This window comes from Cuculus canorus, chromosome 13 (assembly GCF_017976375.1).
Source record: "Cuculus canorus isolate bCucCan1 chromosome 13, bCucCan1.pri, whole genome shotgun sequence".
NCBI lineage: Eukaryota > Metazoa > Chordata > Aves > Cuculiformes > Cuculidae > Cuculus > Cuculus canorus.
This window is the reverse complement of record NC_071413.1, coordinates 13,620,588-14,085,000: the sequence shown is the minus strand read 5'-3', so window position 1 is coordinate 14,085,000 and position 464,413 is coordinate 13,620,588. Positions and strand designations below refer to the sequence as shown.

Below are 464,413 nucleotides of genomic sequence, written 5' to 3'. Positions count from 1 at the left end.
AGCACATGCCACAGCTGGACTAGCAAGATGCGAAAGATCAATACTGGATCAATACAGAAGGCAAATCAATCACAAGGGTTTTCTTTTCAAAATATTTAATTAAATGTGGTGGCAAATAACTTCAGGATTTATTGTTTGATGCTAAGAGCATTACTGATTTTTCTTTTCTAAATTTCCACATGGGGACTGCCTGGTTCCTGGTCAGAGGATTATAAGGGACTAGGGAGTGGAGGAGACAGATTTCCAATATATAATAACTTGTATATATACATGATTATAGACTCACATGGTGCTTTAAATAATCCACTCTGTCGATGACTCATTCCATTAGCCCTGAAAAAGAAGGCACTTCTGACTTCAGGAGATGGTTTTTTGTTTATCCCTCAACATAAAACCCATTCGGCCTTTAAAGTTAACTATGTAACCATCCTTTCCCCCTGTTTTTCCCTAGGGTTTCCATCATCCCCGCAGCGGGAGAGGACACCGGGGGGTTCGCTGCGTGCCCTGCCGGGGGGGGTTGCGGGATGCGCGGTGCGGCGTTCCTCTCCGTGGCTGATCCCGCAGCTCTCCTCCGCACCTCTTGCTCGCCCTTACTTACTTTTAACAAATCACTACAAGCCCGCGGAGCAATCAATAGCTCTGAACGATCGCGTTTGACCTGCTTAAGGAGAGGAAAGAGCAATAACGCCAGTGCCGGCCCCCAATTTCTTTTTTTCTTTATTCTATTTTTGCACCATCCTGGCGCCCGTCCCCGTGTGCCCGGCTCCCGCAGAGCCTCCCGGTGCCCCGGCAGCGCTGCTCCGTCCCGGGGCGGGGAGGGTTCCCACTACCCGGGGTTCCGCTCTGCCTGGCTTCAACTCCCCCCCAACACCCCCCCCTCCCCTCAGGCTCGGTACCCTTTCTCCGGGCTTGCAGCTAAGGCTGGGGCCGAATCCTGCCTCCCGGGAGGGGGCTGTGCCCCCGCACTCCGCGCCCCCCCATAGGCGGGGATCGATGCCCGCCCCCCCGGGCCATCCCTCACCCCCCACATCATCCATCTCCAGCCGCACCTCCGCCGCGCTGGGTCCTATTTACCGATCGGGTTTCAGGGCTGCAGTGCCGGTGCCGGGCGGGCACAAACCCGGCGGGGTCCCCTCCCCAGCGGCGGGGCAGAGGCTCACACGCTTCTGGCACACCAGGCTACACCGAGAGGTGTTGCCTATTCATTTGGGGACATTCCTTCCTTTTTAATTTTTTTTCCCACTTCCCACATTCGAGAAAACGTTTAAAAAAATGTCTTAAAAAATTAGCAGCTTAGCAGAAGGCCACAAGGTTCGGTGTCCCCAGTTTGTGTTGCCTGCCTCGTCTCTCCGCGCCCGCCCACCGCCTCGCATCCCTCGGTGCTCCGCGCTCTCCCAGCGCCAACAGCTCCTCCCGGCACGGCACAAGCGGAGCTGCCGCTCTCCCACTGGGCGAACAGCTGTGAAATGTTGCGGGCTTGGCTCTCCCTAACGATTTGGGGCGTCTTTTCCTCCCCCCTAAGCTCGCCCCGCGTCTCCGTGCCGCTGCTGCCCAGCTGAAGGCGACAATCGCTATTGGAAATCAATGCGTGTCACCGTCGCGATAATGATGGCAAACCTGTAAAAACCGGCCATGGAGAAAACAGCGGATAGAGAGGGGCCAAAGGCCGCCGGGACGGGGAGCTCTGGCAGTGCTCCCACTCATCTCCTAAAGAGCTTCCAAAACGCACCGCGGACCCTTCCCCCGGTCCTCCCCCTCCCCCGCGCGCCGGGGAGTTTATAAAGCGTATTTCCTTCGCTAAGTGGTAACACCATCTGGTTATCTGCGACACGGAGCATGCTGGGGTTCTGTTACCCACCCAGAAATATATATATATTTTTTTTTTTGCAGCTCGGCTCCATCCCGGCGAAAGCCGAGGGGAGCAGAGAGCGAAGCCCCGTCCCCCCGCCCCGGGCACCGGCCGGGCTGCCTCAAACCCGCTCCCTGCGATCTTATCCGGCGTTACTGCAGATCCAGCCTCTTCCACCAAACAACAGATGCAGCCTCTAATGCAAATATTGCCATTTCCCTGCTGAATTAGCCTTGTCACTTAGCCCAGAAGCTGGCAGCGTTAAGCCAGCTTGCATTTTAATTTGGCCCTGAAGTTACTTATTTCATTATTGATCAAACATAATGCTGAATCAATGTTCATCTTGTTACCTGGGCCATTTCCATGTAATACAGTGATAGCACTGCCTGGAGTTACTCATTCCCATCCCAAAGTGACTTTACCATAAAATCAATGCTTGTTTGTTACTGATATAAGGCAGCATCCGTGGGATGAAAAGCAAATAAAGCAGTTACGCCATCGCGATCTAAAAGTTTGGACGAAATATGTGCTTGAATAAAGACTTTGATATTTAAATGTATTTTATCGGCATCAAACTCGTCCTATCCAGGCCGACGGGACAGAAAAGTCTCAGATGACGGGCTTTGATACTGTAGGTGTTGCCATTTGTAAACGCTACCTGGGACCTAATGGGGGAATCGTTTCTAAACCAGAGTATCATTACACAGCAGATGTGGGCTGTAAGCTCTTCCGGGCAGGGACTGTTTTGGAAAAACAGTAATTAATACAATAGTAATTAATGATTGTGTCACAAGATTAGACTCCGCGCAGCGTTATCTTCAGCGCAGCTGCTGCTCCTTTTCTTTTCTTGTGTTTTCCCCTCCAGCTAATAAACCCAGCTACAAATTAGGCGAAGCTGCCCGCACGCCCGGCTCTGCCATGCGGCGGCCCGAGAGCGCCGAACCACCGCACCCGCGGAATGCCCCGCTCGGGTGTCCGCGCTGACACTGCAGCCGTCCAGAGTCGTTGCTGACGTTGCGTTCCCCTCCGGGTCCCGTGTGTCTCCCCCATCCCGCGGGAAGCGGGACTGGGGCAGCCGGAGAGGCACTGTTGTGTAGGGACCGTCCCAGCGGGGTGGCTCCCGGGGGCTCCACCGAGGGCTTACGGGGAAACGGAGCAGCAGCAGGACGGGAAGGGGCTGTTAAAGCTCGAGAAACCCGGGATAACCCCGGCTTACCGCGGCGCAGCCCTCCCGCGGGGCCAAGGGTTGTGGGCGAGGAGAGATGTGACTGAAAAGGGCGAGGGGAAGTTTCCCACAGTTGTGAGCGCTTTCTGCCCACTTCTCCGCTCCCCGGGAGCACCGGGAATGTCCCTGCCGGAGGTCGGAGTCAGAGAGCCGAGCTGACACCGGCACGACACAAAAGCCGCTCGTTCCGATGGACGGTGCAAAGTCTAATAGGGAGCATAAAATATATTGGCGTAAAATTAGTGAATTGCACCAACATATTATAAATCATCTAAACGGTCAAACCGCAGATATGAATCACAAATTCCTATAAAGATTAATGTTTCCTAAGATTCGCAGCAATTATACATTTTTTTGGACAAAAGCCTTCTCCCAACCTCTCATTCCTGAACACTGGGCTTTTTTTTTCTTTTTTTCCTGAAGTCTTTCCAGGTTTCGGTGGGGTTTCTAATGAACGATTTACCAAAGGAAAGGTTTTATTAACACCTCTACAAACGATGAAGTTAAAAGGCAGGGAGAAAGGGAACAGATAGGAAGTTAGGTAACACAATATACTGACCTGCTGGCAACGGTCCGAACGCAAATCAGCAACGCGCCACAATGGTGGGAAAAAAAACCCTCAGAGAAATGAAGGGGAAAAAATAACAGCAAGAGGCCAGCTGTGACCGAGTAGGGACAAGGCTGCTGTTCAGGGCTGCCCCTGGAGCCTTCAGCATCTGCTGGTGGCCTCTCACTTTTGCTTACCCTCTTGTGGTACACAGTGTAGCTAGGTCTGCTTAAAAGCAGCAGAAAGAGGAGAACACGACTGAGAGCAGAAAGGGGACATTATTTCTCGAGGAAATAGGCTGGCAGGAGGTGTACAGGACTTCAGGTCTCTCAGGCACTATTTTTCCTTTCGCGCCTTTGTGCAGAACTGGAGATAATAGTTGGGGCTGCAGGTAACAGAGTCTGTTCTTATTCAATTTCCCTAAATGGCCTGAAGAGCACTTAAAAGCCCGGAGAGCTTCTGGCCAGCATTTTCTTATTAACTAATTTCACTTCGATCCTATTAAAGTGCATGCTTTATAACCTTCAAATGAACCTCTCCCTCTCCCTCGCCCTCTCCCTCATAACAAAGCCATTACCTTTTAATATCAGACTAAAGCTTTTTAAACATGTTGCTCCCTCCTTTACTAATACTACAGGACGTGTGTCACACGAACAGCTCCAGAGCACCCACTGCTGCCCCTCCTGCACCCACAGCACCCAGAAAGGCTCCACCGAGGCTCAGAGGTCTCAGGGCCTGGGGAAGGATGTAGGAGCCCAGGGGAGCCATGGGCAGAGGGCGCTAGAAAATGGGATTGAAGAGATTTGCTTTATTTCGCTTTGGGAAAATCTCTGCAATAATGGGTTTTAAATGGATACATATATTTACCGTTTCAAACGGGTTCTGCTGTTTCCTGGTAACGATCACCACAAATGGTAATAATAAAAGATGAAGTATTTTTTCTCACCTTAGGTCATTAGATTTACAGACAAGGTACTAAATCATTTTAGCTCCCCAAACCTTGAAGGAAAGGCGCACATGCACTCCCGTCCCCTTCTCTCCTCCTCCCCCTTCCGAAGAAACCTGCGACGGGAGCGGAGACAAAACAGTCGCCGAGGCTGGAGGAATGTCTCCCTTCAATAGTTTACTAATAATAACAATAATAATTAAAAAAAGTTGGCGTTGGCCGCGGAGCGCAGGCTGTCAGTGGCCTCGTCCCAAAGCCTTAACACGAAGGGTCATTAATTGTATTTTCTTTCCAAATCATATGTCACTGCAATTAACAGATTCTGATCAAGAGACTCCTTTCAGATTGATTCCATATGTGATAAGGAATGTGCAGCTTGTTATCTATCTGTCGCCTTGGAATTATGGAAAAGCTTCAAACGTGTAATTTGAAGAGTCTTTTACCCAGCGCTTTGATCTTTCCCTCTTTTTTTTTTAACTCTTTTTTAACTGCGGCCCTTCTCCTAATCCCGCTGGTTTGTCTGCCCCCCCCATCCCCCGCCGGCCCCGCAGACGGCTCTCCCGCAACTTCCAGCGAGCAGCCTGCGGCTCCCCGGCCGGGCTCTGCGGCAGAGAGAGACACCTCCGGCCCGGGGACGCGTCCCCCTGTCCCCTCTCGTCGCCCGTGGCGTGGGAACCGAGACGGGGCTCCCCGGAGGCGGGCGCGGTGCTGCCCGCGGGCACCGCCCGGCCCCGCAGCTCCTCCCGCTGCCGGTCCCGCAGCCCCCGCGCTGCTGCGGGCTCGGGGAAGCCCAGCTGCAGCCGGAGGGAGGTTTGGTTTGAGCCGGGCGGGAGAGGAGGGAGGCGAGGCCGTGGGGAGGGCGGGCTGGCGGGCGGGGGTGTGCGTGTGTGTTTGGGGTAATAAATCAGGAGCCGCTCTCTCAGCTTTGACAGATCCCGGCCAGAAGACACGTGTCTGTCCGGCCGAGGAGCGCTCCGCCGCCGTCGGGCCCCGCACGGCTCCCCCCGCAGGACGAGCCGCCTCCAACCTCCCCTCCGCGGCTCCCTTCGGCTCCAGCCAGACAAAGCGGCTCCCTCTCGGCTTCCCTCGCTCTCCTGCTCGCTCCCCGTCCTCGGGGAAGGGGCTTCGCTCCCGTTCCCAATGTCGCCCCCCGCCCTTCTTGCCCTGCCCGGCTGCGCTCCCCGCCTGCCCCCCAGCCCTTCACAGCCTCGGCTTGTCCCGGCCCCGCAGACCCTTCCTCTGCCGAAGGCGCTTCTCGCCCTGGACACGGCTCCCTCCCCCCGCCCTGCCCCCGGGACGCTGTCTCCTCTCCTCTCTCTCCCGCACCGTTTGCTGTCTTCTCCGCGTTTTTTCCCCTCTCCCCCCCCTCAGCCAAGAACTGCTTCCCTGCGGATTTGTCCTCCGTTCCATTTGGTCCGGCTACGTTTCCTCTCCGTTTCTTTCCCATTAATAAACCATTCCTCACCCTCACCCTGACCTGGATCCATTCGCACCCATAAATTTCTCCCCTCCCGTGCCTCCCCCCCCCGGCCGCCCCCGCAGCCCCGCGGCTCCCGCACCGCCCCAGCCCCGCCGGTGGCTCCCGCCGGGGACCAACTTGTATCGATTTGTGCTGCTGATTTAAAACCCACCAAACGGTACTGCCGGCTCTGACCCCTCGTGCCGGGCGTGCAGCCACGGAAAGACGGGTCCGGTTAGGTGGGACAGGCGTGTGCCCCCCGTGCCCGCCCGCGGGAGGCTCGAACACCAGCGGGGCGAACGCCACTGCAGCAAACGGCGGCGGATTCGTCTGCTTTGGCAGATTTGTCCCTTTTGTCTCTGAAGTAGATAGTTTAAAAAGTTGTGGTCTGCATCCAAAAACCCTCCCTCGCCCCCTCGGCATCGCATCGCCGAGCACCGCTCACGGAAAAGTTTAAAGCAAATCAGGACGTGGGCTTCGCTGCCTGTTTTTCTTTTGAATTAAAACAAGAAATAAACTTATAACTGAATTTAATATTGTTATCTCCATTGCTTTATACTATCAAAAGCTATTACAGGAAAAACGTCGAATAGAAGAAAATAAATTCCTCCAACACAGAGTTGTTTTTGCACTAGATTAGCAGATAGGAAATGCTATAAAGATGAACTTAATACGATTAGAGATGTTTCCTACAGATTTTCATATATTGATTCAGGGAATTTTAATTCTGGAGCTTGCTTTGCTATAATCCGCATTTATTACAAGCTGATACAGTTTTATTATAGCAAGCTATCAAGGTCGATTCCTTTAACTGCATAATCTGACATGAATTTCATTTTTAAAGAAATGTAGTTATAAAAATCCATACTGTGGGCACAGTGGTTATATTGTACCTAAATCATATTTTAAAGGCAATAAATCCAGAGAGTATTTAGGAAGAGAGAGGAATATGGTTAAACAGCTCTCCTCCAATCTCAACTCCTGAAAAGACCCTTCAAACTTTTTTTTTTTTAAACTAATATTTAAGCAGCGAATATTTTAAAAAGAAGATAAGGGTGGCAGGTTCGGGTCCCCCCTCCCCTGCCCGCAGTGCCAGCCCCACAGGTTGTATGAACTTTCCCTGCTCCTCCTCAGCACCCCCCTCCCCGCTCACGGCAGGATGAAGCAGGGCGCACCGGCGCTGGCCAGAGACGCGCCGTGATTGAACTGGCGTTTAACTGCTTTTAAAAGGCTAAATTGCAACTCACACGCTGGTTTCAGAGAAGGAAGGAGGGAGGGGGGGCGGCTAAAAGGAGAGGGGGGAAGCAAAACGTAATTTAAAATGTGTTGATCATAAAAAAAAGTCCCCTATTCGGTAATTAAAACGTATCTTGACTCCCTCCCAATAGCTTCTTAGAAGCCCGTGCCACTGTTCCCTTTGCAAGTGTTGCACGTACCAGGTACTTCCCTCTAAGCCTTGTAGTGATTCAGAACAGAGGGAATAAGCAAAATGATCATAAATTTCCTAATTAGAGATTTCGCACCAAGACAAAAAGGTGTTAATGAGTTTAATTCCAGTGCCTGTCATTGTCCCTTTTTTCACACCACTTATTTACTAATGGCCCAGAGGGCTGCTCCCGTCTCTCCTTTGTTAAGATTTTAATTTGCCTTCTTTTCTGCCTTTGATGTAAAATTGTGACCTACAACTCTTTGAAGTCCCTTATTAGGAGGAAAATTAACTTAGCTTTTCCACTGTATCTGCCCACTGTTAGCCCAGACAAAATGTAGAGGACTCCTTAAAGGTTCAGTACATTAGCAAATTTTCCAAGGTAGCTCTGGAAATGCAAATATTTTACAAAAAAAAAAAATTTAGTGGACTTTTAAATCTATATTAAGAGATGTAACCCTCGCCAGGGCCGGAGAGGGGGAAGGGAAAGGAGGGAATAACTTAATAAAGGAAACAAAATGAACCCGAGCAAAGAAAGGCTGTAAATTTGAAAACCTGAGAAGGAGGGGGCTGGGGGGGGAAAGCCTTTATTTTTAAATGTCACAACTTTTTCCTGTCCCTCTCGTGTGCCGCTCACAGCTGACACCCTGGCTTCCTATGCGCCGGGGAAGGGGGGGGTGGTGGCTGTGAAAGAAATTATATCTAAATCTATCTCTATATAATTAGAATACCATGAGGCAGGGTTAAACCTTTGTAAAACACACAACTGATTGGCGATCGCTAAAACGAGATTTGAAAGCAACTCAAATAAAAGATCGCGACGTCAGTAAACAGATTTAGAGGGGGAAAAAAAAAAAAGAGGAGGAAAAAAAGCAGCTAGTGACAAACCCGGCGAGAGCGAGCTCTGGGCATGAGAGAGAGAGGGAGGCAGAGGGAGAGAGAGAGACTTAAAAGAAATAGGAGGGGCTTGTGAGAGACTAGAAATGTCAATCAGAGCCCAGAGTCCCAATAATCTCAGGCAATCTGTTAGGACCTGACCTGGGTCCACTCAGATCAATAGGAAAAGTGAGAGAAGAAAGAAGCGACCGGATCGTTTACCGCGGCGGCCGAGGAGAGGAGGGAGCCCGCGGCCCCCGCGCACCCCCGGCTGCCCCCGATGTGCGCCGGAGCCCGCGGGAGGCGTTGAGTGCGGCCGGCCGGAGGGCGAGCGACCCGGCTCCCTCCTCCGCTCCCGGCCCTGCTACTTTCTCCCCTTTCTCTCCCTTCTTCCTCTCTTCTCCCCCCCCTCCTCTTCCTCCCCCCTCCCCTGCCCCCGCTCCCCCACCATGTCTTTCCCCCAGCTGGGCTACCAGTACATCAGGCCGATTTACCCGGCGGAGCGCCCGGGCAGCGGCGGCTCCCGCGGCGGCGCCGAGCTGGCCCCGGCCGGGACCCTCTCCAACGTGCTCTCCTCCATGTACGGCGCGCCCTACGCCGCCGCCCAGGGCTACGGAGCCTTCCTGCCCTACGCCGCCGAGCTGCCCATCTTCCCCCAGCTGGTAAGAGACCCCCGGCGGGGCTCAGCGCCCGCTGCCCGCGGCGCGCCGGGAGGAGGAAGGGGGGGGACGGACACCGGGGCGTTATCGCCGCCCTGCCCCTCGAGAGCCGCGGAGGGGCAGATAGAGCGGCGGCCCCGCGGCTTCTCCCCCCTCGCGGTTTGACGGATGCGGTGCCCGCGATCTGCGGCTTCTCCCCCTGCTCTCTGCCCGCACGGTTTTCAGGGCTGCCGTGGCAGCGATCCGCGGCTTTTCCTCCCCGCACGGTTTGACGGATGCTGTGCCCGGTGGCCCCGCGGCTCGCCCCGCTCCCCCCGCACGGTTTGGTGGATGCGGCGGCCGCGATCCGCGGCTTCTCCCCCCGCACGGTTTGCAGGCTGCGATGCCCGGTGCCGCCGTCCCAGCGTTTCTCCCCCCGCACGGTTTTGACGGCTGCGGTGCCCGCGATCCGCGGCTTCTGCCCCGCTTCCCCCCCGCAGGATTTCACGGCTGCCGTGCCCGGTGCCCCCGTGGTTCGCACGCACCTGGGGAGCCGGAGGGAGCCCGCGGAGCTCCGCGGCTCGGCTCTGGCGCTGCTCCCCCGGGAACGGCGGCGGGATGGAGGGATGGAGGGATGGAGGAGCCCCGCGCGCCGTCTCAGCCGGGCCGCCCCTTCCCTCTCCCCGCAGGGCGCGCAGTACGAGCTGAAGGAGAGCCCGGGGGTGCAGCACGCCGCCTTCCCCCACCACCACCCCGCCTTCTACCCCTACGGGCAGTACCAGTTCGGGGACCCGTCGCGGCCCAAGAACGCCACCCGGGAGAGCACCAGCACCCTCAAGGCCTGGCTCAACGAGCACCGCAAAAACCCCTACCCCACCAAAGGCGAGAAGATCATGCTGGCCATCATCACCAAAATGACCCTCACCCAGGTCTCCACCTGGTTCGCCAACGCGCGGCGGCGGCTCAAAAAGGAGAACAAAATGACCTGGGCGCCGCGCAGCAGGACGGACGAGGAGGGCAATTCCTACGGGAGCGACCACGAGGGGGAAGAGGACAAGAGGGAGGACGAGGAGGAGATCGACCTGGAGAACATCGACACCGAGAACATCGAGAGCAACAAGGACGAGCTGGAGGACGAGCTGCAGGACGCGGAGCTCCTGCACTCCGACTCCAAGACGGACTCGGAGGGCTCCGAGGGCTTCGAGGACCTGCCCGGCTCGGAGGAGCGCTACCTCAAGGCGGCCGAGGGGGAGCCGCACCACCTCCGCCACCACCACCTCCACCACCACCATCACCACCACCACAAGTGCGAGGTCCCCGCCGTCCCGGAGCCCCTCAAGCCGCCTCCCCTGCAGCCTCCCCCGCACCACCTCTCGCCCCCGTCCTCCGCCTCCTCCTCGGCCGCCTCTTCCCCGACGGACGGCGCTTTGGCAGCCACCCTGCCCAAGCCCAAGATCTGGTCGCTGGCCGAGACCGCCACCAGCCCGGACAACCCCCGCAAGTCTCCCGGCGGCGGCTCCCCGCCCGCCCCGCTGCCGCTGCCCCCCGCGCCGCCCCACAGACTCGTCTCCTCCTGCCCTCTGGGCAAGTTCCCCAACTGGACCAACCGCGCCTTCCCAGCCCACCACCACCACCACCACGGGGCCCCGCTGGCCTTACTGAACACTCCTCACCTGCTGGGGCTGGGGGCCGCCCCCGCCTTCCCGCGGCCCGCGGACCAAGCGCAGAGCGCGGAGCCCTCCGGAGCAGGTGACCGATGAGGGTCGGGTCGGGATGGAAGCGGGGGCGGCTCCGCGGAGCCCCCGGCGCGGCCGTCGGGGCGCAGGTGGCGGCGGGGGGGGAGGCTCCTCGCCGCGTCCCCAACCCCGAGAATTACCTTTCTCCGACGGAGAGCGTTTTTGTTGCTGTTGTCGGTGCTGCTCAAAGCGTCTTTAGGGGAAGGACCGGGCCGCAAGGCTTGCTCCGGGGTCGGTTTGTTTTCCTTTTGACGGTCGCTCTTGCTGCAAAAGCAGACATTTGGTCGTATTTGCAACTCGCGAAGAAGAGATCTTAAGTCCAGAGGCTTAAATTCAGGGATCGGGCGAAACAAAACCGGGGTTGTAAAGGAACGCTTTTTTTTTTTATTTTTTTTTTTTATTTTCCCCTTCTCTTTTTAGATCGATCTAGTGCCTTGGAAGTAGAGAAAAAGTTAATAAAGACAGCTTTCCAGCCAGTGCAGAGGCGGTAAGAGCTTTGCTTCCTCAGTCTCCTAAGGATATAGAGAGAGGGTTGTAAATGGTTAGCTCATATTCTCCGTTTCTTTAGTTCCCTTTCCAGGGCGGTTTCTTGTTCTTCCTCTGCGTGCGTGGTGGGTTATTGCCGTTATATCTACTTTTTTTTTTGCTGTTTTCCCTTCTGGACACGGTGCGGGGTGGCGGCGGGCCGGGCAGGAGCGCGTTGCCCATCGCCGGGGTCTCTTGGCCTTCCGGGAAAAGACGGCGGCAGCGGGAAAATAACAAATAAAATAATAAACCCCAGCTAGTGCGAAAACTTAGGAGGCTGAGCCTTGCTGTCCCGAGCCTTGCTGTCCTGAGCGTGGCCACTGAAACCAGTGACTCTTGATTGACTGGAACCACGGGGATCGGGCCCCTGGTATTTTCGTAGCTAAATAAATTTGATAGAAGTCACTCTGAAAATTTTTATATTTAGAAATCTATTTTAAAAAAAATAACAACAACAACAAAACCAGCGCTACTTACAGTTAAAAATACCGTAACAGCCCAACCTGATTAGAAAGCCCATTAAATTATTTTTTTTTTTCTTCTGTGTCATTTTTTTCCAGGCCCCAGAACCAACTTGATGCCGCTATGGTTCTATCGGCGTTGTCATCATCATAGTTAATTTTTTTTTTTAATTGTTGTTGTAATGATTGTAAAAAGAAATCTCTGTATAGGTACAACTTGTAAGCATGTCCGTGTATTAAAACTTAAAAAAAGAAAAAAAAGAAAAAAAAAAACCAAACCAAACCCGCTTCTGTACTATCATCTGGATTAGCTGAGTTTGTGAGGATTTTTGGAAGTCCAGTGAGAATTGGGTGTTTCGATTTTTCTTTTTTTTTGTTGTTGTTTTTGTATATACAGTAAAAATGTACATACGTGTGAACCAAATTGTACAAGAAAGTATATATTTTTGGCTAATAAATAAACTGTTGCCACTTTGCCTACACTCTCTTTCCCCACTCCTGGAGTTGTTTTCCTCCCTTCCCCCCCCGCCGTCGCTGTCGTTCCGCGGTGGGAGCTGCGCCTCCTCGGGCGGAGCGCGGGGCGGAGCGGGGCGTGCGGGCGGCGGCGGCGCCGAACGCTGGAGCCGCAGCGCCCCCTGCAGGCGCTGCTGCCCGCCCCGAGGACCTGGTTAGCGGCTATTGATATCCCACCCCCCCCATCGGGTTTGCATCCTGGCCGAAATGCCGGCACCGAGATGCGATGAGCGGCTCAGCAGCCCCGCACCGGGAGCCTCGCCTTCCCCTACTCATAAAGCTGAGAACGTGTAGCTTCGTTTCCTCAGCAAAACGCTGAGAACCGGCCGGATAAAAACCATCCCCATGTGGCTGTTTTTGAGGGGCAGGGGATGCTCCCTCTTCCTTTCCCAATTTTCCATCACTCCGAGCCCATCACCGAGGTCCCCGGTCTGGGAGGGGGCAGGTAGAGCTGAAAGGGCTGTCTCCCTCCTGCTCTTGTTCCCAGGCTCTTCCTTCTTATCTCTGTCTGGGGAATGCTGTGCCCCCTAATCTTCCTTAGCATCCCTGTCTGGGGGGGGATGCTGTGCCCCCTACTCTTTCTTAACATCCCTGTCTGGGGGGGGATGCTGTGCCCCCCATTCTTCATTAACATCCCTGTCTGGGGACTGCTGTGCCCCCCACTCTTCCTTAACATTCCTGTCGGGGGGGGGATGCTGTGCTCCCCACTCTTCCTTAATATCCCTCTCTGGGGAATGCTGTGCCCCCTACTCTTCCTTAGCATCCCTGTCTGGGGGGGGATGCAGTGCCCCCTACTCTTTTTTAACATCCCTGTCTGGGGGGGGATGCTGTGCCCCCCACTCTTCATTAACATCCCTGTCTGGGGGGTGTTGTGCCCCCCACTCTTCATTAACATCCCTGTCTGGGGGATGTTGTGCCCTCCACTCTTCATTAACATCCCTGTCTGGGGGATACTGTGCCCCCCACTTTTCCTTAACATCTCTGTCTGGGGGATGCTGTGCCCCCCACTCTTCATTAACATCCCTGTCTGGGGAGTGCTGTGCCCCCCACTCTTCATTAACATCCCTGTCTGGGGGATGCTGTGCCCTCTACTCTTTCTTAACATCCCTGTCTAGGGGGTGCTGTGCCCCCCACTCTTCCACCCCTCCTCACGCTCCTGGAAATGGCATAATTACAGAGGTAGTGATTAAATACCTGGTGCTTTTCTCGTTTTGGTGACAGAGCATAAGGAGGGGGAGGGTGCTCGGAGCTAGGAAGCAGGAGTTAAAATGAAGTTAAAGTACAAACAGAAGCACATAGCTGACATGCTTCAAGTTTAGACAGTACAAGATATGCAAATGCGCAGGGCTGCGCGGTATTGACATTTTGAGGTCATAGTGATAGGAATGTATTATTTATAGGATCGGGTTGCACTAGGCCGACAAACTACATTTTAAATCCTAGGCGTTTGTAAGCGATAAGATTTTTATACATATGTTTACACTGTATATGTGTGTGTGTAAACCGACGTTTTACATACGTGTTTTAATATTTCACAATTAGTGCTCTCCCTGGCAGCCATTCCGGTGGGGAGACCCCTCGCCCGGTGCATGCCTGCAGCAGAACCAGCCCTGGCCCTCCAGGGAGGCTTGGGAAGGGACCCGCAGAGTTTGTAGCAGCGTTGTGATCTCTGCTTTCTTCCTCCTTCGTCTCCTTCCTTTGCACATACGTCCTCTCTGGCCACAGCTCACCCTGGAAACCGTGTTTACCTCCTCCCAGTCTTTGCAGCTCTGTCTTTCCGCCAGGAACCGTTCCCCCTCTTTCGTCTCCTGAAGCGAGGGGAAACTCTGTGGGTGGGTGGGTAGAAAACGGATTGTTTCTCATGTAGATTTCACCCCGTCTCTCTGCACTTTGTATCCCTTTTTTTTTTTTCCTTAGTCAATTCTTCCTGAGGAAAAAAAGAAAAAAAAAAAAAAAAGAATGTAATGGCATGTAAAATGGGAGGGGTAGGGGGACAGAAAGCTAGAGGCAAATTTCCACATCCCCTTCCTCTGGACATCCTGGTGGGTTTTCCATAGAAACTTTCACACAGTAGCCAGACAGATGCTTGAAGGGAATGGAAGCAAATAATGAGACCACGATGGGAAAACAATTGCATCCGCAGCTTTCTACCTCCATTAAAGGCTCCTTTGCCTTTGCAGCAGAAGCCCTCGCTTCCCCGTCTCCCTTCACTCACCCTGCCTGGCAGGGTGCTCCCGCGGCAGCGCGCCAGCCATGGGAAAGCCGCCCCTTTGGCTTCTGGAAGTGAGAACTTGGTTTCCCTGTGGGGGGAAAGCCGCTTTTGTGCCTGCCCAGCTTCCCTAAGGTGGAGAAAATTCCCATTAATTTCGTAAAGAAACATTTTGTTATGCGTGTTTCAACAAAACATTAAAAATCCTACTCCTATATACTATTTATTTTTTTTTTTTTAGAAACCACTCTCTCAGCCTGACAGCCCCACTGGAGCCCCAGCCAGGCCTGCCCGCGACGGCACACTGAGGCCTCCCTCTCCCTCTCTGTTGGCTGCTCTTTTCCTGTCTAATCAATTATCTCCCTAGCTAGTCCTTCTCAAAGGTGAGAGCTCATTATGCATATTCATAAATCACAGCTCCCAGACCTGACACTGATTGATGTAATCATCTCCTGCTCGCTCCCTGTCTGTGCGGGGGCCGTCCGGAGGAAACGCCGGCAAGGAAGAAGAGGCAGGAGAAAGAGACTTCCAACTTGTCAGACCCACTTCTGCTGGGAGCAGCTCGCTGGGCGTAGCGGGCCGTGTCAGCCTTCCCATTCACCGCAGCCAAAGTGCCCATCACAGCCCAGGGATAAGACAGGAGAAAGCCCCCTGAGCTGAGAAATTCCACTCAGCTGCCTCCACTATGGATAACTGCTATGCAGACAAAATTACCGGCGTACGGAAAAGATCCGCCACAGTGTTCATAGTCGGGCATTAGACCGTGCATTAAAATTCCCCCCCACCCCCTCAAAATCCTTCATGTTAGGTAGCATCCTTATTTTTTTTGTTTTCCTTAGACAGTTAAAGCTGGTTTATCCTCATAGGAACAGATTTATCCTGGAATGGATTCTGATCATGAGTTTTAAGATATGTGATATAGCAAATACCTTTAATATTATACCTGCAGCTGTCTCAGTAACTATATTGTGAAAAAAAAAGAATAAAAGGAAGAAGTTGTGGAGATATAACTTGCTGCTGCAAAGGTTTGAGTTCAAAAGGGCTCCTTCAGCCCAGCCTACCCGTTTCCCAGACAGGAACGTGTATCTCAGCTATGATTTGCTTCCCAAAGCATGCTTCAGCATGGCAGCATTCAAGATGCTGTTTAGATGATGTGGTTTACCTGTATGGTTAACATTCACACTTTTAAAATACCTCTTTTTATCACTTTGATCAGAACAATCAGTCTACTAAAGTAATAATACAAAAATATATGCCCTGGAAATCATAACAAGATATAAATCAAAGGGAGTCCTAATCAAGTACTTTTGAAAGTGTTATCTTCCTTGTTAACAAATGGTAATAAGAAAATTAAGGCTTATAGCTCGCTTGCGTTTTATCTAAGAAAACCAATAAAGATATCAGATGTTCTTTGTTTTATATGTTGGAATGTAAAGCAGAATAATGAAGACCATGTATATTCTAAGGGTTCATTCACTTTACGGGTATTAACCCTTTAGGATGCCAGTGAAATTCTGAATTTGCAGAATGAGGATGAGACGGTGCTGCCACCCAGGGTTTTTGAAGCCCATCTTTGCTGCAGTAAAGACAGCATTTTTTTTTTTTATTAAACGCTGAAATTGGAACAAAGCAACAATGGCTGCTTGCTAACTATGCATGTCCAACAGGCCTCTTTACTATTCAGCAAATGGAAGATATTAAACAACATTTTGCTTAAAGGTACACTGAGGCCATTTCCATTAGGACATGGTGTCATTCATTTATTCACATGTTAAGTGGATGTCCTTGTGGCTAATGAGTAATAATCAACAGTGACTCCACTTTATTCCTTTGCTCCCAGCAATGTTAAATACTCTGATGGAGTCTCTTTGCTGACACACTAGAGAATATGGTTAAAAAGTGCTAAAGGACATTTCCAGCGTAGAGCAGCTGCATACACACATGCTGGAAAGAGTTATTAGAGTCTATTCTATTAGTCTTTGTTCTTGTTTAAGGCACGATGCATGGAAACTGCTGATATTTATTTGAAGGTATTTTATGCCTTAAAAGCTGAGAATTCTCTCGGTTTGAGAGTCAATGTGCTTACTGCTAGAAGATGAGCTCTTGTCCAGCTGGCTTATAAAAAAATCAAACTGCACTTTACAGTACCTTCCCTAGATTCTATACATGACTTCAGAGAAATATTTAGTAGAGAAGTGATTTAGGACAAAACCTTTCCAGCAAAAAAATATAGTTTGACATTTATTTTATAAAATAAAGTAACTCCCCTACGAGCTAATTAATCCATTTTATTACATCAACCTCAGCAGCTAAGTAGGTTAATAAATGATATTACTGTATATATTTTTTCCTTTACAAGACTGCTTACACTGGAGTCTGCAGCTTGCTTGTCCCCTGTGTCAATTCCTAAAGTTTGAAAGGTATAACTGAATCATTCTTGGTCATGATTAAGCTTAAGTTAGAAATAAAATATGTCAATCAATCTGGTTGGAAATGTTCCTGCTGTCTAAGCTGGTTATGCAAAACACTCTAAGGTGTGTAGGCATGCTCAATTAGGTCAAGGGATCTGATGGCACTTCTAGCCATAAATGTGTGTCACTTGGATTCCTCATTATTTTTAGCAGTGGTGAAAATGCATGTCAGTAGGCCAGCTAGCCAGGCTAGAATAAAATTACTTACCAAGTATGCATAAAACTGAGGGTTTAATACATTAATATTATTCTTATTTCCAAGCAAAACAGCAAAAGGAAAATATGTCTCTCTCTCCCTCTCAAATATATGAGTCACTCTATTGAATTTCTCAGCGATCATTAGTATAATTCACACTGGGCTATGCAATACTCAAGATACCTTAGTAAAATTTAAGTGCCTAAAAACATAGATGTAATGTGAAATTAGATACAAGGAGTAAAAACATTGATTTGCTTTGTTACAGTCTAACTTGCTTCCAAGAGAGGTAAAACGTAAGCTTCACTAGGATATTAAACTAGCCCTGTTCCAAAATAATTTAATGAAACAGGACACTTCAGATGGCTATTGAGCAGCAACGCTAGTGCCAGGGTTCTCAGACAGAGGCTTCTGCAAGCCATTCCTATAGAAGACAATGTCAGAAATTTATGCCTGATAGACGGGTTTCTTCTAGCGCACTAAATCATAGCCTGATACTAAAAAAATGTTTCCATGTAACTCCAGGAAAGAAATGCCAGGAAAGCAAGTTTTAGTGCTCGTGGCTGCCCTCCTGACATCTGGTGTCGTCACTGAGATCACCTGAATCTGCTAAATGACGAGGGTTAAACCCTCTAGTTTTAAACGTTCCATGCTGGTACTTTGAACCACACCGAGACCTTGGGCTTGGGCACAAGAAATTGAACGAGAAACCAACTAAAGCCAACACAACACTCCAGCCTCTTTTTGTTATGCAAAAAAACCCCAAACCCCTCCAAACAAAAAAAATCCAACCCTAAACGTAGAAAACTGGCAAACTAAAAGAAAAACATTCCTTCCAAGAACTGGAGGTGGGACTAGCACCATGGGTAAGGCTGGTGCCTCTTAAACATGGTTCTTAAATATTGCATTAAAGATGGCAGTGTCCCTTTAAGAACAGCACCACAGAGGTAATATTTTCTTTACTGCCAATAAAATGGAATTAAATCTCATGAATTAATATATTCAGTTCAGGAAGAATTCCCATTCTTGTCTTCGGATATCAAAATGGAGCCATCATCAGTCAGTTAGTTAAATAGGAGAATTCGGAGAGTAAGTAAATGGAAGAGCTTTCAAACCCAGGGCTAAAAATGCCCAATGAATGTGTAGGGGGCTTCAATAAAAAGGTTTTGACTTGTGTTTTCACCCCTTTCCCACTTTGCTCATTGTTTACTGACACTGCTATGGACACAGTATTCAGTCTCTGCCCGCCCCAGCCCTGGGATGTAAAAATGTCATCTCTATTGTGCTGCTGGGCTCGCTTTGATGCTGCCGCAGCCCTTTGTGTGCCCTTCTCAATCCCTTTATAAGGCTGTCCTGATTGTCCATACTGAACATCGCCACAAAAGCTTGTCTTACTGAGAAAATGAAAAAGTCAGAGAGGGGCCAAATGACGGGAGATTGGGCCTTTGCTGTAAAAGACCTACTATTCACATTCAGCAGTCATTTTTTCACTAAGGAATTACAAAGTTGGGACTCTGGCTGTGCCAGCAAAGCCGTTTTAGACACTATCTCCTTAAATTTTATTTCTAATTACTATTATTGCTTTTGTAAAAGTCATGTAGTACTGAGGACAAATGCTATGCCTGAGAAGCAGCTGTGGAGGGTATTTTCCCTTTTCTGAAGGACTGCATAACTCTCATTGCGTGTTTCATTTGAGAAGTTTAGACGAATAGATTGTATAGAAATTCAACCACATATATCTGGTACAAAAAGGGCTTGTGATGATAAGTCAGATACAGACCCCATCTCCTCCGTTATGTAGGAGCACGCATCTTTGCAACCGAGAACCTGAGACCATGGGTTTAAATTATCGGAATGGAAAACCTCTAAGAGTTGTTCTCCCCCCTTATGCTATTCTGGCTTGTACCAAGTGTCCATGGGCAGGATGGAGACAAAGGCTGGATAAGGTCTTATTCTTTGGGAATGGGCTATCGAAATGGGAGGATGGTGATTTCATGGCTTTTGTTACTGAGGTTAGGGACAGAATTCTCTCACTGAATTAGAATGGTAACAAGTGGGACTGGGGATCTCTGGGGCTTTTGTAGTGCACTCATCTGAGAGATTGCGCTTTTCTCAGCCCTTCAGATTTATTTTGCCAAAGTTACAGGGCAATTATGGAAATGCGCCCTTTGAAGCTGGGCTGATTTCTCTTTATTTTCTCTGCACTCCCCTCCCAAAGCAAAGCCTCCCTCGCCTCCTTTCTTCGGCAAGTCGGCAGTCATCAGGCAGTGGGGTTTTGAATGGACATTCAAATATTCTTTTGAATAGTGCAAGAAAGTTTTAATAAATGTATGTTAAAAAATAGACTTTGAAGCTTTTTGGGAAGGAGGTGTAAAGTGACAGCAACGTAATGTCGTCCTAGTAAAGGGTCTGTGTATTTGAGGTGCTGGAACATGAAATGCTCCCCATGAAAAGAGGCTCAGTGCACCAGGGCTGGGGGCAGCTGGTGGCACGCGGGGTGTTTGGCCAAGCGACCGCCTGGGCGCTGCCGGTGCCTTGCCACGCCGGTGCAGTAGGCAGCTCTGCAGAAGCGCTTCGCTCCTTGTCCCTCACATCTCCCTAACAAGAGGCCCAGGACAAACAGAATTGTACTTTCACACCTTTGTACATTATTTATCATTGGAGTTTGGAATCTCAGTGCTACGTGTGAACTAAGACAACATATTTTTTACCTTACTTGTATACTAACATTTGGGAAATATGTCTGAAACCAGATGGTGAGACCTGGAGCTGGGCATGCTGTGACCAGGTCTACTTTTTGCCTAGAAACTCAGTTCCATACACCTCTGTTCAGTCTATATCTAGTTTCTTTAGTCATACCAGACTACTTTGCTCTTGTAAGAGAAATGTGTGTTTTTCTTGGCCATTTAGCAAATGCTATGGGCCAAATTCAGAGTAGATGTAAGAAAATAGATGTAAGAAGGAGATGATACTGCTTGTGTCTGTGAAAGTTACATACGCTTACACGCGGCCTGAGCCTTGCCTGAAATATGGACCTTTCACTATCAGCAAAACATAGTATCTTTCTTGTCTAAGTTTTGTAGCTGAGGCACAGATGTCTTTTTTTACTCTTTATAGTATTTATGAGGGATGCTAGAACCACATCTACAACCACATGGTACATAAGAGATTTGTGTTTTCTGGACATTAGGGCTTACAATTTTTTTTCTTTGCTTTTTTTTTTTTTTTAGTAGAAAGTTCCTCCTAATAATGAATCTATTCAAAAGCATAAAATTTATCTCAGACTTCTACAGGGGTGTGCTCAGAATAAATTAATACTACAGTTTCTCATGATGGATGCAGAAGGTTGAACGCTGCATCTTCAGCATTCAGCACTTCATACAGAGGTCTCAGCAAACAAATTTCATGTGAGCTGAACTTAGTGGAGTTGCAGTAGGTATCATAGGAAGATCACCGTCTTGCCAATCTTCTTATTCTCCTCCTCTAGTTCCCTTTCACAATCTAAATTTCATCCCCAACCTCACACAAGTGCTGAGGACTCCTTCCTATTCCTCTGTACCTTCCCTCAGTCTGGGATCATCTTATTTTTTTCTGGAACTCATCCCAGTACTAGGATAAATTCCAAATCTGCCCAAACCAGATTCATTGCTTAAAAGCCCTCCAGAAGCTCTGAGATATCTGATACATTTCAACGTGCATCTGGGTATGGTGTGTTCTCATTTTGTTTGTAATAAAGAGAGGAGGACTTGTGAGATACAGATATAGGTTCAGGTTTGGGTACAAAACCTTAAAATGGATTTAGGTTCTAATATGCTGATCTTCTCCAAGAACCTTTCTAATCTTAAAAACTTAAAAGCCAAGTTAAGAAAAGACAAATTTGCTAATAATAACAAGAAGCTATCCAAATTGTAAATGTTACAGGGTCGGTAGTTAAGTCCTCTGAAAAACAGTGGTGTTCATACTGTCAGTAACTTCTGACCTGAACCTAGAAACATGCAATAGCAAATGACCATGCCTTGCTAGTGAAATCATTCAGGGAAATTAATGCAATCCTTCCATTTCTGCCTTTGACAGTTCCTATGCATTTGTTTATTTTAAAGTCCACATAAAACCCCAAAAAGCACACTTGTTTTGAGCTTTAAGCTTGTCACAGATGCTGCAGAGAGTCATCTGGCAGACTACAAGCCATATATCACCCTTCAAGTCGGCAGCTGAGCTTGCCTAGCTTCTGGCCTTTTTCTTAGGGGAGATGGAGAATAGCTGTCTGGGCAGCACAACTTGCCCTCTTAGCTCTCTGTCCTTGATGCCCTGTACAGCCACATCCCCCAGTCTACACAGTCCCTGTGGGAGGAGACTTCTTCAGACTACTCAAGATGAGTGGGACTCTTGTCCCACAGTAGAGGACAGTTTCACATGTCTTTGTTGTAGTTTTTAGCTATGAGTAACTGCCATATACATCTGAAAAATATCACCATGTGACATGGCGTGGGGGCTCCTCAGAAAGTCTGACTTACTACTGTTTTAGGCTTTAAAGAGCAATAATTAAAAAGACTTTGAATCATACTTGCTAATGCAGTTTGCCAGCTTCTCCAGGTAAAGGCCCTTGAGCAGTCATTCTTCTCTGCGGCAGCTCCGGTCTGCAGGTGGTTTGAGGGGGTTTCATTGTAGTAATCTGGTCTTAAGGCCACAGAGCCATAGATTACCATGACGAAGTCTCTGCCTGGAGGTAAAGGTCACAGATTTTGAATACTTTAGATAGTTTGTAAGTCACATTTGAAGACTGCAAAGTAAATAGGTTTCCATGTTCAGTGCTGTCAAAAATGACCCTTGGGATGCAACGCTCCTTTCTGTGCTTGGGTCAAAGCCCACTAATAGGTAGGGCAGTCATCAACAGGGTGAGATCTTCCAGATGCCTTGTCTTATAGGGAATAATTCTGGCTCATCTGGGCTGAATTTTAACCCCTGGGTCTTGCATTTACTCTATAGTGCAAGAAAAAATTCAGGCAGTGTTACGACAGACAGCATCTTGAAGGTTTAGAAACAGAAGGACAGGCATTATAAACTATAATGATAAACTCATTTACAGTACGCAAGATGATGTCTCCCAGTTACAAATAAACTTTAGATATGGTGTCTGCTATTTGACTGTCAGTGGGAAGTGTGTGTCTCATAAAGGTCTGACCTGGTTATCTTCTAACCTTGAGCAATTAATCACCAGTATATAGTAGGAAGTAGTTGTGCATGGGAGCATTTGGTGTCCAGCCTGTTCAAAAATGCCTTCACCTTTCCTACAACTATCAGACCTAGAGCTTCTCACAACACAGGACCACAACTTTCTTTTGGAAGAAGAACTGGCACAAAATTAACCTCCCTCTGCAAATGGAACACAACAACTTCAGCCTCCTTAAAAAACAAAACAAACCAAAAGACCCTGAACACCTAAAACAGAGCGGCTTGGGCAGAAAAGCCATCAAATATCAAGGTCTCAGTTCTCAGCTGTGCTGCAGGCAGGAGCACAGGAGAACAGAAAGGGTCCCTCTTCCCCCTCCACATGGGTTACCTGTGTTTCTAGGGCCTGCGCCCGCAGGAGGGCACCGGGAGAGGACCAAAACCTGCTATTCTTTTTGTTGATGAGTGGGGAGGGCTGAGGACTTTCCCCACCATTTCACTTGCAAGCGAGAGGAATGGCTTTGTCTGCAGCAGGCTGTGCAAAGTTGGTGTAAGGCAGTGAAGAATCAGGCCCCATTGATTCTTTGTAGTATTGGAGCTTTGTTTTGAAGTGCAATAAAAATACAGGTGGCGGAGGAGATAATGCACGGTGCCGTTCCTTTGGGACACTCAGGGAGACGTTAAGGAATTCCAAAATATGGAGCGTGGGTTTTCTCTAGCATTGATACAAACATTAGTTCAAGAAAACACCCAGAAGTAGCAAATATGCAAATTTGTTATGAAAGAACCTACACGTACCAGCCTATGTTAGAGAATTTGTTTAAGGATATTTGATCCTCATGCAGAGTTTATCAGATTAGGGGTTTAATTTGTGCATTCAATTTTTTTTTATAAAAAGGGGGGGACCCCTTTAAAAATCTTTTATTTCTCTTCTGCTCCAGTACTTGTACTGGATCTATCTCACTTCTGCTAAGATAGAAGAAGTGTGCTTACGGTGTAATATAAATCTGGGATGGAGAATACCAATTTCATATAAATTAGATGGCAGAACACTGTTCCGCTATTTTGTTGTCTAAATTATATGGAAATTGGTCTTATGCAAGGAATAAGTCCTCACAGAACAGGGCCCTTAGGCTTTTGGTTTAATTATCATAAGCTTCCATTTAATTAAACTTATTAAATGGTTTAGTGTAAGAGCAGACTATCGTTTTGCAGAAGCTTTCTGGAAGAGAAAAATATTTATGCCCTAGCTTCTTAGGAAGGAAATAAAACTTTCCTTCAGAGATGTTTCCCTAGGTATAAGAATGAGGGTCACCTGGGCCATTCCCAGGCACCTTTGAACTCTTCTTACACAGAAGAATTTCAACCTGTTCCTTACTACAAGACCAGCGAATAAGCTGTGTTTTTCCTGGGGCTGGTACTTCAGGATACGGGCTAGCAATTATATGATAATGCTGGCATATGAAGAAGCGGGTGTAAATGATCCATGAATACCTGGAAACTAAAATAAGGTCCTAAAGCATCAGAACTGGGAGGTTCTGTGACAGCAAAAAACCCTCAAATCAACAAATAAAAAATCCTAAAACCCCAAACAAGCCTTTAGTTGCTTTCTGATCAGCTTGATAAATGAGTTTTGGATATTACATGGTATGGTGTCTGTATTAGCCAGAGGCAGGACTCAATGACACAGGAACCCTCCTCCAGTCATTTGTTCATGAGCAACCTCTTCATGAGGTTTTAATTTCATGGATTTGCCCCAAACATGCTGGCCACCTTCATATGTAACCATTTTCCATTGTGTATATCAGTTTAACAAGTAAAGACCTTATCCGAGACTTAGATATAAAAATCCTTGTTCTGATTAATTTGACTCTTGGTGACTTCCTACAGAATCTCACTTTTATTTACTAAGTCATATCTATAACATAATCACTGGCATTTCTGGCTTCTGGGAAATGTTACACCTCTTATTTTATTCTACAAAACATAAAACTTTGTCTGGGTTGAAAAAAAAATACTCATTGGTACTATTTCTCCAAAAACATTGTTGTGGAATAGCATTGAGTATTAAAACTTGCGGCACTGTGTACTGACTCCTTTAAAAAAAAGAATTATTAGAAGAATAATTAGCTGAACATACGAAATTCAGATGCCTCTTCAGGGACATGCGAGAAGATGATTAATAAGAGAAAGGAGGGCCACTGTGTGTCAGGGACCTAATAAATGTACTTAAGGACAAATAGGTAGAAAAAGAAAGCACACATTACTAATGTTGATAGAAAGCCTTAACCACCTAATGAATTTCAGAAATAGGTTGAGAATGGTTAATCTGTGTGATAACATGACCCTCAGGGTTAGTTAGATCTGTGAATTCTTATCCCCCTGGGGACTTAGCAAGTTTCCAGAGATTCATACTAAATTCCTACAAGGAAAAGGCATTCACAGTTGGAAGATTTCATGCAGGTTTTGCTTCTGAATGCTCATGTTACACAAAGCCCAATACACTGAGATAATGGCAGAGAGTGAAACTCAGTACTAGCCACACTGTTAATTGAAATTTTCACTTTCTAACAAACAATCATGCACATTTGGATTTATTATGGGATCACATATAACTCCAGATGAAAGGAAGTGTTTTACCATAACAATAGTTGATTCAGAGTTGCTTCTCTAGGCTAAATTAAACTCTGTATATATATGCTGAAAAGCAAATCTATCAGTTGGTATTTTCTTCATTGGATCAGGCATTTCTTACACACCCTTTAAAAAAATTTCATGGGAAACTTACAGAAAAACCCACCTAACTTACATAGACTAGAGCTATAAAGTGCTTAGTAATTGCAGTCTCATCAGTGGTTTAGGAAAACTGCCAATGCTAAGGCAAAACCAAACATTTCAGAGAGAGCTCAAAAGAAAACATAGGCAGTGTAACACGCTATTGACCTGAGCAGCAGCGTGGTCATGAGATTTCTTCTTCCAGAGCCATCGGGCACCAGCGCTGCTTGGAGGGGAACAAGACATGTCCCTTTGTGACCAGGGGAGGCTGGAAATGCCATTTCTTGATTGCTTGAGATGCTACGTCCTGGCTGGCCTTGGAGAGAGCTGCAAAATGAAAAGGAAAATTCCCTCGCAGAAGGCAGCTTTTACACCCCTAAAGAGGACTATTAGACTAGGATCTCCAAAAGAATTTAGGACAGTTAGGCACCAAAATCCCACCGAAAATTCCTCTGAAAAATCTCAGCCTAGTTGTCAGTGACATATTATGGCAATAGATGTTTCTTTTGAAGAATGGGGTGGATTTAGTTATTCTTAATATGAATGTCAAGGTGCAGAAGTGGGCAAAAAAAGGGAAAGAGCCCCAGTCTGCAGAGCTGGCAATATCATGGATTGAAAGGATGATTGCGTCCCAGTTTGTGTGGGGAATCTGCATTCATGTCCAATCTGTGTTTTTTCCCAAACTGTGATCTGGGGATTGTGTTCCTGCACAGAGATCTTCAAAGGTCTTAAAAGAGGTAAGTGAGACCAGAGAGTGATGTTTCAGAAAATAAAAAGCAGATACACATTTTGTGCATCTCTGAGTCTGGCTCATTCTCTAAAAAAACCCCATGTTTGTTTGTAACAGTGACATTAATACAAATGGTGTCAAAGGTATACTTTTCAGCTGATATTGCAAAAGTGAATGCTCACTGCATAGTTGTGCATAGGAGGTCCTGCTGAAAATACTTATATATAATTTAACAAAAAAAGAAGCTTTTGTACTAAGAAATTATGGCTTAAAGCTTTCTTATTTGGGAAAATTCCAGCCTTTGTGCTCATATCCCAGTTATTACAGTAAAGACTTCCAAATGGGAGATATTTTAGAAGAAAACAGTGCCAGAGTGATAAGGGTACTGTGCTTATTTTTCTTCAAGCAGTGGTATGCTTTTAGTTTGAGAAGGAATTTTAAAAGGTTCTAGATGAGATGGTACAAATCAAACACATTCTTATAATATTTATACAAAATATGTCAAGAAAAAGGAATAACAGGGACTATTATAAAACATTGTGCGAGAAACAAGAACAATAGCAGGGCCAGAATGCATCTTATTGACCATAGCTGTATAGAGCAAAAAGCGTATGTATCTGTCTGTAGCACCGGACAACAAAAAATTATTTTAGGCACACAAACTTTTTACTAAATAAGAACATAATCTCATTTATCATTCCATTTAACTGCCTGTTAAACATAGCTTTTGTGGGAAGACACATACCTAGAAGACTTCCATGGACTGCCATTGCTAAAAGTGCACATACCGGCCAAACCAAGGTAATGTCTCTTGAATCATTATTTGCTTCTACAGTGTCTTTTCCTGTAGGGATATTAACATACAGAGAGCATTAACAGAAAGAAAATTTATTAGCAATGACAGAAAGGTAAGGAAGATTGGTAAGATCCAAGGGTATGAGGGGAAAGATCAAAAAACATCACAGAGTCTATCATCAACCTGCTCCTGGGTACCTACAAGAGAAAGTGGAGCTTCAAAAAGATGAGAAGAAAACTGATGATGGGGTGACAGAAGCAGCTCCTCTCCAGGACAGTGACAGAACAGTAATTATAGACAATGATGACATGTGATGGAGAGATTTACCCTCCAAATTTACAGGAAAGGATCTAGGCAAAACACATGTATCAACATACTCTGTGATAGGAGGGATAACGAATGAAAGGAAAGGTGAAAGGCATCTTCTGCCACAGCTGTATCACCATGCTTATGGTATCAGGAGTGACGAGAACCTAATGCAAAAGAAGAAAAAAGATGCATCCCTCCGCAGAAGACAAGTGAGGCACTTCAGAGCCTAAACTCTGGTGGCTGGGCAGGCCATGTGCTTTGGACAATGCTCAGGGCTGCACCTGGGAGGCTGAGCCTTCCTTTTTACCATGACGTACTGAGACCCCACGCAAACAGCAGGTCAGTGCTGGATGCTGCCAGCAATGACCTTGAGAAGTAGTACTTACATATTTATTTCAATTTGTAATACATATATTTACGACGCTTCCTGTAGGCTGAAGATTTCACAAAACAAAGAGAAAGTCAGCAGAAATGTTTGAACCACAGTGTCCTACAGAAATGCTGAACAATTGCCGGTGTTGAAAGCCAGCCAACAGCCCCTTACCACAATGACCAGCTCTGCATGCCCACAAGTTGGAGTAGCAGAGAAGTAGCACAGAGAAGTACTGCTTCAAATAGGGTTTTTTTGACTCCCATCGGAAACACACAGGAGGTTCATGGCTCAACTCTCACACCAAAAGGACTTGTGCTTGACCACGCTCCCACAGCCACCACCCTCCCAACTCTGCGAGGTGAGTAGACTCTCTTTTCAGCGCCATGGCTTGTGATCTGGCATATTTTTATTCTGAAGAGAGTCTAAAGAATGGCTGGGTGGGACAACGATGAAGTCAAGAGGCTATTCCAGCCCATACAACTGCAGTGCCTTAGCGCAGATTCCCACCACAGGGCCAGGCTGGTTGGAATCAAAATGCCATGGCTTGACTCTTTTACTGCTTCAGGCAGAGGGGGGTTGTTTTCATTTGGCTGAAAGTGGAAGTAAAGCAAAATAAAGAGATCCCACATTTCATTTTCAGTAAGGCATCTGAAAAGTATCCATTTTTTTTTAAGTAGCTTCAGTGAATAACAGTATGTTTCCAAGACCTGGACTTTTTTCATCAAAGGAGTGAGCAATTAGTTTATTAGATAATATTCAAAGCCATAATTTTAATTTAATTAAATAAGGTAAATAATTTAACTCAAATCAAGTCCAACTGGCAGCAACTGAACCACTTCTAAAGTATATGATATTATTTTCCACTAAAACATATATAGTCCATTTGGCTATAATTATTAAAATTTCTTTATGTCTTACCTTGTCAAGAATAATTGCTTACCTGAAGTTCCTGTCAGAACTGCATAACTTTTTGTTTACAGGATGTTAGTGTCTAGGGAACAAGTGAGGTACACATGCATACTCGCTCTCTCTCACACACACAGAGATACTATAAGGACCAATAAAAGATCAAAAGCAAATAAATGAAGCAAATTAATGAAAATGAAGTGGAAGGCTGTAATCACACCCAACCACGCAAACAAAAAAAAAAAGCTCTGAACAAATTAGTATGTAATACACTACTTCAGACAGATGTTCAAATAAGAACAAAAGGAAATAAGGAGGAAAATCATAACAATGTTGGCTTGAGAACTTTCAGGAATATGAAAAAAAAAAAAGTATAAAGGATAATTTCCCATTTACCCTGGAGCAGAAATAAGGCCAGATTCTGATCCATTGAAGATACTCTTCCCGTTGCATTCAACAAATTCACTGTCGAACCTCTGCAAGAACAGCTGAGAAACATGTTTTCCAAACGAAGAAGAGCAGGGCTGACTCACAGGGCCTTGGGATCCTGGACATGGGTTAGCAGTTAACCCCAGTCACAGGGTTTTGCCTAACTTTCACCATGTTTTTCTTTTTACTCTTCTATCGCTATTATTGCCCACAATTTTATCCATTAAAATCACAAGTGTTTTCTTTAGCATGCTAGGATTTTTGAACCTTTGAGTTTACTTGTGATGATAAACAGATGAACAAACTTATGCCATTATGAAAGCTGCAGTAAACGTGCAGCTGCACCTTCTCAGGCACAACCTTCAGCTCCTCAAAACACCAAAACTTGCCCAGTCTGTTCTATCTACTCAACCGGAAAAGAATTAAATATATCACTGTTAGGAGGGAGACGTTATATACAGTCATCAGTGATTCACAATCGTTTCACATCCTCTGAATTTCCTGGCACCAACATACTCAGTGTTATTGCAGCCGCATAACTGGTTTTCAGTTTACTCCTTTTAGACAAGCGGTATTGGATGTGGATTGATGCTGGTAATATTTTGTAAATTTCTCTCTGTCATTTTGCCATTTCAGAATCATATTCTCACATATTAGAAATGTGTTGTAAGATGTAATATATACAACAGATTAATAAAATGGTGGTCTTGATCATGCCTGATATTGTTAAAAAACAGGAGGATTCTGGAGTGAACCAGTTGTTAAAAAGTGAAGCAAAACTTCACGGAAAAGACTTACGTTTTGGAAAACTCGTTGCCTTTTTTTGTCTCACAGTACAAATGGTTGCAGAAGCCAGCTGTGCACCAGCCCCAATGGCCTCCTGTGATCTGGTTTGTCCCTTGACCTGCAGCGTCACCAGGTCTCTGCTGCACATTTGGTGTATCATCTGCCCACATCCTGCACAAGCGGCCTCTGGTCCACTGCCCTCTGCAAGTTTGGTCTCAAGCAGGTGGTTATCCTTCATCAAGCAGATGCTTAAACAGCTGGAATTTCCCCATCCAGAAAGCATCTTTTTTTTTTTTTTTAATCTTTTTATCTTTTTCCTACATATCTGTTTTCTGGTTGTCTCATTTTTTTAATGTGGTTTCACTGCCTGACTTTACTTAATCATCTGCAATACCTCATTTAAAGGTCAGCAACCTTTACATGTTGATCTTCCTGAAGGTCCATGTTTGTTACACAAACCATCCTTAAAAATAAATAAATATTGAGCAGCTTGAATTTTCCATAGAGGACTATCCTTTATCTTTCCTTACTGACTTGAACTCCTTTATGGAAAGGTTTTCTGTATTATCCACCTCATCATTGCTTAGTTTAAGTCCTGCTCAGTTCTTTCCTAGGCAGAGAAACCTTGCCCCAGTCACAATGATGTGCAGTCTAAAGAATCTACTGGAACCATGGAGGGCACTCCCTGGCTCAACAAGCCTTTCATTTCCCAGAGGGGCAGGTCATTAGCAAACCTCAGACTGCTGTTACATCACCATATTGTCTTTAACCTGAGGTCTGGGCCGTCACAGTGCCCTCCACTGCCTTCTCAAGATAGATCCAGAAGGTGCCAGAAGACACTAAAACCTGTCCATTGTCGCCTGCAATCTCGAAGCTGACACCTTGCTGTTGGGTAGGACTGATGATTGAGTCTCTTTCAAATGGGCTTTTAAGAACTGGGTGAATGATTTCTTGTTCATACAATAAAAGCAGTTCTTGATTCATCACACCAGACTGAGCAAAATCCTCGACGGGCGCAAACAAAGCAGTTATGGGCTTTCCCATTCACTTACCTGAATTTGTCTGCAATCAGTTCAGGCATAGGACTTAGCGTGCTGTCCTATCTGCACTTTGAAACTCTGAAGAATTCCTGAAGAAATCAGCTCCCTGAGTGGTAAGATCATGACTTTGCATACTGTGAAAGGCCAGAGTCCAGGAACAGAGCCATGAAGCTGAAACCTCATCCCTCCATATCTCAGTTACATCTGATAGCTGTGGAAAGGGAGAATTGGTTATCAGTAATTTTATACTCTAGAAGTACAGGCCTGGCATCTCCGCTGTTGTGCATGAGAATTACTCATTATATTACCAAATCAAGTAGGATTTTTATTTTGCTGTGGGTGAGAGGTACTGGAGATCTGGAGCACTTATGTGAATCTCAGTGACAACACTGCAAATTGTCTTGTATTTCATTTATCAAGGAAGAAAAAGAAAATGTCCCTTGCTGAGAAGTATGCTGCTGCAGCAGGATTGCTTCTTGTTTCTGACCTACCTTGTTTATAAAGTTATACATTTACTTTTGAAGTCAGTGGAGCTATCATGGATTTGAACTTCATGTAATTAGGAGGAAGCATCAAGTCAAAAAAACGCAGAGTATGTCCTACCAAGTGAGGCAAGCGGAATTTGGTGGTCTTGCCTGGAAGGAACAACAAAGAACCACAGAGAGTATATTAAACAATAAGCTGCAAAAAATGTGGTTGGTTGTGACACTGATCTTGATGGGCTTTATCATAATAAATTACAACTGTCTTGCTCCCTTTTACCATCTGTCCAGCTTTTTTTCCCATCTATACTCCCTACTGAGGTGGTACTCCTTAATTCATCCTGAGGGAGGTGCCTCTGTAGGTTTGTTTCTTAAAACGTTATTTCTATTCCCTTATGCCAAAAGATAAACATGACAACTTATTCAAATAATGAAAGGCTTAATATTAAAACAGAAAATCCTAAAGAAGTTAATTACAGTATTTAATATTTAATGCATTGAGTCTTTCCACTATTTTACGTAGTGTACCAGTATAATACTGACCTGCTTTTAAAGTGAATATACTTAGGGACAGCTTCTTTTCTAACTGCAATAGTATAGAATGGAAACTAGGAGCTAACAGAATTAACAGATAGAGAAAAGTGCCCATGAACCTCCATTTACACTCAAATAATATTTTTTTTTCAAGTAGTATTGACTCTTTCGGAAAAAATATATATCCATATGAATATGTACATATTTGCATAAGACAACAACCAAGTCTGAAATTATATTATAGCAAAATATTTTTGTAATTGCCCCTAAATGTCAGTGATTTCCTAATGCTGTGTTAGACCATAACACAATAACCCTTAACAGCACAATACATGGCCAGGGCCAAGCAGCCCTGGAACAGTATTTATGCTAATTGAAAAGAATTTATTTGCAAACGTTTTAGTCTCAGCAAACAATGTAAACCTAATGCGCACCTCTGAATTTATCTTCCTTCTCAGGTCAAGAAAATATTTGCCGCAACACTGTCATTAGCAGTTAGGTTTGTGATATTAGGTACATATGATGGCAATTAGACACAGAACCTCCAAAAACCCTGGTAGAATACCCAGACATAGCTACAGCTATTTTAAGCAGATTTATACTTATGGCATCAAAGAATGTCACAGAGAGGAGAAAATATGGTAACTGTTGCTTTAAATTACAGCTATCATTACTTCAAAAGGATATTCAATCAGAAACCACTGCAGACTAAAAATATTTATGTCTTCTGACACTAAAAGGAAAGTAGACAGTTTCTGCCTGTCATCTCTTAATTTTCTTTTTTTCCCTTTTTTTTTTTTTTTAATAAAACAAAAGTACTATTTGGTCTGTTCGAAACAAGTTATAAGTCCAGGCAGAATGAGTCAGAACAGGTCTCCTGCTTGTTTTTGACCTTTCCCTGCCTGTCAGCCTCATTAAGTATTGAAGATTCTTTGCTGGTTATTTTACAAAAGCCATTGAGAAAATGGAACAAAACTGTGTAATGGCGCTTTGGCTACTCAGACATAACGCTCAACAGTGTTTGCCCAGCAAAACAGTTCATAGGCCAAGCAGTAACAGGTGGAACTTTTTTTATTCGTATGAAAGCTCTTCCCTACAAATCAAGAAGACAAAAGAAGTGAAGCCATAGTTGCTTCCAGAGCAAATTTGGAACAAAATCATTAAGATCATGATTAAATTATCCTAGAGGAATTTTGACATATTCTAGCAACAAGAACAAACCTCCATTAGTAAAACATTTAAACACAAGGAACTTTCTGTTCAATAGAACATTGAGAGGTCGGCCATGGGACGGCCTGCAAAAATTAGCAGTTAGAAGTTTGAGAATTCAATCTTAAATAAAGTGAAAAAAACACAGCCATTTTCTTTTCATGTGCCTTCTACCCTTTTGCCTCCTGATGTTCTTAAATTTGCAGAGCAAATAGCGACAAAGTGTCATTAAATCAAAAAACACCTAAAAATGACAAATGAGGAGAAAAGGATGACGTTCCATGCATTCCTTAAGCAAAATGAGTACCCCATATTCCCAGCTGCAGGGAGCAAGGAAGACACACAGGTCTGCAGTTAGGAGAGAGGTGGGTGCAGAGGTGGATTTCAGATAAATTTGTGGTCCAGGCTTTGGGAGATCAGCCAATGGAGTCTGCGTAATCAAGCAAGGCAGATGTAACCAGCTCACAGCTAACTCATGGGGTTCCTTTGTTGGGACAGTGCAATATATAGTTTGAATTACACCCCCTTCCTTACACAGATACATCTACATGAGGCAAGATCAAAAGAGCTCAAATCAAGAATCAGGCCTGTTTTGCAATTTCCAGAAAGTAGGACCATTTCTGAACAACACTTCAATTTTGAACCAAGCATCTTCCAAAACACTTCCCACAACCACATTTCTGTGAGGGTCTCTTCAGCATGCAAAGCACTGCTAGGTAAGCAGCCAAGCCCCTCCGCTATCAAATGTTTCTTTCTGATATTTTTCTCCCAGTACCGCTAGTTTAAGACCCAGCCACCTGGCAGGCTGACATTACGCAGAATCGTGACTTGGAAGGCAGAGGGGTGCTTCAGAACAAATAATTATATTTTCCAACCTAACCGACTTCAGGAGGGCACTGCAGTGTCCCATGGCGGGTGGTCCCCAGGGTGCCTCTGGAGCAGGAAGGTTCACGGACTGGTATTGCTAACACCATTCTCCTTGTCCAAGCACTGAAGCCACTCCGGTTCTGCTTGAAGTAGACCCTCTGTGCCTATGGTGAGAGGGAAGTGAAAATCAAATAGGTTCAACAGAGAACACAGGACTTGAAATTTAGAAAACTGTCCAGTAAGAAACAAGCAAAGAAAATAACTGAACATGACACGTGTGACCACTCTTCTCATTGTTGGTATTTTAGCTGCATTTCAAACCATGCACATAACATTTTTCACAATTTGATATTGCGATTTTATTTTTCAATCTTTCCTTGGCAGAATCAATTTGGGAAAAAAATTTTGCCTTTCCCTGCTCCCCTTTCCACTTCTGCAATATCAACTAATTAGCAAGCAGTTTGCACTGCTTATAGATTTGTACCAACCAGCACAGTGAAAAATCAAATTACCTAACCTACATCTAAATAAATAAGCAGTGTCGTGTTGATAACTATTCTCAGCAAAATTAAGGATAGTAGTTTGCTCAGGCATAGAGTCCAGAACAGCTTTTCCCCAGTGAAATTCACGTGCCTTTTGGTCAGAAGCGCTTCCCAGCTTGCTGTTTTTCTCACTGCAAGAGCAGGAGAGACCACAAAGACTAGGGAACAGGAGCAAATATCTTCCCTTATAAGAATTAAAAAAAAATAATCACCGAACAACGAAATGAAATCAAAGACATAATGAAGAGACAAAAGATACTACATAGAGAACTAGCTGAAGAATAGGCACATAAATGACACTGAAAGGAGAAAGGGAAGATCAAAACCTAAATGTTTCATTCCATGGGGCCACTATCCCTTCCCAAGGGGATCACTGTACTTTCTAGATGTCATAAACTACCTCCCTGATGATAGCTGGTCTCACTGGAGACAAGGACGCAATGAGACTGTTAGCACTTGAGCGCAGATAGTCCGTGTGATAAGTCATGGAGAAGGAAAAGAGCTGCTGACAGTCAGCTATGTGTCTTTTCATTACAGGTAACTACCACTTTAACCAAATTGTTTCAGGGTTTGGAATGTAGCAATAGCTGATCTAATTAGTGTAGGCTGTAATTTCGGAGGGTTCATTATGTCACAGACATTATGACTCCTGGGTATTACTAAAGGACTCATTTGTAGTACTTGAAATGAATTTCTCTGAACACATATAATGTCACCTGTATAACTAGCGCGTAGCTTTAAGATGATCTGATGTATTTAAAATCTCTGACTTTGAGCAGGATTAAATTTCCAGACAGTAATAAACAAATCAGCAAATAGTACAAATTTACTTCTTGCCAAGAAAAGGAAAAAAAAAAATAAAACGGCTACTTCAGATTGAAATGGCAAGTAGATTCTGTGACAAAATTACAAAGGAAACTAATAAATCATGCCAGAGGAAATATCTATCGTGATTAAAGGCACACACACATAAACTTGACAAAGACTGGATTTGCAGGTATAATACTCGTTTACTTCATCTAGCAAGGGAAAAAGTTTAACAGCTTCTTAAGAAAAGTCAGTTATTTATTATTTGTGTTCCAAAAGTTCCCCTGGGCCTTCCTTCAGCAGGAGAGCAAGCCTACACTTCAGATAACAAACCCGACTATATGAAATACATAACAAGACAAATGCATTAAAGTACATAAGCAGGCCTCAGTAGTCCAACGCTGGAGTAAAAACCGAGCTATAATTAAGTTTAAATTGGTAATCTGAAAAGATTACTAATAAAACCTCTATTATGTTCTTCCCTTCAGGGGTCTCTCACCAATAAGACATTTCCTAGTTCTTTGCTTTTATGACCTAACAAGTTCATTCGCACAGAGATACAAACGTGCTTTTCCTGTTACTTTCATAGTGTCTGATTTAAAAAGAGAAAATTCTTCTGGAGAGCACTTATGCATGTGCTTAACATTAAGCAGTCCTTAGAGCCCCTGCCTGCACCTTCTTAAATCAATATTAAAGCCTCTGCTAATTTCATTTGTTCATGATCCCCACTCAAGGGGAAAATGCTATCATGACTCTGACATTAATGATTTCTACAGTGTCCTCTTCTGAACACACTGATCTCCAGCTCTGATCTAAAACTAACTGAAACTTATTAATTCTTTATTGACTTTCATATAATTTGCATTGGACCAACCTTCTTTGTGGGAGTCAGAACTCACGTGTTATTTGTTCCTTGGCTGCCTTTGGAAAACTTGAAATTTACAAAATTAATTTTAAAAGTCCAATTTTAGAATATTGTAATTAAATCCTGTACACAGAATGCAGCATCACTCAGTCAGAAATGGGCATGACAAGTCGTGTGTGAAGCCAACAGGAAAACGCTGCAGCATGAGCTGCTTTTGTTTCATCGCAATATGTCCCAGGGCTTGGGGGACATAGACTGAAACCAGGAATCCTTTCAAAAACTATTTTGAAAAAACTCTTTCCCCATAAAGGCTAAAGACCTAACTGGATGACTTATTCCATTACTTTCTAATACAGATGGGGGTTCAATAGATCTTAAATGGTTTTTAAAATCTCAGATATAAATTTAATTTCCAGATACAAATTAGATTCCCATTCTCTTACAAAACCTTCTTTAATGTTGTTACCACTGCTATCCTTTCTGGCTGCGCAGGTATCAAATATATTTCTAAGTGGGTACTGAACCAGCTAAAAAGACTGACTATATTTAGTCTTTAATTAAATGCTGATGGATTTCCTTCAATAGCATTAAGCTCAGAATTGAAAAAAACATAATTAAATGATGCTCCTACGCAGGCAATGATCAGCATTCTTGCATGCAAGGTGTGGTAGCAGAATAAGCCAAGGATTACTTCTCAGTTTTATTTTTCATATTAAAGTTCTTACAGCTCATGAGAAACCTTATTCTGTATGCACGAAACATAAACCAGGCAATTGTCCTAAGGATGCAGTGGATTTATAAAAGTCCATTAATCTGATTAATAATTGGATTGCTGACAAGTTAAGTGTCTCAGTGCTGTTAAAACTAAGTATATTTTAAACGTATCTGACTTCCTCCCATTATCTGTCATATCACTGAAGATGTGGGCAAATAAAAAGTTGCCATCATAAGAGGTTTCTACCCGGTGGAAGCCCCTGTATTGTTAACAAGCAGAGGAAATTCCCCAACATGAAGAGCTGGGGCATTGTACAAGGTTTTAGAACATACTGAGGAACTGAATGACAGCAGAAGAGGAGGGCTATTAAGGTTAATCTTTAACACTCCTGTTTTAAATGGAAATATTTCTAATACTAGTGAACTCCTGCAACTTTCACGTGTATATCTAAAACATTCCTTCTCTGTGGACATGTTCTACGTGATGTCTTAGCAGAAACCAAGAGATACAGACTCTGATCTTAGCTTCGCCGGTGACCTGCCCCGTGACCCTGGATAAATCATTCCACTGTTCTGTTTCTCTTCTTGGTTTTGCCTGTCTTGCTTTTTTTTAGAGCACAAGTTCTTAATATGAGAAGCTGGCACCTCGTTATATTTTCGTCCAACGTGTCAAGGTTCTGATCTCAGATGAAGATTCTAGGTACTCTTGAAAATAATAAAAATGATACTGAGGAACAGATGGAAGTGACATTCATAAACCTCATTTCAGAACAAGAAATACACCAGCATCAGCACAGTTCTACCTACAATACTTCACAGATTTTGGCCATGACTTTGTGGAGTATAGGAGAGAAAAATAAATCTCTGCAGTCACTACTGCTCATTGCTGAAAGTCTAATTTATGTTAAATAAATGAATTATTTTTCCATATTGCAAACATCAGACTTAGATCACAAACTCAATCAGACTGAAGAATCAAAGGAAATTGTATTGCCAATCCAGACTTAACTGAAACGAACCATTCTTTGTCTTTGACTCCCTCCCCTTACACTGTGTTGAACAGAAGGATTTTTCAAGATAAAGAACAAAGTGCTAGTTACATCAGAGCAAGGCATAGCTGCTAGGCAAGTAGATGCCACCTCTCATTCACCTCAGAAAAGCACTTGACTGGTCATCCTAGTTCATACAAGATGGGGAGAGGTGCTATGCTGGACCTTTTTACCAACAAAGAAGGGGAATGTGGGGAATGTGAAGTTCAAGGGAAGCCTTAGCTACGGTATCCATGAATTGCGGAGTTCAAGATCCATAGGGCAGCAAGGGGAGCGCGTGGCAAATTCATGACCCTGGACTTCAAGAGAGCAGACTTCAGACTTTTCAGAGATCTGCTTGGTAGGGTACCATGGGATACAACCATGGAAGGGAGAAGGGCCAAGGATGGATGCCATCCAGAGGGATCTTGATAGGCTTGAGAGGTATAAGAATTCTGTGTCACTTTTGAGTTGAGCCACATAAAAAGCAAAGCCAACCAGTGGTAGTTCTGCTAAACAGCCTTTACTAAAGAAACTACTGTGGGCCAAAAAAACATTCAGAAATAGTGAATAAAGCTAAGTCTGTAAGAAAAGATACAAGAACCTAACATTTCTCTTCCTCCCTTTTTAAAGTAAGCATGACCTACTGTGACTCAGAAGTTACCTGCTGAGCACGTCAGAAATATATCAGTAACTAGAGAATGAAGAATATATCTTAGACCATGGAAAAGAAAACAAAATGAAAGCTTTAGCATTAGGAATATTAATGTTGGTACTGTCTGAGTTAAGGCAGTCACAGACCAGAAGGCTCTTAGCTTGCGTAATTCAGAATATCAGCAATTCGTCCTGTGAAAAACCGTACTTCAGCTGGTAGAGTTGAAAGAGATGAGTGAGAGAAATTGAGGCGTTTTGTCTCAGATTACATGTTTAAGGGCTAGAAACCCCCTACTACCTATTTTCTCCCTCCCTCTGTAAAAAACAAATAAAATGAAACAGAAGGAAAATAACCCACTGAAAACATAGCAACACTACAGTGATATGTCTAATAATCTCTGGCAGCCTAAGATAAGATCACAGCCCTTGGGACTGGTGAAGCCTGGAGCTAATGGACTCCGCTTTGGGGAAAATCTAGAGGTGTACAGAGAAAAAGTTCAGTTCTCACATTAAAATGAAAGGAGAGGTATGTTGCTAAATCTATTCCTTCAGAAGAAACCTTTGAAAATATAAATGTATGAAACATCTGAGTCATTTCTGCATCCAGAAGAGTGATCCTCTCTACCCTCACCAGTAATGCAAGGAAGGGCTGCCTTACTCCCAGTTTGCCCCAGAAACTATGCCATTTTTAGTTAGTTCCATCAATTTTTTAGTCACTATGTAGATATCATTCTCCTTGTGCATAGATTTTAAATTGAACATATAATGAGTGGGATTCATCCAAGTTATTTCTGTTAATATCCTACCCCTGAATCTCCCTCAGATCTTGCGAACAAGACTGTTCCTTCAGGGAGGTCGTTGGAACATCTATAAGATAACAACAATAAAAAATAATCTGTTCTCTTCCAAGAAAGGATCCAGAAACTCCTCAAAGTCCACAAGCAGCTTTGTTGTTTCTATTGATTTTAGATGGAAGGTGTGAAATATGACAACTAAATGGCAGTACCACTGAAAAATCAAGTTATTTATGGTTCTCTTCAGTTGGATCAGTTTCTCTAAATAATCCCTTATTTATCTGCATTAGTGTTTGGACTGGTGCAGTGCAAGGCAGGAGCAGGATGGGAAAAGCTTGCTAGGCTAGGATGCTATTTAAGCACATATCAAACTGTGCCTTGGCTGCTGCCGAACCCTGAGCCCTTGTGAAAATCAAGGCCTTTTATTGGGTGCTGAACAAAGACAAGCTGTGGTCTTGGTTAGATTAAAAGCCTGGTACCAAAAAAAAAAAAAAATCACAGGGTTGGCAGCCCCATGCGTGCTTGAACAGAGAAAAATACACTATAATCAAATGCTGAGTGGGTGGAAAGAGCAGGGAGCAGCGGTTCTGAGAATCACTTCCTCCCCCAAGGCCTTGCTGTCATTAGGAGTACAGGTGTGTGGTTTTAAAAACACATGTTGTCCATACTGATATTTTAACAAGCATTAGTCAAAGGAGTAGCAGTTTTAGCAGGCATTTACTGGTCAAGATAAACCCTAAGCTTCCCGCTCCGGGTTATCGCAGTCAGCTAACATGTTAAAACTGTAGCTGCCTAGTCCAAGAAAGGATTTTAACATGAGTTAAAAATAAAGTCCTTTTTCTAAATGCATGGCTTAAAAGAGAACAGTCCAAATCCCTTATTCCAGCAAGAACAGAAAGAAGCACAAGAAAAACAGGATTAGAAGCAGCATATGTGCTCTGTCCTCCCTGTTTTCTTCCCAAGCTTTTATTTTGCTTTGCTCCACTTACCGAGTCTGCCACTGGATGCTGATCCAAGTAATTTCTATATTACCTTTCAAATCAGGCCCACACGCAGAACGGAGCTGGAGTCCAGGCCTGGAGAGGGTCAGAGCATGGGTTTCTGCTGCCAAGTGCTCCACTGGTACAGGAACAGGTGACCGTTTTGCAAAGCAAATACTACTGAATATGGCAGTTGCCATCAACTCAAAATCTGTCATCTCTTTAAAAGCATTAGAAACAGAGGATGAGGAGATGCTCTCATATCCATCCAGCTCTGCCAATAGGAATAAATCAGAAAAGCTCACTGGCATTTTCTGAGGTGCAAGAGGAGGCAGAATTTGCCCCCAAAGCATGAAAGCAAAGTTTACGTCCATTGCTGTGTGCCTGTACTTACACTAACACTAAATTTGGAGCTCAGTGCCTGGTACTAATCATTCATTCTGAGTCAATTTGAACATACCTCTCTCTAGAGGCACCAGAAGTCTAAACTGAAACACTGTAGGAAATAAAATGTCATTTAACTGGAGAGAGGAAAGAGCCATGTGAAAGTAAGAGAATTCAAGAGGCACTCCTGTCTGCTGTCATTTGTCATGTATGACACAGGAATGTTGACATCATCCTCTGATAAATGACCCTGGCACCTGCATCAGAGAGATATTCTTCAGCAAAATAGAAGTTTGAAAATCCAGCAGCAGGGCACTACTAGTAGGATCCAGGAGCCTGCAAGAAAGGAAAGATAGATGATGGTAATTTTCTTCCAAAGAGAAACATAAGACTTTTTAAGAACCATTCTCTTTTGCTTCCCCCTTCTGCTCCCTCTGGGCTTTGGGAAATGATTCTGTTTTCTAAATTTAATGGTGGCTTAGACACAAGCTATATGTTATCCAAGCGCTAACCTGTGGCATTTGTGCCACCACCTGTTTTAGGGGGACAAGCATCAAGCAGAGAGCTCCAAAAGACACACCTAGGAAAGGGACCTTCAAAGAGGCCAGTCCAGTCTCAGGCCAGTTACAGATATCAACAGTCTGTTCCAGAAATTATCCTTCCAGATCTCACCTTTGCATCCACAACCTGTAACGAAGAGACTTTTTTCTTCTTATAAAGAACAGGAATACACGTCTCTACTCCACTTACAAAGGTATTCTGTACAGTTGCAGAGTGCGTTTGTGGCAGAGGAAGGTTCTCAGGCGTCTTCATACCATGCCATGATATGATTCGATACAGGCAGGCAAAGATCATCATCTTAAGACAGACACATCACTGGTTTTCTGTTTTGAAAAGCTTTAGACTAGTGGATTAACTGTGTTTGCAAGGGCAAGTCCTGTTACTCTTAAAAATGAAAAGCAAACAGATATGTTTTATCCATCAGATTTTCCACTTGGTTGGGTCATGGAATTTATATGCAGCTTGATTTTTCTTCTAATTGTATGATTTATTTATCCCAGAAAAGAGGGGGGAAAAAAATATCTCTTGGATTTGGAACAACCAGTTGGGAAGGCGAGTACACAAGCTCTGTGATCAAGGTAGCGTAGTTCATCCTCAGGAAACCTGCGTTCTGTGCCAATGGCTTCGCTAGCTACTGCCTAGTGCCAGTTTGCTTCAACTTGCTAACTACTGTCCAGTCTATTTATCATTTGCCATCTCAAGGGATCACTGTACAGTAATATGGACAAATAGCCTAGCAAAATGCCAGGACATATCCTTTTCATCCCGCATGGCCAGCACTGTCTTCCAGACCTCTTAGAGCACGAGGGAGACTGGAATCTGGATGAAGAACAGCTGGCTTAAGACACACTCTAACAAGCCAATACTGGCTGAAAGGAGAAAACACTGGAAGAATGAAGCAGTGTAGAGGCTCACCTTCATTTGCAGGGCTCTTTTTCCAGGACAGTTAAAATATTATGCTCCTTTTGGGTCTCACTGAATCCATCTTTGGTACTGAGCACTGAAGCAGAAGCAGTCTCCACACTCCTGATTCTCCTTGCTAAGATAATAACCCCCCATAAGTGTCTTCAGTGTTTTCTGGTTGAATTATTGTAACCCAAGCTACGTAAAATGTTCACTAGGAAAAGACACGTCCATCTTCTAATCTAGAGAAGTAAAAGAGATCATACCACAGTGATTTGCTCTTCAGGCTGCTTTGGAGTAGAGGTTCGTTAATTAGGCTGCAGCCTTGTGACCAGTGAGTCCCAAGCAGCTGGGCTGAGTGCCTTCCACCTCAGAGAGCCCAGGACTCTCTGCATCATAATGAAAGAGGAATGATAACCAACTCCAGCTGCTGATTCCTTGAGTTGATGGGATTAGATCAGCCCCATTTGAAAAGGCTGCTTAGCAAGAAGCAAATCATTTTGTTTCATCATGTCATAAATATATGGCTACAGTCATCACAAAACGTGGTTACACAATTTTCATACTCAAGCATATACCAAATTTTAAGTGCTTAGTCTTGGGTGAGCAACTTTGAGAAGCCCATTCTTGAGAAGAAAGCAGGGACTGAGGGAGGATGTGAATTCTTATGAAGAAGGGCAAAACAGAGGATTGCTTTTTATTGTACACATTTTCTTCAACAAAATATGGACATTTATTATCCTTACAACCTTGATACTCCTAACAGCTTTCCTGTAGCGATCTATTACTTGATTAGTTTATACTGTTTCGAGCACAGCAATGATGACATAATTTTCTTGTAATGAAGATAAATACTGTCTCAGAATGTCAGAAGGCACCACATCACCCGTTGAGTGTGATGTTTTCAAAATACCCTAAAGAAAACTCTTCTGGGCTAGTTGCAGAAAAATACATACACGTACATGTCTGATTTTGATTAAAATACAAGATATTGAAATGCTTAGTTCAGTCCAAAACTAGAATCAACTGTTTGGCCCCATAGACTGAAACACAGAATAAGGGGGGGGGAAAAAAACCCTCCTAGGACTCTCCATATTCTCTGTGCATCAGCCAGACAATGATCTAATAACAGCAACGACTTTGGGGATATTTATCTACTCTGAGCCCGGTTAAGTGACTCAGAGGTAACACGGCGTTTCACCGATGTTCTGTTGAACCTAACCATGTTGCAACTTTATCCTAAAGGAGGCTATTCATAGTAGGCATTCAGTAATGCTGCAAAAGGGGTAATTTGAAGATGGCTACAAACACATCTGTGGATGCAAACGAGGCAGTCACAAGTCCTCATATTTTATCCATGTAAATGCAAGTAGGAAATGGCAGGGTGGGAGTCCTCGGGAGTTTCTCCCAGAGCAGTGATGTTAGACTGATTCTTCATCCAGGCAGCAGGGGGTCTCCAATAGTTTTGATTATTAGACTCCTGACTATTAGTCAGTACTAAGTGCAGGAGTCAGAATTAGTCAGGAGTGCAGAATTAGGCCATTAGCACTGACAAAATTCTGCGCTCCATATTTTCTAACCTCTCATTTGAATGCATATTTAGAAACAAATGCAAAATGCAGAGGGCTGAGCAGAAAGGGGATAGGAGGAGGAATCCTGAAGGAAAGTATGCTATAAATATGAACTGGCTCATATAAAAAGATTAAGTACAAAAGACAGCTTTCTAGTAATGTCCAGCTGTTTCTCCTAAGTATTTCTAGAAAACCTACATATGTACCATTTCAGAAATGTTCCAAGGGGGAATAACAATACTCCACTTAAAAAAAACTCCACAGGATTGCTAGTGGTTTTGAAGCTCTAGCTCTGAGATCTGTCAGGACAGGACAGGAGTTATTTCAACAGTACTTAATAGCTCTCCTACTGCTTTACTGTGGATTTATCCATTTTCACCCTTTCTTGCCTTTCTGCAGTCACACACAGATGTAAAACAGATTAAGACCCTGTGGAAATAAAATAAAATAAAAAAGACACCTAGGATTTTTTTACTTCCCCTACAATAAAGTGCAGGGAGAGTTGAACAAAGCCACACAAGAGGCAGTAACAAAATTACAAAGGTCCTGACTGATAGTTTATTGAGATGACATCTCAGTGAGTTTTTAGAAATCTCTGTCACAAAGAATATTTTTGTCTTTCCACAACTTAAAACATATGTATGATCAAGACTGCCTGCCTATCTGTTGAAGCTTGTTTCTCCCCATTACGTCTCTCTAACGGAGCCGTACTTGACTGCAAAATACCTTCTGCATTTTAATGTCCTCTAGAACAACAGTTGACAATGCTTGAAAAGAAACGAAAGCAAAATAACAAACCATTATCAATATATTATTTATGCGGGATCCAAAAGCTGAGAAACATCACTAACAAGTCACTTAAATTTTCAGCCACAGATCTCGAGCATGGAAAAGCATCATTATCCATATCTGGCTGCTGAGGAAACAGTGCAGGGCAACGACTGCATGGCCGCAACGAGAAGTGTTTGATGGCTGCCCCTTCCAGCAATGCTTACCAGTGCAAAGGGAAAGTGAGACACTTCCCTCTGCCTTGGCAGCATTTAATACTCTCTTTCTTCTGGTGCAGAGCTCTGCAGGAGCTCCAGAACTACAGAGGACTGATCCCTGGGCTCCTTCTCCCTGCTCAGTCCCTGACCTCTGGCATCAGGTCTTTTGCCTCCCAGCCCAGAGCACTGTCAAGTAGACCTCGCTGCATGCAGTCTTGAGGCTCTGGAATACCTCAGATTTAGCTTTAGACACAATAAAGATTACAAATTATAGAGCACAGTGGAAATAAAAGAGATGAGTTGCCCCCACTGACTATCCATCACTCCTTCCCATGTCTCTGGGCAAAAGCAAAGCAAAGCTCTCTCAACAGCCCGAAGACAAAAATAGGTTGTATGTATTTTTAAACTTTATACTGTCCTGTTTTTAGGCTAATAGAAATCAGAAAACAGAGAAGACATTGATTTTCTACTTTCCAAAGTCACTGGTTTAAGTGTCCCTATGATTTATATTTTCAAATGATAAAATATTGAAGCACAGTGAAGTAGTTAAAATTACATTTTTCAGCTCAGAGTGCTTAAAAATGAAGCACTTCCATTATCTGCAAATTTTTCTATCTCTTTTTTCATCTACAATAAGTTTAGGCACAAAGCAATTTAAACAAGATGCTACACAGTCATACAGTGAGTGAAAATCAGTGAAGTTATATATTTGTTTTGAGCTTTAAATGTGAAACTAACTTAAAGCTGGATGGTTTTGAAATTAAGAGAATGTTTACAGTGATCCTGACCCTGTCATATGACCAGAAACTCCTAGAGATATCAAACAGAATTTAAACAATTATTGTGACGATAATGCCAAAAGCCAGAATAATATTGGATATTTCTAAGAGTCCTGGTTTGAATTTCTTGGCCAGCTCCTGGAATTTGTTGGGGATGATTGGCTGCTGAAGACACAACTGTCATTAGCTTGAGATAAAAGATCTCAAGGTGATGGCTGTAGATGGGGTAAAGAGAGAGCACCAAGTTACAGATACCTACGTCTAGTAGTATATTTCTAGAAAAGCCCTGAATATACACACAGATACACAAATATCCACGTATAAAAGCAAGCATTTGAGAAAAAGGCTTCTCTGACAGCATTTGTTGTATTTTGATGTCAGTCTAAGGAAATACGTTGGCAGCTCCTTCACACAAAATTATTTTCCACAAACAGCGTATTCTGCCAGTAAAATATTCATCATCCAGTCATTCAAAGGACACAGGGCCAAGGGGCTTGAGTGACACACCGAAAACCTCAAAACACATGTCTGAGCTGCCACATGACTTGTATAACTCTATCCACATACAGCACGAAACCGGAGCTCTGCAAGCTGCATCTTCATTGTGTTTTGCAATATCCTGTAAACTCTTTGCAGGGAAACGATAAGGGATACTAAAAGTGGTTTGGCCACTGCAATGACAAACACCCTCTAAGAAATTTCTTTTTTTTTTATAAAAGGGCATAAGATGAATGGAGGGGAAGCCAGTCGTGCTCTTCATTCAACACTAAATACCTGAGCCACGCATCTAGGTAAAGAAAAAAGGTATATCATCCCAGCTACTGTTCAGCGGTAATAAGGTACTGCTGAAGTCAAATAATTGGTGACTTGAGGCTATAGGTCATGTCTGAAACTAAGATAATTCCAAAAGACATATTTTAATGATATAAGGAAAAATGGCTACTATGGGGAAACATCTTAATAAAGTAGGAATAAAAGGCCTTCATGGAACATTAATTTAGTTGGTTCTTCAGGATTTGATTGCAAAGATAAATCTCATACCTAAGCCAAATGGATCTTTGAAAGAGATAAGAATTATTCACATTTCTATCCTCAATTTCTTCTATTTTTGTCCCACTTTTCAACACTTGCAGAACAATTTAGAAATTGTTCCTGAAATTAATACTACTGAGCACTGAGGCACTTTATCACTTGCCCCGATGGGTAATTCCTGAGAAGGCAGCAATTTCTGCAGGCTCTAGTGTCCCACAAATAAACCAGAAACGACCCAAAGCTCAGAATCTAAAACTGAAAAAAAAAAAGGGGAAATTCAGCGCTGTTCTGAAATCTCAGTTTAATAAATCTTTTGGGTGGTTTTATGAGTAATATAAAACTGAAAGTAGGCAAATTCCGTCTGTGGTTCATCTGAGCAGGAGAAAACACACAGTAACAATATAATTTCATGAAAAAGAGTGCTGGGCAATTTAACAGGAGATCTATGATATTTTAAAGACAGGAAGTATCTTTGAGAAAATGCCCTTTTCCTTTAATTAGAAAAATCAATATATCTTTTAAATAATAAAATCAATTTATGTTTTAAATAACAGCGTGAGAGATTCCTACAGAGCACTTCTGGCTTACTCATACATAGCTGCTTCACCTCCAATATATGCATTGGATAAGCAGTCTCTTTGTGCAATATCTGTGCTTCCTTTTCCAAGGCCAGGTTCTCTCAGCACATTTGCGCGCCGGAGGGTTCTGCAGCCTGAGATCACCAGTGCCCAGCCCAGGTCTTCCCCCTCCCTGTGCTCCTGTTGGTCAGCCTCAAACCTGGGCTATATACCCATATCGCAGGGAACTTGAAGCGTCCAGCTTGTATTAATTTGCCTCCTTAGAAATTATGATTAGACTGCTGGGGGCTGTGGGGCACTACCACACCCAACGGGGGTTTGTTGTCCTTGCGGCAGCTTTCTCCATTGCTGCTTCTTGGGAGACTACGTTATAGAGTTGCAATTCCTGCGACGATATTTCAGGGGCGAATTCTCTTTTGATACTGTCAGAAAATCCTTGCCAAGCTGACGCTACATATTAAAGGGTTCACAACAACAGAAGGCAGAAATTAAACTGAACAGGATATTAATACCTTGTAGTTGAGGAAATGATGTTTCCTTTTGATTTTACTTTTTGCTTTGTGAATTAGCCAAAACCCGCAGCCCTGCATAAACTGAACCAGCTCACCAGGTTCTCCACAAAGAAACAGCAATGGCCTTCCTCCCTCTAAGCACACAGCAATAGCAAATGCCTTCAATGCCTCCCCTGCTAAAAACTCTCTTCAGAAACCTGGCAAGTTTAGAAATAATCAGTCTACTTCATTCCACATCCCCTCCAGATAAATATCAGTTGGCTTGTATTAACTCATCTGAATAGCCCACAGATGTAAAGAGAACGTTTAAAACATGAAAAAGGTTTTTCACAGTCCAATTTCATTCTGTTTCCTTCTGCTGTGCACTAAGATCTTTTATTTTCCCACTTTTTATTGCTACAGAGAGTATCTGAGTGCACGGATACAAAAAAATGTGAATGAGCACTACCTGGATTAAGACAGTTGGAAATACAGAGCCCCAGTCTGATTTTTCCTCTGTGTTTTGAAGGGAACCAGACTGAAACTCCTGGATGTGTTAAACAACACCACACATTCAGTGACAAAATTATTTCCAAAAACGTTAAAAGCTTTTTCTGTTGCATGACATATTCTGGTGAGTTGAGGACACTTTGCTTACACAAGAAACTCTTACTGACCCACTGTGATTTATTAATGCTTCACACTCTGCAGTGTGAAGTGGTTATTGCTTGTGGCTTACCAAACACGAATATTGAGGTTCACATAGGGTAAAACATGTTACTGTCCTTTTAAAAAAGGATCTATCACACTTTACTAAGCTAGATATGACAAACCACCTAAGTCAAGGTAAAAAATACCATTTTTCACAGCTGCTGAAATTCCCTCTTTGCCTTCAATGATAAACAAATTGATTACTGCAGCCAAAAGGTGCAGATTGGCAAATCTGCCTTCATAGGGCTGAGCAGCCAGCACGCACCCTGAAGCCTGAAAAGCACCTTTTTGTGGCTCCGTCCTTCTATGTTACCATCTCATGGTGTGACTCCATGGTCAGGACATGGGTTCACTGCATAGATGAGGCTGTTTTTCCTTTTGCTTCTATGGAGCAGCCTTCAGGAGAGCCTGAGGGCTGGCTATCATCCCTTTGTCCAAGTTTGAGAAGGGCTTTTTTGGTTATGTCTAGGGAGCTTAATTACATAATGGAAGAACCTTCACTTCCACTTCAGGAATGATGTGTCAACACATCTCCGTTAATTGAATCCTTGCTAAAATCCATATATTGGCATAAGAGGTGCATGCATAGATACACGTATTTAACAAAAACCCATCTGCACGTACGCTTTTTAGGACCTAACTTCTTAAAAACATTAGGTTGGGTTGCAGTATTTGTACATTATCCAGGCTCAATTTAATTCAGCTTTTGGAGTGCTGGCATGGTGCAAATTAGTTGATCTGCATGCCAGCAGCCATCAGCAAAGCCAAATCCAGGAAAGAGTAAGAAGCACGTTTTGAGTAAATAACTGTGTGTTTACAAATGAGGCACTTGAATATTATATAGTCAGTCCTGTGCAACATAGAGATGGGAATCATAAGAGTAAGAAAATTTGGCATCCTGTTATGAAACTCTGGCCAAAACCATCATTTAATCCAGACAAGGAAAAAGATTGATCAATTATGCCAGTAAGTTTGAAACAGCAGTATAAAAAGAAAAAGTGACATGGCATAGGTTTGTGGTTCCCAGCTAACAGAGCTAAAACCTAGCATCAGATGGTTTGTGTTTTATGTTATTGTAAAACAAAAATAAATCACCAAAAACATGGCAGAATCAAACATAAATGGGAGGACATACCATAAAAAAAAGCAGCTAGTGGTTGAAGTGAAAATTAAGAAGTGCTGTTCGTTCTCCCAGAAATGCCAGGGCTAACCAGAAGAAGCAGCTCGCACTCACAGGCTTTGCAATTCATTCTCTTTTTGTCTGCAAGCAAAAGACTGTTAGGCCATAGCTGAGTTCTACTCCAGTGAGATTTTGCTTCTTGATATCCAGAGATTAGCATATTAGGTACATTATGTACTGTATTTACATAACTGTTGCATTATGGCACAGTTAAAATTTTGTTAGCATTTCTATTGTAAACCTTACTATTAGAGCCTTGCGTTGTGATTAAAGACTATCTCCAGATGACCAACTTTACAGGGGTCAGGGAAAGGGGAGATTATATGTTTATTTTTTAAACATATTTCACATTTCCAAAAGAAACAATAAGCTGCCAAAGACACAGCAGTCTAATCAATACATCAATACTGTAATGGAACAAGTAGTTTTCCAGGAAGAATTGATCTTTCAAATGTGAGAATTGACAGGCAGATACTCGAATAATTTTATCATTCTTTACATTATCACCAACTCCAAACAGTCACATATCATGACCTGGGTCCCAGAATTAGAGCCTTGCCTGAAAAATCATGGGACCTAAAGATTACAAAGGTAGAGATCATTTTATGTTCCTTCCAAACTACTAACTTCAGCATTATCAAGCTTTTCTTGGCTATTGCATGGACTGTACATTTACCAACTAAAGAATATGCCATCTTGTGAATCCAGGAGAAAGACCTACATAAATGAGAGTGATGATAAAGTCAAGAATGTTGCCAGTCTGTATTACACTATAGTCTAGATAATTCTGTGTTTACAATACCTGTCACAAGAGTAAAAGTAGCCCTTTCATCCAACAATTTGTAGTCTGTATTTCCAACACTATGATTTTCTTTCCACAATCACTCCTAGCTGGCGGTGCTGGTACAACCTGAGAGGCAGCGCTTTCTGTAAGGACCTGGAGGTCTGCATAGCTTCTGCTCCCCATGGCCCTGCAACAGTTGTGGCACTTTACTGGGCTGTAAGCAATGGATTATCATCCTCCGTGGGCTGCATTTACCTTCAACCATGGACTGATGCAGAGGGGCCGGGGAACCAAGCAAGTCTTCCAGGCAGGGTTTGCCCAGATGAGTTCTGGGCTTGTGGGTCACCCACAGCCCTGAGCATCCCTGATCCCTGCCTCTCCCAGCTGATGCGGGATGATGTGATAGTTTCCCATGATTTCACCTATTGCAGTGGGTTTTCCTGCCTGCATTCAAGGCCCACAACTATAGCAGCACTGCTGTGGCTCCACCAGCCATTTTCTTGCAGCAACTGAAGCAGAGCATTGGCTTGAAGCATTTGCACTTGGTCTCCTCCCATATTCACTATAACTGGACAGGGAATTAATTGAGATTTAAATAGCCACATCAAATACTCAAACAAGTTTTACTTTAAATTGCTAGCAGAGACAAATGCATTGCTCCAGCTGACTTGGCACAGTATCAGCTCACATTTGAGCACTGAACATTCAGATGTGTCTCATGGTCAGGTTTCCAAATGCCATTAGGCATCTGAAAGGGCAGGAAAATGTATACGTGCATTCAAAAAACAATTAGAGCAACTATTTCAATCTTTAGACACTGTAATTTTGGTGCATAGGATTCTAAATCCCTGTGACTCTCAGACTCGGGCTTTCAAGTGCCTTCATTGCTGTATTGAGAATGAGTCTAAAGGCTATATTTTAAAAGCCATTTAGAGTCTTAACTCTCATCTGGGCCTAAGCTAAAGAGAAGCTTTGCAACTTTCACTCACTCCCTTGCATCCAACCAGAATGAAGAAATAGAGAGGATGGTGACATATTTTATAATGAAAAATTAGATCCTGCTCAAATGGACAGGACTCTAGAGGAACACGAGAGTTGTCCATTGCCATAGCCCTGCTTCACATACATCTCAGTTGCCTATACATTGTCACTCAGACAAATGAATAATTGAAGTCCTTATGAACAACTTCTCTATGAAAAGTTACTTCTTCGGAATATAAATAATACCTTTCTACTTGTAAACTTTGCGCTGAAACATTTTTTTTTTTCCAAAAAAATGTGGGTTTTTTTTGCTTACATCACATTCCAGATCTTGGTCATGAGGAAATGTTTATGCATAAATTATAACTTTCGGAAAATAGGTGGTTATAGCAGGAACAAAAACACATCCAGACCATTAACTGTAATAGCAGACTGAGGCAGTGTTGATGCATACGCACACATATCATATTTATTGACAAGTTACAGCGTTTACCAGTTTATAAAGTTCTGAAGTTGGAAAGTCTGTACCATATGTGGAGCCAAAGGCTATGGGCAATATTTCACCACTGAGGTAACTTTCTCAACCCATGAATTTACCTGGCAGTAGATCATCTTAAAATATATCATGTGGCAAGCCTACATCAATGAGAAGTTCTTTCAGTTCCCAAGATCACCATAAATTATATACATTGCACTATGCAGACGGAGGTAAAAATCTTTAACACATTGAAGCATCTCATCTTGCTAAAGTAAACATCTACCTTGTTTTGATTAACTGCAAACTGATCCAATTAATTTAGAGCAAACTTGGCCATTCTCCACTCAAACAAACACTTACAAAACTTCAGTTAGTTTCTCCTTCCAACATATTATGGAAATATTAGTATTTGCCATGCTAAAAAATACTTCTTTTGGCATCTGCATTTCCCATCCCTATTCTAAGATAAACACTGACAGCTGACGGTATTCAGGAACATTGCCATATGTTCCCTTAGAAACGGAATTCTGAAATATGGCTGTTATCCACCAATTGGGATATTTACTAATTACAAGACTGTTCAAATACATTCATTTCTCCCCCAAGAGAGAATCCCTCTGAAGAACTCTCATCTGGTGCATCAGGATTTCCTACTCACCACTTACCCACTCTCACAGTTTCTGATTTAATGGTTAACACAAGGAATAAAACAACTATCCTAGGGAGCAAAGTCAAAGTGTTCAAACTGTATATCTTTGATTGCTATTTTTTTCCAGACAAGCAACGCAAACAGCACTCACAGAGTTAATATCTGAATGTCTTTTCTAATAAAACCAGCTTCCAGTTTTTCAGTCTTTTGTGTAAGTTTAATAAAATAAATTTTGAATATCAATGGAGTACATTCTATTTTTCTTGGCATTTCTCTGCCTTGCTATGTCCTTCTGTTGCAGGAGTCATGCCATAGGGAGAGCACTTTTCCACAGTCCATTGAAGTTGTGCCATAAGGGCTGGAGATGATTTGCTAAAATGCTCCAAAGGTATTCGAATTTCTTTAAAGAAGAAATTCAATTTATGTGCATTTATATTGCAGTGTCTGTCAGGAAGAAAGGTTATAATCACCAGCATATTTTAGATTTACATTTTCTTCTGTACATGAGGTAATGGTATTAGAGGTAAACTATGAGGTTTAAAGTTGAATTCGATGTATGGTACTATTTTCATTGCTGCTAAAAGCATGTTTTTGAAGTTTTTGAGGAAAGCATATGTTAGCATATGTTACTGAAATATCAAGAACAGGATGCTGGGTGGCTTAGAGGATAAACCATTTGTCTTTCTTCTCTGCATTCTTATATAAAGTACGTCTGGATTTCATGAGCAAAATGAATAGAGGATTCTCAGCTTACAGATTAGTTCACATCATGAAGCTGCAGCACACTTTTGTTAAGTAGAGCTATCAGGCGCATTTCTGAATTAACATGCAAGCTAAACGTGCCTTTAGTTGCATCACAGAGGAAGGGAAAAATAGGGATTAGAATTTTGTGATATCACTTACGTAACACTCAGAACAAATACTCATCAAAAATTAAAAGGAAACCCCGTCTCAACCACGTTGCTGTGGGAAGTGCTTAGCCTCATTTTTCTCTGAAAATTTACTTGGTTTAAATTTCCTGTGAGTGTGTCAAATATTTAGATGTTTATATTTTCAGACTACAAACCATTATCACAATTCTTATCAAGTTGGAATCCTTTTAAGCATATGTTTAAGGTATCTGATAATTAAATTGCATGCTTATCTCATTTAGGACCCCTCTAATTACAGGCCAAGTACTTCGCTAGTATATACTGGAACTGACATTGGAACTGTAGCCAAATGCCCTCTTTTAACTAAACACTCATAGCTGGCTTGTGGATTTATTTTATAATTTCACTGCTACCCCTGCAATCTCTGTCAATAAGGAAGCATCAAAGCTCTTATGATGGTTTTTGCACAGCAAGCTAACTGTGTTTTAAGCCTACTTCCAAATGAATTCCCGATAGCTATCCAACTTTGTCAACAGTCATTTAGGCAGCGCTCTTTGGGGAATTGTGCGTTCACACACACGTGCGCCATTTGCTTCATAAATTTCAACAGATAAAAATCCTGTTTCATTTCTCACAGAGTGTTTGTTTTTCATATGTTATAACTAGACACTGGGCCAGATAAGACAATAACAGATGTTTGCTGACTACCTGACTGGTCCCAGCCAAGACTGGGCTTCAGTCCTGCAGTCAGGTTCACGAGCTCAGACCCTGTCATGACTTTTCTGTAAGCAAAGAGTATCGTGATGGAGAAATTCTTGGGGGCAAGACAGAAATCCCAAGAGAGGGGCTCTTTTATTTGCGTAATTGTCCATGGTCTGTCATTGTCTAAGTTTAATTCACTGAATACTCTTCTCCTTGCCCTTCCTTACATGTTTCTCCTGACTGAAATCTGATAGGAAACATTGCTATAACATGGGATACCATGGGATGCCCTTTTTATGCTCTCTTTGTGGAAAGTTTTGTATGGCATTTAATACCGTTGTGCATGCAAACACACACACACACACACAAAACATTTCCCTTTGAGAAGTATGGAAGATTCACACGGAAGCAAAAACGCCCATGTCCAATGCAGGATACAAGTGTCTCCTGAGGAGTATCAATCCTTTATCTTCTCACTAGGAAATGGTTAATCAATTGGTCGGGTGTTCTCCACTGACATGAATAGAGCATGAAGTGAACTCTTATTTTCAGTCTAAAGTCCTGTCTCAAGCATTCTTCATTACCATCTTCCCACCAACTAAAAAACCCCAACAAAACATCATCTACAAAATATGACTAATGGTGACACAAGCACTATGTAACAAGGTTATTACTGAAGAAAAACTACAGAGGACAAATAAATTTAGAGTATACTCTGCACATTGGACCATGTGACTAGGAGTTACTGTAACGTAGACAGCTCAGGTAACTAAACCAGAAGAACTGGAACCTACAAAACGAGGTAGGAAACACAGGTATGTTTTCCCCACTACTTTGCAGAGTCTGAGCTTGAATAGTGTGCTTAGCTTTGGAGGGCTTGTTCCAAATGTTTTGCATTCTCTCCTTTTTTAAATGGAAGTAATAGTTCAGTAATGCATGCATCATCATTTATTTAGGAACTGAGGACTTTTTATTTCTCTTGTCCATTCCTACCTTCCAGTTTTTTTCCAGAGCACCTCAAATCTGTTTTTCTTTTGTTTCTTCTCTGTGGTGAAACCAGCCATCATTAAGGTGGCCAATAAACTCCACCTACCATAAAAGACTTTCATAAGAATAAAGTATGCATTTTCAAAAGTGTATGCTTAGAGTCAAAATTAAAAATCAATTGCCAAATTGTTACCAGACTGCTATTTATGTTTCTGTTCACTCATCTGAAGGCCATTTGTTTAGCATTGGAAAATTAAAATGCTGCACATGATTTACCTGCTCTAGACTTGCCTGGGAACTCTTCCAACTTGCACTATATTTTGGTGCAACCAACAGTGGCAGAAGTATTAATACACAACAGATAATAGCATTCTTACTATGCTGTATTATCTGGGTGGGTTTTGTGCTCTTCCCATTATTGTTAATAGTAATTGGAAGATGACTCTACTTCCAGCAATGGTTGAGAAAACAAAAAAAGACAAAAGCTTCTGACAGTTTGGTTGTCAACAGCAGTACTTAATTCTATGTACAGTTTTCTGAGACAGTAATTGCAAAATGGATTTCCAGCAGCCACAAAGCCAACTTAAGGAGTTCCCATCACCCCAAAGCTGATCAGTCTCACTCTGGCAACAGCTCATTTGCTAAAGTCCTCCATATATGGTGCTGAGGCCAAAGTTGCATCACCAAAACAATTCAAGTTAAAAACCCAAGCATTTTGCCAATATATACTGGGACCCAAAACGTGAAACAGGATATATTGACACCCTACATGCCTTGGTAAAAACCGCAGTGGTGATGTCACTAGATGATGATCACTGATGGTCAGGTTTTCCGAAGGGATCCACATGAAAGGGGCTCAGCTGGCAGACACAGGCAGTGCTAAGATGCGGATCTATGAACACATTTCTGCATCAAGGGGATTCAAAACAGCAAGGAGAGGAAGCTTCAAACAACAATACAAAAGAGAAGTGAACAAACAGGAAGGAAAGATTAGTATGGAAGAAAGGACGGGCCAGTATATACAGTATTAGACAATAGATGTCACGTACAAGAATTCCATTGACCCTTAAATTTGATGTGGTTTGGGGTAAATCAAATTGGTTTAATTCTCATACTCACCATATTCACCTGTAACAATAACAACAACAATCTATCCTTTCCTGTTGTAATCAGAACTGCTGTTTTACCCAGTGCTAAATAATGAATACAAACAGCAGTAATGCCCTACTAGTCTTCTCTGCATTTCTTCCTACGTATCGGCTGCAATGGGCATCTTTAACACTGCTAGAAGTTAAGGCTGATTTTCAGTCGGTAAGTGCAGAGATGCTCAGAAACACAAGAAAGAAACAGTGGAATGATAGGCCTCTGTGCTACCGCTGGCTGAGACTTTTCCAGTAAGATGTCTTTCATGAGAAAATATACTAACTGGTAGAAAAAGAAATATTCTGTGGAAGCACATAGATTTTAAAATAGGAGGAGACCAAACTTTCCAGGTCCGCCGCAGGCCATGTGGTGTGCTCTGGGGACTGGCACTGAGGACATCCCGGCTCCAGGACAGCTCTACAACCTGTATGGCACGGGAGGCAGGGAGGCTTTGGAGGGAGTAGGAAGGATGAAATGTTGGGCTCTTGCTCAATGCCATGTGCGATACACAGGTCTCAAGGATATACGTCAGCGTGCTCAACCCTCAGCTGCTTCAAATTCAGGAGAAACATTCCCCCAAGGCAGCCATGAACCAGGGGCTTCCTGTAGCCATCGGAAGGCCAAGAAGTGACTTGAAGCCAGGGCAGTCCCATTCATTTGGGAACACTGTTGATCTTGTTTCTCTAGATTTATTTCTAACAGGAAATATCAATATCTCTACATTTAAATACAGCAAGAAATAAAACCCTTAGCATGTTCTCGTTTCCTCCAGCTGTAGCTACTGAAAAAGAAAACCACCGGGAGATGAGCTGTACCACTGGGAAAGGAAGTTTGCAGGGGCTCAGCAGGCTTATAACAGTTTGGCTTGCACTCAGAGCTTTGGAGATGTTTTTTTTCTTCCATTTTTACAGGTTTTCCTGTTTCAGTGTAATTGAGCCTTTTCCTCTCATGACACTAGTATGTGCTGAGGTGAACAGGCATAAAGATGCTACATGGCATTACTGCTGACCCTGGGGCAGCTCCTTTTTTGTTTTACACTCACCGGCAGGCACACGTTTATACTGGTATGACTGGTGCAGCAGGAGTACCCTCTCTGCCCTCCCTCGATGAACACAGGCACTGCTCACAGCGCAGGTACCACAGTTCAAGCCCCCTCCAAGGCCTTGCTCCACAATAAGACCTCATGAGCTAAAGAAGAAATGAAGAGCCATATTGGGAGCATGAAGTGCAGCAATGTGCACATTATCTCTTGTTGAACAGGCACACTATTTCAAAAGGCAAAAACTATATCCCTCCTTAACACTTGCACTGATGTCTACAAGAAATGCAAAGGCTGAGTTCAGTTCATGTTTAAAACGGATCACTTCCCATCTTATCGCAACATCTAATATTCAAATTCCTTGAAGGCTTCTCAGATGCTCTTTCTGATGCCCAATTCCACCCTTGTGAGCCGTAGATTCTTACATCCAGTGATAACTTCCTGCGCTTGCACTCAGACCTGCACTCTGCCAGGTGTCCAGACACATCTCAAGCTGGGGTGGCTTATATTCCCTCACATCTGCATTTTCAGTTGCGTTACCGAGGACAGAATGTAGTTCCTTTACACTGGCAAAGCAAACAAGGATTTGAATTTATGATGGTGCTGTACACATAAGCATGCAGCCTTGCACTTTCACACTAGAAGTGTCTGCATACCTTAGATCTCTTGCAGGACACAGACTGTAAGGTCCTCCCAGATTGAGAGAAAACTGCAAAATAAGTAATAGTAATAAATTTGCATGCTCACCTGCTGCCAAATCTAAAAGACATACATTTCCAATGAATTTTGATTTGTGAAATGAAAAACACAGGCAAAAAAAAAATTTAGGAGCCCCAAAGAAGTTTCCAAAGGCAAATCAATTAAAAGAAAGGCACATCCGCAATTCAAAACAGTCCTATGCATTTGGATCCGTTGAAAGATATTACATGAGCAATCACAACCACAGTCAGTTCAGCAAGTAGCAGACGCTTGCCTGCACTGTGTTTTATTGCATCGCTGCACATGGTATTTCAAAAAGCATGGTAATTTGCAAAAGTAATTTTGTAAAAGCTTCCATACATCTCCCGTTAAGAGCAATTTGGCTAGTATCTGTTGCTAGCTGTGAGCATGCTTTTAGATATTAGATGGATGGGTGCAGACTAGCAGGAGAAAAAAAAACCAGAGAGGATAAATACTTGGCAGTTCTCTAGCAACTTTCACTAGAGGATCGCAAAGTGATTTACAAACTTCAATTAATTAAGCCTCACAAAGCCCCAGTGAGATAGGTAAGTATCATTACTCTCATTTCACTAATGCGTAAACTGAGACACTGAGAGAATGAGTCTTTCACCCAAGGTCACCCAGCAAGCAGCTGGCAGACCCGGGGACAGAATCCAAGAACACTGACTTGCCTTGCTCCTTGCCTACTGGACCATTATATCTCTCTTAAAGCAGTTTAAAGCACCTCTTGCTATTGATATTAGCAAATGCAATGTCCTGCAAACCCGGTGAAGTTGTCTTCTGTAATGCACATGGGATTACAAGTGAGAAGGCCTAGTTGGTGCCAGTCCATACGTTACTCCAGCTGCATAACATATAAAGGTTCCTAAACTCTTGGTTCCTGGCTTCTATTGCCACGTCTGGCTTTGATTTCCCAGTCCCAAACTGGTCATGGCAGCAAAGCCTGGAGGAAAAAACACCCCAAAACCTACAAATCTGGAACTAAATGATCTTTAAGGTCCCTTCCATCCCAAACTATTCTATGATTCTATGAAATCCCCCAGCCTTCAAGGCTGGAAGCACAACCAGCACTGCTGGTTTCTGTGTCCTGGCCCTGGGACACGCTGCACTGCATGTTCAATGAGGCTCAGCTGAGGAAGCCGTCAGACTCACAGCCAGCATTTCTCAGAGTAGGCAGAATACACACACAAATACATAGACTTAACGCCACACAATAAAAACCACAATGGTCATGTTCATAGTGCTAGGTATGGTAGGCTTGGAAAATAGCACTAGTTTCCGTTTTAAACTAGGGACTTCTTTAAAAAAACCCAACTTCTGGTGGCTGGGGTTATTACTGAATACATTGTCAGAGATCAATTTACAAGGATTTAGGCCATCACTTAAAAAATAGGAATAGTATCTAGAAATAGATATTTCCAAGATATAATATATGCTAAATACGGTTGCACCAGGACACAGACACTATGTATAAAATATCTTAGAAAACACTTGACCACTGCTATCAGCAGAAATGAACTCCCAGCCAACAAACAATCCGAATAGATTTGTTTCAGCTCTGAATAAATTTGTTTATGTTCGTATGTGTATTTATACAAGGTCCAACATACAAATAAATGAGAATAACTCTATAGCTAGGGAATCAAGATGGGAAGAGGAGAGACAAAGAGATGGTTATTGAACATGTTTAACCTGTCACAGTGAGACAAAGGCTCAACTTGATCGCTTCCCTCAGTATGAGTGGACATATGTTCAAATGCAGAAGTTCTCACCCTCAGCTGGAAAATGCTGGTGTGCAAGAGTGAAAAGCAAATTAGCAACAAGTTTCCTGTGAAACTGAAGAAATTTGCATTGGAAACTTTTCTGGGTTTGACTGGGGCTTATGGTGAAGAGATCTCAAATATCATTTTGATGCTCAAAGGAACCCATTTTTTGTTGGTAGAAGGTGCCAAAGCCAAAACAATGGAGATCCTCAACAGCCTTTCAGAAAATGATCTGTGGAGTTGTTCTGAATGATGGCAGCATCATATGCAGCTGTGCGTCAACTCAGAAAGGAACTATTTTGGAGGCGATCATAGCTCATTTTCTTACTTCGATAAATAAAAAGAGTTATAGGCACATTCTCAGGGTTTTTTTTGTGTTGGACCTCATATATGTAGACAACCAACAATCACCCTCACAGGCAAACAGATAAAGGATAGAAAACCTTTGCACTATTGCCCAGTAATCCTCAAATTTGGATGAACCAATGGGACAAAAGTGCCAAAGCTTCTGAACTATCCATATTCATACGAAAGTGCTCTGTTAGGTAATAAAGTTAACTAGTTGCCTGCTGAGATTTAGCAGCTGAGTCCAGAAAAAACCCCAACAAAACCAAACCACCCATACAACAGTTGTGCGGCTACCTGATGGACTTCGTATGGTCTGGAAACAATTTGTTGTCCATTGACCATAGATACCACAAAAAAAAGCCACATTGTCCATTTAGCTATTTAAAATGGAAAAAAGTCCTGAAGAAAGGAAATTGAAAGGAAAATACTTGCTGTTTTCCTATCCTTTGGAGACACCTGCAAGGGCTGGGAGAGGAAAGGGTATCTGTCTTCTTTCATGTGGATCCATGGCTACAAACAGGTTACCTCACTAGAAAGAGTGGTTTTCTTTTCAGTGTGAAGAATTAGATAATGGATCCCATGATTTTGTGGCTGAGGAAGGCCCCTTATATGGCTGCTTTAGTATCACTTGGGTACCGGCTCTGGGAGGTAAATTGAAAAGGTTGCAAGAGTTACCTTCTCCCAGACCTTCGGTGAAGTGAGACCCTACAGGAGAAAGAGATGATGTCTTCCTTTGCTGCCTCTGGGAAAAAAATTGCCCCCACATCCATCAGCTCTTGCATCGGCCTAATGATCTAGTTTCACTGTATTTGGTACTTACCATTTCAGTGAAGAACCAATCAAAACCCATTCTCAGTTACTCATGGGTGAACTATCGGGCTGTGAATTAACCATGTTCCTCAAAAATCCACTGTTCTGCCTGGGGAGCGTACACTGCTCACTCAACTTTCGACAGAAATCCCCAGACAGGCAGATGTACAAAATTTGTCCTTAGACACTAATTTACATTGGTTTTACCATACAGGAGGCTTTGCTTTGCAGTTGCCCTGCCCCACCTCTGCCCCAGCCGACAGATGACTGACAGAAGACAGACAGACAGACATAAGAAAGCTATCATTCCCACTCTTCCCTCAGTTCTATTCCTTACAGCCAACACCACAATCTAGATTAAAAAACCCAATGTGCTAAGCTAGCACATCTGTAATAAGAGAAACATAAGAAACAACTGAAATTCAGGCAGACTACATGTAAAATCATTTTTACATTTATCCATTTATGTGTAAAGCAAGGTCAGTAAAACTATTGCTTTTTAAAAGCAATTGGCTAGTGTATACATGTGCAAAAAAGGATATTTGTGGTGTGCTCAGCTATTGCAAATAATTTGGATGTATTCCCAAAGAAAGAATTTAAATGTAAATTATTTATTCAAGATTCCATATTAAATCATACAATAAAATACCATTCGTACACAGAAAATAGATTTATTGCATACAGATGTGCTAAAAGTAAAACATCTGCACATGAAAAATCATCAATGCCATGATATTTTATCTACTTTGTGCAGATAAAGCAAGCAACTAACTACTTTCTGAAAAACTCAGGGCAGAAATTTAATTCACCAAATATTTATAGATTAAAAAGAAATGAAGTAATTACAGAATCCTGTATCACTTCCATTTGTACATAGTATATTGGGTACACGCGCATGCCACCAGACCTCAAGTAATGCTTTGTAGATTGATGAAGTCTGACTCAAACAATATGTCACAACAGGAGCCTGACAACTGAAAGCATGTTTCATGTAAACTTGTAAAGTCTTTGAAAAGAATGCTAGATTTTCAGCCAGTTAATGATTTGAGCAGTGGGCTTTTTTTTACTGCTACTGAAATGAAATACTTCAGCAATCCCCTCGTCATTTACAGATGTCCTTCTATATCAAATCATGCACCACTTTTTCTTTTACAAAATAAGATGAAACAGAGCTGGATCTTTTACCTCTTCCTAACTGGTTGCAATTAGTAGATAGCCATTATTGAACAGGACTACTGAATAATCTTCTCCCCAGTCAAATTGATTTTGCAGTTTTCTGAGTAATGATGCAAGCCAACCACCTCAGCAAACAACTCCGTTTATTACTTTTAATAGAAATGCTCATAACATCTTGTAGTACGTGTAAGTTTTATTTCTGTTTGGCTACTGGACACTGAAGTCGTTTGAGACATTCATTAAAATGCATTCAGCTACTCTTTAGTATGATGTTAATTCTGAATTTATGCTTCCATAGAGCACTATGTATAACTCTGTAATGACTCTTGTTTAGTACTTTATCCACGCACAAAATTGTTGGCTGTAAAAAATTCAAGGAATATAGAGAGTGGTTGAGTTGTGTTGAAAAAATCATTCTATAAAGGGAAGAAATCTACTGAAGTTTGGGGAAAAGTATTCTTGCTTATTTTGAAATATACATTTAAACAGCAAAAACATAGGTGGATAATTCTCAAATGTAATTTTAAGTCTTCTTTCCTTTAGAAACTAAGTATCCATGAGGATGGGTTTTGTACTATAGGAAGGGATTTTAAAATTAGAAAAATGTGCTACATTTTATCCTAAGATGTTGTCTTAAATATTTGATGGCTGCAGGTGCCCATCTCTGCAGCTTACATGACACATCTGATCTTCTCAGATAACAATACTACCGTGCTCATTTTTATTTTATAAATCCTGTGTCAGAGAAAAGAAGAGAATAGTTTCTGAGAGAGTGTGTATAATTTGAAGGAATGGGCAAATTGTGGCACTTGGGCAGCTGTTCCTAAACAAGAGACCACACCAAAGCTGCAGCTGTCCGTAGGAAGGATAGATAGAAAGGTGCTAACATTTGGTTTATGATCAACGGAGAAAAGGCTATGAAAAAGATGACAATATACCAGACATATCTGGCCTATAGCACCAAACTGGAAACCAACCAGACTGGACGAATTTCCCAAAGGAATTTTCCACCTAGTCATCAAGGCAGGGATGAGGAGAATTGCTTCTTTCCTGTCCTATTTATGAAAGGCATTGCATTTCAAGCCATTTAAAGGGGATGTGGCCTTTTAAGTTGGGTCTTGGAACTGCTATTGCAACAACTTGAATTGTCAGCTCTTTAACTCTACATTTTCCACATATCCAAAATCCATGTGGCCAGACTTTTGCTAAAAAAAAAACCCAAACCCAAACCCCAAGCCTCATAGCAGAAACTTCACGGTACATCTATCTCCCTGTAACAACATTTACAGATGCTCTTTTTCTGGCATGTGTTAGGTACCTGGACTTATGCTATTAGAAGAACAAGAGCTGTTTGAAATCTTGCCTGGTCTCTATGTAAGAGTGCATTAAAAGAGAAAAACTAATGCTTTCTACTCTCCTTATTTTGCAAACCGTTAAATATATTGAGAATCAGATGAGATATAAGCATATTTAGTATTACAAAACATACGTCAAATGCTCCTACATTAAGAAACTGGGTTACAAGCAACATCAATATTGTATCTTACATACATTGTACATAATTCAATAAAACCAATAGCTGAAGAAATTCAGGCTTTATATTGCTGCATGGAGTCATGAATGCGTCAATATTTTCAAATGAGACACGCCGATGTTGTTGACACCTAATAGTACTTGTTAGGTTTGGGAACCAGCTCTTATCACAGCTGAAATGAGTTTCTGAGAGTTTGAAAGAGGAATAAAGACAAAAGTCTAGTTTCCAGATTTGTTTGGAGAGGTGATGTTCATTTGAGGGTAGGGGAACAAGTGCAGCTTGGCGGGCAAGCTGGAGAAGGAGAGCAGGAAACGGGCTATCATCGGCTTGTTCAACACTCAATTCAGGCATTAAAAGCAGAGACCTAGACAAATGCCTTAATGTGAGCACAAAACCAGCCAATGTTAGAACCTAGGATGGCGAGATAAGGGTGAACAAACCCTTTCTTTGATATCACCTGGAGCCTTGCCATGTTCCAGCTTTTCAATGACTTTCTTCCACAGCATAATTCCAGTTTGAGGAGAGGTTGCTGCTCTGCAGTGCTGCCCATACACACAACTATGTTTGTAGGGATTTGTGGATGGGCTATATTGCTCAAAACAATAAAGCAACCTTTTTTTCCTTTCCCCTTGCTTATAATTCAGCTTCTCACTGCATCTTAAGCTAGAACTGAGGCATCTCTGAATACGTGCACGTGACATGGTACAACAGGACTGTTATCACAGTTGGGATAATCGGGTGTTAGCACAAGTTGAGTTCATTACTTAGTTCAGTAGCATGTGAATGCTCACTGTACAGTCACACAAAGACCACAAATGGAGTCACATATTTGTATATCTTGTTCATGTATGTTTAAAACTAATAAATAAATAAATTAAATAACAGAACAGCAACTGAAATCTTGACCATTATCTAGAGAGTACCTATTGACTTTTGGATTCAATTCTTTAGCTTAGAAATGAGGAATCTGCTCTAAATCATTCACCGGGTGCTCAACAAATGTTTAAAGAAAGCTCTATTTGCATCTTCTGCAAATTGCTGTGTTTACCATATCGATGTAGTTAGTTAAAACACACTTATGAGTGATCTCATCACTCAGATCCCCTGGTAGAACAGGATTTCAGGGACACTGCAAGAAGAAGCAAGAGAACTGTTCCCATACCAGCTGTGGATGTGGTGAACAACCTTGGCTAAGTTGAAGTACTCAGGAGTTACCAGGCCTGGGAAATTATATCCTTTCTTCATACTGAGGATGTCAGCCTGCAAGTTTCAAGCCTCCACACAGCTCTTCAGCCTTCTGTTTTGTAATTACATTGTATCTTGTAATTATTGAATTGTTTTTCTATGCCCACTCTGCTCTTTGCAACGCCTACGGAGCATCCGGCCCCCCACAAAGGCCGAGTGTGCCATGGCACTCCGTGCTGGGACTGGTTAATTCATTGAACCTTACGTCTGTTTTCATAAGGCAAAGGTAAACATCTGCATTGCTTTTCTTTAGCATGTATTTGGCACTTATATCAAGCATGAATTGCTGCAATTAATACAAGGAGGTAGAAGGAAATCTTCCAGTAACAGAGCTTTACACAGCCACGTTGTGCATCTAAGCGTTTCCATCTAATCACTCCATGGATACGCTACTAACTCCTTCTTCTGTGCTTGCGTGTATATTGAAGTAAATCTCTTCTGAACAGAACTAGGGATACAGAGCTCAAAAAGGAAATGCATTTCCTCTCACTCCAAGGACCATTGTTGCCCACTATTTAAAATTATGACTGCTTGTATTCTTTTCTCCCTATCTGCTCCAGATGCACAAGGCCAGTTTCTACAAATTAGGGATCATTTTTGTACAACATGGTTTATGCCACATCACTTGCATAATAACGGGAGTTTCCATCACCAAGAAAGAAGCATAACATGTACTCAGTTCTTGAACCACGCCACGTCCTCCATCCCTACAGTGCTGAGCAGACACAGGAGTTACAAGAACATTTGCAAATCCAGGTCCCATATTTTTGTGCCATGTTCTGTTATCTGAAGGCCAGTGGTAAAAGCAATCTTTTCAAAGGGGAATTCTGTCCATTTATTGTATAAACCTTTAGAAACAAGAAAATAACAGAAGTGGGCATACCCTGTGAATAATGCTTTTCCTAACAATTTTGCCAATGCATGCTTTAACGTCAGAGGAATAGATGTCATCTTCTTCTAGCATATTTCTCTGTCATTCTAAAATAAATACTGCCACGTGTGGACTATGATGTGTTTGACTAAAGATCATTCCTAGCCCTGAAGTAGTGTACTGCAGTTCCATTTGGTGAGAAGGGTTTGAGGAGAGGACACAAGCACTTTGACAGCTGGGCAGTGGTTTAATTAAACCTTGAGAAAGTTCTGGGAGACCTTCATCATGCTACTTTGGAAAATCATTACACACGCTGATATTCATGCTCAACTGTTACAATTCAAATTTAAAATCCATAAATGGACTTAAAGTTTGGGAATCTGTAAAGTCTAATTCTTTAATAGATGTGCTAAAGAAATACTAGCAAAACTTTGGCTACAACCAGATTCTAAGAACCCTAGCCATATTTCTCTGCTGTCAAAATTGGTTTGTTGCAAACTCTGAAAGAATAAACAGATTCTCGTTTATCACTAGTATATCAGGAATGGAAAAAAACATCATATTTCAGTCACAGATTGTGATGTTCTTACACATTTTATGTATGTGTATACCTACACATGTGTTTGTGAAAAAAAAACCCACCACAGATTAAATAGAATGAGTGTGTAAGCATGGAAGTACATGTGCAATAAAGAAAGGTAAATTTCAGCAAACCCTACCTCAACCGAAACAAACTGCCAAAATAAAATATTTCATACAGCGCTGCAGACCAGCTCCTCTTTTTTTTCCATGTTCCAGGAATCTTTCCCTACCAGCCCATTACATTTCTTCCTGTATTTTTCTGTCCACGGTCTCAAATTTGGCAAAGTCTTGCTGAGGGAAATGTAATGGCACTAATTTTATTTAATATTGTCAGTCAGCATCTAAAAAACATTTTTCTTTTAATATCCTCTAGCTCCTATTTCAAGTCATTTTTAATGGCTATTACATTTCAATCACTTTAGGAAAATGGATGGAGATAAAATAGCAAAACCATAAGAAATTGCTAAGTTCAGCAGCACAATTAATGCAGTCTTCATTGGCAGGTTGGACGAAGACAATCAACAATCAATGGCAAGAAGGTGACCTGGCATCACAGTTTTCTGCCATGGCAGTCAATATTATTCTTACTGCAGACAGGCTACTCTAGATATGTGATTTTTCATCTCTATGTTTTTTATTCATGTATAAATGCTTTAAATAAAAGCGCAAGAAGAACACTTAGGGCTACTTTAAATTACATCCGTATCACGTAAAGGTGAAAGTAGTTCTGTTTGGTAGAACTTGCCCTTTTGTCCCAAGAAAATATACTTTAAAAAAGGAAAACAGAAACTTAATAAAGGATTATTTACACACTGTGCAAGTTTGCATTATGCTGTCTTCACATTATTCAGAAAGCATTTCCACTTTGATAGAATCTAGCTTTAGTAAAAAGGCAAATTCTTATAATTTCTTTTGTTTCGAACTGAAACTTCATGGAGCTTTGATTCTATTTACTTGTTATTTTAATAACAACAAAACCAGTCCTAAAGCAAGTACCATCTGTCTAGAACATGGGGTTTTTTTCTTCAGAAAATACTGAATAATTCCATTAAAGACTACATCTGATAAAGATTTAAAAAATCATAGAGAAAGTGTTATCCTCCATCCCTTTTTTCTGATATGTAAACACATTGGGAAATTATTGTGCAGTTGTTCTGAGATAGAAAATAATACAAAATATTGACAAACAATTGGTTTGGGATGCTGTTGACTAGTAATATTATTTATGTTTGAACCAATTTAGTCAGGAGTACATTGGGCAGATCCTTTACAAAGGCAGTTCTTCAATTTTTTCCCAGATATGCAAGTTTTCCCACAGCATTAACATCTTTTTCATTTCTACTCCCAGACTAGCTTCTACGGAAGCCTGTGGGAGTCTTACCGTCAGCAGACAAAGACAGAACTGAGAGTTTCTTTCAAGTGCACTCTATTAATTTCAGACAGGCTAAGAAAATCCCCTTACAACTCTGAAAAAATAAAAGTTCCAGCAAGCTTGTAACTAACTTCCATGCCAGGCACGATATTCTCCAGACAGGTCCCAAATAAAAGGAGTAAGATAAAATTCTTAAGATAGAATGTATTTGTAAGGACAGTAACACACTGTTTAATTATATGAAATCAAATATTTTAATGGCAGTACATGACCCCACAACTACTGCACGAAAATATATTTTTAATTATCTGAACAAATGCATCTCAGTAGCTCCTTATGGTGCACAGATTGCGAGACAGTTTGGCACCTTCTTCAAAGCCCTGAACATGGGGTGAGTCTGATCACAGAGAGATTTGTCCCCAAGGCTGAGCACTACTACACCAGCAGGTCTGAGGGGAGCAGTTCATTGTTTCCCCATGTGCAGATTATGTGTGGAATCGCAGACATGTGGAATGAGTTGTGGAATTATTTTCAGATTTGTTTTGTGGTGGCTATGTTTGTAGCAAATACTGAAAATATTATACTAAACACTGAAAGCCTGCCCATGGCCCCCAGGGATAGACAAGTACATTTTATAATCAAATTTCTTTAGGCTTTTGGCCCTTAATTCAACAAGCTACACCAGTACACACTTACATCCTCAATAAGAGTATAGGGAAGCACACACTTAAAAATCACTAGATTTTTTGTATTACCAGAATTTGGGATAAGAAGAGCAAAATAAATAATTTGGGTGAGTGATATCTTCAGGAAGAGGACACCAAACCTCATCCAAATAAAAAACAACTCTCTACATATTAAAGTTCCTACACTAATCAAATGCCTGTTTCAAATTATGAAAGAGTTGAAGAATTGGTACAGGACTGCGGAAAAAAAACCTTAATAAAAAAAAAAAAAGAAGAAGAAAGAAGTATATATTCAACAACATCGTCTTACAGCAGTTACATTCTTCTGGCTCAAGTAAAAAAAAATCATATTCAAATTGCTTTGTTAGTGAAAGATTATAAAATATCTATTGAAAGTACAGAACATTTTTGCCTCTGATTAATAGGAGTTTTTTAATTGCAAAGGAGATTCATCACCAAGCTTTCTTGTTGCTAGAGTCTATTAAAGAATCTCAAAGTTGCTGAGCAATGCACTTTTAACAGCCGATAAGCATATGCAAGAATAAGGCCTGGTTTTAAATGCACAGATGTAAGTTATCAAAAGTAACCATTCACTTGATGTCAGTTTTAATATTCTCAGCTTGATATACTTTTGATGGCTATTTAACTTGTATTCTTAAAAGCGATAGCCTTTGACTCATGACACTCAGAATGAATGGTGACTAGAGTTCCAGTTCATCTAAGCACGTCAGTACCCTTACCAACTTTGATTAAACTACTTACATGTTTAAAGTTGGGCAGATGCTTTACTAATTAGCTGGATCAGGCACAGAACCCAGTAAGCATAGTTAAATTTCCTCACGTTCCATTATAGAGAAATCAAGGCATAAAAATTTTTAATGAACATCAGAGAACTGTGTCAGCATTGTTCTAGGAGAACTACAGATTTGTACAGTTTAGATATGTTCTAATTTAAAGATTTCCACAATAGGGAATTAAAAAGACCTGAATTATAATTCCTTTAATGGCAGATCACTTGATAACACTGCCATCTCAAGCAGTTCTATTTTAAAATGCATGGTAGTGCAGACAAATACTTTTTGAAGGAAAAGTGTTTAACGTTATCTTTTAACTTTGTCTAATTAGCTGAATACTGTGTTTTTTCACCCTGCAGCTCTTAAAAAGCCGATCTAATTTCACAATGAACACTTAATGCCATTATATTTGGAAATACTTGCATTTGCCAGCTCTTGTGCAATCACCATTCATCCCTCTGCACTCAGCCCTTGCTTCTGTTTCCTTGAGAAGGATTCTCTACTTTCTGCCTAGATAAGCTCCTTCCATTAAAACAACTGTTTTGCTGATCCCCCTAAAAAGAAGTCAGAAAAGTTTCTCTGTGGATATATGCAGATATCCTTATACTACTACATGCTGGCTTCTTTTCAAACGGAGGATGTTTGCCCCCCACATGTGTCTTCCATCCTTAGATCTTCAACTGATGTTGAAGTACTGAAATTCAGATTCAGAGGAGATTCCATGTGCCCCTTTGCAACTGCTGAGTTACAGAATCGCCCAGAACAGATGAGGTAGGATGGGACCACTGGAAATAGTCTAGTCAATCCCCTGTTCAAGCAGGGGCAACTGTAGCACAGTGCCCAGAACTGTGCCCATTTGTTTTTTAGATATCTCTAAGGGTGGAGACTCCACGATGTCCCTCAGCAAACTGCTCCAGTGTTTGATCACCTTATGATAAAAAAGGCTTTCTTTTAGTTAAAGAGAGTGTCTTGCTTCCAGTCTGTAACCATTCTCTCTATTTTTTTTTTCCCCACCAGACACCACTGTGAAGAACCTGGTTCTCCATTTTTGCACCCCATGCCATCAGGCATTTGTTCACATTGATGAGGTCCTCCTGAGCCTTCTCTTCTTAAGGCTAAACAATCCTAGCTCTGTCAGCCTCTCCTCATATGACATGTTCCAAACACTCAATTTGTAGCCCTTTGCTGTCCCAACTTCAACACACCCTCGCGTCTTACATAAGGGAGCCCAAAACCAGACACAGCACTCCAGATGTGGTCTCGCCACTGCTGAGCAGAGGGAGGGAACACAAGCCTTTACCACCATTCAGAAAGTAAGTTTACCACTCACAGAAGCCCGCACAACACCCAAGTCCTGGGCTGTGAGCACACGTTTCTCCCAAGGCCAACTCTGTTACAGACTGATGACTAACGCTACATGCCTATGACCACAGCCCTAGCACAGGTGCTTGACAGAGCTCAAGCAAAACAAACAGGACTGGCTCACACAGTTTACCTGACTATTGGTCTATGCCAACCCAATTGTGTTCACCTGATGTGAACCAAACTTCCTGGCAGACCAGCAAAGGCTGTAAGGTCTGGGAATAGATGGGGAACAGGAATCCACGCCCAAGAGCAGAAGCTTCTTTCAATGAAGTGGCTAGACTTTGAGGAGGAGCTCTCTCCACAGCTGAACTCATTAGCAGTTTTGAGCAGACTTTCTCAATAATGACACGCCTCACCTGATGATATGTTGTCATCACTCCAAAATCAGAGAACCTGATTTTGGTAGCACTGGCAATATTGCTCCATGTCTCTGAAAATACGTCTGTAGTGACATGCATGACTGGGGCTGCCTGAGATGAAATACTAATGTAATTGATTAATCATGACAGCTATTGAGCATTTCACCAGTTAGGAGGATAAATACATCATACAGCAAAAGGAAACATTGCCTCAGACTTTCTTTAACTCTATTAGTGCAGAGGGAGAGCAGGTCCCAGCCAGAGAAAGAGTCTCTCAGCACCTATAAGCTGCCCGAGACACGTCTGCATATATTTTAGACAAACATTTCTTCGAAGCTGGGCAATTGTTTTTTCTTCCATTTTCATTTTCCGTTTGCTTGTTCAATCTCTGCAGCCCCTTTGTTGCCTGGTAATAGGTGAGATAGGCAAATACAGGCTCCGGGCACTGGAACGAAAGGGCCTTTCATGTTGTCGGCACCACAGAATGAGCAAGCGGCGTAAGCCTGCTCTGCAGTTTACATACTGTAGTGGCCTGCTATAGAAACTATGTAATTTGGTTTGCTTTGTTACTTGATAAACGGCAAGGAAAGCTTTGTAGCATGTTGACTGACCCTACTTGTAAGGTCATAGGCCAGCGCTGGAGTGAGAGGACACAGCCGTTTGCGTGGTCCCAGCATGCTTCGAGATTGCCTGGGAGAAAGCAGGCTTTATTAGAGGTACAAAGAGATTGCGACAGAGAGCAGCAACTCTTAATCAGGAAAGAATATTGGGGGAGTTTTTAACAAGAAGGTACTGAGATGTCTTAATGTGTAATTTAGCACATAATGCACAACATAGAACAGTAAGTCATTATGGATAATACTGTCTACTTACAAGTCTACAATCTAGCCCAGCAAGGATTGCTCCTTTTTTTGACCCAGTTCTACACAGTTTTTCACCCTGGACAGGCATTTTCAAAACATGATTTGTAAAACTTTTTTACTTATGTTTAAGAAAATATATTTGCAGGAAAGATGTGTTAGCTTCACTAGACTGTTACTTGTAGCAAAACTCAAGAAGGAATGAAGAAACAAATGTTATGCCTATGTTATTCTCCTCATCCTACTCCCTTCACATACCTGCAGGATCAAAAACTGGGATCTTCCTTTAACAGGTCTGAATTGTCTGATAGATGCTCAAAAAAGCTCATAAAACATAGCAAGGAAGGGGTGGCGCAGTGTCAGTATGCTGCAATGCAGCAGGTAGACTGGGTTGAAGCAAGGACTGAAGGAGGACTGCCCACCTAGGATTAAAGAAAGACTTTGAATTAGAGTACATTGACAGAACAAACTGATGTATTTTTATAGATAGCATTTTTTTTTCCCTGTGGAAATATCTGGTTTACTCTATTTCATAGCCCTATATTTTATATGTACAATTGCATCTGTCCTACTACTGAGAACTCACTGACACTAGCAACAACCGGACTCTGAAGACATTCCATGGAGATACCAAGTTAATGGGAGTAGCTGCTGTATAAGAGAAGTTTGGCTTTCCACTGTGGAGCATACATGGCAAAAAAAAAATCGTTTGTCATTTTATTTAATGCTTTTTGATACACGATTAATATTCTGAGAAGAGTACAGGTTATTTACTCATACAATCATTCAAAGCAGGGCAAATCCAAACTGTCTGTATCACGAAGGGTGGGAAGTTTGCAGGGACAGCAAATGAACCAGTGGGACCCTGAGCCATAACAGCTCCGACCAGCTGGGGAAACACCGAGCACACGCAGCTCCTGCTCAAGGAGAGGTCTCAGCTCTTGAGATGAATTTGTTGCCAAACAACAGATGTGTGACAGAGGAATAAAAATCAGTGTGTAGGAAGTTTTCACATTAAGGCTGGAATCTACAAGCTACCATTTTCGCAGCAGATACAAGGCAGGCGGCACTCAAGACAAAATGAGATCCCCCTTCATAATTATTTGTCTTGTTTCTTATTTATTTTACTTAATTCCATTCCAGTTCTGTTTTGTGACTGAAGGAGAAGCACTAAGGGGAAATTCCTTGTTAATCACTTGGTCAGAGCTGGACTATAGAGAGAGTCTTATCAAGAATCTCTTTTAAAAAAACCAAACAAGAAGGGATGAATTAGTTCAGGGAAACTCAACTGAAACAAGCTGTTACAAAGGGGGCACTGAAGTTTGATAGGCAAAGTATAAGGCTTAATTAAAGCTAGAGGGCTGAAAGAGAGGAATAAATTAAATGCTATTTGGAAACACACAAAACATAAATAAATCAATATATTAAAATTTTAGTATTTGTAGATGTGATGGGTTATTTAGGAATATTTTATCGCTCTTCCTCTGTCCCCAGTGCTTTTTAGGTGAAGGGAGAAAAGTGTAATACTTCAAAGGATGTAAATCAAGAAGAGGAAAAAAATAGCAGGAGGGGTATAATTAATGTTCTTCTGGTCTTTCTTTCATTCTCTGACTCATTCCATCTGAGCCTCGGATCTCAGTCAGGTTGACTAAACAGCGCACACAGATTTTGAAGGAATGGGACCATTCTCGCTCCAAGTGATGGTTAACTCTCATTATTAGGACACTAGATTTGGGGTAACTCAGGGGTCTCTTCTCTGGCTTTTTTCCCTGTTTTGGGCAGCAGAAAGGGAGGCCTTGCCAGTAGGAGGTGTGGATGTATCCTTATCCCCTCTTCAGGGTCAAGCTGCTCACATCATAGCTGAGCTGTAATGTGCTTCAAAAAGATGCATTATATATATGTATATAAGCCCTCCTTTAGTTACTACAGAAGAAGGATTCAGCCTACTCCCAGCCTCTTTGAGGTGTCAGGCTTACTGAATTATTGAGCTTTTCTGCTCCTTTGAGCAGGCTTTCACAATTGGTACTAGCTGGACTCTAAGTATATAGATTCTCTATCTTAAGCAATACTCATTGTGGTATCTGGGTTGTATTGATCACAACGCGACTATGCTCCCTTTAATCATTGCCTTAAAAATCACAAACTTCCCCCAAAAAATCCTCTCTTGTTCCTTCATCCCTAAGGCTAAATTTGTTGTATTTAAAATTATTTTAGATTTTAGCATCAGTTAAGATAAGACACAGAGAAACTCATAGAATTTGATCTGCTGGAATCTTCATTCTAAAAATGCATTGTAGATGTTATAAATAAACACTACAAAATCCATCTGTGTAAATAATATTATCTGCATGTATTAGGAATGGGTTAAATCTAGAAAGGGATGTGTGTACTACTGAACTGAGCAGAGCAATTCCAACTCCTGCTGACTGCAGCGAGCCCAGACTTTCACTCCCTTGCGATGCTCTGCAGAGTTAACCTAACGTAAATTCAAAACTGAACAAGTCATCAAACTGCAGCATAACTTCACACACTGACATGTTTGCTAGGGTGTTTAAAGCTTTTCTTCTATTAATACCATAGTTATCCACACCAACCTGCTTATTCACCTAAGCCTACCCTCCTTTTAATCTCTGGCAGGGCTATCTGCGCAGGTCTTAGAGCCCAGGGTTGAGCTGAAACAAAGCACCTGGGATGGGAGCTGTGCGGAGAACCCAGGTGGGGCTGGTTAGGGCCACTGAGACCTCTGAGTGCCCTCAGGACCCTGATGGCTCCAGCCCTTTTATCCCAACTATGACACACCCAAAGCTTTCTTTCTGCTGTCCAGGGAAAGGAACTGCATGCTTCCCCTGGTCTGTGCCCAGCTGAAAGCAAGGGATGGACAGTCTGAATGCATAGTGAGCATCTTTTAGCCAGGCAATGGTCTGGTGTTCAGTCCTGAAAATAACTGGAGAAGGTAACTATGGAATTAATTCTGGATTAAGGTAGGATATGAATTTAATTTGCTACGGCACTGCAAAGCAACTAAACCAAGCTTAGCTAGAAAAAAAGTGCTTTTCATGTCCGGTCCTTGGCTACAGCAGAGACAAATGAGGAGGCGATAAGCATCTCCTCTCTGCTGCTCACCTTCACTGATCCTTCTGTGTGCTCCCTCATCCGCTCTGTCAAAGCCATTGACTTAGCAAAATAAAAAGTGTTTAAATTAAAACAGATAATCCTGACAAAATACAATGGAGAAACATGCACCACTGTGTCAGGAGATATGACAGGCAGTGATCTTTATTAAGGCAAGTGTATGTGGGTGGGGAAGCTCCTGGAGCTCCTAACCCTGCTCAGCTCAGGCAGGATAGTGCAGCTGGCTCTGGCCTGCTGTGTCCGCTGAATTTCACAACTTGGCTGTTTCCATCTTCCTAAGCCAGATGTCCCTGTTCGATGCTTACTGGAATATCCCACTGACTGGATCTGCTTAACTACCTACTCATAAGTAATCCCTTGGAACACAGATAAACAATCTCTGCAGGAAAAAAAAAGAAGTAATATAAAACATAACCTGAATGCTGGTTCTGCTACTTCCCATGTAAAACACTAGGCCAGTATTGAACAACCTCGCAAACTTTCCAAGAGAACTGGGTATAAGCCTGTTCTTTTACCAGGTGTCAATACCACAGCCAAATAAAATCTATACGCATTATATTGATGTGCATCTATCATATCTTGATCAAAGTTTCCTGCCTTCTGTTAAGGTGCTAATGATTTCCTAAGCAAAATCAAACACAGCTACTTCAACTGTCTGAACAAGTTAGATGAAGTTACTTTAATTGCTGACTTTGATGCATCTTTTTTTTTGCATACCAATTTCAGCTAAGTAAGACAGCAAGCAAGCATTCCATTATGGAAAAAGGCAGTAGCAGAGCCAGCTGCAGCTAATCTTGCAAAAACCATCTCACTTATTCCTAAGTCTCAGTTTTAGGAGCTTCCTTTTTGTTCTCTGTTCAGACAGACCCATAAAAGAGACCCCTTACTCCACAACTAATTCTTCAAGGCCAAAATAAATAAGAATGTCCCTATGATAGTTGCTAAAAATATAAAGATTCTCACTATTTTTTGCCACAATCACAGTATTATTATCTGATGTTTCTTACTCATCACCTTTCATTCAGATCTAAAGAGGAAATCTGAAGAATGAAATCAAGACTTAAAGATGTAGATGGAAAGAAGTTTTGGAATATATAGGCCTTAAGTGCCTTCTGGAAACTGCTGTGCACATGCTGGCCCTAAGAATTCCCGGTGCCTCAGCAGCATCTCTTCTACATGGCTCCATCTTTGCTTCTTTAAAATGCCATATGCACAGGCTCACGTTTTCTGTCTGGTTTTGCAAAAAATGATGAAAGGGAAAAATTAAAGGGAATGGGATTCTTATAGTAACATATTTGTATTACTATTGTTAAACTCGTGTCAAGAGCTTAGAACTGGCCATAGAAAAATTGGTACTTGGAGGAAATCTGGAAAGAAAGTGCTTGGCCCTGGAGGGAGTTTCTTAAAATAGCAAATTAAGAAATGTCAATTGGGTTCTTAAGTTACGCAAAGGCAAAGTAAATAAGATACATCAGTGCCTTCAAGTGCTCTTTTGTAATCAAATGATTTGTGTTTCAAACCTGACATTTGGCAAGTTACTATTCCTTTTGCAGATTTATTTTGTGTGTATTTTTTGCACTTTTAGAAAAAAGATAGATTGCATCACAATGTAGTAGACTATAAATTATATTATGACATGATTTTTTTTAGTCTGTGTCTGAATGTTTCAATTTTTTTTCTTTGTAGAATATAGAAGTGCTCTTGGAAATTCTTTCACCAATTTTACAATTTGCATCTTGCAAATTTTATCTCTGACATGTTTACTTTGCTTTTGGATGTCTGCCATGGCATGCACAAATTAGGCCTCCTGTTTTGAAGCGCCAAGCCCCTTATCCATTACATTTCCCATTGCTTTCAACAGCCATTCAAGGTAGGATGTAAAATCCCTCTGCACTGTGCAGGACAGGGCCATTGGGTCACATAGGCACATCAAGGAGCTGAACGTCCAAACTGCTCTTGGTTCTCACAAATCCTCCTTGTGAACTTACAGTGTTCGCATACACAAAGAATTCCCACAAAAGAATAAATTAAAGAACAGTTTTCAACTCACGTAGGAGAGCTTAGCGCTCAGGAATTCTACAAATCAGTCTCAGAAATGCTTAGCATGGATTTTAAGCAGAGTTGATCAACAGGTGGTGGCTTCTGAAAACACGACAAAAACTTTTCAAATAGGCATGTACATGCAGTTATTATCTGGCAGATACTCTTAATTCACTTTTCTCCTTCTCAAATCCATGCCTGAGTCACGATGTTTTGTACCTGCATTACACAACCTAAAAGTGCACACATAACTCTTTTCACAGCCCAGGTGACTAAGAGATTGGTCACCTGCAAACTACAGGTTTCCATTAGGCAAATTGCACTGAAAAGGATGCGTGTGGGCTATAGTTTCAATAACTCAAGTACATTAGGAAAAGTCCAAATGCACACACAATTACAACGCTAATTCTTGCTGTGCTGTCATATGATACTTGCAATGGATTAATGGTGAAGATTCCCTTCTGTTCTTTTTTGCAAGTCACCAGGTACTTCTGCCAGGCTGTGTTATGGCCCCAGGGGTTTTCACAGTCTAAAGTAAGCAGGGAGCACTTCCCAGGGCAAGTAACATTTTGCCTATCCATACTTCAGTATAGTGATGGAGAGGTATGGCTCATTGGTAGCAGCCCAGCCCTGTTCTGACCAGGATGAAGGACTTTGCCACCCACAGAAAATACACAGAAACACCTCAGCAGTGAGATGGACATTTGCTCAAATTGTGCTTGCAGGAAGCCTGGTGCAGAGCTGCCTTTCTGGTCTCAGGCTCCTGTCCTCCAGGCACAAGTGATCTATGCGGGGACACAAATAGAGACCATTGCCAAGACAGGTGTGTTTATACAAGCAAAAGTAACAACCCCTCAAGACATTCCATCCCCTAGAACCAATGACCTGCAGCAATCCCTTTGTGCGACATCAGAAGAAAGAGGGTATGCTGACCATGCCTAGTGCCTTGGATGAGTTCCCTAAGAGGGGAGATCTGGTAGAATAAACAGTTGCCCCACATGATGGAAGATAACTCTAACACAAGAAAATCTTTTATTCTCCACAGGCAAAACTGTGTGATCACTGAGAATTCCAGAAAGTTCTCATACATGCAAGGATGCACTGGATGCAGGATAGCGGCAAACCAAAATAATTTCCTAAGGTCTAGGAGTCTAAAATACCATTTTCTTCAGCCACATTATTGTTCTCATTTGAGTAGTACGTAAAACTGTTAGCATAGCTCTAGCTTCGTACTAAATGCTCATTCAAAGAGACCAGAACAAGATGTCCTTTTATATACTACAGGCCAAATTACTTCCTTCACTGAAGGGTACATAAGTATCCTCGGTATGAATGAATATGTACTTCTTTTATTTTAAAATTATTTTCTACCTTGTCTTATAATCTGAAAGTCCAGAACCTTCCTCATCAGAGTGAAACAAGCTATAACTTTACTCCTCTCTTTTTGTATATACTGTAGCCAACATTACTACCATACAAAAGCTAAACTATTCTGGATCTGTATTCCCCTTTATGCCGTAACACCGTTCATTTCTCCTTAACAACAAAAGTGTTTACAATCTCCAGGTTGGATTAATTGTTCTTTGTGTGCAGGAGAGGCTTCTCTTTTGAGGTTGGGAAATAGTTCTACTGTAAACATCAGACCAAGAAGCAGAAATTCAGCTTTCATTTTTCTCCATAGTGATCTTTGCATACAACTTACGACACAAAAGTGAGTCAATATGTAATACAGCAGCAACAAAACATTTCAATAAAAAGAAATTCCATTTTGTGAATATTTCAGTTGCCTCTGCAAACAAAAGATTTGCTGCTATGCCTGTGAATGGCTGGGTTAGTTGTAAGGTGTAAGGTATGTGTAGGGCTCACAACATGTGTTGCCCTTGTACTGAACTGCCCTGAAGCAGGAGGGTCATAAAAAGTCGTGATAAACTTCTTTATATCAGACTGAAAACCAGCAAAACTTTAGTTTCAAAGCTGTGAACTTTCACATGGGTGTGCATATATATATATGGGTAGAACTAACAAGAAGTAGCGTAGTTCTGAGACAAAGCATTACCTACTTAATGAGTTTGGTTATTTATTAGGCCAGTTATGTCTATTACATACTACTCTGTGCAATCATATGTATAGGTCACTCCTAGAAATTACACATGTGCAATATTTTCTTTTTTGTATCGATATTATATGCGTTAAAGCCTCATCAGTAGTCAGAGAGTAAATAGTTGTCCTCAAAGTCTGATTTCCACTCTGATAAAGGTATACACAACTCCCAGTTCTACCCACCCTTACCAACACACCCATCTCAATGCTGTGTATAACCTAAAGCCACTGAAATTCCAACCTGAAAACCTTATGTACCTCTTGACCTGACAGGCCTGAACAGATTTTGGGATGTTCTTTTACAGTAAGTGATTATTGGTTTAAAATCCTATTTGTGTTGGATACTCAACAGCCCGTTTTTCTACTTTTGTGTTAAATTACTGAATTATGTAGTCATAACAACAAAAGTCTGATTTCTCTTTATCAGCTATAGGTCTAAGTCATAGTAAGATTTTTGCTATTAAAGAGTCTCCCTATGTACACCGCTCTGTCACAGTTCTTAACTCAAAATCATTTATTTAACATCTGTTCCACAACAATTTCTTAAAGATTTACTTCCTTTAAACACAACTGGGACACTTGATCCTCCCTTGTTTCAGTCTGCAATATCCTTAAAAATAACAGTAAAAGATGTTATGAATACAAAACCAAAGCTGACACCAATAAATTTCAGTGACTCATTTCTCTTGCATTATTCCTGCTTGGCTGCTTTCTAGGAGGACATGAACTATAGAGACACTCAGAGGCAATTTAGAGGTATTACAGAAAGACCCATTCATTCTGGATTGAAAAGATCCTTCAAAATTACAGGAAAACTTTTTTTTTTAGGGAGGGGAACAATTTCTCAAGTAAGAAGCCCCAAATCACTGCTAGAGCTATGTTTAGCCAGGAGTATGCACCAGAGCACACTGTCCTTTCAGAGCAGGTAATGCACAAATACACTCACTCTACATGGTCACTTCAGATTAAAAATTGTGGATATTTGCATAGCCGGTTATCTTCGCAAAATTCACTGTGTTTGGGTTTTTTTTTGCTTTCAAATACTAATAATACACTAAAAGTATGAACAGATTTACCGGGTGTTATAAGATTTTATGTCAGGGTATGATGGTGTTGCCATGGTCATCTCTTTTCCGCCCAGAAATTTTGCCTAGGTTGAATTTAAAGATTCTGGACATTGTTCCAGGATTTCTGGCAACCTAGTCAGAACAGTAACGACTGCCAAGCTCATGGACATCCAGAAATGCCAAACAAATGGCTCCAAAGCAAGTACAGGTCAACTGTACAGCACGAGCACCCACCAGCTGTATAGAACACGTGCTGCAGGTCTCGTGTACCATAGATTTGTTGCAAATGCATAGACCATCTGTGCGACACATGAGCATATATTTCAGTCCAGGAAATCCTGGACAGAAATAGGACTACCTGAGCTTGCTGCTGCCCTCCTCCTTCAGCATGCATGCTCCAGATTACAGCTGCTTTCTCATCTGTACCCTGACTTCATCAGGTTTTACGGAGCCCCAGTGAGCTGCTTTGTCATAGTCTTCCGCACTGCTCCGAACAACCAAGCCAGGTTATGCTTTCAGACAAGGAGATTAAGTTGATATTGCAAATCTTACCATTTTTTTTATCACAGGTCTAGCGATGATTGTTATTCTTGTAGTTGAACTTCTGGATTCACATGATTGTGAGAGAATTGGAACTCTTCATTTCAGAAAAAGTTTTTTTGCAGATTAGAACTCTGCAGCTGAGAAAATCTGATGATCTGGCCCCAGCCTATAGTTTGTCCAAACAGATAGAATAAAGAGCTTACAAGTGTGACCTTAGAGACTTGAAACATATAGGTGTGTAAAAAGAATCCATAATTTTTTAAATGTTATGTTATATTAGTTTTTAAGCCACTTATAACTCAAAACTACCAATAGCTTTGAAAGTCCCTCTCCTGCTGATAAACTGGGCAATTTTGTGTGGATGAAAGTTTGGTTTTAAAAACTTAGATTTAAAATACACTTTTGCTGGGCTGAAGTGTTAATAATAATTTCTGCGGAAAAGATTTTCCCAGCTGCAGACTGTAGCAAATGATCACAAGCACTTGCACTGGAAATATTTGTCACAGTGTGTGCCTGAGATCCGCTCCCAAAGGGCTGGAGGGTCCGTTCCATCTGGCTGTTGGGTCATTTTTGTGCCAGCTTACTACAGTGTTTCAAATGGTTGGTGCTTTGGATTGAATCTGTACAGTCAGAGATCATGGGTCCTGATAATTTGTGTCAAGTATCAAGGAGAGAAAGCAGGAAAAAAAGGGAAAACTGTTATAGAAAACTTTTAACTTATTCAGAAAATAATGCTATTTTTCTCAATCCTGTAGTTTCATGCAAATGTTTTAAGAGGTGACAACTATATTTTCAGTTTGGTTCTCAATATCAATGCTTGTGAAAAGAGCTCTTTTTTAAAAAAGCAGATAATTAGAATTATAAAAATCTTACACATTTTTAATTAAGGCTAATCTGAAAATTTAGGAACACTAATTTCCTGAATATATACAGATAATCCTTATAGAAAGAGCGTTCCTTAAAATTATTCCAGATGTATCATCTTATAAATTTGTTTCCCTTCTTTGAATAGTACAAATAGGAAGAAACTCACTGAAATCAGTGGTGACAGGTCAGTATAAGAATGGTCTGAGTAGGTGGAAAATCCATCATGACTGGAGTAAGGAATTAAGCCTGGTCTTCCTCAACCACAGCACGGTTACCCTGCTCCAGCCAAGTTAAAGTACTTAAGGAGGAAAATGAGACTCACTGTATAATGAAAGAAGTCTCATGGGATGTCTTGCTGAAATACTGTTTAAGTAATGATGTTTAGAGCAGATGCTGCAAGAGGGCTCCGCTTCACCCAGCAATTCTGCCCTTCGTAACACCGACCCCAAGCTGCATTGCTGTGTCCTACCAAGAAGTTGCTTTATTAAGAAAAAGCAGTTCCACATCACAAATAACAGACAACTGAAAGCTTTTCAACCCCCCTCAGATGCCATCATGGTTTTACGAACTGTATTTTCAGAGCGACTCACAGCTTTCCGAGCTGCCCAGCACCAAAGCAGCTGGGCAGGCCCAGTGACCCTGCGCTCTCTCCTTCTCTCACAAATCCCTGAGGTTACTGTGCCATGCTCCTTCACACAAGAAGCTTGCTGGGTACCACCAAGCATTCAACCAGCTAGTGAGCAGCCAGTCTATGGTCCTGCTTACAGCTGTGAAACCCTTGGATGGAGCCCTGATTAACTGTGCAAGGTTAATCCTGCAGCATTGGAGCCTGTGGCTGTACTTGGAATAAACTATAAACAACCAGGAGCTATTTCAGTTGTTTCAGTACCTAAAGGGACATGACATTTCTATAGAATCAGCTCCTCAAGCCTCCAGGGCCAAAACCGAACCTGGCAGAGAAGGTGGAGGCAGTGTCCGCATGTGACTTACTCCTTGCCCTGGGTTTGCCAGCTGTCCTACCACAGTGAGTCCTCCCTTTCCTGTCATTGTAGATGCTGTACCTTTGCCACCAGACCCTGATGTGCACCTCTCCTGCCCCAAATGCACCTCATCAATCACACAGGGCTGGGCACTCACAAAAAAATTCCTCACCTACACAGCACCGAGCTTGCCTTCAGAAGAACAGGAGAGCAGAGGTCTCCATCAAATTCCTTCTCAGAGCTGTTCTTTGCCATCGCACCCATACAGAATGTGACAGCTCCTCGGTGGCTTCGCTGTGCTAAGACCTCTGCCTGTGTTCTGACCCTTAGCACTGTCTGTGTATCTCTGTTTTCACGGCTCATAGGACTAACCTGGCTTTATCACCATATGTTTGTACCGCACCAAGCACAGTGATGTTCTTGAGTCCAATGAAGCATTTTAGTCCATAACTACAGCTCCTTGACACATGTAAATAAGTCATGACAACTTATCTTAAAACCTTTTGCCAAAGAGTCACTAAATATCATTCCTTTATTTGAAGAGAAGAAAAATGTCATTTAAGGATATTATTTTCCTACTTATGAGCATCCCAATTTAGACTGTTTCTCAAAACATTAAGTACAACAGCAAAGATCCACACACAAATGTAAATGTACGTACATTTTGGCTAAACATAGCCATCCTATTTTGCTGGCAATGAATTGTCCTAAGAAATTGTCAGTGCTGGCAGCAATACTTCCTGCATACAGCAGTAATGACTATTCCTAGCAAGAGGGTCTCTAAATTCTCACTACAACGGGAATTTGTATCTCAAGAACCCTAACGTGCCACCCACTGTCTTTTTCTTGCTTGTACGCGACTAGGACTACAACACCAAAGTTTGTGAACGTTCTGGTAGCAGCCACGCCGTGTATTTGCACAGCTTTTCACAGCAGCTCTGGTCTTACACTGCTGAAAGCTGTGCTAGGAGTTCAGTGGATGGGTGGGAGCTATATGAATTTCACAACATTTTACCTGAATGCAACGATGTTGCCACTTGTATTTCAGACCTGAAAAATGGCTTGTGTGCCCAAATACTTATCTGTCTCTCCATAATTATGTCTACGGTAACTACAACGTCTATAATGCCTATAACTAATAAGAGATACTGAATCTTCTTAAACATCTTGCTCACTTTTATTCTAAGACTATCATGACTACAACACCACTACTAATATGAGCACTTCACAATCATTAATGGATTAATCTTTACAGCACTACTGTAGAGATACAAGACGAAAGCACAGAGATAAAGCAAATCACTATTTAAGTCAGAGACACAGCAAAAAAAGGGGAAAAGAACAACCCAGAATTTTCAGTTCCTTTACGTCTCCATCGCAGCTCAGCCTTTTTTTTTAAAAACTATCAATTCTAAGCTTTTTCATAGATTTTCCTTTATATCAGAACTAAGAATTTTCAATGCTATAAAACCCTTTTTATTTTCAAATGCAGATAATACTAAACTGTCCCAGAAAATTCTATTACAATCCAAAAAGAAAATGTTTGTCAGCATTTTTCATAAAACAATTTTGACCAGTTCCAGTATTGACAACACATCTACCAAAGCAAAGTATGATTTTGCTGAAGATTTTATTGCAAAAAAAAACAAAAAAAAGGATTCTTCAGTTAAGCCACATTTACAACAAGTCTAATTACTTACAGGCAAGAAATTATTTGTTACTTTACTGGCATAAAAATACTAAATGACTTCTGAGATTAAGATCAGGTAGGAATCTAGGGAATGTTCACTGAATTACTCTAAACCCCTCAACTTCCTGTAGGTGTGAGCTTTTGTGTGGTTGCTTTTATTTGTGATCCAGGAACAGAGTCTGGATCTTGAAAATAACTAATTTTCACTGGTTAACAGGCTAAACTGGCCAACATATATATGTTTGAACACCAGTGAGAAATACATCCAAACATATACACTTGTGGGAATACACTGAAGTTAATGCTACCTGTGTATTGTTTTTTGTTCCCAGTCAAGCATATGAAAAAAATGGAATTTATTTATCTTAAAGCTATTGAAAAAAAACCCAACAAAAAACAAAAGAAAACCACCACCCTCCTCTGCTGGATCTGCTCTAGATTTCCAATTCCTTCACTCTTCTGTATCAGTTATCCTGTATAGATGCTTCATTCTTCAACGAGAAACACAGAAAATTAAAATCAATAACTTCATTATGTTTACAGTGTTTTTCTTTTCACCTGAGTTTTCCCAGTCTTAATGTCTTACTATAACTTGAAAATCACTGTTGGTTTTACTCAAATATGCCATCTTTATTCCTTTCATATAAAGGTCAGGAATATGGTAATGTATACCTTAATTTTTTATAATGTATATTCTGAAAGGAGTAAAGTATAAATCTCAGCCTACTTCCACAAAATGTCAAATTGAGTGCAGTATGAGCAATTATTTTTATAATATCTTTTGCTATATGGTAAAAATAATAATTAATATTTCAAAATGGAACGATTACCAGGGATCTTTTAAATTCATATTCTCATTTTCTGACAACAAGAATTTTTCCTGCACAGTTGTTCTGGGCTTTTGCATATACAAAAAATAAATAATTGACATTTAGTACTATATGAACTTCATGTATTATTAATTTGATGGAAATGAACATATGATGGAGCACCTTCTTTATCTTTGTGATTGTTTTCACAGATATGTCAGTAACACTGATATTGAATTGTATGATGCGTTCTAGGGACTGTAACATTTCAACAAAAGACCTCCAGAAATATATGTGCCCCCACAACAGCATCTAACAAACCCACCTTTCATTAAAGTCATTCACAGTAAATCTGAGCTTGCATTTGCAAGGCAAATCTAAAAAGCTATGAAACGAATACTGAAGGTAAAAAAATTATTAATATAGCACTAGAGCCTTAGTGATTACTTTTCCTGCAATTCTAATGAGACAATAAAAATAAAAATCCAGAGATTCAGAGTTGACGGTAGCACAGAACTTCCTTCACAAGAATATTTGGGTCTTCATTAAATGATATAATATGAGCTATTTCTATCTCATCTAAAATTCTGGCATCTCCTGACAATATATTCTGCCAGTGATACGCACATGTGTAATCGCTCATTTACATTAATGGGATTATGGGTGTTTTGTATCTAGGAGAGAATACCTTTCTTTCCTTTTTTTTTCCTCCTAAGAGTGGTTGCTCACTATGCACTTGGCAACTGAGATGTATTACGGTTTTTCTCTAAACAGGAATTAAGTCTCTACTGTACAGCATGTCATACTTGCCTGAAAGCAAAAATGCTGCCTACTAAGCAATAGACACCCTAATTAAAGTTGCCCAGCATAATATCAGCCTATTAGTATAAACTAAAGACCAAAGAGAATAATGGAGGCGGTATTAGGACACCGCAAAACATAACCTAAGGTCAGACAATGATTGCTTTGGGTAACAATTTTTTTTTTTTTTTAATTTCTACATTTCTAACCAATTTGCAGAAGCTTTCCAAAGCTAAATAGGAAAATGCATGTCAGTTTTCAAGCCCCTGCCAAAGCAGAAATGATAACAAATAAACAGCAATAAAATAATTGTCAATCAGACACTTTCACATGAACATTTTGCAATAATGAGATATAATAAATATTTGTCAACACATAATCCATAGAGGCACATAGGAGCATATTTTATGTCTGTGTGGAACATATGCTGGACAGTTACAGCTGATTGCGAAATAGAAGCAATCTTAGAAAGCTCTCTTGCACATTTACCGTTTCTTTATCCCTTATACATAGTCTAGAAAACCTGAATGCTTATAAACTGGGGGGGAAGGAGAGAGAAAAAAATGTGCACTTTACAAAACAGTCCTTTTCACAAGCTATTCTTTAAAGAAGATGCGCAAAGCTCCAGAAAATAAGCAAGCTGGGAATTCCTGTTTTTAAACTGCACGTTACATCCACAATCACATCTTTAATGGTGCAATGTTAAATATTCTTGGATTACATGTTTCAGATCGAATCACTTTAAAATACCTTACAAATAGAAAAATAATTCTGCTAATACTGCTGAATAATAATAATTCAGTAATACTGCTGAATGATTACCTGTTAAAATAAGTACTTTTTAGGTGTTTTTTTCTTTAAATTATCCTGATAATTAAACAAATAAAAGAGCAAATTATCCAGGTTTGTTAAAAATGCTTGTATGGCAATTTAAGAAATAGGAATGTGTTTTGAAACACAAGAAGATCCTCCCAGAACAGCTGATAAAGAAAACAGCTTGCACAGAATCTGGTTTTGTTTTATGATATTATAAGCAGCATGTAAATTGTTTCTGCTGTGTGTCTGTCATACAGTTCTTCAAGATATTTATCACTGGATTCAGGAAAATAAGCATTAGGTGGAGTCACAGGAACTGCTCAAATTAAGACAAAGGGCCAAATCCTTCCCACAAAGAGCACAGCCTTTTCTGGCATCCCACCCTGGAGCTGAGGTTTTTCAACAGACACCTCTCTGAGGTCATTCCCAGCTCTTTTTCTTACAATTAAGCAAACCTTGCTCAAAATAAATGTCTGAGCCTTCCTTTTCTCTCCATCCTTGCCCAGGAGGACAGGGATTGCTTGTAGTGTAGCAAAGCCTGATGGTGTGCAAGGGTTTCTGCCTCTACCCTCCATTCCTCTATAAGGCACTGGAGAACATACCTTGTGACAGGATCTATCGCAGCCTACACCTCCAGTAAAGTGGAGGAAGGAAAAGGTAATTTAGGCAGGCAGGTTCCCCCTAGTCTGCTTCAAGGGTGACACAAAGGCTGTCATGTAATGGTGCAGTCCAGCCCTTGATCAGTTCACCTCACTTCTAGGAATAACCTGAACTTTGGTTTGTAATTAGATTTGATTGCATTCATTCATTGACATACCATATATTGTGCCAAGGATTTAATTTCTGGTGCACCAAATTAATTTATATGTATACTAATATTTATCTGTTCTCTCTGTAAACAACCATTAGAAATGCTTCTACATCCGTACTTTCACTGGCTTTTAGTTTTCAAAAGTTAGACTGTGTGATTAGGTATGTTCATATTACAGACTCTTGATTTAGATTTATTCTGAATTTCTTCTATGAGAATCACATCCACAGACCACATGTGAAAGAAACACATTAGAAAGGATATATTCCAAACCTCATTGCCTGTGCCTGGAAAGTAGAGCTCTGATACAGTACTACCTTTGTAAGAGCATCTGGAATATAGACATGACATGTCTGTTAGTCAGTGGTCTGAAAATGTTTGATAGCTACAAATTTGTCACTGGTAGGTTGTTTGGCTAGAAAATAACAATAGCTGCAAGCCACATTTGAAATCTTTTAGCCTGAGAGCCTGCTTTAGTGAAGGTCTGAGCTGTGCTCATTCAAAGTCAGCAGAGAGGGTCCTACTACTTTCAATGCTACAAGCTCAAACCCTGCAAGCATCATTGTGCCACTGAAAGTAGGTCTGTATAAGAACAATTACACAGCACAGATCCAGATACTTGAGCTCTCTTCAGCTGTGCAAGACTCCTGTTACCACATTTGGCAGTGGTACTCAAAATAAGGCTTTCACAGGTTTAAAATGGATATGACAGAATATCTCGTAATGGGACCCTTTGGGTGAACGAATTCCTTTGCCCTTCGGGCAGTGTGATTAAATGGGCCTGGCTGGAAGGCGCGGAAAGAATGATCTATCTGTACCACAGACCAGAACAGGTTTTTTGGAAAAGATGGGTTCAAGCTCTTATATTATGATCCTCCTAATCTTATACAATTACACAGCGAGATGGGCAGGAGCTGCTAAATACGCACTAGGCAACACTGTAATACTCATGGTTTTCTCTAAGGAGAAATAAAAGACCCTCAGGTATAGCTAAAACCCCCAAAGGCAGCAAGTAAGCACAAAGAGAAGCTTTCTGGATCTATCCTTGCTATTTTATCTACCCAGGACTCACCCAGTGCTACTGCAGGGCTGCAAACCCTGACTGTTGGCTGATGCTCTGGTGAGTATCTGTGGGACACTCCAACAGCAGCTGTACAGTGACCAAGGTGACACTGGCACATCCGAGCCTCAGCCACACCCAAGCTCTCCTTGGTCCCACAGGGTTTCAGCAGGCTGGGTTTTTTCAGCTGGGGCAGATCCATAGTCTGCTCGATTTGATCATTGCTACATTTCACCAAGGTAGCCTTGGGCCACAGTCCAGTAATTGCCAGGGTTTTCCAAACGCCAGGATGAAAACAAACTCCCATCAAAACTGAGTGGCTCTGCTGAGTTCAAAAGGTGAAATAAATGAATCTTTACACATTATAAGAACAAAATCAACATTCTTCTGTGGCATAAAGTGCCTGAAAAACTAGCAAGTAAAAGCAGGTGTGATGTGCTCCCTGTCAGCTAACGACGCTGATAAGCTTGCCTTGCTTGGTTCTGCTTCATTTCAAACAGACTGCTGGAAAAGAGGGGGGAAAGCCAGAGCAGAAATAATTGCTGGAGCTTCGAGTTAGCTGAGAGAGCCTGCAGGCTAAGATCAACGCGACTGATTTCATCCTCTTCCTTTTATTTCTATAACCTTAAACGTTCTGCTATTATAAAAGTCATCATGTCAGCTTTCCCCCAAGCCTTAGCAGCGTCCCATTTTAAAATTGTATCAATTGGTAAAGCTCTTGGCTGGAGTATTTTCATCTTGATTTATGGTTTTTGAGCTTTAAAGATGAAAAAAACTCCACTGACCTGATCCAAGCATGTATGTGCATTGTCCCACGCATATGTTTATAATCAGACCCTGCAGAAACAATGCACGCTTAGGGAAGCTTTAAAATTACAGGGAAAGCAGCAAATTGCAAGCGAACACTGTTTATCCTGTATTTGTCTCCAACAAAACCCCTCACCTATTCTGATTCTAAATGTTTTCTTTCTCTGCTTAATATCAGGGATTTAGGATTTCCTGAAGCCATTGATAAGGTAAGGATTTTATAATTAAGAAAATCATAAATCAGTGTAACAAATGTGGACATAAAATAATGTGGCCTTGTCCTTGTTTCTAGATCAATGTAACTGATAAAAGAATTCTAGGATGGTGAGGAAGGGGGCAAAGGGACTTTAGCTTTTCTTTTTTAAGCAGGGACTGATCAAAAGCAACCTCATAACTTAGACTATTGCAGCAAAGCACCAGCCATTTGCCGCTAACGCATATTGCTTCCTTTTAAACACTTGCAGCACGGACCCCAGAGAATGCATTATTAAAATGTTCAAGAGGATCATATTAGGGCTTCAGAATAAATACTAACTTCCCACAATAATCTTCACACATTCGTCCATAGGGAACGATGGAATAATGACCCTTTGAATTTGTAATACAAAGGAGAGGCTTTTCTTCTCCCCCTTTCCTTGCCAGCAGTGCGGTGGCATTGCACACTAAAGAGCTTGCCGTTTGCGGAGAGGTTAAACTGCTAGAGGAGGGAGCTAGAGAAAAGAAACTTAATCTAAAGAGATGGTGACTAAAGCAGGTCCACGGAGGTAAAGCTCCAGACATAATGGGGAAATGAGTATTACAAACAAGGCACCGTTCTAACGCCTGCAGTTACGCAGGGAAGCTGACCAGTGTGTGGGTTCAGTCCGCAGTGAGACGCCCTGGAATTACCTGAAGTGTTTTTCTCATCAGCCCATGCATGCCATTGCATGTGGAAAAAACCTTCCCCTACACAAAAAAAGGTTTGAATATAAGAAGTATTTGGGAGGTTCTCCGTATGAGAACTAACCCAAAGAATACCTTAAGTAACCTCAGATAAGCTATCTATCAAAAGTGCTATTTCTTATAATGTGAGCAGAAGAGAAGCTCAATCCGAATCTGAGAAAATTCTAGTTGGATTAAGTGGAATTTTGATGGTCCCCTAAAAATGATCTGTATCTACTCTTCAGACAGACAGTAGGTGAGGCAAAGCTGTTGTTGTTTTGAGGTGGGCTGGAAGCTATGTTTCTGAAATAATTCTTTTTCCTTGTCTTTTCTTTCCTCTTTTGAGAAATGGCTCAACAGAGCTCACCTTACCGAGGGAGACGCTTGATAGATTGCACGTGAAAAAAATCCGATCTATCCCTTTTCCCAGGACAGAATTGTTCCCTACAATATACTTTGTACCCGTTATCAAATGAATCAAAACATGCAAATAGGAGAAAGGTCTGCTAAGTTATCCTGTTGCTTTGAAAGAACCTAAAGCCACAATTTATGGCAAGTGTGAGTCTTTTAAGAAACAGCAACTGCTTTAGCTGAGCTGGCGGGGAGAGAGGCTGTGCGTGCAGTCAAAGCCATAAACGCAAGCCTTAGTCTGAAAAAAGGTAATTGTGCTGCGAACACTGACAGGCTTGACAGAAAGTGTCTTCATTGAGAAATTGTATTTTGAAGTTCTTCCCGTTCCTTCAGAAATAAATGGACTAAAGCAACAGGGCTGGCTCTGACAGGAAGCGGGGATTCGGGACTTCAAATACAAACATTATGAAAAACAAGCAACATCTGCAAACAGTAAGTACTTATTTATATTTTATGGAGTGTGTGCTTGGGATTTTGACAGGTTTTTAAACAGAGCCTATATTAGGCCCATACAAAGGCGAGAATGTCCCTTTTAAAAAATACATTATGCTGCTGAAAAGCAGTCTAAATCTGCAGTCCAAGCCTCAGGTGAGCTCTGACCCCTCCTAACCTGGTCTAACAAAACACACATGTGGTGTTTGCAATAGAACAGTTTACTGCTACTTTCTCAAGGTCAGGACAAGACAGACACTTGAGGGTTAGTATTCAGCAAGCTTTTCCCTCAGCTGCCAGAGTGGCTTTGAACTTTTCCCTTTTGAACAAATAGGAAACGAAACTGTGAGGAAACAAGTGCTTGGAATCATAGAGAGGAACACATACCAAAAAGAGAGGGGGGAAGAAAACCCCAAACTATAAACAGACCTTTTTCAAACAAGTAAAAAAAAATACAAAACCCCAAATCAGCCTGACATCTAATTTAAGGGTTTAAAATTATTCTGTGTGTAGTTTTGAAATTTTAACACACACTCCTTTTCACATGCTACCCTTTATTTCTTTATATAACAAATAATAAACCAGTTGGCAGGTATGGTGCTCTCTGCACTATAAAATATTTAGTAAGGCAATAACGACTCCCTGGGCAGCATAAGAAAACCACGATTATATTCAGAGAGAAAGCCATGAACAAACAGAGAGGAAAAAAATTACAAAGAAAGATAAAGGAAGGCCTTTCATCAGGTCTTCCTGTCCAATAACACACTCAGGCTTGATCCATATGTTTTGAGAAAAATCAAAGTGTCACGACTACCAAAAATGTCAATAGCTCCAGTAAGGAATATTGTCTAACATTTTCTATTACACTGTTGAAGAATTTGCCTCCCAGCGCAATTTGGAAGAAAAGTCTTTTATTTCAAAAACACTAAAAAAAATGAACAAGGCACGCTTCTGTGCAATGTGTAATACAATAATGCTGTGGGCTTCCAAACTATCCTGGAAACTGATACTTTGATGAAAGTGAGTCCTTCTCCACACCTCTCATATTTTCTGTCCTCTGCTCATAGACAGGGCTGCGAGGCACATCCTGGTCAGTTGGATCTAATAGCGTAATACACCATTCAGTTGGAAACTGGAGATGGCAAACTTTCATCAGCCTTAATATTTTTATAATCCTGCATAATGACCCCCAGGATTCTTTAGCCCTTCTCTCCCGCCCCCCCAGAAAAGGAGGGGGGTGGGGGCTGTCCAGGAAGGGAGCATTAATTGTACTTCGCTCCAAGATGTGCATCTGCCCATGTGCTGTCTGCATCCCCATGCATAGCTTGCTTTTAAAGACATCCCATTTCTTCCTGTCATCTGTAAACAAGCAATTTATTGCTGTCTTGGCAAAATGTAAACAAAACTTAGCACCTTGCCCTGGGGAGAGCTGCAGCTAACACATGGTTTGTCTGTACCTTAGTGCACAATTTCTTTTGTATTTATCTTTTCCAGCACCCTTCAAGTTCCAGAGGGAAAAAACACATCAGTGCTGCTGTGTCTTTATCCTGTGGAATCTAAACTAGAATTGAGCGTGTTGCAGGCAATCAATATTACTGTGCAAATTAGCCTTTATGACTGAACCACTGTTTGCTCACGGGGAAAAAAAAAAAAGAAGAAAAGAGCTGGTGTGAGTACATTTGCACTTAACAAATTGCTGCTGTGAGCACACTGGGGTTCTTTTCTAGAGGTATGACCTGAGGGAGGAGTGCCACCAGAATCGGAGAACTACTCAGCACTATGAAGAACCCAAGACTAATTGTTTTAGGCTTTCGCTCCTCTCAATTAGAGGAGTTTGCTCACAGCCAGAAAATCAGTGGGACAGAGGTGCTGCTGTCACCATTGGGAGGGCTCAATGCGTGCTTCTGGTGCTTCATACATCCCCAAAGAAACAGGCACAGCAGGTCTCTGCTTCTGCCCCGCCGGACTGCCTGGGCCCTGACAGACGAGAGAGAAGGCCCTGCAAAATGGTTGGCCATGGAGCACTGGCCCTGGAGGGATGGGCTCAGGGGTCAACACTTGTCCAGCTGACAGCAGCCCCCAGAGCCCAGAACGGGGGTTCGTGAGGAGATAGAGCCAGGCTCTTCTGGGACGTGTACAGGGACGCTGCCCGGTAGAGTAGGGATAAAGTCAGGAAGGCCAAGGTACAGCTGGAGCTGAATTTGGCAAGGAAAGTAAAGACCAACAAGAAGGGCTTCTACAGGTATGCCAATCAAAAGAGGAAGATCAAAGAGAACATTCCCCCACTGATGGTTGGAAATGGTGATCACGTATCAACAGATGAGGAAAAGGCTGAGCTACTTAATTTTTTGCCTCGGTCTTCACCAATAATTGCTCTCCTCACCCCTCCTGGGTCATGGGACAGCAAGATGGTGACCAGGTGGGTAAACCCCCCACTACTCTAGAGGACAATCAGGTTTGTGACCACCTGAGGAACCTGAACATATATAAGTCCGTGGGACCTGATGAGATGCATCCCAGAGTCCAGAGGGAATTGGCAGATGTGGTTGCCAAGCCACTCTCCATGATATTTGAAAAGTCATGGCAGTCAGGACAAGTCCCTAGTGACTGGAAGAAGGGTAACGTTGTGCCCATTTTTAAAAAGGGCAGAAAAGACGACCCTGAGAACCACCGACCAGTCAGCCTCACCTCTGTGCCTGGGAAGATCATGGAACAGATCTTCCTAGAAGCTATGCTAGAGCACATGGAGGACAGGGAGGTGATTAATGGCAGCCAGCATGGCTTCACCAGGGGCAAGTCCTGTATGACCAACTTAGTGGCTTTCTATGATGGGGTAACCACAGCAGTGGACACAGGTAAACTGACGGATGTGATCTATCTAGACTTCTGTAACGCCTTTGACATGGTCCCCCACAATATCCTTCTCTCTAAATTGGAGAGATATGGATTTGATGGGTGGACGGTAAGGTGGATAAGAAACTGGTTGGATGGTCATATTCAAAGAGTAGTGGTCAATGGCTCGAAGTCCAGATGGAGATCCCTGACGAGCGGTGTCCCTCAGGGTTCTGTACTGGGACCAGTGCTGTTCAGTATCTTTATCAATGATATTGACAGCAAGATTGAGTGCACCTTCAGCAAGTTTGTGGATGACATCAAGCTGAGGGGTGCAGTTGCCACACTGGAAGGACAGGATGTCATCCAGAGGGACCTGGACAGACTGGAGAAGTGGGCCTCTGAGAACCTCATGAGGCTCAACAAGGCCAAGTGTAAGGTCCTGCACCTGGGCTGGGGCAATCCCCATTTTCAGTACACGATGGGGGATTATGTGCTTGAAAGCAGTCCTGCAGAGAAGGTGCTTGTTGATGAGAAGCTCAACGTGAGCCTGCAAGGTGTGCTCACAGCCCAGAAGGCCAACCATATCCTGGGCTGCATCAAAAAAAGCGCAGCCAGCAGGGTGAGGGAAATGATTCTGTCCCTCTATCCTCTCTTGTGAGACCTCATCTGGAATACTGTGTCCAGTTCCGGAATCCGCAACGTAAGAAGGATATGGCACTGTTGCAATGGGTTCAGAGGAGGGTTACAAAGATGATTGAAGGGCTGGAGCACCTTCCCTACGAGGACAGGCTGAGAGAGTATGTTCAGCCCGGAGAAGTCTCAGAGGAGATCTTACAGTGACCTTCCAGTACCTGAAGAGGGCCTACAGGAAAGCTGGAGAGGGGCTATTCATAAAGGCTTGTGGGGATAGGACGACGGGGAACAGGTATAAACTGCAGAGGGGCAGACTGAGACTAGACATTAGGAAGAATTTCACCAAGAGAGAGGTGAGACACTGGCACAGGTTGTCCAGGGAAGTTGTGGCTGCCCCATCCCCGGAGGTGTTCAAGGCCAGGTTGGATGGGCCTCGGGCAGCCTGAGCCAGTGGGATGTCCCTGCCCATGGCAGGGGGGTTGGACCTAGATGATCTTTAAGGTCCCTTCCAGCCCTAGCTATTCTATGATTTTACGATTCTTCATGGTGGTACATGGCAGGAGGATGAGGCACAATGAGCAAAAGCTGACACAAGGGAAGAACAGACTGGAAATGAGGAGAAAGCTCTTTGAGGCCAGGCAAGCAGGGGCACAGGTTGCCCGGAGAGGTTGTACAGTCTCCATGCTTGGATATTTTCAAGACCTGACATGAAAAAGCCCTGAACAACCACTTCAAAGCCGACAGTTCACTCTGCTTTTAGCAGGAGGTTGAACAAGAGACCTCCTGAGACCCCTTCCAAACCAAATTATGAACCCTTGCCAAGTTATTCACAGGAAAGCCTTTTATTTCAGTAAGGCAGATTTTTAATAAGATGCATGGTAAGCCTTTCAGAATCTGGTCTTCGGCACACTATTTGTGGTTGACTTTTGTATTCACTTAATATATTTCCAGTACAGTATTTACACACTTTTGCATGAACATACCTACTTACATATTGCTGCATGCAGAAAATCCAACAAGGCTGCCTTGTCAATATTTGGTTTTATCACTCATTGCAAAGTAGTTTGTTTTCCACCTGTATTTTATTAGAGGGGAGAGCTAACACAGTAATGGACATTAGTAGTCAATAAACTAAGCTTTGATACACATCATGTTAGTAAGAAGGTCTTCAAAAGTGAAAATAAATATTACCTGCCTAAACAAATCATGCAGTAAGCAGAAGAAATGTTATAAGAATTTATTTTGTAGAGGATAAGCAACAGAAAATAACTATTACTGAGGTATGTGCAATGAGCAAGTTATTCAGCAAATGTATCTCCTTTGTCTTGTTTGCAAATTATCTGCAAATATAGAGCGAGCTTGTGTATCTGTTTGCTATTTAGAATTACTCAGCAAATGGGTCATGTCAGCAAACTGCTGCCAGTGCTTTACTGGAAGGTCTTTTTATCACAACTATTCCTTTGAATATATGTTCTTTGTGCAATCAGTGATTTGTGCTCAGCACTTCCTCACCTAAGTCACGTGGCTTTTCCCTCCTCTCCCTGCTGTATTGGGTTAGCCAATTCCCATGCCAGCAAAGAATGCACAAGATGACCATCTACTTTTGGCACCAGCAATTTATAATCACACGAGTTCTTCCTGCAAATGTTTTTGTGCAGAGAAAAGAGCTCATAATGTTCCCAGGAAGCGCAGAAAGATGGAGCAAATACTGTCAAAGTCACTTGCAGCTTTCATTTGAAATAACATTCACAAATAATTTTTTTCAAGTATCCACACACCACTAAAAATAACCCCTCTTAACTTCCCGCTGTAATAGTGGGCTATATTCTAAATAATATATTTTAAAAGGATCATAGAATCCATGAAAGCTTCCTTCCTTTATGCATTGGATTCAGGGTTTTTTTATCTATAATACAACCCAGACATTGCTTATGAGACTAGCATACATTCGAAAAAATAGCCAGAAAGGATAAGATTGGATTGACAGTTCTAGCTTCATATTCATCCATCCCCTTCCAAACACACGGCAGGATGCGATCCTGTTCCTCCTAAGGCCACCTGCGTTACTGAGGGCACACTAAGGCATCACTACTTTGTCAACAGCCATTTTATATGCGGTTACCCACGGCACACACTGATTTTCCTGCAGGTCTATTAGCTGTTTTTTCAATGTATATTGCTCCTGCTGGAGCACACAAAGACAGAGCGACATGATGAGCACTTCAACCGTTTTCACTGCCTAAGTAGTCTTTTTGAAAAGAAGTCCAGCGTAAGATACTACGGCTAAGATCTCAAGCATAATATTACTAGAGAGATGACACCATCTTATTCCTTCAGAGGAAAAATGGTCCCCAGATGACTGAAATTTCCCTCTAGTCAGTGTCAGTAAACAGCAACAGAAATCAAAAGTCACAAGGGTACAATTGTCATTAGTATGTAAATTTTAAAAGCTCAGTCAAAAATATCAATACTTTCCACTTAATTTATTACTATATAAAGATGGATGATAGTAAAGTGAAACATTGATTTTCACTGCCCTTTAAAAAATGGTGATGAAGAAAATACTCAAGGACAACTACTTCAAAATACACAGACTCAAAATTAATTATTGTATTTTTTTTACAACTGCTTGTTTGGTTCAATCCTATTTGATTGCTTTTTTTTTAATGAAGAAAAGGAATAGACCATTTATGTAAAGAGCCATTTCAAAATTGATTAGATGTAAAGACAGGTTAGCATTTTTACAGTATTGACAGAAAACCATTAACCAAGCAGGCTATAGACACGGTCACTGAAAGTTAATCGAAGTGAATAGTAATTTGGAAGGGCTTTGCGTGACAGTCATACAAGCTCACTGCTTCAATTCACAGATTTTGGTTGTAACTGATCTTTGAGATGCATTGAACTGTCTCTTTTGAACGCAGTATATAATTACTTTTGGATTATAATCATTGAATTTAAGCATTTTTGATAGTGTGTAACTATTGTCACATGCTTGTTTCTAAAATTAACTACAGCATCTTTAACATTGTGTAGAGACCTGGATTTAAAAGCACTGCAAGCAGTCTTGGGTAATAACTGTTCTTTGATTATTTACCTTTCAGATTACTTGAGTCTACATTGTAAGATAAGGCTATGAAATTATTTTAAAGGAAACAATACTTGTGGGCATTTTAGGTCGATGCTTCTGCAATGGATTCTGTACCACCTGACAAATACCCCATGCTTGCAGCAAACGTTCTTAATAGTGATAAGCTGCAGCTGACCACTTTTTCAGTTGGTTCTGGCAGACGAAACGGCCAGTAGACGCGAACAACACAGAGCAAACTAGATAGAGGGCCTCTCCCTGGAGGTGTTCAAGGCCAGGCTGGATGAGGCTTTGAGTGACCTGATCCAGTGGAAGGTGTCCTTGCCATGGCAGGGGGATTGGAACTGGATGGGCTTTAAGGTTCCTTCCAACCCAAACCATTTCTGTGATTCTATGATTAAGGGCATACCCAATTTAACAACATAGATAGCAAATGAGCACATTTCCTCCCACATGTATTATTACACTGCAGAACATCAAAATTGGGCCATTAAAAACACTAAAATAAGGGGTTTTTTTTCAACTCTCTACTTCACGCAATTAAAACGATGTTTTTATTACTTACTTCATTTTCACATTTTTTAGTGCATTATTTAAAGAAAGTGCACTGCAGCTACTGTTTCATTTCCTACACTGAGATGGAAGCCACTGCCTGTATTTTTAATAAAATAAAGAGGCACTGTTGCAGGGAGAAAATATTTGGAGCTTTAAGCTTCTTTCCAGATTTGGCATATTTAGTCAACTATCCACCTTGTCATCATCTTCCTGGAAAAAGGTCATTCGATATAATTAAGCTTTTGATAAAGTTTTATTTGCTAGTACCTGTAATGTCATGAAGCTAATATAGAAAAGATGAAACCAGGGCTGAATTTCATTTGTATTTTCTACACCCTGGTTTGCATGCCCACTTGCGAGGTTTCATCAGAGACACCACTGAGCTAGAGAACAACATCCTTGCAAAACTAATTTGTTTCATTATCTTATTCCAGCACAAAAACAACAAGACACAAAAGGATGGAGTAATTCTTGACAATTTCCAAGTGATTATGAGGTAAAGCCCTGCTTTCCACCAAGTCCTTTGGCAGAAAACCCCTCTGTCTGAGCTGGACTTGGAAGGGAACCAACCACAGCGAGGCCATCCAGAAGGACCAGTGTGAAATAGTTTTTATTACAACGCACCTTTCCCTGGAAGTAGTTTTTAACACAGCAGGAGGAGGCCAATTAGCTCCTGTTCCCTACGAACCACATGTTACTCAAGTGATGTGGACACACAAAGCCACTCTACAAAGAACCCTTGCAGCAGGCTATGAGCAGCAGGAGCAACTGCGAGCTACTGCATTAATCCTCCAAAGAAAAAGGCAGAGGCCATTTTCCATCACCACTGCAAAGTGCTCCAATATACTAAAGAGATTTTTTGCTGAAGGTCAACATTTGGCCCTTGGGCAGTACAATATTACAATCTTACTATTTGGCCCTCGGGCAGAAGAATGTTAATAGGGAATTTATAACAATGTGCAGCACATGGTGCAAAATGGTAATTAGGACAATCTTTAAACAAACAATTATCCAGCAGCTTTGGGAGACAGAACTGTCTCTGCACACCAAAGCAACAGCAAGAATCATTTCTCCTGCTTAGCTCCATCATGTAAAAGTTAGGAAGAGCAACTGCTAAGGAACTGCAACGCTGCTAGCAAGCAGCGTGCCATGGTTATGGAGGCCCACCAGCTTTCACGGGGACAATAAATGCTGTATGCTTGTCAGTGCGTTTCAGCTGTGAGAGTATTTTAAAGAGAACAAAATGAGAAGCTGAAGTATGTTCATTGTCAAACTGAGGAGCAGTTCAACCTGCAGTGGACCTTGCTAAAAGTCTTGGTGTGAAAAGACTAAAATTGTTTCCTTATTTGCCTTGAAAGGAAAACAGGAGAAAAACGCAAAGACGCCAAAAGCTGGAGACAGGCAAACTCCGAAATACCAACTAAGGGCTGCCTTAACCTGCAACTGATATACAAAGTACACTCAAAGCCTTCCCCAAGTAAATATCTTCCTCGCCTGCCTCTTTATTAGCAAATGCTATGAACCCTGATCCAGCTTAGAAAAATTTAATATTTTCCCCTCAAATACTTTAAAAAACATATTCAAAGGGCCTAGTGGAGTCAGGAAGTCTGGTGGAAGGCAATCTGACATCTGAATTACTTCAAGGCCAATATGAAAAGCTATTAAAAGGATTTTTTTTGAGATACGTCAGTCGAGAGACAACTTGTACCACAGAGATAGTGTTGGAAACCTTGATAGTTTTCGGAAAGCTATGGAGATGGAACAAGGTGAATGTCATGTCTCAATCTAAGATGTCTATGATTGAGAAAATTATCTTGGTAATAGGCCTATTTTCACACCTGTAAAAGCATTTAAAATTTATTAAAAATGATAAGCGTAAACAATGAACATGGTGTAAAAGCTTCCCACTGCTAATTTGGTTTCACTGATTAAGATTTTATGTGATGCTTCTAAATCGGAACGTCAGCCCCATACTTCATGGTGAGGCTTTGCAGCTCAGGGTCCGCAGTGCTTTGGTTAAACAAGTGGCCTTTCAGGACGACTCTGCACTGAGGGCAGGCGACAGCAAACATCCTTTCTTTCATTTTAGATAAAGTGTAGATGATTTAATTATTCTTTATTGTCCACGCAATGTGGCTTAAAATAAAATGGCCAAGCTTCTGCGTTGCCTTCTCTTAAGGTATTTCCCTCCATAAAAAATTAATCTAATTATCCACTATTAAAATTTGAAATGCATCGTGGCTGTAATTATGCAAATCTGGAGCCATTTTGTTAAGAAATGTCCAAGTCATTTCTGAAATGTAATCAACAGCAGAAAAGGAAAAATAAATTAATTAATGTTCATTTCTGCACATTATTAGTAAGTAGCACGTGGCTAACAGCTACTTAACAGGGAGAATGGAGGTGCTTGGATCCTGGGATTGGCAGTCTAAGGTTTCTTTTTGCAACACAGAACAGTTACTCAGCCTTTCAATACATGCCTTGATTATTTTTATAGGAATCTGGTCACTGGCACTGCTACCCCTCACCAGTAGCGGCACTGATGGGATTTGTTATACTACAACCTGGTGCAAGGGAGAAAGTATGGTCAGTTGTACCTGTCCGGGACTCAGCTCTGGTATGAAACATTTGGAGGCAGTTTGGTGTCATGGCTTGTTGCCATATGTTACAGAAAATTAAAACTACTTTTGCATTGTGCGAAAGAGACCCGTATGACACAGGGCTGCACACACCGAGCAGCACCTCTTACTGAACGAGGCAGCGGAGCACCCAAAAGCACCCATGCATTTATCTTTATTTTTATGAACATTTTATCTTTAAATGCCCAAGCAGCATGTCGATACTTAAAATGACATTTCTAATCTTTCAGTAGAGCTGCGTTGTGGCATTCATCACCTAATATTAATGAAAATATTAACATAACTTAGTCTAAGGCCCCGGGGCAGGCAGACGCTCCCATAGGCGAGGAACATTGCATGGATCAGGTCTTGAGGTCTTAAACTCAGCTCTGTGGCTGCAGTTCTTAAGTTCACAAAGTGGATTTCACAGAAATTTTTCTTACACACACAAACCTGCTGCTTACCTAAAAAAAAATTAAAAAATATATTTTTTTTTTCTGCCGTTGGCATTTCCTTAGTACAAGCAGCTCTTCTTACCTTTTGCAGAGTTTTCTATTTTATGGCTCCAAGGCTCAGACTCCAACACACAGAAACTTTAAGGAATATCAGAAATATCACCTTGTCCCACTGCAAAGGTGCACTTTAAGGATAAGAGCCAGTCATGTGCTGGTCAACAGTGCTTTGATGCACCTCTGGTGAAGAACCCACTGGGATAAAACTGAGTCATGGCAAAATATCGCCCGCCTCCTCCCAAGGATAAAGAGACTGGTATTAAAAAGAAATCTGCCCTGTCAGTTGTAGAAACAGATGGGCTCTGTGCTGCGGTTCCATTTATCAGAAGGGTGAAAGAGCTCCCACAGGTTGTGCCCTGTGTTCTCCAGTGCAGCCATTTCTCAAACTCTGCTTTTCTTTCCCATCACTCGCCACCATTTACATCTCAGCACAGCAAGAAGAACAGGCAGTGCCAGGCCCTTCCCTGGAGGCCAGCTTCGCTCTAGCCTCCTATCAGCTGCTTTAGCTCAGCTTCACTGTTATGCTTCACAAAGATTTTATCCACCAGCAAATCTCTTGCTAAAGGCTTGCTAATGCGGTGCTGATTGGAGAGATAGCTAATGCCTTGTTGCCAAGTGATTCTACTCTAATTGCATTTTAAGTCTCTTTTAATTGGACCTCTAAAATTCTCGCATACTGTAAGTGGAATAAAGTTATACTGTGTGTCTTATTAGTCTTTTTGCAAAGTATGTTCTGTAGAGGATTTTGTTATGGCATCCTGGCCTTTCCATTCATTACTTAGAGGGAAAAGATTAGCCAGCTATTTGGGTATTACTGTTTAAATGGTGCCTCTGGAATTAGAAATCTTTTCCTCCCATTAGAATTTTTTAAAATTCCACCTATGAAATACAGTGGATGACACCAATCTAATCCTCACTAATAGTTTCTGACCTTTAGCTGCAGGCATGTATTTTCCTGGGTTTTCAGGAACGAGCCCCAATATTCACAGCAAGCTGTTTCATCTCTCTGCACACTCCTAAGTTTAAAGTTTCTGCTCTGTCTCGTTGGCATTCACAAAGCCCACATATATTAAGGCCATACTTCCATTGACTTTGCTTTTAATATTAAACAGGCAGTACATGATACCCTCAGTATTGACTCTACCAAGTCCATTAATGACCCTTTTGTGGCTTCACTTTAATTTACGCTTTGAAGGAATACTGCTGTATTATGAGTCAGAGGTGACAGAGAATATTGCTTATATTAAAGATCTGTATAAAAAGAATATCATCTCTGACCTACTAAGGCAAAGTTGAACACTCAAAATAATTCCCACTGTAAGGCACATGAAAAATATTATTATGGAATGCTCAGGCTTTCATCTGACAAGGAAGATTTAAGGATTTCATTGTTTATGTACACAAGAGGAAAAAGTCTTTAGTTTTTTGTTGCACAGGCTGCAATACAGGCAGAGTTGCCCAAAGTCAGAATGCATAGATCTATCTCAAAATCCATGTAATTACTACAGATCCGAAGTGCCACCTTTTCCAATTTCCCATTGTGCTAAACCACTATGGCACTGAGCGCGTTGGAAACATCAGCTGCTGAGAGACATCTCAAAGTATTTAAAGCTAACAGGTCACATTGAAGACACATTTTCAAAACTTCCCAAGTTCTTGTTGGTTTAAGTGAAACCCTTAATAATTCAGTATAGCTCCGTGTGTGTGTGTGTGTGTGTGTATCAGACTCTGTGGTAGAGCTAAGCACGTAATGAGTTTGATGCAGATCTGTAATACAGTGAAGGCTGACACGGGCTAATGGCTTTGGCTACAGCATAAACTGTGAGATTTAAATTGACTAAAGTGAAACTCTAGGGAGAGAATTGCTTGAATGCGGTCATCTGAGGCATATTCCTTCAGATTGCCCTGGGGAAGAACCAGAAAGGACACTCTGGAGTCTGTCAAGGAGATTGCAAGCTCTCCAGCCTGCTCTGAAAGGGCAGCTGCTGGGGATGAACTGGGAAGTCCTGCCTGCCAGGGCTTGGGGCTCACAAGGCTTTACTATTACTAGCTGACAGACAGGCACCTAAAGGAAGAAGTTTGAAGGCTCTCCAGAAAGGTGCTTGAGACAGTAAGCAGCTGTGATAAAAAAGGTAAAAAACTTACAAGTCAATGACGCATCCAGAAACGCTAAAAGAATTTAAAGGCAGACAGATTCAGAATGTGGTTCAAACCAAACTTCTAAGTGCACAGACACAGAAGATGCCCTGCAAAGAGCTGATGAGAAGTGTAGCTACTACATAAGCATTTCTAATGCAGGTTTTGCAATAATAAAGGCTTGTTACTTGGGAAATTGCAGCAAACTATAAGAACATTGCAAAAGGCGAAAGAACTAGAAATTTTTATGCTAAAACACTTCCTCAAATAGCAGTTAGGAAGTTAAATCCTAGCAGTTGCTGGGCCAGTGAAACTGAATTGTATTGGATAATAGCTATAAAAAGTGCACTTTTCCTGTGAGTCTACACAATTTTCTGTACCATCTCTGCCAGTCTAACTTCAGTTATTGATTACATCTTTGAATTGGAAAAAGACCAGCAAATTCATCTGAAAATGAATCTACTGGAAGGACAATATTTTTCTAAGAAGATCAAAGGCAGAGAAATACATACGTGTGTGTGTGCATAAATTGCATCTGGTGCACTGTTTCTTTTCATCTGGCCAACACTCAGTAATACAATTATATTTAGATAAAAATGTGAAACATACCTTAGCATTTTTCCAACAGAGTCCGTGCTGTGAATTCTCAAGCAGTGATCCTCTCCCCCAACCAGCCACTCACCCTCGATCTCAAATCAAGTGTTAATTTCCATTAATCGAGTCCTACCTCAGTCAGGAAACCAAAGCAAGGCTCTTTTTAAGGTCTCTCAGGCAAACGGCAAGAACCAAGAAGTCTGTTATAGCTTATAACGACACTTTTCCAGCCAGCAGCTTCCATAAGCCAAAATAAAGCCTGGCAAGATGCAGCTGAGCAAATGTTCATGTAGTAAGCTGATTTTATTTCACATTTGTAAATGTCTTGTAAAAATCTTCAGTTATAAACCAGATGTGGAAGAAATGTCTCTGCAGCCTGGAAGATACAAGGCTACTTGTCGTTAAGGAAGCAACACAAGTTTTTTTGGTCTCTGTAACTGCACTACTGACTTAGACTGGTTTAGAGGGGAAGCAGACTGGGAACAACCTGAATAGCATGCAACTTGCCTTTTTAATAAGCCTGAGCTCAGAGGTCAGTACCAATGAATTGCAGTGGACCAGTGCTTTGCTCTGTAAATATTTTAGCAGAGCACTGCATCCCTCTAACACTTCACGAACTGTTAACTGAATCCCTCCCTATTTTTCTCTATTCTGTTCTGTCCCTATGTGAGAACTTGAACACTGAGAAGAAACAGAGCTGAACAGAGCTTATGCCTAAACCAAGTGTAAGGATTTATGTCTCCCAGATAAACACTATTCCAGTCCTTACTCCAAATAGTTCTCATCATCTCCCCTGTGCGATGGGACAGAGCAATTTTGCAATATCCCTCCCAAAGGGCTCTGCCAGCCTCATTTCCATGCAAGATACACATATCACGCCTCAACAGATTCCCATGGAAAGGTGAAGTAGCAGAACTTAGGATCCTGTTACTTTCACTGCAGTCTTAAGCAGGTGATACTACAACCCCAGCAGCATTACTGCAGAGGAGCCACACTACCTGGTGCCAGCGGGAGTCACAGCTACTACAGGTACCCTTAGTTTGTCAAGGCACATCTACCTTAGTGTGTTAATACAGATGAGGAGCACACTGTTCAGGTAAATCTCCTGATCACCACAATTTCCCATGCTTTGGTTTACCCTGTGGAGCAAAAAGCCATTGTGTGAATTGAGATCATCTCAGGTGACACTAAACCCAACGTTCTCCAGCTGCAGGCAAGCACTGAGCACATGGGACAGACCTCAGCTAATTTGCAATAACCTTCCCTGAAACACCCACAGTGTAGACTTGAGGTCTTTAGCACCATGTGTTTTGCTTTAGAGAGCTGCTCTGATGGGACTGTATGATTTGCTCCTGTCTGCTTGCCCTTGTGGACCCAGAGACATCTGGAGACCAATTCTACTCAGTGATAGAGGTGCAAGGCAGTGTCTCTGCAGGGGGTTGGAGTGAGGTCTTGCTATCATGGACAGGTAACATCAAGTGATTCTTGATGCTAAGAGGTCCAACTTCCCCCTCTTCTCATCTTGTAACCAGAAATAACAAAAAATCCCCAATAAATGGAGTATTTTCTGATAGACACTACCGTTTAAAAGCAAGGGACCAAATTCTGCAGCACTTCCATCATAAACACAAAATTGCAGTAGAAATTTTTTCTGAATGAAAGACTGCAGACTTTAGTCCATTAATTTTACAAATGTCTTGTCTTCAAATGCTGCAGTAATGAGCTTAACTCCTTCACACTTTAAGATGCTTTAAAGTGTGCTGCAGGAATGTCTTAGATTTTAGGGCAAAGCTAATTTAAACTTCACTAGCAGTATGTTCTCTTGGGATACTGCAGGCAATATTGATTTTTATCTGCAAACTCTCTTCTCTTAACTGTTGCCAAGGTTTTAGATTCTATCATAATGTATTCACAAATATTTATGGAAACTATAACTCAAATATGCATTGGTTAAAATTAAACATATTTTACACAAGGTAATATCAGAGCCAGTTTATATAAATAAGAGTTCTTAGCTGGTTCAGCAGGCTGATTTGTCATGTTTAGGAAAAACACCTTTAAATCCTGAAAAAGCTGTCTCATAAAAGAAAGCTAAATCTGTGGTTATGGCTTACTTGGCAACACACCTTTTTAGCATGCAGTAGCTACTGCAGAAGTCACCAGAATGATTAGAGCACGGCATTTGCCTGGCCTGGGGGGTGAAGTTAGTACTAAGGTGAACAAGCTGTTTCATAGCAAAGCCAACATTTCATCTGTGGTAAAAGCACAACAGAGTATCAGGGCTGAAATCTCACAGAGTTAGGGAATCTTGTATCTCTGGATCCTGTATATTTCTGGGGAACGCAAATTTTCCCATGATTGATCTGACTATGGGAATACTTTGGACACCCAAATAATGCAGGTAAAATAATACTCATTGAAACTTTTCAGAGAAAATAAGGAAATGCAATATGAGAACACGTCAACTTCTGGATGTTACAGATATGGAACTTGTTCAGTGTAATAAAAGAATCATGGGAAAAGCAGAGGCAGAGAAAACAAAGCAAAGAAGGTACTCAACATTTCCATGGCATATAAACCTAAATTCAATATTTTAAGTGTGAATATTTACTGCTAGCCCTGCAGCCCTAAAAATGTCTACAGCATATGCATGTCATTCATGATTTTCTACAGTTGTAATTCAGCATGCTGCTCAAGTTGTTGGGAGAAAATTTGCGACGAGAAAGGGCAACACTGAACAATGGCAAAATTAACCTTGCAGTGACCAAGGCTGAAATCCAACTTTATATGTTTATATGTTCTTTGCACCAGAGCTTGTGTTTGACCCAAATTACACTAGTTAAGGGTTTACCCCTGCAAGGACAGTCACGATGCAGGAAATCTTTAATCTTATACTGCTTCTCTTATAGCCTGGCCTAATTAATTGTAACTGGCAAACCTTCTCATTAACCCCCTAACACCATCAATCCTATGTCATTGACTGGTTTTCTGTCCACCTTACATTTCTTGACAGGGCAAATTAGCCTATCGAGAAGTCTGGGCTGTTACAGCTCCAATTTAAGATAATGCTATCATCTAATGGTTGAGGTTGGAAGGGATTTCTGGAGGTCATCTGGTTTAATCCCTCTTTTCAAATAGGGCCACCTTGAGCTGGTGGCCTAGGACCATGTCCAGATGCACGTACTTGATCTTTAAAGGCTATCCAGTCAAGAGGAGGATGAACTTATCTGAGCCCCTTAGAAACAGGCAGAACAGAAATGCAGAATACATAGATTATTACAAGAGCCGTCTGATATACACTTACAATGAACCCTTCCTAACCCATACTTGATAGTGAGTACAACATGTCTACCTTACACTGAGGCCACCTGTACGCATGGACCCAATATAAACCCTCACTGATCAACAGAGCCCAATAAGGTGCTGGAACAAAGCTTCAGATTTGCAGCTGCAGACTTAAATGAGTGCTGAAAACACTTTTTTTTTTGGACTAGTCTGTTGCTCAGGAGAGGTCTTATGCTCTCACAAATACTAAATAGGTGTGCTATCTTCTTTAAAGCCCTCAACTACATTTTTAAACCACTTGTTCTATTGTTATTTTCTTGACTGGATTTTTTAAGTTCCTCTGACTCCAACAGAAATGAACAACTGTATGAGATAAGTAATTAGCTTAGATTTGTTTTGTTCTTCCGCACACAGTGTATGGCTTAACTGGCAGTCCTGTCTTGATCTGTTATGCAGGTCAAATGAAAATCATGGAAGGAAAAAAACCCATCAATACTTGAAACACTTATTCATTCCATATGTTGTTTTCAGTTACATACTGTGTTGCACGATGCTCTATTTTCTATGTCTGCCTGGATATCTTCTCTATTTCCACTCGGTATGTGATATGACTGCTGTTGGAATTATGCTGCAGCCCACCAGGATTGAGAGCTAGGTACTTCTCATAATGGGAGGTCAAACTAAATGAAAGTCGGAGCCCCACCAGTTCTCACAGCTGAATTCCAACACTGGATATGACATGGCCAAAGGGAAAATATTGGATTTATTTTTATGAGTTAGTCATAACCCTAATGCCCTTAAGAGGTACTGAGAGAAGTGAATCCATTCAGAAGGCCAACAAGGTCACTTTTAACTTGTAAAAATAAATCCAATATTTTTCACAATGTCTTATTAGGTTTGTACAATGCAGCAACCACAGTGGTTTGTTTTAAAAACGTCACTTCCCACAATTGCTTATATTGCTTTTTAGCATGATTTTCTTCTCCCCTGTTCCTCTGCTCCTCAGCTCCTGAGGTCTGTATTGTCTGTTCCAACTCTTTGTTCATGCTTTGAGGCGTACTGATGAAACACATCCCATTACTGACAGTGCTCTCCAGTATTATGTTCACCCCTTGTTCTAAATACAGCTCTGTTGTCTCAACTCCTTCTTTTCTGCTTTACACATTTAATGCATCCTTGGCATATTTCTTCCTTGTTTCCGCACAGTGTTAGCCTTTGCTGGCCTGTCCTAATATCCACTGCTAATTGAACTGCAATCTAAACAGCACGTTGTTTAGCCTAGTCTGATAAACAGCCTAATAATTAGCCTAAAACTGATAACTTCTTGAGCTTTTCCTTCCCCTCTCAAAGCTTCAGTAGCTATCCCCTTAGAGGAGAACGAAGAGCTGAGAAGCACATGGAATACTCGTCCCAGCCCATGAAATCTGCCATTTCAGGCCACGGGAAGTCCTGCAGACTGTTTGAGTTTGAAATATTTGAATCTCTTCCCACAGATGGCAAGAGACCATTACACATTTCCTTCTTTTGCCTTGTTAACCCATGACATAATTTACCAATAATCAGGCAGACACAGCGGGTACAGAAAGGCACCGCCTGTGAGGCAGGCTGGAACGAGTTCGCTGCAGTCTTACAACCAAAGAAGGGAGGTTTCAAGTGACTGTCAACACAGAGGGGAGTGGGAAGATTTGGGATGGCATGGTCACACCTCATTTGCAAGAAAAGGCAGGGCAGCACTTTGTGCCCAGTGGAGTTTGAACAGCTGAGCCTCAGAAAGGTCAAAAGAGATTACAGGCGTAAGACAGGAAGTGTTTCAGAGGTGGTGAAAGGCAGAATGAGATACTCATCCCTCCAAAACACAGGTGGAAGAATACTGTTTCAGGGATGACACTAATACTTGCTATCAAGAAAATGAAGGAAAGCTGTGGATCAAAGAACATAGACATAGCAGAAGAGTTTACTTTCAATATCATTCAAGTTTGTTGGCCAGCTGATACTTCTGGGCAGAAGCTGTAGTAGCATTAACAAAAACCTATTAGAAAAATAGCATCTCTCTTGTTATTTATTAGCTCTCCTCATATCTGGTTGTAACACATTAATTTCAAGTCACAAAATCAGCAAAATATACTAAATCAATTAAAAAGGAGACCACATTCTATTGCTTCCTTTTAAAACACCTTTTAAAAAAAGCTGGTTTATGCCAGGAATTCTCCCTAGAAAACACTTGCTTTTTCCCTACAGGAGTGTTCAAAAGTTTCTGAAAGCCATGAAAGAAACTTGTATTTTCTCTTCCTTTTAAGACTAGGCAAAATCCAAACCAACCTGTGAACACTTATAGGACATAAAAGATCTCTTTCCTTGGTTTTCCCCCAGGTCCCCATCTGCGTGTTCCCATTTACTTAAATGTGATGATCCTGCATTTTTGCTGGTGAAAACAGCAGAGTTTGGCTTTGAATGATCCATAAATCAGATCTCTATACAACCATAATTTGTTCACCCTTCATCCAAATTCTGAACTATATTCCTTCCCAGTAATGACTTTCACTCACTTTGTACTGATGTCAATGACTGCATAAGGGGCAAAGGAAAAGCAGACCTTCAGCTATACGTCTCGGTGAGAAAAGGGTCTTCATGCGCAAAGCAGCCCTAATCGTTCACACCACCGTTCTAAAAATGGCGTGGCCATATCTTTATAATTTCAAAGCTCCAGCTCCCAGTTTGAGTAGCAGGTCCAGATCATATAGTGCAATTTGAAATCCTGGCACCTGGCTTTCAATAATTCCCTGTTAGATTACTGTCTGTGGAAGAGCATATAACACAACAGCTACAAATGCTGGGAGCAAAATCTTCAATAACAACTTAGCGCATATGATAACTTTCCCAATTTCCTGCATCTACACCACCTATCTCTTTACTCGGGTCTGTAGCAGCTTGTTTCTTTATTGAACATCTGCCTTGGGATCCCCTGTCATAAAAAGTAATAAACACATCAATCCAAAAGAAAGAGTATTGCATTGCCCAAAACTACTTAACCAATCAAATTGGCAGCTGGTAGCACGAAACTAAAGGGATAAAACTCGGAGGTGCTTTTTATATAGAGCATTTCTAATGATATTACACACCTGCTGCCATTTTGCACACCTACCTGCCTGAGTGCTTCAAATAAGTTAATTACAGTTTCCAGCAACAATTATAGATTTCAACCTTTGTGGAAATATGAAGCAATGGGATTAATTTGTAAATCTGCTACCTTACTGATATTTGACAGCTATTGCTTTGATTCTCCTTCCTACAAAATACAGGCGGATTGTCTTGGGAAAAATGCATTCTTTAACTAAATAATAATAAAAAAGCACAATAAAAATGCCTTGTAGCTTATTATCTACAGACCCCACAACTTGTAACTGTGACTGTAATTATAGTTGTTCTAGTTTCCCCTGCAGGTTTTGCTAAACAAACAAATGAAAAAGATACCTAAAAGGAAAAATAAAAGCAGTTTATGCTCTCCAGTTATCATAATATAAATATCCATAGATCACTCACATAGAAAGTAGATCAGAACTAATCTTTTACTGGAGTGTCTTGTAAATTAGAAATTACATTTACTCCAGGTGTATGTTTTTTGCCCAGTTCATATCCAGCTGCAAATTACAGCAGTTTTGCCTTTTGGGAGAAAAGAAGCACTTTTGAAATGTGTCTTATTGACTGTGTATAAATTACCAGCAGCTGATCCATGAAGTAGATTTGAAGGTAGAACTGCCTATAGGCAACTTTTTTTATTGATTGTAGATTGATACTCAGTTGATTTTAAAGAAAAGCCAACTAAAGTGCAGCTGAAATATAAGTGTCAACTTTTTGTAGGAATAACGGAAACATGTCACATAATACTGTGATTTGACAAGCTATTTGCTGTTCATCCTAGGACTCAGATTAGTATGTCTGGGCCATCTTTCTTTTCATTATACCCCTTCTGCAAGCTTAGGAAGCTGGAGAAGGGAGGGGAGCCCATAGCCAGCCAGCAATTGAACTTCCTAACACTCCCACAGCCACAGAGAGAGCTTGTGTTGCTTCCGGATAACATGAAGGTCTGCATTAGTGTGCAGCCTGCCACATGCGCTCCTTAGCAAGAAAAAGATCCCCATTTTCAGTAAAAAATTCCAAATAATTGTTTTTAATATGGTGTTTAGAAATCACAGGTAGCTCCCTGAGCCACGTGACCCATGAATTCTTACTTGCTATGGAACTCTGTCTCATAATTTAACACCTGTGTAGGTCAGCCAACTTCTAGTAGGATCGAGTTCTCAAAACAGCCTTTTCCTTCTTGGTATTAATCACGGATTCATAGATTGGTTTGGGTTGGAAGGAACCTTAAGGATGATGTAGTTCCAACCCCTGCCATGGGGTTTTTAGAAAGGCAATTTTTTTTAGAGGAGAAACCGCTATAACAGCAAAAGATTATACCCTGACCACTGATGCAGTTTGTGAGATGAGACTATACCTTCTTTCCCTGCTGATCAGTTCACTTCTATCCCAGACTTTCAATTTTCTACTTGAAGAGGGTCATTCCTGCTCCTTAATCCCCATACTTCTTATATAACTGCACAGCACAGTGAAATACACGACCTTTGAAATATATATTAAGCATTTTGTATCTAATTTCCAATGAAAATCAGCAGGTAATAGATAACTGATAATCGCACACAGCTGCTTCTATTATTTGAGGCAGTTAATTTTAATGTCTGTGGTTTCCTCACTAATGTTTGAGGGGTTTTCTCTCTGATTATGTTCTCTCTAAAACAGCTCTCAAGGCCACTTACTTGAGGAAGGTGGAACTGTGGTGCAGCACTTCATTTCAGAGTATGTTATTCAGTGATGGGTAGGAAAAATTACTTCACCGGGTGTTTATCTGCCCTCTTAATGGACGTAAGGTCTGAAAACCTTTCACTTATGACTTTCCTAGGCTTAAGTACACGAGTTCCCCGAGCTATTGAATTTGTCTGCTTTTTAGCACTGGGCATGGCACAAAGATTTATATTGCTCTGTGTGACCATACCAATCATCTATCACTATTAGTTACAATAAAATCTTCTTTTTAAAAGCCCTTTGAATTAGATTCCATTATGAAGTTAAAATGCCACAGATGGTAAAGTGCTTGTGAACACAGAGAAGGCAAACATTCTTCAAAAACACTATTGTGATCTATCTAGGCTTCTATATCTAGGAGCAAGGCAAGGGACTTAGATGACTAAAGAGGACTTTCCTCAGTCAAATTTAGCTACCTGAAAGTTAGACAAGCACGTTACCTTAGCTGTCTCTAGAGACAATGAGAAAATAGGCTTCTTCAGAGATACTTCATCTTAACCTGAAATAAATACCATAAACAGAGGGGATGATTAACACTCTGGAGCTGCTTCTTGCTTTTCATTTACTATGGAAACCATCTTAGAATACGGACCTAACTGTCAAAAGATCTTTGCTTAGATAAAATGAATGTACAAATATCCCAGTGGTTCTAAAATTATGGGAACCTTGTATATAAAAAAGAAACAGATAAAAATATCGGAGGGGAATTCATAAATACCTGAACACAATTATGCTATTTTAAAAACATATTCTTGTACTGATGATGGGGAAATCATACTAAGAGTGAACATGATGAATAATTTTGTCTCTCACAAAGGAAATAGCGCAGGCTACCTTTTCTCCATCTGCAGTATTTCCTTTAAAGAGTTACACCTAGGTGAGCATACAGTACTTAATTTCTATTCAGAATAAGAAACTCAAAAGTATGTTTAAACTATGTCAAATCCTTCCCATGAGGGGTCCAACTGCACGTATACTGCATCTTTTAACCACTGATCCCATCCTATCACCTATCAGCTTGTATTGCATTTATTTTTGTTCAAGCTGCCGAGCTAAGGCTATATGAATACCCAATACAGCCACCACTAAATGCCATTAATGGGTCAGGTGGCAGTATTGAAGACGGAGGTTTTGCTATTAAATTCTGGTTTTAACTAGTATCTCTGTATTTGCCACCTAGTGTTTGAGCTTGCAGAGTTCACGTCTATTCCATTCAGCTGTAAACAGAAAATCCAGATACTTGCTGCTTATTTGAAAGCTAAATCAATGTTCTTACAGCATCGCTAACTTCCAGGACTTCAGACCTGAATTAAATACCAAGTATTGTGTGCCTTCCAACTGATTCGATCACAGTGTTAGTGCAAATAAAAACTCTATCTTTTGATATTCTCCTTGTTCTCGCATTTAGAAGACCTACACAGAATGGCCTTAATCCACATTCCCACGCCACAGACCTACTAGAGCCTTAGTCCCTGCCTGGGCCACTGAGGGCAACTTAAATGCACATCATAGACGAAACACGTTCTTTCATCTGTAAGAACTGACCTGTATCTTCTCCCTCTGCCTTCAAAGCAGTTGCATGTGTCTGTAGACGAACAAGGACAGCGAGGGGTACTGGCAGTTGTACAGGTTTCAAAGGTGTGGGTTCAGGAGTGGGTTGGTTCCTGTGTGCAAAGGGTACAAGTGGGATGGCAGTTCCCCCGGAGAGGCACCGGCAGTCCTTGCCGAAGTGCACTTGCAGGAACAGAGGGCATTCAGTCCACAGCCACTTCATAGGTAACAGAAACATGCCAAAAAAGAGAGCTTAAAGGGATTTTTTTTTAAATCTCTTAAAATAATTGGTTGCCCCCTCCCTCTTCCTCCAGAATACAGCCACGACTTGCTGTCAGCAGGGCAAGAACATCAGCATTGCTCAAGAAGAAATGCTCTGGAATGTGCTTGCATACAGCATCTTTGTAGTACCATGTTTTGTCTTTTTACTCAGTTTTACATTCTGAAGATTACTTCCACTACCATGAAAACACGGCTCTTGAGTGGAAAACCCCTCCACTGACTTGGACAGCAGCATGCCCACAGTTTGATCAGGTTTATATTGTAAGAAATTATCCAATATGACTCTCTTATTTATTCATTTTTAAACCAAACATATTAGGTTTATTAATGTTTCATCATCTGCTCCTAGTGCTCCATTCCAGGAATCCCCACTGCAGTAAACAGTGGGTATATCAGTAGGGTGTTATTCATCCCACATGTCAATAACAGCCCTCTGAATGGCTCTTGCTACCTGTCTGTTTGTGAAGGAGTTAAAATTCTAATTTTTCTATTGCATGGCATTTCAAAGGCAAACCCCTTTTATTACAGCTTGGTTCAAACCCTCGGCTTGCTCCAGCATTGCTCAGCGGAGCATTTGGTTTTCTCTTTACATCATATTTTAGTGAATGTTTTGTTTTATAAGATAAAATGATAAATGGTCTGACTTAAATGACCGGAGGGTATCTACTTTCCTGCTACTCTATTTAAAAGGTTTCTGTGAACATTTTACACACCTTATTGTGTGACTGTGGCTGTCTAATAGCAAAGGAAACAATAGCCTCTGATGTCCACAAAGGCAGGACATACCACACAGGTGCCATGTTTTACAACACCACTATATCTTGTCATTCAGAAGTGCTCCCAGAACAAATTGCCTGTCATATTTAAAGATAAAATCTGACAGTGCCAGAGCTGACAAGTAGTCCTCAACCCTGACATACAACACGGAGCTGAATTTTGCTAGATTCACTGTAGATGGATTTGTCTTTAGAGATTCACAGCAAAGCCAACTGCTGGCAGAGCAGCAGAAATTATTTCAAAACATTGCTAAGTGTCAGACTTTATTAAATGGTTGATTTTTTTTAAAAAAAAGGGAAAAAAAAAGCTTCTGTGTTAGCTTTCGAAAAGAACTGTGCAGAAATATTTTTACATATTTTACATCACTGTAAAATAATGATGTACAGTATTTCTAAATAATAGAAAATACTGCAGTACATTTCAGGAAATCTATTTTCATTACTCCTTAACACTGGGATATATTTACACTACAGGAGCCTGAATTCTTTTATCTCTTACCCTGTGAGGCTCTGAAAGGTGTGTACAGTAAATTAAGAAGGAGTGACATAGCCATTTCGGTAATTACCGTGCACTGCTCAGGCAGTTACTGGGGAAAGCTGGAGGTTTGCCTTGGGTAAGTAAACACCATTACTTCAGTGCTGTTTACCCCCAGCAACACTAAAGGGAACAGAGGATTTACGTTACACGACTATTAACCACAAGCGGCAGTGGCAATGGCAGCCCCGCCATGGCGCGGCAGCTTCTCCAGATGTATGTTAAAATCTCAGCCTCTACACGTTTTCAGTATCAGCCTCTTTTGGTTTATTTTGGGGTACTGAGGGGGTAAAAAGCCACATGCACATTCATCTGCTCATGCAGCTCTTTGCAGCCATTTTATGCCCATGTTAGATCACTGCGCATTTAATTCCTTCCTTGGCCACAGAATGCAAATTTCTACACATATAAATGGAGTAGATTTTTCTCTTTCTGTTCGTTAGGCATTAATAAGGAGCTACGTGTTTGCTCTCAAAGAGAAAAAACAAGCCCTAAAATGTTATCTGCAATTCAACATGCTACGTTGCCTCAAATCTTTTGCAAAGACAGCCCTGACATTGGGATGTCTTTTCAGGGTTCCTGAAGCCCAGCCGCCTCCGCCACCGCACCGACTGCTCTGCTGCCACGGGAACCGTGCACTGCGCTTTAGGCTACGTAAACACCGAAATCACGGGGAGAGCAGGAGACGACACCGCCACACCTGAAGTCAGTAGGTATTACATTGAGTACGTCTCGGTGCAAGTCAGACTGTGGGGATGTGAGTGGAGAAAAGAGGTGAGTTTAATCAGCAACCTCGAGAGAGCCATCATGATGAGCACAAACAGTACCCACCCTGCTGAGCTACATTTCTTCAAGGAAAAGGACCCTCACGCTATAGCAGAGGCCAGCGGTGGGTGCATGTATGTACAAAAAAGCAGGGAGAAAGAAAAAAAGGGTACATGGGAGGACTGTGCCGTCATCTCCCACACTGGGTCACAGCAGAAAGATGAGAGCGAGGGGGTGGTGGTCATGTTTCTGAAGTCTGTGGTGCCACCGTTCAACTTGATCTTCTGACAAACTAGTGCTAAGGTAGAACTCTGGGCCAGGAGCACCAATGTAAGCGTCCTGGGAACCCAAAATGAATGACTGATGGCAGTTAAGCTAGGAGCAATGACTGGAAAGCCTACTGTTACATCTTGCATGGAAAATGGGCGTGTGCAGAAGGCTGTGGAATTACTAAACTGAGAATTTAGTGGTCAGAGACAGCCAAGGTCTCAGCTACTGCACACATCTCCAGTTTATATTTCAGCCACTGACCTGCCATGGAAATTAGGATTTGAATTCAAGCATAATGGGTAAAAATTCCAGGATGTCTTGGATTTTTTGGGAATCAGTAACCTCAGAGGGGCAAGCAATCCAACCCTGTTTTGTTCAGATATGTGTGAGCTCCATTGTGGCTCTGATGCTCTCTCGCTGGTGGCATCTCCCTTCCTGTCCACTGAGAGCTACCGCCCAGCAATGGTGTACCCTGCGCTCTACTGAGTTGTGAGGTGGATCTGCTGTCGTGTGCACAGTCCTCACACAGCACAGGGGGAAATAATACCTACAAATAACAGAGTGACAAATTTCAGTTGGAGATGGAGTCTCCACTACAGCCACCTGTGCCCAGCTTTGCCCCTGCCCTTCGGCTGAGACTTATGCCATGGGATGTGCTAAGCTCCAGCAAAGGACTGCTCAGGTGTCAGTTCTAGTTGTAGTTCTAACTTGATCTTGGCTGCCCCCCTGAACTTCAATCTGTGGGGTGGCTCTTGTGTATTTCACCTGCTGGATAAAAATACTTGTTGCCATCACCAGCTGCATGTAGCACAAAAATAAAATAACTCACACTTAACCCAGGTAACCCACACAGGGACACTTCCCACTGCCTCCAAGAGAAGAGCCACTTATGTAAGATTCATTTTCTCTCTCACAGAACTTTTCTTAGCCACTGCACTAAAAAAGCTCCCCGAGTACTCCATCGCCCTGCTTCCTACAAAGTATGACTTTGCTTTAACAATAGTGTTAGTTAAAGCTGTAATTGTCATTCTCCTGGGCTGCATCTAATCTTATTTAAGGATGGATCTCCTCTCATTTTCTCTTAGAGGCACTTTACCCAAGAGAGAACCAATCCATTATTGAAAGAAGATGTTCTGACCCCATTAGCTGGGCAGATGTGCGTTTGAACTACAGACCTCCGAGCATTCTCAATCCAAGATGAGTTAGCTCAGGCTACTGTGTCTAGAAGGGATGCATCCTCAGAGATAGCTTTGCTTGACGCTCTGTACCATACGGGCAAATGCCAAATGCACATTGCAATAGTCAGCTGAGAGAGATCAGTACACCCAAAAGGTGACTGAAATGAGTGCATCTAAGAGTTTGCAGGTAAATAAAAAACCCTGGCAGTGTTAATTTAGGCATACACTTTGTTTAAAAATCAACATCGGAAAGAAATTCTGCACGATTTGTAATTCTCATATTGGCATGTACTAAAAATTGTCTAATATGGAATTTTTTAAAAAGACTGCTCTGTTCCCAGCTTTCTTCATGCATGTTTGATTATGGCCCCCTGAAAATACCAGAACCTACATAATACAAGCATTTGTAACCTTTAAAAGCGGAAATGTCATAACTTAGTCTTAGTTAATTGTGGCCCTGACTCTAATGAAAGTGCTGTTGCCCAACAAGCTTTGCACTATATTGATTTTACTTCTATCAGCTGGGAGTTCTGGTAAAAGAACAATAGATCTAATAATATCAGCAAAGCAAAGAAAGCAAGGAACAGTCAGCTCATCAAAATAAGTAGCTCAAGCCAAAATCAATTTCCAGATTTGAAATTATGTTTTTAAAATGTATGTTTAATACAAGGCCTTGTTCTACGTCTATCAAGTCAAAGCTTGTACAGTTTAAAGTTCCTGAACGACTGCTTTATCAGGCAGCCCAGAGTTAGGCCCCGGAGGTTAAGCAATAAAAGAGAAACAAAAATAACTTAACAGTTTCCGCAGCTAGTTGAACCCAGCAACAGCTCCTTAAACAGCTTTTACATTCCTAGAGTTTGAAATGCCATAAAGCCACAAGATACGTTGAGAAGGTATGAATTTGTTAAGCAGCATTTCACTTCCTCTTGTTATTAGAGGTATTAAATTTATTAGATGTTAGTAAAATGCTTGTAAACAGAAAATATGAAGGCTTGTAAAAGACCACTCTTTATTTTCTCCCTAATAATTAAAATGTAGCTAGGAATAGGATAATAATAGCTTATTTTTTGAAATGCCATTACTTCCAAAATCTTAGTGATACTTATGCAACAAGTTTCACACGTATCTGCAGAAATGAAATCTAATTGTGCAAAGAGGATGTAATAGACTAGACCAAAACTTGCATGTATGCTGTGGATAAGATGATTCAGTTGCAAAGTCTAAAATCGTACTCTTCACTCACTGGAAAAGCAAGTATCCAGAGAGACACAGATGTTCTCTACTTCTTTTTATCTATTTACAAACTCACTGTTTTTCTTCTGTTTTGAGATGATGGGTCTCTAGTTTGAATGATCTTCGAATGAAAAACCCAATACTTTAGAAAATGTTTAGTAAAAACCATTTCTAGTTATGACTGTATGACTGCAAAGTACAGACACTCTGGCTGACATAAATTGCACACTGGCAACTTCAGCAATATAACTCGAGACCTTTTAGTGCAGAAAAGAAGTGTTATCACCAAAAGGAAAGGAGAACATCTTTTTATCACCAAAGAGAAAGAAGAATATTTTTTTTAGTCATAGCGGGGCCTATAACCTTCATAAAACTCTGATTTGAAGGGTGATAACCGAGTGTAACAGGATGTAGGAGCCTTTATGATGAAAGGACAAGTCCCTATCCTTAGGGAGAATTTAGATTCTCATGACAGATTTTCTATAGAAAGGTTGGAATTACAGTAAAATTCAAAATTCATGACACAATGCAGCATCGTGATTAATCTCCGCCTTGTTTAAGACAAGTTGCTCTTGAATGCAGAAACTGGAAGAGTGCCTTAACCCCCATGGAAGATGCCTCTTGAGTGAAAAGGAACTCGTGCTTGTACCCCTCAGAAACACCTTGTATCCCAGAAAACACCTTCCAGCTGATTACATCTTTTTTGAAAGGTCACTACTACGATGTGCTTTACTCATTTTTAAGACAAATTAAGCACCAGGAAAATCTAGGGAATCTTTGGCTCTGAGACAACCAGAAAAAAAGGAACGCCTTAGGGGACTCTAGATCCAAGGATTGCTCATCTTGGTCTTTCTAGATACATGTAATATATGTTACAACGATTTGTAAGAAATATTTCGGAATTATTTACCTTTCCCATTGAGAGCTCAGGGACTTTGAATGTAACTAAAAAGATTCACCAGAAAGTTTAATCAAACATTAGGAGTCTTGAAAGATCTCTATTACATGAATGTACTATCGTATGTTATGCAATTAAATAACATGTTAAACATGATACGAGGAGGACAGACTTCAGGTCCACTTTCAGATATATCTTTGGAGGAAAAAAAAAGGGTTCTACAAGAGCGTGTTTAATTAGTAAATTGAGCTGATTAACTGCAAGCAATTGAGACACACCAGCGATGAAGGGTTACATATGCTCAGTTCCAGCATCAGCAGTCAGAACGCAGGTACACTTTTGAAGTCTGCCTCTATTTCTCCGTGTAAAACATCCTGAGATCTTAAGATAAAAATCTACTTTAAAATATTACTACAATTAGATATTAAATTTTTCAGTAACGCATTTGAGCAAAAGACCTTGGAGAAGTTCTTCCCATTCCACATACATTACATGAAACAGAAAAAAGCAGGGGAAAAGCTTCCGAGAATACACAAGTAATTTCACTGCATTTGTTTTTTCATTTTTATGTACACATTGATCTTCCACAAGAAACAAAGCTTCTCAGGACATGTTGGATAGCCAAAACCACTAGTCCTATATGCTTAGTTTCAAAGTTATTTTACTACTCAGAGAGAGAAATAAATGTATGCTATATTAAAACCAATCGTCACAGCCCTTTAAATGATTGGATAGTTTAGCTTTAAATGCAATTCAACCTAATAGAGGCTTTAATGGCTTTGACAGATTGCTCCACTGATCAAGGGACATGTATGAAAATAACTGCCTACCAAGCCCTGATTAGATTTTAAGAAAAGAAAACTGAAGGTTAATGGTAAACAGAAGTTGATTGTCCACATTTTCACTGAAATAACTCTATCTGACCTGTTCTTAGAAGCAGTGGAATAAAGGATAATGGGAATCCTATACACCTGACTTTTTACTTTGGTCCCCTCTAATCAAGCAGACTAATCAGACCAAGATGTGTTGGCATGAAAGCAAGTATTTGAACATATAGAGGGGGAGGAGGACAACTTCTGTGACCAAATTCTGATTCATCATGGACAAATGCTGTAAAAGCAGAGGATGCAAACCACAGCACAGTGCGTCCTTTTTCACAATACCTTGTGAATTACGAATGCCATCTCCAGAGCAACAAGAAGATAAACCACAGTTTTCGTGTTGTGTGAAGTGCTCACATCCAAACATCAGCATGTTAAAGAGATAATTTTATCAATTATTTGTTGGTTTTTATTTGTCATGTTATTCAGCCAGTTCTGCGGGCTTACTACATAGTCTTTTTGCAATTGTATAAATTATCTTCTCTTGTTCAATTAATGCCCCTATCCTAAGGCTAAGAGTACAGAGGAATGTAAATTAAGATGCAAGCCCAGCCACATTGAAGGTGTTCAGTTTAGACTGGAAAGAGAACAGTGGTTCTGTTCAGGATTGCCTCTGCCCTTGCAGGGGGGTGAGGTGACAACCAGAATCAGCCAAGGTGAGAATCCTCAGAAACATTGAATGTTAGTGTTTTTGCTGGAGTGTTTAATCACCACCTAATAAGTCCCACCCTCTAATGCTAGATTAGCGCAGGGCTGAGCTTTTCACTCTGCTGTGAGGAGTACAGTGGCTGTCTTTTCTTTTTTTTGGACGAGGAACGTCACTGCAAACAGCATTCTGTTTGTTTGTCTGACCCTTCCTCATAACAGCTCACTGTCCTGTTGGGATAGTTCAGAAGATGAGGTGCAGTAACCTGAATCTCAAAGAGCAAACAGATGTTGAGTCCATGGCGGTGTAGTAGCACAGAGGTGAGACCGAAGATGCAGGTCAGGGTTTCTCGTGCCATTTGCTACAGTGGAACAACTTCGTGCGAGACAGTCGTCAGCTCCTCGGAAAAAGCTGAGGACCAGCTGTCAGGGGCATCAGGGGGTTTAAGCAGCCAACATTAACTTTGCACCAGGTGGCAATAATCAAGAGAGAAATCCCGACCCGCACTGTACAAGTTACTGCTCAATGATTCCCATATGAGTTAATAAAGTTGTGACCTTGAGAAAGCAGACACCTTGCATCTCATGTCTCCTACCCTCTTCTCATTCCATCTTAGAGATCACTCTTGGGCTAGTTTAACCTCTGTTACATTAGCCCAAATTCCACTGCATAACATGAGACTAAGAAAAGAGCAATGACCACTCTTAACACAATACAGTATTTCAGAAATCTTTCCTCATGGATTTTGGTATTTTTTTCATTTCTTTTTTTCCTGGTCTTTTAGCACCGGAATCCTTGAATCTGTGTCACAGCATTAAGAAGTCCAACATGATTTTAAAGTGTATCTTGCATCATTACCCATGAAAGTAAAACTATATCTGGATGATAATAAGACAACTGATTTGGGTATTTCTTATGTTGCACGTTACCCACCCTGGCCAGTTTCCAGTCACTGATTACTCATGGCATTCTTATTTACACTTAGGATAATCAGAATCTGCTGTAAAGCCCAGAGCATAAGCATGATACCTTTAAAATCTACTGTATCAAGATTAATATTTTTTACTTATATAACCTTTTAAGAAGAAGAAAGGACCTACACGATAAAATATTTTCCTATACGGAGATATGAATAAAGCACTATAAAAACATCTCTAATTACATGGCATAACACAGCAGTTTTCTATCAAATACTTAAATAAGACCTTTAACTTTCATCCCCCAAATTACAGAAACAATAAGAGTTTTTCATTTTCTGCCAACATTTTCTTTCTATCAGTATAAAACCAATTCTGTATCAGATTTTTTTTAAAGAAAGCCCTCGCCTTGAGCATTTAATTTGTATTGGTTCCATGTTTAGTCAGTAGCTTTTGTAAAATTGATGAATATTGTCTAAAGGCAAGTGCAGACAGGCAAACAGATCTGTATCTTCGGTAATCCATTTAGCCTGACACACACGTGCAAGTGAACTATTTTACCTTAATTCTTTCATGGCTGATGAAAAGTAAATGTAAGCAAAGTTGTGAACTTCACCATTTAAAAAGAATCACTGAATCTAATGTTAGAAGCTAATTTATGCTCTCGCCTCTTCCCTGAAAAGAGATTGACCTTCTGCCTCTACAGCATCCAGACTTGGCAAATATCTGCTATACGCAGAATATCCATTAGAGGCTGTGTTTTTCAGCTCACTCAAAATGGAAATGGGTTATCTAATGCTGGAATATAAATGGATTGCTAAAGTATCATTGCAACATGAACTAAACTGTAAGTATTTCAATAAAATAAACTTCAAAGTATTTATCCGCTTCTAATCCAAACACAGTAATAATTTACACTTGATGTCTCAGTTTTTTATAGATATTTACCTTTAACAATGTTCTCCTCTTCAGGTACCATTTGGCATTACTGCATGCTTCAAACAGTTCCATCAACCTTACTCATGTCTTAGCTATCAACTCCTGTGGCTTTGGAGACATGAAACCTTCTCAGATGTCTGTATTTCCACCAAACTCAATCAAGTTATGCTGATTTAGATGATGTGAGACTGGAATGCAACAAATCCTCTTTAGCTACTCAATTACTGGTATTTTGCCAGTGAATCTTAGGTCTTATCCATTCCAAAGGTGTCCATTTGTCTATGTATTGCTTAAATGAGTGCTGTCTAGCTGCACTGAGGTTACTACTAGTTCAGCGAATTCCTTAGTTTAAATCTTCAGCAAAGACAAAATCTAGAATAATATATTTTTAAAAATTCTATTATTGCTGCTAGCAGTTTCCCAATACAAGAAAATCCCAAGTGTTTGTTTTTTACTACTGCAGGAAATAATTGTTTGCCAATCATTTTTTAATAGGTACGTATCCACTTCAGCTACAAACTACAACGTTGATGTGCCTTCTATATCCTTTATGGCTGTCAGATCTATTTTAATAGTGTGATTCCCATGGTTTCTAGCAGCGCTTAATTAAACACAAAATAATCATAAAGTAACAGCATAAACAAGCAATCCCCTCAAACACTGTGTTAACAGTGTTACATCATTAGCTTGTTTGAATTCATCTTGCTCATTTCCAAATAAATATCTGTTTCTGTGAGAACTGCCTTTTCAAAAGCAGAATTCCCACATCTTCGGCAAGCTTTTCTCTAAGTGATCTCCAAAGTAAACAGTATTTAGTGTGGCATTAATCCAAATATATGCTTTTGCCCAGTGGTAAAGCCAGCTTTAGCTAGCGCAGGGAAAAAAATGCTATGCCCGTAACATAGTATTTCAAAATGTTAAGAAATCTGTGGCACAAGAGACAACAGATAAATGTGTGGATCAAGGTTAAAATACAACCAAGCCTATTTTAAATAATAATTCATTCTTCAGAGAGTCTTTATGTTCTACAGGGTGGCTCACAATTTCAGCAGAAGTCCAGGACTACAGTGAAAATGTTTATGCTTTTGCTTGCATAGCTATGTCAAAGGCGTTAAGAGGTACAGCCACTATTGATGTAATTGTCCTGGCAAAAGCTGGGAGGTGTGGACACAGTTTTATACCGCTAAAACCGAATTTTTGCTGGCACAGCTTCTTTAGCTCCAGGGAGGTCTGGCATATCTTATACTGTCAAAAGTACAATTTTCGGCAGTACAAGCCTCATCCGCACACAGAGCATTTGCCAACACAGTATACCGGTATGCTCTGGGTAAGCCTGGCCTCAACAGTGATTTTAAACAGATTAACACGGGAGGCATATTCATTTCTTGGTGGCAACATCAAGATCTGAGTCTTACTGGTTTCTTTTGTAGTGGTAATGCAGACTGAGTGCTGTTTCACCGTAATATGATTTTCTTCTGCTTTTTGTGGCAAAGGAAAAGGCGCACACCAGCTCAAGTTAACCTAATGGAAAATATTTCTCTCATTCAGGAGTACCCTGTAGTATCCAACAGAATTATTCTTTTTATAGCATGTTACTACAAAACAGATCACAAACAAATTCCTTTCTCATAGTCTTCTGGTTGCGTACTCGTAGATCTCACTAGATCAACAGAGATGCTGCAATGCTCAGTACTACATAACCTAAATCTGATCTATCAGGGGACCTGACATCCCAAATGGAAACCCTGACTTGGGTCCAACAGTTCTTTAGACAACACACTGGGAAATTTGGCCTCAGAACAGGAATCACAAATTTCAGAAACAAAGTAGTGGTTAGGAACCGAATTCTGAGTTCCAGGGAGCCCAGAAGGTGTAGACTCACCTCAGAAATCTCTCCCAGTACTACTCGAAAAACAGTAAGAAAGTCTTGTGATCTATGTCAGGAGGCTCTTACAGAGTTTCTCATCTGAAAAAAATGCTCTAACGAGGAGACATTGAATAAAGGACTCTCTCCACCATCTCCTGCACTGCTGTCTATGTTAGTGCATTAAGAAGTCACAGCTGTTCTGCAGATATCCAGAAGGCTCAGCCCAAGACAGCCTCTCATTAGGTTGCCCAAATCATGACTCTGCTTTGCCACAGGTGTGAGCTACGCCTTGTGTTGCTCAAACCTGCCGAGCCAGAGGCAGTTCTAGGCATTCACGGAACCTGAAATTTAGCTGCCAAGGGAACTTGTGGAAACACGCATATCCATTGGCTGTAGAGTCAATGGGAATTAAGAGGAAAGAACTGAGGCCGGTGTTCTGAACTTCAGGTCTTAAAAGCTACTCTCTTCTGTAGATTTGCAGCCCGGCCTTTTTTATTACGAGACAGTAACTATGGTACTCTGTGAAGAGCAGCAAAATCTGCATTGACACGTAAAATAATAAATGATCGAGGAATCATAAAGCTGAAAAGATTTATTTTAAACTATAAGGCTTCTCTCCAAAAGATGAGCATCAATAATTCTAGGCTGAAAGGTCATCTGTTACTCTACCCTCTGCACAAGATTTTGTAGCTTAGCAATTACTCCTTCAAGATCATATGGCAGAGGCATATTACAGTCATCAACTGTCCAGACGGGATGGCATTCTGGTTTCTGGTCTTCTGGCAAGCTCTCTGCCGCTTCTGACTGGCATCTGAAAAGAAAGGTAAGCAGATGAACTACTTATGTAAAACTCTATCAAGAAACTGAATACTCAGCAAGGATGTATCTGTGCATTAATTTAAAGAGAGAGATGATAATAAAAAAGAAATACCACATCTTCTGACCAAATGGATTGTTCATTCACAGCGAAGTTGATTTCTGTTATAGGCTTTGTATTTTCTATAGGGATTTCTCAAAAAGCCAATCACAGAGAAAACTCAGTTAGTGTACCTTTACATGGTGAATTATTTTTTCATTATCTCAGCTGTTATTTAAAGTATGTGATTAAACCATTATCAGATTTAAATGTTTGCCGGTTTCCAATGTATTACTAGATTATTGAGAAAGATTAAACTGAATTTACTGCATTAAGGTCAGAGGGGATAGATTAAACAATATTAAAGAAGCCGGACGAGCTTTGTAGATTCTGGAGATTTACAAGTGTATCAACCTGCTTAGCTCTGAAAAAGGCAATATAAAAAGAGAAAATTCTATAAAGATAAATGGAAATGGAGGTTAATAACAACTTCCAATGATGAATAGGTGGGCAAAACTTCAATAAAATTAAATTAAGAGGTTAGTGTATGCTAGTCCCCAGAGAAATGTTTAAATTACAGTGTTTTTTATTAAATGGATTATTCATCAATACTAGTGAAGTGTAATTATAATATTCAACCCAACTGCAGCCTGCAGATGAAAGTTTTGTAAGTGGCAACCATCACATCTCTTAAGGTTACGCTGTACCAAAAAAATGTCACAGTTCAAGGAGGATTTCTCCCCCTTTCTTTTCCCCTCCCCTCAAACAATTTGCATGTTGCTGATTAATTAGTTAATGTTCGTAATGGAGCAAGACAAAGAAAAATACTAAACATTACTATAATTTTGGTAGATAGTGCAGGCATACATAGTTCTTCAAGGAGAAGAAAAGCCAATTGTAGAAATACACTTTTATCTCTTGTAAGCCATTTTTATAAAATCAAGTTCTATAAAGCACATAACTGTAACAATTTTGGAGTTGTTTTAAACATCTATGTGACCTTCACTTCTGTAAAATGAACTCTAAAAACATCAACACATGCAACTTCCCTGTCTACACCGTCGACCTCCTGGAAGAGACTGTTTCCAAATGAAAGATGTCTTCTTCTCTTGGGAATTATTAATGGCAGTGTAATCCCCATGAGAAAACATACTTCAGCTTTACACCCATGTTGGTGTGTGGTTAATTGCCGCACCAGCATCCTGGGCACTCAATCCATCGTACATTACACTACAAGGACAGTATTAACACATAGCATTCCAATATATCTTCAGCTCTCCACATCAGCCCCTGATAATAGCATCTGTTAACATGCACTAAGTACTATTATGTAGCACATCACTTCATAAATAATAAGATTAGCCGACCTCAGGGCCCTGGGAAGAGTAATGTGTTTAAATGTCCTCATTATTTATTTAAAACAAGAATTAAAGGAACAGAAGCTACTTGTGACAATCCTCTTAGCATAAATATTAAACTGTTTGCATTGATAAGCTGCGCTGTACAGAATAACAGAGGATTTGTTTTGCCGGCTGCTTTATAATAGTTGTTAGACCAAATGCAGTTTAGTGTATGAGTTCTGAGAGGTACTTAACTGATTGTGCCATCATGTTCTGAAGACATTTTCCAAATTATATAAAGGAACAGGAGAAAATTAATATGCAGGGGAAGCTGAAACTAATTACAGCATAACTCTATAAGGCTTTTAAAATCTTGCTTTATTTTCTGTCTTGGCACAAAATAATACGCTCAATTTGCTGGCTAGTATAAGATATTCCAGTTTAAGCATTTCAATCTGAAAGTGGATAAATTAACCATGTAGAGATTATTGCAGATGACAAATCAAGAAGCTCAGCCAGTAAATACTGCAGGCGTATTATGTGGTCTGCAAAACTCAACATAATAATAAACATTCTCTTACACATCTTACACATCTGTTATCAACCACAGAATTTCCATTGAGAGGAAGAAGGTACCAACTTTTAACTTCTTCACCATTTTCAGGACCTCCTTGGTTTTTTTTTTCCACATTTCACATGTCATTCTTCCCTTGCTCTCTCACACAAACATACTGACCAGCTTTTCCTTTACATTTGGGGTTTGGTTATCTGTGTCACTGTAAACATATCAGCAGTCACAACGATGCTGTGACTGGGCAGCCCATAAGCAACAATTCCAGTCACTCCTTTCCCTTCTCTATTTTTCTTATCAGCAGAGCCATATCTGAAAGGCCACCCCACAACTAAGCATGTGCCTTCACTTGCAGGCAATCAGGCACTTGGAAAGCTTCAGCCTCATCCCACTCCATATGAGAGGTTAGAAGAATGGAAGATGGCCAGGTCCTCGGACTTCCTGCGGAAGTCTGATGACAGAAATGTATCAATGTACCGCGCAAGTATAAAAAAGGGGAAACCACTGCAGTAATGTTGCAAATTCTGAAATCCTATAGCTCCTTTGTCTTCCTGTCCGTGATTTCTATTGCTTTGCTTTACATCACTAGGAAGAAGAGGAGTGAATGTTACTTTTTCACATTTTGCGAATCACCTATTTTCATCAAAATTACAATCCCCGTGCCAGATCCACTGACATGAAACTCAACTCAAGTTGCTCATATTTCAACATACGGGTTGAGGTTCCAAGCAGTCCTTGCTGCACCTGGCAGATGATGAGATTCACCTGAATGGCAACCACAAGCTTGGATGCAGCCACCCACATACGTGCTTTCTGACCTAGTGTCGGTGTACAAGAACAGTCCTTTCCAGATGAGTATATTACTATTGATTTTAATAAATTTCTGCGGGAGAAATAGTTCCTATAATGGCCTGTAATTTGTAGCAGAGTAACAGACCTGAAGATCCTGCAAAAGGACAGCAACATTTTTAACTGAAGCAGAAAAGTCAAAGCCACTTAAATAATTGCACAGAATTATTTGAAACTCCTTTGTATCTGGGAAAAGATAGCTATGATAGCTAACTTAGCAATGATAACTGAGAAGAGATGCAAATTCTATTTTTCCCAAATACGAAAGTATTTGAGGCTCTGTATGGGAAACATCGTAAACACCACAGTATGGTGGCAATGGAAAAGTACCAAGATTTATAATATTATAAGTTAATTAAAATACTATACATTAATTTAAAACTATTATTTGAGTTAATAAAGTCAGATGTCAAAGAGAGAGTAGATCTAATCTGTGTATACTGCACGCACAAAATGTGTTAAGAGAAATAACACGTGCTCTGAGATACAGAACAGATGCCAAATTGAGGCATCTTTCACACCTTATTTGTAGCAGAACAGAAAAAACTGCCATGATGTATTTCAGAGCAATTCAGCTCCAACGCGTTGATAATACATTTTCACCAACATATTAAAGAAAGGATGATTTGTCTAAAGATGTGCAGAATATATAAAATTCCATAGCCCCTATTAAGACCAATCAAGATCTGTGCCAGCCTCACTTTAAAAAGCCTTTTTTAAAGGAACATTTAGTTACTGTTGCGGTGCACATTCTCACTCCCTCTCCCCTGTAAACTTCACAGCTTTTTGATCCCCTTTTTTGTCTATTTTTGCCAAAGAGACTTTGCTCATTAATATTTACCAACAGCTGAATATTAATATAAGTTCAGCTAAGTCATGACAAACATTCGTATAACTGAATGATTTTGTCTGATGATACAGAACCCTCTCCCTTGGAAGGTGGCTAATTTCACCATGGGCAGGTGTACATTCCCAGACACAAACAGTTGCCTGGCTGTGGTCCCCTGGGCTGCACTGACATTTTGATGATCAGAGTGTCAGCTACATTAGAGGACACTGATCATGATGCTAAAATTAACCAAGCCAGCTAAAGTGTGTGTTAATTATGAGTATGCAAGCAGTCAATAAAAGGTTAATGCAAAAGTCAAAGGATAAATTTATTTCAGTATTGCATCACTCTACTGACTAAATGACTAACGTTACACTTTGTTTTTAATCGATATATTTTACAGTAATGCGTGAGCCATTGATTTGAAAAAACAGTCTTCTTCCTAAGTTAAGTTTTGCAACTATTAAGTATCAAGTATCAATATGCTTAAAACACTGGATTTTCAGATGAGATACTTCTTTGTTCCACTGTCAGGTAAAGGAATGCCAGGAGGTGGCCTCGAGTTCTACTGATGACCGTGACTAATGCAAATAAGAATTGTTACCTAGGAACCTAAATAAGGTACTGTGAATTAGAGTCCCTGAATTCTATTGCACTGTTTGTCTACTCCACAGAAGTGCAGTCAAAGCAGATCAATAGGGTCAATTTGTGGCTCAGCCTCCACAGGCATGTTAAGAGTGCAGAGATGATATGAATAGCCCTGTTTCCTAGTGGTACTAATTTAGCGGCCCATGCCTGGCAGTTCAAAGACCAATAGAGATCACGTGGAAATTCATAAGGTAAGTCAAGGAGCATGGGTCTGGCTGCCTTACCCATGTACTGATACGGTCAGAAAGGGAGGATGGAATATTTGCTCTTCATGGTCAAAAGTACACACTCATCCATACATGTTTACATTTCAGCATTCCTGAAATTATTGTGTTATATGGGAGTTATTTCCTCCCTCCATTCATGCTACAATAAAGTTGTTACTGAGCTGTTACTCACAACTTCAGCATATCGTATAAAACAATGGCCCATGTAAAACCAGGGCTTAGATGACCCTATTAAGACAAATGCATTCAGGAATCCCATACTGATATTGGTTAAAATCATACAACACTGCTGGCTTGGATGCTGTTCTGAGTAACAGTCATAGTTTCTTTAGACAGCATCTTCCATTCTTAAAATTCACAGTGACTTTGCAAATTTGAGTTTGATCAAATACCGGCTATTACCGTCCCGAGAGAGAGCTCTGCTGTGTGAACACAAATCCTAATAGTGCAGGTACCTGGTCCATAAAGTTTTGCTTTGCTTGTGTTGGGTGCCCTTTCCAGCATTAGCAATTTAAGAAATTACAATATGCCCAATTTTTGGTGAAACTCTACTCCCAACACCTGTTTAGTCAATGTAGCTGGCAACCACTGAACATTGCCAGCCACTAAATAAGGTTTAGGACATCAGGTAAGATGTTGAGAACCATTTCATACCTAGATCTATTTGTCAGCATTTCTATTATGTGAGACAACTGTAGAAACATATAAAACAAAAGTTGCATGGCTTCACAAAGGTATAAGGTAGCTTTCCTTGCCATTAGGGACAAAGGACACGTTGTTCTCAAAGTACACTGAAAACAAACAGTGAAGAAATGTCAACTCTTCCATTCGGAGCAAAATGTACAACATCTGTTATGTCACTGGTACCCTCATGCTTCACAGAGTGAGCTCCAGCCTGGATCAGGTGTGTCAGAGGGAAACCATCACTATGCTCATCTAGGAGTACTTTGGAGACCTAATCCAAGGCATGAGATTTACATAGGGAGTTGGACCTAAAATTCTTTATAGTTAAAAAATATTGACCTCTAGTTTGGCTTATTTCAGAGGAAATAACATATATAATATCAGTATTTCAGCTGGAACTTCACCAAAATTGAAAAGTGTTCAGAAAATGAAGGTTAGATAATGCCCCATCATGATAGAGGCTCAGGGTGAAATGTTTTCTGATGTCTTTCTTTCAACTCTATAAAACACAGTTAAGCCAATAATATACAAGCCCTTCACTTGCTAATAACTTTCACAATTTTTACCTTAAAAACTGTCTACTGAAAAAACAAAGGATGGAGAAAACAAATATATTGAAATATAACACTATGAAAGATGTTTTCTTCATATGGCTGTAAATTCTTTGTCTCTATCATCATCAAAATTTTGGTTTTTCATGCCAAAAGTCAAATTTTGAAAGTTACTGAGCTCAAGCTAAACCTTAAACCAAAGATTTAAAGATTTTTCTTGGCTTTTTTTAAATTAACCAATCAGAAAGTTGTCAGCCTTGGCAGAGTATTTCTTTCAGTTGTGCCATGTCTGTCCCTACTGCGACTCTGCACAACTAAAACCTTCCAAGGTTTACTTTGCCTTTTAAGAACAAAAGAAATTACATCAGTATTTGATTTTGCAAACCAGATTTCAGAAGTACTGCTCCCATGTAGGCAGTGAAATGAAATGGCCAGATGAAAAGGGGGCAGTGCTTCGTTCTTTTGAACATCTAATCCCCAGTGTATTCCCAAGGAGTCTTTCCTATTAACTCACTGCTGATGTTCTTTCATGTGCTGTAACCAGAGTGTGCCCAGCCATAAGTAATGGTTGACACCAAGACTGCATTTATAGAGGGACAAAATGAGTTTGTTTCCAGATAAGAAACTTGAAAAGAGAATGTCAGATGTAGGAAGCGGTGGAGGCAGTATCAGTTAAATTTTAATCCAAGAAAATATGCTTATCAGCTGCACAAATACACAAGTACAAATACACACAATGGCATATTAGAAGATCTTTCCTGTCTGCTTCTTTCAAAAGTTGCTTATGACTCGTGTAAATGATGCATTTGGCCCTTACTACAGACCCAGGGTTTACAGTCACTGACCCAAGAGCTTTACGCTTCCAAAGCCAGCCACTGTGCTGGAAACGAGGACACTGCTAAAATATTCTGAGGCAACACTGGTCACACAGTAGGCGAGCCTGAAAACAGCCAGCATTATCCTGGTGTGTGCTTCTACAAAGTGAATCTAAAGTCGAATCCATCTCTTGACACTGGCCTGCAGAGTGCCTTTTGCTGCTCCATGGTGAGGCAGAAGAGAGATCAATGAAACTGAGACTAAAGAGATTTAAGTGACAGTTGTATGAACTTGAAAATGCCAGAGTTTCTATTACTACTCAAATTGTAAATCAGGTAAATACGAGAAACATACAAATTGTTAATAGCCCCTAATGTTGAAATAGCAGAAACCAAACCACTAGTGGAGTCCTACTGTAAGGAGGTTTGAAGTGATGCATCATCATGCTTCACATATATTGGTAGAAATACATGAAAAAATCACAAAACTATTTTTAAGTATGTTTTGCTTTGTCTTAACTGTAGAGAAATTAAATTTTCAAGCTTTTTGACCACTATACATATTGAAATCTGTAACAATATACTTCAGCCTTTCTAAACTATTCAGCTGACAAACTATGGAAAGGATAAAGATTTGCTGCTCATTATCTTCAGCTACAGAGTAGGGATTGTAAAACAAATCTTTCCAGCTCTAGGTGGAAAGAGCGTAAGAGAAGTGCACAAGAAGCTACTTTATCTAATATATTCATCTCTACACCACGGATGAATTGTAAACAGAATTCTACCCAAAAGATACTTCTGATGAGATTACCAATGACCTTCCCCACCATGTCCACCAACTCCCCCCCAGCCAAAGGGGAATTCCTAGTAGATGGCACTGCAGTAACGAACAGTGCTGGCATTGGATGCGTGATGTCAACTTGACTTCCCAGACAGGGACCTTCCTCTCTTTTATGGCCTCTGTCCAACAGACCTAGAAACTGTCCATAAGAAAATCATTGCACTTCCTATTCCCACAAGAGAATGGTTGTGTGGGGCAGCCTCCATTCCATGTTTGTTTGATTTTTTAATTAAGAAGCATCACTACTCTCTATAAAGTGCAGGGGGTAGGGAAATCCCCCAGAGAAGACTGAATAAATAACACAGCATTTGCTGAAAGATGAAGTTAAATCCAATTTAACCTATAGGTCTACAAATTGTTCCCTTTCAGCCTTGTTTCTCAGATGCTTCTGTTTCCTGTTTTAAGAATAATATGCATATCAGCTATGTAACCGAACTGCATGAGAAACATGTTTATACATATTTATAAATACACCCCTTCATACCCGTACTTGCAAAAAATCCCACCAGTCCAAAAGAGACAGCATTTAGGAGGAAAATTTCAGCACCGCAGACATGGATTTAGTTATATACTTTTCATGATCAGCAATGGGAATTATTCCCCGTGCTGAGAATATTTGGCTTTGACTTCAATCAATGTAGAAACACATCAGCCTCAATGTAATTTATAGTCTCGCAAAAGGAACCTAAAATGCTCAAAGCCTTTGCTGAGGCATCTGATGTCCCAGTCCCCTCTGCCTTTCTGTATGATTGGCTGTTTTATTTCACTTGCTTTCCTATGTTTTTTTTTCAGACAAAGAAACAAAATGTCTGCTGTATGCTGAGTATAAACACAGCTGACTTGTTTTCCCCGAAGTATTGATTTTATGCACTTTTAAAATAACTATTTTCATTCTGTTTGCATAATCAACTGGGGCATTGTTCCTCTGCATTTGCAGAAACACAGATGGAATTGCTGATTTTGAGCCTTTGGAGAGATTTTACAGTATTCTACAGAATCTAAGGTCCTATTAAAATAGGGTTTCAAGCACTTCTGGTTGTGAAGATAGCCTGGACAATGGAAATTGATGCATGGTTATCTTGTTGAGTCCACAACCAGACAGACAGACGCAATAGCACCAAGGGAGCTGGGAACTTCCCCCACTTATTTTATTGGGTGTTTATTTGGGGCCAGACGCTCCCCTCTGTCGTACAGAACGGCGTTAAATGACTGAGAAAAAGAGAGGAAGAGGAAATGGAAATAAAAAATGACAAAGAGGAGAAAAGGAAATCTCCAGCACCTGCTTCCCAGGGGGTTACAGATGCCCTCCCTTTGCCAGTATCAGACTGCTGGAAGATCTGTGGCTCAGCCATGCATATGGCACATTTTTCCAAAGAAACTGTATTTTCCCAAAAGAATATCACAAGAAAAGTTAATGACGCTTCCAGCATCATTTACTGTCCCACTTTATCTTTCTTTCCCCTTTTATGCGGATGTCATATAGCCAAGGAAAAATGTGACTGTGGGATGGTCTTAGACAACACTGCAGGAGGACGGCCCTTCCATTTAACGCCCCCTCATTTAAAGCAAGCAATCCCACTTTCCAAAGAACTTCAGGGTTTTCAGGCTCTGCACTTCTGCAAGAAAGCTTAAACATTTAACTTGTTGCATGTGCATTTTTCCACAGGACAACTTTTCATGTTAAAGAAATCAACTGGTGCATGACAAATCCTGATTTGTTAAACGTGGAAAGTAAAAAGAAACATGACTGAATGCAACTAACAATAACCGTATTACTTGATCCTTAAATCAGACTGGACAGAAGTGGGATCTATCTTTCCAGCATCAAAGCTGGCCTGAAGTGCTTCCTGTGTCACTCCTGCAAACTCCTAACACAACCCATCCTCAAAACCCTACCATTTCCATCAGGATCACAGCAAAGGTGACACAGGTAGCAGCACCTGGGAGCAGAATGGAGCCACACGCCTCAGGTATTTGAAGTTAACTGCTGTGAAGAAGGATTCTGCATATGATTTTATACGGAACAGTCCTCTGTTGTAAGTTTATTATGGACAGTGACTCCACGCAGAGGTCTTGCCCTAGGAACCATGTTGTCCATCTGCTCTCAAACTCTTCCTAAAATGCAGCTCTCACTAGATTTTGAAATACGCAAATTCTCACTAGTGAATTTGCCTATTTCATTAGCCAAAAGGAAACAATGATAGGCTGATAGCAAGCATCACACAGGAAAGGCAAACAACCACAAGACTAACTTTCCATTTACAGACTGAAATTAAGACCTTGCTTATCACTACAATTTCATACGTGTACATATATACATATACGCTCACACACATACAAATATATGAGGAGCATACACCACATTTTCTATCAAGAGATATGGCCTTGAACTCTTATGTGGCTTAGGAAGCAACAACAAAAAATGTTTATTGTGCTGCAGAACTACATTGTCTTGCCTGCGTTGTGCACCTCGGCTGTAGCCTCCAACCAGAACGTTTATAACACACATTGGAACTAATACTATAAGAGCAACGCAATCTTATGCACCAAAACAGTTTCCTTTAGATCAACATGAGGCCAAACAGAAGCAGGAGGGAACAAATAATAGGAGAATGAGAAAATAGACACAAGAAAGCAGAGAGGCTCAAAAAGAGGAAAAAGAGGTTTAGGAATAAAAAAAAGCAAGCCTCAATGTAACTAATCACATTTCAGTCACTGCAGACTTTCTCCATGGCTGATGCTTTATTCAGTGATATTTTATCACTAAAATCACTATAAAAACCTACACTGAAAAAATCCCAGTGCTGGCAGAGAAACAGATTTGATGTTTGATGTAAGTACGTCCATGTACAAATAAAAATCATATGGCAAAAATACGCTCAATATGCTTCTTTTCCAATTCTGTAAGTGGAGAAAGTCTTTCTGATTACCAAACAAGACCTCAGATTTTTTTTCTGTTCCCCTTCACATTTCAAATAACTGAAAACATTATATAGAGATGTTATGTATCCTTTCCTACTTTAACTCGTAAATAATTACCATCATCCAAATACAATGTGAATAAATGAATTTCTTTACTTATTTTCAGCTTCATTAAGGGAAGAAATTCTGTGTGGAAGTTTAGCATCACCATAACTCAAAATTTTGCATTTAATTTAATTCTGCAATAATTTTAATACCGACTAAAATTCCAGGACAGATTGAATTATGATTTAAAGTTATTAAATAGAAATACACTTTTCTTTATGGAATACGATTGTGTTCAACCGATTTAAACACAAAATAAACTACACACGTTTGATCTTGCCCACCTTCAGACTCTATTTCCATGAGTGCTTAAAAAAAGCACAAGATCCTGACCTATAACATCCTAGCAGGGGACTTGAGTTTTCTCAGTGCCATGAAGACTTATTCATGCAAGTGAGTACCAAAATGCTACTAGTAGGTAAAACCTAAAATGTCTATTGCAACAAATGCGTACAGCTCTTCACGTTATTTCCCTTGGCGTAAAGAATCTTTGTGACTGCAATATCAATGACTTTAAACCACAGACTAAGACTTTAGACCTTTCAGTGGTGCCAACTTGTTTTATATGCTATGATATATAGTCCTAGCTTTGAGCTATCTCTCACTACTGATGCTTTTGATGCTTTGTTCTCTTTTTACTTTAGGAGAGAAAATAACAAATAATGCTGAGTTCTCTTCTTACTCTCGAATTCTTCTGATGTCTATGTTCAGAACTCTTCTAACATCCAATTTATGTCATTCTTTTTCTTTCTTATGCTGTGAATTTGAAACAAAAGAAGGTAACATAATATCATAAGATCTACGGACGATTGAAATGGCCTTCGGAGTAAACTTCAGAGTTATTCGTAAAACTATCTTGCCTGAACAGAAACTGAAAAATTGCTTTTCAATAGATAATGCAACTACTCTTGAAATTCTTCTTGGATGAAGTTATTGCCATAGGGAACTCTCTAATGATAATAAATTATATGGTGCCAATGCCTTAAGAGCAGTTCAGATGAGTTATTTTTTTTTAGCATTTTCAACGCACAATTCAAATTAATTCTCAAACACTTACGCACTTTCTCTTGACTAATTCTTTATTAGCAAATGGCTACAAAACCTGAGGTTTGTTAACGAGAGAAGCTAACATCTGCTGTGCTGATTGACTCGCAGCGCTACTCTCATGTTATTCCTTCACATAATTCCTCTTGAAACATCACACCAGAATTCCAAAGACCTCTTGCATTAGTTAATTAAGGGCCTGATTGAATCTTCTATTAGGATCGAGCAAAATGCATAGCCACATATTTAAATCTCATTCAGCTCAATAGAACTTTCAAATATATTTCAAGATCAGCACAAGCTTAAAAGCTTCATTGCACAGGGTCCTTAGAGGTGATCTCTACATCACTGCTCAGTGCACAGCTACACACACATACATCACTAACTGCAACTTTTCTTAAGAACTTGAGGTAGCCAACCTATTCCTGGCTCTGTCCCTATCCCTGCATTTAGTCTCTAGTCTTTATGCTGCACCGACCCATTCTCTCTGTACCACGGGCATGAATCTTGCAGCTGTTATTTGGAGTAGTGCAGGACTGCAATGATCTACTAGCTTTCCGGAGATTCCTACCAAGCAACCAACACAGCAGCCATACTGTCAGGTTCGAATTCTGGGGATAACAGTGTGATTTTTTTGAGATTGAGGGAACAGAAATTTTTTGTTGGGTGCCATATGTCCATCCCTCTGTACTTCCTGGAGATTTGTGGGAAGTCAAGATATACATAATGAAAAGTTTCCATTTCATTAATCTCACGAGAGAATTACCGTTTTGTATTCCGCTAAAAAAGGTTATTTGAATATTTGAAAAGTAGATAGTCTTGGCCTTACATGTTTTATATTTTCAATGAATGTTGTATTTCAGATTCCATTTTTAATAGTTTATTGCTTGTCAACTGAGCTACTTTAGTCACCCCTTTCAATGAACTACCAATGACATTTATCTTCCTGTGCTACAAGAAATGCTACTTCCCTAAGCATGAAACAGACCCAACATCCCTCCTACTTAGTTTGATTTTTCAAATTATATTGTGATTATATTAATCTAAAATGCAAAGAATGTGTTCATGTCTTTCTTTGTTGAGATATTATTACTCCAATCAGTCTTAATGCCAATGAATTAATGTAAACTTTAAGGGTTTTGTAAATAGCTACAAAATCCTCCTCCTTTTGGTGCAAACAGGAGATGGCCCTTTTTTTTTTTTTCCTTTCCCAAGTACTCCTGAGGAGTTATTAATTTGTAGTTTGTATTTCTCAAATATGTACAGTTCTACAGGGAAATTGCACAGGCTCTCCGTTTTATTGGAGTGCCAGTAAGAGCATCTGGGGATGCTGATGACATTCCTCAGCAAGATGAAAAGCCCATTTTCTTAGACCTTCTCCTATAGAGTTTGTCCTTTCCACTTTCACTTCAGCTTTTCTCGCATTTCACCGCTATTTAGTTTTCCCTTGGAAACATCTAAACATAATCCTTCCACACACAGCCTTCCCAAACAGTGACAGGCCTGTGTTAGCTACCGTCTGTACCAACTTGATCTCCCTTTCCCAAGCCTTAATGACTCTACCAGGCTCAGTTTACTTAATGCTGGCTTGTCTGTTTAGTCAGAGTGAAACATTGGTGAAATCACACTGTAACCACAGGTTCTTCTCAAGTCCTTGAGGACTGCTCCATGTACTTCTTACCCTTCGTTTCCTCCTGACAGAGGAGGCAACAAAACACCCTTTGTTTCCACCTTTGTTTTCTTCCTAATATTCCTAAGATATTAGAAAAATACTGTTCATTTACATTTGTCTCATCATTTAAACCAGGTGCCAATCTTCTAGAGATATTTAAGACCTTTCTAACTGGAAGGTTTTGAGCATTATGCACTATGAAAACTTTGGGGTTCAAAAAATGTTGTTTGACAGCTTACCTTTTATATTTTTCACTCAGAAAAACCGAAGGGTGTTATTCTGTGCATTTCTGGATTGAATCAAATGATCTTCTACCCATGTAAAAAACCCTCTTGTTTTTTTACATTGATCAGCTAGGGACGTGCCAAGAAACTCTTCGCAGTGTTCAGAGACATTTTTTTCTCAGCTTGCTTGAGAACAGACAAAAAAGAACAGTACCCATCTTTGCATACAGCCCTTTTAGACATATTAATATCTGGCACAATGCTGCCATATTAACTTATAACAGACTGAAGAATCCTGCAGCCTAAAAATGTTGATTTAGATCCAGGAAATTATGAAAGGCTGTTACAGCACTACTATCGTGATAAAGGAAATTGAGTGATCCAGGCATCTACAAGCCTCTGTAGTATATCATTAGGCAACAGTAAACCTGTTACAGGATTTATTTGACAAACAATATGAACATATAAAGCATGACAATCAGTATGTTTTTTTCTGGAAAACAAATCTTGTTGGACAAACCCTTCAAGACGACAGGTTCTGTTCCTAGAAGAAACCATAGAGGAATGGTATGAGTTGATTTATGCTGCCAGACCTTTTTTTTTCCCAAGTAGCACTGAGTGTCAACAGACCATACACCAACTAAATAATGTCTATGAAGCAACATAATGATAAACATCAAGGGGGAATCACTATTGAATGGTGACCCTCATAACGGATTCCTCCAGAGACCAATACAGTGGCCAGTATTAGTCACATTTTCATCAGTATTCTGAAAGTAAATGGCAACAATCAACTATTTGACATTTTTCACAGATAGCCCAGAGACTGATATGGTTAAAAACCAGGGACGAGGTTTAGTCCTGCCAGGTCACTTAGTGATCAGGACCAAAGGTGTTATAGAAGTATATGCAACGACACAGAGCAGGATGACAGGAAAATTGATGAGTTTGTATTCAAACCCACTGCATGTGAAAACAAGGTAGATATTATCGCAGACAACTCAAAATGAAATCCCGGTATAGTACCTAATCCTTCTGCATTTCCCTAGATAGACTAATACGAGAGTAACACGGAATAACCTTGTTTCCAGCTTTTTAGAAGTACATTGAAGCGAGCAGAGAAAAGAGACTGTAGAGAAAGGTGGAAAATATGCGATAATGATTAACTCAATTTGCTTCACTTATCAGATTTACAACCGATAGACTGATTGAAAACATCTTGTATGAAAGAGCTCTCTTGCCTAGCAGAGGAAGCTGTAATTTGAAAAAGAACCCAGAGAAATTCATATATGCCTCATTTTTACAGTGAGGTCAATCACACACTGGGACAAACTATTAAAGGAACAGAATATTCTTCATTTCTGACATCTTCAAATCAAAAAAAGATTCCTGCCTGGAAACCATGCAGTTACACAGCTAGCACAGGGATAAAAGGGTAAAAATTAGTAATTTGTGATGGAAGTCAAAACAACTGACATAAAAATCCTATATACAATGATGCTCAAACTTCTACACAGCAGTTTTTAATGAGCTTACTTTGAGTGAGACTTTAAAAATACCTTGTAATACATCTTACTGTAAAATTATACATTCTAATTGAAATGGATAATCCAGGAGAATGAAGAGAGAAGGCTTCTATTGTCAAAGTCCCATAAGTATCAGCTTAGCCTTTGAACCCAATACCACTATGGAGTGAAAAACTCTGATGCAGAGAATAAAAACCTCTAGAAGAATAGACACACCATATTCTCCATTCTCTTGAAATTGTTATAGACAGATATGTCTATTTTTTTTTTATACAAATAGGTTTAACTGAAAAGAGAAATTGCCAAAAGGTACATACACATACATATATTTAATTAATATTACAATTTCCCTGTAATTTATGAAAACTATTCAAGATATCAAAATATAAGTAAATGGCATGCTTATTATTTCATTTACTTAATTTTTCTTACAGCATCCTGGAATGACCAAAACACACAAGGTCATATTGAATGAAAGGACATCATCTGCTTGTTCCAAATGTCATTATGGAAGAATCGGGAAAAAGCAGCTGTATTACAAGTCACCTCTCCAGCTGTCACAAACAAACTATTAATGGAGAAAGTCAGTCCTCTACAGTGCATTACAGAACGAAGGTCACCTGGGAAACCGTAAGGCCTCGCTGGCTACTCACAAGACCAACCTGATTAGTCCCAATAACCTTCTGCCCTTGCCAAGGGACTGATGGAAAGTCAAGTTTTTCAGCAGACTGCTAACTTGGTGTTCGTGCTTTTTAGATGAAGTTATACAAGCTGAAGCGTCTGAGACTCATCTGAAGCACTCGGTTACAATTACTGCACAGTGTGTACTGGAATTACCATGAGCATCATAATCATGGTGATAATTACCAATTCTCTACACACAAAGACAGCCCAAACTTAAAATTGATGTCATAGAATCATAGAATGGTTTTGGCTGGAAGGGGCCTTAAAAGATCCTCCAGTTCCAACCCCTTTGCAATGGGCAGGGACACCTTCTGCTAGTTCAAAGTGTCATCCAACCTGGTCTTGAACACATCCAGGGATGAGGCATCCACTACGTCTCTGGGCAAAGAGAGTGTAACTTTGGCATACTAACTTTTAATAGTCTTGTTCCTCTTGACTGCTATAAATCTGGCAATAAGAATATTATCAACAGGAAAGTTTTCTTGGAAATAACCTGTAACCACAAGCCAAACACTTTTAAGCAATTTCTTTAGAATATAAATAGAATAAAACCATGCTTTCAATATGTGCACAACTTATGAACTCTGTGTTTTCCCTCTACAGAATCCTCCATCATATTCCCATAAGAGTAAGCAGATTGACCTATTAAAATACCATCAGCTTACCACAAAAAAATTACATATATAATACGAAATGTGTGAGAACCCAGTGCAGTTTCCTACAATACCTTTACTATTTTTGAGCAACCAGCTACATTTGAAAGCTGGAGAATGTTTCACTGCATCAACTAAGGGTTATATTAAACTTCTACATTTCTGGAACCTCATAAAATAAGGTGATAAGGGAAAAGGGGAAAAAAAATTTCTATGTTGTAACTAAAATATTTGGCTTCAGGTTCTTTTTATTGCATCTCACGTACTGGTGAATGAATGGGACTGGGTTCTTTCTGTATCTCCCACACAGCCTCTGAGGATATTATGGTTTTTTGCCCCGACTTTTTCTATGAAAACTCCTTATTTTCCTCTATGTTGATCATAATAAAACTACGGTATTTTTACCACCATTTTCTCAGCAGAATTCTACAGATATGGGCACACTCAACGAACAAATTGGTATGTTTTATTTCATGACTTTTCTTTTTTTTTCACTTGTAATAAAGAAGCAAATCTTGAACAACAGTGAGAAAGCACACACCCCCTTTATGGCCATTCTTGGTAACTCCTGAATCTGTCCCCAGATTTGAGCATGGCCTGAGGCATCTCATCTAACTAACATTGCTGCAGTCTCCTGAGCTGTAAAAACTAAACCTTAGTTTCATACCAGAAACTGATGAGAGGATGTTAGTTAAGTTTAATTTCTCCACTTCAAAATGTTCAGCTGATTATACCTCTAAAGATAACTGAACTGTGACTTCAGACAATGAAAACCAATATTAGAATAGACCTGAGAATGCCATTTATAGCATTAATGGAATTTATAAACATTTTCTCTTGCAACTGTCACCTACAAAACTACTATAAAGTCATTTTATGTGAACCCCTATATAACCAAATTTCTAATAATTTACAAATAAGTGCACTTAATTCAGCATTAGCTCTTTATTTTGGTTTTACACTTTATTTATATTATTTTAATATTGCTTTGATTTCTGTGAATTCATAATTATAGTACAGATCCTCAAATATGCATGTATTTCATTATTATTATGATGGATATAGAAAGTGCTTTTCTTTGACTAAGGCTAGATTAACCAAAATCATACATATTATTTGCTCTGATTCTCTGCAAAGCTGAAATGAAGTTAACAACTTTCTTTAATTCTCTACACCTTTTTATTAACTTGTTCTACATCCAAGGCAGTTTTCTTGCATTTTTCTTCAAAGCATTTCAGTTGGTTTCAGTTAAGAAGTTCTTTAAAACCTCTACTGCTATATTTGAATATACTAAATTTAAAATAAAGACTTCATGTTGTAATAAAATTTATCAACTGCTTTGGTATCTGATATTTACCTGTAAGCTCATCTGCTTCCAGTGGATATTTAACTATGTTCTATGTCCTCATTACTGCTCCATCTGAATACTTCACCCCCCTTGGTGTCACAACAATATGCTCTCAGTGAAATTAGTGCTTGAACTAGTCAAGAACTGAATTAACTTCACTGATCCTAGTACGGTGCCTAATCCACCGGGCAACGTTCTTTCCCCACCGGACTCCCCTCTTCTCAGCATTTAAATATCTCTCTTAATTTGGGAATAGTGGGCCACTTTCAAATCAGAATCCAACCCTAGAAAGGATGCCATAGGCAAAGAAAAAATCACAGAGAAAAGCTAAAGAAAACACAGATTACAGGTGTACTTTAGCGTATCTGCAAAAGTTCCAGAAATGAAATTCTGTAATGAAATGTTTGAAAAACACTTAATTCAAAGTTCAGAAGGTGCCCTGACAGTTAATGCCCCTTCATCTACTGCTTCAAAGATAACAACAGGTTTGAGGAAAGAAACAAGTATTTTTCATCAGTAATTGCCATTTGATCATTGCTATATAGGAACCTGGCAAAAACAACAGAATCCTCTGTACTACTCCAGAAAAGTAGAAATTATGACCAAAGTATCTTTAAGATGTTTTCTTCATTAATTTTCAGCAATATCTTCCTACTTGGGACCTGCTAGAACTGTCTGTTCTCTAGAGATTTAATGCTAGAAGGCGCTGAACATTCAGTTCTCAGTGATGAAAATGGGAGTTGACGGCTCTCAGCAGCTCATCGCATTAGACAGTAGGGATTGCTCACGAAAAGAATGACAGCCATACCTGAAAAATGTTAAACAAGGTCCTAACAGCTCAGTTACTGGCTGGTGTGCACCCAGAATTGGACAACGAAGTGATAAAGACAAAGTAAGCATCGCATTTTATGCTTACTTAAAAAGCATTGCATTTTAAAGCTATGCTTATTATAAACCATATATATTGTTTCCACTTATCCACAATCTATTCTGAGAGGATGAGCAGAGCAATATCAAATCATCTATTAAAGCTACTCAAAGGCATAGTTTCTGTTCATAGCACGATGCAAAGAATGTTTACAACAATTACTTAGTCATCTTAAATTCAAACATACCAGTCTAAAATATTTCTGAGAATTTATCACATTCTAATATTTTAAGTATACTAATTTCTGTTTAATTTTTGCCATTATACCTTATATTTGCACTGAAGAAGTCTTATTTTCTTTGTTAAAAAATCCATTGGGAAGTGTGGTCATTCTACAGCTAGCATATAACTGTATCTCAGATTTAAAACTTCTTAGAGGTAAAAAGATGCACAGTCTATGTCTCATATCAGTTCCACATTGCCTTAATCAAACCGATATATCTTCAATCTCTTGATCAGCTTTACACTAGCATAATTATATTGAGTTCAATGGTTATTCTTATTTACACCTAAATACGGCATCAAGCCCACAGCATTTCTTTTTCACTCAAACACACTGTCCAAGGATCCATATCTACCTATTTTCAGTTCCATGTGTGTTTTTATGCAGACGCACAACACACTCTCCCTAAACAGTTGTGCAAGTACAAGAACTGATGCTATTTAATCTGCGTTGGGTTTTTTTTCCTTTGAAAGGCAAGGACATTTAGACTGCTTAATGCCATCACATCAGAGTACAGCATGATCTCTACTTGAAAGAAATTTCAATTAGTTGTTCTTTGCTTTCAGGTACTGTAGCCACTAAAACAATTTAACTTTAATTCCATCTGACTTCAATTGTGTTCAAATTATAGTAAAAGGAAGAAGACAACAAGCTGTAAATATGAAAAGAGACAGAAAATCACTGAGAATCATGCCTTTATGAATATTTGATGAAGAAAGGTTAGATCTACTGCTGGTAAATTACAAGAAATTATGTCCATCATGTGACTCTGTCAGCAAAGGTTAATACAAATAGGTTTGGATTTAGTTGAGATGACAATGAGGATTAAAAAAGATTTGTTCTGTCCTCGCTGCAATTAGTTTTTCTCCTATTATTATTGTAACGGACTTTATCGTTAGGATTATGGTAACAGAACTACTGCTCAATGAAATCATTTTGTTTTTCATAATACTGTGGCAGTTCTGCAATAAATTTTTCATCTCTACTAATCTAGCTCTTTATTGTGCATTTGCTGAAGTAGAAATACAACCGTTAACCCATTTCTTGCTGCAATATGTCTTATTTTGACTGACAGGAATTTTGGGCACTGTCTTGTGGGTTGCATCAAGGCCCACGGGCTGCCCTACCACCGCTCTCCATTACCGCAGCGAGGGAGGAGCTGTTGATTAAGTCGGACGTCACACAAGACCCTTTAGACAAAAGTAGCAATGACATCTGATCATGTCTGCAGTTGTTGATAAAACAATGATTAATGTCTATACAAAAGAAATCAAAAGCTTATGTGAAGCTAGTTCTTCTTCCAAGATGCACGTCAAATTTTAACTTCTAAATTCAAATGTTACATTTGCTCTTGCCCTGACAAACTGCTTTAAATACAAAATCCTGCTGTCCTGCAGTCTATATTTTCTTTGCCCACTTTTGAGTTTGAGTATATACTTTTAAGAATACATGTTCTAAATGCAGCAGAAATTTAATTCATTTTTTTTTTATGTCTGAATAAAACTTTGTGTTGTAATCTCTTCTGATAAAAACATGTTAAACTCTAGAAGTATATTGCGCATTAGTAGGGGTACACAGAATTGTTAGAAAGTGTTAAAAGTGACTGGCAAATACCTAATTGGAATTGGCATGCACAGCACAATTGATGGCAAGCAGTCATACATTGGTGGTGTCCACTGAGAGTTACTTCTGCAGTTACATATACTTCTTCCACACTTAACGCCACGTGAAAGAAGGAAATTTAACACATCAGGAAGCTTGCTAGATTATCAGAACATCTAATCAATACCATTGACAATAATTCTGTCTAAAAGCATTGGGGCAACCCTAAGTAAGATACGGAAAGAGACGTTCAGGGCCTTCGCCGATATATTACCTTTGACCCAGTGTTTCCACTCCATGCCCAAGAGGCAATGTGGCTTCCTTTCCTGAGCTCTTCCACCTAACTGCTTTCCAGCTGCCTGGTTTAATAAAATGTACCCTTCACGGTAGCTTTGACCGAGCTAAAACCAAAACAAATAAAAAACCCAAACCCCCCACTAGTGCCACAGCCTCTGAGGCACGAGAAGCAGTGATTCAGGTCATCCCTGCTGCAGCCATCTTATCAGTTGCATAGATCGGACTTGTGTAAATCTCAGCAACGCGCTCAACATTACGGGACTCAGTGGGATACAAATGGCTTCTTCATGTACTAGGCTTGCTCACAGAGATTTGAGTTACCTGTGGAGAAACTTTCCCACTATCTGACATACACCTGGTGGTCCTGAAAGACATCATGACAAATTTCCATTCGCCGGATTTAATGCTCTAAAAAGCATCCAGATTTTATTGCTCTAGTTGAAGCTAACTCTGAAAGACAGAGGACAGGAATGCGTATGTCTCAAAATACCTCAGGTAGCATTAAGGAAATGAAGTGCAACGGAAAAAACATTAAACTCATAGCATATGCAACATATCAAGTTTGACTGTTGTTCCCATGTACTGGTAATGGCCATCTATCTTAAAAGGAAAAAAAAAAAGAAAACGGAAAAAGTGATCAGCCTGTTCTGAAAAGAAACATCTCAAAGCACAACTGTACTACACAGGAGTCACAGATCAGCATATAAACTTTTAAACATGTTGGCTGCTACAAAGAAATCAGAAAGACGTACAACGAGGAGAGTCATAGCTATCAGCTAAAATACACATATAAACCCTAGAAAAAGAATTGCATGTCACAGGGCAGGAAAAATTGTTTTTGTTATGTTATTATTGACTTGATTTTGTGTTTAGCCCTGAGACCTGGTAGCCTATGTGACTAATTCTTCTACGTTCCATTGCAAGGCAATCCATGGAGCACAGGTTATTTGAAGGACATGATCCATATTCCACAGCTGCATCAGTCACTGAATCTCATAACTGTTAAATAAAAATGTGACTATTGCTCTATGACTGCCCAAACTGTCACTCTTTAAAAGACTACCAAATAAATACCAAGAAACACAGTCTTTTAACTTAAGAATATCAAAGTAAAAAAAAAACCCCAAAACCACAGAATCATACAAAAACCTGAGGCCTTCAGCTTTAAAGACAACATAATGAGATCAGAGATTCTGCTGGAAAAGAAATTAACTTATGGCTGATTAGTGAAAGCAACCTTAAATAGCAGGCGTATTGCCAAGAACAGGATACTATAACAAATGGGTAGGAAATAACAGGCACCTTTCAAGGGGATAGAGCACAGCACCCTAGAAGAGAAATTTGAGTACGATACTGCCCGCAAATTGGATCCCAGGTTCTTGGAATGACTAAATAAGTAATATCTGCTATAAAGCCTTCTATAAATTTCCCCTTTCTATGTATCCTATAATAATAATAAAGATAATGGATTTAGTTAACTGTTGGTGAAAAAACAGTTACTATATATGATCCATAATAAAAATTTTGCTTGTTGTTATAGGAATTACCAGAAATAAAAAAAATCTGCTAGACCTTATGAACCCTAAAGGTCCTCATGTGCACTCATAATTTGTTCCACTTCATGTCAGCAGTATCTTTTGTCTGTTGCTGTAATTCATATTAAATATCTTACGACTCACTCAATTGCTATTGCTCCCTGTTCTCTTTGGTTGGCATAAGACCAAGCCCCAAAAGAATGAGCTTACAAAAGACACTTAGCTGGTCTCTTTGACCTTTCTGATACCTCTCTTGGCCTCAAATATGCTTGGTTTCATGTTCATACACTTGCTTTATTACCAACCTCCCACAGTTGGGATTGGACTAGATGATCTATGAAGGTCCCTTCCAACTCAAACCATTCCACGTTTCTATGTTTAACACTTCCAGATACAAAAACTATATAGCATGGTTATCACGATGAACTCTTTGTAAGCTTGTCTGGGTGCTTAAGTTGCCTTTTATGCTAAAATTAGTTTCATTTTTACCTCTCCAGATAGCATGTTTCTTACCATTTTCACTTGATTACGTTTCTTTAAAATAAGAACATCATAAGTTATCAAAAAGCTGGAGGAAATCATTTGGGGCTTTTTCCAAGCCTGACATTGATCAAAAATAACAAAAATACATTATTCATAGTGGACATGTTCTTTTTATTTTAATAGGCTTCCTGATATTTTCTTACTATACCTGCCAAATAAAATGTAAGCTTATAGATTAGTATCAAAGTGAGAATCCTATGGGCTGTAACAAAGACTGAGATACAGCAGTACTTTACATGCCCTTTTTATCAGTTACAACTCAATTTTCATCTGTTTAAATTTATTTTAATCTCCAAATTATACCTTTAAATGTCTTCATAACTCCATTTAAAATCTTCAAACAAAACTTACCCTTTGCTACTTTTAATAACTCAGCAGAAATGTTTTCAAGACTTGGTGCTTTGCTGTACCTGGGCACTTTCACTGTCCCTTGAATTTCTTCGTGACTTGTTCAGTTGTCTATAGAATGGTGGGGGTTCGGTCATCTGAAATCTCAGCATCAGGCAGCTTGTTAAAGCACGATTTTTGTCCTTCTATAACTAGAATTTAGCTATAACTTCTACAACTAAGGTTTATTCCTTCATCCTTTTGTATAGTACATAAATAATGCCATGTTTTGTTTTTCATTGTTGCAGTTATTATTTTTTTACCTCTGATTATCTACCACTCACTATCCTTAACCTTCTCTCAATAATATTTCAGACCTTCAAATCTCTTCTTAATTGTTAACCTGTGTTCCCGTCTGTACCTCTATATCCATCCAAGAACTTATTTTGTATCTGTTTCACTCAGCACTTTACTTTCACCAAGAAAGGAGAGCTGGAAACATTACACACGTTGAGCTTGTGCTGATCAGACATCCATACTAAACTGAGGGAACCGCGGGAGAAACGTTACATGCAAACATCATTGCCTCGCAAGAGACAAACTGGCTGAGAAACTGTATTAGCAAATCTACTCTCTTTTACAGTAGAGGAGAGACTCCAAGGTAGGAAACATATACTTAGCAAGTACTACGTTTGTAATTATCAGTGAAGAAATTTGCTGTTAGTAATAAAGGGGAAACATTAGCACACTAAATTCATCAAAATACACATTCTACTAAAGAATAAGCAAATGAAGTAGGGTATAAATTTAACCAAGAAGTTAAATTGATACATAATAGTCTTTGAAAGTAGAATGTTCAAATTAAACTGTATGGTGGTGATGCTAAAAAAAGAAAAGCAACAACGCAAAACCAACAGAAAGAAGCCAATTGAAAGAAAATATTTTCATCAAATATACGGTATGCTTGTGGAGAATCTTATATATTCACATGAAGAATAATCAAAAGGTATTATGTATGTGCAGAAGGCAGTTAATGTCAATCAGATTAATCATACACTTAATATTTCAAGACACAATCCTAATATTGACCATAGTAAAAATCTAGGAGATTAGCTGCAGTTCAGATCTCTATCTTTTAGGAAAATGGCAACATGTAGATTTTCCACAACAAACGGCTGCACAGACAAGCTGCCTAGACTTTTTTTAGCTATACATTAAGACACTTGGTCACGTCATCTTTTAAAAGATATTTTTTATCCCCTTCAAAAACAGTGAAAGCATAATTACAGAAAGATTTATTTTGATGGAATATTCAAGATAAAAATAAAATCAAGAGATTTTATGTAGGCATACTTAAATATCTTATTGACTCTGCACCTCAATAAGCTGTTAGCTCAATCCCACAAAAATTTTTTTTACACTGGTTCTGACTCAACAAAGTCATTCAGCATTCACCCATCTTCAGACACAGGTCTCAACAGAAGTACTGATTCTTTTAAAAAGAGATTGACATAGCCTGCATAAGCAGGCCTGGAATGTTTAGCAATCTGTGGAATGCAACACGTATGTAACATTGACACAAGTGTATACATGTAAGAGTTCAGAATTTCTATAGGAGGTTAGAGACTAGTTGCTGCCTGAAATCAGGAAATCATCCTTTGCAATAGGACCTGCTAAAAAGCTGTATATTATTAGAAATGGATTTTCCTGAAATAAAATAAAATCATTTCAATATGACCAGGTGAGGACAGTAATATCAATTGTCTGAAGGAATGGACAATGTGTTATTCTACAAATCAGCTGGCTTTACCAGTGGCTGTCAGAAGAACTCAAGAGTTTGATATTATCAAGGGGGCTATATTCATCTCTCAAAATTGCTCATGTGTGGCTTTGTATTTGATAGTTCAAGAAGAAATCAGGCAACCATACCTCGGTTTTCATGCACTTCCTCTAAACCTAATGCTGGACACATGAATCTGATACAGCTTGTAACACTATGACATGCTGACAATGAGCTTTTTCTCATCAATCTTATATTAGCTTCAGTGCTTAATTTCCTTTGTAAACGTAGACCGTACACTCCTGTAAGAGCACAGACTACACGCCACATCCTTAGAAAATTAGTGACGTTAACATGAATAAAGCAGTCAAGATGAGCAATGTTATATCTTACATTTTCTGTGTAACTAATACCTATTTTAAGGAAAAAAAATCCCTCATATTAAAGAAACCCTTTCAGAACTCAACAAAATTCCTACTCCAGGTCTGTGGAATACTGAATCTAGACTGACGTCAGTTTTATATTGGCAGGCTCCTAAGAGTGATTATTGTAAGTGAGCTCATGCTGCAAATTACACAAATACAATGGAGAACTGCTATTATTATAATCTGTCAAATATTAAAACTTTAAAGTGCTATTATAACTTTGCATGAATATGGCACTTACGCTCCTGTACGACTGGTGATTTAATTGCATTTAATCTACACAGAACTTAAAATTAAGACACTTGAAGAACCAAATTTTTTGTGCATGTGATCAAATGCAGGCTTTCTCTTTGTGAGAAGTACCTACAAAACAGCCATTGCAAGAAAAAACATCATCCCAGGTCAAATGGGGATCTAGAAACATAAAAGAAAAAATTAGTTGGACGGGGACTCAGGGCATAGTGATTAATGGTTTCCACTCACTCCAGATGTCAGTAAACAAGCAAAGTACCATAGACACCTATACTGGGACCTCTCATTTAAAGGTTTATCAATGATCTGTAGCAGGTAAAGGAGTGCATGCGGGAAGTTTGTAGATGACATCAAATTGGGGGTAGACTGCGGGATATGTGACGACTTGCTCAATATGCTCCACGTGGACTGGAGGAACAGGGTCAACAGCGACCTTATGAAATTCAGTGCAGGAAAAAGCAAAGCCCTGCACGCAGGAAGGATTAATGATATAGGACTGTCTGGGGTATAGTTCTGCTGAAAAAAGACCTGAAGGTCCTGGCAAGATGTACATGAGCCACTAGTCCTTCTTGGCAGCAAAGACAACCTACAGTATTAAGGGGAACATGGACAGCAGCTCAAGGGAAGTGGCCTCTCTCAACTGTATCTCACATCTAGATACTGTGTTCAGTTTGAGATCTTCCAACTTAAGACAGATGTTGACAAACTGAAGCAAGTTCAGCAGAGGGCTGCTAAGATGGTTGGAGGCTGGAGCATCTGCCCTGAGAGAAGAGGCTGAGGGCATGGGGCTTGTTCAGCCTGGAGAAGTAGCAGCTTTTAGGGGACTTGACAGCAACTTCCTAGTACCTATGAGTAGGTTAGCAAGAAAATGTTGAAGCCAGGCTCTTCAGAGTGCTGCAGAGGAGGACAAGAGAGAACAGACAAACTGAAACGAGAGTTTTTGACCAGTTATAAGAAAAAATTTTCTTCCCATGAGGAGAGCCAAGTGGAGGAACAGGTTGCCCAAGGAAGTTGCGCAATCTCCATTCTTGGTGGTTTGCAAGCTCTGACTGGTTAAAGCCCTGAGAAATCTGATCTGACCTCACTGATTGTAATGCTTCAAGCAGGAGGTTGTCCTAGAGAACTCCACAAGTCCTTTCCAACCTCACTTAGCCTATAAACCTGCGAAGTTTTTGATCTTGTTTTATTAAAGACATTTAAAATGCAGATTGTTTGCCTCTTTTCAGAGATGTAATCTAGCATCTCCTTCCATAATAACAGAAACTGAACCTTCTTATGTTGCAGCTAAAAGTATTGACTTACTTCCAACTTCCCAAATCAGGATGGGCAAGAAAGAAAGAAACCCCTAACCTTTATTGACATAAACCAAGATGGAGTGGCTTAAGGTTTCCCAAGTATTAACATTATAATTAGGAAACAAGAGTTTTTGTTCCAACTTTGGGTTTCTCACAACATTCTGCCTTAACAAGATCTCTTGGAATTTGTGACTACTTTAAGCACAAATTGTTCTTCCAAATAGATGTTGACTTTTGTGGTCTATTAAGCAAGCAATACAAAACTGTACAGTGACGCAAGTGCTTCAGGCTAAGCTGTACATAAATCAGCTCCTTTTCCCGAGGGATTTTGTAAAAGTATAGACAAGATTAAAAGTAAACTTGAGTGTTTTAGCAATAAGTGGTCAGGAAACAAAAGCAATTCATATATGCTTGCTCATTGCTGCATTTCCAGATGAAAATTTATCTGCCTACCTACAGAGAGATGGGGTAATTGCAAGGGGAAAAATACAGAACCTTCAGTCTTTTGGGGTGAGTGAAAATCAACATGCATTTCCATAGCTTTGGGTCCTTCTTCCAGACTAAATACCTCCCATTTACAGAAGGCTGCTGGGGCACGCCTGGCCAAAGACTCAGAAAAATGTACAGTACGGTCTGTAGGAAAAAAGGGACAGAAACCAACATGTGCATACCAGCAATCACAGCAGGGATTGTTTTAGCCTGATACAGCTTCCAATAAATCCTACTGGGCATATACCTGGGCTCAGATGGAGGGCAAAAAAAGAAAAAAAAGAAGTTAAAAAGAAATCTTCACAAGACAATAGCTCATGGAGCAGAAACTCCACAGAGCCTTTTTTTTTTAACTTTTAGACTGTGCGACTGTGCACTTTTTTCCTTACTGGTGTGGAATGACCTACCAAACCCTCTGCTGAAAGACCAAATTCACCAATAATATAAGCAAATACAAGGAAATATCAAAAACGTACTCACATCAGTGAAAACTCCATCTTATTTGCAGAAAAGTTTTCTATGTTATTTTTTGACTAACATGCTAGATACACAGTCATGGTTTGCATTTGAACCGTACAGGTTATACAGGAGTCAAGGAACGGGTGGACCTGCAGTATTTATTCTAGGTTAGTTTTATTCTACAGTACCATACATGAAAATTAACCTGGAAATTGCTAATATACCAAGAGCAGCCAAGGGCTCAGCATAGGATTACTTCCCAAGTACGTAGGTCCTTAGACACCTTTTGCCTAACTACCTTTACTACCGGTGATTCCTATCTCTTGAATAAGCTGTGTTTTCTATGTTTCCACTAGATCTACTTAACAAGAAAGTTTCATGAAGCTTCAGTTTATTTTTTCCAGTCTTATTCTGCTGATCTTTTTCAGACAAGACTCCAATTCAGTGTTCAGTATAATATAGGGAGCACATGCAGAATTAATCTGAGAGGGGAAACAGTAAATTTTTGGAGAAATTATATTAACATGCCAGCTAGATTAACCCTACACTTTTTTCTCCAAAAAATACTGGATTACCATTGCTTTTAAATATAGCTCTTACTTCGAAGTGTTCTTTTCTTTCGACTCATATTTAAAAATAACTACAAACACTTGTGCCAGTTTCACCAACTACAAGTGATTTCTTCTACAATAACCTATTTTAATTGATGTTATATAATGATACATGAGTTCAGATATCTATTACATGAAAGCACTAAGTTCACCATCCATAAAAGACTGGACGTCATACTTTCTGAAATACTTATCTATGCACCAGTCAGCAAATCTATACACTGGTAAAGACATTATGTGCCAAAATTTCAGCTTTAAAAATAAGTCTGTTCCACTGTGAGCTCTTGCTCAGTTTGACAATTAATAAAATTTTATTTGGAGATTTTAATCGCTCAATTGATCTCTGCCTAAATCTCAGAAATCAAAACAATAGCGTTGAGGTTTTGACAACTGCAATAAAACGTTAGCAATGTGTGTTAAAGTAAACTCTTGTAGGATTCAAAAGCGAAAGAAAGACTTTCTTTTTAAAGTCTTTGACAATTAAAAGTTTTTCTACAGAACAAAAATAACTCTGCTTATAATGTAACTTCCATGTTCCAGCTTCTATTTCTCCCAGCTCAAAGCACTTTATAACATTGGTCCAAATACTTCATGCTTTATGCTTGGAAGCACTTTCATTAACTATTTATGTAGGTACAGAAAGCAAGATTTGGTCCATGATAAATAATAAATCTTCAATAGATTTAGCTGGGATCTTTTCAATGAAACATGTTTTCTCCAGAAAATTCTAATTTTTGAAACAATAAAATCTGCTGGAAAAGGTCAGTTTCAATTCATTAAATATTTCAAAAATATTTTTGAAAGACATTTCCAAATTGTAAAAAAAAATAATCTAATTTTAACATAATCCAAACAAGGAACCTCCATTTGGAAATTTCAGCTAAACATAATAAAAGGCCTCTCAAAACTCCTATATGTTTCGGGAATAGAAAATACTTTCACTAGCCTGTACTAAAGTGTCTTTTGAATTGAAGGTTACAGTAAATCTTTAAGAATTTGACTTTTTGTCCTTATAGAAAATACCTAAAATGTTGACATTTTCCCAGAGACTCACGTCTAACCCGTCTACCCTTTATATCAATATTGATTACTACTATCTACATTTCCTAGTAGAGATATAGGTGTATTACTTAAGATTACAAAGTAATTGGATTTTAGAACAGTGAGAAACAAAACCAGTCTGTTTTCCAGTAACATGCCAAAATGGTATTGTTCTGCACTTCTGTGAATATAAACTAATAAAGCCTAAATCACGATACAAAGGTGTGACCCAGCTCCTCTAAGTATCCTTGAGCGAGCCAGGATACACTTAACAGTTTAGGCAACAGTGAGCAGGACATAGTATATGTCTTTAATCTTACAAAGTAAACTGGGACCTCAACAAGGTGATCAACGCTATATAGCTAAGCTTCACCAGTACCCAATTGCAGTTAATTTAAAGCCATTCAGGGTATGACTATCTAAAGTGAATTTACAGTGCTGCACCGTAATTTACAAACAGTGGGTCCAACCAACCCATCTGTAGATGAAATAAGAAGGGACACATGGAGCTTTTCTCCCATCACTTCAATTAGTGGTAAAGAACTGGGCAAAACTCATTCTGGCTGAGTATTTGCTCTGTTCTCTAATCATAGTAAGTGCTCAGAACCTAGGAAAAGGAGCAGACTGAAGCTAAGCAAAAAATCAAAGCCAAACACGGAACAGAAAGAATATCACACAGATGCCAAGACTTTGTAATTGAGAAAGGCCCAACAGACTAGGGAACAAGCCCTGTCTTGTCCCAACCCCCCAACCTGCTGCCAGAGCCTTTTGCCTTAGTCGCTCACACTTCCATGGACCTGTGAGGCAACTACTTCTGATTTCCCACTGAATACAAAATTCAGTTCCAGGTCTGTTTTGAGACAAACCTTTCTAGGCTATTACCAGCCACCTGGGATTTTACCAAGATTGCCCACAAGAACAATCCCAAAGCGATAAAGTCATTAAAAAAACCAAAAAGATATTCAGAAGGGAAGAAAAAAGAAATTCTGCCATAAGGTAGTCCTTTCTATCCTGTCCTGCACAATTTTAAGAACTTGGCTAGTAACTTTTCATATATGACACATATAACATATTTAGATCATAAATATTACAATGACTCATGAAAGCAAACAAAAGAACCTACTATTTGCACGTAAATAGATTCTGGGGAAAAAATGTACAATATGTTCTCAGAGATGGCTTAAACAAGAAGAACTTGAAGAACCTTTCCTTTGTGATTTAATTTTAGCATTTATGAAGTTACAAATAACCTAACACATCCAGAATTACCATGCTAAGGTATCATAAAGGCTGAGTCAGGACATAATTGCTGTCATCAAAGACCCTGAAAAGTAATGAGAACACAGCCATTTGTTGTTTGGACGTTGTTTTGGTACTACCTCATTAAATAGGGTGCAGGGAACCCAACAAAATCAGTGTCTCTGCCAAGGGAAAGTCAAGGGTTTGGCTTACATTAACAAAGCATGCCAGCAGATACATACACTAGAAAAAAAAAAACAAAAACTGGAATTTTAAAACAGGCCAAGTGAAGAAGTTTTCATTTTACATAAAAAAAAAAAGAGAGGAAAAAAAAAGTAATGATTTTGTCATGGGGGAAGTTTCTGAGCCCTCCCTTGAAAATGGCAACAGAGAACCCGCTAGCATTCGCTAAGAGACCACCCACATATAGTATATTGGAAATGTCAAGAAAGAGCTGCAAGTGAAAATAAAGAATATATGCCCTATTTCCTGTGAAACACTTCAATATGGCATGCATAATGTTTTAAAATTTTCCACTGAAATATTGGCAGTTACTCCAGACCGATCTGGATTGTCACTCAAACGTCAGGACAGAAGGAGAAAACACCGAGCTAGGTTTTTTTTTCCTTTGCTTTATACTTACCCATAATTTTACTGTCAGTCACCACCTTTTCCTTGCTACTCATGGTATCCCGTAAAAATCTGAGAAGCAGCATGAGCATTTCTAGGACCAGCACTGAGCCTGCCTACGTGTGGGCAAGCAGACGGGGACATTACACTTGTGTGACCTTGTGGCAGCAGGTCCCCACAGGTCTGAGTTGTCAGATTCCCACTTCCAACACAGAAACTCATTTCTGGAATTGTAAAATCAGTTACTACATGCCGCATTGCTACCACGCTGGTATAAGGAAGGGACTATATTCTACAAAAAAAAAAGATGACAGAGAGCTGACAAACAAGGGCACATGTGGCTGCACAAATGTAGCCAGACAATCCAATCCTTGAGCGACCAGAATGTTGTTACTGAATTATTTTCCTGAGAAAAAAAATCTTCAGAGAGGCAATGGTGGGATGCTCTTATCAGATATACACATATATTAATACTAGGTCATGCAGCAAACTCCACAAGGTGAAGCTGCAAGGTACAAATATGACATCGTATTATAAAAAAATGTCCTGCTTTACATTATTTTCCAGTACAAAAAAAAAAGTCAAAATACAACAAGCATGGAAATACGCAGGTCATCTGTGGTAATTTGCTGCTGTGACTTAAAACCTCTAGATTTTAGCAGAGAAATGCAAAGCGCAACTTTCTAACATTCCCTGGTAAGCAGCTGCTTTATGAATAACTGGAAGAACACCTTTATGCTTGGTCACACCACCAGCAGGAGACAACTGGCTTTTCTCATGTAATACAGGGAATTGCAGCCAGTACTTCATTAAAACACAAGACACTTTGGCAGACATGGATGCTGAACACTGCTTACTGTTCACATCTGTGGGTAAATGACAGCAGGCTGAAACTGTTGCCTTCCACTAAAGAGCATGTACATGATCCAGTGCAGTTAATCAATAAGATAATGGAATGAATCAATAGCAAAGATTTTTAAGAGGTCTTAATTAAACAAACACTTGCAGATACAAATGATGTCTTCAATCTATTGATGGTACCAGGGTGAGGGGTTAAACACGAACAAAACCATCAACTTTATTTTACCAGCATGTATTTCTCTAAAGTACCATACAGCTTTTTGGCCTCCGCATTAGTCCACCACTGCATCCCTATTAATTTTTTACCACCATGTTACAAGGGCAAATTAGCCTACAATAAAGAAAAATAAATAAACTTACTGACCAATTCAAAACGTGATAACAAAGCAGATAAAAGTTACTATTATCCATCACTATTTCTTCTCTGTGAAAGGTGTGACTACCTAGCCAGAAGTCCTAATCAAGTCAGTTTCCAGCTGCAATGTGTACAATTAGAATAATTAAAGAACACCTAAATTGATGGACCCATTAATGCAGGAGATCTCCAGTGGGCTTTCTGCACAAACATGGCAAGTCGATATTTTTGATTCCCCCAATGGTTCTGTGCTAGGCACTGTTTTAAAGAGACATCAATCTATGATGTCAGCATTTATCTAATGAACCTTCAAAAATCAATGTCAAGATGGCCAGCTACATGTATGCACCCAATTTGTCTGTTCTCCAAGGGACACTAGGTAAAACAAAAACATTATAAGAGCAGCGAAAACTGACTGTGACCACTTTACCTGACCTTGAAGATGTTAAGGGAAGGAATGAAACTTGACCTGGCCATAGGCATAAATAATAAGTTTCCAAAGACAGTAGGTATTCCAGTATACCTACTATGTAGTATATATAAACAATAGGTATTCCAAAAAGAAAAGAAAATGAAGTGGCTTAATTTAAGGCTCTCTAAAAGTGCCTTTGTCAGCCTTACAGTACAATGACAAACAGGTCATTGTTTTTTAAAATTGCTATAATCAGGATTCTTAAGAATAATAAGATTACAGTAGCTATTAATATAATACTCATTCCCACTGCCAGTAGTACTTTCCTTGGCAGAATTCTTGTCTATACTCAACAGCCAGTGTGTTCAATCCCTCTCAGAGCTATTAGCAAGGATAGCCATTTAGCTTCGCTGAAGCTATAGCTTCTTTTAGCTATTATCTTGTTAGTGTTTAGACTCAACTTATCCTCACTATTCTGTCCAAAAGATTCCCTGAAACTGATGTTTTGACACCATATCAGACAGCAAGCGGAGGGCTAAGATAGCTTCTTCCTCTCTCCTGTTTGAATAATAAACTGGTCTCTCCAGTTGCTATGAGGTAGGGCTGCCTCCGGCTTGTAACTATAGGTGACAGGTACTCTAGAGCAGATGGGCTGTCTTGTAATCTTTTTCTTTATTCACAGCAACTCTGTCTTTTCCTTCTGTTCAGAGTATTTACTCTTGTTGGTAACATGTAAACAGTTAGGTATGCCTTAGACAGTTCAAAGATGTGTTATGTGGGTGAATTAGTTGTTGCAGGATGCCTGTCTGCCTTCATTCACACGCTTCTTTCAAATGTTGCCATTGCCAGATTTCTGCCCAATTAACTGAAGATGACGGCGCCCAGTCCTGAGCTCCTTGCACAGAGGAAACCTCCCTTGAATTCAGGAAGCAGGGAGCTGAGAATCAGTCTGAAGACATGATGATTTCTCTATTGGAAAATGCTGCATTCCAAATACTTCGTAGACTTGCAAAACATTTACACCCTCTTATCAAAATACAAAGCATGTCATTTAACTCCTTTCATAAACTTTGTGTTTCTTGGTGCTAGACAGGCCAGTATGAATTCTGATTTTTTTTTTCCGTATAAAAATTACAAAGAAAAAATTCCTTAAATACGCGTATTCAATAGCAACTAGGGCAGCCCTGACAAACACGACAGCTTCTGCAGAATATTGATGTCTCACAACACATACACTAATATTTCATAATGGCTTTATTTCTTGACTTCTCTGTTGCAGAAGTACTGCTGATTTATCTTGACTCACTGCTAACACTGCAGGGCCAAATTTTTTATTTGATGCAATCACACGAGGACTGAATTGGATCGCTGATATTTCTGCAAATGTAGCTAGGTTTTGTATTTTAATACTAACAATTTTCAACTCGGTTCCTTTTGGGAAAACTAATTCCCTGTGGAAGGAAGTCGGCCTCTGCATAAACGAATACTCTTGCATGTTTATGAAATATTCTCTTTTTATTTTCCTTATGCAAGCAAATTTTTAAAAACTGCCCAAACACTTTTGGTGGAGAACCTCATTAACCTTCCTAGGGATTCTATGTGTAATTGTATTTAATTTACCTCCCTTCTTTTATTAAACAGAATGCAATGCAGTTCTCAAAAATAAACACGGAAATTAATTAAAAAGCTACCATTCAGTTCTTTGAAGAGATACCTTCTATAGATATCTGATTCTATAAGCAGCATGGTAACACAGCATTTGCTGTGCAAAATGCACCACCAGTGAGGATAAAGCTTATGGTCCGCTGCTGTTAGCTAACAAAAAGAAATAAAAATCTAATTGACAAAAGTCAATAGATATGTTATCTGTGTTCTACTGTTTAATTTTACTATGTGATATAATAGGCTTCTACTTCATCCTTAGCTGTTTCCTAGTGCAATTATTGAAATTTTCCATTCCCAGTTTTCATACTCTGGGGGATGCCACTAAAGGCATGTGCCTCCATGGCACTTCGGCAGATTAACTTATTAATAAAACCTTCTGCAGAAACACTGAATAGGACTCGAGCATAAACAAATTGAAATCACTCTTTTTTTTTTTTAAAGAAACACTTTCAGAAGGTATTTTGCAGCATTCAGCCACCTCTAGCAAATGCTCAAGATTAAATTTGCCCAAAGTTCTTATTTTAGAAACTGTAGGACATGCAGGCAACAAAATACAGGCTCTCAAATGTCTTTGTGAATCTAAGCCTGAGCAACCACCTATCTTGTACAAAGCAGGTTACCATGGACAGTATAGGATCCCTACCATTATGCCAGAATATTAATTAACAGCTCAGAACGCCAGCAGAAATAACCAACTTCTCTTTAGGAAGCGTTAAGATACTCCTTCACAACCTCTCAAGAACTGAGCGTTCTCAATCCTTCTTGAGAGATCCTTGCAAAGCAAATCTAGACAAATATTACGCTGTTGCAATTTCAATGTGCGATTCATATTCTTGCTGAAAAGGTTGAATTGAAACTCTGACCAGACACAGCACGTGTGCTATGGTCTTCAGAAGCATGTTAGAAACACAATCTAAAATCAATAGCAAGAAACAATTACAGCATCTGAATACCATTTGGGTGAAATAAGCTGATGGTGGTGAAGCAACCAGCAGATGTATGTCAATACTGGCAACAAAGTATTTTACAGCGTTTGCACAAAGAGGGGCTGAGTAAATATCAATAAAGCAACTCCTACTACAAACAGTAAAAATGATAAAATCAATATTATAAAATAAAAAGTTAGCACATGGATGAACTCTTTGATATAGACAGTGCTGTGTTAGGAGTGTTCCCAAGTTCCTGGACCTCAGTAAAGGAAAAGACAGTGGCTGAATTTGTCCAGTACTCTGATTAATCAAGAAAGCAAAGTGTACCATAGAAATTCATGCAAAACCAATATTTATGTCCTAAAGCAGGAGGAATCACTGATCTACAGCACCTGCTAGTCCTGTGCACTGTCAAGACTCCATCTAATAGTCCACAACATGCTGCCAGCACTGTCTGCTTAATGGGAAGATCATGAAGGACTTCATATTTGTCCATGAAAAAGGATAGAATAAGAAAAAAATAACCAATTCCTATAAAAAATTATATGAAAACATCAAATCTCAGCAAATTCTTTAAGAAGTCAGCAACTAAAAGGGTAAAACTGTGAGTGACAGCCCATCTGCAAGATGCTGTCTGTAGCTCTGACCTGCATTTACATCAGGGCTGTTTAGCCTTTTGAGCACCTAAAGTTGCTTCTGTTGTTTGCATTTCATAGAAACTACTTTTGAAAATAAACAAGAACCTTTAGTGAATTATTTAGCATACAAATAAACCAGCAAAGAAGCCTAAGTAGGCCAATATGAACAAACTGGATTGAAATATTCATCTGTAAATAACTTTTCAATCTGCTGCTTTCACGTACAAATACTACATGGAACATTAGACACAACTAGCTTCTAGGGATATTTAGGCTCACTGGAGAGCAATTTTTATGTCTACTGGCATCTGTGGGTAGTGATATGGACTGACTGTTAATATAACCAACATAAAATTTATGTGAACGCTCACTGCAATAGCAACACACTGTCAGACAGCTGGTGGTTGATGCGTAGCACATGCGGATTTTATATGCACTGTGTAAACTAACCTTTGCAATAAAGATTTAGCAGGTTTATTAGTTTAGGAAATCGCTATAATTAAGGATAATTCATAATGGCCGCTTATCCACTCTATAGCGATGGCTGCTTTAATTTAGACTGTTTCTTTGAGCCATAAATAAGCACGCTGATATCTTCTGCACAGATGTGGCATTCAACCTGTTCAAGTTGGTTGAGTTTTGCTTGTGTTTTAATCAAAAGAATTAGCAGATAAGCCCATAAAATGTGCTTTGCTTGAAACAAATTAGCAAGAAATGTGGTTTGGAAGTTCTGAAACTCTGTTAGGAGAGCCTTTTGGGGAGGACAGGGAGTAGAACAGAAATTTTCCAAAAAAAAAAAAAAAAAGGAACACACTATATGATCGTAGAGCTGACCTGAGGCAGAAAAGCAGATTTGCATAATTAATCATAGGAAAAAGAGATTTGTCTGTGACCTGTGTGTATTATTTACAATCTATTCAGTTTGTAATTGAGGGTTTGACCTTTGGAAGCCCTTCTAGCAACACTGTGCCTTTCCTCCTTTTCTGCACAACCCTTCTCTGCAGAATACCTATGGTGTCTCTTTACTTAAATTCCTATTAATTCCTGTAAAACAATTCCTTGTGTCCACACTGTTTAATCAGTGGAAAGCACTTACCTTGATTTTTCAGCCACACCATGTTTTAACAAGTGGGTCTCTCTACCCAAACATCCACAAAGCCAGGTTCGCTTCCATCCCCTCCCTTGGCCAAAATCAAACAGCCTTGGCTTTGGTATTACGCAGACACTCAGTATTACCGCTCCTAAAGGAAAGAGGGGAATTTTGACCTTTCTAGTACCTACATAAGGCAAACAGAACACCAGAGACCTAAATTCTTCAGCAGGCGAGTGCACTCTGTCCTCGGGCTCAGCTGAAAGGAGCACGGCTGGGTCACAGCAGACGTTCCTGGACCTTTGGTTGGTACCGTAAGCAAGGGGATCACAGGCTTTGAAAGTGAACGCTCATCCTCCTGTGACTGGTAGTATGAAAAGTCTAGTTCTTCCCAGCAATTAATTTACTAAAAGATCACCCTATCATAAATTTAACTGGCTACCACCGGATTCGTAGGAAAAGGAAGATGGTAACTGTACAGTTATTATGGAGGATATTTTAAGGAGTAAATACCATAATATAATAAACATAATAAATAGTGGTCCTATATTACGCTTCCCTACACATCTACTTAAGGTCACTGCTGGAGAGGGATACGCAGCCACATGGATCATTATATTTCCTCTGCGTGTGGCTGTACCTTTCAGCAATGAAAGAACATTTAAACTTGGTATCATCCTGATGCAGAACACCTGACTTACTGAAGTCACCGCCAGGTATAACACAATTACAAGTACTAGCTCTCCACAGACATTTGTAGTAGAAACTTCCACAGATTACTAATCACGAGCTCTCACCACCATAACTGACATAGCAAATTAGCTGGTTTTACAAAAAAAAATCTGCTACATTTGCCACCTTTGACCTCATTAGTACTTTCTGCAGACAATGACTATAGACCTACCCCACTAAGAAATTATGATTTGAGGTATCTATTAGAAAATGTTTAGTAAGATAGTTGATACAGCAGTTTGAACTACCGAATAACCACAAGTTTAGAAGTAAACATAATCCAGATTTTCCTGATTCCAAATAATGCTTCTTTCCTTTCTCTGGGAGAATCCTAGATTGCAATGCCCAGTAAAAAAACTAGATGCTGAGCTTCGTAGCAGATGACTAAGTATAACAGCTCAAGGTATTATTTCCCTATGTATGAAGCATAAAGACAAAAATCCGGAGCGTTATACAGAACTATCTAGCCTTGTAAGACTCCTGCCACAAATTACTCATACATTGCCTTTTCAGTGGGGTGGAGGGTGGAATCCACATTTTTTCCATTTAGATTTTGCAGTAACCTCAAAAGAGACAGTAAAATGACATAGATTCACATAGTGAGTTTACAGTGGAACACAGTAAGCATTCATTAATTGGTATCAAGTAATTTAAAGATGAAATTCTTTTCTTGGACTCAGTTCTCTCACCAGCCCAACTTACACTTCGTCTGAAGTATGTGTATGAGTTATGAGTCTAGCATGGGTCTTCTCTAAAATGGAAAATACATAATACATATACTTTAAGAAGAAAATGCAACAAAAACCTAGAAGCAATCTGCTTGCAGTCACCAAGAAAATGCATGATAACTACAGTCAGCAAAGGGAGATGTAGTTATCACCATACATACTCAATTTCAGGTTATCTAAACCTATCATTTTCACTCTCCTAATGGCAAACAATCACATCATTCTATTCCTTCCCAGTCCAATGTGAAGAGGTATTCATTGTGAGATTCATATTTCATTAATAAAAAGATCCTGGATAAACAAAATATTAAATTGTTAGGCTATAAAACAGTGCTGAAGCTTAGATTGCAAAAGCAAGTTCAATCAGACTATTATACATTTAAAAACATAGGTCATTCATTATTAGCAATGTCTGTATTGTGTATCATGCACATATATATGCATTGATACGGAACAAAAAACATTCAGAACACCTAGGCAAAACAAACATTATCTGAAGAATTGCGAGCATTAGAAACACAGATATCCTTTATCAGTTTTCTAAAGTATATTATAATGTTATAATGTTGAAATATGTTGAACCACTACATTCAATTTTTTCAGTAGTGTATGGAAGAGAGTCTAAAATTTTAAAAAATGTCTTCCAATTCCCTCTACAAATCCATGAAGCAGTAAAGCACAATAACTTCTTTAGCACCATTCAAAGCACAAGAGTTGTAGTCATTATGTACCTTCTGGATAAAGGCACTATGAAAAGAGAGGGGAAAATGGGAAACAAACATTTTGTTAAAAATATTTCTAAGAAGTGACAGGAAATAACTGTATTTTCCTCCCCCAACTTGGAGCCAAGATTAGAATGGAAATGGGAGAGATGAGCTCTAGAGCTAGAAGTTTTGCTGTCAATGCAAGACACCTTTTGGCATTATCCTCTTGCTCTCTGGGTTCTGACTAATATGTTTTGAATGAGATAAAAGCTCCTCCATTAGCATTCAGTTCAACCAACACGAGCAATTGACTATAGAAGAGAATTGCTTTGCCGATGGCATATTGCACATAAGCTGAGTGAAAACGCAAATCTCTGTGCCAGAGGAAATTTTGGAACTTCCATTGCTTTTTTATATATTGCAATTTTTTTTTTATCAAATAATGCCCAAATAATTCCAAATTATAGTGTTCACTTTGATTTGTAAAACTAAGCTGAAACACTTGACTTTTAGTCAGTAAATATTGAACTGTATTCTTCATGGGAACATACAGCTTGATGGGAGTTGTGGCAGGTAAGCTTGAATAACATCACATTCACACTACAGTTGACATCCCTTATGGGAGATTACATCTCCTATAATTTATTCAGCAGTCATTTAACTCCTATAGGCCATTACATCGCTTTATCTTACAAAGACCAAAATGCATCGAAGATACACTATTTTTGCCAAGAAGCTGAACAAACAGAACAAAATGGAAGTTGAATCTACACTTCTAGAAGTCAATTTCAAATCACACAAAATGAAATGTTTTTGAATAATCAGAAACCTGAACTATTATACTTCACAGTCACACAAAATTAAAATATTTTGTTTTAATAAACCAGAGATGTTTACCATGGAAAGCTTTAGCTTTGTAAAAACCACTTTTTGGTGAAGAAGCACCTGACCTGAATTTTGATTACCCCAAATAATTGTATCTCAGCAAAAACATGGTAAAATGGGATGCGTTAGACACTGCTTTGCTAATTCTTATTGCTGATAAAATTTTCACAGTACTTGCTGCATCTTTATCAAGTAAGAAATACTTGGACTTGAAAAACACATGAATCTTTACTTCTGGTTTCAAAAGGCTTTACTGTTCAAGATTGCAACAGAAATACAAACCCTACCTGCTCAAAAATAAGAGACTGAAACACAGTAGAAATGGTCCTTTAGAATCTAAAAATAGGTGTTAATAGTCATTTGGGGGGAGTATCATCTTTAACACTTGTAAGAAAAACTGATGTATATCTAACCTAAATTAGCCCCCTGACCTTGTGGGACGTGTCCCTGCCCATGGCAGGGGTGTTGGAACTAGATGACCTTTAAGGTCCCTTCCAACCTAAACCATCTATGATTCTATGGTTTATAAATCCCCATCTTCATTCTTCTCCTGAGACATTTTTTAATGTAAAACTGTTCTCTAAGTAGTCTATAAAGCGCTGTAACAATCAGAAAGAATCAGAAAATAAAGCTCTTATACTAGGCTAAAGTGGCTACAAATTACTCTTAACAAAGGCAAAACTTGTTACAGCCCTGGACAAGGAGAAGCAATCGGATCAGGAAAAAGAACCCACTCATATAGAATGGGAGACAGCAACAGAAGAAAAGGAAAAAAAAAAAGAACAAATCCAACAGAAAAGGCTAAAGCAATGCAGGAACCTAAGGGGGAAGATCCTTGGGGCTACAGCTATTTTGACTTAAGGATAAAAAGCATTGAGACAGGGAGGGGCATGGCAGGAAACAGGTTTCGAAAATCTCTTAATCAGTGCTTCCAATAACATACGCCAAAGGAGAAGCAAGCTAGACAGTTGCTAAATAGTTTGAAAGTGCTGGTAATGATGACTAGTGTATCTTACCGCACAAAAGCTCATTATGTGGCCTCTCGTTACTGGGACCAGTTCTTGAGGTAACTCGTATTCTTCAGGACTTCCAGAGGAGGGCATCCTCAAGAATAGAAAATATTCATGACACACGGAGAGGGTGACTGGAGGAAGGTCATCGCAGATCATGTGGGGAGGAGGCCAAATATCCCACCTTGCACAAACCATCCAGAAAACGTGTACCCAAAACTACGCCAAAGAGGCAAAGAATAAAAAAGAAACTAGTAGAGTATGAAATTAATACGTAAATAGGGTTTGTATGTGATGTACATCAGTGCTCAGCAGGGAAGCTGGGATTGGCACTTGGGGCTGAGCATCAGACCTGTCGCACCCCACTGCTTTCCAGATAGGTCAAAGTATTTGCGTGAAGGGAAGAGGTACCGTTTCAGTGCACTGCAGAGGTTATTCTGAAGTTGGTGGGGTGGAAGGAAATTGAAGACACAACACTGAACTTCCAGTTTGGAATAAAAAAGAAAAACACATGGAAAAAATAATCCTGAGCATGTGGGATGTGAGGAAATGTAAGGGTGGCAATACTTTTTGCTTTCTGTTCCAGGAATCAAAATGCTTCAGAGATTGTCTCCAAAGGACTGTTTCTTAACCATGAAAGCCAGTGGCCAGACTGAGAAGAAAGGAGGAAAACAATAAAAATCCAACCACATCATCTGCCTTTGGTTGAAACTAATTTCTTTCCTTAGAAAAAATACTTCAAATCATTAAATATGAACAATGAGAAGAAGGTCATGAAGAGTGACTGAATTTGGAAGTGGTCTTCAAGGTTAGATTACAACCTTTTGCGTCCAACAAACAAAAAAGCACTAAAAGTATCACTAAGTTTCTACAAAATAATTAAAAAACTGCAAGTCTATTTTTTTTACAAAAAGAAATGCATTTTCAGTAGGAATTAACACATTCTTGTACATAAAGAGCAAAGGGTTTGGTACTGATTTTTAGCACCTACGGTTGACTGCAACAGCTGAAGTATTTTTAAAAGCAGAATATATTTGTAAGGTCACTAGTTTCTTCATTCGATTTGCAGATGGGGACCTCTATTGGTACAAAATAATTACTAGAAAAAAAATTCACACCTAGAAATCGAACCATTGGCTCCCACGAAAATCACATTGGCTAAATTCTTATTTTCATTACGTCAATGTTATACTCAGCTCAATTAAAATTGCAGGAATCAGCCCAATCAAACGTATTTAATATAAGAATTTGGCCCGACCGTGAAAGATGTCAAGTATTATTCTGAAAAAAAAAAATGCTACAAAGAGGAACAAATATACTTTGAAGTTCACCTTCTCACACTTATGCCTGGGGGCTCTTCTGTGTGTGTGCTTTATGCGTATTTTTACTACAACCTGGGTGTAACCACGCAGCGTCCTAGCTGTGGCCTGACATATCTCCGCGTTGGGCAGGATTTTCAATCCTTCAGGACACTCTGCAGGTGAGTGGCAGCACTCAGGCTGATCCCCAGCCACTTTCACAGTTACTTATCTGTCTTTATGGATTCTTCCTGTGTGTCAAGTTAGTGCATAACAGCATTACTGTCAGGGTGACAAAATTGTCCCCAGAGCGTCACAAATGATTCCCGAGCCTTATGGCTGCAAGCAGGTAGTAACAGATCGACTCTGCCTTTCCGAGCTTATCAGTCTCCAGTCCTGCCACCACCCTTTATACCGTATACACACACACGGCGTTCCCCTTTACCTTTGTAATTCTCAGTTAAGAATTAACACGGTTCTAATTTTGGTCCTTTATAATTACCAAGAAAAATGAGCAAAGGCTGGTTTTAAGTGAAATCTTTTCCCCTCAGAAGCCTGTTCATCTGCCTTATTTTCAAATGACAGAGTTTGGGGAAAGAAAACACCGCAGGATTACTGTTTTCTAAATACAGAAACCAAAAATATTAAATAGTGGCTAAGATGGCTGTACATACTGAATTTTATTGCATGCTATATACCATCCAAATTCTTAGTTTCTTGATGCATTTCTGTTACGCAAAGCCGGGGTTTTTTTTTTTCCTATAATTTTGTTGCATTTTTTACTCTAATTGTATTCTGCCTTCAGTAACACCTTTTTTAAAAGAACATTTTTCTCCAGTTCAATGCCATGCATGAACCTGTAATAAATTAAAAATTTTATTTGTCGAGGGCTGGTTTAAAAACTTCCCCCCAATTGTGAAGAATCATTCCAAAAAATCCATCAAGTTAAAATAATTTATATATTATTTAGAGAAGGCTGAGAATCTTGATTAATATATTGAAAAAGAATACTTTAGCAGCAAACCTTGCTCAATAATCTAAATACTGTTTCATGGTTACATAGTACAATACAAGATTTCGATGATTTTTACCAGAACCATGTTTTATGTAAATAAGTTTTGCTTTGTTTAAGTCCGTTGTATTTCAGTTCTTCGAAATGGCTTCAAGGGAACTGTTTCCAGACGGCGCCAGCTAAAGGGACTCCATGAAGGAGAATTGCTCGTATTCTTGTGCTTCCATCATCTTGCTCAAACAGCTCAACTTTCTGTGCCTTAGTTTCCCTAACTGTTAACTGAAAAATGTTATATCGACTGCTTATAAAGACGCCCAACAAACTGTAGAGTAGTAAAACTAGTTAACAAACGTACATTGAGATCAAATGAAAACCTTTTGTTCGGAAGATGAACCTTCAAAGAATGACTGGGGAGGGCACGTGAAATGCGTGGTCAAACCATGCTACCTCGAGAAATGCAGCAGACTATGGGGAGCTGATTCTCGTTAAAACGGCACGGCTGAGGACAGATTGCCGGCAAACACGCGTCTGGGTGTCAGCGCACACCCTCCCCACCCCTCAGACCATTTGTCCTTCACCTGATGAGCATTCATCGGCTGAGTTTTCAGATAGGTTCAATACGATTTCCGACACTAGAAAAACAAAGCTAAAAGCAATTTAGAAATACCTGCCCGTGAAGTCAAAAGGCAAAATATCTGAAGCTTCTCTTGGAATCTCTGACCTCAGAGGCTGACATGGTTTGATGGGAAATTTAATGTAATAGTCCGAGAAAGCCAAAAGGCCTATTGTCAGCAATGAAGTCTGAAAGTTAGCAGAATTAATATAACTGTACAATGGAAGTGCCCTCGAGGGACAAGGCTGCAGAACCAGCGCAGAGGGAAAAAAGAGTCTTGAAGTCATTTCACTATGACATTCTGTCATCACTGCTAAACGGAAATAAAAAAAATCACCTGAATCACCACATGCTTCAGAGTGTGTCCCTTCCTTATCTAATATAGAGTAATAACATTGATGTCCCGTGCCCCACCTGGGCTGGGAAGGGGCTCTGCAGGGACTCGGGAAGCTCCATTTTGAATTGCTAAATGCAATAAGAATAAATGCAAGTGGGAGTCTGTTTAGCAGAGAATGATGTCTGGTCTGTAGCCCATCAAAGCCCAATAAATCTCAATGCTTCAACAAGAGATGAAAATGGTTATCTCATCATTTCAGTGCCAGGGTGAAATTTTCTCTGAGCCAGAGTATTTTTACAGATGATTTATGTCTGGGAAGGGTAGTTGTTTAACAAAATGGCAGATAATGATAAATAGAAGGTAAATAGAAACAGCAGCAAGGGAGTGGTTCTTAGTTGCAGCAGTAGAATAAACAATATACTTACATAAAGTATATGTCACATATAAGTGCCATTATTCTAAATCCTATGAGTTATATGTTACTTGGAATATCACATGAAAGACCTGATAATATGATTTACAGGATAGGGAATTTAGCACGTATGCAAGGCAAATAAGTACCAAAATTATTCTTTCTGTTATACCTGCATTAATCCCACTTCACAGAAATTACTCTGGATTTCCAACTGTATAATAAACAATAAGTGTCTCTGTGTTCACTGGGTTTAATACCTTATTATATTAAAATGAGAGGGATCAGGAGATGGGCCAATTTTGCTGTCCTTACAAATCTATTTTTGAACACAATACTCATATTTGACTGTGTACTAAAATACAAATACTTTTACAGTAAAGGGAAAGACTGAAACATACTCTATCTGGATGAGCTTTTATAAAGTCACCTGCAAATAATGCTTGCTTTTTTTTTTGTAAGGTCTTTGTTTGGATGACATGATAAAACAAATATTCATGGAGTTAATGATGAGAAGAAAAGAATAGTAAAAAGCAAACAAAGCTGCCTTTTTATTTTTTTGAATCGGAGATACTGTAAACAATGTTGAATTGGAGATACAGATTTGAGGTCAGGGTGCTTGGTTTCGTTTTCTTTTTCTTTTTATGCATTTTTCCTGTGGCTGTACACAAAGGAAAAAAAAAATCTAATTACAGCTTTAAATGCCCAAAATGCCATGTCCACCAAAAGCCCGATGCTCATTAGTAGTAGTAATTAACTTTACAACTGTCAACACAAACACCACACAGGCTGACAGATAGATAGTAGCTCTGAGGGTGCTAATAAATCCGGAAATAACAACTTGACACGCAGATGCACAAAAGGATGCAGGTGATAAAGAAATGTTGACATCAAATCTAATTATCTTCGAAACGGCCAACTACTGCACAATCCACAGTAATGCACTGTTATTGCTAGTGATGAGCCCCACTGGAATGGCTCTTAACCACAGCATACAACTGAGCTTTTACAGCCCCTTGTCATATCTAGTGAGGACAATATCAAAAAGGAAATTATGAGTGTCATGACCCCTCCAAGTCAAAAATCTAGTGATGAATATAGGCTCAGCAAGGCATAGCAGATTACCCCCTTACGAGTTTTAAAGCCAGGATGATATATGACATTTTTATCAGGCACTTTCTCAGGAATGTCACCAAGAGGGAAAATAAAGGCCCTGAAAAGAGACGACTAGGTGAATTATGCAACTGTAATTGCCGATCATAACCTGATATGGGCTGAAATTGCTCTGTTTTCATATTGAGATAGCATAAAATTGTCGGGAAATGCAATGGCTTCTTAATGTGGCCTAGATGAGTCTAATATTCTGATCATTTTTCACTCAGCTGCTAGGTAAACAGTGCTTCTTTAACACAACCACCGTGGCCCAGGGCAATCTGGGGGCCCAATTTTACACTTGAATTGAGAAAATATGTGTAAACTACAATTTTTCATATTTTCTGCATACATAAGAAGATGAAACATCTTTATCATGTGTATTGTCTGGCTGAGCTTATACAAAATATTAGTTTATCTCTCCTACTTTGGTTTATTCCATAAGCAAAACACATAGATCTAAAGGACAGGCAATATTCTATATACAAAATAGGTCCATTTTTTATGCAGTCTCATATGAAGAATTTCACCATTTTGTTTTTGAAAAGCTGGCAATTAGAAGGGGCAGATTTTGTAAAATAAATTAAAATATTCTAAAACGCTAACATTCTTTAGCAAACTATGATTCTGTGATTCTAAACAGTCTAAAAAGGCAGAAAACAAAAGGTCACAGAAATATTTATTTCCACAACTTCAGATATTAGTTTAAACAATAACTTGCAGGGAAAAAAAAAAACAGATAAAGAGCGCTTCTTTATTACCATACTGTAAGAGAAATTTATTTTAAGTGAAATCTGCTGTATTAAATTGTTCATAAAACATATTTGCTTAAAAAGCATCTTGACTTAAAATGAAAAAAATGATAATCACAGAAACCCCAACGAAACAAAAAGCATTCTACTACCCATTCTCAGATAATAATCAGCAATAATACCTGGGGCAGAAAGGTCATAAACCATACTTCCAAGACAGGAATAATTCATTGTACTACTATGTGTTTAAGAATTAGCTTGATAGAGTCACTATCTAGACTGTGAGATATTGTCTATCAATCTGACCTTCTAAAAATTAACCAGCAGACTCCCACTTAGATCAAAACATCTTTGCTTTTATGATATGTAGCGTCTTATTTAGGATTAATTTTAGGACCGGGCTTATGATGAGTGCAGCATCATTTGCAAAATACATCAATGTAAAAGTGAAGCAATACAAACTCTTATATAATTAGGTATTTCTTTCTAAATTTCTAAACATATTTTTCCCCGAAAGGAACCATACTGAAATGCAACCTCTTTTTGCTCTTTTGCTTAAGAATTAGTTCAGAAATAAATAAGTACAAAGGAGGTCAAAAGTCTTTGTTTGCATTCGTGTTATCTGTTCTTAGCTCCTATATACGCACTTTATCTGGGCACTCCAACACTAACTGCAAAGTAGCACGGACTAGCAGTAATAACTAGCACTTGGAGAAAACCCGCGTGTCGCTGGTTACTGTAGATAACAGCCCCACAACAAAGTTGGAAATATCTGCATCAACTTACTTCCTACTCGTTTTTACATTTTATGTTTTCTAAGGGCTGAGACTTTCATACTAAATAACATAGCAAAGTGTGATACCTTGCTCTATAGAAAGGCTTCAAGCACAGCAGTTTGCCAAAGGGTTCAGCGTGGGGGATATACGGCACTGAAGAGAACACCGTGATGCTTCAGTGATCATATGAGTCTTCCTAAAACATTTTCACTGGATAAAACAGAACAGGACTGAAATACAGTTCCCAAGAATTAATACCGTGTGATGCTAAATGCAGAGCTGTTCCGATCTCGAAAGAACTCAAAACTATAGACCCATCCATAATTATTACATTACCACCAACCCTATTATGAACAGTCTTTATGTAATTAACATACCAGCAGGGAATTTAAGGGGTACTTGGCATTAATTTTCAATCCCTATTCTCCAAGAATTTGGTACTCAATTGTGGTGATAAATAGAACACACACGGTTATGATTATGCATTTTCTGTAATGATTATGCACCATAGCAGAAAATACCTCATAACATAACGCAGGCTCACATTTAGCAAGAAAACATATTTACTGCTATATTTTCATTCCATTATAGTAATTCAGAAAGTCAAGTGACCAGATTCCATTTTTTCTCCTTTTTCACATGATCTGTTTACAGAAGGTTTTCTCCACAGTCCCCAGCACTTAGCAGAAAAATAACTTACAACCTTTATCATTCTCTTACAAAGTCAACCACGCCAAAACTGTATTTATTTCATCTTCCTGTCTCTGTATCCCCCTTCCGGAGAGTCAGTGAAGAGGCTGCAGTGACTGTTGCTAAGCAACTACACCACAGCACTGCATCACCAATTACAGATATTTCCCATCATTTTCAGCCTCACAAATTTGGGAGCTGGTATAATAATGGGAAGTAGTGTGGATAACAAAAGTATTATCCATAGACTGGTACATTAGCAGACAGACCATAAAAACTAAAAAAGGGACTATTATGACAATAATAACACTAACAATAATTGCTAATATTATTTTTAATCTTTTTTTTATTTAATCAGTACAGCCTCCACAAAGAACTTTACACATTCACTATGTGTGAACGCAAATGTATTTGCGAATTCTGATTATTTTTTGTGGGTCTTTCTGTGCAAGAGAACACCACAACGTCCATGTTGCTGAAAGCTAACATGAGATCTATTAGTAATCAAATTTCAGCCCAGATTTTATGGTTAGTCTAACCGAGTTAATTTCTCTAATGTTAGCAATTCATGGAAGTGGTCTCTTGTGGCAGCACAAACCTGGGATCCACAGCAGCTGTCAGAAGAGACTCTGAGGAATTCCTTATTAGCCAGAATGCAACCAGGCAGAAAACTCATTACACAGTGCTAAATATACTTAATCACATCTATTAGAGAAAAATGAACTTGATAATTACAACAAATAACTAAAGAGCAAAAAGTGTTCATGGAAAAACCCACATCAGGACGTGTAAGAAAAGGGGCTGCACACTGCCTCTGGGTGGGAGACAGCCATGCCTCGCTGTAAACTGTTCTCATTCTAATATAGAAGGATTACACCACAACGTACCAATGATTTAGGTTCCCCTTGAAATTGAAGCATTTACGTTTAACAGCTAACATAAATTTAATGTAATAAGTAAATTAATTACTTAAATTTTAAAAATTAATTTGAAAAGCTCTTCTGAGGGTTCAGACAACCTCATCTTCTCAACATGCTTTCTGGGGAGGGGAGGTCTTCTACAGACATTCAACACAATAAATAAAGGTCATTTCACCATAGCAGATACTTTACTGCAATAGTTAATGAAAGGGCTCAAAGCCTTTCCTTGTCGTGCAGCCTTTATTTTCCTTCAAATGGAACTGGGTTGTGGGGTGATGTTTGGTCCACGATTTGGCTCATCGAGCTATCTATATTATAAAAAACAGATGATGAAATGAAAAGCATCAGATATTGACCTCAACAAGTAATTATAGGCTGAAACCAAACATAAACATCACATACTCTTCATGGCATCGTATACTATACACAGGCACTCCAACCAGACCTGAATACCATCTGCCAAAGCCTCCCTTGCTTTGCTGTCCCAGAAATATCTTAAGTCTGCATTATTTTTATTTGCCCATTGCCTAGTCAGCACACGTGAAATGTGAGCATTCGAATTTTGCAGTATTTGATACACAGACACCCAAAGAACACAATGGAACAGTGAAGTGGGATCCTTACCTTTAGAACAGGCTTAATACACAGACTTTTACTAGTTCTCAGCAAACTCCTCTCAAATCTCATGAGAATCAGTTCATTTTCAAGCCCAACTATGAACTTGGTTTGGAGACTTTTTGAACCCTACCTTTATTTTAAATTCCTACCCCATTATATACATTTTTAATTCAAAACCATCTAAGCAAGCAATCAGGCATATTGAAATAATCAAATAAAATCTGAGAAGGGATGCTCTGAGGTTTTCATATAATTTTGACTTTGTTGGAAGAGGGCAGTTAAGTAATGCATGAAGCAAGCCAGCTGGATTTTCTTTTTTATTCAGCCATAGAACATTTTCACCTTAATTTCTGTGAAATACCATTAAAATATTGGATAGCGTCTAGCGCAAATAAGACTAATTCTTCACAGTTTTACACAATGGCCATAGAAAGTCCTTATCTAAAGCCTGTCAAAGACAGAAAAAGTCAATGCTTGTTCATGCCAAAGTTAGAGACCTAGGTAGATTCCAAGTGAAAGGGCTACAATGCCATGTTGTCTCTTCACCTCATTCCTTTCCTTCAGCTGTCACAAAGAGAGGCAAGAAACTGCAGAATTCCATTTCCTAGGACTATAACTTAGAATGGTGGAAATTAGGAAACAGGATTTGATTCATTGTGCGCCCCAAGAGCAGTGAAAGATCCAAACTCTGCATGACAATAAATTAAGAGCAGACGGTCAAGACTTTGAACTGATAGAAGAATGCTTCTTTTAATGTTCCCTCGCACTTGCTTTCCTTTGTTCTAGCTGATTCATAACTTCTCTGGGTCATCTCTGCTGTCTACGTATCACATCAGAATCAGTATTTTAGACGAAAGCAAAGGTAACAGCTGCAAAGCTCAGGCAGTCGCCACTTCTTGGAAGTTAAGCACCATATATACCATTTTCAAATATGTTCCTTCCAATGAGTTATACTCACGGACTGACGTTATTTAAAGGAAAAAATGTAAAAGGTATTCTAACATAGTCTGAAAATGGAACACTTTTCCAATGAAAACATGTCACCAAATACGCACATATATACAGTAATTTGCTTGGCTGGATTTTAGGACAACACAGCATATTCTTTTGGGGTGGCAGTAATTCTGAAGATTTTTTTGTTCTTTTACAAACTACTGTTTTCAGAACAGACAACGCTCTTACAGAAACAAGCTATCAAGCCTTGCAAAAATCATTGACTTTAAGATCCATAACTTATCCTATAAATCTAAAGAGTAAACCTTAGTATTCAGAACAGGATATAGCATTCCTCTTATGTGAACAAAGGTATTACAGAACGTACATAATTGCTTATTCAGTTCTATACACCTATTAAACATTTTTCTTTATATTTGCACAAACCAAAATTCTAACTTTAAACCATCAGTCAGAACTTAGCATATACATCACACCACACTGAAATCAGAATACACGTGAATTAAATTATGAGAACTGTATGTGAATTTTAAAGTGATTTTTACAACGTTCTATCGTGTTTCAACAAATCTAACTCCCACTTAGTTACACCAGATCTTCTTCACATAAATGTCCACTAAGATTGAGATGTGGAAAACCAGTTTTTGTCTCACAGCACCTCTCCACTCTTTCTTTAAGCTTTCAAAACTGTCCGAGTTCACACTGGATTACTGAATTAGGCAGACTTTTCACCTGAACTTTCATGGCAATATTTATATTCTTATGACTACTCTCCACTTTAAGATACCTTTTACCTTAGAAAGTTAAGTTAGCAACACAAATGTGACATTAAGTGATATGAACAGAAAGAGAGCTATGGTAGCAATGATAAGAAAGAAAAACGAAACAAGCAAGTTTTAAAGGGCATAAAAGGCCAGAATCTTTCTTTACGTGTACAGAAAATGCCTACAACTGGATTAGAATTTTGTTCAAAGCGTAGAGGTAGTTACTGGTCACTTCTTTTAGAAGATCAGCCTTCATTTCCAAGGCTAAGGGTTTAGACAAGGAAAGTAGGTTCTGCAATGCTTCTGAGCTTTACAGTGTGAACTCTTGAACATAAAAAAATCCATCCATGCATAATCATGCAGTGATAGCAGTGACAAAAAGGAGGTATAATATCCTTATACAACAATCACATTTGGGAAGTCTAAACATGAGAACGTCATCAGAACATCAGAATTCTGGCATTAGTATTTTGGGGATGAAATGTACATTGAAATATTTTCTGCTGCATCATCAGTCAATAAACAATAATAACTCCTCTTCATTTGAAGCAAAAGAATTGTCTACTTTAATATAGAAGTTCACTAGAATTTACTGAGAATCACATTAACAGGGATGGAAAGGCTGCTGTAGAATTAAAGCATTAATAGTTTATTAACTACAGGTATTTCCATTTTCATCTCACTAATTCTTGCAGGGATATAATTCCTTATTATTATTTAATTCTCTATTGGGGGTTTACAGGGTTTTTAATAGGGAAGATGTGGGTGGGTTTTTTTCTGTAGCACCTCACATAGGAAAAAATATCTGGAGATGTTTACAGAGCGAGCTTATGTTTGAGAAAGAAGAATGGTTTGTAAGTCATCACAGAGCGCTGCACAGCAGCAAACAAAAGAACAGAGGAATCATGGTCCAAGCTGCAAAGTTTTCAAAAGGGGGAAAAAGCATTCTGATACCAGCAAAACCAGAAAAATCTGACTAAAATAGAGCTTTATTGTTGCAATTTAAGGAAAACCGCGTAGATCTAGATGTCCCAGTTTGCGTGGTCCCTAATTAGAGCCTACAATAGTCATGAAATTTTTCTTAGTTTTTGCCTGTTTTCAAACACAGTTTTGCACCAAACATCCTCGAAAAATATGGAAGAGTTAGGAACAACACTGACAAACAGAGCAAGCAGAAGCAGCCCAGTGTGCTAGCAGCTGCAGTAGCACAGGACTGGCAGTAGGATGAAACACATGGTTGGCACTTATCAAACAACAGAGACAACCACTATGTACCAAGAATGCGGTACACCTCTGTGGGGTTCCACCACAAGAAATGACAAGAAGAACTGCATCTATGACTTTCTCTAACATTCATAACTCATAAACTCCGACCTTGATCACTTTAGCAGATGGTTTTGCTCTGCTGTAGTTGCAATTAAACAGAGTGTGCCAAAGTGAAGAGCAAATTACCCACGCTATCTATCCCAGTTAAAAAAATCTGCAGTCTTCCAGTATCTAGTGGGACAATATCCAAGATCCTCCAGCCCCAGCCCGTGCTGGATTGCCATTATATTTTATGTCAGTCAGTACTTCAGAGAGTCCAAGACCCTTGGCATATGTTCTTAGTTAACAAAATGGAAAATTAAACTTTGTAGCAACCCCCTGCCACTCCCAAAATAAAAGAAAAATTCTATCTACATCAATGAGCAGGAAGTCTGATCGCCCTGTGCCAGCCAAAAAGCCTGCAATATAAGGACATTTGGCTGAAGAAAGGAATTTGAAATAAGGAAACTAGACTAAATTCACACTCCTGCATTTCAGGTACAGAGGAACCGTCAGAAGGAATATGAATTTTAAAATCACCTCTGATATTGACAAGCATCGGTTTATGACTTCGACAGAGCCTTTATACTTTTTAAAAATGAGCTGATCGAAAATGCTACCCACATGGAAGAACTGCTCCTGAGTTTCTTTGGCACGCTAAAAATACCACTATCATAAGCCCAGTGTGTACACAAAGAAAGTACCGCAGTCAAACAGGAAGAGGCACCTAAACATTGTGGCATTGTCGTTAATTAATGACTGTGTATAAGACACTGTGCAGTGTGAAGGACAGAACAAGACAACTTTTAAACATGAGACTTAGCCTTTGGTTCCCTGCTATCAGAACATAACTTGCCTTTGGGCTACACCAAAAAGGAAACATGAGCAGCATCTGCTCATTAGTTCCCCAGCATTGCTGAATATCCAAGTACAGTAGTTTTTCAAATTAAATGCATGAAAACCGCGATGAGTAGATTTACAAAAACGGTATTTGAGAGTAGGTCTGAATATGAAGAAGATATGCAGATAAACTACCTCACTGGCAAACTCATGTTAAGTTTATTACAGTCCAGATGGTAAGGGGTAAATGAAAAAGGGGCATTTATGTCAGAGCTTGTACAATAGGAACAAGAACACTGATAGGGTTTCTTTTCTTATATATAGCTGGGTAAAGAGATCAGAGAACACTGGAACGTTAGCCAAAACAAGTTATCCAGCTGCACTGCGTTTCATCACATATCAATTTTTACTGAAAGAAAACCATACAAATTTAATCAGTTCTTCATATGGTAATATTTAACATTTTTTTCCAAGTTGTTTGATATTATTGTTTTAAAAGTTCCTTTTCCCCCTCCCTCGAACGTGATGTGTGATAGTGGTGAACACAGGAAAAATATCTATCCCTGGCAAGACTGAAAGTCTCATTTACAGTAGACTCAGTAATAAATGCACTGGCGTCTGTGTCAATTGACTGTCTCAATGAAGAACAGGTCACTACAGGGAACAGTAAAAGCAGCGTCTACATTTGAACTCCCACATCCCCATCCCACGCATGTTTGTAGCATCAGTAGAAATTAAATTACCCTAATAAACCTTTCTGCCTCCTCCCCTCCCTATGAAACAGGATTTTTTTTTCCTGACATCTTAAACCACATGGGTTTTCCCTCTTTTTTGTAAGGCTATCATATGGCATTTGTGTAGCACTTTTAATTATTTGAAAATATATAATAGAGTGGAGACATGGATCCCACTTATATAAATGCCTATTAAAAGGCCACGTATTCTCTCAGTAACCATAAAACATAAAACACCTCTTAAAAGAATATAATTCCTTTGTTTCTAAGCCAAACACATATAATAAGACAGCTTGCTCCTTTTAAGTAAATAAAAATGATTTGTATTAAATAAAATGAAAAATTGTATGCGCTATATAATTTAACAATAAGACACATCAAAGTATGCATTACTGCAAGCTAACCCATGCCACAGAGGTGTTGCAAGCCAAATACTTTAAACAATCCAAGAAGCATGTTGTTATAGAAAAGCAAAAACCACAGCGTGTCATAAACTATTGGTCAGACGTGATGTAAAACCAAGTTCCTAACCATTTGTGGTCACTAAAATCCCCTGGCACTTACTGTACCCTTAGAATGTTGCTTTTGCCCAAACTGGAATGTTTTTAATACACAAGTTTTATGCCACCTAGCTTTATTCCTTATTTCTTTAGAGAGAACTCTCCCGCCTGCTCTGTGCCGAGCCAGCCCGCTGCCGCTTTGCCGTGTTCTGCCCTAGGAGTGGCTGTCGTACAATGGTTTCAAGAGGCGTCTTGCATGCAAATGCATTCATGTGGATCTCTACGTGTTCCCCCAGTTATAGCCCACCAAAAATCGGTGAAACTAATGGGATTTCTTGGAGCTACTTGATAGTGAAATTTGAGCCATAGTTTGCACCACAGTTTCAAACCCCTCAACCATCATGCGTGTATAAATAAGATGATCGTGTCATATATAACCCCGAATAAAATTATTCAAAAAACGTAATCGTTGAGCATATACTGAACGCCTTGTCAGAACACAAAGTATTCTAAAAAACACAGCACAGAAAAGCTTATCTATTGTTTGCATCAGTTTTATATGGGTTTAAACCACCACGCTGGATCCGCATTCCCCATTTATGAACTGTTCTGTAGTTTTGACTGCTCTATTTTTAAAATGTTTCAGTGGAAACACTGCACGCTCAAACAGAATGCTTACAAAGCTGATGAGTCAGTACTTTTTGCTAAAAAGGAGGAATTTTCTCTCCAAGAGCGTTAACCAGTACAGTGTAGTTTAGGTTGTAGTTGTGCCAGCGCTCTAGTAGCGGGAGAAAAAAATCCACCATCTTGAGCAACAGCAGTAAATTTCTTTTAAGAAATACACCATGCAGCAAGGAAATGTTCTGCAAACCTCTTGATTTATATTATTAATGAGGAGGGAGTTAATGGTGGCATAAAGTGAAACACGAACCAGAAAGTCAGCGATTGAGAGAACAGTTTACAAACACTAATATTAATGTCATAAAAAGAAACCTCTCCGAACCACGACAGAACTATTGACCTTCCACTGCATCCTTAACCATCAGCCCTACATAATCAACTAGGTAGCTAAGTTGTACCTTTAATGTTAAGTTACACCCTTATTGTTACTTCCATGAGTAAATATTGATTATACAATTCTCCTATTCCTGAGGAGACCAATTGCGGTGACACCTGCCCACAGCTGGTGCTGTGCACAGAGCAGTACAAAGAGCAGCTCGGCAGCGCACGTAACAGATGTCTTGGAGCTGGAAACTCACTCCGCATGTCACAACAGTTGCACATTCCACCCACAAAAGGCCCCACTAACAACAACAACCATTTATTTTATGATGCTTGAAAAACTCTTTTTAAGTAATAAAATAATCCTAAACTGAGAAATAATGAAGCATAGTGGAGTTTTTCCAAATAACTGTAACCCTCGAACACTTTACTTTATTGATCTAAATACATTTGCTAGGTGGGTAGAAAAACCACTGACATCAGCATACCATCATTTTTATTCTAATTTTACAGAAATGGTAGAAAATACATTAAAGTCTTTCAAACATTTCCATAGATATATCCGTGTCAAATAACACTGAGGTGATTTTTTTTTCATACTGTAACATCAATGAAAAATTATAATGTGCTTATGAATTTTTTTTCTTGTTAACATTATTAAATAGTACCTGAACTTTTGCTGCAATCTTGCAGATTAACCTGAACCTGCAGTTTCCTGGGGCTATAGACTTCAGCACCTAAAGTGTTATGGTGGTACAGTAATATTGAATAAATGTATTTTATCACCCTCTTTTCCAACCTCAGTATTATTGCAGTCAGTAAATGTTTTAATGTTGCCTAAAAATTGTTATTAATTTGCATCTGATCAGCTCCATGTGTCCTGTGAGCATAACACCACTGCTCACTGTTTCTAGCACGGAGCTGAAGCAGCTTCACACCCACTCAAAACCAAAGGAATATGCCCACTGGAAAAACGGCAGCCAATTCCTCCTTAGTTCAGCTGCTCTAGGAGTGCTGGTGAACTATTCACACTGATCTGCATCGTTCAATTCTCAGTAAAGATTTTCTGCAGTGACAGATACTTGTGGAAATAAACTGCTGACAGATTTGCCAAGTTATGTGAGTAATTAAGTATGTAAAGCTACAGATGTTGAACAATAGTGCCTTCCACCAAGATATATGCCATAATATCAAAAAATAACCTGGCATCTGGTTTCTTTATTTAAGTACCTTTCTTAGGGTTTGGATCTTAATTTTTTACAGTTGACAGCAATGATATTTGAGCCAGTCCGTGGCATCTGGTTGCTGAGGGGGGTGGGAAAAAATAGGAATAAAGGAAAAAAAAAAAGGGAGGGGGGAGAGCTCTATGCACTTTAATTAATTGTGGAGAGATTACATGGTCTTCCAACCGTGTAGTTTGTCATCAGAGCACATTACAGATTTATATTAGATGTTTCTCCACAGTGTCAAGAATAATTAAAAAGGGATAGGAAATGATGCCAGCTTGCAATGCTTTACATCAGTGGTGAAAGTTTTATATTTATTACAGCCAAACAATTTTAAAAGAAGATGTCAATTTTGTAGTTATACTGTGCAAGGAATAAATATCAGGTGGGTAAAGCAGCCAATACATTTCAGCTGCTTGACTAATGAGAGGTTCATGTTTAATCTATCAGACCTACCAGAATTGGTGTGACATGTCAGAGTTATTAATGAAGCAGCATCCTCTTTTCTCATAAAAACATCCTCTCAATACAATAACTAACATATGTTTTTCTTTTCTTCCTAAAAGGATCTCTGCCCAACTCTTCCTTGTGATTCATGTACGGACAGACATGCCAACTGTACACAATTTTTTTTTCCCATTAATTTGCAATACTTTTGGTCTTGGGCTGTGCCAATCGTACAGCGTTTATGCGTTCTCCAGTTCTCAGTTCCCCAATCATAAAGGGCCACGTTTCTCTCCTCCTCTGTGCACAGACTTCTTTGTACATGTGGATGAGAGAAGCATATGGACCTAAAAGCAGCTTGCAGCCCAAGGAACAATTTCTACCCAAATACTGCAGGTTTCACATCTGGCCCCAAAGAGACTCATTCACAAACTGCATCTCCCAAATGTCTTCAATACATTTATATTTATTTAATGTAGTTTTATTGATTTAGTTTCTGCTGCTTTAAACATTCTGCAGTAAGGAAACAGTGCAAACAAGCTGCTTTCTTTTGCTATGAAGTAGTTTTTAAACTGAGCTCAAACGGAGAGTTCCTTTCACGTCAGTGTTAAAAGGAATTATTAAAAGCAGGTGTAAATTGTTCCCTCTTCCTATTCTGTTATGTTTTCAGAATCACAATGAGAAAATAATTTCAGACAAACTACTACATTTAATGGTGATCAAATCACTCAGCCTTTGCTGTTGTTTTTACTGAGTCCAAAACAGGAAACAAGCCTTCACCAATAAAATAGCTCCTCCTATTCAGTTCATGCATTTCAGAGAGTGATATTTCATAAAAGTAAAAAATGTAAGAATTTACATCCTATATCTACAGTCCCATTCCAAGATGTCCAGAGTTCACAAATCAAAAGTCCTGGCCTGTCCCTGTGTGCGTACTGGAGCGTCCCTCCAGACAAGGTAGGGAGTGAGCTCCAGCAGACAGAGCTCTGGATTAGGATTCAGAAGATGGTAACACCTCACCTTGGCATTGTCAGCAACTCACTATGTGGTCTTGAGTAAGTCCCTGTCTCTTTTCTATACAGTTTGAGGCTACAGAACAGACCATTCATTTCATTTAACTTAAGGCACTTAGGCATCTGTTCATCAACATACATGATGTTACGGCAATTAGAGATGGAGTTCTATACGTTATTATAATGTGCATAGATTTAAAAATAAATTTAAAAAAAAACAACAACTTTTTCAATCCTTAATTGTCCTGACTTCATTTAAGATGCGCAACCGTGCATACAACATTACCGGGTTAAGATACAGAACTTTTCCGATCATTGAAGCTGCTCTGGCATGCTTCTTAATTGTTTCCTACCTAGCAACGGACACCACGCCACCTGCTTTTGTTTGGTTTTATTTTCTGCTGAATGATTACTTCATTTACCATAGAAAACATGGCAATGACCATTCCATAATGCTTCATATCTATAATAATCTATTTGGAAATGGTAGCTAGTGCACAATTTGTTTTCTTTAAATATTACAAAGCTTCACAATGGACATTTATATTTACTGCTGTCTTCTAAGCACACTTTTTAATGGAGTTCTATACATTTCTAAAACTTAGGGGAAATTATTTGTCTAAAAGCCCTTTATCTCTTCGTCATCTGCCCACAGCAGCAACTGCTGCACCCGTGCAGAGAAGCAACGGCTAAGAGCAGCAGCGCTGCTGAGTGAGCTCTCTTTCTCTCAAGCTAGATTATTGGGATTTTTTTTCTTACCTGGCATTCCCCTCTCCCTAAAAGTTAAGGAAGCATTCTAGGCAAAGTCACATAATGGCTGTGTGGACTCCTCTGATTAATTTTAGGTTGATAAGGTATTTGATTTGATTGAAAGAAAGAAGAAACTGTTGGTCTTCTTATCAAATAGGATCAGTTTCATTTTAAGATTATTTGGAGCACTCAGAGCAAGATATAGTAAATAAAATATGGGCATGAAAAAGGAGGAGGAAAGTGTTCACAGCTACGTACTGCACTACATGTTGCACTTTATTTAGCTGATGTTTTACAAGTGCCAGCCAAACCAAAAAAGTTCCAGCTTCTCTCCCATTTATGTGGATAAGCACATATGCCACTGACATTTCAAAGCTTTTCCACTCTTCAGAGAACTAATAAACTTATTGCAAAGAATGAGAACTGCTAAAGAGGAAGAGAACACATCCTCCTTTGTGCTCAAACTCAAATGTCCTTTTATCTTGAAATTAAAAATCCATTCTCTAAACTTGGTTCAGTTTCTTCATCATAAAAGATCACTTGATGAAAATCAGCTGTTAGGAGGAAAAGATCAAGCTGCTCATAGTAACTGACAAAGATCTTGGTTCTCAATCCACGTATGGCTAATATCAAAGCACCAAACATTTGCCAAGTAGTACCTCCTGGAGAATTAACCCTGAACCTCAGTGCATCTCTTAAGCTCCAACTTCCAGCTCAGTAAAAGCTATACACCTGAAATTGCAGCGCGACACTCCAACCTATGGTGTCAGATATGACCCAGGGTCTCAAACATCATGAGTGTGTCTGGGAAAATAATCTCCCTACACACCACTTTGTCCTCCTGACTACTTTTCCCCTCCCTCTCTTTACAGTTCAGTGTCGGGCAGACAGCAAGAGCAAGTAGTAGAGATATGGCTGGTACAGAAGCTGCATACTTTGATGGCCTGCTTTGATCATCTCCAATCATATTCATTAGAGAATTTTTAACCCTTTCCATTCTGCAAGGGGTAGATAGCGCCTTTAAAAATCCCCTTCTCTGATTACTATCAATACTGGGGAATTCATAGCTTGCAATGTAGCCCTCAGAACTGACCCGTCCAGAGATGACAATGTTCAAACGTAATACTTCAGTTGCATCAATACACAAGTGTTTCATAGTCAAATCAATCCACTAATTAACAATATTTTATTATTGACTTGAAATTTTGCTCATGCAGAACACAAGCAAGTTATTAATCTTTGTTCCGATTTATCCTAACCTAATCAACACTCAGCTGCTACCTATTTTAACTATGGAATATTTATTATTTAAAAAAGTGCATTATCTAAGTTTTGGACATTTTCCAAAGCCTAACTTCTTATGAGACCCATCCAAACTTACTAAAAACCCTCACAAAAGCCATTAGGGCTGGCTACTGTTGCTGTGTGCACCAATTTTCTCAAAGCTGAGATAAATCCAGTGGACCTCGAGAAGAGTATTTTTCAGGTCTCTTCCTACAAATGGTCATATCCTGCTGGCAGCAGCAACCAGTCACCCCACTTTGTGCCTCTCTGTGCCAACAGCACCTCTGATGTAGAACCCGGAGTGTCCAGCACTTACCTACATCCAGGAGATGGACACTGGAAACCAAAGCTTTGAGGGGCAGATCTTTCTAAAAGACTACAGCTTTGGCTTCAGAGCAATTTCCATGTGAAACAGCACAACTTGCAACTGAGACCACCAGTTTTCCCTGGCTGCACTAACAACATCAGGCAGCTCTGCTTTCAGATGAAACCCAGCTGCTGTTAAGTCATACAGGTGAATTTTAGATTCTTACACCTTGCTACAGTCGTTTCCATGTGTGTTCAGGGCTATAGCCTTGGGCATCTGTCTTTTTGAATATTACATCAATGCAAAAATAGTAACAGAAGGGAAAAAAAGTCTAAGTAGGACCTGTCCAGGACACTTAGCACCCAGAAGTGAAATAAAGAAACTGCCTAGGTTACTATGGAAGAGAAAAACTACTTCCACTTTCTTTCCCTCTAACAGTCTTGGAAGCATTTCTTATGCATATCACCATGAACCTCTACACAAAGAAAGACACGCAGACCAAAAAAATGTAATGCATTTTAACATATATTAAATTTCTATTTTTATTCAAAGCCCATCAAAATCACCACCAAGATTTCTATTCACTATCAATGCAAGCAAGATTGGGTCTCAATATCTTAGCCTTATTTTTCTTCAAAATAACAGCATCCATTCTACCTCTACTCAAACTCCAGTTTCTTTACTAAGTAAAGTCCTACTCATTTTCTTTTTTATCTGCCAAATAAAACGGTGACATTTCCTGATTTGTTTTTTTTTTTCCTTGTGTGACTCCCATAAAAATCAACAAAAGACTTTAATGAAAGTTGATCTGGACACTTTCTGTCTTTAAAAAAAAAAGTAGATACAAAATCTTACCTCTTTCAAAGGCCGCTGTGTTCTGTAGCACAGGTGCCAACACTCTGGTACGATGCTAGATGATCCAACATATGTTAAGAGTTTTCTAAAGTACTTTGGGATCCTTAGGGATAAAAAGTGCTACATAAATGTAAGATGTATATTTTTAAATAACAAAATCCTGCCTCCCTTATAACACGTGTACATTTAGATGTTTGAGACTGCACAAGAAGCTGCATTTTGCTGTGAATACCTTATCACTTTTTTTCCTTGTGGGAGGCACACTAAAAGAAGAAATTTTAGTTAAAAAATCCTCCCAAAACCAACAAACTGAAAAGAAAAACAAAAAAACCACACCACACATTTAGCTTTCAGGCTGCAAATTTGACAGACCTTTTGCTATAGCACTCAGATTGAACTCCCAATAAATCCTGTTGTAGACATTCATGACAAAAATGTATAGATAAAAAGTTACATGTTAATTGTGCACTAAAATGTTTAATGAGGTTTTATGCTTGATTCTAAAATAGTACAAACAGTTCAGAAATAAACAGCTTTATATTTTAGTCCTTGATTTCAAATAGTCTAAATTTTTTAGCATTTGATGTGCCTTTACATTCACAGACTTTGCAGTGCACCTTTTGACCTTTCAGCACTCAAAAGTGGGGCTGAGATAACTAAAATCTGGGAAAGGTAGTAAAACATGGAGCACATAATAAATTAAAGACTTGGAAAATTGTGGTAATAAGCCCTTTGGGGTAAGTCTCTTTTAAAGCATTTGCACTGTTTAATGCTACTGGAGTAATTCTTGTTTTATTTAAGACTTGCGTTACGGAGCTTCACCTACTGGTTACAGATATGAAATGTGTTTCTGTTAAGATGCAATGATTCTGTTCCAATGTTCTGTTTCTGGTTTATTTCACGGTGTCTTTGTCTAAATAAAAAGTTAACAGTTGGGTGAAATGTTTAGTCCCATGAACACAGAAAGACAAGTCTCTCCTTGTATCAAATGCTTCCATTTTTGGAACATGAGGTTTGGGGAAGAAAAGTAGGTGAATCGGTTGACTAAAATGAGAATTAACTTTGGCAGTGAGTCTTCTGGGATACCTCGTTTGTGCAAAACTGTATGCAAACGGGAACCACAATTACTGTATAGATCTCACTTCTGTTCCTTGGAAAAATTCGGTGCTAGAGAGAAGACTGCCCTCACAGAAAGAAAGAATGACCAGCAGCTGGATCCACATGACAGACCTGTCATGGTAATGAGGAAGAAGCAGAAATGATAAGGAATGTCTCATACCATATAGAATATTTACATGAAGCCCTCAAGGAATGTCAGTAAGTCATAATGAAGGTAGACTGTTCTTTCATGGAAATTTAGTAACGTAGAGGCGGTGGTCATACATAAACTTGAGAACTGTGTTCTCAGCTAAGGAAGTTAAGACTAATCGAGGCACAGGAAACCTGAATTATTCTTTAGATTCTTGACATCTATATGAGGGAAGACAAGACACACACACTGAGGAAAACACCCAGCCACGAAGCTCCAACACTGAAGCCATGAGAAACTGCACTTAATGAGGGCGTTCTAGTTACTGGCTACAAATCTGCAATAAGAAATATGGATAAGCAACCAGCAAGTCCGTGATGCATGAAAATCAGAAATTTTTAACTGCTAAATAACTGCTAAAAACCAGTCTGAGCTGACTGCCTGGTCTACCCTCCTGCAATGGGGCAATATTGATGTAATTATCAGCATTCATGTTCTCAACGCAACTGATGTGAAAACATGCTAAAGGTGTCAGTTGACAAATGATAGCAAACATAGATCAGAATGAAGCAAGCGAATTGGCAGGAAAAATGAGTGATTTAATTGCCTGAGGGATCACACAGGTGCTCTATATATGACCACATAAACAGAAATGCATACAAGTATTCACACGGAGCATCTTTTTATCAAGAATATTTTTTATCTCTTCACAATTATAGAACTGTCAACTCAAATGCATTCATTAGTACTCTCAATAAATAAAAAATAAAACAAACTGACTCATTGCTATTTATTAGTTTGACGTATCAATTAGGAAAAGGGAAAAAATGCAGATGAATTATGTGGAAGCTGCCTGTTCTTAGTATCTCCAGCAAATCTTTGATGTATGTTAATCTCATGTTATTGCAGTAAGCATGCAAGACCATCATTCATCTCACATATGACCAAGGCACTCTTGCTTGTCATGCTAGATCTTATCAAGAAGAAAATGAAGTCAAAGGTGGCTGTCAAGGCAGCAGGGTTTTGAGTGAGTGGAGAACCTTGGAATGGGATTTTTTAAGTTGCAGAATTTGACGGAGGAAGCAAGGAAATTTAATCAACCACTTTACATACACAGTACTTCATTGATCATGAAAAAGCTTTCCTCATCTAAATTTGTATAGAAAAATCTCGCCTAGTTTACCAGGTAAAAGGAACTTGCAAAGTAATCAGCAGCAGTTCAGTGCACAAATGAAAGAGTAGAATAGTTTGATATTGGGAAGGATGCCCTTTCAATATTCCTTTTAAATGTTACAGACAGATAGGATTTGAGCACAGCAGTTAATGCAGGGCATAAGACTGTTGACAGGATATTAGAGGGAATCCTGTGGTGGCAAAGTCAGTGTAATTCTCACCACTCCATAGAAACAGGTCCATGGTATTTTATGAGTGGTGAGTACAAATAATATTCACTTTGGCTTTTAGCAGAGTAGTGACTGGCAAAAATACAAAAATTCTTTGTAAAATTAAAGTCAGGAAAAGGTGGTGTCATTTTTTCTTTTAATTTGCCAGGCTATGCTGAAAACCCAAGAAGGTAAAGTTAGAAATACATTTTTCTTTGCATTTGACCATCTTATTTTTTTCACTAATCAGTGTTGCATTACCAGATGGCACACGCAAATTCTCTCTGACATGTAGCAGATACTGAAGGCATTTCACTTGTGATTAAGATAACCAGGGAAGTATCTCAGCGCTCATTACTGAGAGGAGTTATTGTCCTCACTGTCTGCAATAGATTCAATAGAGCATGGACCGAGCATCATGCTCTGACTCAGTCTGCCTAACGCTCTTGAGCAGTTAGTGCTACTGGCACTAAACTCCATTGCAGTTTTCATGAATTATTAGCACTAGGACTTCTGAACGTATCTATGCAGGCATGGTGGAAGTTAGTGAGCTTTTGAGCTCACAGATAACTGCAGAAAAGCAACTAAAGCATGTCCACAAAAATCTAGCATTACGATTGTTCATTTAACCTCCAGTGAATACAGGTATTTGCATGATGGTCTTCTGAGCTCATCAATAAATGACAGCATATTTCCCATCCCATCTTGTTGTTACGAATATACTAGCACTGCAAGTTGCCGCTACACTGTACTAAACTCCCTCATAATGAGAACAGTAAAGGGATCTGGACACTTATTTCTGCTATGTAAAATGTTACACCTGCACATTTTTTGTTTGGGGGCTTACAGATGAATATATCAGAACTGGTACCTTTTGGCTGCTTCTTTTACCTAACATATTTCAAATTTTAAAATGAATAAGAGAGATACTGCACGTAGGCAGAAGAGATCACACCAGCTGGTTGGCAATCAGTTTTACCTCTGTGTTAAGTGCTTTAACAGAATTTCAATGGAACAGAATTCTCCTGGCAGCCTGCTGCACAAGAGGAAGCATCACCTATAACCACCGTCTGCACAGAGGACAGTACACAGCAGACTTCTCGTCACATTAATATGTAAATGCTATCTGTTCAAAAACCACAAGTACTATAAAATTAGCATGGCAGAAAGAAAATTTGTTGAACTGATGATGGAAACTGTCCATACATACACTGCATTCATACTACTGACACATACCCTAAAATTAAGTTAAATGGGAATAAAGGTCTATATTTAGCCATTGATGCTTGAACTTTTTTTCTTTCTGCATGGAGACAAGACTCCACCCATGCTAAAAAAAAAAAAAAAGACACATCAATTCTCTCCTTCATTTTCCCACACTAATGCATTATTGACTACAATGTTCCAAACTTGCACTTGCAGTCTAACCCACTATTACCGCACCTTGTATCAGTACTTTAAACGTTGCTTAACAAGAAAAATATGTCAATATACAATGAAAGCTTTCATTTATGCTTTCAAATTGAGCAAACTGCTGCAAGCTATGTTGTAAATTACCCCCAAGAATGTTTAACTGGGCAAAATAGAGAACAAATTTTAGTGACATCAGACGTGACTGGACTCATAATTAGCAACACTTAACAATATATTAAGTTTATCTCTTTTCTATTCCAGTGACCTTTTCAGTTCTGAGCAGTGTTTGCATAGGGTACCATAAATCATGTCTCAGATTTGTCAACAAGCTCCCAGTACTTTTGTCATTTGTGAAAACTACAAAGTGAACTCCCCGTTCAAAAATTTTTTGATACTGCATTACTACACAGTAGATGGAAGCTGCCTGGGCTCAGCTTCACTCCAATCCCTCTTGAAGCTCAAAAAGAACTTTAATTAATATCTATGCAGAAGTCCACTACTGCAATAACTGATGCTACTGACTGGTGGGGCCGTGCCAAACTGATCAAAACCAGGTACTAATGCCAAGTTAGCACTCTGCCTAAAGCAACTGTCACATAATGACAGATTAGATAAATCTGATTGCTCTATCAAAACATTCATCTCAAATCTTGATTAGTAAACCTATTGAACTATGATTAATTCACAAGAGTGCTGCTGACAGATAAGGTACTTTATCTGACAATGTGTAGTAGTTGCTTTGCCCGAAGCAAGAAAGCTCTGAACTTACTGGTAAAATGAATAGTATCAACTTCAACGCACCGAGAAGGATAATGAGGCTACACGCACCTTTTAATTTAATAAAGGCTGATCTATGAGAACCTAGCTTCAGCCACCAAAAAGGAGAAACGGAGGATAAGGGCCAGGAAATCACAGATGTAAATGGCAGGAGAGGTGGTAAAACTGCCAGACTGAAAGTACAGAGCTGAAAGCTGCGTAGGATTGGCTCTAGGCACTTCTAGGGCATCTAGGATGAATCAGGAAATCCAAATAAGCCTGGATTCAAGGAAAAATACGATTCCAAAATTATGGCATATGGTTCCCACCTATTGCATCATCTTGATTTTACTGTCTTGCATACACTACAGAACTATCATCTACTTTGTACTTCCAGTGAATGAAACAAGTGGTTAAAACCTGAATATTGTCTTTAATACATTACTCTAAGAGAAAGGACTTGCTTCAGTGTTACTACAATTATATTAAAACAATATCTTCCATTGTTCATAATTTGTCATAAAATTTAATAATAAGCAAACGAAACCTATGGTGTTTCTGCAGCTCTTAAAAACCATTTACCGCAATGGCACTTTTACTATCAATGAAAATGCAGTGTTAAGGAATCCTCAAACTTTTTTCAATGCCACCTTTGCACACCCACTATGAATTTGTCTCAGACTCAGTATATCACAACAGACCTTCCTTTACAGGGTGAAGTGGAAAGCTACTAGTTCCAAGTCAATTTTGCTACCCTGATACCTACATGTGCATATGGGTAAATCCCTAGAAGGCTTCCCAGTACCTGAATTTGCATCATAGTCAATGAAGAATAGGTGTTGTAATATCAGTCTCTGACTTAATGAAGAATCCACCTTATCCAAGCCACTTGTTAGCTTATCCTGACCTAATAATTTTACAAAAACCCTAATGCACTATAATTATGTTTCTTCCCTGCCAGTATTAACCTTTCTGTGACTCTTTTTTTCTTTCTTCTCTCTCACACATATTTATTTATCTTACCTAGCCTCTGTTAATCAATGTGAACTGCAGATGGGGTCAAGGAAAGCTACTTCCTCCTTTGATAGCCTCCAATGCTTTCACTCCTGGGGATAAAAATGCTTTAAATGGAGTTATATTCTAGGAAAATCAATATATGATTACTGCAAAGATTTGTATCGATTGCCCTGTTGCATTGCAAAAAGGCTAAAGAAAAATGGCATGGCACATTCCCTTCATTTTCTACTTCATAGAACTTGCTGCAAGTATTTTGGAAGAGTAAGTATTGTTGGAACTTTATTTAATAACCTGAACTTTTCTTTGTTTAATCCTGCTACTTGTATGTTTACTTTGAAACAAAAAATGCCATTGACATCTATTTCACACTCACAGTCCTGAGAAGCAAATGCACTGCAGTAAATATCTGGCTTTCAATAACTTCACCAGTTCCACATATTTAATAAAAATTTAAAAATAAATGACCAACCAAACAATAAAATGCCTATTTTCACTACTTCACCAGAATTGTTCATGCTTCTTCCTAGCAAAGACACCACACCAAGTACTGAGGCCAGATCTTGTTTTCACAGGCTGTAATGGTGAAGGAACCGGGTTTCCTGGTCTGGTTTCATTTCTCTTGATCCCTAGATTTGCTTCCCCGCTAAAAGTCCCAAGAACTGCTAATACAGCTTCAACAATTACTTCACCAAAATAAAATAAACTCGCCAACAGAAATAGATTCTCATTGTCTTCTCCCACGCCCCCCAAGAATCGGATCCAAGTTTGAAGAGTATCTTATAAAAATAATTAAATATTAAAATATTTAAATTATTAAATTTTAATTATTTTAATTATGAATTTAAAATTATTTAATTATTTTAGACATTCTCTTTTTTTTTAATGTACCGTTATTTTGCAAGAACGGTCTAAATGCTTTCAGCAAAGTGTTTTCAGACAATACTTTTTGTAAATTTGTTTCTAGCATTAACCGTTTTTTTACACTACATGGCACGGTACCCAAATACCAGACAATTGGTTTTAATGTTTTTCCCATAGTGCTCATTTTCATTCTTTATAATTTCCTGACAGTAGGTTTCTTTTGTTAAGTCGTTGCAACTTCTTTATAGTAGATGCCCAACATACTACAAATTACTGCTAAACATACTCATTAACTGACAAAGTGATATAATTTACATCAACAAAGGGTAATACTAAGACACATCCAACTCATGAGACTGATGCGCAGGAAATTTTCTTGCATAAATACACCTCCGTAGAAAAAAACAAAAAATCGGTTTCAGCTTAATAATTCAGATGTCTGTCCATTTAACTGTTCTGGTGGGAGATAGAATCATAGAATCACCAGGTTGGAAAGGACCCATTGGATCATTGAGTCCAACCGTTCATGAAGATGATGAAGACTAGGAGTAAGGTTTGTTGCCAGATAATGATTTACATTCACTACTGGGTGAACGGAGGTTCCCAAGTAGTCTATTTATAAAATTGCACTTTTGGCATTCTTTTAAGAATGCCTGGAGAAAAAGGCAGGCACACCTTTCTACGGAATGTATACATAAGCAGAGTAAACATATACATGGTACTTGAACTCCTGTGAAAACCTGTCCTTTATAATGATAGTTAAATGGAAAGTGTTAATTGCTGAGCTTTCTAAAAATTTTAATCTTTCTATTTTCCCAACGTTTCTCCTCCAAGAGAACCTTACTCCACACCAGACTGTGACACTGCTGCCCAGCTGCGTTCACCGCTCCTGTATGGCCAGTGTTATCTGGAAGAGGGTGAAAACAAGCCACTTTCCAGCCTCGTCTCCACACTGCCCCGACGCAAGAGTTAATGGTTACAAGGCTACTTCAGCACACCCACCTGATACAGCAGCACGGATACAGCACTGCATCCACCGGGGCGCTTGGCGAAACAGGTAAGATCCTCTTCGTTCACACTTAAAGGCTGTACTGCTTATACCTGCCCTTTTCTTATTCCCTGGGTATACGCAAATGGTCACTCTTGGAGACAGAATAGGTAGAGCTTGATGGATCCGTGGTCTCAACTAATACCACCACACCTGTGTGACCCTCCCTACCCACCTCTGAAAGGCAGATGCTCCCTGCAGCCAGCAGCAGTGATGCTACCCATCACCATGTCCAACTGCCCTCTTCTTCTGCAGCAGTGAAAAACGGGTTACAAATCAGTCATACACATTATTTTGGCTTGGCGTTTTTTGGCTTGTTCCTGATGAAAATGAGTAAAATTTAAGATAACTTATAGGTTTTTAATAATTCTGCTTTTACCTATGGAAAAGTAAACAAACCAAATATAATTTGAATTGAATACCACGTCTCCAGAATGACTGCCTGTCAAAACAATCCTCAGATTTACAGACAGCTTTAGCTAAAACAAATGGAAAACTACACATAAAATTCTAATCTGAGTTTCTCAAATTAACTTTCCTGCCAATTTATGTCAGATATCGTATGTTGTTTTACAGGAGAAAATTAATTACCAGCAAAAAAAATGAAGTTTTTCCTAATCTTCTATATCCCATTCTAAACATTGCAGCCAAGCATTTACCACCAAATTTTAAAGCCTGCTGCTAAAAACTGCTATTTACCTCCATGTCCTAACACGAATCATCAAGTAATATAAGACTGTACATCTTAATAAGATAAATCTTTACCAAAGCCTGGACCAAGACTGTGGCTGAGGCACATGGGTATGTTGTACAAGAGAGATGAAGTTTAGTACAACTCAGGATGTCCTTCCATAGAGACAAGTAAAGATTCATGATATACATCCAAACAAGTTTGTTGGTTCTGAAATGCACATTCTTAAGCACCCAATGAAAAGAATATCATAAAGAACAATAGCCTCAGTCCAGCTTTTCAGCCTCTCCCAAAATTCCTGTAAGGGTCATCTATTAGCTAGCATTAAAAGTTGCTGTACCACTGACTTCAGTAAGAATATAGTAGTTCATATTAGAGGAGCACCTGCCCAAGATTTATATAGGAACAACTGTTCTACTTCCTTCTGTGTTGGATGATTCCTCTGAAGGAGGTCTGAATATGTAAGGTGAATCACTAAGTAAAACCTCCTCTTCAATTTTCTTCCCTCCCAGTCTTTTCCCCATTCTAAAAAAGGCAGCAATTATTCAATTAGACAAATGTATGTTTTAATTTGAGGATTTTCATACTTTGACAAATAACTATCCAAAAAGGCAGCACTTTAACCCTGTATTTTCTAACTGCATTGATGGTCACCCACAAATTCACAGTCAACCCCGCAGCAGAACAGTAAGTGTCCAGGTCACTATTCTGCAGTCCAGGGAATTCTGTCTCGTTCGATGAACACCAAGAAAACAGTAATACCTGTTAAAATAAATGTGAAATAACCTGTATAACAGAAGGCCGTGATATGCAGAATCTCTTTCAGACATTAGGGCACCTCTAGGTGGTCAGTCAAAGTGAGATTATCATCTCCATTAGAAAGGATATTAGGCTTTCACAAAAATAAAGTTCCATTTTTATTAAACCAGATTAAAGATACTACTCAAAATCTAGAGTACTTATAATCAGGCAGTTTAGTAAAACACCCTGGGCACCAGTAAACAATTCCAGAATAAAGCTCTAGATTAAAAAATTCCAATTATGTGTATGTATAAATATAAACACACATGCTCATTTTAGTACTATCTCATAAAAAGATCAAGTTAAAATTGAATATAGACTCAAATACATGGAAATCTAGACCCCATTTACTCCATACATACGTAATTGCTACTCTTGTGTAATCTATGAGCAAAAATCTGGTTTTGTTACATTCAGAAATGCAATTTCTTCAGTGTACAAAACTGTATAGTTTATTAAATAAACACAAAATGGGATATAATGGCATACATTTGTTTTCATTACAAGTAGTAACAGAATATTTCTCTAAGGCTTACTACATTAGCATTTCTCTCCACGTTCCAAATGCCTTTGAACTTTCTGAAAAGCTACATCTGTTAGCTCCCTTGTATACAGCCGAAACTTACCAAGTGAATTAACTTTTAATATAAATTGCTTTGTTCACTATTAAGATTGATGTTGGACACACTGTACTGTAAGTTGCAAACTGCAATTACAATTCGCTGCAATTATCTCTGGTTGTTAATAGCACAAGATAGCATGTCACTTTCTACCAAGTGTATAATTTATCATTCGGGGGTTTTTTTTCCCCCTTCATGAACTCTTGTGGTATTCCAAATGTATAATCTTGTTGTATTTATTTCCCAGCGGTCCAACAAAATGCACAGCAAGTGCTGACTAGAACAAACTAAAAGGCAGTGCTATTGACAAGCCGTCACTTGAGCAGTAATGAACACTCTGCCTCTACTTTCACCTCACCAAACTAACAGCTTTAATTTATGATAAAGCAAACGAGAGACAACCTCCAGTTTTATTATACCCTCAGTGCTGTTTCAAATAAAGTAATTAGAAGGTCAAGAGGCAGGTCTAGAAAGCCAAATACAAATGCAAGCCCTCTGCACTGACATTTTTAAAAAATCTTGACTGTTCAAAGAGCATTTTCTCCATCCCTCTTCTGCAGAGCAGCACTCGGCAGCTTTTACCACCGTAACCAATCTGAAACAGTGTGGTTCAATTTTTGCCGAGTAATTCAGCCCATATGTGTAGAGAGACACCTACCAGACAATGTCCCTTCCCCAGGCCTCTAATTTAAAAGCAAGGTACAGGTGAGTTTTAAAAGGTGGTTTTGCAACAGACCCTTTCACATAAAAGTGACTATTTTTTCTCATTTCTTTTTACAAACATAAGAAATTTCAGTGGATACCACATTAAAAAAGCAGGAGTCAAATATTTGAAATTAATAAATATGAAAAAAGTTCACGTTAGAAAGGTAAGCTTAAATCTTCTAAAAGCTTATTTATAGCTTCTTGAATAAACTATTCCTAGAACTGCTGAAGAACTAGTTTTTCTTGAATGTTTGGACCAACTGGAATAAAAGCACATAACCATATTTGATCTTTGCAGTATTGTTATATAAATATTTACAACTAGAGAGATGTAATTATGCTAATACAGCATGTCTCCATTTTCATTACATGATAACATGTTTAATTTACATTTCAATCAGAAGTATCTCATAACACCTCAGAAGCCAGTGAAAGTCGTTCCTCAGCTAGATACAATGAAACCCATACAATTAGGCATCCTTATTAGGCAACCATATGTCTTAAGCTACATCAAAGGATATTCCACTGTATTATTATAGTTTGTTATATGTTGATTGGAAAATTACTTCCCATTAAGAAACTGTTTTTATTGAGCCTTTGATGAGTTGTTTTAGACTAGCTTCACAACTTAAGATAAATCACTGAGCGCCAGCCAGGTCTGAATAAAAGGCAGCAGCTGTTTAACATGGATCAACAGTTAAGGAAAGATAAATCTAAGTCCAAATGAAATAGTCCTGGGAAGTGAGTCAGAATACGGCTATCCGCATGGCCATTTGCTCTTCACTAGAGCGCTTGAGAGTCTACGCTAGGAATTCTCACAATACCTCTATGACAGAACTTTGTCTCACGTAAAATACTGCTGTTCCACTGATATCCTAGGATTCGTGCAAATACCTCTGCACTGAAAACTCCAAACCAAGAGCAGAAAGAAGAGCACCACCTGCAGACTCACGCTACACGCTAACTCAGCACCAAGTTCTGCTGCAATGCATTCTTATAAAACTACTAAATCAGATTACTCATATTTCCTTAGCTAAATATCATGGTAGAATTCATACACACAGGTTTATCTGACTACATCCAGAACCAAAGTTCTCAACTACCTGCATTATTTCTATGTAGCAAAGACATTCGGTGAGTTTAACATAAGAAACAAAAATTGCACCTGTATGGAAATAAAGGGAAATGTCTCACAAGTGTATGCATAAGGAAACACGGAGAATTTGCAAACAGTAGTGCATCAGGGGAGTTTTAGCCTGGAGTATATACTGTATTTTGGTAAGCATGTCTTACATACTTAATGGTCTTTTAATTAAGATTCTGTTGTATCATTTTTCTCAAAGTAATTTTTGTTCTATCATAGCATGTTCACATAGCAAGTGCAATTAAACTTAATGACATAAGTGGTGTAAATGTGTGATTATATAATTAGGACATGCAGTTATGCTGTGAAGGTCCTTGTGGAACTGAAGAAACCCCAGCAGATATTGAACATATACATGAAATAATTAATATAACTCGGCAACCCTCATCTCAGTTCTTACAGACAATATCGAAGGAATCACTTCAGAGTGAGCTGTTCAAATGACAAATCTTCATACAAACAATTGTAAGTAGCTTCCACTTTCCCTCCTCCACAGTTGCTAACAGTGATTTAAATGTGTGTAGTGCTAGCAGAGACAGAAAAGTCTCGGTGACTAGAAAGATGGAATTATATGGACCTTCTAGTGAATAAGGACTTCCTTCTCTTTCCACATCTTAATTACCAGTCCTGCATAACTGACACACTTATGTGTTATTTGCTCTGACCTCAACTATTTGGTCTGAACGTCCAAACGAACATAACCTGTTTTCTCACAGTATGATTCAATTCTATACAAACAAGCAACACCAATACGCCTACAGTAGTAACAAGAAGAACTTTGAATTGTGAAGTTTTATTCTGGCTGATGTGAAAAGTCCGAACCTATGTGAATTCAGATGTCAGTGTTGCAATGAATCCCTCACAACTCCACTGTTTTCCCTGGTAATGGTCTTCAGAGTCTATTTTGCCAAATTCTCTATGCTGTGCTCTCCCATCTAACATTTTCCACCACATACATAATGAACTTGCTTTCTTACTAATTCACAGGTCAACAGCACCAGCAAAGATCACTTTGTTTGTCATCTTTTTCCACAAGCAACTCCAACTCTCAATCTTCCACTTAAGTACCCTCAGGGTAAGAAAATTCTTTACCAAGATGCAGCTGAAATTGATGGCTGCCCCTTTGCTGTCCCCTTACCTGCTTCCATCTTATGGTTCCCATTTCCCTTATTCAAATGGGTCTTACACCAAATGATGAATGCAAGAGGTCTGTAAACTTTGCATGGAAGTTTAAAAAATAAATACATAATCTATCTCATCATAAAATTCAGAATGTGGTAAAAAAACCAGCAGATGCATCTACTGCTCAGTGTATTTTTAGACTGACAGAGCTGATGTCTGTATGTAGCAGGCAAAAAGTAACTGAATTGGGAGTAAGCATAAGTGTTCCTGCATTCAAGAAACCGAACGTTTGAATTGAATACATTAGGAATTCTTCTTTGGAGCATTACCTGCTGAAATGCCATCCAAACGAGACAATTTTCAGTGTTAAGCATTTCTTTAGCAAACCTTTGAAGAGTTCTCCAATTTATGACCTTTTGACAAACGGAGCTTATGAGGATCATTATGAGATTTTCTTTCTTTTTTTTTTTAAATCATTCATTCTTTGATTCAGCTACAGGCACTGCAAAGCACAACTGCAGTTATCTTCAAACTACTGTTCAAAGACTGTTAAACAGTAGAGGAAGTACTAAGGATATAAAGAAATCTGTGAATCGGTGAAAGATGTTGGTATGTAAGGCTGAAGATACACCAGCTGGTCTCCTGCTTCAGCTGGTTACCAGAGGGCCAGGAAGAAATTAGTCTCAGACATCAGTTGAAAGAACACCTGGACATTAACCTGGGGCACCATTCCCTTACGAACAAGGTAATCTTTGTTTCCTCACCAATACATCTAGAAACTAAATAATGACTATTAAGAAAAAAATAAAAATCCTTGCTCCCGAGTGTCCTTAAATCACTTAACTTCAATAAACTAAAAAAAGATGTATTTATGAAAAGGCAGAGGGGAAACACAACAGGTTTTTCTCTAACTTTGAGATACAAGTGAAAAACTGCAGTAACATCTCTTGCTTTCTTGACAAAGGCATGCAAACCTAGGGCTCCGGGGACAAACTAATTTGAAAGTCTGCATCTGATTTATTTCTAGCAAAGACAATAATAAACAGCTGGTGCTCTCCTCAAGCGTTTGGCTCGCTGGATGAAAATGGAGCACAAGGTAGTGGAGTTCTCTGTTTGGATAGACAGAACGTCTACAACGAAGATGACACTTTTCAAAACAAAAACTTCTGGATTTTGGCTAGTGGCTTGTACTTGCTCTTACTCGGAGATCTTGCTTAGGGCACAGAATGCAGTTTGTGTTTGCATATTTAGATCATACCCCAAAAAATGAGTATTGCACAATTTCCACAGACATTTACAAAATCTCACATATGGCTAAGTAGAAACTACTAGCTGTGAGTGAATCATATTATATTTGGCAGCACTGGTATTTACACTGCCAAATACCAACCAGTCCCAAATACAGGACCAAACCTCTGTTTCAATACTCCAGCAGACTCTGCCCTTCAGAAGCCTTCAAAGGAAATTGCTAAAATACTAAATATAGTCACTTCTTTTTCCCCAATATTTTTGAAAACAAAACAAAACGAAACCTCAACATATTGTTCAGAAGATAGATATTACTCTTATGAGATACTTTATTGCTTCGCAAGCTAAAATAAAGAAAATGGTATTTTATTTATGAAAATGTTATATTTGCCTTCTGGTTTGGGGAGTGGGTGGGAATAGAACAATTTCCACTCACACATTGATAAGCATAAAGAAAAGTGTACTTCCCACTCAAATCAGAAACATAGCTGATAAAAATAATTGCTCTTAATAATTAAATTCAACACTTAAATTGCTTTTATTAAACCGTCGGTACATTTTGGAAGAAAATTCAAATTCCACTACAAGACTTGGCATGAAACTGCCTACCAGTTTATTTTTTGTCTAGTATTCTTGTAGGGTGCATGTCACTTTATTGGTATTTCATCCTTCTCTAGGCAGCCAGCAGCATCCTGCCGCAGCATTTGATGATGGACATCCTGTCTGCTCAGTCTGTATGAACAAATTATTGCAGTAAGAATTTACATCACCGATGACAGGTACCCCTTTCCTAGAAAAGCAGGAAACTTAGACAAGGTGTATGCAGAAGGACTGGGATGGGAACGAAGGGAGAAGCAGCCAGAAGCAGCCAGAAAAGCTCTCTCACAAACAGGAATTTCTAACATTTAGCTAGAAACCAGCTAAATGCTTCTTATTCCGAATGACAGATAATGGTACTGCTCATCAGAACAGAGCTTACTGAATGAAACATGTGATACTGAAGTGGCAACAGTCCTAGAATGGTATTTCTCCAGCAGGAGATTCAAAACCCAGAATCAGTTTTAACCAATCACCTCCATTTTCAAATAACTAATGTGTTTTTTCTTCCTAATTGCTGACTTCTGCATTAAAATGCACAGTATATTCTACCTTCCTACCACAAGATTCTATTTTGTCCCAGTTAGAGTCAGAACTAAAGCTCATCTCAGGTTACCACCTATCACAAGTATATATTGTGACTGCTAGAAGTCCACTGGGGGTTCATAGCTATATTTGGATGACAGCAAATTTTATTACTACCCCATACAAGAATGTGCCAATGATGAAAACACAAATTCTGCAGTTTCCAAATATAGCCAACATAGTCTTGATGCACACTTTTATTCCACTTTTCTTTTATGTTTTGAAATCATTTTAACCACTATCCTTCAGATGACATGGAACAGAACAGAAAAACTCTTTTCTTTCTCAACAGATTTTCTTACTCCAGTAAGGGAATAGAAATTGTACTCCAGTCAGATAGTGGAGTCTTCCATTTTTGGGTCAGCCTGCATTTGCATGTTATACACACACCAAAGATGTATATTTTATCTCTCAATCAGTTCATATTGGTACATGAAAGACACTTCCGAGAAATTCTTTGCTACAGCTTGTGATTCATAACGTATTTTATGGGAGACATATTTTAGGTTGTCTGTTCTTTGATTTCCCACAGAAACTAATAAATAATCAACAAAAATATGATTAAAGACATTGCTTGAACTCTCAGCCAAAATTAATACTAGCTAGTTCAAAATCTTCCTGATCCAAATCTGTTTATCTTAGAAAGAGAATTCTAACTTAGGTTTTTAAAAGCCTGATAAGTTTTGACATGATATCTTCATATTCAAACTATCTCTTGAAATAAAAGGGAAAAGGTTATGAAACTTGAAGTTATAGAGGGATTAAACAGAGCTTAACAAACTCAGAAAAAATGGTTACATATAGTTGCAATTCCCTAAAATATAAGAAGTCCTTGCAGATTGTATTTAACCAGTACTGTGAATGCTGCTTTAAGGTAACTACAAGATCATGGCCAACAACAGATAACAGATGAAATATTCTTACTTATATCTGACTCCCAGAATCAAAAGCTAAGGAAGAAACTAAAATTAAAACTGCAAATCAAGTATTTCCTGTAATTGAGTTCTCTATAAGCCCATGTGTTTACCTAAGCCTCTATTCCAAACTTCCCAAACACATTCAACAAATTAGGAAGTGGGCTTATATTATATTTATTTTGAGCATATATGTGGGACTTCTTCCTTGTCTAAGGATGGAAAAATACAAAAGATCTGGTCAAAGCATATGGTTTATCAAAACATATATGACCTCTAGCCTTTTAAAAGAGGTATATATTTTCATATAGGCAAGCCTGAGTTACTTGTACAGATCAGATACTGCTGTCCGTAAATGCCCAAGATCCAACATGTGAACCTTATATTTTGGAAGAAGAGTTTTAGCTCAGAGGAACATCAACTAAGTAAACAGAAATGGAGCCACCACAGGAACGGATTCTTTGTAAGAAGCTCAGTAGTACTAATTAAAACTTTCAGTTGTTTTCTTATAAAGACACAGCTAATTGACTAGTAACTATTAAAAAAAATTGTTTTACAACTCAATACGGTAACTACGACACTTGATAGAAATATATTTTTGTCAACTCTATATTATGTTTATCTGTTTAGCCAGTGATACACACTGCAGCACCTTGGAGATAACTGCTAATTATTTAAGTATTTAGTAAAAATGACAGTAAGTGTGACTTAGGTCTACACTTTGAAAAGAACTGAAAATATACAAGATTATAATTTTTTAATAGCTGGTTTTAGGTAAAATTTTTAAATGTAGCTGCATTGGATATATTACAAAAAAATATATTTTCTTTTTGTTTCTAATGTCCAGCAAGCATTTAAAACTTGCAAGTCCTCTTTTATATCTAATTATTTAGAGAGTTGAATAGGAATGTAAGCTTTCCTGTGTTTTCAGCTCTCACTTGGTTTCTCAGCTTTGAATGAATTAGTCACTGAAGTGAACCATAATGGAGGAAAAACTCTCTCTGCATGCTGGTACCGCTGCCAAAAGCCAGCTTAGCAGTTTAGCAGACTTGCTCCAGGTGTTTAACTCTTTCAGCTATTTGACTTTGAAACTTCAGCTGTAAACAAGTGTGCTGCTTGATTATTGTTGTAATACAAACGGGCTTCATTGATCTTAAGAAGCCTGCATGTTAACGCTGGCTGTCAAGTTTATTTTTACATATTTATTTTAAACCAGAATGATTCAAACACAAACTCCAGTTTTTCTTCATTTCCTTACATTGACTTTTTTTTTTTTTACCTACTCTAACTGCTCTGTGATATATTTAAACTTGTCTTTGTATTTCTTAAAAACAACACAGAGCTTGACTTCACTATATAAATTCTTTCCCAACAGCTTTTCCACAGGGTCTGAGGAGAAGAGACAACACCATGTGTTCTTGTGGCTTTCTCTGCCAGTCCTGCTCAGCACTTTGAGCAGACAGATCCTGCAGTACACTTTACAACTGCAGCAAATTTTCCTTACCTTCAAAATTCAAGGGAAAATCAGAAGCAAATTTTACTTCCTAAACGCACCTGCAGGAATTCTACAAACACAAACCCAAGCAGAGCAACAAAATGCCTTCTTGGTGAAAGCCGCAGAGCTGCAGCATGGGAGTAACGTGTCCATAAGCCCTATAAAACCCATGTGCGGTTACTTAGTGCTCCAGTAAGATGACTTTCTCTGTTCATGGTAATGAGTGTTAGCAGTTTAGAAATCTAGCTGATAAAAAGCAGATGTCCAGAAAAAGCTTAATTTGATTTAGAAGAGAGATGTATCTCTCAAACATGACCCAGCACAGGGACAGGGTCTGCTTTAACACGAGCCGACACGAGCTTTGGTAGCCAACCAGGCAGACCCCACGATTAAGAGAACATCCTCTGTGGTACGATTGTTTATACAAGACGTCAGATGGTAATAGCAGAGTGATAAAGCTTGCACATAATCAGTAGGAACCAGTCATCTTTCAGCCTTTGTTTATTCTGACAGAAAATCAAAACACTCAGAGTTCACAAGGAGGGAGAATGCAGGGTTCCCAAGAACTCCATTTCACCGACACCACCGCGCTCTTCGTACCCTTCTCGTCTGACTCGAAGCAACCATATTCCCGAAAAACCAGTTTTCAAAACCAGCACAGGCAGTGTTCAACAAAATAACCCAAAGACTAAATTAGTCCTTGTGCAGAACAGCAGCCAAATGTGCCAGACTGTTAATATGCTCCAAAATATACAGAGCTGGGCTGGGGTTTGTTGGTTTTTTTTCTGACAAAAAGAACTATTTATTGCATACTTGAAATAACTCTTTTTTTCTCCCTCTTCTGTGCAAACATGGTACCTTTTTTCCTCATAGTCTATAGATACTACACAAAATTATTTTACAAACTTTCAAAGATATTTTGCAAAGGAAATACAAGGATTTAAGTAAAAATAGTACATATACCTCTGGAGTCTACAGCCTTTGAAATGTTTTCATTCAGATTTTGTTAACAAGTTTGTGAGTAGTCACCTTATGAATTGTGCCAGTTATTAACAGTTATTCGCTGGTGTTGGTAAGAGAAAAAAATGAAACGAGGCATCCAGAATCCTAAACCAGAACAGCACCGACATCCATTTCCACAGAATTAATCCTCAGCCTGCGTCTGATTTTCCATAACATTGTGAGGAAATTCTCAAGCACAAATTATCAAGCAAAGGCCCTGAATGATTTGTGCATCTTAAATATCATTGTTCTTCCTCTCAAGTCAACATTACAATTAAGACAGGTTTAAAATAATCCGCCATATTTACTCTGCATATTGTAATTAAAAAATGTCTGTTGTTTTAAACGTCTAAAAGCTAAAAAGCCTAATTATTGCATCTTTAAAAACAGTTTAATAACTATATTAGCAAAGAGTAAAACACAAAATAAAATACAAACATTCATTACATACAACATCTAAAATAAAAACCATAAAATAAAAACTCTTCTGTGATGACCAGTACTGATACGCTCCCTTCAACTACAGCCAGTCCTGTATCCGAAATATGAACTATTTGTCCCTGAGAATTCTTTTTAGCCTGTATGAGCAGTTACCTGTTTTACTTGTTCTGCAAGTTGTTTTTAATCGCTTTAATGTGAAAAAAAGAGGGATAATTAAATTATCATGCAGATCTCCTAACTGTGTTGACAGTTTCAGTAAGAGCAACATCACATGAAAGTACATTTTCACAGCATAGAGTAAACCATGAACAAACCCTTGGAAACTGGCCATGCTGATACAGGCGCTGAAAGCTCAGTAAAAATATTAATGCAAAATAAAGTGCTATATCAAAGTGATAATTACTATTCATTTTAATGATTATTTTCAGAGTAATATAGAGAGGAGAAAAATATCTAACACAGCTTTTGTAAACGAAGAACAGAGTAAATTCACACTCCTGTAGTACGATGCCAAAATGGATATTTTTTTTTTTAGATTTTTTACCACTGTGTGAATTTGATTGGGATCGTTTTGATTTGCCAGAGACAGAACTGAGTTCTTCATTGCCAAATACCCCTGGTCACGCAGCACTATATGGCAACTCCTTTGTTCTGGAAGTGTACAGAATACCTTTAAGCCATTCTGATTTTCATTTGTCTCTTCTGGAGGTGGCTTAGGGGTACATGGATTTACACAGGTGGATTTCTGGGTTCTCAAAACAGCCGTCTTTTCTTCAGGCTATATTACCCTTCAGCCCTGTAAGACTTTCCGTGGTCCATTCCAGAGCTATATTAGATGACTTCAGAGCACAAACCCTATCATTTATCAAGAGAATCTATGCACTAGATTCCCCCTGACACCTTTGAAACTTCTCGACTTAGTCTTTAACCTTTCTCTGCTACCTTTCTGAAGCAGACTAAGCTAAGGAAATCCTCATCCTAGCTTCTCATCGTCCAGACCATGAATCTCCAGATAAATCCACATAACATTTTCTGAAAGACACAGGCAGTGACTCTGATACGCTGCTGATTTTAAATGATGGCTGAAACCTTATGCCCATGGCAACAATTCACATTTTCAAAAGGAAGATTTATTTCAGATCTTATCTTGAGGAATGACCAGCGCTCTGACTGACTCAAGAGCCTCCGCCGACAGCAGCTAACACCAAGCATGGAGCGCAGTCCCTGGGGACTGCAACTCAAGCCGGTGGAATTCCAGGTGACTAACTGCCCACTTTGTACTGCCAGCCAGCTTCCAAAAATAGGGCACTGCATTGGCTGGGGAGGATTTGGTTACACCAGGCAGAGGATATTACTAACATGGGATATGCCAGCTACTATTTGTTCTCTATGAAATAACTGTCAGGGCTACGCATTCAGACCCGGTTAAGAGCAATCCTTAGATTTAGGCCAGAAGGTTTAACCCCAGAATTCACTGCTACTGCAAAATCTGTGCTGCAAACTAGAAGGCTGTCAAAACAACAGCTTACAAATCAAATAAATTGTTTCATTTGCAACTACACTTCACTGTGAGTGCAGAAGCACTGGGCTACTGATTTTTATCGTCCATTCCCGCACAGCCGTGGAAGCAGTATGTCCTGTAGAAGAAACTTTATTTCAAACTTGCTCTTTTTCACTGCAGGTGAAACAAAATGCAAAATGAGGCCAGTGACAATACTCATACCATCCTTCAGAAGCACAAAGAGCCTATTCTATACCAAAATCCCCCCATATGTATATACAAAGTACATATACGTACACACGATTCCATATATTTACACAAATAATACAAGACAAGCTTAGCTCATGTGCTTTTGATTGCTTTCCAAATGTCATCATAGAACATGAACTTTTGTTCAGTTTTATTAGTTGGAGTTCAGGCTTCCCAACTTACCTAGCCTAGAGAAGTGTAAACTCTGTCATTTACCAGGCTCACATCCTACCTAGTTTGATCCTTCACGTGCTAAATGCCAACAGTCACCTTGCATGGAATATCGCTGTGACCCTTCTCTATATATGCTAATCACTTCTCAAGCTGTACACAGCTCTGCTCTGAAAAAAAAATGGTCTGAAACACACAATGAACTACCTTTACTCAAAGACTTTCTCACAACCACTAGCACATAGTAATCTATTTCTTATTTGAGATACAAATATACTAGTACAAAGTCTAGAAAACATGCTTCTAAATTCATATAACCAAGATTTTGCGAGCCCCCACAGACAGACACTGAGATGTCAACAGCACGTGCCTAATACCTCTCCAGCTACTGGATTTGTCAGCAGAAAAATCAAAGGTGGTTTCAGAGCTTTTGGAAAAACAGGGTCTCCAAAGGAGTACCGACCCCACGTAGTACTGACAGTGGTTACAGGCTTAAGGAGATGAGAAAAGATATTAGTTATTTTAGCCTTTCCTTTCACTTCTCTGTCCTCCTTCCCTTATTCATAACATCATCAAACTTATACTTTTTGCTTGAAAGGAGAACAATTAAAATCCAGACAGAAAAGAGCTGTCCTCGAAGTCTTTCTGAATGAGAAGTATAACCTCTCCAAGTTTAAGAGCACAGATTCCATTCCAGTCATATTAAACACCAACCTTCAAGATTTCAAGTTATTAGAAGCTTAAACTAATAATCACAAAGAAACTATTATTATACTCTTAGAGAAACATCTGTCAACTGTGTTTACAGGTTTTAAGAAACTATGCGTTAATGAGATGCTACGCTTTGTGTTCAGACAATGCCCAGCAGATTATGTCTGTGTCCTACAAATCCCACCATTATAATGTACAAAGCACAGCTTTTACATTTTATCACTTTTATAAAACATTCAACAAGATTTTATTTCAAAACTAACACTTTTTTGGACTGGAGTAACAGGAAAAAAAAAGGACACCTTCCTAGCTGACATCATTGCACTACCTAAATAAAATATCTACTAAGGTTCACATTAACATGATAAACATTTGAAACACAGAATTTGATTATTTCAGGGGTCTTAAAAGGTTTTTTTGAAGAGCGAGGCATAAAATAAAAGAAATAAAAATGTAAAATAACCCACTTTTCTGCTATAAATCATTGAGGTCCTTTTCCCAAACCCATTAATAAAAACAGTGATTGTATTTCATGTTACGGTTATCTACAAAAGACCATTCTTAATTGCTCTTAAGGCATCATGTTTTATTTTAGCCAGGTTCACATTTTATTATAGAACACTAATGGGGCATAGACTCCCAGCAGAACTTATTTTAAACCTTGGACCAGTCAACTATAAAAAGGGTATAAAAATAGTTATAGAGGCAAAATAAAAATTAAAAACTATAGCTAAGCTTTCAGATTTACAGGTGTAATAAAATGTGTCATAAACTTTAGCTTTCATTCCAAAGCCTTGTCCCAAGAACAAGCAGAATCTTTTTCCATTTCAAAACTCTATGTTCAATTGTTAAATGTCTCTGTTTTCATTTAGAACCAACCATTCTGCTTAGGTCCGTGTAATTTCTTAACATTTATTGCCGTTTCATTTCTGCTGATCAGAATGCAGGAACGATAAGAAGGAGAATCATTAAAGGATAATAATAACAACTTAATGGCATTTCTTGTTAATGAGGTAATAACAAGAAGCCTTCAGGATTTCTGCTTCAAACTTTATTTTACCAACTATTTTTGTTATTATCTTATTAACCAGAAGCCTCAAGCTGTCATTGCCCAAATAATAATTCAAAGAACTACTGGATACATTTACCAAATCGGTAAAGGAATCAAATAATACGATAGGGCCAAGAACTTATAAAATCTCATGTTATTAGGCAGAGATGACCTCATCTGTATGTAACATTGACTTAGTGCTGAATCAAGACAATAGCTGTTGCTCTGTTGGTTGCAGCAAGATCTCTCAGAAAAGACTGAAATCCTAATCATCTGACATATGTAAAATTTTTCTAGATCAAAAAAATCAACGCTTATGTCCTTCAAAATTCTAGCTCATTTATTTCATCCTGCTTGCTTTTGCTTATTAGTGGCAGCTGGATACCATTCCATTTTATTTTCAAATGTAATAGTATTGATGTAGCTGAGCAGCAACTCAATTACAAGTTTCCCGATGCTGAAGGTATGATTTGAAAAAAAGTCACCTTAAAAGAAACAAATCAAGTTAATCTTGATTGTCACAGTGGAAAAGGATTACTCAAAACTACCCTAGGCTTGTGGAGGCTGGCCTTCTTTATATATTTTTCTAATTTTTAATCTACTCTTGTAGTTTTTGAGGTCTATAATTAATTCCCAAGTTGGTTTATTTTAATGGTAAAGCCATGTTTTCCAATGGCCTGCATGGTTTACCTGCCAACAGTCTGTGCAAGTAACATCACTGTCTACCATGGTCACAGCAAATAAGGAAGCCAGGGAGGGTAAAAAAGAAAAGGTCTTTCTAGAAGATTAAGAGTGCATGAATATTGTGGAACAATCGGGTAGCAAAGAGGCAAAAGGACTTGACTGACAGCCTGTTGCTGGCAAGGTGCACAATGACCCAATATTTTTTGCTCAAGTCTAACTAGAAACTGTCATTATAGCCATGGAAGCACCATCTCTTGTCACAGAACAGACTACTGCTTCAGTACTGTGCTACAATACTCAGTCTTATGGACTATTTCAGCAGGCTGCATTCTGCTAAAGATAAGAACTTTTTAGGCTGAAGGAGCTGCGAATTGAATACATGAATTGAGTGTAGTTTCTCTAACCGTTCTGCTCCACTTCTGGTTGTACTGGAATTAAGCAAGGCAAATTATTCATGTGGAAAAATTCTTATTTTCTAGGTGAACAGTAAGTCCTCCACAGAGAAAACACTTTCATTATGCACATATGCAAAATGACGTGTGCAAAAATGTATATGCAACAGATCTCTATTACCCCAAGATATCAGCAGCTAACAGGTTTATTTTTAATTCCCCGTCATACTCTCCTGCCACAAAGTCTTTTAAATGGAAGAATCTTGAACTGGCTCAGGTTTGTTTCCAGCAGGCATACTTGTAAAGATAAAAAGAGTTAGAGAAGAATAAGTGCTTACTTCTTATTATGGTATCTACTAACAAGAAGAAGGGCTAAGGAAGGAACGGAATGTTTAGCCCAGCACCACAGACTGAACTTGCAGAAAAAGAAAGCAGAAGCAGTCAAGCTAAGTAACTACGTTCCTATTTCTGGATCTAAATTTCCATGCCAGGTTGTCTTTTAATGTCTGGTTCTCAAAGTTTTCCTACTCTTAATCCTTCTTGCTAAAAAAATTTGTTATGTTTTTTCATCCTACAGCTTCTGGCAGCAAGTGGTATGTAAATGTTCAGTAGCCCATCTGAACCCTGTTTCAGAACAAAACAATTTCAGTTTCTAAGTGTCTGAATTACTTTAACTAAATCTGAGGATTTACCTATTGAAGCTTGAGCAGCTCCCTTTCAACTCTGAATGAAGGAAGAATTATGAGACTGGAGTTATTCAATGAGAGCTATCTGTCCTGGCACTTAATCAAAGGGATTAGGATTTGGAAAGAAAAGCCTACAGGTGATCCTCCAGGAAGCATACCAAGCAGTTATCAAAAACATACAAGTTCAAAGCAGCTCAATTTTCATATGTTAAAAGTATTTGGATGAAGCCTGAGGCTTGTTTCTAGGTAAAGAATTGTGTTAAAGCTGTTTGTACTTGCATACTTAGTAGACAAGGGAATGAAATAGCATGTGGTAAAGCAGTACTAGGTCCATCTAACCCTGATGTAGCACAATAAATCAAGCTTGTTCTGTTAGTGAAACATGATCTGATACTGAGTCCAGGTTTCAGTGCTCTTTTCTCACTTTAGCAGTCACGACAGACTCTCGTCTACCTCTTCTGCAAAGAAAGCTGCCATAGTATAAAGGGAAAGATGTTACATCCTACGTCGAGAGCTTTAATAATTGTTATTAATCACATAGGTATGTCCTCCCCCTCCACACAGTATTTAAAATATAGTCAGTATCTTTAGTTTGTAAGACTATTTTTGAAATAGTAAAATACTAATCATCAGAGATCTGTCTTGGTCAATTAGCAGTGCAAATAATCAAAGCTAATGGTGAATTATAACTCAACTACAATTATTTTATTTTATTTACCACAAGAATTACATCATACTGGCATAACAGGGCAGGTGAGGGACAAGGAAGGGCACGCTCCATTGCATAGCCAAGCGAGGAGGGAACACTCAGCAGGGCTGGACCAGCTGTGGATCCAGGACAAAGTACTTAAGAGTTATAAGCCCCACCACTGCATCCCTGAGATGGCTTTCCCCTGCCAACCACAGGCAGTTATACATGCAATAACTGGAGATACGGCTGTCCAGAAGGAGACAGAAATAGAAAGAATCCACTGTACATGGAATTCTCCTACCTAAAGTCACTATAAATCATGCAGCCAGTCGTCACGTGAGTTAACACTGAATCATTCCCTGCAAAGTTTGCTCACAAAGTCTGTGAATACTGGGAGCGATGCAGAAAGCTGAGCTGTACTCAGCAGCTGCAGCTGAGCTATACTTGGCACCGGCAGTCTGGAAACCGAGACAGTTCATAAAGTACTGAGTGCATGGCTTTGGGCCACACAAAAATTCTTAAAACTCAAGAGGTTTTAAATATGTATATATATAGTTATACATCCAAATATAGGCATCTCTCCGTAGATATTCATACATTTTTTTTATATATGTATTTCTATAAATTGTTATCTCAACTCGAGGGCCAGTACTTCACAGCCCAGTCCACAGGAAAGGAGAATAGCAATGGTTTCCCAAAAGGGAAAAAAAAAATAATAATAATTCCACACAGAAAGGAAATGGAGGGGGAAATACATTCAACACCCCAGCTTTCAGCCTTCCCCGCATAATAGTTTGAAAAAAACTCTGTGTTTCCTCTTTCCATGTTTGTTAATATTACCATCTACATAGATATTGTACATATAACCCTGCATAGCAGCCAACCAACTGAATTCCGTGTGGGCATAAACACGTCTGCATCCATCAATTTCTCTGGCAAAGTAACGAAGGAAATTTGGAGTACCTTATAGAGCAAAATTAACTGGACCGCAAAAGCAAAAGATAAATTCTATGAAATGACAGAGCTTGGAGTTGCATGCTACATGTGGAAAAAGTACTTTAAAACTAGGTGTTTAAAATACTCCATATGCTTACAAAAATATTATGATTTGCCAATATTTACAAAATTTCTTAGTAATAAGTTTTAACCAAGACGTGGACTGTGGATTTTTCATTGATAAGTCCCAGTCTTAGTTAACTTAAACAAATAAGGGAAAATAAATAAATTACGGATTTGGAGAAAATTATTTTGAGTGGGTCATTAAAGATCGTTCAGAATAATTAAGTTACAACTCCTGAAATACAAACCTTGTAACAAATATAAACTGTAGCAGAATCATCAGGCACAACTGAGAAACAATCCCATAATACTGACTCTGTGGCTTCTTATCATCTTTGCCTCAAACTATTCATTTAAATAGTCTTCAGAGACAATCTTGAAGTCCTTATTGGGCCAAATGCGGACTTATGAGCAGCAAGATTTAACCCTAAATAATTTAATAATGAGGAACTGGAATAAATTTAAATTTATATTCTGATTCTGGACTACGCAATGTCTCCATATAGTCTCATATGCCTGTGTTCACAGTTCTGGAGGCAGGACCTTAAATTTTCATAGCAGAAAAAGTAAGAAAAATTGGCAACAGTTTTCTTACGTGTCCTTCACAATTATTCTTTAAAAAGGCAGAGTTATTGAGCAGAAATATATATTGAAACAATAAAAGCCTACTAAAATACACTCTTGCTCCAAGTAAAATGTACATGGTTTATTTTGAACTTATGCCTATATAAGTAAAACTAAACAAGTAAGAAATCTTATTACCTTATTCAAAGCATTACATTATCAAAGAGCTGTGCGCTACACCACAGAATAAACATATTAATGCCTAATATTTTTAGCCTATTGATAGACAAATCAGCTATTCCAAAGGAATTCCAAAGTCTTTAAGAGATACTAGGCATCTTTAGGGAACTGCCAGGCATCACAATTTATTTATATATTTCACTTAGGACTTGACTTACACCTGTACAAAATGGACACTACTCAATTGTGATATTGCACTAAACACCATAGAAATAAAGAGCGGTATTCAACCAGGAAGAGCCTACAGTCAAAGAAAGAAAAGGACAAATAAGACAGGTGGAATTCTGTGTTATGATTACAGTAGTACAGAGACATCAAGTACCTACCCCTAAGTGCCTATACAAAGACCAGGGGAAAGCTGGAATTGAGTCCACGCCTCTTATCTCTTTTTTTCCAGAGCATAGGAAAAAAACCCTATCAAAGTCAACAATAGCTAAGGGGACTCGGCACTTTGTACGATCAGTCCAGCAAGAAGTTCATCTTTCTTTAAAATAAAGCTATTGAAAGCGAAATAGCCCTGTCATTCACTACGGTGTAAACCCACAAAGGTTCCTTATTTCAGTGGAGATCCTTAGAGAGGAATTTGGTTCCAGAAAAACTGAGTTATTGAAACTGATGAGTTTGGTAAGGAATTCTAACTAATTTCAATGAAGTTGCTTTGGCTTTACACCAATATAACAGTGTACTTGTCCTTCTATAAAATAAAAGGCTGTATCAGTTAGCTCCCCATATTGTTGTAAAAATAGAAAGGGATGTTACCATCACAACATAAACACTGGAATACATCTTGTGTACACTATTAAAAAAAAAAAATGTATTGCATGATCACTACAGTTTTATTCTGATGTCTTCTAGCCAAAAAGAAAATATGGCTTTAATATAAGTTTACATCTGTGTGGTATTACATGCATGTAAAACAGATGTAACCTAATTACATTTTCATTTAAATTGCTAAATAGCTACTTAAGTAAAAAGCTAAAATAACATACAAACAACAGTTACTATAATAACAAGTGTACTTAGAATTAAATGAAAGGGATCAAAGCTATAGCGTACAAAATTTGAGCTGGTCTTTGAAAAAGATACAGTGACATAACAGCGCTGTATTGGTTTACTCACTAATTTAATGTCTCTACAACTCAGCCAGAAGACACATCTCAGTTTAGCAGACACATGGAGGAAAATTCAGAGAGTTCATACAAAGACTTTGGGTCTCATAAAGATTAGACGTACTCTACTGGAGATTATGTAGCAAAATCCCAAATTGGAAATTAGAATTCCAATGCAGTACAATCAACCTGATTATAGTTTCGGGCAGATCTGAACTTGCTGGACTCAAAAACTGTGTCCTAACAGTGCAATCAGTGTGCACTATTTTATTTTTAGCAGAGAACTGCTGCAGTTTTCAGAAGAGATACTATATTTATTTCTATTTCTCTCTATACAAACTTATGTTCACTAGAGCTAAACTTGCATGACTATTCAAAATCTAGGGAGCACAGAGACTAGAATCAGCACTCCTGGGTCTTTAAAGAAATGAAAACAAACCTAAGTTTCATTCAAACATATTTACCAGAAAGGGCTAGAATTTTAAAGGCTGGACAGAAATACAAAAGGATGTCTTTTACTGCTAAAGAATATTTAAATGTATGTGAGACAGTCAGGAGAAGGATGTACAAATGCAGGATTCTGTAATTCTACTGCCGTTCTCAAGAATTTAACACAGTGATAACATTTTGTATGAATATATTTCCATCACATGCAAATAGGTTGGAATACCATTTCAGGGACAATGCCATGATACATTTTCATCTGCAGTAAGTCCAGTCTTTTGATTATCCTATTTTTTCCACACTTTGTACTTTAAAGAGTTCACCCTCTGCATGCTTGGCTTTCCAAGCCAATTAGACAGACTTTTTTTTGGTGGAAATAAGATAGTGAAAATTCATCTGCTGTCAGGTAGCTTGGCTTTATGTGTACATCTACACTTTGCCAGAGACTGTTCTTTGTGTCCTATTATATTTCTCTTTCCTTGTGTAGGAAACACAATTGAAACAACTTCAGTTCCCCACCAGGTCAACAAAGGTTCAGATTGCTCAGCACTTAATTACAGGTACTCAGTGTGTGTCAAGCTCAGGACCCAAGTGAAATTCCCATTTAGGGTCTTCAAAATCTATATTCCTTCATTTCTATTTTATTAACAGTCTACTCTTCTCTTGCTTTTAGGCATCCAGACATCATGACCAGAGGTTTAACAGTTATAGACAGTTACTTAATGCATAATATACGCTTTGATTTTCTAAAAACATATCACCTTGAAACCAAAACACATTCCATTTTTAAGGCACAAAATAATTCTAGGAGATATGCAAAGTCATGAAGTAGATCTGAGTACTCCCCATGCCACTTTACATCAGAGGGAAGTAGGAATACTGGAAAGTCCCATTACTAGTAGTCTATCTTAGAAAGATATATCAAATAACATCACCTACATTAAGTGCAGGTAGGGTTTGAAGCACAGGTCTAGTCTCCTTCTGCATCTGTTATGCCACCTAGAACAAACAGGAGTCTTAGGCGGTGACAGCAGGCTGCTGAGACTGCAGGAATTCCTGGCTTCCAAATACATAGTGTTGCACACCACTCCTTTTATGCACTAAGGCTAAATACATACAGGCTGAAGCGCATTTTTACATGTTTTGGTATTAGACATGGATCAACTGGAAAAAAGATATGTCTATATTGCAGAAGCACAGCTTTCTCTTTGCTCATTTTAAAGAGTATCTTCATTAAAAGGAATGTGAATTAACTTGCCAGGCAGATGTTACTCTGGTGGTCTTTTCTGTGCAGTCTGGACAGAATAAACCATCCTTCTGAAAACTTCCTTTTTTACTTAATACCAAAGCCTTATATTGCCATTTATAGAAGTCTCATGGTCCTTTGAAATAAGAAAGAATTCTGTGTTTTTTCCATTGGAACAAAGCAACAGTAGTTACTTTGTCATGAAAGGTTCAGTGTGTGCAGCAATATGCATTAAAACACAGACACTTCTAAAGGAGGCACCAGCCTCTGACCCTATTTTAGAGTCCCAATACAATTTTAATGCTCGCTTTTTAAAATTCCTTCACAGATATTTTTATGTGTAGATCTCAGACCTTCAGCAGTAAATATTCTTGTTTTAATAGTAGCAAAAGCCCAAGACTAACACAATGCCCTAACATGAAAGACTTCCCTTCTTGGGAATCAGATTGTCTTCTCCTGTCTCAAACTCAGAATCAAAGGCATAAAATCACACGTGCATTTGGTGACGGACAGACGTAGAATCATAAACATGGAAATGCAAATGCTTCACTGAATTGCTAGAGAAAGTTTTTCATTTTCTTGTGTCTGCGGGAGGAAAACACCCTTTGTTTTGAATTACTGTTTTTATGTTTTGAGATAATTTACATCACTTTCCAGCTCAGCTATATTTATTCTATTACTATATAGTGCTAACTTTTTGTTTGGTTGGTTTGGGGGGGGGGCATGTTGAAGAATGATTATCAGAAAGTAGAGAAATTAAGTCAGTAAAGAATTCTTTTTTTTTTTCCAATTACCAAGTCATAACATTTTCAAGTGAGTTTCTCTCCCTCCCTCACAAATAATAATTACACTTCTGATTGCTGCCAGAACTGAAGCCAACAGTTCTGCCCAGAGATCTGTTAACCATGAATTCGTAAGCACCAGCATAGTGGAGCTGCCATTTTTTTTCTGCAATACTTCCTACACAATTAAAATCAATACTGTCTGATGGGATAAATCACTACCAAGAAAAACACTTCACCTCCTCACACAAGCCGCCTTTCATACCAAAAGAACAAGTCAAGTTACCATCAAGATACGTATTCGCTTTTGTTCCTTAACAGTCAGCATACTCCAGTAGTCCTTCTGATGGTAGTTTGTGACAACTAACTACTAACTTCCCCCTTCATACTCAAGACTTTCCTTCCCCACCATCTTTCCTCCTCTATTCTCTCACTCATCTTTTCACTCCTTATTGGCAAGGCCTTCCCAAAACACTGACTTTATAGTATCATGAGAAAAAGAACAACAGGTATTTTAGGTCTTAACTTCCACTTCAATCTTTACTTAAATTTTTATTCCTCCTATATTCATTGAATGTCAGTTTAGTACCACTGTGTCAAGTTCCTCTCAACTTCCTCAGCTCAGACCGCACTTTGTCCACAGAAATCACCTCCACTAAATGTTGTAATACTTGCCTTGAAAATTTTTAGAGGCCTTCCATTTCCATTTTCCTTTACATTTTTACTGCCATTAATTTTGCCGTGTCCACAACCCTTGAAATATGTTTGTATTTTAGCATTGAAGATTCCCTTCCACAGGTCTTCTAGCAAATCCTTCTCCTCTTATGAGGCATTTTTGGTCCACTCATCTCTTCAAATAATCATTTCCTTCACATGGAATTTATTAACTTTTCTTTTCCAACATAATAACTCTTTGCGGTCTATTGATTTGACCCCACCATCAAACTTGCATCATGCCTCTGACATCTCTTCATGAATTTCTCATGAACTTTAAAACTTTAAACAACTGATTCATCTTCTACAATCCCTTGAGTCCCTGTTCTTGCATGTTGGGTTAGGCAATGCAAAAAATTACTTCACGACACTCAACGAACATGCAGCAACATAAAATGTCTTAATTTAATCTTCACTATTAATGTACTTGGGAGCGCATATATGCAATTATGACCTAATCAGGCTGTTTCTAAGGAAATGAAGAAATTTGTATTACTTCTTTGTGAAATTCAATATTGCAAGATATATTGCTCCTCTCGTTCATAAGCCAGAGATGTTCCTTGCCTCCCTCTTTCTGGTCCTTGCTCTGTTCTGTGTTTCATCTTGACATCAAGCAAGTCAATATTGACTTCTTAGTTTAATGAAGTAAAAGATGTAACTTTTTACTGAACTCTTAGAAACTTATCCTATACATTCATATGCTATGTTGATATAAAGTGGCTACATCCAGGATAATATGCTTCCAGAGAAAGGCCAGACCCAGATCAAGGAATACCTAATACAATCTTTCTGCGTTTTCCTTTAGAGGATGATACGAAATACCAAACTCATTTACCTGTTTTCATTCAGGCTTCTGCAACTTGTGGAGATGGAAAATTACTTTCAGGAATTGTTTCCTTAACTGATATGTATGTTACATCAAACAAGCAGATACTTATTTTTGTCAAGTGTGCATACTGGAGAAGATGATCAATTCCCAAACTTGTAAAACAAATCTAGAATTCAGTCATACACTTAAATTTAACTTGGTTCTTTATATATAAATCTGTTGAAACAAACCTCTGCCTAAAAGAAATGTTATTTTTATTAAGCAGTGCATGGAAAGAAGCCTAGTAATTTCAAAGATTTAATATGGAGAGAGTAGCAGAGATAAAATGAAAAGAATAAAAGTATAGAGAGATCCTTCTGGGACCCTTAAAGTTTTATGAGAATAGCCTTAGTGAAAGATCTCTGAATGTGTAAATGTAAATTAATTGAAGAAATTGAATCTTTACCTGCATAAATTTGTTATATTTAACAATTAAAATCTATTTAAATGTTAATGATCTAAATCTTAAAATGTGTGCCCTATTAACAGCAATGAAACCCTCTACAGTTTAATCAATATTAATGAAACAAAAATGTTAAGGTAACAAAACCTGGTGCATTAGTAGCTATTGGGGAATTGGATTTTTTTTATCAATTTTTCTATAATCAGAGAATACAGCATCACATAGATGTATAAAAGAAAATCTGTAAAGGATGAGTTTAAGAAGAAAGGAACTAACAGTTCTGTATACGCTCTGTAACATCACTAGAGATCATTATCTTACACACACCAACCAACAACTTGATATCAGAAGCTGAACAAACTTATAAGAAGCTGAACAATGACAATTGAAATACTCTCCTTATCACTACCCAATACACGCCTCTTGTATGCATGATGTCAGTAGCAAACTTGCCGCAGTAAAAATTGCCAGGCAGCAATCATCTATGGAAATGAAGCAATTACCAGGTGGGTTTTGGCTATCCTATAGTTGTGTCCCGCACTAGAATTCGTCATGGTTTTATGCAATCAACACACATCCTACATATCAGATACATATTTCTACTGAAATAGAAGCTTTTCTGTTTGTTATTTGCCTTCATCCACAAATGAAGTCCTATATAATTTTTTTTGTATACTCATTATTTTTGCAGTGGCTTTTAAACTTTACATATAGGCTCTTTTTACTTTCTGTGCATAACTTATTTCCCTCATACAATTTTTGTATCTCAGGAGGAAAGTAACCTCAAAATTTTTAGTTGCAGGTAAATTCACACGCACATTAAGACTCGATTGTGAAGTCCACACCAGCCTGAGACACTGTAAGAATCAGTTCAAATATTACCAGTTCCTCTTTCAAGACTTGACTCCTCTCCCTAGCAGAAGAGGGAGAGAAGGCGAATACAGACAAGACCAAATCCAGGCAAAGAAAAATGGAAGATGATTACTGATAAATTTTGCATCCTGGGAGCTAGGATGTAAATCGCAAAACTATTGTAGGATATTCAAAATCAATCTCAAACCTGGATGTATGAAGAGCTTCTAAGGTTAACTTAAATATTATTGAACTGAAGGACAGGTAGTGCAGATGGATCTACAAATAACCCTAAAGTAACTCAGTATACAGATGCTTGCCTTTTCTCCTATAGTGTTCCATCAAGGCTTTTATGAGCACTTAAACGTGACCTGGGTAGTGGCAGTGTACCTACCATTGAGCCATCCATATCCCCGGACTTCTAGCTGTGCTGCACCACCAGAGGGTGTTGTGAGGGACGTTCAGAGGCCCTTGTTTTTTGTCGAGAAAGGAAGACGTGCACAACTCAATATAAGTTATAAGCAGGCTCCGTTTATTGCCTTCAGATAGCTCAGTTATATACAGCGTGAGTTAATTATGCCTACTAGTCCTACTCTAATTGGCGAAGCCTAAGGGTTAGTTTTTTGCATGAGTCCTCCTACTTGCGGTTTCAGCTTAAGCTAGTTTCTCATACTTTCTACAGCTAAGATTATTCCTACAGTTCCCTAAGGTTATTTATGGAACTAGTCAAGGCCACAGTGTCCTTGCCAGTTCGCGCTATCAACATGATTGTGCAGCTTCTCGGTACTCCTCCATTCGGTCTATTGTGCAGCCTATGCCTTGCTTGAATGTAGCATTTTTAAAGAGCCATGTCCTTGTTCTTCGAGCCATTCTCCAACAAGAGGGCCCGTACGCATTCAAACGAAGATACCTAACTGGAATTAAAAGTATCCACATTCCCCATGCCTCCTTAACTCAGAGAAGGAATAATGCAAACAATCAACTTTGAAATGTGAAATTTCTGAGAGAAGCATTTATGTTTAAAAGTCATAGGAATCATTCGGAGTCATTTCTATGGCTTTTCTATTGAACGGCACTTACCAGACTAGCCTTCACTTATGGTTTCACAAATAACCAAAGATTTGACCTAACAAAAAAAATTGTACCCCAAGGTCTTCAAAAATCTCACAGAACCTTTTATGAACCCCACGTCCCACGTTCTCACCAACATCCAACTTGAACTATGCTGCACAGCGTATGCAGTTTCCCTGTAATTGAAGCCAGTTTTCTTATTTCTTACCCTACCTATATAAAGGCAGCACAGGGTGGTACATGTGCTGTGTTGCTTTCTTTGTCAGGTGGGACAGGGTTACAGGATTTTAATCACACCGTCTGTCAAACTCCTTCCTTTTGAACAGCTAGATCTATAGACAGCATACATCTTTTCATTATTATGCCATTAAGGACCATGGAAAATATTTTGTCTTCGTCTGAAACAAAGTAATTAACTGAAAATTTAGCAGTTGACTACGTACAACAATCAGCAAATAAGAAATCAAGAATAAATGTTAATACATTTCCAAGCCTTACAAATCACTAACATTTTCAGTATTTGTTTTTAAAAAAGAAGATATTTACTGAAAGGAAATGTTTAGCTACTAAAATTTAACAACAGTTGCTACCTGGCTTGTGACAGAAATACACAGAACTGTGGCACAGGAGATGAGTTTTTGAGAGTCATTATTAAACTACCAATTACTGACAGTCTGGCACTAAAATGACATGACAGTCACTGCACACAAACAAGTCTTCTGAACTAAATATTCATGTAAAGATTGAGATACCTCTTCAATGGCCTGTGTATAAGGATGAGTCTTGCTAGCACAGCTCCTGAATTTAACTTCTGCATTAGTTTTCTATATGCATGATATTCCAGGGGGAATATAACTTCACTTTAGAACAGATACCTGTGAAGTTCCTTTACATGTAAACTGGTATCTTAACACCAGTATTCTGCCTAGCAAAGAGATCATAAATGCCTTTGTTCTTTAACTCAAGGCAACTAAAAAAATCTCTGATCTGATTACAGTTCCACCTCTTATGTTTAATGATACACACAATTAAATGAAGATACAATTGTATGTCTGAATAGAAGATGCTGGACAACTCCTGTGTTGTATAAATAATAATAATCAATCATGTTCATGCCAATTCCTGCATTTCACTTCGCAAAAATATGTATAGGCTCTTTTAGAGAAATTAAAAATAAATGAAACATTCAACCTAGGAAGAAAAATAAACTCATTTATATGAATATGGTGGTGCTTGTATATCATTAGATGCCAAAACATGAAGAACTAAACAGTTTTCGCTGTTACACTACACTAGAAGCAGATACACGACAATTCAGACAAAGAGCAGCAAAATGGAAAGGACTTCATATAAAGAACGATTAAATAGACTAAGACTGTTCTGCCTAGAAAAGTGATCACAAGAGGGAGATGCAATGGAACTCTGGTAAAATCATGAATAAACAAAAAAAAAAACCCACCCAAACCAACCAACCCAAACTTACCAAGGGAATCATTTTTCACCATTTGCTAATAAAAAAATAAATGAGCAAAAACAGACAAGATTTTTGGTTTGGTGAGATTTTTGGTTTGGGTGTTTTGTTTGGGTTTTTATGGGGGGGTGTGGGGGTGGTCATAATCTTTAGTTTGTAGTGCAGCTGCTGAGAACAGAATACTGAGGCTATTTAAGGTCTATGAAAATAAAAAAATGATTGCATAAGTTCTCTGGAAAGAAGTATCTACGTAGGACCATTAAATGCAAAGATATGAGCTTGCAGCAGAAATTCTGTTAGCCACAAATTACTGGAGCTAGATCAATATCCAGAGAGAGAATCACTGCCCTTATTCTCATTTTTTTTTTTCATTTTGCTATCTGCTATTGTCCAGCACTGCATGACACTGAGCTAGAAAGATCTTCGGTCTGACCTGGCATGGAGCTCCTTACCATGGGGGGAGGACAGCAGAACAATAGATTATTGTAGTAATATCTCAGCATTCTTTTTTTCCACTCTTCTTATTGACAGACACATTCTATTTTACATTATTGCATTAAAACCACAAATGGAGATAGTAGTAAAACAACAAACAAGGACAATACTTACAAATTATTAATCTTGACTTGCATAAATACAATATTCAGAATATAGGTACTTGTTATTCAGATGATGCAGGCACTGTGATACCCACAGAATGGAGGGGCCACTGGGAGCAACTATGGACACTAATGAGCTACAGCTGAAGTGTAAAGATGCAGAATTGTTCCTGGGCAAACGCGTGTTGAGGAAGGAAGCTTATGCCATGAAGCAGGTTGCTTTCCTGAAGGGTGGAGGAAGAGTCTATAACTTGCAATTTTTATGGGGGAAACAATCTCAAAATAGGTGCCCGACTTCAAATAAATCTCTCATTCTCAACCTGCTGCCTTTCCTCTCCTCTACCACAAGACAGACTCATCTATAACAATAAATTATCTACAACTCTACTGTATTCAGCCTTGCTGAAGCCTTCCTTAAATCATACCTGCACATGCTTAGATTAATGAACTATTCAATTTACTTGCCAATACTTATCAAAATTCTGGAATGAAAAAAAAAAGGGGACACAGACTACAAAATATGAGCTTAAAAGAACCTAAAAATTGTTCATAAGTTTTGTAACTGTTTTTAAGGAAAAAAAATATTTAGAATAAAGGACAAATTCTGTCCTTTTAATTATCAACATTTATCTCTGGGACAAGAACATCAGGTATATAATATATAATATTCTTTTAATATAGAGGACAGATGGCAACTTCACTCCTGGGACTTCCTTAGACTGCCCCAGAAAAAAAACCCAACAACTCAAAACAAACACAACACCAAAACCTCCATAATTTTAAAAGCCTCTGAGAATTCCCAAAGGAAGACTAGTCTGGATGCTGGAAAGCTGGATGGTCTTGTTTGCAAGGCAAAATATAAAATATTCCAGGAATGCACAGAAACTCCTTAGAATGACAATGGAAAAAAATTGACTTAAAGAATATGTTTCCTTGTCATCTCTTCAAACAAATTCAGAATTCATTCACATATGTTCAAATTTCACTTGGTCCTTTACATATAAATCTGTTAAAACAAAACGTTTTTGGAAAAAAATTATGTTACCAGAATATATGACAGCCTAACATGTAAACGCAGTGTGACACGTAGGAATGCTTAGGCAAGATGTTAACTGTTAACTGTTACATGTTTGTTAACTGTTTGTTTTGCAACATAAAGTCATTTCAATAAATAATAAGAGGAAAGCAGACCTCATCATCTTTCTAAAAAAGCACTTTTACTTGTCTAAAATCATACGCGCATCCATAGATGCATGTGGCATTTCATAGGCATGTTTCATACCTCGCTTGCAGGGTGTTAATATCGTAAGCTGTGAACCAACACTTTCTCCTTTAGTGTTAATACTATTAATGTCCCGCTGGGTAAACAGCCAGGACCAAACCAGCGTTCTAAACTGCCTCAGACAACAGTTACCCTTCTTACCCTTGGTTTTCAGCACAGTAAAGCCATTGACTTTTGTAAATAAATGGGGGGGAAAAAAAGAGCCTGAATAAAAGAAGAGTTTAATGTTGGTTTAAGAAAACTGAAAAGGATCCTCTTGCAATAGCATCGACTGAATATTCCACAATTGCAGCATAACGTGATTAATACTGAGGGTTTACACTTCTGTAAAGAAGACTGGAATCTCCTTGACTAAATCATGCTCACCTCCATTTCTGGTGCTTTGGGTCATAAACGATAATTTCCACCTCCCCAGTTTTCTTTACATTGGCTTAAAAAGCACAGAACAATAAGTTTCATAATTTTTTTCTTAAGCCTTTACACGTAAAGAATGAAATAATGCAAATATTTTTCCTCCTTCAATTTAGACCAAAGTTTCAAACCAGCAGTATTTTATATTGCATGAAGTGCCCTATAAATAATTAAACCATTCAGCTCCATCCCTAAGTTAAAAACTATATAGAACAAGCACAGCCATCAATACAGGATTTGCCCCTCTCTGAATTAATCCAATTATTCAAATGTCAGTTATAACTGTCAGAGAGCAGTTCCTTGGGCTGGACCAAACTGTTAAAAATTAAAACTGTTTTACCTCGTTTAGTCTCTCTGCCTTTTTAATGTAAAATCCACGGTCTTGACAAAAAGTTGTGGGATTTGACACCCAATGCAACACAACCCTATTTCTGTCATACATGCATAATTCACTTTGGAAATTTGCACTTGCTTTAAAATATTACTAAAATATACATGTAACATATGCTAATTCAGCCGCACTGGCTTGTAAGCTCCAGTCACTAGGTTATATGTAAACTTTGCCAAGTGCATACACTGTACATAAAGGGATTATAAATGAAAGAAAAGATCACTGTCCCTAGCTCTGAGTTTCCAGCCTTGGCCAAACTGACAGCCCCAAATCCCAGCAACATCTAACATGCCCTTCCTGTGGAGAAGACAGCCTGTTCTCAGAGTCTTAATTACATCCCAGCTGACTGCCCAGCATTGCCAAAATCAGGCAACAAACGATGCACCTTCACTTGCAATATGGTCTGCTAAACAGACTCCCAGTCACACAGAAAGCAACTTTCACAACAAGGAGAAATAAAGGGACAAGCTAGAGAGTGAGGGAGAGGGCAAGCAGCAATCAAGACAAGGAAAAAACCTCTTCCCAGACTCCTGAGGGACCGGCGAGCAGCAGCATGTAACAAACAAGGCTATCCCTTGCTCAAAACAAACTCACTGCCCAAGGTGCCTCATGCCAAGGACTGCTGTTCTCCAAGATGGGCCACTGTAACTAAGACTCGATAGATTAATGATTGTTAAGGAAGGCTAACCAACCCCTCACTGCTCAGGCCATTATAATTACAGAAGAACAGCACGCCGCATTCTGCAATCGCAAATGGTATCATATGTTTTCCTGGCTGGCTTGCAGGAGGAGCTTTATTTACACAGATGAAATACGAGAGCTGCAGATTTAAAGCAACAGAATTTTAAAATTAACAGAATTACGTATACTTATGGATACCCACTGAACAAAGTTATGCCGAGATCTGTCTTAGCTTGCAGTCCAACAAAGATCAAAGTCTCAAGAAAGGAAAATACTTACCTGTCCTAGCCGAGCCTGATGGTAATGCAGGAAATATTTACAATGTAGAAAAAGTTGTATTCTTTTTATGAATTTAATTCAACTTTACAGAAGTGCTAATAAAGCACATCCTTTTAGTAGGACTACTTGGATCTGTGAAATGAATCTTCACTCTTGGTAAATGAGCTAAGGACACGTAGAGATAGTATTCTTTGAATTAGTAGAAAATAATCTAGCAGAAAATAAATACCAAAATTACATCAACTGGCTTGTGAAAGATGGACTTCCTGCTGTTTTTCACAAAGAAAAGTTTACTATATGCAAATATATCATTACATTCCAGAAATACAATGTATGCACTGACATTCAGTAAATTAGAATTAATGTGCTTCCAGAATAATTTTCAACAGTTAAAAATAAAAATATTGGGTTACCCCAAGAACCAAAGTATCTATTCCTTTGGTATAGTGAGGTAGCTCAACCCAACAGATACGCTTAGATACAATTGATGAACTAGCATAATACGTATATAAAAATATAACTACTCCCATCAGTTTAACACTCCTTCAATCCTCATGTTTAATCTCGTACATGAGGGACCATTTACTTCCATAAGCATCAAAGAATTTTTGCTACTGACCCCACTGGGAACAAAACTAAGCCCGCAAAAACCAGCTGCGTAACACTTAAACGAAGGATATGCCACAAACAAGAAGCCTTAATGCTCTGTGAATGAGGCCACAGGTATCTCTTGAAATTTGTTCCAGATTAGTCAAACTTATTTATGTGCATTTACAGGATAGAACCCAAATATAACAACTTGTGCAGAGGTCAGTAAGACATTTTCCCCTTTCCAGAACTTTAGATAAAAGATTAATTTTAAAAATCAATCGCTAAAGCCGGGGATCACATTTAAACCAGAGATTACATAGCTATGACCTTCTAATGCAAGCCTAATTGGGAAAATTCTTTTAAAGACAGGACAATTTTGTCAATACTTCAAAGACAGAAAAATTCAGCTGAATCCAGAAGACTGCATTCAACAGAAGGCAACCATCCTGTTTCCACTACTTCGAAGAACCATAAAATCATAGAAGGATTGTTAAAGTTTACGTTCAAATGTTAGTTACTAATTCTTGCATATACTTATTGCTAAGAATCAGCATTCCCTTTTCCACGTGCAAAAACTATGGCAGCACCACGATTAAAGCCAAAACTGGAAGAAGGGTTATCCTGTGCTTCAAACAACATCAAAGCTACTAGCAAAGTCTGGCAAGAAACAATGTTATTTGTACCTTACAGTTTTCATTCTGCTAGAATAAAGACTATACAAGATTAATCTTTAGACAGACGTATGCGCAGGCAACCATCCTCCTGGATGGTGGCCTTTCAGACCTTCATAACAGCACCAAAATGCCTCCACACCATATCAGCCCTCACAGGATAGAACTGGTGTCCTGAAGATGGTTCTGAAGGATTAAATGCTAGTATTCACAATAAATGGGAAACTCATGGGAAACTTGCTTACTTTATGAGATTAAATTCACAGTTTCATTCACTGCATTCTAAGGTTATTCTGGATTCAAGGTTTCTGGGGAAGAAAAAGTATGACCACAGTAAAGAAATACATGAAGTTCACTTCGGATTCTATTTTGAAATGTTGCTGTTGGCATGAATTCTCTGGTAAAAGAACTCCTCTCCCAAGTAGAAACAACTGTGTTCCTACCCAAGTCCTATATATATACGAGTTAACTATGCTTTTGTTTTACTTTAGGAATTTTCTGTTTTGCTCACCCTCTCACAAAATGTGGAAACATTTTTCCTTTGTCCTTTTTTTAACTTCTCTATCTTGCTCACAGCAAGACTTAAGCAAAAGCTGCAAACACTAATTTGAAGAACATTATTCCTGTGAATAGCCCTGAAGATGTGGCTACAACATCTGCTTAAACCAGAGAAAACTCTACCTAATATAGGACAGATTTCACACCAACTAGAAAAAACAAACTGATAGTTTATTTCTTTGAATAATAAAAAGTACAAATTTCTGAATACAATCCACTAAACTTACTTCACTTCATTTTTCCAGCTCCACATAAGTCAACTGGAAGACACCATTTTGGGGGCACAATGAGGACAGAAGTTGCACTGTGGATGCAAATTCATAGACAGTAGAAGATATGAGGAATTTGGAAACTATTATGGCAAAATGAGAGATTTTGAGTCTTTCCTGGAGATGTAGGTATCCTCTTCTGCACATTGTGTAGATGAGCACGTAGCTTTTTGCTGGTTCACTCTGCAGTTCAGTATTAACCTCTGTTGCAAAAACTTAACATAAAAAAAAGAGCCATATCCAAGCTTTTTTTTGGCATGAACAGAATTAAAATTGGCCATGGCCTATCTATTTCAAGAAATCCAATCCTATATGACCAAAAACCTATTTCAAAAAGAAAACAGATAGTGCTTTTTTTGTTGGCTGCTGTTAGCTGCAAAGGATAAAATCTAAGAACAGAGGACAGATGACAGCTAGAAATCAGCAGATGTTCTCTAGAACTCCATTCATATGTTTTAGGAATAGTATTTGTGAACAGAAAAACAATGAACAATTTTTGAAAGCAAAATAAACTACATTGGATACACTACCATTCACAGAGAAAAAATGTGAGTCAGGTAGTTCATGGTTATCCACTACCTCTAGGATTCAAAACAAATCACAATACCATTTCAGGCAGCAGATGGAATTAGCCATTAAAATCAAGACTAACAAATAAGGCAGTTTAAACTACAGCTTTCAGGTATCACTCATAAACAACGTAATAATACTTCTACTACTGATCTATCTGGAGAGGAATCCAGCTGGAACTTTTTGTAAAACTACTTTTCACAGAAAATTAATGATTTTTAACCAGCTATGACTAACCAGCTTTATCATCACCCAAATGACCGAAGTTTGGAAATCATATCCATTGATTTAGCTCAACAAACTGCAGTGTCAGGCTCTAGTGTCATCATTACTTGCTTTTAGCAGAAGTAGTTAAAGTCTCTAGGGTGGAAGGGCTCGTTTAGGTGTTTTCAGAAAACGCCTTCCTTCCACTCCTGCAAGAAAAATTATGCTGAAATATAGTTTCTAGGACCAACAAAGCCTCCTAGGATTTATACCCTTATTAGTACACTATAAAGCAAGGTCAGAACGTTCAAAACTTATCTCTCTTAGACCTGGAAATAAGAGGCCCAACCTCTTATGAAGATGGTGATGAACTTGTAAAGTTCACTAGGAATCAAAAGCATTATAAATCACCACTTGTTCAGTATGTAAGTATGACCTCTCAAAATAAACCACGTAACTACCTATCTGAGAGTTCCTAAAGAGCAGAAAGAGAAGATTTAATTTTTTGGCTTGCTGTTCACTTTTAGATGTTAAACACTAACATCTCATAGAAAGTTTGCAATGCTGAAAGTAGAGCCCCCCAGACAGCAGCTCTGCATGTGCTCTTACTTTGCAAGGGAAACACTCTTACAGATCTCAGTCTGACAAGCTGTTCAGAAACAAGAGACACAACTGAAACAATTGCTGTTTATATGTATTCCTGAAGACAAAGTACTGGACACCAATGTTTTTTTTTTCCTGTTTAGCAGAAATAGCTACATTAGGGACTAGAGACTGAAAGATTCAAATAGAAAACAGAATTTTTAAATAATGAGGCTGATTAATAGGTGAATTTAATTCTATAAAAGTGGCAGAGTCTTCATTTCATATTGTCCTCGGACCAATGGACAACGTTCTAAAAGACTTATTTAAACTCAAAAGACAAATCATCGAACTCAATACAGGGACAGTCAAGTGAAATGTAATGACTTATATACAGGAGGTCAAGCTAGATGATCTAAAGGTCCCTTCCAGCTTTAAACCCCATGAATCTATGAATCACGGAAAAAGAATGCAGAACAAATATAAGAAATGGAAAATATACTACAAATATTTTTTAAAAATGTTTTTTTCCTTTAAACAGAACTGAAACTAGTCTTAAATTTACCAATGTCATAAAATTCTTTTGATGTGCTACTTGGAAATGTATCACATTTTCATTCAAAGTATTTGTTTAAATCAGGAGTGGATAAAAATCACAAACGCAAAATTTATCTTCATTACTATAGGCTATAGATTTAAAAATGGCATTGCTTTCAGATCAAGGAAATGTATCCTCTTACTATAGCATTCTATTAGTGCAATCGTTGAATCCAGCTCTGAACGTCCACTGAAACGTGCTTCTGAAGAATGCACAAGATGAATGTCATATTCACTCAGCATCCATAAATCAGCTTGAATAATTTAATACCTGTTGAAATTTCCCTCCAATTTATTATATGAAATAATAACATGAGAAGTAATTATAATAAAGAAAAAGTTCAGGTGCAACAGCATTAGTTCAACATCTAGGATCAAGTGTCAGTAGAGATTAACAAATTTCATTCATTTTATCTCCAGTACTGGAGACACGCTGCTCCTAGCTTTAATAGTCAGGAATGTCTGTTAGTTAAATGACTTTGTAAAGGCAGTCAAGTGAGGGCAGACAGCGACAGTTTAATTAGGGAGCTTGCTATAACTCTATCTGGGAGCTGTAGGCACTGGACTAGAACAAGTGTAAAACGGCACTCAATAGTGACTAGCAACCCCTGCTCCCCCAGCCAACAAAAACCCTCCAACACAAAAAAACTCCAAGAAGATACTTTTCACGGCAGGTTCTCTCATTTATTCTGGCGTCAGGTTGGCTACAGGTGAACAGGAGCAACATAACTGCTGCAGCAGAAGAAAGGTGAGGTTAAGAGAGCAATCATTTATCTTGTATTGATTTCTGGACGCAATGTCCTAGATACATTCCAAGATAGAATGACAGCTTTCTGTTTTGTGTCGGTAAGAGAAGAAAATGACTAGCACCAGTACCCATTGTTTTCCTATCATATTTCCTTTTAGAAACATGCCACACTTAGATTTTTATTCAGACAAGGAAATCCAAACAAGTTTATCACAGAAAAGGAGGGTTAGGGGATGGTTAATCAGCCATTTGTCTTTGCTGCTGGATAGTTGGGAGTCAAAGGGTCAAAACCAAGCACAATTGGACCATTTGGTTTTATCTCAGGTAACCCTACATCTCTGGTAATTGAACCCATTTCACTCGGTCAGAGTTCCTGTCACTCATATTCAATGTCTGTCATTACTGAGAATGCTTCATGACATATTACACTGACAGAACCACCACCGCAAGGCTAGAGAGAATCCCCAGGCACCAGGACTAGAAGACAATGGAAGCTTCTTTCAGACCAGTGATGTTTAACATTTTATGTGCTGACATTGTGACTATAACCACAATTTAAGGAAAGTCTAGCAAATGGAAGATCAAAAAAAGAAAAATCCATAGTTTATCTGCTTCAGGGACTTGCAGGCAACGTCAAAAATAAAACAAACTGGCAGTTCCAAGGTTATTTGCACGTAACATTAAAAACCCTTAGGAAAAGTTACACACTGTATGTGTATAAACACACACAATTAATCCCTGACCTAAATATGATACTGATTTTACTTCTGATAGGCTTTACAACGCTCAACTACAGGACACCCACATCCTTTTCTTTCTTCTACAATGTCTATAATTCTAAGCTGCAAACAATAACAGGAGGCATAATTTGCACGCCCTCTGATATGCTGATGAGAAGGGAAAACATCCTAGCTTTTAAAAGTCAATGAAACACTCCCATACGTAGAAATTCTAAATGCAAAAATGCCAACATTAATGCTATGTAATTCTTACAAGTGATCCCTAATTTGTTTTTCCCACAGCGGCATTAATACATTTTGTTGGGCCACCCCTGCTTGGTTTGTCAGGCAACCACTTACCACCACCACACCTGACCTCACCAGATATATTCAAGTCAGCTTCCTTGGACCGTACAAATTTTTGCCAGAACTGGTCTGAGTCGAGGGCTTTAAAACTCTGCAAATGTACTAACTGCACATTAACATTGTATTAGCACAGTCTTTGGAAGAAACAGTGAATCGAAAGCTCAGAGACTGGGACTGGGAGATAGGGAGAGAAAAAAAAAAGCAACCAAAGAAATTGAAAATTTCCTAGTGATCTTAACGGGTTTAACTTAATTTTACCTTCTTTCCATAAAGTAGAAGAGACGTATCTCACAAGTCGTTGAAGTGAATGTCTTCAACTAACTGAAAATTGATTTCACATATCTAAAACTTAACTTCTAAGAACCAGTTTTAAACTAAGAGAGTTAATAGATTCCCAAGACTCTTTGCTAGGCACCCAGTCCAAATACTAAAACTGAACTAGCGACAATCTACTATCTGTAGCGGTTTCTTGTACAGCTTCAGTCATGTCCAGACCAGCCAGCAGAGAGAAATAATTTCTTTCCACCCTGAGTGCACTGAATGAAAAATAAACAGGATTATGTTGTTCTCCCAGATTTGATGGAAGTCCAGAATTTTAGCTGAGATTATTATATTAAACAGTCATAGCTTCAAGGCTGAGGCAAATACCAAAGGAACATCAATAGTGCAAGCAGCTAGCTTCCATCCTAGGATTATAATGAATTTCACACAGAATAATGGAAAAACATCCTTAAACTAGACATCTCACATTTTATGAAGTCCATTTTGATTAATTTATAGGATTAAACAAAATTTTTCCACAGCTCTCATGCAATATGCAAGTGATTAATTTTAAATAAGGAGTTGCTAGGAATTCCAAGATCAATAAGGAACTTCAGCATTATTCACTACCAGCAAAAGAAATTTGAACGGCAAAGTCAACTTAAACTATGAAATTGCTCCATGAAGATCTGAGAATATACTGCCTGGAGTTCATAAAAGTTCTAATATTAAAGTACGTTATTTCTAAAGCAACCATTATTTTCGCTTTGAGAATAATTTATATTTCATTGTGAAGTACATTCCCACAAAAAAAAAATCTTAAAATAGATTTAGAAACTACAACTTGCAGCAGTAAAAGCAGTTAAAATGTCCATAAGAAATATATGACAAAGAATAGCACAATAATTCAGCCATTAATAAATATGGCACAATAACAGTTATCTTGTCATAAAATAAAATAATACATCTCTAATCTCTCCATGCTGGATTTTTATACTGTATTTATATGCTAAAAGCCTTCTTGGAAGCAGATGCTTCAATTCAAAGCTCCAGAACCCTACTGATATGTATCTGCCCCACGCAACTAGCTATTTTTTGCCCATTGCTCTACACGGAATACTTCCATACTTAATGCAGGGAGCAGATTTTGAAGTACTACGGCCAAAGAATCAAAATGAATGATATTCAGGTCTACAGCCTAGCAGGGTAAAATGTGTTGCAACAATTTTTCTAACGCTGAAATACCATTTCACCAAATGTTCCTGTCAAAGCACGGTTTAATTACCTTGGCACCCATGCCACTTATAATCACCTGTCATTAGCAACAATGCTTGCATCTGTTTACACGTCTGTCAAAAATGCCAGTCCAGATGAGGTCGAAGAATAAGACAACTTTTGCTAGCACTTGACCCCAGAGGTGGAAAGGTCACCTTACGGTTATCTATCCCCAGAGTGAAATGTGTACAGGAACTAAAAGGTTCTTTATAAATTCTTTAGTTTCTAATCCATTTGATTACTTCTGTATAGAATTAGACTGCTCTAAACTAACAAGACAATATAAGACAATATCTATATTCTTTCAAAATCCTGATTTCTTTTTTTCTGAGAGAAAGATTTTTGTGAAACTGTTTCCAACTTCAGTTATCCAGAATGCAGTTACTTGCTCCAGCTCACTAAACAGTTTATTTACTGATTAGCTGCTTTCCTCAAGGTAACCTTAATCCAAGAACAAAAAACTAAATTCTAACTCAAAATTTAATTTTTTTAGGCAATATTACCTTTAAATATGAGAGTGTCCCACGATGTCAATGAACATTTTAAAAAGCTGAGTCATTAGGCAGTGACATTGTGAAAATCTCAGGTTTTGATGCACTACAAATGCAAACGTCATCTTCACCCTGACTCTAGAAATGTGCATTTTAGGCCAGCTGATTTAATAACTGATATTAATGGCCTTCTCAAAAAATTATGTGGTTTTAAGCTATTTCATGGGATACCTGGTTTGCAGTTTTCTCCACACAAGGTATCTTCTATCCCCTACGTAACTTATATGGATTGCAGACTGCTGTGGATTTTTAAAGTACTGGAAGATGGTAATATTTTGGTCACCAAACTCCACTCAGCAACCGGAAGCTGAAATTCATAGCAAGCATCTTCTTTATGAGAAATAGAAGACAGAAAACTAGAAAATAATCTCCTGAAAAAAGAAATACAGTCTTTGACAGAGAAAAAGATACATAACGTGTATTTTTGTGACATGCATTTAAACTAGTTGTTACTAGCTCTATCATTTATTTTGATTCAAAACTAATTATACACAAGAAAGGCCCTGTCCTTATACATAAGACTCTGGTAGGGAACACATTCTCTACATGCAGTACATGACGTGGAATAAATAGTCTAAGCTATACCAAGAAGATCCTTCCAGAGGTACAGCAAAATTATACCATTCCTTTGCATCCCAAGTTATCTGTAATGCAAGACAAGACAAATTCTGAATGATATTCTGGCAAGCTCTGCTTACTAGGAAGACTCATTATGTAATTCGGTATAAATACGAGGAAAACAGGTATGCATGCACAGGCATGTTGACAATTACCGACATAACATATTAAAATGAGGGGAAGAGCCTATTTTGATAAGTTTTTATCATTTTATGTCTAAGACCCGTGGAACAAAATAAATATATTTTCCGTCTCTTTGTGTGATGCAACTGGAACACTCACTATGAGCTACTCTCACCACCTGGCAAATATCTCTAGAACAAATACACAAGTTAATTATGAAAGCAATTTTATGGCTTGATCCTGCAAATACTGTTTGCTGCAGCACTTTCTCTTTTAAACCATGGCAAGTTAGCTGTGCATTCAGAAGCAGTTTTAAGGATCAAAACTCTTAAGATATATCAGCACATGGAATGCAATGCCCCCACCCCCCAGAAGTGATGTGGACCTTCCCTTTCCCTGCCTAGGCACACCTATGGCATCGCAGGCATTTCTGCATTGTAGCTCCTTCTTGAAGGGCTGGAGATAGCTTTTTTGCATACACCGTTCCTAGAAAGCTAAAGGGACTTCTATCAAGCTCCTCTGCTGGTAAATTAAGATAGTTTACTGCACAAGTATTTTCACATTGTAAATAAAAGCTTGCAGATGTTACAGAAACGTGCAGCTATGACGAGTACTACAATTTAAATGCACTTTTCAATCCTTGTAAGACGCATGAAACAAAGCCAAGAACTCTGGCTTTACATCCTAGTGAAATCCAAACTGGTCTGAACAACTATAAACGGTTACTGTTTGTCTTGGCTCCTACCTGTATCAGATTCAGACTGAAGAATCTTAGTGAAGAAATTATAAGGGATAAAATGGATATTTCTAAATTACAAGACTGCAATTCCAGTGGCTCAGTATATCAGTTTTCTGTCTCATCTAAATCTGTTGTAGAGAAAATTGTGGGATCTGACAAAAAAAAGATTGAAAACATTCACTTTCTTGAGCCAGAAGCTTCTTGTCTTGATTATACTGAAGATTACCCCTTTACCCCCCAAAACCAGATGAAGATCTGTTACACTTCGTTAATGACTCAAAGGGGCAGAGGTTACCAACAGAATGGTTACACGCAGAATTTCAAACTGCACTCAATTAAAAATGTATATAATCGCAGTCAAATTAATCTAATGCTGAATCTAAATCCTAGAGTCACGTGTGCATTTTTCAAGTAATTTTTAGGTTTGTACCACTAAAAGTAAAGGGGAAGCAAGCACTGCTACTGTGTCCTCTGTTTGATGGGGAGACCTAACACTTAGGACTGACAGTCCATCACCACTTAAACCCAGCACCCTTTATTTACTTTGGTTTTGATTGGACATTAATGACTTCTTGGCCAGATAGCCAGGCCACGGTAGAGACGTGCGACCCACATCCAGTGCTGACGGAGAACGCAGCATCTATGGGTATACAAAATACCAGTATTGACAGCTCCTGTTTCACTTTGAGTCAATCAGATTAATAAGTAGAAAGACATAATTTACGGTGCATAAAATGCATATCAGAATAACAACTCCTACCTCACGGTTCCTACCAAAGCCATAACCCATATCTGAATAAGCAATGTCGTAACCTTAACTCCAATTGAAATGTAACGCTTACAGTAATATCACTACCGATACACAAAGCTTCCTACTGTTTGTCAGATGGTGAGTGTAACAAAATTTGTGTGTCTGACAACCAGAAACCAGATAGAAGTGACTCGGAGTGCATGCCAACCAGTGCTGAAGAGGAATACTTTACGGCAATCCACGCAAGTCAAGGCACCCACCATCAAAGCAACTACAACTGCTACCGTTTCTTATCAACAACCAGTTTCCTAGGAATCATAGGAAAGATAAATACTGATAGGAGTACTTGGTATTACATAAGCTGAGAATCACAGTGGATGAGGCACGAAGGGCAAGAGGGAGACAAGGATCACTTTTCTGCCTAAACTGGACTACAAATTCTATGTCATATGGACCATATACTATTCTTCCAAATGCTCCCACAGTCAGCACGTGATCAAGACTTGAAAATACATCATGATTAATTTATTATAGACTACTATTCCTATTATATTTTTTTATAATAGATGATGAATATGACTAGAGGAGAGATGCATTAATACATAATAATCCTCGAAACCCCAAAATGGAAAAGGATTAGAACCAAGGATGCACAGTGGCAGGGTACAGGAGAAGCAGAGCATCAAAAATTTTTGAAAAAAACAGCCCTTCTCCTTGAGGCCTTTGTTGAAAGCATTGAAATCTTTGGGAAAAACAGGAAGTAGTTATTTTTTGAACTGAATGCTAAACAACTTGCTGAGCAACTTTTCAAGTATTACTACTGTTACGACACGTCAGTCAATCAAAACATTTTCTATAGCTATTTCATAAAACAGAGTAGCTAGAAATTACTTTTGTTTCTAAAATATAATACAAAGTATAGTAAAGTATACCAAGTTATCCTATTTATCTGTGATGTAATAAAGATATAAAATTATTTTTATTTTCCTATTAGAATTCCCCTCCTTCTCACCAATATTTAGGGAAATATTAACGTTCATAATAACAAATATAAGCAACTACATCAGTGAACAGTGCAGCTCCATATCTGAAACTAAATGCTTTCAGATGTTTGAGCAAGATTACAAGAGGCAGAAGGAGGATTACAAAGGAGAAGCCACATCTCCCAACATTGTAAAAATACCATTAGCACACTTAGTTCTTTCATAAGGGAAAAAGAAAAGGAGGCTCCTACACTGAAAATCCTGTACTGTACACACAACATGCCTAGTTTGCACACTTCCTAATGGAAACCCCATTATTAATTGCTGGAGCATTTCCATCATGTTTCTGCAGCTGATAATTCAAGGCCTACAAAAGATGTCAGTCAGGTTCCAGAAGCCACGAGCACATAGATGTATGTGTGTTTATAAATACATACGTAAAGCACATAAATACATTTATATGCTTCTATAAAGAAGGTTTTCAAGCCTTTCTTAGCAGCTTTGTAATAAATGAAAGCTGAAACACACAAACATAGGTCCTTAAGAACTAATGAAATATTAACAGACTTGAGATAAAATTGTTAATAGCACTATCACTGTCCCCAACACTGTGCACCTCCTTCAAATGTCACAAGGCTGAGCTCCTATTTGAAATCTGACCTGAAGTCTATGCAATTGTTATCCCCTCTCTGGTTAGACAGAGTGGTTTACTGACTACTAATCATCAAAGACTGTAAAAGTTACACCACTGCTGGAATGCCTCATTCTGAATGTGGCTTAGTTCCACATACACAAACATAGCAATTCCTGCTTTCACTCCGTTATCCAACAGCAATTACAGATGGGATGTTATATACAAATCACCCAATGCTCCAAGCTACGATTTAAGGTGATGATCACTACCTGAAGGTCACAGGTACTTCCTCCCATGAGATGTATTCCACCACACAGAAAAAAATTAAAACAACCCTAATCTGTATTATTTGCTAAAGCTCATTATGTTCATGCTTTTCACTGTCCTATAATTAAAATAATTATTACAAATAACTGCCCCCTAAAAGTAAGCTCACGGACAATTGTGAACCATCTGGTTTTAGTTTTTCCCCTTCCAGCACCAGTGGCGATAGTGCTTATAAGCTCTAAAATGAAGGTTTAAATAATTTCATCAATGCATGAAGCATCCGAAGTAATGAACCCCAGCAGCTTCAACTCAGGCATTTTTGTATTAGAAGAGACAAATGACTCAAGAAAGATAAGTTAGCATATCTGCAACAACAAATTACCACAGTATAACACAGGACACAAAGCTTGCCATTTGCACCATTAGGTTTGCCACGATAAATGAGACATTGTACATGATGTATAGCACAAGAAAGAAGCCACAGCTGTTTGCTTCTGTAGAGAAGTACATAGGTGCTCTGCACCTGAGTCTGCAAATATTTATTAAGCCCTTAACAGTGAGGTTGTGATGTTCAGAACAGCTACTGCTGAAAACCATTATCTATGGATAATTAACTATGTCAGGACACCGAGGTCCTAACATGAGGTCCTCATAATTCCTCACTAAGGGAAAGACAGTACAACATTATTATAATATATTAGTAATATTTAACAATGGGATCATACTATTTGTGCTTTAATAATGAAAGCTGAATACTATAGCAGGGTTTAAATTAATATTAGTTTCTGATGGTGCAGTTCAAGCCAGGTTTAACAAATTCTCAGGGCTTGGTTACTACTAAGTAACGTGATACATCATCAAACCATCATCAAACAAGGACACTAACTAATTAGAAAATGGTTTAATTTATAAATAAAGCATTTTTGTCCTTGCAGGTTTAATTATTAGTAATGCATTTTTTCCTATCATTTGCCAGCAGAAGTCTAAATTTATCAGGAAGCAAAAAGAACTGGAAAAAAAAAAAGAAGTATCTTATTTTTTACCTGACAAAAAGAATTCACTTGAACTTTAGAAGCCCTTGTATTTTTTTTCAAGCATTTTTAGGAACAGCTAGTAAAAAGAAATTTTTCATCACGCAATAAAAAGGCTTTTTGACACATGAAGACAAAAGCTTCAGGCCGTTTATTAAGACTACTTCCTACTGTGTTGGGCTTTGTTTTATCTCATAATTAAAATCACACCTGAGCTGGGCCATCTGTGAGAGTGTATTAAGTTTCTTACAAAACATGAAAATCCTTTTGTTTTTTCCATATAAATGCCAATAAATCTCTTAGAGTTTTTTTGTATGTGACACAGAAAAATAATATGCTTAAATAAAGGTCAGGCTTTGAGCAAAAAAGAAAAAAAAAGAGCAGGCAAACAACACTATGATTCTGTATTTATCATCAACTGCATCTCATAATAATGGATACATTTTTAAAAAATTGTACACTTAATCATAAAACTGAAACCTTTCTTCTTCTGATAGTTGACAGGATGTTGTTTACTTACAGTTCTTTTGCAGGATAAAGTATAAGGATTAGTATTTTCCATATCAGTTCACAAATAGGAATACACAGAAAAGGTCAGTCAGTAGTTTTCAAGATCAGCCACTATGTCAGCGTGCTAACACGCACGATTGGAGGTTCTAGTGAGAAAAAGGAAAAGTTACCTATTTCATAAAAGTAAATACTTAAACTTTAAGAGGGTTTTTTTTGGTTTGGGAGATTTTTTGCTTGTCCTGATTGGTTGGTTGGTGTCTAAAACAGTCCAAAGAGAGACCAAGAGGATTTCCTTTTACGGAAGGACGTCATGGAGACAGAACAGTCCATAAATATAGTCCACATCCATGGACATTTTACAACAAAATGACTCCAAACTCTGTGCATCACAAATAAGAGTCTAAAGCCAAAGCCATAACCTCCTCCCTTTTTTCTAAAATGGTTTTTGAATCGAATTAATACCTAAGACTATTCTGAAAATGCACTTTCTTCTTCAGTTGATGATATAAAATATTATTATAAACTATATTATCATATAAATTATTATATTATTAAATATTATTATAAAATATATTATTATAAATATATATTATTATAAAATAAAATAATATACTATCATAAAATAATATATTATCACGTTAAGCAAGAAACTGCAACATGTTTTTTAAAGTGTGTCTGTCTCTAACAACTGAGTGGTCTGGATCCAGCTCTTAAGTTGTTTTCTGCCATTATTTTACAGCTGCTTTAACCTATCTTCCTAAAAAACAAGTTTGTGACACAGTTCAATTGCTTTCCAGATGCAGTTTTTCCTATTGAAGTTGGCCAAGAGCCAAGAAACAAAGGTGCTTTCTTCTGAAAAAGGTTTTTGTATTCAATCACACAAAAGCAGTTTCTTATATTTAAAAGATAATTACTTTGTTAATGACCATTTTACGTGCCAAATTACAAATCATGAAGACTTTTCCAGTCAGATGCATCTTTCTGCAGTAACGTCACAACAAAAGCCTGAGATTCCATCATAAGAAAATGTAAACGGTAAATATCAGGACCTGTTCCCTGATTCTCCTCTCAGTTACACTAACTTAAATCAAGAGTAACTTCAACTCAGCAATATTGCAGTGGTGTAAATTCAATCTAAGAAGAGATGATGATGACCGCGATAATCAGGATACTTTCACATGATTTTAGGCAAAATACATTTACGTTTTTCAATATTCAGCAATTGTGTTATCCTTTTGGAAACCAGTACGGGACATTCACATTCTCAGAATTCTTCTCTGTACCCAATTTTCCAACACAAATCCATCAAACATTTAGTGAGAACTACACTACAGCAACTGCAGATATTGCAGATACTTCCCAGGTATGAGTGTACACTCCACAATGGAGGAAGTGCTTTGGCAATACTGATGCAGAATCTTTGTACAGTAATTGACGTCCTACAGCGTAGGAGGTGATGATGTAGATGACCAGGTTAAGCAACCCCACACTTAGTCGTATATGCTATGAACCGTTACTCTTTTTCCATGCCTCTTCTGTGAGAGGCGAGGAAAGGTTGAAGGCAAGAAGGCTCTCTGCTTCTAAGAAGCAATGCCTTTAGGTCTGCTCTTGAGGCGATCCTGGTTTTACACCTCACTTTGCCAAAGGCTGTGCCTAATGCACAGCTTCCTTCTGAATAAACTAAAGAAATAGATATTGAGGATTCTGATCAGCTGAAGTGTAGGAGTTTCTTCTCTGAATATACCAAAATGCGTACTATTGACTATGGGAAAAGAATGGACCCCTAGAAGATATTACAATGCACATCTATTGTAAATTCCAGGGGAAAAGCAATGATGAACACAGATTAGAAAAGTACTAATATGCACTCTTTCATCAACTTTTTTATCCCCCTTCTCAAGCATACATAAAGATCCAATTAACAAATAGCAATAGCTTGAAATTTTTTTTCTCCTCTGTATAATGATATAAAGAATGATCAAAAAATAATTGAAACTGAATGAAAACTACCAAAACAAATGAACGCTATCTATTTAAATACACTATCCTTGCTGGTTTTCATTACTGTGCTGTTCATTTTCTCCTCAATTGAATTCACAACATTTACTTATACACATTGCGTGTGTACATTCACATCTGCACAAAGGTTGCCTATGGAAGTCCGTTGTGTCAGCTCTCAGTGTTCTTCCTCCTGTGCCCTCGCAGCTGTAAATGAGGTTAGGAAACAAGACTGTAAACAAAAGTCCTTTTGAAAGGTAAAACAGTAGAAGAAAAAAACCCTGATTTGTACTTTTGGTTTCATTCTTAAAGGAATGCCCAAAGCTTGACAGCATTTAAAACGATTGAAAATACAAACTATTAAAGGAAGAGACAACAGAATAAGGCATTGTATTTTCATAGGAGTCTTGCATTTTTACTATAAAGAGCAGAATAAGGCATTATAGTAATAATAAAAGTGTGCTACAAAACCATAAATAGCACTGAATGTTGAGCTCATTGTTCTGAGTAGTGGGTTGCTTTTTCTTTTTTCTCTCCTCTTCTTTTAAAACAAGTGTTTGCAATTCCTTGCAAACACACACAGATGTCATAAATAATTCCAATATAAACCCATGCTAATTTATTTAACGTGAAACTCAAACACAAATTACTTAGCAGTGAAATTGCACCTCCTCATATTGTGTACGTGAAATAAAAGCGAACAGATGTGCTCTTCCAAACCAAGCTATCGCTACAATTAAACCAACAGTCATTTTACAAACCAGCGAGCTATTTCATGTGCGTCTACAGTGCTAATAATCCTTCCTCCGCCACCCCAGCCCACCAGAACGGCGAGTTATTTATAGAGTTATCTATCTTGCACTTTGCAGATGATGCCTAACATTATGACAACAGTGAAAAGGTCTCCGTACCTGCCTACCTAAAACAAGTTTCTGTAAAGTAATGAATAGAGACAGCTTGGGGACCATCCACCTGCACAGCCTGCCTTTTACTGCCTGCAAAGCGAAACCACGAGGGACTGGCAGAAGGTACTTGTCTGACAGGGCCAGGACAGCCTTTCTCCTCAGTGACAGCCTGGGCCTAGCCTCTTAAACCTGACCCACCATAATTCCTTCACAATGCAGCAGCGAGGCAGCTGACAGTAGCAGCTGCACCTCCTAAGCGAGATGGATGGAATTTTCATAACTAGTTCCCCAAGTTACATTTTACCTTCAAGATAATTTATGAGCTGCTGTGGAGCCTTGAAGAGACAATATGCTTGCCATAAAATTAACTGTAACAGTCTTGTAGGTTATAATTAACACTGGGAGTGTAGCACCAACTGGATGAAACACATGGCATAATTGATGGTGAAACTGGAAATTAAGGAAGCTAACAATATCATTACTGCGCACATCACTTTAGTGAAACCTGTGCTTTCCAGGGGTTAATTACAATCTTTTCTAGCGTACACATTCTGACGGGGAGTGGATGAGTGTCACAGCTAGGAGGAGGCAAGTTTGCTGGCAAGGCCACCTTGCACCTGGACTGATGTATACATTTTTTTTTGCCTGGAAGAGATATACATGTCAAAGCAGCAGCACCAGCACCTGAACATCTGGCAGCAGGCACACTGTAGGCTCAGAGATAGATGATTGCTCAAGCCTCATAGAATATTTCATTTTCTCAGTAGACAGAATACTTAATGGCAAAGAAGAAAAAAAAAATCCTCTGTGAGATTTCACTTAATGGCACACATTATTAATTTAAATGATTTGAGCAAAGAAAAACATTTTAACTTTATATTGCTGTAACTTAGCAGCATATTAAGATTTTTTTTTCAGCAGTGTATTATCATCTTGGTTTATTACATTACTCTTTAGTAACATGCAGAGCAATCCTTTTAGCATCTTGCCTGTCAAGGGAATACTGAACTCAAGATGCAATGCTGGTGAGCTAGTTAATCAGAAATAATATTATAAACTGCTGCCATCTTTGGGAAAGAGAACATTCGATTCATGTACCTGTATGTAAGACAGACTCTCTAGCCAAGGCTTAAGGAATCATTAGTCTAATGTATTTATTAGAATCTCTCTCAAATTACTTTAATGATTTTTTTTTCTGTCCCTGGACAAGATATGTGAAAATGTACAGATATATGATGCAACAGTGTCACCTACAGGCAAGCAAAACAGTTAAAAACTTTCTCCAACCTTGCACCCTGTTCCTTCTCAAAACCCCTTCCCTCCTCCTTTCCCCTCCTCCAACCTCCTCCTCAACCTCTAAGACACACACATCTGGATTTTTTGATTATCCATATCTCCATATATGAAAAGAAGGGCAGATAGCTAAAATGCTTTCAGGATAGCCTAACGTAGAATAATCAGACCTTATATGCCTTAAAATAAACACGCTACCCAGCTAGCAAGTCGCCTACAGCGGAGTGCAGACATGGATTACCTTACATCCTCTGAGCACTTCTTCAAATCCATCCTTACTAGGTGGTTAAAAATTTATTCTGATAAGAATGGTTTTCAGAACTCAGACAAAATGTTGATGTTATTAGAGATGAGAAAATAAAAATGAGAAACCGTCAACTTACTCAAGAGCAACTGGCAAAAAAAATTAAGACTATTGTATAAACTTGTACAAAAAACGCCCTCCAGCATAATTTGGAGCTAAACTTCAGCACATCCACAGACATAGCTGATGGATCCAATCGGCTTACTCCTGTAGAAAGAGTGGAACACCCTCTTATTAGAGGCTCTTAAAATTCTCAGAACTCTCTTTTACCAAGTATTACTGCTTTTACTTTATCACTCAGACAAAATAAAGACCACAAATACTATAGCCAAATTAAACTGTTAAGATGCCCAAAATATCTCATCAGCTGTGAAAACAGGCAGGTTAATCTAATTTGGTTCTCCAGTTCACCCTAGTTTCTCAGATTAGTTGTTACGCCTCCCACCCATTCTTTGACATCCCGGTGGATTGCACTTCCCTCTTGTCCAAAGCTTTTGACACTGTCCAGTAACTTACTGTGGATCTCTCACCAGCACAGGATTATCTGTGCAAGTTACCACATCTTTCAGTGGGAGCAAACTGTAGAGCAATGTAACAGAGGCTCTTCTCTTTGCCCACAGTCAGCCACGATATTCATTGGCTTATCACTACCTCACAAGCGTGGACTAGACTGCTCAGAGCACTGACAGCATCTTGCTCAGTTTCTATACTCATTTAGTTTTTTGCTGCCCTGAAAATGCCAACAAAGGTACCAATTAGTGTCAGCTGTAACAGTTGCTGTATGTGATACACACACCTGCCTACCAGGATTGGGGCACCAATGCATTTTACATAGGCCATCAAACACAGATACCCAGTGGGAATAATCTTTGGCACTATCTACCTGAACCATATTTGAACTGCTGACCTGAAAACAAAAGGATTTGTATTTTGTTACCAATCCCTGAAGCCATCAAGTTCTATATATGTGGAAAACCTTTAATAACACAAGACTGACAGCATTAAAGACTTAAGTCATGAACTTCTCTAAGCATCTGTTCGCTCATCCTCATGCTATGACATGACAAGTGCACCATTTGGCTAGGTACTCTTTTTCTTTTTTTAACACAGATTCTACAAGTTAAATGTATTTAATTCAGCTTTATGACAGATAAAGCTGTAACGGTAATGGTACTAACAATATTAAAGCTCTGTTTGGATAAGGCTGCTATTTTTTGACAGAAGAGAGAAATCTATTTTTGCATTTGTTTAATTTTAAATGTCTAGTTCTAGACAAAGTTTCAGTTCATACTAAGTCGGTGAGTAGTTTAATGGACTTGTTGCATACCATGACATTAACACATTTTGCTGAACGAGAAGGAAAGTACGGATTGACATTGTAGAAAAAAGAAACCGGAGTACACAGAGCAAAATAAATCTATGATAATTTTTCATTCTCTGGGCCAGTCACACTTATTCCTAATTTATAACACCAAGTCTTTAGTTAATATGGGCAGCTACAGAGCACTACATGGCATTTAATTCTCCAGGTTTTCTTCTTTTCTCTTGCCTCTGGCAGACACTCTTCTCTCTTACAGGAATGATGACAGCTGATGCTAATACTACTTTGTGGTTCAGCTGTCTGATGATGTGGCTAACACTTTGTCACCACAGATTATAAATTTGTCACCTCTGCGATCTATTCAATCTCCAGGAACCTGCAGCCTAGAAAGACAATAATCTCCACTCCCAGCATTTGGATTTCCCAGTGGTAGTAAGCAAATTTTGTCAAACTACTGGAAAAACACTATCTTTCTTGTACTGCAGTCAGGAAAGCTTACATATATAAGGAAATGTCATCCACACTGACTTTAAAAGCCTGTCCAGTCAAACCTTCAACAAGTTTAGTTTAATTATATAAACAAATAAATAAATACATAGACAGACAGATAAATAAATACCACATGCACTCTGACAAAGTGGGGAAATTCTGTATTACTTTTTGTTTTGGAAACTTTAATTGCATTAAAAGGACAAAATTTGTGTCATTTGTCGGTTTTGGAAATGTCACTGAATCATCTTCTGAAAAAAATCCATCTAACATAGCAAGAAAACATGAAATAAAAAAAAAATGAATATATCAAAGAATTTGGATTTAGTAGTTATCCGGGTATGGGATGGTGCATCCCTTTATGGTTTTCAAAAGTGGAGCTTAAATCTAAACTAAACTGGTGAAGTAAACCCTTAGTAAACAATCCCTGCAAAGTGGAAAATGAAAGAGTCTGACACACAAAAGTCATGCACAGAGCTGAAGTTTTGCAGCTTTTACTGGACTGCACTCCAATACTATTTAGTTTAAGTCACTACACCAAGTAACATTTTTCTTACACCATATCTGCTGTATATGTAGTGGCATCACAAAGTAAGAAGCATTTTCCTTAAGCACCCAGAGCTTGTAAATACGAAGTCTTTTCAAGAGTAAAGGGTCAAGATGGTTTCAAAGGAAATAATAGTACTGGTTAAACAGCAACATTTAACCAAGCAGTATTTCCATTGTTCATTAGAGTACTTGCACCTATTGATCCCAAGCTTGAATGCTTCAAAGGCTCCCCAATACAAGAAACACAGGTAAAAGACAGAGGCAGAAAACACCAAGGGTCACGAAGCGAAAGAAGTCTGGCAATAAGCAACTGGAGGCAAGTCAAAGGTCAATCAAGGCAGCTGATATTTAAGCATAACTATAGCAGGAGACATGACGACTCCATTGAAGTCGCAGTGTTTTCTACGTTCATTTGAAAGCTGCAAGGCTGGTTTTCAGTCTGCCTCAAAGTATCTTCCTGATTAACATACAATATTCAGCATTATCATATAAGTCACAATGTAAATTTACTTTCTGAAAAATTGGTTTAGCTTACACACTGGGTGGTGAACACTAATTTCCTTCTCTTAAGAGCATACACACACACAGAGAATATGAATACCAAAGAATCCAAATACAACCTTCTTCCTCTGTACCACTCTAATTTCCAAAAGGACAAATCAAAACTTTTTTTCTGTATTTGTGGCTAACTTACTTAGTGTCTATTCCAGCTGACACACATATTGTCCAGAGAGGGTAACTGTTACAAAAAAACCCACTGGAGATCCTGCAGCTGTGTGTACCAAGATTCTTACTAATTTCAGACACACGGACACTGGATTCCTCAACATGAAAAAGAAACCTGTCATTCTAATGTTACACAAAACAACCACAAGTTTTAAACAACCCAAATGCTTCCTCAAATGCTCAGACTTTGATACCTTTGCTAGTTGTCTGTTATATCTTTGTAACTCGTGTAGTTCTCATTACAGTAGTTTCTGAAGAGTTCACAATGTCTCATATATTTATCACCTTGGCAGGCTGAGTGTAAAAAATGTCAGTATTTTTCAATCAGTGTTACCACATTTCATCTGAAAACTTGCATTTATCGAGTTCCTGAAAAATACACAAGGTCTGTGACAGAAGGAAAAAAAAACTGCTTCCATTTTCCCAAAGCCCACACTAACTTCTTAACCCATAGACCTTTCTTCTGCTACAGAAGGAAATATCTTCTTTCCTTACATTAACATCACTTTCTGCTACTGGAGCTAAAAAAAGTAAAACCTACCTCAATTACCTTCCCAGATATGATCTAAAATTCCAAGGTAAAAAGAGGTAAGGTGTAAGAAAAAAAATTAACTTTTCTTCAAAACAGAAATACATAAGACCCTTCCTGTTTGAATCCCATGTAACGTGCATATTATTTAGGATTCCACTCTCATTCTTCACTGTTCATATTATATAACCCAACGTTGTTATCACAGGATAGGACTCAATTTTCACACTACATACTTATAATTTAAATTCCTATATAAATATCCACATAATAATCTACATTTCATTGCTAAGAGGTAAGATTATCTCAGTATTATGGCAAGTTCTCACTATAGCTAGAAAAAATACATACCTTTACATTGTTAAGTCAAATTTGTGAGATCTAAGAAGGGGGCTGATAAAGGCAAAAAACCCGTTAGGGAATTACAGCTCAAGGTTGACTTGAAACCTGAAACTTAAATAATTTGCCTAAAGTAAGAGGTTCCTTCTTGAAATGCAGTGCAAAGATGGAACAATACAGCAATTCTAAAAATGCACAGTGATCTGCTTTACAAAATGTTAGGGGTTGTAGACTGACATCATAAAATAGATTTTTTTCATTGCGTTATTTCAATGAGGCAAGGTTTTAAGCTATTGATTTTTATAAGAAATAATCAATTAACATTTTTCTCCTGTTTATCTCATGAAACAGAAAAATTTTGTGTTTAATTTGGTCCAAATTATTTATTGAACAGTTATTCTGTTTTCTCTATGTCAATTTGTCTTTACACGATGACCCAGAGAGAACTTAAGATTTCAGAATTTGGCTAAGCAGCACAACTATGAAAATACTGCCATCATAAGTAATTTTATTTTTCCTATCACACTTTACACTTCATTACGTCTTTCTCCAAAACTTGACATTTTCCATTGCTCCTAAGATAAATGGCACAATTTTACTCAGAGAAATAGTAAAATGGACATCAGAGTCTGCGTCATAATAAAACCATTTTTGGCTAATAAAATTTATGCACAAAAAAGACTTATTTTACCAATGGTTTAACTAACCATGTTTTTTCCTAGCAGTTAATAATTTCCATGCAGGTAAATATTATCCTTTAAATGAATCTATTGTTGATTTATTGATGACAAATTAGTTTGGTAGTTAATGTAGGGATTTGAAAAATCTAGCAAAAATGTACTGGCAATTCAGTACAGCATGTCATGCAAGCATTAAAGACAATATTATTATAACATGATACAAGTTCTGTTAGGAGAAATAACAGATACCATTTTTATTGAACTACAGTCCATTTCTCTTGGGCATTTACTGATCAGGAAAAATGCCACGTTCTCTCTTGAAATTTAAGTCCTTTTTTTTTGGCCAAATTGTGTCTTTATGATATAACAACTTTTCTGGTTCCAGTTAAAAAGTAAAATAGAATATGTCAATAGCCTTTTTTGAAAATGAATCAGGTGCAGATATTGAACTGTACTTTTTCATCCTTTGTCTCACTTTTCAAATGATAATTTCTTCCACAGCCACTATTAAATCTTGATCTATTCCAGCTCTCTGTATGGGTCATTGATTCTAGATGTACCATGGTTATTTTTAAATGTTTCCCTTTCGTAGAGAAAAAGAGGGCTGTCTAGAGCCAGATGGGTAACTTCACACTTCATTTATCAAACCCAATGCATTAGACTCCACCCTCTCTTTCCCACTATTGCTGTTAAATTTCCATATAATTTGGTAACAATTTTCATTATCATACAGTGACCCTAAGAAGTCTATACAGGTTTGCATGGTTAGTCCAAAATTCACAGCTGTTCCCTTCACCCTCTATTTGTTACAGTAGAATCTAAGGTCCCCCTCACTTTATAAGCTGAACAGTGACCTTCTGCAAGCAGAGGTCAAGAAGGGGTCAGTTCAAAGGGCTAGAGCAGCTCTTTAACAGCTATAACAACCTGTCCATCAGGCACTATCATGCAGTATAAACAAATCTGGGGCTTTAGAAACTCTGGACCATTTCTGTTAACACTTAGAGGACATTCACTGAGTGCTACCTGAAGTATTTTGGATCACTACCACTCAACAGAGAACAACTCGAATCCCTAGAAGATCTGTTCAGATGCTTGAGATACTGATGACATCTTTGAGTCAAAGTAGATGAAATGGTGAGTCATAACACTAAGTGCACTACCATGTGTTTTGGACTATTTAGCTAAATTACAAACGTGAAGAGCAATTTCAGTTCGTTAATATGCAGAAACACTGGTACAACTTAAAACAAATAATGCAAGGACAGGCTTTAACCAAGTAGATTTGTACACTTATCCAAAGAGTTCACATGCCTTTCTTTAAGAAAGGCTAAGCTTCTAAAAGTTGAATTAGTTTGTATTAGCAGTTCCCAGCAGGTATTTTCTTTTAAGGGGTGAATGACACAAAACTCACGGAAGAACAGAATGCCTACATAACTCAAAGAGCAAATGCAGAGTAAAGTTTTTGCCAGCTGCCCTCCCTTCATTGACCTAAATTTCTCAAAGTTGTACTATTCATAATGTGCTCTCTAATGCACAATGTAAGGTAATTAGAGTCATCTGTACTTAACTTCCAGAGGAAAAAAATTCTATTATCTAATCTAGCTGATCCCCTGATAGCCTGTTGAAAGCAAAATACTGTAACCTATTGCCTGCCCTCTGACAAGTGCTAATTATTTCCTGTCCAAGCACATTTTTCTCATGTAATTCCAAAGTATACAATAGACTGATCTCTAAAACATGGGCAGCCCTGCTAGTACCACAGCGGACGTTTTATAACTTTCACCACCGCACGCTTGATGGCTACCACAGCCAGTGCTTCATTCCAGACATCTAGCTGAAGCTTTGATGAAGTAAAGTGCGGTGTAAGGTAACAGCCCGTTTATGCAGTTCATGTGGATGAGACTCTCAGATAGGTCATCGGAATGGGAAACATCAAATGGAAAGAAAGAGGATTACGGATATTTAATACTCAAAGGACACTTTCTTTCAGAACTTTCCAGGCACAATGCTCTTGAAATTTTCTTTCAGGTGTTTAGTTTTAGGGAGGCCTGCACTTTGTCTGCTTGTGCCTCTCCCCACCCCCCCAGGAACCTGAGCATTTCTGCGTCAGAGACCGGACCACGTCTACAGCGGCAACACCGGCTCCAGCCTCTCATTACACCGGAAGAGCAGAGGCCAGAAACACTATAACTACATTACTTTTAAATGAGTCCTGGTGGCCACGATTCCCGATAACTCCGTATATTAAGAAACCATTGTTAAACCAAATGAACACTAAAAAACTACTCCACTAATTAGATTTGTTTAGCCTTTTCCCATCTCTAGGAAGCTTTCCATTCTGGTTCACAACAAAGAGGCGTGTGTCCTGTGGAAAAGCCTTAAGTGATTTCCTCTCTTTCCAGTGTAGCCAAACCATTAGCATTATTTGGGAAGCATGGTGATGGAAGACAATCCCCTTTCCAACCTCTAAAATTCCTCAGAAAGGAAGAAACAAAGCCCAGATGATAATAGGAACAATATTGTAGGCTCATCTTAATAAGCTCTTGTCCACTGTGAGATTTTAACTGATCAGTATACAAATACTTCTTCCATACTCATAAGAATGCAGACTTATAAAACACTGCCTATAACTTGTACAATTGCCACGTAGTAATGTTTAATTTTTATATAAATGCTTCTGAAATGTTTCAAGTTCACTCACTATAATTACTAGGAACAGCAACGCCACTCAAGTGTCGGATCCAATATCTACAATTAACTTTTTAAGTCAATCTCACAGAATTTTCAGGAACTTTCCAAAATTATACACTCACAAAACCCAGAGAACTCCCTTGACTGCAACTTTTAGTGCAGGAAAAAAAAAAGTCATGCTGCTTAAGTGCTAATTTTGATTAACAAAATCTCATTAGAAAACACTTTTGACTAAAAACTGTATTCCATTGTGAGCACAAGACATCTGGTTTTAAAGGAAAGCTGTACATTTGGTAGAAAATTTTCATAGACTGTTAGAAGTTTATGTAAGTACCATAAATACAAAAAAATGAAGATATTATTAAAACAGTATAAATCTATAGCTTTTAGAAACAAATGTGAAAAAGGTGACATCAGCTCATTTAACAGCTAAAGAGAAGGACACAAGTTGGCATATCGTGGAAATTACTTTTTTTGAATTCACATCTTTCTGAACACACTAGAAGTATGATGCGTCTGTAGTTTCTGAAATGCATTCATCCAACTACATTCCAGTAACAAATTTTTTCAAATAATAAGATAAATGTCCTAAAATTGTTAACATCATCTGATTTATTACCATGGCAATAATTTAAGAACTCCAGACAATAAAACAGTTACATGATATCAACTGTAGCAATATGTACATTTATGCCAATCTCTTCCAACAGAACCCAGTCAGCACCAGTAGGACATCATCAGAAACTGCTGATATCATGAAGACAGTAGGACAAGAAGGGTATCTATTCACGCAGTACACCAGCAAGGAGTATTGCTTATATTGTCAGCAGTATAAGGAAACCTTTTATCACTTAAGGTGATCCCAATCCTCAGATATGTACACTGCTTATGAAGCTATTATCAATAGATTGCACTACATTAGCACAGTAAGGGAGCACTTTGCTCCACAAGTTACTCTGAAATCAGAAGCAGAAAAATGGACTATCCCGTTCAACGAAAAATACTATTTGAACAGTAAAAACTTTGATATATTTTTTTTAAACACCAGCCTTCCCCCTCCAAGAGGATTTATAGGAGTACACTTGATATGTTTGTTCCTAATTCTATTATCTTACAATTTTTCAAATATTCCTCACCTTGCTGTCCATTCTTCACGCAGCTTTTGTCGCTCAGTAAGAACCAGCAGTAAGCATCTGATGGTTTCCTTCCGTTGTTCCTCAATTTGTTCCTCTTTTCCAACTTCAGAAAGGACTAAGCTTGTCTTAAAGGAAAAAAACACACAAAAATTATCATCTAGAAACAGGAAACAATGTGTAAAATTAACAAAAAGCCCATAAGCAAATAAGGACAGTAAATCAATAGCTTTTTTTATTACAGTTCCACTGCTGACAAATCAATACAGTAAATAATGGTTAGAAATGGCCACCATATATTTGGTATTTAATCAATGTACAAGGTACACAAGGTAAACCTTAAAATCTCATTGCCTTAAGTAACACAGCCAGACACCGTGCATTCTAGCTTTTTTTTTTCTTCTGGAGACATATTCTTTTATTTTCTAAATATTTTTCTGAATCAAATCATATCAGAAATGTTTCTCTCAATAGAGCTTTAATTCAGACGATTTCCCCCTCCTCTCTGATCCTTGATGAAGCTTAAGAAAAAAATACCTGTTGGCAACGTATATTATAAAAGGAATTTCTGATGTTGTCCCCATGTTCTCTTTATTGTGAAATATTTCGAGTAAACAAGCAGTAAAACTCTACCTTTTTTCATTTATGGAATAAATTAGAAATTGGTAATACATATACACACACATATGCAATGGATTTAAGTCATCCGTGGAGTCAGATCACACCCAGTCTCTGTAGACCAAAAGTTACTGGCCTATAATGCTGTGTAGACAGTTAATGTTGATGTAATGAAATTATAGATCTTCCCATCATCCTTCATCCACCCAGTGTCTCAACTCCAACAGCCTCAATCTTTGTCTTTAACTACTAACTCAACCAGCATTCTCTCCTCTACTTTTCCCTATGCTTTCCCATGTCTGCCAACTTGGGAAAGAAATGGCACATTCTGATGTTCACACTTACTAATGCATACGTCAACTGGCGCACAAGTGCCGATTTGGTGTGCGGCAATCCAAGCACAAAAGAGACTTAGAGTCAATGCCACGTTCTTTTCCTTCAGTGAAGATACATTTGCCTTTCTCGTCTTAACCAGCCACTGATATTCAGTTAATTATTTTTGCTAGCATAGGTTAGAATAACCTTCAGTCACACATTCTGCAATCGTATCAAAGAATCTAAATGCTTTTGTGAAGGATGACTGAGAGCTTGCACAAACCTAGGGGGCTTTTTCCACACAAAAAAAAAAAAAGGAGGCAAAAGTATGTTTCTAACCTAAGCCGTTGTGGAATTGATTTTAAAAACACAACTCAAACATCACCAAGAGCTGCAATTGCTATTCCCAGCATGGCCTCTCTTATGGGAACAACACGATAAAAAGACATGGCATATAGGCTCCTCCTCCATATCACGTACATGATACATTCTGCTCTGCCCAGATGTAGAACTACTAAAATTCCTCTTGGGATCCTGCGAGATAAATGGTTCTTATTATCTTCAGTTTGTGAAAACAGGAAGATCTATCCTTGGTCTGACAGGGTTTTTCCCCCCCGCAAGGAAGAATTATATGCGGATTAAGCTATGTAAAGTAAGCAGTGACTACTGCCATAGTGGTTCCAAGAGACAACGTTCATAGAGACAGAAAATAATTTTCTTATACCAACATCAGATCACAAAGACAAAAAAAGCATCTTCGTGCTCACCTCCCAGCCCTATCAGTCGGCCTACCAAAAGGCATTCCCCCGTCATTTGGGACTTACAGATCAAAAAGAACGTTTTCTTGTAGAAACCAAAATGCTCAAAACTCTGTCTACACAGATCACATTCTTGACCCTACTTTGACATTACAAAGCAAACAAAGAGCCAGAGAGTATTTTCAGATAAGGATTCCCTGACATGGCTTTCCCTTGCACTGACCTACAACATCTTTTCCACAAGCTCTAATATCCGCTAACTTCAACAACCCTGATCTCAAAGCCTCACTTCCAGCAACTGCACAGCTTAAAGCAGGATTTGATACAGGACTTCGGTATACAGGAACACAGCCCTGCAAGATGAACAGATAAACATCTTTAATTGATGTAAATTAACATTCCTTTTCATTCAGAATAAATATACCTATTAAGGCTTTAATATTTATATTTGCCATGTGCAAGACTTGACAGAGCCCTGTAACTAAATATTTTCTCTGGATTGTAGGAGTATCAGACTGAGCCATGCAGCCTGGTCACAGTACACCAAGATTTCATTTTCAGAATCCTTGGATGGCCTTATTAATCACAATGGGATAGGGAAATTACTGGTGACCGTGTAGAAGACTACTTCTCTCCTAGACTGCAGAAAAGCTCCAAGTTTAATGATGTCATGGCTCACAAAGCTGAAATTATAGTTATTTGCAGGCAAACCCCATCAAGATACCCTAAACAAATGATTCCCAAAGCAAAGCGCATGGAGAACTGACAGGTCACAAAGAGCTTTCAGTTAAAATCTGACGAAAAGAGGACGTGATGAGAGTATTCTTAATCAGACGAAACAGCTGACCACTTCTCCAAGTATTGACAATTACATAATGCTTTTGTATGAATTCTAATGGCCTGGCCTTTAGTACCGAGCTCTGCTACCTCAAGTCCCCTCCACCTACAGGAACATCATACTTTTGGAAGTGGAACATCATTTAATTTTTAGTTGGAGAACAATTACATTGCCCCAGCCCTCTGTTAACACCTTTCATTTACATGGTGATGTACACAGCTCAAGTCAACTTATAGTTTGACACTGACATCATAACCGCTTCTTTTCTGAGCCGTGTGACTGTACTCAGCTACCTGGAGGGTGAAAGAGTATATTAAGCAACATACAACAACAATACACAACAATTTAACTGATTTACTTGGTTTTTAAGAGTGCTGAGGGCAGTAAGGTTACCCAGAACGTGAGTGCAGGGTTTGATATGTAGCTGTTACAGAGGTATTTCTTAATAACTCACTATTCTTATCATCTCAGTAAAAATCCCAAATCGTAACAAATAAAGCAGCACTCTGGGTAAAACAATGTTATAAAACAAGTTCCTTCGAAAGCTTTCTTTTCCAAGGAACTTGTTTTAGGATTTATTTTTAACAAGAGGATTCAGTATATACCTTAAGTGATAAAGGTCAAGGGTTCAAGAAACTCGGTCAAAGATGTTATCAGCTGGGAAAGCCATTTCCTCACATCAACACTGATAAAAATCCATCAGAAACCCAGCCGATACCACCCCTGCTCTAAAGGGCAGAAGTGACCTTCTTTTGAACATCACTATAGTTGCACATCTCATCAAAGAAAATCTGACCTTGTGTCTCAATTCTTTTAATGTTCTTTAACGACAGACAATTGTCTACACAGGCCCCCTTTGCCCAACGCTGAGTGAAGCCTTCACGTTTCTGAACTGGACTCAACACCGACTCAATGTTTTTGAGCACACTTGGGACAGCAGGACAGTAGAATAAACAAACAATGCATCCAGCCCTACAGCCTGTCTTATCTCATCCTTGTGTTCACAGAGATTCTTGAGGGTGGTAATGTTTACAAATTGTTGAAACTTTCTTTCTTCTGCTTCCTGAGCTGGCAAAAACATATCCTGGACAACCTAAGCAACGAGATTACGCAAATTGCTTATCACTTGGAGGAAGCAAATTTGCGCCTCCTTGGCCAGCAGGTCTCTTTATTCAGTAGGACTGTTCATGTTTTCTGCAAATCCATCCCATTTCTCCTTGCAGGTCTATTAATGTATAGAGGGCAAGTCCTCGTAAATCCCAAATGGCACGGTCTTAAAAACAAACACATAACTCACCTATCAAAAAAGCCCAAAGCTATATACACATACATATAGCGTCTGCCAATTAAGTTTTCTATGTTAAGTATAGTATTTAGGAAGTTTTGCCCTTTACCTTCCCCTGGTACCACAGCAGAACTGAATCTAGTGCTCCACTGACATACAGAGCAACAGCCATCAGCGCATCTTCTTTTTTTACATAAAGAAGAAAGGTACTAAGGTAAGATTTTAAGAGACTAATAACGTATTCCTCTCATACCTTTGGCACAAAATATATCAGTGGCACCGGACTGAGTAGAAATTATTATAACCAAGCCTTACTGTACACTCAGCATACACACTCAAATTTAGATAGCTTCTCCGAGTCATAACAAAGCTAACCTAGGTTTCATAACATGATTACAGTGATATTTTTTTTTCTTAGATACACAGCAGAAGAAAATGCATTTTGACATCAATAGACCACTACCCTGCTAACTGCAGGCTGAATAGCATGACATACTTAAAAACAAGCAAAAAAAAAAAAAAGCCACCCCTAAACACTTCAGACCCCGCATTGGTACATTTTTAGTCTTTTAAAGTCAGATTTTCCTTCCTTCAACACAGACCTCTGGAGGAGTGAGACTTAAGATTAGAAGCACTGTATAGCTGGAGCCATGAAGCCCAGTATTCTGTCAGACCAATTAGCCTTCAGTCTGAACTGAAGTGGCACTTGGGACAGTTTGTCTCTTGGTTCCACTTTATTGGGTCAACAAATCAGATTTTCCACTCTGAGTTAAGATTTAATTTACTCACCAACACTTTAAACAGCATAAGTTTCCAAATCTTTACTAACCACTTCTACATTACAGTAGCCATCTCTAAATAATCAATAATTAATAGAGAAAGGGAAAACAGTGTAAAAATCTGTAAGCTCTAAATGTCATTTTGTATCTTTCCTGTTATTTTCTGTGAAATTTTTTTTTTTTTAGGGCAAAAGGCATCTTGATGAAATTTTGTAAAACTAAAACGCCATGCGTTTAAAGGCGTGGGGGGGAAACAGCCTGAAATCTATTAAGCCACGTTAATTTAACATGTCATAACTTCTGCGATAAAAAAAGCGAGTAATTGCTTACAAACCACTGCTCAATTTTTCTTTACTTTTAAAATTGCGACTTAAAATATGAGCAAACACATTCATTTTCATTGATACGATGGAAGCCGCCAGTATGGTTTAAGTTATCACCCAGTAATTTGGCCACATTAAACCAAATTCTCTGCCTTTTGTTTATTAATCCACTATGCCAGATATCACTGTTTCACTCAGCAACCCTCATGTTTTGGATGATATTGAAAAATGGCTTGTGTTTGTCAAAGAAAGTTAAAAAAAAAAAAAAAAGGTAAAGAGGAAAAAAGTGTTGTTTATAGAAGCCAGCTGCTCTGGCTTCGGCGCCAGCAGCTCTTCATCCTGCTATTTTACGCTCGCAACCCCCACTGCCCCCACTGGCACAGGTACAACTAAATGTTGACTTCAATGCTTCAGAGAGCACTCAACTGATTCTGTACATGATTAATTGCCAAAGACATGGCTGACCATATGGAACAGAGAAAGCATCAAGTAATTCATACTTCTGTATATGATCATTTGGCCCCTGTTGTTTTAATGTACAGGAAAGAGCTAGTATAGCACAGACCTGGTGTCTTGCCCTTGACAGCCCATTAAGAAATCTCAAAGCACCTAGTTGAAGTTATGCTGTTGGCTTTTCAATAGCAGCCTAATAAAACAGAAGCAAAGCTTTCCAACTAGTCTTAAATCTTTCACATACAGTACATTAACCACTGCTGCTAAAACAACTGGTTTCTTATGATAGGAAATGGGATTTGATTTCTAGCCTCTGCATACTTACTGAAAGCCTTTTTCTGACCTTTGGAGGGTTTACAAAATCATTGTTCGTTTTTCCTGCCATTTTCCCAGTTTCTTGCCATAGTGATCCTAATAGATTTGTTTAAGGTTCAGTACATTCTACGCTTACTAGCTGTTATATGCAAACTGTACAATGAAGGTAGGCCCATGGGAGCTAAAAGGAAAGAAATTATTATTAACTGTTTTCTTCCTGAGAGTCAGAGAAGTCACTGCAACATCTAAAACATAACATACATAAAATAAAACAAAAAAATCCTGAAAAGAAGCAATATACTATGGCGTGCTTTCTTTTATCAGACTGGAGACAAATCATCAAATTTCATTCGAGAAGGAAGGACAATTTATTTTAAAGCTGTAGTATTCTCAAGGATGTCTGACACCTAGCGCAATGTGCTAAAAAAGGTGCAGGCTTAGAATGTATGTCAGTATCATTAACTGCTTTATATTAGTTTTATCTACCGTTAACATCTTTTCAGTCATACACGGGCAAAGAAAAACGTTTAAATAATGTTTCCCTGTCAAGGCTCTTGAGATGACAGTGCTAAAAAGTTAATCCCCATCCTCACAGATCTTCTGGCAGTTTTGACATATGTTGGCAAGGATGTATCTGCTGGCACCTTCCATTAGAAAATATTTACACGGAGTTTCCTTGTCTGTGGATTTTCTAGTTGTCCAAATGATCCTCATGGTCTGAAAAGCCTTATGTGGGAAATCCCAGTAACTGGACATTCACCAGTGTTGATTTCCCAGACTACTGAATTCATCTAACACTCTTAATACTCCCCAACAGTATACAGGAATAATCCACAAACCAACATAAAACTCCATTCTGCTTATTCATAGAGCACTTCCAATATTAAAACAGTGTGTCGAGTCAAATATTATGCCCATATTTGAATAAAATACAAAGGAATGAGATTTTTATTAAATATATATAATGCTTGTATTTTTGTAGATTGAAAGGAAGAGGGCTCAAGTCGCCAGTGTGAAACTCTTGCCACAAAGGTTATGTATTTTCCCCTACTGTTATATTTAATAGTGCACATCTAAACTAAGCAAGTACATAACCCGGTTATAGAGAAAAATGCTTAAAGTTAGACATATGTTTAAGCTCTACATAAAGTCTACACGCATTAAAATGTAGGGAGCCCTGTCTCTCTTTGAGGTATTCACTGCTGACAACAAAGGATGAATACCTGACTTGACAGATGAGTAATTCGACCTAGAAAAACCTACAGATAGTAGATCACTTCGACATTTCCAAAGAAACTTTAGGACTTGCCTACACTAGAAAGTTGCACCAATTAACTATATGCGTGGTGCTAAAGCAGTACATTTTCTAGCTATACGAGTTGAAAGGTCTTAAATTGAACCAGGCAAAGCTTACTTGAAAATAACTGTTACCTTTATGCCTATATAAGCATATTTATACCTGGGTCTTGAACCATATATTTCGTAAAAAGGAATCCAAACAGAAGTAATGACCAAGTAATTTCTGGTTACTCTGGCATGCCAAAACTGGAAAAAACATTTTTTATTTTTTTTTTTTTAACCAGATGGCTCAATGCAGTTATGACAGGTGTCCAAAAGACTTTTCAATACTTAGTTACGAAGAAAAAAACAGTATAAAGATCAACACTTCCAAAATATTTTTGCTGTACTAATCAGATCAGCAGTGTTCTAAAGATCAAGTATAACGTGTCTCATCAAGAAAGAGCAACCAAACGCCTCAAGATATTTGGAATAAGGATGGCTTAGCATCTTCAGATGTTTGGGTGATTGAAAGGTTACCCTTTAGCCACATTCTCCCAGAGCACAGCCCTTCCACCTCTGAATCATCAATAGCACAAAGACTGAAACAGCCCTACTATGCATAGTGGATTATATGAAGTGTAAAACATTGTGGGGAAAAGGCTTTTGAAAGAAGTCAGGAAAAAGAAATCACGCTTGCAAGAAGATCCAGCTGACAGGCTAGTCCCTAAGAAGTGAATATGTTTGAAAACATTGTGAATGCAAGAAAAGAACATGCCTTTTGTTTCCAAACCTACAGTGTGTCTTTACCCCAACTGTTGCCTGCATGGCTGAACATATGTTTTCTGAACAAGAACTGAAGCAGAAAGTGTTCTTTGTTACAATTCACTCCTTTCTATACACCTCTCTTTTCCCATTTTGGTCACATGCAAACAGTAGTTACACTGAACACTTAAGTTCTGAAGGACTGCACAGCAGCGTATGCTTCAGTGATTATTTACTATTGCTGAAATCAGTTGAGCTAAGATGCAATACAAGACTCACTTCACTAATGTGCACTCCAGACAGCTTACATTTTGCAGTATTGAATCACAGCAAGTACTACTTACACATGTTCACTTCACCAGACAGATTCTTCATCAACAATTACGTGCAGTTCTAAGAAGCACTCAAGAATCATACAACAAACACTATGCATTCAAAAGAACTCAAAGGCTACACTATAAGTTTCTTAGCATATCAAAATGAACATCATAACCTACTATGAATGACTTAGGAGGGGAGAGAGAAGAGGGTGAAAATGATGGTCTTCAAAGCCAGAAGTAGGTAATATCATCAAACACTGAAATGAACTCTAATTTGAATTAAATACTCGTGTAATTTTACTCATTCTAATCATAGAATCATAGAGCAGTTTGAGTACATTAGTACCTATCTAGTATGAAAAAGCCCATAACACCGACACTTTCCTACCATCACTGAAGGCACTACCTGTTGCCATCAAAGCAGTCACTGCCTTAGCCACAACATTTCATAGTGCAACGTCCAGCATAAATACAAGCACGGAAAAATTTGGATGTCTTCTCAATGTCACTAATTTTACTCAAATCATTTAAACCACAAAAAGCCAAGTTACAGAATGGGTTAAACAGTGCAGAAAGAAGAAGCTGCAAGCCACAGTCAAATGAAATAGCAAGCCACATGTCGAGAAGTGCCTGTGGGCTTGCTGTGTCTAAGACATGCCACAGCAGAACAGCAATTTAGTACATATGCAAGATAACCACATACAGCTGAATTGTATCTTCAAATGACAAAAGGGTTTCAATGCCTTTATCATCCTCACAGCACTAAATGCAACAGGTCTGGGGATATCCTTATGAGAATGGGACTCTCACCGTGTTGTAGCAAACCTGAAGTTTTGTGACATGGCTCAAGAAACAACTTCATTGCTCCCAGTAACACCATGGCACACCATTACGAAGATTCAAAGTTCACAAGCATGTAAGTGCAGTAGTGATACTGGCTGCCATGGCAAAAGGGACAGAAAAAGAATTTAGAGCACATACCTGGGAAGAACACAGGAAATAAAACCAAAACAGAACCCAATACACTATATGTATATAATGCATGGGAAACGTTCCACTGTCAAGGAGCAAGGAGGACATCACCACCCATTGCTAGAGGGTGATCATGACAACAGCATTTTGGAAATAGATATTTTTGTAAGCTATGAACTTTGTTCCTCAGCTGAAAACCACACAATCTGATTTCAGTGCCTTAGCCTCCTCCTGTTTTGTTACAGTACATAACTATATTTTTACATAAAAACATGTGCTATGCACTTTTGGACATAGGCCACACAAATGGTGATGAATTGCCACTGAGGATCAGCAGTGCAAAATGCAATATATTAATGCAATCAAATTTAAAAAATCGGGGACTAACAAAGGAGAAAGTACGGAGAAGTTTACTGATTCAACTCTCATCAAACATTTGCCCAAAGTATGTACAGTCACTATTTCAGGTGCAGTACTTACTGAAAATATAGATTCCTCCTGCGGGGCAGCCACTTATTTCTAATTCTCTTGCATTCAGAGCATGTTGCTCCTAAATCAAACAAAATTAAAACCAAATAAACTCTGCCTAATCTCGTATCTGTACGTCCACATAAGCTTTATGGAGACAGACACAGACCAGGGTACAACACAGCACACCTGCAGTCACCACTTCTGCCCCATCCTGTGTTACTGCGGTGTGTGGTCATGGAGCTGGAGCATTAACTCTCAGTACCTGCAGGGAAACCTCCCCGTTCCGAGGGCAGGTCACTTTGCACAGAGTTCTCATCCTATGGAGACACTCTGTTGCCTACCTCGATCTTGCCAGGAACTCGCTAACACGGCTTCCTATTTACCTACTGTTCTTCTCAATGCAATATAGCTGTAAAACCTACACTTGATAAACCTGTTACTGCAACCCACTGCCAGTTATTGATTATTCTATTTCAACAGAGTTGTGCTCAGTGTAAGACCACACTACACTTCCTGGACTTTAGATTTGGATTCTGCTCACGTTTTCCTTTCATCAGACAGATCTAATGTTACGGCTACATAGATATGAAATACCAACATGTTAATAGTCCCTGCAATCAAAGTAACACTTTTCTTGCATTAATATACTCTGATATGCATATGGGTTTGTTTTCACTTTATTTTGATTTGGGGGAAGGATTTTTGCTCTGTTTCACACTTTTAGGAAGGGAGCAATAAAGCTCTCAGTAATTAGTTTATCTCCTCAGGAGAAAGAAAAGAAAAGGTTCATTTTTCATCCTTAAAAGGAAGATTATCAACTAATTAACCCAACAATTAAAAGTACACACAAGGAAAGATCAAGGAAATAGCTCAGGGGCAAAATAAATCTGTTAAAATTCTAAAAGTTACTTCCTGTCACCTACTAGTACATTAAAAAAAACCTTCTGGAAATATTTTTATTTAGAGTCTAATCAAGTTCTAAATGTTGTCAATTTGCCATATTCATTTCCCATAACATTCTAGTATTTATAGATGAATACTTCAAGGAAGAATTTAAAGCTTGAATGGTCAACTCTTTGAAAATTTCACTGGATCAAAAATCATTTTACACACAATTTTCGTTAATGGCACAGCATTCAATTGGGGAAAATAGATTTTCATCACATGATTCACATGCCTGACAAAGAAAACAACCCAGTGTGATCAACAGACTACTGAATGTATGCACACGGATTATTCTCTGAAACAGAAGTCATGTGCTAGGGATTCTGGCAATTCAACAAATATGACATTCGCATGATGTGATCACAAACTATGACAACACAATTTAGCAAACAGCAAACTCTGTTACTCTGTGACATCCCAGAATAATACCTTCCGTTACTCTGCACTGCGACATTCACAGCTCCTGCCTTATCATTCACTAACGTTTCTTTCTATAGGCACATGAAATAAGATACGGGCTCTCAAGTTCAGCTGCAAAGTCCAACTTAAGACAGAGGTCAAAGGTGGCTGAATAATCACCTCTGCGCTCTTCGAGAAGGATCAGTTAATCCACCAGTAAAAGTTAAAGCAACCTCAAGGACATATTAACATAAACTTGCTGAGCATCCTTAACAGACACATTAGTGAGTGCATATCATGACAGAGATCTTCTCCACTAACCTAAAAAAGCTTTCAGATCTTCTGGGTTGCTGTGGAAATGAAAAAAAGCAGATTGCGGAGGAAGGTTTGACCTGTGTTCTCTCATACAAAAATTTTCACCCTTAAAAGATACATCATGACAAGCCACACCTGAGCTCTAAATCTCCATTTACTCTTTACCTACTTCCCATTCTGCTTTAACACAGCACTAAATAACACTTCACAGCAGAGTCCACACATAAAAGATATAGTTTATGTGAACAATCAGCCAAATTATTAATGTGGTATACACAAATATTTCTCTTCTTAAAGAGGAACACTTGTCATTTGATTAAAAAAATCTGTCTGTCTTGTCAATATTTGGATTCTGGAGTTTGTGTTCTTTGGTTTTTTTTTTTTCTTTTTAGATTCTTACTTAAGATGTTTTCATGCAATCTTTTTACATCACCAAATCAATTTTCAGGGATAACTTGATATTTATTTAGGAAAAAGAACCCTAAACCATTTTCATTAGGATGTGGACTGCCTTCTGATGATACTGGATTATTTTTCCATAACTCTTGTCAGGAAGATTACATGCTGGAAGACCTATATTTGTTGTACTGCTTATTTAGAGTCTTAAATGCCATAAATTTGTCTGTTTCACAGAAATGTTTCTTAAATGTTCATTAACAGACAGAACTACTCTCATATTACAATTATTACTATGTTCTTAAGTGTTATATAACCTTTCAAAGTTGGCAGATATCCTGTCTAAACTTCTATGACTAGCGAAATCAGTTATTTTCACACTGAAAAGGTCACTAGATATATTAAGTTGCTCTATAAATAATACCTATGAAATAGTGCAGAAATTTTAGATGAATGGTAAGAAAATTAACACCCAAGACAAGATTTCTTTGTTCAAAATCTAAAAACTTAGCAGTTAAGAGGAAAAGTAATAATTCGATAGTCATTTGTGAAAACATGTTTCACAACATTTGGTTTTAAAATACAGCAATCAAATACTATGAATTTGTGTTCCCTCTGAAGAGCTTCCACCTCAGAAAAGCCCCTATTTTTGTCTCAAGTGCAAGCTGGCAAATAGAAAACAATTTTCTACCTTGATTAACACAGCTTGAAAATGAACAAATTACTACTCCTACTAAGCTACAATTTGTCATATTCAGCACAGTGTTCTGCTTTGATAAGCACGTACTATTGCTTCATCTTCCAGAGATACTAGTTTCCCCTTGCTTTGTTCATTCGGCACTTATACGTTCAGTATCTGCACAGAAACCGGTGCACGCAACTCTCTTGGACCAAATTCATCACGTTGGACGGATCACAGCCACACGTACATACTCTTTTCATGTGCTGGTGTAAATCTGCCTCTGTCAAAACCAGCTCTGAATCAAATTGTATTCACAGTCCAAAATTATAACCAAATATTAAAAGAAGCAAACAACCTGGAATGGAGATATCCCAAAACAAGGGCTCAGTTTTTGACAGAATGCAGCATTTAAGAGCATGAATTCAACTTTTTTGGCCTACAGATACAACTGTAGTTGCCAGCCACAGATTACAATCAATAGCGGGTTTGAAATCACCTGAAACCTTGGAGCTTGGAGCCAATTCTACATAATCAAAACCAAAGATCTCCTTAAATAATAATAAAAATAATAATCTTCAACAAATAATCTCAAGTAATAATAATTATCTCAATAATTTCAAAAAAAAAAAATCTTCAAATAATAATCAAAACCAAACCTCTTAAGACTTCAACAGGTTTTTCCTCCATACATCAATGATTACAGGTAGAAAACCACAAGACTTACTTAAAACTCCTGAGATCATTTTAAGAGACTGTGCTTTGTTAACTTTTAAACTGATAAAAAGCACCGAGCACACTAATTTAATTTGACATATTAATAAGGTCTTCATTTTAAACCTCTACATCAACACACTAACAGCAAATGGTAACTTGTTAAGGGTTTTGCATGGAAAAGAGCAGTTCCAGCTTTGCTTACTACTTTCAAGATATCAGGAAAGGAAAAAGGAAAAGCTTCTTCATTTTGTATTATTTGAGGTGAATCCATTAGCTCAGTTAGAAAAAAAAAAAAGAGAGAAAAAAAAGTATCACAGGTCAAAAGAACAAAATGACACACAAAAATGCATTGCCAAACTGGCTGTCGGTTGGATGCACAAGAGTAATGCTAAACAACTGTGGAATGGAGACAAAATATGCTTTCTTTAAGACACTTTTACAATAAGTTATTTAAGCCTTGTGAACAGCCTTGCCTTGCGCCCACCCCTCATGCATTAATGAAAACAAAGGGGGCCCATTTGCATTGTAACCGTGCAGTGGGGTTAAGCATGTGACCTTAAAGTATGGTGCGCTTGTGCTCAGTGGAAAGCTTCTTGACAATATAAACAAGAATTACTGCTGTTAGAGAAAGGGAAGACAATTAAAAACAATCTAGGATGCATGTTGTACAGCTGTTCAAGTTTTAGCTACATCTGACCTCTAAAGATGCTAAGTGTTTCACTTGACAAACTTCGCCATTTTAGTTTTATTAAAATAATCCTTCAACAAAACCTGCATTTCTGTGACGAGCACGAGGTTTTATATGAGTAACATAATGAAAATTGTGTATTGCTGGCAAAACATGCCATCACTGCAGTTAAAAAGATGTTGTGGTCTGCACATTTCTTTCCAATCCTTGAATTCACTAATAGCTAGGCAAAAAGAAAATCCTTATGAAGAATGCTAAGAAAACCTGTTGAGAAAAAAAAAGTGTTCTTGAAACAAAAAAGACTTCAACCAGTCAAATCCCATAATCAAATCTGTTTGACAGACCTTTGTGCCTAGGCAAAAAAACGTGGATGATTTCAGCAAAACTCTGCAAGCACAGTGTCCCAATGTAGATCAAATTGCAGTAACAAGAAGCCACAACATTTTTTTAAGATTAATTTTGGATACCATTGATTCCAAATGCAATAAAGACAGACTGCAATTATAGTTAGTATTTTCTTTATACATGCTTACAAATTTTCTAATAACTAAGAAAATACTTAAATTTTAAAGAGAAAATGATAGAACAAGCTTTTTTCCCATCAGTCACTACAACTAATTGTCCCGATAATGTCCTTAAAAAATAGGGTTATAGAAGAAAAACTTTGGAGAAAATAACAAAGATCTTGGCTGAGTTTCTCAAAACCACAATTTTCCTGCCTGTTTGATCTTTGTACAGTCAGCATAAGCCACTGAAACTCCTCCACAAATGAAAGGCATTCATTGGAAGCCATCAGAAAGCATTGCTCTTCCTCTGGGACCCAGGACAATAAAAGAAAAGTTTGTGTCTGCCACGTGGGCCTACGATTCAGCTTAAATGAACAAACCATTGCAATATCCTTTGGCTTTGTGAAAGCGATACTTCCTACTTTTTTGGAAGAAAGGAAGTCATATATAAACAGAACAAAGGGAAGAGGCAACACAAGTAGAGTCTCTCATAATAAATATTACAGTGAAAGTTTTGCTCATCAAACCAAGATTAAAAACATATTTTAATCTCCCAAGTTTTATGCCTTTGATGTATGTCAAAGAGGAAAGCTTATATATTTTGTAAGATTTACAACATTTCTAGTGGGAATAGCTTCACATTTCAGGTTTTTTCCGTTTCTGAAATTGAGACTATATTGGGTTGATTCTATCCCTTAGCCCTGTGTCACTGAGCACTTCTTTAGAGAACAGAAGTTGAGATACTCTTTGGACACTTTTCCCCCACAAATAGGCAAGTGTTCCACTGGGCAAAGCACTGCAAAACCATTACAGTGGTATAACGGTAATCTTTAACTACGAAATAGTTCCTAAAATATCAGCTTTCCTAGACTATTTGCGCTAAACTCCACAGCATAGAGAACCACTAAACTGTTTGGTTTTTTTTTTTGTGGTGCTAAAATTAGGAGCAAGTTCTACAGCTTGAGTAGGAAGCCTGGTAATTCATTATCTGTAATTTCACCACTAGATACCCCTAACAGCCTGATACAACACACAAAACATTAGTTTTCAGAATTATAAGACACGAAGCATAAAACTTAATCATCAGGGGCTGTCTTCTGTTAAATTCTGCACGACTTTCTTGCCCTCCCATACAACCTTTCTGTGTGGCTTTTCTTGTTCTCTCTTGATATAGCACCCTTTACTACACCAACAGGATCTACACTTAAAAATCAAATTATCTTGCCAAAATAGTCAAAGAGATGCTCATTTCCACTCCCCTAGGTGAGGACAAAAGCAAATACGCTCACGGTCCCCTCAGATGGTATGAGGCAAAACAGCCAAGTTTAAATGTCAGTAACAGTGACAGAGAGTAGGTAGGCATGCTCTGACTAGTTTTGCATGTTATACAACATTCTTGCTTTGATAACAGCCAACCGTTAACTTAAGGGTACATCGTCAGAAGAGGAAATTTTCAAGTACAGTTTCACAAACACTGAAAGATGCTAGAATTTACTTGTTGAATAACCATTACAGTGAGGATAACTACACTGAATATTGGTAGACTTACTTCAAAAGATCTTCCTTAAAAATTATTAATCTCAGAGAAACGTAAAATTAATACAAAACAGTTGTAAGTCAAGAAAACTCTGGCCAGTACACTGGTGTGCAGATAAAAATCTTTTCACACCTGTAGCAGCCCCAATAGAGCTGACAAAGGCTCTTCCTCTGTCAACTAAAAGGCACAGGGACACATTTTGCAGAAGCCAAATCCTTTCAACATCTGCTATTAAAGTACTCTCAATTGGGCCATCCAATTCCAAAGCTATATAAAAGAGAGATGCAAAAAGCTGTCCAGAGATGGTAACTCACAGAGAAAGGAAAAAAGAGGAGGCAGAGATGGCAGGGACAGCAGTAACACAATCAGAGCAGACTGCTTTTCTTAAGTAAATCGGTGAAATGCTGTACCAGAGAGAAGGGCTATAGTACCAGGCAATTAATACAGGTTTCAACCTAGGGATAGTCAAGAAAAGATTACTCTAGAACTATTTGAAAAGTAACAATAAAACTATAATCAGAAGTACCAGAGATGCAATGACACTGAAGGAACTTCAGGAAGCCTCACAGGGATGACAGGTGTCTTGTCAACAAACACCGTGCCAGAAGAAAGTTCACGCACAACTTCTTCAGTCATTTCCCAAAGCAAATAGCAAGCAAATGAAAGTGCGAGGAATAATAGGATTCTTGTCTCCTACTCCCCATTTCCCTTCATGTTTCCATATGGTATCCATATCTGTGAGGATAAGCAGTACTTTGTACCCTGGTGTTTCAGTTTTCATGACACTTTACAAGTCTCATTGCTCATTTCACCGCTTTCCACTAGCTACTCCTTAATGACACCCAGCCATTGCTTCCTTCGCTCTCCCATAAAAACAACACTCAGGAAATAATGAATGTATATTTGTCTCTTTCAAGTAACTGCAGCTTTGTTTTAACCATTTACTTTGCAATAACTTTTTTTTTTTCCCCCCCATAAAAAAGTCTATATATCTTAAAGGGTCAGAACATATCGATTTTTGTAAAATATACAAATAATATCCCATAGCCTCATTTCTGAGCTACAACCTACATTAATTCCTCCACCTCAAGAAAAAAAACAAACCAAACCAAAACAGAACAGTTGCAACAACTGAGCCCCACGTGGCTCATTTTCAGTCTTCATCCAAAACAAAAAATAATAAAAATAGCCAGTAACTGGTACAGTTCACAAAAAAAACCCTATCAAATTACTTCTAATAGTGAATTCCTACAAAGCATACTTTGCTAGATGAAGTTATTTACAAAGTTCCTGCAGAAACAAGAATGAAGCAGCCCTGAGAGGAGTGGTGTAACCTTATCAACGACAGCCCGCTGGAGTGCTCCAACCCCTGAAAGAACCCTCCGAAACGGCAGAGCCGTTTACACTCCTCTGACGAATGTCTGATGAGTGCAAACACTGGACTCCCACTGGCTGTCAAGAATAAGCAGGTTTGGTGAAGATGCAGGCAGACCCCGGGGAGATGCTAGAAGGGAAAATGAATCCTCCAGAACTACAGGAGCCAGGAACACACCGCAGGAAAAAAATAAAATGCTGATAACGTGACTCAGATGTACCTTTTGGCAGGGTAACCTCTCTCTGCTTATTCTTTCTCAGTGCAAAACTGCTACATCATCTGTGCGTGAAAATTCTGCATATTTCTACATTACAGTTGCCTCTGAAGAAGGTATCAAAACTTAACTTTAAAAAAGAATCTCTGTAGAAAACTCAACATTTTAAAATGTTTCACAGCAGGAAAAGGTAATGTTTAATATTGCTGAAGCCTCTGACGACACAACACCCGTCATGATAAATCAGCAGGAATAAAATTCCTGGGAAACTGGAAATCCTTCTCCTCTCCCCAGTCCCCAGATGGGGATTTTAAAGCCCATTCTATTCACAGGCCACTGCAAATCTCTGGAAACTATCCTGAAGGGTAAATTTTCCCTGTGTTCAGAGAAGCGTTCGCAAACAGTTTCTACAATGTGGCCTAGAAACAACAGTCTAATTTTCCACCTTTAAATTATAAACTTGAATATGAAGAACATACCAAGAAACCCAAGTTGGTTTTTGGTTTTGTTGGTTTTTGGGTTTTTTTCCTATTTTTTGAGAATACAATAGAATTAGCACAGCAAAAGGAAAAGACTCACACTGTTTGTAAGAATACATTCATCCAGGGAATTTTTAGCTAAGCAGAAAACAGATTTTGCTGGGTAAGTTTAATTTCCACAGCTGCTACTGTGTTCTAAAACATTATATTGCGGCAATCATATTTATCATCAGGAAACCAGGAACTGAGTACCAGTTCAAATACTGCATAGGCTACCTACAGTCTTCTAAATCTAGGACACCACCAGAGCGTAGAAGTTCTGCTGCGCAAATAAGCAGTAAAATGTTTTTTTTTATTAAGACATATTTGAAAACTGCAATCAATTCTTCAAACAGCCAAACAGCTAAAGCTGAGATGCTTCATACATACTTATTGACTGGGTTAGTACAAATGCAAGACAAAAGGAGATACAACAGTAAAACCTAAATAGGATACAGATTAATATTAATATTCCTGATGTACACCCCTCATCTTATGTCAAGTAGCATACTTTGAATGTCTAATAACTAATTTATCTGTATAAATTCTGCTTACGGAAAAAGTCCAAAAAAGAGCATCAGAAGTGAGAGATTCATAGCCCCAGTAAGAGAGTCATGTTATTTACTTAAGTCTACTATGCAAATTTTTTGAATAGTTGTTTTGAAAAAAAAAGATTACAGCACTTCTGCAAATATTTATGGTTCAACAAAAGAAAATTAACAGTTGTTCGTGACAGATGTAAAAAGGAGTCACGCAGATTTCAGCAGACTTTGAAAGAGGACTAGCAATATTATAATATATATAGACACCTTTTACACGTTGATATTTATGGAAGTTTAAATACACCTTCAGTTTTATGTTCTACCAGTCTTCTCTGGTTATCCTCAGTTCCCTTCCCTCTCCACTTCCCCCCTTCCCTCTCCTTACAGCAGTAAAAATGGATTTACATAAAGCCAATAACAAGTTCTTAAAAAAAAAATATCCTGGGTTTAGTAAGGCAGCTCATCACTTAAAAGTTCCACACATCCACACTATTGCAAATGCAGACTCTCAGGCTGAGTGTTCTGCTACAGTAGCACCATAATACAACAACTCTTTCAAGAAAGTTGATTCAGAAATACATCAGCAAAAAAAAACCCTGGTTTTGGCATATAAAGTGAAATAATGCATTTACGTAAAAGTCACATTTTTAACTAGTTTGATCATTTGTTAACAGTAGTTTACATATTTAATTTTCACAGCGTAAGACTCTATTCCATGCTACAGCAAATGAGTTAAAGTTCCAAAGATGAAAATGTAGATCTTCATATCAATACCTTGCAGTTCTTTGGATCCACGAATGCAAATACCTGTCTACTTTCTCTTCCCTGTTCTGTCACTTACTGGGGGTTTCTGACTTCATGATGGGGCAACAAGGATGGGGCATCAATTTCCACATTAATTTCATTACACTGTCTACAAATAAAGTTTAAACAGTGCAGTCATTTTCTAACTTATGACTATTCTCTTTCCTGTCACACGCTCTCTTGCACCTCAAAGACTCTTGCACTTCCATTATATTTATTACCATTTCTCTCTATTTTTTAGCTCCTCTCACTTTGTTACACTATCTTCCTTCTTAGAGTTGTTTCCCTTCCCTGTTCTTCCCTCTTCCCTACAACTCATTTCTTCCTATTTTCTCTCTCTGCTCACAAAACCCACTTGGCCTTTAATTCTGCCTTCTACTGAATCCTGCTTACAGTTCTCACACTTTCCATTTATTTTGCGGTGCCAGACTACTCACTCTCTGCAGAAACAGAAAAAAAAAACCCATTCCTAAGTGTAAACAAAATTATTAAAATGTAAGTGAAATACTACAGGAAGAAAAAAAAAAAGAAGGCATGAAGCCAGTTTGGTGTTTAGTGTTTGTGCAAGAGAAATAAAGCTAATCACCAGCCATCCATCGAACGGCAGGAGCAGCTAAACACACTTAAACAGAAGAGTGGTGCAGGAAGCCACAGTGCTATATGCAGAGTCCCCCTTGGAACATGTATAGGAAAAAAGTCCCGCTGCAATTTTAGCACGTCCACTTTTCATCCCACAATGAAAAGGGCTAATTGTCTCCAGCGCCTGAGCCGGATTCCTTGCATGCTGGGGCAGAACAAATACTACTTTTTCACCTATCTGTCACAGCAAACATGAACGATTATGACAAAAGCAAACCAGCACTAATCTTAGCACCTCACAGGGCTCCAAGCAAAACACGAGAGAGAAAAGCAGAGAGGAAACTAACACACAACAGACAGTAAAACAACATCATCAAATGAGTAGCTGGACAGAAGCATCTTGCCCTTGAGCTTCCATTTACTTAACAGCCATCCTATCTGTGGTAGAGCAACATTAAAACACCCGCAGATTCAGTATGTAGATTAAGCACAGATTATTATAACATGTTTAAATTTTCTGACAGATTAAATTGCTTCTTCCAGCAGTTCAGGCACTAAGCCCATAGCTGGTGACTGAGTTAAAACAGAGCTTTTACACACCAGTGATCTCACCTTGCAGCTCTGCAAAATATACATTGTTAACGCTTGATCGGGCTAGTCTGATGCCAAGTATTCTTAGAAAACCAAGTCAAGATCAGCTACTCCTCTACTGGAAAATGCAGACGCAGGCTATTATCACCGTTTTTGATTTCCAAGACTGCCATCATTTCAGCTGAGAACATACTACAGTCTGAAACCTGAAATTTGGACCCCACCAGGGGAGCTGCTCTCCTTTTAGTTTTGACTTCGACTTCCTAACATCAATGTTTCCTTCCTCGATTTTTGGCCACCTTCTTTGTCTACATGCAATAAGCAAGTCCTAAACATTGCAGAGGACTACCATGCCTCAACACAATTCTCCTGTAAATGGCTCCAAGCAGCTTCAGGTACCACAATAGAGGTTTTACAGTGGAAAAAAGCCAGTGAGGGAACTCTTGCAGGTCTTCTGCCATCCCCATACTTTTCCAGATTTGGAGTTTGTGGAACACCCACAGCATGATGAAACCTTCAGATGGAACATCAACCTCTGCACTACAGTCACGGAATGTCGTATAATTGTCCTTATAGAAGGGAGCACAGCTAGTGTCACAGCATGCTTCAGTAAACCCCGACAACTGCTGTAGATCACTGGAATGTCTTTGCAGTTGGACACATCAACTCAGAAAACTTGGACACATAACTAAATTCTCTTGGAGCTGTCACACAGAACCGCGTTAAAAACAAAACAGTAAAAAGCCTTTGCTGTTTTCCTCACACCAGCTCCAGCCCTGTAAGAAACACAGCTCTGCAAAACACCAAAAAAGACTGTGATATTTAGAGGAAAGGCTTGAAATACAAGGGTAACTGTAGATTCTGTGCAGCCACAATCCTTGGAAGAATTAAAGGATTTTAAAATAGCTCCTCGATTCTGAAAACACAGAAACTGGGAAACAGTTGACTGTTGGACAAGGATCTCTACAGTGTCTCCAAATTACCTTAAATGAAAGCCATATATATATTTACACATAATAAAGTCTGTGCTTGTATGCCTACGTACACGCACACTATTTTATGTGCAGGTACATATACACACACACACAAAATTTTTTCTTTAATAAACCTCTCCAAAATGGCTTAGACTGAGACACAGGTAGACACCTATTCTTAAAAGGCTGCGTAGGGAATAAGTACGGAATACCTTCTACCATGTGCTTTTGACTATGCTGTTTGCAGTTAAGAGATTTTTCACTATGTATAAACAGAGGATTTCTGGAGGACCTATTCACTGCAAAGAGAATTTATGTTCTAGTGACCACAGCTTCAACAGATTTGGGCCTCTAAGGAAGGATGCGCCTCTCTCCTGCCTATCCCAAATTACCTCAAAGTAATTTTTAGATAAAATAGAAAACACAAAATCTTTGGTAAAAAAAAATACATATCAAAGGAAGAAAAAGCCCTAAAAAAAAAAAAACCAACCCCAACACCAAACCAAAAAAACCCCAACAAAACACACCAAATAAAAGAATGTACCTTTGACCTCCGGTAATTCAAATAGAGTGTTAATCACCAAAGGATTAACACCCTCTGTATTATAAATAACATAATCAGTCATCAGGAAATTATAACACCCCATATAATCAAGAAACATTGAACTCTACCATAGCCTTATGCCCAAAGCAGTGGGAGGTACTACAATGCAACACTGCTGTACTGTATCAGCTCAGTAAGAGTCTGCAACTTCAAGCTCAGTACCTAAACAGATAAACCTTTTTTCACCTCGTGTACACGTGTATATGCCTCTGTGTGCACATGTGCTTATGTACATATACACAGAAATAAATAAATCACACATTTTAAACATTATATGCATCTTTAAAATTGTTAAAAATCCATGCATATATAATCTCCCTGATTTTTTTTCTGCGTAATTTTGTTTGTCGCATTAAAATTAAGTACTTTCAAACATAAAGTAACTTTCTGCATTTGACATAATTATTTTTTGCTTAAACAAGCACTATTTCTCCCTGATTTGGTTCTATAGTAGCATATAGCCCAGTAGCATATTAAATGTAGTATTATTACCACACAAAAGCATCCATGAAGACATTTCTATCAAAACACAAACATTTTTAAAGGGACGAAAATGAAATATTCAAGGAAATCTCTACTCACAATATTTTGCTTTGGAGGAGACACACAGCTGCCTTATCTTCTGCCATCTTCTCCATAACCACTTCCCCAATCGCAAAGCTGTCGTTATTCTATTTTCTCCCAAATCGAACTAGTCCACTCCTTTTTGCCTCAGAGCCTTTGTCATCCTTTCCTACTCTTTTGCAATCTCCAAAGCTTTTCCTGCCAAGCTTGTTTTCCATTCCCACTGTGCCCAAAGGCTCATTCCATCTACATGTCTAGTTTCAAGTTTTCCAACCGCTACAGCTCTTCAAAACTCCGGTCCCAGAAGTCCTTGTTCATATTGCCTTTGGTCCTGTTATTCTGTCAGAACAACAGCTCTGAACCTCTCTTTCCCGTGTTTTCACTGGCTACCAGCACCTGCTGCCACTCTCTCCTTGGCCAACTGCAACCTGCAGTCTGCTGTCCTGACTGCAATTTCCCCCTCACCTTACTCTTTCAAAAATCTGTACAGGTTAAGTAAATAAGTAAACATTAATAAAAGAGATGCACCAAAAGACATGGGAAGTAGAACTTGCTCAGTGTTTACTGTGCCTTGCTGATCAATCTTCTCTAACCTCCCATACAGGAGGGTTCCACCAGAACCAGGATCCCAAGAGGAAAAGCAGACCTTTTCTTTCATGTGGAGTATTTCATGAAGAACATAAAAAGCAGTTCATCTCAAGAAAGAACAACTCAGTTCAAATTACTTTCAATTTTAATCATATATTTGCAAAGACTCAGAGATCAGGAGGGAAAAGATCTACATTCCGACAAACACCACTGTAGTTGACTTCCTTCCAAAGAATGACAAAAGAAGGTAGTATCACAGAATCTGGTGACACATCTGCAAGCAGGCAAGGTGAGGTTAGGATGAACATGGACATTAAACATTAAAATTACATGGGGGTAGAAAAGCAAAGCAGACTTCCTCGGTTCAAGAAGCCTTTACAATTTAAACTAAATTAGGATTTGTCCTTTAAATCTTCAGTAAAACACTCCCACTGCAGAATAACTAGCAAATTTCACCTTTTTCAATCCTACTTCAAAACAGGATTTCTCCAACTTCATGTCACTCCACAGCTATGAAATACAGTTTCTAAATAAAATACACTTTAAGGCTGTACCATGAGAAAAAGCACAGCTTAATTAAGTTAACTAAGCTGATTAAGCCATGCTCTTTCACCTATTACAGGAAGTATTTAGCCCTTGAGCCGTCCTAAAGGCACCTCGCACATCGTATGACATGTTTTCCAGAGATACTATATTTAGTCACTGCGGAAGGGGAAAAAGCAAACACCCCATATGTCAGCATGCCAACAAAAGAACAGAAGTAGTATCAGCTGATAAAGCAGCTGTTTACATCTCATTCTTGTCTGGAAGGTAGGTATTACATTACCAGGGAATAAATGAAGTTAAGAGAACATTACCCGAACACCTCAGATCTGCCTGTTCTAAAATAATTGCAGTAGGAACACTCTCCAAAAACCTCAGTCACTGATATTACTACTGGGATCTTTGTATGTTTACAAACAACTTGGACAAATGGATTTAAAATCAAATAGATTACAAAGGCCTTATTTTAAAACAATTAAAATTAATCTTTTCCCATTCTTGTATCTAAATGAGTTTATATCATTAAAAGAATTCACTAATGTCTAAAACAACGTTTAAAATAAAGACAGCTAAATAGCATTATTCTTATCTTAGCTTTTGCCGGTACAAGGGTGCTGCTCTGTGTCTCATAAAGATTTCTGGCAGAGTGAGAAAACCTGGTCAGTATCAGAGTCTTTCCTGGGACCTGTCTGAAGTGTCGACAAGCAGCTAAGCTGAATATTAATATGCTCTCCATCATCAAAAGCTGTTGCATACCCAAAGGATGAGAAATATTTTAATCAGCTTTCAGCTTGTCTAGTAGAAGTCAGTTTACTCCTTTGGGATTATACATCTATGTGCTCAATTTTTGTCTTAGTGCTCTCTCTATGTATATATTACTTTTGGAACTAGAAGCAAAGAGCCTAAATCTGCTGTTTTGTTGGAAAAAGCCAGCTAATGCTGTGATTCAATTACAGTATTTTATATTTAACAAGAAAAAGTAGAAGATGACAAGTAAGGAAAAAAGTTGAGAACTCAGTCATGTATACAAGAAACTAGGGGGACTTTTTTAAAATTCAATATTTTTCCAAATCTTATGCGTTTTCAGGACTAATTCATCTGTTGTCTCACCCAACTTTTCCCCTCCACAGTATATTCCTGAGTTTTGATACTGTAAATTCACACTTCCATTAGCATAATGACCACCAGTGGAATTGACCCATGATTGTATATATCTTTTATAAGCATGTGTTTCAAGTATGCCCTACGTGAAAGCCCACATAAGATCAGTAACAGAATAACCGTCTGAAAAGCCTTGACTGTAAAACTATAATTGCACGGTAACCTTTATTTTCTTTCCTGTCATTCCTCTAAAAGATAAAGTCAGTCACTGAATGGTTGCATTAATGAAGATACCACTTCTAAAAGTAAGCAATATTAATAATCCTACTTATGTCTATTTTTAATCCTTTTTAAAGCATCATAAGCATTTCAGACTAATATATAACCAGGACTTGTTCTGGCCTTTACACTAAGCACCTACATTGATACAATATAGAATTAATGCCATATTACTTCATCTGTGCTTCCTTGGGGATAGGTGTTATTACCATTGTGCACAGAACACCATGGTGCTTTTTCCTCTTCCCCATAAGAGAAGGCAGAAATACAAAGCTTTAGTACTGATTTTCCAGATGCCCTATCACCTCAAGGAATTCTGGGAAGTACAACCCTAGTGTATTTTGGTACTACACAGGCAACAACCTCTACGCAAATCTTCCATCAGCAACATAACCTACCATCAGCTTTGAGCAAAGGAGTGAATTCTGTGGTCCTATTACTGCAAATTATTTCAGCACAAAAACTCCTACTTCATAAAATGTAATCATGACATGAAAACAATTATTAAAGGATGGCAATGAGTAAACTTAACACTATCTGGATTACAATAAAAGTCTTAATTTATTTATCCAAATGGAGTCTCACCACAACAGTGAAAAAACAACTGACCTTCTAGCTAGCTATTGAACCTTTAATCCATTAGCATGTGGCACGCTGCTTGAAGATCGAGCTAAAATAGAATTATTAGCAGTGTACACAAAGTCTGACACCAAAAAACCCTCAGACTAACCCTATAGCTCAGAAACCAAGGGTGGGAGAGGACAGAAAGAGATGGTTATAGAACATGTTCTTACCGATCACAGTCAGACAACTCAATCACTTCACTCAGTACGAGTGGACACATTCAAATACAGATGTTTTCTTACCCTTGGTTGGAAAATATCAGTGCGCAAGAGCAAGCAGCGAGCTAACATCAAGACAACACGCCAGCCCACAATGCTGTGAAGTGATTTTTAGCCGATAATACTACTGTGCTTGAGCACTCACCTATTTGCCAGACTCCGCTCCTTGCAATTTCTGCCTCTTCCCAAAGATCAAGTCAGTGCTCAAAGGAACCCATTTTTTCCCAGTAGATGTGAAAGCAAAACCAACAGAAATCCTCAACAGCCTTTCAGAAAATTATCTGCAGAATTACTTTGAATATCAGCAACATCATACGCAGTTGTGTGTCAACTCAGAAAGGAACTGTTTTGAAGGTGATCGTAGTTGATTTTCTCAAGTTGTTAAAAAAAAAGGGTTAGAGGCACAGTCTCAGGGTTTTTTGTGTTGGATCTCACACATATAACACACACTTAAAAACACTGTTGTTAAACACACATAAAAATAAAATCATCACTTCAGTTTCTTACACAATTACATTGATCCCTAGGCACCCAGAAAATATGAACGGATGCACTATTCCCAGCTATTTAACAGTGCACTATGTGTAATAGTGCATGCTAACCATGAAGTTGGATTAATCTTGAGCGTAGCTCCACAGACACCATTCCTATTCAAAAGCAAGAATCTGGCTTGTTCTCACCATGCCCTTAATCATTCCATTATATTACAGAAATTCAAAATGAGTTCCAGGAAAAGAGATGTCATTAGACATATTGTGAAAAACAAATCACATTATTTTACAAGAAGAATTTAGATGATTTGCTGCATTTAAACTTTATATTAGAGCCTCCGCTGAGAGAGTTCAGATTCACTAGCAGTCTAAGCAGAACTGCCAAAATCTGATGTTAACTAGAGACATTCAAGACAAGCCAGTAATTGCCTTTCTACTGCAGAATAGTAAACATTATACTATGTCTACAACTTCAGGATTATTAAGCAGAAGCACGTGTAGGAAGAAATGTAAATGTAAAGTGCGAAAAAGATTCACTCAAAAGCTTCCAAGAACTAGAAATAGGACTGTCATGAGACAACCAGGGTCAGACAAAAAGCACCAAGCTCCTTCTCTCATGTTTAAATGGACATAACTTTCCCATCTATTTTATATAAATAAATATCTCAGATGTGGCCCAAATTCTACAATCTGGGGGGCAGGGGAAAGGGGGCAGAAATTTATTTGGTTTCCTCAACTGCAGAATGTCCTCTCCCTAGGACATAGCCAGTAAGAAACTCTTTAAGTTACAGTAAAAATCATAGCTTCATTTTATTGATGAGGAAATTAAGATCAGAAATAGACTGCAATTAAAAACCAAAGACCCCAACATTTTGATGTCCACACTGATTTTGAAAACCATGGTTCAGCACAAGTTAAACAGAGGGTTAGTGAAAGAATTAGCACCTAATCCATTAAACCATAATGCTTTCCACAGCAAGTACTGAAGCTGAGTTTTATTTCTTCATATGAAATGAGCACTGTAATTTTGATCAAAGCTGAAGCAACTGTTAACAAGTACATTGCAAACACACTGTCCACCCATGATCTTGTTAGGAACTAAAAAGGCTGATGATCAGATAGGAAAGAAAAGGTGTTAGTGCAGCAAGGGCAGCTTTTCAGAAGATGGCACCACCTCTGCTTACAGAAGCCACTTGGAAAGCAAAACAGCTGTATCCTATTTTATATTGGTTACATAGCCACTACAACAACGTTAATAAACCCACTGTCAGTGGGGGACATAGAGATCCATTTTCCATTCACAGAATCACTAGGTTGGAAAAGACCTCCAGGATCACAGAGTCCAACCGTTCGTATCAACCACTAAAGCCATACCCCTGAGCATCTCATCCACCCATCTTTTAAATACCTCCAGTGAAGGCGACTCCCCCACCTCCCTGGGCAGCTGTTCCAGTGCCCGACGACTCCTTCTGTGAAATTTTTTTTCCTGATGTCAAGCCTGAGCCTCCCTTGGTGGAGCTTGAGGCCATTCCCCCTTGTCCTGTCCCCTGTCACTGGGGAGAAGAGCCCAGCTCCCTGCTCTCCACAACCTCCTTTCAAGTAGTTGTAGAGAGCCATAAGGTCTCCCCTCAGCCTCCTCTTCTCCAGGCTAAACAACCCCAGCTCTCTCAGCTGCTCCTTCACACAATTCAAAACCAGGATGGGGGCATAATATAGATGTACAATTTTGATTTCTGCTGATTGTGTTACACGGATTTCTGTTTCAAATATACACAGCTCATCACATTTGACATGCAACTGCATGCTTGCACTACACACAATCGTATACATCCAATAGTATAAAAACATAGTGAAGGCGACAGGAGGAATCCCTGTTACAATAAGAGCTAAACAAAAGGCAACAGAATTTTAGCCATCTAAACCCAAAGCTCACCAAGATAAAGTTGTGTGTATGAGGACACCGACAAATGCAAAGTTGTAACTCAGGCGCAAATCCACCGGAAGGGAGCAGGGGAATGGGAGAGCATGCCCAGCGCCTTTGTGCCACCCCCGCTGCAGCACGCACCGCCAGCCACACGAGACGCAGAGCTGCAGGAGCCACCCATGGTCTTCCCATCTGTGCTGTCAGAAACACATCTCACTTTTCTATAGGACACAAATTGTCCTAAATTCTGTCTGGCTTATGCCAGTTTACATTATAACCTTAATGTTTTGAGTGTACTTCTCCCAGTGCGCCGGATGAGTTAGAAGCCTGCCCTTTTAAGAATTCCCATTTATAACAGAAATGTTATAGCGGTTGCTATCAACAAGCTCAGATCTCAACCAGCTCACAGAAGGGTTAAAAATAGAAAGTGCTATCCACTGGTTTGCTCTGATGTTCCTGTAGATATTGTCACTGGATGTATCCTCAGTAGAATTCTATTCAACACCTCTGTCTTTAAGTACAAAGCTGTAGGCTGTAGCAGCTTTAGGAAACATAAGTATCCTTTTTTCTGCTGCACAGTATCTGTGTGTGAAATTCTCTAAAGGGGTTTAAGTATTTACCCTGAACACTATCAGACAGTTTCTAAAATTTTCCTTATCCTGTTGCAAAAACACTTCAAAGAGAATCATAAACACGGTCCTTTGTGCTTTCAGCACACACTTTGTTTTGGAAGCTTAAGTCTGAATTCCCTCAGAATTGTAAATATTTTTTTTTCTGAAAGATGTGCAAGAGAACTTTTTTTTTTTTTAAGATAGGTAGTGATTCTACTACACACAATGCTGAATCCTTTCTCCCATTTCTCACAGACAAAAATATTGGGGTCAAGGAAATTAGTGTCAATAAAAAAAAAAAAAAAAAAGAAAAAGAAAAACAAGTCTTCAGAATCAGGTTGTGTTGTTGTTGTTATCATTAGTTAAGATAAAACATCTTCACTGCTAGTATACACAAAACACAACCTGCCAAAATTACATTTATTCAAAGGATCTGGCCTAAACAGATAAGAAGAGCCCCAAAAGACAAGAAATATGGCTAAAATTTGGATCTTTGAGTTGCCATGTTGTGCCTACATTTCACACCTCATTAGGCAAATGGGATCGCTCATCACGGCGTGGCCCCCCAATAAAGAGTATGACATTGCCACAGCTATGCACAACGGGAACGCTAAAGAAGAAATTGAAATCATACCTCAGAATTTCTCGAATTTTGGTTTACAAGGTCAAACTAATGCAAACACCAGTTAAATTGCTTTGCATTTTCTAAAAAAAATAAAAAGCTAAACAATCAAACAGCCTGTTTGTGATCCCATTATTTGGGTTTTTTTAACATAATTGGTTAGACGGTTAAAATGCCAAAGTCTACAAAAGCTATGAGGATCCCCTTTAAAAGCATATTTTGCTTTCTAGCTTTCCAGGGTCATTTTGGAACTGAAATACTCTGACTTAAATACATTTTTAAACCCTTGCTTTAATTTGGGATAAAAACCCAACAAAGTATATAATAGTCATGGGCTGAGATTTTGCAGCTGAAGTTTCAGCCTAGACTGAAATCCAACTGTTAGGCTGTAAGACCCTGAAAATAGTGGTTTGTAGAAGAAGCTATGACATACTTCTTATGCGGTAATAACGAAATAGAACTGAAAAAGGAAAAAAAAAATAATAATTTTACAATAAAATAGCCTTGCTCTCTGATTTTAATTTAGTTGTATAAACTGATAAAAGCATGCTATTGAGAATAATAATAACACGACTAGTAAATATAGTTTTTTAAGAAGTCCAACAAATCAAGATGAAAGTTGTGCAGAAAGATATCAATTTGCATGAACTACCACTTTTATCACTGTAACTACAAACTGCGCACACTTCTGCTTTACACTACATTTATAAATTAAAAGATGAGCTACATTTCATTATCATTAGTTGTATTAGATGCCAAGAACTGAAAAAAATGGGGTAACAATTTCTCATGTTACAATTATACCATTAAAAATCAGCTCTTTAAGATCTGTTTCCATTCCTTTAAGTAGACCCTTTACAGTAGGCAGAAGGGTTTGCTGTTAAATATAACTCCGCATCAGTCATACTCTTCTCTATGTTTTAGTTCTACAATTGTTTTTCATCTTGCCAAATTCCTGCATAAATAGGTGGGATTAAATGGAACCTAGCCTACCTAACGTAATTATATATGTTGTTATTTCAGACTGCAATGAAACGGATACATTTTAATAATCCCAGTCTTGGCTCTTGCCCACTAAAGTCAATAAAGGTTATTAAGGCCAACTGCCATATAAATACATTGCTATATTGCTAAATGGACTGTCAAGGCAGGAAATACAATTCACACCATAAAGCACTACCACAGTCTTCATTTATTTATTTTTTTTTAAAAAAAAGAACACTAGGTACAGTAAAAAAGTTTTTAAAGATTCAATATTTAAGTATTATCATATGTTTAATTTTCATTCCACAAATAAAAACAATTGCATTGATTTACATTTTACTTATTCGAATGTGAGTCAGCCTAAACCAAAATAAACAAGAAAAGACTGTAGGACTGCTGCAGTTCTTACTGATTTGGCATGGCGTTATAAGATTTTCATAGCTAAAATAAATGTCAGATTGCAAGGTTTGCATGATATCAGACCCTGAGAGACAAATTGTCTTTCCTCTGAATCTCAGAACAGCTACACCAAGACTTCCTCACATCACATGAGATTTGAGCTTTTCAGACTTCTCTTTACCCAGAAAGCAAAGCTTGTACAGTCTTTTTTCAAATGGTAACTCTCCCTTTGAATTCAGCAAGCATTTATCCTGATGTTGCAGATGATAACGTGTTAATCTTGGATGACTTTTAAAAAAAACCCTGGAACATTTGAATAGCCTTCATATTTTCAAGGGAGGCGAAAAGCAGAAGAAGATTGGTTAAACTGCGCTGCATTTAATGGTTCATAAATTCATGAGGTAATATTGTGGGAAATGTGATGTTTTATCAGAATGTCATTCAAATGAAAGGTTTAACATTTACATCACAAGAGTGAGCTCTAACTAAAACTATCCTCGGGGAAAGAAATGCCAGGAATAAACATTATGATAAAACTGTGTGTTTGCTATAATGTAAAAAAACATTAAATAAAGCCCAAAGGCTTGAAGACGCTGGGTTAAACTTCCTGCAGTATCAAACTCTTACGCGACACTGGAGTAACTACAATTAGCAGAATCAGAAATTATTTTGGAAAGCTTTCTTTTCTTCCTTATAAGTGCTTTACTAAACAAGATGGGGGGCCCTGGGGTGGGAGGGCATGCAGGGACCCTCAGGCTGACCTTTATATCACTGTAGACACATATGCTGAAAAGACACAAGTCAAGAGTTGTTCAGCTCACACACAAAAGTAAGAAAAATACATCGCTTAAATATTTTCTTTTAAGAAATAATTCCTTTTAATCAACAAGATTCTTTCAGGAGAAGATCAGCAATTCTAAGACATTTTTACTTCTAGCATTTCGCCGCAATTTTATGTTTTTAACAACCATCCAGCTAGAATTATAAATTTGGATAAAAAACATCGACTGTAGACTACTGAGTACCTTCAGAAATACCTTTTTGATTTAACTTAATGCTGTGGAATCTAAGCATGCACCAAAACACTGCACTTTTTATGTTAAATTGCTGTTGAATTTGTTAACCCACAACTGATTTCCTGTGTTATGGAATCTTAGAGATTACAGTTAACTTGAAGCAACAGGGATAATTCTTGATGTTAATGCTACGTTTCTATGTATTTTTATTAAGTCAGTGCCTGTTATTGCATGAAAACTGCGGCTCAACATTGCCCCCTACTGTCACTTTACAAAACACTAAAGGACAAAACGTAGGTTAAACCCGAAAACACTCACCCTACCTCAAAGTCCCAAACGCAGTAAGCATCAAATTTACTTAAAGACTCAACGAAACAGACATTCTCAACAAACCTTCTCTTCTGTCTCCTTCAATAGCTGAAATTAATTGTGATTAATATGTTATAAGTCATAAAACACTGAAGCAATTTCTAAAATTTAAATTAGAAGCAGCTTCCCTCTTGGCCCAACTGTCAGTTTGCTGATAAATATCATCCTGCGGCCTGTTGAAAGGAGATACACTGACACCACCATGTTTCTAATTAGAGACACATGGTAATGTCACACCAATTGCAGAAAAACTAACCCTTGAGAATTCCTGAGTTTGCTGGTTTTCCATGTTCTCAACACACAATGGATATAAAATAACAATCAAACATTCTTGTCTCTACCTCATCTAAGCCTGCGTTACAAGAAAGTTGTCATTTGAAAGAAAAACAAACCAAAATATTTTTGTAAATTATAAAGGTCGCTCAAGAATGTGAGCACATAAGAAGACAGAAATGAGAAAATAACCGCATATAAACAAGTTATAAATAATTTCTCCCCTTTTGTAGCAAAGTTTAATGTTCACTGATTCCTTGCGGTAACCGATTTCACAAATTAAAGTTCCACTTTTCCGCACTTCTTTTCCAAGCCTGAAACCAGCCATTGCTGGGAAAGCTTGCAAGAGCACGTTGGTGAGTCATGACATCTCCCTCAAATCTCATATTCATGTTGCACCGCAATTCCGGAGACTCAAAAAACAGCTCTACTACAAATCATATTCAGCATCCTCAGCGGACAAATTAAGGCTTACGCTGCGCCCAGCGGAAATGACTGTGAGGCCTGAGGTGCAGAAGTATGGATGCGAACTACGCACGTTTGTCAATACAGATCCTTCCGCGTACAAATCTAGAAGCAGGCACACCGGCAACTGTATTGAACACTTATATTAGCAAAGTCTCCCAAATGAATCTCTCCTTGGACAGCAACAGCAAGCAGGCTAACAGTGCTTGCCACTGAGTGTGTTGGCATGGAAAGCATATACTTTCAAGTCCAAAGGAAGCAATATCACTACATTATTCAAGGAACTCATCTCTTGTTTGTTCCAGATACAGTGTAAATGGGCAGGTATACTACAGACCAATGGTTGCACCTCCAGATCACCAGATTTTGCTCCCAGCTCTCCTCTGACACATCTACCAATGTCGTCATTAGCAGGATTGTCTTGGTGTTGTATGAAAAAGCTGACAATGCATAGTTTCATGCACCAATTAGTGTGATGTAATATATGACAGTCATCTTACACGACTGTCAAACTTGAAAAAATAAGCAAAGTCAGAAAATAAAATCTTGGGGTTTGGGATCTTTGTTCACATATCTTCTCGTTACAGGGAGAAAAAAAAACAATAGTCAGCGGCAGAAGGCTGACATTGATTCTGCTTTTCATATGTTCTGAATGAAGTTTAAATCCTGTTACTCCAGTACAATTAAAAACATAATTCTGAGTGCTATCAGAACTAAGCTCTAGAGGCTTTAAATTATAAAACTAGTGCTTACCATAATCTCCATTTTTTTCCAAAACTCTTCCAGTTTAGCCATCGGCTTAAGCCACCAATCAGTGCACTTCAAATACCGCTTGCCTTGAAACCAAAACTGCCTAAGCCACTCAAATTCAACCTGTAAGATAAAAACATATGATAGCATAAACACCTATGTTTGTTATTTGGGTCAGGAATGGGGTGATGCATTAATCCAGCTACACCTGAACAAGCCCACAGAAAAGGATGAGTTTACCAAAGTACTCAATTCCAAATGCACCATTACACTCAGTTGTTTATTTCACTTCTATTCCACATGAATCTGTGACCTGAGCTACTCACTTCAAACCCAGAGAGGTCCAAAACCCAACTCTTTTCTTTACATGTGGTATACATACAAAGAACATGAGAAGTTCAGGTTTACTCACAATTCAGCCAAATACGTACCAACTCTGGCTTATTTTGATTAGCATTGCGGGTTTGAAAATATTTCAGTCATATAAAAGATTGAAAAAACTTGCACTAATAAAATTGCTAAAACGCAGCCAAGTCAATCGCTATGGAATGAGAGCACAGCATTATAATGAAAAGTAGTCTCTCATACTTCACCAAATAATCTGGCTACCAGATAGGCTACCAATAACTTTTGGATTAACTGGATCTCAACACAAGACATAAAAGCTTTGCTCAGGCAGACCTGCAGGGGAGAGGGGAGTGTCCAGAAACCACTCATGCTGGATCTGCCTCCCATCCAACCCCTCAAAACACAGAACAAAGCCCATGCAGCAGGAGGGAAAATGCTTTTTGGGACATCTGACATGACAAGTCCCAATTATTTTCTAGAACAAATCTTCTGTGGAAACTGTGTTTTACAAAGAAAACATATCCCCATTAAAGCAATGAAAATACCATTAGGAGCAAGCTAATACTTTTATTCAGAATATAAGCACAACAAATTATTTAATACTTTACTTCTTAGGTTTTTTTTTTCTTAAAAAGAATCATATACGGATTGCTCATTAACTTCAAGACAAGGGAAATACTAGCTTACTAAAAAAATAATATAAATATACAAAACTTATCAAATTATCTTTAAGCAAAATTATTCCATTTATCTTAATTTCCACTGAGTCTTTTTTCCTTTAATAGCAATCCATATTTCTGGTCTTTAGAATTCTGTATTTATCTTTGTTGTGGTAGTTATGTATCATACCGAGTTCAAAGCTGCTTTAATCATTATTTGTATCACAAATAAATTTTTGTTTATCCCTGCTCAGCTCCAATGATGCAAACAAAGACAATCTGCCAAGGTGAAAGAATAAAGAAAACTGCCCAAAGCTGTCATTTAATGCTTTCTTTCCTGCAAGGGTGAACAGAATGGCTAAAGAAGTCTCAAAGTGTTCCAGTTAACATTAACTAAATGTTTGGTCAATATGTGTTAAAAGATTACAAAAAAAGATACTTAAATTCGGAATGTATAAAAGGAAATCAAAGCAACTTTGTTGGTAAAACATAACTACTCACTGAAGAAAAAATTGCTTCTCCTACATTATCAGTGAGGTATGAAGGATCAAGTTATGGTTTATTACAAAAAACAGTACATACAGTTTTGGGAAGGCTGAGCGCATAGACAGTTCAACTAGAGTTTTAAGCACTCAATACCTTCTCCTCCCATTTCTTTGTTTGCTGGCCTCTGCCACAAAATGGATATAGCACATGATGTCTGGCAAACGCATTTCATGAAATTAATCAAGAGGCCATTAATCAAGAAAAAAATTTTGTTAAAAAATAAAATCAATGTTAGAATATGGCTCAATATGACAGAATCTATTTCAGTCAATCTGATTTTTTACTAGTCCTATTGATTTGTTACATCTATGAATTTTCAATCTAATTCAAGTCTGGCATTATGGCCAAATTTTAAACATATCTTGATCCTGCAAGAGAATATACAACTTCACACAGAAGAGCTGCTTTTTAAGTGCAAGAGGAAAAGTTAATAAGCCAGCTAATTTTATGCAGGATCAGCTGGTCTCATCAAGAGTCAGTGTACCGAATTGCAACATGTGGCTGTTTAATAACATGGGCTACCATTTAGCAGGACTCCCAAACTGAGGTCCACATTCATCTCACAACGTATCCATTTAGCTCTAAATTGAGTTAATAAAATGGGCCTTGGGGAAAAAAAACAGTGTTTCACTCACCAACCCAGCCACCAAACTGCCTAACAAGTGACTGCTCTGAGCTATCATCACTTCTGAACAGGTAATGTTGATTTGGAAAAAAAATATCATAGAATCATGGAATTGTTAACATTGAAAAAGACCTCTAAGATCATGCCGTCCAGCCATCAATACAATACCAACATGCCTACTAATCGTCTTGATATAGTGACATGATTTCTCTATCACTCTATTCTTGCTTTAGATATATGCGAGCATAAATACTTAGTTTTGCTAAAAACCTCCAGAGATTCCAGTTATGCTAAGTTTGTTTGGCATTTTTACACCTCATCCATTACTAAGCACATGTTTTTAACATGAACATATGCTATCAGCTTTCCAAATTCTCTTAAAAGCTTTATGTGATTTCATTGAACTCGATTCAGTAATCTCTTTCCCTGTAGCCTTGCCTTCTTCCACAAACAGGAGGAGCTGTACTTAAGAAAAAAAACCCACCACAGTAAATACTGGAGAGAGGCAAAAAGTTCTAACTTCCGTAACTGAAATTACAGAACATTCATCTTCTGTGACAAAACTCTCAGGTTAAGAGCTCCTGACAGGAATTTTATCAGAGAGTTTTAATTTGCCGACTCCCATATATCAGAGCTAACTTCAGTTAGCATCAGAAAGCATTTTACATGACCGAACAGGACAAAGCCTAAACATATTAACATATAAAAGCATATATGCTGAGTGTTTTAGTAATAATTTTCATCTCCTAATTAATTTTTGCTTATGACTTCTATCTGTGCAAGTAAACTCAGATTCAGGCCTCATGTTTAACCTCAACATATTTTCAAGTTGTCCTTTAAACAATGATTAAAGGCCAGTTTTAGGTTATAGTCAATACTGGGTAGTAAAAGGCCAACAGTAGCATTTGACATTTTGTGAGGAAGTGCTCCTCAGTCCATTATTTAAAAGTATCGGTTATTAAATGCCACACATGTAGGTGATCTATATTTTCTCTCTTCTGTTCTACCTAGCCACCACCCGTGCTGTCAGCTCACTCTGATATGCTAAAACATATTAACCTTCCTTTGGCTGCATATACTGCTACTCTTTCTCAGCAGTGACTTCAGTGTCCAACACTATATACACCTGCAACTTAGCCAGCCCAGGCTTTAATACATGCCTGTGCAACCACCACACTTAAATTTATCTACTGCTGCTATAGAAGTAGATTCTTTGTAGGCAAAAGTGACTGTACTTCACAAGCAACAGAGCAACCAACTCAGTTTAACCATGATAACTGGGATCTGATAATCACAGCTGAGCAAAAACTCCGATGAGGACAAAATTCTACCTTTCCAAACTTCGTTGACTTACATTAAAACTTCTTTTTTTTTTTTCAAAACAATCACCAGATGTAAAAAAACTTCCTCTAGTGTTTTACTTCACAGAGAACATCCGGTTATTAGTTTGGTGTTGGCTAATAAAGAAGCCTTGAAACCACCTCACACAATGAGAACGATTACCAGATTTTGCGTTACTCAGAGCGAGGAAAATAAATTTTCTTTGAAATGCGAAGAACAGACTGGCAATGATCTTTTCCCGCAGATATATTTTCATAGCTATGAACAGTTACATCAGCTATCCAGCAATGGTTTACTACTTCAAAAAGCGCTTGCCTATTGGTTTCCCCGGGTCCCCCATAGCTCTGTTTGGGACATAACCAGTAGCTCTGCATGTTCCGGAAAGCCAAGTGGGTAAGAGGTTTACAGTCAGTGAACTCTGCAAGATCATTTACTACAGGATAAATTATTCCTAACCAAGTATCAATCATATTGCTTAAAAGAGGTAACTTCATTCAACCTCTAACACTATGCGTGTACTGTTAGGCTACTGCACTTCACAGCTGTCCAGTTAATTACTTCCGTTCATCTTGTCTGTTCACTGGATACCCTGCCACTGAAGCATTTGTTTAGACTTCAAGCCCATAAGCTACTCAGACAATCAGCATGTGAACATTCTTAATTAAGGTTTTCTTTACTTAAAACTACAAAGTACATACTGGGAGTGAAATGACACACATCTGAAAAAAAAAAAAAAGCACATACCTTGCAATTACTCAGATATTCCTTTGAAGGCTGTTTCAGTGAGGGAGACCAGGCCAACCAAAGCTAAGTCTAAAGAAATGCTAAACTTCTACTTGGCTGCCTGCTAGAGATGCTAAAAAACTCCTCGGGTTCACATCTTACTTTTTTTGACAGGAACATCTCTGACAAGACATCCAAGATAGGGTTCTGACAAATGAACTTCGGGAAATCTAACATTACTAATGACACCCCCCAGATACGCACCCATACCTCCTTTGGAGGTTTCTCTGCCCAGCACAAAAGCAGAAAAAACTGCTATGCTTCAGATCTTCAGTTCAAACTCACTTCATCAGCACAGCAACGCAGTTTTCCTGCCCAGGAATACCAAACTGAAGGCAGAGAATCATACCTTATTCCTTCAGACCAGGTCTTAGGCTTTTTAGCAGGCATCATTTAGCAGAGCAGTTAGTTCCAGAACAGACTGTGAATCTGTGCTAAACTACTATATTTCAGCTTAGTCATACATAGCCTGATGGTATTGTGATGGTTCTGTCCAGTTAATGATCTCTGATGACGACAGAGGTACCACAAGAGGGGTAAAACCACCAAACCTGTAATGTTTCAGGAAAATCTAGAACAATGGCTGCGTCTAATTACTGGAGTTAAACCCTGTGAAGAACTTCAGTTCTTTGACAATATTTTGAAGTAAAACACAACCATATCACCTCCTCTACAGATAGGAATACTACCTCATTTCAAACTCATGAGCCTCAAGAAAAGAAAAAAAGCCACAAGGAGGTTTAGAATTAGCACAGAAAGCTGTGTATCAGATGCAAAGGGAAAGGTAAAATTGGGTGGCAGTTATTCATTAATTCTGTTTGGCTTTTTGTGCAATTTTATCTTTTGTACTTAAAAACACCTACAAAGTAAGTTAAAAAAAAGTGACCAATTACAGACCACACCATTCCTGTCAAATGAAAGACTCATTATCATCAATAATTACACAGTTTGATTCTTTGAAGAAACGAAGATGTTCTTGCTCTTCAGCTGCCCAAGAAAATGTGAACCTAAAACCTGCATTAGTGTATGAAAAAAAACAAGTGAGTAAAAGAAAGTAGGAAGGTTGTATATGCAAAAAAAAAGTTGCATTAGCCTCACAAATCTGTTTATTTTCACTTCAGTGATGTTTGATAAAGAAACATACATTTACCAGTGACAAACCACTAGTAGTTTTGTCTACTTGTGCAGCAAAGAAGTGAAATCTAAATTGTACTTAAATATACAGAACTTATCCTTCAAGTGAAGAGCTGACCTTGGGATAAAAAAGTATTAAAAAACCACAACGTCAACAACAACGGAGGTGAATGGTTATTCTCTTTGGAAATGAAATATAGATCCAGTGTGTCTTGAGTCCACGTGCGCAATATGTACCAGTTAAACATGATTTCTGTTACAGTATATCCCATATGCGTAACAGGAAACATCCCTGTATGTCACACAGCAAAATTATTCAGGTGACTGCAAACACCAGGGGCTACTCTCTCACCTGATGTAAACGGAACATGTCTTTGATGTTAAAGAACCCGTGCAAATTTACACCAGCTGCACATGTGGCCCTAGCTGTGCAAACCACATATGCGTATAGTTTTATGGACTGAGTCTGATTAATGTTTTGTAAAACCCTGCATGCATCAGACTTCTTTAAATTGCTCTAGAAGCTGTTTTGCTAAAAGAAAAAAGGTGCAAATCTTTTGCAATCACTTCACTCAATTCTACCAACTGTAAACACAATACAGATAAAAATATGTTCTATGACGTTTTAGTAACAATACACAGGAATATATTCCTAAGTAGATAGCTATTTAAACAGTTCACACAAGTGCTAATTCAGGTGAAAATTCCCTGTGTATTACATGGCTCCCAGCAGTGATCATACTTAGTAGAAATACAGCACAGCTCCTTCAAAATGCCTGAATACAGGACTGTGGTAAAAAAACACTGATATTTAAGCAAGAAGTTTGTATTAAATGGTTGCAATAGCTGTTCTTAAGGAGAGATGATAACCAGTGCTTTACAGTTCAGAATAGCTGAAAGCTTTGTTTCAGGTAGAAGAGCAGCTTTCCAGAGCAGCTAAACAATTTGTCATTTTAAAGCGTGAATGCAAAGCTTTAACTACATTTTCTGTAACTTTATAAAAAGGAAATAAGTATTAGATTAACCACCTTCAGAAACACTACTCTTGTAAGGAAACCAGCCCATTGTGTCACATTCCTGACTCTACCCACTAAGAAAATACGGCAAATAACACATCTTATGATATATCCTGCTTTTATACCACAAAATAATTACCTGTTTCTGCAGTTTCCCAAAATACTGTCTGATATTTTCACTATATTTGTCAAATCAATGTGTTTGTTACGACGCCAGATCTGTACTTCAAACAAGAAAATACTGCCAGCTTCAGCAGCATCCTGTGAAAGTGCATTGTTACACTTGCATATTTTGTAGCACAGAATAACCTGCTTAAAGATGTCCCTCACAATTATTTTCACTGTATTTTCTTCAGAGTATACTGGGAAGCACATACTGACAATTTTGTCACACTTGGCATTCAGTGAAAACCTGGTTCAATATCTGATGAACAACTGAAAAATATTACTGGCTCTTTCCCTGTATTTTTTTTTCCCTCTCTCCCTTTTTGTTAGAGAAGCACTACAGTAGTTCGGTTTATCCACCACACTTTCAGATTTCCTGTAATATTACTGAAACTACTCTTTTACTCTACCAGCAGAGGGATCATAAGAAGGAAAAATTAAAACTTCATGGGAATGAAAATATCCATCCAAGTTAATCCCAATTACTGTATCCAAGTAAAAAAAAAAAAAGCCGTAAAAAACACATTTTGAATTTAAACAGAGCAATGCCTTGTAAGCAGCTGAGCACACTTCATTGCCATCAATTCCATGAGCAGACTGCACCTCTCGGAACCTGGCTGAACTATTTTCAATGCAGATCATCTCACCTCATTATGTATTTCTTCTACTTGCTTTATAACTGCAGTTTCCAGCGACTTCAAAGACAAAACCATCGAATCAGAATCAGTCTGTAAATTCTGGAGTGCCAGTTCACATTGTCCTAGTATGTATTCCAAGGTTCCTCTTGAACACTATAAATACACAGTAAAAAAATGTATATACAGCCACTTCAAAACGTACGTATTTCTCAAATATACTGAGCTATTTGCTCCTGAAATAATCAAAGCAGAGGAGCAGAAGGGATGTATTTCTGTAACTTTACTTCATGATCTTTTAAGCAAAAGCATAATGCCCCTCAAATTGTCTGTATAGCTATTAATACCATAAATCATGCAAAGCTTCAATTCACCTGACATCTAGCCAAGCAGTACAGCGCAGATTAAAAGGAGAAAGAAAATAATTCCTTCTATATTTACTTTACAAATACAGCATTCAAAAACATGGCCATACTTCCTACAGCTTCCTGACCGTTTTTTGACAGTATTTCAGTGTTGGCTGTACTTACTAGTTGTATGGGCTCCCAGTAACATTGAGCTCCATATCCAGTCTGAGAGAGCTGTATGCTTACAAGATACAGATAATAAGAACAAAACAAACTTGTACTTCACTCCTTTTACTATGTTTTCATTAAATTTGCTTCAAAATTAGAAGGAAATACGTAAAAATCCTTTGAAGCAAAAGAAAGGAGACATCTATGTCTTTTAATTATTCTCAATTAAATATCTGCACCTCCAGTTAGATTTCCAAGAACAACTTTGAATAAGAATCCCTTCATCTCATCAGCTTTGTAAACAAAATTTCCATACTATACAACTTGAAGTCACAACAGTTTAAAAAACAAAGCGTAATCACTTAATAGACAAGCTTTTCACACTGTGAAAATAAGCATGTGTTTTCCTGCAAAAGTAACACAGACAGGAGCAGTAGGTCAGAGCACTCTTAAAATGAAAGAGGAAAAATTAGAACTATCTGTTTTAAAATGTACAGTGTGCTTCATGTCAAAGCCCAGTTCAAGCAAGCAGAATGTCTATTTGATCGGGAAATAAAGGCACTCTTTGTTTTTAATAATACAACTTCTACGCATGCATAAGCCCACGTTTTGTGCTACGACTTCATCTCCATTCCCATAGAGGCTAGGAAGAGTAATGGAGAAAAAAAAGAAGTATATGGATACATGCATCTCTTGCTTCAACAGTGGTATATTTTGCCTTGATGAACGAAGAAAGTGGTAATTGCAATTTTTTTAAAATATCTTTTTAAAATACAGTCTATATTTTTATTTTTCTCTACTTTTTCGCATTAGAATAATACATAAACAAAACTACTGATAAGTCCATGGAATGGGATGGTAGAGGCAGGCAGGAGAGGTCTAGTGACAAAAAAATTTGTTAGTGATTGAGAATATCAGGGTGAAGCCTTGTTATCTCATAACGACTCTATATCTCTTTTGTGCTTCTTTACTCCTCAGATACACAGAGGGATCCCAATTTAAATCATACTCATGACTGCTCTTAGTCGCTCTGATCTCCTAAAGGCCATTTTTGGCAGTGGACACTACTGACGTATGTTTTTTTAGTATTTCCATCATTAATATTTCCTTTCAACTAGGATCAGGATACGAAGACAGGAAGAGTTTCAAAACACTTCAGGTAAAAATACAGTTGTTTCCACGTTTCTTCTTCCATGAAGTGGGGTATAGCACATTCTTATTCCATATCTTATATGCCTAACTGTGAATTTAGGCAAACTATCAAGACAAAAATAAGTGTACCTCAATCCAAAAATAAACAAATAGCAGTTATTCAAGAAAACAGACTGAGTCATAATCATAACTGTGAACCACAGTTCTGAATAAGACAACACGATGCTAGATGTACCAGAATATTATTATATTTTTATGAGTGATCAAACAGCAAACCATTTTTGATACTTACCTCTGCCACTCTGTGAGTTGAGCTGAATCGAGGTGAATAACCAGCGAGAACACAATGCTGATGTGTCAAATTCAGATCATCTAGGGACAGATTAGGAAACCTTAAGTACAGGGGAAAAAAATTACTTAAAACTTATTCTGGCTGAATATGAATTAAAGACACTATAATAAGCATTTAAAGAAAATTCAGACCTTCATAGAGGTCTAATATCTAGCAGAGGATAACTATTCACTGTCCTCATACTAAAGATCTCTATCGATATTAGTTTTCACCTAGTTTATACAGTTTAGAAGTGGCATTTTCTCACCTGTTATAGGAAAAGTTCAACTAAACAAATTAATGCTTTCAAAGTTGAGGAACACTATAAACAACAGACTACTCAGAAATTACAATCACTTTTCTCAAAAATCACTAAACAGTATTGATATTTATTGAAAAACAGAAACAAAGGTAGAGAAAGGAAAAAGACAAGGATACATTATTTCATCTTTTTATCTAAAACTTATCAGAAGTTCTCCCTTCAGCTCCGAGCCAAGAAACTGGGAACCCAGAAAGCACAATCTACTCACGACTTGTCTCCAAAGCATTTCATTTGTGACTCCTTTGTAACCTGCCAGAGGGCTGTCATGGATTTGACTTCACAAACTGGCAAACAAATCACCCCACTAACCTCTACAGATGGAATCTACTTGGGCACCATAAGAGTTTCAGAATTATCATAACTGAAGCATGCTTGAATTCCGACAAATTTCAGAGGGAGCATATTCCTCTGGGCAAGTTCAGAATAAATCTAGTAACAACACTGACTGTTATGATGAAAACAATTCATGAAGGGCTTTCAATTCAAACGGTTTTGGTGTTAAAATTATGCTGCCCTCTCACCCTTAACAAGACATTCAGGAAAATCCAAAACCTCTGCAAATTCACTCCTGGATTATAGTTTTGTAAGTTAGTAGAGACTGAAAAAAAACCAGATAACCTGAAGTGTCACCACACAAAAATTAAAAAGTCACAGAAAAAAATTAGATGAGAACAGTAGAGACCTACGAGATGATCATTAGCTTAGAATCAGTGTTTTCAATATTACCTATTCTTTCATGGAATTTAGCTTCAGTCATCTTAACATAGCATGATGAGAAATTATCCATCAATTAGACAATTCCATCACAAACATAACTTATCTTTAAGAGACCAATACCTGCACACCTGAAACACAATATCTTTATTTCCTACTAATTTTTGAAAATTCTTTTCTGAGTGTAATGACAGACTATGAGGCTGAAAAGAACATGGTGTGTGAGGTTTAATAACTTTTATTTTACCTTGCAATGAGTCTGAAACTTTAAAAATTATAAGAGTCTAATGAATAAGAACAGAGAAAAATGACTAAATTTATCCACTGTTGTAAGAATAGGGTCTTTTTATGAATTGTATAAGCAACTAATAACAAAGTTCATACCCAGGAAAGCAGGTAGCATTAAAAAATTGATAAAAATAAAAATAAGAATACCAATTTATGTAAGGAATAGGCAGACAAGACTGAATTCCTATTGAGAAAGTTTGATGGAAGGCTTATTTTCTATTTGTATGAAGTTTGCAGACAGGTGACGTTGAAGAGCTTGAAAAAATGATCAGAAAAATCCCAAAAGAACATAATAAAAAGCAATTTCCTACATAAACATACAAGGGTTAAAGTGCATAGAGCCAAGGCTTGCAATGGCCAAAGAACAATATTATCTCTAGATATTGCAATATTTAAACACCACAACCACTTTGAAGAAAAACCGCAAAAGAAAACAAACAAACACTTCCACCACCCCATTCAGTGCCCAATGTGGTGTGTTTTATGTAGTAAACACAGGATTAAAACAATTACATTTTTATTTTCACCTTTATTCAAACCCCTGGCAAACCTTTCATTGTAGAGCTCCCCCTTGAAATTGCTTCCAACTGTCTTTAATCCTTTATGACTCTTAGAAAGAAGCCTGTAATTTAAGAGTTTATAATTCATCTAAAACTGTAATTGCATAAAAATAGTTGAAGCTTCATGGATTGCATGCCTCAAAGGATATTTGAAAAATACACTCAAGGTCTTAAAAGCGTACACTGAAGATCTGCTTTTCTTTTCCTTCTAAAAATATACTAATTGAAAAGAAAAAGCACTCCGTTAAACTGGCCATCGTTCATTTGGCAGCAAAAGCTTTTATTCAGATGCAGAACACTACATCCAAGTTACCTTTTTGGTTTTAGAGCCAAATCAAAACTGTTACATTCCTTGGACACTCATGTCAAAAATACCATAGCACTCTCATGGTTTTAGGTAAAATACAATACATACAGAGTTCGTGTTGGTTATATATGACTACACACTGATCACAGAGGTTTGGAAAATCAAAATACACACTCTCCACTTTTATGCATCACATAGAATACATGCATATAGAAGTTGGATTATATGCATCATTCCTGCTTTGGAAAATCGCATGTAGATAAGTTAGTCAGAAAGTTCTCCTCAACTGGTGGTGAATTAAGAGCCAATGTGGTGTCTTTTCTGCCATGAAACAGCAGGCCCTTATCTCGCCACCAATTCAGGACAACTATGGCAGAGATATCTAATCGCAATATCTCCTACAACATCAAAACACCACAAAGCTCGTATGAACTGTGTAACGCACATGAGAAGTGACTTTTATTTTAAATCACCATTAACACTGCCTTAGCAATGCCTTTAGCACAGTTTCAAGAAATGTCACACAGTCCCTTCTTCTTCTTAAAACAGTCTTACCTTCCGTAAGGATGCTTACAAGACACATGTGCCAATTAACTAACCTCCTAGTAAGAGAGAAGTTACGAGAATTGGACTACAATTTTCCATTCACATGACTGTTCCTCTCCAAAAGCTTTCCCACATCTCAAAAAAAAATGCCATCAATTGCACAGACTGTTTGTCTGAAGTCTGATCAGGCTTTTTACTTGTTTATAAATTTTAAAACACTATAAATTATCCACATTTAAAACCTTTATTCTAGAAAACAGTCAAGAAAAATTAATGTGTCCAACATATGCTACAATACTATCCTGACCAAAGAGAATTTTCTCAATCCAAGCCTCATCACACACATTGAAGCTATATTTACCGGTATTAAGAGAATACTACCGTGCCACCAGTTACTGTGCCAACACAGACTATTACTTGCACTTCGGGCAGTATAACGCCTACATCAGTTTCCCCAAGGTACTGACAATATCGTAAAGGGCTTGTTTGCATTCAAAGGAACACAACTTGGGAACAGACACTTGGTGTTTAAATGCTGGAAAATTTCATTTTTCTGTCTAAGATGGAGCACCTGAGAAACAAGGAGACTATTTCCTGCACATGTATAGGGTAAAAATCCATATTTCTTTAAAATGGATTGTTTTATCCTTGTTCTCTATTTTCTGCTTGCCACTTGCCAATGAATCATCTGCCACCTTCCGGCCAGATCCCATTATAAGGCTACTATAGCTGAGGCAAGATTTATTAAAAGAAATTAATCACATGTATGATTGTGTACAGGTGGTCAAAGCCACCTTGGAAAACAAAGTTATCAACTTGAAGGCTGTTTAACTAATTTGGAGATGAGATTTTGAATTTACAGATGAAGTGCCAAGAAGTCATATGAAAGTTTAGCTATGATGTGATTAGTTGCAAATGCATACAATCACTATAGACACAATCTCCAGCTACAGGAATTTCAGATAACACACCTTGTGTAGCACAGTTAGAAAACGGAGCTTTTATTTACTACAGATTCCCCACTCAACACCTGCAGGAAAAAAAGAAGAAAAAAAACCAACAAAACAAATCCCCAAAGAACACAGAACCAATATTTTAGTACATTTACCTACACATGGCCTCTGTAAAGTTGGTTACAGATGAAGAAAAACCTAAGGGGAAGGAGAGCTTAAAGGACTCGCCAAAGTTCACACAGAAATTCTGTCAAAGATGTGGGCTGACAGCTCCTGAAACCAATGCTACTATTTAACGCCTCACCAGCCTATCCTACTATCAGATGCAGACTATTATTCTCTATGTGGACCCCCTTATCAGACAAGCTTCTCAGTGATTTTCCTGCTATTTAGAGAAAGCAGATACATTTTGGAACGTGGATGCTGTATGTTCTATACCAAATTGTGGGAGCAAGTTCATGTCATAGACCTTTCTATCCCTCCTCTGCACAGACTTCAGCCATCCTGTTCTTCTCTCAAATACAACCCTCCCAGCACAGAATCTCAGCATGGTCCTCTCCACTGCTTGAAACTACTACCAGTTTCTCTCTTTTCTCTCTGACCCTACCCTTCGTAGTCCCTGTTCCTGCTCTGCCCCCACCTCACTGCAAGCTTTCTTCTAGACGGCTGAAGTACCTGGGTGCCAACAGCAGAAACACTGAAAGCCCTGCGCTTGTACAGCCTTTTTCAAAAGAAGGGACTAATGGAGATGTGTACGCACATAAACTTAACTAACACACACACACTTAACTAATTCTACTACTGAACTAATTATCCGGGTGCCAGTGAGGTGTGGAGCCAAAGCAGTCCAGGAGAAACAATGCTGTATGCCCATGTCACCACAGGCTATTAAGACATAACAAATAAAGGCAGAAAGACAGGAAATCAATTCTTGGCCAGTCCTTACTAAAAGGAATTGGGACTAAAGGCCTAAACTTATTACTTCTAGATAAAGCGCTTCCCAGGAAAACACAAACCACAATGGAAAATGGTTTCAGATTTAGCACCATGGGTTTATATAGTATTTTCTATCTTCTTGCAAGTTCTATTCCTGGACTTTTTAGACAGTTGTCTTTTTGTCATCTATCCATGAAGCAGATAAAAGATACAGTGGGGTTCAAAAGCACTAGCAAAAGCTTTGATATTCTAAACACCACAAACACCTACAAAAGTGAAAAGAACTTGAGCTAATAATTTCCTAAACTACCATAAACAAAGAATTACGTATTAACTATATTACAGTCCAGTAAAAGCACTAAAATGCTTTTCCAACATCTCCAATTCTGTATGTATCCAACTGCACACAATGCTTCAACAGGAGAGCATTAACCACACTAATCTTCCTGTAGGTATGTCAACATAAAACACCAGGAAGATAGGACTCCTTCCCCAAGAACCTATGGGTCAACAGAATATTACTTCCATAATGGAATGCTAAAGAGATGATCTGTCCCCAATTAAGAAATATTTTTAGTTTTAAAACAAGAAGAGTGTGGACAAACAAAACACAGAATGAATTAAAAGGCCGATTTAAAAAAAAAAGAAAAAAGAAGTCTAGGATTTGCCAAAGTTTATGATCAAAGTTTGGTAACAACGAATACATTTCTGGGGCCCTAAGTCTTAATAACCAAGGAATACAGCATTTGGATTAAATGTGGACTCAAGGAAAAAAAAAAAAGGTTAAACTTCAACACATTCAAGATGCTAGAGAGCAAAGAGGGTTCAAGTTAGTTTGTGGAAATAGACGCAGATTAAATATCTAGAAATAGTTTAATGAGCCACTACATACATGTGGAAGTGCTTCCATTAAGTACTTATCTTTAACCACAAGCCAACCTCTGCAATGTGTGCACCCTACTTCTGGTTGGTTATGAAAATAATTATTTGATGCTTCTTGAACTGTAATTTGCTGGGAGTGGAGAGGGTTATAAGATTCCAAGTTCATCTTCATGCTGTTTTAAAACCCTAACCTTCAAGCAAGAGTTTGATCTATGGGAAACAGCTGCAGAAAAGTAAATCTCCCTTTGAAAAAGTCCAGAATGTATTTTTGTTAAGTATGTTTTGAAGTCATGGTAGGAAAATTAGTGAAAATTGTAAATCTGCTTGCAAATCTGGTCATGTCTAACTCAAAGATTAGGGGAAAGATTCCAATTTAATAGCAAGACCATGACAACCCTAGTTAAACATGCTCTAGGAGAGAGCAGATGGGGCCCTTTGCTCACCTCCACGCATTCTGGATTTATTGCATGCACCCAACACGTTTCATATTAGACACCCCTTGACTGTATGGTTGAGACAGCAGGGTTCAGTATGCACTTCCTCTGCAGACCAATATATTATTCTAAATTGAGATAAAGTGTTTCCGTTTCATGAGTGGTATAAAATTCAGATTTGAGTTCTTAGGCGGCAGATTTGCAGTCATTCAGCAGATCTTTTTTCTTCATACTAGGAAAAGTAAGCTTTAAAAAACAATCCATCTTACTGAAAGTAATTTCGGATTTTGTTTGGGTTTGTTTAAACAAAACACATCTCTATTATTGTAACAGCTTGCTTGAAAGATGGATTTTATCACTGCATGTTTAGTACCAACATACGTTTAAATTATGGCTTATGATTTCATCTGAAGAGGACTGCCGAGAATGCAGGTGTATATTTCTATTTTAAGACTGCATTTGACTAAAATTCTACCCAGAAAAACAAAAAAACCTTTATTTAGTCAATGAAGACAGGAACATAAACATGACTAAATGTCTACTAGAAATGCTAACAAACACTGCTGATCTTTTTATTACTTTGATATACCCATTGATCAGGATTTATAAGTTACTGTACTTGCATGTTAGTATCAGAAATATCAAATTACTGCGTTTTCATATCTAACTTCTGTGTGTACAAGGAAATAGTCGGGGTATTAAAGGCACATGAACGGATAGGACCTGATTTATAATTATAAGCAACACAGTGAATTTGACATTTCAACGTTTTACAACATCCATATAGAGCAGTAAGCACTACAGCTTTATAACAAATGAAGGAAAGACCTAATTTTTTTGCTAGAGTTAGATGAGTCAATGTAGTCAGAATCAGTGCACAGTCCTAGCAATCAGTCCCTGTACATCAACAGCTACTACTAGCTGCACTATTCTTAGCTTTACACTGTATTTTCTAGACGCCTTGCATACTGCTGCCACCGCTTTTAAAATAATGCCAACAAGATGACTCTACCTACGGAAATAAGGTTGTGGAACATATCATGTATAAAGGCACAAGTTAAATGAAGCTAAAATTGGCTTCTTTACTGTCAAGTTACTTTTTATACAATGTTTTCATACTGTATCTTTCAGACGGCATCCTCAAGATGCCTCCTCTTAAAAGTCAGTTTAAAAACATCTGAAGAACATAAAATCCACTAAACTGTATATGCACACTTATATTGTCTTTTACTTCATGCAAAAATGATAAATGCAGTTCTGTTGTACATAGAAAACTAATAAAAGAGTTGGTTTGAGAAAATTCTCTCAGACTATAAAATTATAATTTTTTTTTTAAAAAATAATTGAGAAATAAAACACAGGGGCTATGGAAATGCAGAGATTACCAAACACCTGGCCTACAGAGCTCAAATCTGTAGCTCTTCACAAAGTATTAATAAGAAAGTGATTTACACATCATCTTCAAAAGAGTGTTTAATATATCCTTTGTTTCCATCTAAACATGATCATGATGTTATGGCTTAAATAAACTGATCCACCCTTTATATAGCATCCCTGATAATACTTCAGTTACTGTTTATAAATTCCATCTGGCAATAACAAAAAAAGAACAAAACCCATTCCTTATGAGCCAGTAACTCAGTCAACTACAATCTACAGTATTTTGCAACAAAAATACTGACGTTAGACCCCCTTCTTTTATTACTCACCTTCTGAATCTGTTGCCCAGCAAAGCTTTGTATGTACAAGCTTTCCAGTCAGGGAGAATTAAATGACAAGCTCACTTGATGCTACAACTGCTACTGCAAACAATGCACCAATAATCGCCTTTCTACAACTATTTAGATGGCACTTAAACTTCACTTTCACATAAGAAAAGTCTCTTTCACTCTGGGTTGCTATTCTACATCTTCACAAACACAAAAAGGGAGGCACATCCACACCACTGTGCCGAAGGTTCTCACATCTTAACACTTGATCTGTACACGTCTGAACATACTTAAGAGCACAGACAGTCCCATTCTTTTATACAAGTTACTTCATTGATGGCAGTGCACAGGATTTAATAAGGTAACCAAGAACAAGGAACGGTAAATGTTTTTTGATTGCAGTAAAGAAACAGTTACTGTGTTTGTTGGAAGATAAAAGTGAAAGGCAGAAGTGAAAAGACTGTTCGGCCCAACAAGTTGGCAGTGTGGCAGGTCATTTTAGGGATGTCCCACGGTGTTTGCCTTCCAAGTCACAAACACATAAACAGAGAGCACTGCAAGTGCTGTCACTCTTCCAACATGACATCTGTCAAACCAAGTCACTAAACGGGCAAACACGATGATGTCAGATGCCTTGTTGATGTTTTCAGTCATGATTTATACCTAAATTTGTTTAAACAAGAATGATAACTACCTTGAAATGCAAGCCAAAAGAGAGAGCAATAGATTTCGTGTTACAAACCTTAGTAACAGCTCTTACCTTGTTTCTTTCAATGGAAAAACCTTAGTTTATGAGCTCAGCTGCTAAAACAAATTAACTTAATTTAATTTTCTTTTTCTTAATCCTCTACACTTGAGACATTGAGACTCACTCTTGGAGTATGACAGCTCTGTTCATTATCATCTTAGTATAATCCCACTACTAGGAAATAGTATGTTTGAACACATACATGGAAAAGTACAGCAGCAGAGAAGTATCATGCCTAAAACTAGCGACCAATAAAACATCCACAGATCTGCATAATGGCTGAAACTTCAAGAACCACATAACCAAGTACCAGAAAACTTTAAGACTGCTACAGTCACAGCTTACAAAATATTCAGCCACTCTATAAGCCAAACTCAAGAACGGGAACGTTTACGGTTGAATATAATAGACACGGATGCTCACAGTTACTCAGGAAAACTGCATTAAGAATCAGCACTGGATGTGGGCAGGGTAAGAGGAATTTATTAAATACTCAAGCCAGGTCTCCTGTCTTTCTAAATAAGGGAACTCCAAACTGAAAGGAAGATATTATCATTTATATTAAAATAAGTGTCATTTTCTCTGTTTTCAACAGAAAGTTGATCTACTTATAGCCCTTGAAAATTACCAAGCATTAAGTAGAAGTCTCCTTGGTGAAGTGGTATTGCCAATCCAGGTGTCTCTATGTCCCACGCTACCTTCAAGCCTACATGCCAAAAAGCTGGGTCTCGTCCCTTCTGGTTTTGTTCACTACTTCCTTCCACAGTTGAACCTTTAAAGAGAGAAAGGGAAAAACAGCACAAAGATGACAGACAAGGCGAGAACCATACAAAACAAAATCTGGTCTAACAATGATATCTCACATTGTAACAATCTCAAATGGCTTAAACTTCCTATAAATGTCCACTCACTACAATCAACATCTTCAAATTTAGAACTATGTAATAGGTAACAAAAAAAAGCTATAGGAGATCAAGAATTTTTTGCAAGCAACTTTACTAAAATGAGAACTTTGTCTTAATGACCAAGTAAAGGCAAATCAAGGCAAAGTTGTAATGGACTCAAGTTTTTCTGAAGTTCTGAAATACATGTAATTACTAAATTACATTACTAAAACTGTAAGCAAGAAAGAAAAAAGAAAAATGCTCAATACTGTTACAAAAATAGGTAACTTAGGAAAGAATTCAAGTCAAACTGCCAAAGCATATTATGAACCATTTCATTTGTTTACATACTTGCAATTTCACCAACTCATATCTGAGGCGAAGTAAGGTGAAATAATGGGCATAAAACAGACCAAAGTTGAGTGAATCTTGGAATCATATCTGCCATTCTTTTCTCAGAATTATTAGTCGAACATGCTAGATAACATGTGCAAGAGCCAATGAAGCCTCAATGCATTTGTCATAACATTTCTCTTATCATTAAGCAACATGAATTTGTTGAGCTTGGGGAAAAAATAATCCACTGCATAGAAACAGTATTTAGAGCTTAATCCCTCAGAACTATTTTCATAAGCTTACTTCGCTGCAGTATAAATTAAAAGATACAGTCAGCATTTATAATAAGATATGTGAGGGCTATGGTATAACAGTTTTATGGATAAAGTATCGGAGTATTTTGACAGAGGGAAGATGAAGTTTTAATAAGCAGTTGGCACAGTGCAGCAGTGAATGGTTAGAAATAATCAACTATGTAGGATGTCTCATTATGGCTTATAAGTTGGTAACTGCATATGTCCGTTTCACTGTCCACTTCAAATGCTTTCATGTAATAACTTTTAAAACTTTTATCTTCATTTAATTCTACAATAAAAATACTGAATTAAAGATCTATAAATCAAATTATTATGTACACATCAGAAATGAGATTGAATTCATACTTCAAGAAATACTCAAGTCATTCATCTGACATGGTTAGTGTTTATTTAGTTGGGAGTAGTCAATTTTATGTCAATGAAACATTGCCTAAATTTGAGAAGAAGAAAGCCAAAAGCTTTCAAAAAGCTAATTTAAAGTTCTTAGTTAAAACTGCTACTGTAGACTCAGTCCCCATCTTGCATTCCTCCACTGTTGCAGTTCTCATCCAGCTGAAGCTTCGGCTCAGGAGCAGCTTTAGGCCCTTCTATCAAGGAGCACACAAATGAGAAAACAAGAGCTAGCAAATACTCAGAAAAATCAATACTAAAGTCTTCAAGAGGCTTTCATATTTTCTGCCCTGTTCAGATAAATCGTAACTTAATTTAAGAAAAATGTTTTCTGAAAACTGCAAATAGAATGGCTTTCAAGGCATTTTTAATGCAATACATCATGGATATTATATAAAAGAGGTAACCTTTCTGGGTTAACTCTCTCTGTTATGCTGCTTTCCCATTCACTTTGGCAGCAGCACTGTTCACAATATGGCACCAATAAAATATAGAACTACAATCAGAGACAGCAATTTCAATCAAAGTTTCCTGGGGTCTCCTCATAAATCCAGCACCTTTGGAATGTGCTCGTTAAAATGACTTATTTTTTGCAGTTTGATAAATTTTTTATTGCTTAAGTACAGAGTTCAAATGTAGCTCAAAGTCTCCTTTTCTCTATATTCTCAATTATTTCACCTTCAATTATCAGCAGCAATTGGAACTGATTGCTCCTACTATGTTATTTTGGTAACAAATAGAAGCAAGCTGCGACTCGCTTTTAAATGCAAGCTATTCTCAAAGTGAGAGCAGGAAAAAACCCAACACCTTAACATTTGCAGTATATCTCTAGCTAGCACTGACAAGTTTCGCACAAAAATTTGTTATTGAATTCTGTATGGAACACCTCTAGCATGACTGAATGCCGTATATTCATTGATATAATTACAGTTCCATTTATAGGAAAATATTTGGATGCATCTAAATTATAAGTATTGAGAGTAAATCATGTGGATCTTGAAAATGCACGGCACCTTAAAGACATGTATTTATTTAGGAGTAGACCACAAAGAAATGGTCAAACGTAGCAGTCTGTAATGGAAACATAATAAAACTCTGCAAATTCGAATTCGGTTCATTAAAGATTTATAGAATTTGGCCTGCAAGAAACCTTTACATTTGCATCCCAAATGAAACAGTGCAGCCAGGTGACAAGCTAACCACAACATAACAACAGTACCTCATCAAACCTCTAATTAAGGTAGAGCCATGTAAGAGAGAATGTAGCTGCAGAAAATTGGCCATAATATTATGCTTCTACGCCTAGAAGATCAAATTTCAGAAATGTTCCAGCTAGAAGACCTGATCTTATCAGGTTTGGGTCATGGTTAGGTTCAGAACAAGATGAAACTTGTTTTCCTGTATCTAGTTTGGTTATCGTTCCACAGCACAGAACGTAAAAGCAGCCTTGAAAGGTTTCTTTGCTATTTGGCACCAAAATCTTCAATATGTGTTTGAGAGGTTTTTGACAGTGAAACCTCAATGTTCTCTATTCAGGTCAAATTGCAATGCCAAACTACAGCCTAAATGCAATTTTAAATCAACTATGATTTCTTAGACAGCAGAATCACTACCAACACTTCTCTAGAAACAAGCAGGACTGTAAACATCTACTTTGCCATTAAACCCAACTGACCTCTAGTACACAGATAAAGAAAAAAATATTTATTTTTTTTTTACAGATTGATTGATTTTCCAGTATTTAAAAGAGTTTAGGCACGTATTCAACAATTAATGAAATACGTACATTATTACTTTGGGCTATCATAGCAGTTTATATATGATACATGCTAAAAGTCAAAAAAAAGCAGAGTACGCTTTGCTTTTCAGCAGCTGGTGGGCAAGAATGTGTGTCTAACCAGAGTTATTTCTTCTGCCTTATTACTGAAAAGCCATTGCATAATTGGCCAGTTAAGCTGTATTAATGCTTTAACTTTTGCTAGGAACTGACATTCACAAAAAGCAGATTTGTCAACACTGTTCTTATCAATTCACATTTCAAAAGCCATATCCAAAGATATCAAGAACAAAAGCACTAAATAAGAAAAAATATTCTGCCATCCCTTCATTCTTGAAGGAGAGGCTTTATGTGATCAAATCAGTGAGAGCATAATTAAAGGGAAAATAAGAAGCAACCCACAGTAGTTTGATTTCAAGTGATGACCTCTCGTTAGATAACAAAGATTCAAATCTATTATTATAGGAGCAATTAGAATATTAAAAAGTTGTGATTATCTCAAAAAGTAATTCCACATTTTACTCACATATTCATTTCTTCTTTAATAAATACTTTTCTACCTATCATTTCTATTCTTTCAACAAGCAATAGTTCTATTGCAACGCTGAAGTTAAAAAACTTTTGATTTAATTGTTCCCTTTCTGTAAAAACATCTACTCCATGACTTTTAGCCATTAAGCAGTATCTAAAGATGAGTGTTGATCAACTACAAATCCAGATTGACTTCAATTCTCAACAATTTCTGTAGTTCCAGGATTTTTTTTTTTTTTAATCTAGTGAGGAAACATTCACCTGTAATGAATCTTAATTATTTTTATTCGCAATTACTGTAGCAATGAAATAACAGCCATTAGGTTTAGTGTTAGGATATTGTTTCTAACATTGTTTCTAACAGTGTGAAAAAATACAGAAGTATTTTATAAATGAAAAAGTATAAATGCTCCTTCAAGAGCAGTTATTACTGCAACTATATTCAGTGAACAGAGCCAGTTGTTTAGTACTTGAAAAGATTTATAGAGCAAGTAAGTCTTATGGCAAGAAGACAAATAAAATACTGTACAGAATCTACAGAGATCTACTTATCCGACCTCAGTTTGTTGGAAGTCCAGAAAGATGGGACATTTCCAGTGACTACGTTATTTTCCACTTCCTTCAAGCTAGTAACTGAAGGAAGTCTATCTCAAAGAACGTCTTTAGAACTAACTACTGCTCTGCTAAGCAATAAAACTTACTACAAAACTTACAAGGACCTGAGGGAAAACCATTCATTAGGAAATTTTCATGGATAAAAGACAGTTTTTGAAATCGCCCTTATTCCACTAGTATTTGTATTGCAATTCACATTTATACAAAGAGTAGGAAATAAAAATGGGTTATTAACTTACTATATTAACATCCTGAACAAGTTTTTACCTTAATGTTCTCATGTGATAGGATGTTTATAAGCTAACGTGTTATTAAAGATCTGAATTAGTCAAAATGTGGAATTCCAATTCAATGGTAAATTCCGAAAAGTAAATTAGTACTGAATAGTGTGACAGTCTAATTAAACACACATTGAATAATGTGTTCAGCTCTGCATATGCACCACGACTACCACTCGTGCACTTTCATGCAGTGCACACATTAAATTAAACTGCCCAAATTTTTGTGAGGGCCTGTTCTTATAACCTGATAACCTACTTTTAATCTAGTGTAATGTAATGCATTTTATTTTAATGTAGATGAAAGCAAATACTAATTCAGATGAGCATTAAGCAAAACGCCGATCGTACTTTGTTGTTAGAAATGTACCTCATTTGAAGTTGCTTTGAAACTGTTTGACACTGGAAACAAGAACATAAACAGTGATACTAATTAGAACATCAGCTTGTTCCAATATCTTTATGTTGGCTCTCAAATTTCTTTTCTGGCATATTAAAAACTGCTTCTACTGCAATTAATACTGATCAAAGTTTCAAATATTAAATTTTCATTATGGCATACTGAACAAGCCAACAAGAAAATTAAGTTATTTCAATTACAGTAGTATATTTATAAATACTACTTAAGCAAATAAGTGGGTAACAGACAAATAAGGATATAAAAATGCAAACGGAAGTCAAAAGAAAACTGTATAACCCAAGATGTGCATCTCTAAACACTCTAATTGCTGTCATAACTCAGTAAGATTGCTTCACTCCTAGGGCTCCTGCTCTTCAAAATGTGAAAACATGGGGATTCTGCAGTTGTGGGAGGATGGTTTGGTACCAGCCATAAAGCTCAGGAAGCCCTGGCTTCCCCGTGCTAAGGGGCTGCCGTAGATCCTCGGCGTCTGGAGCACCAGAGACCAGGAATAGAGAGCTGGCAAAGAAGGGGGTAAGACCTAGCAGAAAAAAACCTGTTTCAACAAAAATCAACATGCTTAATTTATGTTTGAATTTCTCACAGAATCAGTGTTTTCTCCCAGAAAATTACTAATTCATCTAATCGACAACTTCTAAGGAAAAATCGTTCCATCCAAAACTTTATGACCACCTCTACTCTTTCTGTTATGCATCCTATAATGACTTTGTGACAAACCTTCATCCGCTAGAGTAGGAATTAAATGCAAACTCAATACTAAATTAATTAACGGAGTAAATACTAATACAAGACACTGGGACACTGGCGTAAAAAGCAAATATACTCATAGAAAATGGGGAAAAAAGTAAAAATACAATTCTAGAAAGATTTAACAACAATCTTCAAAAATGTGGAGGTTTTTTATGCTACTCAGTTACAGAGATCTTCGTAAGAGGTATAGTAAGCATTGACGGCCTTTGTGAACTGCAGAAACCACCAACATAAAGTGATATGGAACTGAATAGAATAATACTCTAAGCAAGTTTATAACCACCAGCATTTGAAAGCCATAAACAGGAACTTGGAAGAGCACTGCTCTAAAATCAAGCAGCTAATTACTCCTCTTGCCGGTTACAAACCTTTGACACACTCTAGTATTTACTGTCAACTTAATTGAAATGCCATATTCAAACTACAAACAGGTTCCACTTCCTCCATTTTATGAATAAGTAGGACAACTATTGATATGGCTTCACTGTAGGAATACACAATGACAACCACACTCTGAACTGTTTCCCCATAAACGTACACTACAGGACATTCCCTCGTGATGCTCAGAAGCCACGTTGGGCTCTTGAAGCTCCCTCTAACATTCAAGAAACCAACTTGAGAGATGCTTGAGAGCTATCAAGTGGAATTCAATCTTCTTTAGAGTTAGATCTGACTTCATAAATAACTTTCTTCCCAAAAAAAGAAAATTTCCTTTCACGCTATCTCCATCTACACTGAAGTTTTAATACTTCCACCTCCTGTCAAGAATTTTCCCCCTATGTAATTGTCAACTTCATAAAAAACTTCTGGAGTTACAGAATTTTTTTTTTAAAAAAAGAAAATTGAAGTAATAATTTTTTTTTTTTTTTTTGTAAATGGAAATGATAGAATGGTCAATTTATTCACCGGAAATCTCTTAACTTTTTTAAGCTTTCATGCTTATTTTTAAATCACTCAGGGACAAACATAAACTTTTATGTGTATTTACAAAAAAAAAAAATCTTGTATGTGGCAAGAACATTAATTACACACAGATATCAAAATATTTTTTTATTTAAATATATGAAATACTTCTTTATAGTCTCATCAATCAAATTTTGTATAGGCAGGAGTTTTAAAGCAGCATGATTTTCACCTAGGTGACTTGCTGAACTTGAAGAAACAAAATCAAGTGACAAGTTCGGAATAAACATAGCAGCTTTCTTTTTTGTTAATTTATGGCTCTCTGAACATAAAGGGACCCATTTTCTCCTCTCCACAAGCAAGTTTTTTGTTAAAGTAAGAAGTTTTTAAATGTATTACAATAAATCCCCATAGACACTATTATTACTTCAAGTTCACATTTATTGTTCTTTAACATAAAATGTTATTGAAAATATATTTCTCTCCAGAACTACTGAAAAAATATGTTTACTGGACAAATAATATCAATATCTTTGGCAAACAGGACAGAAAAAGGCTCATGAACAAAATGACACCACTACTGGCCAGGGAATCTCTTCTAAGCAGTTTGCTAAGCCGGCTGATGTTTCACGTCCAGGAAAATGTAAACATGATCATTTCAGCTGAAGGCTCAGTAACAAAATGTTCCAGAGCTTCAAAACTAATAACTAAATTAGCAAGATTATGAACATGGAAGTTTAAGCCATTATTTTCACATCATGGCCTTTAGCCAAAACCTACCAATGTCAAAGTGAATTCTTCCCATGTTTCAAAGCAAACATCGAAGTATTTTTGGAAGGATCAAAAATCAGTTGTGAACTACGAAACATAACGGAGCATTTGCAAATTCAAATCAAGAGTCCAAATTGTAATCTGATGTTTGCAAAACTGGAAGCCATTATAAAAAAAATCGAAGGCTTTGTTCAAAAATTGTTAGGAAAAAAGAAACAGAAATCCTCATGTCTGTTCTTAGAGTTAAAAATAGGAAAGGTATTTTAAATTAAAATGAAACATTTGATGACTATCTACACTTTTTTCCCCCAATACTGCATTTAAATATTTTTAAATAACTAAAAGCCTGCAAAGCCTGTAAGACAACGGGTCTTTTAATGGAAGCGCTTTCGTCCTTCCCAAATACAAAAACGTTGTCAAGTCCTCCGCAAGGCATGCATTAGCATTACAGCATGCCTAGACAAAATGTACGTACTTCCAAGTAAATAGAATAATAGTTATACAAAACCAACCTAAAAACTATCTTTCCAAAGAAAGAAGAGTAGTAAAATCAGCATAAAGCAGAAGCAAGTCTGTATATGATAAATAATACAATAAAGACAGTGATCTCAGCTACAACGGAACATTTCACAGTACAGAATATACACATATGCATTAACCTTAAATAGGTATTTGAGAGATTTTGATTTCCTGGGTTTTAGTCAAGAAGTTAATCATATCATTTTTTAAATCTACTTAGAGAAAAATTGATAAACCAGCAGCACTAAACAAAGCTATATTTTGTACACGTTTTTGTAGAAATAAACATAAGGCTTAAACGCAGTAAGTACCACAATGAAAGCACACAACAAACCTAGACTAGCATGCAGGTGTGCTTATGTACAGGGAAACTTAAAAGAGCTTTAAGGATTTTAGTCAACGAGTCAACTCCTACCTCCTATCACTCACCTTCACAGCTGTAACTGTACACAGCAACCGTTGACCTTTCAACCAGATTCTCATCATGGTGCCAGCTCACTGCCATGTTCCCCATTCCAAAATAAGGCTCTTGTTTCAAGTACAGCATTTGTACTGGATCCATATAATTTAATAAAGTCAAGTTATAAGATGTTCTGTTCTTTAGACTTATGTAGTTATCCTCTGGTACACAACTGCTTTGATCTTTTGAAACAGACCCTTTATCCGTAAGAGAAGTATCGCAATTTTGCTCCCTATCTATTACAGTGGTATCTTTAATTTCTTTGGTCTCAAGCAAATTTTGTCCTTGTAATGCCTTGACTGCTTCTATATGCAAGTAGTCATTAAGTCTGATTAATGCTTTACAAGCATCGTGTATTTGAGGACTGCAATACTTTATATCATAACCTTCAGTAGGCCAAGGAACTGTAAATAATCTTGTGTTCAAGTACTTGTAAGTGTATCCTGGGTTTCCAATTAATATACGAGACACTGGGGTAACAAAATCTCTTCCTTTGATCCTTACAAGATCTTGAAAGAAACAATCGTGTTTTCGCAAGGTCAGAAAGCCTTCTTGTACCATTTGATGGAGTTGTTCAGGTACTGTATCCGATTTTCCAAAAACCAGCTTGGAATATTTGGTCTTCCACTAAAGGAGAGAAAAACAAGCAAACAAACAAAAATGGCAAAAGAATTATTCTTTTTTAAAGTAACCAAAGTATTTAATATATTTAAGAAGACACAAGACTAAGCCAACAAGTTATAAAGCACATGGTGAAAAAACAGATACCAGTATTTATTATTTTATTTTCATAATCAAACATATTGCACAAACAGTAACCAAAGATTATCACCAGACCAAACCTCTAAACACATAATTCTGAGGATTCGGGCAGAAATCAATGGAACATGTGAGCTCCTCAATGAATCTGCAGGTAATGCTACCTGTAAGTATATAAATGTTAGTCTACTGAGCAGAAACAAAGTGATAGTTGCAAAGACCTTTTTATCTCATTCTGACATACAGAATTCTAGAGGACTACATGATAAACTGAAATAGTTTTATATAGCAATTTTTATGGCAAAAATGACAAAACAAAAATGTACATTTTCATTAAAGTCCAACATTCTGCCGCACTGCACCTCTGTATTCAAAGTAATCCTTAACATACTGGTCCCTTCTGGTTTCGCATGCTTCAATACATGCCAATTAGCTCTCCTGTTTTATATAGAAGTTCCCCTTTTAGATAAAGGAAAACTTTCAAACTTATTTTCCTGCCCATGTCCCCACCTCTAATACCTTTATTCCTCTTCTGATCACACCAGTTCTGGTATCAGCTGGTGTTCAGAATCCAGCAGTATGTGGAGGCAACAACTCCCAGCAAGGTACAACACTACCAATCAGCAGTATCTTCCTTTGTATGCAAAACACTGCTTTTCACTCCAGGAAGGCTTAGGTCATTTTCTTTTGTTAATCTGTTTTTCTAAGGAAGTGAATTACACATGGTCTCACCTTTTACTGGTGGCCTGTAAATCTGCTTTAACTACTGCTGAGATGGTTTGGTAAACTGGACAAAGAGAATAAGTTCTGACATAGAGCAAGTTCCTATGAATTTCATTACAATTAACAAATAAATAAAACAGATGCAAACTACTACCCTTAGTACAGGAAAGGCTGTAATGTGAGCCTATCGAGTACCAGTTAGCACACATGTCAAGCTCCACACGCTCATCCTACTTAGTTCCTTATGGCCATAAGTCAGTCTAGCAAAAGGTAGAAACTGATGGTAGAGTGAGACAAGAAACACCCCTGAAAATTGAAGGCATTGGGCAATGGGGCACACGGATGCACTGACGTATGAAAACTTTTACTAACATAATAGCTCATGTTGAAAGCGCTTTTAAAAAACAAATAACAGCCACCAGCACAAAAGCATCACACTGACCTACAATCTATCTGTGGGCTTCTCCTGGCACAACCCAAAACTGCTTTCCTAGTTCTATCTACTTCCAAGTCATATTTGAACCTGTCTTTCAGGAAATTAATTTTACAGTCCAGAAAATGTGTCTTTAAAAAAAAAAAAAAGACCCACAAACCAGGCAGTAAGTCAGTATGCACATTTTCTTCTGCATGAAAACTTGTATCATAGCACATTATCATACAATACTGAGAAGATGACTTCACAGGATCATTCGTTTCTACTAAAAAGGGGAACATAAAAGAAAGTCTATTTTTAAAATAATATAAACCTTGCCACCATTTCTTGTGAATTTTCACAGTGAAGCTAACTCCCTTTCTTTACATATTCTCATGGTTTCCAAAAACTAGGATCCTAGAGAGAGACAAAAAACCCTGTAACAGTATCTACAGTACCTCTTTGCAGGTCCCTCTAAAATCCCCAGCATAGAACTTAATATAAACTTGATAAATGTAATTTGCCGGAGCTTGCCAAACGGCTGAAACGATTTCATTAGAGGCCCAAAACTGTCCCCTTTCGTTCGATTAATGCTTTATAACTGTAGCCTTTGAACAGAACAATGAAAAAGTCCATATGGAGGATAACTACTGGAATCAGTAACTGCAAATTTTAAGATTTTACAGCTATAGGCTACAGTCTATACAGTCTGTGTGGGTAGAGGCTGAAGGGAATCATAAATATTCTTTGACAATCATACTCAGTAATGACAGAATATTACGTGTTATGACATACAAAGACTATTACTGCATGATTTGTTTCATTATGCAAACGAAATGTATAAAAGAAAGAGCACCAACAGTTCTATCCTAGTAGTAGCCTAGTATTTCTTTAAATAATTCTGTAAATTGGACACACTCAGGTCAGAGTAAGCAATCACATATGCTATTACGGCATATTTTAAAAGTCTTTATTACTACATATTTTTAAACCATTGAATACACTGAGTTTCTGACACGAATCGCACATATGAAAATCCAAAGAATTATTACAAACAGAAGGAGGGAAATAACAACACAAGGTAAAGCAACTAAATGCCTGAAAACATGCACTAGAAAGGAAGCGCACAGATTTTACAAAGGTAACAACATTGTATTCCCATCCTGAAGTGCAGAGATAACGTCTTCCACATTTTGTTGCCAAATCAGAGGCATGTTATCTGTGGGTTGTGTTTTAAGCTTACAGGCTTAAGAGCTACTTTTATCATTAACTTTTACACAGCGTACCTAGGATTCTACCTTAAAAAAACTCTCAGACTGATATCTCAGAAGAAATCAGGAAGTGGAAACATTTCTGACACATCACATCAAAACAGTTTGGTCTTCTTTAAATCTCCAACCAGTCATTGTGCTATGTCTGACATCAGGAAAGCATTAAGGGATCAGAACACAGGGTGAAGGCTGGGTTCATGCTGGACACCTTGTTGTTTTGGGGGATGGGGGAGTAATCATGTCCTCTGTGTTGTAGCTCTGACAGCAAGTATTAAAGGTCACTTCACTGTTCACTCTGAAAAAAGTAAGGACATTACTGGCAACTAGAGGACAAAAAATAAAAGCACATTTGATGCTCAATTCTTCATATGAATGTTAAACATATGATTTTAATTTATATATGTACCTTCACTTCTAATGGTGGTACTTAACACAGAGTCACTGTACAGGATGACTTAAGTGATAGAATATAGTTATAAATAAGTAATAAGGACCTTCGATAAGCAAACTACTCCTTAAATCATAACACAATAGTGTGTACTTTAGATATTTTGTGAATTGCCTTGTTAACAGACTTTGTCTTGTTCATAACTGACTTTAAACATTACATCGTTCAGTCTATAGTTTGGGACCTATTTCTGAAATCCTTCATCAGGCAAGATGCATGGAAAGATCATGTCAGTGAACTTTTGCTTGTGATGGAATTTCTTAGTTTTGTTCAGATTGTCCATTTCCGTACCTGACAGGATACTGCATGTTTTCACCTGCATCCTACCTAACTTTTCCAACACGTTCAAAGGACACTGTTTCATAAGGGGTGGATCCTTAAAGGAGTAGGGTAGGTGTCTCCAGGAAAGACAGACTACAAAACTACACTGCATGTGATATTTTATTTTGCTCGTTTGTTTTCTTCAAGCTCTCACTCTTCTTTTCCTCCCCATCTGTAGCCCATTTAAGCATCATGGAACTTGTAATATCTACATCTGTGACTAAAGTAACATTTCATAACCAGCATAAGAATTTAAAAGGTGCTTGTGATGCTTCCGATTATCACATATACTTAAAAATACCCACGCACACAAGCACTACACAAAAATTACAATTCCATATGATGCAAAAAGAACGTATCTAAACTCTATTACATCTTGAAAAGGTCTGATTTCAAAGGTTATCTTGTTGCCATTGTCTTCTATATTTATGGGTTACCGATACTAAGGAAATGAGATATCACTTGGGCAACCTTGGTTACATCTTCTCTTTTCAAGTCAGCTTCACAAGACTGGATTTACAAAGATGGAAAAAAGAAAAAGATGCTGGGTGTAGCAGCTCTTGGCAGTGACTTTTAAAAGAAGATAAGAAACAGAAGGGGACATAACAGGACTAGGAAGGAGAAAGCAGTAAGCTACCCAAGTCTCCAAAGTAGGAAGGGCTGCTTCTTGAATGTTAGTTTAAGAGTGTAAAGAATGTGTTTTGGTTTGTTTTTTTCTAATTTGTAAAGAAAAATCATTCGGTCAAGACCTTCTATACTTTTCCTTGTCCTTACCCACAGAAGTGCTTCAATGACTAACAGCAAGTTATGTATTTTCATATTATTATCCTTACAGCTGTTAAATATCCCAATCAAGTGCTTAGTTCCACTATAGTCAGCACTGTAAGAAAATGGAAAACTTTTCCCTAAGCATCCTAGAACCTAAAAGAACAAGAAAGGTGAGGGAAGTATACACATTGCTCAGTGTCACAATTGTAATCCTGTGGCAAAACTGGAGTTTGGCTTCATGCTTCTGAGTCAGTCCTGTACCTGACTTATAAATGCATCCTTCCTTTTCTATAGCATCATATGTACCAAGCTTGTCTTGGCTTTGGAATCCTGAAAAAGAGAAATTCATCATTGCAAGGAAAGAGCTGGACCTATGTTTATGCTACCATATACATCTTTGAGCCATATGCCAATAGCAGAAAGGTGACATGCCTGTAATGTAAGCACGCTTGCTGTAGCTGTTCAGACTACGAGATTCTTTCTTATGCTTTTCATCTTAACGTGTTCTGATTTGATCTGATTGAACCTACAATTCTGGCCATATGTCTTGTAGCTGACCTATAAAGATCCAAGATAGATGCAGAATATTCTATTAACGTTACAATACTCTTCCATACACTCATTTGGTGTATTACTCATGTGTTTTTACTTTTATTTAGTCTTACTTGAAATACGCATTCCAGTTTCCACAGTTAGTTTTGTAAGCCAAGTCTTAAGGGTTATTGTTTGAAAGGAGAATTAAGACAAAAAAAATATCACATTTCTATATTAATATTTTCCCCTTTTTTTTCCAAACGCGGCTATAAAGAATACTTCTCTTCAAAAGTCAGAAGAGCAGAAAAAAAAAAAACCTTAAAGGAATGGTCACATGTATTTTATTGTAACATACTGCGATTCACTGTAACGTGTTACCTGATACTCGGGTACTGATATTCAGGGCAAAATGCTAGAAATAAATGAAGTTCACAAAGTTTTCGTCTTGACCATCCCAACTCTAGACACCTTATTTTGCACCACCTGAAAGTCCATTATCTTTATCAGCCACCAGGATACCTTTTTCAGATCAGATTTCACAGTGTCTCTTTGAAGAAAGATTTATTATTGTTCACTGCAAACAGCCACTTTAGTTTAAAACAAGTGCAGTTAAAAGAAATACATTACCAACTGATGAAAATCAGCATCAGCCGGTGTCACATATGGAAGTTTGTTCTCTCCAAGTTCTTCAAGAAGCTTTTTTTTCTGTTTTGAAGGGGTAAAATTGAAACAGAAAATTAGACTAAAAATCAAGATAAAAACAGCCAAGTACAAAACTAGATGCATTACAAAGACACAAACGTGCAATTATTTCTCTTATGACCTCCCATTTTAGAAAATTAAATAAGGAAAAAAGTATGCAAAAAAAAAATCAGTGGAGCTTTTCCACTCACGAAGCAGTAATTCAGGTTAGATAATTTCAGAGCAAGTGAGTATTTCTCCTCCTAAATTGTTGTTTTACATAATCAATCCTTATTACACTGACAAAAATCCATCTTGGTTTAATGTTCTTCAGAAGTGTTCCTATTTTATACCTTCATATCAATTCCTTATTTCTTTTCCATTTTATTTTCTTCTTCAATTTCGGGATGCAATGTGTACAAAGCTCATATTCCATTTAATGGCTTGATAACATACTCTATGCAAACAAGAAGCCTCAACATTGGTCCTAGACTAAAATGTTTCCTGAAACGAGTGTATGAAGGAACAAGAAAACATCATCCACACCAACAGCCCTATCATCTGAAAATATTGAAAATGCCATCCCTCAAGCCCTGCCACCCCAGCAGACAGCCACAAGTCTGGTACAATGTTAGCAGTGTGCTAAGAACCAGGTGACTGAAGAGCAGGTTTTTCCATCCCCCTTGTTCTCTTAACTCTCTTTTTACTTCTGTTTTAGACTGAGAGTATCTCCACCAATTTTTAGTCAATATAGTGCTAAGAAAACACTAAGATAAAAGTCTGATTTTCCCAAAATAGCATTTTCCTTTTTTTTTTTTCCAATAATAGTAGTATTTTTGTAGGCATTACACAATGAAGTGAGCAGTTAAAGATTTGGAAAGTTCAAGAGATGCTTAAAACATGCCATGAGAATTTTTTAACCAAGCAATCCCAACCCATGACAAGTCCATCCATCCTGATCTACCCTCAGTCTAAGTCAACACAAACTCAAGATAGTATAAGTACAGATCAGCAACAGCATAAAAACAGATACGGTGGAAATATTGGCCTAGGCTATTAATACACCTACCTTTATTTTTTATTTCAACTTGTAGGGATAGTTTCTTTACAAACTTTGATCACTAACAAACACTAACAAAAAAAAGCAACTCATAGATCATAAAACTACATCTGCCATAACGCTTGACTATTTCAGATAACAGGATTCAAATTCTCATTTTTACTGCAACGCTTTCAACTACATGAATACTGCCACAAGAATTAACTGAAGCTGAAGCCCACTCGGTAGTTTTATCTTGAAAGAAGAAGACCAGATAGAAATGGCATACAGTTCTAAAAGAATGAGGGTGTAATACAAAGGAAAACACAGAATAAGCTAAAAAAGGGTATCAGCAACTTTCATAAAACCAAGCTATGTGGGTGGGACCAACTACATATTTCATCACACCTAGGTGTCACTGTGGATTGATTATTCTGTAGACAAAAGAATTCAGAGGTAAATAAATAACTTTTTTTTCCTTGCAAATTCCCCTTTTCATAACCTTTTTGGGCTGCATATGCAGGTAAAAACACACATGCCCTATCCTGACAATCCTATTTTAAAAAGGAAGAAAGAAATATTACATTAATAACTAACTCCTCGCTTACAGCAAACACACAAACAAGGAAAACTGAACTATGAAGAGAGTAACTGTGTATTTTATTCTGTTACAGTGAATTTCATTTACTGAAATTTAAGCATCAAGGAAGATGACAGAGGCTTAAAATCATGAGGAAATGTAGAAAATGATAAGGTTTACAGCTAACAGATCAGTCAAACTAAAAGAAGAGCAGGTAGTATGTACTTACTCAACTCCACACTCTCACTCTGCTGATCACAGACTCCTAACTAGATTGTGAAGACAGCACTGAATTTTGTGAACTAACGTTATTTCTATTGGTCCCTAGTTTTCCTTGGGCATAGGTTGTTGGTATGTTGAGATGAAGTCACTGGCAAAACTGAGCATAACGTAACTTCAGATTACACTGACAAAAAATGACGTGCTAATTTGCTGCATATTCTAAACCAATAACAACTCCATAACAAAAAGCTGCTATAATTTCACTACACAAAATCACCAAAAACATTAGATTGGCTTTGTTATCTGTGAGATAAATCACATTAAACTGCAGGGAAAAAAAAAAAAAATCATGTATTTCAACATGGACTCAACATCTGTGGGGGGAAAAAAAAACAGGGGGAGAAGACGACAGATTCTGACAATTTCTCTGTCAAGTACCAGCCTCTTGGCAAAAAGCACACAACATTAAAATGCACTCTTGTGTATAGGTAGTACTAGTTCACATTTGATTGTCAGATCTGGCTAAGTGCCGCTCTTCAGCTTGATGTACAGACTAATACACACAGCTGGGTGGTATAACATGCAGCTCATCTCTTATGCAAGAAGCTCTCACTCGGATGTCAAAAGCATCCAGCTACTCACAAATACCTCCAAAAAGTAAAAAAAAAAAAAGAGAAAAACTGAAGAGCTGGCTATACCAGCTGGCTGATGTGTAAGTCTAAGCACTGTGACATAAGCATTGCTCAGAGGCTCTTCCAACATATAAACCACTTTATTTGAAGGCATCCAGCATCTTATAAAGCATTTTTCTAACTCTGGGGTTTTTAGCTTTTAAAAATTATTAACAGTGTAACAGTTTAATCAGCTACCAGCATTAAATTTCTTGCAAAGCTTTGAAACATCATCCCCATTCACAGCCTACAAAAACTCTTCTGCTCTAACTGCTTTCATTAGAAGTTGTTAGAAGACTGGACAATTTTTTCATGCTAAAAAGTTTTGCTAACCACTCCCTGCAACTATTACATTTTTGAGACTACTCACTCAGGACCAAGGCTAGTAAAACACATTTATTTTTGTTTTCAATGTAATCCAGTGTGTTTGCAGGAATTCCTGGGACAGCTCCCCCAAAAAACCCAAACAAGTGCCTGTACTCAAAGAGTAAGAAAACGTCATCTCCATCTCCAGTACTGTTTTTCCCAATAGTCCTTTGTTTTCCAAAAGGCTATCAGCTTTAGCAAAACAGTCTGAGAAGGCATATTGTCATGAAAGAATCACAAGTTGAGACGCAAACCTTTGGTTTTCCAGAAATCCCCCCTCTCTGTTAGCTTCTTCCCCACATAAGAATGGGCACCAGGGCCTGTGTTTCTCTTGGGGTTTTTTTTGGTTTTTTTATAATCAACTATAATAAAAATGTACAAGTCACACGCAAATAAAAGGGCTGGTGCTCTGAAGTGAGAGCTCAATGACTGTCTAAAGAAGGAAGATAAAATATTTAATATAGTAAAAATTTTGTGACACACTATTAAGACCCCCATCTAGAAAAAAAGCCACCACTTCAGAACTTCCACAACTTTACCACCTAACATGCATTCACTTTTAAAAAAAAAACCAAACTAAAACCAGTTATGTCAGAAATTCACTTAAAGTAATAAAAGATATATTCTAAATGCACTATTATTGCCTTTATTTCTCCATTATCATATATATTAGATTTCAGATTTTTCTTCTTCAAATTATTGCTGTAAACCCTTCTCATTAAAAGATCTGAAGCAACTGGCCAATTTTACAGCACCATTTACTTACATGAAAAAGTTGTATTTCCAGGTTACCCTTCATTATACCAAAGTCTTTCTAAAAGCCTTGTTTGTGCCACGTTCTTTCTATAATCCAGGTTGTCAAAAATACTAGCAGACATATAACCGTATTGCACGACACTTTGCATATTACAGTTCCCCCCATACTATAGGCTGAAAACACTTCCATAAGGACAAAGACTTGCATTATTATTATTATAAGCTCATGTTAAAATTATCTATGACTCTATAACAATATTTAATAGCCCATAAATCCATTTCCTAACTTTACTACAACAATGTATGCTGTTTTTTTAATACAACCATCGCGCATCTTGCTCTCTCCCTGAACACACCAGTCCAGTTACAGAAACAGCAGGATGCAATTCAAGTGACCCTGTCATAAAAAAAACCAAAACATAATAAACAATCTACTGTAATGCAAGGAGCTCAGGTCTAACATCAGTTATTTGTAACTGGGCAGCTGTCTAAAAGACCATTTGATGCCCTTTCCCGCGAAGTTACTATTTGGATTTGCTTACTGCTTTCAGCCACTCTCGCCCTTTCTCATAAATCAACGGGCCCAGGTTTTGGTACCCACACAGACCAGTCATGCACATGCACAACATACTTGACTGATGTCACTGAAGTAAGAGTTAATTTATTCACTGAAGCAGCTTAGCAATGTGTGAAAAATGTCTTTGCTACCAGTATCCCCTCTCTTCCACCATGAGGTGTTAAAGGCCCCTTAATTGTTGTTTTAATCTACAGGAACATTGTTCCCTTGGCCAGTGGCTGTTAATGGAACAGAACTTGCAATTTTCTTACCCAGTTGAGTGTAGACTTGTCACACTTTAAGTAATCATAATAAAAATTTGAAGTGATAAGTTGTTCACACACAGCCACTTTCTGCCTACAAAACGCCCCTAAGCTTTCTCGGTGTAACTGTCAAGCTTCAAGCATCTTCAAAGCATCATCCATTTCTTCTTCCCTCTATCACCTGTGCATCCTCTTCCAGCAGGTATCAGCTTGAATGGCACAAAGCAACTGAAAGAACCCTTAAGAATTACCATGACATTTTGGGAAGCATTGCATTTCTGCAATGTGGAATTGTACAACTTTCACTGGGGTATAACAGCTAATCAGTGTAGCAGAGCAAGAGCAAAGACACTGACCACAACCTGACCACAACCACAGAATGAATCAAGGACCTTCAGAATGAAAACCATGGGCTGATACAGCTTGAGACACGTTTCAGAACCTTTGCAACAGCCTTATAGCTTCTGTAGATGTAAGCAAAGAACTTTCAAACACACTGGTTAAACTAACACAGTTTTCCAGAACTACCAGTAAAATGAAAGATGCAATTAATTTTCTTGCAGCTTTTAATAATTTCCATATAATACTGAGCCTTGGAGGTTTTCTGGTCCATATACATACTCTGATTATGTGTAATCCAACATGTAATTATATACCTTAAATAAAGGGGAAGGGGAATTTTAAGTGTTAAACATCACCCAGAAGCAAAAGCAGTCAAAAGTAAAGTGAAAATAAAATGGACACTTGAAAAAATACAGATATTTCCTTAAAAACTTTAGTTTAGCATCAAGTGTGGTTTCCGAAGTCCCCTTGATAACACTGCTGAAGATCCTGTTAATGTAGAAAGAGCAGGTGCTAAGTGCAAATGCTTGTGCCACGCAATGGGCTTCGAGGAAGATCAATAAGGAGCTAGAGCATTAAATTTCACATACTGTAACAGCCATGCCCATTACATTGTATTTGAACATCTTCATAGACCATTACAAAATTGTTGACTCTATTTTTTACAAAACTAAATTATTTTCCAGAGATTTTATTAGCACAATAAGCACTATGGAAGTATATAAGCACTTACAAACTTGGTGAAATCTGCAGACCTTTACAGGCTTCCAACATCTCATATTTGCTTATTTAACTGTATTCTTCACTCCAGAATCAAAAGACAGGAAGATAGTTGAAAACCTTAAAGGAAATGTGTTACATGAACATTTTTCTTAGTCACACCTCACCAAATACAGAGCCCATGTATATTAAAGCAGGTATTTACAAGATAATTCTTGAGAGTACATGCCACAATTAACAAAATTGCTGCAGATCGAACACACAGAAGGAAGAGGTACGCTAGGTCCCCCGGGGTTCAGCTGCAGAAGTGGCATCCTGCTTTCTGCCTCAATCTTCGTGATTTGTCCTTTTCAAGGACGTAATAAACAGATTTTCCTTTAAACATCTCTCACAAAAGAGGACTTTGAACAGAAGCTTTGTGCAATTCCCCCTTCTCTCCACCACACATTTTAAAGGCAACCATCACAGAGTTTTAATCACGGTTAAAACAAATTTGGTGTCATACAAATTGTCAATGTATTTCCAAAACAGCACAACCAATGAGATGTTCTTTTTGAAGCTACACAGGAGTACAACGTTCATACAGTTGTACCACTATTTACAAGTTATTTTCAAGGACATAAAAATTACAGCTCACATCATCTGGATAAATTTAACATACGTATCAATATTTGTACAAGAGTATTCAATTGCACAACATAAAATTCTAACATTTTATATGTTTGTAAGACCAATCTGTGTAATAAATGCACAGATATTGTTTTGTATTTATAAGATAATAGTGAATAATTTCCTGATTTTGCATTAGCTACACCACAGGTCAAGTGGTAATGACACTCACTCAGGAAACCTATGAGCTGCAGGTGTTGCCTCAGCTTCATAAAACAACTGTTAGTGAAACACTGTCGAAGTTTGGCATAAACGTTCAAGAAGAATACTGCTATATGAGGCTTGCTAAAGAACCTGTAACAAAAATGATTTAAAGAGAGAACTTCATAACAAACAACAAATTATTCACTATGTTTGCAAAGTCAGTTAATTTTGTTCAGCTTGTAGGCTTTGCTTTATTCACAGTCTCCGGAACAAGCCACACAGGGATCAGAAAGCTAACATTTAAGTTGGCAGACAATGATTAGCAAAATTCAGGGTCTGAAAGGTTAGGCGAGTGCAGACCAGAAAAAGGGAGACCAATTTTAAAGTAAAGAAAATTAACCACTGGAGCAGATCACCACTGTGTGAGATGAATTCTCCCTCTTGGAAATTCTTTTTTAGATCAAGTTTGGATATTTTTCTAAATGATACGTTTTAGTTCAGTGGTTCCCAAACTGTTCAGACTAGTTCAGACCAACAGACTACAGCGAATCATCTGTATTTCCTTAAGTTACTCTGCACATACAGCCTAACCAAACAAACTGGAGGCAGCAGAGCCACACTAACTGAAAGTTTGATGCATCTTATTCCTTAGTCTGGTTTTGATTCATCACTTTGCCAGTCACCCATGGTCAGTGAATCAGGAGACCCTGGTGTAAGAACTTATTTTAATGCAGTCCTAAAGCTGGTGTTAGAAACTTCCTTCCACCCCATAGCTCCTACAAATTTAGACAAGACTTCGTTGGGATATAAATGTCATAGTACTTGCAACATTCACAGTATTATCATAAGGTTAAAGAACTACAGCTAAAGCAAGGACTAGTCCATTTTCTTTCACTCGCATTTTATTCTTAAACTGACTTCGCAAAATTTGAAAAACAAGCTTAGAGTATACTAAAAGGCAGAATACAAGAGAGCTCTGATCTGGTATGAAAGAATTAGATCTGTTAAGCCATTTGCTTTGTGACAACCAAAGCAAATTTCGCAATGCAAATCAACATTCTGCTTAAGAATACATTTGTTGAGCAAACTTAAGAACTGTTACTTTTATAAATAATGCTGTTTTAATAATGCAATCCTAGCCCTTGCAAAGGCTAATACTTCATTTCCAGTTTTCATTTTTATTACTTGCATATGTAGACTCCATTCCTCGTTAACTTTTTGCCTCACTTGCAACAATCAGGTGTAATTTTGCAGAACAGCACTACTCAACTAAAATGTATATGCACAAAATAATATTTTTTAAGTCTTCTGTACACATTCATTCAGGGAAATTTTTGTCTGTTCTTTCTCCCTGTACTTATATTCCTAACTAGTCTAAAAATCTACATAGACCTGCTGCCATCATCATCTGTACTTCGTGAGTATTAAGTACCACAGTAGTGACAAGTCGTTCTAAAAATCGTTTCTTCCCTCCTTCATGCTATTCTCAAATACATCACGGATTTCTGAAGGCGAAAGAGAGAGCAGCTGGCAGAGAGGACTATTCTGGATTTCACTACAACTCTCCTTTTTCTTATTTGTTCCTTTCTGCCGAAAAAAAAAAAAAATCCTGATTTCTATTACTGCATATACTTAATGCCAAAATTAACAAACAATTCCTACGAAGAGTACTAAGTCATTCTAGAATGGTTTGGATTCGTCCTCCACACAAAGAAAAGAGGCAGCCACACTGATCCCTAACAGATACTAAAGTGCACCAGGCTGATAAGAAAATAAAGAAAAAGTATCAAATAGTCTCTGAGTGTATTTTTAGGTAAATACTTGTATGTGTTATATAAGAACGCACACTCTCTCTCCTAATATGAAAATACAACTTGATAAAGAAAAGGACTATTCTGAACTCTTATAAATTTAAAAGCAAGCAGACACCTTAAAATTCTTAACTCTCTTGCATTCTTATAGGACACATCAAAGACAAGAATAAATAAATTTCATTTCCTTCAGAACATCTCCACAGACTGGAGTCAACTATTTTGCAATTTGTTACCCTGGTTTTAAACACCAGGGCACCCTCAACCTGAAATTCAAAAGTCTGGGCCACGCTGTATGCCATACAGTATGCACGTCTTTGAGAAAACCATCTGAGTGACAGCAGCAGAGATGCGTTAATAAGGGAGGCAGAGGGCAAGGAACTGACATTAAGAGAAAGCTGCCAGAGCCACCTCCATTCTTATTTGCTATCTTAACATGCTGTGGTACTTCCCCTTCTACACTGGAATTGCTTCAGCAGTAACTAGAACTAGATGAAAAAAAAGCGTGAACAAGGTAGGATTAAAAAAAGCTACTGGAAGGGAAGATTTTTAAATCAGTGTCAGACAACTGCAAGACCTCATGACCAACATGTAACACTATGGATGCTGCAATTCCCATCCAAACTAAACATGAGCAAAGGTCTGATGGTCTTCATGTCAATTTGAGCTTCCATATGATTAGTGCCTTAAAAGACTTACTTGAATTAATTCATTACATATAGATAAAAACCTAATGAAATTCCTGAGTAACTAAAAAAAAAGACTTTTACCTAATAATTTTGGGAACCCTTAACTCTTATCTGTTCTTGCCACTGCATTTGGAAAGAAGCGTGACATGGATCCCTACCGGAGCACTCATTCACAAAGCTTTTCTTTTTATTTCCATCAGAATGATTTTCAATGTGTTTATCCATTTCCAGCTACTAAAGTGCAAAACCACAATAGATGTTTAACTCGGGCTTCCCACCTCTATTTTCACACTCAGCACAGTAAATGAACATCACGGCAGCAGAAAGATCACCCTTAACCTGCATAGGAGAATTGTACATCTAGAACAAAGTACAGCAATCTGTACCAAATATCATAAAGGATTACCACAGGCTAAGACACGCGCTGGTAAAAGACAGTGTACCTTAATTTCAAGAGCTCCTCACTCAATTTCTTTTGCTCTTTAAGTTGACAAGCTAACTGTTCTGTGCTTACAAGTTTTCCACAGCCTGTTTCCAAAAGACTCATATTTGTTGGCATTACACACCGCAGGGACTGAAAAGGAGTTAATATATATCTATTCACAACTATTGTGCAGAAAATAGCTGTGTTGTACAGGGCTTGGGCTGTGACCCGCTTAACTTCATTCATAGAATGCACAATCCATCACGTACAAAAACACAGAGGAAAATGTGAGGTGTTAGTAAGTACTGCTGTTAGCGAGAAATTCTGCTAATTATTACACCAAATAAGCATAGTCAACAGGCCAGAGCTGTGAGAGGGCATGTTTCAGGGCATTAAATGGCTGCCTTGGATGGAGATGAATATATTACACTATGCCCTTTAACAATAAAACAATTTCCCTGACACTTACAAATCCCGGCAGCTCTCCCAGCGCAGATGAAGAGCTCGGGACTGTACTTGGCAGCCAGCGATGTTCCAGTGCCACCTACTGACGTGCACTTCCACTTCACTGTGTCTGAAGATGTACAGTACGCGGAAAGTTCAAAAGTGAACTCGGCTCAAGAGCAGCCTCCCCCTGCCAAGAGACAGACCGAGAGAGGTCAGGAGGAGACAAACTCCTCCTTCCGCAGAACTAGAACATACGCTTCCTCAAAGAGCTCATAAAGCGTTACATATGTTTTTATTATGGCCTGCTCTTACGGTCAAAAAAAAAAAAAAAAAAGAGAGAAGCCTTGCAGGCAAAGCCAGACCCTGATATATTTTAAAGCACATTTATTTCGTGTTCACTAGCCATTCAGCACATGGACACCATTTGTTTACAAACACATTGTATACAGATGAATAAATTAAGAATTCTGCATCTGTCACGATGAACTGGATAGCAAGATATTATTACTTTACAGTCTTTACTGCAGTAGAAAAACACCCTCAACTAAACTGTTCCCAATACTACTGTTTGCCTTGAGAAACACCAGTAGAACTTCTACTCCAAAATAGGTATCTCTTCTTAAGGATCCTGCAGCCCTCTGAAGGCAATGGGTATGCCAACTTATTAGGCTCCAGATGCAATCTTAAAGTTAAACACTGCATAATTTCCAATACTTAATATCCAAGAAGAAAACAAAGAGCATGGGGCAAGTTGTAGACAGTGGAATGAGCACACTTGCACCTACCCTCAGTTCAGTCCGCATTCAAAACATCTCTGCTAACATCCACTAGCATTAAGTTATCAATAGTCCAGCCCAGTAGACCACATCAGTTTTACAGCCACAGATGAATGCTTCTCAGAACACCTATCACCTGCAAAACTTTTTACCTTAAAGTAAAACTCATCACAGAAGGGAACATGGCACATTAAATTTCTGTCACGTTCCTTTTGTAAAACATACTTACCATTCATACATTTTCCAGAAAATAATGCAGTTTGCCAACCCCTTCCTCCACAGGTTTAAGTTTCTTTTCCTTCAAAGCTGGAAAAATGTATTTGCCTTTATACCTCGATAAATGCTTGATTAACCAATGCTCAACTGCTCATATGCCTTAAGATATTCCACACTCAGATCATTTGTATTCTCACGGATGCTGATGACTTGCAAACACTGGATGGCTACCCATGCTGCAGTCACGTCTAAGAAATAAATTGCTAAGTATCTTACCAATAAAAGCAGCAAGAGAGGAGGAACTCTAAACAAAAAAGTAAAACAAAGTTTCCAGTATCCACTTCCAAGGAATTATCTTGCCACGAAATAATAAAACAAAGAGCATCTCAGTGATGACTTCAAGCAACAAATTCTATAAGTGCCATCTATGCTGTCTTTTGCTATTACAGGAGAATGAATATATGAAAAAGCGGCTTGATAGTACTCCATTTTACTTTATTTTCAATAGCAATTTGTTTTAATTACATGACAGATCATTAAATGAAAACAGGTTCATCATAGTAACACAAGCTTCAAAGAGTATTTAAACAAAATTCAATTTACTGTCACCTTTGTTTTATTTCTTTCCTATAACTGAAAACTATTTGGAATGTAGTAAAAAGAATAAGCACCTCTAACAAAATTCATTTACTCTTCAGTATAAAAATTAAGTTGTTATCCTATGCTTCTGATACGGCAATTCGCTTTTTAAATTATGTGGAAAGCCAAGCGTGACCTATTTTTAAAAGTGCAGTGTAAGCAATACCAACTGTTCTACAATCATAATTTGCAGGCTCCCCAAAAACCAAAACAAGGACACATAAACAAGGATCATGCACTTCAAGGACTCTGGACATCAATAAAATGGATTTACTCCCATGAAACTGCTCAGCAGTGGAGAGGTAGGAGGAAGAAGGATATTCTTTCGAGTACAGCCACAGCACAACTTTTCTTTGGACACAATTCTCAGGACAGCACCTACATTAGCAAATCCAATATAAAACTAACCAAAGCATAGCAAGTCTGAGCTCCTCCTCCTTGACATACAGGTCAAGATGTAATTCTAGTTAATATTAAACATTTTATTATTATACAATTATTAATTCTTACTCCTGAACTTAATCATTTTTACATAATAGTAGGTATGGAGTGATATCAACACCAGATGATGATATTAACGAAGTCTTGAAAATTGCCTTGTATGGCAGTAAAGATTCTCAGATTTCAAAATGTTGTATAAAATACACAGACTGAAATACAGTAATTTTGAATCCAAAACAACTGCTTTTATAATACAGAAAGTTGTCCTATAGAAACATATACTCTATCAGTCTGGGTTTTATCCACCTCACTGCAGCGACAGCCTCTTTTCTGCTGTCAAGATGCTTTTGCTATATGTAAATATTTAATGTTATTACCATCATTCACTCAGTGCTCATATTGTCTGTTCGAGCATCTATTACTGTCTGCTAGATACACTTGAGGATAACATTTATTCATGTCTATTGCTCAGTCACATGCAGGCCCTACTTCTCAAAGACTCTTCAAAGTTCAATAATTTATTAAACATTGTGGACAAAGGTCTGTATGATTTGCAAAAAGGCCTAACTGTAGAGTATGCAAAACTAGGATTTCACTTGTGCAAATGTATGCACTGAGCACACAGAACGGGCTACAGCAGTCCATACAATACCAAGACTGTCCTTTCACTCAGGGTTCTGCAAGCAAATTAAATTTTATATTACCAAAACTCCCAGAAAATAAAGACAGATTTTAATAGGAGTACGCCAAGTGCATTTTAGTTAATAATTATCTGAAAATAAGAAAATTAACATCAGCGATCAGTTTTACCCACAGTTGTAGTTGCATGCATAACATTTTTTTATTTACCTAAGTTGATAGTACTGCACGTAACAGATGTTTTATGTGTAATACAACTTTTTATCATCAATATTACCATTTCATATGCCTTCCAGTAAAATAATTCAGAAATCAGATTTCCAAAACACTGAAGTCTTGTTAAGACAGTCAAGACAAATTGCCAGGGTCCTCAAAAGGCTTGCCTAGGATTAAGTGGGTCTCTTCAAATCAATCTCTCTGTCTGCATATGACAGAGAAACCTGGATATGACATAAATAAAACGCAGCATAATATTTCATAATCTAGAGCCGTAAATTTCACCTGCATACAAAACATCAAATGAGGACAATACAAGAGTGGCTGGGTTTTCCTGGTGCTTAAGTCTGGACCGTTTGTTAAATCTTTTAAGACTTAAGCAGAAGCACCCAGGCAGGGAGCACTTATAAAAATCCTATCTAAAAGAACGGAAGAGAAGTCTTTAAGAAGAAGATATTTGAAATATAACACTGTCATAATTTTTAAGGAGAAAGTGGTTGTTGAAATAAACCAAAAATACTTAGTTATACGAAAAGCAGGATTGCCTCTCTAATTGTCTAAACAAGTTGGGTTTTTTTTCAAATCTCAGTTTTACTTTAGACAAACCGTAATGGGAGTTTGTCTTTCTTCTTTTTAGGGAACAGTAAGCATCACAAACAGATCATCCTAGAAAGTACAAGACAGCACAATTATTCCTTCTATTCCAGTGGACCATCGCCCTTTAGGAACAACCGACGAGTTCCAGCTATTCATCAACGAGGCTAGAAGGAAATGAAAATGTTGAATTCAAAAGACCTGCTTTTCAGTTAACATCGTTAATGTAAATGAGGGTTAAATGTGAATAAAATTAATATTTAATCTCCTGAAAAACTTCCATTCCTTTCTTCTCTTTAAACACTGAAACGTAATTATAAAATAATGTAAAACAAGTGTAAATTTAAAAGAATCATTTTGAAGATTTGCATTAATAGTTCAAAGACCTATTGACACTGAAGAAAGGAAGGGGAATCCCAACATTATGTTGCTTTAAAGTAACGTGTGATTCTATTCCTTGCCAACAGACAGCAGGAGCTCAAAGACACAGGGAAATGCTGCGGTAGGGAAGAAGGGAGACGGCAGCACAGAACGGCACTGCAGGACAGCACTGCAAGGCTGACCACAGTTCCAAAACCAGCCAAGTACAACTGCAGGAGTGGGGGAGTGTTGGGCAAAAGAAACCCCACGTCCTAACTACTAGAACAGGGTCTCAATATATTGCTTCACATATCACCGTGAAATAGTTCATGTCATATAGGGGCACAATCCAATATCTGAGTATGATGAAGGATGATACACAGAAAATAATGCAAAAGCAGGGGGGAAAAAAACCATCTGACATCAGCACAATGACCCTCTGAAGCCTTGCAGCTCTTACATGATCCAAACTGCTGCCCTCTTACACTTTCACTATAAAATCCCATACAAAGTGAATCCCATATGCCTTATGGTTATGCACACAGAGGTTACTATTACACATTCTACATTTACCATGAATTACCATGCTGTCATATGGGAAAGCTAATAATTATTCTCTATTCTAATGCAGAACTTTTTATAAACTTTGAACTGAATTCAGGTTAGAAGTTGTTACAAAGAGTAATGAAATTCAAAATCTCTGTAGTGTTACCCATTCCATTCTGGAACATAACAGAAGCAATTGTCACTTGTAAAGAACGTACACAAGTGAAAGACAAGAGTGAGCTTTCACGGGAAGCGCCAGTAACACAGGGTATGCATTTGAATGCTGAATACTCAAATGCAAGAACTTCTTCCAAATCACCTTTCGACTACTTCAAGTTGAAATTTTTACCTTCCTCGCTTACATGCCAAAACTTCCCCTTGCACCCGCTTCTTTTCTGTTGAAGCTATAACCTATTTCAAAGGTTTTGGCTTCTATGAGGAGACGGTGTGTGCTGTGAACAACTGTTATGGAAGTCACATAGGGAATTCTAATATTAACATCCTTTAACAGCATTGTCCATCACTACAGCAAATCACTCTCAAGAGTTTGGTTTTCCTATAGTGAATCCACCACTAGTAGATATCATTGCTCAAGCTCACAAACTGTACTTGAACATAATGCAACTTTTTCTTTCCAAGGGAAAACTCAAAACCAGTTAATTATTTTGGTTAACCTTTCCAAATACAGACAAGCCCAGTTGCATGGTGCAGCATATTTCTCCCTTGAACAAGCACAGGCGGTCACTTCATTTCAGACAGATAGATAGACAAAAAGTTTGTTTTAGCAAATGGCATCAAAATAAGAACGAAGAAATTATTATCTACAAAATGTTTTTTTCCAGTACAAAGAACCCAACACTCTAACAAAGCTGTAAAGATTCATTACACTTGACCATCCCAATGCTTGCATTTCATTAAATTCTAGTTTGATAACTTCTGCTAGTTGAACTTTACTAATGCCTAGTTAAAGAAAGTGGTCTTATTTCCTGTCAAATCATAGGTTTTCTTGTTCCTTTCTGCACTTTGTTTACATGGACTTTGTTGACTGTACTCTACTGCACAACATTTTAAAACTTGAATCCCAATCAGGACTATCCTCATTAAAAAGTGACCTTTCACCTTCTATGAAGCACTACTAACATAAATTACGTTTTGTTGTAGCCCAAAGGTGATAGAGATGAGAGCAGGATAAACAAGGTGTAATACAAAAGCCAGTTGGGTCAGCCTTTCATTTACAGCCCTTTCAAAAGCTATTAATCTCGCTTGTAGTCAGTAGGCTAAAAATAATTACTTCATCTAACCTATCTTGCACTCAAAAGTAGCAATAAGGACAGGTCATGCAAGACACAATTAATTCTTGGTCCTCATAAAACCACTTCAAGTGGTATTAGGTGAATATCACAGCATGTTACTTCAAGTCTCACTAACAGGAGGAATCTCAACAATATATACTGTATATTATGCTACATCATATCAGCTTCATTTGGCTGTAATATACCACAAAGAATGGATAAGAATTAATAATGGTAAATGCAAAGTAACTATAAAATCATTCTTTAGCTATTCAAATATGATTAAAAAATAAGTTCAGTTTAATTTGTCTTCCAAATCAGGTTCTACACTTAAAACAACATAAAAAAAGAATCTTACTTATTTTCAGTCTACTTAGTGTGTCTTGGTTGCCTTTCAACTTAGACGTATTAACACTGACCTGTAGAACATCAAAAAAAAAAGAAAGAGAAGAGTCTCCTGTTGGTAGAGAACATGAAGAACCTGGAAATCACACATTAACTCAACAACAGCACAGTAAAAACCAAATTTTTTAGCTCAATGACAGTTCTAAGTACTGTCTGGAGAATAGATAGTTCCTTCAAAATTACTTGTTAGGAAAAGTTTGCTGACAATGACCAGGCTACTAACAAATCTGTGATGAAACAGATAGACAAAAAAAAAAAGTATTATTTCCCCAAATAAAATGTTTGCTTAAAATAATATTCTCCTTAGCTTGTCATGTGCAGATGGTTCTATAGAATAAAGTGACTATAAATACTGCCTGAGAGTTCTGAAAACTAACAGCAATGTAGTGCTTATTCACCTGAACTAAATAGTTAAGTGATAACAAGAAGGAATTAACAAAAAAAAAGAAGAAACAACCACAGAAATCTTGGGTTGTGCAACATGAACAAAAATTCTACGCCACATTTAATCACATCAGCATTTGGTATGTGACTGGGAGAGACCACGTGCGTAGTATGTAAAACCACTGAGATTCATCCATCAACTCTAAGATCTACAGTAAGATGAAGAACACTGTGGGACACCAACTTGAGTGCTTTTTTTTTTTTTTTTAAAGCTACTCATCAACTAGTAAGCCAATAATACATTTACACCAGCCAATTCTTATGAATCCATTTCAAACCTTCTACTGAAAACTCTGAAAAGACAGCCAAATAGTCAATACACGGGTAACAGATGGTTAGAGTAAGGGGGGTTAAAAAAAAACAAACAGCAAAACAATCCGCCAAAACAAAAACCACTTTCTCTTGTATTTTTGCAGTGATAGCCCAGTTTTCTTAGAGTTTGGTTTGTATTTTGTTGTGGTTATTTTTTTTAGGAGGGGTATTGTTACTACCATTATTATAAAGTACTAACAAGTTGGATATGCAGATAGAACAGACCTGGAGTCACAATAATCTTTTATTTAATTTCCAGAGCTAATTTCCTTGTTTTGCTTTGAATACAGCCAAGTCAATCAGTTTTCCTAAGGCTTATGTCTCCAATTCTCCATTTCCCTCCAAGACTGTTTCAAGACTTAGAAAATATCAAGAAACTATCACATTGATAACTTAAATCAAATCGCCGTTGTCCTGAAACAAGCACACAAAACACAAAAACAGTCTGTTGTAAAATAATAACATCTGGTTAAATTTGGATCCAACTGAACTAAGTACAATACCAGCGACTTCACCACAGCTACATCACCCCAAATCAGAACTACTTTTAATGATTAATAAAATCAAGATGATGAAAAAAATTAGGTTTGGTGTCAAGATACACAGCCATCAAACAGCTCAGGAATATGCCCAAGGACAAAGGCAGATGTGCCAAAAAAATAAAAAAGACAGACAATGGCAAAACAAATAGTAACAAACGTTCAAGAAAACAACAGGAATTCTGAAAGAGATAAATAAAACTACATTTTAGATGCCTAGCCTCACTGAAGCCATGTGTGAAAGGACCCAGAGAAAGGTCCAGTGCTTTGGAAATCTCTCTTTTCCCCCTTCCCACGAAAAGTAGGGCTTCCATATTTCAAAGAACCAGGCACAAACCCAGGTACAAGCCAGTCCTCATGAAATACAATGACAGATTTTAGTAGTAGGTAACAATGATTTTGTCTTCCTGCATCTTTTTTTGGTACTTCGTGGCCAATTACGGTAAAAGTTGCTCAACAGGATGCATACATAAGAAAACTCCTGTCACAGAGCAGATGCAAATTTAATTACTTTAAGTTAAACCTTCCGTCTTGTCTAGAGGTCCTTCAAATATGCAACTGTAAACAAGCACTACATTGCAATCAGGTGTCAAGGGCTTATTTGATCTCTTACAAAATATGTCACAAATCACTGGCAGAAAGTGGGTCGAGAGGGAGAACAAAGGAAAAAACTGTCAATGGACTGGGTAGCTCATGTGAGCGTGCCTATTAGTGCACTGGATCTTTCTGCTCCTGTCTAATGCTGTCCATATAAAACCTTCTTAGGTTTGACAGTGTTCTGTTATCCTGCATTTGATGTAATTTTTCTGTAGCAAGAAAAAAAAAAACAACAAAAAAACGATCTGTGAAAAGAAGTGATAGAGTAACCAGAGAAGACATTGAAGATAGAAAAATTATTCTGCTAAAATATCACTTTTGTGCTAGTCTTCATTTGTTCTATGTTACATGACCTCTAAAAAGCTTTACATTTTTGAGAAAACAATTGCATAAAACTTGGAAGTCAATTAACTTTACTTCGCAATAGGATTATAGATGGCCCCCAACAAATAACAGGTAACATGTTCTCTTTAAGTAAGCAAATGACAATGTTGTACAACCGGCTGGAAGCAAAGCATGTGTACATGGTGCGCGCATTTTAGCTTTCAGTGAAACATCAGGTACTTTTGGGGACTAGAGGCGAGATGTCAGACAGCTCTCTGCAGTCTTCTGTTGGTCCGAAAATCCTAGTAGATCACTGCTCAGTACGAATCCCCATCCCTACAACACAGCTCAGAACGGACAGAGTTTAGATTAGGAAAGATCAGTACTAAGATCAGTATTAAGAAATCTGTGAATACACAATTACAAAGACACCTCTTACAGCAGGGAGACTGCGTAGGTATTTATTTAGAGGAGTCCATTAGATGTACATAACTGTAGTTAAACCATTTCTCACATACGTTAAAAACTATAATTGAAATTATATACATATAATAGGTTATATATATTATACATAAGTCATTAAAAATTCAAGACTGAATATGCCAAAGATCTCTTAGAGTTCTTTCCAAATCTGTGGAGTTAATAGATGAATTGTGCAACTTCAGCAACAAAGACTAACTGGTCTGCATAGCATGGCTTGTCTGTTATAAAGGACATGTTGGGGAGGCTGAGGGAAATACAAAATACACTGTGATACAGTCGCCATATCATTTGGAAGCAAATTAAGAGCTGTAGTACGTCTGTTATAAGATCACTCAGAATCGCTAAGTAAAGTCAGATGGGCTTTAGGGTACACAAGCCCTTCTTCAGCCTTGTCTAACTTCTATAACCTTACAAGCTGGTCTAATAGATATCACAATTACCTATCAAACTTGTCTTAACACTGTAAGGAAAATATCAGAACTGCTATTGCTACATTACATACTTAAATACCACTGTCAGAAACTTGAACTTCATTTTCTGACTCAAACAGCATAACTTCTACATAAATGGAAAATCTCCAATTAATGTTAAGTGCCTATCTATTCTGAAAAAAAAAAAAACAAAACCAGAAATAAGTTCCAGTTGTGGTTACTAATTAGATTTCCTCTATGTACTGAATTAACATGCATGTCCATTAAATATCCTTACTACCTGTAATACAATTCAAAACCAGTATGTTAAAGAGTTAACTTAGAGAAGCCCTACTTAATCAGACAAAACAGGTTGAGGAGCTTCTCCTTCATACAAGCAGGGATCCCAAAACAACAACAACAACAACAACAACAATAATAATAATATTATTTGCGTCTTAGGCTTACAAAACCAAGCCTTCCTGTGTTGATCTAAGCTAAAAGAACAGAGAAAGAACAAGAGCAGCTAGGAAGCTAACTGCCTAAAAGTCATTTCCTCTCAGCCAAAATGTGATTAATGTCCACCTTCTGATGCAAAAGACTCATCAGAATCAACAGTAACTTGTGCTTCAGTAATACAACTTTTACTCTTAGAAAACAAAACAAGGTGAATCAAAGGCTGGAAGCAAATGCACAAATGTTATGCATAAACAGAGTCCCAAAGCTGCTTATTTACCATCTTCCTCTAGTAATAATGGCCACTGGACAATCCAAGCGTAAAAAACAATTTTATACTCTGATATGTTTCCACATGGGAATTTTCAAATGTTGCTTTAGAGACTCAGTCCAGTTTCCACCTCCTCTTGAAGCTCACAATTCTAATTTGAATTCATGAATTAGCAGTGGAGAAAAAAGCAAACAATTAGAATTAACACAACTGCTGCTAAGAAGAATCGGTACTTCTGTGCAAGCTCCTCAAATCTGTGCATGTATGAAGTGAGAAATGAGACAAAAGCAAGAAACTGTAAGAATTCCTAAACTGAAAAGGGAGAGTACAGTGGACATGGGCTCACTTTTCTTCCTATTCAGGCTGCCATTTTTCCTTTTTCAGCAGAGCTGTATGTCATGTTCACCAAATTGGTAAATTTAGTTTAGTTATTTTTAATATAGGATACACATCTCATGTACACTGTCCTGCTACTGAGCAAAGAAACCAAACTGCCAAAGTTTTCCTACCTAGTTCCCTTTATTACAGAAAACACCCCTTAAAAAAAGAACTTGAACAGCTGATACTATCACTTCTCTCTTTTAAAAAGGAAATCTTTCTCCTGGTGCAAGAAAACCTCACCACGAAAGAGTTTTAATTCTAAATTATTTTACTCATATATTGGATAACAGAGTAGTTGCAGTCATTTTGCAACTGACTTCTTTTTTAAACCCACCAGATGACTTCAACACTGCATTTACCAACAAAAATGCACTAGATCTACTTATCTCTTTCCAATAAAATTTAAATAGTGCAACTGTTGTGTACATTAAGTGGATAATATTATTAACACTGATGTTTCTGTAGGCTATTCATAAAATAAATGGTGGACATAGTAATTCCACACATGGAGCTCAATAACTGCTGTAAATGAGAAAATTGCAATAGACATACTGAGTAATAATCAAAACTAAAACGACAACTGTAACAATACATCCATTGTGTAAATGTTCTGAATATAGAAACACAGACTAATCTGTAATTTTTCATCACTAATAAATGTTGGTAACCAGCCAGAACTAAGATTATACTTTATCCAGTTGCTGTCTAAAACACAGCTGCAAAAGCTACTCAATTTATTAATTTAACAAGATAGATACAATAAATAATTTGTTTATTATGATCAAAAATATGTCCAGCATGACATCAAATCACTACATGTGCCTAAAAACTACAGTTAGCAAAATGTACTGTGCCTTTCCACATATGTAGCTACAAACGTGTCATACACAGTTTTGCCAGCATCATGTCACGGAGCCATACTGGCTTGTCAGCTGAAGCTCTCTAAGGCTTCCCATTAACATTCCCAGGCACCACGTGATCCCAGTTTAGAGCCTACAACAGCAACTCATGTCAGAAAACAGATTGAGGTAGTTTTTTAGTTCGAGAGCTTTCATACTCTTAAAAATCTTTTAACTACCTCCAATATCTCAACATTTTTACTACCATATCTGTAATAATGCCCCAAACTTACCTGTAGAAGCACAAAAAACTATACATGCTACAAACACAAGCCAGTCACACTTCAAGGGTAGCCAAGAAAAGTCTGCTTTGTTTTTAAGTATAACCACAATAGAAGCCCTAATATTTGGGATATAAGTTTCTAGATCAGTTGATACAAAACTGCTGCAGTTAAAACATCACATATGATTTTCTGTAGACAGTGCTAATTTCTTAATGGGAAAAGATCCAATGAGGCAAACACCAGAGGTTGCTGTATAAAGGCTTCTTTAGGGAAATGCCATCTCTCTTACATTTCTTTATCTTTAGCAAGAGTCACATGAACTTGCCAGCTAGGGATGAAAGAGGTTGAGGTGTGGTCCAGCTTCACGATCCTCACCAGATGGGAAAGATGCTGCAATTGGCATAGAGCCCAAGGAGGAAGAACTGTGGGGAGTTTGGGAGAGGCAAACAGATCTGACAGCAAGACAAGAGCTCTCTCCCAGACATCATCCATGGGGATCTTTCATTCCCCTTTGCTTATATTGTCACTGCATATACACAGGATGACTGAATATATTATGCATGGGAATTAATCATGCCACCGGCACTGTCAGGAAGTCACTGAGCTTTCATTATGCATGCAAAGTTCTGCCATTTTGCACACGCAGATGCAATTTGGAATTCTCAAACAAAGAATTCCAAAACTAAATTAGAAGATTAAGCCTAGGGTCACAAGAGTAGAGAAGATTCCACATGCAAAGGAGATTTTCTGAAATTAAGCAAGGAGCTCCTAAACATTCTGTCCTCTGACAGTATCTCAGATGTTTGCAGCCAGGTACCTCTCTAAAAGACTCACTGACCAAGTCCATCCAAGCACATCCTCTGCATGAGCATGCCACGTGTTCTCCCCAACTATTTGTTTGTTTTAACTGTAGCTATGTTAATTTCCCATGCTTTAAAATACATTATTTTTTTTTCCTCAGTGTCAATTAGTTACTCTTGCTCACTACTTTCCATTAACCAAGAACTAGCAGATGCCCAAGGGAAAAAAAAAATCACTTTTTTTTTTTTTAAAAAAAAAAAATGCGAGAGACACACTTGCATTGCCAAACAGCCTCACCTGAATTAAACTGAATTTAAAACAATAGCAGTATTAGAACCTTCTTTTTCTAAAAATTCAGCTTGAAAAATCACTTAACATGAGAGAAATGAGAAGGAGATGAGCAAAAGTGTTCTCCTAAGCAAGCTGCTGGGTTTGGGAAAGACTTGTTTCTCTTGCCCTGTTTGGCACAGCAGTCACAACCTACTCAGTCATGTCACTCTTAGGGTTGGCTAGTGTTAGCCCTTCACAGGTCCTTATAGTAATAGCTCCTTTTCAGAAAATAAGCTGATTTTTTAAACAACAAAACACGTGTAAATTCATTTTTATATGGTTTAAGTAACACTCCCTGATTACATTCCAGTCAAATAAATGCTAGGATACTACACTGGAATCCACTAGGTGTCTGGCTTTTTAATTCACATTTTATTGATTTGCCATTACTCAATTTTGTGTCACTTTTCTGCTTATTTAATCTTCCTCCCAAAAATAAATATCACATTGCCTTAATATTTTACCACCTTCCAGCAAGCCCCTGTTTGCTGAGTTCTTAATTTGCTTCTTCATCGCTCATTGTCTGTCTCCACTACTGACTTCATTCTCTGATTTATTTTTCTTAAGGACTGGATTATCTCCAATTGTTGACTTAAATTCCTTGGAATAGAAGTATTTAAAAGCAAAATCCCCATATATCATGAAACAAACAAAACAGATGAGGAATAAGTGGATTTAGTAATACAAATTTTGAAACACTTTTAAACTATAAGGTGAAGTAAAATGAGAGCAAATCAAGAATGAGCCAATGTGATATTGAATTCTATATACACTTCAAAACTGAACAGGTTCTGTAAAGGAACAAGCTTTTACTTTACATCTAGCTACTACCTTTCTATGATATCATTAGAAACATTCTACAACACTTGATAAATCCAAATTCTTGAGAGATCACTGCTCTTTCGCTTTCTAATCCATACGATTAGGAAAAAATTTTTCACGGCAAGGATCATTGGGCACAGGAACAAGCTGTCCAGGAAGGGGGTTGAGTCACCTTCCCTGGAGGTGTTTAAGGGACGGGTAGATGAGGTGCTGAGAGGCATGGTTTAGGGATTATTAGGAATGGCTGGACTTGATGATCCAGTGGGTCCTTTCCAACCTAGTCATTCTATGATTCTATATAACCAGACTAAAAGATATAAGGATTAAATTGATTTTTCCACAGATACTGCTATACATTAAATAGTTTAAAATAAGCTTGATGTAATTCCTCAGCTCATCACACTCAAGTCAACTGTACAGCACTCGATACCATGGCACAACACCAACTTCATGGAAACTGTGTACTTTTGAGACAAAACTGTCCCGTCTTAAATACCATTTCAACAAGATGAAAAGAACTGTCTGTTTATAGTCCTTTTTCAGGACTGTCTGATACCCATCTCCTCTTTTCCATGCTAAGAAAATTTTCTGAACAATTAGGGGAAAATGAAAGCTAAGTTGTTTAGGCTTCCAAGGAAGAAAACAATGCCAATTTTCAGAATATAACAAGACACATTTCATTCATCAGACTTAAATGAGTTCACAACGACTTTCCAGTTCCATCTTATTCTACTGTAATGCAACCCCATACCAACAGAATTCTACCCTCTTTATGAATACTTAGAGCTTTAGGATACAAAGAGTTTAACGAGATGCATTAGCGAACAGCAGAAATTAGACCAAAGCTTATGCTTTCTATGTTGTCTTTAAAAGGTTCCCATGCCTTTAAAAGAAACTTTTTCACTTTCTCTTATGGATGTCATACCTTCACTTCACTCAAACACACACACATTTCGGATATAAGCTTTAAAAAAAAACCAAAACAAACAAAACAACAGGAAACTGCCTTCCTATTGCCAAACTATCTTTAACAGATAAGGAATAAATGATAAAAGTGACTGATGTAGGCATCGGGCCCAAAAGCTTCCAGTAAAGCACTGGTAAAAGATACAGCACTTATCTTCTAAGAGGATGCTGTAAACAAATCTAACTTACGGGCCTGTTTCATCATATCTCAAAAAGAAACCTCCGAGTTTTCAAACCAGAGATAAAATTATTCTGCAAGGAACACAAGTTATTTATATATTTCATCACTCATAAGTATAATAAATGATCGACTATAGTGACAGCTAAATTAATTGTTACAAATGCTTTGGAATGCTACAGAGAGTCTTGAATAGGACATCAATTATTTCCAAAAATATCAGAGATTGTGTTACTTGTATTGCCTAAGTGCAAGACTAAACTCTCTCAGTTGCACAGTACACAGGTACATCAGAATTTCCAGACATGACTCAAGAGATCTCGGCTTTTTGTGTACCCAAAGGCCACGGACAAGTAGAAAGCAAGGTTAAATGCAGAATTTGAATCTTGTATGCCTGAAGTGGTCAGAAGGAATCTCTTGATACATATGACATGCCCAGTGATACCAAGGGCTCACACAATAAAGAATCTCCATGTTTCCTCAAAACCTTGTTTAGTAGTGTAAACCAGTTCCTTCTTTCTACCCCTGAGTATATTTTATCAGTAGCTAGAAATGTCAAATACTTCTATGGTAAACAGAAATATCCTGGCCTTTTTTCTTTTTCTACACACCAATACTAAATAAGGTGACAATACAATCTGCCCCAGGCAACTCTATCACCATCCACAGTAGACAGGTCATTTCCCTTTTTATCAGGGGAGAGTAGGTCATCACATTTTAGTACATGTTGACACCACTGCTAGTAAAAAGAGATAAGAATTCAGTGCCCTTAAGGTGCCTTAACCTCTATTTTACCTAATACAGATATTTCACAGCTATTGCATTAAAGCCAGAAGAGAGACAGATTTGTAACCTGAAAGAATGCACTACAGAGGTCTCAACCTTTGTGACAAGCTGGTATTTGTACTGCAGAGAGTATAGGTGACAACAAAGCACTCCCCTTAAGGTATCTACTTCTCTTTTATTTTGAGTAACAGGATTTATTTTTCTCCTGTAACACCAAAGAGGACGTTTAGCCTCTCAAGTACACATAAGCAGGATTTGAACACTTTTAGTAAGTTGAAATAAAAAGCATGTGTACTCCTCCTGCCATCCTGAAAAAAAACTTCAGAAGTTTCTTTGCTCGTTTAAAACATTTTGCTTTCAGTCAGGATACTCTCAATTCAGACAACAAAACAAAATAATGACACTTAACTGCTGTTGTCTTTATTCTCTGTGTTTTCACTTCCAAACATTTGATTCTAATGTCTAAAGAAAGGTGTAAAACGCTTTTATGGCAATGTTCCTTGTAGCTTCTAAGAGACTGGGAAAAGACATCACCTCCTAATTGTTAGTACATAACCATCCATAGGTGAGAACTAACTTCTTATTGTATTTTATGTTAACAAACTGGTTTCCCCACATCCTTTTAAAATAGTGTAAGTTAAAACTATCTGCAGGGGAAGAGCAAGGTCAAAAACAAAAATTGCTTAGTTTTTGCAGACTGCACAGCATTCACAAAAGGACTTTCTCTGTTTGGAAAAATATAAAGATATTAAAACATTTGCAATAAACCACATAATGATGCTCAGTTTCTTCTGGACATAACTATAAAATATGACTTCAAAATGGGCAAGAGAGTGGCCTCTGATTAGCGGAAGAACAAATATTCCATAATTTAAGTGAAATAATAGATTTGTGCTTGAAGATTCTGAACATTTTTTCCCCAGGAACACAACTACAAATGGTTTTATCAACTCCCACAAGAAATTGAACTGTGATCTGTACTGTAAAAGAAAGAGCAACATCTTCCTGAAACAGAAAATAACATTCCTTTATTTTGAAAATAGTCTGGTCAAATTTTCTATTAATTTTGGTAACATTTTTTTAAACCATGAAGGCCAAGAAAGCAGTTCTGAGTTCAGAGACCATGGTAACAAACACCATGGCTCATTACTGAAGTGGTCATTATTTATTTGTGTGATTAAAGGCACTTAAATGATTGTAAGGAAGGACTTTCAAAATTCAGTCCTTCACCAAAACGTACTGCATAGGTGTGCATTACTCAAGAAGAGGCAAACATAAATCAAAACTTAATAGCAACTTCATGACCAGAGTAAAGCGTTTCCATGAACATGGTTTTGACATCTAATAACAGACCACTTTATTTGCCAAAGAATTTTGCACATTTTTGGCATGCATATACACATATACATGTATGCAAATGTATCTGAATGCATGCATGCTATAGTCCATTTCAGAGTAGGCACATAACACATTAGCAAAACTTGAAACCAGAGTCAGACAGTTATTAAACAGCAACAGCATTTAAGATTAAGAGCAAGAAGACCAAGGACTAAGAGATCTCCACAATACAATCTTTTTTTTACATCAGTGCAAATAAAACCTGATTCAGAAAATACAGAAAGAGTAAAAATATTAAGAAAACATCACTGTTCTTGTTTCTAAGCAATCTAAATATTAACCACTTTCTACAGTTTTTACTAAATTATCATAAAGATATTTTGAAACAAAGAAAAAAAATGTAGGCAGTTATCAAGATAATGCTATTCTTACGCTTTGGATAGACGTCATTATCAAAAAGCTGTAGTGAATCTCTATTTTTTAAGATTATATTTATATTTTGTGATGTCATTTTGATACACCATTTCAATTGCAAAGGAACTGCGATATCTGAGAGAAGAAAGCAGACATGTTTGAAATTCAATAAAATAAATTGCAGTCGCAGATGGCTTTTGCCCAACTGAACAGTGAATATTAACACTAAGGCAGGATGTGACTCTTCCAAGCACAAAGCAAGTCGAAGTACTTATTAATATATGATACTTTACGTAAGTGATTTACCTAACTTATGTTCCTAATTAACCCAGGGGTACAATTCCCATTCGTTAAATTAATTATGAAGCTCAGCCCCCAATGTCTTCAGCATTCATTATCAGAAGATACAAATATGTCTGCCTGTTAAATATTTTCAATGTCAAGCTTTTGTTACTTAGTGAATTCTAGCCTTACTGAGAGTTGATACTGAATTTTTATGCTTTTATGTGCTGTATTCTATACTTGAAAGAAAAATGACCATTTTACACTGCCTTAGGTTTCTTACTTTTTTATGATAAATTCTAGTTTATCTTCAACTCTTTCAAGAGGAAAAAAAAAAAGTCCCCAAAATAAACAGCATTTCAGTCATTTTAAGTTTGCACAACTGCTTTACAAATCGCACAGCCTGACCTCCTCCTATAATATTACGTTACAGCAAGATCTAAAATAACATTCCCTTTTGACAGCTAACCTCAGGCACCACTGGTCTAGTATCTCACTGCTTAAACTGCTGGCTGAAAAGCTGATAGGATACGCAAGACAAGCTGAGAGTTTAACTGGCAGAGCTGTTCAAATCTAAATTGTGCTATTTGAAACTCAGACCACAGGAGACAACAGTTCACTTTTTACCATGGCAGCAGACTCAACCTCTTGGCCCTGTGAAAGTCATGCGAATACATTTAGTGCACACAAAAAATATCTCCCTATATTATGATCAAAGAAGTATTCAACGCACATTTTTTATGCACATTTGATCAGTCCGCTGACAGTTTTGGAAGTTAAGTAATATGGACTGCTGCACATAGGTTTCAAACCTTGATGGAGCCCAATGGCAGGATACTTTTGACAGTCAAATAATGACAAGCACGTTGCAGGCCGATGCCCGTCATTCATGAACATCTTGGCCTGCTCCAACCGTTGCGCAGCGACTAAGTGGACGGTCAAAGGTTAAATTTGAAGAAGACAGCAATGAAGGGCAACTGTCATGCACCACTGAATACTGTGCGGCAGCAAGGAGTGGTTGTCTTCTGAAGAACATGCAAAATGTTCTCATTCTGTCCAGGCAGACACATATTTGAAGGTCCTAAATGAGACCACTGCCAATTCATGAAGAGCCAAACTGACAGCATGCCATTCAAACTGTCTCTCTCAAATTTGACTTTTTTTTTTTATTTCAAATCACATATGCATGCAAAGTATAACGTTAAACAGCACTCTTGAAGCAAGCCAGATTTGGCAGGGTAAGAAGGGTGTGGGGAAAGATATCTAAACTTTCTCCCTTCTCTTTCTTTTAAGATAAGTTCATTTTTTTCTCAAGAAAAACTCTTTAATTTTCTTGTAATGTAATTCTGGAAATAAAGGCATGTCATGTTGCACCCCTTATTCTAAATACCGAGGTTTCTTCCAGCATAAAAAGCAGAGCCTAATACCTTATAACTGGGGCTAATACAATCACCTGTAAATTTAATTCTGCATTTATATATTAATGTTGCAATAAGAGCCTATATTAAAGCATGCAAATAAATACTTAGCATCAGTCTCCAAATATCCTAAGCATTTCTGTTATAAATAGTACAATAACAGTATTTTCTATTTGTTTAGAAGCACTGTTTTGTGAGGAGTTATGGCTTGAACAGCACGATTAACAATAGAATTGCATTATTTTGCATAAAACACATACATCTTACTTTTAACCCATTGCCAGTAAAGATGTATATTTTTTACTTACACGTTTAAATTATGTGATCATATTCACGTCTGCCTCTATTAACATATAAAAGACTTGAGGAAAAACAGAAATACTTTTTTGTATTAGATAAACAGCGATGCCGCTCATCTTTCACATGAATGAATGCTTGACACCAAATTTAATCAGGCTGACAAAGGATCACATGGGTTAGCTCTTGATGCCCTTTTCACGAACAGTCCATCTCTCCTGCATGTAGAGGGCCAAATACTGCCCTTTAACAAAACAGATGAACACACAGGGTGCTTGTATCTTTTTGCTGGGTCACTGGCATCATCCCGCTTGTGACACTACTGCTTTGTATCACTTTCTGTCATGATACCAACAAATTAAAGACCCTGTTCACAAGCTGTGCTTTGCAAACTAAAGAGAAAATGAACTGTCTTTATTTATGAGGAATATGTTTCGATCATAAAGCATAAAACCACTTGTTTGTCACTTACACAGGCACACACAAAACAAACTCTTTTAAGGCAGGAACTATATTTGTATGTTCTATGCACAAGTCATACTATCAATGCTTTTCAAATCACACACAACAACCAACCTTCTGTTCTGATCACAATGAGTGGCCAGAAGCATAATAATCCAAATTCAATTTATTTTGGACTGAAGGACAAATTTCAAGGCTTTTCTACATAGGGTCAGATCTATAGCAGAAATTACAAACTAGGGGAAAGCTCAACATCTTTTACATTCTGTGAGGGTGGGAGAAAGAAAAGTACGCTTTAATTTTAGAGGACTTGCTTGGTTACCAGTCTGCTTTCCCCAGTTGTTTCCTCTCTTTCTGTCTTGTAATAAGGTTCAAATCAATTCAGAGGCACTTCTGTATTTGTCTGAGATTTCCAGATCTTACATTCTGGGTGATCCAACTTCCCTCTTCACTGCTGAAGCACGTAATGCTACTGTGCACATACTGCACTTTCCAACTCTTTCACCAGGAGCTGCACAGCACACACACACACACACACGCGCGTGCCTTGATTTCACACAGTCAACTCCTGTCCAAATAAACCAGCCTTACTGCACACACATCACTCAGTCACAAGCATGAGAGCAGTGCATCCAACGCCTATCACACACTATCAATTTACCTAAGATAATTAGTTTCTCTGCGCTTTCATTTCCATTTATAGAAGTGACAAAAATACCTCCCTGGTACAGAGATGTTTTGCAGTAAACTTACAAAATAACATGCGGTAAGAAGATATGCAAAGGAGCCACCGGCAAGTACGCTGTATAAATACAAATACTTCAATTACATAAGAGATTTTTTACAGTTTAGGGAAGGGTGACCCATAGCTACAATCTACTGTAACAGTTCAGGCTAGAACATCACTAAGAACTATTATACACTGTTATCAAGCACCACACTTGCCACAGTCCAATGATTATGAGAAGTTTTCTAAAGTATCAGTTCCTGGACTCAGGAAATTCCATACAAGTTTCAACTTTTATTTGCAACAATACTGGGGAAAATCTCCTGAAGAGTAACTTGAAAACATGGATACTAATAACACAAAGAAACCCAGAAAAGCAACAAAGCTTTTCTATTTTTAAACATTACAGAGAGTAATACTGGCCAGAGGAAGGACAAAACAAAATACAAGAGAACCAAACTCTCTGCTAGATCTCCTGCTATGTGGCCTGTTAATTACTGTTATCCAAGAAGTGTGCAGTATATCATATAGAAAGGATATAATACAAAACAGCTCTGTTCCCAAATATACACAAATACCCAATGACACATTCAAGCAAAATTGGTTAAAGAGGAAGGAACCCAACCCAGGAATACAAGTTTTTACTAATGCTTTAAGTCTTTTAAAGTGAAATATAAGGCTAGGAAATTAAAACTTTTGCAGTACTTATAACCTCCTTTTATCTCATTTTTGCCTATGCATAAATGATTTCCGTATACACCACTGAATCAAGACTGTTAGTGCCCATATGACTGTATCACAGGACTATTTTTCAGACCAGCAATACAAATTCAAGTATGAAAGACAACGCATACCAGAACGCTTCCACGTTTGGCAATGCAGAAGTTTAATAGCCTCTGTTTTAAGGAATGGGAGACGTCTATGCAAACTAACATTTGTTCCCATACTACTACTATTGAAAAGTTCAGCTAGCACTATCTTCATGAAGTTGAAAAAGAAACAAAGCCACTACAACGGTACACTTTTTTTTTTTTTTTTACATTTTGCATGCCAGAGGCAAAAAACAGAGCACTGAATATCCATTTAAAAAAAAAAAAAAAAAAAAAAAGATAACTGCCTACTTAATTAATCATCACAGCTAAAAGCCTAAAACAAGATACCTTCTCTTCCCAATTACCAAACCTGCAAGGAGCAACACAAGGATTCTAAAGGATTGACACGGGAATAGGTGAAAAGTGGGGAAAGGAACTGCCTTTTGATCTTACCTCCTATCAGGTCATTTCCAATATACTCAGCAAATACAAAATCTGAAATAACAAATTGAGTAAAAATTACCTTTTGGCTCTCACCTGGATAGAATAAAGAAGTGGATTTTTTAATTTCATAACAGCTGCAGTACATAAAAGAATTTTCCTCTGCTTTCAGAAAAGCTCCAGGCTTACAGAAACAGTTTCAAACTGATCAGAGCTTTGGTATCATTTTCCAGTGTTTTTATATTGCATGCTAAAATACTCTACTTGTGTGGTCTCACAATACATAACTGAAATACTATGTTTTTTTAAATTTACCTCGTTGGAACACCTCTCCACTATTTTTCTGCATAAATGTCTTTCAAAAAGGGTTACATTTGACTTCTTGAAGAAAGTTTAATAAAATCTGTCTAAACTCTGCATCTAAACAAGCTTCCCAATGCAGAAAGACGGTCATTTCATTGTTGTTTACATTCAAGGTTTACGATGAAGACCCCAAATACCTTTCTCCCACACAGTTTCTTTGGATTAAATTATTTGTTCTGATTTCACTCTGTGATTATGTATATACATATGCACCACAGCACACTGTTCAATATTTTATCATCCAGAGTTGTTTGTCATCACATAATTTAGATGTCAGACAATGAAATATGTCCTTTGAGCATAAGAGGCTCGTTACGTGCTGCAATGACATCATTTATGTTAGAAGTAAATGTAGAAGAAAATCAGACGAGAATACAGCAAAACACAAATTGTTTCTAGATCTACAAGCTGTTGTTTAATTAATTTGCATAAACCTATCCCTTTGTATGCAACCTTCAGTCAGTTTTCCCAATACAAATGTATGTCTCAAGAAGCTGACTGCTTTGAGGCAACAGTTAGATTTTTAAAAGCCTCTGCCCAACTTGAGACCACATTCAATATCAATAAAATTGGGCTTCCAAAGTCCTTGCAAAATGCTTGTGAAAATCCTACCTATTTCCATCCAGAGTTTTAAAAAAAGAAATCTATTAAATGTGTATTTGAACATGAATTTTACCAGTTAAACTTAAGTATATGCAAGGTGCATGATTCTAAGAGCAGCAATACCAATGTTTTCCAATCCCAAAGATGCTTAGACTTACCGTTCGCTTGTTGGAGATGAAAGCCTTATCCAATCTCTACCCCTAGTTTTGGCCCGAAAAGCACATACAGTGAAATAGTCATGATTTTTCCCTGGCAAGATTCAGTGTGTGAGAATTTTGCACTCAAAACAGAGGACGCGACATATATAAGAAGTGAGAGGTTTGACTTCAAGTAAAATCCTTTGCTATTATAGACTGGAGTCCGTCCAGTGAATTACAGGTAGAAGTTTCAGTACTTTTAGCATCTGTTGAAAAACATGCAAATAAGACCCTAAATTTAATATTACAAGTAGTTTAATTTCAATACAATTTTAAACCTTAGAATAGAATCAGCAACGTATTTAAATCAATTACCTTTTCAAGTATTCACTGCATGAAGTACCAGTTGCCCGGGGGTTATGAAATAATACTAAAAACTTTATAATCATTCATTGATTTAGTTTTGAGCCTAGTATATCATTTGAATCCAATGGGAACATAAAGAGCTATTTGTGAGGTCAACCACAGTACAGACAGAGGCTGACATGATATCGATGGCAAGGTGGAAAGAAATTGCCAAATACAGCAGATCAATACCTCGTTTCACTGTTACAGCCTTCTGGAGACATAAAATATATATCTTTACAGCTACGAAAATAATAATAATGAAAGTGGGAGATAAATGCTTCCCTCCAGGTAAACTATTTGATTAGCTAAGGGCAAAGGTGACAACCGCAGTTACACTAAAGTAACTTTACAGTCTTAAATAAAACTGGTGGGATGAGCAGCAGACAAAAGGGCAAAACCTAACTGAACAAATTAGAGGAGATGAAGATGTAATTCTTTTAGAAAGCGGTGCCGCACATGCACAAAGGCAAAAACTTGTTACGATAAACAAGGTAGAGGAGACTGTTCTCCCATAGTAAGACTCCTTTAACTAAAAAAGTGTTTTGAAGTTACAACACTATCATTTTCTATCCAGAAGGCTTCAAAGTCAAGTTTAATCTGTCCCACGCTTTAAATGCCAATAAATTCATAATCATGTTTTTCACTTCACTAGTGAACCTAAGAGAATGTAGTAACACAGTATAGTGCTTTTTAGTCTCAGCTGAAGGGAAGAGGAACACCTGATATTTTGGATGCTCTTGGTCATTAAAGGTTAATTAAATGATTTAAGAAATGGATGAATTATTAAAAGCATGAGAGGCCAATCCTTCTTCAGCTGAAGGCTGTGTAAGTTTGATCACCAGCTGCACTGGGAACAGAAACAAGGTTTAGGCATTCACTAATTGGCCTGTCTAGTTTTCACAAACGGGCCAGATGAAACTGAATCCTGCCTATCATAAAAGGGAAAAGTAAAATAACTGTACATTAAATATTTTCTAGATTTATAAATAAAAGTGAAAGTACGCCTAGTACTGCACCTCAAGCACTGTACTGCACTCTAACACTGGATTTGTAAATGATTCCCTTCTTTGTCTCAGTGTTGCCATTTAACTATAAACTCATGTTTACTAACAGTCTAGTTGCACATCTACTCCAACAACTGAAGACTTTAAAGTCGATTTTACATTTGGCAGCGTAGCTTTCGGCTGAATAAGTGAACTCCTCCAAATCACCACATCATCACACAAGATACTTTGCTGTATGCATTTCTAGTCCACTGTCTTGAAAGTTAGAGTAAAGAGGCTGTTCCATAAGGAAATTGGAATTAAGTAAGGAAACATATGCTCTGTTCATGCTCTTTATGGGAGGGAGGGATTTTAGTGTTCCGAGGCAGACCAGGAACCAAAATTTCCATAAAAGTATTGGTGCTCCAATACCTTCTAGGACATGTGTAGTCTCCATAAATGATACAAGCTGAATCAGTTAAATGATGATAAAGAAGAAAGCCGGGTGATTAGGTAAAGAAACAAGGCTCTTTAGCAAAAGCAAAAATCTAATTCACAGTACAAGAACAATTCTTAACATGCACGGAACACTTAATAGATTCATTAAAATAAGGAAACCAGTTCTGCATATTGTCCCACCCCTAGGACAATTCTTTCCCCCATAAGCCTCCATAAGATACCAACAGCTGTCATGCCGTAGGAGCCCATGCTAACAAGTTGAAGGAAAAGTCAGGCTTAATGGAATCATTTCACGCAGCTATGTCCTACAAGGTGCTGTGTACCTGTAACAGCTATTACACTTGTAGCATGCGACCAAGTCAAAGTTTCAGTTGGCTAGAGGCTATATAAGAGACACGAGCTTACAATCTTAACGTACAAGATTCTGAAAAAATAGATGAGGCAGATGGAGGAGGAAGAGAGAAAAAGAAAAAGGAGAGGCATTTCCAGGAGCGCGTATTCGGATGAGGAATACACACAGGTCCCATACTACCGTCTCATGTAGTGGATCACTAGGATCAAAGTGAACTGGAGACCTTTAGCCCCTTAGCGTGTCACTTCTCGTATGTTACTCTCACAGTTAACAGCCTTACAGGCCATAATCAACAAAAGATGAATTAATGTTTTCAGTATCCATGCTCCTCACATCCTTACCACCAAGATCTTGGAAGATTCTAATAACAGGAAGCATAGACCCGATCTTATTTACAGCAAAAACAAAAGAGGGACTGTAAAACAACATGTTTAATAAATCTGCAGAGCCTAAAGTACCAATATAATTCAGAGCAGCAAGATAGACACGCACTTCTTAATTAAGTGGGTGATGTTTCAGTTAAAACAAAAAGACAACCCTGGGCCACAGCTAAGATTAAGCACGAGCTCTTGCAAGGAAGCTCCTACTATTATCAATATAAAGGCTTTAAATCACAAAAAATAAACCACCTAATAGTCTGTATTCAATAGCAAGTAGGAAGTCAGGACACAGACAGATTTGGATTAACACATTTTCAGTTATAACAAGTAATTTTACAGAGGATTAGTATCTTGATGGTCTGATCAATACTAGGCACTGCTGGTATTACAGATGAAGAGAAAATTACCCCTCCAGTAATACAGTGTGTATGTCTTGGTTCTCCTTCATTTGCTGAGTCCATTACTGTAATGGTTCCAGCATTAGCAGCTGAGGCAATTTAAGCAGCAGGAATGTGATGAATTTAAAAGCAAGGAACATTCGCCACTCATTCTTTCTTGTATTTTATTCTGCATATGCAAGGCTTCTACCTGACCGTTTCCCATATACAAATCATGTGTTATGTGGCTATCAACACTATTTCTTAACTATTGACTCATTAATAATGGGAAGGGCCAATAATGTGATTACCACAAAAATTGCTACTGGCATGCTGGCTGCTGATTCTGCTAAAACCTGCACACCATCTACCTACGGAGAAGTATGACATGACAAGAAGCTTATTTAACTGCAACTAAGCTGCTTCATTAACTTAAATTTTCCTATATACAGCTTCTAAAAGAATCTATTTAATGTGTTAATTAGAAAATTTTGTATGGTTTTATATCTTAAGAGGCAGAACAGTAAAACGAAACAAGAAGTTATCATAATATTTGAACAAGCAATGACAAGTCAATGTTAAAGTTTACATACTTCATTGCATGGCACATGTGACATTTTTCAGCATTAATTCTAAAATCATTCCTCTGGCCTTAAGTGCTCTAAGAGTACTCGCCTGTTTTTTCTTGAATATTTATATGTCTAAGCAACCTATTTTATCTCATAAATATATATGATTTTCTAGCCAGCAGAAATCAGGATGATGCTGGAAATAAAGATTTTTTTCACTAAAATCTCAGCCAGAACACTGTATATTCCCTTTTGCTCCTTGTAAATAAAATACCTGCAAAGCTTTGTGCTATATAAACCTTTAAATTTCTTTGCCACTTTGTCTAACATGTCTCACAAATATGAAATTGCACATTAATATCTTCGTAAAAGCCCTTGTGAATATTCAGATAGGTGCATATTGATGAATTTATTATTTGTATAGCAATAACTTTATTGGATTGGGGTCTCAGCTGTGCCGGGAGCTGTACAAACATAACAGTCTATAGAATATATTCTCAGTAGTCAGTTCTGGTTACACAGCAATGGGAATTAACCTAAATAGCTACATAAGGCAGTTGTGAACTCTATTCCAAAGACCTATCAATGTATTCCTTCTAAAAGTAAAAGAAAATAATACTTCAGACTAGCTGAGCATCTCATCTTTTACATAGTAATGACACAGAATCTTAAGATGCAAAGAGTGGCACAAGGAAGAGTATGAAGTTAGTTACTAGAAACTGGCGTATGTCACACTGAAACTTACCAAAAAAAGAAAAATCTAAGTCATTCTTGAGAACAGTAGTACATTGAAGAAGAACTTTTAGCTAACCCATGTATATTAACTAAGATAATAAACATTCTAAAAGCAAAACGGCTCTCTTTCCAAGTTTGAAACCAAAAAAACAGTCTAAGCAGACAACTAAAGGAGAGTTTACCCATCTTTGCCAGGCTTCTACCTGACTTCTAGCTTCTACCTTTCTACCTATAAGTAAACTCTTATAGGTAGAAATCTCTGGATTTACTTTCTATGGTACCTTTTCTTCACCCAGCAAAAGGAAGTTCACTGCAAGCTGACCAAAGTCTGACCAACAGCGTAAAGCAAAAAAAGAATCAAAATTAAAATTTAATTATTGCAGTTCATAGTAATTCTAAGTTAAAATAAACACACACAAACAAATGAAACATTCCCCCGTGGACTGTTTCATTAAAATGCTTTTCCAGCTAATGAGGAACATCTACACTAGCAGTTCTGTGTTATGCACAGAAGTAATATTCGCTAAGACCAGCGTGCTTCGCTGGGAATGCCCAGTCTTTGGGAATGCCTTTAGAAATTAAGAATAATTGCGTTCACTTAAGACTCAGAGAAGTATTCCATGGGACACAGGACATCCCCAACTTGTGTTTAATATGGCTGAATAATTAACTTCAGGCTATTGTTTCCCAACTTTTTTCAGACCCTCTTGCCAGGAACTAATTTGCATCCTCCTTCTCTTGGTTAGAACAGTAAATGCTAGCATAAACAATTTCATTTCTGCTACTCACTCTATCTTACTCAATCCAACTGAGTGATCTGCAAAGTGGAAATTGCTGTATGACAGCAGTGCACTCTAAAGAATTTCTACCACATGTACTTGGAACAGAAATGTTCTTCTGCAACAGCATAAATCAAAACTTGCTATACACATGAAAATCTGAGAGAGCTTGTCGCATATAGGAAACATTCCGCATAATTACAAAGCAAAAGCCAATCACTGGGCTTCTGATAGACAGCATTTAACTGTACACAATCATAGCAAAACAACTTCTATTCAGGACTTAATTCTCCAGACCAGAGACACTGCCAGGAGATACATAATCCAAGCCAACTTCTCTATCCAACCACTTCCCTCTCATTAGTAGGCCTCATAAATCTTACTCTCCAAAAGAGGTTGGGTTAACCTCACTAATATTTGGTTTGCAATGAAATATTTTGATCAGGACCTAAATGGAACTCTTGGCAGAACTACCGCAATAAATACATGCTTCCTTTGCCTTCAGCATTTCTCAGGTGAGCAACATAAGTGAACAGGGGTTAAACCTTGGGGCTTCATAGGCTGGTTTTGTTTCACTTTCAATGTACTTAAAGCTCCTCCCAAGCAGTACCCAACTTAGAACATCCCCCTCCAAAGGCACCTTGTAAGTATTCACACCTCTAAATTCTCTATAAGGATCTCTTAATTTTCATCCTTCTCTGTTTGTGTACTTACAACATTAAGCTGTGTCTAAGCAGTATACATGCACTCCAGTTTCAGAGTTTTTCTTATACATTGCTACTCTGATACCTCTTCAACTGCCTTGTCTTCCTGCAGCTTTTCGCCAGTGTACTTCACAATCCATCCTCTTAATCCCTCACACACAGCCTTGAACGATTATCTTATCGACAGCAATTATTATCTTAATGCAAATGATTCCTGAATATGTTTGAGACTTATTGCAAAGATAAAAGCACCTGGATGGAGAGCATAAACGTACAGGCTAAAAAAAAAGAAAAAAGGATGGATTGGATTTTTTCTGCAAGGTAATTACATCAGATTGGATGGGACTCCTTACATGTGCATGTGTTTTCACATACATAGAAAGAGCAGAACATAAATAAAACATTGAACTTACTGCCCCTCAGCAATGAAGGATAGCAGAGAGACTAATAACAAAATTACCAGGTTGGCCTTAAAGAGTTGTTAGGAGTCTTACTATGGTGAATAGGCTTTAAAGATTTTTTCTGTTAAATTGTTTAGTTGCCAACTTAGGTCAGACCTCCCCGCCCCTGTGATGAAATAATTTTTAATGTCAAATAGCAAATTAAGAGCAATACCAAACCCAGTACGTTCTGCATGCAAAGACAGGTGCACCAGATTACTATCCTGGGAAGATTTTTCAAAGTCGGCGATGGAATTAGATTTCTTTTCATCAACATCACTAAAGTCAGCATCACGCTTTCAAATAAGTAGCTTACTGCTTCTCTACACTGCTGTTCTGTAACCAAAATCAGTAGAAATACAAGAACTAAGGAGAGCTGCAGTCAAATATTATACAGTGTGGTAGAAACAAACCCTCTGCATCTGCAACAGCAAAACTTTCAACACCACAGTTTGCTTACACAAGCAGCGTAAACACACCTCAAACGTAAGCATGTCACAGATGGCACCAAAACACACCGTTAAGGAAAAACACGGGGGAAATGTTTATTTAGATGAGCCTGGCAGGGGGAGGAGTGCTTTGGGGACGCCGTGCATCATCTCAGCCAGCACGCACTGCAAAGCCAGGCAGCTGTGAACTTGTATAACACTGCGGAGCTTCCTGTTCTAATTAACCTATCCCAGCCTAGGTAGTAAAAAACTTTTATTCCCCGCCGCCGTTGGAGCCGCACGAGGCTTCGTTCTTCCAAGCTCGGAGTCCCCCATCAGCTGGAGCTCCGTAACCGCGGGTTCGAATCCCACCTGCCCCCGCCTGTCCCGCGGGTGCGGGGGCTGCTTCCCCCGGGTGCTGAGGATGCCCCACTGCCAAGCAAGCTTCACGGCCGGCCCGGAGCCGCCTCGCACGGGGCTCCCGCTCCAATCCTGGAGCTGCCGGAGCCCGGCGGGGTCACTCCTCGCTCTGCCCCTCGCAGCCCCGCAAGCCGTGAGGGAAAAAGGCTCGCCATAGATACGCTCCTCCAAAGTGAAGAGCAGCGGGAAGCAAAGAGAAGGTACCTTGAAGTCTTTCTCTCGCTCCCCTGCTCTCCTCTTCATGCTGTCACCTCGACCAGTTGCACGAAACAGCAGACGGCGAGACCCGAGCTGCCCCGCGCGGCTCCCGCCCAACACGCCACCGCCCAGGTGACTACAACTCCCGGCGCGCACCGCGGCGCCGAGGCGGAAGCAGGCCGGGAGAACCAGCTGCAGTTCCGCGCGCGGGGTGGAGGCGGTGCTCGATCCAGGCTCGGACTACAATTCCCATCGTGCATCACAGCAGGGAGACGGAAATGGGCGGTGAGACCCCGCCCCCTCCTCTGTAGTCCCGCTTGCGGGTCGGAGGCGGTGTTTGGCGTGAGCTCGGACTACAGCTGCCAGCGCGCACCGCGGCGGGGAAGCGGAAGTAGGCTGAGCTACTCCCCCGCGCCATAGTCCCGCACGTGGGACTGCAGTTCCCGGCAGGCGACGGGGCCCGCGGCCTCGGAAGTGGAAGGGCTTGGGTAGCAACCGAGGCAGTTGCTAACCGAGCGCTGGGAGCAAGCCCAGGGTTGGCGGGGAGCTGTGAGTACGGAGGAGGGACGGGGCGCGGGGGGACAGCGGTGCCGGAGCGCCTCGGGGCTGCGCAGAGGGGCTGGCGGGGCCCAGCCTGGAGCCGCGTCTTAGGAGCTGTGAGGCTCCTGCCCTCCCGTGGGAAAAGGCAGGGTGCCTCCCCGTGGTTCTTACAGCAGCCCTGTAGCCCTGCTGGGCTGTGGCCTCCGTGATGGCGGGAAGGCTGCTGGGCTCCCGCGGGGCTGTGCTCAGTGCCCGTGAGCGCAGGCGGTGCTGCCCGCCGTGCCCCTCCACTCGTGTAAGTTATTGCTAGAACTGACGGAGCTTAAGGAGAATTTGGAAAGCACTTGTGAAATAGCTTGAAGGCCAGACACGGTTTTTTGATTTTTTTTTTATTATTATTATTTTTTTTTCTGTGTTGCAGTATGACTTGCAGGTGTGAGAGATGCTTCTTCCCTCATGCTACAGCAGGATGTGATGCTCCCAGTTCCTAGTGTCTTCCATATACTCTTTTCCTTTCGACCTTCTAAAACTTCTAGCACTGTGACAGATGGTGGTTCAAAGATGATATTCACTTAGGGACGCGGTGTAGTGGTGGACTTGGCAGTGCTAGATTTACGGTTGAGGCTGCATCTCGAATTCTCTGTTCAGTTTTGGGCCCCTCAGTACAAGAAAGACATTGAGAGGCTGGATCACATCCAGAGAAAGGCAGTGAAGCAGGGGAAGGGTTTGGAGCACGAGTGTAAGGAGTGGGAGAGGGAACTGGGACTCTTTAGTCTGGAGAAAAGGAGGCTGAGGGGAGACCTCATCACGCTCTGCAGCTCCCTGAAGGGATGTAGTGAGGAGAGTGTTCTCTTTTCCCAAGTAACAAGCAATAAGACAAGAGGAAATGGCCTCGAGTTGCATCAGAGGAGGTTTAGATTGGATATTAAGGAAAAAAAATCTTTACTGAAAGGCTTGTCAACGTTGCAACAGGCTGCCCAGGGAAGTGATTGAGGTCTTTTAATAGACCTGTAGATGTGCTTAGGGACATGGTTAGTGGTGGAGTTGGCAGTGTTAGGTTTGCCGTTGGATCTTAACAGGTTTTTTCCAACCTAAATGATTCTGTAATTCTATGATGTGTATCTGTACTCCTACTGAGTAATAAATGAGATCATTTTGGATTACAAACCCAGCAAAGTCCCAACATTTATTGCTAAGGAATAAATGGAGGAAGAATGTAGGCTGGAAATAGTTTGTGATAGGCTGAGATGGGTGCTCTGTCTCTCCTCCCTTTTTCTTTTTTTTTTTTATTTTCCTTCTTCCCTGTACCAGAGAAGTGAAGTAGGATTTTGTTAAGAAAAGCTGTGGCCAAGACTCATTAAATTCTAATGTTGAAAGAATTAAATTAGTGTCACAGTTTTGAAGATTTCACCAGAAATAGTCTCTTCTAGCCCCACTGGCTGAGAGGTTTTGGTAATTTAAGTGATCTCTCCTCAGTTTTGCTGCATTTGAAAGGTGACAGAGAACAGTGTGCTTCTGAGAGTTATATAAGGATTTGGACTTAAAGCATGAGCTTTGATACTTCCAAGCATTCATATTCATTACTGCCTGGTCTTGCATAACACTACAAACTTGTACGCAAGTTTGTCAGATACAGAGGGTGGTAGCATCGTATTTGCAAGTAGGGTGGTGTAGGACAAAGTTAATGGTTTTTTTAACCTCAGTCACTATCTAAAATTCTTGCTTATACCAACTCAAAATTCTTGTAGGTTAATCCCAGAGATAGGAAAAACTTTTCTCTTTTTGTATGTGTATTTCTCTTTTGTTAGTTTTTTAGGAAAAAGAAGTGCTGAAGTGACTGTAGTGTAACTTTTCTAGGAAATGAAAAGTTGTTGAGGTTCAGCATGGCATGTGGATCTGTCCTGATGCAAACACAATCTTTTATCTCTTTTGCTTTATTATGCTTTATTGTAAGACATGCTGCACTCTTAAGTGCAAACACTTCTGTAGCAGTGTTGCTGTACAGTTGTGTCAGATTTGATCACTTTGGAAATGCTTTCCAAAGAAGTAATTTGGAACTCTGTGGAGCTTTTAGAAGTAAAGCTGGAACTATTGACTTCAAGGGAAGTAATTTTGTTAAAGTGTTCCTGATGGACACTGAAGTAATAGTCAAAAAGTAACTGTAACATATGTAACATATGATTTGCTGTTTGAAGTGTCTTTTCTAGGAGAAGCAGTATCAATGATGGTTGCTAGTGATTACTAAATAAGTTCTGTTGCTTATGAGGCAAATAAATTGCCAGGCCAAATTCTGAATTAATTGTATTATAAAGTAACTATATTTTGCCTCCCTAAAACCAGGAGGCAGCTCTGTACCATTTCTAGCTAAAAATATTCTCTTTTTTCATAAAAATAATTAATTTGGGGCTTATTTTCCTGTGGCTCATGGCGGAAAAGAAAACTGAATACTTGCGTTCCATCACTTTGTAATGAAAATGAGATCACTAAGTCTTCCTTTTACTTTTGAAAATTGTATTTAAGTTTTCGGGACTTTAGATTTATAGCGGCTTTGTTTTGCCACTTTTCTTCCAAGTCGTGTCATGATACCAGTAAAAACTTAAATATTTCTGTGATTTGCTGCAGGCAGTAAGGGATTAATACAAACAAGGGAGAGTTTGTTTATTCGAGGGACAAGCATGTGTTGTTTTGTCTTTGTTTGTAAATTAATGGATTTCTTTCACACTGAAATTAACAGGTAGATATCCCATAGTAAAGTTTCTTTAGCAAGTGGCAAATAGTGGAAACGAGTCATGTTTATATTTGTCTATTATTATGACAGAGCTTTTGAAGCTTGGATAATACTTTAACCTAAACTTGAATGATAAAAAGTTTAAAAGACTGAAAGCAAGAATGACTTGTTGGAAACTGAATTCCCATTAATCCTTTTCATCTCTTTCGGTCAAGGCCATAAGGAAATGTATTTATGGTAGAAGACTTAACTGGTAGAAGAAAGGCACATCTTTAGCAGCAGTTTTGGTTATGATAGAATTAAGAATTACTTCACAGAATGTCTGTGTGTTATGCTGTGTCACTTTTGTCTTTTGATACAGGTCTTTACTTATATCACTGTTAATTTATCATTATGTTCCTAGATCATTTTCTATTCATTAAGCATTTATATCACCTAAACAGTGTAACAACGGCGGGGAAAGACTGTCCAAAGGACTTAATATATCTCACTTCATGCTATTTCAGTCTTACTGACTCTATGACCAACGTATACTTTTCTGCACTAGAAGAGAAGAAAGAAAAGGTAGTCGTTAACAATTATCTTCATATATGATACTATATTACAGAATCATTAAGGATGGAGAAGACCTTTAAGATCATGAAGGCCAACTCTAAACTTAACAGATTACACTGAAACAAATTTACCACTTTCTCACATTAATACTTTCCTAATCTCACTTTGTCATGTAACTAAGCTTTCTGTTGCCTCAAGAAAGAAACATGTTCGGATTTATGAGAATCATTCATAGGAGGGTCTCTGTCTTAAAAAGTAATTTCTCTTATGACAGTGATTGAAAGAAGACTAAGAGAATGGTAGGCAATGCTGAAATGACTTCATAACCCTCAACGCCTCTGTTTCAGTCCCCTTCAAAATGTGGCAGATGGAATTACTCATCTACCGGTTGATGCCTTAAGCTTTGACCTGTCAAAAATGAACAAAAAAACAATTAAAGAAAACAAACAAAACACCTTCCATGGGTTCCCCTCCCACATGCACTTAGAAACATGGTCTTAGTCCAAAGATTGATGAAAACAGCAGAACTAGAACTTAAAAAACCCTAATTCTACATACATTAAGTAAAATTTGAGCTATTGAATAGCAAAGAAGCTGTGTTTTGTGCATGGATTATAACTGGCATAATGTTGAACTTGAAAGTTTAGATTGTCCTCTGAGTGATACAATTGAGATAGGAGCATTTACAGTAATGTGCAAGTCTGTCATTTCAGTGAATCTGTCATTACTTTTTCTTTATTTTATATGATGTATTGTAGTTGATTCTAATTTCACAGTTTGCTACAGATGGAGAAGAACTTAATTTGAGTTTTGTTATCCGTAGGTATGATGTCTGTTCCAGCTAGTGAAACTGGGGAGGACCTACCTGTGAGAGATGTGGGTCTGACTCTAGCTGGAATTGGAGGATTACAAGGTTTGTACCAGCTGCTACGTAGTACCGCTACAGACTTTGATCCATGCCTTCTTCATTTTCTTTCTAAAAATGTTTCTGAAATTCCCACTTATAAAATTTAAGTGCAGATGCCTTTAAAAATCTGGAATAAATTCTGAAAGACACTAAGAACCATTCTCTGTTCGTGTTGCTTGTGATAAGAGGAGAGTTGCTGTGAGATGCTAAGGACTGGAAATCTTATTGAGCTACAAAGCTCATCTTTCCAGAATAAAAGAGGACTTTTCTGCTGAATTGAGAACAGGGCCAGACCTACTTAACCAAATGGGAACCAAGAGGCTATGCAGTTCTGAGATGTTACTGAACTGCTATAAGAATGGAACTACTGGGCCTAGTCTTGTGTCTGAGTAAATTTAGAGAATTATGAGTTAATCTTATCAAACTGCAAGAGAGTATGTGAGCTTTGCAACAGATTAGAAAGCATCTCTGTGGTAATGATAATTTTATTTAAGTAGTATGTTTGACAGTACCTTGTTACTTGCTAAAGTATTTCTTTTGCATTGTGTAGTAGGTAACCAGTTTGGTGTACCATTTGTATTACTTTTTTTATCTGTAAGCAAGAGGAAGAAGGAAGTGATTAATATGCCAACAAATCTGAAGAAATCAATCAACAGACTCATAGAAGTGTAAAAAATCTAATTACTTGAAAAGGTTCACTTTTTTTCCAGTATTTTAGACTTTGGTTTACATGTTGTTTAATGTATTGAAGGTAATTTAAAGTTGTCTTATTTGATTAGAATCATCAACTACACAGAATGTGAAAGCTCGACAAGCTGTATCACGAATTAGTCGAAAGGAACTTGAAGACAGATTTCTTCGTTTACGGGATGAGAACAAGTTACTCAAACAGCATGCAAATAAGCAAGAGGACAAAATTAAAAGGTATAGGTTTTAATGTTTTTATTTATGCTCACAGTAACATTTTTGCCCTTTAAAGCCTTAGCAACAGGTGAAAAATCATGCTGATATCTCTCAGAGCACTTTTCAGTGTAGTAGCGAAAGTCACTATTGGAATTTGGTTTCATATTGATTTCTGTTTGTCACTGTGGTATGTGGGATATTTTTTGCAGTTGGTGGTGTTAGGTCTCCATGTGGACAGGTAACTGCTATCCACCACTACAGAGTTGGTACTTCGGGTTTATAGTTGTGCTGAGTACAACTATAACAGGTATTCTGGGAACTGAAGAACCGGCTATAGAAGCCTGGTTATTGATTAGAACTTTTGTCCTAGAATCAATGGCCTGTAAAGAAAAATTCTGCCTCTTATTTTTATCCTTCTCTGTTCTCCAAGAAGTTATCTGCCATCTAGGCTTTTATGATCTACTTAATTCTAAGTTTTATAATTATGATCGGCTCTACTTTATCCAGGCTAATAGATAACATCATTGAATAAGTCCCAAGTAGCACGGGGAGCAGAGTACCCAGTGTACCCAAACATATGACAGCAACCTTAGGCTTATTATTAAGCTTAGTACTGTGCTGTCAAACCAATCTGGACTCAACAGAACTGTTCATGGTATTACTGTATTCCAGCCAGGCTAATTAATTCAACAGCGCTGTGTTCATATTGTGTTGTACTTATGATAATAAAATCTCTAGCTTCTGGTCAGAAGCTAACCGGTTTATGAAAAGGTATCTGGAGATACTGCCTCTGTAGCTGCGACTATTTAATTCTTTTCTGAAGCCCAGAAGGTTCTTTCCTTTTGACTCAGTATTCAGTGAGTCAGGATCAAATTGACATAACTTCCATCTTTTTTCTGTCAGGCTACTACTGTCAAATACAAGATGGTGGAACAAGTTAATTGTTTACTTATTTAAACAGCGTTTCCTGTGTTACAAATCTTAGATGACTCCTCAAATGCACTCATCATTCACTTAAGTAAAATTACAGAGCATGTCCATGCTGGAGTATCTTAATTAGTATTTTAAGGCACAGAAAATATTAAATACGGTGTTTGTCTTGATTGTCAGAGAAAAATCTTAACCCTTCAAGCTAAATTTCTTTCCCAGCATCCCTCATGGTAAAAATCTCAGAATGAAAAGTTTGGAATGAATTTGCAATAAACGTACATTGAAAAAAAATAATCTAAAAACCTGCTTACAGGCAACTAACATTCTGTGACATCCTAAAGTTATTATGGATTTTTTTTTCGTTTCGCTTTTGTTCTTTTAAGTAGAAGCTTCTGTCCACAAGTTTGCAAAAACAAAACAAGCCCTTTAAACAAATTAAGTGTGTCCTTATTTTCAGTTTTCTTTCTGGGCCTGCAAAAATAGATTCACTGTAAACTAGATACAGATTTTGAAGATGTGCGACCAATTTTGTAAAGTCTTGAACTTGTCTCTCTCATCAAAGCCACCTTTTCTTTCTTTATATGCCAAGTTTTTTCCATTCACTGCTGGGTGTGTTTTCTGTTCTTGTATATTACATCACCTCCATGTGCCCTCTCTGCCTTTTGTTCTAGCTTACCAATGTTTATCAAAACTAAAGGAAATCAAAGGTACAACTCTTGAGATGCCAAAAGCAAAATTTGTATCCTTTTAAGGACAGATGAAAAACATGCCCTCTGTATCTGATTATATTCTTCGCTAACTGTTCTTTCTCTGAAGCACATTGGTGATATTTACCATGTATAAAATGGAGTATGGTAATGAGAAGTATTAAGTCTCCTTTTCCCGAGTACCTTCTTAAATATCTCCACCTATATATTTTAGCCAGTTTAGAACCAAAATATATACTTAAATGCTAAAATCCTAAAAATGATGATATGTCATAGGAATGTTGCATATTATTAGCATTCTTTCAGTAGTTGAATGTTTTGTGGAATTGTAGCCTTTATAGTTTGCCTCGCCACATCCCAAATCTGTAACTTTACTTAACAGCATGCAGAGGTTCCTATATAAGGTCATGCGTTAAAAATTACATTTAAGCAGCATATGGAGTAAATATGTGTCCTCCCTTTACTAACCTTAAATGATAAGCCTTAGGAAACTGTTATTTGTCAGTGCTATAAAGCAGATTGCTGCACAGTGGTTTCAATTATCTTCAAAGGGTTCTTCACAGGCAGTAATAGTTATATCAAAACCTGAAATTTATTATTCAGGTTCTATGCTGAAGTCTTCACAGTGATTATATTCCTTTCAACAGAATGCTTTTTATGCTGACTTTTCACATTCTTTTTCATCTTTTTTTTATTATTTTCCCCAGAATGACCACCAAGTTAATACAGCTTGTTAATGCTAAAAAAAAGTCTGAACAGGTTGGTGGCGGCCCCAAGCGGCTGGGTCGGGCTCTGGAGCTGGAAGAAATGATTGAGCGTTTACAAGAGAGAGTTCATGAGCTTGAGAAACAAAACGAGAGCCTCCGCAGCAAACTCATCACAACTAAACAGCAGCTTCAGATTCAAGGCCATAGGCCTTATCTGTACAACTATGTTCAGTCTCGTATTAACACTGGTCTCAAAAAAGTGAGTGAGGCTGCTGGCGTGCCGGAGCATGCAAAGAAAGGTATAATTCACCATTATTGAAAATAGGGGTTTAGATAGGTACCACTAATTATTGCTTCACTGTAGCAAGTATATGTTCTTTTCTTTTCATCAGTGGGCAATAGTACCTGTAGGCCGAAAGGTTATTCTTCCCTCTTTTCTTTGTATTTATTTATAGAGATCGTGATACCTTGTTTCCCTTTGAAGTCCTTATTTTGAGAATCCACAGTGGTAGGGGTAAAATGAAAGTACATATTTGAAAATGAAGTAGTTATCGAGCAATTTTTCTAGTAGTAAAAATCACCGGACATCCTTAGCGTAACTTATGTGGCTTATAAAAGAAATATGTGAAGAAGTTTAGCATTATCACAAAGTTTTACATGTGTAGGATGTAGGTTGCACATTTTTTGTTTAATTGCAAGGCTTGTTATAGCTTCTTGCTACACGTGTGCACAACACTGCGGACTTGAAGATTCTGTTACATGTGTGGACTTTTGAAAGCAAATACCACAAAGCAGCCATCTTTGATGCTTTTTCCTGTCAAGACTTACTGCTTAAAGCAGTCTCACTCTCGGTCCTTTAATTATGGTAGCTACATTTGGCAATTACACTTTAAAACATTTATATTGTCATATGAGCACTTGTAGAAGTAGTTGTACCCTTATACACTTATACACTATAGAAATAATAACTTGTTTAACAAAACAAAAGATAAAGATGGCTATGTTGGCCCCGATTCAAAACCGAGTCAGCAGAATTCTCTCCTAAACGTCTGCAAGCCATGGATCAGACTGATGGCCAGTTATTTGTGTTTTTTTCAACACGTCACCCTCCCACCAGCCTTTATTCTGGTTACGTTGAGTGTTCAGTTATATGAAAACAGAAGCAGTTCTCATGTTTTTGACAAGCAGTAAAAAGCTCTTGACTCTACTGCTTCGCTTCTTTGGTGTGAATATAGTGCAGATTTTGACATTTTAAATACACCTAAATTTTCACACTTCCTGTCATAAATTAGAAAGGTTTATTCCCCAAATCAAGTTATTCTTTGTTGATTTTTAAGAATGAAAAAATAGAGTAGGAAAATAATAAATTTATTCAGGCCGTTTCTCACTTTTCTTCACCAGGGACTTAATGTGCTTCTAAAAATCATAAGGGAATTATCTGCACTGCTGTTAAGAATGGTTCTGTAGTTACTTGTTTATGTAAATGACGCTTATGATCCTGTAAAGAAAGCATTATCAGAAAAAATGGTTAAAATCCATGTTTCTCTTTAATAGTGCTGATATTGATCTTCTTTGAAGGCAACATCTCTGTTCTCTGTGTTTAAAAGAACAATCTTCTAGGAAAAACTTATCAAGACACATTTTAAACATTTTTTAACAGTGCATCATGTGTTGCCTATAGTTCAAACTTTACAGCAGTTGTGTTATAGATAATCTGTTTATCTCTTTCCAATCTCTTGCTAATTTGTTGTAAAAACTCTTTTATAGCATCTGTATAGGATTGTACTGTATAGAGATTGTTGGTTTGTTAAATGCTTTTACATTCAGTGTGACACAGGTTTCTTTTCTTTGTTTCCAGGAATGAGAGTTCTGGATTTAGAAGCGACATCACTTAACCTTGTGTTCCCAGATTATGAACAGAGTCTGCTTGAGGATTCAAGGGCTGAAATAAGAAATTTGTACGGTTTTCTTGTTTCTTAATTCTTGTCGTTATAATTGTTAAAACTGGTGGTCTTCTTGAAGGAAACATTTATGTTTTTCAGAAGTTTTTACTTCAGGAAATAAAGTGAAGTTGTTGGGTCTGACAACAGCAACACTGGTAACAATGGAGAAGTGTCTTATGATAAGGAAAACAGGATCAGGAATTTAGAATGCAAAATGTAGATGCATGAATAGTTGGGTGGAAGTTAAAATTGATCTTCAATGGTGAGCTTCTCTTTTTTTCTTGGATACAACGCTGCTTAGCTCACTACTGGACAAAACTGGTAAAGCCAGAAAGAATCTCGGCTGCAAAATTGTTACTAGCGTAACTCCTAAAATGTGAGGGATAACCCATGCAAGTGGTAGTTGTATTGAATATGTTATGCTGATGCATTTGAGCTTTCACTTCTGCATTTTGAAAGGTGATTGTAGTCCACTTGCACGTTTGAACTGATACCGCAGCTCAGGAGGCTCTTGGTAAGATCCGTTATGTAGAGACTGCATGAGAACAGAGATGGGTTATAGAGGGTGGAGAAAAGGTAGCTGACATCTAATCTAAAGATAGAGTTCTGATTGGAACATCTTTCTTTTCCAAGTATATTGGAACCTGTTATGCTTTTTAGACATCTGGTTTTCTCAGAGCTACTTTGAGTATGTGTTTCATTGCATAATGATTTATCTTAATCAGATTTACTGCAGTATCCATAAATGTTTAATTTTTAAGAAATGGGCAAGCTAAGTATTCAAATTAAGCATGAATTAATGTGTGATTATGTAATTTGTGCTTGAAATTTTGTAAACACAATGATGTAGTGGGATAATAGGAAATAATTTTGCAGAAATATTCTTATAAATTATTTAATTAATAAATAGATTTAAATTATTTTCAGTGTTTAAATTGTTCTCTTGCTCTCGTCCTGTCTGAATTTAACCCTTGCCAAACAGTTAAATTCTTTTTGAATAATTTGCATTATAGTAGAATGTTGTTAATTAAAAAATCTTCACTAATTACATATAAATGGACTGAACAGTTACAACTTAAAAAAAAATGTTATAGTAGGATGTTGTTATTTAAAAACAAAAAATCTTGGGTAATTTTATAATAATAGGCCTAGAAAGGGCTATTTCTCCTATCCCTATCCCTTTTGAAGACTAGGAAAATAAGAGTTATTCATTAAGAGTGCCATGTATCTTGACGTTCACAATAGCTTTTCTCCTAAGACTGATCAAAACCTTTCTGTTGCAATGCAGAAACTATTCAAATAAGCATTTTTTTTTAGAAATTTCAGTCACACAAAGGTGAAAAAAATAATCAGTTGTTCAGAATGGTGCTCTTGAGTGCAAAAGCAAACACATGGCCACAAAACTCAAGCTACTTTAACTTTACTATAGGGATATGAAGTAACAAAGAACTGCAGTTTGGGGATCAAAAGCTTTAGAGTGGAAAAAAATTTACGTAAATTGTTGCTTATTCTTATTACAGAAAATGCTGTTGGAAAAGATGCCTGGGATTAACTAGTCAAGAAAATCAAAATTGTAGAGTTTGTGATTTTGTGTGTGTGTGTGTAAAGTGATCTAACTTGGAGTAAAAGCTTAAAAACTGCTCTTGCTGCTCCATCCATTGAAGATCTCATATTCTTCTGATAGCTAGTAATGATGTTTTCCTTTTCAGAAAACACTTGGTACTAATGGACTGGGAGGAGGGTACGTTTAATGTAGAGTATAAGAAACCATGAACAATGTTTTCAGCTAAGTTCTGCTAACCATTATTCAGTTCACATAAACATTCATTTTAAGAGTGTTATGTTGTGTTGTGTTTGATAATGTTTGAATTGTTTATCTATTTGTTGTACTATTCACCTCTTGCATGTGGTAAGTTAAATTCTTAAGCCTCCACTGTGATGCATGTCCTTAAGAAAAACAAATTTTGCTGAACGCTCTTAAAATTTTTGCTCTCCTGAGTATTCATTTATTTTTTTTTCTTTTATTAAATACCTGCCTCGTTTTGGAACGTATGATGCTTCTGCTTGCAGGGAGATAGTGACCGAGTTGCAGAGGGAACACATTGAGAAACTAGAACATGACAGAGAGATACTTGAGAGTCAACTAAGAAGGAGAGGAAAGGAAATTGAAGAATCTGTCCTAAGGCTGAAAGAGGAAGAAACAACAAGCCGAAGGTATTATGAAAAATAGAAATCTCCATGATGGAAGCATTAGAAGAGCTATATCATAATGTTTATATACTGCTGTGGAAATTACTTATTCTGTTAAGAAGTATGTGTTTTATTAGTTTTTTTACCTTTGGTGAAACTAAGTCAAAACTTTTTAAAAATATCCATGGAGAAGTCTAAGTAAGGAGATTGTTTTAATAATAGGTTGTCATGTTTTTTCACAAATAAACAGAGAGATTCATAATTACCAATTTAGAGAATACCTCCCTAGCTGATTCAGATCCAACTGAAGTTAAACTAATTAAATTTTAGTCATCTGTGGTTTCTTCAATAACTCTTAGAAAATTTTACATTCATAGTGGATAATTTTATGTTCATTAACACTTGCTGACAGGTTGGAATCTACAAATAGTGAAAAAATAATGGTACTGTAAGTATAGTAGCAGTTTTTGAAGGAATGAGGTATACCTGTGCAGTAAAACAAAGTCAGGCGAACATATTTGCATAATGTGTTTTATACTAAAGCCTATATTAGCTTAATCTCTCTTCATTCTCTTCTTTCTTCTTTCACTTTTGCAAAAATGTGTGCAAAATTACATAACTTTGCATAAATTTTCCCTCTTCTGACTGTTTCGGTTTCAGCCTGTTACATTTTATTGTGTTTAAGCGATGGGCGGACAAGGTGCTGAGGGGCATGGTTTGGGGAGTGTTAGGAATGGTTGGACTCCATGACCCAGTGGGTCCCTTCCAACCTAGTGATTCTATGATTCTGTGATTAGGGATGTAACACAGCAGGATCCTGCATTCCTTACTTTTTCAGTTTCCATGAAAGTTCTACTTGAATGAGAAATACATGGTCAGTTCTTTAACTGCCTTTCAAGAGAGGGACCCCCATTATTATGTGTGAGCATTCTTATGTGCATCAGTGGTGCTACATAAATAATACATCATAATGTTTGCTGTTAAATTATTCACTAAGTCATAAGTCTCCCCTGTTCAGAATTTCCTTCGTATAGTTTAAATAGATCAAAGAAGTTATCATAAGCGATTTCTAAGTCTTGCCTACAGTGAATTAAGAAAATATTTAAATGTTATTCATAATTTGAAAATAATCTGATAACAGACCTCAAGGTACTTTTTTTGCATCCCTTCATTTAAGTACAGCAGTCAGAAAATAAACATAAATTCTGAATTTTTTGTCAGCTACTACATTTCAGTGGAATTTTTAAGGAGTTGTAAAGTAAAGATACACTTCAAATTGAGCTAAAAAAATCCTTAATTAAAGTCAGGCTATAAAATTAGTGCAGATCCTTATGTATCCATCAAATTACTTGTATACAATCTGTGATACTTAGTTTAAGTTACAGTCTGTGAATTCACATTTGAAGTTTCTTTATTTCTTGTTTGAAACTGGATAAAAGATTGAGAATTTGAGAGTTATTGTGTTTGGCTGAAGACACTGGAAAAGAAATAGAAAATGTTCACTAGTGCATAACGAGAACAGTATGAATTCTATAATTTTGCCATTAGAATACTTTATGGAAAGCTGTTAATCCCCATGTTTTTCAAGTTTTTTTTGTTTTTTTAATTATGCTGGATGAACCAGAGCCAGAACATAAAGGCAATACTGTTCTCTCTGGGTTTATCTGTAACCATAGGTAACTATACAATTATCTTCAGGAGATTTTAATTAGCTTGTTTTCATAGCTGTCTGTGTTAGTTGTTTTTTTACACAAATAGATATATAGATTCTATGTCATTATTTTAAATCTTCTTTGCATCAGCAGAGAGAGAGAGAAGAAACTGTCAATACTGGAGTATTAGAGGAAAACTTGGAAATGTGGGTGATTGAGAAGGTCATCTTATTTTGTCTTTGAATTTTGGCACAGGTGGCAGCTTTTTCTTTTGTTATGCACTTGGCTGTCACCTAGTTACATTACTGCCCAAAGACGGTTAATCTGTTGAAATTATTTAGGAACTGCATAGTGCCAAAACAACATAATAAATGCACTTCCACCAGTCTTCATGTTCTAGGGCCATTGACGTCCTCCTGGTATTAACAGAATTGGGTCATTTTCAACCTTGAGGAAAACGTTCTTTATTCTGCTACGTGATTATGAAATCCTCATGATTGAAATAACTGTGGCTTTCAAGAAGTGAAGCAGCCACAGTTAATAGTAATTGATCTGTCAGTGGTAAGGGAGGGAGATGCTGGTTATCCTGAGTCCTGCGCCCCCAAGAAATCCAGTTATGTTTTGAAGATGTCTTTGTATCTTCACTACAGTTTCTGTATAACAACACAAGAGCTACATAACAGAGCTGAGTTTGTCCGCCATGAACTCCTCCAGTATTGTAACAAGACTGCAATGTTTTTTTCAGCGTTTTATTAGAGATTGATTGGGGTTTGTTTCAGGAATATGTAATTCTAAATTAATTCTAACTGAAGGGATAAACTTGACCTGTGGGTTTTTATACTAAACATGTTTTCTTAAGTACAAATTTTAACTGCATTTAGCTTGACTGTTTCTAGTTTGAAGATGGCCAACACCATAATAACGTCATGGTTTGATGTCTATGATATGCAGGGCGCAAGTTAAAACAAAGTCTAAACAGTCACACTTTGCAAACAGCTAGTTTTAAATAATGTAATTGCTCATGGTTCTTTCCAAAAACAGTTCTAAAGCCACCCCAAAATGCATTTGTGAAACAGGTACTTGGGTTTTGCATGTTTGCCAGGTGTTGAGTTTGGTTGGTTCTTTTCAATGAAAAAGCTTATCTGCCAGTCAGTTTTTAATTCCTTTGTTATTTTTTGCTGCCACATGACTTTAGAATTAGATCTATTAAATGTGTGGGGTTTCGGACAGGAGTCTCTTATCTGACGCACTCATCACTTCTGTATTTGCATTAATGCATTGCAGACCTATGTTAAAATATGGAACATGTTAGTCACTATGCATTATTTGAAGAGTTTTGAGAAACTACAACATGTATACGAATTTGCTGTATCATATCTAGTATCAAATGTCCTCTTATATTTGCATTTCCATACCTGATTTTTCATTTTTAAACAGTTTCCCTAAAGATCATTACTTTTTTCAGTTGTAGACAGCTTTTTAGCTAGGCAAGCAAATACAGACTTTTATGTTGCTGTTTAAATAATTGTAATAACCTAGATACTAGAGCTATCGATACAGTGTTAACGTTTTGCTTATTGCAAGTATACTATAAATTACATCCTAAAGGTGCTACTGGAAGGTAAATGTTCTTAAGGGTATTTTTTTTTCTCCTTCATATTTGACTCTATTAGGAATAAGAGGTAAAGGAAAGAACATAATGTATATCAATCCTGTTAGTTCCTAAGCATTGTAAAACGAGGAAATTACTTCACATTGAGGTTGTGTTCTTTGCTTCTCTGTTTGGGAGTCTATTTATGTATGATGGACTTGGATGCATTTGTGATTGAGAACTATTAGCCTAGAAACCTTTTGTTTATTTTGCCAGACGGAGAGGAAGTGATCCTGAGAAATATGGTAGCGATATTTATTCATGTGCTTGTTTTTCTTGTTCTGAATGTAAATAGGAAAAGTTTGTGAGCCATGAGTACAGTTAAGACAATAGTCAGGACTCTTCTAAGAGTAGTCTTAGTATTGTACTGCTCATGTGGAAGTCAAGACAAGATGCAAGGGATGTGGTTTAATTAGACCTCAATTTTATTAGCATAGCCATCTGGGATTTACTGGCATAAATTTGTACACTGCAGGTCAAGATCCTTTCTTTAATCATTTCCTTCTGGTCTAGGTTGCAGTCAGTCCCCCATTCCTACACAGCTGGTCCCCAGCCTAGTGTTGGAACCCCACTCTATATGCTTTTAATCCAAATGAGAAGAGGTCTGGAAGTGAGATTGGCTCTTTGGTGTACTTCAGACATTAACCATAGACATAATTCTCGGGTTTTTTATGGAGTCACTTTCTCCTAACTTCATTTCCAATTTCAGACTTTCTAATCCAGCTTTAAGTTCGAAGTTTGGAGTGGAAGGATGGAGTTCATGTTCCTTATTTCTGTGCTTGTGAGCACTTGTGACACAAGGCGTGCTAGAGCTAAATCAGTTTGACCATTAATTCAAGTTACTGTCTCAAAGCGAATATTGGTTCCTTTTTTTTTTTTCTAACTTCTGCTCTGGGTATATCTCCATGTCTTCAGGTTCTGTGGCAGAATTTTTAGCTTTTTTTGGCAATAGGTAGAGTATTGAATGAGATATCTTAGTATAGATTTATTCTTATACCTTATTTTGTTATTCTTTGAGCATAATATGATGTACGTAAGTGAAAGGTAACATAGGTTTTTCTATCAAATCAGTATATAACCCCTGGTTTTAAGATACGTCGATATCTGAACAGATGTTCTGGGAGCAGAATACCTCAACTACTTGGGAGAGAGAATGCTATGTACATAATCAAGTTCTATTTTACTCTTGTGTGGCTTCATTTATAGAAAAATGAATCATCCCAACAGAATTTTCGTCAACTTTGCCTTGCCCACAAAATCTGAAATGATTTTGTTCAACAGCAAGCTCCTTGTCATGTACGTAGATACCCTGGACATTTCTTAGACATATTTTATTTAAATAAATACACAGGAAATTAACGGCATTTGCTTTCTGTAGCTAGAAACTTCATGAGATAAATACACTTAAAATTCAAAGAATTAAAAATATCTCAATATAAAGTATTTTTTCACTTCCAAATCTGAGTAATTTACTTCATGATATCAGTACCCCAAACTTGTTTAAATCAAATGCGGTTTCATTCACTGTTGAAAAAATAGTTAATGTTGATTGTCAGGAGTCATGGGGTTTACATCTGTACATCATAAATTTCACTATCATCTGCTCCTTTTTCTACTTAAAAGAAAAAACAAGAAGGGAAAAAAAAGCCTCCTGCTTAAAAAAAGGGGAGGGGGCGGGGAGAAAAGGAAAAAGCCTTTGAAGGCATCAGAGCCTTTTGTTTGATGTGTGGAAAAAGATTAATAAAAACGTGCCACTACATTAGCTTTTAAATAGCTGGCAGGAGACAGTGCTGCTGTCTATACTCACCACAACTTTAATTTATGTAGATAACATGTTTTAGACACATGATAATTTTAGCATAGCGTTAGAGCTGTTTCTTGCGGAAGATCTCAGGTTTGTGAGTGTGCTTATCTTCTGTGTAAGGACAATTAACCGGGGAATGCCAAAACACAATAGGCTTTGATATTTTACAGAATAAAAAGGAAATATTTCGCGTACTCAGCTGGTTTACAGATGTGTAAGCTTTGTAGTCCATTTTCTTGCTCCAGCATGGCATTGTGACAATTCCTCCAACATGTCTAAAATAGATAAATGTTGGAAGAGAAATTACCTTTTCAAATGCTAGAGATTTATTCTGATTTTATTGTATTTTATATTAATACAAGTCTGAATTGGTTTTTCTTCCCATACTTGAAGAAGCTGTGAAAGTAATGGGGTTTAGTTTCACAGTTTGTAGTAAGGGAAAACATCGGAAATAAATATGTATTTAAATTTTGAATTATTTTAGATGTCCCTTCTACTAAACAGTAGGTTCTCAAATTTTTCTGAGCATAGTAACAATACAGAACACCTGTGTGGTTATTAAGTGATTTTCATTTAGTTAAGACACCTGCAGCTTGTTTGAATAAGGTGTTGTAATATAAGGTGTTGTAAACTCTAAGAGGAAGCTCCATAAAGTGGTAATCTACTGGCACCAAGTACTTTGGAGCAAGAAAAGAAGTGAATGGAAAACAAATAATCTCTTTAGGTATATGATTGTTTTTTCTTCCTGTCATATGTCGTTTGATACAATAAACAAAAATGTGTATAAATTGCTGGAAGCTGCTGTGTAGTAAAAGGTTTATTAGCCTGAGTTCTGTAATGTGGATTATAGAAGAAGAAATTAATTTGGATATTACACACTAAATCTTCTCTCAAATGTCTTGTAGGAAGCTGGTTTGCAAAGAACTTGAACTTTTCAAGACAAAAATAATAATATAATTAAATTTGTATCTTTTAAGTTTGTGTTGTATTTCTTTTCAATAAAATTTTGAAGGCTAAACATTCAAGAAAATGTGGAAATGATCAAGGTCCGTAAGCAGTTGGCTGAGAAAAGCAATGCTCTTACAGCAATGGAAGGAAAATTTCTCCAGCTTCAAGAGGTAATTGCAACTTGGTCAGTAGCATTCCTTTACTCTTGTCACATAAGCATGCGTAAATGGAAAATAAATATACACAGTTCTTCGTTCTGAGTCAATGCTGAGTACATAAAAATAAACCACGTGATACATCGCACCCAACCTACTCCAAGTATGTAGCGTTTTTTGGTCTTAAAACTGTTGTGGTTTTTTTTTCTTTTTCAGAAGGGTCTAGCAGGTTTTAAAGATCTTATCTGCACAGCAATGTCAGGCAGATTGTGAAGAATGAACTGAGTTGTCTGGCTATCTGTTGAGGTTCCTGACCGCTTTGAAAGAGGGCTTTGACTTAAGTATGCTGATTTACTAGAGAAGGGATACTAGAGCTGCCTCATTTCCCCAGCTGTATCAAAGACTGATAAAGTTTGACTGTTTAGAGTTCTGACATTAGGACTGAACGTTCATAAGTTCATGGAAATTACTTTAGAGGGTTACTGTAAGTAATAGATTTTCTTCATGGGAAGAGCAGCTTTATGAAAATACCACCAGAACGAACACACAAATGCATGGTTGATTGCATATAGGTTTTAGTTATAAAGCATTTTCTTGCTTCTTTCCATATGTATTTGGAGAACTGCATGTGTATGCAGACAGTAGTAGTATGATAATGGCTGAGAAACGGGAGAGTTCCTGCGTGTAGGAATCCTACATGCAATAAAGCTATATAAAGCATCCTGGCTTTATAAAGTGGAAGCACTGGATATCCTTGTAAACTCTTACTGCTGCCTGCTTTTTGTTATTTTAGCATGCTAAATAACACTTGTGCCAGTAGATTTTTGTCCTGGTTTTGTTCTGTTCCTTTTTTCCTATGTTTCTCTGCTCTTACATTTTGCTTTGCTAGTCTGCCCCACCCTTGGTGCAATACCTATATCCTCTGTGCCGAAGCATCTCTTCTGTTAGTTGCTCAAATCTAATTTTTCACAAGGTAAACTATGTGGAGTGTAAATTCCAGGGGACACAGGTTTCACATGGCTTTTTATGCTGTTAAGTAGAAAGTGATAAGTAAACGGTTCCATTGTAAATCAGTAGGCTACTTTTGGTAATTTACAGCAAAAGTGAAGTCGTTATGCCTCTATCTTGGCAACAGCTGAATAGGAACACATGCCTAGGATTCATACTGGTATTTGAAGACATGGTTTCTAATAATCACAGTGAAAGTTGCATTTTTGAAAAGTATGAGTGTGGTTTTGTCTCTCTCTCTCTTTTTTTTTTTTTTTAACAAGGTAAGGAATACGATGGTTTTCCGATTTCCAGACATTCGAATGATTGAAGTATTTTTTTGCTAAATTTATAACTGGAAAATGCAGAATCTCTAGTTTAGATGATACATAACCAGACCAGATTTTAGTATTTTTTTTAAATTTGTCTTGATGACTTTTATTACAATTGAGTTTGTTATCATTTACTTTCGGCTTGGTGATTGGATTTTCTGTGGGATTTTTTTTGTTTGTTTCTAGAATATTCAGGCTGCATGTGAACCTAAATACTTCGTACAGGATTCACATTCAGCTTTTCTATTTAACTACTTAGTAGGAAGATTATATGGAAAAAACACAGCAAACTTTTTTTTTGCCTACAGTCGTTACATTGCTATACTCATGTTAGTATTTGACATAAATTTTCATATAATCATTTTATTAAACAGGAGATTGGCTTTTGGGCTGTTTTGTTTCACTTCATACTTTAAATGTAATTTTCATTGAACTTCTTAATGAACCAGGCTTAATTAAAGCATTGTGGAATGTAGGCAGTATAATATTAGTTAATAGTCTGGAAATAGAGGTTCTATCAGCATCCTGCTTTTAAGAATAAAATTGGTTAAATGTGCTGTTATATAATCCATTGAAGTAAATGAATTTGTAAAAGAAATCACAAGTCTTTCGTTAAATTACTGCTAGGAAGAAAATAGAACTGAGTGCATTAGGATTATGAAACAATTAGATATCTACAATTAAGGGTTAACAGAGCTGCGGCAAGTTCTGTGATTAGCATAACTGTGGTCAACATCCATTTTTGCTTGCTACTGCAGTGGTTTTGGTCAGCATGTCTAACCACTGTAACCACAGCAAAATCTTTTAATTGCTTAACAGATGTATTTCTTGGTTGTTTTCATCATGACTGAATTGAGGGTTTAATGTTCATGAGAGCAGCAAGAGTGCCACCTTCTCCTGGCCATGCGTAATGAAAAGTTGCTTCCAGTTACTTAGTTGAGGAGTGTCTCCTGTGGACCACATCGAGACTGTGTATTAATGCCGTTGGAGACTACTGGTTAGCTCTGCACAGTATTGTTGCATTCTACTAAGTGTAATTTATTTATTTTATTTTTTTGGTTTTTTTCTTCCTTCCTTCCTTCCTTCCTTTGCATAGAACGAAAGGAACTTGAAGACCAGCCATGCTGCTTTAATAGCAAAAAGTGATGAACTGAATCTACAGCTTAAAGAGGAGCAGTTAAAGTGTCTCCATCTTGAAAAAGAATTGCAATCAGTGACTATTTCAAACCGAAGGACAAAGGAGGTGAGATTTTGAGAGCTAGAATCCACTTTAGGTAGTACACTGGACCAACCTGCTAATATCTATACTTTTATCCCAGAGAAAAGAAAATCCTGTGGCTGCTGCTTGCCTTTCATAGAATCGTGAAACATACATGGTTCCCATGCCACAATTTCACTGCACTTGTGTTTGGAAAATATTTGAGGCTAAAGTGTAGGATTTCATGTCAATTCTGATACTAAACAAGTGTTTTGTTTACCAGGAAAGAAATCATAACACTTCATTTATTCGTCACAAATTGCTAGGGTTTTTTTAGTGTTATTTCAACCGTATGTAATTGCAGTAGAGTGTAGTATTACATCTTACTCAATGGTTCAAATCAGTCACTTCTATTTCTTTCTCTAGTAGCTCTTGGAGACGAGTGTCATAACTAATAGTCACCCAGATCTAAGACTAAAAAACAAATGTTTTATTCCTCATTCTCTTGAACGTATGAGGAGTAAGAGTTTACAAACCTATCTATGTGTTAGATTTTATAGCAACTTAAGTTGAGTTTTACCATGTGGTTTACCCATCTTGAATGTATTTTACGTGAACCAAGTTTCCCTCATCGGTATTTCTTCCAAACCTTTTGACTATTGTAATGCATGTAGGCCATATCTTCCCAGATAAAGTATCTCTGTTTTAAAATTATTTCTCTCTCTACTGAGTATTTTGAAAGCAAATATTTGTTGTTTCTGTAAGGTCAGTTAAAAATGTTTACTATACAGGAGCCATTAACTAGCCTGTGCTAATACCTACCTAAATGAAAACAGAAGTTTTCAACGCTATAGGGTTTCTCTGGGTTTAGTTTGGGTGTGTTGTGGGGTTTTTTTGCAAGAAGCTTGTTAAAGACTTATATAAAGAGAACAAATAAAAGCCTGACAATGTCTACAAATTAACTAATTGTCTCTATACATTCATTATAGTTTATTTTTGCGCTGTGCCTTGCTTGAAGCTTTTTTCTTCATCTTAGTTACAGGAAAGAATAAATGATCTAGAAAAAGAGAATGAACTCTTGAGTGAAAACTATGATAAGCTGTGTAAGAGGTGAGTTATGGTTTGTTTGTAAAAAAACTTGATTCCTGTCCAGTTTAATAGGCCTTCATATACTGTGTGCTTCAATATTCATATGCATATTGCGTGTACACACATGTAAATGTATTCATGCATCATATCAGTGATTGCATATGGAAACTTTTATGGTGTCCTGTCTAGATTTCATCCGTTCTGTTGAAACGGAGCAGCTTCCGTACATGTTTTATACTAAACTTTTTTCTAATACTAAATTTTTCTAATACTCTCAGAATACTAGATTACACTAGTTAGAAAATAAGTAGAAGTCACTTTATTTTTAAGATCAATGCAAAAAGCTCTTACTTGAATTTCTAATAATGGTTATTGTTGAAAGAAGAATACATCTAGGTGGACATATATATTCTTTCGGATTTATTTTATTTTATTTGGGGGAAAGGGGTATCTGAATTTTTTGTGTAAGTTCTTCCAGTGCTTCTCAGTGGACCTATATGAAGTCTGATACTTGACAGCTTCTCCAGTGTTTGATTGAGGGATGGTTAATTTGTTTTGATAATAGCTACCATTTAATTTGTACTGATTCTGTTGTAGTTTTGTTTAGACTCGTGAGTTTTTGCAAAGGTTCCTATAAAAAATAAGTTGTGTGAATTGTGTCAGCAGTGCTTACAATGAAAATGAAAACACGTTGCCAGACATGGTTCAAGAAATTCTCTGGTAAAGAAAAAAAGTAATTATAGTCAATTGCCACAAGCATATTAAAGGAAAAAATGACCTTCAAATGAACTTTTCCTTTATAGTGAAACCATGTGTCTTTTACACCGAGGAGGGTTAGAAAATAAGACAGATCTCCTAGAGCTAATGGTTGTCTCAGATAGTAAGGAAAATGCTTGAGGTCTTTTCTCATATTGACATTATTTCTTCTCTTAAAGTTTGTTTGGTTTGTCAATGTGATGTCAGTGTCTGTCAAAAAAAAAAAATCAGTGACTCGGCACTACATGAGTGATGTCAAATGATGTTTATTGTATTCTTACAATATTTGTTACACTTCTTGTACTTTCTACAGTGAAAATAAAAATTGTTGTAGTTGAAAAGTGCAAATACAAACAGCTTAAAACGATCTTTTACACATGAGATGTAATGATGGTAAAATCACAGTATTCATAGTTTTGCGTAGGAGCAATTGGTCAGTTGTCTTGCTTACATTCATTGCTGCAGATCTCTCTGAAGTCTGATCATGCTATAAATATTTCTGGTGATTTTTTTTCCTCCTTCATTATACAGAGAAATAACTCTTACTAACGAATCAACTTACAATCTTGGCTTGAAATTTTCTGTTCTGTTTAAATCACAGTGTGATAATTTAAAAAGATGTTTAACTCGATACATTTAAATATGGTTCTCTCATAACCTAGTAATCTACAATATGGCTTATCTTTTACCTAAAATGATCTGGGTTTTCGTATACTCCCATTTAAACTTTGATTCCTATTTCATCATTCTGTGTTATTGTAACAAGAAATTAGGAAGGTAAACGCATCATTTAATTGTAACTGCTGAATGGACACCTTTTTCTGTTGCCCATTTGAACAATGCAAGTGGATAGGCCAGTGTTCACAGGTGCCAGTTAATTAATAAATATTTCTTCCTTTTTCTAATGGAGAAAAGTAAGGATAAACCCATTCTTACCTAATGTTGAGGTTTTTTGAAATTTGAAGTTGGTGGGAATTTTGCCAAAGCCAAGACTACAGAACTGGATCTAAAAAGTTTACAAAGAACAAAAACGACTTTGTCAGTTCACTCTTATTGTTTAGTCAGTATGCAAGAAAACAATTCATTTGGATAAAAGGTTTGAAGGAATTGTTTTCATATGACCTTGTACTGCAAATCTACTAATGCTTAAATTCTCTCCAAAGGAAACTGTGCCAGATGTGGTTGACCATTTATAGTTACCCAGATGGCTCCAACTCCAGTGAAATACAGTAAATGTGAAAGAGCTTCCACATGAATTCAAGTAAAAGTAATTTTAAAATTCAAAGAAAGCAAGCAACAGGAGTGGACCCAATTCAAATTGACATAAAGATTAGCATTATGTAGGCTTGGATAAAACCTGTGTTCTAAAATGTTCTTCATTTAAACATCTGAATTCTGAATTACTATTAGAGTAACGGTAAATTATTTTTATGCCAGTGTAGCCTTTTGAAAAACTGAAATAATGTGTAGGTACACTTTATGTGAAGTAATTGTACCTAAAGATAATGAATGCACATACTACTAGATATGTTGGTCATTTAAAACTTGAAAACATGTTTTGAAGTGTGAGGACTATGGGTGTTGCATCTTTTCTTGCTAAGAATTATTCTTTCTTTATGGAAGCCAATCAAACTTTGGAAGAGTGGTAAGTCTAAGCAATTATAGAACAGTTTCTCTTCTGTACCTGTGCAGTACCATGGAAATGATTGTGGGTTCAGTACATTGTATTCACTGCATATTATTTTCAAAATTGCAGCAGAGTGGGGTACATATTACTGTAGAACTTAGAAGCATTGTTTAAGTTCAGGCATGCTATGAAAGCCACTCTATCACACTATAAGCCGGTGTGTGCATAGAGGACTGTATGCAGGTAAGATGGTTATATGTGAAAAAGACAAAATACAGAGAGAGAACTGTTTTTATGAATATCACAAAGCAATAATATAAACTCTTGCTATATACTTTAGAGTCTACAATTCACGCTCTAATATTTTTTTGTTTAATCGTAAGGTCATTCCTCAAATATATTAGATATAAGTGCCCTTATATGTACTCAGAACCACTTTATGTAGTCATGGCCATCAAAACAGGCAGTTATCTTTTGGTCATCATGTACAGTCCGCGAAACTATGTGGGCTGTCCCTTCTGCAATTTTCTTTTTTCACTTCTATGGTTTTTTTTTTTTTGGTTGAGGGTTTTGTTACAGATCGCTGAGAGTGATTGATTGCTAAATAGAGAAATATCAGAAAGATTGGGGGGTTTTATGCATTTATATATGTGAAAAAAACCCAAAACTTTTTAAACTGGTGAGCTTCACCGAAGAATTGAGAAACTGACTTTTGTTTAAAAAAGCCTATTTTTTGTGAATTTTCACAGAATACAGAAGTGAATGAACTGATTTATGATTGATTAAGTTGAAAGACATTTTCTAGCTAATAAGAATGCAAGAATTGAAGAAGAATAATATGAAGACCATAGTACTTACTGTCTAGATTGTATGAGAGCACATTGCATTGTTTTGTCTTTTTACCTACTGGGAATTACTGTAAATTATATAATGTACTTAATTTTGTTTCAATCTGAGTTACACATTTTATTGTGGTTTCAGCAGTTCTGATTCTGTGTGCATGCAATCCTTATTGCACGTAGATTACTAGTTTACAAGTAGATGATGTGTTACAGGCAAAATAGTTATTCTAATTTCTTTTCCTCTCTGTTTTTTATTTCTTAAAGTAAGAGAGAGATTACTTTATTTGTGCTTCTTAATTAGTATCAGAATTGTTGTTTTACAGTATGAGAAAACTGTTGTCACTCTGTGGTCAACATTTCTTTGATCGAGCAACTGACTTTAGGCTCTGCATGTATCAGATTTAAAAGAAATCAGGTGCGTGGTCCCAGTTCTCTACATTAAGAGGTTTTGTATGCAGAAAGAATGGTTTTGTCAGTTGCTGAGGTTTGGAGTTGTGGATTACTCTGGGATAAGCATCTGAATTCCTTTTTAAGTCCCACAAATGTTGCATGCTGCCAACTTTTCTGACTTTGGAGCTCTAAATTAAGGCCAGTTCCTTTGCTCATCCCACAAACTCTTTCATGTGTTTTAACCGCAGCCTGAGAAAGGCGCCTTGGTTTCAACAGCAGCAGACCAGCATATGTTTACTTAATTCCTAAAACATGATGACAGTGGTCTCTGTGCCACTAAACGCTTTTTTCTTTATTATTTTCTGTGAAGCTGATGTCTAAAAGTCTTTCACATGCCACATGTTTTATTGCAGTGTCTTGAGTATGACCCATGAAAAGCAATGGAAATTAAAGGAACAGCAACTGAAACTGCAAATCGCTAAGCTAGAGACTGCCATCGAATCTAATTTAGCAGACAAAAATGAAATCCTTGACAAGATCAAAGTAGAAAGAGGTATATTTTTGAAATAACTATCATTTTCTTATGATGTGACATTCTCTTGTGTTGTTGGAGTTCAGGTATATTGCCCAGAAGAGTGTAGTTTTCCATTGTTGGTCATTTCAGTGCTGCCTTTATGGGTACATTGGAACAATACACTTAAGTTACGACTAGCTATTAAGTACAAAAATTAACCCAGTACAGGTTGTGTGCCAAATGAGGATCATTTAACTCCACCTGCACTCGTTCTTCATCTCTTGAGTTAAAATTTACTCTTCATTTTGTGTTTCTTCTCTGCTCTGCATGTCAAGGTCTTATGGAAAAAAGGACCCTATGAGAGACCCTCTCAAACTATAAATACTATTCCAATTCTGTTTACTTTATGGAGTTATGTGAAGACTATATAGGCCCTTGGAGATGGTTAATTGTCTTTCAAACTTGTGAATTCAGAATTTTTTTTAGATTTTCAGCATACGCTAGTTTTTATTTACAGTAATACAGTTTTCTTCTATTCTACTAGATAGATTATTTGTTATCAATTTTTCCCACGCCGTAGAACAACTTCTCGGTGAATCTTTTAAGAAATTGCAAGCATTTGGGTTTTAATCTCAGTACTGTAATATACTGCGGCAACATCAAGTTTACAAAGCAAAAGCACAGGTGAGAAATGGTTGGACTCGATGATCCGGTGGGTTCTTTCCAACCTGATGATTCTATGAAGTACACTAAATATTTTTAGAGCAAATTCTTCAAATGCATATTTTTAAAAGCTGTACTTTTGTGAACAATGTAATGAAATGACCCAACTTCTTGTGAATAATTCTTCTTATGATTATGGCTCAAGTTCAGCATATGCTTACCATTAAGATTCCGAGTAGCTCTACTGACTTCAAATACCAGATAAAATATTTAAACGTTTTATTTAACCACAGCAAGTGTTTGCAAAATTAGTGTTAAGTGATATTAAAAAAATAAGATGCCTTAAGCTGCAACAATATGAAGCCATGTCATATTGACAGTTGGAGACAATTGTTAAAGACAGTTTGATTATGAAATGCAAAATTTATAGTGATATTAAGAGCATGAAAATGTTCTAGGCCATACTGTTACGTGGTTAAGCTGAATGTGGAAAACCAGGCAACACCTTCTGTCTTCTAGCCATCCTATGAGCATTGTGCTTATGTGGCAAGGCTTTACCACCCTTTCCCCCGACTGGCACTTAACAGCTTGTGTTACTCACAAACTGGATCACCAGGTTACTACACTTGCAGTTTCTGTTGAACTGAACTTGCTTCAGTTGGAGTAGATGTGGTAATACCATCAAGGTCTTTGTATCTAGGATTTGGTTACACCTACTTGTCTTAGACAAAACTTAGGATGTGTAAGTTTCTTCGATCATGTACTTCTGAATATCTGCCTGCTGCATATACTTTAAGTTCATCAGGAGAATTTCATTTCTCTTTGTCTTAACCTACTGCCTGGAACTGGTGTAGATAGTGTCTTGGCTACACTTCGTATTTTGGCGTGTGAATCTTTTTTCAAAACTTCTTTTCCAGGACTAAGATGTTAAAATAAATGCCTTAAAACAATCTTAATGCTGCAGGAGACTAACATCATCTAGCAACGTTCCATGTCCTTTCAGCCATAATACAACATCTGCTTCGTTTATATTCATTATATCTTTCTGGCTGTGTTGTTTCATGCAAGTCTCAAAAGGCTAACATAAGCTGTTGAGATTGCCTCAATTTGAACACAAGTCCATTTCCTTTGTACATAGCATTTACAGGTTTGAAGTTAAGTTCTTAATCAGCAAGTGTGAATGAGTGTTAAAAATGTGTACAAAAATTTTACAGGAGTTCATGTTAGAAAAAAGAGTCGACTGAGCTTGCTGCTCTTGTCAAAAAAAAAGACAATGAGATGAAAGTACTTGAGGAGAGATTGTCTCTTTATCCCTTGAAAAAGTGCCAGTTCAGATCTCAGTTTATATTGTAGGGAAATGAACAACATCAACATGAGTGGCTCTTTTTCACCATGGGAGGCATCACAACAGATACAGGTCTTCCAGGTATATTATTTGGGAGAGTCTAGAAGACTCGATTGCTGATAAACGTTTCACCATCTTTTATGAAGGCTTGTGTTCTCTGCCGATTCAAAAGGTTCATTTTAATTGTTTTCTTACCTATGGTCTAATTTTCAGCCTTTAGTGTTTCTAATTGTATTTTCTTCTCAATTGCACAAATGCATTACATTTTCCTTGTAACTGCAGAGAATTAAAACCTTACTGGTGATGAAATGTTTGAATTAAAAGTGACTCTTGTGGAGTCTCAACACATGTATGAGTCAGGCTACTGTGTTTAGGAGCAATGGCATTACAGATGATTCATTTTGAGTGAAGATGTCATTTGATATAAAAACTCTGCGAAATTAAAACTAACCTGATGTAATTTCTAAACCCTTGAGCATCTCAGCCACCTGCTGAGTTCAAGCCTCTAAACTGAAAAGCTGCTCTGTCAAAATAGCTAAGTTGGCATTGTGCCTCAGGGTCTACAGAAAAGATTCCAGTGTTTAAAAGATACTATGCACTGTTTTGTTGAAAGCAGTAGGATTTATTCTCATCTAAATATGTAATGTTTTACCCCTGACCACTGCAAGTGCAGATGGGAATTTCAAAGGCTAATACTTGCATGTCAGGTTGACAGTTAGCATTTATATCATTCTGACCTAAGATATGAATTCATAGTATCGAAGTATGTGGTATGAGAATATAACTTTATGACTTCAAAGAAACATGGGGGAAAAAAACAGAAGGAGAAAAAACATTGCAATCAAGACAATAAGGTGCTCAGCCAGGGGTGGAGAGAGAGAGAATACTTTTGCTCCTTAGAAGCCTCAATTTTGAGAAAAGCTTGCTTTAAAAACTTCTCTATGTGAAAGAAGTTATGTTGTTAAAACTAAATTATTTTGCCTAATGCTTAAGTTTTTTCTTGCATCTTATTGAGCAATCACTGTGGCTGTAACTATGCATTTGTGGGTGTTTGGGTATCATCTGATTAACCTTCTACTGCTAAGTTTAATGGTGTTTGCTTATTCAGATTGACAGAGTTTTACATCCACTCTCTTTCTTTCCCCGCCTCCCCTCAAAACAGAAAACTACCTAGTTGGGTGTTTCTTTCTATTTAGAAGTACACAAAGTGTACATTTTTGACGCTGCAGGCTCCCTCTTAATGAAAGTAAGAATGTTCTGCTTTTTGTTAAAACCATACACCTATACTAGATCAAAGAGGGGTAGTTTTCTATCCTGCTCTGTTTGTTTAATACGAAAGATTTTCCTATGCAAAATAAATCCATTTCTACTTTTTAAAATAATATTTTTGTCTGTAAGTTAATATGAAAACACAGGCTTATAATTTTTATAGTTAAGTTGAATTAAGTATAATATTTTGTTGTCTCTACTTAAAGACCAAAAGGAAAAGCTGATGCAAGAGAACAAAGACCTGCAGTTATGCAACCTGGAACATCAGCAACAACTAGATGAACTGAAAAATCAGATGAAGCTTTTGACCCAGGTGAACTCTGTTTCTGTTTAAGATGTGAGAAAAAAACCCTCATTTTATGTTTTATCCATAGTGCAAATATGTTGAAAGTAAAAGAATACTGAAATACAGAGGTATTTATTTATTCATGATATCGAGCAAGATGTCAAGTCTGGTGATCTTGTTATTCTGAATGTATTTCTTCAATATTCATTCACATCTGATAATACCTTTTCATTAAGTAGTTCTGTTTCAGGAAGGTGGTAGTAGGAAGATGAAAGAGTTGCCAGGACGAAATGTAGAGTTATGCAGATAGCTCATTGTAACATCAAAAGTGAATTAGACCAGATTCACAATATTTTATTAAGAAACTTAGTTTTTCTCAGTTAAAAGACTTATCATGCCATCTTGTTCTTCCTGTATTTAAACAATTTTGTTTATTAATTCTGTAATTATTGCGCTATAAGCATGGAAGTTCTAAAATGTGATACCATGATGCTTAGCAACTCTTCTTTGTTTATCAAAAGAGAAAACTAAAAACACCCAGAAAATGTTGTTTTCTCCTCTCGCCTCTAAGTTTTAATTTTATTGTTTACAGTGGAATTAAAAATGAAGTGAGGATGGGGGAAAGAAATCAGTGGCAGAATAAGTTTGAGTTGTTTCCACTGTTCCAGTGACTTATGCTTTCTTGAGGGAGTGTTTGCTGTAAATAGAATCTTTTTCTGCTACTCAAATGCAAATAATGAATCTGTAATAATAATGAAAAAAAGAAAGCAAAAACCCCACAGCCCACTAATGAAAAGTAAACCTCCAGCATTAATAACAGAAGCAACATAAACTTGGGAAGAACAATTTAGGTTTTGTACATTCAATGAAGCAGGATTATTAATTATATGAAAGACAAATATATTAAGGGGTTGTATTTTCATTAGAAAACAGGAGTGATTGCTTCTGAATATCTCATACTTTTTGTTTGTTGGTAATCATGAAATTACATTATTGAATACAGTCCTGACTCTTACTGTTCTACCTCATTCCTATTTTTTGTGTTACTGCACGCTCAGAATTTACAAAGTTATGCTTTTTGTCTTATCATTGTTCCAAAATTATATCTCAAACCTACTTTTAAACAGGGACAAATACATCCAAATATTTTGCAAACATTTGTTTTGTTAATTTTTGAAATTTTCTCCAGGTTGAAAAGCAGCAGCAGAATGAGGACCTTACCTTTTTGGAAAAAGCAGAAGATAATATCCACAAAGATTTAGAGCACTCCATGCGGGAGCTGCAGTTAACACATGCAGAAACAGTGCAAGAACTTGAAAAGACAAGGAGTATGTTAATTGTGCAGCACAAAATTAACAAAGATTACCAGGTACTAAACACTACTCACAGTGGAAAATAACCTGATAATAACATTTTAACAATTGTAGCACTGGAAGTTGTTGTAATTAAGACTTGCAAATTCAGCCACAAAGCCAGTCTGTTTATGGGTAACCTAACATTAGATTACTCTTGTTGGAAGTGTTGTCAAAAAAGCATGAGATCAAAATGGCTATAGCTTTTTTTTAACTTACCCTGATCAGCACCCTCAAACCATGCCTTCTTGGGATTATCTCTGAGCTCTTATGAGGTCTTCATGGGAAAAATAGTAAATTAACTTACCAAATTAGCATTCTTTCCCATAACACTCTGCTTTTACTCTGGTGCTGGATTGCTGCAGATCATATTTTGACTTTTCATTCAATTCATCTAAGTTTGAAATAACAGAATCATTAAAGAAACTGTTAGGAATATTGTTCTGAAAGAATAGCTATCTGCTTTTCTTAATAATGTTCTTAGATTTTTCTGTAATTTGAACTGATTGCTGTACTGCTGAATTAAAATTTGCTGCTACTTGTGTGTACTCTGTTCTTTCCTCAAATCTGTCTCTTACATTTTGGCCAAAAGCATGTGCAACATCAGTGCAGTCAAGCCTCAAAAGTCCTTTTACATGCAAATTTTTTTCAGATTGAAGTAGAAGCAGTGACACAAAAAATGGAAGGTCTGCGGAAAGACTACGAGTTAAAACTGGAACAGTATGTCCGTCTTCTTGATATTAGAGCTGCCCGCATCAGAAAACTAGAAGGTATCTTTAAAGTATATTCTTCTTTATTTTTTTACATATTTTATCTCTTGCAAATTATTGTTGTAAATTTATTCCTCAGTTGAAACACTTTTCCATTTCTAAAACTATTGAGAAATTCAGTTCTTTGATGGAAAATTATCTGTGTGCTGTTTCATTAACTTAAATTATAAAGTCATTAATAAATCAAAATTCAACAACACAGTTTATGCTGGAGCTATTGTTAAGGGAGAATAAAACTATTTTTTAATGAATTGTACATATATGGTCAACCTTTTATTTTGCTGCTGTATCGTTACATAATCATTTTATGTGTTGCTAAAAATCCCAAAGGCATGGTATTATAAACTTATGGAATATTTCAGTATGCTGAATTTAAAATACCTTTTTTAATGGCTTCATTATGTAAGAGGTGCATAGGAAGCCTGAAATAGGATACTTTGCAAATCCCAACATTGTAACAATTTTCATATTCTGCCTCCAACCTGCATCCCCTCTACTAAACTGCTGCATGATGATTTATGTCCTAATTCTGTAAGCATATATTTTGTTTTTTTCACAATTTACCTACTGTGAGGGCAGCAAGATGTAAAGGTATTTGCTTGAGAGTTCTGTCCACTCAGGATATTACAGAGGTTTAAAATCAGATGTATCCCTTCTTTCCCTGGCAAATTTAATTCAACTGTACAAAAATCTGGCTGAAGTCTCCGCTATATTTGCGTAGTGATACTTTGTTTGATCCTTGCAGAAGACTTGTGAATTTTTACTTGTTAACTCCCTCGTTATCTGTTATTAATTCTTAGAGGCCTCTGTTGATTTTTATGTATATTGAAGCAGCTTGATTGTGGAGATATTCTCAATTGTTGTCAGTGTGCTAAATCAGCAGTAGGTGTCTGATTTTAAATGTGTGACTTCTTTTTTAATAACACCTGTAAGAAAGAGACACTATTAATATAATTGAGTTATTGTTTTTCCCTCTCGGTCATTGATTATATTTGATTTTTAAACATGGCAGTCATATTGTAGCTCTTATGTTACCTTATTTGTTGCAGCTCAACTAAGAGATATTGTCTATGGTACAAAACCGCATAAATCGAGACCAGAAATATTGCCAGGAGGTACAGTGGATGAATTTGATGAAATTTTACATTTAAAAAGAGGAGAGAACACTTTTGAAATTCATATCGGCAAAGTGATTTTCTCTCCTGGAGTTGTGGACGCTTTTGGTGACCGTGAACCTGCAACATTTTGTACTTATGGATTCTACGACTTCGAACTTCAGATAACCCCAGTAGTGTATGGGCGAACCCCATCGTATGACTTCACTTCTCAGTATCTTGTGCAGGCTGATGACTGCTTCTTGCACTATATACAGCAAAAGAGTATCACCCTTGAGGTGCATCACGCTTGTGGCGTAGATTATGAAACCGTTGCTACTTGTCAGCTCAAGCTCCATGAAGTCTTGGAAGACAATAGGAAGATCTACAGCACAGCAAATCTAGTTGGTAAATAACGTATAAAAAAAGTACTTAAGTACTTTACTGTTGAAAAGAAAATTAATACAATCCCATATGTATTTATTCCTTAGGAATCAACGGAAACATTCAAAATTACGGTACCTTAGAATACTGGATCAGGTTACGAGTACCTATGGATCAAGCTATTAGGCTCTACAAAGAGAGGTCAAAGGCTCTGGGCTACATAACATCCAATTTTAGGAAGCATGAACAACCATCCCAGGTATGTTTGGGTTTGTACTTCATAGTTTTGATAGAATAAAGTGTTGAAAACAAATTTCAGTTCAAATAGTCCTGATATGTTCAAGGTTAAGAAAATTTAAGGTTCTTTAATTGGAAAATATCTTTAGTAGTTGAATGAGGAGAGAAAGAACTAGTTTACTTATACCTTTCTTGAAGAGACAAAGTCTTAAATTTCAGTTATTTAGTATTACTGAAACTCTCATAATGTTTGAAGCTATTATGTTGAATTTTCTTAACCTGTAAGTTCCAGGTTTTGTTAACTTCTTGTTCTAGTACAATATTCAGGAATGTTAAACCAACTGTGTGTTAGATCAGTGTGACCAGTGACAGTTGTTCAGAACTAAAAGTTCTTAGTGTTTGAGTATTATACGATTGAGATTATTTCCTGGGTTTTTTTTGTTTTTGAAGCAGGATAATGAGAATTTTGATAATATAATGCACCATGTAACTGTGTTTTCATGTCACAAACATGAAAAGAAGGGACTTTCAGACATCTTTTAACAATTTTTTAAGAAATAAAAACAATGAGGTTGAAATGTATAAATTAAAACACTTAAGAGTTTCTAATAGGCATTTTTTTTAGCTATAGCTGTTTAAATTACTGTAAGTCTGGATTAACTTCAGTGTTTTATATCATTCCATAATATACTAGAATCTCGATGGATTCCATGGTGTAATTTGAGAAGTATGTTTAGTTGTATGAATTCTTTTAAAGGTCAGCATAGCCATTTTCAGAGTAACTTTGTGTTTGATTACATTGTAACATGTGCTTTAAATCTAATTTTTAAAAGAATCAAGGTATTTTTAACTAACTTGAGAAATATGGCCATTGTTAAATGCCAAAATCTGTTATTTAGTTTTCTTTATTTTTGATTATGTTATTTCTGGCTGTTTTACCAATCTAAATGCAGTTGAAAGGTTAGGCATGTGCAACTGAGTGTTTTGTTGTAATTATTGTAAAATTGCAAACTCAAACATGGTAACTGAAATATATTGATTATGCTAGAGAAAATAAAACAAAAAAAAAAAAAGGCAGAAATGAAGAACAGCTTCTACAGAGCTTTTGAAACATTGCAGTTTTCAGAAATGTTTCATGGCAAAACCTGAAAGTCATATAGCCATAGCAGATGGTTTTACATCATGCTAAGGGTTCTGCTAAGCTGCAGCTGCAGAAGTAGCTTCAGTTGTGCTTTCCAAAATTTAAGGTTTTGCTGGTTAAACGTGCATTAATTTTCTGTCCTCTACAGCAGCAGAAATCATGGAAACACAAACTGTACATAAACTGCTATATTTTTTTTTCCAGTTCTGCATGTAACCAGAAATCGTAGTCTTAAGGTTGGATATTGAGGACTTAAACTGTCATGTTTGGTTTTCTCATCAACTATTTCACTGTGGATTTTTTAACATTTTATCACACAAAATCAAATTCGTACATGTTTCCCCGTATACCAGAAGATAGAACTCTGGCTTCCACAAGCAAAATAATTATGTACAATTAATGAAAATAGCTGTGGCATGTTACAATAAAAGAGAGCCTTTTCAGATCAGTATAGAGGGGGATTATTAATTTAAAATTGTTATTGGTTTTATTCTTAGTCTTTAATTCTTATTAAAATTAATTTCCTAGTTTGCCAGGTATGGGTTCCACCGTGTATACAAGCCATGCTGATAGGTAACTCAGAAAATTTGAGATATCATGAATTTTTTTTACCTCAAATATTTATTACTCTTCACGTGCTGATTTCTAATTTTTGTAAATTGTTTAAGTAGGTAAAGATTTTGGAGGAAGAAACAAACAGAGAAAACTGCCATGCAATGTTGAAAAGTACATGTATAAAAAGGGCTACAGTTACAAAAATTGCCTCATGCAGAATATCTGTCAAGATCAGATATGACACTAGATATGAATCACTTTTAAAAGTGTAATGTTGACAAGTATGACAAGAAGTTCACAAAACTTTAGAAGAATAAAGCAAGCAATAACAGACCTGAAAGGATTAACCTCATTTCTTTATACCAACAACCCAAGAGATGTTGTTGAATTTATAGAACAAGTAATATTTTGACATATAAAAATAAAACAGTAGTTGGAGTGTCATTGACATAGTCAGTTAGTTGTTCTGTTTATATAGTTCTTAGAGTTTGCCAGCCTACGAGTAGTAGTGTTTTTAGTTTAACTTCTTTTTTCATTTAAAGCAGCAGATATTTGGAACTGCCCAAGTTAGCACTTCAACAGATGGCAGCTTAAATGAACTCCACATTACAATAAAATGTTGTAACAATCTGCAACCCCGAAAGAAACATCTTCAGCCAAATCCTTATGTTGTCTACAAGTTCTTTGATTTTGAAGACTATGATACTGCCATCATTCCTAGCAGCAACAACCCAGAAATAGATGACCATATGTGTTTCCAAGTGCCAATGAATGCAGATTTAGACCAATACTTAAAATCACGATCCTTAACCTTTTATGTATTTGATGATGCTGAAACAGAAGAAGGTGCTTATATAGGGAAAGCCAGCGTGCCTCTTATTTCCTTAGCATATGACAAATCTATCTCAGGTAAGAACCAGACCTCTTTAAACTTAACAAAATATTTACTCCTTGTTTCATATCTCTTTAATAACTGAACTAAAGAAAGGCTCTACGAAGGGATTGGGACAATCTCTGTTGATAGGATGAGACCAGTTGTATAAGGTTTAGTGATTATGTCATTGTTGACTAAAAGACATCTATGAAAGTTTTAAAATATGATTCTGTAGTTATCTAGTATAAATGTATAATAGGAGAAAAATTGCAAATTAGTTTAGGGTATTTCATCTTTAATAAGGATTTATCAACTTGCAAACTTTTAAAACTCTTTTCTGTAACAAAAGTAAATATTAGTAAACCATGGAAATATTTAAGTTGGATCTTTTGGAAGACGTCAATAAGAGTTATTTATCTGGTATTGGATTATCTGAGAAACCTGCAAGACATATTGAACCAACACAGTAATCCATTCCCTTCTAAATCCTGTATTTTTAATGTTCACGGTGTTATATTGGATATATTTGGAACTACGAAGCACAATGTTTTGACACTATTAATCTTCTAAACTGAAGACTATCAAGTGACTTAATTCCTGAATCCCATTTAGTTTTGTACTGCATTTTCTAGTAGATGTATAGAATAAGATAATTTAAACAGGATTTGATTTTTGCTTTCAGGTACTTTCGAACTAACAGATCCTGAAAGACACACTACTGGTACCATCACAGTTGAATTAAAATGGAAGTTTGTGTACCTGCCACCAAGTGGATCAACAGTGGCTGCAGACTTGGTAAATTACATTGAGAAAGAGAAATTGATGGTGACTGAATTACTAGCAGAGGAAAAAATGGAGCCACCAGCCCTGCCTCCTTCATCTACTTCATCAGTGACAGTAAGTAATTTAACAAAAGACCTCAGTCTAGCATATCACCTCTCCTTGTTGGCTCTTCTATCACTCAGACAAGGAAATTATTACTATCAGTGCGTTCCAGGAACCTCCTGGATTGCTTATGCCCTGCTGTGTTGTCCCTCCAACAGGTGTTAGGGTGGTTGTAGTCCTCCATGAGGATCAGAGCTTGTGACCATGAGCTTGCGCTTATGTGTCCATAGAGGTCCTCATCCACTCGCTGTTCCTGATCTTGTGATACCCGGTGGCTTCTTAAAAATCACTCATAAATTAAAAGTGGTGTAAGGATTTTTTTTTTGCATATCAAAATCAGTGGAAACAGGGGATAATTTCTACCTTTGTCAAAATAGTAAAGCTTGAAAAGTAAAGTCACTTTCCTTTATTATTTTTTGTCTTCTTTACTCTAACATGATGATGGGAATACTTCTGGATCATTTCAACTATTACCAGTCTCTTTTCTGCTTCTGTTTTAAAATTCTCCAAGGTAGTGGGAAGAGGAAAGGTGTCAAAGATCTGGTAAACCTACAGAACAAGAAAAGGAATCAAGCGCTACGTAAATAATAATAATAAATCACTCTGCCACGTATATGAAACCATTGAGTTTGGTCCTGCAAATACTTCTCACCTGAAACTCATATTGTATTCCATAGATGGTCTGTGGAATTTTTCCCCAGTTACGGCTGAATTCTGAAAGTTATCACCGTTACGGGAGCGTTGTTTATTCAAAGAACATCTACATCATCTTCCCATTTAGAATTTAATTTAGTGCAGTTAAATTTGACTCTGAGAAAAATTAGGGTCCCTCAAAATTTACTGTAAAATAAGATGGTTAGAATGGCAATAAATGGTCAAACAACTATATTTGTTTTATTACAGAAACCAACACCCAAACCAAGGCAGCAACCAGCTCAAGCAGTCAAGAAAGTATCTTTTGTGGGCACAGATGGTAAAATACAGATGGCAGTAAGTTTTAAGTATTTTCTTTGTGCGCGTTTATGCAAGAAAGACTACTTATGTGTCAGTATGGACAATTTGTTTAGCTAATAACTGAGAAAATTCAGTTATTTTAGCGACAGAGGACTGGGCTGTCCCAGGCAGTGAATGATAGCATAGAACTGCATATAGGTGGGGGATACTCCTGTATAGTAATACAGGGATATTTGCGCGACTCCTTCGGAACTGCTTGTTATCCTCCACAGTTTGCAAGCGCTGGCTTTCATAGACTTAGGACAGACTCTCACAGGACTGATCAGCTGTTACTGCGCTGTGTATATCGGCATTCTGGGTTATTGGAGTTGTCTTTCTACACTGTGCCACTTGCACAGGCATATAAATGGCTCTACAGAAACTAGCTTGATCCAAGCAGACCCTGAGTGCTATGCTAATGAGATACATGATTTGACACAGTTCAGAGTTGCCTCTTAAACAAGATTTGTCAGCTGAGATTCCATACACTCTGAAAACAATTACATTTCTGAACTTGGGATACACTATTGTGTACATCTTTCTAGACTCTAGGAGACTCTGCATGGAACTAACTCAGTAATATCTGCTGTGTGGCGTGAATTTTCAATTGATCTTAAATAATCGGCCTTCAGTGAACTAAGAATAGGTATTTACTCATTTAATTAAATCTAGTAAGTTAAGGTAGTTTTTTTAACAGCTAATTACAAAAGGCTATAAGTATTGCTATTAGTTAATATGTTGCGTTAATTCATTAAAAAAATAGCTGTGATAATTCTTTTGTACTTAAAAATGCCTTGATTTGATTTGTTCTTTGAAAAGTTAACGTCAGTTTGCAGTTCATAAGCCCTTCTGCTATTGTTCAGATTACCATGACTAGAACTTTGTTTTGAACCAAACAGTGTAGACTGGACATAAGAATTAGGTCAATCTCTTGTATTTATTTAACTTTTTTAAAAAAAAAAAGTCAAATATTGGTGAAATCAAATCTTTTGAGAGCTTAGATATGGAAAACTGAAATGTTCACAAAAACATGTCTTCAGTTGTCCAAAAAGTAACTTCTCTAAAATTGACGATTTTTCACAAAGTGGGATTTTCTAAGGCAGGCAGCTGCTCAGTCATCATCAGAAATCTTAATTACTGGATAGGCAGCTCCCCTAGCTGTTTTAAAAATCCAAGCCTCTTTGTCTAGTTAGAGACAAAAGTACTGTCATAACTAAATAATGAAATAGCTGGGGCTTCTCTGATGTCTATGTCTTGTAGTGAAATGGCAAGAGAGTGAGTGTGCAAGACAATCAGAAGCTCAACAGATTAAGATTGAGCAGTCTGTTTAATTTTTCTGTTCCACTTTCCTGTTCATTTTCTGAAGAGCAGAGAATGTACTTCTTGGATATTAATGTCACACACATCAAAGCAAATAGTTGTTTTAGAAAAAAGAAACTCACTAAAAAGTGGGGTGAATGATTTGGATCATGGTAAGAATTGTTCAGCCTCATAGGTAGAAGGTATAGCAGAGAAGAGAAGCAGTAATGCTAATGCAGGGATGCAAAGGAGGACATAATTTCCTGTCTAAATGTTTCTCCACCGGTAAATTGATACCCACTTTTGTGTGTTAATTGTCTACTGCGTATTAAAGACTTCCCCTTATTTTTCCCATAACATAGGGCTCTGTTGTTGAAAATAACAAGGGAATCACACGGAAGATGAAGGCTTCAGGTGTTACAGAGGTATGAGATTAATCAGGTTTTGCATTTTTTTTAATAATAGATATAATAGACTGCACTTGAATTCCATATGTGTTATTTCTTTAGGGGCATGGATGAAAAGTCAAACTACAGTAAAGTAAGATGTCAAAAACTTCCCTGAAATATGAAAAGATAAGCCTTTGTGATGACAGTCTTCTTTTTTTGGCCATTAGAAAGGGAGGAATATTTCTATTTATTTCTTACTGCGTTTGGACAAACTTTATTTTATCTTCCCTCTAAAAAGTAATATTACATAGAAAGGCGAAAGGAAGAAAAGGTGGAGTTTGGAATATTGCTAAACATGTAGCACTCCAAGGAAAAGACAAGTATTAAATATTGTAGTTTGTAACGGTCCAATTGGTTGTGGAAGTAAGTTGTGGCAGATTGGCAAGCTGTAGTTTCTAGAGGCGTAACACAACATTTAATCACTGGCTCTTATCTTCCTTTCACATTTCTACTTCAAAGTTCATCTGAGGCTCTGACTGGTAGGTCTCCATTCCACCACATCAGGTGGAATTGGTCAAGCAGAGTAATTAAAAAGTATTCTTACTCTGAAACATTTATCCATGAAATGCAGCTGTGTCACTAAAGGAGGTAAAAAAGGCCAAACATTATCTAAAACACACTGGTTAACACACATCATCCATGCCACAGAGGAGCATGAGCAACATAAAGTCAGTTTTCTATGACTTGAAAACTTCAAGGATAACTTCTATATATTGAATAAGACTCATGAGTGTTTGTTAACATATCTTTGCTTTGTGTTGCTCCATATGTGTTAGAATAAAATAGAAACATCTCTTCGGGTCTGATTTTAGTAAACCCCAGTGTTCTGTGGACAGCTAAAAGTTATCTCATGGATTCAGGGTGGGAGTTGAGGCATAAGTGTATCTGTGGAAAATTCAGTCCTAGAGGAAAATTGTTGGATAATATATAATGCATAGGTCTCCAGCAAATTTCCATGGAAGATGCCATGTCTGTAACATTTATATACATTGATGAGGTGTTACTCTGTGTAATTATACTCAAAGAGAAAGAAAGGAAGAAGATTACTTCAGAGTAAGTTATGCACTAAAGATATTTTACCTTAGATAATGTGTTTGCATTTTGTAGCAAAGCCAATTCTTTTGTTATACGATTTTAGTTTGCTTTTGAAACAGAAAATATTGTATAATTTAGGTATATAATTGCCAACTGAGTAAGGGGGTAGTGGGTTTTGCTGTATTTTTTTTTTTTAAACTGAGTCTTGTAGAACTGGAAGAGCTGAAATATAAATGAATGTGGAAATCTTAAAAGGCTGTATTTATGTTGGCAGGTACCAAATGGTGATACTAGTTATGTTTTCACAAATATACATCATTAGAGAACTGTCTTTCTACTGTATCAATTATTTGTTACTGCAGTTGACAACTTGTTTCCCGCACTGCGTAAGCAATATAATTGTTTAAAGGCTATGAATAATGAACGTGAGTCGTAACTCTAAAAATTTTGAATTTCGGTAACTCTTACTATTCAAGATGTGTTATAAAGACTGTATGTTTATCTGTTTTTACCTAGCATGTGCCACATGAGGTTGAACAAGAAAGGCTGGCAGATGATAAGGCAAAGGAGGAGGCTGAAGAAATTCCAGAGGAAAAAGAAGATCTCTCACATATGTCAGAGGGGCAGTTTGGTGACCGAAGCTCAGTCACTTCTGCAGATGAGACAGAAGTAACTGAAGAATTGGAACCAGAAGGTAGAATCCATTTTTATGAATAAGTAACTGTATTTTCTTAATAACTCTGTCTCTTTCTGTTTTCTCAAGTATTTCTTGCTAGCAGTAGGAGCTGCCTCATAATGAGAAGCTTCATGACAGAAATTATATTCTGGTGCACTGAATAGCTGAAGCTGGGTGGTGGATATGGTGGTGTTATTTTCATTCCAAATGGAAACAGTATTGTAATTGAATGCAAAAATCTGGTATCTGACCTAGATTCATAAAATATTAAAGGAAACCTGGCTTCTATTTTAAATGTCTTTATATTCTCCCTTACAACTATGCTGTTCTAAAGACTACTTTAATTAATACGCTCCTTTTGTCTGCAGATAACAGCCAATGCTGATATTGGAAATCCTTTCAGAGAGTGAGAGGGGTAGTATGTCTTATCGCATCTGTGACATAAAGTTGTTAGAGGCAGATTTATTTAAAGATTATAAAAGCTGGGTCATCCTATTCCACCTCTGAGCTTAAACTGTTTATCCCTGAAACAGACTAAGTCCACAATACCAAGTTTAAATTAAAAGCACAAGCAGGATGCTAAAGTTTTATGTTCAGTTGTTTGCAGCTTCTGCATAAGAATTTGTTAGAAAAATTAGAAAAACATGATGTTGAATCTCTGTTGCATTTGTAAGTAATTTGCCCCAGAGAAAAAAAGACCTGAATGCTTCAGAAAATAATCCACCTGCAAAGAGAACTACATTTTTCTTTATGTATGCATGGTGTTAAATGGAGTTAGAGTAAATCCAGGAATTCAGGCCATATTCTCATCTAAATCTAGCTATTCATACTTCAGATATAGGAGCTATATCATTCCACTTCCCAACTTTCATCTCAGAAACATTTCTATGTTTTTAGTAAATCAGAAAAAAATATAGTTTAGGCGACTTTAGAGGTCATTGATTTGCCAGTGTTAATCTTCTGCAAAGAAGAAAAGATTTACCTGGCACTTACGACTTCATTTATTAGAAAATATATTGCTATCAATTTTCTAGCAAGTCTCAGATGGGCTACAAATACATAGGATTTTAACTACATAAGTTTTTTTTTTTGGCAGATCAAGATGAAAGACAAGAAAATGATGCCACTGAATCAATAATAACTGACAGCGATGACTCTGTTGTTTCAAGGCCAATATCCAAGAATATTAAACAGGTGAGTAAGTATTTATGGCAATTATTTGATAAGTCTAAGAAAAAATATTTTAAGCCTGATGTCCAAGAGTAGCTTCACTATAACTGAGATCACATGCTAAGATATTTTCAATGAATGTATGTTTTCCAGCTTCCCTTTCAAGTAGACAACTTACACAGAAAAGAAGTGAAGTTAAGCTGACCATATTGTGCATGTGATTTATAGATGTGATTTTAATGGGGAAATTTGTTGTCATCTCTTCCGATATTGTGATACACTTAGAAGTAGACATTTCTAATTAGTTTCAAACCAAATTTAGATTTTAGTCCTGCACAGAATCTTCCTAATGAAGGTTATCCATTATAACGGGAATGTCTAAGAGACAGTTGTTCAGTCCTAGTTGTTGCCATTGTGTAGGAAAATGTTTTTTTCTGCTTCTTCCAGTTCTTTCTGAGGAAGGTGAGGATAATGACGCTTGTCAAGGCACTTGTGTAAGCCATTGCCACATAGATTTCATTTTGTTCCTGACTTTCCAACAGTTTTAGAAGTGGCCATCAGTTTTCAATGAAGTTTTTGTACATGTACCCTATCCTGTCACTTCAGAGTACTTTTCTGTTAATATTTGTGGGCCTGTAAGGTAGTGATATTCTCTTGACTTGTTTTCAAAACCAGCAATTGATGAGCATAAAGTTATATATACAAAATTACACAGCGTAATAAAAATTTGGAATATTTACGTTTAACATTGTTTTGATAATATAGTTCTCAGGGGAAAAAAAAGGAATAGATCATACCTTTAGATATAATGTTGACTGATCAATCTTAAAAAATATAAAAATAGCACTTAAAATTGATTCTAATACTTCTAACAGTTACTACTTCGCTGATCTATCTTAGCCGTTGCTATGATAGTCTAGAGGTAGGTTGATGATTTTTTTAATTTTTTTTTTTTTGCGATTTTTTCACGACTATGTGACACTTAACCGGCAACAAGAAGCGATGCTTTGTATGAGCAGTATTGCTCTTTTTTATTTAAGTTGTGGAAGGGATGTAGAAATGCTCTCATTTCTATATGCTGCAGAAAGATACAGAAGGTATTTTTGAAGACAGAATTACGTTGTTTATACGTAAAACGTTAGCTCTCAAACTTACAGATGAATTTCTGTTTTAAAATGACTGCTACTCATCACCATGAAGTCGAGCTATAATACAATTGATTTCTAGTCATTCTGTATTTTATTTTATCAAAATTACTTAAGAACTTCTGAGAGGATTTTGAGTCCTGATTCATTTCAAGTGCATTAATTTATACCTCTTTTCAGTGATCTGTTCCTCTGGTAACAAAATGCATGTTCAAGAGGGTAGATAAGACAACAAAAGCTATAAGCTATTAAGGCAACGTGTTTGATACAAATTGGATTTTCAAAATAGGCATAGGTATATTTGAAGTCTTGGGTTATTTACAGAATACAGCATGTGAAAATTGTGATTGAATTTGTATTTTTTTAAGATTAGAAATCACTGCCTTTCATCTCTTAAGATAAATAGCCTGCTGGTAATCAAACACCATAAATAAGACTTGTGATTTTTGGAGATCGTTATGCTAATTATCTTATAAATCTGAGTTGTGTGCTGAACTGTTTAAGCCATTTAAGTTCATACTGTTTCTTTTTTGCATGTTGCAAATTAGACATTAGTTCATGGTTATTTCTTAGATGTGTTGATCATAAAGGGTATCTAACAGATTTTCCAGTACTTAGCTGTACCACTTGCTTCTTTCTCTTTTCTTCTTGTCTATGATGTATAATTAATCATAGATTACTTCATTTTGTTTCATTTCATTTACAACATTTATGAGCTTCACTTTGTCGGTATGAAATGCTTGTCCCCTTCTTTCCTTTCCAAAGTGGCGTAATTAGCGTTAGCATCTTTTTTAACAGCCTACATAAAGTTTAGTGGCTGGATTAAATCAAGTCATTAACATAATGTGCTATACAATTTGCCCCTATCTCTTTTCGTTTCCAGTACATCAAAGTGCCACAGAGTGCCAGTGTAATTGGGCCTTGCTAGCTTGTCAGGTTCAGTCAGGCTGATGGCTGCTGCTTTTACTAAAAAGCTTCCAGGCATGATAATTAATAGAGAAAAGAAGTCTGAGAAATGTAAAAGTTTGGACAGTTCTCTATGAATATTTCATACATTTGAATAATCAGAAGTTAACATTATCAATTTGATGTATAATACATTGATTAAAAGCCTTGTTTCAGATCCTCAAAATAGACATCAAAACTGAGAATTTGCATTTTCTTTGGCATGGTCTTTATATTTAAAAAAAAAAATATCTTTTCCATTCCCTCCTCTCTTTCCCCCCCTTATCTACACTTTTATGCTTACAGGAGATAATATAGCATTCAATCATTGCAATAAAATTTACTGCTGTCAGCTTCCAAGTTGTCTTAAAATGTGCCCACAAGGCAATTACTGGCAAAACCAGTTTATTCCATGGTGGTCCCATTTTTTCTATAGGTGTCTTTACATCTCTCTTTTTCGTTGCAGATACTATGAGTGCATTATCTTGCACTAACAGCAGGTTTTTATTGAGAACTGTCATCAGTTCTTGTAAACTGACATCTTGGGCTCTAACTAATTTTGACATGAAAATCTCTCCTAAACGCCGTTAAAAAGCAATACCAATTGCTCATTGTTCTGCTGGTCAGCGAGGCATGTTTGTGTAAAAGTGGGAAGATGTAAAGCATAAAGCTGATACGTAGCAAAGCAATGAATACTTTTTCCTTTTATTATGCTTTTTTTGTACAAGAATAGCACATTTCCTTCTATGAGATATCTGCATTCATTGAAAAAAATGAAAATTATTTGGACTTGCTCTTCTAACTTTTGGCTGTCTTGATTTCTCTTTACATTTATTTTTTGCAGGAATTGAGTACCTTTGGTGTACTTCAGGGGGTCTTGAGTGCTCAATGCTTTTCTTAAACTGGCTTGTTCTGTGAATCTCTAATCTGAATTTAGAGGCCTAAAATTTTAGGGTTTTATTATTATTCAATACTAATCCTTTGTATTCTCCTACTCTAGATAGAACCATAGTTGCTTTGTGCTTCTCTTCTATACAAAATTGAGGAAGTGAAAGTGCTGCACCAGCATTTTTGATAAAACAAGAAATAAAATTAATGAAACACATCTATCTTATCACAGGAAAAGTAATTCATTAAAGCTTCATAGTCAGTATTTTCAAGGAGTACTGTTGGGTCTAGAAATTAAAAGGAGCATTTGCCATTCTCCATCTTTAAGGTAGTTATTTGCTGTTATGGTCACTATTAGACAGAAACTATAGTAAAAGAGAGAAGGTTCGAAGAATCCAGGAAAAAAAGAAGTTATCTTTTGCCGCTAATAAAGTCTGAGATGACAGTAGTTTGAATAGACAGTACACCGCAATGATGGATTTACAACTTCTAGTGCTTGTCAAATACACTTTGAAGTAATGGTTTGAAGCATGTGCTACAAGTCATTCTTCTTGATGGAAGAACTGAAAGCAGAGAGAGAAACAATGCCAAAGAAACCAAACACCACCATTTAAAATGATTCAAAACAACAGAACTGTAAATCATTAGGTAACCCATTACTTTTTAGGTAACAAATAATTAGTCAGAATATTAAATGAAGTAGAAAGTCAGATTTAATGGTGAGTGCATAAGCCCATGAACAGGAGCGATTTTTAACATATCTGGTAATATTTTTTTGTGGTCTCAATTGGTGACTTTACAAGTAGAAAGGAGTATTTCTCCAACTGGAGACCTAAGAAGGAAAGGATGGGATTTAAAACTGCAGTAGAGAGGGATGTAGCTTAGTTCAGGACTGCAACAATATTGCTTATATAGCCTTCTGCGGTTCTTGGGGAGAAAATAAAACTGGGAGTTACAGAAATTGTATCTCACCAGTCAAACAGCTCTTTATATAGCTGGTTTTCTGTGTTTGTTCATCCCTAGAAAAAGTTTATTTTTTCAAGTGAGAGTGCTACAAGCAAGTTGCAAAACCTCATCTTTAAAAGCAATTCAACGTCAGGAGAAATAATGAACAATTTTGTGTTCATCTTTCAGAAAGGGTGGGAAGGAAACCGTTTGAGGAGGAGGAAGCGTAATATTCAAGTGACCAAAAGTTGTACTGTGAGCAAAGGGTAAACGTGATGTTAACTTCATATGTATAGTTGTTGTGGGGAAGCTTTACATCCCTTAAAAGTTCATATTTTCTTAAGCCTTTGGTGTTTTTATACTCAATCAGAAATTCTTTTCTGAAAGAAAATCAGTGCATTGGTGGCTATGTTATAATTTGACATAGAAGAGTCAATATCTAATCACTGAACTGTCTCAAGCTGTAGCAGGTAATTCAAGCCTTCGAAGATATTAGAGGTGAATTCGTGCTCTGAAAACAATTAATTTGGACACTGCACTAGGCAAAATGGCAGCAAGTATTGCCACAAATAGAATGTTTGTTTTTCAGTGTGTTTCTAATTCCAGATGGAGCCCCAGGGATTGCCTTGAACCTTGTGGTGGTAACCTTGTGCCCTGTTCCTACCACATGGCAAAAACAGTGATGCTGGGGGAAGATTATGTGACTTTCCCACCTTCACTGTAAATCTGACTCCTACAAAGCTATTGAGCAAAGAGAGAGATCTCTTTGCCCCAGGACTTAGGAAGAATCTAAAGTGCATGCACTTCTATATGTCGCATCCATTTGGAAAAGGAACAGTGAATAAGAGGACAGTGGAAATAAATACATAATATTAAAGAGTAAAACAAGTATTTTTGAGTATTGTTAAAGATAAGATTCAGTTGGTCTTATGATTAAGAAGCTTACTTTGCATTTGTCAAGGGCAATATATTGGTTAATACCATTGATGTCAAAAATAGGAACAAGGCATTTTCAGTACTGCTGTTTTACAACTTTTTTTTTTTTGCACTTAATTTTGGGGGACACTATTGTGGACCATTTGAGTCAACTGGAAATTTATCATTCACGTGAAAATTTTAGCATTTTATTGTGTCCAAATAGGAAATTGAAATATGGAATATACAGCTTCTTGAAGATGGCAGTCAAGACTTATGATGAAATTAAAACTAGCTTTTTTAATCTCGGAAATCAGAAAGATGAGAAAACAGGTTTTGAGACTTCAAATTCTGATATGATGCCCAATGCATTAGTACTTAACCTAATCTTAAAGCTTGTTGAAGAAGTTCAGGGGTTCTTCAAAATCTACGGGTAGTTTTAATTACAGAGATTCAGTATTAAATGGTGAAGAAGGAATATTGACATATACTAAGTATGTTTTGTTTTCCTCACTTGAAATGAAAGCACTGAAGCAGTTTCTCAGACTGTCTTTCAAAGCATTTAGTATTCTTTATATTAATATGCGTGTCCAGTGTCTCTGTTGGAGGGATTTTCATATTATATTTTTTTAAGTACTAAATTTAAAGACTAATTTTATTCCCATCAAAGCAGAGTGATTTGTGGGAAGTAATTGGCCATGACAAACTATCCATTTTTCACTTGAATAGTACCTAATAAATGGTACCAAGGCTTAAAAACAACAACTTGGGAAAAGATTTAAATAACATTCTTTGCTCTGCATCATAGAAATATAAATGGTTGTTTAAAAATTAATTCCTATCATATATTGTAGGCTACATATATTTTCAGCTTGGCTACATAATACCAGCTTTTTTGTATTAATAGTGAAATATGACATGCTAGGTATGCTGTTCTTAATCAGTTCTATTTTTTTTTATTTGTAAATACCTTTTTTTAATCATCTTGTGTTCTCCTTTAGGTGTGCTGTTTCGTGTTTAATATTAATAAAACCTGCCCTTAAAATATTCTTGACTGTTAAGCTCTAAAGTAGTTAATTAATTTTTCTTACAGTTTTCTAATAGTATGACACAGTTACTTGCTTCCTCGTAAGTTAGAAAGCAGAATACCTGGGTTTACCCTGCTGTCCTTGAAAAACTGTAATATTCATTGCTTACAGTATGCAATTACAAGCGTTAACTATGTCAAATTTTAAGATCTGTAAAAGGAATACTTTATAGTACAGGATATTCTATTTGGACTTGATTCATAAGCTGCTGTCTGTGTACAAACTACTTCGACATAGCTGCTAAATACTTCGGGGCGAACAAAACCACTCAGCATATCACTTTAAATACAAATGCTAATACATCTGTTCAGTGTAAGAAGAAAAGAGTTGTTTCTGAAGTAAAATTAGACAATAGAGCCAATTTCATTTTTTATGCATGTGAATGTAGAGTGCTTGAGGTTATTAGTTGAAACTGAGTAACCTTTCCAGGCTTTCATCTCTTTCTTTTCAAATTTGAATATGAAAAGCATATTCAAGTCAAAGACCATCACTTTAATGACATTTGGCAGTCATTTGATTTATTAGATTTTTAGAAAAAAAAATTTCCTTTAAATATTTCATCATTCTATGCTAATCCCAGTAATATTGCCAGCTGAAGCCGTGTACCTGCTTTAGTGGAGACAGAATGGTGTGGAATTTTCTCTGTCATCTTAGTAAAATTTCCATGAATCTACTGAATAATAAAACACCCTTATTGAAATATTCAGATTTGGGTTTTTAGTTAAAGTGTCTTAGGATACATAATAAAAGGAAATGCCTTTTGAAAGGAGGGGGTAAAATTACTTCATCAAATATTGAAAGGGCTTGACAGCAATGAAAATTGTTCTGTATGATGGATATTTTTACAATAGGATACACCTTCATTTCAGTTTGATTATATAATTTTCTTGGAAAAACACAAACTGTCTCCATAATAAATTAGAATATTGACTTGCAGTTCTAACACTGAATCTAGAAGGCTAATCTTTGGAATACAATTTACTTCAAGTGATTTAATTTACAATCAAAAATCGTCAAAATATTTTATATAGGGGAGATATCTTCAATGAAGTTATGAACATTAAAAGATAAAGACAGAAGGAAAAAAAAATTGACATTTCTGAACTCCAGTGTGTTCAGTGTGTTCTGTTTGTTCTTTGAGGAATCTCATCTTTGAATGCTCACCTGTGTGCTCTGGTTTTGAAACCCTAGTGGCTTTTCATTCTTTGAATTACAGAGTTACTTAGGGAAATATTTGTGACTCTTTCTGTAGAGTCTGACATTACTACTTAAAAACATAAAGCTTATTAAAATTTATCTGTACGCAAATAATATAGATTTTGCTGAACAGGATGAAACAATTTCATATAAACAGAAAAATGTCAGTTAAAATAATGAAAGGCTCTGGTGAAAAACAATTTGTATACTACTTAAATTACCGTATTATTAATTTTAACTTTTAAATGTGTATTTGATTTAACTAGAGAAGTTCAGTATGTGAAGTTGAATTCCATATAAATACAGTGTTACAATATATGCTATGTGACTTGATGGAATCATGTTGAAGCATTTGTAGTATAGTCTGCGGTAGACATGGAGTAACAATTCTCTTTTGTTTGGAATGCTTTGGTACATAATATTATTGAGACTATTTCAAGAAGTTACGGGATCAATCTACAAACAGCTTTGCTATGTAGCTAAAAGTAATGGCAACTGAAATTTGTGGGTCAGGTATTATTTGTACGTGAAGATAATCTTAACCTAATCTTCTCCAGCAGGGTATGACTATTGCAAAAATACTTTTAACAATGAATGTAAATCAGTATCTGTTGCAACAATATTCTTAACTACAAACCCTGGGGCTTTGGAATCTAATTGTGTCTATGTCAAAGTCAATCAATCCATTTTAATTATACAAAAAGCCAATCATTTACATGCATGTTTGTTTCTTTTGTGTTAATGCGTCAAGAAACACAAACCATTTGGGTTATGTTGGTGCTTTGTTTTTAAATAGGCCACTGAAAAAATCCGGATTGAAATTACGTCGCTCAGTCTTACTGAGTCACGAATTACATCAGATGAAACAATACAGCAGCTGTTTGTAGAATGCAGATTATACAATTTCATTGCAGAGGAGACTCCACTGTCACTTCCAAAACCAACATGTGGTCAGAGGATTCACTATAACTATAGCAATGGTAAGTGTAAGGTATTCCTGAGCAGGCTTGTTTCTTCTCTTAAATTCTGTTTTATGAAAATGCCTACCAACAGAGTCTACTTCTGTGTCTTATAGTTGCATTAATTTGTCTACTGGTTTTATTTGTCTATTTCCTGAATATTGTGGGAAATATGAAAGTTGGGGTTTAAGAAATTGGGTAAGAATGCAGTTATTGGGTATGAAATGTATTATTGAAGTAGACTTATGTATTAAATGGTAACATTGCAATAGATTTAAATATGTTGCTAGCACATAGGTTTTAAAATTGGGCTATATGTAACTAAAATTTATGTGTTCTTTTTAAAAGAACATGAAGAACTGATTTCTTTATCATTACGTGATGATACAGCAAAAGGAAAACATTCCATGTTAACCACGTACAGCTAAAGTACGTTTGAAAAGAGAAAATATGTAATTGGACTTGATCATCACTAGGGAATACTCAGTATTCCTTGAATAAGAACTTTTTGAAAGAGGAAATTATTCAGCCATGTTTAATACTAATACATTACTATTTGTTTCATAATACTTAATCCTACATGTTTCATACACTATTCTCTCATTAACGTTTGAAAATACTTACTGTCAGTACGCTATGTAATTAATGTTAATAGCATACACAGAACTATTGTAACAATTTATAATTCTCCTGTTAATTGTTTTCCCAGCTATTTTACAGTAGTTCAATTATTCGTTAACTTTTTTTTTCCTGTTAAAGTTTGTTTCAGGGGCCTTAATGTTGTCTTGTACTTTAAATATTAGATTCTTAGCTGACTACTCTGGAGCAGGTGAATCACTTTGCTGTTTTTGACACCATTAATACAGACATTCAAATTAAGCATTCTTTTAAAAACAATTTTGTAAAAGCAGTTTTGAAAAGAGGTGTCACAGATCTTAAAAATTGCCAATGTGTACAAACCTGCTTTTAGAAGACTTGCCAAAGAACTTACACAATGATATCCTCATCGTACTCACAAACTATTGGATTACCTTAGAGCTGAAGACTGAAAACCCTCATAAATGTCACATCAACCATTGTTATAGTGGGACTGCCAATTTGAGAGAGAGTATAGGGGATGGGGCACAATGTGTAAACTTCTGTGACTCTGAGAAAACACTAATCTTTGTAAAGCTTTAGGGGAAAAAAAAACCCCAAAGCATAAAAACTAATAGTACTGCAAAGTCTTCATTCACTGAGGCTTCCTTTCATTCTAACAAATGAGATTTCTGACGTCTTATACTAAATGAGACATCAGCTAAATAAGAACTCTTTTTGAGCTGAACAATATTCATTTTATAGTTGCCGTAAACACTTTTCCGGAGTGATAGATAGGCAGACATATATGAAATAAATTTTTTAAAACCTAATTGAGATAACACCATAACCCAATACAAGATATTTACCACTTTTAAGTTCCCTTCCTTCCTGAATTCTCCTTGCTTTGAATGTAAGAAGCATTCAGAAGGTATAAAAATTCTTACACAAGATTCTGATTCCTGTGTAAATTTGGTGTGGTCTAAGCATAATATTAGTTTTTTTAAATATTGACTTTGCAAATTTAAGCTATCAAAATGCAGCTAAGTTATGTTGAATACAGAATGAAATTTCAGACTCTTGAGACAATTATGAAACTATTGTATTTCAAGCTGTAATATTTGAAAATAGTATCATGCTTTCTAGAGAATATCATTCCTAAGGTTTTCCAATCTCATAGTGCTGTAACGTTAATTCTGCGAGACAAAACCTGGCTTCATAACTTTGATTGTTTTTCCTATTTGCTGCTTGAGTATCGAATGTAGAACTGTTTAGACTTGAAAATATGCTAAAGAATCAATATCAAAAGGTGATTTTGGACTTAATTGTTTCAGATCCATATTCTGCAGCATCATGCTGATGTAGTTATTATTTGCAGAGTTTTGCTTAAATAATTGGTCATCTAATTTCTGCTTTAGATTAGCTTTGCGTATGGGGTTTGGGGGTGGCCTAATGAGTCTGCTGGTTGATAATATCAGTTGGAAAGCCAGTAAGATAAGAGTAATGAAATCTTCGTGTGTGTTTACTGTAGCTTTACTGCATTTCATATATTCATTCTAATTAAATTTGAGTATGTTGAATACTTAAGGTTAATTGAATATTTTCTTTAATAAAAATTAGATTTATGTGGACATTTACTTTGGGCTTAGAAAGAAACTAATAGTATCCAGATTTTGCATGGAGAAAATCAGAATGAGTCCATAAGCAATCAAAAAAATGATTAATTCTTATAAATAAAGCATTTTCTATTATTTATAACTGGAAGAGCTTGAAAGTTTTAAAAACGTACAGAAGGCTCTATGAGATTCATTACTTAAAAAATATCTGAAGTTTTTCCATACCTTTTGCACATTCTTTGCTATGAAACATAGTAGATCTCAATTGATTTGGACATAAAAGAGCCTATGAATTTCCCTTTTCACAGTGGTCAGACCATGTAAATTGATGTTAACTGTTTATTTTGCCTCTGACTTCTTGACCATGAAAGTTAGAAGATCGCTTTCTTTCTTCCAAGGTCTTGGATCAGGAACTTCAATGGGAGGTTTATACCCATATGGTTATGCCGCATAACTCTTGAGTTTCTGTGACATGAAGCGCTGTATCTGCTGATGGCCACACTGACTGAAGAGAGAGGCTGTTGTGTTCATTAGTAGTGGAAAGAGTTATTAGAATATCCAAGAATGCTTCCAATTTCTACGGTCCCATAAATTAAAAGAAAAGTAGAACTTGCCAAATTGTGTTCACACCATGACTCTGTCCAGTACTTTAGTAAAAAGGAAGGATTCTTATTTTCTCAGGTTTAGTTTGGCATGATTTGGTTTTGATGTTAGAATGTGCTATCAATCAGAGTAAGCAATGTATTCATATTTTAACTTTTTAATGCGGTTTAAAAATGTGTGCTAGAAATTATTTATTTCCAGTCATTGACAATGTATGCTTTAAAGTGAACATAATGGAAGTTTCACGGGGAGAAAAACATAGGGAAATGTTGCTGCGAGCAAACAAAGCTCTGTCTCCCTCACATATAAATGCATCTATTGATACTTGACTCAATTTCAGTAAAATAAACATTAATTAATTACATAAATTGCAAAGCTATGGTTAGTTCATAAATGTTAACAAAAAGTATTCATATTTTATTAAATACAAAGACTTAAACATGAGAATGCTAAAATGGCAAGAAAGTCACTAGAAAGTAGGATTGATATAAAGTCTGAAATTTCTCTCTGTCACTGTATCCAGTAGTTCTAGAGAACAGGCTGCAGAAGCAGAAGAAACATTTACATGGTTTTGCAAAGATTTTCTATGACATTTAATTGGAAATGGTTCTCTCTTGAGTGAACAGGTGGTTATTTGAATAACTTGAAGTATGAGCATAAGACCAAAAGAAGGGAAGGTGGGAGGGGAAGACGGGGTTTATTTTTTATTAAAAATAAACTTCTGAAGTTCCGTATCCTAAAGGGTGGATTCCTCAGTATAATTTACAAGAAGATATTAAGGCCTTGCATCAGAAAACATTGTTATATGTCTTCGTGTTTATTCTTTTTCTCCATTAGAGCTCCACACTGTGAGGCATTCTTTTCTCCATCATTGTGATGAAACTGAAGTTCATCAGTCATTTAGTATAACTATAAAAAAAAACAAACTATAACAGAACCAGCTGTGTTAATGTTTGGAACTGCAGTGATTTTTATTGCAGTTCCAGGGTCATTGTGATCTTCAGGTTTCAGTGCTTCTTCAGGACAAACTCTAAAATTATAATTTTAGATGCAAATTGTCACAAGGTAATTCTGAATTATTTTTGCAATTAATTGGATTGCAAGATGAGATGCTCCATGCCTTGGAGCAGAGTTATAATTTGAAGTTCAGGCAGTACTAAGGGGTGATATGAAAAACGTTATTCATCAGGATCTAAAAAATACATTTTTCTCTATGGTTAATCATTTTCCCTAGACTTGAACAGAGTTCTTGTGCTGAATATTTTGCTTTCTAGTATGAATTTTTCCATTGAGTGAATTGAATTTGAACTTTTAGGTTTCTAAATAATTCCCATTTAAAATTGTTTTAGATACAGAATTGGTAAACTTAGAAAATTAGAAAATTCCATTTGGAATGCTTATGGGAAAGGGAAGAATCTGTGGATGTGGCAGCTCCTTTGAAGTTCTTTGGCTGTCCATCTGTCTCCCTGCTGCTGCCTCATCACTTCCTGTGGTGGCCCCAGGAGCACTTGGCCATGAGAGTAGCACATGTGGAAAGTCATCCACATGCCCAAAAGAACAGCAGATGGCAGGAACAACTTCTTGTGACCTGTCTAGAGAAAGTAAGAATATTGTGTGTGAAAACTAAGGATTCCAAGATAGAACACCAATGCTTTGCTTTCTGTTGGTAGAGAAAAAGGTGTTAAATTGCAGATTCTTTTGATTAAAGGATTCCGATACCGATTGTACTGGCTGTTTTCTGAAAGTGACTAATTTCTAATAGCATTTCTGCTAGCCAGGTAAGAGCTATGGGGCAGCTTTGGAGAAAGTTGGAGAACCCGTAGGTCTGGATGGGGTTCTTCCTAGAAGGACTTTTATAGAGATATGGTCCCTCAGTAGTTCCCTCTGCAAGGAATTAATTCCAGTCTTCTTATCTCTTCTGTAGTCCTGTATTCCAATACTCTCTGCTCCTTGGTAGAATTGGTAATTTCTGTTTATATGAATTAGTTTATTTTGGATAGTAGAAGAGAGTATAAAGTACATTGAAGATTTTCGTCAGCACATAGGAAGAGGAAACCTTAATGTGGTATGCAGAGTGAAAAGGGGCCTTTTGTGTACAGTGACAGAATAACTAGAAGGGAGTGGTTATTAAAGATGTTGCAGTTTCAAGAGAGACAAATTTCTCACTCCTCCTCCTGCTGGCAAAAACAAATGAGAAATGACCATAAGAGCCATGTTTGTTTCTCAGACGGTTGTTTTCATTCTGCTTCTGTCCTAGCAAGTTTTTACTTACTTTAAAAAAAAAAAAGTAATTCCTTTAACACCGTTTTTCTATTTTTACATCCTGAATTTTTAGAATCTTTCACAGTAGTTTGCTGGTACTTGTAGGCAGATGCCACTTGCAACAAAGTGGCTGCTTCCTTAATACAAGATGCGGAACAACTTCTTAAATATTTTTTTAAATCCCTGTTTCTCATTCTTTCACTCTTTTTCCCCAGACCGAGGCTGTTTTTCACTGTAGTCATATTAATGGTACAAAAATTAAAAGCTGCTCCTTGTGTTTGTATTTAAAATTAAAACAATAAAAGGCTTTCTGCGCACTCACACACACTCCCCGGGCTGTGGATTTTCTCCAGTCCATTGGTCTAAATGTTTCTCCTACTGAAATACTGTGGCAGGAAAGGAGGATTAAATTACTGAGGCTGTCAAAAAGGACAAGCACTCTGCCATACATTATCATTATCGCTAGCTTCCTTAGTGGAAAAAAATGCAGTAAATCACTTCAAATACAGAGCAATAAAGACCACTGGCTTTTAAAATCATGACTGCTATTGCCATTAACAGAAAATGACAGCTATGTGGCATGCTTAGATGCTGCTTGTATCTTTTTTGACAGCGTGCACATAAACCTGCCAGTGACACGCCATTAGATCACATGACCTTTCAAATTTGATTCTAATATTGTTGCTTTTCCTTAGGAAAGACAAGGGAAAGAAATGTTTATTTTTCTTTGTTCTTTTTTTCATGATCTTTCTTCTAAAAAGTGAAAAACACTTGATAATGGATTATATTAATTCTGATTTGCGTTGCAGTGATACATGTGGATAAGGCAAATAATCACGCGAGAAGGGAGTATCTCAAGTCCATGCTTCTAAAGCCAGATCTTCATACTGACAGGTACATCTGAGCGCTGAAAAACTCTGTAAAAGATCTTTGTAAGTAACGCTTATCATTTATCCTCTTGTTTGACTTCATTGAGGAGCTATCCCTACGAAGTTAGTGCGTAACTAACTAGAAAAAATTCTTTCAGGTAGGAATGATACCTGGATTCTGATGTGGTGATTGATTTATATTTGTTCACTGAGTAGGTTTGTGTGGCATGGAATATTGTAACCGCTGTTTATGTTGTTTTAGTGCTGTGTTCTGGGTTTGTTTTTTAACAACCTCATTTAGCAAAAGAGAGATTCTATCATCAGCATTCTTTAAGAATCATAGAATACCAGGTTGAAGGGATCTCAATGAGGTTGACATTAGCCTTCTTCAAGTTTTCTGGGACATTCCCTGTTCTCCATGACTTCTCAACAAGAGTTTTGTGAGGAACTGAACTAAATTCAGGGGGCAGCTGGTCGCAAGTGGTGGTTCCCCAGGACTCAGTGTTGGAGTTGGTCCTGTTCATCGTTATCAGTGATCTGCACAAAGGGATCAAATGAATAATAAAAAAAAAATTCGTTTTCACTTAATAAGCAAGAAGAAGACTTATTTTGCTATATAGATTAGGAAAGTGGTTAACACGTTCTATTAAGAATTTAAAAACACTGAGGACAAAATATTCTTTTTTTCCTGAGGGATGATTCAAGGAAGGTGAATGGCTAATCTGTAGGCTTCAATTACACCTATAGTTACTTAGATACTTACACTAAATATTTAACAAACCAAAGGCAAAATAACAGCAGTGAGGTTTTTCCCACAACAGAATCACTCGTCTTCTGCGTGTGCCATTGTGGTACTGTCCTCTTTGTTAGTAGGCAGATAGGTTTTTTGTATTTATCCATGTGTCTGGCTTGGTCTGTGGTGAAATTTCAGTTCTGTGTTGACTAACCCAGCAGCAGGAAGTTCATCGGTAGTCCAGTTCCCTGCTTTAGTGCAGCAAAGGACCACCAAGAAACAGGATTTATTGAAAAATTCTGTCTATACACCAAATGTTTTCAACTCTATGCATTTTAAACCTGGCCTAGTTATATCTTCAACACATGTTTTCTATCACAAGCCTCACAAATTAATATCAGAGTTTATTTCAGCTGAAACAGGAACTGAACTAAACTAACACTTTAAAGGAAACCGAATTATCAAGCATAGAAATATCATAGAAAATTGCCTGCACGTGCTTGAGCCTGGCACTTTATCGGTGTCTGTGCTATGCCAGATTATAGGAGCATAGATCATGTATTATGTATATTAAGTGGTGTATTAAGTTTTCAGGTGACTTTCTCCCTGTCACAAAAAGTGTTGTTAAAAATGATAGGCACCACAGTTGTGTCTGCATTAGAACATGAAAAATACCTGCTATTTTAGTCTTCCAATGGGGGAGTTACTTTAATGAATTTCCCTTGAGAAAGATAAATATTCTTGGATGCTGAAAGGATATTAATATAATACATAAAATTGCTGCTAAACCAAAACTACAACTGTAGCCTAATCCTATAGTTGAAAAAGGAGCCAGCTTGGCCCTGAAAATAATTAATTTCATAGCTCTATGCTCTTTCATATTTTATACCTAGTTACAAATATAGACTGAAATGGCATTTATATGATAAAGTATGTTTATTTATTGGGAGTGGGATTTGCTGTTCATTACAAGATAAGATTTTGAAATGTTTTCAGTTTCATTTCTTGATATGAAATAATTTTAAGTGTTTATTAGACATGTTGATTTTGGTTCCATGTTTGAGTAAATGACTTTAGTGGTAAAAAATGACTATTCAGTATTCCAGAAAATATGTTGCTAGGTAGAATGATGTAAAGTCTACAGTCTATGAGGATTAGGTAACAGGAGATGGGGAGGACTATTCAAAATCTTGTTTAGGTTAGTAATTGTTGCATACCACAAAGATGGTTCTTCTCTTTTGACAAGCATCTTTGTCTTTATCTGCATTTTCAGACAGACAGTATCTCTATCATTAATAAGGATATATTGTCAGAATACTTGCTTTTTCTTAGAGCTGTATTTTGTGACATTGTATTGTGCCTCTTTGTTTTGTTTCTTCTGCTGCTTAGTGTTACCTTATTTATATTAGTAAGCTGCAATAACTAATATTTGTAAAAGTGGAAAAAAAAGGATACAAAATCACTTTTTCATTTTATCATCTGAACTCAATCATTGTTTACTTACATGTTCAAGTCCTTATTAAGAGGAGGCATTCTTGGCAGTCCATTTAACTTACTGTAACTGCATCGTCTTTTATTCTTCATCCTGTTTGTATTTCCCTATTGCCATTCAGCATTTTAAGAGTATTGAAGTTTGGATCATATGGAGAAACTTCCCTGACTGCTATGCCAGATTGTACTTGCGATGCTTGCAGACCTGGTGGGTAGAGTATATGCTCTTCTGACAAGTGTCAAAAGAGACGTATGTGAAGAAGGGAGAAATCCATTCTTCTGGCAGTCACCCTGCTGTGATAACAAGAGTAAACAGGTTTATGCAAGAGGTTTCCAGTCTGATCCCGACAGGTGTATCATTCTTTGGTAGGAAATGATTGTTACTCCAAGAAACTGACTATATGAAGTCATTGTTCTCCAAAGGAACAAAATCCATGCATCTGTGTTACAGGAACATAGAGCTTGTGTACCTAGGTGATTTTCTCCTTGCTGCTTAAAAACATCTGATCACTGACATAAAGAATTAGAATCAAATTTATTTACATCTCAGCTTTGTCCAGTTTGGTGTTAAATTCCCTGCTGATGATAACACCGTGAAGTGTTATCATAGCAACAGCAATAAATATTTGTTCCAGGTTTTTCTGTTCTATTGTAAAGCACATTTTAAGCTTAAAGTGGTTGTTGCGTTTGGCTTTTCTTTTGGCCCTTTATCAGCAGGCAGGTTTCGTTTAGTTCAGTAGTCTTTCTTGTAATGGGTAGCAAATATCTTCACACACAGTGCTCTTAACAGGATGTCAAGACATTTTCTTATTCTGTTGGTAGGCATGGGATTCCTCTAAGGGAGTACTGATAGCTGGTGTTCCAGAAATGAAACGTGGAAATGAGCTAAAGGGAAAGTCTAGGATCCTACAGAGATGTACAGGAGAGGAACACTGTATATAGCTGTATTTATGTAAGAAATCCTAGTATGAATTTGATATTCCAACTTCCATCAAAGTTTCTTACATATGTGAGACAGTGTTAAGGTAAGATGGGACGCCAACTGCACATTTGTGTGTTCAAAGCTGAAACAGAGTAAGGAGTCTGTTCATGTGCACTGTATTCCAAGGCAAGGTCAAGTGTGTCTTTTTAGCTAGTTCAGCCATAAAACAAAACTCTTGCAGTGACTGGTAAAAGAAGAAAACAAGTGAAAGCATACTGAGTAGAATCATAGAATCATAGAATGACTAGGTTGGAAGGGACCCACTGGGTCATCGAGTCCATTTAATTATTTTCTAAACTTAAAGCATTTATAGTATTAAGTTTTTTCTTTTAAAAGAACAACAGTCAAAGAGATTGTGGTATTATTCTTGCAGTCTACTAGTTGGAGTAGTCCCATGGGATCTAGAGTTCAAATCTCCTCTTTCCTGATTAGCAGCAAAGATTTTATTCAATATTATGATCTGTAAGGTGTTAGAGGAGCGGGTCTTTTGATGTGTTTTGGTGAAGATTGCTCTATTCATGTAAAATACTTGCACATGACCTGAATGAAAAGGTCGACCAGTATGAATGACTCTCCACTTTGGCTGTAAGGTACAGTCCCAGATGTGACTAGGCCTGCTTCTAGTTTATGCTTTAGTGAAAAGTTTGATAGTAGTTGGTGCCCATAAGTGATTAAAAATTAGTCCAGCACTAATCTCCTCCTCATCTATCACTATTTAAACTGAAAAGCTGATTTCTTCAGTTGATTTGATTTGATGCTGAATCGTAACAAAGCAGATTTGTTCCCAATACCCAACACTTATTCTTACAATTTTTAATTTGTTTTTATTTCATTTAATATGTATCTTACACGTGTCAGTATTTCTTTATTTTTTATTGAGTTTTGGCAGTTTTTCTGTTGTTTAGCTCTGTTCCCAAGTCTTAAGTTAGATCTATTTTACTCAATCAAGCCACCTGCTGTTGGAAATAGCTGTGACATTTTTCCTTTTTAGCCTTCAGAAATTTTTTTTAAGACTGATATTTTCATCTGGTGTCTGGAATTAGTGACAAATAAATATTTATATATATATATTCTATAATAAATATTTGTTAGTAAGAGCCAAGCACAAAAATAAACTACTATGAAAGCACATTGCAGTTGCTGTTATGTTTAAGATCTTTTAGGAAGATTCAGTTATATTTTGTTTAAGATATTTTTTCCTGTAGACTTGGATTTTATGCAGCCTGATTGTTATTCATTTGGAACAACACTTATTGTAGCGTTTTTTAGGCTGTAAAGCTTACAAACATTTGTAGTTTAAACAATGCAGCCAAGACATACCAAAGAAGTAGCTCACTCTGAATTCCTGTCCTTTTGTCAGTCTCTGTGTTTTGGCCCCAACACAAGCCACTAACTCAAGTCAGCTCCAGCACAATACTGAAATGAATATGTTTAAAAGAAAAGCCATACTTGGATGCAATGAGCGTAATTTAAGTTCGCATAAGCAATGCAAATATTTTGTGTAGCTTTTGGTCTTAGATGTTTGGGATGGACAGACAGGCTGTGTTTAGACAGCACAGTAAATATTCAAAGGCATTTCTATCAAGGCTGTACTCATGGCTGGTTTTTATGTTGTAAAACAGGAACAGAATAAGGAAGATTAAGTATGAGATGTATTGGTTAGAGGGAACAAGTGCAAGACAAACTGCTGTGGAAGGTCCAACTTTAAATAATCTACACATAAGACAAAATTAGAGAAATGCCTTTGGGTTCCTGCTGTTTTTGTGGAACATGTCCTTGGCTGGAATGAGGTCCCCATGTAGCTAAATGAGGTGTGGAAATTCTCAGTAACTTCCAACTGAATATTTTACACTTGGTGTTCAGGAATACTTACTTCACTGAACATGGATAATATTTTTGATATCAGGAAAACATTTGATATAGTTTGTCTTTCTCACTTCTCTCATGTCTCATACCACTCAATGTAAAGCCAAAAAAACACATGGTGTAAAATGTACTAAGACTAGATTGAAATTAAAGTGCTGCAGACTGGAGATCTCTAGCGCTAATCCATTGTTGCTAACAGTCCGGTGTTCACAGTGCCTAGATTTCTGGGATGGTTTTGAGAATTCACAGTACTACTTGATCCTATTGACTGAATGTCTTGTGGTGGAGTTGGGGGTACACCTGGAGCACATCTTCAGTTTAGTTTAGTCCAGTCCAACAGAATTGCAATGAACATGTTCCAAGCCTACTGTGCGAATAGAACACCATACCTTAAGGCAACTGAAAAGCTTTATTTCCTAAGAATGCTCCGCGTGAAAGCTGAAACAATCATACAGATTCATCTTACATGGCCTGACTGAATTACAGCAGTTGAACTTTTTTAACAAGTTTATGGTATTAAAAGGGTTTATCCAACAGAATTTAATTATATTTACTCTAAATTTGCCATTGTTGCTTATGAATTGTTTTTATTTCTTCACATCAAATAATTTGCAGGGTATAGTGAACACATTAAAAATCTAAAAGAAAATAAAAATAGCAGTAATCATTAAAAAAAGTAAAATAAAGACCTAACTGTATTTTTAGATATTTTATATAAAAGAATTGTGCTGTAAAAGCCTCAAAGTACATAGATACAGTCTTGTTTTTTCTCTGTGGGGGGGTAAATATAAAAAAATGAAGTGACTTGAACAGTTGATTCAGCAGCTGGGCAAAACAAGCTTAAAAGTTTCAAGTGTGTAAAAGTCTTTAATCCTTAAACTATTCTACCTGCCACTGCTGTGTAAATAAGAATTGTGGCACAGGGTGGTGCGGAAGGGGGAGAAAGATGAAAAATTCTGGAAGCCTGCAGATCTGTGGTTACAACCTCTGTCCGTCTAGTACCGCTAAATGCAAAAGGAGGAGGGAACATTTAAAAGAAGAGGTCTTAGACTGTTCTTGTCATGGAAAATGTTAAATATAATTGATAAAGGGATCTGGTTTCTGCTTAACTGTTAAAATAGAGTGTGGCTTTTGCCTTGTTTTCTATTTTTTTAGTGCTATTTTGCCTTCAAAGAAGGTTGAAAATTCTTTTTTTTTTTTTCCTTCTTCTATGCTTAGCCTACGATTTACAGTGGTCAGTGATCCCCCAGATGATCAACAGGATCTTGAATGTGAAGATATCGGTTTTGCTTATGTCCGTTTGAGAGAGATATTCCAGAAGCAAAGAGATATCATTGAGCAAGATATTGATAGTAAGTTCTAGAGATTACTTTCTTGTAACCTTTTGTAACCTAAAAAAAAAAACTGTGTTGAATTTCTGCTTTTGTCTGCAAGCTTTACTGTGCAAGTAATTGTTTGACATTGTCTCAATAAGAAATTCTTTCATATTAACTAATGGCTTCCACATTTGTTTTCAGAAGTCTGCAAAAACTGTGTGCTATTTTTATCTCCAAAACCAAACCAAACTGCATTCCCAGCTCAGTTTAATTAGTTTATAAAACCTAACAACTTCAGGACATGTCCACTTACTGTAATTGTTTATTTTGTACATCATAGTTTTTGCTAGTAAGACTATACATACATATTTTGTTATTAAAAGTTAAGTCAATAATTCTGTATTGTTAGTGTCTATATCTTATTTCAAGTTAAGTTCCTCAGGCTTGTGTCCTCCATATGAAGCCTGTATCTGAGACAGTATGAAATACTGGTGGCTTCAGTTAGATACCAGTTTAGAGTTAGCATCCCTCTGTAACAGACTGGGACTCGTTAAAGCAAGGTGATAAGAAGACATGAGACGGCTACTTGGTCCTTTCATAGACAGTGAAGAAAAATATTCACCTTGCTTAGACTTCCCTGTTCCCCGAGGTAGCAAGGACATGTTTATCAGTTGTGCATTTTTCTCCTCATCTGTTCCTCTCTGTCCTCTTTGCCCATTGTGGTAACGCTCAGTGAAGAAGCTGAGTGTGTATCTATTAAAAACTCTCCCATAAGGGTAAGTGAACCAGCTTGATTACTAGACAGAGTGTGCCCATGTATGCAAGGTATGCTTTGCAATCGCAAGAATTCTAGTATAGTTAGCCCTAGTAGAAAGCAAATGTGAATTTGCTATTTCTACTGCTGTGTCTAATTACTGTACCTTGAGTGATGGGGAGCCAAGTAGTAAGTGAAAGAAATTAGCTTTTTTATCCATTTCCATTATCATGCATGATTTGCATCCATACTGTAGCTAAAATATTAAAAGTATGCATCGAAGTTCCAAGAACATGATAAGGAAAATTTTAAGAAGAATCATATCTCCATTCCCTGGAAAAATAAAATACAGGCTTGATGCACTTACTGTGGCTGAACCACTTCATCTTTTCTCCACCAATAATATTTCTCCAGGTAGTTGAACAAAAGCACATCTCCTCCAAAAAGGTATTTCATAGTCTTTCACTGGAAAATTGTTTTTGTTCTGGATTGTGTGGCCGTAATTCCCATTGTCATAATTCCCATTTTGTCATAATTCCCATTTGATAAGATTAATAAGTGATGGAAATATGATTTTGTACCCTTGAAAGTCACCTTTCACAGAACTCTTAAAACTCCCAGTCATCATCTGAGATGATGTTCTGACAGGAAGGACCATTTTTGTTATTGGTTGTTCTCACAAAAGGTAATTATAACTACGCAATGAGAAGTACCTCTGTATTGTGAGCAGCATTCTTTCTCTAATCATAAGACATTTGAACTGATTTTTACTTTATGTACATTGTATCTATGAAAGTAATAAATAGTAATACTTCTATTTTCATTCCTATCCGCGCTTCTCCCTTTCTCTGCAGATACAGTTTAGATTTTTTTATTGCATTTATAACCATATTTTCTGGAAATTTAGAACTTTCAGATCATTGAAATGAATTTTACATCAATGTATGTCAGATCATTGCAAATTCTTAGAATATATCAGTATATTGGATATTGGTTTGAGGGAAAAAGAATAAACCTAGACAACAGGGAAATTCATAGGGCACTACCACATGAAGATGTAATCATTGTTAAGTTAGATACCATAAGCTTACATCATTAATTTTGGGGACTGCACACATATATATATTTGCATATCTCATTCTTTTCATTGCTGGTTGTGGTTAAGTGGACTGCTTTGATATTTGAAGCAATTAAGTGAATGGCTAAGCAAGAAGCCAGATGAAAAATAGTATAGACAAGACGCAACAATGTGTCTCAGACATAATATGATTATATTAAAACTGAGAAAACAGAATTAATGTTATCTTCTGATATCATTAATTGCAGTTATCCCAATGTTCTTGTAAGTAAAAGAATAACGTGCCCTGAAGTCCACTGTTGAAGTTGACACTTCACCAAATGATTTGTCCAAGGATATACAAAATGGTTTGGATCTCTAAGAAAATAGCAACCAATCTGTCCTATAACAGCTCTGTCAACAAAGTAAATGATGGAAGGTTTATTCCGTGTTTTTCCTTCTCCAAGCCTCTTCTGAGCTGTCCCAGCAGCCTAGAACTTGTAGCATGCAGTATCGTTGCATGTCCCAGAGCACTTATTCCACTTTATAGAGTAAATACATAACCATGCCTTTTGTCTGCTGTATAATTTGCTTTGAAAAGATATGCTGTCAAGATGATTTTTATTGAAATTCTTTCTTGGGTCATGTTGGGCACCCTCCTTGCTTTATGCAGGACTGGGAAAGAGCCTCATTTTTGACTGTTAGCAGTGTGGTTTTAATCATAGCAGCAGAGGTTGTGGCTCTCTGGGCTTACTTAGGTATTATAAGAGTGCAATTTTAAATCATGTTCGCTAATTCCTGTGAAATAGAAATTTAAAATACTATTTTAAAACCCATATATACAAAGATGAAAGTAGTTAAATAGTTTAGTCTTAGGGAAATACCATCCTGGGCTACATTTCACTATTTTAAAACACACTGAAGCTTGGAATTGAAATAATTTTGCATTGCACCAAGTGGAAGAAACAATTTACTCTTTAAATACTAATAACTGTACAGGCTGATTTGGACTGATACACACAGTGTAGAAAAGGAAGGAATTGTTTTGGGTTTTTTTACTTAAAGCTACTTATAATTATGCATATATGTCTTTAATAGAGTTTGGAACATCTGTATTTACATACTGTGAAAAATAATTAATTTATATAGGCAATTACCATACAGATAGTTTAGTTTATTTCAAAGTTAATTCCAACACTAATACGTTGATTGATGTACATTTTAGATCTTAGAGTGCTCAGTTTCTAGTACGTTGAGTGCCTGAACTGGAAGATTTCTTTTTATATTATTTATTTATTTTTCTTTTTAAGCATATGCTGGGTGCCTTTTAATCTGTCCAAATGCTAAGGAAAATTATCAGAACAAAAGCAAAACCTTAAATGAAATTGCTAATGCTGTTTTCTGATGTTTCCTTTCTAGTTTTCGATTCACAAGATGATAGTACAGTAATTGGAAAGCTCAAAGTAACAGTGGAAGCCCTCCATGCGCTGCGTTCAGTCTATGAGGAATGCAAAGATGACTTGGAGGCATGAAAGGGAAGTTTGCCTACAGAAGTTCCTTCTCCCAGTGTAAATACATGCTTGATAGTGCTTCAAAGATGAGATCTTTGTAATTTTTACAGTATATTTAATGTATAATTTACATGGAAAGGACGCTTGATTTGTAGTTGTAAAGTTTTGTATACTTTTCAGTCTGTTTGTTTTAATATTTCCCCCCTAAGGCTAAGAATCTCTCCACAATGGACAACATCTTGTAAATAATTAATATCTACATGATTGAAAGATGTGCTTTACTTGCATTTTCAAGATTTTTTTTTCCTACATAAAACAGTAATAAAAATGCAAGTCAAATTTTTAATTTTTAATAAAAAAGCCATAAGCCTTAGAAAACTGATTAAAAATACTTTTATGTTATCCCTAATCACCCCACTAAATGGAATGCCTGTGATTAGCCTCATTAAGAATGTTATACTGTGAAGATTTTATTAAAAGCAATATATGAAAATTACTTGGATTAATGTGTTAATCTGCCTCTTTAAAATGCTAATATCCATTTTATGCACATTAAATCTCAGTATGTGTTTTCTTTGATGCATGCAGTTCCTATCAATTAAATATAAAAAATGAGGGTAGTTGCAGGACTTATTAAATTACTGCAACCTTTTTTTAAATAACTTTTACCCTTCTACTAACGTTATAATCAGCTGTTTATGAGTATCGTGATATGAAGTAGAGGGAGGGCAGGAACAATCATTTTTCCATATAGTAGAAGATTTACTTTCAGCCAACATCTGTCAAAGCACAAAAGGAAGCCACACATTTGCTTCACCTAGTTTGAGCTGTAGGGATATGCAACTGTGTTTTCTTTTGGTTTTGTCACTTTTACAACTTATATCAGACGTATACAATGAGTTGTTGTATCTGAATAACCAGTGTCTACCTCAGAAGGTTAATTTTCCAGCTTTTAACTGATCTCAGTGAAGGATTTAATTGATATTTTTAATGGAGCTGTGAATCAATGCTGCAAAAGGATTGTCTCTTGAGAACGAGGATATAATACATTTCATTTTTTAATTTACTTTTTTATTTGTCATTTTCTTCAAAGGATTTTATAGGCTGTGGATTTCCACTGTTTGCAAACAGGCTATGTTTCTTCATAAGCATATGTAAAGTATTCAGAGAGATAAGTAATTTATTAAAATCTACCTAATTTGCCGTGATATATTAAATCTCTGCTTCAGTGATCACAGACCATTTCATTTAGAGAATTAGGCATTCCCTCTTTGTGTGATTAAAGCTCTGGAAAATGAGTTCTTTGCTCCTATTTGTGAACATTCAAAGCCTGCTAATGGCAAGAAGATGGAATAGATTATGAGACAATTCATTACAGTTCAACAGAAAAAAAAAAACGGTTATAATGCAGAAATGTAAGTATGAATATCTGCATATAGTTCGAACCATCTGTGCTCTAATGGCTTCAATAATAGCTCTTCGTCTTCAGTAGGCTTTGAAATGACATCCATACAATATTAATTTGTTGATGTACATTATAAGGCCAATGGAATGAATATATTCTGACCACAGAAATCTCTGAATTCCAACATGAACCGATGGTTAACTCCATTTTAGGACCTACCATCTTCAGTAGTACTTCTCATCCAGACTTTGCCAATCCTCACAGCATTCCATTCCTCTGGAACTTTCCAGAGACCACAGACAGTTGCATTCCTACACCCCTCCATTCTTCAGTTAATGGCCATATGTTTGTTGTCGTTTGGGCTGGTGCTTAGTTCATCATTTTGGCCACCATTTCTAGTTTCTTTTGGCTCTGTGCATTTATATTGTCAATAAGGCTGTTATTATAAATTACAATAATTTAAAACAGCTAGATTCAACACTGAGATTAACTGAGTGGCTTTTTAGAAATTTAGTTGCGGTATTCTGTCAGGAGGTTCTTATTATTCTTCTAATACTTTGCAAACCAAACTAAATATCCTGCACATAAACAAAGAAGCAAATTGCACTGAGTTTTTATGTGTGACTGTTTACTGACTTTCAGGAGAACTATAACTGGTGTTTGTTTTCTTCTGAAATAAACCATGTGGTAAAATTAGAAAATCAGTGATGTTCATCTCACTTCAATGTTTACAGTAACACCCTTAGCACTTTATCTCCACCATCTGAAGCTGAAAACTTGGAAACCAAGCGTTCATTATTCATTAAATGCAGACCTCTTTGGTAAGTTACTGCAGAATATTCCAGTTGACATTTGGTTACGTTGTGTTAACTGTTCTCAGTGACTCCAACATTAACATGTATAATTTGCCTCAGGTTCCTAAACATATTCCTTTGTAAAATATCTCTGTTACTCAGCTTGGGATTTAAAAAAAAACAATCTTGATTTCTATAATGTTCATGTTTATTGCAAAGACAGATACGATATTCAGTGAGGATTTTCCAAAAGATAGATTGTATTACTTTATGCAATATAAACATACAAACATTCTAGTAAGTTTTGTTCTTGCATTAAGTAGTTGGTGTTTCCAACATGCTCTTAAATCTTACGTCTAAATGCTGCGCTCTGCAAGGAAACTGGAATATGTGATCTCAGACTATTTTGTCCAGATTTTATCTATGAATAACTAGAAGAAAACTTGCATCTACGTCCTCTGTACCCTAAGCCAAAAAGTATTTTTTTTGTGTGCAGTAGGTTAGTAAGCACAATAATTGTCTTAATTTTAGAAAAGGATCCTTATTAATGCTGGGTACTAATATACTTTACAATGTTGCTTAATTAAAGTTAATATTTGTGGAATGGGTAAATTGTGTCTGTGGTATAGTCCTGCATAAGATTAACTAGGCAGGGTCAGATAATCAGTTTTGTTACTTTGTATTTTTTCCCATTAATAGTTACTGCCTATAGATTTGTTGTGATGTCTTCTTATGTGATATAATAGCTGCTATTCTGCAGGTGATCCAGGTATGTTTATCAAGGTAGAAACTTCAGTTTAGCTCAACATACCTTTTTAAAATTATTTATTTATTTTTAGTTTTTAAAATTTTGCTTTTAATCTGTTATAGCCTTAACCTAAGGATGGAAGTTATAAGAGCAAATACATCATGAACCAAGGTAACATCTGTGTGATCTTGATCAATTTTGCTGTACAGCAAGTTGCGGCTTATTTCATTCTCTGCTTATAGAAGTACAAAAAACTTACAACAACTTGCCTCATAGAACTTCTGCAACTGGAGATCAGTGTTTAAGTTAATAATAATACTGTTTAAAAATTGGAGGTTTTTTATTATTTCAAGGCATGGTAAGACGTTATCGTAACTCAAGAAGTCACCAAAGGTATCAAGGCTAAATATTATCTGTTAAATTTCCTATTCTTGTGTTGTAGTAGAACTCAGTAATAAATTAAAATACAGACTTAAAATTCTGTAACAAACATTATTGCATGTTTCAGAACCAGAGAAACATTTTGTTACAGATAGACAGGTCTTTTTGCAGGTGATGATAATGATTTATTCATCAATAATTTTTATGAGACTTCCCTAACATTACTGTTGATGGTAAAGGGCTTAGTAATTGGACTAGATCTCAATCCTGCAACTAGTACTGAATCGGATGCGTAATGTTGCCTGTGGTAAAGTAATTGCAGAATAAAAGTTCAAGTTGATACCTTTGTATGCGTGTGATAAAAATTTACAGTTTTATTTTTAATGTAAGTTGTTTTTAAATTATCAGATACTAGTTGAGGAGATTAGGAAAAAAAGTGATTGTGAACCTTCAAACAGAAGTGCTTATAGGTTCCTAATAGTAGTAGTTCTACCACAATACTATCTCGGGATAGGATCGTTTAGGTTAGAAGGGACCTCGGGTGGTCTCCAGTCCACCCTGCTGCAGGATTAGTTGTAATGTTGGACCACAAAGGCTGTATACAATCTGGTCTTGAAAGCCTCCAAGGATGAGTACTGTGTAACTGCTCTGAGCAAGCTGTTTCAATGCCTGACTGTCGTCATGGTGAAAGAAGGGGATATATTTCTCAACATTACTTCAATCCAAGTAGAAGCCAAATCTAGATCTAAACACATGAAAACAACTTTTGCAGTTAATATATTAATATTATCACTTCTTTTTTTTTTTTTTCTCTTAACCCTATATGTGGCTTAAGTGTGACATTTTTGCCATGTTTCAGCCATTTAACATTTTGCACAGAAATACAAATAACTAGTAATTTTAGCACTGACTTTCATGCCTACTGCCTCTTGGTATGCCATAAAATTTCCATCCAGTTTTGTGAAGTAATTCACAAAAAATAGCTGTGTTATTGTTAACCATGTGGTTTGCTCGGATAGTTTTTCTGTAGATTCCAGTAGTAACATTTTCCAATTTACTGTGGTTTATTCCTGTTTTTGTCATATTAGGCTTAGATTGTTTTAAAAATAAGAAAACAAACAGATAAATCAAACAGGACCAGGTTTTCATCGAAATTATACTCTTTGTGACCTTCGTTCATGAATTCCTAACACATTTGAGATTTACAAAGTTCCCTGAGCTGTGAGAAATGAGGACATAAAACTGGAAAATCTGTCCACACCCATTCTCTGTATCAAAATATATCTCACTTCAGTAGTCCAACATCAATAGCTGCAACAGTGAAAGACTGGTCTTGCACATGATCTAGCAATTATTTGATTTGCTTTTTTGTGGATTTGGAAAATAATCTATTCTCTATTTAGACAAACTGTCAATCTTGTTGAATGCAAAATTATTTCCTTATGCATTAAAGCTGCAAAAACTGAACTTTCCCTGAAAAAAACATTGGAAAAATGTGGTCCTTCTACCGTTAAAAAAAAACCCAAACCATTAAGTTCCTTTTGCTTGAAGAACTATTATGCAACCAGTGATTATTCTGATTGCTTACTCGTAAGTATAAATAGCTACAGTAGCTGATAACGTTTGACTTCAATGACAATGCAAAACTGCAAATGTTTTCCCATGTATAAGGCAGTTGTCCCAGAGAAATGAAAGGAGGAAACACCAATCAGCATCTGACTCTAAGCATGAAGTACGCTCATTGTACGTAAACATAGTAAACTTAAGAAGAGGACATGCAGAAAGTCTTTCCACATCTTGAAAACATTCTTTAACCTTCTTTTCTCTCTAATAAGCAGTTATTGTGTTATACCTAAACCAGACCCACTTGCAACCTTTGATAATGTCAAATAATTTCCGTCTTAGATGAAACACACAAAAATGAAGCTATTTACAAAGCAGTATCAGTTGTTTATCACATACAGCAAACGTGGGAGGCACCCAGGGATGGTTATAGAACGTGTTCTAGCCCACCACAGTGAGACGAGGCTCAATTTGATTGCTTCACTCAGTACGTGCAGACGTGTGTTCAAATAGAAGCGTTCTCTTACCCTCGGTCAGAAAATGTCAGTGTGCAAAAGCAAAAAGTAAATTAACATGCAGACAACATGCCAGCCCGCACTTTGCCTGTCGACCGTTTTTTAGCTGATAACAACATTGCTGTGCTTGAGCATGCGCCCTATTCACCACCCCCAGCTCCTTGCAACTTCTGCCTCGTCCCAAAGAGCAAGTTGGTGCTCAATCAAACCCATGTTTTCTCGGTAGAAGATGTGAAAGCAAAAATCACAGAAATCTTCACCAGCCTTTCAGAAAATGATCTGTGGAATTGCTTTGAATGATGGCAGCATTGTACGCAGCTGTCTATCAACTCAGAAGGGAACAATTTTGAAGCTGATCATAGCTTATTTTCTTAATTTATGCTGTAACTCTATTTAAATCTTGGCTTTCTGTGATGGATGTTTCTGTTCCTCATTTAACCTGAGGAAGAATACATGGGGAGGGGGGTTGGCAGTCTGTCTGTATTTAAGTGTATTATAGGTTATTTGATACCAAGAGAAGAGAAAGAGCAGAACTGAACTTCACAGTCCCTTGGGGATGACCGTCCTCAGCCTGAAGAACCACACCTCCTGCTGTCCACCTGAAATCAAACCCTGGGTACAAGTGAGGAGGCAAAAGAACTTGGAAGTTCAGTCCTGGCACACCAACTTGTGAAAGGGCACCCAGAGAGAAAATCATCGGTGGGGGGAAAGGGGAATGAGAATCAACTGTTTGGTTTCACCTGCAATTCAGTCCTGTCAAAACACAGTAATAAAACAGCAAGATGCTTTTCAGCCATGGGTTAAAAGGCAAAAAACCCCAACCCAACAAGAAAAAGAACCTCTACCCAATAATTTGTAAAACAGCACAAATTATGGGATCATGAGGTAATCTAAAGTAATCTCTTGTGGTAAAATGTCTGCTCTGCCTTTTTTACTATCCCTTTTAGGATTAGTTTTGTTTGTAACATAGTACTGTTGAAACCAGTTGCACATGTGCTCTTTGAGTAACAACATGAAAAAGTAAATTCGTTTCAGAAACTGCTAGAGGGTGGATATTTTTCACATTTTGTAATCCTTGTTTGTGTTATGCTTAGTCTATTAAGTAAAATAGAGTTTAAGTGCACTAACTGAAACGGATGATTCATATTTGAAGGTGGGGTTATGTTTAAAGAAATGATTGTTAGCTACATCACTGATAAAAACAAATACAAAATGCATTTTCTTTGGGTTTAAAGCCAGACAGGGCTTAATAACTTATTCTGACCCCTAACGATGCCTGTTGCATTTAGTTACCTACCGGGATTACTGAAGCATCTCAGGACACCAGAAGAAAGGTCTGCAGGCAGTGTCTCACTTGGTTGCTGCAGTTTGACGATCCAGTGTATTTCGCTCTGAAGTTTGAAGCTTAAATGGACTGTGAAGTTTTGTGTGATTTGGTTCCGGGTATTTGACATCCTGTGCTTGAAATTGCGATTCTGCCCAAACTGGCAAAAAAACTCGCCCTAGGTCTAACCACTTCATTCTGTGAATGCTAGAGCAAGATCAGCCCTCGTTTGTGGGTTCATTATAGGTTCTACTTGGCTGTTTGGACTGACAATACTTTCTGCGCTACCCTACTTCTTTGCTTTCACCAATCTGATACTTTTAAAAATGAAATATAGATTTTAAATGGAAATCAATTGCATATCATAGTCCTTAAATTTTGTGATATTTTAATCTACAAATCATAATTGTATAACATAGCTAAGCGTACTTGAAAGAAATACAACTTTGTGCCTGACTGACTGGTTTAGCATTTGCTGTCAGGGGAAATAGATAGCAAAACTTTCATTTTTTTTCAAGCGATACAAAATTTGACACACAATATAGAACATCAAGTTATTCTTAAATATGGATTTATGGTTAAACATAGTCTAAATGTGCATGTTAATATCATTAATTATTATTTTGCTGTTTATATCAACTCCTGTATTAGTCTGCTCTGATTTTCAGGGTGTTAAATTGTTGCTTTTATAAATTGCTTATTCAAGGAAGAATTATTTATCAAAATGTAAGTGCAGAAAAATAATCTTTTTTGCCATTGGTTCCTTATAAATCCTATGACAGTGAACTACAGGAATATAATTGTCTTTCTATTTCATTTCTCAACAGCTTTGAGATTGTAGTTTATTATTTTCTTTTGCAGCATTTTTCTGGTATAAACCAGATATTTCCTAAGCGCACTGCCTGGAGAACAAACTGGGAGTTTAAAAATGAAACCTTTCATTTTATAAAGTTGGTATAAACCACACAATAAACTTAGGTAAGTACTGAAAGTGCTACTTAATGTCATTATATTATATATCAGAATACATAAAGTTTGACTTGTGGGTGAAAGTTGCCCCCTACTGTCTGCTTTGACATTTGCATACAGAATAGTAATTCACAGAATGTGAGATTGTCTACTGTTTCTTTAAATAATATAGTTTAATTCTGAATTTTAGACTTTCATATGGACTGATGGTAGGTGAGATGTTACAGGAAGAAAATGAGCTCAAAGAATTCAGCAGTGAAAGTAAATAGGTACCACTGAACAGATTAAATACTAAAATTAAGTGATCTGTTTAGTTTTATTTAGGCGTGTACATGACTGTGAGCCAGATTTGGCATTTAAGTAATATATATAAAAAGTTGGAGGAATTAAATAGAAATTACCTTGTTTTTCTTCCTACTTGTTAATAGCAATGTAAATTTCTTGAGTTTCTACATAGTGTGCCTTTATCTTTGGATGCATACAATGCTAGATAAAAGGTGAAAAGCCAGAGGGGAAAGCAGAGGTTACAGACACAAGGCAGTAAATGTGTGACTAACAAAACCGTTATTGAGGTACTAATCAACGTTCATTCCATATAAATAAGATTTTGAGTTTAAAAAAAATATAATTTTGAGGAAATCTGTATCCATGTTTTATGCTACAAAATCTGAAGGTATTCGGTTTGAAATATTGATTTTTAATGTCTAGCTATTTGCTGCAGACTCTCCCTTTCTGGCCTCTTATTTCAATTATACAATAATAATAGAATATTCTTCTAGGATATACCAACCACACGTGGTTAATCTGAGAAATTTTTTTGTTTGTTCAAATCATTGGGGACATTGAGAAAGAAACAATCATATAAGCTTTTAAGTTTTTAAAACACACCTTTTCTGAATACTGTAAATTAACTTTTTGTTTATCCCTTAGATTGTAGTAGTTAGTTCAGCTTAACTACCTATGGGTGCTTACTGAGAATTTGTCAGCAATGCGAATTAGCAGTTCAAAATCATTACATGCGTAAATAATTTAAAGACTGAGGAGAAATTAAACACAAATGCCAAACCTCTAGGAAGCTTGTAAAGCATTGTCCTACTTACAATGTGAGTATGTGTTCTCATTTATACTGCACAAATAATACTTAAAAACAGCTACAGTGGCAGTGAAACAATTGCCAATGTTTATGCTTTCAAATTATGTCTGTCAGAACAATTTGTATCTAAGGATCTTAAATGATTCAGTAACAACTGCCAAATACAACATTAGAGCAGATGATAACCAATTTCACATTGATATTATTAAGATTTGTTATATTGTTATTATTTAGATTGTCTTTGTTTAAATTTAGATACAAATTTTGTTTGATATTTTTATGAAATAACAGTTTTTTTCAAATCTAATCTTTGATTTGAAGTTTCCAACAAGAAATACTTAAAGCGATTTAGAAACTGTGCAGCACATAGAAATCATTCTGTAAAGAGATAAAGTAGGGAAAAAAAATACCTGGAGGCAACTGGTGGGAGTTAAGGATATGCCAATGACAAAGTGGCAACACGACTGTACAAGGACTAAGATTGCAGGGATAATGGTGTATTTTTGAAGGCAACACACTTTATTTTCTTCTCAGCCCTAGTACCTGTTGCTCCTGTCTACGCTACATAATTTCTGTTAAAGGTCTGTTTCTCTTTGGCACTGTGCAGAGATATCAACCGAGAGTGGTAGTTTCTCCTTGGATCTTGCTTTAATATGTTAAACTTTGCATGCCTACAAAGAACAACAGGATAAGTTTAAGGAACAGAAATCCACGGAGACTTTTTAAATACTTAGAAACCACTTATGGTTCAGAAATGCCCTGAGCTGAAAACAGGTAGAGGGTGAGAGCATGTCAGGATGATGTGCTATATAGTCTCTCGCTGTTGTTATTATCTAGGCACTGTTACACACTGCAGCACTCAGGATACTCAGCCAGGTGGACTTTGATCTGACTCCACAATATAAATTTTAAGTCATTTATATTGAAACACGAATTTAAGCCTTACATGCTGGCTTTGTGGTTGTTAGCTTTTCTCCTTTATTGATCAAAAGAGCAACAGTGTGCTGCATTCAGCATAGTTCCGCTGCGAACAACAGTATAGCAGATGCTTTTAAACTGGAAAAAGAACAAAAAGCAATCGGGAACTGACATTATGGAAGCTGAAGCCCAATATAGGTCATGTATTCTAGTTGCTCAGATTCTTTTTTTTCTTGAATTCCTTGCATGCCAGAGGTCATGAACTGTTCAGTTTTAAGTTTGGGGTCACAGTGGAACTTAACTGTTCTGTAACCCAGTAATCAAATTATCGCTCTGTGGTTTGCTGACTTGCCACTCTCTCTGTTCTTCCAGCCACTATTATCATTTCAAGACTTAAGGGTTTAGTACAAATGCTTTGAAGTCATTTGTATATGTGAAAATACATACTTGAACAAGCAACGACTGTGTTGCACAAGTTTGAACTTCCTCTCGCCTGAACTGTTCTGTGGTCCCAAAATGTTCGGTTTAACAAGATTTCACTGTAACCCAAACACGCACTGTTAATTTCTTTGCATTGAATTAAAACCAAAAAGAACAACATAACAGTCATATTTGTAAGCAGTCACAAATGGGGTCAGACCAAGTAACAGATCTGATTTAGTATTTCTGAGAGAATGTAGAATTAGCAACCTAAAAAGCAGACTTCTGGGAATGTTATGCATGTCCTTCTCCGCAATGGGAAAGGGGTATTTTAATGCTAGAAACTGAAAGAAAGGTTGACCAGATATTTGAAGAGGAGATTTTTTTCCAAAATTTCAGTGTTTTCCTTTTTGACGTTTACTATTGTAGTTCAGATTTTATCGTATGTATGCGTGTTGAGTCACTCCTTGATTTCACTTCTGTATTGTCACCTTTACATCAAATATTATTGAGTTCTTTGCTCTTCTTTTGGCATAAGCATCACTACCAGCATTTTTTACCTTGTCTTTATCCACCGTGTTGCTGCTGATCAAAGTGACCAGAACTGAAACCCTACCATTGGTTATGTGTACAGCTGTGTATACTTGAGACGATATGCTGTATAAATTTAAAAGCGTGTACTGATGTTTAGTGTATTTAGTATAATGCAAATCTGATACAGAATATTGATTTATTGTCTTTTCCTCTATTTTTTCACCCTATAGCTTACCAATCTTAACATATTCCTTAGCAGATGTAGCACAGAAACTGACTAAATTCTTTTATTGATTGTGCCTTGGGTGAGTATGAAAGCAGTAACAAAGAGAGATACTGCACCGAGCAATTTGAAATATCCCAGGGCAAAGACTGGGTTTTAGTTTTGTTTTCAGCTGTATAGCAAGGCAAAATTCCATCTGTCAAATTTGTAGCGAGGTCCTGTTTAAAGAAACAAATTCCTACTTGTGTCAATACATTTACTGTAGTTTCCCATTAAACCATTGTTGCAATTTATTTCCCTCTTCTCTAGATGCAACATATTTGACTGAAAAGTAGTTGCAATAATGTGAAGTTTTCTGGAAAGTCATGAATACCTTATGTGAGTGGAAATGTGTTCAGTTGCCTGTTGCTCCACAGCCATTAATCTGATGAATAAAGAGTTTGCACATGGCTTCACTCAGAGAGTTAACATCTGATTTTACATGGAAATATTTGAAAGAAAAAGTACAGCATAGCCTGAAGCCTGTTAAAAAGATTTTTAGAGATTTATTTAATGCAGTTTCTTGCCTTGGTTCCTATTGTCTACTTAAAAAAGAATGCTGTTTTGAAACGTAAAATGAAATAAGGGGAAACAATTCAAACAATGTTTCTACTGGACCAAAAAAAAACCTCCTTACCACAAACACATACATAACCTGTCAGTTTTCATTACTCATCTGTTGTTCTACTATTTCATTATCATCTACATTAAATCAGACGATTCTCCACCTCAACTCTGGTACTTTGGAGATAAAATAAAGGGGCAGGAACTACCTTCATTTATCAATATGAAATAACATCTGTGTTTGTACTGGGATAGTATTTATGTCAATAATTCAATTTTAGACCAAAGAATGAAAGGAATTAGTAGTTATAGTTTCTCTCTGTGGAGGTAAATGCTTGATGCAGGAGCTGGTAGCCAGCTGAACATCCCAAGTTACAGGGCAATGCTGAATCTCATCTTGATTTTGACAACATGGATTCTAGTTTCTTAGGGATTTCAGAAAATCTTCAAACATCAGTTATATCCCTGTTTGCTGCTTCTGTTATTACTTTTGAGTGTGTTGACTCTAGAATGTTACTTAGAGTTGGAGAGAGCGTGAAATAGGTGGGACATCTATCAATTAGCTGAATATGTTGAATAAGTCATTATTAGTCGGATTATAAATACTCGGCCTCTAAGTTACCTCACTGTTTGCTTATTACAGTGCACTGGATGTGGGTGATTGGAATCATACTTCATTGGAATTTCCTCTGCTTCTTCCTATCATGTTTTTTAATGACATTGTAGACACCTAAGACTTAAAGCTAACTCTCATGCAATCAGAAATGGCATTGCTTTGACAAAGACTACTTCATGTAGTGTTCATATTGTGTACTTGGCTTTGAAAGCAAGACTAGATACACCACTTGAAAATACTTTCGTGTTCTCCGTTGCTATTTACGATGCTCTTTGCCTCACCTTTTTTTTTTTTAAATCTAATTTTAGAATCTTTTCCAACCTGAATTGGTAAATTCCCTTAAACAAGCTCATTTTGATGCAAAAGACCACATGAAATCATCCTGTGTCCAATGCCTTTGGTCTAAGATGTGATGCTTGCTCATTTCTGAGTGAATTCAATTCCTTAATACAGTTGTACATACAAAGTAAGGGGGGGGGAGGTGGTGTTTTTAGAGTTAAATCTGCTGACTTCTACGGATTTTCTAATTACAAATAGCTGTGAACTAGAATCAAATGGCAGTTGAATGTCCGTAGATATATAACTTCCATATTCTAATCTGTGCTCTGGTGCATATAGAGACCAGCTGGCCGATGTGCCTGCAAGATAAGCCAAGGCTGTTGATATAGTTCACGGCCAAACACTGAGCACCAAAAGCAAGAAAATGAAAGCTGTTTCCTTTACGTTTAGCCGCTCCTATAGATAGCAAACATGGACTATGTGCAACGCCTCACATCATTCCGGCACCACTTGGAATGACTGGCTGTGCCTTGTCCTCTAAAAAGCTTCCATGGGAAGACTTCCTTTTCTTGCCAAATGTTCGTGTATTGGGACAAAGTTTGTTTCAGAGCAGGCTTTGCCTTCATTTAGCTTGGTAATTAACTTCGGAAGATTATAAAAAGATACTTGCACAGGCTGTGCAAAACATGAGCTTTTTGGGCCTGTTGAAAAGTGAAAAATAAAGCCACAGACTTGAAGAGTGGGGAATAAAATAATACTGTGAAATGAAATGTTTGTGGGGGGAAAGTCTTCAAGTCAGCAGTCAGATGTCAAAGTGCAATCTTTTGTGTGATGATGTCTTCAGAAGCAAGATATTCCAAATGGGTCACCGTTAAATGGGGATGAAATTTCTCCTAGTGTGTTTTTTCCTGGTGTCTGAGAGATATAATGATAGGTACAGAGTGTGATTTTAAAATGGGTTACTGACACCTACCAGCTGCCTGTGAAAACTTCCTTCTGTGCTCCCTTGATTGATAAGAAAATATGCTCTTCACAGATAATATCCTGTAGTTCTATCCTGAAATTGAATTGACTTAAACTTGGCTTTCCAGAAGAAGTCAAGTAGTCTTGAATGCCTAAAAATACGGTACTTAAGGAGCATTTTGACTAAGTAAATTCTTTAATGTCTGCATATATATTGCCCAGAAGAATAGAAGCATATATGCCCAGGAGTTAATACATGGATGCCTGTGGCAGATGCAAGACCTGCATAAGGATGTTCAAATCCACCTCAAGGCTTGTGTTAACTCAGCATGATACATCAATTGAGACTGGCTGGGTTTAGAGCTCTGGCCAGCATTAGCAAAAATAAAAGAAAAAAAAAGAAAGGAAAAAAAAAAAGGCAGGATTTGCATTCCTTAGAGGTGTTATAAGTCAGTGTCTGTAAACCTTCCTTCATGTGAGAGCACTTCATTCTTCAGGCACGTCCTTGGTTTAGACTAACAGCGACTCACATGGATAATGTGTTAAACTGACAGCAAATCTTGCTGAAAAATGGATTAAGTACAATGTACGCAACAGAAAATATCTAACAAAAGGCATGATTTTGCTCTTCTAATACTCTGTTTTCTTCCAGTGGATGACTCCTCCTTTTGTTCAAGGGGATCAATCAAGATGAGATTTTGCTCATCAAAAATGGGTTATACTTGCTTCCATTTCTTGAAGAAAGAGAGCTTCTTATTTAACCTAAGAAAACTTTGGGTTTTTTCTTCCTGCTAATTCTTCTGGACATTTTCATATCATCAAAGCTAACTGTCGTGCCCATAAAGCTATGGAGGATGCAAAAACATCTGTGAACCATGCCCTGCAGTTAAATACTTCTCAAATCAAGATTAGCAGTCATTGGTTTGTTTTGCTGGGTTTTTTTCCCAAAGAAAAAGATGCATGAGGCCTTAAACGGGATGGATTTCTGATTAACCAAAATGACACCTTTTAATTATTAGCTTTGTCTGTAATGAAATGTGAAAATACTCAAATATTAGTTTTATAAGGCGCTGACTTCTGCAGTATGTTGGTTCAAATAGGCTCTGAAATAACTTGACAAGAGTCCCACAAAACACTTTGTCAAATTGGAATGAGGTAAAGGTCATTCCACGTGGTGTGGCAATACTAAAGTGAGCCCTGTTGGCTTAACTGAAATTCACAAATTAGTAGCTTAGGACAGAATGTTGAAAACAATGCAAAGGTAGAATATTTACCTTTTATTCTTGGAAGGAGCATGGATAACTGCAAATTGTCACCCAAAAGAATGAATGGAATTAAAAACAGAATCACAGGATTGTTCAGGTTGGAAAAGAACTTAAAGACTGAGACCAATCTAACACTGCTAAGTCCACCACTAAACCATGTCTCCTAGCACCACCCAGGGATGGTGACTCTGGTACTTCCCTGGACAGCCTCTTCCACTGCTTGACAACCCATTCAGTGAAGCAGTATTTCCTAATATCAAATCTAAACCTTCCCTGGTGCAACTTGAGGCTGTTTCCTCTCATCCTATAAATTGTTACTTGGGAGAAGAGACTTTCGTTCAGAAGAAACTAACATTCAAAACTAACACCTTCCAGAGTTATTAAAAATAGGAAAACCTTCTAAGGCGTTATCATATAGATAAATTATAAACCTCAAAATCCCATTATACAAAGTATTGGAGATTGCAACTGGACATTGCAATAATTTATTAGAATTTACTGCAGTTGTTTCAGTTGCAGTAGTTTCTGAAGTGAAAATAAATCCCAGTTTAAATTTTCCATTGCCTTTTCCCAGTAAATGCTGCAGAGTATTGGTTTGTATTTTGACGATTAGAGTCTTTCTTGCACGAGGCTGTACGTATCCATGTGTTTGGAAATTTGCTTTTTTATTCAGTGCCAAGCAAGGTTTTACTTCTTCAACAGTGATCAGATATTAGTTTGACTGTGTGTGGAAATGTGCAGTAAATCAGTGATGAATTTTTCCATGTGTCTTGCATAAAATCCAAAAATGGTTACCTAATGCAAGCCAGAACACCAGAAATGAATTCTACTATTATATATTTTAAAAAGTCTTAGAGGAGTTATGTGGAATAAACCACATAACACGTAGATCTTAACAAAATGAATTGCTATAACTGTTATAGTTAAAGGATTATTTTATTTGGCTGATTAATTCTTTGAAATGTGAGATTATCTTGTTACACCCAATTATGCAAGTTATTTGCCTCAGGGTTTAGAAGCTACAGGTACGTTATTCTGTCTGTGGGTCAACAGGCACTCAAAGATGCTGCACATAAATCCGTTTACTTTTCGTATGTGACCGAAGTCATGAAGCAGAAGGTCAAATAAGTGCTTTAAAACACTGGAACTCTAAGGGGAGTTCTCTGAACTGTGTTGCGCTGGTTTAAATCTAGTAATTCTGTCACCACAGGACAGAACTCACTTATTTTCTTCATTTTCCCTCTACTCATTTATTTATTTGTCTTTATAAAAAGAGAGAGTTAAATAGATCTCTTGATGTTATACCGTATCTACATTTATAAGACTGTATTGTATAGGTTATTATAGATTAAAACAATAAATAGCTCGCAAGGGCATCTTTTGGACAGGTTAGCTTTTTAAAACTTCTTTATTTTATTTTATTTACATAGAATCTGAAAAATTGTATTTAGATAGAGCACACAGACATCTATGATATTTCATACAAAGTAACTTAGAGCACATTTCAGCTTCTGGATAGACTAAATTTCATGTCATTCATCTGCCAGAGTGCCTTTCCTTGGGTTAAAAAGTACATACGTAAAAATTACCAGGTCTCTCTGTCTTATGACTGAATAAACAAATTCAAGTAGCTGAAGAGGGTTATATCACTCATTTAGGGAGATTTTCTAAGTGATAAGAAGATAACTGTTAGCTCATAGGCTTAAAAAAATTCATCTCTCTATGGAAAATTTTGTGTTTTATGAACAACTGAAAAATAGTTGATTGCAAAATGAGGTAAAGTAACTTACCGAATAAAGCTGGGAATCGGTATAGTATATTCTCAACCTTCAGGACTTTTATAGTCCAAGTCCAACTGAAAGAAACTATTTATAATAAATAAGATATATCATGCTTCTGAGAATCCATTACCATGCAATAAGTCTAGATAAGTGTTTTTATTAACATAATATATTAATTGAATCAGCAAATAATTTTCAATCTGAAAATAATCTTCATGGCAGTTACTGATATTTAATATACAATGTGTGTGAAATGCGTAAGGTGTGTAATTGACCCAACTAAACAATAATTTGAATTCTAGTTTATGTTCAACTTTTGTGTCTATATTCAATGTGAATGTATTCAACCTGGAAGCAATGGGTAGTTCCAATTGGGATACCTGTCTCATCATTAAGTAATGTAATGTGAACTGATATCTGTACAACTTCACTGTACAATCAGAAGTGCACTTGCATGATCATGTACTAAAAAAATAATATTTTGTGCCACCTAGTGCATGTAAAACTGAGCTTCACCAATGTTTACAAGAAATTACCCTCGGTCTCAAAAGTAACTCATGTACTTGTTTATTTCACATGAATTAAGGGATGTAAACAATACAACACTAGTTACTTAACTATTATTGTTATTATTTATTATCCTAAATAGGTTTCTGGCTGTTACAGCTCTATGTTTGGGCTCCGATTCCAAATACCAATCCAAACCCAATAGTTCCTGCATATATATTTTGACTTCCACAACATTAGTGGTACCATTAGTTGTCTCTTAGAGTTTGAAACAGACAAAATTTCTCAAGAAGTATGAAAGAATATATTGCTTTTCTATTTCTGCTTATTTGTTTTGTGGAGGTTTGTGCTTGTTTCGCCGCAGGGAATCAAGTCCTACTTTGTTTTTTTAAACAAGTGAGTTATAGAAAGTAAAGATTTAATTGTACTCATGAACCCTGTGTTGTTAGCTATAGTGATAACTGTAGACGTATATTCCTCCTATAAATAGCTCCTCTTTTATCTCACATCTTTCAGTCAGATGGTGCTGAGGTCCCTACTTCCTCACTGAGATTCCAACAATCCATATTTCAGCAGTATGTTTTATACAAATAGTATAAAATCTACCAAATGTGCTGTTGCCTTGCCTTTTAGTATAGTAGCATAAAATTATGAAAGGATTAATGGGCATAGGGGATGAAAAACAATAGGCAGGTTTCGATTTCACTTTCTAACTGAATTCAGGTGGACTGGCAGCCCTCGAGGTGCCCTCAAGCAGAGAAATTGTTAGAGAAAGTTCGATTAGGTGATAATTGCAGGACAGAATAAAAGTAGAACAATCATTTTGTCTGTCTTTCTGAAGTTTTAAGGAGAACTGAGTCAGTTCACCATATGGAGAAACCAGGAAAACAGTGGTCTTCTCACATTGTTTGTTCTGAAAATTAAAACCTCAATAATGTCAAAATGCTGAAAATATATTCTTCAAAATTCCGAACTTGTACTGCTAAGAGGGTATTTATTTATGTTAGGGCTCCATCTACAGTCATGAGGAAGAAAATCTTAACCATTGATGGCAGCTTTCTCTGCTCTGGGGCTTCACCGATTCACATGTTTAACTTAATAAACTCTCTCCTTTTATTTGGATTGTCGTACTTCAAGCTGACTTGCAGTCACACTTACAAGTATCTGATCTCTAATTATTTCCAATAAAGCAGCAAACAGTTTCACAGAATCATAGGTTTGGGTTGGAAGGGACCTTAAAGCCCATCTAATTCCACCCCCCCTGCCATGGGCAGGGACACCTCCCACTGGATCAGGCTGTCCAAAGCCCCATCCAGCCTGGCCCTGAACACCTCCAGGGATGGGGCAGCCACAGAAATTCTTCCTTATGTCTAGTCTAGATCTGCCCCTCTCCGATTTATACCCATTGCCCTGAGTCCTATCCCCACAAGCCTTTATGAACAGCCCCTCTCTAGCTTTCCTGTAGGCTCTTCAGGTACTGGAAGGTCACTATAAGATCTCCTCGGAGCCTTCTCTTCTCCAGGCTGAACAACCCCAACTCTCTCAGTCTGTCCTCGTACGGAAAGTGCTCCAGTGCTCCAATCATCTTTGTAGTCTCCTCTGGACCCGTTCCAACAGCTCCATATCCTTCCTACATTGAGGATTCCAGAACTGGACACAGTATTCCAGATGAGGTCTCACAAGAGAGGAACAGAGGGGCAGAATCCCCTCCCTCACCCTGCTGGCTGCGCTTCTTTTGATGCAGCCCAGGACACAGTTGTTTTCTGGGCTGTGAGCGTACGTTGCCGGCTCACGTCAAGCTTCTCATCAACAAGCAGCCCAAGTTCTTCTCTGCAGAAGGGCATCAAAAGGGTGTGAGGCACAGAGAATCTTGTAATTTCAACTCACACATTTATCAAGTTCTAAATTTGTTAGGATTCTAAATTTGTTCTAAAATTCTAAAATTGTTAGGATTTTTGCCCCCTTGCTATTTCAGTTTGAGAGTCTCTTCGTTGCTCAGATGATGGGTACCATTCCAGTACTTTCAATCTAAATGTATTAATAGGCTTCTTGTATCGTCTTGATTTTTAAACCACTATTGATCCTGAGTTAAAATGGTTTGGATGTAATCCTCATCCTGAATTTCAGACAGCATTTAGAAACACTTATAGTACTTAATGTATCTAAATAACTGGAATAACGTTCTTTTATTTGGCAATTCTTGCATGAATTGGAATTTGACTTAGGTTTGACTTGGGAGAAAACAGCTGGTTGGGAGGAAAATGGGAGCTGACCAATACATAAGTGCAAGTAGGTTTATTTCCCTACTGCCAATTGCATGATTATCAAGTCAATAATTAATCTTACATAAGTAAAACCAAAACATCCTCAAGTCTTGTCCTTCACTTAAAAAAACAAGTTTGAAGTAGGGAATAAATTAGGGGAAATAGTTAAATATAAAAAATAGCAATGAAAAGGAGGGCTAAACATGGCACCGATACCAAACATTAACATGGATTACTGAAAGTCTCACACTTAAACAGCTACATTAAGTTGACAGGACAGAGCTTAGAGGTACAAAGATCATTCTCGCAATTTTTGTACATGAGAAGTTAATCGGCTCTAGTGACGGCTACCAGTAACTGTGCAGTAGTAGCTAAGAAATGCATGGAATAGGGGGCATTTGATTGAGCGTGACCACACGCTTTAAAAAGTTCTAAGAATATTAAAAAATAGTCATTAAAGAATGTGGCAACTGTTTGGCAATGAAGGTTGAATATTGGACTTTCTAATTAGAAGAGTGACTAATTGAAATAATGATTAACAAATTATTGGGGGGGTGTAATAGTTAATAACTCTTTATTAAATAGAACACAAAAAATCCAGTTCTCAATTTTTTTCTAAAATAAAGCTCATAAATTGAATGCTTTCTCTGGATCTGTTTGCGGCAGCCCACCGCGCAGTTGTTAAAGTCTTAATTATAGCTGCCTGCTGAGAATAAAAGTAAGTTTTTCCTTTGCCTGCCTCCAGAGCAGAGAGGCACACTGCCTTCCTGAGTGCTGGAGACGACTGTACAGGAAGAGACACACAAGGTCACCCTGGAGCAGATGGTGGTACCTGGTAACCTGCATGTCAAAACTACTATTTGCTAATGTTTCATGGACCTGAAACTGGAATGGATGTGTGTCTCTTTCCTGAATGTTTGTGACAAGCAAGAAGTATTAAGGAAAGGAACAAGAGTTGTAAAACGGAAACAAGGAGCTCTAGCAGATGCTGCTGTAGGAACATATTGTAAAGAAAAGGGAGATGGATGTGGGCACAAAAAGTATTTCTCTAGCTTAGTTTCATTGCTGGGCTCCCCTCTTAAATGAGGAACAGCAAAATTATTAAAGAAATTATTATTGTTAAAAATCAGGAACAGTGCTCTGAATTAACAAGACTGAGCTAAAGCAAGTTTGAAAATATAGGAGAAACTGTAGTTAGTACAGTTATCTCAGGATTTGCCAGTAGGGGGATGGGAAAGTTCTTTACAATTAGAGAGGCACAAAAAGTGCTTGCAGCCCAACTAAAGACAAAGCTTGCACTACTAGAAATTTAGTGAACTATAGAAAATTCAGTAAAATAATTTTGAAGTGCTTGTTGGGTTTGGGATTGTTTTGGGGGTTTTTAGGTCATGAGTAGATGATACCCTTAACACTGCGGCAGGTTTCTGCTGTTCTGGAGTGGATCATAAAAAAAAATACTGGCAAATGCAAGGAAGTATGGAAGACAAGAAAGAGACTGCTTACAGAGAAGGACAAGGTCTGTGGTCGTTTAATGTGAAGGCTTTTTGTATTGTGTTGTTGTGCAAGCGTCACTATTCTACAGGCTTACAGAGCATTGTCGCAGTCTTTTTTTTTCAGCCTACCTAAGCTGTATTTTGATGAGCAGGAACCAATACATTTAAAAACACAGCAACCTTACAGTATTGAAATTGAAAATTAAGTCCAATGATATGCAAATAGTTTTTAAAACAAGTAAGTTATTCTGAGTGTACAATCAGTGAGGAGAAATTTTCACAATGAAAAGAAAGCTGAGGCTGTCCATAACTTGCCAGCTCATATGTTTGGAGTTTTTAGTCCTCCTATTACAAAACGTTCATTTGTCGGTTGGCCAGAACTGCAAAACCACTACAGAAGTTGGGTAAAGAAAGGAAACCATTTCAGTGATCAGCAGTATGTGATTTAGCATTTTGAGAGTCAAAGAGGCTCATGTGATTGCTCCTGTTTTAGTCTCCCTGTGTTTCAAAACCCGTTTCATATTGTGCACAGCTGCTAACACTTACAGTTTGGGGATAGTGTTGACACAGGAACACAAAGGGTTTGAGATATTGCAAGCTTATTACCAGGGTGAGAGGTCAGGAGGAGGACATGAGGAGGTAGGAGTTCTCCAAAGACAAATTACTGCAAAAGTAACTCATGACTATGGTTTAAGACTATTTTCTTAGTTGGAAATTTATGATCAGGATAGACCGCTCATCTAATTCAATGATTCTGTTGATCCAGGTATTCTGAGGGAAACTTACAGATCTACCACACCGTGCTGCAGACTTGAACACAATCACGGTAACGCTACTGTTGTATTCATATGAGGATTTGATTGCAAGTTGCAAGTATGTCCATAAAAAGCAATGAGTGAACTTGGTAAAATAAAAGAAAAAAATAGGCTTTCCTATTATAGACCCATTAGCTGCTACAACTGAAAGTGGAATCTTGGAATTTGTGCTATCCATGAACAAGCAGCTGATAAACTAGAGAAAGTAGGTTTTTGAGCTATCACAACAAAAGCTTATTGTTCACAATGTCAGATACAAAATATTCTACAGGAGATTAAAAAAGCGCTGATGATGGCAAGGATGGGGCATTGATGTGCACAGATAAATGTGGCTGGTACGTCAGATCATGGGACACATGGAAAGACGAAGAGGATCTGGCTCTAATTGTGGGCTCATTTTAAGGATGCTGGTTGAGCCTCTCCAGTGATGGGTACCTTTAACATAAGACTGTATATAATTTTTGGAGAAAAAGGAGATGATATCATGATTTTTAAACTGCTGGACAGTAGGAACCTTGGCATTTTGCACATTATGTTTGCAGCTGAGTGAGGTTCTTGCAGTCAAACAACTCTGTGGGTGTTTTCACAAAGTGGCCTCTAAGAAAGCAAGGTGAAGCTGTTTGCACTTGGGCTGAGGTTAAAGACTTAAATTGCTTTAGTAAGTTTGGTAAGCTTTCTAGTCTCTAGAGAAAGACAAGTTGCTTGTGAATTGACTGAGGTCAGGAATTTAACCAAAGTTTGATGAACCACATTTTGGGTGGAAATATTACATGCCAGAGAGAAGAAATCAAGAGAGCTAACTAGTAGGTTAAGCATAACCTTAGTAAAAAACCCTCAGTGTTTGAACTGAAACAAATAGGGAACAGAAAAATATAGTCTTGTTACAGATGAAGTTCCTAAAGCAGAAAAAAACCTAATTTGGATTATGTTGAAAACTAGTAGATAAAAATCAGGCTAATTTCTGCAAAGATTAAAACATTCTATCAGGTAAGGACACCTAGCTGTAACTTTTATGATGTATCCAGGCATGATTTTGCAATGCTCGGAGAAATAAATGCAAGACTCTCTTGAGGGATCCAATAAAATGCTGATACATATACAGGAAGTAACGATTGGGATACATTGGGTCCAAAGACTTTATTCAGAGTTGTTCATGAGGAATAGATGATGTGATAACAAGGATTTCAGTAAAATTGTCTCAATATAGTGATTGTATGATGTGCTGACTGAGAAAGACTTTGAAGCAAGAAGCAAAGAAACAATTTCCATCTGTTCAAAAATGTTGTACATTCTTTATAAATAGACAGGATTAAAGGAAAAAAGCACCTGATTTCAGCATCTGTTTCTTTTCAGATGGAAACAAACAAACGTAAGATTTTGCCTGTTGGAGTGGTTTTGGTGGGGTTTTTTTCTTGTTTGTTTTTTTCAAAACTCAGGTTAAAAAAATTGGGGTAACAGTATTTCCAATAGTAACAAGTTGGCATTGCATTCATAGAGAATGTATTTGTATCCAATCTAAAACATGTGCTTTTTTGTAAAAGTCAGAACAGAGGAAAAAAAAACCCTCAAAACTTTGAAGCTAAAGACATTTTTTACTAAGTGAACGTGTCAGTATGCTTCAATTGGAAAATCTTCCAGGCTGTTCTTACACTGTGTGGCAGTCAGTGCATACAGCTGCAGTTTCACCTGATCACTGTGATACAGGTGAGATTTTCCCAATTTCCTTCTCCTCCACCTTTCCGTGAAAATTCTAGATGCCCTAAACCATTGTTAATATTCTGCTTGTGGTAACTCTTATTTTAATGCTAAGCTATGCCACTAAATTTGCTGGTTGTAATGCTCACTGAAAATTGAGATGTTGGTGTTGAAAAGGTAGGAAAATAACTGGCTCTTGAGGTATCTTGCTGATTTTAGTCACCATCAAAATTCACAGTTTAACCAGTCTAATGCAAATCAAGCTACCTTGTTACCGTCAGTGTAAAGCATCCCTCTGAAGAGAAGGCTTCAGGACTTGACAACATAAAATATTTGAGTGGACTTTCCACTCTGCAAAGCATCCCGTGAACTCCTGCTGTACAAATGGATTTGTAAAAGTCTCATGAGCAAGGTCAGTCTTCGACTTTGTCTCTTCTTTCATCTGCCCTCATGACCCGTTGCCTTAAAGTGCTAACGTGTCAATCTCAATTGAAGTTCTTTGCAGCTTTCTAGATAATTACTAGTTCGGTTGTATTTGCTTTTATTGACTTTTGTCCCCTGCAAGGAAACCAGACACTCAGAAACTGATAGAGATGGGGGGAATATATATAGCTTTAAAACAGTGGGGGAGGGAGCTTTATGATGTACAGACTTAATTAGAATTAAAGCCATTGCATATTTGGACTTGATATTTTTAATTTGAATTTATAGTGAAAGCATAGCTTGCATATGTGCTCATCACTCTTTCCAGTCAAATGTATTACAGACAGAAGTTTAATTGTAGTTTATCTTTTCTGGTATATATACAGAAAATAAAGTGGACAAAATACAAGTTTATTATGACTGAAACCGTGAGACATTTGTATGCATGGAACAGAGATACCGTGTAAAATGTCAACATTATCAAACTTCTTAATCAGCAAACAGAAGAAAGTTCTGCTTTTAACAATGCATATTCTATCTATTTGTTTTGTTTTGTGGTGGGTTTTTGGTTGGCTTGAATGTATTAGCCAGCGTACCTCACCTAAATGATATCTGTACGTGGCAGAGTAGAAAGGAGCTAATATTTGAATTGCCTAAACATCAAGATGACATTCATTTACATTTCTGTGAAGTGATGAGACTGATAGGAAGTAGATTGCGCTTATGAGAGACAATAAACTTCATAAAGGTGAGATGTATAAAGTTGTAGAGTGATGTCACAAATGGTGTTAGAAAATCCCTACTGCTTAAGGGTTTTTTAAATTATTCCAAATATGACGCATGTTCTCGAGCATAATCTGGGACAGCCAGAAAAGCTGAACTGCAAATGACAAAGGCTTCTACCCTATCTCAGTATTTAACATTTCACAGTAGGACCCATAATAATCAGGGATATGAACAATTTTGGGCAATTATACTAGTGACAACTACTTCCTAAAAATCTCTGTTAGAATTCGAATGATACACCTTTGTTGCTTCTTAGGTGGGAAGAACCAACAGGAACTGTTGTGATATTCTCTTAACTTTCTGAAGGTTCATTTGTGTTCTCCGAGAAATGGTCAGTATTGAGAGAGTTTTGGGGCATGGACACATGAAGAGATGGTGCTCTACGCTTTGAAGTTGTGCGTATGGTCTTAGTGCTTGGTAAGTGGAATTAATTCGCTACTTACCAAAGGACACTGAAGCCACCCCGCCCCTGTGGATCTGTCAGTCAGCTTCCTTTGCAACTCATGGTACAGAACAGCTGCAGTGCTATCTTTCTGCTTTAAACTCTACCTGTGAGACATAAAAGGTCATTCACCCTCCACTGATAAGGGAGAGGGGATCGTCCCAGGGCCACGGGCTAGGAGAGAGGTTGCAGAGATGGGTCTGCGGCGGAGGAGTGCATCGTTTAGCGAGGTGCCTGTTCACAGCAGTCCTTTACAAGCATGTGCATCGCAGTCACCGATTAATGCCACGCCGTGTATCGTGTTGGGCATGTAGGACAAGTATCTGTGTAGGGAACCAGGTGCAGACCAAGTTCCCCTGGGATCCAGAGGATCCACTCTCTCCATGGGTTGTCTAGCTATGGTGCCCTTTGGGGGTCCAACAGAGATGAGGTTAAGTAACTGCTTTTTTGTAAGCTCATACCCAAATTTACTGAGTGATTTTTTTCATTCAACAGATCTAATTTTCTTTGTTGTAATCCATCCACCTAGATGATTAGTGGTGTTAAACAGTTATTTTTGTCAATTGCTATTTTTTAACTTGGAATAACTTGGTTTTTAAAAGCACAAATATTTTGCTTTTTAATAGAACTGTGATTGCAATTCTGGTATAAGGTGTTTTAATTTTGGTACAGGTTTTTAAAAATTACATAGTGTGCTGTCAAGTATATATATAGCCACTGAGTAGAATTCTAGCTTTGTAAGCATTTGATTTTCTCTGTACTTTTATGCTTGCATGTTTAATGAGGTCTGACATTATGTAGCCAATGATGTTGCATCTTCATTTCAATAGTCATAGTGCAATTAATAAGGTCCTATGATAAACTTAACTAAGTCGTACTGAAGTTGTACTAAGCTGTAACTGTCGTTTTACTTGAGAAAGCTTCGCTTTAAAATATAATGTGACTTGCCTGAAGCCACTTAGCAATCTTTAAGAATGCCGGAGTGAGTTTGGATTTATTCTTTGTATCTTTTATTTTAAATATAAGATATATTTCTTCTTCCCAATAAGGTAAGACATATAGGGAGAAATTACCATGGTTGTATATCCCAGAAAAGAAATAGATTACACAGCAGCGTACATTAGCATATATGTTTGCACTTGCAAGTTAAGATCGGCCATGAAAAATTTCATCTTAAATGAAAATTTTAATAAGTATGTGCATTTGAACAACTCTACAGCTTTATTATCTGAACTGTGGCTTTCTCTAAAAAGGCATAAATATGCATCTACTTGAAAGACTTCTAATATTGCTATGTTAAAATTCTTATTATCGATAAAAAAAATCTGTGGAATAACAAATGATTTTTTCCATATGCAAAAATCTTTAGAACTGTGTGGTCTAAAAATGAGACATTTCCAAATAAAATTGAGCTATGCAGAAGAAATTGAGGGAAAAGTCCTTAAGGTGACTTTTAAATGAAAATGAAATGTCTCTTAGTAAGTTTCAGAGGTACAATATTACAGACTAGTAGAATTGTATCTCATTAATTTCAAACATAGATTTTATGTGAGGCTATTTGATTATAATTTGATTATCTGACCCTGTAATTAAAGTTTATTGCCAATTTCAAAGCTTATGTGTAAAATGAACTGGTTTTCTTCAAAGCAATATACAATCCATTGGACTCATTGACTTCTAGTTTTGCATTTAAATCGAAAACTCTGTTACAACATGACAAACAGGTTCGGGTTTTGATCATTAATCCTTCTAAGCAATATTCATAAATTCAATTTTGAATCAGTTGGAATACTTTTCTTTTATTAGTTTCTGTGTTATTAAATGAGATTGTTTCTGACTAATATATTTCTGGACTCAAACTGTAGCTCCAAGCTGTTATTCAAATCAAATAACATGCCCCTTACTTGTGCCTAGCACTAATAAATGCCAACTTGTGATACATTTGCTGGAGACTGTCACGAATATTAAAGAAGGCAATAATGCCACTAATGTCTCATAAGTAAGCTTATTTTTCTAAAGGGCTGAAATCAGTCATCCTACTGAGGGGGGGAAAGGGGGAAGAACCTTTAAGACTTAAAGCCTAAAGCATTATTTTACTCAGCTAAACATTATTATTGGAGGAGGTAAATGACCAAGAAATTACCACTGGAGAGAATGAAAAATATAACATGTAACTTCTGGTGCCACCCTGAGCAACAGAAATGCATCCGCTGGCTAAGCATATGCTGGGTTTAGTAGAATTGCATGTTCATTGGTTTGGAGGCATGTTTTTCTCCCTCGGAGTGTTTGAATTAAAAGAAGAAAAAGAATTCCCTTTTACTCTTATTGTCTACCGCCTACTTTGGTTCTTTTGAGATATTACTGAGACTTAGTTAGGGGGTTTGGTATAGAACACAAGTGTAACATGTTGGCGGAAAATGACCTAAATAGGATTAACTCATCTGAGTCGTCATCCCAACTTGGGAAGGAGTGTATCGGGTGGCACAGGGAGGATGACTGGAACTGAGAGATATAGATAGCGTGGGCCCTACCTGTGTCCCAGGTGGATACACGGGCAATGCTGAGATTTAGACACCATTATTTTACCTATTTTGTTTTCTCCTGTGTCACAATATTTCCCCTTTTTTTTTTTGGAGGTAGAACATTGATAATCAATGTCTGTTCTATGACTTAATGTACATTTTAATGCCATTTTGAGCTACATATTCATCTCGTTGTTTCCCTGACTTTCCCTCAAATGTTTAAAACTTAACTTTAAAAACAAGGAAGTGGTTTATGTTTTGTGCAGTCTGGCTTCTTAGCTTTCCTACATTCTCGAAAGTTCTGTGTACTAACCTTGTGTTTTCTTTTCTAGGATAAAAAAACCTCTTATCTCTACTAAAGTTCGTTAGTGTCAGTATCACAGAGTGTACCAAAATAAATGACAGGTTTTAGGAGAACAACTAATGAACTTGAGTATGGTTCACCGTTTTTTTTTAAAGGGAAAGAATGAAAGGGTTGAGACAAAATCTGGTGGTCTGTTTTATGATTGCCTTTAGTTTTTACAAACGCTTCTGTGTTGTGCAGGATGTATTCCAATTGATTCAGTTTACATGACCTCCGCATTAGCTGTCTCAGAAAGGTGTTCTTTCTTATGGACATCAGCGAGAATTTTGTAGCCTCTCTGGAACACCTGTACTGCTCACACAGTTTGTTATGGCCTCCAGTCATACCACCTCTCCTTGTCAGAGTTCATAAGCGAACAGGCCACGTGAGACGAGTTGGGAATGGGATACCTGTGAGGAGGTATCGCTGCACCCTGTGAGTTAGCAGGGAACCCCTGACCTAGCACTTTGCTTTTAGATTTTCAGTTTTCCTTGTAAAACAGAAACTAATCATGACTTCTCGTCATTACTGACCCTACTGGACTCTCTGGAGCTGAGGTGGAGATACAGTTCACAGAATAGATGCCCAAAGTGTAATTTAACTGCCTTTTTTTAATTCTAAAATATTGCCTACTTTAACAAATGCTGTCATCATCCTCAAAGAGGGATTCCTATCAATGCCTCTGCCATCTGTAATATCTCAGTATTTCTGAAGTGCAGTGGAAACATTTGGTTTGAAAACTTCAATGTTATTTTTTAAATGGTGGATTTTTCTTTGGGACTCATTATTATAGACATTATAGTTCCTACAGTGAATATAGTAAAGTGACACTGTCATATATAATGTAGATTATGACTGATAACATGTGATCCTAAGTTCAGATAGTGTGGTGCAGAAATGAGTTGAAATGTATATATATTTCCATCTTCTCGTGACCAAGATTGGTCCTCAAACTGTGAGTTGGAACAGCCTCAGCCTGCCTGGTAAGAAAGAAGCCCATTCAAAATGACTTTAGTATTCATCTATCTTAACTATATAACAGTAGATAAGCTCTTCTATCTGTTTTTAAAACTGTGTTATAATCTGCACTGCTTTGATGTTACCAGAGAAACTAAATCCAGGCCAGGATTTAGTGGTCAGGTCCATTTCAACAACTAATTTTCTCTAACAACAGCTGAGTACTTCTTTTCTCACTATGCTTTGTTCCACATTTTTTTTTCCAGAAATAAGTTATTTTGGATACAACCTATTTAGCTTGAACAGGCGTTAGATACCTGGATTCAAGAGCCAACAACATTTAGCTTCTTGTAACAAAATAACTTTTCTGGTGCAGTGATATCTCTAGGATGGAAGAAAAGGTATTGTTTAATCTTAAAGGCAGACTGCTTCTCATAACATGTTCATGCTATGTCAAATATCTTATATCAATATTGTGTAGTAATCTCCCTCAAAGGATACCTGAAAATAAATAAGAAGCAATATTTTAGAAAATAAATTAAGAACTATTTTTTTATTCATGTTTTAGCCCTGGAAATATTTCTTTCCCAGTACTGGACTACTAGAAAATTTTTGCTTTTCATTCATCCTGTGTTAAAATAGTAAGACAGATAAGATTTTAATGATACAAAAAAATGTAGGGTCAGTGAATGCTGCTTTCTGCACACTACATTTCACGAATTTGAGTTTCACAGATTGGGGTCTAAAGCCTGGTTTCTGTTTGTTTAATCGACTGATTTTTTTTTCTCCCCTCTTCTTTCTTTCCAGCAAGGCCAGCCTTACTACGCACTAGAATCAACTCTGGGTCCACAAAAGCAAGGAATGAAGAACGCATCCCCAGAAGACTACCTAATATTTGCATACCCAGAAAAAACAGGGTTATAAAGTGAGTCAACCTTTTAATCTGCCCAGTAATCCTGACTAGGTTAATGCCTGTTTTCACTCAACTTACACACTTGCACACCCACACTCATTTTGCACAGAATATACAGACAAATGATCTTTTCAAATAAAATTGAATTGTTTCCTTGCAGTGGACAGGTTTACATTGTCCTCTGCAAAAAATTCAGTTTTCCACTCTAAGCACAGACATTCTGGTTTTAAAGAACTTAAATTGAAGATGTGCATATCTACCATTTCATTGATGTTGTTAAAGGAGCCTGAAGGTTATGGAGGGACATGTGAAGTTCTGGCCATACATTGAAAGTGGAAGGTACTGCTTCACCACTTTTAACAAATTTGGTTCTTTTAAGAAGAGGAAGTATTTATTTTCAGTTCTATTTTAAGCGTGACAGAAGTTACAATTATTTTAACAAAGCTTTGAAATTTTTTTTAATTAGCAAAGTCTTGAAACAGTTTAGTACTCCAGCTTAATATCGCTCCACATTGTGATGGCAACAGGAGAACATGTAAACGAGATGTTTTAATAAATTTCCATACCTCTTTAATTTCCTATAATAACTTTAAGTACTTTTTTTTAGCATGCAACTAACAGCATCTCAGTAAAATAAACAGAAATTAACACTATTTTCTCAAATTCATTCTCTGTACTGGCAGAAGATATCACTGTGTCAGTTAACTTTGAATATGTGATTAGTACTTTTGGTTTTAATGGTTATAGGTTCTAAACTGTCTCTTACAATAAATTTTGCATTTTAGATCATAACATGCACTATATTTGAAGTGACAGTAATAAAGTGATTATAATTTACACCAGAAGGCTCACAAGCACTTTAAGAAAACTCATAAAACTGTTTTAAGTGGTTAATATTTAGTTTAAATATCAAATAGTTTACTTCGTATTTAAATCTTAAAGCCTAAAAATTCATTTCATTGTAAAATTTCAAACTTTCTCCTATAAGAAAATTAATTTTTGAGAATGAGATGGTTTGGACTTTGATTGACTAATTTAGATATTTGGAAAAAATGCTGCATATCAGTAACTAGGTTTTGAAGATGATAAAAATCTGGTAACCAGAGTATTTACTTTTATAGTTAATGACTGAGGTGCACCAACTTAGATACATTTTGAAGAATATTAAGCACTCTAAAATTGTGTAGGTTGAACTATTTCTTAAACCTGTTAACCAAAAAGAAAAAAAAAAGAATACTTAAAAAAACAGCAAACCCACAAACAGCAATGTTAAAGCACAGGAAATTCTTATGCTGACAGTTTTATCCTGGCATGTAGATAGCGTTGCTACGCTTTTGCTACATTTTACTCCAAAACAGTGAAAAATCTGCAACTGTATGAAATTTTGTTCTGCTTATCCTATAAACAACAAATTGCTAATTAATTTCTAACAACTGGGCTAGATTAGTACAGTAACTTATTTTACTAAATACTTGAGTTCCTTTTTGTGGAATTAAAGTCATTTCATGCTTTTAAATAATAAATTCTAGTACTTATCTAAGTACACTCTTTATTCTAACAAATGGATTATACAATAAATTATAACAATTTAATTGTTGTACTAAATATTGTACTAAATATTTTATTGTAGTGTCATTTTATTTTCTTAGTTCATAGCCCGTGGACTGCGCATTTGAGTTTGAAGGGCTGATGTTGTGAAAAATGAATCTGTGACATCTTCCATGTAAGTAAGTTATAGAAGGATTAAGTACTTTTTATCAAGCCTCAGTTCTTCTGAGCAGGTCAGCACTTGAATGCCTCTGCTGAAGTTTACTTCCACAGTTAAAACTAAGCACAAAATTTGTAGGAATCAGCTGAGAGTATGCAGAACCTTGCAAAGCTGGTCTCTTTGAAATATGCCCAAATAGATATTCAAATCAGTATTACACCATAAATCAGAAATGCTTTCCACATTGTACAGCATACTTCACATGACAAGAACGTTTTCTCTCAGATATAATTCTTTTTCAAAGAGCGAAAAATCTTCAATCTTGATGGTACTTGATGGCAAAAGAATGTTAACTGAAGTGTGGCATAATGCTGTTCCTTGTTCACATGCAAATTTAAAATGACAAAAAAAAAAAAAAGAAATGAAGGATTGGAAGAAAGAGAACGATTTATCACATGGTTTATCCACTAAAACAGTTCTGACTTGTAAGCCCAAATGTATTCATTACATTAGTGTAATTACAGCACAGGTGATTTTATGTTTGCTGTTTTTCTTCCACGGGTGTTGCTGTCAAAGCTTCCTAGTCACCTTGGTTCAATGTGCCAAAAGTAATTATCCTAAGTTCCACGTTGACTGCAACGGTGTGAAACTTTGGAATCTGTGCAGCTATGATGTCATAAGGGAGTCATTAATGTAAGAGTTGCTTCTATGGAGGCCTGAAGGCCCGTGGCAATTAATCACATTCCCGTGTGAAGGGTATTGATTTAATCATTCTGACAGCGGGCTTGTCAGAAATATAATTATCCACTGAAAATACAAATGTGTGACTGGACGTGCCAGCACAAGGCAACAATCTTTCAAAGTAACATTTTACATTTTTCAGATCATTCTGCTTGTTTTCCTCCTCCTCGTACCCCCAGCCCGAGTCTGTTATTGATAGAAAGGTTGAAGCTCAGGCAGCTTAACTGTTATGTGGAATGACCTTTACTTTTAATATTAATATATTATTGTAAAGTCTATGAGACTCATAAATGCAATTTTAGAATTCATATGAAATGCCATGTGCTGAACCTATTGCAACTTTTCCTCTAGTCCTGTGGCAGGTTGCAAACTATGCGAATTAATATGCATCATATTCCTTCCCCTTTATTTACTCAGAGAGGTTTGCCGAGCAACTTTATCAAGAGTAACATTATCAGGAGCTTTCCGGCAAGCTGCTTTATCACATTCACATCCGTGTCTGCTCGACACTTGTCACTGTCAATCAAATCGCAATAATACGCAGATGATTTGCTCATTTGGTTTAATAAAATCTCGCTGCTTATTTGCACTGCAGTCATTATGCCACATAATTGCTCTGCCGCGGAGGTGAAAGGCAGCCGGTTGCCTGGGGGATAAGAAGAGACTATTGCTATATGAAGGATTTGTTTCTTTGCCTCTGTCTCTCCCTAGTCACTCATATCCCTAAAATTAATATTGTATTTGAATCCAGACCTCCTATTCTTATGCAGGCTAACATTGTTATTACTTATTATTTGGATGTGAAGTCATTTATTTTTAGTTTTGATGTCCAGGCTGTCAAGCTAAATTTCATTGTGTACTGCCACATACAATTTTTAACTGCCATTTAAACTTGATTCAAAATCCAAATTATGAAGAGAACATGTTCAAAGGAATGAGCTGACAGGAAGTATAGCTACAATTTTTATTTCCCAGGAAATCGAAGTATAGATCTTGTTATTGTTCTGTGGTGGAGATACGTGCAGTTTTCATACTTCATAATCATTTTTGTATTGGCTGGACACTGTGATTCGGAAACAGAAAAAAGGGGGCTATTTACGCATATGAGCAGCCCTTAGGGTGCCAAACAAAGGCATCCACTTCCAGAAATGATATAGCACAGAACTAGCTCAACTAAAATCGTGAATGATTTGTTCCCTGTTTTCCAGTAGATTCTACTGTGACGGATGGTGGAAGTAAAAATGAGGAATCTCTCAGTATAACACAAACTTGAGCTCCTTCACCGCACAGTTAGTATAGCAATCACTGCCATGTGCTAGCAATCATGATCCCATATTTGGGGAGTGATTCCATCTCAGTGGCATACTCATTAGGAGCCTAAAATCCTTGTATGTTTTAATAGAATCCATACAGGAAGTACTTAATGTTTTTTTTCAAAGCAAATGCAAAACCAGACTAGAATTGCTTCTAAGAGAATACGTCTAAGTCCAGTTTCCCTCTTTTTATTTGGAGTCCTGCATTGAGCTTAAATGGGACTCTGTTGGTAGGTCAGAGGAAGTACTAATATTTTAAGGCAGTTGAACCTGAGGATGTCTTTTTTCATTTGTATAAACTCAATCTAAGACTATTGAGATATAGTAAGGGAAGAGTGATTAGTTGTAATATTAACATGGGGATAGTTTCTTTAGCTGCCTGAATTCAGCAAGTCCATAGTTAAATAAAAGAACCTATTAACTTACAGGAGTCAAAAAAAGGACTAATAAGTCACCACCAGCCTTTGGGGTAGGCCATTATGTTTCATCCGGTCAATGTGATATTGAGCCCAGTAGATAGATAAAACAAATTTATACTGTGAGATTTTCAAACTCACTTTGAAGAAACCAAGACACATAAAATAACTTGTTTCAGTAGTTAGATTAAGTGGTTAATCACTCTCACTGTTAAAATATCTACTGAGTGTCTTGTTTGAAATTGGTTCTTGTTATGGCTTTCCACCCCAGATTAAAAAGATATTTATCTCCCAGCATTTTCTCTCTGTCTTCTTTCGTCTTGTAATTGAGTTTTTTCTCAGTAGCTTTTAGCAAAATTAATATATCCCTTAACATGGCACTTCCCCAGCTTTTTACATGTGCGTGGTGTTCTGTCTGTTTTTATCACAAGTAAGTAATGGCTTCAGGTATCTGAGCAGTGTTTGGTATAACATTAATCTTTATTTTAGAGGGCAGGGAGGCTTAGCAGCTGTAATGGGCAGCTAATATTGAGCTTTTTTAGTTTGTTTTTTTAAATATAAGAAAAAACTGCATTTCTTTTTTTCTTTGCTCTATCGTTTACTATTTGCTTTGGGTTTGGTGTATATGTATGAAGCAGTTGTGATCACCTTTTGACTATGTATCTTGATCATTATTTACCACTGTGGAATGGATCAAACATTTGTATTATCCAAGCACGCTTGTAACTTTTATTTCCTAGGGAAAAATGTATTAGGTCTGTTATCAGCCCAGCACCGAATCTGTTGTACTGAGACAGGTTGTGATGTAAAACATTCTAAATCTGACAGTCTCTGCAATGAAATTCAACTGATCTGTGTGCAGCAGTGTGGTGTAGAGATACCCACGCCTCACCTTTCATGGCTGGTATCAGAAGCATGCTCTAGGTAGACGCCACGTTACTTGTCTGGGCTGCTTCTGCTTTGTGAACGATCTTGAATAGTCCTACACTACACACAGTGGTGTAGATTTATTCTAACTCAGAACTCTTATTATGCTTCCTGAATAACAAAATGTTCATCAAAGGTGATTGGGAAAAGCATACAAATCACCTTCGGGTGGTTAAACACCCAGAGATGGGGATCTGGGCAGCAGGAAAGGGAGATGAGAGTATTTTCTCTTAGGTGTGAGATCTCTGAAGACCTTTTCACCAGTCTTCCTGGCTGCTACAGTTTACCTGGCATTTTTTTCTGTAGAATACAGTTCTTAATCCTGTCCTCTTCTATAATTTACCTTTGCTTTCATATTTTGTTCTGACTCAAATAGCTGTTCAGTATGGACGTGAAACTGAAGGACTTATGAGGGTGGTCAAGTAGCAGAACAAGTTGTTCAGAAAGGCCATGGAGTGTCTCCATCTTTGGAGATACTCAAAACCCAGCTGGATGTAGCTCTGGGCAGTCTGCTCCAGCTGGCCCTGCTCTGAGCAGCGGGGTTGGACCAGACAATTTCCAGGAGAAACTTCCCACCTCATCCTTTCTGTAATTCGAGGATGCAGAATTGCCGACTCATAAAAGTTCTTTATATAAAGATACAATACTACTTACTGTAATGGTTTGGTAAGGAATAGTTTTATAGTGAGATTGCAATAGTAATCTGCATTAGCAATTGTAAAGAAATGTATTTTGCCTGATTGCTTGGGGTTGTGTTTGTTTTTGTCTTTGGGCTTTTTTTTTATGTCATGTTGTTGTGGGGTTTTGTTGGTTTTTAGGGGAGACGGGAGTGTTTCTCAAAAATACAGATCTACTTAGTTAATTTTAGGCCTGACTGATTCCATGCCATCTTAGTCAATAAGAGCTGATGTAAAATACTTTCTGCTGGTGAAATGGTAGGTAGGTTTTAAACCAGATTTCTGAAGGAGCCAGCCACAGAAAAGTTTCAACACCAAGTCCTAAAGATTGTTTTGAAACAAAATCTTTACTTCAGATTAATCACACAAGCACTCAAAGAGGAAGGAAGGGGAGAGTTTCATTTTCCTGTCCTCATGGTGGTTGTTGATCCTTTCTAATCTCTAATATTAAAAAGGTCTTAATTCTAAATGCACTTATTTTGTCATGGTGGCTGATTTGGTTTTATGACATGTAATGAGTATTTGGAAGAAACATTAACTATTGTGTGCTTAATGGTTTTCTCACACGGAAATACAGCTGTCATGTTACTATTGTTTTAAAGTTGGCTCACTTTCTCCTTTCTGAATACAATCCATTGCGTGTTCCTTTTTAAGTGCGTGCTTATGCAATTTACAACAGGAAGAACATATTCTCTATATTTTTTTAGATACTTTAGTTTCAGAAAAAATGTTTTTAGATTTGATAGTATATTCAATTGTATATTATAGAAAATGAAAATAATAGGAGTTTTTCTACAAATGCAGTGTTTAGCTTGGTGTGCTGCTGCCATAATTACTTGAAAAAAGGTATTGGTGTGTTTAGATCAGCACTCTATGCATTTGTATACACAGACTTGTGCATACACACAGACTGAGATAGTCATAAATTAAATAAAATTGGGAATTTCCCTCCAAGTCGGATACTCAAAGCCCTTGCCTGTATTCAAAACTTTGGTGGACAGGATTTTCAGAGGTCTGAAAGTAAAAATGAAGTTATAGTTACACAGTCCATACTGAAATAATGACTAGTAATTCAATTGTGACAGTAGCCCTTTGCTTGGCTCTTGAGTAAGTTACTCGACATTTTTCAGCAATGTGCTCTACTATAAGACGGAACCAACAGATAAAATAGCACAGAAAATACTGCATTAGGGAACGTTCTATGCAGGATTTTCATAAAAGAGAGAAATCTAATATTATACCATGCTATTAATTAACATTAGATTTACTATCTGAAAGACGGTGCTTAAAATTCAGCAAAATGAGACATGATTGTTTGTATAGTCTCTTTCTCATAATCTTCATTTTCCAAAGGCATTAAGGGACCTTATATTTGCAAAGCGGAAATTATTAAGGATAATTAAGATGAAAGTTTTATTTGATAGAGGAATTCTCATGATGTTTGGAAAGACTCAGTTTGAATCTAATCTCAGTTCACACTCCTGCTTTTTAGAATGAAACACTATGTAATAAAGGGAAGTCACAAACAGCAAGCCACGTTTCAAAACTGCAGACACTACTTGTGTGCCTTAAAAAAGAAGAAAAACTAAACTTCCCAGCAGATTGTGGTTTTGGTAACTGTCAAATGGGGAGAAGACTGGCATAAATGAAAGGAGAATCACAGTACCTTGAGGAAAGCAAAAGAACTGAATGAAAGGTACGAACACATTACTTACAAAGAAAAGGTTGCGGCTGTCATGGAATAGCTACCAAAATTCAGCTGAAAAAGAAAACACTTGGAACTGACGTGGACAGAGATGTTCTACTGAACATTTTTTTTTTTTTTAACCAACATAATTCTTATTCATAGGTGAAATACCTCAACTGAAATCTTGTTGAAGTTGACAGAAATTTTGTCAAAAATTTTAATTGGTCTGTAATGTCCCTAAACCACTAATTAGTGACTACTCAAATTGTTTGTGCATGGTCAGAATTTGGAGGCAGACTAAAATTTCTCTATCTCTGTCATGATGCAGTAGAAGCTAAAAATAACCTTATTTGTCTTTAAATTGCTTCCTACTGAGCAGATGTTTGATTTTCCCTCTACCAGTGTTCAGTTTTCCAAGGCTCTTCAGCTGTAACCGAAGACAGACAGATCTTGAATCCAGTTGCACTCATAAGATAGACAGTGTTCTCCTTGCTTCTCTCTCGCATACTGTAAGGGATCCATTTGCAGTGGAACCAAAGTGCTACTCTGTTTTCCCATCTGCTTAGCCTGTGTTGGCTAAAAATTTGAGAACAAATCTGAGACATAAGCAGCTCCCACATCCCTGTTCCCAGTGGAAGAATGACATCTACTTCTATCCCCAATGTCAGGATGCGTGCGGCCTGTGGGAAGATGCTAGGCTGTTAGTCTTTTATTTCTCTTTGTGTTCAGTCTAGCTTTAAAAAGAGCTAAAAGTAGTAATTATTTTGTTTATATCCTGTCTAAAGTATTTCCTTTTGGTTTAAGACAGAAAATATATATTAGAATATTGAAAACCCCCCTCAAATTGGGGGTAAGAAGAGGGTTTCTGAGTTCTCCTTCAGTCCTTTATGTTTACAAACGTGACCTCTGTCCCTAGTTATTAACTCTGAGCAGATAGCATTGTCTACAGTTTCTATTTGGAGGGAAGAGGAACAATCCTTGCACAGACTTTTCATTTATGGGAATACTGAGGTCACCAATCTCACACATTAGACTGCCTGACAGGTTAGTAATCGAGATTGGCTCACCAAGAGGCTGGATGAGCCCTGGAAGAGAGGATGTTATGGCTGGAACATGGATGTTATGAGTTGGAAACATGGAATATAAGCTGCTGCTAAATGGCATGCCATTTATTTTAGCACATTTCTTTCTGTATGGGGGTTTCCTAGATTGCATGTTCATATCCTGCTTTTTCTTTCCTTTGAAGCAAGGATCTCAGTACTCTTCCATGTGGTTGAGATGTGTTTGTTTTTTTCAGCTGAAGACAGAGGGTGTGAACTTTTAAAGTCTTACATTTGAGCTCTGAGGTTTAACTGCTTTGATGTGATTACTCTTTCTCACATAGAGTGGACATTCTGCATTACTTCTTTAAGTATTAGATCTTGCCAATTCTTACTGATGTGTTCTGGACTAAAGATGCCCAAATCATCTCTTTTTGGAACCGTATCAGTTGAGCTAGGCAGGCACAATCTCTAGTAGCCTTTCATAGCTGTTTCCCATTGAATGTGAGATTCTTTTGCATATTAACCCTCTCTCCCCAGTCTTTACTCTTCATATTCAGTTCTTTGATCAGTCACACACTAAGTTTTTTAAATATGCAGCTTTTTTAAATTACCAACCACTTACATACTCTGCTTAATGTGTCACTTACCAGGAAAGTAATAAGAAGATGAAAGGAGGAAAGTGACTTTTGTGTAGAAATCTGGCTCAAGGTGTGAGTGGAGAAAAAAAAAAAACAGTCCTACTTTATTATGTCTTATCATCTCTGAAATTATGTAGGTATTTTTCAGTCAACAAATTAATTTTCAGATGGAAAAACACAGTTATGAATTGGTTTTGGTCTGCCTTTCACTCATGATTACATACATACCATTACAGCACAAACTGGAGTTCATAATGATATTGTGGAAACTGCTGATCAAAGGTTGTTTACACAGACTGTGTTCTCTGATTTGCCAAAGTTGTCTCATACAGATGCATGTTAATGACTATTCTCTGCAAAACTGAGTTTTCAAAAAGATTCTTTAATCTGATTACTCTGTAATCTTAGTTATTCTCGAGAGTGTGAGGATACATACATATTTGTTTGGAAGTATGCTTTACACAATTATGCT

At 37.8% G+C, this 464,413-nt stretch overlaps 3 protein-coding genes and 2 long non-coding RNA genes across 20 annotated transcripts; 3 read left to right on the top strand and 2 right to left on the bottom strand.

Moving 5' to 3' along the window:
* The first annotated feature begins 8,380 nt into the window (after window positions 1–8,380).
* On the top strand, window positions 8,381–12,171 carry IRX3 (iroquois homeobox 3). Of its 2 annotated transcripts, XM_054078983.1 has the most exons (4): window positions 8,381–8,990; window positions 9,656–10,715; window positions 11,123–11,189; window positions 11,788–12,171. In XM_054078983.1, the coding sequence occupies exons 1-4, from the start codon at window positions 8,778–8,780 to the stop codon at window positions 11,840–11,842; spliced, it is 1,395 nt and encodes a 464-aa protein (XP_053934958.1). In that variant the 5' UTR covers window positions 8,381–8,777; the 3' UTR covers window positions 11,843–12,171. The 2 variants fall into 2 exon arrangements, with proteins under 2 accessions (XP_053934958.1, XP_053934957.1); XM_054078982.1 differs by lacking the exon at window positions 8,381–8,990 and having other exon boundaries at window positions 9,015–10,715.
* Window positions 12,172–21,685: 9,514 nt separating this feature from the next.
* Window positions 21,686–28,174, bottom strand: LOC128853507 (uncharacterized). Its single transcript, XR_008452077.1, has 3 exons — window positions 26,497–28,174; window positions 25,190–25,348; window positions 21,686–21,797 (listed from the first exon to the last, which is right to left on the bottom strand). It is a non-coding gene; the product is annotated as an uncharacterized LOC128853507 (long non-coding RNA).
* A 90,916-nt stretch (window positions 28,175–119,090) lies between these two features.
* On the bottom strand, window positions 119,091–359,119 carry FTO (FTO alpha-ketoglutarate dependent dioxygenase). 9 transcript variants are annotated; one of them, XM_054078942.1, is made up of 12 exons: window positions 358,994–359,119; window positions 329,137–329,301; window positions 324,944–325,050; window positions 319,362–319,439; window positions 316,679–316,958; window positions 313,468–314,125; window positions 305,175–305,318; window positions 296,109–296,188; window positions 294,162–294,305; window positions 286,901–287,020; window positions 253,207–253,331; window positions 119,091–125,114 (listed from the first exon to the last, which is right to left on the bottom strand). In XM_054078942.1, the coding sequence occupies exons 6-12, from the start codon at window positions 314,057–314,059 to the stop codon at window positions 124,964–124,966; spliced, it is 1,356 nt and encodes a 451-aa protein (XP_053934917.1). In that variant the 5' UTR covers window positions 314,060–314,125; window positions 316,679–316,958; window positions 319,362–319,439; window positions 324,944–325,050; window positions 329,137–329,301; window positions 358,994–359,119; the 3' UTR covers window positions 119,091–124,963. The 9 variants fall into 9 exon arrangements, with proteins under 9 accessions (XP_053934917.1, XP_053934912.1, XP_053934916.1 ...); XM_054078937.1 differs by lacking the exon at window positions 316,679–316,958; XM_054078941.1 differs by lacking the exon at window positions 324,944–325,050.
* On the top strand, window positions 124,981–142,188 carry LOC128853504 (uncharacterized). Of its 2 annotated transcripts, XR_008452075.1 has the most exons (4): window positions 124,981–125,126; window positions 127,660–129,369; window positions 134,181–134,484; window positions 140,442–142,188. It is a non-coding gene; the product is annotated as an uncharacterized LOC128853504 (long non-coding RNA). The 2 variants fall into 2 exon arrangements; XR_008452074.1 differs by lacking the exon at window positions 134,181–134,484.
* Window positions 359,120–359,389: 270 nt separating the features above from the next.
* On the top strand, window positions 359,390–428,723 carry RPGRIP1L (RPGRIP1 like). 6 transcript variants are annotated; one of them, XM_054078729.1, is made up of 25 exons: window positions 359,390–359,536; window positions 363,634–363,723; window positions 364,497–364,641; window positions 366,965–367,263; window positions 368,823–368,922; window positions 370,978–371,121; window positions 377,217–377,322; window positions 379,723–379,869; window positions 380,861–380,934; window positions 384,942–385,081; window positions 388,526–388,632; window positions 389,795–389,974; window positions 390,610–390,727; window positions 391,777–392,229; window positions 392,313–392,464; window positions 394,684–395,047; window positions 395,695–395,909; window positions 396,801–396,887; window positions 398,552–398,614; window positions 400,190–400,367; window positions 401,446–401,543; window positions 409,439–409,622; window positions 415,468–415,552; window positions 421,818–421,951; window positions 425,146–428,723. In XM_054078729.1, the coding sequence occupies exons 2-25, from the start codon at window positions 363,636–363,638 to the stop codon at window positions 425,256–425,258; spliced, it is 3,774 nt and encodes a 1,257-aa protein (XP_053934704.1). In that variant the 5' UTR covers window positions 359,390–359,536; window positions 363,634–363,635; the 3' UTR covers window positions 425,259–428,723. The 6 variants fall into 6 exon arrangements, with proteins under 6 accessions (XP_053934704.1, XP_053934700.1, XP_053934705.1 ...); XM_054078725.1 differs by having other exon boundaries at window positions 394,681–395,047; XM_054078728.1 differs by lacking the exon at window positions 359,390–359,536 and adding an exon at window positions 359,561–359,822 and having other exon boundaries at window positions 394,681–395,047.
* Window positions 428,724–464,413: the final 35,690 nt, after the last annotated feature.

Coding starts and splice junctions, on each gene's coding strand:
- IRX3 (XM_054078982.1), top strand. CDS start 9,263: ATGCTGTGCCCGGTGGCCCCGCGGCTCGCCCCGCTCCCCCCGCACGGT. Junction 10,716..11,122: donor CGCGGAGCCCTCCGGAGCAG/GTGACCGATGAG, acceptor TTCTCTTTTTAG/ATCGATCTAGTGCCTTGGAA. Junction 11,190..11,787: donor TTCCAGCCAGTGCAGAGGCG/GTAAGAGCTTTG, acceptor ATTTTTTTCCAG/GCCCCAGAACCAACTTGATG.
- FTO (XM_054078932.1), bottom strand. CDS start 359,032: ATGAAGAGGAGAGCAGGGGAGCGAGAGAAAGACTTCAAG. Junction 294,306..296,108: donor CAACTCACAGAGTGGCAGAG/GTAAGTATCAAA, acceptor GTGTATTTATAG/TGTTCAAGAGGAACCTTGGA. Junction 253,332..286,900: donor GGAAAAAAATGGAGATTATG/GTAAGCACTAGT, acceptor TTTTCCTTTAAG/ACAAGCTTAGTCCTTTCTGA.
- RPGRIP1L (XM_054078725.1), top strand. CDS start 363,636: ATGATGTCTGTTCCAGCTAGTGAAACTGGGGAGGACCTACCTGTGAGA. Junction 389,975..390,609: donor AAATTAACAAAGATTACCAG/GTACTAAACACT, acceptor AATTTTTTTCAG/ATTGAAGTAGAAGCAGTGAC. Junction 392,230..392,312: donor CAGCACAGCAAATCTAGTTG/GTAAATAACGTA, acceptor TTTATTCCTTAG/GAATCAACGGAAACATTCAA.